The sequence below is a fragment of the Pinus tabuliformis genome, chromosome 3_2 (genome assembly GCF_031772625.1).
Source record: "Pinus tabuliformis cultivar Carrire ecotype Pingquan chromosome 3_2, CPIR1, whole genome shotgun sequence".
Classification (NCBI taxonomy): domain Eukaryota; kingdom Viridiplantae; phylum Streptophyta; class Pinopsida; order Pinales; family Pinaceae; genus Pinus; species Pinus tabuliformis.
This window is the reverse complement of record NC_142302.1, coordinates 208,237,937-208,814,652: the sequence shown is the minus strand read 5'-3', so window position 1 is coordinate 208,814,652 and position 576,716 is coordinate 208,237,937. Positions and strand designations below refer to the sequence as shown.

The 576,716-nt window shown below is 39.6% G+C and overlaps 1 protein-coding gene across 2 annotated transcripts; it reads left to right on the top strand.

Moving 5' to 3' along the window:
- The first annotated feature begins 150,588 nt into the window (after window positions 1–150,588).
- Window positions 150,589–484,953, top strand: PDE318 (P-loop containing nucleoside triphosphate hydrolases superfamily protein). Of its 2 annotated transcripts, XM_089416136.1 has the most exons (14): window positions 150,590–150,901; window positions 215,069–215,220; window positions 268,050–268,170; window positions 268,335–268,399; window positions 268,549–268,662; window positions 288,476–288,550; window positions 459,427–459,465; window positions 459,741–459,812; window positions 463,787–463,900; window positions 464,026–464,097; window positions 464,190–464,226; window positions 483,637–483,749; window positions 483,981–484,160; window positions 484,292–484,953. In XM_089416136.1, the coding sequence occupies exons 1-14, from the start codon at window positions 150,871–150,873 to the stop codon at window positions 484,355–484,357; spliced, it is 1,251 nt and encodes a 416-aa protein (XP_089272262.1). In that variant the 5' UTR covers window positions 150,590–150,870; the 3' UTR covers window positions 484,358–484,953. The 2 variants fall into 2 exon arrangements, with proteins under 2 accessions (XP_089272263.1, XP_089272262.1); XM_089416137.1 differs by lacking the exons at window positions 459,427–459,465; window positions 459,741–459,812 and having other exon boundaries at window positions 150,589–150,901.
- Window positions 484,954–576,716: the final 91,763 nt, after the last annotated feature.

The window sequence follows — 576,716 nt, the reverse complement described above, 5'->3', positions numbered from 1 at the left end:
GTAACTCAACCCAAGTTGTTCCAGGGCTCCAGAGTGTTTGTCCCAACGCACAACCATAGGGAACCCGAGAACCAATCCCCTTCACAACACATACACAATGTGCAACATAGCACATACACCCACACTCGGTGTACAACACAACACATACACCTACATCCAGTGTACAACACATACACCTACACTCAGTGTACAACACCACACATACACCTACACCCACTATACAATCACAACACATATACATACATAGTATAATACAATGAATACACTTGCTACGATACAATAACTACACAATACTCATGACACAGTACCACATGTGCACAACGCAACATGTTTAACATATTCACAATAGTAGTACTGCAAATCTAGAGACCATGTTGTCTCTACTAGACAACCTTTCCTCTAGTGTATTTCCCATGCTTTACTATGTGCATCCACAATCCAAATCCAAGATTTGTGGCTCTTTGCACTACCCATGCTTGTCCCAGCATGCCACAAATCGCACTGCTTTCATTCTGTTGATGTATCCTTCAACATTTATTGTCCATAACATAAACATAGGCATAATTATAAGCACATATTATCAAAATCAAATCCACAGGATACTAACCTCATGGATCTATCAGGGCTACTCGCCCACTTGATTCCTCATAAACCAGGAACCTTTTCATGTCATTCACCTGCATAAACAATCATTCTTCCACAAGAATGATCCCTAATTACCTTGTTAGATAATGGAATTCACACACACACACACACACACACATATATACATAAGCATAATCATGATCACAACAAAATTACTAGATATCATAAGGTTAAGGTTAAGAGAACTTCCTTTATTCATGCACAAAATTGGGAACAATAATTCCCAGGATAGCCAAGGCATATGACACCTCATACACTTGTACTTTACCTTACATGTTACCTTTCTCGTGATTGTCCTACCACTGTCCATTTACCCTAATGGACCTAACCAACCCAACTGGTTGTCATATTCTTGCCTTACGTTGCCCCTTATTCATGCACCGGGCTTCATCTAGGTCTTAAATTACCTATTGGGTTTCATTAAGCTCTTCATAAGCTCCATTAACTTTCATCTCCCCCCAACCAATTCCCAAGGACTTCAAAACATAAAAGGCAAGAACAAGAAGAAAACATAAAAATCCAAGCAACCACAAACAAAGTGACATGGCCATACACCAAACACAATCAAAACCGAAAATCAAGCACAAACAAATCACAAAACTAGCAACATACACCATGACTCAACCCCATGGTTCTTAGTGCTTCCAAAGGAAAGCTCAACTTGAGCCTTCTTCAAGATTTCATGGTAGTCTCTTTTGACATGCAATTCCCTGCATCACACTGTCATAAACACACAAATGTCAGTGCATAAATAAATATATAAATATACAAGTTACCTTACCTTCCTGTATCGAACACATTTTGCTGAAACTGAACACATGCATGTACCATCTCTCAAAGGACTCCAATTCCCTTGACGAATCTAGCCATAACTGAAAACCAACTATCATGTATGCATCTGATCAATCGTTTTACCATGTAGCTTCCTCAGCCCTAAAGTGCTTCCACGCACTTCAACTTGCTCTACTACTCGATTCTAGAGCATGAGATGTTTCCGCTGCAGGATGCATTGAGGCTCTGCCTAAAACACTTGTGATATCCCCTCTACTTAAAATTACCAAGCAGAACGCAAATTTTGCAATTGTTCCTAAGTATGTTAAATTGTGGTTCACAACTTAGGAAAAGTGAGTAAAGCCAAAGAATAATTAAATTTTGGTGAGAAAGGACTCCACTATATAGGAAAAGGGAAAGTCATGGAGCTAATTGAAGGTGGGGACCACTCCATGAGGGAATATGCAACCCTTGGAGAATTCGACTTTGAGAGAGAAGAGGGAAGAAGAAGTCAATGGGGGTGAAGCCCAAAAGGGAAGAAGGGCCAGGAACTACAAATAGGAGGACAATCAGTCATTTTGGTTTGCTCATTTGACATATGAACCATTGTTTACTCAAGCTATTTAGCTGGGTCAACATAGTTTTGCTCAACACACGGTATCTCCAAGTGGAAATGTCACCCTACCTTCGGTGGACTTCGAGTGCCATCCCTAGGAGGATTTTCATTTCACATTGCAGAGTTGTTTTGGTGATTATTCGGGAAAATTTGTGGGCCTTTCTTAGCAAACTGGGCGCAGTTGGGGAATACACGCTTCTTGGGAGAGTCAGTTGTGGAGTAGCATCCTTGTCAAGATTTTAGGGAGAGAATTGGACTACAAATTGCTGAATATTTGGAGGTTGGTTTGGGCACATTTTTGTGGAGTTTTTATTGTGGCCTCATCACCTTTTAAGAGATTGTTGGGGCTTGCACAGAGGCTATTTATGGGCCACATGTGGGAGCTTGTAGAATAGGATTTTGGAGCTTAATTGAGCTTATACCTGTGGAGACACCTAGAGGGGAATTTTTTTATAGCCTTTGCTCACATTTTAGGGAATTCCATCGATGACATTTTCAAGTGGGCCAAATTACCCAACAGTTGGAGGAGCACGTGGAAATTGGGGTTAATTTCGGGGGTCAGAACTAGGCCAAATCCTTTTTGGGTTTTGGTGGGTTATTTGAGGAGAGACCAAGGATAATTTCTCATAATTTTTTTACCACTAGAAGTGGGTCAAATAGCAGACTTTTATTAGCCAACAATGCGATTTTCCAAGGCTAGTGCAGAGCATAGAAGGGGATATCTTTCCAGCATCTCAGACACTTGTTTTCTTCACCTGGGACTTGTTTACCTTGCCTTTGGCAAGCCCGGGTGCATACATTCCATACTATATTGTACCCCAATTATTTACAATGAAAATAGCTCAATTTCACGCAGTTTTTAGAGAATTTCTGGGTGTTTAATGTTATGCGTGAATTTTGTTGTGCATGTATTGTTGATGATTTTTTGATCATTTTTAATTTTCCCTTAGGGATATTACAGTGGTATCATAGCTCTGATATTGGCTCAGTCATGGGATTATTTCTATGAGCTTAGAGGATAAGAAGAACATTACCTAGCAGAGGCAGAGATACCAGAGCAGAGAGAGAGAGTTGGAAATCACACCTGACACTAAGGCCCCAGAGCAGGCAGTGGAGGAGGTAGACATGTGGGAACCAAATATAAAAGGGGAGGGAGTGCTTGATAGCCTCTTGAAAGTCCCAAATGACTTGGCCAGGGGACAGAAGGAGATGTTGGAGGAGATTAAGCAATAGAATCAGGACGTTTGGGGAAACTTCAGGGGCTTACCACTAGTACGACCACCATTCACTGGTGACTCACCCACATGCCTTTAATGGGCCAACCAGAACCACATTTCCCACATTTTTTCCCTTAGGACTAGGGGAGTGGGTTGGGTAAGATGAAATTCCCATGTGAGACTATTTCTGGGAGTGACAGTCTATGGGAGATGATTTCAGAGTTGCACTATCCTTCCAAGACTTCTGCCAACTCAAATAATATGAGAAGGGTAAGGGCATAGAGGTTTTAGGCACACATAACTTAGAGCTACATCGTACCTTAAGGAGGATGTACCTCCCCACATTTGATGGGTCTTCTAAGTGCAAGGTTGGGGCTTGGGTAGAGAAGTTGGACACGTATTTCCAGCTCAGTCAAATGACAGAGGTGGAGACCATCAAGATGGTTATCTTACACTTGGAGGGGGAGGCACACAATTGGTGGTTCCATGGAATGACTACACTAGGGCATACAAACGTGACTTCTTATGAGGGCTTCACACAGAGGTTTGTGGAGCACTTTGATAAGAGGGACCCAGAGGCGCATTTTAGAGATCTAACTCAGCTCAAACAGATCAGTAGCCCTGAGCATTACATATTAGAGTTTGTGAGGGTATATGTGATGGTGTCGAACCTGTATGATGCTATGAGGGTCTACACTTTTGAGCAGGGGTTTCTTGAGCCCTTGTGTGGGATAGTGAGATCTCGCAGAATAACCATGTTGCAAGAGGCAATGACTTGTGCCCGAGATTTGCATGATGCAATTCCCAAGACTAGGGCACCAATTCCACCCCGAGCTCCTTTCCCTCCTAGGGGTCATGACACTAGGGCCCCACTGCAGAGAGCTAACCAAGGTCATAGACAATTGAATGAGGAGACTAGGAGATATCTCCAAAGGAGGAAGTTGTGCTTCTCGTGCTAGGAGATTTTGGCACCAGGACACCGATGCACCATGGGCAAGGCCCATTATATTGAGGTCTTTTTTGATAGTGACCAGAAGGATAACAAAGATCAAGAAGTAGATGAGGTTGACAACGAGCCCGATGCAGCAGGGGGACTACCTCCTCCACCACCACCTAGTGGAGCACCTTTTGCACCGGTTGGGGGAGTGCTTACTTCATTACATGGGGTTCCCAAATATTTGACACTAAGGATCTGAGGCACAGGCTAGGGGCAACATGTTTCAGTTTTCATAGACATTGGGGCCACCTACAACTTCATTGATTCACATATGGTATAAAGGAGGGGCATCACTACAAACGATTTTGAGGGTTTCTCGGTCCTTGTGCCAGGGGAAAGGACCATGCAGTGCACCTTATATGTCCACTCTTTGACTGTGACCATGGGGAATTACTTAGTGACTGACCACTTCTTAATGGTGGACATTTTAGACACTAATTTGGTGATGGGTGTCCAATGGCTCTACTCTCTCGAGAAATTTACCACAGATTGGCGAAAGTTGGAGTTGGAGTTCATGGGGATGGATGGGAAGTTAGTTGTCTTGAGGGGCATGCACTCATATCCACCACAGACAGTCTCAAAACACCAGATGGAGGTCAACCTAAGGCATGGGGACATTGAGTGGGAAATGGAGTTGAGGGTTTTTGAGGTAGGGGACTAGCCCTAACCACCACATCAAGATATTTAGGCCATCCTAGATAGATACCTAGCAGTGTTTGGAGACATCCCACCAAGGAGGCCACCTGACAGAGGGTTTGAGCACACCATTGATCTAGATTCATGGGTACATGTAGTCATCACAACCCCTTATAGACATACCAAGGCCTATCAAGATGAGATTGAGCAGGCTATTCAGGAGTTACTAGCATTGGGGCATATCAAGCCAAGCTCTAGCCCCTTCACTTCATCAATTGTCCTTGTAAAGAAGAAGGATGGTACGTTGTGGATGTGCATTGATTACAGAGCCCTTAAATAGAAGGCTTTGAATAACTGGTACCCCATTCCCCGCATATATGAGTTGGTGAATGAGCTCAGAGGAGATAAGTACTTCTCTAAGATAGATCTACATTCAGGGTACCACCAAATTCAGGTGAGGGATCAGGATATCCCAAGACAACATTCAGGTGTCATTATTGCAATTTCGAGTTCTTGGTTATGCCCTTTGGGCTGACCAATGCTCCTACTACCTTTTAGTCTTGCATGAACCACATGGTCCACAAGAAATTGTGCAGGTTTATGTTGGTGTTCTTTGATGAGATATTTATTTACAACATGACATGGGAGGAGCACATGCAACATCTAGAGGAGGTGCTTCGTATTCTAGAGGGACAACATTTCTATGTGATTTTGTCCAAGTGTGAGTTTGGGCTAACCGAGATGCTCTACTTGGGGCATATTATCAGAGAGGATGGAGTGCGGGTGCATGAGGAAAAGATTAGAGTCATCTAGGAATTTCCAGTTCCCAGAAATATAACCAAGCGAAGGGGATTTGTGGGAATCTACATGTATTATAGGAAATTCATAAAGGGATTCTCATAGCTAGCAGCACCCCTCACAGATCTGACCACGAAAGGGGAATTTGCATGGACGGACAGAGCACAGGTAGCATTTGAGAACCTCAAGGAGGTGATGAGTATTTGTATGGTGTTGGCTCTACTTGATTTTACACAGTTGTTCACCTTGGAGTGTGATGCATTAGGTGAAGGCATTGGCGTTGTATTTTCATAGGGAGGCCACCCGATAGCTAATTTTGAGAGTCGAAAGCTCCTTGGTCATGAAAGATTGTACTCTATCTATGACAAGGAAAAGTTGGCCATCATGCATGCATTGGCCAAATTCCGACAATACTTGGTGGGCAACAGTTTTAGAGTGAAGAGTGATAATAATAGTATTTTCCACTTTCTGGGGCAGAAGGGCCTCAATGATAGACAACAGAAATGGGTCAGTAGGATTTAATCCTATGATATTTACATAGAGTATGTCAAGGGCAAGCATAATGTGGTGGAAGATGCCCTATCCAAGAGGCCTGCAACACTTGCACTCATGAGAATCTACCATGATTGAAAGGCACAGCTCTTGGTGGAGTCCTCCAAGGATCAATGGGTGTGTGAGATCTTGGAGGGTAATCATGGGAACGAGTGCTACCGGGTGATGGAAGATGTCATTTACTATAAGGGGGGGCATATATTTTTTACCGAGTTCACATTTGAGGGAGAGGATTCTCCATGTAGCACATGATTCACCAATGTCATGACACAAGGGGTTCCTGAAGAATTACAGGACGATCAGGGAGTGTTTCACATGGAAGAGCCTCAAGGGGGACGTGTTGAGGCATGTACAAGAGTGTGAGGCCTACTAGAGGAACAAGGGAAAGTTGATCCATCCTGTTTGGTTACTGCAACCACTCCCCATTCTAGAGGGGAATGGGAGAGCAACCTGATGGACTTCATCATAGGACTTCCCATGGTGCAGGGTCATGACTGCATATATGTGGTGGTGAAAAGGTTGAAAAAGTATGCCCATTTCTTTGTTATCCCCATCCGATAATATGCTTTGCAAGTTGCGGAGTTGTTTTTCAAAGAGGTCTTCCATTTGCATGGTCTTCTCAAAACCATAGTCAGTGATAGGGAAAATCGCTTCATGGGGGTGTTTTGGAAGGATATTTTCAGGTTGGTGGGCACTGAGCGCACTTCCAGTACCATCTACCACCCCCAAACAGATGGGCAAACCGAGATTGTTAACAAGTGTTTGGAGGGATACTTACAGAACTACGCGACAGGGAAGTGACGAGTTTGGATGAGGTGGTTTCAGGGGAGTATTGCTACAGTAATACCTACCATATGTCCATCGGTATGTCACCTTTCCATACTTTATATGGGTACGATGTTTTATCTTTTATTGATCCAGGTGGATATTGGTTGCCACCCGCCTATTCTACTTGGACCCCACCATTGTTTCTTTCAGTTTTTCAGTTTCCTGAATTGTAGCACAATTTACTATTTTTGGCAGTTTTTTGGGTCTTGAATGTTCGAAGCCGTTTTGAGGCCCTAAACGACGTTTTTTGGGAAAACCACAAGCATCGAATACGAGTTGTCAACTTGATATTCATTGTCAACAGTTGCAATCCTTGGATAGTTCTTTCTAACGAGGTATCGTGTGCGTCAAACGAAGATCGTATGCCAAAGTTATGACCTGGGGAAGTTGATATGCCAACTTACCCCAGCGGTGCCCATAGTTTGGTGTTTCATGTCTAATGGTTAGGTTTTTGGATGTTTATGGTTTGCCATTGTTTCTCAATAATAAATAGGACTTCAAGCCTCATTGTAACACAGTTCAGAGGCATGTAGCCGCCACATTTCTTCTAAGAGATAAGCTACCATCGCCCAAGCTAGTCTTATTTCCATTCTATTTGTAAGCATATTTCAGTATTTGATATTAATGAAATGAAGTGTTATTTCTGTTGCATCTCGGTATTTGTGGTTATATCTATAATTTGTTGTGTTCCTATTTAAATTTGGATCATTGGTATAAAAGAGGTCTTCTCTTTCTCTATTTTTTCTTTGCATGTCTCCAACGAGGTCGAGGTATAAGGAGTTAGGGCTCGATCTGGTTGAACCTTTGGAAGATCAGCCTCGCAAACCTCAACAAAAGCCCATGGGGGAAGAAAAGAAAGATGAGGGAGCAGGAAATGCTATCAAAATATTGCTCAAGGAGGTCCTCAAGAAACAAAGGAACGCGATGATGGATAACTTTGTCGAGATCCTTCAACGGTTGCCCACTGACGGTGCATCCACATCCAGCAGCCACATTGGAGGTGCCGCTCCTTTTAAGGTACAAATAAACTTTGACATTCCCATATTTGAAGGTCAAATAGATGCAGATATCATAGATAAATGGATAAATCTACTAGAAGGATATGTATTTGTTCATGATTTTTCCAGTCAGGAAAAGATTACTTTTTCTCTTCTCAAAGTCACCCCCCACGTCAAGGACTAGTGGGAAACCTACTGTGAGCAGAATGATGAAAGTGTGCCCTCACAATTTTCAGCCGCACCCACTTGGAATTCATTTCGAGACACCATCAAGGAGAATTACTACCCTGTCAGGAGCTATGAGGATAAATACATAAAGTTTACCACGTTGTGACAGGGAAGGGATCAAGAAGTGTCGGAGTTTACCAATGTTTTTCATACCCTTCGCACAAAATTAGGTATCAAGGATTCTAAGAATCATTTGGTAGTCAAGCACTGCGGCTGCCTACATAGGTACATCCAAGATGAGATGGAGTTCTTGGACATCTCCTCGCATGACATGGTGTACTGATACGCTGTCAAGATATAGCAGAAGCTTAGACAGAAAAAAACGAGACTTTGGATCTGTGAATCTGAAGTAAGGGAAAGGTGCTCCAAACTGCAAAACTAAGGACAAAGGTAAGGCGGGGCGTCCCAGGACAACCCGTCAAAGCCGCAAGCAAAGAAAAACACCATGACACTGAAGAAGGACACGGGAAAGTGGTGTGAGTTCCATAAGAGCTCCACTCACAACACAAGTGAGTGTCAAGTCAAGTAGTCACTGGTGGTCGAGTTGAAGGCTTCTAAATCATATGCATGTTCTGACTCTGAGTCAAAACTCGACAAGGGGAATGATAAAGGGAAGAAGATTATCGATGCGGAGCCCAATGCCACTATTGCCATCACAAAGATACAGAAGGAGGAACTTGAAGATCCAAAGGAGGAGGAGCACCACTTCCACTCCCAGATGTGGGTAAAGGGTTCCTCGCTATATTTCATTGTCAACAGTGGGAGCCAAAAGAACCTCATTTCAGTAGAGGTCGTGAAGTGGCTGGGCTTACCAACCACATCATACCCACAACCATACACCATCGGGTGCCTTCACCAAGGATGGGACTTTCACGTCGGCCAGCAGTGTCACCTTCCATACAACATCAAGCCCTTCACAGATGAGGTATTATGTGTTGAAAAGTGTGCAACAAGAAATGCTTGTTGAGATTGCAACAAGATGATGGAGCTTAGTGGAAAGGAGTCACCTTCACTAAGTGGGCCCACAGGAAAATTATGGCGCAAGTTCTATTTTTGATCCCAGCATGGATGATCACAGTATGGGTGATCACAGTATGGGTGATCACAGTATGGGTGATCACGGTATGAGTGATAACAGTATGGGTGACCACAGTATGGGTGACCACAGTATGAGTGATCACAGTATGAGTAATCAAAGTCTATTTTTAGACTGGCTGTCAAAAATAGAAAAGTCAAATATTATTGTCTCATAATAATATTTGGACTATAAACTTGATCGTATTCTCTTGGAGCACTTCAGGATGAGCTACGGATGTCGTACATGCAGATCCCAGAAGGAAATACGTGGTTACCTATGGGATGACTAATATTTGCATGCAGGACTTCAGTTAGAACTCAAGTGAGTTGAGTTTAGTGTACTGGAGGTGCAGTTGATGGAGTTGTGTTCAGTTTAGCTTTGTTAAACTGGTTGTATTTAGTCTAACTGTTCAATAGACTAGAGATGAGTTGAGTGAATTAGTTATTAATTAATTCACAAGTTATTAACTCATAATGCAACTATATAATACATCAGTTAACTTAGTTGCATGTCAGTGCATGTTCAGTTCAGCAGGGACAGGTGTTAGAGGATCAGATTGCTATTAGTTGTGACTATAGTTGTGCATGATGATTTGCACAATCAGAGGGATTGAGTATGCCAATGAATTGGCCAATACCAAGAATTGTAGCCTGTGCTCACATCCAACACAGTGTGAGTGATTCTTTGCAAGTGAAATACAAGTTTGGTAAACCATTCTCATCAATTCTTGAGCAGGTATTGAGCAGTGGAGGCAGGCAAGCAGTGGCATAGATTTGGAGATCAGATCTTAGCTGTATTGTGTGTAACAGGTGGAGCTGGTACTGGATTTCTTGTGATAAGCATTGTGCTTTGTAATGTTACATGTTCTCAATCATTAATATACAGATAGTGTGGGGTTTTTAGCGAGATGCTTTCCCCGGGTTACATACTGTGTTAATGTGTGAATGCTCTTGATGTTTTATTGTTATAGATGCTGCTATATTGATGAGCAACGTAAAGGAGCTTATGTATTGTGTATGTATTCCGCAATAGTACATGATCAGGATAATCTATGTTGAATATGTGTTAAATTATTCAAAATTTCTACATGGTATCAGAGCTGCTTGATTTGTAGAAGAGATTTTTACATGATATCAAGGGAGGATTGATCATCGGATCTATTATTCAGAAAGTGTTTACATTTTATTTCTTTAGGCAGAGTCTATGATCGGGCCAGGTAGCCTCTGGATTCATCCTTCTTTTGGAAGGTGAGATATTCGGTAAAAGCCCATACAGTCAATCTCTGTACGAGAAATACTTTCTTCTCACGAATTCTAGATCGGAAGTGGTTGAGCTTTCGAGCTGGTGGAATTCAAATTTAATTCCAAAGCAAGAGAAAAACTCAGAAACATTCAGTATGAGAATGGACACAGTATGCCCGAGTATCTCACGAAGTTCACCCAATTCCGGGATGAGCTGGGAAGTGTGGGGGTGACTGTCGGATGAGGATGGTGTGTCTAGCACTCCTTGACCTTCCTAAGAGTTGGCATAGCTACCAGAACTCAGTGAATGGAAGCGAGAAACTGCCAAATTGGGAATGAATATGGTCGGATTTGATGCAGGAGGAGATTAGACGGAGCACCAGAGACGGTTCTTCATCCATGCAGGATGAGGAGAACTGTGCCTTAGCGGTAAGGTGAAGAAGGGGAAGGGGAAGGTTTCTCTTTCCGAATCCAGTTCTTCCAATGATGGGAAGAAGGTTGACAAGGCGAAGGTGAGATGCTTTCGTTGTCATGAGTTGGGTCATTATGCTACTAATTGCCCAAAGAAGAAGTCCAAGAAGGGATCCGGGGACGGATCTGAAGGTGAGGCACTTGCTTCACAGTTTGAGTTGGATTTCACACTCTTCGCATGCATGGTTTCATCTATGATGGGAAGTGGTTGGTTTCTTGACAGTGGAGCTTCTTTCCACATGACCGGTGACAAAAGTTTGTTCAGTACTTTGGAGGAGAAATATCTCCATATACTCATAGGGATGGGTAATGATGAGAAGTATAGTGTCTCAGGTGTAGGCACGGTTATTTTTCAGAGGGAGCATGGAGCTCACCTTACCTTGACCGATGTCAAGTATGTACCAGGACTGAAGAGAAACTTGGTGTCGACGCGATGTTGGAAGACAGAGGCTATGATGTGGTCTTCAGTAAGGGAAAGGTTTTCCTTAGACACATCATCACTAGACAGGTGAAGTAGATTGGTTCACGGGTCAATAACCTGTATGCTCTTGAGGTTCAAGATGCATGCAAAGCCTTGAGCAGCGAGGCAACTGATGGAGACTTGGTGGTTGAGAGGGAGCGTATATTACCTCTCAACATGCAGAGCCAGAAGAAGTCTCAGACGATTGTGGAGGAGCCACGATTGGTGCAGCAGCTTCAGGAGGTTGTGGAGCAGCCACAACAAGGGAAGCTGAGAGGAGATCGAGTAGAGACATCTACTCATGTAGAGACCTCCAATAGGGGGAAACTTCGAGCCAGGTGGGTTGAGGGATCGCATGCAGCCATAACTCCAGGTAGGAGGTGGGGTGATGTGGATTGATTGTCCCAAGGAGGAGGGGCATGATCCTTGAGGTACCCAACCTCTTGGATGAGACCTTGCTATGGGATCCCCAGATGTGTAGTAGCAGGAACTGACTGATTGGGTAGAGACAAATGCGGATGGAGCGGCAGAGAGAGCAACAGTGCAGGGAATCCCAGGACAGCGCGTAGCTAGCAGGCTGCAACAATGCGAGAGGCACAAGTGTTTTGCACAGTGCTAGGTGGCACAGAGACGTGTGCAATGGTGCGAGATGCATGGAGATGTTGCAGTAGCACAGATGTCAGAGAGGGAGCACTTGTCAGCAGCAGGTAGAGCTTTAGCATCAGAGGGTGTTTCTAGCCCAACAGGGAGGTCAGTTGGGAGGTGTAGTGCGGATACAATGCTGGGAGATAGAACCAGCAGCAGCACGGATGCAGTCAGAGATCAAAGTGACAGAGGCTAGAGCAGTCAGATACTGAAGAACACATAGATGCAGAGTCTTCAGTCGACATAGGCAATAGCAGTCAGAGACTTTGATGACAGAGCAAATGGACCAGCCAGATGTGTTGCAAGGAGAACATTCCAGAGTTACAGGATCAGGTTTGAGAGGAAGCCTTTCTTGTTGAGAGGGAGTGTTGAAAAGTGTGCAACAAGAAATGCTTGTTGAGATTGCAACAAGATGATGGAGCTTAGTGGAAAGGAGTCGCCTTCACTAAGTGGGCCCGCAGGCAAATTATGGCGCAAGTTCTATTTTTGATCCCAACAGGGATGATCACAGTATGGGTGATCACAGTATGGGTGATCACAGTATGGGTGATCACAGTATGGGTGACCACAGTATGGGTGACCACAGTATGAGTGATCACAGTCTATTTTTAGACTGGCTGTCAAAAATAGAAAAGTCAAATATTATTGTCTCATAATAATATTTGGACTATAAACTTGATCTTATTCTCTTGGATCACTTCAGGATGAGCTATGAATGTGGTACATGCAGATCCCAGAAGGAAATACGTGGTTACCTATGGGATGACTAATATTTGCATGCAGGACTTCAGTTAGAACTCAAGTGAGTTGAGTTTAGTGGACTGGAGGTGCAGTTGATGGAGTTGTGTTCAATTTAGCTTTGTTAAACTGGTTGTATTTAGTCTAACTGATCAATAGACTAGAGATGAGTTGGGTGAATTAGTTATTAATTAATTCACAAGTTATTAACTCATAATGCAACTATAGAATACATCAGTTAACTTAGTTTCATGTCAGTGCATGTTCAGTTCAGCAGGGACAGGTGTTAGAGGATCAGATTGCTATCAGTTGTGACTATAGCTGTGCATGATGATTTGCAAAATCAGAGGGATTGAGTATGCCAATGAATTGGCCAATACCAAGAATTGTAGCCTGTGCTCACGTCCAACACAGTGTGAGTGATTCTTTGCAGGTGAAATACAAGTTTGGTAAACCATTCTCATCAATTCTTGAGCAGGTATTGAGCAGTGGAGGCAGGCAAGCAGTGCAATAGATTTGGAGATCATATCTTAGCTGTATTGTGTGTAACAGGTGGAGCTGGTACTGGATTTCTTGTGATAAGCATTGTACTTTGTAATGTTACATGTTCTCAATCATTAATATACAGATAGTGTGGGGTTTTTAGCGAGATGCTTTCCCCGGGTTACATACTGTGTTGATGTGTGAATGCTCTTGATGTTTTATTGTTATTGATGCTGCTATATTGATGATCAACGTAGAGGAGCTTATGTATTGTGTATGTATTCCGCAATAGTACATGATCAGGATAATCTCTGTTGAATATGTGTTAAATTATTCAAAATTTCTACATTATGTGACGTTGCTCCTCTTGATGTTTGTGATGTGTTATTAGGAGAACCATACTTGTGGAAGCGACATGGCGTATTTGATTCAAGGCCTCACGCTGTCATTGTTACCTTGGGAAATAAGTTGTATAGGATACCGGAGGTAGCACCACCTATTGCCATCTCTTTGGTTACTACAAAACAATGCAGTAAGCTCATTTCCAAAACCAGGAATTTCTTTTTCATGATGATATGCCCTCAGGGATAGAAGAAGATAGTGGCCACGACCTCTAGACAGGGCCCCTCCATGAAAACAACATATGATCAAGGTCATGGAGGAGTACGAGGACATCTTCACCTCCCCCGCAGGGGTGCCTCAGCACTGTTAGGTCAAGCACTCCATTGATCTGAACCCAACTGAGACATTGCCCATTGGACCCATATATCGTCATTTTGTTCTGGAGAATGACAAAATCAAGAGGCAGATTCAGGAGATATTGTAGAAAGGTCACATTCAGCCGAGTTCGTCGCCCTGTGGGAGCCCAATAGTGTTGGTACAGAAGAAGGATAGGACATGGAGACTATGTATTGACTATCAGGCCTTGAACAAGATCATTTTCTAGAATAGGTACCTGATCCCATGGATTGATGACCTCATGGACCAACTCAAGGGGGAAAAATATTTCGGCAAGATCGACTTGAAGTCTAGATATCACCAAGTACCAATCGAACCCTTCGATGTGTGGAAGACTGCCTTCAAATCCAAGGAGGGCCTTTTCGAGTGGCTGGTTATGCCTTTTGGGTTGACGAATGCTCCTGCAACCTTCATGAGGTTGATGGATGACATCTTGTCGCCATTCACCAACTCATTTGTAGTGGTATACTTGGATGATATCCTAATCTTCAGCCAAAATTGGGAAGAGCACCTCCACCACATCCGACAGGTTCTCCAAACACTGCGACAACACAAGTTGTGTGCCGATTTGGAGAAATTCACTTTTGGTATGACCCAGGTTCAGTATCTGGGATACATTATTGATGAACGGGGGGTGCATGTGGATCCATTCAAGATCCAATTCATTCGGGATTGGCCAGCCCCAACCACTCTAATAGAGCTCCACAGCTTTCTGGGTCTTGCCAACTTTTACCGCAGGTTCATGTTGGGTTATCTCATATCACTTAGCCCTTGAGTCAAGTCACCAAGGGAGGAGCGAAAGAAAAATTATTTTGGTCTAAATCTTAACATAAGTTGTTCGAAGAGTTGAAACATTGCCTCTACTCTGCACCAGTTCTCACATTACCAGACTTGCAACAACCATTTGAAATCAAGATTGATGCCTCTGACTATGCTATTGGGGTAGTCCTTACTCAACAACGCCATCTTGTGGCATATCACAGTGAGACACTTTTAGACACAGTTTGGAAGTATCCCACTTATGGCAAAGAGATGTATTCTATTTTGCAAGCCTGCCGACAATGGAAGCATTACATTTTGGGGAAGGAAACGATCATCCACATAGGACACCGACCCCTGCAGTTCATACAAATACAAGGGAAGTTGCAAAATTATTGCCATCAAAAGTGGTCCACATACTTACAATAGTTCCATTTGAATATCAAGTACAAGAAGGACAGCACCAATAATGTTGCAGAATTCCTTAGCCGACCCCCGATCATGGCATTAACCACCGTGCTCAACTCTTATGGGCATGAGACTTCTGATTGGCCACTTCTCTACAAAAGCGGCCCAGAATTTAGCCACACATACCAAACACTATTCGAGGGTCAGCAAGTGCTAGATTTTCACCTCTAGGATGCATTGTTATTCCACCTGGGACACCTTTTTGTTCCTTCAAGTGAGATTTCCAAGATGATTTGGGAAGTGCACTAAAGTCGGGTTGTTGGACATTTCAGGGTGGAGAAAACAGTGGTAGTACTGCAGAAGTATTTCTACAGGATGAATCTTCGACATGATGTCGAGAAGTACGTCACATCCTGCACTGCCTCTGCCATTTCCAAACCAACCATCAAGAAGCAAGTCCTCTATACTCTGTTTCCTACCCCTAATCTACCTTGGGAAACGATCTTCGTGGATTACATGAAGGGCCTTCCTTCTACTAAGCATGGAAACGACTGTGTTTTTGTGGTCGTCGACAGATTCTCGAAGATGGCCATTATGGCGGCCTGCAAGAAGAATATCACAGCAGAAGCCACTACTAAACTCTTATTTGAAAAAGTGTTGATACACTTTGGGATCCCATAGTTTATCATCTCAGATTGGGATAGCAGGTTCCTTGGTACATTTTGGTCTAGTCTATGGTTGATGTTGGACACCAAACTCACTAATTCCACAGCTTTCCATCCCCAAATTGATGGCCAAACAGAGGTCATCAAAAGGATGATCGTACACATATGTGCATGTACAACTCAAATCATCCACACATATGGGATGAGAGCCTCCCCTATGTCCAGCACAGCTATAACCGGGTTGTCCATAGCTCGACTGGACATAACCCTTTTGAGGTGGGCCTGGGAGTCCAACCACTATGTCCCATTGATGTGGCCATATCATTTGCAGCTACTCAGGCAGATTCGGCTCATGTCGAGTCCGAAGTCGACAAGGCAAACAGCTTCATTCAGCACATTCGCGAACAGTTCCATGACATCTTGGATAGAGCCAATGCTAAGTAGAAGCAACAACATGATCAACATCAAGTGCCACACAAGTTCCAAGTGGGCAACAAAGTTTAGCTACATTTGTAGAAGGAGCACCTCATTGGGCCCCACCGCAAGTTGCACCTACTCTGATATAGGCCATACACCATCACCAAGGTAGTAGGGGACAATTCCTTCGAGCTCAGTATTCCACCATTCCTTGGTCTGCACCCATTGTTCAATTTGGACTGCCTTCGGCCCTACTTTCCACCATTGTTGGACACATCCTATATCACAAAACAACTCACACCAACATAGTTAAACCTAGACTACATGGAACAAGCCACAACTAATAGAATCATGGACACACATATTAAGAACACCCAACATCAAAGGATCCAACAATATCGAGTTATCAAAGCAGGCCAACTCCTTCACCAGGGACCAAGTTTAGCAGAAGTTTCCTCATCTCATGGAGGAACTCAACTAATCCAAAATGGAATTTGGATAGACTTCTAAGTCTAAATGTTCCTCACAGAGGAAAATGAAAGTCCAAGGATGTTCCTGGAAATAGCCCCATTGCAGATATCTTTTCCTTCTGAATCTACTGCAACTTGAATGGGCAAAAATGGACATAGGATGCAGAAGTTATCGCAGAAAAAAGTTGCCCTTTTGTTCTTTGGAAAAAGAGGCAAAATCCCCTTAAAATGGAAAAAACCCTTATAAAGGGAAATCGCATCGGAGAAGGGTCCAAGAGGTGGACTTAAGTGGAAAGGGAAGAGACCCCTGATCTCCGATCTCCGATATATTGGGTCGGAGATAGGCCTGTGTTCGATGGTGGGATCCCAAGCAATGCGATTGCGATCGCTGATATCGATGGATTGGCGTCGACGATGCCACGAGTAAAGGGAAGGACCCTTGGGCCTATGCAACGAGCGATTGCAATACATCGCATCGCAATGTCGCATCACAACGATGTAAAAGGGGCGATATACATGCGACTAGCGATTAGCAAAAGCCGGACCCGATGGGTTTTATAAACCTGGCCTGATAAATTTTAAGTTCCGGTAAAAGGGATTTTCTGTGTATTAACACTTTTCGGTGTAAAACCGAAATACAAAGGAAAGATGCTCGAAGCGATAAAGCCAAACTCGAAGGGGAATTATAGGCGCAATTCATAAAATTTGAGTTATGTAAGTGGGATTTTGGGCGGGACTTAAGCGGTAAATGGTATTGGGTCGTCTCCACCCAATCCCATACAATGAACGATGCATGGCTGGCGGAGGAGAGAGGAAAACTGCCTTTTCGGGTGGATAACCTTCGTACCCTTAAGACACCTGAAATTGCATATTGACCATTGGATTAGAGATCCTGTAGATCGACGGTGGGGCTTGTGAAAGCGACCAAAGGCAGACCCGATATGATTATAGGGTGGATGCGATATATTTTCAAGTCTGATAGAAAGAGTTTTGTCGGGTTTTTCACGTATTTCCTGTGTATTTGGGATTTTACCCAAAATGCTTATGTGATGCGATATGCTGCCTAATGGCGGACCCGATAGGGATTTTAGGGGCGATTGAATGGAATTTCACATCTGGATTTCATGTCCGATAATGTATTTTCCAGAAATCTCTATGTAATGAAATTTTCTCCATTTTCAGGTTTTTGCCTAAGAGAAGACCCCAAAAATTCTGTAATCACTTGAGATCTTCATGTCACGCTAAAAGCAAGCGTTTTTACTGGCAATGATGCATTTTGAAGCCACATATCCACAGAGCGAGATGGCCAGTTGAACTGACAAGGAGCAGGGAAGCTGCAGAGGCTCAAAGAGATGATGATACGCAGAGAAACAACTGGGGTAGCTAAAAAGCCAGAAAAGTACCTCAAAGGAGACAGGGAGCTCAATGGAGAGCAGGCAGAAGCAAGATAGCAAAGAGAGCAAAAATATAATGCACAGAGCAGCTGAGGGAGTCTTTGGAGTCACTTGGGGGTCAAGTGAAAAACCAAAGAGTTGAAAGTTGCAGAAAGCGAAAGCCAAAGCCAAAGAAGCCAGCGCCGAAGAGCCAGAGCCAGAGCCGAGAGCCAGAGCCAGAGTCGAGTGCCAGAGCCAGAGCAGAGTGCCAGAAAGTCGAGAGCTTCAGAGCCAGGGGATAAGATGGTGTTCTGAACCCATTGTGTTCTGTGTAAACCAGTGGAGTTGAGCGTGGAGCTTATAAAAGAACTTATACCATAATCCCAGAGAGCCTAGTTGAGTTGACTAGAGCTCAAGGAGATGTAGCCCAAGAGTTTTGGGTGAACTCCATATTAAACTTGATGTCTTATGTGTGATGCTTATTTGCTGCATTGTTTCACTGTTATATGTTTTATATCAGTTTAAGCAAATCAATTTACAACACATAAACAGTTTAAAACAACCATAAGCATACACCTTATTTTCAAGCACATATTTAATTTCGCATTGGTTAATCATAAAGACTTGGGAATATTTAAGCTTTGGAAGTGGGAGAGGTGCTTGTAAGTTAGACAAGAAGCCTAAGTGCCCCATTTTCAGATTAGGCGGTATCAGAGCATGAGATTGATTAACCACACCTTTAAAGAAGGTGATATCAAGGTTGGTTATACCAGAGCAAGTGGTATCAGCTCAGAATTCTTGATTGACAGAGCAAAGATTGCCTGTTTGAAAGGTGTTTTGGCAGTCAAGGATTGATTGTTTGATTGATTGTATGCTTGTTGCAGACTGACTATTGTTTGAGTTTGCAGAGGTAAAGGGAAATCTATTGATAGCTCAGTCCCAAAGGACCTCAAGGCCATCCTTGAAGCACAAGAGGTTTCTTGCAAAAGGTTGTTGAATAAGCTCTTTATTAATCTTGTCTAAAGTTCTTTTGTTCATTGGAATACTGATAACTTCTACAAGTGAGTCCACAAATTCTTCTTTCTTCACAAAAGTCTTTGATGGAGACATGAAGCAATACCTGGTCACCATGATGGATATGGTGAGGGAAATGTATGAGGATGGAAGGAAGAGCAGCATACTTAGAGAGAAATTGAATTCTGTGGAGGAAGAGAAGTAGTTGCTTTCTGACAAATTGCAAGAAATGGAGAGGTAACTTCTTATTTCAAAAATGAACCTGAAAAGGATGCATGAGTTCGAGTCATAGCTCTTTGTTTCCCAAGAAGCCTTAGTCAAGTATCAACTTGAAGAAGAGGTAAACCATTCTAGTTTGTCTTCAAATTCTTCTAAGAATGCTTATATTGGTTCTTTTGAAAAGCATACCAGAGGCATAGGTTCCAAGCTAATGTCCAAGATGGGCTATGAAGGAAAATGCTTGGGTATACATGCACAAGGTATTGTTGAGCCAATAAGGATTGAGGAAAGGCCTAAGTATTTGGGTCTTGGCTATGGACAAGCTTATGGAGAAAGTTCCAAAGCTGCCATGAAGACCATTGAAACAGCTCCAAGAAGGAGTTGCATTGCAGGTCTTCCACCTCAAGAGTGTGACAATTGTATTCAGGAGGAATGCAATAGCTTGGAACATCATTCGCAAGATGCAGGTGTTCAGAAGCACACACTTGAACCAGAGAGCTGTGGAAATTCTGAAAGCCTTGAAGAGATTGATGGTGTTCCAAAGGGAACCACTTCTTCATTTGATTCACCTCCTCAAGAAGGCAATAAAGGTGAAAGAGAAAGGTATAAATTTGGTTCTAATCATCTTCCTTTTGATTTTGCAAAGCATGATAAATTTCCACATAGATATGGGAAAAGAATTGCTTGTTCCTTTTGTGGTTTGGATAACCATAATGTTTCTAGATGTTGGAAGAGAATGGCCACATACAGGAAACTTTTGAAGGAAAGGAAGCAAGAAGCCAAAGGTCCATTGGACAAGGCAAGTCATGTTGTCAAGAGGATGCACATGCAACGCACTTACTGCCATAAGCAAGGGCATCTTTCTGAAAAGTGTTGGACTCTGAACCCAACAATGCTTCCACCAAAGCTGAAGAAAGTGGAAAGAGAAGATGGAAGAAATGGAAAGGAAGATTCGATGATTGATGCATTTCAGGATGATTCACATGTTGATGCTGATGTGCAAATAAAAGTAGTACCTTTAAAAGGGATTGGTGAGAAATGGTTAGAGTTCTTATCCAATTAAGATTGCATGTCTATTGATGCATCTATTTGCATTTCTTTGTAAATGAGATGCAAGTTGCAGGTTTCTACCAAGAAGGTGAATGGACAAGTTGAGTATGAGACTCACTTTATTGCTGCAACATTATATGTTCATTTCAGCTTCGAAAGTACAGTGTACTTAAGCGAAAGTTGAAGGATGAAATGCATGCATAAGCTTGATATGCATGAACACAGGGATGTTGATGTTTTCCTTGTATTTGAACATGTATGTGTAATTAACTTGAAGAGATGATTGCTTTAAACATGCATGTAATATTGACTTGGTAGAAGTTAACTCGGTCTCCAAGATGGAGATAATGATGAAGTGTTTCGTCTTTGAAAGAGAGTCCTAGAGGTCTTTTTCTACATGCTTGACCTGAAGGGTCATTTGTTTTAAAGGAATGTTTTGTGGACTTGTTATCTAGTCCATCATTTGTATGCAGATGTAAGACATGGGGGTGTTCACAAGATGTGAGATCTGTTTCTTTTGTTGAAGCGGGAGTTTTATGCCATCCAATTGTTGTCTGTATTTATGTTGTTGTTAACAGTTGTTGTTGACAAATTGTCAAACAGGTACAAATGAAAATTTTGTGAAACAGATGTAACTTGACATTTGTTTGAGCCACCTTGGATCAATGATCAAGGCAGAGAAGTTCAAACTACCTTCTGTGACCATCTCAGCAGGAGTTCTGCATGAAGGCAAGGAGGAAAACAGTTCTTCCTAGGAGGACCAACACATCCAGGAAAGAAAGTGGTCAAGGGCTTTGGTTCAGAGGCACTATGCAAGGCAAGTGTGTGGAGGCTGAAGGAAGACGGTGTTGTTACTCTCATTTACTGTTCAGATTAGTATATCAGTCTTTTGGAGACCAAAATTTCTTTTAGTGGGAAGGTGTGATCCAAAACGGATTTTGGATAGAATTCTAAGTCTAAGTGTTCCTCACAAAGGAAAATGAAAGTCCAATGATGTTCTTAGAAATAGCCCCATTGCAAAGATCTTTTCCTTATGAATCTACTGCAACTTGAATGGGAAAAAATGGACTTAGGATGCAAAAGTTATCGCCAAAAGAAGTTACCCTTTTGTTCTTTAATAAAAAGAGGCAAAATCCTCTAAAAATGGAAAGAACCCTTATAAAGGCAAATCACATTGGAGAAGGGTCCAAGAGGTGGACTTAAGTGGAAAGGGAAGAGACCCCCGATCTCCGATCTTCGATATATCGGGTCGGAGATAGGCCTGTGTTCGATGGTGGGACCCCGGGCAATGCAATTGTGATCGTCGATATCGGCGCCTCGGCATCGGCGATGCCACAAGTAAAGGGAAGGACCCCCGGGCCTATGCGACGAGCGATTGTGATACATCGCATCACAGCGATGTAAAAGGGGTGATATACATGCGACTAGCAATTAGCAAAAGCCAGACCTAATGGGTTTTATAAACCCAGCCTGATAAATTTTGAGTTCCGGTAAAAGGGATTTTTTGTGTATTAACGCTTTTCGGTGTAAAAACCGAAATACAAAGGAAAGACACCCGAAGCGATAAAGCCGAACCCAAAGGGGAATTATAGGCGTGATTTGTAAAATTTGATTTCCGTAAGCTAGATTTCGGGTGGGCCTTAGGCGATAAATGGTATTGGGTCGGCTCCGCCTGATCCCATACAATGAACGACGCATGGCTGGCGGAGGAGAGAGGAAAACCGCCTTTTCAGGCGGGTAACCTCCGTACCCTTAAGCCACCCGAAATCACATATTGACCATTGGGTCAGAGATCCCGTAGATCGATGGTGGGGCTTGTGAAAGTGACCCAAGGTGAACCCGATATGATTATAGGGTGGATGCGATAAATTTTCAAGTCTGATAGAAAGAGTTTTGTCGGATTTTTCACGTATTTCCCGTGTATTTGGGATTTTACCCAAAACACTTATGCAATGCGATATGCTGCCTAATGGCAGACCTGATACAGATTTTAGGGGCGATTGAATGGAATTTCATATCTGGATTTCACGTCCGATAGTGTATTTTCCAGAAATCTCTGTGTAATGAAATTTTCTCCGTTTTCGGGTTTTTGCCTAAGAGAAGGCCCCAAAACCTCTGTAACCGCTCCAGATCCTCATGCCGCACTGCAAGCGAGCATTTTTAAGGGCAATGATGCATTTTGAAGCCACATAGGCACAGAGCCAGATGGCCATTCGAACTGATAAGGAGCAGGGAAGCCGCAGAGGTGGAGAGAGATGATGATACGCAGAGAAACAGCTAGGGTAGCCAAAAAGCCGGAAAAGTACCTCAAAGGATATAGAGAGCTCAATGGAGAGCAGGCAGAATCAAGAGAGCAAAGAGAGCGAAAAGCTAATGCGCAAAGTAGCTGAGGGAGTCTTTGGAGTCACTTGGAGGTCAAGTGAAAAGCCAGAGAGATGAAAGTTGCAGAAAGCCAAAGCCAAAGCCAAAGCCAAAGCCAAAGCTGAGAGCCAGAGCTAGAGAGCGAGAGCTAGAGCCAGAGCGAGAGCCTAGAGCCAAAAAGCCGAGAGCTTCAGAGCCAGGGGATAAGATGGTGTTCTGAACCCATTGTGTTCTGTGTAAACCAGTGGAGTTGAGTGTGGAGCTTGTAAAAGAACTTAGACCATAATCCCAAAGAGCCTAGTTGGGTTGACTAGAGCTCAAGGAGATGTAGCCCAAGAGTTTTGGTTGAACTCCATATTAAACTTGTTGTCTTATGTGTAATGCTCATTTGCTACATTGTTTCACTGTTATATCTTTTATATCAGTTTAAGCAAATCAATTTACACCACATAAACAGTTTAAAACAACCATAAGCATACACCTTATTTTCAAGCACATATTTAATTCCGCATTGGTTAATCATAAAGACTTGGGAATATTTAAGCTTTGGAAGTGGGAGAGGTACTTGTAAGTTAGACAATAAGCCTAAGTTCCCCATTTTCATATTAGGTGGTATCAGAGCCTGAGATTGATTAACCACACCTTCAAAGAAGGTGATATCAAGGTTGGTTATACCAAAGCAAGTGGTATCAGCTCAAAATTCTTGATTGACAGAGCAAAGATTGCTTGTCTGAAAGGTGTTTGGGTAGTCAAGGATTGATTGTATGCTTGTTGTAGACTGACTATTGTTTGAGTTTGCAGAGGTAAAGGGAAAGCTATTGAGAGCTCAGTCCAAGAAGGACAAGAAGGAAGAAGGGTTGAAGGCATTGTTCTATCCCAAAGGACCTCAAGGCCATCCTTGAAGCACAAGAGGTTTCTTACAAAAGGTTGTTGAATAAGCTCTTTATTAATCTTGTCTGAAGTTCTTTTGTTCATTGGAATAGTGATAACTTCTACAAGTGAGTCCACAAATTCTTCTTTCTTCACAAAAGTCTTTGATGGAGACATGAAGCAATACCTGGCCACCATGATGGATATGGTGAGGGAAATGTATGAGGATGGAAGGAAGAGCAGCATACTTAGAGAGAAATTGAATTCTGTAGAGGAAGAGAAGTAGTTGCTTTCTGACAAATTGCAAGAAATGGAGAGGTAACTTCTTATTGCAAAAATGAACCTGAAAAGGATGCATGAGTTCGAGTCATAGCTCTTTGTTTCCCAAGAAGCCTTAGTCAAGTATCAGCTTGAAGAAGAGGTAAACCATTCTAGTTTGTCTTCAAATTCTTCTAAGAATGCTTATATTGGTTCTTTTGAAAAGCATACCAGAGGCATAGGTTCCAAGCTAATGTCCAAGATGGTCTATGAAGGAAAATGCTTGGGTAGACATGCACAAGGTATTGTTGAGCCAATAAGGATTGAGGAAAGGCCTAAGTATTTGGGTCTTGGTTATGGACAAGCTTATGGAGAAAGTTCCAAAGCTGCCATGAAGACCATTTAAATATCTCCAAGAAGGAGTTGCATTGCAGGTCTTCCACCTCAAGAGTGTGACAATTGTATTCAGGAGGAATGCAATAGCTTGGAACATCATTCGCAAGATGCAGGTGTTCAGAAGCACACACTTGAACCAGAGAGCTGTGGAAATTCTGAAAGCCTTGAAGAGATTGATGGTGTTCCAAAGGGAGCCACTTCTTCATTTGATTCACCTCCTCAAGAAGGCAATAAAGGTGAAAGAGAAAGGTATAAATTTGGTTCTAATCATCTTCCTTTTGATTTTGCAAAGCATGATAAATTTCCACATAGATATGGGAAAAGAATTGCATGTTCCTTTTGTGGTTTGGATAACCATAATGTTTCTAGATGTTGGAAGAGAATGGCCACATACAGGAAACTTTTGAAGGAAAGGAAGCAAGAAGCCAAAGGTCCATTGGACAAGGCAAGTCATGCTGTCAAGAGGATGCACATGCAGCGCACTTACTGCCATAAGCAAGGGCATCTTTCTGAAAAGTGTTGGACTCTGAACCCAACAATGCTTCCACCAAAGCTGAAGAAAGTGGAAAGAGAAGATGGCAGAAATGGAAAGGAAGATTCCATGATTGATGCATTTTAGGATGATTCACATGTTGATGCTGCTGTGCAAATAAAAGTAGTACCTTTAAAAGGGATTGGTGAGAAATGGTTAGAGTTCTTATCCAATTAAGATTGCATGTCTATTGATGCATGTATTTTCATTTCTTTGTAAATGAGATGCAAGTTGCAGGTTTCTACCAAGAAGGTGAATGGACAAGTTGAGTAGGAGACTCACTTTATTCCTGCAACATTATATGTTCATTTCAGCTTCGAAAGTACAGTGTGCTTAAGCGAAAGTTGAAGGATGAAATGCATGCATAAGCTTGATATGCATGAACACAGGGATGTTGATGTTTTCCTTGTATTTGAACATGTATGTGTAATTAACTTGAAGGGTTGATTGCTTTAAACATGCATGTAATATTGAATTGGGAGAAGTTAACTTGGTCTCCAAGATGCAGATAACGATAAAGTGTTTCATCTTTGAAAGAGAGTCCTACAGGTCTTTTTCTACATGCTTGACTTGAAGGGTCATTTGTCTTAAAGGCATGATTTGTGGACTTGTTATCTAGTCCATCATTTGTATGCAGATGTAAGACATGGGGGTGTTCACAAGATGTGAGATCTGTTTCTTTTTTTGAAGCAGGAGTTTTATGCCATCCAGTGGTTGTCTGTATTTCTGTTGTTGTTAACAGTTGTCATACAGGTACAACTGAAAATTTTGAGAAGCAGATATAACTTCACATTTGTTTGAGCCACCTTGGATTAATGATCAAGGCAGAAAAGTTCAAACTACCTTCTGTGACCATCTTAGCAGGAGTTCTGCATGAAGGCAAGGAGGAAAAGAGTTCTTCCCTGGAGGACCAGCACATCCAGGAAGGAAAGTGGTCAAGGGCTTTGGTTCAGAGGCACTATGCAAGGCAAGTGTGTGGAGGCTGAAGGAAGAGGGTGTTGTTACTCTCATTTATTGTTCAAATCGGTATATCAGTCTTTTGGAGACCAGAAGTTCTTTTAGTGGGAAGGTGTTATCCAAAACGGATTTTGGATAGACTTCTAAGTCTAAGTGTTCCTCACAAAGGAAAATTAAAGTCCAAGGATGTTCATGGAAATAGCCCCATTGCATAGATATTTTCCTTCTGAATCTACTACAACTTGAATGGGCAAAAATGGACTTAGGATGCAGAATTTATCGTAGAAAGAAGTTGCCCTTTTGTTCTTTGGAAAAAGAGGCAAAATCCCCTAAAATGGCAAAAACCCTTATAAAGGGAAATCGCATCAGAGAAGGGTCCAAGAGGCGGACTTAAGCGGAAAGGGAAGAGACCCCCGAACTCCGATCTCCGATATATCGGGTTTGAGATAGCCTTGTGTTCGATAGTGGGAACCCGAGCAATGCGATTGCGATACATCGCATCACAACGTTGCATTGCAACGATGTAAAAGGGGCAATATACATGCGACTAGCAATTAGCAAAAGCCGGACCCGATGGGTTTTATAAACCCGGCCTGATAAATTTTGAGTTCTGGTAAAAGGGGTTTTATGTGTATTAACGCTTTTTGGTGTAAAAACCAAAATACAAAGGAAAGATGCCCGAGGCAATAAAACCAGGCCCGAAGGGGAATTATAGGCGCGATTTATAAAATTTGAGTTTCGTAAGTGGGATTTCGGGCAGGCCTTAAGCGTTAAATGGTATTGGGCCGGCTTTGCCCGATCCCATACAATGAACGACACATGGTTGGCGGAGGACAAAGGAAAATTGCCTTTTCAGGCGGGTAACCTTTGTACCCTTAAGCCACACGAAATTGCATATTGACCGTTGGATCAGAGATCCCGTAGATCGACAGTGGGGCTTGTGAAAGCAACCCAAGGCGAACCCGATATGATTATAGGGTGGATGCGATAAATTTTCAAATCCGATAGAAAGAGTTATGTTGGGTTTTTCACGTATTTCCCATGTATTTGGGATTTTACCCAAAACGCTTATGCGATAGATATGCTAACTAATGGCGGACCTGATAGGGATTTTAGGGGCGATTGAATGGAATTTCACGTCTGGATTTCACGTCCAATAGTTTATTTTCCAAAAATATCTGTGTAATGAAATTTTCTCCATTTACGGGTTTTTGCCTAAGAGAAGGCCCCAAAACCTCTGTAACCACTCCAAATCCTCATGCCACGCTGCAAGCGAGCGTTTTTACGGGAAATGATGCATTTTGAAACCACAAAACCACAAAGCGAGATGGCTTGTCGAACTGACAAGGAGCAGGGAAGCCGCAGAGGCGCAGAGAGATGATGATATGCAGAGAAATGGCTGGGGTAGTTGAAAAGCCGAAAAAGTACCTCAAAGGAGATAGAGAGCTTAATGAAGAGCAGGCAGAAGCAAGAGCGTAGAGAGAGAAAAAGGCTAATGTGCAGAGCAGCTGAGGGAGTCTTTGGAGTCACTTGGAGGTCAAGTGAAAAGCTAGAGAGTTGAAAGTTGCAGAAATCCAAAGCCAGAGCCAAAGAAGCTAGAGTCGAAGAGGCAGAGCCAGAGCCGAGAGGCAGAGCCAGAGCCAAGCGCCAGAGCCAAAGCCAGAGCGAGAGCCTAGAGCCAGAAAGCCGAGAGCTTCAGAGCCAAGGGATAAGATGGTGTTCTGAACCCATTTTGTTCTATGTAAACCATTGGAGTTGAGCATGGAGCTTGTAAAAGAACTTAGACCATAATCCCAGAGAGCCTAATTGAGTTGACTAGAGCTCAAGGAGATGTAGCCCAAGAGTTTTGGGTGAACTCCATATTAAACTTGTTGCCTTATGTGTGATGCTCATTTGCTACATTGTTTCATTGTTATATGTTTTATATCAGTTTAAGCAAATCAATTTACAACACATAGATAGTTTCAAACAACCATAAGCATACACCTTATTTTCAAGCACATATTTAATTCCGCATTGGTTAATCATAAAGACTTGGGAATATTTAAGCTTTGGAAGTGGGATAGGTTCTTGTAAGTTAGACAAGAAGCCTAAGTGCCCCATTTTCAGATCATCAATGCAATGGGTGTTGGGAGCAAGATCCCCCAAGGTAAGTTTTCGGGCTTAAAGCCCAAATTTTGACTAAATCTGATGTAAATACTCCATGTTTTTTGGGCGCGAAGCATGAAGATTTTAAATGAGTCATAGCATTGTCCGCCTTCATTTTTGTAATGTAATGTCGGCTTTAAAGATCTACCCATGGTCCGCAGACCATGGGATTGTATAAATAGAGCGAGGCTCTAAGTTGTAAATGACCAAAGTAAGAAAGTGGAAGTAATAGATGGGGAATTGAGTCTTACCTAAGTGTATAGTCGAGTCTTTGGGTCATAGAGTAGGAAAAGGCTCTGCAGATGAGTGCAAAAAGGCCTAGTAGTCTGCAGCTGAGTGCGCAAACCCCTGCAGCTGAGTGTGTAGGGCGAGTCAAGTCTGTAACCTTTGGAGAAGTAATAAAGATAAATTTTACATCATTTCTGTGTATCTTTTTCCTGTTTTGTGCATTGAATGCATCGTATATAAATTTCATTTCTATTTTTTATATGGTGCGCGAACTTATATGAATGTGTTGATAAAGTGAATATAAGATTAAGTATCTACTTACGGGAAGATAACTAACTGTTATAAGAAGATAAGTAAGATTCATGGTATAACTTGAGGAAGTAGCACAGATCGCTGCTAGGGAAATGCGAAGTCACCTCAACTCCTGGTGAGGGCTGCGCGAAGGTGATTATAACAAATCGCGAAGGCCTCGCAAGTCAGGATAGTGCGCGAAGCGACCTGCACAAAGGCATTCACAATTGGACTAAACCAACCCCTCAGACATCTCAAGGGTGCGGAAACCTGGTTCCAGCATCCCCCATACTGCTTCGGTTGAGACCTCAGTCCACACTCCATGGGTTGTTCCTGAAAGGGCCATTAGTACAGGGATTTGTTTGGCTAATTAACTCCGAACCTGGGTCAGGCCCCCCTCAAGCCAACAAATGGTTCCGTTGTCGGGACTAGAATCTGCATAGAGATGTCCGATGTCGTATCATTGGAATCCAACTAAGAAGGAAATTGAAGGTTGGTTGGACAGAAGAATTCACGAGTTCGTGGCGCAGGAGAGTAAGAATCCACGACTGACAAAAGAAGAGTGGTTAGACTACTACCTAGACACAAAAATCCATGAAATATTTTGCGCATCTTTCCCTACTGAGATGTACGAGTGGATCGCAAAGCTGGCAGATAGCCAAGGAAGGTGGAAACTTAACAATCCTATTGTGTGGACCCCAGAGTTGGTGCGCATATTGGAAGCATCAAAGGATAAGATTGTGCACGTTGTTGATCACTGGCTCGATCGAATTATAGGAGGATTCATTACTGAGTTCGCGGTAGATATTTCAGTCAGCTATAGCAAGGCAGAGCGACACTTTCTCAAAGGACCACAAGGTAAGTACATAAAGTCTCTGAATACTTGGATTAAAATGCTATTGTGTGAAAAGAGGGTTATGCAATTACCTTGATGTTCGGAGCTACGTGAAGTGGAAAAAACTACAGAAACGAAGGAAGTAAGGGACCAGAGAATAGCCCTTTGATTTCACGTCTGTGAGGGGACGAGGAAGCACTCGTGAAGGTATCACCACGAAGTGTGATCCATTTGATAAGGCAAAAGATTCTACACATACCACCCCCACCCACACTACCATACCGCCTTCACCTCCATCTTCTCCCATACCACCTCTGCCACCCTCGCGAGTCAATATGGCAAGCACGATAAAGTTGCCTGTGTTTAAGGGAGTAACAAATGAAAATCTGGACCAGTTTTGGTTCGTGATAAGAGTCATATGGGAAGCACAGGGAGTTACAGATGATAATATAAATAAATCGATGTTGGTCAGCACTCTACACGATCGCGCGCTGACCTGGTATATTAAGCATTCTAGTGACAATCTAAATGCGGGAATCGCGGATATCCAAATTGCGCTAAAGAGGGAATTTAGCAGGGCGAATTCAAAAGCACAGTCGATCATTGGGTTTAAAGAGATCACAATGCTACCAGGCGAGACTCCTTGGGAGCTGGATCAGAGACCGAAGTGTACGATTCGTGAAGCTAATATGACTTTGACGGATGGACAGCACCGCGAATGGTTTGTAGCATCACTAACACCGCCTTTGAGAAATGCATTGTCGTAATAGAGGTTAACGACTCAAGAAGAGGCCTTGGAGATTGCGATGAGGATGCATGAAACCCCGATGCAAGATCCTAACTTGGGAGTTCAACAGATCCACGCGTAGTTGAAAAACTTATGCCTTGAGATCAGAGTCTGAAACAGGACAAGACATCCCAACCAGAAGTGCACAAAGAGGTGTGGTGCGTAAAATGCAAGGGTCAAGGTCATGATAAGGACCACTACGCGGTGTTCACAAATTACCTTGCGGGAGGAGGACCGATGCTGTTAAGACCTAAAGCACAAGAAGGACCTAGCGCGCCACCTACTTTGTGGTGCGTGATTTGTCAAATAGGAGGAAAGCATGCTACGGACAACTGCCATTTGTTACAGAAGTACACGCAGAATTCGCAGCAATTGTTCTGTAACTTTTGTAGGTTAGCAGGACACAATGAGTGCACTTGTAGAAGCTATGAGTTGATGATGGATAAAACTCCCACCTATAGAGTTTAGGTTGAAACGTAGCCACTAGACTAGAATGCAGGAGTGGCGCGAACCGGATTTCAGGGGTGCAGATGAGGTCGAGGTGGAGGACGACCTGGAAGAGGTCGCGGACAGCTAATATGCTACAATTATGGAGGGCCATGAAATTATGCTCACGATTGTACAAATCTATTGCGCCCATCATATTTGTATTATACCTTGTTTGATCATGAGACGGAGGATTGTCCTACGCTGATAGCTAGGATACGCAACAAGGGAGCGCTACCGCCTCCCCTGACTTAGAACCTACAAATGATGAGGTTTGAGTCGCACGAGGAAGATCCAAATGTGAACATTGTGCTCCAAAGTGGAATCACGATGGGAGATGATAAAGGCAAATAGCCCAAAGATAGTACTTGGGTTCCCAAGGCTCCGATGAAAGAAGCAAAGTTTGATTTGGAGGGTGCTAAGGAAACCCTCATGGAAGCTAAGAAGAGCTTCGTTGATGCCTCCACTTCAGAAATCAAAGATAGAACAGAGCCAGAATTGGACCCATATATGCTTACGACATTCCTGGAAACATGCATGAAGCTACTGTGCGACAATAAGGCTGTAAAAGGATTACAGGAACTCATTAACAGATGCGTTGGGACTGCGCCAGGAGAACCGCATGTAGTCCGAAAGATTGGAAAACACAAGACTAGGACAGGGAGAGAAATGAGGCTAACCGCGCAGATTGGAGAATATGAGATGGACCAAGTAATTTTGGATTTAGGATCGAATGCGAATGTTCTGCCAAAGCAGACATGGGAGCGCATGGGGAGGCCTATGCTGCAATGGTCTCCTATTCAGCTACGAATGGCGAACCAACAGAAGATAATACCCATGGGGCGATTGCAGGGAATCACCATGGATATTGAGGGAGTGAGCACGCTAGCAGACTTTGAAGTGATAGAGATTGTTGATGACAACAATCCCTACCCCGCGCTCTTAGGAATTGATTGGGCCACTGACATGAATGGGGTGATTAATCTAAAGAAGGCAAGATGATTTTTGAGAAGAGGTCTTTGCGTGTAGTTATACCCTTATATCCTGCTAAGGGATCGCGCTACACTGAGCCGGTGTGTGACTATGAAAGTGATGACGATTTGGACTACATCTACAAGATAACTGCACGAGAGAAAGACTGGGTAAATCCCACCGTAGACGGACGGATCTCATGGGAGCGCGAAAATTCTTGTACTTCATTTTCGGATGAGGAGATAGAATGATGGCAGAACTGGTTACACGAGGTAACCACGCTTAATTGTAACATGATGACAAGGTCACTACGTTGTGTATCGACAGAAGCGAGAGATCTGCCTACTTATGATAGGTTAAGTGAGGTAGATACTTTCCTAGATAAGCTTGAAAGGGAGGTGCCGGAAAAGCAAAGTTTCCAGGCCTTGAATTGGGTACTGCATGCTACACCCGCAAGATGGTGGGGTTTGCACAGAGGAAGCTTTGAAGACTCGCACGCATGTAGGAAAATGTTGCGCCCACGGTTTGGGTAACCTATAGTGCGATTGGCAGATAAATACAATGGACGGGATGGTCGATGTGCACATCTATCCACATGGGTATAGGCATATGGTAAACAACCTATGCGGATGCACATGAACTTCATGTTGGGAGATACGGTCAATAAGCCTGTGTTGGGGGAGCAAATGCGCGAATGGTTCCTCAAGTTGGAACGAGAGGGTGTGGAGAGAATGAGCGCGCAAAAGGTAATCCACGCGGAAGCATTTAACAAGTTGTGTGGAGCGCTGAACAAGGTATATAATGCGCAGCGAAGTGATTGGGGCATGAACATACCAGCAGTTTTATGGGCTTATAGGGCGATGTGCAAGAAACTGATGGAGCAAACGTCTTCTAGGCTGGCCTATGGAGCGAACGTTGTAATTTCGATGGATTCTATCATGTCTAGTTCACGCATATCAGCTCCCACGAATCGTGGAGCCTTGGAAGAAGGGGTCACGCGACTGGACGAAGAAGAACACTTGGGACCTGATGAAGAGATCCAACAAGGTGATCTTAGGCTCCAAGAACTCGTGAAGGAAAAAGTTTGGTTAAGGGCGAAAACCACCATGAGGAAAGAAGAAGTCAAGAAGCTTGAGGAAGGAATAAAGAAGGACTTTCTTGATAAAAAGGTCATGGTGATAAGACAAGAGGCGCACAGTTCCGTTGACAAATTTAGGAGCTACCGCCAAGAGTTAATCAACCTGATGCCTTGGATCAGGACGTATATTACTAAAGGGATCACCAATGGTGGCACGATGCAGATGGTAAAGTGCGCGACGCAGATAGTAAAGTTAAAAGGCGGATTTTTCCCAAGAAAAGTGATTGATGGTCGGTTGAAGCTATATACAGGTGGCCCAGCCACCTGACTAGCCGTGGGAAGCATAGTCTTAGTGCTCCGAGAAGTTGAAAGGAGGTGCGGGACTATAAACTACTATGCTCGAGATCTGCACGATGACAGGACTTCGCGGAGGAGCGAGGCGTCACAAGGTCCGCGACAATGCAAGGGTAGTGGGTTAGCTAGAAAGTGACCGTTATAGTCACTATTCACGATGTGGTGCTTGGTTTGAGACCAAATAGAGTGGGAGGTAGGCATTTAAGGTAGGCTTTATGGGTTAGATTTGGGAAAATCTACCACCAAGGGAGCATTAATGAACCAGATTTGGGGGGAACGGTCAAATTCGAATTCAAAAGGCGCTATAAATTGCAAAGGGATACCCAGCAAACAACACTTGGCCATTTGAGAATTGAGCTATTGCGCGCCCAAAGATCTATGAACCCAGATTTGTTTGATGTTTTGAAGTCGAAGGCATTGTTTGAGCACTTACCTGAGCTGTTGAGAGATTTGTGGAACAACAGTATGACCACACTAGAGGAAGCCATGGATATCAGCAAAATGACCGTTGAAGAGGCCGCATAGGCCATGACAATAGGAGATGCCCCTGAGAGCTCTGGGATAGTCGCGGAAATCCCTAAATCACCGTTCACGCTGAGACCCAAGAAATATAAACAGGCCATGATTCCAGTGCACGTGTCCCCTCAAAACCCGCTGCGTACTAAACTAACCATGGAAGAAAAGTGGAAAGTGGTTAATCTAGAAAATGATGAAGAGTAGGATGAGGAAATCCTTGTCGAAGAGGAGGAGGACGAAGACATGGAGGTGGAAACTGAGGGTGCGGACCCTCTAACCAAGCTGCCCGCGTATGTTCCTCCGCAAAAGGGAAAGGCAAGGGTGCCCAAGGACCTAGATGAGAGCAAGAGCTCTATGCAGACTCCACTGCTACCTGACGATATCATTTTTGAAGGAGCGCACTTGGGACAGGTGCCAAGTCTAAAGTTTGAAGACTGGAATCTCGAGGACCACGAAAAGTTCCCACACTTGGCAACCGCACAGCTCATGAAGCCGAAGAAAAACAATGTGATAGGAGTCGTAGAGTTGGATCCACACAAGTGGTTGCGTTGGGTAGAGAAAGCAGGGTTGTTGAACCTACTCTAGGTGTCACATTACCATCGTGCCCCAGTAACTATCTTTGTCATCAGGCAGCTACTCTGCCTGGTGCATGATGGGTGTTTGTGGCTGGAGGAGCCCATCCCCATCACAGACCACCTGATTCATAGAATTACCTGACTCCCTTGCAAGGGGGAGGACCCAGTGGATATTTCGGAGGGTAAGAGCATCGACTTGGCCATCGCAGAGGCCATGAAGGCAAAATTCAAGCTGGAGAAGAAGAAGAGAGGGTACACAATCTCCAGTATCAACAATAAGGTAGTCAAAGTTGTGACCCGAATATTGATCGACAAGGTTATGCGGAAGTATCGCGTGGATGAGGTGCCCACACCGGTGGTAGCACTTGCTGCGGAGTGTGCAGAGGGCGTCCAGTTTAACTGGTCGAAGTACCTGTGCAATGACTACACCAAAATGTTGGAAGAGTCGTTCGAGGTCCTCACCACTCTTCAGGAGGACCTGAACATACAGCACTTAGAAACAGAGGTGCTTGAGCTGAAGAAAAGATATGACGATATAAAAGGGACCGCGCAGACAGTGGCCCTTACACAGAGGCTCACATGGATGCAACAGGCCAAAGCGCTTAAGGAGCATGTAGACGCAGCACGACATAAAGAATCGGTTTTGAAGGCACGCGTCCAACCTTGGATCGATGAGGCATTCATCATTACAGCCTCGATCGAAGCCAAGCTTGCGCAGATGCAGGGAACGCAGGAGCACATACAAGGAATCAGTTCAGATACAACAGTCTCTAAACAACGCTTGTAGGAGATACAGCAGGCAGCCGCTCAATGTGTTGCCGACCTTGTAGTGGTTCGGGCAGAGTTGGGAGGTCTCCATGCAAAGATCTCACACCGACAGAGTGACTCGAGGGCGAGTCACGATGTTTGTGTTGGGGGCCTGTTGGGCGCGGGATCCCCCAAGGCAAGTTTGGGGCTTAAAGCCCAGATTTTGGCTAAATCCGATGTAAATACTCCACATTTTGTGGGCGTGGAGTGTGAAGATTGTAAATGAGTCATAGGGTTGTCCTCCCTCATTTTTGTAATGTAATGTCAACTTTAAAGATCTACCCATGGTCCGTGGACCATGGGATTGTATAAATAGAGCGAGGCTCTAAGTTGTAAATGACCGGAGTAAGACAAGTGGAAGTAATAGATGGGGAATTGAGTCTTATCTAAGTGTAGAGTCGAGTCTTTGGGTTGTAGAGTAGGAAAAGGCTCTGCAGCTGAGTGCGCAAAGGCTTAGTAGTCCGCAGCTGAGTGCGCAGCCCCCTACCGCAGAGTGCGCAGGGCAAGTCAAGTCTGTAACCTTTGGAGAAGTAATAAAGATAAGTTTTACATAATTTCTATGTATCTTTTTCATGTTTTTTGCATTGAATGTATAAGATATAAATTGCATTTCTATTGTTTATATGATGTGCAAACTTATATGAATGTGTTGATAAAGTGAATATAAGATTAAGTATTTGTTTACACGAAGATAACTAACTGTTATAAGAAGATAAGTAAGATCCGTGGTATAACTTTGGGAAGTAGCGCAGATCGCTGCTAAGGCAGTCCGAAGTCACCACATCCCCTAGTGAGGGCTGCGCGAAGGTGATTATAATAGATCGTGAAGGCCTCGCAGGTCAGGATAGTGCGCGAAGCGACCTGCAAGGTATTCACAGTTGGACTAAACCAACCCCTCAAACATCTCAAGGGTGCGAAAACCTAGTTCCAGCATCCCCCCATACTGCTTCGGGTGAGACCTCAGTCCGTGCTCCACGAGCTATTGCCGAAAGGGCCATTAGTACAGGGATTTGTTTGGCTAATTAATTTTGAACCTAAGTCAAGCCCCCTCAAGCCAACAATGGGGATCATTGCTTCCTAAGGGGGGAGGAATGGTCTAGGTGTATATCGGTGCCCACCTGCCTATTCCACTTGGACCCCTACCATTGTTTCTTTCATTTTTTTCAGTCTCCTTAATTGTAGCACAATTTACTATTTCTGGCAGGTTTTCGGGTCCTGAACTTCCAAAGCTGTTTTGAGGCCCTAAATGACCTTTTTTTGGAAAACCACAGTTGGTGAATATAAGTATTTAAATTGGTATATGTTTTTAGCAGTTGTAATCCTCATATAGATATTTCTAACGAGGTAACGTGTACGTCAAACGAAGATCGTATGCCAAAGTTACAACCCCAGGAAGTAGATGTAACAAATTACCCCATCAGGGCCCATAGATTGGCATTTCATCTCCTAGGGTTATGTTTTTGGATGTTTATGGTTTTCCATTGTTTTTCAATAATAAATAGGACTTCAAGCCTCATTGTAACATAATTCAAAGGCATGTGGTCGCCACATCTCTTCTCAGAGATAAGCTACCCATTAGGTGACTTTTGAGGTCTAAAATGGGCCTCCTAAGAAAAATGTACAACCAAAATAAACTTTATAAGAACCAATAGGATTCAAGATGATGATGTCAACCATGGGGGATGATTCACCATTTTTGGAGTAAAAAGGTAAAAAGATCAAAAATAATAAAATAATATAACTACTTTTTCAACTTGTATTTTCAACTTATCTCGTTAAGGTTTCACTCAAATTTTGAGTGGGAGTACTCGTTGGATGCAAAATTTAATTCCTCATCTAAAGAGTACCCATGTTGCATACTTTCGATGGACCATACTACATAAAAAATGAGAAATATTTCTCATTTTTCGTGTAGCCTGGTCCATCGAAAGTATGCAACATGGGTACTCCTTGGATGAAGAATAAATTTATGCATCCAATGAATGTTTTCGCTCGAAATTTGAGTAAACCCATAGGGAGATAAGTTGAAAATACGAGTTGAAAAAATAGTTTTTTATTTTTTCGCTCTAAAATTTGATGATGTCATCTAATTTTATATTATTATTTCCACTATTATTGAAGGCCTCGCAGGTCAGGATAGTGTGCAAAGCGACCTCCACGAAGGTATTTATAGTTGGACTAAACCAACCCCTCAAACATCTCAAGGCTGCGAAATCCTGGTTCCAGCATCCCCCCATACTGCTTCGGGTGATACCTCAGTCTGCGCTCTGTGCGCTGTTGCCAAAAGGGCCAGTAGTACAGGGATTTGTTTGGCTAATTAACTCCGAACCTGGGTCAGGCCCCCTCAAGCCAAAAATGGGGTCATTGCTTCCTAAGGGGGGAGGAATGATCTAGGTGGATATCGGTGCCCACCCGCCTATTCCACTTGGACCCCCACATTGTTTCTTTCATTTTTTCAGTTTCCTTTATTGTAGCAAAATTTACTATTTTTGGCATTTTTCGGGTCCTGAACATCTGGAGCCATTTTGAGGCCCTAAATGACGTTTTTTTGGGAAAACCATAGTTGGTGAATACAAGTATTTAACTTGGTATTTGTTGTCAGTAGTTGTAATCCTCAGATAGATATTTCTAACGAGGTAACGTGTACGTCAAACGGAGATCATATGCCAAAGTTACAACCCCAGGAAGTGGATGTAACAAATTACCCCAACAGGGCCCATAGGTTGGCATTTCATCTCCTAGGGTTATGTTTTTCTATGTTTATGGTTTTCCATTGTTTCTCAATAATAAATAGGACTTCAAGCCTCATTGTAACACAATTCAAAGGCATGTGGTCGCCACATCTCTTCTCAAAGATAAGCTACCCATTAGGTGACTTTTGAGGTCTAAATGGGTCTCCTAAGAAAAATGTACAACCAAAATAAACTTTATAAGAACAATTAGGATTCAAGATGATGATGCCAACCATGGGGGATGATTCACCATTTTTGGAGTAAAAAGGTAAAAAGATTAAAAATAATAAAATAGTAAAACTATTTTTTCAACTTGTATTTTCAACTTATCTCCTTAATGTTTTACTCAAATTTTGAGTGGGAGTACTCGTTGGATGCAAAAATTAATTCCTCGTCCAAAGAGTACCCATGTTGCATACTTTCGATGGACCCTGCTACGCGAAAAATGAGAAATACATGAAAAATCATGTTTTTCATGTATTTCTCATTTTTCGTGTAGCAGGGTCCATCGAAAGTATGCAACATGGGTACTCCTTGGATGAAGAATAAAATTATGCATCCAATGATATTTTCGCTCGAAATTTGAGTAAACCCATAGGGAGATAAGTTGAAAATACGAGTTGAAAAAATAGTTTTTTTTTTCTTTTTTCGCTCTAAAATTTGATGATGTCATCTAATCGTATATTATTATTTCCACTCTTATTTTATAAGTTCCTTAGGAGGCCCATTTTAAACCTCAAAAATCCCCTAATGATCGCCCGAGCTAGTCTGTTTGTAAGCATATTTTAGTATTTGATATTAATGAAATGAAGTGTTATTTCTGTTGCATCTCGGTATGTATGGTTATATCTGTAATTTTTTGCATTCCTGTTTAAATCCGAATCATTTGTTGACCTTGTTTTTGGAGACGGTAGGGCCCCAAGTGCCAAGGATTATATTCAGGAGAGTCAAGACATCCTTAAGGCTCTCAAAGAAAACATTCAGACTGCCCAAAATCAACAGAAAATGTATGAAGACAGACACAGGGTCGAGAGGCATTTGAACTGGGAGACTTGGTCTTTTTGTACCTCAAACCATATAGGCAATCCAAGCTGAAGTAGAAGGGGGCCAAGAATCTACAGCCACACGTATATGGACTCTATAGGGTGGCTAGGTGGATTAGAGAGGTAGCATATGAGTTGGAGCTTCCCCTCGAAAGCAAGGTCTATAATGCCTTCCATGTCTCATGCCTCAAGAAGGTATTAGGGAAACATGTGACAGCAACCACTAAACTACCCCTGTTGGATGATTAGGGGAATTTGATACTTGATCCAGAGGCCATTTTGGAGACTAGGGAGAGGAGATTGAGGAACTTGATCATCAAGGAGCATTTGGTGCGATGGAAGAACTTTCCAGATGAGGATGCCACATGGGAGGGTGAGCATATTCTACAGCACCCAGAATTACATTTTTTTGGGGACGAGCAACATTTGGGCAGGGAGGACTGTGATATCCGCTCTACTTAAAATTACCAAACAGTTACACCAATTTTGCAATTTTGCCCAAGTATATTAAATTTTGGTTCACAACTTAGGAATAGTGGGTAAAGCCAAAGACGAATTACTTTTTGGCGAAGAAGGGACCCCACTATAGAGGAAAAAGGAAAATCATGGAGCTAGTGGAAGGTGGGGGGCACTCCATGAGGGAATACACACCCCTTGGATAATTCAAATTGGAGAGAGAAGAGGAAAGAAGAAGTTTGATGGGGGTGGAACCCACAAGGGAAGAAGGGTCAAAAATTACAAATAGGAGGACAAGCACTCATTTTGGGTTTTTGCTCATTTGACATCTAAACCATTGTTTTCTCAAGTTGTTTACCTAGGTCAATAAAGTGTTGTTCAACACACAAGATCTCCAAGCGAAAATCTCACCTTACCTTCGGTGGACTTCAAGTGTCATCCCTAGGAGGAGTTCCATTTCACATTGCAGAGTTGTTTCAGTGATTATTCAAGAAAATTTGTGGGGCTTTCTCAGTAGAATGGGCGTAGTTGGGGAATACACATTTCCTGGGAGAGTCAATTATGGAGCAACATCCTTGTCGGGCTTTTAGAAAGAAAATTGGACTACAAATTGCTAAAGATTTGGAGGTTGGTTTGGGCACATTTCTATGGAGTTTTTGTTGTATCCTCTTCACCTTTTTAGGGACTATGTGGGCCTATGTAGAGGCTATTTCTGGGCCACGTGTGGGAGCTAGTAGAATGGGATTTCTGGATTGAACTAAGCTGAGACTTGTGGAGACACCCGGAGAGAAATTTTTGCTAGCCTTTTCTGACATTTTGGGGAATTCCAACAGTGACATTTTCAAGTGCGCTGAATTACCCAGCAATTGGAGGAGCACGTGGAAATTGGTGGTAATTTAGGGGCCATAACTAGGCCAAACCCATTTTTCATTTTGGTGGGTTATTTGAGGAGGCACCGAGGTTAATTTCTCGGAATTTTCTGAGCATGGAAAGTGGGTCAAACAACATATTTTTATCAACTAGCAATGCAAATTTCCAGGGACAGTGCAAAGCATAAAAGGGAATATCTTTCTAGCATTACATGCACTTGTTTTTTTTCACCTAAGACTTGTTTGACTTGTATGTGGCAATCCCAGGTGCATAAATTCCATACTATATTGTACCCCCATTATTTATAGTGAAAATGGATCAATTTGGCGCAGTTTTTGGAGAATTTCTAGGTGTTTAATGTTATGTGTGAATTTTGCTGTGCATGTATTGTTGATGCTTTATTTATCATTGTTAAATTTCCCTTAGGGATATTACAAATATCCCCCTAGTTCCACTTCAACCTCAATGATGGATGCTTGATTATCTGTCTGCCTGTTATCAATTGTTACATAAATCTGAGGAATACTCTGACCAACTCTCCAAGTGTCTGCACCTTTCGCGCACTGTAAATCTGTGGCCTACCATGCTTCCATTGTGCCACCTTGATACAAAGGACAATATTTCATGTGATGATCTCCATCATAGGTTCAACACGACAATGGTTCTACATCTTTTGACATCAAATTCATCCCAAATCAGCTCCTCATCTTTGATGCCTCAATCAACCTGTCATTTTCTATCTTGTAACTTCTTATATATGCCCTCAAACTCATTCCCTTTGCTACTGAACTGACCTTTTCCATTCAATTGATTTCACGTCAAACCTGTAAGGGGAGTCATGTGAATTGTAGTCTACTACTCTGCTCTTCATCCCTGATCTTCTATTGCCTTGCAACATACCATGTTAGATCAACCAAATAGAAGACGTAATCAAAATCATACCTCAGTGTATCTCAAGGGAGGTTATCACATCTGCACAGTGTATTCCATATTAGTACAACACAATATCACAAGTATATCGATTCATACATGAATATTATAACCATAACCATATGCATATGCCAATCCAAATTAACTTTATACATAATAATGTCAAGATATTAGCTGAATTGACCGTAACCATAATGCATATGACCGCAATGCATATAAAAAAAAGTTACTACCATGCATGACTATCCGATGCATGTGCATATGACCACATTGATCATCTAGCATCTATCATGCATGTCACCACAACAACAATAAAATGGCAGGCATTCATATAATCACAATGCTTATAACAACCATTAACCATCATACATGCATATTAATCATACAAACCTATATGACGATCTACTTTTTACCCTGAGGTTCAATGCAACAACCTTGCTTTGAAACCAATCTATAACCGCCCCTCCCAAATTTACCTGATTTTACAAGCTCCCCAGGGTAAATGTGAGTTGAGTGCTACTATGACATGAATTGACTTCCAAGTTCTAGTTATGGAAGTGGAGTCAACAAATTGACAACTTTACTAACATCCCTCAAAGACCACAGACCACTCAGAAGGCTGCAAACCACCCCAGGTGGTCAATCCCTGAGTTGGAACCCTTTTTCACTAACCTAACACCCCAACCGCACACACATAAAGGCAAGAATTCAATTATAGGCCTCCAATTGCACGCATAGGCTCGCTTCCATGTGGTTATGGCCTAAATTCCCCTATTCTGTGCCAAAGGTCCCGAGATATGAGCTACTTTTCCAGGCTAGCCTCCAAACCATTGCCCAGAATTTCTTGTAACTTTCTAGAATCATATTTAACATGGAGACAATGTTAAGTATTCAAACTTGAAACCAAATCTTGAGCTAGACTACATGGAACACACTAGACATTTTGTCAAACATATGGTAAACTTGTAAGTTATAGGTCATGAATGCATATATGATCATAAACCTTTGAACTTCATTCAAGAATCAAGAAGATGGTCTAATGCCCTCTCAGGTAGTTGCAAAGACACTTGTTAGCCCATGCATTCATCAACCATTCAAATACTTATCAAACCATGGACAAGAGCCATAGCTAGAGAACATCATTGAACCATGCATATAAACAAAATGTTAACCATGAAAAATCGTCCATCAAATCAACATAATAACAAGTACATGTGTTCGTAGATAACAATAGGAAAATAGCTCTTATTAACTTATGCAAAAGCCAATCGAGTCAGGGACTTCCACTTACCACCCAACCATATATTGGGCTTAACCAAATATTTATTTCATCCAATCACCCTTGTGCCATATTCCAAGCATTAATGTGAGATATCGTGGGATAAACCAAGACATAATCAACCAGGGACTCCAGATATTAAACCACCTCTATCCTCAAGCTACCGTGATCTCACCTAAACCGGTCCCGAGATCACAAAACCAAACCAATCTTGGATGCCTTAAAATTCCTTCACCATAACTTGAGGAAATTTCTTGTTCCCACCCACTTGTCAAGGGCTCCCCAAAGAAAACCATCTCCACCCCCAACCCTTGGGATTTTCCTAAGACCACCTCACCTAGTTCCAAAACCTTATGGCAATTTTTTAGCTCAACCGAGAATGAACCCAATCAGACCATGGCTATCTAGGAAATGGAAGGGCAAGGCTGAAACCACTGTCAAACCAGGAAAAACTCATGCCAATGATAGCAAATGAAACAAGTATACAAATTCATGTACCATGCATTTACATCCCAACAAGGAAATCACACATGCAACCAGTTACCTGCAATACTTTCCTACTGAATTTGTTGATCCAACCTTCTCCTTGATTTCCTTTGCCTTCCTTCGTTTGCTTGTCCAAGTGATTGTTTTCTTTCATTTGCTACACCTACTCCAAAAATGGGCAAAAATTGTCAATTGTTTCTCAGGTGCCTTTTTATCATTGATGTCTCTTTTTTTCTTCATTTTCCTCTAATTTCCTTAGCATGCAAATCTGTATCTATTCACCTTCCTTTTTCTCCTATTTCCTTTATTTTCATAATTAAATGCCAATTATTGCCTTTGTCAATTTCCATAGCCATTATTAAACCACAAGTGACTCCCACTAAAGTGCTTGCCCAACATTCAGCTTGGAATACACGTCCTGTGACCTTGGTCTTATTTTACCGTTATTACATGAAACTTTAACCCGTTGCTATTATAAAAACCAACTGATATTATCCCTAAATCACATGATGACAACAAAAACAGCATGCATACGGTCATTTCTAGATAGATCGTTATCTAGATAGGTTGTTATCTAGATTCTTAATCACCCCAATGCCTCGAACGCAATAATGACGACTCACAACAGCTTGCTTCAACTAAAAGCTTATGCAACAGTTAGGGTGACAGTAAGCAATGTAATGGAAACTGTGTTTGAACACGAAGGAATTACCATAATTTCTATAGTAATGACATGAATTGAAAGAAAACAACCAATGTTATCCCCGAATCACATGCTGATAGTTAAAAACATCACGCAGACAACCATTTCGACTGATTGGGTGTTAGGATGACATGATCAAAAAAAATTTATGCTACCAGGAATTGGTATCAATTTCAGAAGTGGCATGTGTATGCCATCCTTATTGAACAAATTGAAAAATATTTCACGCACTTTTCTGGATCTGCAAGTATTAATAATGAAACCAACCGATAAAGAAAATTTCAATCTATGACAATTCAATAGAGTAGAACAATTTTCAATTGCAACAAGAAATTTAGTGCAACAATCACACCAAGAATAGATAAAGCCATTTTATTAATACAAAGGAAAGTTAAAGGAATGACAACAACGAAGAGTGTACAATGAGGAAGAACCTATATTGTTTACTGGCCTAGAATGACCCAATCGCAACAGGTAACATAGAAGAGAAAGGGATCCCTTTCGCTCAGGAGGATGGTTCACACGACAAGTCACAACTACACTAGTTAAGTTAACCTTACATCAGTTATGTGAAAGCCTTGCGATTATGGGAGGGCCATGTTCGATTATAATGTCATGTGTTGAGAATATAGACAAATGATCTGCTACAAATGCATTAAAAATATTGTTGTTAATGATGCTACCATATGCCCATATTCTCGGCACATAACATTATAATCGAGAAAATGAACAATTTGGTTAATGATCCATTGTGTTGATTCAATGAATGTAAGTTTTATGACATTGAAACTTTATTAATGATTAATAGTTTCTAGTAAACTTGTTGTTGTAAATTAATGTTTCTTATTTTAAAGGAAATAATAATGTTTCTTATTTAATGTTTATTAAATTCCTTGTTGCTATAAGTTCATTTTCTTATTTAGAAGGAAATAGTAATGTTTCTTATTTAATATTTATTAGAGTTTATGTTCCTAGTTGAATTAATTTCATGTTTGCAAAATAAATTTTCCTTTGTATCCCCATTCTCACACACATACTCCACCCTTTGCACATTCAAATCTTGTCCCGAACTACTAAATTTGTAAAAGTTTTTAATGGAAAAGAGCCTAAAATGAAACAATACAAGATAATTGCACAAGCAACTTCGATCTTCCTCTCATTGTGAGTACACTAACCAAAGAATCGCCTCGTAAAATTCATACATTTGCTATGTTTCTATCGAATTTTGACAATATCAACACGCTAATGATTACTGTGAAAGAGAAAACTGGTAATACAGGGAAAACATGAGAACAAATCTATCGTCGAGAAATATATTCGAAAAACCACAACATTGTAGATGAAACTTGTATTTACACTCATAAAATTCAGATTCAACACAGTTTGATGCCTAGGTGAATGTTATAGTCACTAGAAAAAATCGCAGTTCTCTCGCATAAACCACGTACTCCGCACATATTTCATTCCACATAGGAAAACATTAACTGAAGAAATCGAAAAAAGACATTACAGACATGTTTAAAATAGTTTAAAATTAATTTCGTCTGTGTGGACTAAAGTTCCATCCACACCCCCATTCTCCCGCACATTCCCCTTTCTATGCATAGTAAAAGCTCCGCACAAGGAAAGTTTCACACAGGAAAGCTCCACACAAGGAAATCTTCGCACAAGAAAGCTCCACACAATGAAACATAATAATAACATATTAACATTATTAGTTTAACATTAATTTTGTCTGTGCCAAATAAAGTTCCCTATGAACCCTCGTTCTCTTGCACATACCTCATCCTCTGCATAATAAAAGCTCCGCACAAGGAAAGCTTCGCAAAAGAAAGCTTCACACAATAAAACATAACCATCCTTCATTTCACACATATTAACATTGAAAATTTAACATCAATTTTGTCCCCATCGAATAAAGTTCCCTATGTACTCCCGTTCTCCCACACATATCCCATCCTCCGCACCGTAAAAGTTCTGCACAATGAATCATAATAATATTAATTTGAAATTTTTTCATGGTTAAATTAATTAAAGTTCCCTCTGCATCCTCTTTATCCCGCACATACCCCGTCCTCTGCACATCCTTCATTCTGTAAAGATTCATAGCTCTATGCAACTACTCTTTGGCAAAGCTAAATTTGTATAAAAGAAATTTGAAATTATTTCATTATTGTGAAATAAAGTTACCTCTGCACCTCATTCTTTTTCATATACTCCGTCCTCTGCACTAAAAAAGCTTTGCAAAAGCAAAAATAATAAAATTAATTGCAAATTTGTTGAGTGTGCTCTGTTGTTGAAAGTTAGTTTTGTTGTGCTAATTTCAACTTCAAATTTATAAACAAATGCTTGTCAATTGCTTCATGTGCATAGGTTCCCTTATGGTATTTGTGAATGGTAACAGTTAAATTTATCAAGTTTTATGTTAAATTCATGAGAAAAATAGCATGAAAAACAACTGTTGAACAACAACAATCAAATGTATAGCAAACCATCAAAATGAACACTTAACACATTGTTTTGATGAACTATTTCACCCCTCATGGGCTACATCTCCTTCATCCATCTTCCATGGCTTGGGCCTCTGTATTAGCTCAATAATGGAAAAGTGTTGTTTACACTTTTCTATTGCTCATGAAACCTACTTCAATTTGCTCAGAACCTCCAAATCAGCTAGGAACACATTTTCCTGATCCCCATTTGGTCGAATTTTGCCCAAGTTATGGTCAAAATAGTTTCTCCTAGTAAAACTCCTATAAAACTGGAGGAACTCCAGCTAAGTCCACTAAAACTCGAGTTACCGCCGAAATAGGAGGGATCGCCAAAAACTCCGCCTAATTTAACTGTAGTTTAATTAATGTTAAGCTTGTTTAATTAGCGGTAAACCTAGATTAACGCAAATACCGCGATTCTACTAACCGTTAACCCTAGCGGTCTTGGTGGAAGAGGTTACATGGGCAGTAAATGTCGTGGTTTACGCTGGCGGTTTCTGTTAACCGTAACCGTAGACGTCAGGTTATTGTTTTTGTTCACATGGGAGGGGGCTGGTCTGCGGCTGGCTCCCTCCTAACCCCCAACTGCAAACAAGTTACATGACAAATATAAACGAAGACCATAGTTGGTTAAGATCCAAAGCGGTGGTGTAACGGTATGGCGTGTGGTTTTCTCAGGTGAGGTCGTGGGTTCGACTTCGCTGACCTGCCCATAAATTTTGGTAAAGCGCCATTGACACCAGTCCTTTGGGGAGGGACGCGTGGCAGCCTCTGGGCTTGCCACTTATCCCCTCCTCATTAGTCCTTCATAAACCAATAAAATCGAGCCACATCACCACGCCTGCAAACTAATAAAAACATGACACTTGGAGAAACACAATTGGATGTTGACCATCTTATTGAACTTCCCAGTCACTTGCCACATGAGCAGTACGGGCTGCTGACTGTGCAATGATTGTAATTTTTTTTGCAAAATTCCATTGTTTGGCAAAGCAGACAAAACGCGATATCTTCCTCATACGAACTTAGTTTTGAGTGAAACAAGTTGCATTGGGATCGTTTCACTAAGACGGACGCGGTCATTCAGGTTTTCAGCAATTTTGAGAACTTTTATTTTTGAGCTAAATATTGAGCACCTGATCATTCCTCCCCACTATAACCCTTTTGGACCCCAAAATATACTATCAATTGTTCAGTAGGTGAGGGTACATCTCCATCACCTTCTCAATATGCAACCATTTGGCCTTAGAAGGCTTTTGTCCCATGAGTCCCACTCTAAGGTATTGGACATTCCCTCTCTTTGAAGTTCTGGTTCTTCTGTCAAGTATGAGATCTTGTTGTAGCTCATCAAGATATTCTGGTGAGAAGTCATCTATTGGTGGAAGTTGAACATGCTCTCCTTAATCATCAATCAAATGAGGCTCAAACAATCTCAAATTATCAACATTAACAATAGAGCATATTTGCGTATAAGGAGGCAAATCTAGCTTAAATGCATCGTTAACAATCTTTTCCAGAATTTTAAAAGGACCATAACGGATTGGATTAAGCTTTTTACCTTCCCCTTGAACTCTCTCTTTGTTAATATATAACCAAACTTCGTCGCCAACTTGAAATTTATGATCGACACGGTGTTTGTCATGCCTTGCCTTGTAGCTACTTTGGCTTCTTTCAAGTTGTTCCTGCACTGTGTGATGTATCAACTGAATTTGCTCAATGAACTTCCTTGCCTTATCGATGTTGCTATGACCATTGATGGCGACATCTTTCTCAAAGATGAATTCCAATGGTGATCTTGGCAAGTACGCAAAACATGCCTCAAATGGAGATGTGTTTGTGGAAGAATGCTTTGCCCTATTGTATGCATGTTGTATGTAATGCAACTGTTCATCCCACAACTTGGGATGTTTGCTGCAATATCCTCTGAGAAGATGAATCACTGTCCTGTTGACCACCTCGATTTTTCCATCCCTTTGTGGATGAAAGGATGTGCTCTTCTTCAACTTAGACTCCATCATGTCCCACAAATTTGACCAAAAAATCCCAACAAATCGAGAATCTCGATCACTTTCAATGGAAGTAGGAAGACCAAAATGAACCCAAATATTTTGAAAGAACATATGAGTTGTTCTTTCAACTGTAATTTTCTTTTTACATGGTGTTAGAATACACATCTTTTGGACCCTATCTACAACTACATACAAGTAATAATGACATTTCCTTGATAATGGAAGACCTCCTACAAAATCCATTGAGATACTCTCCCATGGAGGTGAAGGTACTGGAAGTGCAATGTACAATCCTAGTTTTCTATTGCTAGGCTTACTTGTTGCACACAAAGAACATCCTCTAATGAAATGAGATACATTATCTTCACTATTGTCTTGCCTACACCAAAGTGTCCAACAATCAATGAAGTGTGCACCTCCCTTATGATATTGTTTCTTTCCCCCTATGGAATACATAACTTGCCCATGTGATACACAAACTGTTATGTACATGGTAATATAACTCTTCAATTTTGTTTCCTTGACTCAAGCTTTCATATAAATCTCGAAAGTCATTATCATATGAATATTGCTCAATGTAATTTTCATGCAAAACATAATCATGCTTGAGTATAACAAATGAATTTACAATAGGCCTATAAAGCATATCAGCTACCTTATTTGTAGATTCCCTTTTTGTACCTGATAACCAAATGAAACTATTGTAGAAAACGCATCCATCTGAAGTGTTGTGATTGCTACAACTTTGAATGTGACTGTAATTGTTGTAATGGTTGATGGTTGGTATGGATAATGGTCTCCTTCCCCATCAAGTAGTGTTTCCATTTTTTGACACTTTGTACCAATGTGTAAAGTTCTTTATCATAAGTGGGATAGTTAGTCACAACTCCATTTAAAATTTCATAATGAAATGAAATGGGCTTACCATGTTGCATAAGAATTGCTCCCATGGTGTAATCACTAACATCCGTTTGAATCTCAAATGGTTGTCTAAGATCCGAAAGATCCAACACCGGTGTTGAAATTATCTTTTTTTTTAAAGCATAAAATGTTTTCTGATGTACATCTCCCCATTGGAAGACTTTCTTAACACTAGTCAATGCATGTAGTGGAGTTGCAATGAAAGAAAAAATAGCAATAAATTTCCTCCAATATTGTGTTGCCCCTAGAAAGTTTCTTACCTCTATAACTGTATTGGGCTTGGGCTAATTCATAATGACCTCAACCTTAGAGGGGTCTATCTTCAGCTCACCTCCTCCAACAATGTGTCCCAAATACACTAATGAAGTCTTGCGAAATTCACACTTCGACGTCTTTAAAAACAACTATTCTTTTAAGGAATTTAGACTTATGTGATCCATAACATTGTTTAGATAATCTTCGGCAAAATCACATAACCAATCTTTTGTCGACGCGTTTCGAACCAACCAGTGTGGTTCATCGTCACGACAAGTTGAAGAACCAATCCGGCTTAGCTTGATTAAATAGAGTGTGCAGAGACTCCAACGGCTATATTGCCAACGGCTAATTTTGACCTAATGATCCTAGTCAAACCACTAATATTCTAGATATATTTAATTATTATTATTCTTAGAAAATGGCTAAATCACGTAAATAATATATTAAAAGAATTCATTTGTTAATTTAAATAAATGTATATGTATATCTAAAAACAAATAATAAATAATTCATTATTATTAGAAATTAGTTAAATCAGGTAACTTATATATTAAAAGAATTCATTTGTTAATTTAACTAAATGAATTCGTTTAATAATAAAGGTATATGTATATCTAAAAATGAATAATATATAATATTTATATAATCCATATTTATTATTTAATTAAATTAATAACTTATATCTAATATAATAATTCATATTTATTAAATAATCTATATTTATTATTATTCCAATATTATTTAAATACAAACAAATAGTATTAAATTACTATTATTCTTAGAATTTAGTTACATTAGGTAATTGTATATTTATTTAATAATAATTATTTAAATCTAATGGTCCATTGGTAAACTAGATCTTCTCTATTTGTTTTTAAAATATATCATTTTTATTTATTATTTAAATATAATGGCCCATTCGAAATTAAAACAATAAGTTATATACAATAATTTATGTTTATTAAAAAATCTATATTTACTTAAAATTTTTAATTCCAATATTATTAAAAAACAAACAAATAGTATCAATAATATTCTTAGAAATTAGTTACATTAGGTAAATACCATAATTGAGGATTGTTAAAGTACATGTTTATTAATAATTGTATATCTATAAAAAATGACTAACTCAAACTAACTCAATACCATTGGTATATCATATATTTATTAATAATAGTTTCTTATTTGTCATTAAAACTAATGGTCATTTGGTAAATTAGATCTCCTCTTATAATTAATTTAATAATTTATATTCATTAAATAATCAATATTTATTCAATAATCTGTTATTCCAATAAAATTATTAAAATTAACTATGTCATTAGGTAAATATATTATTACCTATAAGGTTTAAAAAGGGGTTTTTTACTAATTAAATATATGAGAAATTAGTTAAAGGGAATTACAATTCTAAAGGTATAGTAGAATTAAATATAAATGCATAAATAATTGAAATTATGGAAACAAAAATCTAATCTAATTATAATATACCCAATAGTATCATAAACGGGATAAGGTTAATACAATAATTAGCTCGAAATTAATTAATAACCTATTAATCACTCATCCCAGCCTTGTCTTCCTAGCCTCCTCATTCCCCTTTTGTTTGGTCTTAGGGTTTTTACGGAGTGTATGAGTGATTAATAGGTTATTAATTAATTTCGAGCTAATTATTGTATTAACCTTATCCCGTTTATGATACTATTGGGTATATTATAATTAGATTAGATTTTTGTTTCCATAATTTCAATTATTTATGCATTTATATTTAATTCTACTATACCTTTAGAATTGTAATTCCCTTTAACTAATTTCTCATATATTTAATTAGTAAAAAAACCCCTTTTTTAACCTTATAGGTAATAATATATTTACCGGACTGTGCCTGTCGCGGCTGGGCTCTCACTGGTGGGGTTTCCGTGTCCATCCGGCTGCCTTCGACTGGTGCTTCGTGCTGCCTGCCTCTTCCTGCTCCGGAACTTGCTGTCTCTGGTGGTGCTACGACCCTCGCGCAGCGCCCTTTTTCCTTCCTCAGCGAGACTCGTTTCTTTCGGCAACTGGTGTATCCGGGTAAGCGGCCTCCCATCTGGTCGGCCGTGGTCTGGGGGTCTTTCGTGCTTGCGGCGGCGGCGTTCCTCCTCAGCTTCCTCGGCATTTCACTGTTCACCGACCGCCCTTTCGTCTTGGCGGTTTAAGCAAGGGTTTTGGGCCTTTGTTCATAGTGCTGCGCCGCTCGCGGAGTCAAGGGGTTTCGGCTTCCTGACGTTCTTCATGGGGACGAGGTGGCTGCCCTAGCCGCCTCTGCCCCCGAATCCGACCCGCCTCAGCTCTGGTCGGGACCTGTTTGGGCACCCTTGCTGAGGCTGGTTTCTTTTTTTGGTCATTTTGCTTGTAACCTTTGCAGCCATGGACAGTGTTGAGGGATCTGAGGTGCGGAGTCTTTCTCTGCACCGATTCGTGCCACTTTCTATGGCTGTTGCGGGTTATTTCTTTTTCTGGCTTCTCTGGACATAAGGGAGGATTTCTTCCTCTGGTTTCTGAGGTGATTGGGTGGAGAGTTGAGGGGCTGGGGGAGGTATCTACCTCTACCATTTCGTGCCTCTCCCCTCTGTTATTTTGGCAGCCATTTTGTAATTTTTCTGTTCGCCACCGAAGCTATCGTTTATTTACTGTTTTATTTTCTTGTAAAGGGTAGGCGTATACTCCTGTTGGGGTATACATACCCTGTATCTGGCTGCCCTGTCTGTGGGCTTTATTTCTGGAGGCCCTGCTGAGGGCTGTATCTGCATACTTCCCAGAAGTATTTGTAAGTGGTTTACACTACATTACAGCATATGCTTCGGCATCTACAACATGTAATCTCTGTTATCTTCTTAATAGAAATTACGAACTCTATTTCTTCGGAAAAAAAGGTAATAATATATTTACCTAATGACATAGTTAATTTTAATAATTTTATTGGAATAACAGATTATTGAATAAATATTGATTATTTAATGAATATAAATTATTAAATTAATTATAAGAGGAGATCTAATTTACCAAGTGACCATTAGTTTTAATGACAAATAAGAAACTATTATTAATAAATATATGATATACCAATGGTATTGAGTTAGTTTGAGTTAGTCATTTTTTATAGATATACAATTATTAATAAACATGTACTTTAACAATCCTCAATTATGGTATTTACCTAATGTAACTAATTTCTAAGAATATTATTGATACTATTTGTTTGTTTTTTAATAATATTGGAATTAAAAAATTTAAGTAAATATAGATTTTTTAATAAACATAAATTATTGTATATAACTTATTGTTTTAATTTCGAATGGGCCATTATATTTAAATAATAAATAAAAATGATATATTTTAAAAAACAAATAGAGAAGATCTAGTTTACCAATGGACCATTAGATTTAAATAATTATTATTAAATAAATATACAATTACCTAATGTAACTAAAGTCTAAGAATAATAGTAATTTAATACTATTTGTTTGTATTTAAATAATATTGGAATAATAATAAATATAGATTATTTAATAAATATGAATTATTATATTAGATATAAGTTATTAATTTAATTAAATAATAAATATGGATTATATAAATATTATATATTATTCATTTTTAGATATACATATACCTTTATTATTAAACGAATTCATTTAGTTAAATTAACAAATGAATTCTTTTAATATATAAGTTACCTGATTTAACTAATTTCTAATAATAATGAATTATATATTATTTGTTTTTAGATATACATATACATTTATTTAAATTAACAAATGAATTCTTTTAATATATTATTTACCTGATTTAGCTATTTTCTAAGAATAATAATAATTAAATATATCTAGAATATTAGTGGTTTGACTAGGATCATTAGGTCAAAATTAGTCGTTGGCAATATAGCCGTTGGAGTCTCTACACACTCTATTTAATCAAGCTAAGCCGGATTGGTTCTTCAACTTGTCCTGACGATGAACCACAATGGTTGGTTCGAAACGCGTCGACAAAAGATTGGTTATGTGATTTTGCCGAAGATTATCTAAACTATTCTTTTCTTAAGACATCAAGTACATTGTTCATATGCGTGACATGTTCATCTCTGGATTTGTTGAATATGAGAATATCATCTAATTGAACAATGACAAAGTCATCTAGAAATGGTCTCAATACATCATTCATAACTCTCATGAAAGTAGTTGGAGCATTTGTAAGACCGAAACGCATAACAAGCCACTCAAACAATCCTTGTTTAGTTTTAAGTGTGGTTTTCCAAATGTCTTCTTCAGCTATTCTAACTTGATGATAACCACTTGGTAACTCTAACTTAGTGAAATACTTTGCATACCTCAATTGCTCAAGAAAATCATCAATTCTTGGGAGTGGATAATGATTATTTACCGTTATTTTGTTCAGTGCACAGAAATCCACACACATGCGCCAAGTCCCATCATTCTTTGGCACCAAGACAATGGGTGAACCACATGGCAAAGTAGATGGGTGTATGATACCTTTTTCATAAATTATTGAATTTACTTCTTGATTTCCATGCTCTCCATGATCGACATGCGATACATGCCAATGTTGGAAGTGGAACATCCTGCTGCAATTGTATCTCATGTTGAATTCCCCTCTTGGGAGGTAACTCCTTTGGTTCCTGAAACATCTCGCCATGCTTGCTTACCACATAAAACAAATCAGATTTTAATTTGTCATCACAACCTTCAAAAGATTCATAATCAATGTCATTCTTCTTCTTGATCATGAGAAGCACAGAAATTTTACTTGCATTTACTAGTCTCTTTATCTGCCTTGCATTAACCAAAGAAATGTTTAACTTTTTGCGATGGGCTCTCACAATATACTCCACTCCATCCTTGAGCAATAGGTATTTGTTCTCATGGCGATAAAATACTGCTTTCCTATCATACAAATAAGGACTTCCCAAAATGATTCCTGAGATGTCAAGTGGAACTACATCTAACTCAACTTCATCAATGAATTTTTCAGTAATGGCAAACTTGAATAAGCATTTCCTTGTAACTTGTAAATTTGCATTATTGACTATCCAACCCAATGGATATGGCTTATGATGAGGTACAGTTTCAAGGTTAAGCTTTTTGACCAAGTCTTCTGAAATTAAGTTTGATTGTGACCCACTATCAAATAATGCATCAATCTTTGTATGATTTGAAATTACCCTTACATGGAACAACTCTATTCTTGATTCTTCATTTGGAGTGTTGTTATGACTATGTGAGGAACTAGTGCTTGCAACAACTTCTTTTCCTTTTGTAACCATGGCTGAAATCTTGGTCTCATCACCAGAATCTGATCCAAGGTCATGTTGTGTGGTAGCGGTCGTCTTTTGTTTTCCCTTATTGTTTTGTTTCTTAGGCCTTAGTTCGGGATGTAATTTCCAACAATGGGTTCATCATGCCCTGCTTTGGAACAATGTTGGCATATATTTTTATCCCCTTCTTGATTCACACTTGCATTCTTATTTCCCTTCCATTTTCCACCCTTCTCTTTCTCCTTACCCTTGAATGGTTTCTTCTTACTACCCTCTTCCTGAATGTTCTTTCCTCTTGCTTCAAGGTTCGTGGCTTGCACACATACCTCATCCAAATTACTTGGATTGAATATAAGGATAGTATTTTTTAAGTAGGAATGTACAACCCTAATATATTTCAACAATGTATCTTGGGAATTCAAGTTTACTCCTAACAACAAAGCCCTCTTCCTAAACTCCTGAGTATAGTCTTGAATTATTTGGCCCTTGAGTTGCCTAAAATTTTGCCAACTCATAATGGCTTTTTGCATATAGGCTAAAGGATAAAACTGTCTTTTAATTGCAGAAACAAATTCAACCCAAGAAATGGATATCTTACCATGAATTTGCATTTCCTCTTGAGTCTTTGCTTCCCACCAGACTAATGTTGCTCCTTCTAGCCTCAATGAAGCCAACTAGATCTTTATGTCATCTTCTTGAAGGTTTTGAATTCTGCAATAAACCTCCAATTTTCGAATCCAATTGTCTAACCTTTCTGCATTCACCTCACCATTGTACATGGGAAGTTCAAACTTAATGTCCAATTTGAGTAAGGGAGTTTTTTCCTTTTGGGGTTTTTGAATGAGTATGAATAGTTTTTGTGGTGTAAGTGGAAGATGATGTTGTTTGATATGTTGAGGATGATGAAGATGATGAGGAAGATGAAGATGGTGGAGATGGAGCAGGATTTCCTCCATTACCCTTTGAATCCTTCTTTTCATCTTTTTTATATCCTGAGCTTCCCTCTCCATGTGGAGGCTTAGAACTCTCTCCAACCATTCTAACATTTCTCTCTTCATAGAGGACTCTAACCATGTCAGTTAAGTCATACAAAGCTTTCTTGAATGCTTCCTCTTCTGAAAGACCTTCAATCTCTCTTGCTCCAGACATGATGGATTTGGATTCAAGCTCAGCTTCTGGTACTGCTTGTACCTCCTCAATCTCAATTGAAGGTAAAACTTGAGGTGCTTCAAGTGCAGTTGGGATTGGAACTTTGGGTGGAGATTGTGGCCTTGTGGCTCTCCTTCTTCTGGGCATTACCTCAGGAGTTGCAACCAACAATTTCCCTTCTCCTCTCTGCAACTTTAACCTTGTAAGCATCACAAATTTGCAACCATTAAAACCCTACTTGCACAAAACTCAAGCAATCAAGCAAATAACCTTTGCTCTGATACCAACTTGATCTGTTGTTGAATGTTAGTTTTGTTGTGTTAATTTCAACTTCAGATTTATAAACAAATGTTTGTCAATTGCTTCATGTGCATAGGTTCCCTTATGGTATTTGTGAATGATAACAGTTAAATTTATCAAGTTTTATGTTAAATTCATGAGAAAAATAGCATGAAAAAGGAGTGTTGAACAACAACAATCAAATGTACAACAAACCATCAAAATGAACACTTAAAACAGTGTTTTGATGAAGGAGTTCACCCTTCTTGGGCTACATCTCCTTGGTCCAGCTTCCATGGCTTGGGCCTCTGCATTAGCTCAATAATGGAAAAAAAAATTGTTTACAATGCTCTACTGCTCCTGAAACCTGCTTCAATGTGCTCAAAACCTCCAAATCAGCTAGGAACACCTTTTCCTGATCCCAATTTGGTCGAATTTTGCCCAAGTTATGGTCAAAATAGTTTCTCCTAGTAAAATCCTCTAAAACTGGAGGAACTCCAGTTAACTCCACTAAAATTGGAGTTACCTCCAAAATAGGAGGGACCGCCAAAAACTCGGTTGAATTTAACTGTAGTTTAATTTTAATCTTGTTTAATTAGTGATAAACCTAGATTAACGCAAATACCACGGTTCTGTTAACTGTTAACCCTGGCAGTCTTGGTGGAAGGTTACATGGGCGGTAAATGTCACGGTTTACACTGGCGGTTTCTATTAACCATAACTGTAGCCGCCAGGTTATTGTTTGTGTTCACATGGGAGGGGGTCGGTTCCCTCCTAACCCCCAACTGCAAACATGTTACATAACAAATATAAATAGAGACCATAGTTGGTTAAGATCCAAAGTGGTGGTGTAACAATATGGAGTGTGGTTTTCTCGGGCGAGGTCGCGGGTTCGACTCCGCCGGCTTGCCCAAAAATTTTGGTAAAGCGCCATTGACACTGGTCCTTTAGGGAGGGACATGTGGTGGCCTTTGGGCTTCCCACTTGTCCCCTCCTCATTAGTCCTTCATAAACCAATAAAATCGAGCCACGTCACTATACCTGCAGACCAATTAAAACATGACACTTTGCGAAACACAATTGGATGTTGACCTACCCAGTCACCTACCACGTCAGCAGTACGGACTGTTGATTATGTAGTGAGTGTACTTATTTTTTCAAGATTCCACTGTTTGGCAAAGCAGACAGAATGCGATATCTTCCTCATACGAACTCGATTTTGAGTGAAACAAGTTGCATTGGGATCGTTTCGCTGAGACAGACGCGGTCGTTCATGTTTCAAGCGATTATGAGAATTTTTATTTTTGAGCTAAATAATAAACACCTGATCACCAAAGGACCTGCAAACGTGTCAATTATGACATATTGGACGAAGCAATAACACATTGCCAAAACACTCACAAAATCATAGCTCTACGCAAATGCTCTCTGCACCCTCGTTATCCCACACATACTCTGTCCTCTGCACAGTAAAATGTTACGAATATAATTTATATAAAAATAAAATAAATATAAATGAATAAATAATAATCATAATTATAATTAATTAATTATTAGTTAATGAAGAGGCATGTCTCTAAAGGACATGACCATTCATGAAGGGGCACCTACCTAGGTATATTAGGCCGTCATTGTAACATTCATCACTTTTGTACATTCATCTTATTATAAAAATATTATTTACAATATAATTGTGTATTTACAATTTTAAGTATATACAACTACAAAGCTTTGTTGCTACAGTGGTATTAGAGCCATCCACTCCTCTGGACATTAACCGTTGCATAGTCTATCTATTAAGCCGAAGATCCTAAAATCATGGGGAAACATGAACATATGACTACTCAAGAATTATTACTGGAAATGAAAGAAATACTCGAAAAATCAATAAAATGTTTTGAAGCATATTCAACATTTATAACAGAAAGAGGACATTGACATGAAAGAGACTAACAATAAAGAATACCCTAATCAAGAAAATGATTTTGAACATGTTGAATTAGGAGCTTCTCAAGTTGACATAAATGAGGTTGATAATCAAAGTGGATATATGGCAACTGAAGATGTAGAAGCTGTAAACAAGAATGATAATCTAAGTGGATATATGATAGCTGAGGATGAAATCAGGGAGGAAGAAAATGAATCTACAAAAATTAGCAATGAAGAATCACTACATTCTGTAGCAGATCACGAAGAGTTTATATCAAATATAAATTGTGATAATAATGAAAATGATCTTGAATCAATTGGAGTTACGTATAATGTTCCCTTAATTAAATTTAACAAACCTTGGCACAGTGATATTCATCTTAGTAGTTTCCCTTCACCTACACTGGCACAAGTAATGGATAAACATTCTGCATCAATTGGTGGACCAATATTACCAAGAAAAAGGTTGCTTCAGATAGTTTCCCACGTAATGCAGTAGTAGATGTCTATCCATTTTTGTTGCTTTTAGTAGTAGCACCAGAAGATAAATAGTTCACTCTTAGAATGAGGCAAAAATATACTTTTGAGAACAGTATTGTAAACTGGAACCTCCTTCCCCCTATCATTTGCGCGGCATTTGCAGAGATACCAAATGTGATCAATCAGAAACAGCCCAGGAGCATCAGACAAGAGCAAATAAACAGTGAAGTGTCGTGGGCATACTTTGATGGGGCTTCCCATCGGCAAGGATGCGATGGTGGCATCCTCCTACATCTATCCGACACACATTACTTCCAGATATGCTTGGGACTTGGTCCCGGAACTAACAACCATGTAGAACTAATAACACTACGTCATCTTATATATTTTTCCATGACCAAAAACTGCCAACAAATTCAAATTTATGGAGATTCAAAGACTGTGGTTGATTGGTTTAACAACAAGACCATTTGTCATGCATATTCATTGAAACATATCTTGGAAGAAATTGTTTTTATCAAAACTTGTTTTGACTAGATAATTGTTTCTCATATCTAAAGGGAAAGAAATACAATTGTTGACCGGCTCTCGAAAGAAGCAGCGGATCGTCCTCTAGGCGAATGGATGATCGAGGAATTTTCTCCTACAGGGACGTACAGATATTATCACAGGCCATATATAGATGGACCACTTCAGTGAGGCAATGGCCTCAATACCAGCATTTTTTATGAGCATAATATTTTGTTTATATATTTTTGTATATATCTCAGTATGTTACAGTATGAACTCATATGTACAGCAACTACGTACTATTATGATGGACTTTGTACTTATCTCAATATCCCTATGGGAACCTTATTTTTTTTTGCTTTTTGAACTGTGGCGACCTGCCACAATACAGCATATGCCTATGGGCATCAACAGCATGTAATTTCTTATCAATAGAAATTATGAATTTTCTTCTTCGGAAAAAAAGAGGCAAAAATATACTCTAGGTGAAATTTATAGGATGGAATGTGAGCTATTCAAACTCATATTTAACAATTCACATTTGGAATTATAAGGCGAGGACAAGATGCAATCTTTTGGTATATTGCGAATATCAAACTCTTGAGGGAGCTCACATAGAGGGGTCAAGAAATTCTACTAGAAGTTGATGGAATGTCTTCTTATAATAGTCGAAAGACCCTGAACTCGAGTGGAGAAACCATTGTGCAAAAATGTTTGATATCAAATACAGTAATAAAATATCACCATTCACCCCAGTGGCGAAAAATGATATTCTAATTTTGTGGAAAACAAGAAAACGTTGCAAGTCATACGCATTTGTAGTGTGAGAAAATAACACTGCCATATTGCTAGCAACACCTCAAAGGGCACACATATATGCACACAAGGATGCTTCAAGTTTTTTATCAATAACATCTCAAAGGGCACACAAGGATAAATCAAGTTGTTCATCCATGTAATTGGATAATTTTGTGGGATTAAAAAGATTTCAGAACCTTGGTAATACTTGTTATATGAACAATGCTCTTCAATGTGTGATCCACATACTATAGCATTGATCCTCCGCTTGTGATTGTTTCCCGGCCATTAATACTCCACAACTTCATTCTTCCAACTATGTCATTCTCCATCCAACTTTTCTCCCTATCTGCCATCGTTATGTTCACAGTACCCTTCATCACCACCAAACTTCCATTGTTGTATTCCATGTACCCTTCATCACCACCAAATCATTGTGCATGCTCTGGTTCCTTGTGTTATCGTCCCCTCCATTGGTCGTTGTTCATATATCTCCGACATTTTTTGTCACGCCATATTCTACCGTTGTGCCATCAATTACGCCTGTCCCTTGACCATTGCCATCAGCACTACGTAACTCCCATAAAAAAACAACTCATTTCCGACCGGTCGACATCCACTGTCAGCATTGTGGTCAGTAAGCTAGCAACGTGGGTTAGTAAACAGATTTTCAATCACAGCCTTACCTCATAGTTCGTCCGCAAACTTAACTAGAAAATTATTCATTCCAATCGGTGCAAATAATGCAATTTGTAACTATAGGGGGGAATTCATACTGTCGATTCATATTAAATCACTCTAGCATATAATTTATATAGTTATATAATCAAAATTATAGTTATATTATGTAATTAAAATTATATAATAGTTATATAATTTTAATTGAAATAATTATATAATATTAAAAACAAAAACAAACAAACAAAAAAACAAATTAAAAATGGAATTTAAATCACTCTAGAATATAATTTATATAGTTATATAATCAAAATTATAGTTATATTATATAATAGTTATATAATTTTAATTGAAATAATTATATAATATTTAATAAAAAAGAGAGAGAGAAATAAAGAAACTATAGTTCCAAGATAGTATTACTAGTGAATTATACATTTTGAGGTACCAATGATAATTTACACTTACCGAAAATGACGTGAGCAAAGTGAAAAAAAAAATCAGCGATTAAGCTTTGAGGACAAAGCTTTTTGAACAGAGGAGCAATGTTACGAATATAATTTATATAAAAATAAAATAAATATAAATAAATAAATAATAATCATAATTATAATTAGTTAATGAAAAGACATGTCTCTAAAGGACATGGTCATTCATGAAGGGGCATTTGTGTAGGTATATAAGCGGACCCTCATTGTAACATTCATCACCCTCGTACATTCATCTTATTAATACAAATATTATTTACAATACAATTGTGTTTTTAAAATTTTAAGTATATACAACTACAGATTTTTGTTGCTACATAAAATCTCCACATAAGCAAAAACAATAATATTAATTGCAGATTTCTTCAGCGCCCCCCACCCCACACCCCCATGCGCGCGCACGTTAATTCCTGACATCATTAGACAAAGGAATAATACATTGTCAGAGCGCTCACAAAATCACAGCTCTATGCAACTTCTCTCCCGCACAACTAAATATATGAAAGTTTCAACTACAAACAACTTTAAAATTAATTTCATCGATGTGTAAAGCAATTCCATCCGCACCCTCGTTATCCCACACATACTCTGCCTTCCGCACAACAAAATCCTCGCACAAGCAAAAATAATAATATTAATTACTACTTTATTTAGCCCCCACCCCCTCCCCGCCTTTGCAAAGGAACTACAAACGCGCCAAATCTAGTATCATTCAACAAAGCAATAACACATTGTCAAAGCATAAACAAAATCACATCTCTACGCAATTGCTCTCCCGCACAACTAAATCTGTGAAAGTTTCAACTGTAAACCAGTTCCTCACTGCGTAATACAGTTTCGTCTACACCTCTGTTCTCTTGCACATACTCCGTCATCTACACAATAAAAACTCTACAGAATGAAACATAATAATATTAATTGCAATTTGTCCCCCCACCCCCCATTGTCGTCGCTTATGCAAAGGCGTTGCAACTGTGTCAATTATGGCATCATTGCGAGTGTGAGTCTCATAGCACTAACCAGTGGAATGGCCTATCATAATAATTGGAGATTTGTTTAGCCACCCCCCTGCCCCCAAAAAAAAAGGCCTGCAACCGCGTCAATTCTGGCATCATTGGGAAAAGCAATAACAATAGTGCTAGTGTCAAAGCACTAACCAACATAATGGCCACTCACAAAATTAGTCTTTTCTAGTTTTAAAATGAATTGTCGGGCACTTACAAATACCGAAGGGTGGGGCGGAGGTAGGCAACAGAGGCTGAGGCATAGCCAGGTAGAGCTACAGAGCCAGCAGACTCCGCAGCGGATAAAGCAGCTGGAAGTGTGCCTTACCATCTTAAACTAATAAAACACCTTCCACGAGGGGAATTATGTCCCAACAAAGCTCCCTCGGATAATCGAAAATTAGAAATAATATTTGTTGAAAACTAGAAAACTATTTCTGAAAAAAAAAAAAAAAAAAAAAAAAAAAAAAAAAAAAAAAAAAAAAAACAAAAAACAAAAAACAAAAAACAAAAAACAAAAAACAAAAAAAAAAAACAAAACAAAAAACAACTAGAAATATTAAACATTGTCCCGAAACTTTGGTTAAAATTGCAAAAACACAATCACATAATCTAGAATCAATGCACTTGGACCATAAGGAAAATGTTATAATTGTTGGCGAGGAAAAGGCTAATAAACATAAATGTTTAAATCCAAAGTTAATAAACATAAATACCTCAATCCAAGTGTTTATAAGTTAAAATCAAAATCATAATAACAAAAAAATACCTAGCAATATTTCTAGATTAAGTGGGTACGCTACACACCCTCTTGTTATTAAACAAGCTCATTGACAACTTTATTAAAATATATAAATATATATATATATATATATATATATATATAAATTAAATGATGACACTTCCACACAATTGCTTTGTGCCCCTACGGGACACATCCACTTATTATCCAAGTTGATTAACAAATCCCTTATACGAACAACAAAACTACTCTTGTGCTTCACATTCAAACAATTATATAAATGTTTGAAAGATTTTGTCGGAGAGATGTTTGAAGAGTTTTTTTTTTGAGAAATATTTGAAGCATTATATAGATGAATATTCCAACAACACATAGGAGACTTCCTTTTATTCCCAACAAAGCAAGTTAAAAAGGGTAGGGAAATTTCCTAAATGTTTAACGTTTAAGCTTAAGATGTGAATATGGATGTATATGATACATGGTTTATTACATGATGTCGTGTTTTTGGGTTAAGATATAAAAATAGTAAATTGGTTAGTAGATTGTTACAAACAATTTTTTTCAATTGTTGAAATGTTCAAAAAGTTATTTTACGATGATGGCATGCTATAATGTCTAGTAGTAAAAAACTTCAAAAGACATCCAAAAATTTACAAGATTTTGTAAACATATTAACATATAAAAGTATGAGAAGTGGAACTATCTTGAGATTTATCCTTCTCCAAAGCATGGGTTGCAACATTGAGATTAGGAATTCTTGTCATGTAAAGGCTCACCAAATTGTTGGAGGAGGAAGGGCCTTATTGCTTTTGACAAAGGGTTAATTGCATTTCTTTCAGTTGTTGATGCAAGCTTGATAACTTATCCTTAGTCCTACGGATAAGAGTCTTTTGTTCAATGAGTATCTTCATTATAGAAGTTACATTAGAAACCAATTGATTGTTATTTAATTGAAGTTCAGTGATTTATGCCTACAGTTTATGCAATTGCTCCATCATTGGCCTCTAAAATGCCCCAACATTACTTGGTATTTTAAAGGTTGCTCTAAATCCACTCCTTATTGGCTTCTTAAGCATCCAAATCCACTAAGTATGAAAATGAACCTGAATTTCCAAGAATAGACCTCGACCCTTATTGCTCAGTCCCAAATCAAATTAAGAAATGGAGAAAAAAATGGAGGGACTAAATTCACACCTCTCAACCAATCACCCAACATTGGAATAATTACATAAAGAACCAATAACTAATATATAAGGAACCGATCACTTGCATTAAATTTCTTGTGAAATGGAGTCTTTTGCAACTATGGATCCCACATGACATAAGTACGACAACATTGTTCACCAAACCAAAGAATAACAATAGTTGTACTAAGCCCCAACTATCCTTCACTATTTATAGTAAAGACATGTGGTATAGCTACCATTCTTGGACAAACTTTCCAAATATGGCCTAAGTTTCTAGCCACATAACAATTTGATGCCGCAACCATGTTGTGAAACAATCCCCGTCGGCATGTACAACAATGTTCTTTGCATGAGAGAAACTATGACACATAGAGCGTACTTGTTTAAAATACAAATAACTTACACCTTCCCATGGAGTGCATACCTAGTATGACCTTGTGAAATATGCAAATAAGGTGATTACTGACTACAATCCCCTCTTCTTAATGACACATGGACAAAGTGAAAAGGACTTGCCACAACTGATTATTATATCAGAATCGTAGCTAAAACTCCTCCATTCTTCCCAATCTAGAGAGATGATGTAGGATATGGACGTAATTCTAAACCAATTCTTTGAATTCTACCTAGAATCCTAGCTCTTAACACATTGAAACAACAAAGGAGTCCTAGGTTGTACCATGTCCATATTGCCAAAGGACCTCAAAGCATAAGATTTAACATTGATGGATCGAGTTGAATAACAAAGAATGCCTAGGTTTGACATGTTCCCATGGACTATGAGTTGTGTACATTCTAAGCACATACAACATTCCCATGTGAAACATCTCTCGAATGACTAAAGGGGTGCTTCGACCCTCTTGTCCAACAAGCATGTAATTATACTCTTATTAAACATGCTTACTAGCATAGGATAACACCACTTGTATATTACCTTTATGAAGCCTTTTGAAACTAAAGAACCAAATCCCCTCATTATGGTATATCACATATATAATCTTGCCCATTAATCCATAAATTATGAAGGTTAGGTTAGTTCTCTTATTGGGAATTTTTTTTCCTAGCATTTGTTATGATGTAACACATGATACAACTTAGGGGATTGGAATTTAGGTAGGAGGTCTCTAATTCTCCTAACAATATTCTTCAATTTGATTTCTCCTGGGAGAGTTCTTACAAAAAGATGACAAATTATAAATCTGAAGTCTCCAATAATCACTAGATTGGATATATTGCAGGTGAGAATGGGCTATAGATAAGCCTTGTAGAAGAGCATAAGCCCCTACCTAATTATTTGATCTAGACCCCAAACCCCATGCATATAATATTTCTACTTTTCCACTATGGAAAAGAATAACAACCCCCTCCCCCCCTTGCACACCTCGCACCCCCTGGAATAGACGTTACATATTACTATCAAGTTTGGTTTGTAATTCAATTTCAACTCTTTATGATTATTGGGGTTTGAATTCTGATATTTAATGTTTCAACACCTTGTTTGAGCTTTTTTTATTTTCATTTTATCTAGGAGAAATTTATGAGGCACTTCCCCTCATTTTGAACATGGCACCTAAGGTACATTGGATTTTGCAGAAGCTTGAGGCTTTATCAACACATGGCTTAATGTCATTACAAAAATATACTCATTAAAAGCTCAACATGTCACTTGTGGGAATTGAACTTGGGTGGAGAATATAATACTTATTCTTGCAATCTCCCAGGCTAGACCCAATTGATGAAATTGGTCGATTAGGTCTAGATTAAGTGATTGAAACGAAATTTGTTATACTCCTCTACCTAGGTTAAAATACCACTATGTGACATGATTTTCCTCTTTGTGAGCCAATTTTTAACATGTCCTTGAGCCTTGAAGAATTTGGTTTACCCTAGGTATCTTCCTCAAAATGAGGGGAAGTACCTGGTGGGTTTCCTTGGGAAATGCATGTTTCAATACTTGGTTTGAAAATGAGTTAGAAAAATATGAGGAGAGAGTCAAGAAATGCCATTTAAATTAACCATGTTACTAAAAGGAATGATGGGATGAGTGATCCCTCTTGATTTTTAAGATCAAGAAAATTTGCGTAACTTGCGATTTAAATTGAACTTGAGCTCTAATATGTATAAGATATTTTATGTTGGGCATTTGTGAAGTTAACATTATCCATGTATCTCTTCCAATCTAGATAAATAAAGGATTAGTGAGATAAGAGATCCCAAATGCCATTGGGATTAGGGGTACCTAACAACTTGTTTTTAAATCAAGCACTATAATGAAGAGGCAAACACACCTCTCATCTTCATAATAAATATAAGTTCTTTGAATAAGTTATTTTGTTAATAGAAACTATTCTAATTGTAATTAGAAGTTGTTTGAACCACACTAGAAAACAAAGTAATACAATAATAAAAAGTATGCTTAATGCGGAAGTTTCACAAAATGTTCAAATTTCTTAATGATTGTCTAAATATCAAACTACTCTATCTATTTCAAAAGTATAACAAAGAGGCATATAGGTATAGATCCTATAGAAATGGCCTATAATCAAAACATATTTGAAATATGTAATTAATTATTTAGGAATGTTCTCCCCCACTTAAGCAAGGTTTATAGAGCTCACTAATTACCTACAAAAATATTTGAGTTTTCCTCTATTTCTCTTTATTCCTACCTTGATCGTCTTCCCCTTGTGAGAGGCTAAGAGGAATGAGATCCTTTCCTCATGGCATTGATAAAAGATAGTGATTTAGAAGTCATAGATGATTGTGCTTAATGGAGTTAGAGTTTAGCAAGAGGGTATTATTCCCATGCGTCCTCCTCTTCTATCTCCTCTGCTTCCTCTTCTACTTCCTTAATTCCTCTCCTTCTTACTCTTCCTCCCCCAACATATCTAAAGGAGTTGGTTCCATAGGAGCTTCCTTACTTATTTCTATTAGAGTTTTCTTGTGATCTTGAATTATTTCTTGCACTAGATCTACTTTTGTTCCTATTGTTACCATATTTGTTGTTTTTACTAGGACCCTAAATCCCACTGCTCCATCTTTAGGCTTTGATTGGATTAAAGCCAGGATCATGTCTACGGTATCCTTTCCCACTTCTTTGGTATATTTGAGAACCTCATGCCTATTGACGTTTCAAATGAACTTTTTTATTTATCTTTGAATGATGCATTGCCTTGGGATGGTACTTGTTTATCTTGTTTAATACTGGCTTGAAAGGATCATGTTCCCAATTTCATTACTACTAGTAGAATTTCTATTATTCTTTTGGGAATATTTTATTTTTTTTAGTCTTTGGTTAATTATATGGCTTGTAAATGGTTCTAACACCAATACTAATTTGTATTTCATCTGAGAAGCCCTTCTCCAAGTGCACTTCCATTGCCTTTTAGTTACTATTGAACAAGTTGTGGTCATTGATATTAAATGTCTATATATATATATATATATATATATATATATATATATATATATGTATGTATGTATGTATGTATGTATGTATGTATGTATGTATGTATGTATGTATCAAAAGAGGGATGCTCGTGAAAAAGGTGAAGTCAAAATAAAAAAGCAAGTTACACAAAAGAGGTGTAAAGTGAATTTACATAAAGAAGTCAAACAATGAAATGGTGGTTTCAAATACATGGTATTTGGAAAAGTGAAATAAAATGAAAATTAATTATTTAATGAATGAATTATATTTTTGAATTAACATTTCTTTTCATGAAGGTTATGGTAATATACAAAAGGAGAAAGTATTGGAAGGAAATTGTGTGCTCATAAAAATGTAATTTGTGGAGTGAACAAGTCATCTTGGCATTTTCACTGTAATTAATTATTATTATTATTATTATTCTTAGGTTGCTTCACATGGTGAAATTTTGAGCATATTGAGGAGAGATCAATGGAAACATCTTGTTAAAATTTCATATTTTGGTTCATTATACTTTCAGAGCTACACGATATGGAATTTGTTTCAAATGATGAGATTTTCACTATAGTTTATTTGTTGGGACATTTCAGACCATGAAATTTGGAGCAAATCGAGAACATCTCACAAGGTATCCCTGGTAGAAAAATTTGGTTTATGGATTGCTATAATTTCATAGATATATCCTATGGAATTTAGGGTTTGCGAATGGTCTTGAAACCATTTTTTGATAAGTGAACTTAAAACTTTTACTATAAATTGTTTTCTTTGAAGAATCATAGTATGAAATTTTGAGCATATTGAGTTAATAGCTTAAAGTACTTCTGGTAAAAAATCTGTCAGGCCAGGCAGTAACTCTCCAAAGGCAGAAAAAGCTAATTGGTATGTTTATTCCATAGGTATGTTATTGTTTTATACATTAGGAGTGATTGTTCAGTTCATCTTCCAATGACTGTTCTCCTGATTTATTTATTTTACAAATTCCCCAATCATGAAGATTAGGTGTCAACATTCCCCCCCTTAATCTGAAGGGATGTTGGTGAGTCCAAGCATCATTCTGAATCGTTCAAGCTTTTCCTTTCCAAGTGCTTTGGTGAAGATTTCTGCAATTTGCTCATTTGTGGAACAATGACGGAGATGGATTGTTTTGGCCTCAACATGATGTCGAATCAGATGATATTTAGTATTGATATGCTTTGTTCGATCATGGAACTTTGGATTCTTGGCCAACTTTATTGCAGAGGTGTTATCAATCATGAGTGGAGTTGATTGTACTTGTTTTACCTGCAAATCTTCAAGAATTTTCCTGAGCCACCCAATTTCTTTCGTTGCTTCAGCTGCTGCCACGTATTCTGCTTCAGTTGTGGAATCTGCTGGAACTGATTGTTTGTGTGATCTCCAGGAGACAGCTCCTGATCCAAGACTCATAGCATATCCTGAAGTAGATACCCCAGTTTCTTTGTCTCCATCGAAGTCTGAATCAGAGTATCCAATCAAGCTGAAGTCATCCACCTGTGTATACTTGATTCCAAGGTCTTGAGTTCCCTTCAAGTACCTTAGAACTATTTTTGCAGCAGACCAATGTCCCTCACAAGGCTTTTTCATGAAACTGGAGAGGATTCCAACAGTAAATGAAATGTCTGGTCTGGTAGTAGTGAGGTAGATGAGACTTCCTACAAGCTGTCTATACTTTGTTGCATCCTCAAATTCCTTTCCTTCAATAGATGTGAGCTTTAAGTTTTGTTCCATTGGAGTAGAAAGAGGATTGCACTCTGTCATGCCAAATCTGTTTAACAAATCTCCAATGTATTTCTTTTCAGAAAGAAATATGAATTTTGGATGTTGGGTTACTTCAATGCTAAGATAGTAATGAACATAGCCCAAATCAGTCATTTCAAAACTTTTCCCTAATTCCTTCTTTATGGATGCAATGTAGCTTTCATTGTTCCCTGTCATTAAAAGATCATCTACATATACCACAATATACACAACTGTTTTTCCAACTTTCTTGACAAATAAAGTTGCATCATCAAGATCAAAATGATTGAAGTTGAGTTTCAGAAGATGCTCGGTTAGTTTTTCATACCAGGCTCGCGGTGCTTGTTTGAGGCCATACAAGGACTTCACAAGTTTGCATACTTTATGTTCATGTCCTTTCACAGCAAATCCTCCAGGTTGGGACATAAAAACATTCTCTTTTAGATCTCCATTCAAGAATGTAGTTTTTACATCCATTTGCTGGACTTTCCAACCGTTCTGAGCAGCTAGTGCAAAGAGTGTCTGGATGGTGGCCCATTTTGCTGTGGGGGAAAGAGTTTCCTCATAATCGACCCCTTCCTTCTGTGCAAAGCCTTTTGCCACAAGCCTAGCTTTGTGCTTGTCAAGTGAGCCATCAGCTTTGTACTTGTTCTTGTAGACCCACTTGCAGCCAATTGGTTTGGTTCCAAATGGAGGATCAACCAGCTTCCAAGTGCCATTCTTTATGAGAGCATCATACTCCTTTTGCATTGCTTCTTTCCATTCATCATGAGAAGCAGCTTCTTTGAAGGAAGTTGGTTCAAAATCTGTAGAGAATTTCAATTCACAATCATAAGTAACATCCATATCAACAGGTGAATTAGAGTCATCTACATCACCTCCATTTTGTCGGTTTGAATTTCTGGTTCCTGTTTTTCCAATTTCATCAGGATGAACACTTTCAAGTGTCTTTGTCAGCCACTTTGGGGGACCTTTCTGAGATGGTCCAAGCTACTCTATTGATTGAGTTGGGACTGAATCAAGATTGAGTCTCCCAATTCTATCAATTACATCACTTAAAGCATCATCCGTTGTTGGAGTTTCATGCAGGGGAGATTGTTCTTCAGAAGAAGATTCCACATGTTGATCTAGTATAGGAATCCCCCCTTCAAGATGTGGAATCTGATTATCAAATTCTTGAAATGATTTCGTTTTTGCGAATCTATCCAAGCGATCAAGTTGCCGCTCAACAACATTGTCAGATTTGGATGATTCAAGAAAAATGACATCTCTAGATAAAACAAACTTTTTATTTACTTCATCATAGAGGCGGTATGCTTTAGAGGAGTTTGAATACCCCAGGAAGATACACTTACGACTTCTAGCACCAAGTTTGTTTCTATGTACCTTTGGTATCAAAGCATAACAGGTGGAACCAAAGATCTTGAGATGTTTTACCGAAGGAACATGTCCATACCACAATTCATAAGGAGTCTTGTTTCTTATAGCATTAGATGGATATCTATTCTTTATATATGCAGCACATAGAACAGCATCAGCCCAAAACATTATCTTTACATTTTTGAAGAAAAGCATGGATCGTACCATATTCAAAATTGTTTAATTCATTCTTTCTGCTACACCATTCTGTTGGGGATTATAAGGTACAGTTGTTTGATGTTTGATCCCATGTTGGCGAAGATAGTTTTCAAATTCATTTGATGTATATTCTTTTCCATTATCAGTGCGAATAGACCCAATATGAGATTGTGCATCATTTTCAATCCATTTATGAAAATTCTTGAATGTTTGAAAAGCATCAGATTTGTTCTTCAATAAATAAACCCAACACATTCTGGTGTAATCATCAATAAATGTCATGATATATTTATTTCCATTTGCAGAAGGAACAGGCATTTGACCACATAAATCTGAATGAATGAGTTCAAGCTTCCTATGTGCTCTTGAATGTGAATCATGAAAAGACTGTTTGCTATGCTTTCCTAGAATGCAAGCATCACATTGCTTATGTTTCCTAGGAATTGTAGGAAAACCAACAACAGCATTTGTCTTCAATAAGCGGAGATTGTCATAGTTTAAATGTCCAAATCTAGCATGCCATAATAAACTTGATGGAAGTGTACCTTCTTCATGATGAGAAATATATGAGAAATGTTGTGCATGAGCAGAGGTTCCTTGCAGTTTGAGAAGTCTTTCTTCTTCTATTCCCCTCATGACAAGTGAGTGGTCAGATGCTTTTCTTACCTCAAGCTTTCCATCAAACATATGAATGGAGTGACCTTGCTGGCGGATGTGGACCAAGGACAGCAAGTTTCTCTTGAGTTGTGGGAGATATAGAACATGATCCAGAAGAAAGTCTGGAAGACCAGGCAGTTTAAGCCTGATTGTGCCAAGCCCTGATGGCTTGATTTTTGACTGATCTGCAAAGTATACTGCTCCATCAACATTGTCAGTGAAATCTTCAAAAAAATCTTTTCTATGAGTCATGTGACAGGTTGCTCCTGAATCAAGCAACCAATCATTTTTCGAAGAAGCAAGTGAAGCATTAAACAAATCTTCATTTACTCCAATGTTACATTGTGTCTCAATATAGTGAGCGGATTCAGGTGCTTTGCCTTTGTCTGTATCATCAGTTTTACCTTTCTGCTGGTTTCTTTTCTTCTCAATTTTGTCCCATGGTAGCTTGCATGTAGAAGCATCATGTGATCCATTTCATTTGCAGCGAATGCAATGCAGATCTACCTTTTCTGCTTGAGAATGTCTGCCCCCCTGCCTCTGAAGTATCTTCCTCTTCCTCTTTGTCCACCTCTTCCTCTTGTAGAATCTTCAGCAGGATGCTTTTCTTTATGAGCAAGGCACACAGTCTCTTCAGAAGATTCAGGAGCTGTCTTCTTTCCAAAGGCTTTTTCTCTTTCAGCAAACTTTTTCACAAGAGAGTCAAAGTTTATATCTTTAAGATTTCCATTTGCTTGTAAAGACTCAAGATAATTGGAGTAGGTAGGGTAGAGTGCCTTGAGAAAAGCAATAAGAGGGATATCCAGCTCAACCTTAGTGGATTTAATATCATGCATTATAGACTTTACTTCAGATGCAAGAGCAAGAGGATCATTATTTTTCAGTTCAAGAGTGAAGAGTTTAATCATGAGCTGAACAACTTTAAGTGCAGAATGTGAGTCATAGAGTTCTTTCAGCTTTTGTAAAGCTTCAAAGGCAGTTGAATATGATGAAATATGGCGACTTACTTCTTCATTTACAGATGTTGCGATTAATGCATAGGCTTTGTTGTTCTTGTTTTCCCAAATGACGAGCTCTTTGTCTGATGTAGGCTGCACTGGGTCATTGTCTCCTTCTCCGACACACACTCCCTTCCACAACTCATTGAAGATGAGGGTGTGTTTTATCATCCGGGACCATTCAGGGTAGTTCTCCTTGCCAGTGAGAACTATTCCTACCATAGAGATGATTGAATGCATTCTGTAAAAAAAAAACTTCTGCTGATAGAAAAAAAATACTTCTGCTGATATACAGTGAAATTGTACTCAAAAGGGCAAAAAAATTTCAAATACTTTTATGTATTGTTTCTTCAAATCCCTTCAAGGATCCTCATATAATATATCCACCATATTCCATATGTATAGGCTATTTTAATGCAGTCATGATCCATTCATGAGACAACCTCCCTTTATCAAATAAATTCATGATCCACCAAGAAGGTCAATGTTATCAGCTATATTATAAACAGCCAAACGTTTCCAACTAGAACCAAAGAGCTGGGATGCAGAGGTTGATCTACGTCTTTAAATTAAACTAGCCATATTATAAAAGACATATGAAGAAATCAACTTGCTGGTTTTTCTTCTAAGAGTATAGCAGCAGTAGGGGTGCCCTTAAAGACTCCCGTGCTGCCGCGAGCCGCTGCCGAGAACCCTTGCCTGCTTACGCTGCGCGTCTCCGCCCTGCCCCCAGGCCTAGCCTGGCCGGGCTCCCTCGCCCTCGCCTTAGCAGAGTCCTGCTTGGACCCCCTCGGGTCCCTCCGTCGCCGTTGCCCTGAACCTCCGCTCTCCCAGCGGGCCTGCCATGGCAGGATCCGCCTCTCCTTCTCTTGGCCCTGAGACCCACGAAGAAATTTTTGACTCTCTGCTATCTGAATCTTCAGATCCAAGACCAAGGCCTTCTCAAACTAAGTTTATCAAAAAGCTGGATGAGATTCCTGAGGTGGATTTGCCCCCTGCTCTGCCAAGGAAATCAGCAATAGATCTCGCGGAAAGAGGACTGGTTGGCCAGTTTACTGGGCTTTGGCCATCACCAAGAACGGTTCAGAAATGGGTGGAACGCAACTGGAGCCCAATGATACAGGGCAAGATCGCCATAAGATTTTGCGGACGTGGCTTCTTCACTTTCTTGTTCGAATCAAAGGAGGATAAGAACCTCATCTTCCGTAATGGGCCCTATTTCATGGACACAAGAGGCTTATACCTGAACAAATAGACCCCGGAATTTGATCCGGAAATGGATATCCCAAACGCTGTTCCTGTCTGGGTTCGCCTCCCCCATCTCCCACTTCACTGCTGGGGGGATGAATCGGTAAGAGCTATAGGCAATGCACTCGGAAAATACATTGATAGATCGGAACCAAGAGAAAACATGCACGCATGCGCAAGAATCTATGTTGAAGTTGATCTCGGGAAAGGACTACCAGAAGCCATCAAAATCAAGGTGGACAAGTGGATGCACATTCAGCAGCTGGACTACGAACAACTCCCCTTCAAGTGCAAGGTATGTCATGAGTATGGCCATTTTGCAAATAGGTGCAGTAAGTTAAAAGTAAAAGAAATAGATATTAATGAGGAACACACAGAGGGACCATGGGAACAAGTCAAAAGAAAGAAACCCTCCCAAAACCAGGGCCTCAGTACCTCAGTCCCCCCAGCTTCAGGCATTCCCCCCCCGCCTCCTCCCCCTCCCATCTCAACCTTCCCTTCGACCTCAAACCCCTTCGAATCTCTAACTGCTGAAACCCCCTCTTCGCCTCCTCAATCCCCTCGCCCTGCCTCTCCTTGCACAAACCCCCCCCCCTCCCCTCCTCACACAGTTGAAAGAATTCTTACCAGAAACAAAGCAAAAGAAACCAACCAGCAATCAGATCCACCAAGGAAAGTGGGTAGGAAATCGAACAAGGAGCTCAGGGATGAGACGGCAGCAAAAGAAATGGCCACAGGGACACAGCAACCTCTGGATTCGTATTTGGGACGGCCAAAAGGCAGCGGCGAGAAAACAAAGGAGAAAGCAGGATCCCACCCTTCAGCGGGTAAATAATGAATTTGGTCTCCTGGAACTGCAGGGGGATGGGCACCCCTCCAAAACTAAAAGCCATCAAGGACCTTCTTAATCAGGAGCAGCCAGATATCCTTCTTATTCAGGAGACCAAGCTCACTAATCAGGACTTTCTTCAACAAACACAGCGATTCAAAAACTTCTCAGGACTATCCAATGATTCAGATGGAGCATCAGGAGGGATTGGAACACTATGGAATAAAACAAAGTGGGAAATCTACAACTCTCATCAAGGCACATGGTGGATTAGATCGGATCTAAAGAACAAAAGCTCACAGGAAGTCTATCATATCTACAACATCTACGCCCCCAACCACTACAGGGATAAAGCATGTTGCTGGAACACCTTAGAAGAAGACATCTCCTCTATACAAGACAGCAGATTGATTCTTGGAGGAGATCTGAACCTAATAAGGAATGTGCAAGAAAAATACGGAGGGAAGTATCACTCAGACCCCTCAAGAGACAAACTAGAAAATATAATACAGCTCTTCAACCTAATTGACACCCCTCTGTCAAATGGGAAATATACCTGGTCTAACAAAAGGACAGGTGCTCACAACATTAAGGAACGGCTTGACAGGTTTCTAATTCAAGAAAGGGTAACCGAAAGCTACTCAATTAGAAGTAAACTAATCCATGGATCAGCATCGGATCATAAACCGGTGGTTCTCTCTATGGACAAAAGCCCAAACCTCGGCCCTCTTCCCTTTAAGTACAATAAAAATTGGGATCTCAATAAAGATTTCAGTCAACTTATTCAAACTCAATGGGCAAGAGAAGTGATTGGGTCGCCATATTATGTTTGGGAAACAAAGCTGAAGCAGCTTAGGACAACGATAAAACAATGGGCAAGGGACCAAGCAATAATAAATAAGAGGAAAAAAACAGTTCTGCTAAACGAAATGGAGCGTTGGCACATTCAAATGGAACAAATTCAATACAAGGCAGAGGATATTGAAAAAGAAAAGACTCTCTACAAAGAGTTCTACCGGCAAAACCGCGCAGAGGAAGAGGAACTCAGAATAAAATCTCGCTGTCTCTGGCTAAGGGCAGGAGATAAAAATACCTCCTTCTTTCATAATAATATCAAGCTCAGAAGAGCATGCAACCAAATAGATAAAATCGAAGTAGCGGGGGTTGAGCTGAAAGGTCAAGATGAAATAAAAGGGGCAGCATACAATCATTTCAAGGACCTTCTAACATCAGACAATCATCATCATGACAGCGAGACCTTCCTCAACATTCTCAAAGGCAAAATCACAGAGGAGAACAATAAGGAGCTGGAACAAGAACCCTCAGAAGAGGAAATCAGAGAAGTCATCTTCAGCATGCAACAAGACAAAGCCCCGGGGCCGGACGGCTTTACAGTTGCATTCTACAGGCGGCACTGGGAAACTATAAAAAAGGATCTGGTAAGAATGGTAAAGAACGCCTTCAGAAATCAAAAAGTAGGGGAAAACACAAAGTCCACCCATATAGCTTTAATCCCTAAGGAGGCAAACCCCAAAACCTTCGATAGATTTCGTCCCATTTCGCTTTGCAATGTCTCTTACAAGCTCATCACCAAAATCCTTGCCAACAGAATAAAGAAATTCCTTCCTTTATTAGTGTCTGAGAACCAGGGTGGGTTTGTCCCAAACAGACAGATCATTGACAACGTCATCCTAGTCCAGGAAGCCATTCATAGCAGCCTCAATAGAGGAGAAAGGGGAATGATCATTAAATTAGACATGGCTAACGCTTTTGATCGAGTGGACCACTCCTTCCTCACAGCAGTCCTTCTTAAATTTGGCTTCTCCTCCCTTTTTGTAAACATCATTAAAGGATGCATCACCAATCCATGGACCGCGCCTTTGATCAATGGACGGCCAAGTAATTACTTTAGAAGTTCAAGGGGGCTAAGGCAAGGCTGCCCCCTCTCCCCCTTTCTTTACATCCTAATGGCTGAGACACTGAGTGCTCATCTAGAAAATCTCCGAAGCAAAAAAGAAATCACGGGTATCCGCATTGAAAGGGGAACAAAGGAGCTCAATCACTCCCTCTTCGCGGACGACACTCTCTTGATTGGAGGAGCATCCAGCCTGATGGCCAGAAGATTTAAAGGAGTTCTGGATGCCTTCCTTCTAGCCTCGGGAGGAAAGCTAAACAACAGAAAATGCAAAATTTATACATGGAATGTCCCTCTTCAGATTCAACAAAGGATTTCTCAAATCTTAGATATTCCTCTCCAAAGAAGCTGGAGCTCCTTCTCTTATCTGGGCCTCCCTCTGGCCAAGGAGCACATTAAAGCAGAGGTCTGGTCTAAACATATTGAGAAGATGAGAGGCTTATTGCAGAGCTGGGGTGTTTCCTGGTTAAATCTGGCAGGTAGAACTATTCTTATCAAAGCGGTCCTATCCGGCCTTCCTATCTATCAGTACGCAATAATAATGGCCCCTGCAAGTATTCACAAGCATATGGAAATCATCATGAGAAGCTTCCTCTGGCAAGGAGGAAAGCAGGACTCAAAGAAGTTCAGTCTTGTCAATTGGGATCAAGTCACCCTCCCGTATGACAAAGGAGGTTTGTCAGTAAAAATCCCGAGTCTATCCAATCAGGCTATGGGGCTCAAGTTACTTTGGAAGATCATCTCAGGACAAGGATCATGGTGGGTCGAAATAATCAAAAGGAAATACCTTAATGGTCCGAACTCGAACATCCTCCAAGACCCAATCGTGGATAGGCCGTGCACTCCAATGTGGAGATTGGTTAAAAAAGTTCTCCCTCACTTTAAAGAGCATGTCTCTAAGAAACCTGGCAGCGGAAAGAATGTCCAAATATGGCTGGACAGAATCATGGGATCAAGTCCCAGAGAATCTCTTCAAGAATTAAGACCCCTTCAAATTTGGATGCAGACCCACAACATATCCTCCTTATCCGACATTTCCACATGGTCCCAAAATACATGGTCAGATTGGAAGGTCTTAAACCTGCCCCTGGATCTCAGAGATCAATGGCATAAACTAAAAATCTCACTAGCCGGAGCTGCGCCAATGAATAAGGAGACGGAGGACAGTTACATATGGGACACCTGTGGGGGCAGTTTCTCAGTGCGTGAGGGCTACAAATCATTGCAAGATAAGACTCACAGTGCAAGCTGGAACCTTCACAAGGCAGCCTGGAACAATGAGTGCATACCCAAGGTAAAGCATTTTAATTGGGCCCTTCTAAAAGGGAAAATTCTTACTGCAGAAAACCTGAGAAAAAGAGGAATACAAGGTCCCTCAATTTGCTGCTTTTGTCAAGCTGAGGAAGAATCCATTCTTCACACTTTCCTCCAATGCACTTTCGCTCAAAACTGCTGGAACCAGCTCCTTAGCCCTTTAGAAACCAGAAGCAGGAATGACCAGGTAAACAACTTACAGAGAAACTGGAAAAAAGACTACCCTCTGAGCAGGAAAGGGAAAAGAAATCTTCTCCGAATCTGGAATTGTATCCCAGCAACTCTCTGCTGGAATATCTGGCTGGCAAGAAATCACTATATTTTTAACAACGAGCAGATCAAAATTGACAAGATAATTGCAAGGACTATCGCTGGGATCTCTGAGGCAATCAGTGCGAATCACATAACTCTCCCTGATCAGCAGGGATGGACAAAAGAGGAGACGGATTGGTACAAAAGATTCAATCTTAGCCACTCCCAAAATCTTCCTCCTCAGATCAAAATCAGGCAGAAGGGGCAAAACTGGAAACTTAGGGGGGACAAAGAAGAAGTAAATAAATGGATCACAGCCCAGAATCGCCCCATCCTCCTCTTTGATGGAGCATCAAAGAGCAATCCCGGGAAAGCAGGCGCTGGAGGAATAATAAAAGATCAGAAGGGGATCACAGTAAGCTGCTACGAATGGGGTCTCGGGCAAGCAACCAACAATGAAGCGGAAGCCTACAGCTTACTTTTAGGCACATCAATCCTACACAGGCTCGGTCTACAGAATGCCTTAATCCTCGGGGATTCAGCCATAATAATAGCAGCTATGAACACAGGCAAGGATTTTTGCAAAGCCTCTCTCAACCGCATCAAGGCAAGGATAAACGACACCCTCAGCCACTTGGGAAAAACTACTTTAAAGCACGTGCTGAGGGAACATAACGCAGAGGCGGATAAACTCGCAAACAATGCGGTCAATCGCAAGCAGGGACAGGTCAGAGACAACACCAGAACATATGAAAGACCCATCCCATAAGGACGGCAGCTGCCAGTCTGACCACAGGGCAGAGTTCACCAGGAAAAGTCAGAAACATGATCCACACACCCGCGATCATCAAATCCATACCATTATGCCGGCGTTCCCATCCCCTCTCAACCTCAAAACCTCCCCTCATCGTGACAATCTCACGCTTCTTCTGGGCATACAAAATCTGCTACCCGATTTCCCCTCTGCAAAACTTCGGAAATATCCTGAGCATCATCATTATGTTAACCCTCTCCCTCGTCCTTATATCCCACCTCCTAATCCTCCCTTCCACCAGCATTCCGAGAAGCACTTTGGGTGTGAAGTTCTCTCTGAGGCCAATAGACTCCGAGGGAGCAAGAAGTGGATCCCCGCCCCAGCTCACTCAGGAAGCAGTTATCAAGAAAACCAGCAAGACATTACAAGCAACCCGACTCTCCACGAAGATATCAGGTATATCAAAAGTTATTTGCAAGGTTACTCGCTATTAATCTGTTTTGCAGACATGGCAGAGGGACGGCAACCGGAAGCTCAAGGAAGGGCCAGCCCCCGCGAGAACCCCCTCGAAAGAGTCTTGGGTAATGAAGCATGCGCACTGTGCAAAGACCATTGTTATCTGATCTCCCGTTTCATGAAGCACCACAACGACCTGCGTGAAGACTTCATCGCGGATAGCCGGTCCAAACGTAAGAAATTAGAGAAGCGCAAGAAGGAAATAGAGAACCTCCAGGACAGATGTGAGCACCTAGAGGAGGCACTCAAGCACATTCAGTCCATCACAGCGAGTAAGCAGGCTGAAGCCTCCACTAAGGAAAGTCAAAAGGAACAGCAACAAGAGGACCACATGGAGGAAACCGTCAATCAATTTTGGTGTTAATCTCATGACCTGTAAAGTCTGCCTATTAGATGGCATTTTTGTAAGACAGTATAGCAGGCATCTTTTTCAGTCTTTCTTCTTCAAGCTAATCTATAAGGCTTCCAGGGCTGCGTCCCAGTTTAGTTTCCTCTCTTTCACTCTTCTTCCAGCATATATGTATCTTCCTCTGCTCCTAGCAGTTTTTTATAATACATAAGTACTCGATCTTGTTAAAAAAAAAAAAAAAAAAGAGTATAGCAGCAGTAGTTCCATGGCTCTAATGTGAAATGCAGGTAGATATATACGTCAGGAACAATATACAATAACTAACAGACTTATATGAGACACAATACGCAGCTAGTCAAAGCTGTAATGCTTACCAACTGCTTCAGACACCTCCCAGGTACATTTCATTCCCTTAGGGAACACAACCAAATCTGCGGGTCCAATCTCAACATAGTCATTGGAGCAACGAAAACGCACCACTGCCACACGAAACTCCACGCTAAACGCCCATTAAGCCTCCACATACCAGGAAGAATTCGACCCGAATGGCTGGTTCAATTCATAAAAATTATACACAGAAAAACAAATTCTGGAGTTTCGTTCCACTGTCAGCACGAATGAGTTTCTCTTCATGGCTGCTATTCTATTCTATTCTAGACGTTTATGCTGCTACTTACATTTTCTTCAAATTTTTCCATGGCGACGGGTGGCAGACACATAGGAGCTTATACAAACACCGTCCAAGGCAAACAACGTTCAAGGCAAACCGCGTCCAAGGCAAACACAAACAACGTTGTATACATTATAAATCCAATACAAACAGCGTTGTATACATTATAAATCCAATGGCTGAACCGACAGCGTCCAAGGCATATACAAACAACGCGTTCAAAACATAAACAAGGCATATACAAACACTGTTACCAGCTTTAATGCACTGCGCATTCAGAACGATGATACCACACTCTTATCAGGCAGCGTTCAACAGTCCAGCTGCGCCCTCCACGATGGAGATTTGCATCACCGGAATGGCACCAAAATCTGGATTCCACGTCTCAAAAACCTTCCCAACTGGTAAGAGGATGAAAACCCTGGATCAGGCAGCGTTCAACGATGGATGAAAACCCTGGATCAGGCAGCGTTCAACGATCTTGTCGATGGCGTTTTTGTTGCGCATGGAATCCCTCATAACGGTGAGAGCGTTAGGTGAGAGAACGTTAACAACCATGAGCGTTGGGTCCAACGCATCTCTGGGCATGTCAGGCCAGCGACAAAGGCAGAGCAGTTCTCAGTACTGAGGCAGTGGCAGACTATTTCAGGACAGAGGCAGTGGCAGAGATGAAGGGAGTTACGACTATTTTTAGGACTAGCTCTGATACCATGTCAGGCCAGGCAGTAACTCTCCAAAGGTAGAAAAAGATGATTGGTATGTTTATTCCATAGGTATGTTATTGTTTTATACATTAGGAGTGATTGTTCAGTTCATCTTCCGATGACTGTTCACGTTCTTGATTTATTTATTTTACAAATTCCCCAATCATGAGGATTAGGTGTCAACAAAATCCATATTCTAGTTCATTACAATTTGGGAGACATACCTTGTGGAAGTTAAGGTTTGTGTATGGTCATTAAATCAATTTCAAAAGAGTGATCGTGGAATTTTCGGTATAGTTTTTTTTCCAGGAAACTTCAAACTGTGAAATTTTTAGAAACTTGAGGAGACATATTAAAGTGACTCAAGTAAAAAATTTAGAATCAGACACATGGAACACTATACAAGTTTTCTTTTGGAAGTAGGCCAAAAATCATCAAGTTTTGGTAAAGTTAACATAACTTTCACTTGGCACTTCAATGAGTAAATATGAAAAAGCATCAAGTAGATTTGGTGTTCATGTAAGCAAATCACTTTTGAAGAACCTATATGCATGTTGGTGCCACACAAACAAAGAGATTGGTATAACTTGCTAAGTTGGTACTTAGTATTAGGGACTGGTGTTCCCAGTAGGTTGGTGCCTAAAAAAACTTATACAAATTAGAATTGTGGTTTTATCCCAAACAGTGTTTCCACATAAATCTTTCATTCCATGTTTTATACCTGATAGATCTCGTATGTGATTGTTTCTTATGATTCATGAATGCTTAAATAAATAAAAATTGACTTATATTGATTCACTCCCCCTCCAGCCCCTCCCATATAAGTCTCTACTTGACAATTGGTATCAAAGTGTGTTCCTTCATAAACAATCTAACTAATGGAAGGTAGATCACTAAAAAACACGTGGCTAGTCAAGAAGGTTTCTCCACATACAAAGATCCCTTGTTTGACAAGAAAAACTATGATTTCTAGAGTATAAGAATGTTGAATTACCTAATGCCTCTTGGTTTTGACATTTGACAATCTGTTGCGATTGGATAAAAATCTCCAACAACTCCACCAAAGGATCAAGCTAAAAAGAATGCTAGTGAACATAATGCAAAATCCATGAATGTTACCTTGTGTGGACTATCAAAATCAAACTTTTTCAAGGTGATGCATTCTAAATCAACAAAAGAAATTAGGGACAAATTTTAAAATATATATGAAGGCAATGAAAAGGTCAAGAACATAAAGCTCCAAACTCATAGAGGGAAATTTGAGATTTTGAATATGAAAGACAAATAAAATGTTGTAGCCTATCTCCTTTGTGTGGATGCAATTTCCAACACCAACAAAGGACTTGGTGAAAACGTTGAAGAATTGATGATTATACAAAATTTGTCAAGGTCACTCCCCTTAAGATTTCATGACAAGGTTTCTACTATTGAATAAATGAAGGAATTCGATAAATTGGCATTGAATGAATTGCATGGGATTCTGACAACATATAAAATGAGGACCAAGAAATATAAGCCATTGAAGCAAGAAGGAACGTTTCTAAGCTTCAAAGAAGGTGAAGAACAAAGAGCACGAACCAAGCGATAAATCTAACAGTGAATAAGACACAAAGGAAGCACATTTTGTGAGACAAACAGAAAGGAATTTGGAAAATACAAAGGTAAGCTACCCTTTAAATACTCTAACTATGGGAAAGTAGGACATTTTGTAGTTAAGTTTCCATATGCAAATAATGAAAGTAGTGATGATCCCGAAGAAAATAACATAAAGAAAAGAAGAAAACATGATCAACACAAAAATAATCATAAATAGGACAAACATGTAAGACGAACCCTTAAAAAAAGGAAAAATAACTCTTATAAACAAAAGAAGAGTATCTCCTCTAAAGGGATTAGTGAGTTATCTCAAGAGAGATGCAATAGTATTGATAGAGAAGAAACTGTCTTTATGGCAATAGAAACAAAGATTGATGTCTTGGAAAATCAAGACAAAGGGAAAGAAATGATAGATTCAAAAGAAGAAGAAAGTGCCAAAACATATGGGGAGTTGGATCTTGAAGAAGAACTCATTTGGGCATAAAGAGAAATAAAGAAGCTTTAGTAAAATAATTTGAAACAAAAAGAGCAACTATAGAAATACGAAGACAAGTATTGTGATGCAAAAGCAAATATGTTACAAAACCTTGAAGATATAGAGGAGATTATTATGAGCCTAAAGATTCAACTTGAAAAGAAAAAGAGGACGGAAGAAGTGGTGAGAACCCAACTAAAGGAAAAGGAAGAAAATTGTGAGAAGTTGGAAGTTTAAATTGTTTTCTTAAGAAGGGAATTACAAAAAACAACTTCTTAGTTAAACAGAAGCTTGAAGTCTAAAAAAATGTTTAAATTGATGACTTGAAGACCATCATTCACCAGTTGAAAGTGACCAATTCACAATTCAATAATGAGGTTTTCCATTTGTAGGCCACCATTAATGAGCTCCATGAAGAAGATTTTCCACTTAAAGTAGATAACAACCACATGTTTGATGCATATTAGGCTTTGATGGAAGATCATGATGCCTTATTGTTGCATCTCATAGAGAAGGATGACATCATTGATCAACTACTCAATGTCGAGAATGATGAGATTAAAGCTCACATTTTTGTTGTACAATTATTTGTGAGATAGTCTCCCTCCTTTTGATTCATCTCGGGCATTACTAGTCATCAATGGTGTTTCTTCCAATTTTGAAAAACATTCGACAAGTATTGGATGCTAACATGTGAGCGGAATGGGATATATTGGTGGCAAACTGAGAAGGAATGTACATAGCATTACAACCCCTATTGCTCTTAAAATATAGACATCTAGAGCAGGACTTAGATATAATGTGCCATTGCCTCATTCTCTACACCTAGCCTTGTTAAACCTAGGGAGGTGATATTTGTTGTAGTTAAGGTTCAAACTGAAGAGGAACCCCCTATTAATTGTAACGAATAGATTTGGGAGTTGGCCTTTCCAATAGTTAATATTGTTGTTGATGACATTGTCAATATGCTAGGTTGTTCAAATTGTGTTTGTAAATTATACATTTCCATTATTCTGATAGACCAGTGATCTATGTCTTGCAACTCTACTCATCGTAAGAATTGGAGACATTTGACCATGAATCAGATTTCTTAGAATATTAGCGATTGTACTTTCAGTTCTTTGCAAAAGCATTGTGAAAGGATGAATTGTGGACAAATGTTGACTATCTAAATCAACTATCGATGGACTAATCGATGGTCATGGAATGCTTTGAATAGTTGTTTCTACAATCATATAACACTACTTTTCCTTGCAACTAAAGAATTGATAATGGTTTATTGAGGAACGACCAAAGGTACCAGTTTAACAAGTTTCAAATGGGTGCTTCATCAACTCCTTTTATTGTTCACTTAGTTCTTGGGGGAGCTATTGAAATTACTAGAAACCCTATTACTTTCAAAGGATGGAAGTGTTATTGAAATTATTGATTTGATTGATTTATTTACAGATTGGCCAATAGGTTAACTGGGATTGTGCAAATGATTGTCTTATGTTGTTAACATATATGATTGTGTACTATTATGATTGAAAGAGACTATTTTCATAATAGATGTTGTTGGATTGAAAAATATTGAGGTGCCCTTGTCTAGCCAACTAATCGAGTGGACCATGCAATCTTGTTGTCTAGTTGACTAACTGATTAACACTTTTCTTTGGATAGCAATGAAGAGAAGCGCAAATTTGGGGGAGCACGTATTTGTCATTCATATCAAAACGGGAGAGTTGCAGACAAAGAAAGTATTGCATCAAGGGGAAGAGTTATTTCATTGTAGATAATGAGAGTATTGTAGCAAGGAGGAGAATTATTTCTATTCCTAGTGGATTATGTGTTTCATTGCAAGATTGTCATAAATGACAAAGGGGAAGATTATTGAACAAATTGTTGTCATTAATCTCAAAGGGATTATATAATTGATACTACACACAACACACACATCCAAGTATATAAAAGTGGGTTAATTGTGAAAAAGTTGAAATCAACCTAAAATATGAAGTTATGTGAAAAAGTTGTAAAGTGAATTTACATAAAGAAGTCAAAAAGTGAAATGGTGGTTTCAAACCTATGGTATTTTCCCATGGTATTTGGAAAAGTGAAATAAAATGGGAATTAATTATTTAATGAATGATTTGATGTGTCTTTTTGAATTAGCATGTCCTTTCATGAAGGTTTATGATAATGTATAAAAGGAGAAGGTATTGGAAGGATACTATGTGGGTAAAACCGTAATTTATGGAGTGAACATGTCATCTTGGCATTTCGCTACAACTTTTTTTTAATGCTTCAAATGGTAAAATTTTGATCATATTGAGGAGATATTAGGGGGAACATTTGACTTAAAATTTTGAGAGTTTGGTTCACTATACTTTCAAAGATACACACTATGGAACTTAGGGTTTGTGATTGGTCCTGAAATCTGTTTCAAGCGAGTCATCTTAGGATTTTCATTAGAATTTCTTTTATGGAATGTTTCTGACCATGAAATTTGGAGCAGATTAAGAAGACTTTGCAAGCTATGCTTGGTAAAATTATAGATTTTGGTTTGCTATAATTTCATATGTACTATATGGAATTTAGGGTTTGTGAATGGTCCTGAAATCAATTTTAAATGAGTGAACTTGGAAATTTTGCTATAATTAATTTTTTTTATAAAATCAAACTGTGAATTTTTTAGCATATTGAGAAAAAAATTAAGGTACATATAGTAAAAAAAATCATACTCTAGATCATTGTAATTTCATATATATGCCCTGCAGAAATTAGGGTTTATGAATGGTCTTCAAAACAATTTCAAAATTGTGATCATGACATTTTCATTATATATTTTTTTACAAGACACTTTGAACTATGAAACTTTTAAAGATCTATGGAGACATACCAAAGTGAATTACGTAAAAAAAAACAGATCATATGTAAGGAATTGGACATGTTGCACAATATACACATTTTCTCTTAGGAAGAGGACAAAAATCTACAAGTTTTGGGAAAGTTACCATAACTTTCACTTCGTACGTCAATGATTAGATATGAAGAAGGAACAAGTAGATTTGGGTTATAATGAGAAAATCATCTTTGAAGAGGCTAAATTCAAGTTGGTGCTTAGTAGCGAGGGTTGGTGTCTCCAGTAGATTGGTGTCTACAAAGATCTGGAAGACTAGGCTTTTGCCTGCCAATTTGTACCAGTAGGGATTGGTGTCTCCAATAAGTTGGTAGCTAAAAATATTTGTAACAGTATGTTTTTTCCTACAAAGAATTATAAAAATAAGTGTTTTGGTTTTCTCTTAAAAAGGGTTTCCACGTAAATATTATGTTCCATGTTATGCAACTGGTATATTTGATATGTGATTGTTGTCTTGTGGTTCACGAATGTTTAAATAAGTAAAATTTGACTCATATTGGTTCACCCTCCCCATAGCCCCCCTCCTCTTCCACCACCTCCCAAGTATAGGTGTGTGCTCAACAATTATGCTCTTTGAATATAATGGGCTAGTTTGTTCCTTATCTATCTTAGAGTATTAATGTTAGTCCTCATCTTTGTTGTAAAATATCCATCTATATAAATACCATTTCGGCCATACTAACCCATTACCCAATCCATAAACTACCATGGATATTCCATTGGAAAGTTCATCACAACAGGTTTGATAAAATTATACTTTAAATTTGAAATATATATTATGAAGGCTATTTTCCTTTGAATTATGGATTTATTAAGTTATTCTTTTCATGCATGCAATATATAAAATGCGAGAAATAGACAAAAACAAACATACAATCACTAAAAACCATAATAACACAGAGTATTCTATGGGAAACCCTCATGGGGGAAAACCCAACTCGAAGGTGATGTTCCTTTTGGGGGAAAACCCAACTCGAATGTGATGTTCCTTTGCTCTCTCTTTCTTTGAGTATAAATCGATGCAAGTACAAAGGAGTGAGACCTGTGACCCATGGGTTGATATAGTACATAAACCCTATATGTTCTCTCTCTCTCTCTCTCTCTCTCTCTCTCTCTCTCTCTCTCTCTCTCTCTCTCCCCCCACTCTTAGCTTCTATTTTCATTTATGGATAAAAATGCACTCTCATAGAACGAAACCCCTTTTCCTCCTAATGGCCCAAATATAACACAACATGATAACCTACTAGTGGTTATTTTTTACTCCTTCAACTCTTAACTAGAGTTACAATATTAACTTAACACAACATGGTAACCTACTAGTGATTATTTTTTACTCCTTCAACCCTTAACTAGAGTTACAATATTAACTCTTGTAGAGTCTTCTTCATAACGTTCATGTGGCTAGCCCATTTTCCATCAATAATGGGGCTAATGTGGCATCCTCTTGAATCGTAGTGGTTAAAACTAGAAGGACAACTTTTAGATGGCATAACTTTTGCATGCGAACTATGTTTAAGGTCTTTCTTGTGCCATTGGAAAGGTATATGCATGTGGAATAACATTAGGGCGTGCCACATTTAAGAAATAATTTTTTACCCCTAAGAAACACCATTTAATGCTTCAAACCGCTTTTGATAGGTTTCACACCCCAATTCATCAAATTGGGACATGCTCATAAAATGTCCTCTAAGCTAATTCCTCCATTTTTTCCACTCTAAAAGCATCAAGATGGATGAAAAATAATACAATGCTCTGATCCGGATCATTACTCGTCACTTTTGTCAAATTTTGTCTTCATCCTGCCAATAAGATAACTAAAAGGGTATTTTTATCATTTCATTTTAATTTTTTAATTTTAATATTTTTATGCATTAGGAATTTTTTTTTACCAAACTTAACAAAAATAATGCATTATGGTAATTCTTCATTCGTTTAGATACATGTAGAAATTCTGGGTGAAATCAAAGTAATGGGTTTTTCTGTCAGGTTTCCCAAGGTTGACGGTGTCCTCCTAGATTTGTGTAACGCCAACCATAAGGGTTTGGTCATCATGCAGTCAATATTGTGACTCATTAGAGAGAAAATGTAGTTTTAGGAAAGGAATTTGTACAACTGCACATGATTGTGATTTGGCATGATTTTGGGTCACAATCAAAGTCAAATTTTGCTAGAATATTGCTAAATCAAGAGATCAGTTGGTTGGATGAACATTATTAGCAAGTTTTCCTTATTTTGTTTTGTATAAATATCTTTAGATGTGAAGACATGGTGAGATGTGAAATATTTCCATTTAAAATTGAAATTTTCATTAAAATACATTCCACTTGCCTTATTTTAATTAATGTATGCAAAAAAATTGAGTTTTTATAGCAAATAATTTTTTTAGTGTGCAAGTTGAGGCTTGGAGGGCCCCTAATTCCTTCACTTGTGCATCGTAATGGCCCCTCCCACATTACCCACTTTGTCGAGCTCTCAAGGGTAAACATAAGGTGAGTGTCACTATGATATGACTCGGCCTCCAAGTTCCAATTATGGAAATGGGGCCTAAAAACCATAAACAAACTAACATCCCTCAGAGACTACATATCACTCAGGAGCCTACCAACCACCCCAAGTGATCAATCCCTGAGCTGGAACACTTTTTTACTAGGTTTACTCCCCAACTTCACCCTTGTCACATTGTGCATGCGGTTATGAGGCTCCAACCGCACCCATAAGCCTGTTTGCATGCGGTTATGACCCAAATTTCCTTGTTCATTACATGCAGTTGCGAGATCTATGCCACTTTTTCAGGATAACCTTTAGACCACTTCCCAAAACTACCTATAACTTTCCAGAATCATGACAATGATCATAACAATGCTAAACAATCAAAACTTGAGAAATATCTTAACCTAGACATGACTAATGCAAGATAGACATTTTGTCAAACAGATAGTAAACATATAAACTACAAGTCATGAATGCATATCAGATCATAAACTTTTGAACTTCATCTAAGAGTCACTAAGAAGGCTCTATGCCCTCTTTAGCTAGCTACAACAACACTTGTTAGCCCATGCATTCATCAAACATCCAATAACTTATGAAATTATGAACAAGAGCCATAACTTAAGAACATCATAAAACCATTTAAATAACAAGCATATAACCATAACATAATCTATGACAAATCAACCATAAGATTGCCATAATAACCAGTGCAAGTGCTCATAGATCGCAATAGGAAATAACTCATATTGACATATGAAAATGCCAACCAAGTCAGGGACTTTCACGTACCACCTGACCATAAATTGGGCTAAACAAAATCTCTCTTTCAGCCAATCACCCCCATGCCATATTCCAAGAATGAATGTGGGATCATAAGGGTTAAACCAAAATGAAACAATCAAGGCTTCCAAAGTCAAATCCACCTCAACCCTCAAGCATAATGATCTCAACTATATGGTCCAAAATCACTAACATCAGCTAGATTTCTCTCTAACCAAGTGGTCGAAGGCTCTAAGAACTAGTAGCTCAACCCATAGCCTCCAAGGAACCTTAGTTGTTCCAGGGCTCCAAATAATTTGTCCCAACCCACAGACTACTGGGACTAGTAACTCAATCCACAGTCTCCAGGGAACCCAAGTTTTTTCAGGGCTCTAAAGAATTTGTTCCAACCCACAATCAAAGGAAACCTAAGAACCAATGAGAAAACCAAATGGGGAACCCAATACACCATGGTTATCTAGGAAATGGTAAGGCAAGGCAGGAACTGTTGTTAATACAGGCAAATATCCATGCCAATGACAACACATAACCAAGGAACCACATGCATATACCATGAATATAAAAATCTAGCAAGGAGATCACCCCTGCAACCTGTTATCTGCAAAGTAAGCCTATTGTAGTTGTTGATCCAGGCGTCTCCAAGTGCTCCCTTGCTTTCCTTTGCTTGATTTCTCCAAATCCAAGTGAATGCTAGAGTGCTCCAAGAATACTCTAAGTGTGCACGAGTGTATGAGAGAGAGATAATAAGGAGAGAGCCAAAACTGCACTGACAAAAGTTATAATGACCAAAAGCTATGAATTGATTATCTGATTCCTTTTTATTATTAATCTCCCTTTTTTCTTCATTTTCCTTCATTTTTCCTCTAATTTCCCTTTCATGCATATTTGTGTCTCTTCGCCTCTCTTTTTCATATTTTCCTTTATTTTCATAATTAAATGCCAATTATTTCCTCTTTTCCTTTTCCAATGTCCATAGCCATTAATAAACCACAAGTGATGTCCACTATAATGTCTACCCACCATTCAACCCAGAATATGTGTCCCATGACCTTGGTCTTATTCTAATTACATGGAAAATCAATGAGGGGATGTTACAAACCCATTCCCCTTGGAGGAACACCATCCTCAGTGTTCAATGATGCTTATAACCAACACAACATGTTGCCCATGGAGCTTTATTACACAGCTCGATGCAACATTTACATCATACCAAACTATTGAAACTGTGAACACCATACTACTTATTGGAGCTTTATAACACAACTTGATGCAATATTTACAACATAATGCTTATTAGAGCTTTATAATACACATATGCATATATAAATATAAAACAAACACATAAACAAAACACATATGCTCAACCAACAAATAAAGAAGGATACCAAGCCCTCATCTAATCAACCATCTCCCATGTAGCTTCATCGGGCCCAAAGTGCTTCCACTGCACTTTAACTTCCTTTGTTGCTTGGTTCCGGAGCATGAGTTGTTTCCACTGCAAAATGCACTAAGGTTTTGGTTGGAATTCTCCCTTTGGTTCCACCTATATAGACCAATCAATCACATGATCAACATCCTAGACATATATCTAAGCAATGAAACATGGAAAACATCATGGACTTTCACTATTGGTGGCAATGCAAGTCGATAGGCCACTGGTCCAATCTTCTCAAGGATCTCAAAAGTTCCATAATACCTAGGATCCAGCTTGGCATATGATTCAATCCTCAAGGATATCCTCTTGGGCTTGATGCGCAAATACACATGCTCCCCAAGATGAAACTCCTTGAATTGTCTATGTTGATTGGCATAACTCTTTTGCATGTCTTGTACTGCCTTTAAAATCCTCTTAATAACCTGCATCTCTTGCTCCATCTCAGCCAACATATCCGGTCCAATTCATACCTTATTCACTGGATCACTCCAGATGATAGGAGTATTACAACCCCAACCATAAAGAGCCTCAAATGGACTCATATTCAAGGACTCCTAATACCCATTATTATATGCAAACTCTACTAATGGAATATACTCCTCCCACTTCCTTTGTTGATGCATCATGTACATCCTCAACATATAATCAAGAATCTTGTTAACCCTCTTTGTTTTTCCATCTATCTGTAAATGATAAGTTGTGTTGAAAGATAACTTTGTCCCCGAGCCTTCAAACAAATCCATCCAAAACCAAGAAGTGAACTTGGCTTCTTTGTGTGATACAATCTTCTTGGGAACACCATGCAATCCCATTATCTCCCTGATGAAGATCTAAGCTACCTCACTAGTTGAATTTGTATTCTTCGTTGCAATGAAGTGAGTTTCCTTGCTCAACCTGTCAACCAAAACCATGATGGAATCATGTTGTCTCGATGTCCTCAGAAATATTGTAATGAATTCCATGGAAATGACCTCCCATTTCCATTCTGGAATCCGAATAGGATATGACAAACCGGCTGGATGCTTACACTCTGCTTTCACCTGCTGATAGTCTAAGAACTTCGCAAAAAAATCAGCCACCTCTTTCTTCAAGTTTGGCAAATGATAGAACTTCTTAACAACTGTCAAAGTCTTCTGGTATCTCGAGTGACATAAATATGGCTTGACATGAAACTCCATCAAGACAATCTTCTTGAGCTCACTGCTATCTGGTACATAAATCATGTTCCCGAATTTGACCAAGCCATCTATTGTGAGGTGAAACTCCTCATCTCTATCACCTTCACCATGTTGTCGAATCTCTACTTCAATTGTTGGTACCTCTCATCATGCTACCATGCATGCAAGATTTGCTCCTATAAATCTGTCCCATAAGAGCTCATAGCTGAAATGTGATTCACCTACACTCTCCTACTGAGATTATTTGCAACCATGTTCTCCTTGCCCTTGATGTTCCTGATCTCAAAGTAAAACTCATTGAGGGTAACCAACCATCTAGTTTGCCTAACATTCAGATTAGGTTGGTCAAATAAGTACCTCATCCTATTGTGATCACTCATCTAGATGAACCTCCTGCCTAGAAGATAATGTCTCCACATCTTCAATGCATGAATGATAGCATCCAACTCAAGATCATGAGTCACATAGCTCCTCTCATTCTCATTCAGATTCCTTAACTCATAACATACCACCTGTCCTTCCTACAGTGTCAGGACTCCACCAAGTCCTTCTTTGCAAGCATTTGTACAAACCACAAACTTCTTATCAGGATCTGCAATCTTCAAAACCGGAGCATTTGTAAGTAAATGTTTCAACTGCTCAAAACTAGTTGCACACTCCTCAATCAATTTAAATTCCTTCCCTTTCCTCTACAAAGATGTAATATGATAGCCAATATGTGAGAAGTTCCTAATGAACCACCTATAATAACCCGCTAGTCCCATGAATGATCTTACCTCATCCACATTCCTAGGAGTTGGCCACTCCATGATAGCTTTAATCTTTTTTTAGTCCACTTCTATCCACTCCTTCGAAACTACATGTCCCAAGTAATGAATTTGAGACTGAAAGAAACTGCACTTGTTGAGCTTGGAATACAATTGTTGCTCTCTCAACAATCTCAAAACCGTTGCTAGGTGCTATGCATGCTCTCCCTCATTCTTAGAGTATATCAATATATCAGCAATAAACATTATCACAAACTTTTCTAGGTAAGTACACAACACAATGTTCATAAAACACATGAAAGTGGTTGGAGCATTAGTAAGACCAAAAGGAACCACCACAAACTTATAATTCCCATACCTTGTACGAAATGCAGTCTTGTAAATATCCTATTCCTTGATGCGCACCTAATGATATCTTGATCTCAGATCCATCTTTGGAAACACTGCAACTCCCTTCAACTGATCAAACAAATCATCAATTCGCAGCAATGGAATTTTGTTCTTGATAATCACCTTGTTCAATTATAGGTAATTAATGCACAATCTGAGAGTACCATCCTTCTTCTTTACAAACAATATTGGTGCACCCAAGGGCAATACAATTGTCCTTATGTATCCTTTATCAAGCATTTCCTTAAGCTACAACTTCAATTCCACCAACTTTGGAGTGTTCATCTTGTACGGTGGCTTAGATGTTGGTGTTGCTCCTGACATCAACTCAATAGAAAATTCCACCTCTCTATGAGCAGGAAACACTAGAATATCTACAAGAAACACATCCTGAAACTGTTTCAAAATAGGATACTCTTCAAGACTTGATCCTTCCCTTCATCACTAGAACTATGAACTACAAACAATACACACCCCTTCCGGCAACTGCTCTTTGCTTGCATAGTTATAATCATTCTCACTAATGTAGGATTCTTCTTTCTCTGCAAGATTCTCCTTTCCCCATCATCATTCAGACACTCAATAGCCTTTTTGTAGTATTTTACCTTGGTCCTGTGAATGAATAGCCAGTCCATACCCGAAAGCATGTTATACGACCCCAAAGGAAGCACCTTAAGATGTGTTGATGTAGGCATACCATTAAGATCAAATGAAAAAGATCGTACCCAATGGTGAACTCTTCTCTTGGTCCCTATAGCCAACTACACCAACCAAGATTCTGCATGCACTTCTTTATTCAAGCAACACTTATCCACCAGGTGAGGACTGACATAACTATAATTAGATGCACGATCAGTCAAAAGGGAAACAACTTGATCATGAAGCTTACCTTCCATCTTGATAATGGATGCCTAATGATCAGCTTGCCTGTTATCTACTGATGCATAAATCCGAGGAATAATCTAACCAACATCTCCAACTATTTGCGCCTCCTGAACATTTCAGAGCTCAAGCCTGCCACTCTGGTGTGATGGGCACTCACTCTTGCGATGCTCTCCACCAAAAGTCCAACACCTCAAAGGATTTCTGCCATTATGCTTATTCTGCTTCTCAAGATGAAATCCATGTCCTCTATCAACTGCATTGAACTTCTTATAAGGTGCTACATTCTCCTTGTCACATGTATCCTAAGTTATTCTTCACCCACTTTCCTTTAGTCTTCTCATTACCTTTCCAATCCTGCTTAGGCTCAGGGAAATCCACTAATGAACCTTTGGGCCTTTGTCTTCTCATCCTTGAGGTAGGACACATACCTAAACAAATCCAGAAATTTGTTGTGTACCCTTTAATTCTCATGGAATCCATCTTAAGTTCATAGAATTCCTTGGCCTTACCATCATAATATCTCTTAGGCAAATACTTCTTCTTGAAGAGTCTTTTAAACTCAAGCTAACTCAATTCCTCTACCTTGGTGCCTCTGACATGCCTCACATATTCCCACCAGATATCTTCTTTTCCCTTGAACTAAAGATAATTATAATGGCTTTCATATACTCTAAATAATCTTGCAATCCAAAGAGCTTCTTAATCCCAAGTATCCATTCTTCTACATATTCTGATTTTTTCACACCCCTTTCAAAAGTAAGGGGCTTTGCTTTCTTGAACTCCTTTGGAAAATACTACTTCTCACTCCTCCTATAAGGATGCTAGCAATAATGATGATGATATCTCTCAAAACTGGAACTAGAATAAAATCCATGAGTGCTAGCTCACTTGTCAAGTGTATCCAATGATATTCCACCTTTGACTGTGTCACCCTCTCTAAATTGTGTCCTCTATGAGACCTGCTGCCATGTGCCCCATTTATCTTTTCTTCCTGTCCCTAACTGATCCCCAAATGTCCCTGCCTATGCAAATCTGAAAGACTTTGAAGGATGAATGCTTTGACTTCTGTTTGCTTTTCTTGAGCTCTGGAAAGCCTTTCCTGTGCCTCAATTAACCAATTATTATTTGCCTTGCAATTTATGATCCCTGCCTTCAAATTTCTTGGTGTATCCGCTAAATCGAGAGATTACTCTTCTCCTTGTTGCCCAACTGACCTTTCCCATTCCATAGAATTCACATAAGGCCTATAAGGAGAGTCACGTGAACTATAGTCCACCATTCTACTCTTCATCTCTGATCTTCTATCTCCCGCAAACATGTTATGTTAGATAAACCAAATATAGACATAATTAAAATCATATCTTAGTGTGTTTAAGGGGAGGCTATCACATATGCACAAGTTAGTCCAGATTAGCACGATATAGATACATAATGACATCAAATCAACATAATGCATGATAACACAAAACTGTAATAATGACCGCCACCTAACCATATGCATTTATCCCATCTAGACCAAGTGTCTGAACTTGGAAGCTCTAATACTATCATGTGGTATTAGATATTTCCCAAAGAGAATGGACCCTGGCTCAGATAGCATTGTAACGACCCCTCCCACATTTACCCGCTTTGTTGAGCTCTCCAGGGTAAACATGAGTTGAGTGTCACTATGATATGACTTGACCTCCAAGTTCCAGTTATGAAAGTGGGATCTACAAACTGACATCCCTCAAGGACTACAGATCACACAGGATCCTACCAACCACCCTAGGTGATCAATCCCTAATATGGAATTCTTTTTCACTAGCTTTACTCCCCAACCGCACCCTTGGTACAATGTGCATGTGGTTAAGATGCTCCAACTGCACCCATAAGCCTACCTGCATGTAGTTATGACCCAAATTTCCTTGTTCAGTCCATGCAATCACGAGGTCTATGCCACTTTTTCTAGCTAGCCTCCAGACTACTACCCAGAACTGTCTGTAACTTTCCATAATCATGACAATTATGATAACAATGCTAGACAATCAAAACTTTAGCAATATCTTGACCTATACATGCCTAATGCAAGATAGACATTTCGTCAAACAAATAGTAAACATACAAGCTACTAGTCACGAACGCATATATGATCATAAACTTTTGAACTTCATCTAAGAATCACAAAGAAGGCTTTATGTCGTCTCTCGCTAGTTGAAATAACCCTTTTTAACCCATGCATTTTGTTGGTGTTTAGATATGAATCATGCAATTCACCCAATTCCCCATTAATTATCAACGCGGGGCTCGACTGGTTATTTCAAGGCTATCGTACAAGGTATATGCAGGCCACCATTTCCCTACCAACATTGAACATTCAATTATAAACTTAACAATGTGTAACAATAAGCAATAAGAGTAACAACAAGTTAAGACTCACAACAACACACTAATAAATCATTCACAATAATAAATAACTCAACAAAAATAAACCTATGAACACATATAATCTGTTATCACTAGGTTAGAACAGGTTAGGCTGTGTTAACCTAGTGATAACATAATCCAACAACACTTGGTTAGGAGAGTGGGCCCAACTCCCTAATCAGGGTTGTGGCAAGATCAAGAAGTCACAAAATGCTTAGAAGATCAAAATTTCATTAATCAAAAGGACATTACAAAAGGATGTTGTTACAGACTCAGAGTTTGTGTGTTTCTCTTGTGATCTTAACGGCTAGCTTTCACAGCCTCGTAAATCTACTTATACAATTGATCAAACACTAACAAGCCCTAAAATTACAGCATCTGCCTACAATTACATAGCAGTTTCCAAGGTGAAACAGAATATAAAGATAACATTGTGTTGGTTGAGAGATTGATCCACCATTGCAGTTGATGTCCAAGGATAGAGTTGCTAGCTCAATGGTCAAAATTCGTTGAACCACGGTTTTGGTCATCATTCCTCCAAATCTACAAGAATAATCAAGTTAGCAAGTTGATTAGGCAATAATCCCCTACAACTATTGATTAATAATTCACAAAGACATGACAAGAGGCATACCTGTGCTGTTTAGAATATAAATTAACCAACAATGGTATGAAATGGGTATAGGAAAAGGGTAAAAAGGCAGGTAAAAAATATGCAAATTTAGCAACCAACATCTCCCCCGAACTAGCCTTTTTGCATATCCTCATTCAGCTTGTTGCCTGCGCAAATCTGGGTTGGAGTTGCTGTGATCAGCATGAAGTTGTGTGAGATCATACTTTGTGGCCATTTTTGTTCCTGGAAGCTTATATCCATCTGTTATAAGGACTTCCTTCCACCAATCCTCATCTACCACGTAAGTTGGGGTATACTAATCGACTGGTAGCCAAATCATGGGGAACCGGAATCTCAGACCCATCCATCGGGTCCCATGATGTTGTATGCATGAAATATACCGAGGTATTATGTCTAAAGCCCAAGAAAAATTGGGTGCCCCAAAAGGTTCACATGTCTTGATGGATGATGACGATAACATCCAACATTTATGACAGTTGTCCCAGGCCTCCTCCTGACAAATACAAATTTACTTTCTAGGCATGTTAGCACACCACTTTTGGGTTTCCAGCATCTATCCCTTCCGTCCTTCGATTTCCAAGAAGGTATGATGTCCGTTATACATGTTCACAAGCTAACAATGCTACCTCAGAAGGACAAGTGGCTTGTTTGCTTGGTTCTCTTCGAATATGTTGAAGGCTTTCTTCCACTTAACCTGATTAATCGTGTAAGAGGTGAATGATATTAGCTGAATAGCCCCTACGTATGGCACAAGGTTAAATGACTGGTCATCACCCAAACGGTAATCATGCATGTAGAGTTTGAACATCAGGTATTGGTGCAGGGTATTGTGAGCCCTCAGGATACATAAAAACGGTATCAGACCTCTTATCACATGGCTTATTTCCTTATAAATGCTTTCCAAACAAAATAATAAATAATTTTCATGGAGGAACAGAGCATAACTGTGAGCAGGAGGTTGGAAAGCCATTATCTGTTGCGTCAGAGTGAACATTTCATCCTTGTCAGCCTTCAGTAGCTGCACCTTCTCTTCTAGTTCCTCGATCTTCTTCTTTTGCTTCTATTGCTTCCAGTTTTCTTTCTCTATCTGGTCCATGTAATCAGTAACTACTTTCACAACTTTCTCATGAATCCCTCTAACTCCTTCATGGTGGGCTTCCAAATAAATCGACCCTCGTTGAAGGCGAGATGCAGTGGCTTTCCACTTCTGAATCTCTGTAATCAACAAAAATTCTCGTGACTCGAATAAATGCAAAAATGACCTAGTTTGTGCGGTCACTGAAGTTGTGGGTCTATCTTCGATCTGCACTGCTAATGAAATGATTTCGGCCCCAGGTTTCGTGGCATTTTTCTTGTGCTTCCTCACTCACCTCTTCAAGTGCAACACCTACTTTCTTAGCTTAATGATTTCCATTTTTCGCTGCATGTTTTCTCTAAATTGTGACTGGTACCTTTCCTTAAGGGGAGGCCTCCTTTTTGCACATTTCTTAAGAAATTCTTGTTTGACAGCGACCTCCTCCATTGGTCTCGTGGCCATGTGGGGTTCGGCAGATTGTTTTCAATAAATTCATCAACCGACTCCTACTTTACCTTGATCTCCCCTATCTGTTCCTCAGCTCGGGGAACAATCCTAACATCTTCTCCTTCAGGTATCGGGACCTTCATATCTTCCCTCGGTGGCTCTAGAGAAACTACAAGGCCTTATGTGGTAGTGTCTTTGACACCCTTTTCTTATGGTTGCTCTATTTCCCGATCATCCTCTTCCTTGTGCTTGGAAATTGATTCTAGCCCTTGCGGGTTAGTTCCAACAACAAAATTCTTCTCTAACAACCCTGCGGAGACAATATCGGCCACAACTTCTTCAGTTTGTCCTCTGGTCGACACTGATTCTTGTGTGACAGTGTCGATCACCGTTTCTCCAATTTGTCCAATTCCTTCACCAGTCGACGATGGTTCCTGTGTAACAATGTCGACAATGATGCATGTTACACAGTAATTTGTCACCATTGGTCACCGTCCCTGTTACCCCTTTCCCGCACTTTGGAGGACTCATTCCGGGACCTATGAACAGTGACATAACTTGAAAACACTTGCATTATGTTCCCCTAAGTACGGATTTCATATGCCTTGAAGACATCTCCTGCAAAATATCCTTGAAAAGTCCCCTTTTTCCATTAGCGCGGATCCACAGTGTATCACTCGCGCCAATGAAGGAAATTCTCCAAAGAGGATGCTCTCATTGGCGCTCTGTCTCAGAGTCTTACCCGCGCCAACCAAGTTTGGAAAAGTTTGTTAACAAATGCACGCCCGAGAGTTTTTTCCTTTCGACTCATGTGGCTTTTCAGGGATAATGCCAATCTCATGGATGTCGAGAATCATCATCCACAATGGCTTTTCGGGGATAATGCTTATCCCATGAAAGTCTGGATTCATTGTATCTCTTCCTCCTCCTCCATCTATAAAAGCTTGTTCTGGTGCATTTGACAAGCTAGTTTTGAGTATAGGGAGAATGATACTGTCAAAAGACTGAGAGAGTGTTGTTGAATCTTCTTTACATTCATAGTCAAAGAGAGAGAGAGGCTTGTTCCTGATCCCAACAAGCTTTGCAAGACATGTGTAGCTGATCACCCAGCCAAAGGAGGATTTGACGTCAGAACTTTGGTTGTATACTCCTTTGTTGATTATCAATAATAGATTACTATCATTATGGTTCCATTCTTGTTGTTCATTATAATGATGATTGAATTATATCTTTTCCAACCGATATATAATTGCATCTATTGGATTTTATGCTTGTATTTGTATCGTTCTTTGCATGTGCAGGTGTCCATTCATGGAGATCGTGAGGATCGTGACTGGCCGAAGCAAAGGAACGGGAGCGTCAACTCTCGTACAACACTAGCGTTGGAAACCAAGTAGGTTCTCGTAATCCAACTTTAATTTGCAATTAGGAACCTGCATGATAGTATTGTTTGATTGTTGCTAGACCCATTTTGGGCTAGTGGGATCGCCTCTGTCCGCAGAGGGGATTTACCTCTCCAACAATTTGGCGACTACGCTGGGGAAGCTATTTGTTGTTTGATTCGTAAACTTTGGACGAAGCCTGAAGTACGGCCAGGTAGCCTTCGAAACGCTATTGCTCTGCATTAGCGAAGTAGATCAACGCCACTTTAGTCAATCTCCGGTTTGGTTTACGAACCGAACAACTTGGAGTTTGTCTTGCACTTTGGTTTTCTCTTGTTTGCTTGCTTAGATAAGCTTTCTGGGTTGGATCTTTAAGTTGTTTCTTGCTGCTTGGTCTGTCTGGATACTGTCGATCAGACCCTGGACTGCTTGTTTTTTATTTTTAAGCTAGCAAACTTGATTAGCGCGACTTTTTCACTAACAGTCCCGCCAGTGGGCGCATGATGCACAAAAGCAACTCGCGCTAATCCTTTAGTAGCGCGAGTTACAGCCTGACAGTCGCGCCAGGCCTGTGAACTTTGCCAATTTGCTTGTTTGGAAGCCTTCTGAACTCGGATTTCTGTCTTTTCACATCTTTTTCAGCTACTGGAGTGTGTCAGAGCTCTGTTTGACTGGTTTTTGACCTTCATCCTTCGAGTGTTTGCCTCTTTCCATCGATCTCATATCCCAGCCCTAGAGCATCTAGTGGCTTTGTACATCGAGCCTTCCGTGGGAGTTTTTGGTTCTTTGATTGTCCAGTCGACTTCTTGGCTATTTTTTGCACTTGTCTAGTGGTTGTCAAAACTTTTTATTGTGTGCTTCGAGCAATCTACCTCTTGTTCGTTTGGATTTCGCTTGGCTTCGTTTGGGCTTAGATCACATAGCTCATTGAGGTCTTTGTGATTCTTCTTGGCTTGACAGATTGTCTTGGTGTTTCAGACTTGATTCTATTTTCATTGAGTGAAATTTGTTTGTTTACTCTTTGTTATCATCTCTCAAGATTTGTTTAAGTGCATTATGCCATTAAAAAAAAAAAACAAACGATCTTTTTGCATTGTACTAGTTAATGGAAGTTAACATTCTTCATTGTTATTAGCAATTAGTCACTTTTAAAAAAGAAAAGAAAAAGTTTCGTTTATTTCCATTAGCTGCATTAGAGCCTTTGTTGATTGTTTGATGATCATTTTGTTTGTTTGAAAGATCTCAACTCTTCTGTAGTTAGCCTTCATCGAATGGAATGATATATTTTGGCATATAGCTTGCATTTAGGAAATTGTGAGAGATCACATACGGTAGGACCTGAAAACTGAAACCTAATAAAAGATCAACTGTAAAATGAACTGAATGAATCTAAAAACGCATTGGAACTTAACACACACATTCTAGAGGTCTAGGCTAGAGACGTGTTCCTGCGTCGTTAAACCTAGTCACTGTTGTTTCACATTATGGTTGGGTGATTCCTCCTTTTGTGACTCGATAGTGGTCTAGCATGGATTTGTGCTCCCACGTACCGTCGAGTATATGTGGAGACCCCACTAGGTTATCATCCTTTATCCACAGGAAGCCGTGTCTGCCGCCTTACAAGCCGTAATGCACTGAACACAACATTCGGGAAGATTGACTGTCGTACGGGAAGTCCTTGGTTTTCATCTGATTGCCAAGGTGTATAAGCAATTTTACGGATTGTTTGGTAAACCTTTTACCTAGTTCTCCAGAGTAGTCACTTTTGACCCTTTTCGGACTCCCTAAAAGAAAAGGTTCACCTGAGCATTTGTCACTTCGGGCTCACTAAATATTCGAAGGAGACTAGAGTCATCTTTTTGTCCTTTTCTCGACTCTTAAAACATGAAAAGGTCAAGTTCAGTTCCTTTGTCTTAAAATTTATTTGGCCACGATTCACATTTACCCGGTTAGATCTTGCTTGCGTTAGTTTGAGTAGGGTCTTGTCTCGTTAGATTCCCTAGGATTTTGTGAAGTTTTCATCCTGGCGGAATTACCAAATTCGTCTTCATCCTTTGCCAAGATACCGGTTGTGAGTGAAACTCTTCCTGTTATTCCAAGTATACAACCGATTAATTCTCGTGCTCCAGGCGACGAGACTTACGAGTTTTATTGGAACCCCATTTGGGAACCTTCTAAGGACGGTATCCCTTTTTGGGAATACACTTCCCCTCGTGTTTCGGCCCCACTATTTTCTTCTGATATGGAGGAAGTATCCCCTACTTCGACTGAAGAATCTGTTGCGACGAGCGGTGAAATTCCCACCGCAACGTAACCTATACTTGTTAGTAGCACCCCTACTACTGGGAGACTACCTCCAGGCTATAAAGCAATAAAGGATGTTATGTCCTCTGGAACTCCCTTCACGAGTTCTATTTGGTCACAACTCGCTTTTCCCACCACGGAGCCTTTTACTCCACAAAGTCGCAGTACGTCTGTTACCTCAATCCCAACCATTCCAACGGTATGTGTAGCTTCTTCGACTCCTATTTTCAGTCGTCCTTCGGCCTCTATATTCGGAGTCTTTGATCCTACGTCAAACATCCCAGCAGAGGGGCCATATGATCAGTATTTACCACATCTTGGTAGGCCTTTGTCGTCTCAACCGACTGTTGAGATTTCAGTCCCGCTGTTAATTGATTGGGGCCCCACCTCTTATCATGGTGGCCAAGTATCGTCTGCGCAATCCCAAAGATCACCTCATCAAGACCAACAAGGACAACCCTTCCAGGGATAACCTTTCACCTCTGGTGGTCCATCTTTCACCCCTTATGCTCAACCTTCTGGTAACTCAGGTCAATCTTCTGTTCAACAAGGCCAACCTGGTATCCAGCAAGGTTATCCTACTGGACAAATTGGTTAATCGTATGTTCACCCAAACCAACCTAATTTTCAGTATGGTCCAACATCTGGACAAGCTGGTCAACCATATGGTCAGCCCACCATCCAGTATAGTCAACCTTCTGGGCAAGTCGGCCAGCCTCAAATCCAATCAGGCCAACCAACTACCCAGCCCACTCGGCCATCTGGTCCGTTAGGACAACCCTCAGTTGTGCAACAACAACTCCACCCCCAGCAAGTACAACCTTCTGGGTAGGTGGGCCAACCTCAATATCAACTAGGTCATCCTTCCGGCCAGATAGCCCAACCTACAGGACATCCTTCTGGCGCTGCTCAACCCGGTTTTTTTCCCCACGCTGGACCCCAGGCCCCATCCGGTCTTCAAATGCAAGTTGGAATTCAATCCCAACCAGTCTATCAAACTCAACCTGTTTCTCAAACTCAGTTTGGAGTCCAGCCACCTTATGGTTACCAGCAACCTCAAGGGCAACCTTCGTTTGCCCCATATCAAAATTATCAACAACTGCAGGCAAATCCTTATCAGAATTATCCGCAACCGTATGGTGCTCCTGCAGGACAGTTTGGTAATCCATGGAACACTGGGGGGCAGAACCAAAATCCCTACGGACAAAACCCTATGGGGCCAAATCCGTCCGGACCAAGCCCATGGGGGCAACCACCACTGGGTTGGAACCCTGGTGCTCCATCCTACCAGCAGCCCCAAATGTCCTTCAATCCTCAGTTACCTTTCTTAGCGACTTTAGAATTACCGGATGTGTCCAAACTGACCAATGATCCGATTCTCCATAATCCGTATTGGCCTCCGGTTCCGACCAAAATTCTCGGTGATTGTCCCAAATTCGATGGTAAAGCTAATGAAGATCCTCAAGCTCATGTCATGACCTATCACTTGTGGTGTTCATCCAATTCGTGGCTTGATGATTCGATTCGGCTTCGCCTTTTTCAAAGGACTCTCACTGGCTCTGCAGCTAAGTGGTATATTGAGCTCACCCGCGGATCCTTTCAGGATTTCAACTCGTTGGCTATGGCATTCCTCACTCATTTTCAGTTGCCCATTCGATATGAAACGGGTACACACCTCCTGACATCCTTAAGATAGACAACGGCTACGCATATCTCTGATCATATCCATGAATGGAGACGGCGTAGACATATGATCAAATTTTGGATTCCCGACCAACTTCTTACCGATTGGTTTACGACTTCGTTCGTTCCTCCAATAGCTCGGGACATTGCCATGGGGGCGTGTGTCACTGAAGAGCAAGCTATCGCGTGCGCTCAGTACCTTGACTTGGTTTATTCTCAGTCTGGTACATTGTATGATTATTTGCCTGATGCCCCGAGACTAGGAACATCCAAAGCCCCGCCAACACCAACTATTGACGGTATTATTGGTTCTGTTAATTCGTCCTCGAAGAAAAATTCCGCGAACCCTGGGAAGCAAAAATCAAATGCTTCGAATGAACACACTTCTCAGGTTACACCCACTTCGAATATTACTTCCGAGGTCAATGTCGTCCAGTCCACCACGGCAGACAAAGCCTCGAAAGGAAAGAATAAAGGAAAAGGGAAGAATAAGCCAGATCAACCTAAACAGGACTCCCCTAAGCCTCCACCCGAGGAAGGTGCCAAGCGCAAACCCAAGTATCCTTGTCTTATCTGTGATGAAGATCACTATACCAAAGACTGCCCTAGGCGGTCCGAAGTTAGTCGCTTGTTGAAAGGCACCCCTGGGACTCCTGCGGTGCTCAAAGAACCCTTTCCCTCCCAACAAACCTAGATGGTGGCTGACCCCTCTCAACCTCCCTCTTCCTTCGGTTCTCAAGTATTTATGGCTGGAACGATACCTGTCCACATCAGTACTCGAACAAAATATTATCCGTCATCTGCCGGGAAAGAGCCTGAGGTCCCCTCTAGTGCTCCTCCGTTCAGTTCAGGCCCGCTCCACATCGAGAGACCTAGTACTGAGACGCCTATTCGACCCCCTCCAAAAGGAGTACTCCAGAAATCTTCTTACAATCCAAATGCTCGTGCTGCACAGCACTACAATATTGTTGAGGACTTAGCTCAGACTCCGTCGGCTATGTCTGCTTTAGAAGTTCTCCAGAGTTGCCCTGCTCAGAGGAAGTCCTTGCTATCGGCTATCGGTGGCATAGACCCAGCCGACTTGGATTTGATTACTTTTGATTTGGAACACCATACGCAGAGACTGCCTCCCCAAATCGCATTCCTCATACAGGTTATTATTAATTCCAAAACGATTCATCATACAGTCATTGATGAAGGTGCTTCAACTTGCATCATGTTTGTTGCCTGTTGGAAAGCTATTGGATCTCCGACGCTGAGCCAGTCTCCCACAACCTTGGAAGCTTTTGATGGAAGAGCATCTCGTCCTTATGGTATACTCCAACGTTTGCCCATCTCTTTGGAATGGAAGACGGTCGAGATGGAAGTTGAAGTTGTTGATGCTAATCTTACCTACAACCTCCTTCTTGGACATAGCTGGATATACGCAATGCACACTGTAGCTTCATCTTTGTTTCGTATCATTCGTTTCCCTCATCAAGGGAAAATTTTTACCATAGACCAGCTGTCATTCTTCGCTTTCTTTTCTGAAGGCAACATCCCTTTTGTGGAGCATACCTCCAAATCATCTGAGAGTCTGGGAGTCGGGCTTTTCAAAGATCCCGCCCTCATGGGTGTTTTTCCGCTCCCACCTCCTAACTTCGCTTTCGTCAATATGATTACTACTTGTTCTGATCCGTGGATTCTCCCTCCCACTGATCAAGTAGATTCTTGGGGCGATAAGATGTCGTTGAGTCCTGCCAAGCTCAACTACGTCGAAATCATTGCTGCATCGGCTCCCTCTTCTGAACCTGCCCCTTCGAGCAAGGTTCTCGACTCGTTCGCTCCATCCTCATGGCTTGTAGATGAGACTTCTTCGGACCCTTTAAAAGAAACATTCCCTTCCGACGAAGCCATTATTGAGATTATGTCTCCCGAGGAACCTCCTTGGCATGATTCTCACCATCGTTCCTCGTTTCTCCCTGCCCATCAGGATATGCTTATTTGTCTCGAGCGGTTTGCTCCTTGTCTCCCATTTCAAACCCTTCAAACACCTATCCAAGTTTATCAAGTGTCCTCTGAAGGAAATATAGCGAACATCACGCAAACCCAGCCTATCGACATCTCTGTGAAACCAGGGATTGTCGAACATTTTCACATTGGAGTCACTTGTACTCCGGAGGAGATTCGACTCTATACCAATCTTTTTCGTGAATTTCGTGACGTCTTTGCATGGTCCTACGAAGAAATGCCCGGCATTGATCCTAGCATAGTGGTGCATGAGATAATCATGTACTCGGGTGCTAAGCTTGTTCGTCAACGTTTACGCCCTGTACACCCTCGCAAGGCTGCAGCTATTAAGACGGAGGTAGAAAAGCTTCTTAAAGCTGGTTTTATTTACCCTATCCCACTCACAGATTGGGTCTCCAACATCGTGCCTGTGAATAAAAAACAGGGTACCATCTGTGTTTGTGTCGATTATCGTGATATTAATCGGGCCTGTCCTAAAGATAATTTCCCCACACCATTCATTGATCAAATTATTGACGAGTGTGCCGGAAGCGAAATGTACTCTTTTATGGACGATTTTTCAGGATATAACCAGATCAATATTGCTCCCGCTGATCAACACAAGACCTCTTTTATCTGTCCATGGGACACCTTTGCCTATAAGAAGCTCCCTTTCGGTCTCAAAAATGTCGGTGCTACCTTCCAACGTGCAATGTCCTATGCTTTTCATGACATTCGACACATTGTACAACCATACCTGGATGATCTCCCAGCTCATTCAGCCAAATGTCAAGACCACCCTACTCACCTTCGCGATATCTTTCTTCGCTGTCGACACTACCGAATCAGACTCAATCCTCACAAATGTGTCTTCTGCGTTGAATTCGGCCGACTTCTCGGGTTTGTCGTCTCCTGAGAGGGCATCCGTTTGGATCCCCTTAAAGTCGAGGCTATAGTGAATCTTCCTCCCCCTGCTTCTTTACAGCAATTGCAAAGCTTGCAGGGTAAAGCAAATTTTCTAAGACGATTCGTTCCAAACTATGCCGAGGTGGCTAAAGGTTTCACACGGTTGCCAAGGATAATTTTAGGGGCGAATGTTTGCCCTTTGGCGAAATTAAGGGGTTTTAAATTTTTAGTGGGCGAATATTTTGTATCATAGTACATTTTTACAAATCACCTCAAATAGCCCACCTTATTTTAAGGGAGAGGGTAAAAAAGGTAAATTTAGCCCTTGAAATTAGGACTTACAACCTTCCATTCGCCCATTTTCAAGAATAGGTTTTATTTAAGTGAATCCATTCGCCCATTTCAAGAATAGGTTTTATTTAAGTGAATCCTATGGGCCAAATACCATATTTATAAAAGAGGTATGGTAAATTAATAAAAATATAAATAAATGAGAGGTATGGTAAATAAATAAAACATTTTTTATATTTACTCCATAAGTCACCTTATATACATGTAAGGGTAAGGGAAAAAGCCCAAAATCCTCTCTCTGGAAAAAGCCCAAAATCAGATTCTCCTAGCAAAGGAAGAGGAATGGAGACTGAAGAGCAGAGCAATATGGCTAAAATCAGGAGATGAAAATACAAGTTTTTTCCATAACTATGCAAAAGGGAGGAAATCTGCTAATACAATTTGGAGCCTAAAAGATGAGGAAGGTAGGGTGGTAAAAACTTTCTCAGAACTTTCGGGATTGGGTCAGAGGCACTTCCAAAGAATCTTTTCTGATTCAGGAGAGGCTACAATAGCTGAGGTTATGAGGACAGCTCAATGTTTTCCTAGTTTCCTGGAGGAGGATGAAGCAGTTGAGCTATCAAGCCCTGTCACCAAGGAGGAGGTTGAGGCGGCAATGAAAAGCATGGGAAAGGACAAAAGTCCTGGTTCGGATGGTTGGACTATTGAACTTTTCCTTCATTTTTTTGATCAGATAGGGTCTGATATCACTGAAGTAGTGGAGGAATCGAGGTTGAAAGGGGAAATATACAAACCTTTTAATTCAACTTTCATCGCTCTGATTCCTAAAAAAGACGAGCCGGAGACCTTTGAAGACTTTAGACCCATATCTCTTTGTAACTGCATCTACAAAATCATCGCCAAAGTGATAGCAACCAGACTTGTTCCAATTCTGTCCAGGAATATCTCAATGGAACAATTTGGCTTCTTGGACGGCAGGCAAATACATGAGGCGATCGGTGTCGCCCAAGAGGTCCTTCATAGCATCAAACAGAAGAAGAAGAAAGGGGTGGTCCTTAAAATAGACCTTTCAAAGGCATATGACCGTATCAACTGGCTATATATCAGATTGTTGCTCACTCATTTGGGCTTTAACTACTCTTTCATCAGCTGGATCATGGGATGTATTACAAATGTTAGTTTTGCTGTGCTGATCAACGGAGCGGCATCCCCTTTTTTCAAAAGCCAAAGGGGTCTCAGACAAGGTTGCCCCTTATCCCCTCTCCTATTCCTGCTTGTGGCAGAAGGGCTTAGTAGACTGATCCACAAAGTCAGAAGGACAAACAAGATAAAAGGTATTGAGGTGGCTATAAACCTCTATATCACCCACCTGCTCTTTGTTGATGATATTCTGATTTTCTCTAATGGATCTTATGACGAACTTAAGGAATATAAAATTATTATTGATCTATTTATGAAAGCTACAGGAATGCAGATAAACTATGGAAAATCACAAGTGTGTGTTGCAGGATATAACAGGAGAGAATGCAATACAATGTCCAATCTTTTCCCTTTCCATTTACAGCCCTTGGCCTCTCCTTTTAAATACCTGGGCTTCTGGTTAAAACCGGATGCATACAAAAAAGAGGACTGGAATTGGCTCATAGCAAAGATTGAAGCAAGAATATCCCATTGGAGTTTTAGATGGCTATCGAGAGCAGGAAGAACGACCCTTCTAAAATCTGTCTTATTGGCCATTCCTGTTTATTGGGCTGCTCTTACTTGGATCCCCAAGGGCATAATGGAGAAGATCAGAAGGCTCTGTTGCAGACTTTTATGGGCCGGCTCAAATGAAAAATTAGTTCTCCCTTGGGTGGCATGGGACAAGATTGCTAGACCAAAGGAGTGGGGCGGATGGGGTATCAAGAGACTACCAGAATTCAGCCTTTCATTGGCTGCAAAATCCGGATGGAGACTTATCTCAATGGAAAACCTTTGGACCCGGGTGATCAAAAGAAAATACATTGATCCAACCCCCTTGGAAGATTGGATCAGAAGTCAGGAGAAGAAGTCGAAACAGTCCTCAGTCATATGGAAGGCTACAATTGAAGCTTTCTCAGTGATAGAACAGGGTTTGGCTTGGAAAGTGGGCGACGGGAAAAATGTAAAAATTGGTAGGGATCCTTGGGTTGGATGTAACGAATCTTTTGCCCTCTCCCCTGGCCTCTTGAGACATTTGGGTAGTAGAGGTATTTTCACTCTAAATCAAGTGGAGAAAGTGGGTCAGTCAAACATCTGGGGACAGGCATGGAAAAGTGCAGAGGACCTTGGATTAAATATTAGATGGCACCCTGAATGGTCCTCGTATGTCAACGAACTCCATCGCTCCCATGTTAGAATAAATAATGAACATGACAATCTGATGTGGGCACATGGAAAAACAGGAGTTTATTCTCCAAAAGAGGGTTACTCATTCCTGATGGAGAAGAAAGGATGGTCTGCCCCGGAGTGGTGGTCGAAAAATTTATGGAAACTCAAATGTCCTATGAAATCCAGGATCTTTCTATGGTGTATGCTAAAGAGGAAAATCCCAACATGGGACATTCTTCAGTCCAAATTCTTCATAGGGCCTGGGAGATGTCCTCTTTGCAAGGCGAATGAGGAAACTATTAACCATCTTTTCACATCCTGCGCTGTTTCCTTAAAAATCTGGGGAGAGATAACAGATCTGTTAAAATTAAAAGTCCAATGGGGATCCGCTCCATTAGAAGATGCGTGGAAAAATTGGTGGAATAATAACCCTGATGGAAACCTCAGAAACCTTCCCCCAATTTTTTTCTGGGGTTTATGGCTTGCAAGGAATAACAGCATATTTCAAGACCAGGCCATATCCACATCATCAATTGCGTCAAACTGTGTGGCTATATACTCATCTATCCCTCCTCCTGAACCAAAAAGTGCTCAAAACCGAAACAGTCCTCCAGCTATAAAGGAAGGTTTTCCTTGGGCTTTCTTCGACGGGGCATCCCAAGAAAACAGGGCAGGTGCTGGAATATGTATTCATTTAAACCACGATCAGTCTTTTAAAGCTTCTGTGGGTCTGGGTCAAGGATCAAATAACTATGCCGAAATGTCTGCATTACGTCTCCTCATGTGCTGGGCTTTAAAAAAGAATATCTTGTCCATACAAATCTTTGGAGACTCCATGAACGTTGTCAAATGGGTTAATGGCAAATCCATGTGTCAAAACCAGATCTTGAAGACTATCCTAGATGATATAGTTTCTCTAAAATCTCATTTTAACAACTGTTCTATTTGCCATATTTACAGAGAACACAATGCATCAGCAGACCAGCTTTCTAAAAATGGCCTTCAGCAAGCTATGGGGAGTTGGTCTATAGAAGAAACATGTCAGGGGCAGATTTCCACATCACAGCTGCCTCCTTTTGCTCCGCCTCTTTGATGGTTTTTCCAACTACATTTTTCAGCTGCAGCACGTTTTTGTTTTATGGTCATCCTCTCCCATGGGTTCGTTATCAGGAGGGCCGCGTAAAACTAGCTCTCACACAGGATGCTGAAGCTGTCTGTTTTCCTTATTTTCCTGTATCTTTTTCATCCGTAAAATGTTTATATATATTCTTGGCTGTTTTCCTTCCCAGAAGGAGGCCACATAGACTTTTTAAATGGATCATGATGATGTTTTATTGTGGTTCCAGAGAACCAGAACAGATAAATTATGCTTCTAGCGGCAGTTCAGATCCTCTGAATGCGTTTTCTTTTGTGTTTGTTATGTGGAGGTCGACAATGGGTCCCTCTTCTCTCTGCTCCCAGTTCTTGAATTGGGAATAGTCCTATCAGTTTGGATACCGCTTCCTGGTGGTTCGATGATGATTAACTGAAAAATGTAACTTTTTATACTCTTAATAAAAAGTTTTGATTTTTTTCTCCGGAAAAAAAATATACATGTAAGGGTGTAAACAAATAAAAATATAAGTAAAGTGGAGGTATGGTAAATAAATAAAACGTCTTTTTATACTTACTCAAAAGGTATGGTAAATAAATAAAAATATAAATAAACTAGACGTATCGTAAATAAATAAAACCTCTTTTTATATTTAATCCATAACCCTCGTTCTATTTATGAAGGCTCAAGAAAGAGGTTTTATTTAAGTGAATCCTATGGGCCAAATACCATATTTGTAAAAGAGGTATGGTAAATTAATAAAAATATAAATAAACGAGAGGTATGGTAAACAAATAAAACATTTTTTTATATTTACTCCATAAATCACCTTATATTTACGAACACTCAAAAAATGGGTTATATTTAGGTGAAACTTATGGCCAAAATACTATGGGACAAATACCATGGACTAGATTGTTATTAATACCATGCAAAAAACCATTATTAACCCTAATATTAGAATTAATAAAAATAAAAATGGCACATGGTATTGACCCATGGTATTCACCAAAATGGCACATGGTATTGACCCATGGTATTCACCTTGAATGTAGCCTATTTAAATGGGGGAATTAAACCAGCATGTAGCCTATGCTAAGATTCACTAGGACTTTACAAAGTTTTATTATTTAGTGAAACACTCGCCAAGATCTTACAAGACTTTATAATTGAGTAAAATATTCGCCATGCCTGGTGAGAGATTCGCCAAAAAATTATATATACATATTATATTATTGATAAAATCGCCTTCCATTTTTCCTATATACCATGGAGATTCGCCCATTTATTATATTTATAAATTTAGGGGGGGTTCTTAAAATTTTCCCTGACGGTTGCTAAAGCGAGATGTCCCTTTTCATTGGGATACCATCGCTCAGGAATCTTTTGAGCATCTCAAGGGTCTCCTTGTTTCCGCTCCATTGCTCCGTCCTCCGAACTATCATCGCGACTACACTCTGTATTTGGCTGCCGCCGACACCACTATCGGCATGGTTCTCGTTCAAACTGACGATGATGACACTGATCATGTTGTATATTATCTCAGCCGCAACCTTTTAGACACGGAAACTCGATATGCTTATGTCGAGAAGTTGGCTTTGGCCGTCGTTTGTGCTGTCCAACGCTTTCGTCACTATATTCTGCTGCGCACTACCACCGTGGTTTCTGATTGCAACCCCATGACATATATTTTGTCACGCCAGTTGCTGGGGGGCAAGTACTCAAAGTGGATTGTCATCCTCCAAGAGTTCGACTTGGAATTTACCACTGCCAAGTCCAAGAAATCCCTTGTATTCACTGAGTTACTTTTCTCTTTGCCATCTTCTTCCCCGCCCTTTCACTCAGAGGATCATATTCCGGATGAGACTTTATTTCTCATTAGCACCCTCGATCCCTGGTACGGGGATATCATTATATATCTGCAAACTTCCTCCTTTCGCCCGGCGTGTCCAAAGACGCTCGGCGAAGGATTCATCATCAGTCTCAACCATACCGTATCATTGGGGACACACTATATCGCCTCGGCGCCGACTCTGTTCTCCGCTGATGTCTAACTCTCGAGGAAGCTGAGCGTGTCTTGAATGACTGCCACTCTGGCACCTGTGGTGGTCACATGTCCGAATATGCTACTACCCAAAAAATCCTCCGTGCTGGCTACTTTTGGCCCTCTATCTTTAAGGATTGCATTCTTGTCGTCCGCTCTTGTCATGAGTGCCAGATATACCAGCGGAAGATGCGAGCACCTCCCGCTCCATTGCACCCTGTTATCACCGTCGGCCCTTTTGCAAAATGGGGCATTGATTATACGACCTGTAACCCTCGCTCGGTCGAGGGGCATGGGTTTATTATCGTTGTCGTCTACTACTTCACTAAATGGGCCGAGGCGATGCCTACATTAACTGAAGACGGTCACACAGCGGCGCAATTCTTGTTCAACCACGTTATCTCGCGATTCAGCGTCCCTCAAGCCATCGTCACTGATCACGGAAAGCATTTCCGTAATCATATGATGACGGAACTAACAACCCAGCTGGGCTTACAGCACGATAGTTCGACTCCATACTACCCTCAGTCCAATGGCCAAGTTGAAGCTATCAACAAGATTTTGGTTACAATGCTTCAGCGTATCATTGGCATGCATAAGTCTAACTGGCATTTGATGTTGTTCCCTGCCTTGTGGGCCTACCGAACCTCCTTGAAGGATGCCACCGATTTCACTCCATTTCAACTAGTTTATGGACTAGAGGCTACCCTTCCAATCGAGTGTGAAATCCCTTCATTAAAATTGGCTGTCGAGCTACTTCCCAACACTACTCCGTTAGAAGAACGCCTTCTTTACCTGAAATGGCTAGATGAGACCTGTCGCCTAGCCTCTTTGGCCATCGAAACACAAAAGAAGCGAGTCAAGACTCACTTCGATCAGACTGTCCATCCACGTTCTTTTGTTGAGGGAGATTTAGTCCTGCTATACGATCAGGCAAACGATAAGCTGGGAGTAGGAAAACTCGAGCCTATGTGGCTAGGCCCTTACATTGTCAAGAAAGTTTTGCAAAAAGGGGCCTACGAGCTAATTGATTATGAAGGGAACCCTCTCGGGAAGCCCCGAAGCGGGCTGTACTTGAAAAAGTACTATGCATGATGCTTGTACACTTTATTTTGTACATACATGTACTTTAGCAGGTGTGTTGTGTGTGTGTGTGTTAGTTTTAAAGGCGTGACGGCCGCTTATTGTGTCTTTCGCTTCTTGTGCAGATGTCTGATGCACCTTATGTTGGTTTCGCTGATGGTGCTTGCCGCAGTACTCGCAACTTGTCCTCTGCGGTGTGGGTGATCTATGATCCTCATGGCGAGTTGATAGATTTTCAAGGTGTGTGTTTGGGTCGTACCACTAACAATGTCGCCGAATATTGTGCTGTAATTGAGCTACTTGCTGAAGCAATTAATCTCGGCATTCGTGCATTGGTAGTGAACCTAGACTCTCAACTTGTCGTCCACCAGCTCAACGGGCAATATTCTGTCAGAGACCATCACATTCTAAGGTTGTATTTACGTGTGAGATTGTTAGAAAGGAACTTTGATTTTATCACATATCAGCATATTCCACGACGATTAAACACATTTTCTAATGCATTGGCTAATCATGTTAGATAGAAATTTGCGTAATTTATAATCAAAACATTATACAAGCAAGCACATAAAAGCACAATAATAAACCATAGGCATATGTATATATATGTGTGTCATAATGTTTGCACCGCGTGCGTTACATAGTCCAAAAAATAATACATGTTCATCCTGATACATCCTGGGACGACATGTCCCTCAAAAAATATGCATAAAAGAAGCCTAGAAGTCTAGTCGCGGTGGTGCTCATGATAGCACGTCACCGCGCGCACCAATCGTCTCAACAAATGATGAATGCAAGTCGGCACCCCCACTGTGTGCCTTTGGTATGCAAAGGGCACGTTTTCCAGTTTAGTGTAACCCGGAATCCCTCGGGTGAGTCCCTCGAGATTCTGCACCAGCTCTTCCCCCACGGCACCCCTTGCCTGAGGGTCAGCTGCGGGTTGGCCCCTCCGCGCTATAGGAGATAAGCCGACTGGTCGCTCTGGGCCTACATCTGCATATACATACGACTGTTATCAGAACATGCATGTATTAACAAAAAAATGAAAATACATAAAACATAAAAAAATGAAGAAATCATACCCAACTGCTCGTCCCATTCCTCTCCCTCTGGCAGTGGGAGGTCTGGATCTCCCATGAAATTAGTCCCCGCGTATGGCCAATCCTCCACTATGATCAGCTGACGACGGAGCCATATAAAGAACTCGGGCCGCCAAGACATCTGCTGGCCCCCTCCTCCTCTGGGCATCAATGTTGCCTAGCGAGTCATCCTAGGCTCTCGTGGCAATGGATCAGCCACTACAACTCCTTGAATCTAAAAGAGGGGTAATCGTTCCAAGAAGAACGACACCACAATTGAGCCATACCTGAACTGTTTCACTCCTCCGCGCTTACACTTTGTAAGTTGCCTTTTGATATTGGTAGTCACCGCTGTAGCCCAGTCAAAGATGGTGGGGCTGAAGCATTTTGTTGCTAGTAACAAATGATTCTTGCTCGCCTCATGGGGCGCCTGTACCCCAGCTGCACGCGTGATGGTGAACAATATCACCTTAAGAACCAAGTCCTAGATGGTGGCGATATCCACCTTGGCATTGTTTCTCCCAAATTGTGCCTCTGGACACACTCGGGCCTTCACTTCACCTATCTTCTCTCCGGAAGGTCTGCTTCCGATCAAAATAGGGCTCGCCCCTCTCCGTGACAGCCCAGTAATGAAATACACATCAGACACGTCCAGCTCTAAGGTTTGGTCCCGTAAGCGAAATACTTGGTCATCAACATCCCAAGCATCCACTATGAACTGCAATAACTCAGGCTGAGCTCGCAGATAAGATGTGAGGAAGAACTTCTTGAGACCACAGTCCCTCAAAGCATTCATACATCCCTCATCCTCCATGGCCAAGGCGTCCACGGCATCATGTTCTCGTTCTTTCCATTCCACCACCATTTTTGCTTGTTTCTTGCACCCACAAGGATGAATAAATCATTATTAAAACACTGGTAAGCTTACAAACCGGACAAATTTCAAATGCAATGGGAAATTCCATGTAAAAAATTAGGTCGTGCGGTTGGCGCGACTATTTCTAAAACAGTCGCGCCAATGGCGCGGCCCCTTTAGGCAAATCACCCCATTAGCTTGGGTCCGTGCCGGATACCCGCGCCAATGGGGCGCAGACCTAAATTTTAAATTCCTCCTTGCAGAGGCTCAATCAGGGAACAAAACGCGTAAAAAGGGTATGAAAATGAAGCTAAGGGAAGCGCCTCTTACCTGGAACCGACGAAATCTCGAATGGTTGCACGGATTGGCTGTAATCACCGCCTGAAGTTCGCTCCCCAAACATACTACTATTACTATTCAAGAGGTAAAAAGTAAAAAGTAATTCTATTTTTTACATTTTCACCATATTTATAGACTTTTTGACTTATTTTTATGTTTAAAAAGTTACTTTTTCAATATTTTAATATATTTGTGGTCGAAAATGGATTTTACGATTGCTTCTTGTGCAGCGACAGGTCTTTTACGCAACTTCGATGGTGAAACGAGTTGTATTTTATACTTTTTTGGACCCGGTAAATACACGAAAAAGTCACTGTGGAGTCATCTTTCAGCTCTTTTCTGACTCGCTAAACATGAAAAGATCACCGAGTTATCCCTCTTGACTCATTAAACGTAAATAAGAGGCGGTCGTCTTTAAACTCTTTTCCGACTGTGTAAAAACGAAAAGATCGTCGGACCTTTGTCGGTTCAGGTTCGTTAACGGTTTCGAAACGACGTGGTTTCGATCGCTTTTTTACTTTTTCAGGTTGAAATCACTACTTATGAAAAGTACTCCTCGATCGTAATGGTCGGGCGGTTCTTTCGAGCATTGTTTTATACTTTTTCGGGCTCGAGAGACACAACTTTACGAAAAAGGACACCCTTGGAGTTTTCTTTTCTGCAGTCTTTTCAAACTCTCTAAACATGAAAAGACGCCGAGTTCTTCCTTTGTCAGACTCGTTAAAACTTGATGACATTGGAGTCCGTCGAGATGACATTACACGCATATGCTATCCCCGTCAAGCTTGTTAATAAAAAATAACTGGGGTACTCACCGAAAATGGTGGGGGAAAATGGAACCATAATTATTGTCGTGTCGGCAGTATGTCGCTCTTGAACATGGCACTTGTCTGCTTTCGTGTCCGGGTGGGGACATCTCATCTCATTTTTCACTTGCCTCCGTGGATTTGGGCAATCGTGTTTGACCTCTCATCTGCTCATTGCCTCGTCACCATGACCTCTGATCCATTGATGTCAAATACTGCCAATTCCACGGTCGTGCCGCCGATATGTTCAAGAGAAGTTGAACTCTGCAGAATAACAACCTCCTTCTGATAGCTCACATAATTTTGACCCACCACAACATTCTTTCTCTGTCTCGTGTCGATGATGTGGGAAACACTATGGCCCACCTCCGATCAAGGTCACTTCCTGTCGACTTCAGCTCATTATCCAAGAAGCTGATCTAGAGACTCCCTTCCGGTGCCTTAGAGCCTGCATGCCTCAATGGCAGGTTCTTCGTGTTTGACGTGAGGTTTTCATCATTGGCCTCTAATCGAATGATTCTATGGGTGTTCGACGCCAGCTCACTGATTCACACGCCTTAGATTGTACCTATAGTACCTTGAGGGCCACTGTCATTATTGGTGGTACCTCTCGCGTCTGTTAACAGTTTTCATTATTGACTGGTAATCAGACGATGTTCATGCATGTTCGACTTCAGCTCATGTATTCACATGCTTGAACTTGTACTTTTGTTCGGGTCGAGATGGAGCGCAAGACCCTGGATTTTGTCTGTTGGAATCCAGGCTATGATTTTGTGGATTCTTGTTACATGACTCATTCACTGGATGGCTGCGACCATACCTGAGTCTATTCATCGATCCTAACTGGATGGCTGCGCCCATACCATGGATCTAGATTATTATGTACTATGTTATGGATGGCTGCGACCATACCACATATATCATGTACTTGAGCTATCAGTTGTATCTCTTTATGCAGATTCTCCGACGGCAGCTGCATGTGTTCTTGTAAAGCATTTCACCCCTCTCTCTCTCTCGGGCCTCATGCTTTAGGGGGCATCTGTTACACAGTAATTTGTCACCATTGGTCACCATCCCTGTTACCCCTTTCCCGCACTTTGGAGGACTCATTCCGGGACCTATGAACAGTGACATAACTTGAAAACACTTGCATTATGTTCCCCTAAGTATGGATTTCATATGCCTTGAAGACATCTCCTGCAAAATATCCTTGAAAAGTCCCCTTTTTCCACTAGCGCAGATCCACAGTGTATCACCCGTGCCAATGAAGGAAATTCTCCAAAGAGGACGCGCTCATTGGCGCTCTGTCTCAGAGTCTTACCCGCGCAAACCAAGTTTGGAAAAGTTTGTTAACAAACGCATGCCCGAGAGTTTTTTCCTTTCGAATCATGTGGCTTTTCAGGGATAATGCCAATCTCATGGATGTCGAGAATCATCATCCACAATGGTTTTTTGAGGATAATGCTTATCCCATGAATGTATGGATTCATTGTATCTCTTCCTCCTCCTCCATCTATAAAAGCTTGTTCTGGTGCATTTGACAAGCTAGTTTTGAGTATAGGGAGAATGATACTGTCAGAAGTCTGAGAGAGTGTTGTTGAATCTTCTTTACATTCATAGTCAAAGAGAGAGAGAGGCTTGTTCCTGATCCCGACAAGCTTTGCAAGACATGTGTAGCTGATCACCCAGCCAAAGGAGGATTTGACGTCAGAACTTCGGTTGTATACTCCTTTGTTGATTATCAATAATAGATGACTATCATTATGGTTCCATTCTTGCTGTTCATTATAATGATGATTGAATTATATCTTTTCTGACCAATATATAATTGCATCTATTGGATTTTATGCTTGTATTTGTATCGTTCTTTGCATGTGCAGGTGTCCATTCATGGAGATCGTGAGGATTGTGACTGGCCGGAGCAAAGGAACGGGAGCGTCAACTCTCCTACAACACTAGCGTTGGAATCCAAGTAGGTTCTCGTAATCCACCTTTAATTTGCAATTAGGAACCTGCATGATAGTATTGTTTGATTGTTGCTAGACCCATTTCGGGCTAGTGGGATCGCCTCTGTCCGCAGAGGGGATTTACCTCTCCAACAATGCCTAAAGTTGTCCCGACAAATTTGAATATCGAGGGAGAGACTTTTTCTTTCACTAGGAATCTAGGGGAATGAAATTTCCTTGCTCCTCTTGGAAAATAAGCAAAAAGCGGAGAACAAGGAATATTTTCTTCAATTTCCATTCTTCCAGTGCATGCTGCTTCAGGCCCCTCAATTCCTTCTCCTTCCCCTTTTTCCATTGGCTGGTCTATGTTGTCTTTTTATTTTTTTGCCTGTGCTTCTTCCAACTTGTCCTCCTGCTCAACTGTCGACACTGTCTCTTATGGATCCATGTCGACTGTAGCCCCTATTCCTTGCAAGGGTTCCTCATTCGCTTGATCAACTAATCTTGGTTCTTGTGTATCGACACCACCTACAATTTCATCCAAGGGCTCCTCATTTGTTTGGGTAGGTGATGATGGTTCTTGTGTAAAAACACCACCTGCAATTTCATCCAAAGGTGGAAATTCTTACATCAAATTAGCAGTCGACGCTTGTTCTTGTGTAACAACATTGCCTGCATATTCTTCTGTCTCCATTGCTTCCACTTCTAGGTTAGCAGTCGACATCGATTCTTGTGTGACAACATCATCTATTGTCCCTTTCTCTATTGATGACCCTGCATTTTATTTTTCCATTGGGCCAGCAGTCGATGTTGGTTCTTGTGTAGCAACATCATTTGCGGCCCCTTCTTCCGCCACTAATTATTCTTCCTCCTCCCTTGTAGGCATCATAGCCACAAGTTCTTCCTTTGCTAGCTCAATGAATTGTGTCAAAGCCACAAAAGTTTGTGACAGGGTATGCACCAAAAATAGTCTAACAAGCCCATGGTTGGTGAGAACCACCAATTCTTGTCAAGACTGACGAGAAGATTGTGCCATTAACTGAAGATTATTCCATAGAAAATGTGGCATATCCAAAGAATGAACATAATGGAACTGAAGGCATGCAAGAAGCTTGAAATGATATTTAAACAAGGTAGAAAATTGACCTTTGCAAGTAATATACCTCATAACAAAATATGCGACCTCGGCCCATGTATGCGACAAAGATTTTCGATCATACCCCCTACCCTTCTGGACCACTATTTCTCCTACCTGAAAAAATAACTCCGAGAATTCTGGCAAAGGATATTTCCAAGAAAACCATTTCTTCCCTCCCTGCGGCAATCTGCTAACAGTCGAAATAACTTCTTCAGTGACGGAAATATCCAACCCATGAACTCTGGAAGAATTTCCATCCAAATTCAATGCGAATTTGACTGTGATAGCTTTGTCGAATCCCTGCAACCTATCAAAATAAGTATGCCATCCTGCATCTAGAAAAACCTACCATACATCTGGATGGCGTCGAACCTGCACTGTATTTTTCGGTTCGTGCCTAACATCTTGCCCACCCATTATATAGTTTCTCTATAGAAGCACTCAGAGTAAGAGCAAGATCATTGAGGAGAGTGTCGGTTGGTAAGTTTGTGATGACAGGGTTGCAGCGGCAAAGGATGCGGTGATAGCGAAATCCAGGAAGGTGTTATGGGGAAAATCCATAGCGGATTATGGTAATAATAAGTGGTAATTATGGAAATTATTTCGCAATGTTGGAAACGACCATCGATTAATGTGATCGTAATTATTTCAAGTTCCAACGCTTATGGATAACTGTGCAAAGTATGGTGTGGATTGTGGAGTGTACGCGCTGGCACAGGTTTCAATGGTGATAATGAAAAGTCATTATTGCAATTTAATTATGGCATTTTTTCATTTATTATAATACCTCCCCCCAACTAAGTGATGATCATCCCCAGTCATGTCGGGTCATGTCAAATGAATTATCGATCAAGTCCACAAAGTCAATCAGGGACGTACCTAGCGACTTACCTCGCCGTAGTAACAATAGCAGAGGAGTGACGACATCGAGGGGAGTAACAGCGCCCGAGGAGTAACAACATCGGGGGGAGTAACAACACCTGAGGAGTGACAACATTGATTGAATACTTAGCCAGAATTGCCACGGAGTAACATCACCAGAGGAGTAACAACACCAACAGAGTACTTAGACGGAATCGCAACGGAGTAACAACACTGGAGGAGTAACAGCACCAGCGGAGTACTTAGACGGAATCGCCACGGAGTAACAGCACCGGAGGAGTAACATCACCAGTGAAGTACGTAGACAAAATCATCACGAGCAGAGTAACAACACCGGAGGAGTAACAAAACCAGTGAAGTAACAACACTAGTGGAGTACCTGCAAAAAAAATAATGATAGAGTAGCAACAACATTTTATTATATATATATATATATCAGAGGTACAGAGGAAGAGTTATCTTCACTAACAACTTCAAAACCAAAATTATCAAAGAAATGTTTAATAGAGTCTTTAGACGCTGACCGGCGATACAATCCGAGGAGATATCCATTTACAGTCAGGGGAGTATGTGCCTTGTCAATCATTATAAGTCTAACAATCCCGTTATCAAACGTCGTGTCAACTTCATATGGTCCCATCCATCTGGAGCAAAGTTTCCCTTTAAAATCTTTGAACTAGGAACCATAGAGAAATCCCCAATCCCTTCTTTGAAACACCTTTTTGTTAATAAATTTGTCATGCCATCTAGTTCGCTACTGCTGAATTGCAACAGTTTTCTGGACACCTATCAAACGAATTTCATCCAACTCATTTAACTGTTCCAGTCGGTACTTATGGGCTTATGAAAGATCTAAACCTACTTCAAGGGTTGTCCTGAGCATCTTAATTTCAAATTCCACTGGGAACAAAAGGGATTTCCCGTAGACAAACTCGTATGGTGAAAACCTTGTTGTGTTTCGCCATGTTGTTCTTTATGCCCACAGTGCCACATGAAGCTTTTCGGCGCAATTTCGGCGATGGTTTGCTATAGTCTTTGTAAGAATATTCTCCAATACCTTGTTTGTGCTCTCGACTTGGTCATTTGCCTTAGGATGATATGGAGTTGTCACCCTGTGCTTGATTCCATACTTCTTCATAAGACCTGCTATCAGATGTGATGTAAATTGCGCCCCTCCATTTGAAACTATCTCTCCAGGAGCTCCTTACCGAGAAAAAATTTCTTCAAATAAAAAAGTTTGAGACAACCTGTTTTGTTGATTTCACAACAGCCTTGGCCTCTACCCACTTTGTCACATAATCTGTGCAAACCAAAATGTGAACTTTCTGATGTGAAGGCAGATTAAAAGACCCAAAGAAATCGATAGCCCATTTTTCAAAGGGCTCAAGAGCTAGTTGGGGCTGTAACGACATCTCAACTGCCCAACAAGGCTGACCCATCCACTAGCAACTATCGCATCCTCAGACATATTTCCTTGCATCATGAAAAATAGAGGGCCAATAGTACCCCATCTGTAACACCTTTTGACCTGCCCGCTTATCCGCAAAATTTCCCCCACAAGGGCCATCATGAGAAGCTTTCAGGACATCATAGATGTCATCTTCACTTATGCAGCGCCGCGTTTGTTGGTCAGGTCCTGTATAAAAGATATATCCTTCTATCCATTAATAGTGGGCACTATGATGGATAATCCTTCATTGTTCTCTGTATGGTAAGTGTTGAGGCACTTTTCCTGTAGCAAGATAGTTAGCAATATCTGCATACCACAGAGTGTGAGTAGAATTACAAAGAGATGTTCATCTGGAAAACTATCCTCTACAGGTGTACCTTCTTCACTAATATCCATCCTAGACAGGAAATATGCAACTACATTATCTTTCCCTAGCTTATCTACAATGGTAATATCAAATTCTTGAATTAGCAATAACCATCTTGTAATATGACTAGGGGTTATCGGTTTATTCATTAGATACCTGATAGTTGTATTATCAGTGTCCACGAAAGTAGGATACACTGTAGTGTAACGCCAAAACTTATTAATAATGTAAATAAAAACCAAAAACTCTCTTCTTCTTCTTCTTCTTCTTTTTTTTTTTTTTTTTTTTTTTCCAGTTACCATATAGTTTAGTTCAGCAAGAGTCCAGTTCTTGTTGACTTAATAGATCGTGTACAATTTCTTGTCCTCCTGTTGTCCCAAGACTTCCCATATTATTGTTTGAGAAGCATCTGTAGAGATGTGAAACGAGAGCTTCCAATCAAGACCACGTAATATCAAAGCTTTGCAAACTAGTTCTTTGATTTCCACAAAGGCTGCTTCACATTCATCTCTCCATACAAATTCTACATCCTTATGTAACAATTGAAAAAGTGGGAATGCTATCTTAGAAAAAATTTCATTATAACGCCTATAATAGGCAACATACCCAATAAAGCTATGTACCTGTGTCGATGTCTTAGGTGTAGGAAAATTTAATATTACCTCTACCTTAGGAGGATCAACCCGAATTCCTGTAGCTAAAAGCAGGTGTCCTAGCATTATTCCTTATTTCATCATCATATGGAATTTCACTGTACTGAGAGAAACATGTGTTTGCTTACATCTTTTAAGTACTTTCTCTAAGTTTTTCACAGCTTCTGCAAAAGAATCCCCGTATAGGGTGAAGTCGTCCATGTAGATTTCAACACTACCATTGATTAGATCAGAAAAAATTCCTAATATTGCCCATTTGAAGGTAGTGGGTGCGTTACAGAGACAAAATGGGAGGACTTGGTAGGAAAATGTCCCAAGCCCATGTGAATGTAGTTTTATCTTGATCCTCAGGAGCTATTTATATCCATTAAATCCATCCAGAAAGGAGAAAAACTTCTTTTCGGCGTCAATGAAAGGCAAGGGAAAATGATATTTTTGAGTTGCTTTATTTAATTCCCTGTAATCAACACAAATTGGCCACTTTCCATTCTTCTTAGGAACAATGACCAGCGGGGAAACCCATTGACTCTCCGACATCAGATAAATAAAACCCACATCTAATAGTTTATGTAGTTCATATTTGACAATGTTTTTTAAGGCGGGATTCATTCTTCTCTACGGTTGCCTAACAAGTGACATTATTCTTTAATGTATATGTGATGAGTACATAACTCAACAGGAATGCATTTCGTGTCTATATACTCCCAAGAAAAGGCTTCTTTATGTTCCCAAAGGACATTCAGTAACTATTCAGATTAGGAGGGTGAAAGGTCAAGATTAATATTCAACATTTTCCCTAGTTCAATTTCTACAGGAGTACTGTTACGGGGTACAATTACAGGAATGTTCTCGACTTCTATTTCTGGTTCAATATCTTCCTGAATATTGCAACTAATGACAGATTCTAATAGCTGGCGGGTGGAATCAGAAACGGAGTTAGGACTGCTAATAAAAGTGCTAATGGCATCATCCTTTGTTTCATCCTCAAAATAGAGAGCCTTAATGATGGTAAGGATAGGTCTAACTTCTTCATTCTTAGGTTCAAGCTCTTTCATAGGTAGGGGTTTTTGTATTAAGGTAAATCCTAGTTTATCTGACGAACTTGGTTCTGCAGGGGGGTAGAGGATAATATTCTTTGTAATTTCCTCATTGAATATTACCATATTTCCAAACCGACACCCAATGTAAGCATCTGCGGTTGCAAGCCATGGCCTTCCTAAAATCAAAGTGTTGGGTGCAGGAATTGCACTTAAGCAAGCTCCTTCAACACTTAATTGTCAACTCGGGGGTTTCGTAAACTTAGAGACGAAGCACAGGAAATGCCAGAAGTGGTATGAACTTTTCCTATTCCTAATCCTACTTCTTAAATGAAATGTTGTAGAATCAGACAGAAAACAATCTTAAAGGCAATCAACACCAAAGCAATTCTAGTGCTGGAATGTAAAAGAATAATTTGCGAGGAAATCAAGTAAAGGAACTTTCACACAACTGGAAGCAATCTTAAATGATGAAATGAAATACTATGTTTATCTTCAGTATAGATGGCTAACAGCTTAACAAGTGGGCCCTTGCAAAGATCTATTTCCCAATTGATCTTCCTTCTACACCAAGCAACCTGTTCTTGTACTATTGCAATCTGCTTGCACTAGTGTAGGTACAGTACTTATATGAAAAAATATATTTTACCTTCTTTACTGAAGACTTATGTCTTTGTGGGGGTGCTCTAAGCCCCAAGGCCTAGAGCACTCTGTTCCTGTGACAAGAGACCAGCTTTTGCATCGAGACAGAGCTTCCTTAACCAAAGTTTTGAATTTACTTTCGTAATAATTAAAAGACGTGTTGAAAAGAATTGCAATTGCAAGCTAGATTCTGAGATAAATTACACATGAAAAAGAATGTTTTAGTTAACTGAACTTTGCAATGAAAGTAAACTTCATAAAGCAAAAACAATTCAGAATAATCAAAGCAACAGTCAAAGTAATTTGCATGCATCAAACTAACTTTTGGCAATTCACTTATAACGTTTATGTTCCTTTTTCTTAAGTCATAAAATGCAAGTGTAAAGTATGGTGTTTGTAATAACGTCCTTCCTTAATTCATGTAAACATTCTTAGATCCTTCAGAAGTATAACTCTTAACATTAAGAATGATTACTTGAATTAACAATACTTTTGCTTGCAAGAATAAATGAAATTATAAGCAGGAAAAGGAATGTAACACTTGTTGTGAAGTAAATGAATAAACCGGAGTGCAGGAAACTACATGCACTAGTACAGGAAGAATCTTCCTGCACGACCCGAGCAGAAGCAAACTAAGACAAAAATTGCAGGAAGGAAATTGCAAGAAAGTAATTGTAGGAAAGAAATTTCAAGAAAGAAATAAACTTAATTAAACTTCCAAACTACGGATTCGTTCATGCTTGACTATGAAATGAATTTAACTCAGAACTTCTGAAATAAACATAAGAACAATCCAAGCCACACAACTGCAAATGAATAAATGTTCGCACAAACCTTTTAAATGGTGAAAGCACAAGGGTAAATGAGTTGGGTTAGCTGGGCCCTAACCACAGCTCATTTCTCTTTTAGGCAACGAAACGGTTCAGCACTTATTCACGCATGAAATAAAAATTAGACACAGCGTGAAGAAAAAATGGCGCGTTCCTTGTATTAAACTTGATCAGCAAATATACATGATAATGTGAGTCCAGCCCAGAACCGAGGGCGATACAAAATTACAAAGTAAATGAAATTACAAACTCAGAGATCGCTAGCTTGGGTCTACATTATATACAGTCTCTTGGCCTTAGCCATATTATGCTAATTACAGTCATTTCCTATTCAAGCCTTTTGGCCGAACGGAGTAACAAACAATATTGCAAAACCGGCTAATGGTTATAATAAAGCATGAACTTTGTTGTTCGTAGACCATATTATCGACAAGTATCCCTGACTATACACTGTCAATATCCATCTTCAGATAGTTCGTAACCGAACTAGGAGTCATGGATCAAAAATGCTCGTGTGAAAGGATTCGAACTATCACGGAGCAACATCATTGGCGGTCCAGGAATCTTCCTGCATTGATCACGCTAAATAATGATTAACAGTTAGTTCTTCAATTACTTTTAGGAAAGTTAAGCATAAGTTACAAGAGATACTAAAAGGCATGAAATTTATGTAAAGTAATTAATAAAGCACTTAATAAATCTTAATTATGAAATACGAAGTATATGTAGGAATATATGATTATCTTGGACTGGTGTAGGAATGAGAGGGTTAAATAGAGATAAAACAGGCTTATGGGAATAGGGTAAAAATAGAGTAATTTGGGACACCAACATCCTCCCATCCCTAAGTTGTTGTGTGTACTCACACAACATTTTACCTTCTGCAAAAAATCTTCAAAAATGGGTGGCCAGCTCTCAATCATGTACTTTAATACTTATCCCTGCTTTCATTACCTTTGGCTTTTTACCTCGGGCTCTTTTCAGCTGATTAGTCACCTTCTTGAGGCGTTTGTAGCACTTGGAAGCCTGATATTTCCATACTTACACTTGTTGTCTCTGCTTCTTGACCTCTGCGAGCAGCTCTACCTCGCCTTGCTTTTGCCAATTTTGCTCCTTCATGACCTGGTTCAAAGCCTCCAAGTCATGAACTTGCTACTCCAATTCCACTATTCAGTTGTTGAGGTAGAGGGTAGAGGGCTTTGGGCTCAAATCCTCTAGTGTAAATACCTTTTCTGCAACGGACTCAAAGCAAGTCCAGACATTGTCAAGATTAAGGTCGTCCAACATTTCCATTATGACATCGCCAAGAGTTTCTGCGCCTGGGGTTTCCTTATCACCGAGGGTTTTGGTGCCCTCCAGAACCTTCGTGCCAAGGGTTTCAGTACCTTGCACACTTAACTCTACAGGGTTTTTAATGCCCTGTTCTTCCAATTCTTCAGGGGATTCAGTACCCTATTCATTTAAACCAGCAAGGCTTCAATACATTGTTCATAAAAAACATTGAAGGTTTCAATGTCCTGTTCATCAAAATTGTCGAGGGTATCCATGTGTTGTGCCTCATCATCCTCATGACCCTCTGCTTGAACTTCAGTTGCACTCGATGTCATATTCTTCTTTCTTAATCTATGAACAAAGGTAGACAACAATATGTTCTCTTCCTTTTCCATGTTTTCTTTGTTTACCACAGTGTGGGCCGTTGCATCTGCAAGTACTGAAAGGTTATGGTCTTTAGGTGAAACCTGAGGTGATTCATCAATCACAATTGGAGAGCTTGACCGATATTGATCCGTCCTTGAGAGACATTCTTATTCTTTGTCAGGGTTCTGATTTTTCTTTTCTTTATCGAGGGCGGAATGTCTTCGATAGACTTCTTTTATGCTTGCACTGGCGTGCTTTTACCCTTTTTCTTGGCAAGGGACAGTGTCTCTGCCTTCCTTTTCTTGCTTGCACTCATGATAGAAGACTTCCCTGCACTCCTTGCCCAAAACTCCTTCAGGAATGCCTTCCAGGTCACTCCCTTTTCTTCTAGCGCTTTCTTGACGAGGATTGTGATAAGCCCATGATGGCATAACATATATGCGACTTGGCTTGCATCCCCACTCTACACACCTTTCGCCATTTTCTCAAGACTTCGGAGTAGGTAGTAAGGAAAATTAATAATTTTCCTCGACTCAAAGTGCAACAACAACCTGATATGGTACACGAACGCCAATGTGTAACGTCCCTCGCAGGTCAAATTTTTCTGTAGTATGTACAGGAGGTCTTGCCATTTTCCAAGCATGGCGCTCCCCGGAAGCCCTTTCTTCTAGTCAACTTTGAACCTTCTATCAATCACAAACTGATGCCATCATTTTTTTTCAAGCCTCACCTAATTTTTGAACCACTACTCCCATGTAGTTGGAAAGCCTGTAGCTCGCGCAATGGACTCCTCCGTGACTTCGAATTCTAATGAGCTGACCCTAGCTCAACCTCCTTCAAACGTCTTCACAAACTCTAGCACCACGGCCATGTCGAAGCCATCAAATTTCTACAAAAATGGAAGAAATCCAGATTCTTGCAATAGTGAAAAACCGTTCCAGTATTCCACAGTCTGCTCTATCTCCTTCAAGGACGATGGCTCATTCCTTACAAGTGCCATGTTCGAATTTGTCACAATTCCTTGTCACAACCTCAAAAGTATTTCAGTGAGCGATACCAACAGTTGCTAAGAATTTTATACCGGAGGTTCATCCATCCTCTGCCTTTTCAGTCCCATCCAACCAATCATGTTTAATGATAAAAGAATGGCTCCTCGGATCAGATGCATATACGTATCATCCTGCTATGGGTGAGCAATAATGATTGGATGTGGCGGAGGCTTATGCGGCGACAGTAATGGTCATAATGATCGGGTTATGAGGTAAGACAATCATGAACAAATGATGGGAGATTGTTTCAAAGGAGGTGAGTATGAGTTTTCAGACAATCTGTATTATCCCATGGTCTACCTCATAATTCAATTAAGACATATTTCAGTACTCATTAAAAAAATGAGATTTCAAAACCCAATATATGTTGCACTTCAAAAATTTTCCTAACTCAGTAAATGATAAAACAAAGTATTAATTAAAATATATAATGCTATGATCTATCAATGTAGGAATCACTCATGTGCAGAGTAGTAAAATTCCATAAACATTCTTCATAAAACGCTCTTGGATTGTGTGAAATTTGTTTTGCACTTGCTTCCACAGTCGACCATGCTCCTGCACTGATCTTGCTTGCACTACACTGCGCTTGCACTGTGCATCTTGCACCAGGGATTTTACCAAAATAACAATTTGATAGAACATAATTCTATAGTTGGACTTTTAAAAAAATTGCCTCAATATACAAGAAAAGTTTTATTTGCCATCCTTTGGTGTTTCGTGAGCATGCCTTGTGGATTGACTGCATCAAATTCTGCAATCAATTTATGATGGAATAAAGAAGTGGGAAAGGGGTGATTTTCAGAATGGGAAGGAACATTACAGTATGGATTCCAAGAATAATATCACCAAGGGGGATAAACGAGAATGGGATGTGGAAAAAATTCAAGGGAAAAAGAGGGATTTTACGAAATTGGGTAAGGGTAGTTTTCTTAGAAGAAAGAGGAGGGTAATTCATTATGGGATTCAAAAAAGAAAATAGTGGGAATTATGAAACAGAAAAATAGAAGAAAGGCAAAATTTTATCTTCAAGGTTTGCCTGCACTAGTGCTAGAAAAAGTAATTGCAGCAAGAATTAAGCATTTACTTGGATAAAAATTTCCATGCTAGTTACCCCAAACTTGGGTAAGGGTCGGGTTCCTTGAACTTGCTTCTTCTTGGTGGCAGCCAGCATATCTAAAAAATCAAGTAACATTCCCTTTTTATTGAAATTTCGATCTTCCTGCCAGCATGCTGATTTTCAGGTTGATCCTTCTGCAATCATGTTAGTCAACTGATTTTTGAAGAAAAAACAAAAATAATAATAATAATTAATAATATATATATATATATATATGTATATGTATGTATGTATGTATGTATGTATGTATTTTTTTTATTTTTTATTTTGTCATTTTGTCATTTTTATTATTTTTTTCAATGAGGAAAAGAAAGAATCAAATCTTCAATAGGTTGGTGTTACCACCTACCAACTCCTTTTCAAATTGTTGTTGGACTTGCTACATAAAATCTCCTTTAGTAAGGGGCTGAAAATATACCTTCAATCTATGCCCATTTACCAGGAACACAGAATTTCGTCCATCAATAGTTTTAATCTCTACTGCTCCATTTTCAAACACTTTGACCACCTCATAGGGTCCCATCCAACATGTATGGAATTTCCCTTTAAAATATTTGAATCTAGAATCGTAAAGGAGCACCCAATCACTTGGTTGGAATTGCTTCTTCTGAATAGACTTGTCATGCCACTTCTTGCGTTGTTGTTGAACCAAGATGTTCTTCTGAACAACATCCCTTCATAATTCATCTAACTCATTCAACTGCAGAATATGTTGTTGTTGTGCTTCAGAGAGATCTAGCCCCAACTGGACTGCAGTTCCGAAAGTCTTGATCTGGAATTCTATTAGCAAGAGGACTTGTTTCCCGTACACCAGCTCATATGGTGTGTGTCCTGTGTTGCTCCTCCAAGTGGTTCGGTATGCCCACACTGCTTCCGGTAATTTGTCAGACCAATCCTTTCTGTGAATATTTACTATCTTTGTGAGGATGGACTCAATCACCTTGTTTGTGGACTCCACCTGACCATTTGCTTGCGGGTGATACGGTGTATATTTCCTATGTCGTATTTTGTACTGCTCCATCACACCCTATACCAAATTAGAAATAAATTGCGGTCCATTGTCAGAAACAATTTCTCTATGCACACCAAATCTAGTGAAGATTTCAGTAAAAAGAAAATCAACAACAACTCTTTCAGTATCAAAAGAAATAACTTTATCTTCTACCCATTTTGTAACGAAATTTGTAAACCAAAATGTGTTTTTTATTTAATGATGTTGTATTTATTGGTCCTACAAAATCAATGGCCATTTTCAAAAGGCTCAATCATAATCTGAGGACATAAAGGCATTTCATTGTTTTGATTAGGTTGGCCAATTCATTGGCAATTTTCACATAGCTTGACGTATTGTTTGGCATCCTTAAACAAGGAGGGCCAAAAATAGCCAGCTCGTAACACTTTGTATGTAGTCCGCTTATTGATGAAGTGACCCCTGCAAGGTTCATCATGGGCAGATTTTAAAATATCAAACACTTCTTCCTCTTTTACACATCTACGGATAATGAGATCTACTCAGGTGTAAAAGAGGTATCCTTGAATCTAGGAAAATGCAGCGCTTTTCTGTATGATATTCCTCTTTTCACGAGCGGATAAGTGAGGTGGTAATTTTCCATTGACTAAATAATTAGCTTTGTCAACAAACCATGAGGATTTTGTTGACACGGCAAAAATATGTTCGTCAGGAAAATCATCATCAACAGGAATTGCTTCACCAGGATTATTTAATCTTGAAAGATAATCTGCTACTACATTAGATTTTCCCGGTCTATCGATAATGGTAATATTAAATTCCTATAACAATAATAGCCACCTAGTCACTCTACCGCTAGTTAATGGTTTATTCATCAAATATCTTATTTCAGAATGGTCAGTATGCACAAAGACTTCTTATCATTTAATATAATGTCTGAATTTATTAATGGAAAAAATTACAACTAAAAACTCTTTCTCAGTAACCGTATAATTGAGTTCAGCGGTGACAAGTTTTTACTAATGATAAATAGCATAAGATTGTTTGTCTTCTTCTTGGCCTAAAGTTGCGCCAATAGTAGTATCTGAGGCATCAGAGGAAATATGAAATGGCAGGGACCAGTTTGGTCCTCTCAAAATTGGTGCCTGGACTAGTTTTTCCTTCAATGTCTCAAAGGACTGTTGGTGAGCTGTGGGCCAAGAAAACTCATTATCTTTAGCCAAAAGTCAGAAAAGTGGGGTGGCTATCCTGGAGAAATTCTCAATGAATCTCCTACAGTAGCCCGCATGTCTTAGAAAACCTCTCACTTCCCGAGTTTTGGGTATAGGAAGACTCAAAATAATTTCTATTTTTGTAGGGTCAACCTAGATACCTTTGTTAGAAATAAGACGGCTAAGAACCACCCCCGCCTTGCACATTAATCTGCATTTTTTTCACTCAAGGCGAGATAAGCTTCTTGGCAGCGAAGAAGCACTTTTTCTAGATTCTTGAGGGCTTCCTAAAATGAATCACCAAACACAGAAAAGTCATCCATATAGATTTCTACACACTCAAGGTCAGTAAAAATGGCCAAGACCACCCTTTGAAAGGTAGTCGGGGCATTACAAAGCCCAAAGGGAAGCACTCAGTAAGAAAATGTACCCCATGGACATGTAAAAATGGTTTTGTCTTGATCCTTGGGTGTAATCTGTATCTGGTTATACCCGCTAAAGTCATCTAGAAAAGAAAAGCATTTTTTACCAGCGAGGGTATCAAGTACTTGATCGATGAAAGGAAGGGGGAAGTAATATTTAAGAGTGGATTTGTTCAATTCTCTGTAGTCAATACAAATGCACCATATCCCATCTTTTTTCGGGTCTAATACCAATGGAGAGACCCACTAGATGTCAGAAATAAGATAGATAAAATCAACATTTAAGAGATTTTGTAATTCTTCCTTTACAACATCTCTTAGAGATGGGTTCATTCGCCTTTGGGGTTGTCAAACAGGTCGGGCTACATCCTGAATATAGATATGGTGAGTACAAGTTTCAGGAGGGATGCCTTTCATATCTTCATAGCCCCATGCAAAGGCATCAAGATGGTTTCGCAACAAATTCACAAGCTGCTCTTGTTGGGAAGAATCCAAGTCCGAATTGATATGCAAGGATTTACCTAGACTAATCTCAACAAGAGTGGTATTAGGCTCAAGAGTACATATAGGTGTCGCTAGAGATGGTGGTGAGGGAGGTAGAGAGTCATGGCTTTCCTGAAAATCTAGACCAAAAATCTGACTCAATGACTCAAAATTGGGCATGGTGTCTAGATTGTTTAGGAAGTCTTAAATCTCATCCTCCTATGAGAACTCAACATTCTGATGTATCAAGGAAACAGGATGATTCTCCTCATCACTATTGTAGTCTAACCATAAAGTTTCACGGAGCTCCTAAATGAATCTAGTGGGTGGATACAAGGTGACCTTCTTCCTAGAATCTCCATGGGAAATATACATGTCACTAGAACAACATCCGATATAAGCATCAGCCGTAGCAAGCCATGTTCATCCCAAGATCAAGGGATGTCCTCCCACGGGATTCTTTGGTTGAAGCATAATGAATTCTACGGGGTATTCCAAAGAGTCTAGAGAAACAACTACATCATCCAACACCCATTCCGGCTTGATTTTAGATCTGTCTGCTAGTTCAAGCACAGTGGGAGTAGGACAAATATGGACCAATCCAAGTTGATCCATGGTTTTCTTGGTCATAACATTAATGGATGCCCCCAGGTCTATAAGTACATTGGAGACAAGGACATCACCTATCTGAATAGAGATAACAGGGTTTCCGGGGTCGGTATATTTCTCCATGTGCATACACCCCGTCATTAACTTTGCTGCTCTACCAACAAATTGAATAGTTTGAGGTTCTAATATTCTCCTTCCTGGCTTCTTGAGACAGAGTTCCCTAATGATTTTTGTGCAAATGGGGATCTCTTTAATATATTGGAGCAAAGGTACCTTTATGAAAAGTTTCATGAGCTCAGAAGCCAGGCTAGACTCAGGAATGGGGTCTTTCTTCTCCACAACTAACCTCTCTGGATAGGGAGGTCAGTAGAAGATGGAAAAAGGTTCAGAAGGTACGGGGACAGGTCTTTATGAAAAGGTTCATGAGCTCAGAAGCCAGGCTAGACTCAGGAATGGGGTCTTTCTTCTCCACAACTAACCTCTCTGGATAGGGAGGTCAGTAGAAGATGGAAAAGGTTCAGAAGGTACGGGGACAGGCTGGATGGTGCCATCTTTTACAGAATGGTCAGGAGTTTCCTCCTCACCTTTCTCATTGATAATCACCATAGGTTGCTTTTGATTTTCTGAGGTTACTATCTTCCTCGATCTCAATTGGAGGTCATTGACTCCAACTGGCATGGACTGATATCTGGACGAGGAAAACAGGTTCATATAATGGATCATTCGCACCGCTTTGTTATTGGGGTTAGGTAAAGGTTGGGCAGGCAATTGAGAAGGTTGAAATGGTGGAGGTAAAGGCAATGGTGGCATTGGCTAACTTAGCTGAGGTAATCATGGTTGTGTCATTGGGTAAGTTGCATATGTAGGAGGGTATCACTGCATAGGTACAGGATAGGAATGGTGTGGATGATGTGAATGGTTTGGCCCTCTCCATCCTTGTTTCCAATATTGGGAGGGTCGTCCATAATGATATTGGTTCCCATGCTGCCAATGTTAAGAGTGACTAGTGTTAGGATAGGAATATGAATGTGCATTATAACCAAAAAAATGCGGTGGAGGTCCAGGAGCCATACCTGCACTTACCTAAGGCCAGTTTCTTCGTGCTCCCATTGCATACAATGATTCGGCTTCAGGTTGTCCTCCTTCAAGTACAGCTTTTAGCCCAGGTATGGAGGGAAATTTTTCTGTGGCATGGTTATCTATACAAATTGCACATTTATTAGTTTCTTTAATATCGAGAGGACATTCTCTTAAAAGATTCTTTCTTCTACATTTGGGACAAAAAATAGATAATGACTCGTGTTCCTCTACAAGTTTTTGCTGAAACTTCAAAGAGTCTATTTGTTTACTAACAATATTCATTATTAAATTTTGATATTGTCCATTTTGTTTTCTAATCCAATAATCATAGCATCAGTAGATTCGATTTTCTTATTTCTATTATGAATTCTTTTACCGGATCTATATTTGTTCATCGAGAATTTCCTGCACAAGTCACAAATTTTATTAAAAGATGAGAAATATCCCCTTGTCCTAACAGATTTAGATTATTCCTAGCATCATCAATAAGCCCCCGTAAGAACAAGGTTCTAATGGTACTTAGATCAAATTTGTGCTTTGACCTTTCGAGGATGTACAGGAATATCTCCAAGGAGTCCTCTAGAGTCTCATCATCATTTCACACAATAGTAAAGATTTAATCTTGAATATATCTAGTCTTACAATATTCCTAATATTTTGATAAGAACACTCTCTTCATTTGTTCCCAAGAAGATATAGTGTTTCCTCCTAGTCCCATGAACCAGTGGAGTGTTGCGTCCTTGAGAGTTGTAGGGAATAGCTATAACTTCTGGGCATCAGATGAATAATCATAACTTCTACACAAAATATCAAACTCAAATAGAAAGAGCCCGGGTCTTCATGTACCTTACCATAGAAATGAGGAAGAGCTGATGGTGAAATATCTTTCATTTGTACTTGTGTATCAGGTACCACAATTGGGAATCCAAAAGTGGATTGTTCTTCATTTACCTGATTTTCACCAGTTCCTTCTGCATGGTCTTCCTGATCTGCCATTTTTGTTCTTCCACACGAACCACTCTCAATAGGCTAAGAAGGCTGACTATGGATTCTAATAGTCCCCTACTTCCCCTTTGTGGGCTATGTCACACCTGGACCATTGCTACCAGAGCCCAAGTAGATTGTTCCTGCATGATGAGTCTGAGTTTGTTTGGACTTTCTACCCGCAAAAGAAGGCCCAATATCAGATTTGGTTTCAGATTTATCAGTATTTCTTTGGCCCCTAGTGGGATTCAGACCCCTACCTCTTTTAGGCATTCATTTCAAAAAATGACAAAAAAAAATTCCAATAAAAATGTTGCAACTCAAAAATAATTGGACACCTATAAATTCCTTCAAGAAAATAGAAGCACACTGCAGGAAAAAATAATAGCAGACTTACCTCTATTGCAAAAAAACAGAAAATCCTTACCAATTCAAAACGCCTCCCCGGTAATGATGCCAAAATGTTGGGTGTAGGAATTGCACTTAAGCAAACTCCTTCAACACTTAATTGTCAACCCAGGGGTTTCATAAACTTAGATACGAAGCACATGTAATGCTAGAAGTGGTATGAACTTTTCCTATTCCTAATCCTACTTCTTAAATGAAATGTTGCAGAATCAGACAGAAAACAATTTTAAAGGCAATCGACACCAAAGCAATTCTAGTGCTTGAACGTAAAAGAATAATTTGCGAGGAAATCAAGCAAAGGAACATTCACACAGCTGAAAGCAATCCTAAATGCTGAAATGAAATACTATGTTTATCTTCAGTATAGATGGCTAACAACTTAACAAGTGGGCCCTTGCAAAGATCTGTTTCCCAATTGATCTTCTTTCTACACCAAGCAACCTGTTCCTATACTATTGCAATATGCTTGCACTAGTGTAGGTACAATACTTATGTGAAAAAGTATATTTTACCTTCTTTACTGAAGACTTATGTCTTTGTGGAGGTGCTCTAAGTCTCAAGGCTTAGAGCACTCTGAGGCTTAGAGCACTTTGTTCTTGTCACAAGAGACCAGCTCTTGCACCGAGACAGAGCTTCCTTCACCAAAGTTTCCAATTTACTTTCGAAAGAATTAAAAGACGTGTTGAAAAGAATTGCAATTGCAAGCTAGATTCTGAGATAAATTACATGTGAAAAAGAATGCTTTAATTAACTGAACTTTGCAATGAAAGTAAACTTCATAAAGAAAAAACAATTTGGAATAATCAAGCAACAGTCAAAGTAATTTGCATGCATCAAACTAACTTTCGGCAATTCACTTATAACGTTTTTGTTCCTTTTTCTTAAGTCATAAAATGCAAGTGTAAAGTATGGTGTTTGTAATAACATCCTTCCTTAATTCACATAAACATTCTTAGATCCTTCAGAAGTATAACTCGCAACATTAAGAATGATTACTTGACTTAACAATATTTTTGCTTGTAGGAATAAATGAAATTATAAGCAGGATAAGGAACGTAACACTTGTTGTGAAATAAATGAATAAACCGAAGTGTAGGAAACTACATGCACTAGTACAGGAAGAATCTTCCTGCATGACCCAAGCGGAAGAAAACTAAGACAGAAATTGCAAGAAAATAATTGGAGGAAGGAAATTGCAAGAAAGTAATTGCAGGAAAGAAATTGCAAGAAAGAAATAAACTTAATTAAACTTCCAAACTACGGATCCGTTCACGCTTGTATATGAAATGAATTTAACTCAGAACTTTTGAAATAAACATAAGAACAATCCATGCCATGTAATTGCAAATGAATGAATGTTCACACAAACCTTTTAAATGGTGAAAGCACAAGGGTAAACGAGCTGGGTTGGCTGGGCCCTAGCCAACCAACTCGTTTCCCGTTTAGGAAACGAAACGGTTCAACACTTATGCACACATGAAATAAAAATTAGACACAGCGTGAAGAAAACATTGTGTGTTCCTTATATTAAACTTGATCAACAAATATACATGATAATGCGAGTCCAGCCCAGAATCAAGGGCGATACAAAATCACAAAGTAAATGAAATTACAAACTCAGAGTTCGCTAGCTTGGCTCTACCTCCAGTCTACATTATATATAGTCTCTCGGCCTTAGCCATATTATGCTAATTACAATCATTTCCTATTCAAGCCTTTCGGCCGAACAGACTAACAAAAAACATTGCAAAACTAGCTAATGGTTATAATAAAGCACGAGCTTTGCTGGCTATAGACCATATTCTCAGCGAACATCCCTAACTTTACGCCGCCAATATCCATCTTCAGATAGTTCGCAACCGAACTAGGAGTCGTGGATCAAAATCGCCTGTGTGGAAGGATTCGAATTATCATGGAGATCACGAAGCAACATCGTTGGCGGTGCAGGAATCTGCCTGCACTGATCACGCTAAATAATGATTAACACTTAGTTCTTCAATTACTTTTAGGAAAGTTAAACATAAGTTACAAGAGATACTAAAAGGCATGAAATTTATGTAAAGTAATTAATAAAGCACTTAATAGATCTTAATTATGAAATACGAAGTATATGCAGGAATAGATGATTATCTTGGACTGGTGTAGGAATGAGAGGGTTAAATAGAGATAAAACAGAGGTTAAGGTTTAAGGGAATAGGGTTTAAAAATAGAGCAATTTGGGACACAAACACAAAGGATGTCCACCAGCTGGGGATTGGTTGTGTAAGAACAAAAGGTCAACATGGTACTACCATGAGTCTACTAAAATGGTTATGTCTTCCAACTTCCCTACTGGTCTTATAGTAGACCGATTTGCCAATTCTAGGATGATGGGAGTTGGTTTAAGGTTTTGCAAGCCCAAGGTAATCACAGTTGTAGAAGCTATAACATTAATTGTGACCCCCAAGTCTACCAGCACATTTGGGGTATCAATTCCTTAATCTGTACTGTTAGAATTGGGTTCCTTGGATCCCTGTATTTCATAGGTATAGGCTTCCCCAACATTATATCTGTTAGTTTTCCCATAACATGAATAGTGAGTGGATCCTTTGGTTTTCTTCCAGGTTTATTAGAGAAATATTCTTTAATTGTTTTGGCATAAATCAATACGTCCTTCATAGCATGAGGTAACGGGATTTTGACAAATAAATTTTGTAGTTCCCCAAAAAAGTAAAATTTAGGATGAGGACTCTGTTTGCTCAAGGATAATCTCTCGGGATAAGGTGGACCAGTCTGACATCCTCTAGTAACAATTGTTTGCGAAGGGGTTTGTTGTTTTATAGGAATTTTCATTGACTCGTCCTCAGTTGTTCTAGTAGAGTCTCTAGGTTCTAGTTCTGAGACTTCATCATCGGTATGTTCAACAATTATTGGTGAAGTCTGAGTATTTACCACCCAACTGGATCGAAGAATTAATTCATTACATTTTGTGATGGCAATAATAGATGCAGGGAGGTTGAGTGTCTCAACCTACTGAGCCCCTCTATTGTTTGGATTTGGATTGGATTGAACAAGCAATTGTGGATGAAGAGGAGGATTACTAGTGGACGCATTAGAAGGCAGTTGTAGCTGTTGTTGTGGCATAGGTTGGGAGAATTGTCCTTAAGGAGGAGGAGGAGGAGGTCTACGCCAATTTTGGGACCATGAAGGGTTTGAACCTGATTGAGGGAACCATGGTTGCTAGGGCATTGAATATTGATAGGACTGCAACCATGAAGGTGAAAAAGGTACAAACCGAGGCCCAAAATTCAAATTATTGAAATACTGAGAAGGGTCTTGAGGCATACCTTGATTCATGTTTTGTGGTCATGGTTGCCATGGTTTCTTTGATCCCATGAAATACAACTGATTTACTTCTTCATTTGTTCCCTGAAAAACTGTCTTCGGCCCATGAAGAGATGGACATGTGCTAGTAGAATGACTTTGTTCACATATTGCACAAGTCTCGACAGAATTCAATGGACATTCCTTTAATGAGCGCTTCTTCTTGCATTGAGGGAAGACAATAGACATAGCTTTCTTTGCTTCCATCTGCTTCTGTTTCGCCTATAAAACGTCCAACTGCGATGACAGTGTGCTCAGGATATCAGTTCTCAAGTTGTCCAGCAAGCTCCCAATTTCTGCTTTTATAACTCCACCACTGGATGTCTTGAGAGTTCAGATCTCTTGCCCATGCCTCGCAGCTACTCGTGAACACTTAATGCACAATTCACAGATGGTGTCAAATTATTATTTTGATATATCTCCCTTTCCTACTACATTCAACAGTTCTAAAGATTCCTCCCTTAGTGCCTAAAGAAATATTATCTTCAAGATGTTCTTATCCAGATCACCATGGCCTGATCTCTGTAAACTATAGTGAAAATGTTCCACAAAGTCTCATTCTCTTTCTGCATAATCTTAGAGATTTCTTCCTTCACATCCCATGATTTGCAGTAATCTTGATACTTTTCGAGGAAAAACGTCTTCATATCATCCCATGCAGTAATGGATTTTCCCCCTAAACCCATAAACCGTCTCAAAGTTGTTCCCTTCAAAGTAGCGTGGAATATCTTCAATTTATGGGCATTAGAAATATAGTCATACCCCAGATAGACAACGTCGAATTCAAAAAGGAATGTGTCCAGATCTTCAAAAAAAATACCACAAAAATTAGGTAATGTTGTCAAAGGAATTGGCTTCATAGACGCATCACCTGTGATATATCCAATTGGGATTTCGATCGAAGAAGTTGCAAGATCCATGACTATCTTCCAATATTCACTTAGAATCTCAACAGGTTCTGGCTCTGGTTGTTCTATAATAGGAGATTGAGGTTGTTTAGCAGCACTTCCCCGATCAAATGGTGTAGAGAATTCCCTCAAGTCTTCTTCTTCTGAACTTACAATATTCAGTTCCTCAGATCCTCTGCTTGCTACTTCTTCTTCCCCGAATTGCACTTCTGCTATTGGGGGAGGTTCTGGTTGTGAAACTGACTGCCCTCCAGATCTCATATGAGATCTCACTCTAACAGTAGCTCGCGACGATGCTCCTAACTCAACTTTTGAAATGATCTCTTGGATGTAGGTAATCATGCATAGATCTCTCCCTCTTCTTTTTCGAGGTCTTCCTCTACCCCTTTTATTTATGTCTTAGTTCATGCAATCAAGCAATAAAAGGAAAACATTCAAGAAAAACGAAAGCTCATGACTTGGAGTAGGGTAATAACTTCCCTCCCCAGGATGAGAGAGTGGCCCCTAAAAAGAAAGCAAAAGAAAGAAAAACAAACCAATCACAAAATCTAAGCTCAAGACCTAAAACAGGGTGAAATAAAAACTTCCCTTCCCAAGATGAGAGAGTGGTTCCTATGAAAAAGAAAATAGAACAATCTAATGCTCAGGACCTGGAGCAGGGTGAAAACTTCCCTCCCCAAGACGAGAGATCAGTTCTATGGTCAATATTGGTTGTACTTCCGCGCCTTCGATAGCCTTCCCGACAACGACGCCAAAATGTTGGTGTTCGGATATGAATCATGCAATTCACCCAATTCCACATTAATTGTCAACCCGAGGCTCGACTGGTTATTTCAAGGCTATCATGCAAGGTATATGCAAGCCACAGTTTCCCTAACCAACATTGAACATTCAATTATAAACTTAACAATGTGTAACAACAAACACTAACTATAAAAACAATAAGAGTAACAACAAGTTAAGACTCATAGAAACACACTGATAAATCATTCACATCAATAAATAACTCAACATAAATAAACTTATGCACACATCTAATCCAACAACACCTGGCTAGGAGAGTGGGCCCAACTCCCTAATCAGGGCCGTGGCAAGATCAAGAAGTCATGAAATGCTTAGAATATCAGAATTTCATTAATCAAAAGGACATTACAAAATTATGTTGTTACAGACTCAGAGTTAGCATATTTCTCTTGCGATCTTAACGCTAGCTTTCACAACCCCGTAACTCTACTTATACAATTGATCAAACACTAACAACCCCTAGAATTATGATAGTTGTCTGCCTACAATTACATAGCGGTTTCCAAGGTGAAACAAAATATAAAGATAACATTGCGTTGGTTGAGAGATTGATCCACTGTTGCAGCTGATGTCCAAGGATAGAGTTTCCAGCTCGATGGTCACCATTCTTTGAACCATGGTTTTGGTCATCATTCCTCCAAATCTGCACGAATAATCGAGTTAGCAAGTCGCTAAGGCAATATTCCCCTATGTTTCATTGATTAATAGTTCACAAAGACATGACAAGAGGCATACCTGTGTTGTTTAGAATATAAATTGACCAACAATGGTATGAAATGGGTACAGGAAAAGGGTAAAAATGCGGGTAAAAGTATGCAAATTTGGCAACCAACACATTCATTAACCATCTAATAACTTATCAAATCGTGAACAAGAGCCATAGCTAGAGCACATCATAAAACTGGGCATATAACCAACATATAACCAGAATAGAAACTATGACAAATTATCCATAAGATCACCATAATAAATAGTGCAAGTGCTCATATATCACAATAGGAAATAACTCATATTAATATATGAAAATTCTAACCAAGTCAGGGACTTCCACATACCACCCGACCATAGATTGGGTTGAACCAATTCTCTCTTCTAGCCAATCACCCTCACACCCATATTCGAAGCATGAATGTGGGCTCGTAAGGGTTAAACTAAAATGAAACCAATGGGGGCTTCTAGAGGCCAATCCACCTTAACCCTCAAGCATAATGATCTCACCTATACAATCCATAAATCACTAACATCAACTAGATTGGTCTCTACCCAAGTTGTCCAGGGCTTTAGGAACTAGTAACTCAACCCATAACCTAGAGGGCTCCAGGGCTTTAGGGACTAGTAACTCAACCCACAACCTTCAGGTAACCCAAGTTGTTTCAGGTCTCCAGAGAAATTGTTCCAACACACAACCATAGGAAACCTGAGAACCATTTAGAAAACCAAATGGGGAACCCACTACACCATGGCTATCCAGGAAATGGCAAAGCATGGTTGAAAACATTGTCAATCCAGGCAAAACTCCATGTCAATGACAAGACATAACCAAGGAACCACATGCATATACCATGCTTAAAAAAAACCAACAAGTATATCACACCGACAACACGTTACCTGCAAAGTAAGCCTGCTATAACTATTGATCCAACTGTCTCCTTACGCTCCCTTGCTTTCCTTTTCTTTCTTTCTCGAAATCCAGATGAATGCTAGAGTGCTCCAAGAATACTCTAAGTGTGCAAGAGTGTATGAGAGAGAGAATGAAAGGAGAGAGCCAAAAATGTACTGACAAAAGTTGTAATGACCAAAAGTTGTGAACTAATTCTCTGATATCTTTTGATTATTGGTCTCCCTTTTTTCTTCATTTCCTTTATTTTTCCTCTAATTTCCTTTGCATACATATTTGTGTCTCTTCGCCTTCTTTTTCTCCTATTTTCCTTTATTTTCATACTTAAATGTCAATTATTGCCTCTTTGTCTTTGCCAATGCCTTTGCTAATTTCCATAGCCATTAATAAACCACAAGTGATGCCCACTATAATGTCTGCCGACCATTCAACTTGGAATACGTGTCCCATGACCTTGGTCTTATTTTATTTACATGGAAAATCAACAAGGGGCTATTACATACATCATTTCTTTCATGTGCATACTTTCCTTTGTTGTACCTTTTATTTGCTAGTAAATACTTTTTTTTTTTTTTTTTAATTTCTTTTAAAAACTCTTTTATATATGTACAAATTACTCTTCACTCATATGCAACATTAGTTTCCTTTGATTATAAATGTTATTTGCTTTTGAAACCAAGTTTAACTTGCTTGATTGAGTAATTATTGAGAAGTCAACAAAGTACTATTGCAAGTCTTTAATCCATTGAAGGGTGTAGGATAAAGACAATACAACTGATATTTCTACCAATAAATACCCTAATATATGCATAATCAACCAAACATACTTGAGTTAGTTGTGTTCTTCAATATGGTTTAAAATATTTTTCATTCAAGCAATGTGTGGTTAAAATTTCTTCTTCAATGAATAATATACATAAGTGAAAAGAGCATTGTTGTGTGGGCTTTTCTCAAGGCATAAAATCCCACAACCTAATTTTATGTTCGTGTAATTTTTTATAGCCTAGATCAAAGAAGATTAGTTCCTTTTATGTTTAGTCGATAAACTAGGATCTTACTTTACTTTGCAAGTTATAATTTTTTTTTTTCTTTCCACTGTAATGACTTAGTCATCATTACTATTTTCATTTCATATTAGTTTAAATTTCATTTTCAAATTGAATTTTTTCAGTAATGATAGTTACAACTTTGGATTTCATCTAGAATTTATGGCAAAAACAATCATTCTTTAACCTTAAGTGACATAAAAGAATTTCTAAGACTAATTCTTCACATATAGTGTTGTGCTTCTAAGTTTATGGACTCCTGAGTTGATAAGATTATGTCCTAATTTATGCAAATAAACTAAATCAACAATTATCATCCTAGAGCATAAGCAAAAGATGGGGCATTCTAACCCACACAAGGGTTATTATGATTTGTATTTCTAAATTGAAATCAAGAGATTATTGAGTTAAAAGCAAACCCATAGATTCCATGAATTAAGGTCATAGGTGAAAGATTTATTTCCACTTATCGTTTTTTGTGAAATAGAAATATGAAAAACCTCTTCACGAAGCAAATGGAATTACTTGTCCTTTGAGCTTGTTATCCCATTGTTTTGCTAATTGTGATTCTATGGATATTGGATCAAGCCATAAGCCCATTGTGTTATCCTAGGGATTCCTCATGGAGGATAAAGTTTTTTTTTCCTCGGTGTCAAAACCAATAGTTCAAGTGAGGGATGACATCCATCCATTTGAAAAAATTATTTAACACTAGGAAAGCTCTATTTGTTGACTTTAGATTATGAACAAAGGACTTAAAGGCCTTGCTTTCCATAAGAAATTGTCTCAAATTTCCATTCTCTAGATAAGTAATTTAACTACCACAAATCACATAATATGTTGAATAAGAAAAAAAAATGTTCTTGTGATTTAGTACCCTTGTTACATATGTGTACATGCATTCATTAAAATCCATGTGGTGATGATCCTCCATCATAGTTGATAACAAATCTTGAACTACAAAAGATGAACAAGAGAGTTCGACCCTAAGAGAGCTCAAATCAATAACATTATCATCCTCAACCTATAGTTTACTATATGATAATGTGGATGTTTAGGAGAAAGTGGCTCGCGTGGTGAAATATGAGTATAATGGAAATATGATTTATGAGCCTCTTATGTAATTATTCCATGGATACTACTTCTTAAATAATATATAACAAAGAACAAAGACACTGGATAATGTTGAAGTTTGTTAATATCCATGTCAAATTGTAAAAAAGAGCCAAAACCTCTTATCAAGAGTATTAATGACATTACTTGGCTAGGCATGGAAGAATAAAGCATAAAAAATACTTATGTCTACCAAGACTATAATTAGCCAAGTAAAGAAGTAAGTGCAAGCTAGAAATAATAATAAACATTATGATGCTGATAAGAGAATAAATTTTAAACATTATAACTATGATAAGAGAGTAAATTTTAGACTTTGTAAAAATAATAGGATGATGGATTAATCTCTTTAATCTATTGAATTTCAACAACATAATAAGGACTCCATTGATACATTCTTGTTTTGTTTGTATACGCCATATAAACTAAATCTTTCATCTATATAATATGTTTGTGATACAACATTATGGAAGACGTTAATCATATACTGGACATGAAATTGAAGACAAGAGAGTTATCATCCCATATGAACTATTACAAGGAACTAAAATAATGTAATTCTTGTCATGTTTATACTCAATATCACTTTGATAAACAATAATTTTATATGAATATCACAAATGTTCATATCCATTGTATTTACTTTATAATAAATATGAATATGAGAAAATCGTTAAGCCATCACAATAATTTTTTTAAATGATTTTCTAATTTATTAGAAATAATAATAATAATGGTCAAATCCTAATAATATTATTGGACTTTTGTTGGTATAAATGACGTACATACAAGTTTTTTTTTTTTTGAACAAATGAAACAAAATAAAACTCATAAATTAGGGTAAATATATCTAATCATATTCGTCAAGAAATTCATGGTATACCTATAGGGTTTACTACCACATGCATTTATACAATTCTTGGCTTGCATTATCAAATTGTGAAAAGCCAAATATTTTTAAATGCCCCACAATTCAAAAGAGGAACAACCACAACTTTTGAAAAATGTATTATTGTCACAGGCTCAACAATCTCCACCTTGATAACAATTTACTTGATATCCTACCCAAGCCCATTTCATCACCTTTTTGGCAAGCTAAGAGAAGCCAACCTCCACCACGTCTTCTTTGATAATATTGATTTTGTGAACATGCCCACACAATTCTCGAGTATGAACCTTCTTAAGATCTACTCCACCTCCATCAATAACTTGCCTTACAAAATCACATTTAATATCAATTTGCTTAGTCTTACTATGATAAGTTAGATTAATAGCCAAACGTATAACACTTTGACTATCACATAATACATTCTCATTGTCGTGCTTATTTCCGAACTCACCCCAAAGACCCTTTAACCGAATTTCCTCTTTGCATACATGTGAGACAACGATGTATTTTTCCTGAGTAGTGGATAAAACAACTATTTCTTGAAGCTTTTCCATCTACCTAATAGATCTTCTTACAAGAGTAAAAACAGAACCTATAGTAGGTGTCCTATTGTCCAAATTACTAGCAAAATTTGAATCAAAATAACCACATATTGAAATAATACAACCATCAAAGGTGATGCAATAATTACTTTTGCCTTTAAGACTCTAAAGTACCCATTTCATTATTGCCTAATGATCTTTTCTTGGAATTTCCATGTATCCATTTACAACACCAACTGCATGCAAAGTATATGGTTTAGTATATACCATCTTGTAGATTAAACATCCCACTGCATTGGCATATGGTAAGCAAGTGAATATAATAATCCTCTTATTTACTGATATGATATAATCTTGAAGAAAGCTTAAAATGGGAAGCAAAAGTAGTATTTACAGGTTCCACATTATTCATGCCAAACTTGATGAGCATTTTCTCCACATACTTGTGTTGGCATAACCAAAGCTTACCATTTTTCCTATTTCTATGCATTTCCATGCCCAAAATTTGTTTTCTTGCTCCTAGACCCCTCATCTCAAAAGTCCTAGCCCACTAAGCCTTTAACTTCTTGATCTCAACCATATTTTTGCTTGAAACAAGCATATCATCAACATTTAACACCAAGATAATGAATATTCCATTTAAACTTTTTAAGTAAAGAGAATGGTCATACTCACTTCTAGTGAAAGTTTTGGCTCACAATGAAGCAACCAATTTTTTTGTACCATTTCCTGGGAGAATGCCAACACAACACAAATAGAAATGAACTTGGCAATGAGTGAAAATATTTAATGAGAATTAATACCATCTATTTGAGAATATCCTTTTACAACAAGTCTTGCTTTGTATCTCTCTCCATTTTTATCAACACCCTTCTTCAACTTGTAGTCCCACTTGCACCAAAAACCATTATGTCCTTTGGGACTTCTATCGAGTCCCGTGTTTTGTTCTTATCCAAAGCATGCATTTCTTCTTTCATTGCTATTTTCCATTTGGCGCTTTTAGTATCATTCATTGCTTCCTGATAACACAAAGGTTACCCATCATTAGTAATCGAAGCAATAGATGAAACATAATCATCATACATCTTAAGAAGATTGATGTCCTATGTAGATATCCTTCGTATCGATTGTGGTGTTTCCACATTTCCTTGTACATTTTCTACCTCCATATCTCCTTCTTATTTATAAGATTTTTCTTGCTTCCATGTTTTTGTGGATGGATGAGTCTCCAACTGAATTTCTCAATGTTGTGGCACATATTCCTATTTAACTTCAACTTCTACACAATTTGATTTTATGGGAGAGGATTCATAAAATGATACATCTCTACTAATGGTGATTTATGGGCAATAGGATCCCACGATATATGTCCCTTAACTACATAATCATAACCAACAAAAAAATACTCATTTAATCCAGGGTCTAACTTAAAATGATAATTTTTAGGAGCAAGAGCATAAGCTTCACAACCAATTTTTTTAAATTTGAGTAATAACAAGGATGACTTGTCCATGCCTCTTTATAAATTTTACAGTATATTTTAATTAATGGTATCTACTCACCAAATAACAAGCAATGGTGTTTGCTTCTTCCTACAACTCTTACTACAAATTGGCATTATTGAGCATGCTCCTTGCTCTCTCTAAAATAGTCCTGTTCATGCATCCTACCATACCATTTTGCTGGGGAGCATTTCACGGTTTTATGTCTTTTGATCCTCATTCCTTGCAATCGTTTTCAAATTCCAAATATGTGAACTTGTCCCCATTATCTGTTCTCAAGTAACTCATTTCTCAGCCATTTTTTTAAAACCAAAACTCTAAATTGTTTAAATACATCAAACAAATCAACTTACCTTTTTAGAACACATACCCACACCTCTCCTAAAGTAATCATCTATACATGTCACATAATAAGAGTCTCCACCAAAAGAAACTATAGGGGATGGCCTCTACACACGTGAATGGATACAATAAAGAATACCTTTTACTTGTATGACTCCCTATTTTAAATTTTTGCCCACACTACTTCCCAAAGACACAGTGCTTGAAAAAATTCAAATTCAAAGATTTCAAATATGGAAGTAACTTGTAGTTTTCTAGTACCTTTATCCCTTTCTCACTTATATAACCTAGTTGTTGATGACATGAATGAGTAGATTCATTAGCTTCTTTAGATACCACCACTACTTCATTTCTTTGAGTGCTTCCTTCCAACTTGTAAAGGTTCCCAATATTTGTAGCCTTCATAACCATTAGGATGTTGTTGGAAACTTTTCAGTGCTCCACCTTGATATATAAATATGAAACCTACAAAATCCAAAACTCCCAAATAAATTAAATTCTTTTTAAGTTCAAGTACATGTCTTACTTTTGTCAATGCCATTATAATACCATCAAACATTTTAATATTAGTCTTCCCAACGCCAACAATCTTACAAGACACATTGCTCCCCATAAGAAGAGTACCACCATGAATACTTTGATAAGAAGAAAACCGACTCATATGTGGACACACATGATGTGAAGTATCAATACCTAATAACCATTCTTCATGATACTGGGAGACATTACAGATAGATAAAACTCCATCAACCACACTTGAACTTGATTCAATCAGATTTGCTTCCTTTTTGGGGTCTTCCTTTGATTCCTACCACTTCCAATAATCTTTCTTGCGATTCCATGATTTATTACAATACCAACAATTTAGCTTACTCTTCTTTCCTTTTAACTTAGATCTTGATGTATTTCTCAAGTTTTCCCCTCTTTCTTTGGATTGACTTCTAGCCACCATTGCTTTAGGTGTGGAAGTTTTTATACTAGATTTCCTTTTCACCTCCTTTGACAACAACGCTCCCACAACATAATCATAATTAAGAGAATCAATTGTATTAAAACTAATGGAAGTGACTAGATGGTCTTAAGATTGAAGAGCAATGAATACAATAATGTCACTACCTTATCTTCGATATCAATTTTTATATCCATACTAGCTATTTGGCATATAAGAGTATTAAGTACCTTCAAATGATCAATGATATTGGTACCTTCTTTCATCCGTAGATTGTACAATTACTGCTTCAAGTAGATTTAGTTTGTTAGAGATTTCATGACATAGAGGCTCTCCATTCTGCTCTACATGCTTGATGTCGTTTCCTCTCCAATAATATTGAAAAGGAAATTATTTTCCAGACACAGTCAAATGGTGTTGAGAGTTCTCACATCCAAATCTTCCTAGTCTTCATGAGACATACCCACTACTTTCTTTCTATTGCCATCTAGAGCCTTGTGCAATCCTTGTTGCACCAACAAATCTTGCTGCATTTTGAGCTTCCACAATTCGAGGTTATTCTTCCCATTGAACTTCTCTACCTCGAACTCTACACCTGAAATCTTTGCCATTCTCTTCACCACTTTCATGGCCTCTACTAGACTTGACCTTTTACTCAATTAAAAAACAGAAAATACCACATTGCGCCATACAAGCATTTTTTAATAGAGACAATAACCTTTTTACACACACCTTTAGGTCAAGACCATTGTTATCTTTTTATATAACATCATGGATATGAACCTTCATAAATAACACCAACATCTTATAGTTGTGAGTTATATCAAAGTCTCTAACTCTTATCAACTCAAGATAAAAAGTTGATAAAAAAGGTTGTGTGAAGAGAACATTAAACCTCAAGGATTGTCTTGATAATATATCGATTGGTTGTAGCTAAGTGTATGTCACCAGGAAGTCTACAGTTTAGACCCTCGTGCCTTAGCTCTCCATCTTTTGCCGGTTCAACTTTAATGAGAGACGAGAGCAATATTAGTTAGTCCAGAGCTGATACACATTATATAAGTCGGGAAACCATTATTTTCTTCACTCCCATAACTCCAACTTTACACAGATGACCAGGAGAATCTCTTATATTGGTCATAGCCATTGAAGGGAACTTTGCTAGCGCAACACACATACAGGAGTTCAGGCCTCACACAGGATACATACATGAGTTTAGGTTCTAATACCACTTGTTGGTATGCACAACATACACATAGAAAATTAAATAAAATTTGCATAGAACAAATGAAACACAATAACACTCATAAATTAGGGCAAATATATATGAGCTTATTGCTCAACAAATTCCTAGGATACCTACAAGGTTCACCACTACATGCATTTATAATATTCTTGGCTTGCATTATCAGAATATGAAAACACAAATGTTTTGAAATGCCCCATTGTGTATAAGAGGAATAGCCATTCAATTTTGAAAAAAATATTGTTGTCACAAACCCAACAATTTAGAAGGCTTTGTTTCATAAAGCCACTAACATTTGCAACTCATGGTAATAAAAAAACGACACAAAAAACACTCTAATCTTATTAAGAATTGATGTGCTATCCTGATAATTTTGATATCTTAAATACCTTTGGATCATGATTTCATAAACCACATACTAAACTCACAAATCACAAAAAATTTGGATCGTAATTTCTTAAACCTCATACTAAACTCACATGTCACAAATATACCAATAAACATTTTTTTTTTTTCAAATTGATTAAACATGAAATTAAATAATTAGTTGCTTATCTCTACTAACTCAAAAAAGCAAAACAATAAAAACTTTTTAAATTAATTAAAAGTAAAATTAAAAAATTAATTACTATCTCTACCAACCTGAAAAAAATATCAAAACAATAAAACACACCTTTTACGAAAATAAATTATAAATAGATAAAACACAAAAAGTGAAAATAATGAATTTCACGTTATAGCAAAACATCAGAATTTTTTGAAATGGAGGAGGGGAGGATCTGAAGCTGCAAGGGATTCAATTAGATAAGATTAAAAAAATTATAGCAAAAATAACTACTGTTTTACAGTATTTGTAAATATTTTATTTTTTGGGGGGTTATAAGCTCTATGTCACATTAGCACGGTAAATTAAGTTTGTTTAGTTTTATCATCTGATCACCTTTGTACACGAGGGAAAAAAATATACAAATATATATTTTATATAGTTAATTTTTCCAATTTGGGGGATGACATTTTCCTACCCTCCAAAAAACGGTTGATCTTACCCGGGGTTTTCTGTCCGTGTGTAGAATAGTAAATCATGTTTTATCCCAAATAAATTTGAAGGGATATTTCGGCAGCATTATGGTGGAAGGTTTCTAAGGATTCCAGAATCAATAAAATGGTATGGCAGAGCATTTGAAATCAGTGTGATAATAGCACGTCAATCCTCACCTTCATTTCTACTGGGTTAAGTGATAGTTCACAGAAGCGTTGTTCGCCAAAAGGAGAATTTACGTGATTTAAAGATCAACAATGCAGATTCTTCCTGCAGCTGCTCATTCTAGTACACACACTCTCTCTATCCCACGCCTTTTATTGTATTTTCTTTTCTAACAACAATAATAATATATCTGCCGTATTCTCGGAATCAAGTTGCAATGGTTGACGGCAATAGGCGGGCTTAGAATGAAGTAAGTTCGTTGGCGTGTCAAAGCCCTCTGTATATTGAGTGTACTCATTTTTCAATTTTTGCAAGATTACTGGTGTATGGCATTTCGTTTCCCTTTATTTTACAAGTTGTTCCTCTATTGTTTCCCTGTTATTGCTACACATGGTTTTGAACTTCTCCCCGATGCTTTTTTCCCAGCTTTGAGAGCGATATAGACAGTTCTCAGCCTCAGACTGGAGACATCAAATCTGAGGCTGAAACTGTCTCTCCAGTGTGAAGCTGAAAACAGTCTATATTGCTCCCAAAGCTCCCAAAGCTGAGAAACAAACATTTTTAGGCCTCCATACTTATTTCCGAGGGTTCCCTCTAATCACAATCGCTGGGCCTTAAGCATTTGCATGAACATATTGTCCTTGCACAATCTTGGATGCCCTAACATCTTCACTCAGAATAACACCAAAAAAGGGATTTATCACTGTTTTGCACAGTGAATTTAGTGGATCTTGTATTGGAACATCATGAATATTGTTCTTCAAATAGAATCTGTTATTTTACAACGAAAGAGTTGTATCTTTTTCTATCTCAATTAAAGGGACCCATTACGCCGGATAATTTTAAATGTTGCCATAACGATGCTTCTGCCAAACATGCTGTTGAGGGTCACGTTGAATTTATGTAGCAGCTCAGCAAGGATTCCCTACACGATAAAATTGTTTCAGTAAGCATCCACGATCAACACAATAACAAAAAACAAGTCATATTTTTCAAGGCAAGTCACAAAGGCCTGAGGCTGATAGAGATATAGGTTTGTTACTCTATTAGTCTGACCCTTCAAGGGTTTCGTATATGATTGTTGACTGAAATGCTTTAAACCAATCACACACAATTCTTTTTCTTACCAGATTCCCATCTATCTATCTATATTAGGTCTGGATTACATACCCATTGTTTGTGAGATGATCGCTCATTCTGAATCGAGTGGTCATGGACTGTGCAAAGATGCTGTTTGAGAATGTCATAACCATTAGAAGTTTGCGCGATCTCTCCCTCCCTTCCACTCTTTCTCCCCTCCTATCTCTCCAGCCCTCTATTTCAACCCTGTATACACTCTCCCTTCTTGTCTGCATTCTCCTGACCTCTCCCTGTCTTGTTCTAGTGAAATGGATGCCCTGTGGGCCATCTCTTGGCCCCGTTTGCACTTCCCCTCCCTCTCTCCATTTTGTCCTACCTGAATGGCTGCGTTGTGAGCCATCTCTCACTATTGTCTACACACTCTCTCTCCCTCCTCCCTTGTATTGTTCTCATGGAATATTTGCCCTTGCCTCGTGAGCCATTTGTCTAAGCCGGCTGTCCATTGATGGAATGGTGGTTTCAACTTTCAACTTTCCCTCCCTCTTCATTTGCATTATCCACCCCCTCCTTGTATCGCTTTAGCATGCATGTCTACTTGTGAGCCATCTCTTAGCCTTGTTTGCACTTTCCCTCCTTGTCTCCACACTCCCTTCCTCTTCCCATCCTATTCTAGTAGAATGGTTGCCTCGTGACCACATCCTAGCTTGTTTACACTCTTCCTCCCCCCTGTTTTCCCTAAATCTCCCCCTTCCCATATCTCGTTCTATCAGAAGGGGGCCCTTACCCCATGAGCCATCTCTCAATCCCATTCTCTGTTGAATATTGTGTTGTCTTATGTCAAAGATAGGGGAGACCAAGAATGTCAATGTTAGGGGAAGACCAAGATGGATGCCCAACTAAAGGTTAGGGAGTACTACAATATTGTTACAAAATTAACTAAGGATTGCCATCAATGACAGATGGGGCGATTGTTGGAAACATTGTTACCTTTGATGTCAAAGATAGGGGGGACTACAAATGTCCAAGACAGAGATCGCAAGATGAAGATTGTTGGAAATATTGTTTGGATGCCCTTTATTTATATGAGGTTAACCAAGCTTTATTTCATTAATTTTATAAGCAAAACTTGTAAAAAATTTACTTGAGCATTCAACTATGTCAAAGGTCACAAGATGACCTTGAAATTGCTCTAAAACATAACAAAATGCCAAAATTAACCCACACATGTGGGAGAAAAGTAGCCTCCACCATGATGTCATTGTCCAAACAGGCAATGAAGCATCAAATAACTAGGAAAAGTGTCCAAGAGTGCTCCTCACTCTAAGAAATTCCCAAAGTACATCTGTATTTCGCTAAATGGTGCCTCCTCCACCATGACATCATCGAAGAGAGGCCCCACTTCACACTTTTCAAGCATTTGGGAGTATTGTGGCACCTTTAAGGGCAAGCATTGGCATCAAAGAGGGATGCGCTAGCCCTCCCAAGTCATCTCAGTGATAACCATCCCCATTTGTGCTCTTGAACTAGATACTATCCATCAAACAAGGTTAAGGCTAGCCTAGGGATGTCTTGGGTCCATTTGGGCACATCATTAAATAGTTTAATGTCTAAGCTTTTAGGCTCAACGTTTCAACATTTCGAGGCTCATCAAGGGTTGTAGCATCATGTGAAATCAGTTCAAGGCCCAACACATATCTCTAGACCGCCAATACTGGGTCCACAAAGTCATGTTTGCTCTCTAAAAGGGGCAAAGAACCCACTAGAAGGTGCTGAGAAGGAATCAAACAATCCCTAAGGGATCTCTACTGCATATGTGATACCACCTGAAGAAAACCTTTGAAGATCAAGTGAGATCAACTTCTTTAGGGACATAAAACCATTAAAGCATCAATGAACCATATCTAATGTTTAGGGGTACATGAATACCTCACAGTAAACTCATCTTCAAAGGTCTAACTAGATCAAGATCTTTAAACAAGTTACCTTACTTATGCTAGGATTGATTAGCTCAACAACCCTATTAAGTGTTTCTAGCTCCCAAGTGGAGGTACTATGTAAACCCATCAATCCACGAGTGTGTGTGATAAAGTGGTCATGGAATGGAAAAGACTTCGAGGAAGATGCCATAGCCATGAGACCAACTAATGGGGTCCAACATCTTGAGTGTTATGATGTAAGGAGGGAGCAATCATGGTGGCATGAGTTACCCCTATCCTTGACATGCTTTTTCCACCCCTCTAGTGTGCCCTTTATTTTAATGATTTATCTTTCTTTGGTGTTAGAATTTACACAAACCTAGCACCCAATATTTAATTGCAAGCAATTAATTATTGGACAAATATACGGCTAAGTTCCTAACACATAATATTTAGTAGAAGCAAATTGCTATTCGAATCACATAATCATAAACATATTTTCCCCCAACAAAACAAGTCATCATTAATAAAAAATCAGAAATTACTTGGGCTCCCGTCTTGGGATAATGGCCCAACTAAGAAAATACAGATTACAAAATGCCAGATATGATCTGACAGATCTGCTTTCTCTGGTAGATTTGGATCTCTAGCCCCTATGCACTCTCTCAGACCCAACACATGCTCACTGAGATGTCGCTCTGAAACTTGTGCTACTGTTATGTGTCTTCTCCTCACCTTAACCTTGCTTTTATAACTTTACATTGAGCTAAAACCTTAATCCTAACCCTAACCCTAATCTCAAAGTGATTGGCGATCGAGATTAGATCTCGCTTCACTTGAGATCAACAACTAAGATTAAAACTTATTCACTAAAGTAAATAATTTTCTTTTCCTTAGTTTTATTTTAGATCAATAAGCCAACATATTAATATGTGCTTTTCCTCAGTTAAACTTAGGCTAAGTGTTAATTTTAGGTTAACAATGGTATGTTCTATGCTTAGAGCAATTTTACTTCAATTTTCTTGATTAGCCCAATATCATATCCAGAATAGCAATCACATCAACATGATAGTAAAATGCAGATAGAACATAAACAATAACAATAGAAGACAAGCCAACACAAGAGGACACAAGATATGGCACCAGCCAAGGGACAAACTCCAATGTGGGGAAACCCTTGATCAATTCTTCTTATAATTCTTCAAAAGTTCAACACAGAGAGAGAGTACAATTTACAATATTCACTTGCCCAAACTAATCAGTCAAAACAACAGAAACAGAAAGCCCTAACCAGAAAGTCAACGCTGGTCAACATGGCTGAAATTGACCTCCAAAACAGCTCGGTCAACCTTGGTCAACTCGGCCTCCAACAAGATAATGCAGTGCAAAACAGTCCAAAAATAACCAGTCAAATTTGGTCAAAAAAAGTCAATGCAACAACTTGAATTAGGGTAGTCAACACCGGTCAACGCAAGGGTCAAATTGCCTCGATTTTTGTGCCCAGAACAACAACCTGCCCAAACAAAAGTCTCCCTCACAAAATCGAAGTCAAACAGAGTCAACACTGGTCAAAGTCAACCTCCTGAAGTTTCGGCCTCTTGAAATTTTGGTCTCCTAAAATTTCGGTCATATTTGGTCAACGCAACAGCTAGAAAACACAGTATTCCTTTCACATGTGTGGAGAGAGAGAGGACCAGAAATCTGTACCCAATCAAGATGAGAGAGAGAAAGATGAATGAGATGAGATGCCAAAATGAGGAGGAAGCACCTTGTATTTATATACAACGTTGAAGGCTGGAGGAGGCTAATTTGATGGCTGGCCGACCTTGACAATTTGTCCATAATCAAAATAAATTCGTAACTTCATTTGTACATGTCAGAATGGGATGATCTTTAGATCAATCCTACACCTCCCGGAAAGAGGAATCCAAGAAAAATATAAGCTGCCTCATAAGAGTTGTCCAAAGTGATGTTTGGCCCTAGTTGCCAAATTTAACACTCTCTCTCAACTAGGGAGAACATCACTTGCCAAACTGTCTAACAATCTGTACCATCCCTATCATTGCACTGCTATGCTTTGCTGAACCATGAAAAAAGAAGAAATGATCGAGAATGTATCATACCATTCTCCACTGACCCAAAGTCAATCTCCAACAACAGAGAGTGTGTCATACCACTCTTAACTGACCTGTAGTCAGTTTCCATTGATCCCAGATCAATATCGACATCTGAGCATAGGGAGTACAGTAGTACATGATACGTCCATCGGTAGTACTATGGTCCCTATCCTCATTTCCCTACTCATTGGCCAGATGAGAGGTACTTCCCATGAGTCCCAGACTGCATGGGTAGGATGTGCCAACAGGAGAAGGTGAACCATTCATCCTGCTCATATGCCATAGGGGAGGGTGAACCACTCAGCTTATGCATATGCCACCATGGGGTATCACAAGGGAAGGTGAACCATTCACCCTATACATAGCGCACCACTAGGGGAGGGTGAGTCACCCTATGGTCGCTCATTGCTCCAAGAAGTACCCCAAGCCCCCCAGAGCTCCCAGAGCTCACTATCCATCTCATACAGGACCCTCATAAGAGGGTCTCTCCACGACTCCAAGTCGTTCATGGAAGGTTAAGAATTTGACCTTCCTGAGGGGCTTCGTAAGAATATCGGCGACCTGCTCATCAGTCCCAATATGATGGAGCCTTATTGCTCCCTGCTGTACCATATCCCGGATAAAGTGGTACCTGATATCAATATGCTTGGAGCGATCATGAAACACGAGATTCTCAGAAAGACGAATCCCACTCTGGTTGTCACAAAAGATCACGGTGGTATCCAACACATGTCCAAACAGCTCACTAAAGAGCTTCCTCAACCAGACAGCTTCACAGGAGGCCAAACTAGCAATAATGTATTTAGCCTCAGCGATGCTTAAAGCAACCGACTTTTGCTTCCTGCTCATCCACGATATTGAAGCAAAACCTAGAGAGAAGCAACATCCTGATGTGCTTTTGCGATCCACCACACTGCCAGCCCAGTCTGCATCAGAGTAACCATGGAGTCTCACTTTCTCGACAGTGTATCTTAGTCCATAATTGATTGTGCCCTGGAGATATCTCAAGAGATTCTTGGCAGCAATCCAATGTATATGATGAGGCTGGACCATAAACTGACTCAATGTGTTCACTGCAAAACATATTTCTGGATGGGAGTTCACCAAGAACATCAGGGCCCCTATGAGTTGACGACACTCAAAAGGATTTCCCAAATCGGGCCCAGCAACACTTCCATATAACTTCTTGAAGTTAAGTTCCATCGGCGTAGTCACGGACTTGCAGTCCACCATCCAAAATCTTTCAAGTAGCTTCACAACATATTTTCCTTGAGAAAGGAAAATCTCCCCTGGATTTTGCCAAACCTCCAACCCTAGGAAGTAATGCATTAGTCCTAGGTCCTTCATTTCAAATTCGGAAGCCAACTCTCTCTTACATTGATGAATAAGAGGGTCTGCACCTGTTAGAAAGAGATCGTCCACATAGAGTACCAAGATGAGAGGTCTGTCATTCTCAACCTTAAAGTAAAGGTTTGGAGAAGCATCACTTATTGTAAATCCCAACTTCATCAGATAGCTATCAATCCTCTCATACCAAGCCCGGGGTGCTTGCTTCAACCCATAGAGGGCTTTCTTCAACCTGCATACATGTGTCTGACAATCTTGAACTTCAAACCCCTCAGGTTGTTCCACATAGACTTCCTCCTTAAGTGAACCATGCAAGAAGGCAATCTTGACATCCATTTGGTGTAGATTCCATCCTTGCGAGGTAGCAAGGGCTATAATCGAACGGATGGTGGTGTAGCGAGCAACGAGTGCAAATATCTCATCATAATCTACACCTTCCTTTTGAGAGAAGACTTTAGCAAAAAATCTGGCCTTGAACTTCTCAGCACTTCCATTAGCACCATGCTTGATCTTGTAGAGCCATTTAGAGGTGACAACAGATTTGTCCTGGGGTCTAGGGACCACATCCCAGAGATCATTCTTCATAATTGACTATTACTCTTCGTTCATAGCATCCTTCCATACTTGTTGCTTCACAGCTTCTTCAAATGAGCAAGGTTCAAACTGAATAATGGTGCTCATAGCAGTGAAGTACCCTTGGTACCTATTAGGCTTCTTGCTTTCACGAAATGTCCCCCTTGGTGCAACATGTCTCTCGGCATCTTCGAGAGTTTCCCTCAATCATGAGGGTCTCCTTTTGGAGGAGGATCAATGGGATCCATCAATTCTTCAACATCGGGCATCAGACCATCCTGCGAATCTCCCTGATTTCCTGCATCTACTTCTTTGTCCTTCCTTATAAGAAGGTTGCTAATCTTCCTTAGGGCAGCATCGTCATCGAAGGTGACATCATGAGTCAACTCTACTTCTCTTTGACCAGACACATAGATTCTATATGTCTTAGAAGTTTCATTGTAGCCCACAAAAGTTCCTTTCTTCCCAGATGCCTCCAATTTACTTTTCTTTCGGCACATGAAAGTATACGAGACTACCAAAAATTCTAAAATGAGAAACATCAGGTTTCTTACCGGTGAAAACTTCTTCGGGAGTTTTGGAGTCCAATGCTTGATGAGGGCATCGACTTTGAACGTACACAACAGTGTTGTCAGCTTCTCCTCATAGGAACTTTGGAAGTCCTTGATCATGAAGCATGGCATGAGTGGCTTCTATAATGGAACGATTCTTCCTTTCAGCGACACCATTTTGCTCAGGAGTATATGTAGTAGTAGCCTCCCTCTTAATGCCAACTTTCTGGCAATAGTCATTGAATTCATTTGACTCATACTCGGTTCCATTATCGGTCCTCAATATCTTGATCTTCTTCCCTGTTTGATTTTCCACGAAGGCTTTGAAGGCACGGAACCATGAGAATATTTCGTCCTTCTTCTTCAAGAAATATATCCAAGTTTTGCGAGAGAAGTCAACCACAAAGACAACATAATATAAATGTCCTCCTAATGATGTCACAGGCAACATACCATATAGATCATAATGAACCAATTGCAAAATGTCTGTGGTCTTGCTATCACTTGAGGGGTGTTGTCACTCACTGCATTATGGTTTTGCAGTTGTCCCAAGTGCCAAATAGCAGTGAAGTTTGAATCCGTTTTTCAAACCTCAAAAGCTCTCAAAGCTAAATCAGACCCTCTCCATTGCATAGTGCTCAGAACGAGCTTTCCAACGGTATATGGAAGTCTGAAAATGGACTTCTAGATCAGAAGATATGGCCTGTTAACGTTCAGAGGTTCTGTTGCCTTTAAAGTGAAGGAGGAAAGCATATCGGAGGTCCGAGAGCTTATCGCAATCGCAAATTGGTGTTTTCTGAAGTAGCAACTGGGAAGTGCAGCGAGATCAGCGATTGCCGATATCGCAAATCGTAATCGGAGTTCCTGTGATCCAGGCATATCGGCTGTCGACGGGTCCAGGGCATCGCAAATCGGTGATCGACGTGACAGCAAGGTTACAACTCCAAAACACTGCAATATCGCGATGTTGTGATATGATAGTGGAAAGCGCCAGGAGGACTGAAAATATTTAATGAAGGATTGCTGTGAAAAACCAAAGGCAGGCAGGCTCTTTCTCTCTCCTTTAGTAGGGCCATGTGGCAGCACAGGATTGGTCTCGAGAAAGACATGTGGCAGCTGACGTTAGCATGACGTGGCGATACGGAGGACACGTGGCACATAGATTCGACATTTTCAGGGGTCTTATGGGGGTATATCCGGGCGACACATGTCACCACTAAAGAAGCGACACGTGGCATCGATGACGTCATCAATCCTGCAAATCGGCGATCAACGACCTCACAAGTCAAAGTCACAGTCCGGATGCTATATTTTATACAATAGATTTAAAGGGCTGACAGGTCCATCCCTTCTCTGGACGACCCATATTGATTCCGCCCAGATCGACGGCTCTTAGGCCTTTTCGCCCCCCCAGCCATGTTTCCCTTTATCAGGGGGGGGGGGGGGGTCCAAAAAAGCGGTTTCCTTGCCGGGCCCCGCCGCTACGTGTCCCTCTCATATTTTTTCGCACCCCCCCTCACTTACCACTTACTGCTCATGCCTCCCCTACGAAAACCACTCATCATCGCACTCCTCAATTTACACCATAATTGCATCACCAGGCATATCAGGGTGCCGATAGTGTCTTACAGGGATTCTAGGAGGGTGGATGAGTTGGCAGCCGCGTTCAGAGTCTGTTATCGCCATGATGGATAACCGCTCCTGCTTTGTGAAAGAGAAGGAACAAGGCTGTTAAAGGTTGAAAGTGACAAGGAACCAACAAAGAAGAGTGGCGTGGAGATATTTTCAGGACCATCATTTCAGTTTTGCAGGTTAATTCTATTTTTGTTGTTTCCGATTGTTGTTGCTGTTATTTTGTTTTATTTTCAAGAAAGGTATCTTACGGTTGTAATAGTTAGAGGCTTCACGCTGAGACAACTAGTCATATAGACAACTGTAAACTCTAGCCAAAAGATATTTTTTGTAATTGATTTCCTTGCTCCCTCTTTCCTTATAAAAGGGAGGAAGAAACACTTAAAAAAGGTTCTGAATTCTGTGGAAAAACTGATGTAATTTCTGAAGCTGTGTTAATTCCAGATTTGCATCTTTTAGATTATAAATGAAGTAGTGGCAATTCCAACTTTCGAGTATTACAGTATGTTATTTCTTTGTTAAGCTTCCATTATGTTCACATTTCCTCTCTGATTTCATGTAGTTGTGACTGCCAGAAATATCTCATATGTTTTTATGGATTCATCCGTGTTGACCAGTTAATGCACATGCCTATATGTAATTATGAGATTATATATTTAAATTTGCGCTCCATGAATCATGGCATCCGATCCTCTTACATCCGTATGTCTATCTTCAACTCAGATAAGTATAGAACTCTTAAGGTTTCAAGCTCTATGTGATGAGTTAGTCTTCTCCCTCTCTTCTTTCATTACTCTACGAACGCTGGTTAAACTGTAAGTCCTCGAATTACTCGGCCTTCTCTAGTTTTTACCTATATTCTTGTGAGTTGTATATGTGAAAGTATACCAGAAGTACATGGCTTATATTCTTGGATGAAGGAACCAATCCATGCTATTATTTGTATATTATAAGATGTATATGATTTCTCCGATTTCCTGAAGATCATATAAGACACATAAAGATAGATGTTACCAAGCACTGGTCTTGTAAGCAATCCAAGGTTGTCTCTGGAAGCGACAACATCTTTTGGCGTCATTGCTAGGGAACGTATCGAAGGATTTTTCCCCTGAGATATGACAAGTGAAGCACTCTTTGTGTAAGTGAGCAAAGACGTTTTGATTGCATCCTCATCACCTTGGTGACTCCACAAATCTTATTATCATTTGTCATCCTGGCTTTTAGAAAACCTCACACTCGCTCAGATACCTCTTAATAGAAAAACCCTTCTGTATTCGATCCAAAGAAATTAATTTCCAAGAGAGTCTGGAAGGAGAAAACTCCTACTACCTATAATACTGTCTCATCATCCTTTCAGACCTCCTCATCCAGCTCCCAACACATTGTGAGTCATGGCTTAGATTTAACTCCTAAGGTCCTTACATACCCTACAGAAGATAATCTAGAGCATCGTGCCCCCAAAGTAGAGATCAAAGAGGAAGAAATCTTAGTAACGACTCTTGTAGTTTCATTTCGTCCTCCTCCTGAGATTGGAAAATGTAAAGAGATCCTCAATAACAACAATATTCACATTGCTCTCAGTCTAGCTACTCCAACCATTGTAGTTTTGACCGAAGTTCCTCCTGTAAATCTTAATCCTCCTCCATTAATCCAGATGGCTGTTCTGGGTTTCTTACTGAATAAATACGCCCCTCTTGATTCACCTCAAATCCTAAGTGCTATGCCCCAGGATTACTTAAAGCTTTTGCCTAGGTTCAATGGGGGAGACGAAAATACTGCGCAGAGACACATTGAAATCTTCTGTGCCTTTGCTAAAAATCTGAATGTAGAACAACTGGATGTGGTCCTGAGACTCTTTGTGCAATCCCTTGATGGAGAAGCTAGAAAATGGTTCAAAGCCCTACCCAATGCATCTATCACCACCTGGGAAGAACTCGAAAACTCTTTCACAGAGAAGTGGGGTGAACAGAGAGATCATGAATATGTCTTCACCGAGTGTAATGCCATAAGGAAGAAGCCTGAAGAGGATATATCAAAATTCATAAAAATATTCAATAAGCAGTATAATAACTTGCCTATTGAGATAAAGCCTCCTCAAGCTGCTGCTCGTGTAGTATTTGTGGGAGCCCTTGAGTCTGAATTTGGCTTTACCCCGAGGGAGAGGAAGTCTCATAATTTAGATCAACTCCAAGTGGACGCTGTTGAGGTGGAAGCAAATTTCACCTCGGCAGGGAAGTCAAGAGGAAAGCATAATCCTCATGAGAAGAAAAGGGGGAAAGAAGATGTTGGAAATAATACTGAGAGGGGGGGGTGAATCAGTATTATCAGATCAATCAAACTTTTTCAATGCTCAGAAACATATACGCTACTTCAGTTAGGTGAACCAGCGTGTACACGCTACTGTGACTAAATAAAACAGCGTATAAGAAGAAAACTCATAATTTAGTTAGCTTATTCTTCAGTTAAGTTCATCAGGACATTATTCACCACATTAACAGTAAACAGGTGCAGTATAACAGAACAGATCAAAAGCCACACACATGAACACCAAGATATAAGGTGGAAACCCAATGTGGGTGAAAACCACCTGCTGCAAGTTGTCTCTATCTTTCTTTAATATGAAACTTCAGTTTACAATCTTTTGTACTGGTGCAGCCTTATACCAGTACGCAGGCTACAACCTGCAGAAGGCTACAACCTTCTCTCGTTCTCCAAACTTCCTTGGAAGGGAGCTCCAACCCCCTTTGCTCTTGTACTAGCCAAGATACTAGTACGTAGGTGCTGACCTACAATCTTCTTTCCTTCAGGTACCACCTTTCATACATTTTCAGACTGGATATTCCTGAAGCACAACATTACAATCTGTAGACCCCAATTCATTCAACTTTCACAACAGATCATTGAAGCATAAAACAACCAAACTTTGAATCACTGAATCACTGAACCCTGTCAATCACCAGTTACCAGAACACAGAGCAGACTACAGAACTCTGCAATAACAGTCAGACCCCACTGTAAACCCAAAATCAAGCTTCAAAAGATATACGCTACTTTAATGAGCAAAACCCGCGTATACACGCGCTTTTACCGAAGCCAACCTGCGTACAGATCTAAAAATAAACTTTCTCAATTTGCAGCTGTACCAGACATCAGTTAGACCCAGAACATAACATTGCGACAATATGCAGATCTAGAAATACGCATAATCAACCATATCATGATAGTGCATTTCAAACCATTAGATCCCGATCTATCCTTAGATCTAGTCTTCCATCAACCGATGTGATCTCTCCTTGGCTTAGATCAAGCAACCCAGAACCTGCATATCAGATCTCTTTCTCTCTTAGATATTCAAGCCTTGTCAAAAGATGTTTTTGCCTAATGATCTTCTTCTCCTTATATAGCCTTAGGCCTTGCTCAATACCAAGAGCCAAAACCATAGTAACACAATACCATCAACTTCAAAACTAGGAATCGACACGCCCGTCGAGACACAATGGTCCGAAATCATAGGCACAACTTCCAAGGACTAACCACCAAGGACCAAAGGTACTTTTCCACATACACGCGCTTTTTCTGAATCCAACTAGCGTGTACACGCGACTTGGGCTTAACGAACCTGCGTATATGAACTTCCTTGGCATGCTGTACTAAGATCTGTCTTCTGATTAAGTTGCCATCACCTGTACCAACCTCTGAGCACCTGTACCAACCTCTGAGTGAGTTGCCATCAAGGACAACACTTGAATCATAATGCCAACAATCTCCCCCTTTGGACTTGATGGCAACCATCACACCAAGTCACTCTCCCCCTTTGACATCAAGGGCAAAGGGCTGCTGATACCTCTGCTTGGCTGTGCTGACTCATGCTCCCCCTGACAGTAGGCCAGATCTGCAAAAGATGCTCTTCAACAAGAACCAAGACTTATACACCATAAGGGACCTTCCTATCACCAAAAGACTCAATACATACATCCATACTCCCTACCAAGAGGGGACATATCAGAAACAACCAATTATATTACAGCATTCATCCCAGGCATAGTGGGGAAACCAACATAGGCCGTTACATGACCTTGACACCATAGAAGAGATATCACAAGAGAGATACATGACATAGAGACAACAGATCTAGACCAAGACTTATGAAAGTCACCAGCAGCATATGATAAACATCTTTTTAGATCAGCAACCAGGATTTCTTTCTGAGCTCCTTTTCTTGAAATCAACAACCAAAACATCTGAATGCCAACAATGCTTTATGAGACTTTTAAGCTGCTCCCCCTGAACCCGTGCCTGAAGAATTCTGACATACCCATTGCTGTTCAGAACTCCAGAGTGTGCCCTTGCTGTTCAGAACTTCATATACGCGATTTCTCCTGCATGAACCAGCGTATGGACGCGGATATACTCTCTGCAACAAGCGTACACCATACACGCGACTTTCCCAGCATAAATCCGCGTGTATACGCGTATATACCTTTCGTAACTTGCGTATACCAACTTTTCTGTAGAACAGACAAGCTTCAACAGCAGGATGAAGCATCTACTACTCCCAACTTTTGTCTGAGATATTCAAAAGTTTCCCTGGGCAGTGGTTTTGTGAGAATATCAGCAACTTGTTCCTTAGAAGGAACATACTCCAACTTAACCTTCTGCTCAAGCACTTGTTCCCGAAGAAAATGGTACTTGATTGGTATGTGCTTGGTCTTTGAGTGCATGACTGGATTCTTTGAAATGCTGATTGCACTTGTATTATCACATAAGATAGAGACGGGTGGAGTGCAAGTGATTTGAAAGTCCTGCAAGGTCTGCATCATCCAAAGAAGTTGTGTGCAACAAGATGCTGCAGCCACATATTCTGCTTCAGCTGTAGATAAGGCAATCGAACTCTGTTTCTTGCTGAACCAAGATACTAGTCTGGAACCCATGAAGAAAGCACCACCACTTGTGCTTTTCCTATCATCCACACTTCCAGCCCAATCTGCATCTGTGTAAGCATGAAGAGTGAGATCTGTATTTCTAGGATACCATAAGCCATAGTTTTGGGTCCCTTGAAGATATTTGAAGATTCTTTTGACTGCCTGAAGATGAGTTTCCTTTGGGTTGGCTTGAAATCTTCCAACCATTCCTACTGCATGTGTAATATCTGGTCGAGTACCTGTCAAATAAAGCAAACTCCCAATCATGGATCTATAAGTGGGTTGGTGAACTGCTGCTGATTCATCATTTGCACTGAGGCTGCATCCTGTAACCATGGGTGTACATACTGGCTTTGACTCTTCCATGCCATACTTCTTCAAGATCTGTTTGAGGTATTTGGTTTGAGACAAGAAGATACCTCTTTCATTTTGTTGGATTTGCAATCCAAGAAAATATGTCAATTCTCCAAGAAGTGACATTTCGAATTCTTTCTGCATAACCAAGGCAAAGTTTTGACTCATAGTCTCTTCATTGCTGCCAAAAATAATATCATCTACATAAACAACAAGAATTAGCAATTTGTTATTTTCAACTTTTATATAGAGATTGCTATCTGCTGATCCTTTTGAAAAGCCTTGTTGGTGAAGATATTTGTCCAACCGATAGTACCAAGCCCTTGGCGCTTGTTTGAGTCCATAGAGTGCCTTTTTCAATCTGCATACAAGGTTTGGATCATTCCCAAGAATGAAACCATCTGGCTGCTCAATATATACTTCTTCTTCTAAGTCTCCATTCAGGAAGGCTGATTTCACGTCCATTTGAAATACCTTGAAGTTTTGAAAGCTTGAGAGAGCAAGGAACATTCGGATGGCCTCAAGTCTTGCCACAGGAGCAAAGGTCTCTTCAAAATCTATTCCTTCTTGCTGCGCATACCCTTTACAAACAAGTCTGGCCTTGTTTCTAATTACTTCTCCATTTTCATTTAATTTGTTCTTGAAGACCCATTTTGTTCCTATTACATTCTTATCTTTTGGTCTAGGAACTAATTCCCAAGTGTTGTTCTTTTCGATCTGCTCAAGTTCTTCATCCATTGCTTTGACCCAACATTCATCTTTGCAAGCCTCTTTAACATTTTGTGGTTCAGTGGAGGAGAGTAATGCCAAATAGCTTGAAGCTTCTGCAAGTGTCCTTCTTGTTTGTACTCCTGCTTCTTTCTGCCCCACAATCTGAGATTCTGGATGATTCTTTTGAACATATCTGGATGGAGTCTTCTCTTCTATTCTTGTCTGCTCCTCTGGTTCTTCCTGAGGTTCTTCTTCTTCTTGAGGTTCTTCTTCTTCATCATTCCGCCTTTGGGGGTAACCTTCATCTTCTTCAATGTCTTCATGATGAACTTGCCTAGGAATATATCCCTTCTCGTCAATCACTACATCAATGCTGTCAACAATTCTGCCAAGTCTTTTATTGTAGCACTTGTATGCTTTGCTATATGGAGAGTAACCAAGAAGAATGCCCTCATCTGCTCTTGGTTCAAGTTTGCCAAGTTGCTCATCAGTATTTTTAATATAACATTTGCTCCCAAAGATTTTGAAGTGCTTCACCGAAGGAGTCTCACCACTCCAGAGCTCATGAGGTGTTTGAGTGCTGTTTACTCGGACATTTGTTTTGTTAAGAATAATAACCGCAGCATGTGCAGCTTCACCCCAGAAGGTTGCGGGAGTACCTGATTCATCAAGCATTGCACGAGCCATTTGTTGGATTGTTCTGTTCATTCTTTCCGCAACCCCATTTTGCTGAGGAGTTCTAGCTGTAGAGAATTCTCTTCTTATCCCATGTTCTTCACAGAAATCGAAAAATTCGTTTGAGGTAAATTCCCCACCTCTGTCAGATCTGAGGCACTTAATTTTGTGTCCTGATTCATTTTCAACCAAGGCTTTGAAGGATTTGAATTTTTCGAATGCTTCATCTTTGTGCTTCATGAGCCCTAACCAAACAAATCTGGAGAAATCATCAATGAATAATATCAGATATTCTTCTCCTCGAGGTGTCCTCTTCCTAAATGGACCACATACATCTGTATGGACTAGCTCGAGAGGCATGCTAGCTGATCCTTCCTTTTCTGGAAAGTTAGTTCTGGTTTGCTTTCCAAATTGACAAGATTTGCATATGGTATTGTCTGGAATTTTGATATCTGGAAGACCACGAACTGCCTGATATTTGCATGCTTTCCTTATTTGTGAAAAGCTTAGATGTCCCAACCTCCGATGCCATAGCCAATGTTCATCATCCTTGCTTAAATTGCATTGTTGTCTTTCCTCAAAGATATATAGATTATTTGGAGTCCTTCTTCCTTTGATCACTGTTTTACCTGTATCAAGATCGCGAACACAACATCCATTTGATCTAAATATTACCTCAGTTCCTTGATCGCACATCTGACTGACACTGAGAAGATTATGCTTCAATCCATCAACATATAAAACATTTCCTGCTTTGACCTCTTCTTTCAACGGAGCAACACCTTTTCCTTTTATGGCTGCAGAGATATCGTTCCCGAAAGAAACTTTCTTCCCCTTTTCTAATGCGGTATATGACTCAAGCTTTTCTTTGTCCCCTGTCATATGCTTCGAACATCCGCTGTCAATGTACCATAGACTTTCTTGACCTTCTGCATAAAAGGCTATCCCACATCTTTCTGGTTGTGATTCTTTTATTCTCCATGTTCTAACATTTGAGGTTTGTTCCTTCTGAGTTGTCTTCCGGAATCTGCTCCTGCATTCAGAGTCTTCATGACCAAAGTTATTACAAATAGAGCATTCAACTTCATTTTCAAGAACCGAAAAATTGTTATAAGTCCTTTTCATGATTCCAGTCATTCTCCCTTGCTTTTGAGCTTCTCTAGTCATGATTGTTTTGTAGGCAACACATTGAGCTGCTTTGTGACCGAAGTTATGGCAAGAAAAGCATTGGCCATTAAAGAAACTTCTGCGATAATCAGATCTATCATCCAACCGATTATAGCTTCTATTCATTCTTGGAGCAAATTGGGAAGATTTTACCTGTGGCTGATTGTAGCTTCTGTTTGTCCTTAAGGCTGTTTGTCCCTGAATTTCTTGATGGTCTTTATTTGTTCTTGAGATAAACTGTCCCTGATTCACCTGATGACTTTTATTTGGCCTTTGCTCGCTTCTCCTTGCTGCATCAAGATAACTTTTAGAGGTAGAGGCTTGAGATGTTTCTCCATTATATCCAAGACCTGTCTTGATCAGAGGAGATCGCTGCACATTGATAATCTCATCCAAGGTTTCAGATCCTTTGACAAACTTAAGATTAATAGCTTTTGTTTTCTCAATTTCTTTTCTGAGTCCAACAATTTCACCTTCTAGTTTTTCAAGATGTTTTTCTTTTTCATCAATTTGAAATTGTAGAGTATCAATGATCACACTCTTTTCTTCTATACATCTCTTGAGTCTAGTAATTTCATCATAGAGGTTATTCACATCTACAGCATCCTCATAATCATCATCTTCAAATGCCATTAACAACTTATATTTATTACCTTGTTCATCTTCATCACTGTTTGATAAGCCATCACTATCTTCATGGGTGTAGTAGCTTTTCTTATTTGCACTTTGTTTCTTGTTCCATCTAGCAGGTTCTTTTCCTTTATCCTTATAAGGACATTTTGCAGCATAATGACCTACTCTTCCACAAGCAAAGCATTTGAAAGGTAGCTTACCTCTGAACCTTCCAGAACCCCTTTGAAGATTTCTGACAAAATTTGATTCTTCTTCCTCTTCTTCTGGAACATGGCTTGCTTCACAGTAATCTTCTTTTCCTGATGCCTTAAAAGCAGCTTCCCTTCTGTCAGATGGACCTCCCTTTCTCATTTCATAAGCAGTTAGAATTCCATGTAGCTGAGACATAGTGAGAACACGGAGATTTTTTTTTTCTTCTATTGCAGATACTTTAGATTCAAACTTGGGGGATAATGATCTTAGAATCTTTTGAACTACTATAGTCTCTTTTATTTCTTCACCCAAATTTTTCATACAATTAACAATCTCATCTACCCGAAGAAAATAATTAGCCACACTTTCATCATTATACATCTTGAGAGTCTCATATTGAATCCTGAGAGTTTGAAGTTTAGCTTGCTTTACCTGTTCATCTCCTTCATAGCTAGTGATCATTTTGTCCCATATCTCTTTTGCTGATTTGAAGTGCATGACCTTCATGAATTCTGTTTGGGATATACTTCCTAATAGAGTACTGACTGCTTTTGCATTTGTTTCATACTGCTTTTTCTCAGCTGGATCTGTAGGAGTAGCTGAAGGAAAAGCATAGCCTGTTTCTACAATGTTCCAAACTTCTGTACCAAGAGATTGAAGATATGCAGTAACTCTTACCTTCCAATAATTGAAATTTGTCCCATCAAAAATCGGTGGCCTGATTGATGCTTCTTTCTCGTAGTTGCTCATGATGAATGATCTACCTTCAAGCGATCAAGCTTCTCTGAAGGACCTGCTCTGATACCAATTGTTGGAAATAATACTGAGAGGGGGGGGTGAATCAGTATTATCAGATCAATCAAACTTTTTCAATGCTCAGAAACATATACGCTACTTCAGTTAGGTGAACCAGCGTGTACACGCTACTGTGACTAAATAAAACAACGTATAAGAAGAAAACTCATAATTTAGTTAGCTTATTCTTCAGTTAAGTTCATCAGGACATTATTCACCACATTAACAGTAAACAGGTGCAGTATAACAGAACAGATCAAAAGCCACACACATGAACACCAAGATATAAGGTGGAAACCCAATGTGGGTGAAAACCACCTGCTGCAAGTTGTCTCTATCTTTCTTTAATATGAAACTTCAGTTTACAATCTTTTGTACTGGTGCAGCCTTATACCAGTACGCAGGCTACAACCTGCAGAAGGCTACAACCTTCTCTCGTTCTCCAAACTTCCTTGGAAGGGAGCTCCAACCCCCTTTGCTCTTGTACTAGCCAAGATACTAGTACGTAGGTGCTGACCTACAATCTTCTTTCCTTCAGGTACCACCTTTCATACATTTTCAGACTGGATATTCCTGAAGCACAACATTACAATCTGTAGACCCCAATTCATTCAACTTTCACAACAGATCATTGAAGCATAAAACAACCAAACTTTGAATCACTGAATCACTGAACCCTGTCAATCACCAGTTACCAGAACACAGAGCAGACTACAGAACTCTGCAATAACAGTCAGACCCCACTGTAAACCCAAAATCAAGCTTCAAAAGATATACGCTACTTTAATGAGCAAAACCCGCGTATACACGCGCTTTTACCGAAGCCAACCTGCGTACAGATCTAAAAATAAACTTTCTCAATTTGCAGCTGTACCAGACATCAGTTAGACCCAGAACATAACATTGCGACAATATGCAGATCTAGAAATACGCATAATCAACCATATCATGATAGTGCATTTCAAACCATTAGATCCCGATCTATCCTTAGATCTAGTCTTCCATCAACCGATGTGATCTCTCCTTGGCTTAGATCAAGCAACCCAGAACCTGCATATCAGATCTCTTTCTCTCTTAGATATTCAAGCCTTGTCAAAAGATGTTTTTGCCTAATGATCTTCTTCTCCTTATATAGCCTTAGGCCTTGCTCAATACCAAGAGCCAAAACCATAGTAACACAATACCATCAACTTCAAAACTAGGAATCGACACGCCCGTCGAGACACAATGGTCCGAAATCATAGGCACAACTTCCAAGGACTAACCACCAAGGACCAAAGGTACTTTTCCACATACACGCGCTTTTTCTGAATCCAACTAGCGTGTACACGCGACTTGGGCTTAACGAACCTGCGTATATGAACTTCCTTGGCATGCTGTACTAAGATCTGTCTTCTGATTAAGTTGCCATCACCTGTACCAACCTCTGAGCACCTGTACCAACCTCTGAGTGAGTTGCCATCAAGGACAACACTTGAATCATAATGCCAACAGAAGAAGCATCCTCCTCTGGTCAAGGTAAAGAATCACCAGATCTAAAGTGGGAAGAAATGGAGAAGTTCATTAAGAGTTTATCGCACAAAGTGGTGAAGCTTGAGCTCGAGAACAAGAATCTCCCTAAACAGAACGCTCAAGGTAACAATCGAGGGTACAACCCACAATACCGAAGGCCACCATTGCAGATATTGCAAAGGGAAAGAAAAGATCAACTTGATCAGATCCCTCCTCCTCTGTATCTAGAAGATGATCCAGATGAACAAACACCAGATACACATGAGACACAGGGAAGCCTGTATTCCTCCTTCTTTGAAGAGGAACAGGAAAACATGGCTCACCATGAGATGTGTCCTGATAGAGCAGCAACAAATGAGGAGGTCATAGGGGATTATTGTAAACAATTTGCAGATTTTATGCAAGCACAAATACATCAAAAGTATGACCTCAAATCTTCAAAAAAGAGGTCGAGGGAAACTGAACAACAAGAGGGCTCCCCAAAATATTCCCCCAGTGTTAAATAAAGGAAAAGGGAAGCTGAACACTGATCTACCCAAAGTAAAAACATCCTTAAATAAGTAATGCAATAACTTTGAGGAACATACAAAATAGAAGGCACTCGTTATGATAAAAACTACTGGCAATAAAGAAAAAGAAGTAGCGCTGGGAGGCGTAGAAAAGGGCCAATCTGCATTCAATCTCCAAAAGGAACTCGAGAAGGTAAAGATCCTTGTTCCCCTAACTGAACTTCTAAAACAGCCCACGTATAAAGTTCAAGTCTCTCAATTCATGCTTCCATCCACTTCAGTACAGACCCATGACTGTTTAAACCTTCAAGAAGAGAGACCAATGGTTGTTTTTGGGCCTCATGTTGAAGAACTTGACTCTTCCACTGCACCCTTCTATGTGACCCTGGTAATCCATGACCTTTTATTGCATAATTGTATGTTGGACTCTGGAGCCTCCCATAACCTCATGCCCTTGGCTGTGATGGAACAACTCGGCTTGCAGATCACTAGACCCTACAAGGACCTATACTCCTTTGACTCTAAGAGAGTCAAATGCTTGGGAATGATAAAAGATCTGGTGGTAAACCTGGCCCAGATCCCTGTGAAGAGTGTAGTGATGGACATAGTGGTGGAAGATATTCCCCCTAGATTCGGCATGCTCCTATCTAGGTCTTGGGGTTCCAAGGTGGGGGGCTCTATAAAATTAGATCTAACTTATGCCACTATTCCCACTTTTGGAGGCGAAGAAAGGAGGTTGTATAGAGAGTCCAGATTTGTAAAGACTGTGACCCCAGCTGAAGGTTCTAGAAATTCTCCTATATATGGAAAAGAAAGTGACCTCTCCTGCCTGGTCTTAGAAGAAGATGAGACCATCTTAGAAGAAACGTAGGTACATTTAACGATGCAGTTAGACGACCAACACACAGATAAAAACAAAGTATGGAAATTATACTTTGATGGAGCTAATTCAAAAGAAGGAAATGGAGCAGGAGTATTGTTGGTAAGTCCTGAGGGCAGCTTGATACCCCTCTCATTTAAGCTAGAGTTTGAGGCAACCAACAATGTGGTGGAGTATGAAGCATTGCTCCTTGGGCTACAAACAATGAGGAATATGAATATTGAACGCTTAATTGTGCATGGAGATTGAACTAATTGTAAAGCAGATCCGAAATCAGTGCCAGGCCAAACACCCCAGATTGAGGACTTACTGGAATGAAGTATGGGATTTAATTGATAATTTCTTCATGGCCTTAAATATCCAATTTCTGCCCAGAGAAGAAAACAGAATGGCTGATTCCCTTGCCGTAGCAACAAGCAACTTCAAATCTCCTCAAAATCCGTTTCTTAGATACAAGGTGTGTTGGAAATACTGAGAGGGGGGTGAATTAGTATTCCTTAGCAATTAGCACTTTTAAATCTTTTCAGAGCATTAGTTAATCTTCAATTATTATTAATGTTTATGCAGTAATAACAGTAAATAAAAGAACACAGTAGGCACAATAATTTTAGGTGGAAAACCCCCTCCGGGTCAAAAACCACCGAACACTTTTCTAATAAATTATTTAATCTTCAGCCCCAACTGAAATGAAAGCAACAACTTCCTAGAATTCTAGAAAAGCATTCTTCTCCAGCTCCCACTGGAAGGACGCCCCAATGCCCTGGTTTCTTTAGTAATCAACTGAATGGATGCCCCAACACCCTAGTAAGCCACAACTCGCCCTAGCACCACCCTACCACCTTGAAGTGTTCACAGGCCCCAACCTGTAGGCGACTTCATACACCTACCTAGCACCTCCCTGCCACCCTATAATGACTGAAATAAGACAAGACTGTGGATTCCCAAACCAGGGACAACAATCCACGATACAATAAGATGTACAATGATTTTCGTGTACTTGACCAAATACCCAATCACTCTATGACCTGCAACTCAACCATGACATCATCCCAACAGTGACTCCTATACCTCCCAACACTGCCTCTTCGACTCTAGGTAGAATGACTCTTTCACAAATGACTCTTTTACAATCTTTACAATGATGACTCTTTTACAACTTTACAATAATGACTCTTTTACAAATGAATCTTTTACAATTTTACAATAATGATTCTTGGCCTTAACAATACTTCACGATATCTGGATGGCTGCCATGTCTTCAAAGGATGTCCTGCTGCAATGCTTCCTTTGATTTGATACTTCTGCTCTTGAATTCTTGCTTGAAGTTGTACTTGAATCTTCTTCTACCTGCATGCAAAATTTGCCCGACGAAACCAATCCCAAAACAAAACAAAACACCTTTCAACTTACCTCTGCATGCAAAACAAATGTAAGTGCATAATAATGAATAAATACAAATTAAAATTACAATGCGTACCTGAAGTGTGCTTGTCACTTTTGTTGTTGACTTGTTGCAGCAGTAGACAAAGACTCCCACTCTTGATATAGGCCTGGACTCTATGCAAGACTATATCCAAAACTGACCTAAAGATATATACAATAAAAACTGATGACAAACCCTAGACTTGTGATGGACCAAGTTCTAAGTACAACAACATAGACCATTCTATCAACTATGACAAGACAAGTAACATGAACATACAACATCATATAGATTTAGTAGACTTGGTGTAGCATCAAGAATATGTAGCATGAAGTGTGTAGTATCAAGAATAGGACATCTGGAATGTGGTACCAAAACTAACTGTGACATATAGAGACATAGAGATATAACCAAGACCCTGTATATACTTATGTTGTCCTGCAAAAACATATGTCAGAGATGATACTCAAAATTCAAATGTAAACACTAATAATACATACCTTTCTGTAGGAGACTTACCCTTGACTGTTGATGTGTAGTCCTTACTGCAGTGATCCTTGAATGCATGCTTTTCTTGCCTTCTAGGAGCTCGATATTGAATCTGTTGTATCTATGTAATTTCGGATCTCCAGGGTCTGAAATTTCGTCCTATGGTAGTCCTCTGAGTCCTCTTTCCAACCCCACTGGTCTGATCAAGATTGGATTCTTCAAGAAGGAGTTATTCCCAATCTCCCACGATGACCTGATTATAGACTAGTTCAATAGAGCGAACTTGTACGAAGTTCCACGTGTCACAATTGCGACCTTCGGCCCTGAAAACGCTACTCAACAAACTACAGTCTGTCCTCTTTCTGTGACTATTTATGAAATTTGAATCCAATTCTCAGAGAGAAAGTTATGACGATTTTCCCAACGTCACCTGTTTGACATGGAATTCGAGAGCTTGTAAAAACCCTAACTTCCTCAAATCATATCTCTGAAAATATAGCGAACCAAAATCTGAAATTCGGTCACAAGGTTCATCAAGATTTCGGCTCAAATGGGTTTTAATTTCAACTTCTGAAGCTTCGCAGAAAAAAAAAAGTTATAGCGAAAATGCCACGATGACCTGTTTGAAGCCACAAAATCCCTACTAGAGGAGGATATGAGGGTCATTATTTATATGAATGTCTTGAGTTGAGAGGGTCCTCAACAAGTGAACGTTGGAGGGATTTTAGGAGTATTTTATTACTATTATTAATTATTGACTATTCAATGACCACAATGAATTATGAGTGCCGTGCCACAACCCCATAGGGTTTTAATCCACTAACTGGAGTTACTAACTTCAAACATGGATATCTCTCAAATCGTGAAGAATTACATGGCGTGCCATATATCAACGGAAACATCTCGATGAGTAGAATCCATCTAGAAGATCCTTGACTCAGAATAGATTAAGTTGTCAAGTCAAAATGCCCATGCAAGATCGGGGTAGCCCTTGGTGTTGCTTGGGTTGACATCAATGACAACCACTGATCAACAAGGTGGAGGTCAGACACAAACCCTCTATACCGGATAATGTCAAGCACTGACAGGTATTCGAGGACAATGAGCAGGTCAAGCGGTTTATAGAAGTAGTTGGGGATTTCACTAGCTTGACTATTGATCAAGAAGAGGAACAAGAGGCAGATCAAGAACCAACTTTGTGGGAGAACACGGTGGCCGGACAAAAAATTCTATAGTTGGAAGGGAATACTATTCCTCGTGGGCTAGTTCCACTGGAAAAATTATTTAACCAGAATGACGTAGCCTCCAAAACAATGGCTCTGGAGATGGACGAGCAAGTAGAAGATTGCAATATCGGCCTAGAAGATGAACCCTAGATGGTCCGGCTATCAAAGGGAATCCCCTCACGATACAAACAAAGGTATTTAAATCTTTTCAAAATCTATAAGGATGTTTTTGCTTGGTCTTATGAGGATTTAAAAGCATTTGATACTAACATCATACAACATAAGATTCCTTTGAAGAGTGGAATAAAACCATGCAAGCAGAAGCTCAGGCAGATTAATCCACTCTTACTCCCCTCTATTGAAAAAGAAGTGAGGAAACTTCTATAGGCTAAAATCATAGTGCCTTTAAGGTACTCAAAGTGGGTGGCCAATCTAGTCCCAGTCCAAAAAAAGAATGGGGAAATAAGGTTATGCGTAGATTTTTGTAACCTTAATAGGGCATCTTTGAAAGACAATTACCCACTGCCCAAGATGGATTATATATTATAAAAGGTGGTGGGATTAGTTAGAATGTCCATGATGGATGGGTTCTCTGGTTACAACCAAGTGGCAGTCCACCCTGATGATCAGAAGAAGATTGCTTTCACCACCCCTTGGGGAACTTTCATGTATGCTCGCATGCCTTTCGGTCTTGTGAATGCAGGGGCCACTTTTCAGAGAGCTATGGATATAGCTTTTGTAGGGGAGCAAGACAAGTTCGTAGTGGTATATTTGGATAATATCACAGTCTTCTCTAAGATCGATGAAGAACACATCCTCCACCTGAAGCTCACCTTTGAGAAATGCAGGAGGTATGGGTTGTCTTTAAATCCCAAGAAGTCTCAGTTTGCCTTGAGTGAGGGGAAGCTACTAGGACACATAGTAGCACAAGAAGGAGTGAAGATTGACCCTAAGCGAGTCAAAGCTATCAATCAAATTCTGTTGCCCAGAAATAAGAAAGAGGTCCAAGTCTTCTTAGGGAGAATCAATTTCTTGAGAAGGTTCATACCCAACTATGCATAGGTAGTGAAGGGTATCACTGATAGCCAAAAAAGGAGAATGAAGTCAAATGGAGCCCTTACTCTCGAGAGCCTTTTACCAGAATCAAAGAAGCTTTTGTTGGAGCACAGATACTAGTCAACCCTGACTACTCTGTACCTTTTTATATCTTTTCTTTTTCTTCTCCGCATACTATTGCTGCAGTTCTACTACAAAAGAATAAAGATGGTTATGAGCAGCCCATCGCCTTCTTCAGCCAAGTCCTGAGGGATGCTGAGCTGAAATATAACATCTTGGAGAAACAAGCATATGCACTAGTCAAAGCTTTGAAGGAATTTCGAGTGTATGTGCTACAATCAGAAATCACAACATTTGTCCCAACGATAGCAGTCAAGGACATCCTGGTACAGGGAGACAGTGAAGGAAAAAGGGGTAGGTGGATAGCAAAGATACATGAATATGAGTTGGACATAAAGCCTACTAAGCTCATAAAGGATCAAGGGTTGGCCAAGATTTTATCAGAATCTAATTGCCAAGCTTTGGGAATAAACCTGATAACAGAGGAAGGCAAAACAAAAGTTCAGCAAAACGGGGTTAAAACATCAGAGAAAAGATTTGTGCTAAATATGAGGGGTCACCCTGGTATAAGAATATCATCCATTATCTCTTGTCACTGAGGTGCCCACTAGGGGTAGATAAATCTAAGTACAGGATTTTGAGACTGCAAGCTCAAAAGTATATCATATCCAATGGTCAACTCTACTGGAAGGACCCGGCGGGAGTTTTGCTGTTATGCTTAGTGGAGGGCGAAACCCATAAAGTGATTGAAGAATTTCATGGGGGAGTTTGTGGAGGTCACTATAGCTAGAAGACCACAACTCACAAAATCCTCAAGGCAAGATTCTACTGGCCTACACTGTTTGGAAATGTGCATTTACAAGTCAGGTCTTGTCAGAAGTGCCAAGTCTTTGCTGAGAGACAAAAACTCTCTCCTTTTCCCCTGATCCTAGTGCATGTGGACGAACCTTTCAGGCAGTGGGGACTAGACTTCATAGGAGAGATAAACCCACCTTCCAGTGGCCAACATAAGTGGATATTAACGACCACGGATTATTTCACCAAGTGGGTAGAAGTTATCCCAGCTAGAAACGCTACAGACTCGGTCTTAATTAAGTTCATGGAGGAGAACATATTATCGCGTTTTGGTTGCCCCATCAAAATCATCACTGACAATACCCAGGTTTTCAAATCGACAAAATTCAACAACTTTTGTCAGAAATTAAATATCATCATAGGGTACTCCACTACTTACTATCCCTAGGGAAACAATTTAGCTGTGTCCTCAAGTAAAACTGTGGTGAGAGTGCTGAAGAAGACCATCACCGAAAATCAGAGGAATTGGGACACCCAATTGAAGTTTGCACTTTGGGCCAATTGAGTAACTCCTAAACGCTCCACTGGAAAATCGCCTTTCGAGCTTGTGTATGGTAAGGCTGTAGTCTTCCCAATCCAATTAGCAATGCCAGTGGCGAAGTTATTGCAAGAACCTGAGGAGGAGCCAAGTGCTTTGACGCGAAGGATAAACCAACTAGTTGAGCTCCATGAAAACAGGGAACAAGTGGGGACTAAATTGGCAAATTACTAGCAAAAGATGAAATCCCTGTTTGACAAAAAGGCCAAGGATCGACCTCTTCAACCGAGAGATTTAGTTCTCCAATGGGATGTCTGACGGGAAGAAAAGGGTAAGCACGGAAAATTTGATGCATTGTGGTTCGTCCCTTTCAAGATTTCAGAAGAAAAAGGAAATAATACTTACCTACTTGAGAATCTGGAAGGTGAATCGTTGGAGCTACCAGTAAATGGTCAGTTCCTCAAACTTTATTTTCAGAATTAAAAGGTACTGTCTTGCACTCATTGTAAATACCGGTGTGTGTTGTAATTATCATATGAAATTTCCATTTTTCTGTTTAAAAGTTCCACTTTCACAAAATTTTCACTTGTTTAAGAAGACTCCATGCCTAATGGAAAGAAGGCTACTGGTCTGTAGGTTCTTAGCACCTTGCCAGCAAGGCACTGTCCCCAGTTGGAGCCAATGTTGTCACTCACTGCATTATGAGTTTTCAGTTGTCCCAAGTGCCAAATAACAGTGAAGTTTGAAGCCATTTTTCAAACTGCAAAAGCTCTCAAAGCTAAATTGGACCCTCTCCATTGCATAGTGCTCGGAACGCGCTTTCCAACATTATATGGAAGTCCGAAAATGGACTTCTGGATTAGAAGATATGGCTTGTTAACGTTCAGAGGTTCTGTTGCCTTTAAAGTGAAGGAGAAAAGCATATCGGAGGTCTGGGAGCTCATCACAATCGCAAATCGGCATTTTCTGAAGTAGCAATGGGAAAGAGCAGCGAGATCAACGATTGCCGATATCGCAAATCGCAACCGGAGTTCCTGCGATCCAGGCATATTGGCGATCGGTGGGTCCAGGGCATCACAAATCGGTGATTAGCGTGACGGCAGGGTTACAACTCCAAAACACTAAGATATCGCGATGTTGCTATATGATAGTGGGTCCGGGCCGAAAATATTTAACAAAGGATTGGTGTGAAAAAACAAAGGCAGGTGGGTTCTTTCTCTCTCCTCCAGTAGGGCCACGTGGCAGCACATGATTGGTCCAGAGAAAGACACATGGCAGCTGACGTCAGCATGACGTAGTAGTACGGAGGACACGTGGCATCTAGATCCGACATTTTCAGGGGTCCTATGGGCGAACGTGTCACCACTCAGGAAGCGACACGTGGCACTGATGACGTCATCAATCTTGCAAATCAGCGATCAACGATCTCACAAGTCAAAGTCCTAGTCCAGATGCGATATTTTATACAATAGATTTAAAGGGCCGATAGGTTCGTCCCTTTTCAAAGGCCGCATATTGATTAAACACCTCCCATCTTTGGACAACCTAGATTGACTCCGCCCGGATCGACAGCTCCCAGGCCTTTTCGGCCCCCCCGCCATGTTTCCCTTTATTGGCGGGGGGGGGGGGGGGGGGGGCGTCTGAAAAAGTGGTTTCCCCGTTGGGGCCCGCCGCTATGTGTCCCTCTCATATTATTTCGCACCCGCCCTCACTTACCACTTATCGCTCATTCCCCCTCCGAAAACCAGTCATCCTCACACTCCTCCATATTCCACCATAATTGCATCACGAGGCATATCAGGGTGCCGATAGTGTTTTACATGGATTCTGGGAGGGCGGTTGAGTTGGCAGCCGGGTTTAGAGTCTGTTATCGCCATTATGGGTAACCGCCCCCGCTTCGTGAAAGAGAAGGAACAAGGCTGTTAAAGGCTAAAAGTGACAAGGAACCAACAAAGAAGAGTGGCGTGGAGATATTTTCAGGACCATCATTTCAGTTTCTCTAGTTAATTCTGTTTTTGTTGTTTTCGGTTGCTGTTGCTGTTATTCTGTTTTATTATCAAGAAAGGTATCTTATGGTTGTAATAGTTAGAGGCTTCATGTTGAGACAGCTAGTCATACAGACAGCTGTAAACTCTAGCCATAAGATATTTTTGTAACTGATTTCCTTGCTCCCCCTTTCCTTATAAAAGGGAGGAAGAAACACTTAGAAAAGGTTCTGAATTCTGTTGAAAAACTGATATAATTTCTGAAGCTATGTTAATTCCAGATTTGCATCTTTCAGATTATAAATGAAGTAGTGGCGATTCCAACCTTTGAGTATTACAGTATGTTATTTCTTTGTTAAACTTCCATTATGTTCACATTTCCTCTCTAATTTCATGCAATTGTAGCTGCCAGAAATATCTCATATGTTCTTACGGATTCATTTGTGTTGACTAGTTAATGCACATGCCTGTATGTAATTATGGGATTATATCTTTGAATTTGCGCTCCATGAATCATAGCATCCAATCCTCTTACATCGATATGTTTATCTTTAACTCAGATAAGTGTAGAACTGTAAGTCCTCGAATTACTCGGCCTCCACTAGTTTTTACCTATATTCCTGTGAGTTGTATATGTGAAAGGATACCAGAAGTACATGGCTTATATCCTTGGATGAAGGAACCAATCCATGCTGTTATTTGTATATTTGTAATTACTATGTGTATAAGATGTATATGATATCTTCGGTTTCCCGAAGATCAAATAAGACACATAAAGATAGATGTTACCAGGCACTAGTCTTTTAAGCAATCCAAGGCTGTCTCTGGAAGAGACAACGAGGGGAATGGTCCCCTTGTATGTTTTCCCTCGACACATCCTTGACATACACCTTCATGCTCTATTTTGAATTTGGGCATGCCTGCAACCATCTTCCTTGCATCGGGTAGAGCCTTATAGTGAAGATGAGCAAACCTTCGGTGCCATATTTCGGATTGAAGAGATGTGTCGCAAGGCATGGCTCCCATTGGGCTTCCTCCAACTTAATATAAATTGTCAACCCTGAATCAAAGAGTAAATGCTTCTTTGAAATTTATTTTCCACACACGTACCTTTCCATCGATGAATTCCACCTTGAATCCTTTGCCTTCCATCGCCGAGATAGACACTAGATTCTTCTTTAGATTAGGTTCATATAGTACTTCTTGAAGATGAATGCTGTTACCTTGATTCAATTGAAGGATAACATTCCCAACTCCCTTCACGGGATAGGTGGCACTGTCTCCAAGGATAATTTCCAAATTTTATCCTTCTCTATCAGATTTGACAGAGCTTCCTTGTACCCGGTGAAGTGCCTTGAGGCACCACTATCAATCAACCAATCTCCCAAAGTATCTGGAGGAGAGGTAGTAGAGAGGGCAGATATAAGATAAAATTCCTTTTGCTTAGAATTTACAACATTAGATTCATCATACCTGGAGTTTCTTGTTCTTTTACAAGCTCGATCATTTCCAAGTTGAGTAGCGGAAGCATTCCTTTTCCCTTTGTTGTTGAACCTGCCATTCTCTTGATTGTTGTTGTTGCTCCTGGAATGATTGTGATCATCATCATGAGATGTGTCCCGTCTATTTGGACACTCCCTGGCATAGTGACCAAACTTGTTGCAAACGAAGCATCTTCCCTTCCTTCCATTTTTGAATCTTGGTCTTCCTTGACTTTGCTTCTTTGAACCTACATTGTTCTTCCTCTTGGCATGAGCAGAGAATGAAGTAGGATTATTGCTATTCGAAGGCATCTCCAATTCCATCATCCTTGTTTCTTCTTGAGAACATCTAGTCAACAATTCTTCAAAACCTAGAATTCTGTCGTTATTTAGAATAGTAGTGTTGAACACATGCCATTCGGGAGGAAGACCTCCAAGGGCAATGAGAGTGAGCTCCCTATCAACAATAACTTCACCAATCGAAAGAAGATCATTTTTGATCTCGGTAATCCTCATGAAGTAGGATTGAATATCCTCACCTTTTCCTTTCTTTATATCCTTTAGCTTGTTCTTGAGGAAAGGAATTTGATTTGCATTGCTAGATTTGAACATGCCAACCAACCTGTCATATATCTCCTTTGATGTATTCAAATCGGAGATGTAAGCAACTAAGTGCTTATGAATAGAATCCCTGATGATCTTCTTGGCTTTGACTTCACCCTTCTTGTACTTTGTCTTAGCAGCAGCTGGTGCATTTGAAGGAGGTTTCGAAATCTTTCCCTGCACATAATCCATGACATCTTGCTCTTCTTAAGTCAAATCAAGAGACATCTTTCGTGCATGATAATCAGACTTATCATGAAGCTTATCATCAGACTTGAAGTAGGATGTGGAGGCCATTGAGACTTGTTCTTGATTAGTGATTGCTCCTCTTAGTGATTGCTCTTTACTCTTGCTTGGGCTTTGTCTTCACTTCACCTTTGATACCATGTTAATTTTAGGATAACAATGGTATGTTCTATGCTTAGAGCAATTTTACTTCAATTTTCTTTATTAGCCCAATATCATATCCATAATAGCAATCACATCAACATGATAGTAAAATGCAGATAGAACATAAACAATAACAGTAGAAGACAAGCCAACACAAGAGGACACAAGAAATGCACTAGACAGGGACAAACCCCAATGTGGGGAAACCCTTGATCAATTCTTCTTATAATTCTTCAAAATTTTAGCAGAGAGAGAGATTTCAATTTACAATATTCACTTGCCCAAACTGATCAGTCAAAACAACAGAAACAGAAAGCCCTAACCACAAAGTCAACGCTGGTCAACAAGGCTGAAATTGACCTCCAAAACAGCTCGGTCAACATTGGTTAACTCGGCCTCCAACAACAAGATAATGCAGCCCAAAACAGTCCGAAAGTAACCAGTAAAATCTAGTCAACAAAAATCAACGCAACAACTTGAATTAGGGCAGTGAAACCTGGTCAACGCAGGGGTCAAACTGGCTCAGTTTTTGTGCCCAGAACAACAGCCTGCCCAACAGAAGTCTCCCTCACAAAACCGAAGTCAAATAGAGTCAACGCTTGTCAAAGTTAGCCTCCTGAAATTTCGGCCTCCTAGAATTTTGGTCTCCTGAAATTTCGATCAAATCTGGTCAACGCAACAGCTAGAAAAGACAGTCTTCCTTTCGCACGTGTGGAGAGAGAGAGGACTAGAAATCCGTACCCAATCAAGATGAGAGAGAGAAAGATGAATGAGATGAGATGCCAAAATGAGGAGGAGACACCTTGTATTTATATGCAACATTGAAGGCTGGAGGAGGCTAATTTGATGGCTGGCTGACCTTGACAATTTGTCCATAATCAAAATAAATTCATAACTTCATTTGTACATGTCAGAATGGGATGATCTTTAGATCAATCCTACACCTCTCGGAAAGAGGAATCCAAGGAAAATGTCAGTTGCCTCATAAGAGCTGCCCCTAGTGATGTTTGGCCCTAGTTTCCAAATTTAACACTAAGTTACATCAACAACTTGCTCAACCTAGAGCAAGTGTTCTAAGGCGATGTGTGTGACTTCTACACGCTTAGACATAAGGTCTGTGCAGAAGTACTTGCCCAAGCTACAAGCTTCAACACTCCCTCTTAGCGAGGGAGGTACATCTGGAAGAGCCACCTCGACTGGGATTTGTCTCCAAGTCCATCTCTGTATTTGTAGCTGCTCCCTCTGACCCTGAAGCTTGTCTTGCTACCTGACCTGAAACCTGAGCAAAGAACCTGTCACAACCAACCATGCTCGGAGGAGTCCTATCACACTCCTGAGCATCTATCAATGTCATATCATACCAAGTGAGTCTCCTGGCAATACCTGAAGAATCACTCTTCCTAGTCACCTGCCCCGTCTCCGTAACTAACACTGATCATGTATCCGAAATCCCCTTGGATACACTCAAAAGCTGTCCCAACAACCTGTATGACTGCCCTTGTTTGATGCCAAGCACTATTGCTACATCCAAGGTCACTTCCTCTGAATATAGAAGCACCTGTCCATCCCAGAACAAAATGCTATATCCATCATCCTCCAAGGCTAGTATTGAGAGCACATGTACCATCAACCCTGGAACAAATAACATCCCTGTCACCTTTAGAAATCCTCCTGACTCTAGTTGGAATCTAACACATCCAACTCCCTTTATTGCATGCGTGGTTCTAGCTCCACAACTCACATGGTAGTCTGAGCCTGTCTCTAAAATACCGCAGAACACTGACCTCATCCCCATCATGTGATTGGATGCTCTACTATCCACTAGCCATAATCCATTGCCCTCATACTCAGCAGTATGACTACCCGAAATACAGGTCAAAGAGAAAACTCTCTCCGAAATTTCTCTGCAAAGTCATCAATCTTAGTTGATGTTGTTGTAGCCACTTGAGACTCTTTCTTCTTCTTCTTCTTGACACTGGCTCACATAGTGACCAATCTTGTGACATGCAAAGCATTTCATTTTGCTCATGTCCTTCATAGAAGCAGATCCCCCACTTCCCTTTACTTTATCTTTGCCCTTTGCAGTAAGAGCAACATTCTGCTCATCATCCCCACCATCTTGTTGGCTTGCATTTTTGGAATGTCTCCTTGTCTCTTGTTGTAAGAAATCATTCCACAATCTATCCCAACTGGGAAGATTTCCCCGTGCAACAATCCCATCAACAAAGACGTTGTTGAGAAGTGTAGCTTGGGAGGTACTCCCACAACCCCTGGGGTATTGGGTTTGTATGAAATTGACCCTTGAAAAAGTGGTTTTGTGGGCAATGTATCCAAGTGGTGGGCTTTAAACCCAAAGGTGTGGACTAAAGACCCAAAAGAGTGATTTGTTTATTCTTATTATTGTGTGAGCGCATCATTGATGAGCAAATGAGGGCACCTAAGGCAATGATAGGGGAGTATAAATAAGAGAGACCTAGTAGGAGGTCTCACACATTCATTGCAATCCATCTTAAGAAGATCACGAGTTGAGAAGGAGAACTGTAGATCTAAAGTGAACGAGATTTCTGTTATTTGGAAGTGCATCTATCCCTAGGGCAGGAGGTCGAAGTCTTCTATACTAATTTGTTGATTTAAGGTGTTTTGTCCAGGAAAGGAGGCCGTGAGTATCTTTGTTTAAGGGCTGCCATACTTCAGTGCTGTGTGAGAGGGCCAAAGCCCTAATCTTCTACTGCAAGGGGGGTCGAATGGCTTGTATGGCAGCTAGAAGAGGGGCCAAGTATCCTTAAAGTCCAACGAAGGAAGAATAGGGAATGGGAGTTGAGATACAGGGATTTGAGCGGAGGAAAGGGGCTGCAGGAAGACTTGTTTCAGGGCCGAGGGGCCTCCTCAGTTATTGGTGCAGGACCGAGAAACTCTGGCTTTGTCAAGGTTAATTGAGGGTTTGAGAACTTGTGATTTTTGTGTAGATGATTGTAAAGTTTTGTCCATTGAAGTCTGTCCATCCAAGAAGGGTTTGGACAATCACTGTTAGGGCTGTCACACAATGGTTGGAAGAAGCCTACCCATTGTGAGTTGCTAGGTTATTTTAGGGCAATATACAGTCATCCTTGTGGAGTAAAGAACTGTGAGAATTCTTACTGGTTAGGGCTGCGTTGGACAGTGAATTCATGGTGTGAGCAGACCTTGTTGTGAAGCCTAGTGTACAATACATTTGAAGTGGCAAATCATTGTGTGAAGGCAAATATGAGGAGCTGAATTGTGCAAGTAAATTTGGAGCAGTAGAGGACCTTGTGAGCAGCTATGTGCAGAGTTATTGGAGCAATATCTTTGTGAGATAGGTGGCAAAGGACTTGCCAGGTGTTTAGTGACAAAGAGAATTGAAAGGGTTGTTGGATAAGGTGTTTTTTCAACAAGTGGGTGTGTTAATTTTGTCATTGTTCTTGGGCAGATTGATAGTCATCTATTGTTGACTTCAAGCCCTAATTTTCCTTGTATCAGGGCTAATTGTAAGGGCCATGATCCCTAGTACGGGAGCGCTATGTTTGTTGTATTAAAGTTGTAATATAAACAAGTTTTGGGTTTGCAAATCTGTGTACTTTGTTGATTCACTGCTGTTACATTTCTGCTATGCAAAGTGCTTGGAGTTGTGGTATTTCAATGTGTTTGTGATCGTGTTTTAGACATAGACCTGATTTTGAAGTATTAGGGAAAAACCAACAGAGATTCCATTTCGGAGGAAAATCACTCAAGGCTGATCTAACTAATTCTTCACTAGCAATAGTTTCCCCCACAACTGCCAACTTATCTATGACTTGTGTGATCTTGGTAAGGTATGATGGAATCGTGTTAGTTTCAGACATCCTAGCATTTCTCAGTTTCTCCTTCAACACCATCTTTCTGTTTTGGTTTGTACTCTAGTATAACTTGGTTAAGGATGCCCACATTTCAAAGGCATTCTTCTTCCTTATCACATGAGGTATAATATGGTCTTTAGTGGAATCTAGGATTATTCTCTTGACTTTCACATTCCTTTTATTAAATTCAATCAATTAAGTAGGATCTGTAGGAATAGTGACAACCTTCTCTACTATATTCCACAACTCCTGCTCCTTAAACAACAAAACAATCTGCTCCTTCCATGGGATGAAGTTTCCTGCCCCATTTAATTTATCCTCATAATGCAACCCAGTAGCCATCACTAACGTAACTGAACTACAATAATTTTCCCTTCACTTTTTCCTAATACAACCCCTTGCACTCCCTGTAATTTGTTCTTAGTAGGCCTCTTTGTTGAATTTTCAGGTTCTTCTATGCTATATCAATTACTTTAGCCCAATTCAATACTTCAATTAGCAATCTTTCCAATTACAATTAGTCTTTCCATTCATCAACAATAATTGAAGATAGAACAATAAATGCAATGACAAAACACATCAACAAGAGACACTAGGTTTGGTCAAAGACCAGGGAAAAACCCCACTAGGGGGAAAACCATTTGAAATTATTCTTCTAGTAGATTGTCAAAATGTTCATTAGAGAGGACAATGAGCTCAATACAATATCATCAACAAAACAACCCAACAACATTCAGAAATAAGTTTCCAGCATCAAAATATATCAGAGACAACTTTTCCTTTCTGCGCTCAACTTCAGTCTTCGGTCAAATCTGAGTCAAACCTCCCGGTCGCATGGAGGAGGAGTTATGCGAGCGACTTGAGGCTTCCAGTTGCACTCTTGATGCTTGCAAACCAATGATTGTGGCCGAATTTGCCCTGTGATGTGCCTGTGACTGTAACGCAAAAACCCTAAAACAAATGCGAGCCTCAGACCCTATAATTTCGGACCTTTGCGAACTTATGTTGTCATCCCTGCCTCAGACCTGTGCAAGCCAATCAATGAAGAAGAGAAGAAGAAGATGCTTGGTGGTGTCCAAATGAGCTTGAGGTCACTTGTATTTATATGCTTCCATGGGTGACCAATTTTCTTTAGGGCCGACCTTGTCCAAATGTGCATATGTGGGATTTTCTTCATAAGTACACTTTCCCTTGTCCAAATTTGATGATCTTTAGGTCGATTTTGGTCCTCTCGAAAAGAGGAATTCAATGCAATCATCATCTCCATCAAATAAGTTGTCCAAAGTGGAATTTGACCATAGTTGCATAATTTAACACTATCTCCCAACTAGGTAGAATTCAACTTGTCTATATCTGACTATTGATCAATGTGTCATGTATATCCGGTCGTCATATCATGTCCCATCTCTACTCAACTCTATCTGATGAAACTTTCTCGAATCTAAAGAAGAATCATTGGGGAGCTAACATTACCACCCTCTACATCGCCGAAGAGCATATGTCAATCCGAAACCTCATCGGGGAGTACATCTCAACCCGGAATCTCATGGGGGAGCTAAATATCTCCGACGCCATATCGAGCAATAGGTGATTTAGGGGATCACATCTCAACCCATCCTATTGCCTACCAATCTTCCCAACAATGACCCTCAAGAGTCATGTGGTAGAACACCTGCATCATAATCCGAGCTTGGGCGAGATACCCAACTTACCAAAAGGTAAGTATCACACGCTTCCATGCCTCCTCAACCCTTTGGCCAGATAGGGAGGGACAATCCCAACAAGCTCGACTTGTGGGTATGATGCCAACTGGGATATATTTTGCAAAGACCAAGATAGGGGAGCAACATCTCCAACCCTATGGGTAACAGATAGGGGTGATACCCTATTGTCCAAATATCCCTCAACCCCAGGAGCCCTCTATCTCAATTTCACACCTTGGGAGCTCACACAGGGGGGAAGAGCTGGCTCAGTGTCCTCGATTAGCGATGCTCCTTATCAGGAGGGGTCACATCCATTAGTCCAAGCTGCTCTCTGAAGACCAAGAACTTCCCTTTTAGCAAAGCCTTGGTGATAATATTTGTAATCTGCTCATCTGTCGAAATGTGATGGAGTCTAACAGCTCCTCTCTGCACCATGTCTCGAATGAAGTGATATAAGATCTCTATGTGCTTGGACTTGTCATGAAATACGGGATTCTCTTCCAGACAGGTCCTCAAACAAACTGCTTCGTAGCTAGCCATGCTAGCGGCAATATACTTAGCTTCGATGATACACAATGCTACGGATTTCTTCTTTCTGCTCATCTAAGATATCATAGAAGATCTAAGGCTAAAACAACATCCTGATGTACTCTTTCGATCGATAACGTTTCTTGCCGAGTCAACATCGATGTATCCATGAAGTCGAACATCTCCAGTAGAATATCTCAGATCAGGTGTGATCGTCCCATGCAAATATCTCAAAATGTGTTTGGCAGCGATCTAGTGTGCACGGAGAGGCTCAGTCATGAATTGACTCAATGTATTCACTGCATAGCATATGTCCAGACGGGCGTTCACTAAGAACATCAGAGCCCTAATCAACTGTCTACTCGGATGGATTTGCCAAATCGGGTCCTGTAGTTTCTCCACATAATTTCTGGAAGTTCATTTCCATTGGTGTGGGTAGAGACTTGTATTCTGACATTCCAAATATTTCCAACAGCTTCACAACATATTTTCCTCGTGAAAGGAAAATCTCATCCGGCCTTTGCTGTTGATTTGGGGTAGCATCGGATGTGCTTTAGCCACGAAATTTGGTAGAGACGTTGGGGCACATGAGATCTCTAATACCCAGAAAGGGTTTGGGCAAATTCCAAATAGTTTGAGAAATTTAAAAATAATTAATATTTTTAATGGAGTCCCTAAGTCTAAACTTATGGAAATTAAAATATTAATGTGGATTAATATAAAACTGTGTTAGAATGGTCCAAAAGACATGGATCAAGCTAGATCTAATTGTAGCTGTTGATTAGGGACTTAATCTCGGCTGTTGATATGTCAACGAGAAAAGTGTAAGAGGAGGCTTGAGGGTCACTTGGAGAGTACACCAGATGATCAATCATTCTATTCTCTAGAGCGGGGTTTTCTAAGAGAGATAGAATCAGTGATTGAAGTTGCAGCTGAGGGGCAGTGAGTACAGAGAGACAGAGAGGAAGAGATAGTGCCAAGAGATCAGCGCAGGAGCCAGAGAGAGTGATGCAGAACCAGCCAGGTCTCACGCAGGGCCACGTAGAGGCAGCCAGGAGCTGCGCAGTGCTTCAGAGAGGCTAGCATTGCTGACGTAGAGGGCGAGAAGGCTGACGCAGGTCCATTCAGGGTGACGCAGGGCCAACGCTGGGTAGAGAGAGGTTGACGTAGTCCAGAAAGGCAGACGCTGGGGTTTCTGGGGCAGATTAGAGTTGAGGAGCTGCTAGAGGGTTTATCTGGGGTTTCAACCAGGACATTTGTCTGAGACTGAGAGGTACTACTTCCAAGGGCATTCTTTGTTGGGTAAGCCGGATTTGGCACCCAGATTGTACTCTGAAATTGCTTAATAAGAAAATCCTCAGATAGTTGCACCGATTTTCCCGCATTGGTTTTTTCCGGGGACATTGGTCCAAAAATGACGGTGTCATTTTGTGTGGTTGTTTCTGTTTCCTTCAGTTGATGATTTGTAATATGTTGAGCATGCACTAGTGTTTATTTTTAGTATTTTCATTGTAAATAACTTGGTTAAGTAACAAAACAAGTAGGTAGGAATAAATCAATAAAGTGCATGGAGGGTTTCTAACTGGTAGACTTAGAAACTTCAACATGGTATCAGAGCATGGTTGTATATCACAGGAGAACTGAGGACATCAGCCGAGCGGAGCAATAGCAGCAGAAAACAACTGTCCCGAGTGACAGAAGCTATTTCTAGTAGAGCAGCAACAAGGGAAGGGTGACGCAGTGCCTGCGTCATCAAGGGTGAGCCAGGAAGAGGCAGCGCAAAGGCTAAGGGAGGCAAAGGGAGACTCACGCAGAGCCACACAGAAGCTAGGAGGGCTGACGCAATTGGCTGAGGAGGCCGAGTTGCTGGTGTCGGGATTGCGCAGAGCCTAGGAGCTCTCACCTTCAGGTTGTTGGGATTTAGGAGGGATTTAGGGCTGACGCAATTGGATTTAGGAGCTCTAAGTGTTAATTGCTAAACAAAATGTTCAACAAAATTTTATTTAATATGTTGACCCATGAGAAATTTGTTAGATGAATAATAATTATTAGACAAATCTGTCCATTTAATTGGGACAAATTATCAAGTGGCAAATTTGAGGCTTATTAAAACCTACCAAAGTCGAATTATTTTGGGTTGAGGTCGAGCTCATTTGTTCTTATAACTGGAGGTACGAGTACAAGTTTGAAATTCAAACTCTAAATGTCAGTTCCTGTCCGGTGATTGAATTTCTCAAGTAAGGAACCGAGCCTCTTAAAATTTCGAGCTGGGCTGCGAACCACATAAATCCGGTAGGATGACTGAGAAAGTTCTGTCAAAGACCAGTTAGGGCCGTACCATTGACAAAGAAGTCGAATATTATAAACCCAATGGTTGAGAAAGGGCCGACTCATATATTTCGGAAGGTCGTGTTGCACACATTCTCCACCCATTCATCTGACCAGTGAGTGGGAAATAATCCCATGGTTGACGCTGAACAATTGGAGCGATGAACTCACTCAATGCATGCCGCTCACTGAGTCAAATCAGAAGGCCGAATATTTCAAATTAACTTGGCGATGGCAAAGTCGATGGGTTGAGCCAACCGCAAGACTTCCTTCATCGTTTTGAGCAAGAGGGCAAATTATCTGGCTGGCCTCATCGCCTTGAGGCCGAGCGCTTTCATTTTCATTTTCAGTATTATTTTGAGACGGGATCGTCTGCCAGGACAGAGTGTATCTTCAAAGGGCCGAGTACCTATGCAAACAACTGTTGCAAACAAACAAAACGTCAATTTTGTGGTTACACGAGTTCAAGGGCACATTTGTGAGTGGCGTCCATTTATGAAGCAAAGACTTAAAATGAGTTGTCCAAATTTTATTGAAAGGGCCAAGCAAGATCTTCTGGGCATAATTTTTTTCTTTATATACCTGAGCGTGCTATTTTTTTCTCAGCTGGGCAACATATTTTCCTGTCTACAGGTCGTATTCGTAATCAGTGGGAGTCGTGGCCTTAGTTAACTGTTGGTGAAAATTGCTCATGACTCGACGCTGTATACGCGGAGATATTCGGCATGGGTCTCAAACTCGCGTAACTGAAGTAAGTGGAAGCAAATATCTGTTTGGCGTGATCACAGTAAGTGTTCGCTGTCAGAGTTGTCGTTGCTTATTCTTGTGAGATCAGAGACTGTATTTGCAGAGGGTCGAGTGCCATTGTTGCATGTTGTATGGCTATGCGCAGTAGATGGTGGATCAATATGTGCAAACCCGTAGCAGGTCGATATGGAGGACATTGCATGACAAATTGTTTGGTGTAATTCATGTGCCATCACCCACAGGCAGAATCACAATTGTGGGAGTTTGAAGCTGATGGTTCAGATTGCTGGAGAAAGAGCTCAAACATCTTATCTCAGAATTCAGGGACATAAATTGTCTGCAAAACCTACAGGCCAAATTCACTATCAGTGAACAATCTGTTCCATTAGCTTGAGGCTGTTACATGAAATTGGTTCTTATTTCTATTTCCCTTGGGATGTTACTGAAGTATCTTTGTTGTTATTCACTACTGTGCAATCCTATATTCCTTGTTGATCATAAATAGTAGCATACTTTGTTAATAGAAGGCATTTTCCAGGACTGTGAAATTGACAAAAAGCACACCTACAACTACATACCTACTGTTTGCAAAATTCCACAAATAATAGGGTTTATTTCCTTAGTCCCTCAAATGTTTGTTACAACTAGTATATCCTAATATTACAATTGCTATGCCAGAAGCCTTGTAACTTCTCATGCTATGTAAAAGATATGCTGCTAGGGTGTTTGCTTATAGAACCATGTTAGGTGATTGAAGTGTCATGCTGATAGGCTTGAGTAAGTCTCTGTTGTGCCAGTTTGAGTCAGTTGGTCACTATTGTGTTAGTTTTTTTGTAGCATCGATTATGTTCTAGCCACAAAATTTGGTGGAGAGGCTAGAATACAGGTATTCTCGAAAACCTAGAAATCGTTTATGGAAATTCCACATAGACATGACTTAATTAAAATAAATAATCTTTTTTTAATGGTGCCTAAGTCTAAACTTAGGAAAATTGATTAATTAAAGGGTATTAATTAAGTCATGGTGAGAATCTTCTAGAAGAAGACATGGATCAAGTTCTAGTTAATCTTAGCCATCGATTATGTTTTAATCTTGGCCATTGATGTCTCAACGAGAGATTATAAGAATAAATTCGATGGGGGTTGGAGAACACACTTGAGACACCAAGGAATTCGATTTTGCTGGGAAATCGATCTTCAGAGTAGCAGCTGTGTGTTGCCGGAGGTGATTCAGTAAGATCGAAGCAGTGAGAGAGGGGCAAGGATAGTAAGGCCGAAGGGAGATTTTCTAGTCCGGTGAGTGCATAGTAGAGAGACAGTGAGTTCCACAGAGAGGCAGTGCAGTGCTTCAGAGGGGAAGCCGTATTTTGCTGGGGAGAAGCAGTGATTCAGTGCCAGAAGCCGGAGTGGGAGCCCGAAGGCCAAGAGAGTCCATTTCCCAGACAACAACTGATCAGTTAGTGAGAGAGACGCTGGTCCGAGTTGTGTGACGCAAAACTGCGTAGGCCGACGCAGGAATTGCGCAGAAGCATCAGAGAGCAGCTCATCTTGAGCTAAGGTTAGTGTTGGGTCTGATCAGTTAGCAAGAGAGACACTGGTCCGAGTTGTGTGACGCAGGGACTGTGCAGGCTGGCGCAGGGACTGCGCAGAGGCGACAGAGAGCAGCTCATCTTGAGCCAAGTTCAGTGTCGGATCATCGGTGAAAGTGAGATTTTTCTCACTAGATCTTCTGTCAGTCATTTCTCTGTATGGATTGCTAGATTTGAGCATCCATAGTCTTGTACTGAGATTTACTACTGCATAATAATAAAACCCTCAACTGTTGCACCGATTTTCCCAAGTTGGGTTTTTCCGGGGACATTGGTCCAAAAATAATAGTGTTATTTATGTGTGTGTGATTCTATTCTTCCAACATTATTTTTCTTTTGCAGCATTGTATTTGTGAAGGCTGCGGTGTATTAGTTTCTATATTTACCGTAGGATGCAGTAAATAATTTGTTCAAGTTATTTAACAAATAGAAGAAACTTAATCAGTTGCCGCAGTAGAATTCGGGGTTTTTGAATTTTCACATGGTATCGGAGCACAGATCATAAGTCGGAGAGCTCAGTAGCATAAGGAAGGAGGAATTTCGAATCTTTGCAGAAACAACAGTTCAAAACCTTCAAGAGGCAGTGCAGTCCTTGGGCTAGAAGGGTCAGTTTTTGAGGAAAATTTATTCCTCTGAGAGAGTTGACAAAGAAATTAGATTTTCTAGATCAGATCTTACCAGAGGCAGAGGGAGACGTAGTATTTTCCTTGCAGAGCAGATCTTCAGCTAGGACGTAGTTATTTTGCAGTAGTTTGCTAGTGCAAAATAATGTCAGGAGGAAGGAAGAGCACACACTGAGGGAATTCTTTTCTTAGGGGACTTCTAGTTCAGAAGTTCGACTTTTCCTTGCAAAGCGGCAGTAGCTGTGAGCAGATTTTCCCACTCCAGCAGGGAATGCGAAAAGCCATTCAGCAGCTGCGCAGAGGAGAAGAGGAGGAATTCGACATTTTTGCAAAGATGGCATCAGTAGGGTTGAGAGATCAGGATCGATTGGAGGGAGCCTCCAACTATGTGATTTGGAAGGCAAGAATTTCTTGTCTTCTAGATGAGTATGATCTCAAAGCTTACATCGATAGCGTGGTAGCTATACCCGTAGATACAAAACTGCTAAAGGCCTACCAGAAGGAGATGGCGAAAGTGAAGAGGTTGATTCTCGATGGGGTTCGAGATCACGTGGTGTCTCACATAGCTGGCAAAGATACTGTCCGACAGATGTGGGAGGCACTTGCTACGCTATACGAGGGATCTTCCGAGCAACGGAAGATGTATCTTGAGGAGAAGCTGAGATGCATTAGGATGCAAAAATGGGAACACATAGATCCCTACCTCACTAGGCTTCAGGATTATGAGATCAACTGTTTGCAGTAGGGTCAGCGCCTAAGGCTACGGAATTGGTGCAGTTTGCTCTCAATAGCATTTCCGAAGAATGGCAGGTCTTCGTCTAGAGTATTCTGGGTAGAGAAAAGTTGCCAGATTGGGATCGTATGTGGGCTGATCTGCAACAGGAGGAGATGAGGCGAGATTTGGTGAAGACCACCATCACTGGCAGCAGCAACAGCAGTGGGACGAAGCAAGTAAAGGAAGAGGAGAATGTGGCCCTCGCATTAAAGGGGCAACAAGAGTAGCGCAGGAGGAAGAAGGATGTTTCCAATGTCAAGGGCTTCAGATGTGGTGAGCTTGGCCACTACAACACTCAATGTCCTCTCATAAAGAAGGACAAGGAGGAGAAGCAGATCAGTAGGTTGCATTCGCAAAGATCGACAAGTTGTCCTCCAGATTGGAGGAAGAGTTTGTCATGATCACTGATATACCTCCAGGAGTGAGGTGAGGTGATTTGGTTTTGTAGCCCTAGAGAGCTACAAGATGGGCATGATTCTTGAAGAGGTCCACCTCATGAATCAATACCTTACTACGAGAGCCCAAAACATGCAGTAGCAGGATGGATTAGTGGCAGTTGGTGCAGTCATATGCCAGAGTTACAGATGCAATAGCTAGTACCAGTCAGATACTAGGCAGCGCAATGCAGAGTTGGCAGCAGTGCAGTTGGCACAGAGCAAAGTTAGCAGCAGCACAAAGGCTTCAGTGACATCGCAGAGTCTAGCAGCAGTCAGGACTCGGGTGACAGATGCATCATACTGAACATAGTGGTTCAATATTTTGGATGCTTTTCAGTTGCAGTTGTCGCAGTTGCAACAACAAAAGGTGGAGAGGGAGTTGCAGTGCAGATGTAGTGTTGGCAGCAGTTCAACAGGGCCTGCAGTAGCACAGATGCAACGTTTATCAGAGTTGCGCATCAGTTGGTGGGTAGTAGCAGCCAAACATCAGCATCGTGATAGGGGGTGGTGCAGAGACAGGGTGTTGGTTCAGTGGGTTGCAATGCTAGAACGCATGCTTCGCTAAGAGTGAGTGTTAGTTTTTTTGTAGCATTGGTTGTGTTCTAGCCACAAAATTTGGTGGAGAGGCTAGAATACATGTATTCTCCAAAACCCAGAAATCGTTTCTAGAAATTCCACCTAGAGACGACATAATTAAAATATATATATTTTTTAATGTTGCCTAATTCTAAACTTAGGAAAACTGATTAATTAAAGGGTATTAATTAAGTCATGGTGAGAATCTTCTAGAAGAAGACATGGATCAAGTTCTAGTTAATCTTAGCCATCGATTATGTTTTAATCTTGGCTGTTGATGTCTCAACGAGAGATTATAAGAAGAAATTTGATGGAGGTTGGAGAACACACTTGGGACACTAAGGATTTCGATTTTGTTGGGAAGTCGATCTTCAGAGTAGCAACCGTGTGTTGCCAGAGGTGATTCATTAAGATCGAAGCAGTGAGAGAAGGGCAGGGATAGTAAGGCTGGAGGGAGATTTTCTAGTCCGGTGAGTGCATAACAAAGAGACATTGAGTTCCACAGAGAGGCAGCGTAGTGCTTCAGAGGGGAAGCCGTATTTTGCTGGGGAGAAGCAGTGATTCAGTGCCAGAAGCGAGAGTGGGAGCACGGAGGCCAGGAGATTCCATTTCCCTGATAACAGCTGATTAGTTAGCGAGAGAGACGCTGGTTCGAGTTGTGTGATGCAAAACTGCGTAGGCTGACGTAGGTACTGCGTAGAGGCATCAGAGAGCAACTCATCTTGAGCCAAGGTTAGTGTCGGATCACTGGTGGAAGTGAAATTTTTCTCACTAGATCTTCTGTCAGTCATTGCTCTGTATGGATTGCTAGATTTGAGCATCCATAGTCTTGTACCCAGATTTACTATTGCATAATAATAAAACCCTCAGCTGCTGCACCGGTTTTCCAAAGTTGGGTTTTTTTGGGGACATTGGTCCAAAAATAATAGTGTTATTTATGTGTGTGTGATTCTATTCTTCCAACATTATTTTTCTTCCGCAGTATTGTATTTGTGAAGGCTGTAGTGTATTAGTTTCGATATTTACCATAGGATGCAGTAAATAATTTGTTCAAGTTATTTAACAAATAGAAGAAACTTACTTAGTTGCTGCAGTAGGATTCCGAGTTTCCGAATTTGCACATATTGTGAATTTTTGTTGTGCTATCAAAGTTATACATAAAACAACTTGATGTACCTGTCATTATCCAACAAAAACATGGATCAAACCTTTATACATTCAATTAATAAACTAACAGCAAAAGTCATCAGACCCTTCTCAAAGGAGCTCTATGCCATCCTTCACAAAGAACAACCAAGAGATGTGCAGGAGGGGCAGGAAATAGGACACAAGATTTTTGCTCTTGGGACAAATTTAAGCACATGAGGGTCACATGGAAAGTTCTCTTCAAACTTGATGAATTAGATGCCCTCCTTTCCAAAGTGAGCCAGTTAGAAGGGAAAAAATTAATTTGGGCTATAAAACCAACTATGCTTGCTCTCATACAACACAAGTTCTTGGAGGAACCTTGTGAAGGGGTTATACTTCCAGTTCCATCTTGTCTCAGTAACATCATGAGACTAATTTCCCCTATAGCTCCTTACAATGATGATGTTATGAAGAGAGTTTTCAGATTGATAGTAGAGACTTTTCAGAACTTGGACAAGAATGTAGGCTCTACCTTTGGGAAGAAGCTGGAGATTTTAGAAGTCGTGGCCATGGTCAGAACATATGAAGTCATGTTTGATCTTGAGTGTGATGATCTTATCATGTAGATGTTCTGATGCTTCTTCAACATTAGGAAACATCATCCTGACATAGTCATCAGTATCACACACATGCGACTATCTTGTCATCATGTATGAGAGGCCGTGATGCCATTTGCCAGGAGTTGCAGTCTCAATCGCTGTCCATTTGGAGGAGAGAATAGTTGGTCTCACCTACTGCTTATGAACTAGTCGAGAGGTTGGTTGAGCAGAACATTGGGTTGTTCAGGAGACAGTTGACCAGGGAGGAGTTGCTCAGGTTTGGGGGATCATGCAACAGGAATGAGCTGAGGAGGAAGGGACTTTGCTTCATCTGTAGGGGACCTGACCACTCATGCTTGTGTGACACTGAGGAGATGACAGAGGTAGAGCAGGTGGAGATTCCTTCTGACCTTCAGGATGAGGGTTCTTCTTTGGACGAGTCCATGGGTTCATACGAGGATGCCTTCGAGCAGTATGAGTCATGTAGAGTCATTTACAACAAGCCAAATTTATATGATGAGCAGTCAGTGGACCCTATGTGAGACATTCAAGATGATGAGTCACTAGTGGTGATTCAGCATGAGCAGCATATGGTGGAGTATGAGTCAGCTAAGGAGGATGATGTGCATAGTATGCATGATGAGCCTTCTGGGGAGAGCCAATTAGAGGTTCATATTGAGCTCGTGATGGTGGAGGATGAGCAACCACCCTTGGGGTCAACCATTAATGAGGAGCAGATAAATGTACAGACAACTTGCAGGGTGGCAGTGTTTGCAGACATTTTCTTTGCTGTATCCAACTCAACAATATGCAAAACTATATGGTCCTTGCCTCCATCAAGGATTATCCTCCATGTTTTAACATCTTCTTTCTGGTACGTTGAAAGTTGTGATGGATCCGTTGAACGGCTATCACACGGGTTGCATATTCCTTGAGACCATTTTTTCCAACAAGGAGGAAATTATGGCTTTCTAGATGCCAAAGTTTGAGGCTCCATCCAATTTGTCCTGATTCCTCAATCCTGCTGAGGCCATTTCCAAACCTTCGGAAATAAAATGAAACCCAAATAAACTGAAGAACTTGAACTGGGTTTCAAACTCTCGGCTTCTCTCTTTTTGTGTCCGCACAAAGCCTTCTTTAGCCCTCATATTTGCTCTGATACCATGTGAAATTTTAATATTATTGTAGTTATTGGTTATTATTCTCCTATCAAATTTGATTATTTGTCTTTTGCAATTTCTTTGCAGCAAATACTGAATAAAACACTACTGCAATTTCACAAAAAATTAAATAAACCACAAGAACTGAGAAAATATTGCACACACACAGCTAATGATCACCGAATTTTTTGGATAAATGTCCTTGGAAAAACCCAGTGTGGTGTGTTGACCACTACCGGTCAACTACCCATGCAGTATACCCCCTTTTCTTTGAAAAAAGGGGTAGCGCTTGATCGACATGTCCGTGCCATCCTGCAGTCATCAGCAGCTTGATCGATTTATGTTGTAAACCCAGTCTGCATATATGAAATGTAAATAATCTTAGCAGATATGAGTCATGTATGTAAATTGCCTGGGTGGACCTAACTTTCTAATGGTAATTTACGTCCCGGAAGGTTTTTCGTCTCACCGATCCATGATCGGTAGAGTTTTCCTTCAGCTTGACCCCAAAGCCGGGATGGATTTTGTCATTAGAATTTTAGGAGAATCCTACTGCGTTAATCTGCTAGAATATAGTTGTGTCGCAGAACTGGGTGGTTTATGAGGGTCTATGATAAAGGGGTTTTCCCCCTTAAGATGTAAATTGTAAAAGTCATGATGAAAAGTGTCTTGAGGGTTAGAAAATGTTTTAATCCCCTCATAAGTCCTAAGTCCTAGGTCCTAGGTGATTTTTCCAAAGGCTAAGTTCGAGGATCCATTTAAAAATGAATTAAAAAATTAAAAAATTAAAAAAGAAATATAATAATAAAAAAATAAAAAATTATAAAAATAAAAAGAATAAAATAAAAAACAATAAAAAATTATAAAATAAAGCAAAAACCCTAAAATAATAAAATAATAATATTTTGAGTGAATGCATGCAAAATTTCATTTTTTAAATGAATTAACAAATTCAACGGATGAGACTAAGAGATGTCTTGATCCTCATCGACGGTCGAGATCATTTCGACATGGATCACTCGAACTAGCTGTTGGGATCATTTCCTTTAAGTAGGGTGCTAGGGGTCATTTGAGATCATAGGATCTGTGAGTCTTGTACTGAAGAAGCTCTCTTGCAATTTGTTTCTGGTTAATAAAAGAAGACTTTGGGGTCCAAACCTTGCTAGTGTTACTCTCTGGAAGTGCTATGAGCTGTTTTATTTTCTGCATATTTTATTTTTCAACCATTAATAATAGCTTATTGTAGAGTATTGTGAACACAGGTATCTTGTTCACTTGCTAGGGTTTGAATGGTATTAGGGTTTCTGGAGTAATGGCAGGTATCTCCATTGCTCTTTGAGGCCTAGTATTATTTTCTCTCTCTTTACTGATGGTTGAAGTGAGCTGTGCAAGAAACCCTTATTAAAGAAGATTAGCGGGTGTTTGGGGAAGTTCTCGGCTGAACCAGCCAACTCTCGCAAGCAATTTTCTTGCTGAGCCCAGCTGGTTTTGATCCTGGGTCTATCATTCAGTTTATTTTTTCTAATTTGCATGAGATATTTTCTGAAGTTCTTCACAGTAAAATCTGAAAGTTTCGATAATAGTTCTGCTGTTATTGCTAAATCTGGCATTTTAGGGGCCAAAATCTGTAAATTAACCAGCTTTTTGGGGTTTCAAATTTTGTTTTATGCATGTATTATGTTGGGGTTTTTCTTTTCTCTTGCAGATAACAGGTACATGTGATCCAGAAGAATTTCGAGGGTTCATCAAAAACTGTTCATATTAGCGTGGCCCCTGTCTGCTCAAATCTCCATTATTCAGGGGTTAATCAAATTTGGGAACCTGTAAATCGATTTTTCTTTGAAATTTTAAAAGCAGGCTACCAACGAATGACCCATTCTGCATATCTTACGCTTCACGTGATTATGATTTGAAGCCATACGTTGAGAGATCAGCTGTCTGATAACGCAAACCCTTTCAAAGTTCGATCAGCAACTGCATAATCACAACCTGCCGTCCTTGATCCTCGCTGCATCGAGCACTATCAAGTAAAATTCGAATTTGTATGAAAGACGTATTATGCTGTGAGCATCAAGTGGAGAAATCCGATTTGATTCAAATCGTTGCAGTCAGCAATACACCATACGTTCTGCTGCTTCAGTGAAGCCTCTCACGCTGTCACCGCCAGAACAATCCGTGAGCCTACAGAAAACCCTCGCTGCTGCGTCCAGTGTTGGTATACACGGGCCAGAATCATTTACAGGCCAATCAGGAAAGAAAAATACCAACGCGTTTTATAAATCGCCACCATCTGGTCGCTGGAGGATGCACGCTTCAAAACAATGACGTAAGGAAGAATTTGAATATGTACGTAGACATACTATATATCAGGTCCGTCAAGGCATCGGTTGTCAACGTATATATATATATATATATATATCCACGCGCAGAGGGAAGGGCTCTGGAACGAGACAGCGTGGGAAAACACGCATTGAGGGCACGCGACTATTGGGAGCCTCAACCTGCAGTATAATACGGGCCAATCAACGAAAGATTCATTCATTTAGCTGATTTGAGGCTGCAGGACATTGGCTGGGCGAATCGTTTACTCACTGCGTCCAGCGTTCAAGTGAACCAGCGGTGGGTATATCACGCGGAGGCTCCAGTTTCATCAGGTAATCGTAAATCCGTCCGCTGTCTTCAGTCTCGGGCCAGGTACTCTCTTTGAAACCTCTGCGTATCATCTTTTTTTTTCAGCGTGTTCTGTTAGGGTCAGCATTTGATCAGTTCCACTGTCGTTTGCTTTAGCCTCAGCAATATACGTTTGCGCATTTCGATTATTCATTTTTTAATGTTATACGAGTTTCATTATTTAGGTTTTACGTTTTCGATTTTTATTTTTATTTTTAGATTTAATTTTAAATTTTTTACATTGTAACTAAAAATCAAAGAAGGAAAAATTTGATGTTTCGATTTTAATATAGGCTTTAGATATTAGAATAGACCTCTTTTAAATAGTTTTGTTTTAATTTTTAATTTTAATTTTTTTTAGGCTTAGTTAAATAATTCAAAATAAAAAAAAAAGAAGAAAAAAGAGAGTGGAAAAATAAATAATAAAAGTTTTTTTTTGTTTAGGATTAAAATTTTAATTTCTTGATAGTTTAATTCTTTTAATTTTTTTTTCTAAACTTTAGATTTTAATTTAGTTTTGCCTTAGTTTTAAATTTACTTTAAAAAAAAAATCATCTTAAAAATTTCAAAAAAAAAAATAATTTAGATTTTATTTAGTTTTAGCTTTTTGCCGTATTTGAAAAAAGTATACTGTGGAATTTTTTTTTGCCAGATTCAGTCTTGTCTCGGGAACTCATCACGCTTTATTTTTCCTGCTGAGATTCAAATTTATTGATGTGGAATGAATTTTTATCATTTTAGACAAGTCTGTACATGAATGATCATCTTAAAGACTAGCTGCATATGATATCTAGTTAATGATTCATAATTTTGTGGTTGCTTAAAGCATTGATCTTTCTCCAAATTTTTAATTGCTGGATATCGTTATTGAGATTTGGTCATTATAAGAACTTTGTGGGTTTAACTGATATCTTGCACTGTTCTAAATTATTTGATGACAAATGATTGCTGTTCACGGTTTATATTTCTATATCATCTAACAGGTAATCGTTTTAACACCAATCTCATTAAATCCGCGAGGCACTGGTCTATTAGCTTAATAAAATCAATTTAGTGCTTGTTTCTTCGTGTCTCCCAACCCAATTGGTCGACAGTTGGTCTTCATTAGCTCACAGGGTCTACCCCCCTTAGCCGCGGGAGACAGGCTTAAACGGAGAGATCGGGGATCAGAGTGACAGCCCCTGGTCTGAGCGTTGTTGTGACAATCTGTGCGACAACATGGTGAAAACCAGTTCTACAAATGAGTATTTTATTTATTCTTCAACAAATTTGTGATTGAAAAATTACAACTGTTTGTCGTAAATTAGCAAACCTATGAAAAATTGTTTCTTTCACTTTTGCAAGTCGATTTGGCTTCCCTGAAATAACTCGGGCCCTTTGATCCAATTCGGCCCTCCTCTAGAGCCTCGAACTGGTCCATACGTGCGGCCCTCACTGGCAACTTTCACTGGCTGGGGAAATCAACTCGACCTCCTCTAGAATTCGACTTCTACTAACAAACTCGGCTTCTCCTGTGAAAATTGATCTCTCTAGCAAATTTCTTCTTGCTCTAGCGACTCGGCCTCTTTGTCCCAATTCGCACTGTTGGGAAACTTGACCTCTTCTGCAGATAAAATTGACCTCCCTCTATCCTTGAGAATCTGGAAATCACTGTGAAGAATTTTCTTCAGTTACTTTGTCTTCAATCACTGTTGATCTCAATCTGTTGGTGCCCTCACGCTATCATTGCGCCCTTGCTATCACTGCAAATATGTGTCTTTGATGTGTTCTCCAAATGCCCATCGATTTCCTCTTATAATCTCTTGTTGAGCAATCAATGACCATGATCTAATCTCAACCGATGGCTAAGATTATCTTTGACCCCATCAAATGACTTTTCTACAAGTCACTAGAGTAAAATCGATTTATCTCAGTTAATCCCGATTATTTAAGCCATTTCCCTAAGTTTGACTTAGGAAAACTAATAAACTGGCTAATTAATTCTAATTAAGGTAATTTTCCTTAATATTTTTTTTTTGGGTATTGCAGAAAATCAATCCACTATGTTCCTTAGCCTCATAGACACCATCTAAGACTAGAACACCTGTCCGAGCTACGTAAATAAACACTCGCTACTGTCTAAAGGGTCTTATGAAAGAGTACTTGAACTTTGGTAAATCATATCTTAGTGTTTCTAGGTTCCGCCAATACCTTTCCCCCCAATTATTAGGCCTTGCTTCACCTTAAATACTTCTTTATTGAATATCCTGAGGTGGTCTTTATAGGGAAGCCTCCCTTGTGGGATTTAATTCACCACTAAAGAGTTGGAGAAAGGCCGCTGAGGTGATAATGATGGCCGATCTCTTGTTGTCATAAGGTCTAGATTTGCCTAGTGGGGCTTTGCACCGAGCTTGCTAACTTTTGTGGTAACAGGAACCAAGTGAATGTGAGTCATTAGAATACCACAATCCTAGATTGCAAAAACCTAGGAAACCTACGATATCTAAGTAGAAAAAGCAAGAGGAATAATGATTGTTATATATGTGCATAAGAAGATAAAGAAACATAAGATTGTTATATTAGTCTGAGATTCTAACTCTAATAATTTTTGAAAATTTTACAACCAAGTCTCCTCATATTTGTATAAATATATAAATATTTATTCAAGAAGGGTACATTGCTCACTCTCTCATTCTTATGTCTTAGAGCCTTTTTGATAGCTATTAAGCTAATGGGTAAGTTGTCTAGATTCTAGAGTTAGCATGTTAGCATGTCAAAATCAAAATAACAAAAGGTCTTTTAGTCCAAGGGGAAAGTGTAAATGCTAGGATTGGTGTAATTTCTCCCCTTAAAGACATGATTGATTATGGTTTTGCATATCTCTTAAATACTGTGATGCAACACTGCATATCATTCTAGTGATATGAATGCATCGGTTGAAATCACATGAAGCCATTAGTTACTCACTTGTAATTAAGAAGCCAAATAGCTTATAGACTGAGACACACCATTGTGCAACATTAATATAGTTGGCCCCAATAGAAACTCCACATGATTCTTGTGATATTGAAGTCCTAGATACGATTAGACTTTTGAGTTGAAGTTTGGAGGCTTTGACGATCATGGCTTGCATGTGTCACAATAAATATTGATCCGTGTGAATTTAATCCTAGATCATTTATGATCATAGAGCCACAGTTTAGATGTCGTTGGATATCAAATCATAGATTGTTGACCTTAGATAATGTCTAGTGTCAATAGGATACAAATGACTTGGAAACTTGAAGAAGCTTCCTTATTACATTGAAGAGTGGAATATCCACCACCTATCAAGATGCGAGACACCTTTTACACTTACGAGGCATGTGACTACTTGACTTAACAACCGTGACGACTTAAATTCTAATCATTGATCCCTTTATGAGAGCATGTTTGAGGAATTGAACCTTTGTGGGGGCAATAACATTGCTTTTGCTAATTTGGTTGACCACTCATTGTTGAATACAAATCACTTGAGGGGCATTAGCATAGTATCTAGTGTTGGGTACGTGTTATATTCTTTGCATGATTAGCTGTGTATGGACCCTAATTCCTAATGAGGGAGCTTGCCCCCCTTGTATAACTGTTGCCATGAGGGGTCTATTGCGGGGGGGGGGTTGGCGACACTTTTACAGAACCCCCCCTAGCTAGTAGCGGGGGATTTAGGGGGCAACATTCTCAAAGCAATTTTTTTGGACGATTTGGCTTGTAAAATAATGTAATTTCATAGTCAATCTGGACCGTTCATCATTAGGTCATAGATTTGACGGTAGAAGTTATGTTAGGGTTTTTTGCCCTAGAAGGTGACCCTATTTTAAGAGGGAATCATATAACAACTATGTAATCATTGAAAGATATAGAAAATCAATTTGGTTTTCTCGGTTTTGGGTTTCCAAGGTAAAATCTCTATGCAAATTGTGTGCATGTGCTATTGAATCTTTTTTGTTTTATATTGAGAATCTGTTTTGTAGGAATTATTTGTGTTGGGTTAAAACTTACATTTGGTATTGGAGCAGTTTTGTCTTCAAGGGAATGTCTTTGTGGTTAAGGGGTTTTGCTCAGGCCCGTGTTAGACCCTGTTATAGTGGAAGATATGTAGAATCAATTCTTCTAGTGAAAGGAAATGGCAAGCAATGCAGAGATAGAGATTGAGAAATACAATGGGCAAAGTTTTGAGCTGTGGAACCTTAAGATGGAAGATCTATTGTGTAATGTCCCTTTCGAAGTTAAATTGTTAAAGGTTTATTTATTCTACAATTTTGACAATTTTGGAGGCCATGGGGCCCATGTGATTTTTGGAAAAGACTTAGGAAGGAAAAATAGGATGAAATGTTTTGTTGGCATAGTGTGGGGGCCACCCACATGAGGAAATACACACCACCTTAGATGGAAGTTCGAATGGCTAAGGAGGGAAAGTCATGGAAGTTTGAATGACCAAGGAGGGAAAGTCGAATTGCTAGTTGGGGGGGGCCCACATGGGAAAAGAGGCCCATGAATTATAAACAGAGGAGGCTCAGCCTCATTTGGTATCTTTTGACATATTGAACTCAATCTTAGTTGCTTGAGCCACTTAGCCGGGTTATTGTGTTGTTTAGCACACGAGTGTCTTCGAATGGAGATCTCAACCCTTGCCTCGGTGGACTTCGAGTGCCAGTCCTAGGAGGAAGTTCTTCTTCATCTCAGCTCATAGCGGCAACAGGGAGACGAGTTACAACAAGCTATAGTCGAGTTCCAACAATAGGGAGACAAGTTCAATAGCTGTAGTCGAGTTCCAGCAGCAAGGGAAGTAACAACAAGGAGGCCGAGTTACAGCCGCAGGGAAAGGAGCAGTAGGAGGGCCGAGTTACAACAGCAGGAAAATAGCAGCAAGGAGGCTGAGTTCCAACAACAGGGAGAGTAGCAGCAGCGCAGAGCAGGGAGAGTAACAACAACGCATAACAGGGAGAGTAACAACAGCGCAGGGACTGCGCAACCATTGGAGTGAGATTTGTTGGGGCAACATTATCCCAGGGATTTGGAGCTGGGGAGTTGGGAGATCATTTGGAGGGCCATTTGAGGAGGATTGCTGGAGTCGGGAGTGCATAGATTGACAAGACCAGTCATAGCAACAAAATTCATATTTGGAGGAGGGCCAAGATGTGAAGGGTTAATTTTTGAAGGTTGGAACCAAGGGAACCCTTTCTAGGTTTTTCTGGGGTTTTGGCAAGGAGTACGCTCCTAATTTTATAGAATTTTCTGGGCAGATCGAAGGGGTCAAACATGGGTCCCAACTTAGCCAGCAGCAAGAGGAGCTAGGGGGAATTTGGGCCAAAATTCCAGGGTCAACATTTGGCCAATTCCTTCGTGGGGTATTCTGGGTTTCTTGCGTAGAGGCGGAGATTAATTTCCCAGAATTTTCTAAGCAACAGGGAAGGCTCTAACATTAGATCATTTTAGGCAGCGACACCTTTCTAGGCAGTAACAACGCAACTCTTGGGCTGGATTACCAACAAATTTGAGGAGGGTGTTCAGTTGTTCATTTTGGGCTTTTGCTAGCTTGCCTAGAGCAAGCCTAGGTGCACACATTCGAACACCTTGTTGTACACCTCTTCCCATTTAATGAAATGAGTAGAGAATGCAGTTTGGTTGCCAATTTTGTGGCCTGATGGTCTGATTTAATTTCATGGTGTTGTTTTTATTGTTCGTTTTGTATAGCATTATTTTTCTTACCATGGAACATTACAGTGGTATCAGAGCATGATCTTGGCCCAGCTGTGGAAAATTATCTAGAAGATCATGGAAGCTTTGGGTATGAGTACACAGTGACGGGCGAAACTAGAGACAAAATCGTGGCTCAAGGGAAATCCAGTATGCAGAAATTTTCGGGTAGAATTCATTGGGATGATGAGAGGTTAGCCCAGTTGAGGAGGGTGACAGACCAAACCCATCCTCACCCTTACAACAGAGACATTAGAGGTGAGCAGGCTGTGGGGTTGCAACCATCTACATCATATGGGGAAAACCGATTAGATCAGGGTACTAGATCTTTTGAAAAGGAGCAGGTAGAACATAGACGGTTAGAGGGTGAGACCAGGGGGTGCTTTTGCTGGTGACCTGGCTTTAAATATCAGGAGCTTGAGGAGGAGGTTGAGGATGATGCTGAGAGCCCATAGGATGGTGAGGAGCACATTGATATACCCGGTGTGGCGCAGGAGTCACCTTTATTAGAGACCTCTTTGATAGCCCCAATTGACACCTTGGTGGAGAGGATAGAGCCTTCACACATAGAGCCATTTGTTGAGGCGGTGCCACCCATGGAGGAGATGCCAATAGTTGTTGAGGTATTTGGAGCTGTGACCAAGTTTACAGGTGATAGATGCCCACGGTAGTTCCACCAGTTTCAAGCCGACTTTCTAGCATTACAAAGGAAGGTCACGTTAGTGCGTGAGGCTATTTTGCAGCAGAACGAGGCGCTGGAGGGCATGAGAGTAGTTTGTGCCAAGTCTATTGCCAAATTGACTCACGTTGGGGAGTGGTTGGATTCCCTACTGGTGCAACTAGAGTGCATGTTGGGGCGTGAGAGCATCCCTCTTCGGGTATACATAGATGGGATTCGCAGCATTGTTAGGTTATCTTGGCCCATTGGATAGAGAGAGAAGGAGCTACCTAGTAAGATTTCATGTATTGACCAGGATAGAGAGATGAGACGACCTGAGTTGCATAGGGTGCAGCACCCGCATGCTGGGGTTGTTTTATGTGCAGGAGAGCGTGCATTCGATCCCTCCCTTGAGGTTGGATGGCGAGAGATTATGAGTTGGTACCCTGTGGAGTGGGCTATGGAGATGGTGGTGGACTCGGGTGTAGCTTAGCAGGAGCTTCCAGGCACTGGGGATACCGACAACCAATGTGGAAAAAGTCGAAGTCGGGATTAATTTGGCAAGGGTCCAAAAGTTGAAAAACTCGTCAAAGTCGGGAGTTTTTTGAAAAAGTCGGCAAAAAGAAAAAAAACACAAAATTATTCATTTTATTTCTTATTTTTTTAACATCTAGAGTATCCACAACATCAAATAAATGCATTTCCACATAAACATGTAAAGTAAGCTAATATATAATATGTATATGAAGTCTAGTGCTACATCACATATCAAAATAGTGAATCAACTCCTGAATTTTGAGTCCTGTCTAATGAGTCTCAACTCTCAAGAGTCAAACTATCAACAAAAAATATAATAAATGTATATCATGAGTCATCTAAAAGTCATCAAGTAATCAGCTACTGAGATCCTCTTACCCTTTTAATTTTTGTTTCCGCTAATTGTATTAAGAAATAAGTCATGCATTTATTCAGTAGATTGTAATCTCCTTGGGTAATAAGGTGTCAGGTGGTAGGTCCAATGAAAATAAATAGTGAGTATCATAGTAGATGTGAAAATTAACGCTTGGTGACTCCAAGCTGCTTATTTTCTGAGAAAACAGTATATGTCAGATTACTAACCTAGTCTTGGCATCTATTATTCAAAAACTCTTGGAGGTAAAATCCACTTATGATACATAACCTTTCCCCACATTTACAAGGAGTTCACCACTGAAGAAGATTCTCTTTCAAAACGTGCTCTCATTGCACGAAGGATCTTTTCTGTCATAAGATTTCACAAGTACTTTGTTCCTGTCTGAAAATGGGTTCTTTTTTGAGGCACTGGTTTTGTTTTTTTGGACAGGTTGTCGTTATTTGATCTTCATGACCTCCTCTTTGTTGTTTCTTCTGGAAGCATTCAACAACTATAACAATGTTTTTGATGGTGTGGGGTTCTTTCTATGGAAGACTGTTGTATGCCTATCCTTTTGGTACTTTTGTAATCTTTTGAAGGGGCAGTGGTTGTTAGAGTCTGGATCACTGAAAGCCTGGAGGCTTAGCCAATGTATACTTTGCTTTCTAACTAGAAATATGAAGTATAAAGATTTGTTTTTCCTTGGAAAACAAAAACATATCTTAACCTCAAAACTAACAGATTACAAATGAGACTACTATGCTCGCAAGAAGACAATACAATGCAATAACTTGAAAATGCATGGATGGAAGCTTCAATTTACAGTTTTTTCACCTTTGCGGCCTCTTTATCCGCGAACTGCGAAGGGAGGTAGACTTTTTGGGTCGAAAGGAAAAAATCGCAATTTTTTCCTTTGTGAAAAAGTCGCCAAAAAGTCGGGGGATTAAATCATTTAGTTCAAAAAATCGTGTTTTTAGGATTAAATCGGGATTTTTTGCAGACTTTTTCCACACTGTTGACAACACAGAGTGGTATTGGGTTCCCAGTGGGACTACCTATCATTTCTCAACTATGCCGGTTGACTACAACCTGGATGGTACAATTGACCTAACAGTTGAGCATGCACATTCGCTAGGGGAGTCTTGGTCAGCACTAGTGGGCAACCAGTTTATGGACAAACTCTTTGGTTGTCTTGGTATGGCATTTGTACACGGGATCACTGGGTGATCAATGTACTCTGGCAGGAGTTTGTTGGAGGAGGTGGCATGGGCACGCCATTAGACGGTGCCTTGTATGGCGCTGGGGATTCTTCAAATTTGTGTGGGACATAGAGGAACAGAGCAGTGGTGGCATCGCTACTGACACCTGGGGAGATTCACTTCTTGGGTTCCTTAGGGAGGACTTGGAGGGGAGGTCCCCTCTTTGGAGAGCATGGTGATGCGACAGTGGAGGTGATGATACGGGTTGGATGTGGGCCAACGCATATGGACACAACTTTAGGCCATCTCATTTAGGGATGGTTAGGAGCATCTAGTGTGGAGCATTGGTTTGCAGATGGGTGTGGAGATGCATGGGGGTGTGCCGTAGTATGTTGGACTGCGCTGTGGAGTGGGAGTGCCTCACATTGCATTGAGTACATGCGGGGAGTGAAAGGTATAGTGACACAGGCGGGACACAGGGCGACACAGGATGGCATAACCGTAGCCGAGGGTATCCAGCGGTGTACAAGAGTATGTCGTGGTTTATAGTAGCATGTCCAAGGGTACTGGGATGATTGGTGGTATGCAACGACGTATAGTGCTGCACAACGAGGTCTTGGAGTGTTGCCTCCAGGGAGACCCATGGACGGAGACATCGGGCATACCTTTGGGTGTAGTTCACCTAGGATCGGTGGGGACAGAGATGAGCGATACTTGAGGTTATCCACGGTGACTCATACGCCTGACCCTCTTCTACATCCCTCACAGGCGCAGTCGATTTTGCTATTGACTTTTTGCACTCTGGGCATGAGCAGTGGGGGACAAGGAGCTCACTCGAGATATTTGGGCGACACTCAGCGCACTAGGGGAGAGACTCTCAACAATGGCATTGGGTTGGTGTGTCAGTTGACAGCCACAGGTTGGGGGATGAGGTGATCATATGCAAGGGTGGCATATTGTTCATCATCGAGCCAATGTTTGGGGAGCTAGTCATGAGGGAGACATGTGTCACTCTTTATCCAGGGCATGTCAAGATCATACATGAGCCGAGGATACCGAGTACGGCTGAGGGAGTTTCCCAGTATGTGTCGGGGCTCCAGACATTATATTGGCACATTATCAAGAGGGCGGATGGTAGACCAAGGGAGATGGTTGGCAGGGACAAGAGGGATCCACATACCCTGAGTCGATTACGAGTATCAGATACCCATCTTTTGGTTGCATTTAGGGGGTAGCTATTTGGCACACGTGGCTTCCAACGATCATCGATACTACACAGTGGTAGGTACAGGGCAGATTAGCATGCATCAAATTAGCCCACGATATATGGAGCCTATATATTGATCACATGCAGGGACTAGAGATGAGGCATGGATGGATTCATGTAGTCGTCAGAGCTATGTTGCAGTAGGTCCAACTAGGGGATGCAGGGATTCAGTTGATTGATAGATCACTCTACCTCGTGATGGTTGGAGTCATGGCAAAGAGTGGTCTAGTTCACTCTGGGGTTGGCACATGGGGGTACACAGTGGCCTTCATTGGATGGCGAGGCGAGCTTTCTTTGTGGCTGATCCATTTCGGAGTTAGATTTAGATGGGTAGACTTTGGCGTCATGGAGATGTCGGGGTAGGATGTGTCTTGCCTATATCAATGTTCCATCATCAAGTTTTAGGAGAGGAGGATACAATGTACGCACGATGGGTAGTCAGCTAGAGCCAAAGTGGTGCAACGACAACATGGTGGCACCCTTCTATGGCTAGCATGGGACCCAGACATCATAGTACTAGGCAACTCAGCGACCATTAGGGGTTAGTCGACTGCAATAGGAGGAGGTCACTCAGGTCTTCCTGTGGGCTTTAGCGAGTCATCGATGGCATGGGGGACTTTTGGTATTTATATCGGACAAGATAGTGAGTGGAGCGAGGGGAGCTTCAGGTGGGACAGGATGGATTGGGATCCTGGTATTGAGGGATTCTTTCATGTCAGGACAGTGCAGGGACCTTGGATGACTTAGCGGCATGTTTGGGACCCCGATTTTACTGATGGTGATAGGGGTGATCAGCAGACAAAGGAGGCGCTTGTTTAGGTATTATTGGAGGACAAGCGATTTTTGGTGCATTAGAAGAACTTTTCGGATGAGGATGCCACATGGGAGAGTGAAGTGAACACATACGTGAGCATCTGGTGCTGAAGTTGCTTGGGGACAAGCAACATTTGGGAGGGGAGGATTGTAATGTCCCTTCCGAAAGTAAATTGTTACAGGTTTATTTATTCTACAATTTTGGAGGCCATGGGGCCCATATGATTTTTGGAAAAGACTTAGGAAGGAAAAAGGGGCTGAAATGTTTTGTTGGCATAGCATTGGGGCCACCCACATGAGGAAATACGCACACCTTAGATGGAAGTTGGAATGACTAATAAGGGAAAGTCGAATTGCTAGTTGGAGGGGGCCCACATGGGAAAAGAGGCCCACGAATTATAAATAGAGGAGGCTCAGCCTCATTTGGTATCTTTTGACATATTGAACTCAATCTTAGTTGCTCGAGCTGCTTAGCCGGGTTACTGTGTTGTTTAGCACACGAGTGTCTCCGAGTGGAGATCTCAACCCTTGCTTCGGTGGACTTCGAGTGCCAGCCCTAGGAGGGAGTTCTTCTTCATCTTAGTTCGTAGCAGTAGTAGGGAGACGAGTTACAACAAGCTATAGTCGAGTTCCAATAGTAGGGAGACGAGTTCAATAGCTGTAGTTGAGTTCCAGCAGCAGGAGAAGTAACAACAAAGAGGCCGAGTTACAGCCGCAAGGAAAGGAGCAGCAAGAGGGCCGAGTTACAGCAACAGGAAAATAACAGCAAGGAGGCTGAGTTCCAGCAGCAGGGAGAGTAGCAGCAACGCAGAGCAGGGAGAGTAATAGCAACGTAGAACAGGGAGAGTAATAACAATGCAGGGGGAGTGAGATTTGTTGGGGCAACATTAACCCGGGGATTTGGAGTTGGGGAGCTGGGAGATCATTTGGAGGGCCATTTGAGGAGGATTGCTGGAGCTGGGAGTGCATAGATTGACAGGACCAGTCACAGCAACAAAATTCATATTTGGAGGAGGGCCAAGCTGTGAAGGGTCAATTTTTGAAGGTTGGAACCAAGGGAAACCCTTTTTGGGTTTTGTGGGTTTTTGGCAAGGAGTACACTCCTAATTTTATAGAATTTTCTGGGCAGATCTGAGGGGTCAAACATGGGTCCCAACTTAGCCAGCAACAAGAGGAGCTAGGGGGAATTTGGGCTAAAATTCCAGGGTCAACATTTGGCCAATTCCTTCGTGGGTTATTCTGGGTTTCTTTCGTAGAGGCAGAGTTTAATTTCCCAATTTTTTTTGAGCAACAGGGAAGGTTCTAACATCAGATCATTTCAGGCAACAACACCTTTCTAGGCAGTAACAACGCAGCTCTTGGGCCGGATTACCAACAGATTTGAGGAGGGTGTTCCATTGTTCATTAGCTTTTGCTAACTTGCCTAGAGCAAGCCCAGGTGCACACATTCCAACACCTTGTTGTACACCTCTTCCCATTTAATAAAATGAGTAGAGAATGCAGTTTGGTTGCCAATTTTGTGGTTTGACGGTTTGATTTAATTTCATGGTGTTGGTTTTATTGTTCGCTTTGCATAGCACTATTTTTCCTACCATGGAACATTACATATTGGTAGACAAAGATTGGTGAATCATAGTGGATCCAGGTACTAAACCGTCAACAATGTCGACAAAAGAGTGGAGCAAGCTAATTAGAAGGCAAAGAGCACAATACGATTGTGTCTCTTAGATTCAGTGTTGCAGAAAGTTTTATGAGAAGCTACAACAAAGACATTGTGGGACAAATTAGGGACTTTGTATCCATCTAAGTCCCTGGTGAACAAATTATTCCTGCATAAGAAGTTGTATAACTTGAAAATGAAGGATGTAGACTTAGTGACAGAGCAAATGAATGCATTTAATATTATGGTAAGTCAATTATTATCTATTGATATTAAGTTTTCATATGAAGATAAGTGCATCAATTATGGTGTTTTCTACCAGATTCGTGTGATAGTTTTGTTGTTGCCATAGGTAGTAATGAAACTACCTTAAGTTTTGATGATATAGTCTCATCCTTGTTGTTGGGGGAGATGAGACATAAAAACATGGAAAGTCAAAATGGAGATGTCTCGTCTGTAAGGGGATGCTCTTAGAATAGAAATAAAATAATTCCTTAAGTGGGAGATCTAAATCTAGAGGGAGATCTAAATCTCCATGAAAATTTGTAAAGGTATGTTGGAAATGTGGAAAAGAAGGGCATTACAAGAAATATTGTAGATCCAAAACTACTAAGAAAAGGAAGGGATTTGATGATCTCCTTTTGCGGAAGCAAAAACCTCCTCAGATGGAGGGGATGTGTACTTGCCTTCTTCCTGTACACATGTTGACCATGAGGCATGGTTGGTCAACTCAAGTTCATCCTTTCATATGACTCCCCATAGGGAGTGGTTTTGTGAGTATGAAAGATATAATGGTGGTGATGTTTTCTTATGAGATGACTAAACAACTAATCATAGGACGAGGAAAAGTCAAGTTCAGAGGTCCCAGATTTGATGGTAGAAGTTATGTTAGGTTTTTTTCCCTAGATGGCAACCCTCTCTTAAGAGGGAATTGTATAGAAGCTATGTAATCATTGAGAGATATAGATAAATCAGTCTGGTTTTCCCGGTTTTGGGTTTCTAGGGTAAATTCTCTGTGCAAATTTTCTGCGTGTGCTGTTGAATCTTTTTTGTTTTATATTGAGAATCTGTTTGCAGGAATTCTCTTTACAAGGCTAAAACCTACATCTTGATCATTGGGTATTTTAATTTGAGCATTGGTAAAGGGCTTGCTAGATACTGATTTATCTAGTTTAAATCTTAACATGCTAAATAGACTTTTCTTGATTAACTTAAGTAATATACATCGAGGTAACATATATAGATTGAGAACATATCATTTGCTTTCAATTATCATTAATGATTCAATTTTTGATTCGTATATTAGCATATGATGAACAATTAACCACTTACTCTTGGGACATACGTTGGCCATTTAGACCATTGTGCTGATGTCAGGATTTACATTTATGGAGTATATGAGTCCAAGGTTATGGTGATTTGTATCACAACATGAATCATATTCTAAAGCATACATTATTTCTATGCTTCAACGGTCAACCTACTCAAACTTTCTGAAACCTGGAATATGTTTTGGGTGTTGAGCAATTCATATAATGGAGATTTGTTTACATTACTCCCCTATATTACTTTATGTACTTCACATGCAGATGTTATGATATATGCTCATTTCAGTGTATAAAAGGAATGTGTGACATTGCTATTTTTGTTCATTTTCAAGGACAATATATCTAAGCTTTTGATCTCAAGTTTCTTGATTTTAATAAACTAGTTGATATCTCAAAACACATATAAGAGCAACTGTGATTCCTCTCCAGGTTCAATTTTTTTTATGAATATGGCAAATACTATAAGATCAACCTTATGTGGAAACACATGCAAGAGAATCTCTATCGCTGGGGCTGATTCAAGCAGGAACTGTTTTTCCATATCCACCATGGAGGAAGGTCATCACAAGATATGCCAAAAGGTAATAATGATGAGCTGTAGAATATGTATCGGTGACTCATTGCTTTGTAATGGCAGTTTTTGCAATTATTTATGCATTTGTCACTATATTTCTTTTCCTATCTTCAATGCTATATTGAGCCCGTTAATTAGGACCATAAGAACAATTTTTATTTGCAGTCATATTTGCTTTTGGAGGTTGATTCTGTAGCTGGAAGCTTAGCCCATTTTTTCCTTGTAGTATTGGATTAACAAAGTTTGTTCTAAGATAATCTGAGAGTATGTACCTCAAACCATCACTATCATTTGAAAATTGCATGATTGGAGCTTCACTATAAGATTACTTTGGCCTTTATGATTCATTCTATACCAGTGCCTATGAAAGGTGACAGAACTGAAGCAAGAAACATGAGCATATCAATGTCAAATGACAATTGTCACTTGAAAGTTTTGTGGCTGTTGTCACCATTGGTAAAAATATCATTAAAAGAAGAAAAGAGATTGTATAGGTGCTCACGTATAATGTTCAACATGATTATCGTTATTGATTTAAATCAGAAGTTTTAGAGTAAGGACATCGTAGAATAAGGACATCGTGCTTTGTGCTTTTCAGGAAATTGACTGTTGTGGGAAGGATTCTTTAGGTTTCTTGCATCTATTATTGTCATGCTGGTTGCCTAGTAGAGTGCAGTTTTGGCTGTTGGAGCAGAGATGCTAAGGTTTTTTTTGTTGTCCAAGTAAGGTGGGGAGCAGGGCCTTTTGATGGTTCCTTGGGATATTTGTGTGATGCCCAAGGATGAAGGAGGACTTAATTTGATTGGTGTGGCTACTTAGGGGTGCATTCTTGTAGCCAAGTGGTTGGTTCATTGTCTGAAGGGGTATTTTTTGTTGCAGGTTCTATTGAGCAATAGATTGCTTGCAGCGCAACATATTGGCAAGATATGGTGGTCCTTTGGTTTGTATGATATCATTTTAGCACCACAGTAGTTTCATATATTAGGCATATTTATTTTTAGGAGTATTTGGTCTACCTAGAGGAAGGTGGCGTGGTCAGTTAGGTGGTGGATGGCTGGCAGTTGTGTAAGGCGGGATTTAGCTAGACATCCAATTTAGAGCTGGGGGATTCATGACATCTGCATCAGCGCAACATTGCACTTTCAGGTTTGGTGATTGAGCAAGAAGGGTACCTTTGTTTGGCATGATTTGTGGAATTTAGATGCATGTTCCTGGGAGGGCTGGCGAACCTTAGCACATGAGTATGCCCCATTCCTTGCAGATTTACCCACCATCATGGAGATTGTTAGACTCATTCCATGGGTGGATGTGTTCAATATGCACATTGATATATCATGTCCTATATGGTGTGATTGGGACTGGAGTTTTGGGTGTCCTCTTGTTCAGTATGATTAGCGCAAGTTGTACCTTGCATTCACCATGAGTGATGCAGAAAAATTGCAACAATTACACAGATCCGGAATTTAAACAATTAAAACCCCTGTTTACCAAACTATTTGACCTCGATCTCTTGCGTGGAACCCAAACAAATTAAAATCCAGTTCAAACCTTATCGCGTCTGAAATTTATGCTAACCAGCACGCATCTTCCGGAGCGATATCCGTCGGATCTCGTCCCTTCATAATGAATGGCTATGATCGATCCAGAATTCAACTGGATTAAATCACAGTCCATAAAATATCGCGTCCGAAAGCTGGATTAAACTGTGTGCATCTTCCGACGTGATGACCGTCGGATCACTTCAATGGTCACGATTGATTTATCAATTAACTTGATTTTATAATGTTATCGGGTCTGTTTCTTGTGTTAAAGTGCGTGCACATTCACCAACGAACACCGTCGATCTTCTCCCAAATAGATCATCATTGATCCACCCTGTGATCAATGATGATTTGTCAATTCATTCAATCTCTGTCCGCTTTCAATCGGCGATCAACAAATTAAAGCCTTTGTCCAGGCGATCCTCAAACGCCAGACTCCACTAAAGGTTTTAATTTCACACACAATTTCCTATATTTAATAGAGGATTCAACCTACGATTTAAAGAATCAACGAAACCAAATCACATAATAAAAGATCACGTAGAAACAAGTTTTGAACACAAAACTCCTTTCATTCATAATAATATTTACATATATATATATTCAGAACATCTCGTGCTCTGATCTATTCTCCCCACTACTTAGCTCTCTCTAACACTTGTTTCTCACTCTCCTTGTCGGCTTACATTTATAGATTAATTCATAATTATGGATTATACTAAATCCATGATTTTCCCATAATTTACTCAACTAATTCCTATCCTAAGATCTCGTAATCCTTAAGATCTCTACGAGATCTACACATATCAATTATCCCTGATATTCTCACATAGTTGAGAATATTTCAGAACTGAAAACCTCACACTTAGATTTCTCACTCAATCTATACAAGATTCATAAAAATAATTAAAAACATCACCCCTTAAATCAACCAAATGAACAATAATATTCTGAGCAGGATGCTCCTGCATCAATGAGCTTGGCCCTATACAGGCATAGTAGGTGTCATTTGATGCTGAGGGTTGGTGGATTTAAAGGTTGCATAATTTCTGGTTGGTGTGGGTGTCATATAACCTACATGTGTTTGCTTGGTTGGTTATCTAGTAGGGCCTTCCTTCCAAGGCCTAGTCAGTGAAAAGTAGTCTCTCTCATGGTCTTTGTGTTATTTGCAATTGTTCCAAGGACCAAAACAATGAAGCATATGTTGTGGGATTGCCAATTTGCTAGGAGCTATTGTGATAATGTGCAGATACAACTCTTGACTTTTCTTGAAGGGAGAGTGCATTGGCAAGTAAATTTTTTTGGTGTCTCTGGGTATTTTTCAGTGGAATTTGTTACTGTATAATGATCTCTGCTTTCTTTGTCCTTTGGAAAAGTTGTTGTGCGCTTTTGAGAATGAGGTCAGCTTGTTTTTAGCTTTTTGACATATGTGGAAGGATAAAGTACACATCCAACTATTGGCTAAGTATTTTTTCTTATCAAAGACGCTAAGTTGTTAGAGCCTGATGCATATTTGTACTTTATTATGCTTTGGTAGTGTTATCACGAAATCTAGCAACTTAGTGCAAAGCTTTCACAAGATGCTTAAACTGGTAAAACATTAATCTTAAAGGTAAGCAACACAAAAGGTTGATAAGAGGGAGGGGACCAATTACCCTAGCCCTTTCCAATGAAGTAGTTGTGCTCAACTATAATATTCCTAATGAAAATATACAATGTTAAACAAAGCAAACATAGCAGAAACACATACAAAAATTTGCAACACGTTTAACAGTAAAAAATCTCCATGAATTGCGTTGATCTGAGCCATTTTATTAATAAATAAGAGGGTACAATGTGGTGCTGGAAAGAGTGCACCTGAGCTTGCTCAAGGCAAGCTAGCTAAGCCTAAATGAACAATAATAAATCCCTCTCAAATCTGATGCTGTTCTCTCCTGGCTCTGCGCTGAAACTACCCAGGAAATATGCTGCTGGCTGCAAAGAATTGCTGCTAGGGCCTCCTTAGATGCTCAGAAAATTCCGGGAAATCAACCCCGGGCTCTCCACCAATAATCCACAAAATCCCATGAAGGAATTGGCCAAATGTTGACCTTGGAATTTTGGCCCAATTTTCCCCTAGTTCCTCTAGTTGCTGGCTGAGTTGGGGCACCTGCTTGAGCCCTCAAATTTGCCCAAAAAATTCTGCCAAATTAATCTTGGCCTCTCCTCAATAAACCCAGAAAGGGTTTGTCCTAGTTTTGACGCTCTAAAATTGACCCCCAAATGCTGGGCCCTCCTCGAGAAGCAAAAGATGTAACCTATAGCAAATCTTGCGTTTGCTACTCCACCAAAATGCTGGAAAATCCCCCACAACACTTCCTCGGACTCCACCTCAAGTTTCAGCCTCTAACTCCCTTCACTCCACAACCTCCAAGCGTGCCTCCTCCAAGAGATGTGCAGTCCCTGTACTGTCGCTGCCAATCCTCTCCACAAACTTGCACTCCTTGCCGCTTGTACGAACTGGTATAGGTAGGACTCCCTCCTTGGGTTGGCACTCGAAGTCCACCGAAGCAAGGGTTGATATCTCCGCTCAAAGACACTCATGTGCTAAACATCATTGCAGACTTGGCTTCTGCTCAAGCGTGCTATGTCAAAGACACAACTTTTGAATAGATGAATGAATGACCAAAATGAGTGCCTCTTGCTCTATCTATCAAAGAGCCTCCAAGATGCCCATGTGGGCCCAACTCAACTTTCCCCACCAACTTCGCTCCAATGAGTGTCTTCCACATGTGGGTCGCAATTCTCCATTGGGTGGCCCCCACGCTCCACTAGAGCCGCAATATTCCCCTTCCTTCCTAATGTTTGGGTCCCCACTTAATCGCAAAATTCATTTGGGACCTTTGAACCCACATCTCCTAAGTGCAAACATGAAATAAGACAAAATTGGGCAAGATTGATATTTCCCTTAGCAATATTGCTAAGTGGGAATATCACATCAACTATGGCCCTTGATTGATTTTGTCTTCCATAACCTACAATAATAACTTTCACTATAATGCCTAGAACATATAGCCACATATATTGAAATTATACAAACATGACTCCAAAATTTAAACAAATAAAAGGAAACTTAATCTCTAAAGCTTGGAGCTTGCAAACAAGTTCTTCCTTTCATTCAATCCTCCCTTACAAATGGAGGGAGCAAACTCAATACCCTTGCTAGAGTTCCTGAAATGGATAGACAAAGCAAAGCGTCAAATAATTATCCAACTAACAAAGGAAGAAGGAGAGGAGTTACCCCAAAATGTCTTCCCTCCATTGGTATAATTTCTCATTGATGGATTGATCTATTTAGCTTGTAGAAGACTTGAGCATTCACAATCAATATTTATGCACCAAATAGAAACCAAGATAGAAAAACTTAATTAATGATGCCGACATCCACAAAGAAAGAAACCCTAAACCGAGATAGAGAAGCTTCAAGAATTGACACTTGTAACCCACCAAAAGTGGGGTACCCCTAGGAGAATTTTTCTCCTAATCATCTTCTTCTAGCCGACAACCAATAGTCACTGGTAGCCGCTTTGTAGCCGATTTGATGTGCCATTTTATCTCTGCCACCTGCATCAATTGTATGTTTCCTCACCCATTTATTAAGAGCATATGTTAAAAGGTGGGCAATTTGATCCAAAAGGTATGTTATTCATTATGCAGTCGGTTGCTTATGCTTGTTTTTCATTTGGATATTTGGCATGTATTATTGGATGACTTGGAAGAAAGAAGGGTTTTGACCTTGGTTTTGTTCGCTCACCTTAAATGGGGGGTTAAATGTCAGTCGACTCAGTCCTAGTCCAGTGGGACTTACCCTAATGACCCATGGATTTTCGAAGGGAACTACTTGGAAACCCTGATTGAGATAGCATGGTCCTATTTTCCCTATTTCATATTTATCACTTCCGTTTGTACATTACGAGCCCTATAGTCCACCTTCCCTCTCTGGGTCCACATGACCATGGGCCCACTAGGTTCTAGCGCACCGCCTCCCCTTGTCCACATATGGGTCAGTCCTGGAAATGCTGCCCCAGGAGGTTGATGCAGCTAAAAGAAAAGTAAAAAGCATATCATGATCACAAGCAAGAAGCAAAAGAAAAAGAAAACTATAAAATGTAAAAGATGGCCGAGACATTAATATTAGCACATGGGCAACAGTCACGTATGAGCTTTACCCCTTATCATTATGGCCATCACACGGTTCCTAGGGACATTGATTGCCCCATCACATCATATAAGGAGCCCTTGCATGTCCCAATCCCTGGTGGGTGATGAACTACCCCACCACTAAGGGGGTAATCACTGCTACACATCATTCACAACATGCTCTCATTTCCTAGAGCTTCAAGCAATAATACAAAAAAAAAGAAAAAAAAGAAGGCAAAAGGCAATAAGAGGGGTGGAAAAACGAAGGCTAGGGTAACTCATGCATCCACGATTGCTCCCTCCTCACATCTGTATTCCCAGAATGCGGATTTCCTCATTATTGCTACCCCTTTGACCATGGCATATGGCCCTGAGACCCCTTGTTCCCCCTTCGTTCCATCATTATTCACATGACACCTATTGACGGAGGGATGTACTAGGGAATTGTCTTGCCCTTTAGGGGTTGGGAACACCTAATAGGATGGTCTATTAGCCACTCCTACCTAGGGAGGTAGCACTATTATGAGATCAAAGCCCCAAATTTGGAAGGGAAACCTAGTATGAGGTGTCAATTTGCCCTTGAATAACAAGCTTGGTCCGCTTCGATGCATTAATGATTATTGTACCTAATGGTGAAGATGTAGCACTAGACATTGTGTGATTTGTAGGTGGTTTTCATCATGGGATGGGCAACTTAAATGGGGCCTAAGTCCACTAGAGGAGCATTATGACACACCACAGATGAGGCGTGGAGAGCCATTGAACCCCTAGCAATTGCAAAGCATCATTCCATTCCATGGGCACCTACAACACCCCTAGCAGTTTGCACTTTGACCCGCATTATTCATGAGATGATGCACTTGACCAGTATGCCCCAACCGGCTTAGCAGTGTTCACGTGGTTTGGCAGTTGATTCGAGGCCCAGATGAGGTTTGTCTTGTTAATTTTCCAGTGTTCTATGCTTAGCATAATCACTTATTCCAATTCTTCTTCAATTAGCAATCAATTTATCCAATAAATTCAATCTTCCAGTAACAATAAGCAATTGTAGATAGAACAGTAAATCCAATGCACAATAGAAGACAACCAAGAGCAATAACAAGGGACACAAGATTTGGTCAAAGACTAGGGACAACCCCCCACAGGGGGGAAAACCTTTCAAAATTCTTCTTCTATTAGATTGTCAACAAATGTTCAACAGAGAGATACAATGATCCAATTCATCCATAGAGTCAATGTCAAATCTTTGACTAATCCAACAATCAACTAACCAATATCCAAAAGATGAGCCTAGAAGTCAAATTTGGTCAACAAGTCAAATTTGCAACACTAGTCAAAGTCAATAGCAACAACAACAACCCTGATTAGTCAACGGTCCAAGTGCCTCCAAAATATTCGGTCAAAGCAACATCAAATTCGACCTTCAAAAATTAGTCAACCCAAGTCAAAACAGTAAAAAATTTGCCCTCACAAGTTAGGGCTAAGTCAACCTTTGACCTACAAATCCCCAGTTGCAGGTCTATGCTCAACGCTGGTCAAACAACCCAAAAAGGTCCGGTCAAACTGCCTTTGACTTTGGCCTTCGAAAACAGCTTCAAATCCAGTCAAACCAAGTCAAAATGAGCCAAGTCAACGTTGGTCAAAGAATGGTGAAAGTCGCAAAATAGAAGATGAATTCAACCAATTAGAATATACTCTCTCTCCTTCGTACGTGTGAAAAGAACATACAATTTCTGAGCTATACGAACCATAGAAGAGAAGAAATGAATGTGATGATGATGTTCCAAAGTGATGTGACATGTGCTCTATTTATATGTGTCTCGGGGGGTTCGATTTAGCTTGCCCATGCCAACTTCTACTTTTGTGTACATGTGGGTTTCATCTTAAAAATTAAATTTTTCCTTGACAAAATTAAATTCTTCCAAGGGCTAGGAGGGGTCTCTCTTGATGAGGAACACTGTCCAATGGAGGGAGTTTATCCCTGAGCTGCCAAATTAACATGTCTCACTCCTTGAGACATGGGAGGGCTAGCACAATCCTCTGAACCCTCAACTTTGGAACAAAATCAGGCTATTCTATCACTAGGAGACCCATTAAACCCATTTTATGCCCCAAACACAAAACTGGGGTCCACACAATTGTTTGCATGGAGATCTAGGGGCCAACCCCTAGAACATGATTTTTGGAGTTCTCTTCACTCAGTTTGGCACTGGAGGAGCCCAACACATGCCTCCAAAATGCCTACACATGCATGATGTTAACATTTCAACTTTCTTGTGGGTGATTTATTAAGATTTCACGTTGGCTATAAGGTCAGCTTGTGACCTTACTTAGTTTTTGTCCATTATTTTATTGTTTGAGGGGCTATTAGGCTAAAATTAGAGATTATTGGACATGTATATATTGGAGAGAGATCATTTCATCTTTCATCATCATCACACTTGAGAATTCAAACCACTTGAAGGAACTCACACTTGCTTTTTTTTGGCTATTGGAGTATCTTGGGTGCATTTTGATGTTTCAAAGCTATTTTGGATTATCTTTGGAGCTATTTCTTTGGTGAATGGATGGATATATTACATGTTTATCTTGAAAGTGCCTATTGTTGAAGATTATCGTTTTGAATTTGTCTATGTATAGAATCGCTGCTTCTAGATTATGCTTGTTTATGCCCTAATCTGTTGAAAATTTATTTTGAAAGCTATCTAGTTGAGAATTGCATATGTTACTCATTGTGTAACATGTAATGATTGTTCTTGTTGTAACATATTCTTGTCCTTCTAATCCATTTTCTACATTAAGTCTCAATCCACATTTCAAATAAAATTTAAAAGAAAAAATAAAAATAAAAATAAATCAATGAATATATGTATATGATGATAATGTTAATTTTTGTTTGTTTGTTTGTCAAGTTGTCTGTGACCCTTCAGACTTGATCTGTGGCTTGAGAAATTGCGACCCAGGGGCATCTAATTCGTCAAAGTCACCCAGGGATTGCATACAGCTTGGGCCATACCAGCGCAAAGCTGACCAGATTTTATAGCATGTCTCCTCCCCCTAGCACAGGCACAACCAACCCCGCGAGGTTTGTTCTTGGGCCCCGCCTTGTTAACAAGGCCCATCCTCGACTGGTTGTGCTAGTGGGACTTGACAATGATATGTTAATTATTAATTAAATAACAAAACATAATTATTAAGGTAGGTTAATTAAGTTAACAAATATAAGTAAAGTTTATATATATGTATATAAATTAGAGTCATTAATATTAATTAAAAGTTAAGAAATTAATTAGGCTTCAAAATGATTAAAAGTCAATTAATAAAAGTCAAAGTTAAAAAAAACCCTTGCTCACTAATTTTTGTATAGCACACCCAAATTTAAGGGGGGGGATAAAATATTATTTTTTATCAAACCATCTGCAACAAAGAAAGTGGATTGCCAACCCCACCTAGTTGTTTTGAAAACCATGGAGGGGGGGCTCCGCAATTCATGAGAGGACGCCACATAATAATCAATAAAACTGGGTGGTAAAAATTGAGGACCCCCCCCTTCCTTAAATGTCGGTAGGTAGATCCCGCCTTGCAAATTTTTTTTAACCGTTGATTATTTTAAACTTGTGGGTGGATTTTTTTTCCCTGAAGGAGAAATCGTAAATTTATTAATAATAACAAAATTACATTTTGTAGATGTTGAGGCGCATATGCATAAAGCAGATCAAAAGACTGCTGTCAAAAGAAAAACCAAAAAGAAATAACCGGAAGAAATTTAATGTACATATGGGGAGGAAATTATGCTTTTCTCCCTTTTTTCTTCTCAACCTTTCGCCACTCCCCTTGAGTCGGTGAGGACGAAAAAAGTACGAGAGAAGTGTCCTCCACAGGGCGAGGATTGTCCTTGTCTGAATCGGAGTGATCTGGAGAATGATGTCTTTTGGCTCCACTGGTGTCCGTTGTATCTAGTATCTTCTCCGGCAAAGAGTCCATCAGTTCCTGTGCTACAAATTCCTCAGTTTCTGGCACCTTGTGTGTCTGATTGTTCACTTTGGGGATGGTTTTCGTAGCTTCCTCCTCAATAGGAACATCATCAGGATCTGGTGGAGGGATAGTTGCCTCCTCATCCTCTGCTACTTCATATGGGTTCACTGTGCATTGCCAGCCTCTTGGTTTTTGTGATTGTTTCTTGTTTCTTCTAGTTTCTTTTTTGGCTTGTGGGCAGTTACTAAGAAGGTGACCTGTTTGTTGACAGCCACGACACCTGAAGGCTGTGTTCTCATAATCTAGTGGTTGTTTCCACTGTGTGTTGTTATGGATCAGAATTATGCTGTCAGGTAAGCCTTGACTAAGATCTACCTCTACACAAATTCTGGCAAAAGTATGTATGCCTCTTGTAATTCTTTCCACGTCTTGCTTGAGGTATTTTCCTATCGCATTCCCCATTGCTTCAAAGACTTTGGGTAGCCAGAAATGTAGCGGGAGGTTGTGTAACCTGACCCATACCGGCATTTTGGAAACCACCATAGTAGTGGCATCAAAACCTGGGAACCAGGGAGTCATGAAGAGTCCTGCATTGCCCCAGAACCATGGACCCTCATGGAGGACATATTCCCTTTCCTTGACCGTGTCGAATCTGACAATAAAAAAACCTTTGGAGCATAAATGGATATCACAATTTGTTGTCCATGTGGAGTAGATCCATTGTTGTAATGCATCTGATTTGGGCCAAAAGCCATTGAATCTGCATATGACAGCCTTTGTAGAAAAATCAGTATAAAATTTGTTTACCTCAGGCAGAGCGATTGTCAGTACTGGAGTCTGCGTTTTTTGCTCCACAATATAGGGTCCAGGTAGATCTTGTGGTGGTGCTGGCTTGTTGATGGCTTCCCCCTTCCCTTTGACGACATCCTTGAAAGAACCTGTACCCTTTGAGCTAGATCCAAAGCTTCCACCTCTCAGCCTCGTGTTTAGGATGATGGTTGAGTCTGGCACAATTCCATAGTCCTGCACTGTATATTGGTCCTGTAAGATTTGTCCTGCATATATCAAGCTTTGCATGTTTGCTGATATGCCTGTATGTGCTTGTATTTCATACTTTATATCTTCTATCAGCCTCCCCTTCCAGGTTCGCTTGCATATCGTTCTTCCTGACAGGGTTCTGATAAAGATTTGTATCAATTCCTGACCGGAGTCCTTGGTGGATAGTGTTGTTCTTGGCCAGGATCCATCTACTATTTGGGCCGCTGAAGCTGTGGGATCTGTGCGCTCCGGTTCATGATATTCTTCTTGTAGCTGCAGTGGTGAAACCACATTGTGTGTGTTCCTTATCCCCTTCTTGTCTACAGCTGCATAGATAATGCCTTGCATAGGTCCAGATTCAGCATTCAGGTTTCCCTCGGGTCATACGGCTCCCTCAGAGATCTGAGGACTCGGGTCGAAGTTGTATGTCTGGGTGTGCTCCTTTACGGCTGCCGTCCGATGCTTGATGATGCATACGCGGTAGGCCGAGATGTTCTGTCGGACAAACCCTAACTCATCCTTGTTTCAACATCGTTTCTCAGTCCAAGGTTTTGGATCTGTTGAATCTTGTCATATCTGTCTATTGTGTGCCGGATCGATTAGATCAATGGCAGATCTGGGGTATTTGTGCCCTTCCGCAGTGAGAGTGAACAACCCGGCTCCTTGCAACAGCCTTCTAGGGGCTGCAGTAGCAGATCCAGTAAACTGACCTGCAGATCCAACACTGTCAGCGTCGAAAACCCCATTCCTTTTCTCCCATCTTTTATTGCTCAGAGAATCCGACTTTGCTGCGCGTCGCTGGAGGTGACTTGCCCTGGCCCCTTCTGCGATGGGCATGGACGCTGTGGCACCTTTGGGTATTCTACGTTTCAAACCCTCCCATCCTCCATAGCCGAGATTCTTTTCAGATGTGGGCATATAAGGGTTCATGGCGCAGACCTGATCACCGTGCGCTGTTTCCTCCCGGCTTGGGTTGCCATTCCCTGCCTCTTTCGAGTTGAGGCCGGTACGTTGAGTTGCAGACGCAGCCATGGGTTCATTCGTCACGTATTGATCAACATGTGGGTGGATTATTAGATTGGGACTGAGAATAATCTTAGGTTTAATTTTATTAATCTAAAATTAATTATCAATTAGTAATTAATAGTACAATTGTAAATAACATATAGAATCATAATAAATTAATTGATTAAAATAAAAATAATTTTAATTATTTTCCAAACTTTGGGATTTCAAGACCGTGGGGAATAAATCAGTGGATGGTTTTATGGATTATATTTATGAATTTTATTTATTCATAAGTGTATAAAATCAGGGCAAAACAAGACATGGTTTCTACGGGAGACATATTTTTTCAAAAAACCACAGGCAAGAATTATTTTCTATGGAAGAATAGAAATATGAATTTACAGGTTAAAAAATATTTGGGAAATATTTTTATCAAAATATTTTATTCCCAAATATTTAAAATTGATATTTTTGAAAATTGAAGAGTGGTAGAAAATCAATGATTTCCAAATCATTTTCAAATTTTACGACAATGGTTAAGCACCTGAAGGATAATTAAGGCAAATTGAATCATCAAATGATTTTATCAAAAGACAAAGGATTAATCAATTCTATAAAAATGATCAGTCAACCAGATTATTGCAGATTGCAACCAAATTTATGGGCAGTTAACAGATTCTTAAGGAACAACTTCAACCAGATTAAGGTTTTAAGGAGGAAGATCAACAGTCAAAGGATCAACTACAAATTTCAGGTAGGAAAATCAGCATCAATAAACCAATTCCCAGAATTGAAGGCAAAGGATTTTCCAGTAGTTCCAAGTTTCCTACAACAAATTAGAAATATTATTTATTTTTAGTTTCTTGTTTAGGATTTTATTCCAGGAAAATTGTAACAATTCAGGATTATGTTTTCCTATATATTGTTTGATTTGTAATGTAAAAGGGTTGGCTTTTCATGCCAAAAACCTGAGATTTTTGTGAAGGCTACTGTTACAAATCTTTAAACAAACGCTTTTGGCTCTAGTAAATGACAAAATTTGTTTCTTATGTATGTTTTTCCTGTAATTTCACAATCTGTTTTTGCATATATTTGAGGTAGTATAGGACATTGGGAAGGACTAGGCTGAGTATCAACCTCTTTGACATCCCTTCGCAGAGTTATGTTCTTTACTGAGTAGATCAAGGTGACAGTGTGTCACTGTTGATCCCTCTGAATCAATAGTTGCTGCTCTTATGCTATACTTAAATGTATTGATGTTTTGCTGTAGAGATCCTTCTACATGCTTCAGTTATTGATTAGATAATTAGATATTCATTGAGGATATTTAATTATTTAGTTTCTCCTCCATTCCTCCATCAAAATCTTTCAAGCTATGTTATTATGTCATAGCTGAACGTTGGCACTTTGATCAGGCCTCTGCTAGAGAAGGCCTTATTTATTGAGCAGGGATTGGAAACTTGAAGCAACTACCCTATTAAACAACCCCTAGATCTGGCCATTGTGCTTCATAGGTTGCTGTCTAGTGACAATGAACAACAAAAGGCCTCGTAACACTTGAGGGAGCCCCCTCTGGTTCGAGGGCCAGCTTGAACCTAAAGTTGGTTGAATTGGTTTCTCGGCGCAATTTTGTAGCCAAGAACTGCCTTTGAGAAATGCTACAACAGTTCCTAGTGGAGGAATTCTTATAACTCTTTATCAAATTCCATTTTCCTTAGATGTGGGTAATTGTTGGAAATTGATACATAGGGCACCAATTTTCAGCCTCCTTAGAAACAAATTTAGCTTATCTAGCACATCCTTAACCCCATATGCCCAAAGAACAAGGCACTTGTCCAAGTCCTTGGCAATCATTCTCATTTTTCATACACAAATTCTTCTCTTGAAATTTCAGCCCTTTTAAGGCTAGGACAACAAACTAGGGCTTAGAGCAAAATTTTAGGGGAGATGTTTTGTGGAAACTTGAGGGCATAAACATCAAGTAGAGGGTCTTGGCTACTTGACCTACAAATTTGATGGGCATCCACTTAATTTTTCCTCCATTAAATATCTTGACCTAGGTGTTGCCCCAAGAGGGAAATGATAGCTTTTCCTTCCTCAACTTGAGGGCTTCCTTGAAGGTTGTATGAGCTTAGTAGTTGTTGGAGTCTATCTTTAGAAGCCTTTTCTCTCCATTGCCTTGGCCTTGGAAACTCTTATACTCAAGCAAAACCAACAAAGCTTATGTCTTGTGCACTTCTTTTGTAATGACCCATCTACCATTACAAATGAAATGTGAATTATTAGCATACATAATGCATATGATAGCTACATATGCATGCATCGCCTGAACTACACTAATATTCATATTAAATTATGAAGAATTTCCAAGCATAGGATAAAATATGTAATTGTTGAAAATACTAAATAATTACCTAACTCGCAAAAGTATATTGAAATATGTATTTTAGTGTGTGTCGTCATGATAATAGGTAACCATAGAATATTATTCAAAATAAAAGGTTAATGCTCTATACTATACAAATTAAAATGGAATATAATTTATACAAATAAAATGAAAGGGACAATTATAAATAAATAAATGAACATTTAATAAAGATATTATGCATGTTATACAAAATTAAATAAAAGAATATTAGGTAAAGCAAACAAAAAGGGGAATATAATATGTTATATTTTACCTAACCCAACCAAATCATAAAGGCACATTACAACATTAATATTACGGAGGGTGGCTGATATTATACGCTCAGGTTCCAAAAGTTATGGTAAACCTGTCATCTTAAGAGAGACCACTGTCTTTAATTATAAATGCTTTACCCTCTTGATGAGGCCAGTCAAAAGAGAAGCAGACATGCAACCGAATGGAAGTTCAAGAAGAGCCCTCAAGGAGAAATATAAGGGGAACAAAGACAAAGTAATCGGGGGAGAAAACTTTCAGGAGAAGGAGAGATTTTTTAACAAAAAGTTACAAACAGTGAGGATTGAGCCTTGGTTGTTCTTGAAGCTTTTGGGCACGAGGGCCAGAGTGCATCAATTGTGAAGTATTCTGGAGCTGAGTACCTAGGTTGTACCCAGTTTGGCAGGGAGGTTTTGGTCTTTTAGTAACGGGAGCGAATTTGGAGCGACAACAACGTGGGATCGACTTCAAAAGCAAAATTCAGGTATGTATCTGTGAATTAAATCGATATATTCTTGTTAAAATTGCCGCTGTGAAAATTTCGGTTGTTAAATTTTAATTCTGGTTAAAAATTAATTTTGGTTAAATATTTCCAAGGTCTCTTACAGAAAGCATATTGCTTCTTAGTGAAGCCTTATACCTAAAATTTGAGCTTTTCTTGAGAGATTCTAGCTTATCACCTTGTACCTTAACCTTATAATACTCTTCATAGTTGATCCTATACTACTGGGACTTCTCCCATCAATGAAAATCCATAAAGAGTAGGGGGCCTTGGCTGTGGTGACAGTGGGCCATTGCCCCATTGTTAGCACTTAGTCTAGCTTTTTGTCTTGTAGGATTTCCCTCTCCAATGTTTGCTAGATTTTGTGGTAACAACACCAACGTCCACAAAGAAAGAAACCTTAAACTAGGATAGAAAAAATCAAGAATTGACACCAACGTCCACAAAGAAAGAAAACTTATACATCCATATAGCTCCAAGAAAGATATGTCAATTAAGCTCTCCAAAAATCCAACCATGAGTACAAATGAGGAATGTCTGCTCTTTATACAGAGTCTAGCTCAACTTCCTTTACAATAGAGTAATAGTATCTCACGTGAGATCCTTAGATCTAGCCTAGGGAGTTGTAAAGAATTATTTCCTCTAACTAACTAATCAAAATGTTGAACACCTAATCTGATGTTGGTTATGGTGTGGAATATTAATAGTCATTGGAGTTCAAGAGACCACTTGGATATGGAAACCAAGGGTCATAAGAACATGTATTTTATATGTTCATCTTTGTGAATAATATGGATATCACGAGTTATCTAAATCTTGTCTATTATTTTCAAAGTGTTTAACATGGTATCAGAGCACACGTACTCCTGGCTTGTGCAAGTTTGAGCCACTAGTTTTTTATGGCCTTTCTGTGCATGTCAGTCTTGCACCTTTGCCCATAGTCCTAAAATAACAAAATTGATGTTCTCCTGCATACCTAGGTCTGCAAATCCTCAGTTTAAGCTGCTCCTTGAATAGCGCTGGTCTGAGCTGTGTATGCTCCGGCTTTATCAGAGTAGGCATTTCTTTGCGCTGTCATTGGCTCGAGTGTCTCTCACTGTTGTAACTGTCGTAACCTATCTGCACGTTCAAACATTTGGTGACGTTGAAATGTTACCTTCTCGCTTCTAAACGTTACCTCAGTGTGAGTTGGTTTGCATTGTGCGATCCCTAGGTTCCATTGATATCAATGACAATGCCACCAACATGAGGACGTTGAGGTGTTGTATACCCAACATTTGCAGATTCAAGGTGGAACCAATTTTCAAACTGTCATGACCACGACCATTCACGCTTGCATTTTCCTCATTTGAAACTAGATTGTTTTCAACCTCAAATGCTTCAACTTCACCAGGAATCTGCTAATCTCATACACCATGTTGCCAGCCACCCAACAACTTCTGTGAATCCCTTAAAAAAATCGCAAGGGTGCTTGAGACCACACGTTTTATAGTGAGATGTTCTTAAAAACGACAACACAGTTTGTGCTGTGTGCTTGAGCGAATTTGTGTTGGATGACTAGTAATAAGGAAGGGAGAGCATTATAGTATGCCACAAAAAAATTGAGGATTTGAAGAATAGATTGGAACAAAAGGAGGGCACTAAGGTTTTCTCTTTAATAATTTCGAAAGCAATCTTCTACATCACAACTGGGAGCAACAATTATTTCCTCACCTACTATTCGACACTGTCGAATCTTGAAATTAGATCTCAAAGCGTTGATGTAAGAGTGAATCGAAGCATTAAGGAGTTTCTATAGACCTTACAACATGCATACTAGCACGAAGCTCAACAAAGAATATATTTCTATTCAGAACATAAGGCTTGACTTTGCTCGATTTTGACTTTCAATCATATGATATATCAATCTTTCGGAATATCGATTGATTTAGATGGATTCTGCTATGTTCGGTGAACTGATATATAGCTATATGTGACAAATTTTAAGTGTTGTTTGGGCTAAGTTCCCCTTTGTAGCATAATGCCCATTTGGATAATCGCTTGTTGCTGTGGAACTCTTAGGCATCAACGATTTAATTGAAGTTTCAGTAGCAATGTGGGAAAAGATAGCAACAATCTCTTTCTTTTGTATGAGGTCTCCCCTAGTGGTACCAAATCCTTTGGGTTCATAATGGGTGACCCTAGTGATGAAGGATTGGTGGTCCTAGAATACTAACCAAACAAGTATTACATTCACCAACCCTATATGTTGGTTCAGGTGCAACATTCTGCCAAAAATGATTTAGTTGTATCAATTGTGCTGTCTGGCAACATAAATTTTCAAGGTTGTGTTCATCCTTTGACTCGGGCAAACTACCTTGCTTTTCCTCTGCGTGTAGTTGAATATGCTTTTACTTCCTAGATATTGTGAAAAGACATAGGTTCTCTTGCTCTAAGAATCACATTTTTATTAGCTGCTTGCTTGGACACATGCATCTTAGATTTTCCTGCTTTGATTCTGCATTAACCCTTCATTTACTTGAACTGGAGAAAATGGCCAAAGTTGATGAAGTATTAGAGTTACTAAATACTCTGATACTCTCCACTATTGATGGGATAGTAAAAATCAACAAGTACACTCCCTTTGATATTAGAACTTGTTTGGAAAATGCACAAGACAAAATTGATTTTTTGCAGCTCGAATCACAAATACAACAGGACGAGCTACAACAACATAGACATCATTTTGAACTGTTCTTTGTTTAGAACAACCCTCTGTTTGAGTTTGAGATAGAATCCCATCAGCTGCTAGAAACTAATCATATCATTGAGGTTGAGGTTGAATCAGTGCCCAATGCAAGAGTAGATTTGCACGCAGATGCATAAATTTAGCCTACACTTCCCAAGCCCATCATCAGACCTTGGGAAGAGCTTGTTAGCAACAAGTAAAAAACTGATCTTGGATATGACAAGGATGTGTCCTTTCATATTCTGGACTACTCCAAGCCCATTCAATTTCATAGTGCTGGATTTATTCAAAACAACTCATTTTCATCTGTTCCAAATCCCGCTCCTCTTCCAAAACCACATATTGTCAAATGCCAACACCGTAATCGATTTGGCCATGTGAAAGATTACGTTTTGATATTCACCCATGTGAGCACTACCATAAAAATACTCATCTTTCAAACAAATGCTTTAGAAACAAGCTTCCTGCAAGGATGAAGATTCACCTTGGATGAAATTAATTAGGCTTAAAAATTATTAAAAGTCAAAGTTAAAAAAAACCCCACTCACTAATTTTTGTATAGCCTACCAAAATTTAAGGGGGGGGGAATAAAATATTATTCTTTATTAAACCATGTGCAACAAAGAAAGTGGATTGTGGATTCGCCCTAGTTGATTTGAAAACCATGGAGGGGGGGCTCCGCAATTCATGAGAGGATGCCACATAATAACCAGTAAAATTGGGTGGTAAGAATTGAGGACCCGTCCCTTCCTTAAATGTAAGTAGGTAGACCCCCCCTACCCCTGCAAATTTTTTAACCGTTGATTATTTTAAACATGTGAGTGGATTATTACATTGGGATTGGGAATAATCTTAGGTTTAATTTTATTAATATAAAATTGATTTTTAATTAGTAATTAATGGTAAAATTGTAATTAACATATAGAATCGTAATAAATTAATTGATTAAAATATAAATAACCCATCATAGAAGCTGAAAATGAGAATGATGATATCAAGGCTAAAGAATATCTAGAAGATGAAGAGAATGAAAAAGCTTTTGTAAAAGATCTCCTCTCTCAACTTATGGCTGCCATGGAAGAGATTATCAATTTGAAAAAGGAAAACGAGGAACTTAAGAAGAAAGCACTAGCTGGTGACCAAGACCAAACAAGGAAGAAAGTTGACCTTGTCAAGCTTCAAGTACAAGAAAGGGATGAAGAGCTTGCCAAGCTTAAGAAGGAATTTCATCAAAGCAAAAGAAAGCAGCATGAAGAAGTCATATCCATGACAAATCAATTGGATAAAGCAAAGAAACGGGAAGATACCTTGTCAAGTCAACTTGAACAAAGGCACAAGAGCTTGAACAAACTTGAAGAAGAGATTGGTCAGTACAAGGTAGAGGTCTCCTCTCTCAAATCTCAACTACAAGAAGCAAGAAAGTTAGCACAAGGAGCTGAGAAGACAATGGAAGCATTGGCAATCATAGAAGAATAGGTTGATGAAGCAGAAAAGGAGAGAAACACCATGATATGTCAACTAAAAGCAAAGGATGAAGAAATTTTCAAATTAAAATCTAACATCAAACTTCTCAAGGCCGAAACATGTAAAGCTACAAGGATCAAGGAAGAAATGGAGAGCAGTCTAGCAAAGGAAAATGAAGAAATCTTCAAAATGAAGTCAGATATCATCTCCCTTAAAATAGAAGCAAATGAAGCTACTCATATCAAGGAAGAAACTGAGAAACAACTTGCTAAGAAAAATAGTGATTGCGAAAGATTGGAAGATGAGATGTCTCCCTTAGGGAAAAGGTTGAAGGGATGGACAAAACCTGGAAGAGATCTCAAGCCTTGGATGACATGCTCAGCCATCAAAGATGTCCATTTGATAAATTAGGTCTCAGGTATGCAGGTGAATTCTCAAACAAGAATGGTAATGTTTCAAGCAAAATGGATGTGAGGAAGCTAGAAAGAAATGTTGACGCTCCCAGTTCCAGCAAAGGCAAGGAGAAGAGTCAAGACAACAATGGAAGAAATCCCGCTCCAAGAAGAAATGTAGATGATGTCAAAGATGTGAGAAGCAATGGTTATCATCAAAGGATCTCAAGACAAAAATACTTCAGAAGTACATCAAGGAAATCTCCATCTCCCAGGTACCAAAGTTTATTTCTTGGCTATTGTTATTCTTGTACAAACTTTGGACACATGGTAAAAGATTGTAGGGCATATCATAAAGATAGATATTATGGTCCCCAACTATCTCCGAGGAAGAACTTTTCTAGAAGAAATCATGAATTCTTATTCATGAACGATATAGAATGCTTCAAGTGTCATAACATTGGTCATATGGCACGTGATTGTAACTTAACTTGGGCTCTTACACAAGCTAGAACCATGCAAAAGAAGAAAGTTACACAAGTATGGAGAAGGAACCAAATACAATCCGAAAGTCCCTTGAACTCTCCAGCCAACAACACATGTTGTTGACCTGATCTTCGACAATTTGAGCATTTGATAGGAAGATTCTGCCAGAAGAGATGATGCATACAGTTAGGGGAGCCTGTGATTCTTGATCATTATTGCAGAAGCTATTAGTGAAAGGGTCCTTATGAAATCCTTGTTGAGCTATATTAATAATCATTCATTGATAAAGATCATTTCTCAGTAGCACTCCATTGAAGAACTTGATCTCTTAACTATTCTTTGGACTGGTGTTGAAGATGTTTTCCACTTGATCACTAAGTAGAAATTGGAACAACAGAGAATGTCATCTAATACTAGAGAAATAGGGCAAACAACCATGTTACTGTTGTTACAGAAGTTTATGTCTTGACTCAGGGATTGAATGTGAGAACAGGTAAATTATGGACACAAATAAAGGCAACCTTCAAACAAATAGATACATTTGGGAATGAAGTATGAAGCAAGAGCAGTTGGTAGCATCTAACAAAACTGAAGCATTGCAAAAAGATGCCAATCAGCGAAAAGAATTTAAAAGACAGTCACAGATTGGATATACAAATCAACTAGTGGAGATAACTTGTAGAAACTTTTACAAGAACACAAGGAAAAGATGGCTCATCAAAAAGACTATAGAAAGGAGAATGTTGTGCAGTGGAATATAGCTCAGTAACTTAAGAAGAAGCATAGAGATACAAAGGAACTTGGATTTGAAGAAAGATAGCAATTTCAGTGGCAATTTTTTTCTTGATCGGATTATGAAGGCCCCTTAATTCTGAGTGTGGAGACAACAAAATATGGATTGAAGCATAAAAACTTGGACTTGAACATTTGGTGTGTGGCTATTTGCACTCTGTTTAGAACCATTGAAGTGAAGAATCTCTAAGCATTGTTGAAGCCATGATAAAGTAGTTCTGAAACATGAAGAGGGGATAATGTGCTAGTTGCAGCAATCCTTCTATCTTGAGTAAAAAGAAGAGCACTATGACAGGGGGAGTAATAGACCCATGAAGATCTACTATTCATGAAGAAGAGTAGCAGTTCGACAAGGGGAGTCCTTGTGCACTCCTTTGCCATTGATGTCAAAGGGGGAGAGAAGAAGAATATTGCCATCAATAACAAAGGGGGAGATTGTTAATTTAGGTTGTCATTGATGTCAATATGGCAATATTCTGGACAGTAAACAATGTTGTGAAGCGAAGTAGAGAAGATCCATGAAGCAACAGGAGTATGTCAATATGGCAATATTCTAGGATACTAAATGATGATATGAAGCCAAGGAGAAGCAGAGTAGATCCGTGAAGAAACAGGAGCAAGAAGCCAAGGAGCAAAGCCATGAGGAGAAGCCAGAGGAAAGCCAAGCCAGCCAAGCCATGAGTATTGCAGAGTATCAGAGGAGTTAATAGAGGAGCCATATTAGACTAGAGAAGAGCAGAAAGTCAAGGGAGCTGAGATGATTAAGTTTTGAGTGAGAAGCGAGAGGTTGAGTGTTAGAGGGGGTTTGAGACAGAGGTCAATTTATTGCTGTAATTAAGCCAAGAGGGCAAGACTCTGTGACAGATGTTAAATTAATGAATTTGATTCAAGTGTGTATCATTATCGTGCCTAGTGTGGATTCTCGTTACTCTGTGTATCTGCATTCAACAGTTAACCAGGTATTTCTTTGTATTCCCACTGAAAAACATAAATCTCGGTGCTTAACACTTTTATTCACAAATCATGATTATCTTGTGTTAAGTGTTTATCTTGTGGTTAAACGATTAAGCGCTTTATTTAAGTGATTGATTAATGCACGTGGTTATATTCCAAAAAGCGGGTTTGTAATAGTGGCAATGGTTATCGGGTGGACGCTAGGCAGTAAGTGGTATTTAGAGGAGCTCCCCCGATTCCATTAACCGAGTGACATGTAGCACTCGGGTGGAGAGAGAAAACCACCTTTTTCGGGTGGTTATTTCTCTTGCAAGTGGCTCACCCGAAATGCATGTAGGCCGTTGGATCTAGCGTGGGTTGATCGACGGCGAAGGATCAACGGACGTTTTTTGGGTTGATTAGGTTAAGTCGAGACTGTTAGATCTGGAGAGAAGAGATCTATGACATAGCAAGCTTTCGATGGATAGTGTTGATCGGACCAAGTGTTGATCGTCAGATCTAATATACAAGAAATCGATGGTGCGGAACGAGGCGCTGATTAAAAAGCGAAAAGTCAATGTGGGACCGAAGATTGGAGTTGAGAAGTGGGATCCTCCGTGCAAAGTAAGCCACAAATAGAGTGTGGCTGAAGACTTCCGATTGGTTAGAAATTAACCAATATCTTGTTGTATATATAACACCAACCTCCTGCGATAATAACACGGACTCGACTGCACCACTATTATAACACGCCCTAATGTTATATCACGTCCGCTGTGTCAAAAGCTATGTATCGCAAGTTATAAAGGGATGGCACACTATAAACTACGATTGTGATATATACATACGGACCCGACGGGTATATTAACTACTGCTTAATATCATATCGCATCCGCTCCGTCGGAAGAAGGGAAATCGGTTATGTTATGTGCAAATCTGCCGATTGTGATAGAGTTGTGGAGTTAATATAATATTGCAATCCAGTAGGGGCAATCGGCCATCGGCTACGTTTTGGGCACGACTTGTAAAGAACCTCCAGAACTTGCGATTACGATTGAGATAGTGACGTGGCATGTGGGACCTCCCTGTTGGTACAGCCTCTCCTATGAAATCCTCCGTAAATAATGAAGTCTATTGTATGAATATTATTAAAGAAAAAAAAGAGCCTCTAATATTTTTTAATATGCAACACTATTGTAATTCGGCTTCTCTTCCGAATTAACGTGTCCTGTGAGTATTGGAACACTCAAATAGACAGAGGAAGCCATGGATCGGGAAGCTGAAGTATCAAGCGAGCGTAGATGGTCAAATGAGCGCAGAGGAAGCTAAAGTGACTGGAGGAGGGAAGCCAGAAGGTCGAGCGAGCATTGAGGAAGCCGAAGCTCAAGCGAGCAAGGAGGAAGCCAAAGGTCAGGTGTATCAGGCTTCTATAACAGAGAACAAGGAAGGTTAAAAAAAATAAGTTGGCGAACTGGAAGAAAGGAAGAAGCGGTAGGTCCAGCAGGACAGGAGGAAGCCGAAGGTCCAACAGGACAGGAGGAAGCCGAAGGTCCAGCAGGATAGGAGGAAGCCGAAGGACGAGCAACTCTGTTGATTGGATTCACCTTTGAAAAGCTCAGACCAGTGCTGGGTTAATCAGGTACATAACGCAACCTGAAGAACAATTCTGTGAAGGGATAAATAAAGTTTCATCTAACATAGCTTGAAGGGAACAGTAACCAGCACCAACATTGAAGCGTATGTGAATTTGTTTTCTGGGAAGTAAGAGATAGCTAGAACAGTGAGAAGCAGTCATGCCTGAAGCATTTACAGTGACAGTGAGAACAGAGGCCTGAAACTGAGAGTTGATTCTTGTGCAGAGCTTAGTGCAGTTAATTGTAGACACACTGAAGTTGTGTGGAGACATTATTGGAGATCATGATGGCTATTTGATATCATCATGAGATAACTTTTTGCAGACTTTGTGTGGACAATATGAAGAGTTGTAAAGACTCCTTCATATGAAGACTGGTTGTCATTGATGCTGTAGCATGGAGACTACAGTGAAGCTGTAAACTGACAGAATTGGGTTGGAGCCCTTGGGGTTGGTGCCTCAGAAGTAGAAGGATTGGAGTCCTTGGAGTTGGTGCTCCTAAATCCAAGGTTGGTGCCTCAGAATTGGAAGGATTGGTGTCCTTGGAGTTGGTGCTCCTAAATCCAAGGTTGGTGCCTTGACAAAACAGGGTTGGTGCCCTGAAGGTTGGAGCCTCACAAAAAGTCCAAGTTGGTGCTTGGCAACAGATTGGAACCTTATATATATTGTATCTATTTTATTGTAAAGATTATATTAATAAGAGCATTTATTCTTGTTGTTCATTTTGTGTTCTAAATATAAATGTTTTGACTGGAAAAAATAACAATTGAAAAGAAATATTGATTCACCCCCCCTCCCCCCTCTCAGTATTTCCAACAGAGAGATATTAAAATAATTAATATTTTTAATGGGTTTCCTAAGTCTTAACTTAGGAAAATTAAAATATTAATGGGTATTAATATAAAACTGGGTGAGAATGTTCTAAATGACATGGATTAAGCCAAATCTAATCTTAGCAATTGATTAGAGACTTAATCTCGGCTGTTGAAGACTCAACAGGAAAAGTATAAGAGGAGGCTTGAGGGTCAGTTGGAGATACAACAAGATTGATTAGTCAGTTCGATTTTCTGGAGCGGGGCTTACTGAGAAAATTCGAACAAGTGATCTGTTGTAGCGAGGGGTAGTGAGTACATAGCAGAGAGGCAGGCATAGTGCCAGAGGGTCAACGCAGAGACCGAAGAGGCCGACGTAGAGGCAGCTAGAGCTACGCAGATGCAGCAGAAGCTAAGGACTGCGCAGAGGCAGAGGGGCCTACGTGGGTGATGCAAAAGGCCAGAGAGCTGACGCAGAGAGCTAGGAGGTTGATGCGAAGGCTTCAGGAGCTACGCTGAAGCTAGTAGGGCTGACGCAGGGCCAAGAGGAAGCGCTGGAAGGATTTTCATGGGGAAGACTAGTGTTGAGAGGCTAAATATCTGTCTCAGAGAAGAGGTATTACTGCCGTGTAACAATCTTTGTTGGGTGAGCCATTTTTGGCACCCTAGTTGTACTCAAGAATTTGCATAATAATAAAATTGTCGGAACGGCTGCACCGGTTTTCCCGCATTGAATTTTTCCGGGGATGATTGTCCAAAAATGATGGTGTCCCTTGTGTAGTTGTCTCAGTTTTTTTCAGTTGCTGATCTATATATGAGTTAAGGCTACATTTGTGTTTATTTCAATATTTATATTTATAGATAACTTGTTAATGGAATAAACAAGTAGGAGAAATAAAACTAGATAATGCAGTAGGGATTTCTAACGCGTCAGACTTAGAAATTTCAACCCGACCTCCATCTCTGTGTTAATAGGCCATGAATTGAGGTTAGCTTTCCATTCAAGATCAGGCCTATATTCATGCTCATAAGTTGAAGCTTTTATGCATTCTCTTTTCTTTGCAATGACCCCATGAAGATCATAATGGCAAACATATCCGAAATCAGAATTCATTTGCTTTAGTAATTCCTCAGCTGTCAAGAAGGCCTATCTGGAGTTAACAATAAAAGGCCCTATAGGTTTTCCCAACTTGAACATATATCCCTTCTTGCCATGGACAAAGTGGACCTGGTCCACATTAAGGCTCTGTCTAATAAACTCAAGGGAAAATATCCTCATAGGTATGAATACAGGCTAGCGTTATGGAGGAAGCTCACACCCATAGACCCGAAGTTATGTGTAATCATCAAACAGGTACCAGTCTCCCACCCTGGTGTCCTTGCTCAGTTAAAGGAGTGATTTCTGCTGAGGGAGAATTCTTGGAGGGGACACATTATGAATAATTTTATAGGCAATGGGCATGTAGGAGGAAATGAACTGTGAATAATCATCGTTCTCTAGTTTCCTCCTAACAATAGCGTCCCAATGAAAAACAAACTTCCTCTGTTTGTTTGGGGTTACCAGAGTCCAGACTGAGGCCCAGGCGTTCAAACTCGTCCACATGGGTGTACGCAAACAGATAGAACAACAAAGAATAATACCTGAAGTATGAAGTGGTGGAAAAATGGCATAATTGGAATTTTATTGACTCGACCAAGTAAGCAGGTATGTCAAATAGCTAAGATACCGGAAACGGCTCCCTGGCAGGCCAAAACGCCGTTTTACGTATCAGATACGTATTCACCCCAGAAACGGCAAAAAAACGGCTAAAAAACGTTTTTGGTGATTTGGATACGTATCGAATTTTTTTTTGCCGTTTTTCAGGCGTTTTCAAGGAAAAAACCTCCCGTTTAAAAAAAATTGATACGTTTCAGAAAAACTTAAAACGTATTTCGAAATTTTCAAAACGTATCTGCAAAATCGTGATTCGTATTTAAAAAATTTCAATACGTTTCCTGACTTTGTCGCTATCACTTGCCGCCGGGAACAGATCTTCAAAATCTGGCATTTTAGGTTTTGAAGTTTGAACTTCACTTTACAAATTACGGCACGGTTTTATTATTCAATGTTCATTCTAGTTACTAGTATCACTATCTACCCTAACCTAATCCCTAAACGACAAGTCTGAACTCTGAAGAGCGCTGACTGCCGCCGTTGAGTTCACTGCCCAGTGCCGCCGCTGAGAGTTTCACTCCGTCACTGAACTTTGGAAGTTTGGATTCTGGAACTGCTCATTGGAGTGACTGAAGTTTGAACCTGCCGGCATCGTTGGACAACTACAAGCCTACAAGGTACACAACTTATCAGTTATCACTGATCAGCGTCTATTTTTATGATTTTATCGTTCGATTCATCTACAGTTGTGCATGCCATACTGCAGTTTTGCATCTTATTTAGCATGATTTTCAAAGCTGTATTAATAGCATTAACATATAAGAGCTGTACCAAAAATATCGACTGCAGTCCCTGACATATATAATAGCTGTATGATGGTCCTGGTTATGCTTGTTTGCCACAATTGTTTTTCATTTTGATACGAACAGAATCAACAGATGCTCATGCTCATTGCTGAGACAGTGAGAATTCACCCTTTTTTGTTTATTGTATTCTAGCAAAAGTTCTTTAAAAAATTGGAGTTTTTAACCTGTGTACTTGTCTGCCCTTCTAATATCAAACATGGCATTGTCTTTAAACTTTAAACTTCCCAGATTACTGTATCCTGCATTTCAAGCTTATGGTGTCAGTCTTTTTAAGTTTTTATCTGATGATTGAGCTTGTACTATGGACTTGGTCAACACTAACAGCCATGAGGTTCAATGAGGTTTGTCAATCCTCAAAAATTATTTTAGGTTCGTTAAATCTGAACATCATGATTGAATTTCGTCAAAGTTGATCAAAGTCAAACCTTGTGACATGGGGTTATGGTTTACTTTATGGTTATTTGTAGAGTGTAGAATCTGTAGATATCCCTGAAAAGGAGTAACAGCCACAGGTGTGTCACTGTGTTGTTCTTTTAAATGCAGTCGTATACAACTTCAAATAGTTATCTGATATTTAATTTGTTTTAGAATATTTCATTGGTCAGGGATGGGACCTATGGTGTTCATGGTCACCTACTATGTCACTAGATAGTAGAAACAAGAAACAGGAAATGAGGACAAAACCATAAACGGGGTCAGACGATTTTGGGGAATAAGAAATGTGCACATCCCCAGGCATGTGCAAGTCTGTCATGCATATAAAATTGATTACTAATGTAGTGTTAACTGTCAAGACGGGAATGAGAATGAGAACAGGAACGGAAATTGGAATGAGAAACAGGTTTCCAACTTGAATGTTTATGCCATATGGCATATGTGAAAGTTGAAACTTGAATTGATGATGATGAATCATGAATCATGATAGATCATAGATGATAATTTAGATTCTGAAATATGAATGGTAATATGAATTTTTAAATTTTTATATATATATATATATATATATATATATATTTTAATATATTTATTATGTGCCGTTTCCTGCCGTATCGTATCCAGATTTTTTGAAAATTTGCCGTATCCGTTTCAAACCCCGTACCCGTATCCGTTTTCTGGTAACTTAGTCAAATAGATGACCTAGTTGCATCATCTCCCTGAGAAACCCTAAGTATGCTTTGTTGGCCATATTGCATTGTCATCTCCAAACAGGCAAGCAATCACAGACAAGATAGGCTGTACAGACTCAAAAAAGATAGTTATTGGGAAACTATCAACAATGGGGAAGGACTGTAAGCCAGCTATTGTTCAGCTACTGGAAGGGTAGTGTAGTTATAAATCAGGGTGGTTTCTCTGAACTGCTGGGGTTCAAGGGAGTTTGGGTAAGCTAGAGCCTTTTAGATTAGCTTTGGGTCATGTCTAGGATTTTGGCTCCAATGGGGGAAACAAAACAATTCTTCTCCTCTATATAAGCTGCAGTTAACCAAGACATGAACTTGGGGAAGTGATGTACAAAAAGGGCGATTTGATAATACAATCCTTAGTCAACTACACGGAATGGGTCCTCTCCTTGGACATGGTGGCGATATAAGTTGAACCGGAGGTCCGACAAGTGGAGAGACCAAAGGGGGTCTGAAATTTGAGCCTCAGTGTCCATGAAAGGTTCAACATTAGATGAGGGTTTGGCTTCCTCGGCTTTGGGGGTCTTGGGGGCCGCTTTCTTCATGTTTTTAACGAGTATTCAAATAATTTTCAGGTGGAGGTGACCGACCAGTTACCTAGTTTTTCTGGCGACAGTTGAAAACGACGTTGGAGGGGAGTTCTGGATCGGTTGAGTACTCGAATGATGTTATAGAGCAGATGAATGGCAGGAGGAGACTATACCGGGAAAACGAAACAAATTTGGAAGTTTGGAGAGGGAAGGGTTTTTTATAGGCAGAGAGGGGACAACAGTGGTTTGACGTGGGATCACATCACCGGGGGGGGGGGGGGGACACGTGGCAGAAGGGGATTCAGCGGTGACATATGACAAGTGGACGGGAGCAGGGGAGGAGAAGTTACCATTTACATTTAAACTTCATCGCTCACTTGAAAATGGCGCTGGCGGACTTATAACGTGGTGAGTGGTCCCCACCGTTCTTTGACGGGTAAAAGAACAGAAGGCCAGATCTAGCAGTTACCCTCGGAATCAATTTGGGTCGTTGGATCGGCAGGCCCGCCCCTTTGACTTTTCAACTTCGAGGGGTAGCGCTTGTCTATCGCTTGCACAATTAACCCCCTCGAAATGCTTCCAGGGGTTGGTTAGGCGGGGATGGACAACGATATGCCCCTAAACCTGCTCGATCCTTAAATGAAGAGGTGGCCCATGATAATTTCCTCTTTTAGCCCTCTTATCTCAATTCCCCCATAGGACCGGGTGTCGTGACCAGTGGTTTGGGTGCTTGGGTGCTTAAGCCTTCGGCTCTTGTTGGGGGCCTAACTCCCTTTATATTTGTTCTTCCACCCTTGGTTCTTTGAATGCTCATGACCCAGTGCCACATAACATCGGAGTCCCTTCATCAAAGTCTTTTCAAAAACACAATTACAACAGGGGTTCGAAATTTCAGACCTCCAATATTCAACATAGCACCTGGGTGCTCCGCCTTTTCTATGCCCCTGGTCCCTTGAGTCCTCATGACCAAGTGCTAACAACATCGGAGCCCCTCCAATGGATCAAAACTTTTTATAAAACATTTTAAACAGGGGGTTATGAAATCTCTTTCCTCCGAAAAGCTGAACTGCGAAATGATGTCACATTGATGTCATTATCTCCACGTGGAGCCTCCTTGGTGGTGACATGTGTCTTCCAGTTTTGCCCCATTGGGCCTTCACAAATGCCAAAATCAACTGGCACGTGTCCTGTCTTGAGGAGAGAGAGAGGGCCTTTGGGGTCCTCAGATTTTCAACAATTCCTTTGCTTTTTTGCTTTCTCAGTGATATCGAGACTTATAAAGAATTATATATTTTTAAAGGTTACAAGGTCCCAATCTCTAACGCTCCGAAATGAGCGACCCTCCGAGATTTGGGTTCCGATGTTGCCCTCTGCTCCGATGTCCATCCTTCCGATATCGGGCCCCGATATACCTTCCTTACATTCTTTTGATATCAGGTTCCGATGTGATCGCTTCCCGAATTTCGACACTTTCCTTTTCATTTCGGCCCTCCTCTGAATTTCAGCTCCCAAAATTTTGGGTATCCCATCTGATACCAGCCCCTGATATGCTGAGCCTTCTCTGAAATGGTCATTCGATGTGCTACCTCTTCCTTTTGATTTCCCTTTAAACGACCTAGATTGCACCTCTTCATTGCTGTACCATGGATGGAAATCAGGACCATATGACAGAAATGTAAGAAAGTATTACAGATACAACAGAGAGCATGATGCATATCATAAAGCAGTGAATACCCCCTTTAAGGTTTTGTAGTTCATCGTCCACGAGGGGTTGGGTCAATCATGGGTTCCTTCATGATGCAGTGGGCAAACATAGGGGCCCTAGGAACCAGGGTGATGGCCATGATGATAAAGGGTAGAGCTCATGTTTGGCTTTTCCCATGCGCTAAATTTTTATATCCCGACTATTTTTTGTACTTTATGGTACATTTCCTGTTGTAAGTGACCAACTTATGCTTTTGACTTTCTTTTTAGTTGCATCAACCTCGGGGCATCGTTCCGGGCCCAACCCAAAGTGTGGACATGGGGAGGGGGAGGCTAACTCCATGTGGACCCAATGGACAAATGTGGACATAGATGAGAAATATGTGAAAATGGGCTATAATGAGCGGAGGGGAGTGATATATATGGTGATCTGAAAATCACTCGTAGGTGACCTCAGTTAAATAATTATTATATGAGGGTATTACAGACTCATGTGCTAGTGTGTGTCTATGTTATTTTAGTCAACGGATCGATCAGATTGCAAAATACACAGACATTGGAAAACAAAAAACAGTAAGGAAAACACAGTAAGCAAATGCAAGAACACAACAATTAATAAGGAGTTAACCCTATTCTCCAGGGCTACATCTCCGGTCCAACTTTCAGTGGTGGCCTTATTTTATTGTGTCTTTAAAGTAGAGAATTACAATGAGGAACTCAATTTGAGTCTCCTGAAATAGAGAATGTTTGGTAGGGTGGTTCTTGGATTCCCCAAGCCACTAGAGTGCACAAACTCTTCTCCTTACCAGATCTTGACCTCTCTGGTCTTTAATGGGAGGAGCCCAATGTGGTGCTCAATTCCCGACAGATCCTCTCCGAGAGTGCTTGAACCTTTCAAGCTTTCTGTCTGCTTGATGCTGCATATGGTTAGCTGGGCTCTCTATTTTCCACTTCTTGCTTTACTGTCTTTTCTTTTTCCTTCTGTTGTCTCTCTCTCTGTCCTCCTGCGCTGTGTTTGTTCATGGCTAAAAGCCAATCTGTCTCATGACTGCTCGCTTCCTCTTCCGCCCCTTTGGTTTGCCTGCTGCTGTTCGCTTGGAGTTCCCTGTCTTTGCGTCATCATCAACGGCTCACAGGGAGTGGCCACTTGTCTTCTCACAAACTATGCCAGCTTGTCCTCAACGGTTCGGTAGTTTTGGTTACACTGTGGAATGAGTCACCTGCTATCTCAGCGGTCAAATTGGACTTCAAATTCTTTATGTGTCGCGGCTTAATCCCCTGTCAAATCCGGTTCCTCCACCGGGCGCGATCTCCACCGTCAGATCTGGAGCCCCCAGATCCTACGACATTCGCTCATTTCGCGCGGTTGATTTGCTCGATTGTTAGCGCGTGATGAGCAACGATTTTCTCTCTCCTCTGTCAGACACGCGTCGGGCGCTGAATGTCCAAATCTGCTTACCGCCCAAGGATGCCTTCGATATATACCGCCGGTTTTCGGAGCGCGGGTCCCGCTTTTCGCCTTAGCGCTTTCCCCACGGTTTCTCGGCTTCCCATGCGATCGAGCGCTCGGGGCCTTTCCTTCTCGAGGGGTTTTGCGCATCAGAAATGCCCTCTGTTTCCCGATCCGAGCTTCCCAAGTGCCAGTTTTGCCTCCTGCGCGGTCTCCATGGGCCTCGGTCAACGCGCTTTGACCGAGGTCCTCGTCATTCCTTGTTGGCTGCAAACTGCCACCGTCCAGAGGTTTTCTTGATCGCTCTTTATCCATAATTTCGAAGTCTGTCCTGATTTGATATAGTCATGGAACTTTGATAATTCTTCATGGATCCAATTCGGATCACGGCCTTCCCACTGAAAAAGCTTTTGGACCACCAAAAGTTGGTTTTCAAGCATCGACTAAGTGAGGGTACGATTGTCTCACTTGTCCAATCTCTATCCACTTTGCACTGCTCGGCTTTGAACCCTTGAGCCCAATTCTGAGGTACTCAACATCTCCCCTGCGCGTCGTCCTCACCTTCCTGTCCAGCACTGTGTCTTCCTGCAATTCATTAAGATATTCAGGTAACAGGTCATCAATAGAAGGCAATTGACTCTGCTCTTCGGGATCCTCAATTAGTGAAGGTTCAAACAATCTCAAGCAATCTGCATTTACCACTGAGTAGATGTGCATGTAAGTTGGTAGATCAAAGCGAAAAACATTCTCGCCAATCTTCTCAAGTATCCTGAAAGGTCCATACCTGATAGGCTTTAGCTTTTTACCTTCACCTTGCATCCTGTCTTTGCTGATATACAGTCAGACTTGGTCACCAACTTGGAAACTATGCTCCATTCGATACTTGTCATGCCTTGCCTTGTATTTGGCTTGGCTCTTTTCCAGCTGTTCCTGTACTGCTTGGTGGATTTCTTGGATCTGTTCAATGAACCTAGTTGCCCTGTCCACATCACTGTGTCCCTCAACTGTGGTGTCTTTACCAAAGACAAAATCCAATGGAGAGCTTGGTGTGAAACCAAAACAGGTCTCAAAAGGATATCTTTGTGTAGAAGAATGTTTTGCTCTGTTGTAAGCATGCTGCACATAACACAAATGTTCATCCCAAAGCTTAGGATGCTTGCTGCAATATCCTCTGAGTAATTGGATCATTGTCCTATTGACGACTTCGGTTTGGCCATCAGTTTGTGGATGAAAAGCTGTGCTTTTCTTCAATTCGGTGTCCATCAGTTCCAACAGATTTGACCAAATCTTCCCCACAAATCGTGTGTCTCGATCAGATATAGCGGAAGTTGGTAATCCAAAATGAACCCATACATATTCAAAAAATAGTTTTGCAGTTTGTTCAGCTGTAATCTGTTTACTAGAGGGTATCAAAATACACATTTCTCTGAACCTATCCACAACAACATATAGATAATCATGACCTTTCCTAGATTTAAGCAGTCCTCCAACAAAATCCATGGAAACACTTTCCCAAGGGTGAGAAGGAACTAGTAGTGGAGTGTACAAGCCTAATTTTCTGTTGCTGGGCTTGCTTTTAGCACAGATAGTACACCCTCTTACATATCTAGAAACTGTCTCGTTCATTTTTGGCCAATAACAAAATCTTTGCAGCTATGCAACTGTTTTACTTACCCCAAAGTGACCTGATATTAGAGAAGTGTGTGCTTCTCGAATTATCTTTACTCTTTCAGTTTGTGGAATGCATAACTTCTCACAATGGTATAAGAGTTGGTCCTTTACATGATAATCCATTTCTTTTACTCGTTTGCCTTGACTTAAAGTTGCATATACATCCTTAAAGTCTATATCTTGAGCATATTGTTCAATGTAGCTTTCATGTAGCACAAAATTATGCTTAAGTATAGTAGATGCATTTATAATGGGTCTAGATAACATGTCTGCAACTTTATTATGTATGCCCTTTTTATATCTGATGAGTAAATGAAACTGTTGTAGAAAACCCATCCATCTATAGTGTCTTGATTGTTGCAACTTAGTCTGGGAATGTAGATATTGAAGTGGTTGATGATCAATATGTATTACTATTTCTTTGCCCATTAAGTAATGTTTCCACTTTTTCACACTCTGTACTAATGCATAAAATTCTTTATCATATGTAGAATAGTTAACTACTGCAGAATTAAATGTCTCCAAATGATAACATATGGGTTTACCGTGCTGTGTCAACATTGCTCCCATGGCATAGTCACTAGCATCTGTTTGGATCTCAAATGGTCTTTGAAGATCAGGCAGTGCTAGTACAGGTGCTGTACTAATCTTTTCTTTCAAGGTGTCGAAGGCTTTGTGATGTTTCCCTCCCCACTGAAACACCTTGTTCAATCCTGTTAAAGCATGTAAGGGAGTTGCAATTGAGGAAAAGTTAGAAATGAACTTCCTCCAATATTGTGCTGCTTCTAAGAAGCTTCTAACTTTTGTAGTAGATTTGGGTTTTGGTCAGTTTACAATGACTGCCACATTAGAGGGATCTATCTTCAATTCACCACCCCCTACTATATGACCCAAATAATTTAGAGATGTTTTGCCAAATTCACATTTTGAAAGTTTAACATGAAGTTTTTCTCTTTTCAAAACATCTAGTGTCTGCTTATCATGCTTTAAGTGTTCTTCCCATGTTTTGCTAAAAATCAGAGTGTCATCCAAATACACAATAACAAAATCATCAAGAAAATGTCTAAGTACATCATTCATTAATCTCATGAAAGTAGCAGGAGCATTAGTTAAGCCAAAAGGCATAACCAACCATTCATACAATCCCTGCTTTGTTTTGAAAGTAGTCTTCCATGCATCTTGCTTTGCAACTTTGACCTGATGGTATCCACTGTGCAAGTCTAGCTTGGAAAAATAAATAGCTTCCTTCAATTGATCTAAAAGATCATCTATGCGAGGAAGGGGATCACAATTTTTGATTGTTATCTTATTCAGTGCTTGGTAATCGATGCACATTCTCCATGAGCCATCTTTCTTTCTCACCAAAACGATTGGTGACCCACAAGGTGATGTGCTAGGTAAGATGAACCCTTTCTCGAGCAACTCCTGCACCTGCTTCTTGATTTCAGCATTTTCTAAAGCAGACAACCTTTTATACTTGTCGCTGCAATAGTTGTTTCATCTCCTGAGTCTGACCCCAAATCCTTTTGAATAGCTGCAACAGTCTTCTTCTTCTTGCCCTGGAACTTCTTAGGTCTCAGCTCTAGATGCAGAATCCAACAGTGCTCATCATCATGCCCATCCTTTTTACAGTGAGTGCATGAAGCCTTGCTCTTTTGTGCAGTATTAGCCTTCCTTGCTTTCCATTTCTACTTTCTTTTCTCCTTATTTTTGCTTGCAGTGGGTTGGGATGCTCCCCCAACTTCTGGACTTCCATTCTTTCCTCTAGCTTCTAGATGAGTAGCTTGTACAGATACTTCATCTATACTAGTGGGATTAAGATAGTGTGCCTCATGTAGTTGTGTAGACCACCAATGTACTTCAACAGAGTCTCAGGTGAGTCTAATGAGATTCCTAGAATCAATGCTCTCTTTCTAAATTCTTGAGTATACCCTTACACACTTTGCCCTTTCAACTGTCGAAGAGTTTGCCAACTCATCTTGGCTTGCTGCATGTAGGCCAATGGATAGAACTGTTTTTTGATTGCAGAAACAAATTCACTCCAGACAGAGATAGTCTTACTATGTCTTTTCATGTCAGTTTGGGTCCTACCTTCCCACCAAACCAAGGCAGTGCCTCCGAGGCGTAGGCTTGCTAGCTGAATCTTGCTCTTGTCTGAATCAATACTCTGCACTCTGCAATAAACATCAATTTGTCTAATCCAATTGTCCAACTTTTCTGCATTCAATTCTCCATCATATATAGGCAAATTAAATTTAACATCTAGTTTGATCAAGGATGCTTTCTTTTTGTGTTTAGGGAAATTAGGAGGTGTGAGAAAGCTTTCCTCTTTCCCTTTTCCTTTTGAGTGGTCATGGAAGTGAGACTCATCTTCTCCTTTGTCTTACTTGAAGCCTGATGAATCTTCCTCATGTTTTCTAAAGTCCCTATACATTTCCTCAACCATGGACTTTATGGCTAGGAAACTATCTATGAATTGAGGGTCTGGTCCTACAGAACCTTCTTCTGACATTGTCTTCTGAGGATAGACTTTCCCAATTTTAGGATTAGTTTCAACCAACTCTCCTTCTCCTAACTTGAGCTTTGATCTAGTTAGCATTCAACAGCTAAACCAACATAAGCTTGTCTAACCTTACAACCTAGAGCTCTGATACCACTTGATTTGAAAATCACTCGTAGTTGACCTCAGTTAAATAATTATTATATGAAGGTATTACAAACTCGTGCTGGTGTGTGTCTATGTTATTTTAGGAAACGGATCGATCAGATTGCAAAATACACAGACACTGGAAAATGGAAAACAGTAAGGAAAACATAGTAAGCAAATGCAAGAACACAACAATTAATAAGGAGTTCACCCTATTCTCCAGGGCTACATCTCCGGTTTAGCTTTCAGTGGTGGCCTTATTTTATTGTGTCTTTAAAACAAAGAATTACAATGAGGAGCTCAATTTGAGTCTCCTGAAACAGAGAATGTTTGGTAGGGTGGTGCTTGGATTCCCCAAACCACTAGAGTGCACAGACTCTTCTCCTTACCAGATCTTGACCTCTGTGGTCTTTAATGGGAGGAGCCCAATGGGGTGCTCGACAGATCCTCTTCGGGAGTGCTTGAACCTCTCAAGCTTTCTGTCTGCTCGACGCTGCCTATGGTCAACTCGACTCTCTGTTTTCCACTTCTTGCTTTACTGTCTTTTCTTTTTTCCTTCTGTTGTCTCTCTCTCTGTCCTCCCGCGCTGTGTCTGTTCATGGCTAAAATCCAATCCGTCTCATGACTGCTCGCTTCCTCTTTCGCCCCTTCGGTTTTCCTGCTGCTGTTTGCTTGGAGTTCCCTATCTTTGCGTCATCATCAACAGCTCACAGGGAGTGGCCACTTGTCTTCTCACGAACTGCGCCAGCTCCTCCTTAACGGTTCGGTAGCTTCGGTTACACTGTGGAATGAGTCATCCGCCATCTCAGCGGTCAAATCGGACTTCAAATTCTTTGTGTCGCGGCTTAATCCCCTGACACATCCGGTTCCTCCATCGGGCACGATCTCCATCGTCAGATCTGGAGCCCCCAGATCCTATGACATTCACTTATTTCACGCGGTTGACTTGCTTGACTCTTAGTGCGCGATGAGCGGCGATTTTCTCTCTCCTCCGCGGACACGTGTCGGGCGCTGAATGGAATCGCTCGTTTTTCTCCAAATTCGCTTACCGCCCAAGGATGCTGTTGAGCCCTGAATTTGTATCTTTCCTATACACTTTCCTGGACTCTTTCCATTCACCTGGATCTCCTAACCTATCAACATCATTGCATATTAATCATAAAAGAGCATTTAAAGTGGTTTTTAACTATGTTTTGTGTCTGCTGTTTGAACTAGATTTTTGCTCATTGAGCTGCGGAATCCTGTCACTTTCCGCAGTTGCTTCAACTTTTCGCAACTGTTTTTGTTAAAGTCTACATTGCAGGTGTCATCAGGCAAAGCGAGCCACATGGGCAAGTTGGAAATGACTTGGACATGGACCGAGTCCTATTGGCTCAGTCGGATTCATCAGGGGAAGCCGTGGTCAACGGTGGTCAAGCGGTGGTCAAATAGAAGAGTCCTACGACAACAGGACTCTGTTTCCAAGCATGTGAAAGATTTTTGTGGCCGTTTCTAGATCTCTGGAGGCACGCTGACACCTGTAGGCTGCCCACAATGTGAATCCAACAAGCCGTTTTCAATAGATTGCATAATCTCGGCAGCATGATGCTAAATCCATGGACGCTGTCGTTTACGTGTCCTCTATCAGCGTAGTTTATAGGAAAACAGTTATGTAACCTTTTGTTATAAATAATGCGTTTCTATACGCATAGGAGTTAGTCTTTTGAATATAATTTTGCTGTTAAAAAAAGCCCACTGTGCCGTGACACTAGTTTCATTGTTGTGACTGCGTTCTGAAATATATGAGAAGACTCTGTTTCTACATGGTTGCGTGAGCGTAATTCTTGATTGATAGCTGTTGCCCGAGGTTGTGTAGAGGGCCCCTGCACACGCCGAGGTTTTGTTCTTTTATTGCTGTACAGATTTATGTAGTGTTTCTTTAATTCCGTTACATATATTCCACAGTTATTCACTTATGTATATTTCATTTACTATGGTACTAACGGTTCATTCTTGTTCATAATTGTACATGCTTTGTACATTGCTGTTAATGCTGATCAGTGTGTATGTTTCAGGATAGAATAGAAAGCCCAGACATCTGCATATAATTTTCACAATGACTAATGACATGGGATTAATTCTCTGTTGATTTTGCGTTTCCTAGTTTTTAATTCCAGTTCTGCTTTGTTGATTTCAGTTTTGTTTCCTTGCTTTATTAGTTAGCTTAGATATTAAATTGCTCATATCATTGTCAGTTACCTGCGAAAGCCATAGCTGGACTTCTGGCGAGGGATTGAAGTATGAGTGTGTAATTTGATTTTAGTTTTATTTTTCTGTAATTAGATATCAGATTGCTCAAGTTGTTGATGATTACCTCCGAAAGCCATAGCTGGACTAACTGGCGAGGGGCCAGACTATGAATTGATGTGATTTGATTTTAGTTTTACTTTTTTGCAATTAGATATCAGATTGTTCAAGTTGTTGATGATTACCTCCGAAAGCCATAGCTGGAATAACTGGCGAGGGGTCAGACTATGAATTGATGTAATTTGATTTTAGTTTTACTTTACTTGCAATTTTTGGATTTCTTTGAGTGCAACAACTTAATTCATTTCTTTTGTATTTAAACAGCAGCAGGGATAATGGTTTCATGATCAATAGTTCACTGTTTGTTTGATTAGAATAGTGGCACATTTTCATTTTCTTTTAAGAATTAATTTCATCATTAGTATGTTCTAAGACCCTCTGAAGTTTGAAGTTTTGGAAATCATTATAAAGGACATAATTGCCTTGAACATTTATATCCATACTTGTCTTTTAGAATTTCCATTTCACATTAGGGGATCAACAAAGATAAAAACCCCCAAAACAAAATAAAAAATAAAAAACGACAAAAAGTAAGAAATAGATTATCTTGCACATATAGTGCGCCACACTTCAATAGTTTACGACTCCCGGATTGACAATTAATATAGCAATTTAGGACACTCTAAATTGACCAAACATTTTGGCGCTGTTGCCCGGGAAGTGTAACTAGGTAGCCAATTTCTTAAAAAAAAAAATCGAAGAAAGGAAAAATTGATAACTTCTCAAAGTATGCTCTCCTCTTGCGCCTAGTGTGATCTGGAGGATCAGAAAAGAGAGTTATTGGTTCAATAATTTCTTGAGTATGCTCTCTTCTTGCACCTAGTGTGATCTGGAAGATCAGAAAGAGAATTAATAGCCCGACCTGAAGATAAAATTAAAAAAAAATGACATGCATAGAGCAAGAGATTCTAGGGGAAGGTTTATAGCTAGGGCCAAGAGTTCGATTTTTACAACTCCAGCTACTTCAAGGCATAGACAAGATACACCTCCATCATCTCCAACTCACACTCCCAGCCTTTGGATTCCTGGAATTCAAGGGGCAATAGCTGAATTAAGAGACTCTCCCACACTATCCATCAAATCTAACCTAGGGAAAGAACCTTTCTTCACTTCTACAGGGGAATATATTGTAATCAAAGAAGTAGAATCACCTGAAGAAGAAGAGGAAGAAATTCCTCCTCATTCGCCATTAATAGAAGAGCCAGAGGACTCTGAAAACTCTGAGGAAACTATCATGACAGAGGAAGTAGTAAACAGATTTGGAGGAGGAGGTAGAGGTAGAGGTAGACGAGGAGGAAACAATGGAGGAGGTAGAGGTAACAATGGGGAAAATAAGGATGGAGATAACTCATTTGGATTTCCTATAGTTGATGAGGAAACTCATACAACAATGAAAAACATCTCACCATCTGTCCTCCCAAACTTTTATGGGTTGCGAAGTGAGGATCCTGAAACATTTCTATTTGAGTTTGAAGTCATGTGCCGAACTTATGACTATATGGAAGATTCTCAAAAACTCAAATTGTTTCCTTCAACATTGAAGGGAGCTGCTTTGAAATGGTTCATGGGATTAGTCACTCAATCTATTAGGACTTGGAATGATATGAAACAAACATTTCTGGATAGATACTTGGACTATTGCATGCCCACCAACCATAAGGATGAGGTATTCAAAATGGTGCAAAAAGAAGATGAAAACTTGGAGGATTTACTTGAAAGATTTCAATACAACTTAAAAAGAGAAAAAATGAGTAACTTAGATGAGGAGACCTTGAAAGCCCTTCTATTAAAAGCCATTAGAGATGAATGGATAGATATTTTAAACATGATGAGGAAGGGAGATATTTCTCAACTTCCACTTCGTGACATAGCAAAACTATGTATCCATCTCTCGAGAGGAAAATCTAAAATGGGAAAAGGGCCTAGAGATCCTTCTCTTATTAGAGCAAACAAATCTGCAATTGGATTAGTAAGTAGGGCAGAGATTGGCAATATGCTTGATGAGTTCAAAACTGATATTCTAGGGAGCCTTAGTGAACAACTAGACACCCTTAAAATACAAAACAAGCAGAAGGCAGAAGCTGAAGCCTTGGCCATCTTTTGTCCAAAATGTAGGAAGAAACATGCTCAAGGGAATGCCCTTTGGATGCAAAAGTTGTAGAAACATGTATGATTTGCTCGGGAAGCCATGAGACCAAGGATTGTCCTTCAATTCCTGGGCTCAAAGCTATCTTTCAAGAAGATCCAAATTCAGTAGAGTCTCTCTGTTTTGTTTCAAGGAGACCTTGGCAGGGGCAACAAAATCTAGGGTTTAACAACCCTATGAACTTTCAACCCCCGTTAAATTGGAATTCTTGGCAACAACCTTGGTCCCAACCTCAAAATCCATATCAATCATGGGTACAATGGATGCAAAATCCTTATGGGAGATTTGCTCAATTTTATCAATATCCTCCATCTTTTCAAAATCAACAAGCTCCACAACTTCCAAATCAAAACCCACAACTTTCATTGCCATTTCCACAACAACAACTTCCTCAACAAAATTCCCAACTCTTGCTTCCATTCCAACAAAAGACAAATCAACTACCAGCCCAGCCATTGCCAAATCCTAATAACAAAAATCCTCAGAATGCTTACATGGTAGAAGGACAACAATTTCCTATCTATATGATTGTTCCTCTTAATGATGTACAACTCAGGTCTGGTAGAGTTTTAGAAAAACCTTCTATAGATGCTCAGAAGCAAAGTACTTCTGAGGAAGATTCTCTTAAAGTCAATAAAGATTCTGAAGCATCTCTTCAAAATCCAAACACTCAAAAAGAAAAAGAAAAATAGTCAACCCCCACAACTCCTATAGTTGAGCAACCTGCATCTTCATCCACACCTCCTTTCCTTGAAAGATTACAAATTGACAAAGGGGTGGAAAAACAAATCTTGTTGCCTAACTATGATTTTATATATGAATTAAAGAATGTTTGTATCAAGATTCCCTTGCTACAAGCCATTAGAGAGATTCCTATTCTAGTAAAAACAATAAAGGAGTTGAGTCTCAAAAGACCAGGAAGGAAACCAAAAGACACAAGAAGAATCCACCTGGTAGGAAAATTGTAGATATCATGATGGGAAAAATTACCATTTAGAAGTATGTAGATCCGGTAGTCCAATTGTCAAGACACATATAAATGGGATAGAAATTCCAAACACTTTGATTGACTTAGGGGCTGCTATCAACATTATGAGTAGACAGACTATGGAACAGCTTAAACTTCCTAATCTTCTTTTTACACCTACTTTACTGCAGCTTGCAGATAGATCAATAATCAAACCAGATGGTATATTAGAAGATATTTCAGTCTCCTTAGATTCTTGGGAGTATCCAGTAGATTTCATGATTTTGACTCCCAAGAGTAATTTAGGAGGGCACCCACTCATTTTAGGAAGACCTTGGCTAGCCACAACTGATGCTTTCATTAGTTGTAGATCTGGAGATATGTACATTTCTGATGGTAATTCGACAAAGAAGTTCAAATTGTATCCTCCAGCAAAAGCAATTACAGAAGTAGGAGATAATGAATGGGTCGATGATGAGGACACTATACAACCTGTCTTTTACCATTTCTGAAATCAGTGAAGATAGTCAAATTCTGAACACATTAGAAAACTTTGAAACATCTTCAGAATATGACCACACACAATTTCAGTTAGATTCTAACATTGAGTATTTATCATCAAGACAAATGTCTCTTTACTCTATGGAAGAGTTCGGTAGTTCCACCATTGAGATTTTTCCAGGTAAAACATTGAATATCAATAAAAATTTGGAAAAGTCACAACAGGAAGAGCTAACCAAAATCTTGAAAAACATTCTACTGCATTTGCATGGCGGTATACTGATATGAAGGGTATTGACCCTAAGACTTGCATTCATCACATCTACATCGAGGAAAACAGTAGACCAATCAGACAACCTCAGAGAAGGATGAATCCAAACCTTAGGGAGATAGTGAAAGAAGAGCTCCAAAAACTACTCAATGTAAACTTCATTTATCCAATTTCAGATAGCTGATGGGTTTCTCCTTTGGTTTAGTACCTAAAAAGAATGGTAAATAGAAGGTATGCATTGATTACAGAGAATTGAATAAAACAACTTTGAAGGATCACTTTCCTTTGCCCTTTATCGATCAAGTATTAGATACATTAGCATGCAAAAAGTACTTTTCATTTTTGGATGGTTTTAGTGGCTATAATCAAATTCAGGTAGCACCTGAAGATCAAGATAAGACCACATTTACCTGTCCATGGGGAACTTTTGCTTATCGAGTGCTTCCTTTTGGAATAGGTAATGCACTCGCAACATTCCAAAGAGCAGTACTAGGAATCTTTTTTGAGCTAATCCATGATTGTGTAGAGGTTTATATGGATGATTTTACAGTTTATGGTAATTCGTTTGAAGAGGCATTAGAGAATTTGGAAAAAGTCCTTATAAGATGTAAAGAAACAAACCTTTCATTAAGTCATGAAAAATGCTTTATGATGTTTACTGAAGGTATTGTTTTGGGACATCACATTTCAGGGGATGGGATTAAAGTTGATAGTTCAAAAGTTGAAGTCATCTCCAAGTTGCCTATTCCAAATTGTCAAAAAGATGTTAGAAGTTTTCTAGGATTTACTAGGTACTATAGAAGATTTATAGAGAACTTCACTAAAATAACATCTCAACTCTTCAAATTGCTTACAAAAGACTGTGAATTCAAATGGGATCTTGATTGCCAATCAGCGTTTGAAACTTTGAAAACAAGAATATCTGAAGCACCTATCTTGAGAGGACCAAATTGGAAACTTCCTTTCCATATTTCTACAGATGCTTCAGATACAGCTTTAAGGGTTGTGTTGGGTCAAAATGATTTAGTTCCTTATGCCATTTACTATACTAGTAAAAATTTAACTCCCACTGAGTTGAACTATACTGTGACTGAAAAGGAGTTCTTAGCTATTGTTCATGCAATCAATAAGTTTAGACATTATATAACAGGCTATGAAACTTTTATTCATACTGATCATTCTGCAATTAGATATCTAATGAAAAAACCTGTTACTAATGACAGAGTTACAAGGTAGCTCTTACTTTTACAAGAATTCAATATTACTGTGTTGGATAGACCAGGGAAACAAAATACAGTAGCTGATTTCTTGTCTAGGATTCAAAATACTAAGAAGATTCTCCTGTAGAGGATAATTTTCCTGATGAATATTTATTTGCAGTAACTACTGAGACTGCTTGGTATGCAGATATAGCTAACTATTTGGTTACATGGAAACTGCCTCCACATTTATTTCCTGGTGAAAGAAGAAAGATTATTCAGGAGAGTTCAAAATATTCATGGATTTCTAACGAATTGTTTAAAACAGGGCCAAATCTTGTGATCAGAAGATATGTTAGGGAAGATGAAATGCCTGATATCCTCAAAGCATGTCACGATGAACCATGTGGCGGACACTTTGCTGACAAAAGGACAGCCTATGAAATCCTCTCTTTGGGATATTATTGGCCATTCATTTTCAAAGATGCAAAACAATATGTTAAAAGGTGTGACAATTGCCAAAGAGTAGGGAAACCTACCATTTCAAATGAAATGCCATTGCAACCACAGGTACTCATCGAACCTTATGAAAAATGGGCTTTAGATTTCATTAGACCTATTAACCCACCATCTAAACAAAAAAAGTATATATTGGTATGTACCGATTATGTCACTAAATGGGTAGAAGCCAAAACATTATTTTTTGCTATTGAAAATTCAGTTGTTAGTTTTCTTTAGGAGGATATTTTTACTCACTTTGGTGTTCCAAAAGAAATTGTGACAGATCAGGGAAGTCGATTCACATCCAACCTGGTGGAGAAGCTGATGGAAGAATACAAGATCAAGCATAGAAAATCTACTCCTTACCATCCGCAAGCAAATGGTCAAGTGGAGTCTACAAACAAAGTTATTGAAGGCATCATCACCAAAACTGTTCATTTACACAGAAGAGATTGGGCAGAAAGGCTTCCTGAAGCCTTGTGGGCCTACAAAACTACATGGAGAAATACAACAGGACATTCTCCCTATGAACTTGTTTATGGGAAAGAAGTCCTGCTCCCCATTGAGTTCCAAGTCAAAACTTTCAAGATGGCAGTTCAGTTGGGGATGGATCTATCAGAAGCCCAAAAGCACAGAATGGAGCAGTTGAATGAGCTAGATGAGATCAGACAAGAGGCAATTCTAAGAACTGATCTAGTTCAATATCAAAGAGCTAAGTGGCATGACAAATACATCAAAGAGAAAAAGTTTCAAGAAGGAGATTGGGCATTGCTATTTGATTCCAAGTTTAAAGATTTTAAAGGAAAATTTTAGACTCATTGGCTTGGGCCATATGAGATTGACAAAATCTTTAGCAATGGAGCGGTAAGAATCAAAACCATTGATGAACATCAAACTCCTCTTATTGTGAATGGCCACAGATTAAAGATCTATCATAAGCCACTCTCAAAAGAGGAATTTGTCAAAATATTTCAAGATAGTTCTGCAATAAGGCTGGTGAAGAAGAATCCTTCTTCTCCACCAGCCTAGCCTTTGTTCCTTTCTGTTTCTAAAAAAATAAAAATAAAATGTATAAGCCTGAAAACCAATCACTGATTGGCAGTCTTATACAGAAAATACAGGGCGAAAATCAGGAACTCCTGACGCCCTATATTTTTCAAAAAAAAAATTCTCTCTCATTTCACACTTTTGTGACACTCCACTTCATTTCATTCCACTTCATTCCACTCCAATTTATTTCATTCCACTCCATTTCATCCATTTCATTTCATTCCGCCAATAAAAGTTTTTTTCATGACCATTTTCATTCAGTCAGTTATCATCTATCCATCTCCATTCAGTCATATGATTGCTGTGCCAGTTTCCGCAGCTGAACCCAGTTTCCGCAGCCAGAAGCAGTTTCCGCAGCCATCACTCTGTTTTTCAAAACTGACAGTCAGATGTTAGTTACATAATCATGAAATCAAATGCAGGTATGACCAAGAACCTATTATGAAGACATGAGGCACTTAAAAGCATCAACAAGGAGCAGCTGATCAAAGATTAATGGACAAAAAAATGGCAAGAATTCCAAGGTATGAGTAGAAATTTATTTCAAATAGCATTCAAAGCACATTTTTACATAGTTATAAAACCATAGCTCCATTATATGCAATGATTGGCGTTGATAGCTCCATAACCGTTCCACGATCTCTATATGATTCCCCCACAAGTCTTGCATTTATTTCCAAATGGCCTCATGATCAAGCCTCTGGTTTTAACTCGTGTTCGGCTGTACTTTGATACTCCACCTGTAATTATGGGAGGTGGTTGATTTGATCATGGCTTCTCTCCGCCGCACAAATTCCGCAGCCATTTCTTAAACGTGTTTACATCTACTTCGCAGCCATTCAGTTTAAAATTCTGCCGGGTTCACTTTACTCCCCTACTATTTTATTGAAGCCACGGTTGCATTTCCACCTTGTTCATATAAGTCTCCGCTCCATTCCGTGAATTCACTCCCACTACCTGTTCTCTGTTTTCCATTTACAGTCACTGTTTTCTTCTCCATAAACCCTGTTCACCACCGTTAACCCAGCCGTCTCACCTCCGCTAAAACCCTTACTCACGCAGACGAATTTTAAGACAGAAGGAAGGATGGGTCTGTTGTTGAGGGCAGAACCGGAAGGGCCCAAGTTTATGGAAGGATACCCGCAAGTGAAAAACATATTGAAGAAGGCAAGGTGGCTACGGTTTATTAAAAAATTCAAGGGCTACAACAAGGAGATTACAAAGACTTTTGGGAGGTTTTTTAATGGCCTGGAAGTGGAAGTTGGAGACCTCAAGTTTACAGTCATCGAGGCATCTATAGAAGCCGCTACAGAATTTTCGCAGGAGGGTGAACGCTGGTTCAAGAACAAGAGCTTTGACGAGAAGGCTTGGAGGGTTATCCTACGAAATCCAGGTATGGATGTAACTATTTTTAAACGAGGAATCCCTGTCCATGCTTTAGAAGAGAAGTGGGCCAGTCTATTGTTGATTATTCAAAAGTTCATTACCTGTGAAGGACGTTTTGGATCAATGTATATGTATCACACCCGGTTGTTGATGAATTTCTTAGAAAACCAAACCCTCAATCTGCCTTACTTTTTACTGAACAGTTTGAAAAAGATGTCTGTAACCGTCCAAAAGAATCTGGGGGACATAGAACCACACTTGTATCACCATGGCCTTGTGAAAATCTTGATAGAAAAACAATTGAAAGAAAAGAAGGACACATGGGAGCAGTTTCTGATCAGAAATTTCTTTAAAGATCCACAAGAAACCCCTGAAAGCAGCACATCAAGGAGAAGCAGAAGAAAGAGAACAAGTGATAAAATTCAAAGTACTCCTACTAACATAGTTGAAGAAACTAGTAGAGAAGAAAGACTATCTAAAAGAAGGAAGGAAAAGACTGAGGGTAAGAAGCCAACAAAATCAAAAGGGAAAAGAAGCATTGAGGCTGTGCATCAAACCCCAGAACCTTCCTCAGAAGAAGACCATCAAGTATTGTCTGAAAGACTAGTTCACCTTCAGGAACAGTCAGCTGCAGCCAAGAAGAAAGGAAAAGAAAAACAGAGTAGGGAGGAAAAAGACACTAGTCCACAGCATGTAAGGAGAAGCTCCAGGCTTAAAGGGAAATTAAGGACAATGCAAACCAAAGGACCCCACTTTATTGACTTGGGAGGGGAAACACCGGAGCAGCCTCCAACAACCTCTCCTGATCGTAGCCCACACCATACTTCCATTTCACAGTCAGATTTTGACATAAGCCCTTCTCGGCCAGATTTGGAAATCAGTGATTCTCAACAGGATTTTGGGGTCAACCCAAGGAAAACTACACTCGAAATAGACCCGAATCAGCAAGAGATGTATGATTATATAGAATCCTTGGAAAAGATAGCCACAGGTCCAAGCAATTCATCCACTTAGCCTCACACAACACAAGAAGCTCTAGTCCAATCGTTGAAACAAGAAGTTTTTGAATTGGAGGTCTTAAATAGACACATTAAAAATGAAAATGAAACATTAAGGGAACAAAGCAGATTGGACAAGATCATTCATGACAACACTATGTTACATCTTGGGCTGTGGCAGAAAAAGAACATGAAATTGAAGAAGAAGTGCAGGAGGTTGAGTAAAGCACTTATCAACCTCAAATTCAGATGCTTGATGAGGAAGCCTAGGATGTTAGCAGTACCAAGGAAGAGGAGAAGAGGGTTGGATGTGCTGGCGGAGGTCTCAGAGCATATCGATTGAAGAGAGGATGATCAAAATTTTGGTTGCATGGGGACATGCAACACCTTCACAGTGGGGTATGTTGAGCCCTAAATTTGCATCTTTCCTATACACTTTCCAGACTCTTTCCATTCACCTGGATCTCCTAAGCTATCAACATCATTGCATATTAATCATAAAAGAGCATTTAAAGTGGTTTTTAACTATGTTTTGTGTCTGCTGTTTGAACTAGATTTTTGCTCATTGAGCTGCGGAATCCTGTCACTTTCCGCAACTGCTTCAACTTTCCGCAACTGTTTTTGTTAAAGTCTACATTGCAGGTGTCATCAGGCAAAGCGAGCCACATGGACAAGTTGGAAATGACTTGGACATGGACCGAGTCCTATTGGCTCAGTCAGATTCATCAGGGGAAGCCGTGGTCAAATAGAAGAGTCCTACGACAACAGGACTCCGTTTCCAAGCACGTGAAATATTTTCGTGGCCGTTTTTAGATCTCTGGAGGCACGATGACACCTGTAGGCTGCCCACGATGTGAATCCAACAAGCCGTTTTCAATAGATTGCATAATCTCGGCAGCATGATGCTAAATCCATGGACGCTGTCGTTTACGTGTCCTCTGTCAGCGTAGTTTATAGGAAAACAGTTATGTAACCTTTTGTTATAAATAATGCGTTTCTATATGCATAGGAGTTAGTCTTTTGAATATAATTTTGCTGTTAAAAAAGCCCATTGTGCCGTGACATTAGTTTCATTGTTGTGACTGCGTTCTGAAATATATGAGAAGACTTTGTTTCTACATGGTTGTGTGAGCGTAATTCTTGATTGATAGCTGTTGCCCGAGGTTGTGTAGAGGACCCCTGCACACGCCGAGGTTTTGTTCTTTTATTGCTGTACAGATTTATGTAGTGTTTCTTTAATTCCGTTACATATATTCCACAGTTTTTCACTTATGTATATTTCATTTACTATGGTACTAACGCTTCATTCTTGTTCATAATTTTACATGCTTTGTACATTGTTGTTAACGCTGATCAGTGTGTATGTTTCAGGATAGAATAGACAGCGCGGGCATTTGCATATAATTTTCACAATGACTAATGACATGGGATTAATTCTCTGCTGACTTTGCTTTTCCTAGTTTTTAATTCCAATTCTGCTTTGTTGATTTCAGTTTTGTTTCCTTGCTTTATTAGTTAGCTTAGATATTAAATTGCTCATATCATTGTCAGTTACCTCTGAAAGCCATAGCTGGACTACTGGCGAGGGATTGAAGTATGAGTGTGTAATTTGATTTTAGTTTTATTTTTCTGCAATTAGATATCAGATTGCTCAAGTTGTTGATGATTACCTCCGAAAGCCATAGCTGGACTAACTGGCGAGGGGTTAGACTATGAATTGATGTGATTTGATTTTAGTTTTACTTTTCTGCAATTAGATATCAGATTGCTCAAGTTGTTGATGATTACCTCTGAAAGCCATAGCTGGACTAACTGGCGAGGGGTCAGACTATGAATTGATGTAATTTGATTTTAGTTTTACTTTACTTGCAATTTTTGGATTTCTTTGAGTGCAGCAGCTTAATTCATTTCTTTTGTATTTAGACAGCAGCAAGGATAATGGTTTCATGATCAATAGTTCACTGTTTGTTTGATTAGAATAGTGGCACATTTTCATTTTCTTTTAAGAATTAATTTCATCATTAGTATGTTCTAAGACCCTCTGAAGTTTGAAGTTTTGGAAATCATTATAAAGAACATAATTGCCTTGAACATTTATATCCATACTTGTCTTTTAGAATTTCCATTTCACATTAGGAGATAAATAAAGATAAATACCCCCAAAACAAAATAAAAAATAAAAAACGACAAAAAGTAAGAAATAGGTTATCTTGCACATATAGTGCGCCACACTTCAATAGTTTACGACTCCCGGATTGAAAATTAATATAGTAATTTAGGACACTCTAAGTTGACCAAACAGATGCCTCCGATATATACTGCCGGTTTTTGGAGCACAGGTCCCGCCTTTCACCTTAGCGCTTTCCCCACGGTTTCCCGGCTTCCCATGTGACCGAGCGCTCGAGGCCTTTCCTTCTCGAGGGGTTTTGCCCAGCTAAGCGCTAATCGTGCATCAGAAATGCCCTCTGTTTCCTGCGCGGTCTCCATGGGCCTCGGTTAGTGCACTTTGATCGAGGTCTTCGTCGTTTCTCGCTGGCTGCAAACTGCCATCGTCCAAAGGTTTTCCTGATCGCTCTTTATCCATAATTTCGAAGTTTGTCCTGATTTGATACAGTCATGGCACTTTGATAATTCTTCATGGATCCAATTCGGATCATATGGCGTCAGGAAATGGGACGACGCAACTAAAATCGGGTTTTCCCATGTTGTGCCACTCCTAAAGCTAGTAGCCAATAAAGGAGATCCCATGGGACTAGGATTCATGACTAACTACCAAGCTGGGACAAGAGAACAAGAGTACAAACCTAGCCCATTTTTTTCACCGAATCCCCCCACTAATCCATGTCCTAATGTGTCCAAGAAAGCAAGCAGAAACAACCAACTGCATAATGAAAATCCATACCTTCGGGGTTAGAAGGCCCACCTTCATACGTATGATCATAACAGATGGGCGAGGTGATAGAATGGCTGGCTTAGGTGGCACATCGAGCTATCTGGTCGCTGCAAGGGGTTGCTTGTTGTTGGTTGGAGACATATCTAGGAGAAATTTTTTCCTATGGGTGTCACCCACTGGTGGTAGGTAACAAACCCTAGGTTTAGAGTTTGGATTCTTCTATATCTTTTGTAATGTGGTATTTCATCCTCAAGTCAAGAAAGTGGATCCATGGTGTGGGGCCTCAACATGTGGAATGTCAATAATTCTCAATCATCTCCACATAAAAGAAGGGATGACCCCCTTCTAATCTAATAATATGCCTCAACATGTATGCAAAATAGTCTCTAAGATGGCACGTGTTGACCAATGTAGTAAGTCAAATGTGATATGAACCATGTGCCAAGTCATCAAGAAACCAACCAACTCATCATGGAGAAGAATGACCCCATCAAAATATGCATGAAGTGATGATGAATGTGTAAATGCCTCCAAGTGTGGGCCTAAGAAGGGGAGTGCTCAAGGTAATACGATGCTCTATGCTACAAGTAATCCCTCCACGTGTGAATATCATCCATAAGAGCTTGGGTGCTAGCGAAAAGGAGCCCTAACCATGGCCAGGTTCATCCATTCGAGCAACAAACCATGTGTAAGTGAGTGTATTCCCAACACTCTATGCCATTATGAAGCCAACACAATGTCCACTCAACCCAAACTGCTAGGGCATTCCAACAAGGGAGCCATGCATCCTCATATCTAGTCAACATCAACCTCAACATGTTTGCACAATGGTTAATGCTGAAATAAATCATAGTTCAACCTCCCAATAGTCACTAGTTGATTAAATCAACATGGACATGTGTGCCAATGGTTGGGGGGTGTGTGTGTACTCCAACAAGTGTTGTACATGGAAATTAGATGTATCCCCCAGCAAAGTCCACCATGATAACAACACAATGATAATGTAGAAGCTCCACCTAGGTTTGAGCCTACATCACCAAAGGCTGTGAGATGATTAATACCTCATGAAACTTAGGAGAAGGCTTGATTACCAAAGATGCATGTATTACCCCCCCATCTAACTCAAACTTAGGAAGAAGAACATCAATGAGGGTACTAACATCATCAAGCACATTCCACTTAGGTGATGTCTAACAAATGTTACAATGTCTAGTCATGTCACTTAGGGACATGCCACCGAGGCAAAGTGCACAACCACAACACATCAATCATCTAACCACATCAGCATCATAAGATAAGGGGACAATAGAGATGCTAACCATCCAATCCTCAAGTATGCCCCCACCACACATCAAGCGTAAGAACAACCCCTTCGTAGTGACACCAATAATACAACATCACCATGCAAAAATCACTAGGCAACACTAACAATATAATGAAACATCTACCTCCTAACACCATCCTCTAACCGCTTAGGAGGCTAGAACCATTATCCAAGAACAAGATGTAGCTCATCCAAGATAAACAAGTAGACCACAGTCACACCATAATGAGATAACATGCTCCATAACCATTAATATGCAACCAAGGCATGATCAACAAGGCAAGCACATGTGAGAAGACCACCAAATCAGCAAGCATAATCATCCAACCAAGGAGAAGTGAGACACCCCAACCAAAGACTTCCAACAAATGATCCAATGCAATGAAGAGAAGGGCTCCATGAAGATGAATCCCCTCAAGTAGGTCCCAAAACTCCAAGATACCAGCTGCAAATCTCCACAAATGTGATGAAAATCACAAAGTGGAACCTCTTACAATATGAGCTGTAACATATATTATTGGGGTTCTTTTTGATTTCAAGGGCTTTGCTGATCAAGTGGGTGGAACAATGCTGGATTTTGGCAAGGACCTTGGATTGTCGAAGAAGATGTGTTGTTTGTATGAGAGGAATGTTCGCTGATTTGGTTACAGTGTACACAAGTGTCACTGATACCAACAATATATTCTTTAAGCTCAGTTTGGATGGGTCAACTAGTTTGTCTGATATAGGAGATGCGGATTGAATAGGGTATCTCATAAATTCCTTGTTGGAAAGGATCAGTTATGTCTTTCATGGAACTAAAAGTGTTCTTAAAGGTTTTAAGGGGTTTGAAAACAATGTGGTTGTTTGTCTTCTTAAGAACTCTAGATAGATTGTCAATGGTCCCATGGATAAGGGGAAGATAAGCTTGGGGAAATGGTGGTTTGAGAGTTTTGATATTGTCTTTTCTGGGGATTTTTTCTTTTGTGTCCTTTGTTGTGGAGCAATGAATAGTAGTAAGAAATCAAAGAAGAGTTTGACTCTGTGAATGACTAACAAAAATAATCTTCAATTCATTTCTTTAAATGTCATTTGATAACTATTGGCTGGTCAGAAACTTTAACATGCTCTTCGAAAAATAAATTTGAAAGAAAGATGAAATGAAAGTCTTATATGTTTCTTGGCAATCAATAGAATCTACAGGACCTAGAATAATTGACACAGATCCAATGTTTTCGGTCCTTAATTTTATTGCAGCTGCATTCTAAGTAATTTTTATGGAATAGGTTATCGAGAATAGATATATTGTTGTTTGTGGCTTGCCTGCGTTGATATTGTGATGAAATGAAAATCGGCAGGAAACTGAAATGCATTCCTTTGCCGGGCTAATGTTGGCATTTATTTGTTTCTAGAGCCAAAAGTTGGAAAAACATCAAGAAGTTGGTGCATTTCAAAATCTTCCCATGGTGATCCCCTCGAAGGATATTCTTTTTTCCGCAATGAGGAAGACAAAGATGGTTGGTCCAACAAAAGGTATTCAAACATGCCAAAAACACAAGAAATCGATTACTTTGTCTTATGAAAGATAAGAATAGGAGCTTGCTAGCACCATTAGTTGTTGTGTCTTTTATTTCATATTCATATTTAGGTGGTTGATGATACCTTTCTAAGTGTGCATTTATTTAAATGAATTCTAGGTATTGCAAATATAGCAAAGAGAGAACGGAATCGAGGTGCAAAGCAGCTAGATGCATTGATGAAAGTTAATAATCTGATTTTATTTCTTTGAAAGTTTTAGTTTCTGATTTTACATTATTGAAACTGTTAGTAACTTTGTTTTAGATAGTAAATTAATGTGCTTCAACATCAAGGTGTTCAACTGCACATAAAGATTTGTTGTCTTCATGTCAGGAGCTAGCTAATCCCTTGAAAAATTATGTGGAGAAATTTCCTCGCAGCCAGAACTTACATCCTTATGAGCAGTCTTTGATTGAGTTCACACTCGGAAAAGGCAAGTATGAAGAGGTATATATATTAGTCTTCTCATCTCTAGTATTTGTCCGTGTATTGATCATTCCTTTCAGAAGCAAAAAGGGAATAAAATAATGCACCACAAATATTTCCTTTTTTAACGAGTAAAGAATCAAGTGTAGTCATGTTATTGTATAGAAGAGTTTACTTTTTGATTCAAAATGAGTTGATTAAGTGACCTCAATATCTGATAATGATCAATAAATAGAGAGACAGCTCACTTTTAGTTCTGTGAATTTAGTTCTATCCAAGGCCTGTTACCCCTCATATTTGTATGAATAGTAAATGTGTGATTTTCATCGCGTGACAGATTTTCGGGGGTAACTTATGGGGATGCTGATGGCCTAGAGATACTAACCTTCTATTTTTTCTTGTAAAAGCCCTCATTTTACAATTAACAAAATTTAATTTAAGACTTATACCAAGTTCAACCAGACAGTGAATTTTAGCTGGAATTTAACAATACAATTGCAGGTATCTCTCTGGAAGTTTCGTTTGAAGGTGTTTCTGCCTATTGTTGCTCCTGCTCCCGTTACCAAACTGACCCTTTTGTCCTCCCAGGTGTTGAAGTTTCTAAGGCTAACAATTAGAAATCCTCCATGTACTTTCTGATTTATTCCTTCCTACTTGTTCTGATTAATTAACAAGTTATTTACCATGTAAATACTGAAAATAAACACAAGTATATGCTCAAAACATTACAGATCATCAACTGAAGGAAACAAAAACAAGCACACAAATGACACTGTTATTTTTGGACTATTGTCCCTGGAAAAACCCAACGCGGAAAAACTGGTGCAACGATCTAAGGGTTTGATTTATTAAGCAGTTTCAGAATACAATCTGGGTGCCAAATCCGGCTCACCCAACAGAGAAAAAATGTCGGCAGTGGTACCTCTCCTTCGAAGATAGATGCTTCGGCCGAAAACCCCGGATAAACACTCCTGCAGCTCCTCAACTCCAATCTGCCCCACGAAAAACCCCAACGTTAGCCTCTAGGGACTGCGTCAGCCTCTTCTGCCCTCTGCGTCAGCTTTCCCAGTAGTTCCGGTAGTTCCTTGCAGTTCCGACTTCTGCCCTCTACGTCAGCTTTCCCGACAGTTTCGACAGTTCTGGCGATTCTCGGCAGTTCCTGCTTCTGCCCTCTGTGTCAGCTTTCCCGACAGTTCCCACAGTTCCCGACAGTTCCCACAGTTCCCGACAGTTCCGGCTGTTCCCGACAGTTCCAGCTTCTGCCTGTCAGCTTTCTCGGTTGTTCTGGCAGTTCCCGACAGTTCCGGCTGTTCCCGGAAGTTCCAACTTCTGCCCTCTGTGTCAGCTTTCCCGGCTGTTCCGGCAGTTCGACTGTTCCCAGCCGTTTCGGCTTCTACCCTCTGCTTCAGCATTCCCGGCTGTTGCACTGATTCTCCCGACACTATCTCTGCCTCTTTGCTTCTGTATTCACTTCCCCTCAACTGCAACTCCACATCACTCTCTCAACTTTCTCAGCAAACCCAACCCTAGAAAGTCGAAATCTTGATGTCTTGGTGTGTTCTCCAAGTGACCCTCAAGCCTTCTCTTATACTTTTCTTGTTGACAAATGAACGGCCGATATTAAGTCTCTAATCAACAACTAAGATTAGATCTAGCTTGATCCATGACTTTTGGACCATTCTAACATAGTTTTATATTAATTCACATTAATATTTTATTTTCCCTAAGTTTAGACTTAGGGACTCCATTAAAAATATTAATTATTTTAATATCTCCCAAACTGTTTAGAATCTGCCTAAACCCTTTCTGGGTATTGGAGATCTCATGTGCCTTAGCCTCTCTACCAATTTTCATGGCTAGAGCACATCCAATGCTACCCCAAATCAACACTCTCTCTTAGTGAGGATTGTGCTCTAGTAATACTCCTCATTGAGCATCACTCTGATCATCCGGCATCGGTCCCTGTGCTGATGCTAGGCTTGCTGGCCAACAACCTCTGCACTGCTGCATCCTGTATTACTACCCATGGCCTTGCCACTGCCATTGCTGCATCCGTATTGCAACTCCCTCTGCATCCGTGCTGCTACCCATGGCCCTGCCACTGCCACTGCTGCGTCTGCACTGCAACCCCTTTCATCATGCTACATCGTGCTATTCATAGCACTACCACTGCTAACTGCTACACTACAACTCAGTTACTGAGAAGTAAGTAACTGTAGTGTACCTAGGGGGATAGTATGGGGTACAGAGGGAGGTACCCAAGGGAATAATGTAATAATGGGATGGGCCATAGTTAATTGGTAAGCCCATGGTATTAGATATATGGTATTGAGAGAACCATAGTAATGACCCATGGTATTATATGTATGAGGCCTATATAGAGGTTAGAGACTCCCTATTGGGATATGTCAAGGATTATTGTATGGACAAGCATATGGCTTGTGGAGTGTTCTCCTTCCTTAAGGAGTGATTGTATGGTGTTGCCCTATATTGGATCTGACCTACAAATATATGATAAAGCAAATATACCCAGAAATAACAAGATAGAAATAGATAAACTTCAGATTTTTATTAATGTCAAAACCCTTGAGGTAGGGAACACCATACAATCACTCCTGAAGGAAAGAGAACACTCCACAAGCCATATGCTTGTCCATACTATAATCCTTGACATATCTCAATTGAGAGTCTCTAGCCTTTATATAGGCCTCATACATACAATACCATGGGTCATTACCATGGTTCTTACCAATTAACTATGGCCCATTCCATTATTACATTATTCCCTTGGGTACCTCCCTCTGTACCCTATACTATCCCCCCTCAATATACTATAGTAACTGATCTCCCAACTCTGACATCTCCGTCAGGCTAGAAACACTCCTGATGCTAAAGCTCCCTCTGTCATTGAGAAGTGCTCTCTCTCTGACCTTTGCGCTATTGCAACAAATCCATGCATCTCACACTGTTGCACACCTCTCTATGCCATTCTGCATTGGTGCAACACTCCCGTACCTCTCGCACTGTTGCAGCCTGCTAGCCTCGTGCTGTCTTGGGAATTCTGCACTGTAACCCCCTCTGTCACTCCATCCGCATCCATCTCTACTGACATTGCTAATACTGCTACTCCTCTTCGGGGCTCTCGTAGAAAAGTATAATCCAAGAGGCTGGGTACCTCAAGGATCCTGCCCCTTATCGCCTGTATTCCGTTTGACTACAAGTCGATGTCTCCCCACTTCTTCTGAAGTGGCATGTGAGCACTCATGGCACGATCATCATCTGTCTCCACTTCCTTCTCTGCCCTTGTTGGCGCTGCCTTGGTCTCGGAGGCCTCTCCCTTACTCTTCTTCCTTGGACACTGGGTCGCATAATGACCCAGCTCCCCATAGTGGAAGCATTTGACCTTGGAGAGGTCCTTCTTCTTTTGTTTCTCTTGCTTTCCCTCAGATGCTAGGGCAACATCTTCCTCCTCCTCCTTGATTCTGATCCCCTTGCCACTGCTTCCCGCCTTGCTTAGCCTTTTGATCTCTTCTTGGCGAAGAGCAACCCACATTTCCTCCCAATCTGGAAGGGTCGCCCTGCCCAGTATGCTCTGGACAAACACCTCCCAGTCTTCTGAGACTGCGTTTAGGGCTGTTCTCACCATCAATTCTAGATCCGGCGTTGCCCCTATGGAAGTTAGTTGATCCCGGATCTCCTTCAATCGACCAAGGAATGGGTCGATCTGTTCTCCCTTTTGCATCTGGTATGATCACAGTTGATTTTCTAGTAGGATCTTCCTCTGCACGGAAGTATGTTGATACAACTTGGTTAGGGCCTCCCACATCTCCTGTGCTGTGTTCTTCTTGGCAATATGTGGTACTATGTGATCCTTGACCTGGTCAAGGATGATACTCTTAGCCCTTGCCATTGCATCCTCGTACCTGTCGTTATCAGCCGGGTCAACTCATACCTGTCGTTATCAGCCGGGTCAACTCATACTTGTCATTATCAGCCGGGTCAACTGGGATAACTATTGTCCTCTAGGCGAAGTGTTTGACACGATTCCTGTGTAGCACGGATAAGATTCTGGCCTTCCAGACTACGAATTTTGAGGCTTCATCTAGTCTGTCCTGGTCTCTTACTCCGTGTAGTGCCATTTCGCTGCTCCTCTACTCCCCTCCTGGAAGTTCTTGGTATGACTCCTTTGAGCCTCGATTTCTCTTCTGGAAACCCTTCTGCCAATGTTGAGATGCCTCTTCCCAATCGTCTGTGCAACTGCAACACTGATCTGGATTCTTTGGCTAGAAATCCACCTCAGCAGCGACTCCCTCTACCTTGGCCTTGCCCTATTAGGTACTGCCCTGACTACAGTACCCCACCAGCTCCACTCTGCAACTTACCCATAGCCTCCTAAACCCCAGCAAACTGAAGGTTAGATCTCTTAGGCTCTGCGCAATCCCGGAACCAACAAATCAACTTCCTCAGCCAACTGCATCATCCCCCCTGGCCTTTGCGTGGCTCTGCGTGAGCCTGCCTTTGCCTCTCTCAGCCTTTGCGCCGCCTCTTCCTGGCTCAATCTTGATGACGCAGGCACTGCGTCACCCCTTCCTTGCTGCTACTCGGCTAGGAACAACTTTTGTCACTCGGGACAACTGTTTTTCTGCTGTTGCTGCTTTGTTTGGCCGATGTCCTCAGTTCTCCTGTGATTTGCAACCACACTTTGATATCATGTTGAAGTTTCTAAGTCTAACAGTTAGAAACCCTCCATGTACTTTCTGATTTATTCCTTCCTACTTGTTCTGATTAATTAACAAGTTATTTACCATGTAAATACTGAAAATAAACACAAGTACATGCTCAACACATTATAGATCATCAACTGAAGGAAACAGAAACAAACACACAAATGACACTGTTACTTTTGGACTAATGTCCCCAGAAAAACCCAATGCGAGAAAACCGGTGCAACTATCTGAGGGTTTGATTTATTAAGCAGTTTCAGAATACAATCTGGGTGCCAAATCCGGCTCACCCAACAGAGAAAAAATTTCGGCATTAGTACCTCTCCTTCGGAGATAGATGCTTCGGCTGAAACCCCAAATAAACGCTCCGGCAGCTCCTCAGCTCCAATCTGCCCCACAAAAAACCCCAGCATCAACCTCTAGGGACTGCGTCAGCCTCTTCTGCCCTCTGTGTCATCTTTCTTGGCAGTTCCGGCTTCTGCCCTCTACGTCAGCTTTCCCGGCAGTTTCGACAATTCCGGTTGTTCTCGACAGTTGCGACTTCTGCCCTCTACGTCAACTTTCCCAACAGTTTCGGCAGTTTCGATTGTTCTCGACAGTTTCGGCTTCTGCCCTCTATGTCAGTTTTCCCGGCAGTTTCGGCCGTTCCAGTTGTTCTCGGCAGTTCCAGCTTCTACTCTCTGCGTCAGCTTTCCCAATAGTTCCGGCTTCTGCCCTCTGCGTCAATAGTTCCTGGCAGTTCCAGCAGTTCCCAACAGTTCCGGCTGTTCTCGGTAGTTCCGGCTTTTGCCCTCTGCGTCAGCTTTCTTGACAGTTTCGGCTGTTCCTGGCAGTTCCAGCTTCTACGCTTTGCGTCATCTTTCCCGGCAGTTTCGGCTGTTGCTGACAGTTCCGAGTTCTGCCCTCTGTGTCAGCTTCCCTGGCTGTTCTAGCAGTTCCCGGCAGTTCCGGCTTCTGCCCTCTACATCAGCTTTCCCGACTACTGCATTGAGCCTCCCGGCACTATCTCTGCCTCTCTAATTCTGTATTCACTGCCCCTCAGCTGCAACTCCAGATCACTCTCTCAACTTTCTTAGCAAACCCAGCCCCAGAAAGTCGAAATCTTGATTTTTTGGTGTGTTCTCCAAGTGACCCTCAAGCCTCCTCTTATACTTTTTTGGTTGACAAATCAACGGTCGAGATTAAGTCCCTAATCAATGCCTAAGATTAGATTTGGCTTGATCCATGACTTTTGGACCATTCTAACACAATTTTATATTAATTTAAGTTAATGTTTTATCTTCCCTAAGTTTAGACTTAAGGACTCCATTAAAAATATTAATTATTTAAATATTTCCCAAACTTTTTAGAATCTGCCTAAACCCTTTCTGGGTATTGGAGATCTCATGTGCCTTAGTCTCTCTACCAATTTTCGTGGCTAGAGCACATCCGATGCTACCTCAAATCAACACCAGCCTATCTAGGATCAATCTATACAGTTCCTAGATCTAGAAGCCTTCAAAATGGAGGTCTTTTAGCTCCCGTGCCCAAAATTCCAAGAACAATAACTCAAATCTCCCAATTGTGGTTCTCCCAGAATTCCTTCCTTCGTCTTCTTCATCTTCGATTCCCTCTGGAATCATTCCCCTGTCCGGACCTCCTTCCCCTTCTTATAACCCCAAAATTTCACCGTCCTTCAATTATAATAAGGTTTCCTTCCTTTAGTTAGTGATCTGACATATCAAAAAGATTTCAAGAGGCGGTTACCCTTAAATAATGTCATATGGAAAAATAATGAGTTTATGAGGCAATGAAGTCTTAAGAGTTTCATACACACACACACACATATATATATTCTAATTTAACAATTCTACTTCAATTCCCTTTATTGACTTATATTCTAATTAAAGTTTGTTACTTTATCTATATTTTCTAAAACAAAACAATTAATAATTAATTAATAAATATTCTTCTTTTTAGTTAATATTTCTTTTAGCTAATATATATAATTTCTCCCTGTTAATATAATAAATAATATATATAATACAATTTTCTTTTATTTGCATAAGCCAATGCATTTACTTTCCTTTGAACAATATACTAGTTATATTATAATGGTGGTATATATAACTTTTACCTCACAATACATTCATTATATTCTGGTGAGTTAGGTATTTACTCAGTACTTCAATAATTAACTTATGACCATATACTTGGACTTTTTATAATTGATTAGTGCATATACTAGTGCAGTATATGTGATGCATGCATATGTAGCTATCGAATGCATGTCTTGTATGCATGCTAATATTTCTATGTTCCCTATAACTCGAGGTGGGTCATTACATTGCTTGAAGATAGCACATCTTGGTTGGAGATAATTGGTGGTTGTGGATCTTCTTACTTCATCATGGTGATACATAGGATGCTAAATGTTGATGTAGTAGTTGGTATGGTGGTTCATCTCTATGCATGGTTTTATCTTCATGGTCATACTTGATGCTTAGATTGTAATTGTGTTATACTCCTTGGCACTATATCTTGATATTGCATACTTTATTTGGATGGATCAGCTCACTTGATGATGGTGCTAGTTGCTTGCTTCATGGTTCATTGCATACTTGCATGAAGGCTTGGTCATGGCGTTGTTGATATGGTCTTGTGGAGGAGCTAACACTTGAGATGTTTACCACGTTTTGATGATGATGTGTGATGAGATAGACATTCACCTTCATCGAGTGCCCATCTTCTTGCCACATAGATTTGCATGCCATGCTACTTGAATGTTGTAGAGGAGCACCCTAACTCTTGGAGTGTCTTATGTTTCTATAGTGATATTTTATGCAATAGACAATCAATCTCTTAGAGTGCTCATCTTCTTGTACATTTGGACTTCATAATGGAGCAACCTAGGATTTTAGAATGACATTAGCCTGGCTGATGGCATCACACTCCTAGGTGATGGTGCCTTAGTGTTTTATGTGTCTATCATGACCCTACGATTATGATCAAATAGACACTCATTCTTGGGGTGAGCTCCACTTTCTTATGGATATCAACACTTGGCACAACATTCAGATGGTTTTTATCCTTTGGATGTTGATGGCACTTAGAGTGAGGGCACCTTGGGGTTTGAGGTGTCTATTGTGGTGTTATGGTGATGAATGATGTGATAGATACTAGTTTTCATAGAGCTTTCCACTCTTTCATGATTTTTTAGGCTTGCATAGTTGGAGTGGCCAACCCAGTCATTGTTGCACAGGTGGACTTCATTACTAGAGCACTTGACTTTATTGTTCTATTTTGGTATTGAGATTGCAATTTATGATGAATGCTCTCTTCAGTCTCATGGATCACTACCTTGCCTGCACACATGTGAAGGCATCTCTTGTTAATGTTTGTAGCTCGGGCAAGTTCTTTTGTAGAAGCCTAAGTGTCTAGGCATGCAAAAGTTGCCTAAGTGTCTAGGCATGTGAAAGTTGCTTAATATACCCTTAACTTTAACAATTATTTAGTGATTAAAGTAATTGACTTTTATAAGATAAAATGAGTTAATTTAATGAAATGCAAAAGTTTTTGCATTAGTGAACTAGATGAATCTCAACTGTTGATCTCAAGTGATGTTGAGATTTAATCTCAACCATCAATCACTGTGGACACTAGAGATTAGGGTTGTGGATTTAATTAATGACTCAAACTTATAAAAGGAAGGCTAGTTTAAGGGAGAAGACATCAACACATCTAGTGAGCACAACACATTAAGAGAAAGACATCTCAATGATTGGGTGGAGAAGGATTTCCATTCAAGTGTGCTTGGTTCGAGGAAGGTGCAAGGAGCAACAAGGAAGATCTAGATCAGCGAAGCAGATCAAATGACAGATCTAGGGCTTGATCAGTGGGATCAATTTGAGGTTCTTATTGTATGCATTTTCCTAAGTGAGCCATTATCCCAGGAATGGAGCCCTTGTTAGTTTTGAGTTATTTAAATGAAGAACCAATTTTGAAGGGTAGAAATTTGTGTGCATGTGATCATGAAATTTTGATTTAATTTGCTTCTACTAATTATTTTGTTTATGTTAAAATCCTAGCCGTGTTTTGTTATTTAATAGATATGCGTGATCTGCTAGGTTAATAAATTTCCAGGTTGCTAGGGTCAAAGAAAATTAACATTTCTCATGGATCGAGGCTATTTACCATTCGATAATGGTTGTAACTTGTTGCACATGTGTGGAGGTTGTTGGGGTCTTTGATGACTTGGCTTCTAGTTTGTGATGTTTATTCTATGCTTGTCAGCCTCTTATCTTGAGATCCACTTCATCTACCTTGATTGATGGATGGTTGTTACACTTTGTAGCCATACATGCCACTTTGAGGGTTTTATTGGCTATCTTTTTGCGATTGGTTGTATATTGGTGTTTGAGCATTTATGAGACACTCCTCTTGAGTACTTCATCTATTGATGCATATATTACACTTCATTCATGATCATGATGAGGACATCCACTTGAGCACTCCACCTATTAATGCATCTATTACATTTTTCCATGCTAATTGTTGTGGGCGTCCACACTTATGGGGCATCTATTTGATTGATATTCTACCATTACTTCCACCTTGGGATTATCACCCACCAAAAAAGGGTAACCCTATAGGAGAAAACTTTTCTCCTATCTTGGATAGCCAATTTGCCACCAACCCATAGTTTTAAAAACCCGAACCGATGACCAGACCGGTCCACTTAATAAACCGGGTTTCAAACCGGAACCGGTCAAACTAGGATTGGTCAGATTTCAATGAACTGGTCTTTAGCAAAATACATGAAATAATTAGTTTTTAATAAAAAAACTATTTTTAAGATTTAAAACCATGATTCCAAACCAATAGAGACAAAATATGCAAGGTTTGCTCATCTATATATCATGTAAAGGTGAATATATCAAAATGGCACCGAGTGCAATACATATCAACAACAAAATACATAATCAATGAGGCTCTAAATGGTCTCTAGAGTCCGAAAACAATGCTCTAAGCTATGGGGCCACTGACCTACTACAAGTCTACATATTAGTGATCAACAACATGATCACTCCTCATCATGATCAAAGTCATCACCACTACTAGACAAGGGATCATCAACATGAGCTACATAAATAATATGGCTCAGAGTTTGAGGACTCCTAAAACTCTTCTACAACTTTAGTAGTAGTAGTAGTAGTAGTAGCAAAAATAGACATCAAAACTAGAAATCACTAATCAACATGGTCACTCATGAAACTCATCATTGATTCAACGCTACTAGAAATGGGATCATCAACAAGAGATACATGAACATCATCTAGCTCAAGGTCTTTAGACTTGGATTGCTCAACCTTATAACATGATAGAAATTGAAAAAGTTTAACATGCCTAACCAATGATTTTGGTTTGACTGAAGGGTTCATCTCTTCGACCTTGTAATGTGGTAGAAAAATATTAGCATGCCTAATCAATTGTTTTCCTTTGAGTGAAGGGCACATTCTTGTTAAGGCCATGGTAGAGGAGTTCAACAATCAATACCACCAACATCGACAAAGTTCAACAATCAATGCCACCGACATCTAGGTTCTTAAAGGGCTTCATGCTCTTGATCAAATACCAATCTCATACCCTCACGCATGATAGAATCAAATGGAAACATTGCAAAGCCCCAAACCATGAAATCCTGAAAACGATTAAGTCTGTTGAATTTTGAGTGAAATCTAAATTTCTAGTTTCTCCATATGAATTCCAATGAGGTCGAAACCACTCTCAAACATCTTGAGTCATTTAAAAATTTAAGAATTTAACATTACCATTAATTGCCAACATTGCTAGGGTTGAGATGTGTTAGGCAAATGAGAGGGTAGGCATGCTTTTCTTGGAGGGGTTATTTTTGGAGGAAAACAACCCGAAATTTCCCTCAAAACAACTTCAAAACTCACAAAATTGCATTATGTGGGGTTCGTAGCTGGCCTCGCAATAAACTGCCCAGTTTATGATGGAACTGGTTGGTTTGACAATAAACCGACCGATAACGTCATAAACTGGCTGATTTGGTTCCGTTTTTGTGATTTTTTGGCGAAGTCAGCCATTAAACCGACTTTTTCCCCCGGTTCGACCCAATTGCCTAATGATTCAGCCGGTTTGACCAGTTTCTGGTTCATTCCGGCCAGTTTTTAAAACTAAGGTGTGTCCAAATAAGGTTGTACTGATTCCTTTTATAGCCTTCTCAAGGGGTCGAATTCCCTCCTTTAGGCCGACTTGAGGATCCCAAGGCCTACCTGTACTCTTGGAGATTCCAAGGCTTTCTAGACACAAAAAGAATTTTGTTTACAATTACAAATTGCTCGGAAGGGTTTTATAAACATGATGTTGACTTCTTTGACTCATGACAATAAATCCCAAGACTTAACAAACCCTGTTAAATTTTCAGATTGTTCTGTGTTGTATCAATTACTTTAGCCCAATTCAATACTTCAATTAGCAGTGTTTCCAATAACAATTAGTCTTTCCAATCATCAACAGTAATTGAAGATAGAACAATAAATGCATTGACAAAGGAGACAATCAACACATCAACAAAAGACACCAGGTTTGGTCAAAGACTAGGGAAAAACCCACTATGGGAAAAACCCTTTGAAATTGTTTTTCTATTAGATTGTCACAAAATGTTCAGCAGAGAGTACAATGAGCCCAATACAATATCATCCAACAAAACAACCCAATAACATTAAGAAATATGTTTCCAGCATTAGAATATATCAGAAACAACTTTTCTTGTCTGTGGTCAATTGCGGTCAACTTTGGTCAACGGTCAAATCTTAGTCAAACTTCCCGGTCGCATGGAGGAGGAGCTATGTGAGTGATTGAAGGCTTCCAGTCACTCCCTTGAGCCTGCAAGCTAGCGTCTATGGTCGAATTTTCCCTGTGACGAGCCTGCGATTGTAACCCAGAAACCCTAAAACATATGCGAGCCTTGGACCTTGTAATTTCAGACCTTTGCGAACTTCTTTTGTTGTCCCAACCTCAAACCTGTGCGAACCAATCAATGAAGAAGAGAAGAAGAAGATGCTTGGTGATGTCCAAATGAGCTTGAGGTCACTTGTATTTATAGGGTTCCAAGGGTGACCAATTTACCATTAGGGCCGACCTGTCCAAATGTGCATATGTGGGATTTTCTTCATAAGTACACTTTCCCTTGTCCAAATTTGATGATCTTTAGGTCGATTTTGGTCCTCTCGAAAAGAAGAATTCAATGCAATCATCATCTCTATCAAATGAGATGTCTAAAGTGTAATTTGACCCTAGTTGCATAATTTAACACTCCTCAACTGGGAAGAATTCCACTTGTCAATATTTGACCATTGATCAACATGTTTATCTTGTCATCCTATCATGTCCCATCTCTGCTCAACTCTATTTGCGGAAACATTCTCGAATCTAAAGAAGAAGAATCATCAGGGAGCTAAAGTTACCGCCCTCTACATCGTCATAGAGCATATCCCAATTCGAAACCACATCCGAGAGTACATCTCAACCCAGAATCTCATGGGGGAGCTAAATATATCTGACCCCATATCGAGCAATAGGTGATATAGGGGAGCACATCTCAACCCACCATATTGCATATTGATCTTCCCAACAATGACTCTCAAGAGTCATATGGTAGAACACCTGCATCATAATCCGAGGTTGGGCTAGATACCCGACTTACCAAAAGGTGAGGATCACATGCTCCAAGCCTCCTCAAACTGTTGGCCAAACAAGGAGGGACAATCCCAACAAGCCCAACTTGTGGGTATGATGCCAACTGGGGTATACTTTGCAAAGACCAAGATTGGGGAGCAACATCTCCAATCCTATGGGTAACAGATAGGGGTGATACCCTATTGTCCAGAGGTCCCTCTATCTCAATTCCTCACCCTGGGAGCTCAAACAGGGGGGGAGAGCTGGCTCAGTGTCTTCAATCATCGATGCCCCTTATCAGGAGGGGTCACATCCATCAATCCAAGCTGCTCTTTGAGGACTAAGAGCTTCCCTTTTGGCAAAGCCTTGGTGAGAATATCTGCAATCTGATCATCTATTGATATGTGATGGAGTCTAACGACTCCTCTTTGCACCATGTCTCGAATGAAGTGATATCAGATCTCTATGTGCTTGGACTTGTCATGAAATATAGGATTCTCTACTTGATGGATCCCACTCTTGTTGTCGCAATATATCACTGTAGTGTAGAGGACCTGCTCAAATAGCTCTCCAAAGAGCTTCCTCAACCAAACTGCTTCACAACTAGCCATGCTAGTGACAATATATTCTGCCTTGACGTTTCTTAATGATATAGATTTCTGCTTCTTGCTCATCCAAGATATCATGGTAGATCCAAGGCTAAAACAACATCCAGACGTACTCTTCCTGTTGACAACGTTTCCTACCCATTCAACATCGGTGTATCCATGAAGTCGAACATCTTCGACATAATATCTCAGACCAAGTGTGATCGTCCCATGCAAATATCTCAAAATGTGTTTGGCAGCGATCCAATGTGCATGGAGAGGCTCGATCATGAATTGACTCAACGTATTCACTGCGTAGCATATGTCTGGACAGGTGTTCACTAGGAACATCAGAGCCCCAATCAACTGTCTATACTTGGATGGATTCGCCAAATCGGGTCCTACAACCTCTCCACATAACTTCTTGAAGTTCATTTCCATCGGTGTGGGTTGGGACTTGCATTCTGCCATTCCAAATCTTTCCAATAGTTTGACAACATATTTTCCTTGTGAAAGGAAAATCTCACCAGGCCTAGAAAGTAGTGCATGAGTCCAAGGTCCTTCATCTCGAATCCAGAGGCTATCTCCCTCTTACACTCGATCATCAGGGACTCACTACTTGTCAAGGAAAGATCGTCAACATATAAAACCAAATTCAACGACATATCTTGGACTACCTTAAAGTAGAGGTTAGGATCGAAATTGCTTCTTGTGAATCCCAACTTCACCAAATAACTATCTATGCAGGCGTACCATACTTTGGGGGCTTGCTTCAAACCAACAGTGCCTTCTTCAACCTACAAACATGTGTCTTTCGATCCTCTACTTTAAATCCTTGTGGCTGCTCAATGTACACCTCTTCTTGTAACATGTCATGGAGGAATGCAATCTTCATGTCCATCTGATGAAGTGTCCATCCTTGACTTGCGACAAGGGAAACTATCGAATGAATGGTTGTATATCGAGCCACAGGTGCAAATATATCATCATAATCTTCTCCCTCTTTTTGGGAGAAACCTCGGGCCACGAACCTTGCTTTATATTTCTCAATGCTACCATCAACTCCATGCTTGATCTTGAATAACCACTTTGAAGTCACCACAGATTTCCCCTTTGGTCTCAGCACAACATCCCATACGTCATTCTTCATGATCGATTCATATTCTTCGACCATAGCATCTTTCAAAACTTGTTCTTTTACGACTTCTTCAAAGGAGGGAGGTTCGACTTGAATCATAGTGCTCATGTCTGCAACATATCCCTGGTACCTACATGACTCTTCCTTTCTCTAAATGATCTTCGAACGGGAGCTCATCTCTCATCATCCTGTAATGTGTCTCGAAGCCAAAGTGGCCTTTTCTTGGCGGGAGCATCACATGGAGGAGGATCTAAGGGATCCACGGGCTCCATGGGATCATCAACAATATCTGTCTAAGATTCAGGAACGGAAGGACCATCTAAAATATCCATATCATCATTCTTCTTAGGAGGAGGAGGCAGAGGAAGGTCCCTTGCTTTTCCAAGGGCAACATGTTCATCGAATGTAACATCCCTACTAATTTCTGTTGAAGAATGTAACTAGTGGTGGTCTTCATAATTGTACTTGAGTCATAATGCAATGTATATATCAAAAGAAAGAAAAATAAATTTTATTTTTAAAGAAATTGACTTATTAAAGCATGGGTTTCATGCTTGGGTCAATTGTTTTTAGGTCAAAGTCTCCATTGAAGACTTCTAGGGTTTATGTCAAGTGTCCTTGTCCATGTCATATTGTAAAGAACCCTTCTTGGGATTTATTTGTCAAAGAAGAAATTTATTTTATTGTAAAATAGGTCAATTAGGCCTCCTCCACCAAGTCGGCCTCAAACTGGACAAGTCGGCCTAAATTGGGCAACAAAATCACTATATAAAGGTAGCAACTCGACCTCATTTGTCACTCACACACAACAAGTTCGATCTACAACTTCTGGGGCCAGAAAAAATGTGAATTTCAAGGAAGAAGAAGAAGAAGGATAGCGAAGGAGAAGGAGGTCTCTCACAAGCATAAGAAGTCGAAATTCTCTCTCTTTTTCCCACACATGTGAAGCTGTTGGAAGGGCCAAAATTTTGTAGTTGCTGGGGAGGTCGAAATTTTGAAGCTGCAAGTGAAGCTGGGGCAAAATTTCTGGGATGATGCTAGGTTGAAGCTGTTGGACAGGAAGAGACTATTGAAGGTTGTTGTATCTCATTGAAAGGTTGACTTGGTGTAGGAGGAAGTTTTATTGGTTAAGGTCTTGGTTGTCTCATTGTCATATAAATCTATTGAAGGAAGAGTTCTTGAATGGGTTTTCGCCTATATAGGGGTTTTGCCCTGCTTGTGCGCCTACATCTGGTGTCCTTGATCTTTGTGTTTTGATTTTGGTAATTGCTTGCTGAACTAAGATAAAAGGAGAACATAATAAAGATAATAATAACTCAGAGAAATCACAAGTAATTATCAACAAGAGAAAATCTTTCTGCCTTTCTGATTTTCCAATAATTTCAACCTTCCTTTGACCAGGAATATATATTCTGAATGCTTTAGAATTTTCACAATATCCAACAAACGTACCTTTTCTTCCCGTGGTCTCCAACTTGTTTCTTTTGTCCTTCGACACATGAAAGTATACGGGGCAGCCAAAGATACAAAGATGACCAACATCGGGCTTGACACTTGTGAATACTTCTTCGGGGGTCTTGTTGTCTAATGCTTGATGAGGCACCTTGTTTTGAACATATACGACAACATTCGTTGCTTCTCCCCAAAGGAACTTTGGCAACTTTTGATCATGGAGGATGGCATGGGAAGCTTGTATAATGGACTTGTTCTTTCTTTCAACTTCATTTTGTTCAGGAGTGTAGGATACACTTGTCTCTTTCTTGATTCCTTCCTTCTTGCAACAATCAATGAACTCCTTTGATATGTACTCTCCACCATTGTTAGACCTGAATACTTCAATTTTCTTCTCTGTTTGATTTTCGATCAAAGCTTTGAACTCCTTGAACATTTTGAAGGCTTCATCCTTGTGCTTCAAATAATATATCCATGTCTTTCTTGAGAAGTCATTAATGAAAGTGATGTAGTAGAGATGACCATCAATAGAATGCACGGGCATCAGACCACATATGTTAGAATGAATGAGATGGAGGATGTCATTTGTCTTGTTCTCACTAGAGGGAAATGGTCCCCTTGTCTTCTCTCCATTGGCACAACCTGAACATACTCCATCATGATGGGCTTGAACCTTGGGAATCCCCGAGACCAATTTCTCCAATTTCGGAAGAGCATCATAATGTAGATGGGCCAATCTTCAGTGCCATAACTCGCTTAGATGATTAATTTCATGGACCAATGCTAGAAGTGGTCTTCCAGTGACTATAGAGTCTTTCATATCTTGATCCCAATGTGAATGCATCTCTCATAGGTGATCCAATAGGCCAAGTAAGAACCTTTCCCTTGATGAAGGAAACCCTCATCCCATTTTATTCCAAAGCGGATATTGATAACAAATTCTTCTTCAATCCCGATATCATCACATCATGGAGCAAAATAGATTCCCCAGAATTCAAATGAAATTTGATGGACCCAAAACCTTTAACGAGATGAGTGGAGTTGTCTCCAAGAATGATTTTCAAATTTGACTACCTCTCTACCAAATTAGAGAGAACTTCCTTATAACTAGAGAAGTGATGAGTGGCCCCACTATCAACCAACCAACTATCCACGAATCCAGAGGAGATGAACTAGTAAGGGCAGAAATAAGAATATATCTAAATTGATTTGCAACATTACTTTCATATCTGAAGAATCTTGACTTCTTTTGACGATCTTCTTCATGATCACTTGTAGCATCTCTTCTTCTTCTTTCATCTCTTCCATTGCGATCATTCCTTCGGTCATCTCTTCTTCTTTGATCATTAAACCTGTTGTTGTTGCTTCTAGTATTGTAGCGTGGTCCATTGTTCTTCTTGGGGCAATCTTGAGCATAGTGGCCTTTCTTATGACAATTGTAGCATTCAATGTGCAATAATTCCTTCCTTCTATTTGGATTTCGAGGAGGAGGCTTTCTTGAATTTGATGGACCTCTGTTTCCTTTATTCTTCTTCTTGTCATGAGTGATGAATGCAGTAGGCTCTCCTTCTTCATGCTTTTGAATCCTTCCTCTTGATATCATCCTTGATTCTTCTTGAGTGAGATTTCCAACAATTTCATCAAATGATGGGAGGACATTGTTGTTGCTTATAGTAGCAATAAAAGGTTTCCCAAATAGGAGGGAGACCTCTAAGAGTCACAATCACCAATTCCCTGTCAGACACATATTCCCCAACTCTTTGCAATTGATCTCTAAGACGATATATTCTCATTATGTAGGATTGCACAGATTCTCCTTTGTTCATTTTTGTGTCTTTGAGTTGATCTTTCAAGGAGATGATTTCATTCAAACTGTTGACTTCATACATGCCAACTATCTTATCATACATGTCCTTATACTTTGTCAAATTTCCAACATATGCAAGTAAATTATTTTCTAAACCATCAACTATAATTTTCTTTACTTTCACCTCACCTTTCTTGTACTTGTTCTTGGCAACAGTGGAAGCATTCTCTGGAGGCTCAGGTACTTTTCCTTGAATGTATTCAAAAACATCATTGTTGTCAGCTATGATCTCCAACTTGACTTTCCATGTAGCAAAATTGGATGAGTCACCCAACTTCTCATTTTCCTTAAAGAAGGAAGACATCTTGACTTGACTAGATTGGCTCCTTCAACTTTCCCAAAGATGATTGCTTCAATGCTTGTCTCCTTTTGGGCTTTTCCTTCACCTTAGCTCTGATACCATGTTAATTTTTTAGATTGTTCTATGCTGTATCAATTACTTTAGCCCAATTCAATACTTCAATTAACAATCTTTCCAATAACAATTAGTCTTTCCAATCATCAACAATAATTGAAGATAGAACAATAAATGCAATGACAAAGGAGACAATCAACACATCAACAAGAGACACCAGGTTTGGTCAAAGACTAGGGAAAAACCCACTATGGGGAAAACCCTTTGAAATTATTCTTCTATTAGATTGTCATAAAATGTTCAGCAGAGAGTACAATGAGCCCAATACAATATCATCCAACAAAACAACCCAATAACATTTAGAAATATGTTTCCAGTATCATAATATATCAAAGACAACTTTTCTTGTCTGTGGTCAACTTAGGTCAACAGTCAAATCTTAGTCAAACTTCTCGGTTGCATGTAGGAGCTGTGCGAGCGACTGAAGGCTTCTAGTCGCTACTTTGAGCCTACAAGGCAACGATTGTGGTCGAATTTGCCCTGTGACAAGCCAATGACTATAACCCAGAAACCCTAAAACAGATGTGAGCCTCAGACCCTATAATTTTGGACCTTTGCAAATTCTTTTTGTCGTCCCAGCCTCAGACTTGTGCGAACCAATCAATGAAGAAGAGAAGAAGAAGATGCTTGGTGATGTTGAAATGAGCTTGAAGTCACTTGTATTTATTCCAAAGGTGACCAATTTACCATGAGGGCCGACCTATACAAATGTGCATATGTGGGCTTTTCTTCATAAGTACACTTTCCCTTGTCCAAGTTTGATAATCTTTAGGTCGATTTTGGTCCCCTCGAAAAGACGAATTCAATGCAATCACCATCTCTATTAAATGAGCTGTCCAAAGTGGAATTGGACCCTAGTTGCATAATTTAACAAGAAGCACGAAGAACAAGCTTTTTTACCTAAGAGACCATCAATAATGAGCACGGAATCCATGCTTTGATAATAATAATTTTTTCTTTTCTTTTTCTTGTTTGTTACGTAGGATACATATTGAAATGAATACAACAATTATGAAGACCGAAACTAGTTACAATTATCAACAAAGAGAGCTCAGATAAGAATCATTGTTATCAGTTGCAGTCCATAGTTGTTAGGAACTTTACATGTTATCTGGGGGCATAGCGTTAGTGCCCCTAACCTTTTGGGAATCGAACTAGGGACCTACGTAGTTGGATTACTAGCAACATCCTTACAACAGTGGCACCAACTGATTAAGGTAACCATGGGGATTAATATCTATCTATCTATCTATATGCTCTCTTTACTTCTAATGTAGAAGAAATAGAATGGGGACCCATACACTTACAATTGGTTTTATTGTCGTACGAGCCTCCTTGAAATTGCAATTGAGATTTAAATGATATTAATTTGATTTCTTACAAGCAAATGCAGACAACTGAGTTGAAATAGTGGCAACTCATTTTTATGTTTAATGGTTGTCAGTTTGTGGAAGGTACAATGCTAAAGTTCTGGGCACTCCACCCCCATTCTGAGGATTATGCCTAGTGTTATTGGATGGCATACATTTAGTGCCCCTAACCTTTTGGGAATCGATCTAGGGACATGCACAACATTCTGGGTTACTAGCAGCATCCTCACAACAGTGGAATCAACTGCTTAAGCTAACCCTTAGGGATTAATATCTATCTATCTATTTATTTATCTGAATGCTTTCCCTTTACATCTGATGTGGAAGAAATAGCAAAGGGACCCATACACTTACAATTGGTTTTATTTTTGTAATTCTCATCTTAAATGATTAGTTTCAATAGATAGACATTTTCAAGACAAAGACATATTTGAAAGAAACGGCAATTACTGAATTTATTACATGCACTACCTTTTATAGGAATTAGATTTGAACAAACATTATGTGAGTTGGAGGCTGTATTTTTTTTTTTCGATAACTTTCCTTTTGTAAAGAAACGTTCATTTTTAATGTTTTCACACATGTTGGCTTGAAGCAGGTTCTAAAAACAGTGGATTTGTTGAGAAAGAGGATTGTATCTAAAGGGAAAGAGCATGCTTCTCTTTGTGCGAAGGTTTGTTGGATATAACTTCTTCCTTGTTTTCCTGAAAATATTAATGGTATTATTTTGGGCATGAACATTATTATTGTATGTTGTAAATGTTATTTGCAAAGTTGTAAATTCATTTTATTCAAACGTGAGGAACAGTAAGCAAATGATGGAAGAGATTGTTGTTGATAATACTGAGAGGAGGGGTGAATCAGTATTTTGTTTAACAAATTTTTACCTTTAACAGTAATTACATCACATGATTAACTATTTCAATCAGATATAATACATGAACACAGAGCTTTGAAGTGAAAACCCAAATTGGGAGAAAATCACTTGTGAAAGCTTCACTATCAAACCTCAATTTACAATTATACAGGCATCCAGCTGTGAGGACATCAATTCTCTGTAAACACCAACTTACAACTTTTGTAGGCACCAACCTACAGGAGACTCCAATCCCCCAGCTGAGCACCAACTCAGCAAGTTTGTAGGCACCAACCTATAGGAGACTCCAATTCCCTAGCTGAGTACCAACTTAACAACTCCGAACCTACTTCTTCAATTTGTTCCTTGGACCTGTCAACATCAACTCCTGGTTTACATCAAATTTACTTTCTTTTGTGGGGTTGTAACTTGTCACCCTACCATGCCACCTTGCTCCTTCAAACCTGATCACATCCACCTGTCCTTCCTATACTTTTGAACCTTCTGCTCTTGAATTTGGCTTGACTCTCCAACTTGGCTTGTCTCTTCAACTTGGTTTGGCCCTTCAACTTTTGCTTGGCTCTTCAACTGGTCTTAACTTGGCTAAACAAAGTTCCAGATTTCTCATGATGTAACCTCTGAAGATCCTTCAAACCAAGAAGAACAGTCTCTAAACCCACAGTAGATAGCAGGGAGCAACCCTCCAAAGACAGATGCCTAACCCTCCAGAACTAAGGCAGAAAAACCCTATCTCGTAAGTTGCAGTGAACAAGGTGAAGTCATTCAAGTGCAGGACAGAAACCTAAATGCTCAATTGGACCAGGATTAGAGTCTATTCTCTGGCAATTTTCCAGACTACAGGTCTTCAAATTGCTGCAATATGACAGAGCTGCGATCCACTCCTCAAAATCTGATTCACTAGTGTCAGTTCTTCAAGCATAAAACAGCACTGCCCGATTGCAGAAAGTCCATCATAGCCACCAGAGGGCTATTGTCCAGAACCACAGATCTCTATCTCTCTTAACCGCAACACTGTTTCACCTCAGACCACAGACCACATTTGTCTATATTGCAGGACTTATCCTCTCTAATCTGCAGGGTCTCTCTCTCCTACCAACCGTAGAGCTTCGTTGCCCAAAATCACTGAGTTAATTACACTCCAAATTATCTCACACGTCAGAAATCTATAGTAGATTTGACTTGACTTTATTGGGAGATCAACTTGTCTGTTAGGCTGGGCCGACTTTTCAAGGTAAGATCACAATGTTTCAAGTGTTTATCTCATGTGGGAGGCTGACCTGTCATCTTTTTGCTGAGCAAATTTGGTATATATTAAAGGCTTTGGACATAGGAGTTTCTGCAGTTCCTTCGCTCTGCACAGAAGGGCCTTCCCTGATATCTCTAACATTATCATCGTCATGCTGATCCATGCCTAAGGAGGGTTCTTGAGACAAGATCAGTAGTGACTCTTTCAAATCCTTTCCTCCAATGATTCTCACATTGGAAATCCCTGAAAGGGCTTCACTGTGTGGAGGGATATTGTTACTAGAATCATTGTCAAGAGAAAATGTATCATTGCAAAAGGCTCGTTTAATGGAGAACTGCCCTCCTCATTCCTTACACACCGCTGGGCATGCTGCTAAGGTGACTATCATTATGCGCTGCTTCAGGGTTACACTTTGTCACTGTGGTCACAAATACATCGTCAAAGGTTTTTCATATAATTTTCCAATATACCTCTGTAATTCCTCTGGCTTTGACATGAATGACAACTCTATCCAACAATTGTCTTCATTTGTTTCCTTACATTCATAAATGTAATTTTTTTGGGATTTCGAGAAGTAATTTTATATGATATGACTGAACCATAGCAGGGCTTTATTTCTATCTTTTTAACTGAAAAAATTTGTTGTTCGTTTCATTAGGTCATATATCTATAATTCACCATTGGAGTGCATATATTTGATCCATCATGGTTTAAAATTAGATCACACATAGGCTATGAATCATTAAATGGGAGGAGGATGCAATGACATAAATAAAACTATTATTTGAGCTACAGATCTTGTAGAAGGTTACATTTGTTCTCTGAAGTAGTAGCAAGCTTCTTTGATTCCACTATTCCTGTGAAAGATAAAGAAGGATCTAGAGAAGCTGATAGGTAAGGTCAAGTTGGGTATTTAAGATCATGCTATATCTTACCTTAAAGTCTGGCACTTTGAATCAGAAAAAAACGAATCTTGCGCAGGTGCATGTACGGTATTTTTAGGGAAGATTAAATGTGGACTTCCTCTTGTTTGTATTGGCCAAAATGGGTACATTCAATATGATGGGTTTTCTTGTTGTGCATTGGTTGTATTCAAAATAAGATCACATGTCCATGGGCTGTGTTGACAATTTTCAACATAATTTACTAAATAACAAGACAATAAAAGAATGATTTAGCCTAAAAATTCATTTATCATAAATTGAAAGAACCTCTAGTATTCCATAACTCAAGGGGTATTGTTTTTGAATGAAGAGCAGAGTTGACAAGTGAAGTATCTCTAGTAATTGGATACAATGCTAATCTGAAATGTTTTCTATGCTTTCAATCAAACTGAGAATATTTTCTTCTTTAGTGGTGATGCTGGGAAGTCTGAAGATGTCAAACTCGGATAGTTTTATTGAACAAGTAAATGTTCAATTAGAATGATCTATGTCTCTAATATAATATGTTACTTCCTAGTGTTATATGGTTTAGGTTATGGATAATGCTCGTCTTTGAACATTTGATGTCCTTCGCTGTTACTGTTAAATATTTTTCAATAAAGGGGTGCATACACACAGCATATATTCAAGATTATCTACCCAGTATAGCCAACTATGTCACATGCTTGCAACTTCAAGGACCATATCAAACATTGTGCACTTATTTCTTGCAAACCTTGCAAAAACAGAGTCACAAATTTTCTAATATAAGGTTTGAAAAGATTATTCATTAATCTCACTTACTTTTTTTTTTTACTAAGTAACATACCTTGGGGAAAAACCTTGAGCACTTCCCCTCATTTTGAAGATGGTGCCTGTTTGTTAATTTTTAGTTAACATGTTCTTTGCTTAGGACAGTTGCTTCATTAGCCCATAATTAACTCCATTAATCCATTAACAATCACATTAATCATTAACCTATGATAGTAACTGATGAAAGAACATTCAACATAAATACAGAAGACAAGCCATGACAGGAGAACACAAAGATATGGCTCAAGCCACGAAAAAACCCCAAAACGGGTAAAACCCTTGAACAATTCTTCTTATTATCAATATCAAATGTTCAGCAGAGAGAGAGTACAATAATTTAAAGTCAGAATGACTTGCCAATTACAACCCTTAGACAAAAGAAGGGCTTGATCAAAACCAATGTTGCAGTAATCGTTATTGGGATATTATCGGCGAGGGGAAAAAATCGTAAAAATCGGGAAAAAATTGGTAAAAATCGGGAAAAAATCATAACATACAAAAATATTCATTTTTTTTCAATTTTTTTAATATCTAAAGCATCTACAACATAAAATAAATACATTGACACATAAATATGATAAAAGAACTAATATATAAGATGTGTAATATCATTTCTAGTGCTACATCACACATAACAGTGAATCATGTCTTGAATAGTAAGTCCTAACTCCTGAGTCCCAACTCAGCCTCAAAATATCAACAAAAAATATAATAATGTATCTCATATCATGAGTCAAAATGTCATATACAATGAAATGAACCAAATAACTAAAGTCTAGTACTACTGATTTCCTCTGCCCCTCTAGATGTAGATGCCAGTGGAGTTGGCAGTGGACTCTGCTGTGCTCTAGAAGCTGAAGAACTAGGAGCTACAGGAGGTAGACCATGTCCTCTATTGGTGACAGGAGTAGCCTGGGTAGGTTGTGTCACCTCCTCCTCCTGTTGCTCCTCCTCCTCATTAAAAAATCAGAGAAATTTGTTTTTTTGTTTTGTTTTTGTCCCAAAGATTTTTTCCCAAAAATCGCGATTTTTTCAAGTTATCGCAATTTTTTGTGAAAATAAAATAGTGTAAAAATTGGGCGATAATATCGCCAAACTCAAAAAATCGCGATTTTCCGATTTTATCGCGATTTTCGCAACACTGATCAAAACTGTAATTTTGGCACCCTTTGCATGCTTCATCACTGTAATTCGGATCATAGGTTAGGGCACAAGTGTGGTCTGCTACAACATCCTTCCATTGTCTGCGACTTCCATCAACCAGACCTTCCAACTATACACTACCCATTAACCTTCATCTAGGCTGCAAATACAAACCACACAGCCTTCAGATCATGCATTCTAGACTGCGGCATCCTAGCTGTAGCTTCTGGGTCTTCAGAATAGGGTGTTCAAGGCCAGCGACCTGACTGAAGGTGACTCAAGCTATTGCGGCCAGCTTCTAAGAGAGATTCACCATGGGGATCATGCCCAAACTATAATTAGATCAACCCTTATGCAAGGTGGCAGCCTCAGCTCCAAACTCGGACCTATAAGAAGCAAGAAAACACTCCAAAATCCAGAAATTGCCCACACCTTATCTTCCCTTCTCTTGTAGCTGCCCTAAGTGAAGCATCTCGGCCTAGCTACAGAAGATGAACCCAAAACAGAACTAACCTTCGTCCTCCTTGAGCACGACTGCCTCAGATATACATTGGAGATCTTTTTGGATATGTGAAATGAGGATGGAGGATGCCTTTATATATAATTTGACATGATGATTTGTCCTTATGAAGGTGAAGCCGACCTTGACACTTGGAGGCAAATTCAAAATTTCAAATTTTCAATTTTTCCCGCCTTGATAAGGTTATGACTTATAGAATTTCTTTTGAATAAATAAATATTTTTTCTTATCCAAATTTGGTGATCTTTAGGTCGATTTTCATCCTCTCGAGAAGAGGAATTTAATGCAATAATTATCTTCTTCAAAGAAGCTGCCCAAAGTGGAATTTGACCCTATTTGCCAAATTTTAACACTCGCTCTCAACTAGGGAGAATTCCACCTGCCAATCCATCCATCATCATTGATCAACCTACCATCCTGATGCCATGAATCATCTCTGAGTCTCATCTCATCTCTACTCTGCTCTGCTAAGCACTGATATGAATAATAAAGAAGAATTGATCGAGAGTGAGTCGCAAGACCTTGCCACTCTCCACTGACAAAAGTCAGTCCACATAGTCAAAGGGTGAAATTCAATCAGACTTGATCCCAAGTGATCAAGTTGAAGAAACAACATGCATCCTAGTCATAGGGAGTACGACAGTACACGATGCGTCCATCGGTAGTGCTATGGTGTAGGAATTTACAGGGTAATTTCCTTAGATAGAACACCAAAGGACACCGCTCACAAACAGATCACAAATCAGTACACCAGTATTCTTGATGTGGTTAAAACCCTCAAAGTGAGAAACAGTCCATGACTTGAGCCAACGCGGTAACTTCACGCAATTTATTAATGTAAAAGAAATAAAATTTACATAAGCTTCTCTCATGAATGGTCACCTAACAAATGACCCTCCATGCTCTTTAAATAAAGATCAAGGACCAATCAGGTGTTAAGCCACGAATCAAGTGTCGGTAATACCGAGGAGAGAATGAACAGTCAGATCACTTCATGTCTAGAACATATCGTGACCGTTGGATTGTAAGTTACAAAAAGTAACATACTACAAAAACACACTTTAACTAACTATACACTAGACCAAGTTATACTTAATTATTACCTATGTGTCAGGTTATTCTAACATCCCCCCTTAAGAACAACTTGGGATAGGATAGAAGGATGTACAAAGATGACACAATAGGAGAAGGAAGGAGGCATTAGGGCCTATCCCTCCTTAGTGACAACTTCCTGAACTCCAACCATAAATCGAAGTTTAGTAAACTTCGCCTTTGTGAGAGCCTTTGTAAAGATGTTTGCAACTTGATCATTGGTTGAACAATAGTGCACTTCAAGAACATGGTCATGAATGAGCTTTCTGATGAAGTGCATGTGTAGTTCAATGTGTTTGCTGCGCTGATGTTGCGCTGGATCTTTGCATAGTTGAATGACACTTTGATTATCACACCAAAGTGTAGTCGAATGCTGCTGCTGAAAACCAAACTTTGCTAGGATCTGACGAAGCCACAGTGCTTCCTTACTAGCTTCAACGGCGCCACAATACTCTGCTTTTGCTGAAGAAAGAGAAATGGCACTTTGTTTCTTGCAAGCTCATGTAATAGGTCTAGAACCAAGAGTGAAGACACAACCTGCAGTAGACTTCCGATCATCAGGGTCACCAACCTAATTAGAATCAGTGAAACCAACCAATAGAGGAGATGCTTCTGCACTATAATGAATCCCAAACTGAACTGTACCTCAAACATAACGAAGTATTCTTTTTGCTGCTTTCCAATGACTTTCATGTGGGTTTTGTATAAACCGAGCAACAAGGCCAACAACAAAGGAAAGGTCAGGGCTGGTATGGGTTAGATACACAAGTTTTCCAACAAGTTGACGGTATAAGGTAGCATCAACTTCAGGGGAAGTACAAGTGACTGAAAGTTTGGCTCTAGACTGAAAGGGAGAAGGGGCTGGCTTACAATCTTCCATGTGAAAGTTGCATAGAAGATCACATGCATACTTGGATTGGGAAAGGGAAATACCTTCTTTATATTGCAAGACTTGAAGACTAAGAAAATAATGCAAGTGTCCTAAGTCTGTCATTTCAAACTGCTTTTTAAGGTTGGACTTCACATGGTTTATAAGGCTGGGATCACTACCAGTATGGATAAGATCATCAACATAAAGAACAAGAATGATGAGAGACTTACCCACTTTCTTGGTGTAGACAGTATTGTGAGAATGACACCTAGAAAAGCCAATATCTAAAAGAAAGCTATCCATTTTGGCATACCAAGCCCAAGGGGCTTGCTTGAGACCATAAAGGGATTTCTTAAGCCGACATATAAGACTGAAGTCTGTTTGTATAAAGCCAAGAGGTTGTTCCATATAGATTTCTTCATGCAAGTCCCCATGCAAGAAGGCGGATTTAACATCCATCTGATGGACTTCCCATTTGAAAGAGGTAGCAAGGGAAAGAACAATGTGGATATAGTTCATTTTGGCAACAGGGGAAAAGGTTTCAGTATAGTCAATGCCTTCAACTTGTGAAAAATCCTTAGCAACAAGACGAGCTTTATGTTTGTGAGAGATTTTTCGGCGAACATCACATTGGATACCATTTGTTTGTGAGAGATTTTTCGGCGAACATCACATGGGATACCATTTGTCAAATGGTATCCAATGTGATGTTCGCCGAAAAATCTTTCACAAACTTGATATGGATCACAGAAGCCTGAACTCTATAATTGAATCCCTGCACGGAAGAGCTTTATGTTTATCAAATTTTCCATCTGGTCCAAACTTGGTTCTGTAAACCCATTTGCATCTAACAAGTTTTTGTACCTTTGGAAGAGGAACAATGTCCCATGTATCATTTGCCAATAGTGAACAATATTCTTCATTTATAGCTGCGTCCCAATCTGGATGGCCTGAAGCTTTTGCAAAGGTGTTAGGATCATAATTCGCTGAAGCTTGAGCTAGTGAAGAAGAGGCTCTACCGAACTGAGAAAGTGTATGATGCTGATCTATAGGATCACCTGCAAGAGCACCTATTGCATCCCGAGTAGCGCGGATCCATTTTGGAAGTTGAGGAGTTGAAGGAGAATCCTGAGAAGGTGGGGGAGGATTGTCATCCTCGCTGTCATCATCTGAAGAAGGAACATTTTTAGAAGTAAAAGGGATAGAGAGAGGTGGCACATATGGCGAACTAGGCTCGTAGGCCGATATATTTTCAGCAAACTTTACAGCTCTTCTAATGATAACATTTTTTGATTTAGGTTGAAGAAGTCTATATTCTTTGACATTTTCAAAATATCCAACAAAAATACATTTTTCACTATTAGGTTCTAAGGCTTTATGTTTCTCATCTGGAATATGGGCCCATGCTTCACTTCCAAAAGCACGAAAGTGACTTACGTTTGGTTTAATTGAGCTCCATGCTTCTTCTGGAGTGATATTCTTTAAAACCTAAGTAGGAGTGCAATTTACTATGTAATTTGCATAGTTAATTGCTTCTGCCCAAAAATTAAGACTAAGTCCTTTAGATTGAAGCATACAATTAGCCATTTACTTTAAGATGTGATTCTTTCTTTCAGCTACACCATTTTTCTATGGAGTATATGGAACAGTACGTTGTAATTGAATTCCATGCTTAGTGCAAAAGTTGATGAATTTGTTGTTAACATATTCTCTGCCATTATCAGATTTTAGCTTAAGAATTTGATGTGCAGATTGTTTCTCAACAAAGGCCTTAAAGGCCAAGAACATGTTAAAGACTTCACTCTTGAGTTTTAAGAAGCATACCCAAGTGTGTCTGGAGAAATCATCAATGAAAGTTAAGAAATACTTGTAGCTAGAGAATGAAACAACTGGAAGTGGAGCACATAAATCACTATGCACAAGATGTAAAGGCGTTGAAGCTTGCCAACCAAATTTTATTTACATAGATTTTGAAGGAAGTTATAGTTTAAGTGACCAAATCGCTCATGCCAAAGTTTGTTCACTTCATCATTATGAGCAACAAATACTGAGGGAAGAGTTGATGACCCAAAGTTGCTAAACTTATACAACCTTGTAGAATCATCAGCAATGCCAGTAGCTAAAATCTGTCTAGGATCTCTTAGGTCCTTAATTACAACATCATGAGGTGAAAATTCAACGGTTTTACTTTCACCTGAATGAGTTATCTTATATACAGATAGAAGGTTGCATGATAAGGTAGGAACACATAATACATCATTAAATTGACCATTGTCTAGATGAATAGTTCCAGTCCCTACAACACTAAGAGATCTGTCATTACCGACATATATATTTTTGGTGTTATAATCATTTAAAGAAGAAAACATGGCTTTGTTTTTGGCCATGTGATAAGAAGCTCCAGAAACAATGAGCCACTCACGAGAATGAGAAGAAGAAGATACATTTAGTGCATAACCAGACCGAGATGTTTGACAATCACATGCAGAAAGTGCTATTCCTGAAGATGAAGTTGAAGTTGAAGAGTGCTCCAAATGAATGTTATGCTTCTTCATTGTTGCTTCCAAGGCTTCCATCTTCTTAAAGCATTTGGATTCTAAGTGGCCATCATGATTACAAAAGTTGCAATGTTTATCAGTCTTCTTCTCTTTGTTTTTAGTTGCCTTATCATTTTGTTGAGTTGATTTTTCATTCTGAGACTGAAATTGCTTAGGACCATTCTTTTTAGGATGCTGCTTCTTAGGATTCTTTGAAGTTGGTTGCTGTTGGGCTGCTAAGGCTTTCTTAGAAGAGTTTCCAGTATTAAGAAGACCAAGATGTAAGAGTTTTTCTTGCTCTCTTATTAAAGAACCACAAAAGGCATTAAAAGAGGGGGACTTGTAGTCTTGTCCTTGAGAAATAAAGGTTTATCGAGTAGAATGGAAGGTGGAAACAAACACAGAGTAGGCTGGTCCTAACTTAGTAAGAATAGAATAGATAAGGCTACTATCCTCTTTCTTAACCTTAACACCTTCCAAGAGAAGTCTAAGGGTCTTGAACTTGGACAAAAAATCTTCAATGGAAAAAAATTTATTGGGGTCCAACTTACGCAATTCATTTTCGAGTTGATGGGCTCTAATTTTATTTTTAATTCCAAAAACTTTATTGAGCTGTTTCATTGCTTCATCAGGGGTATTAGTTGCTGCGATATGGAATCTAAGGTCTGGAGAAATAGACATCTCTATCCACCCACGTGCCTGATTTTGTTTATTTTCCCATTTGGCTTGCTTATCTTCATCTTTAGGTTTAGACTCTTGGTCTGGGGCTATTCTATAAAGACTTTTACTTCTAAGTAAATCCACAATGTAGGATAACCACTGGAAGTAGTTGGTTTTGTCAAGAATAACTAGACATGGACTTTCCATTTTAAAAGAAAGTGAAGCTTTAGATGCTAAAACTAAGTGTTCCAATTGCAAGATCTCGAAAAATTAGGCCGATTAAAAAAAACGGCTCTCAAAACGGCTTCTGGACGAAGAAGTTATGGCTTTTTGAAGAAAAGTTGTTGAAGATGCCGACAAACCACGTGAATGTTGGGAAGTGAATGATAATGTTATATTAAAAAAAAATTCCCCCCCCCCCCCTTCCCAAACTTAATCTAATTAGCTCACTTTTAAAAAAGACTTTGTGTGACCCACTTTTATAAATAAGTGAAAGTCTCTTTTACGATGGTACTTTATGAACTATCCACTAAATTGTAACTTAAATAAAAGATAAAGTGACTTAGAGTTATAAGTGACTCACTTTTTATAATAGGTGAGAACACTTTTACATAAAGTAACTTTAAAACATAAGTTACATGTGCTTTTTGAAAAAGTAACTCAACAAAAAGAAAGACTTGAACCCAAGATATCTATTCATATATATTAACTTTGGACCAAGTGAGCTCGCTTAAAAGGTTAGTAATTTTTGGAAAAGAGGAAGGGTTTTTTTTTTTTTGGCTCACTGAAGCTTTGGAGTGTGTGCTTACTTGAAAAACCCCTTTTTGCCTACAAAACAAAAAAAAAACCACACAACCAAAACGAACATGCAAAAGTAAACCAAGTCTTACAGCTTAAAGTTAGATTTGGCCGAAAACTATATATTTTCCTCAATGTTACTGGTTTTCCGAGATCGCACGAAGGCGTAAAGGAAAAGAACATACGCATGAGAAAAATCCTTTCTTTTTGTTTCTGGTTTGCCCAGATCGCACAGAGTCGCGGGACAAAGATCATATGCAAAAATGAAAGGTATAGATCCGGTAATAAAAAAAATTATAGGACTATAAACCGACATAAACAGAGAGATAAATAACTATAACGGCAAATAAAGACTATATACATCCAGATCTTAAAAATGGCGTAGCTAGGGCTACCAGAAACCTTTTCGTGTAAAACGAAAGGGGTTCCTCACTGGAATAGATGCTCCTAACACAATAGAGTAGTCCTCTCGGCCCGAAAGCGGTCATAAACAGTAGATCTACGAAACGACAGTTGAATGCAGGTGTACTGGCTTCGGATTTGGATCACCAATGGATGCGGCCCTCGAATAGCTCTGATACCATGTAGGAATTTACAGGGTAAGTTCCTTAGATAGAACACCAAAGGACACTGCTCACAAACAGATCACAGATCAGTACACCAATATTTTTGACGTGGTTAAAACCCTCAAAGAGGGAAACAGTCCACAACCTGAGCCAACACGACCACTTCAGGCAATTTATTAATGTAAAAGAAAGAAAATTTACATAAGCTTCTCTCATGAATGGTGACCTAACAAATGACCCTTCATGCTCTTTAAATAGAGATCATGGACCAATCGGGTGTTAAGCCACGGATCAAGTGTCGGTAATACCGAGGAGAGAATGAACAGTGGAATCACTTCATGTCTAAAACAGATCGTGACTGTCGGATTGTAAGTTACAAAAGTTATATACAAAAGAAACACACTTTACCTAACTATACACTAGACCAAGTTATACTTAATTATTTCCTATGTGTCGGAATATCTTAACATATGGTCCTTAACCATGTTTCCCAACTCTTTGGCTAGATGAGAGGTACTTCCCATGTGTCCCGTACTACATGGGTAGGATGATGCAGAAACATCAACAGGGAAAGAATATATCACATCCTGCTCACAACCACAACTAGAGAAAGGAGAAACCACATCCTACAAACACATGTCACAACCACACGTAGGGAAATGATGAACCACATCCTAAAACACATGTCACAATCACATGTAGGGAAATAATGAACCACGTCCTAAATGCATGCCAATCATCAATGGTAGGAAGGATCCTACATGTGGGGAAAGGATGAGCCACGTCCCATTGACATGTCAACCATCGATCATAGGGAATGAGCATCCTACATGTGGGGAAAGGATGAACCACGTCCCACCGACATGTCCATATGTGACAACCAACATATGTATATTAGCATCTCTGACTGGGGTGTCCACAGGAGAAGGCGAACCACTCATCCTGCTCACATGCCATAGGAGAAGGTGAACCACTCATCCTATGCATATATCATCAGCTATAGGGGAAGGTGAACCACTCACCCTATGCTCTCATATATCATCATGGAGTATCACAGGGGAAGGTGAACCACTCACCCTGTATACAACGCACCTATAGGGGAAGGTGAACCACTCACCCTATGGTCGCTCATAGCTCAAGAAGTACCCCAAGCTCCCAGGAGCTCCCAAAGCTCAATGATCAACATAGACCCTCATAGTAGGGTCTATCCACGACTCCCAGTCTCTCCTTGAAGAATTCACCAAGAGGCTCTATATGGATGACAGTAACATGCTCATCCAACCACTAATGATGGAGCTTGGTAGCTCTCCAATGTATCATATCAAAATAAAGCGGTACCCAATACTTAGAGCTGTCGTGGAACATGGATTCTCTGAAAAAAATGAATCCCTCTCAAAAATATCGGAATATACAATGATGGTTACCAGTGGGTGCTCAAATGGCTCATTGACGAGCTTCAACAACCAACTGGCTTCATAATAAGTCACGCATTCAACGTCAATAGTGCTCCCAGAGCAAAAAAATCAAGAAATATGGCACTAGATGTACTCCTTTTACTCATCAAACTGCGAACCGAGCCACTATCAAAATATCTATGAAATATTGTATTCTAGTAGTAAAATTTTGACCATAAATAGTAGCATCATGTTAACCTCACTCTCTTAAAAATCAATAATAAATCCAATTATTAAATTAAATAAATAAAATCATGAGAATTTCTCAAACTAAGGAGTCTAGTTTGGATGAGAGATTCTCTCCAACTAGCTCTCCTAAATTAGTTTGTAAGTTGAGAAATTGACTCAACCAAGTGAGTCTAAGATAGACGCACTATCTTAAGACCACTTACTCATGTATTTAAATGTATTATTAAATTTTTTGAATATTGTGAAATACATGAGCATGAGAGATCACATGATGGCTCTCTTCCTTTTCTGTCAGTTTAATTTTTGTGTGTTAATTTGCTGTGCATATGGTTATATGGCTTTGTGATTCTTCTTCGTGTGGTATCGGAGCTAACAATATAGATGATATGAAGAAAGAGTTTTCAGCTCTGCCGGCTTTTGGAAAACTCTCTACCAAATGGTTAATTGATTTAGTACGTTTAAGATCGTTGCAACTGTAAAAGCCAACGAGTGTGAAGACTGTATGTTAATGGCAAGGAACTGTACGTATTGGAGCTAGAATACGTTGTGCGGTGTGTTTTCCTATTTCCATATTGCCATGGACTCGGCAAGCACCAAGTAATTAAAGTTTCGCACATGGAATTAAAGTATCGGCGGCCTTCATCTACTAGGCCTGCGTGTCTGCACCTCCATTTGCATCTTCAATGCATCTGTGATCTGTAAGCCCGATTTGGCATCTAGGTTTGAGAGGATGCTCGGAGCGTCTTTCCTTCCCGTAATTTGACCATCATCCATGGAACTGGGAATATATCGAGCCAAGCGAAATTTCTGTAAATGGCTCTTAACCTGATAGATAGTGAGCCATTGTATGCCCATCATTCTCAAAACACCCTTGGGTGTTGCTCTATCTGCTCCACCAAGTTGGGTGACAGCATTCATGAAGCGCTCATGGAGATCAGGAGTCCATCGCAACCTTTGTTTTGAAGCCATCGCCGAAGTAGACAAACTATTTAAAGCATCATTTGCTCCCACAGAAGCACCACTACTGATGTCTTGGTCATGACTATGAGACGTGGAAATGCTTTTTGAATGATACATCTTGAAGAGACTACAAGTTGAAAGCAGGTCATACTCTGATAGAAGGTAAGCAGGGGTCCCTTATTATGGCGAAGCCGAGCATTTTGTAATTGAATATTCCTTTCTTCCCTGATTAAGAGAAGCAAAAGCAGTGACTCGTGACCTTTTAAGCAATGTGATAGGAGGAGCATCTTGACAGAAGAGGATCTCCTTCCAAACTTCCCAGTGCCTAGAATACTCAGCGTTGTTCAAGCCATTTGATAGCAAGTATCTTAAAAATAGGATTCTCTCCCGGTATAAATTCAAAATCTGTCATTTTCTGAGATGGTATTAAAACCTCAGCCATTGATCCATTGAGAAGACTTATTTGACTGTAAAAAGCCCTCATATACATTGAGATGCATTATATGGTCTCCCTCTGCAGCAACAAAGTGATCCTTTACTTTATTCTTCTGCGACTTTCCCTTTCTGTCCGCGTGCAGGAGGACTCGCACAACATTTCTCCACGACAGTCTCTTCATGGCAACAACATCATTCTCTGCGTTAATTTCCTTCATGCAGAGATTCCTCTTTCCATTGACCCATACTTGTAAAGCAGACCTGGAATGACCTGTCTCGGGTTCAAGAATAACTTTTCAGCTGTCTCCAGAGGTAAGCTTAATAGTCCTCGGAAAATACCATCTATTGATGGCTGGCAGACCTCGAGAAGCTTTCAACCGCTCCGCTCCACGATTTTCACGGAATCAAGATCAATTCCATCATCTGCCACGAATATTAGCACCACGGAATCCCAACCAGAGCATCAAATCCCACCATTTTCAGCGGAAAACAGAAACAAAGAGAAACCGCTTGTCCTTTGTTCTCACGACAGAGAGAGAATATTCATTGATGTACTCCAAAATAATCTTTTACTTTGAGAGCGATTGGGCTAGTGCAGGCAGTTTTTTGAAGACAAAAGTTTGCAAGTGTGACATTCTCATTGCTTGAGCAGGTGAAGGTTGATGTACTCCCATATTTAAATAAATAAAAAAAAACATATCTTTTTGGTGGTGATTGTGTCCTAGATTCGCCCAAAATTGAATAAGGGGATCTTAGGTACACCATGTGTATCTTTGTGATGGCGCATGATTCTTGATATTGTTTTTGTTTGTGTCTAGTTTTGGCACTAACCTTCATGTGGTATCTTTCTAATATGGTACACATGTAGCACACAACACATTAGCAAATTGCATGCACATAATCAATTCCATTTAAGCTCCTGTAATCAAGCTTAAGTACACAAGCACAAAGCGTCACATCATGAACTTGATAAGATGATCTTCCAAGCAATCACATTTCACGTCATGTAATCAAAGCAATCAAGTTAAGGATGCTACAAAATCAAGCATTTCAAGTCAAGACATTTCTGCATCAACATCCAATCGAGCTGTCATCTACATCAACAATTTTTTTGCAGCAATTCAACAACAATTTTTTGGCAATTGCACTTGCATCTTTTTTTAATAAGCTCAATACAAAACTGTAACTTGCAAATCCTAATTTGATTTGTTACAGTGCATACATTAAGTCAAGTCAGTGGTCACTTGAACATTTATCATTTGGGTGCATTTTCGACAGTTTTCGACACCCATCATTTTTTTAGCACATTCAGTGCATCACCAAGTGCAGTAATGACACAAGAGTTCAAGACAACAAGTATTTCAAGCAAGTACAATCAAGCAAGCGAGCGTGTTCATAACAACAATCAAGAAAGCGAATGTGTTCATAAATCAATCAAGCAAGGAAGCGTGAGTATTTCATTCAAGTACGCATAAAACAATCAAGCAAGTTCAAGCCCATAATCAAGCAAGCAATCATCTTCAAACGAGCATGGACTCTAATCTTCAAGTAAGCATCAAAACAAGCATGTGTCTACAACAAGCGCCCTAAGATCAAGTGAGCATGTCAAGTAACCAAATCAAGTACAACAGTTCAATGCACAACAAGCGAGTTTGTGTAAAGTTCATTAAAGCATTCATAACGTTTCATTCAAGCAAAGCGATTGTCATCAAGCGAGCGTACAATCAACAGTTCAAGCAAGTGTTTAAAAGCATCAACAATCAACAACCAGTACAAGCGAGCGTGTCATTTCAGTGATCGACTCAAGTGAGCAATTTTTTCAAGCATGACTTCTACGACAAGCGAGCCTGACTTCAAAGTAAGCAAGGCAACATGGCGACACACATTCAGTTGTCCCAAATTATTAACAATTTAATGTTATCATCAACCGGTGACATGGTGCACATCAACAAAAACACTCTTGCTGACATTCAAGTGCATATTCAACATGCACATGAAACGATTGAGTTCCTTCAATTGGAGTTGCAACTGCAGAGAAATGAGTTGCAAGAGAAGCGTGTTGCTTCCAAGTCTTTGACCAATCCAGAGACAACTGATCATTCGACTTCATTCATCCAACCAGCTTCAAGTGTTGAAGTTGTTCCAATTCAACTTTCTTCCAAACCCATCATCAAGCCATGGGAAGAAATTCAAAGTAATCGAAATCGACGCGACTTAGGATATGTCAAAGATAACGACAACTTACATATCCCTGATTATTCAAAGCCCATTCAGTTCGTCAGTGCCAGATTACTTGAACAAATCACCTCAGCAAGTTCTTAGCAACTTGCAGACCGACGTCAATGCACACAAACTGAAGTTGCAGACAAACAGAAATGCACATAAACTCAAGTTGCAGACAAACCGAAATGTTCTCATTGTCAAAGAACCAGTCATTTGGAAAATCAATGTTTTGATCTCCATCCTTGTAGCCATTGCGGCAAGTCAAATCATACATCAGAGAAATGCTGCAACCAATGACAGTCAGCCAGATTGAAGATAAATTATTCATGGATTGATCCCTGGGAATGGTCATCCACAGCCAGAAGATTGTCCAAGTTTTACAATCAGATCTAGTCACACATATTGCAGCCAACAGTCAAATGAAGATGGTACTCTCATGCAGTTGAATGGGGGAGTACACCAGTGAAATACTCCTCCACCTATAGGGGGGAGTTCATATATATTTTGGAGAAGATTGCCTCTCCTTTCAGCTGACAAAGGGGGGAAAATGTCAATGAAATTGACAGTGGTTGTCAGACTGAAAGTCTCGACAACATCAACAAAGTAGCCAGTGGGCATTTTCATCAGTGAGTGAGCATCAACAAAATTCGCTAGTGGGCGATCGACAGCAAAGTCAACTATGCGCAGTATTCAAACACAACAAAAGCAACAGTGAGTTGTTTTTCAAAGTCATCAACCAGTGGGCAATCATCATCAGCAAATACGCCAGTGTGTGTTCATCAAATTTTGTTAGTGGACACCGAATGTTGTTTTCAAGCAAAGGACAGTTGGATCCTTTTGTGGCTTGGCACATGATGGAGTTGTCAAGCGACATTCAGAGATGAATCAGTCATGCAGTGGACTCATGGTCTCTTCATATTGTAGTTTCTTCATCATCCAACTTTGGCGGTTTTTCAGGGAAATGTTTTTTGAGGATCAACTTGAGAACTTGGAAGATGGTTCCTTGTTCGTTTTAGATTTATCATTCGGGGGGGGGGGGGGGGGAATGTTAACCTCACTCTCTTAAAAATCAATAATAAATCCAATTATTAATTTAAATAAATAAAATCATGAGAATTCCTCAAACTAAGGAGTCTAGTTTGGATGAGAGATTCTCTCCAACTAGCTTTCCTAAATTAGTGTGTAAGTTGAGAAATTGTCTCAACCAAGTGAGTCTAAGATAGACGCACTATCTTAAGACCACTTACTCATGTATTTAAATGTATTATTAAATTTTTTGAATAATGTGAATTACATGAGCATGAGAGACCACATGATGGCTCTCTTTCTTTTCCGCCAGTTTAATTTTTGTGTGTTAATTTGCTGTGCATATGGTTATATGGCTTTGTGATTCTTCTTCACATCACATTGATATCTCAACGAGCATCACATCCACATCCATAACTTGACTTAGAGGCATGTGATAGGTGTTTATCTAGAAAACCAGGGATCAACAACTTCTCTTTTTCATCAGACTTTCAAGGATTTCCATCTTGGCTTTGAAAATCTTATATTGATATCAACAGGCATAATTTTCAATCATTACTCCCTCTAAACATTGGGAAAGTGACCTTACCCAAATCATTAAGGAGTTAACTTCGTTCATATCATCATCAAGAAACTTACATCAAGAAGTCCTTAACATCAAAGAGTTCATCATCAATGAATCCACAACATCATCATCCACGAGTTAATATCAACATTAAGAGATTATGTTATCATCAGGAGATCCACATCATTTATATAATCAAGAAATCCAAGGAATAGAGTCTATAGATCAACTATATCATCTACTTCATCATTGTCTAGATTATCATCATCAAAGAGTAAGTATCAAGTACCATCAAAGAGTCCAATCACATTATTCATGACATCAAAAGAGTACTTATCAACAAGGAGTACGTATCATTTATCATTCTATGGGTTCATATCATCACCATCATCATTAAGGACTTCACATCATCATCAAGAAACATTAGTGATGATAAAAGACAATAAAAGAGATGTATAATACTTATCTTTTGAAATCTGGACAACTTCCTCTTAGTCCTAGCCCTTCTATGACTAGCCTATTCTTTTAACACAGGAGTATCATGTCTGCCATGCCAAGCGAATAGTAAGTCTGCCATTATGAAATATGAGATCATATGAACATTCTGTCTGCCATACGATTAATATAATATGAGGATTCTGTCTGCCGTTAATATAATGTGCCATATTCATATGAGAATCCTGTCTGCCACATAATATGTCATATCCATACGAGGATCCTGTCTGCCATATAATATAATGTGCCATATCCATGTAAGGATCCTGTCAGCCATGTAACATAATGTGCCATATCCATATAACAATCCTGTCGGCCATGTAATGGTCATATCCATATGAGGATGAGGATCTGTCTGCCATGTAATATGTCATTGTTAATGGCATACATACTATAAGGGTGTACACAAATTCTCATCAATAGTTATATAAATCAACCATACAATAGCAACTTTGGATAATGCTACAACATACTCACATACATACTCCAGCATACTTCACATCATATACTGTCGTACCTTAGGAGATGGCTTGGATTAAATGCATACCACTTGCATCACATACATATTATGTTGTACATGCTATATACTCTATGCAATTTGAGCACTTCATATAACAAAACTTTGACACTGGATCATATAAACTGTGTAACGCGTGGATCAAGCAATTGTAGCATTTGTCACCTTAGAACAACTTGGATCTCACAGCAACATACTCACTGTAACATCTGGCAACATGAAGTATACCTTTTAATAGTATCTTAGAACCTATGAACTTTGTTCTTCGGATAAAGATAGGAGACTTGAGTCATTACAGAGCGGTCCCTTGCCTTGGACACATCAGAAACTCGTATTACTATCACGTCAATCCAAGGCATTGAAAGTTCTGTTTAAAGAAGGCATCCAAGTTATGTTATAAAGAAGGATCGTAGTTCTGTTCTAAGGACAGTCAACCAAGTTTCTGTGAATATCATTCTACAAGAGATCTGAAATTCTGATGTAAGGCATCCAACGGTTTGACACTTAAAGCTCTGTCTTGAGAAAGTCATCCAAAGATTTGTTGACCAGTTGAAGTTCCCCTGCAAAGGTCTGTTATAGAGTTTAGTGTCAAGAATTTTTAATGTCAAATTGCTTTGCAAGGAGATACATTTTGTGAGCATTACACAATGAAGTTATTAAAGATGGGGTTGAATCATGATAGAACAATATCCTTTCACACAGCCTCAGATGATCAAGAATTCTAATGCGCTTTGGAAGGAGTAAAACAACTTCAATCATCAAAAGTACTTCAGACCTGTAACAAGAAAATTTTCGAACTGTCCAATGGAGTCTTGGATGTGTACGGAATGCTCAGAATCCCAAGCTGCAGGTATTGAAGAAATCATAAGAAGGTCTGAACCTTAGGTAGAAGGGAGTTCGATCCTTTAATCACCATAGAGCTACATGGTTTCATCCACAAATGGAGTCATGTTGCCTGTAACTTAAAACATGCCTTAGATAAGGTCAAACTTGCTCAATTTATGCACAAAAATGTGCCCTAACAAAAGGGCCGAGCCATAGCACAGAAAACAATAACTCTAGACATGTGTGAGTGCCCAGTAATGCTAACCGTAACCCAGAAATACTCCTTCCTGCTCAGAATTTTAGCTTCTGATAAAGAATTGTTAAAGATCATGACCAGCCAGATATAACTTGGAGTATTCACAAAAAAATAAAAATTTCTGTCACCTGCAAAGGGCAATAAATGCCCAACGAGAACCCATAAGGAAATAAATTAAAAAAAAACTTGTTCCCAAATCTTCAACTTCAGTCTCCTTGCCTAGAAACATGAGACTTCAAAAATTTCCCATATGCCATTGCAGAAATCATGAGAACTTGTCAATGAACTTCCCTTGGTGATTTCTTTCTCTTTTACTCCAGCTTGGGCTTGTCCTCACCTGAGCTTTGATACCATGTTAATTTTTAGTTAACATGTTCTTTGCTTAGGACAGTTGCTTCATTAGCCCATAATTAACTCCATTAATCCATTAACAATCACATTAATCATTAAATTAACTCCATTAATCCATTAACAATCACATTAATCATTAACTTATGACAGTAACTGATGAAAGAACATTCAACATAAATACAAAAGACAAGCCAAGACAGGAGAACACAAGGATATGGCTCAAGCCAAGGAAATTCACCAAGATGGGGAAAATCCTTGAACAATTCTTCTTATTATCAATATCAAATGTTCGCTAGAGAGAGAGTACAATAATTTAAAGTCAGAATGACTTGCCAATTACAACCCTTAGACAAAAGAAGGGCTTGATCAAAACTATAATTCTAGCACCCTTTGCATGCTTCATCACTATAATTCAGATCTACAACACCCTTCTATTCACTGCGGCTTCCATCAACCAGACCTTCCAACTATACGCTACTCATTAACCTTCATCTAGGCTGCAAATATGAACCACGCAACCTTCAGATCATTCATTCCAGACTGCGACATCCTAGCTGTAGCTTCTGGGTCTTCAGAATAGGGTGTTCAAGGCCAGCGACCTGACTGAAGGAGACTCAAGCTATTGCGGCTAGCTTCTAAGAGAGATTCACCAATTAGATCAACCCTTATGTAAGGTGGCAGCCCCAGCTCCAAACTCGGACCTATAAGAAGCAAGAAAACACTCCAAAATATAGAAATTGCCCACACCTTATCTTCCATTCTCTTGCGGCTGCTCTAAGTGAAGCATCTCAGTCTAGCTGCAGAAGATGAACCCAAAACATAACTAACCTTCGTCCTCCTTGAGCATGGCTGCCTCAGATATACATTGGAGATCTTTTTGGATATGTGAAATGAGGATGGAGGATGCCTTTACATATAATTTGACATGATGATTTGTCCTTATGAAGGTGAAGCCAACCTTGATACTTGGAGGCAAATTCAAAATTTCAAATTTTTAATTTTTCCCGCCTTGATAAGGTTATGACTTACAGAATTTCTTTTGAACAAATAAATATTTTTGCTTATCCAAATTTGGTGATATTTAGGTCGATTTTCATCTTATCGAGGAGAGGAATTTAATGCAATAATTATCTTCTTCAAAGAAGCTGCCCAAACTGGAATTTGGCCCTAATTGCCAAATTTGAAAACTGTTACCCCTCCTCCAATAGGGTAACTCCAAAACTTTTGACCATGCCATTTGTAAGCCCAAATGTGTGCAATTAATATCCATGTAAGGCCATGTAGGTGTGTTTTTTGAAAGTGACTCCTAGATCCCCGATGGTGGACGGTTAGGGCCGCTCTTTAGCTTCATTTTCATGGTGCTTACTTTATGGCACTGTTGACATCATCCTGGTGGGCAGTAACTCCCTAGTGATTATGTCATAAGCACAAGGATTCTCTCCTTTGAACTTTATGTTCATAAGTCCTAAGCAAAAGTTTCGTTCGGACCAATAGGAAAAGGAGCTATGATTAATTCACATTTTTTTCGTCTTATCAAACTTGTTGCTCTATGAATTAGAAATGGGTTAACCCCACAAACATAAACTCCATCACCTAGTGATGGAAGATCGACATATCTCTGAGTGTGTAACCAACCTAATACCTCGATGAATTGGCATCTTAATGCTGTACCAAGTTGAGAAACCAAATTCGAGGGTAAAGCCCCAAAAATAACTGAGGGTAGATGATTTACATGTTCCACCAATTTCTTTTCCTTCAAAAGAGGAAAAGGGAATTGTTGTTGCCTAAGATGTACACCTAGATGTGGGAAAAGTTTCCAACGCCACAAGGTATAATCTTTATGGCACAACACTCAAAGTAGGGGCTGTCCCCTATTCCCTGCTCACTTCGTTTAAGCTGTCCCCTAGGCAAGCTAAGGGGGTTAGTCCGTAAAGGATGGAAAACTAAAGGAAAACTTGTTGAAGCAATAAGTCTAGGAGATCTAAGGCAAGGCAATTACTTCTCTTGATAACTTGAATTAAGATTAATTGGCAAGTGTAATTATTAGTGTGCTATGTGAATGTTAAAGATAGATTCAATTAGATCAATATGACACTTAGTGAGATAAAAATGAAAGACCAGTTCCTTAATAACAATGCTCAAATATAGATATAACACTTACACAATAAGGAAATGAATCCTCGAGTCACAAGATAAGCAATGACACATGACAAGGTTTGTAATATCCCTAAGGGAAAAATAACAATAAATATGCAAAGCAAAATAGACGAAAACACGATGAAACAAAAGCAAGAAATCAGACCACAAATTTGCATCCAAAACTGCGTTGTGTACTCATTTTATTAATGGAAAGAGGTGTTGAAAAATCTAGGGCAATGAGGTATAGTAGGATTTTTCTAGACTTGATAACAATTTGTGAAGCTCTTTTACAATTTTTCTTGTTAGCTTAATCTTCTTCTCTTCTTATTAATGCATGTGTGTTTACTTCATCAAACTGCTGCCAAAAACATAAGAACAAGAACACAAGATGTTGGCTCTCTGTCAGGGCAAAACCTCTCTCTCTCAGAGAGGAAAACCCTTTTGTATATTTCTCTTATTGAAACTTCTTATTGATCAATGCCAAACCCTAGACCCTTGACAAGAATATTCTCCAAGCACAAGTCAAGTCCTTCCTTCTTCTGACACTTTGTTTCCCGACACTTCCTCCTTCTTCTGGCACTTCGTTTCCCGACACTTCGTCCTCCTTCCTTTGACAAATGGTGATAGACCTTGTTTATGCTAGCTCTAGAAGAGACATTTCTCCTTGATCCTTAGTGGATTCTTTCACATATGAGGAGACCTTTCTCTCTTGCCCAACCGAGCTCTTTCTTGAGATATAGTTGTAGACTTGTTGTGACAGTAGTGCAACCTTATTTCTTCGCACATGTGAGGGGATTCTTTGTGAGATTGACCTCTTCCTCCTTCGATTGAGAGAGCTCCTTCTTCGCTTGAGTGAGAGACCTTATAGGCCTAATTATCTATCCCAACCAACAAGATTATATGATTGTGATAGTAGTGCTGTAATGACCACAGGAAGAGGCTCCTTTATTCGCACATGTGATTGTAATAGGCTTTAAGACAACCCTATTACACTTCAGTCTTCTTCCTCCTTTCTTCGTTGCCCTTGGAGACTCTTCTCTCGTCCTTCAATTACCTTTGCTTCCCTTTATCTTGCCTTCTACCTTCGCTGATTTCAGAGGTGAGGAATGCTTGTCACTGGAGGAGTGGACAACCTCTATATATAGAGGACTATCCCTCCTTTAGGTCGACTTGAGGCCGACTAGAGGACAGTAGGTCGACTTGACTTCCTTTGCATCGTTTTTGCTCCTTTAATAATGTCGTTGCATGGAGAGGACTTTGACTTTGCTTGGAGGATTATTCTTTGACCCTTATACAAACATTTACATGGTGTAACATGCCCTTAAGGTCTTCAACATTTTCTTTTGACTCTTTGACTCACCTATAGCACTTTAATATGTGTTAGACCTATTTCAATGAGCAAGAAACTCATTGATAAATATAACAAAAGTAATATTTCTTTTCTTCAATAAATACAAATATCAAAAGTACATTTATGAAGACCGAACCTAGTTACACTTTCTTCAACACTCCCTCTTAAGTAGGGAGGTATTCATAAATCATTACAAGGTATTTGGCTATTTTTCAATCTTGAAGAATTCACATAAGAGAAACCAGATTGGCAATCCGTTTGTTGTAGCATCATATTAACCAACATTGTTCATAGAAAGGCCTTGACTAACAACTCTATTTCTCATAAGATTAGAGCACAATGTTGGCAAGACCAATGACTTATAGACACCTTAGTCATTGTCTCTCAAGGTACATACCCACCTGAGTGTTCACTGAGTATGACCTTCTAGGACTATTCTTGTCTTGGGTTCCCAACCCTCAAAGAATATCGATCCTCTTGCCTACTCTTGTCTTGGATGCCCTACATATCCTCAAAGAGTAGCAGATGCCAGATGATTACCCAATCCTCCCATTCTTTCTTCCCAAGTGAAGATAAGAATGTTGCGTCTACCTCTTCCTCTTAATTGAGGAAGATATGCCCAAGTATCCTCTAACAAGGTACCTGTCCAAGTTCCTTTGTTATTGGGAACTTGTTATAACTCCCTCTTAGCCAGGGACTTGTCCATTCATCAATAACTTCTTCTTCGTGGGTCCTTCAGCTGCTTGATCTTCTTCTTTGATGTCATGAATTCTTTGTTCTAACTTCTTGGTAGGGCATTGACCATCGATCAATTTCCTTCTTGGCTTGTCATGTCATTGCTTCTTTGTGGAAAGTGTCCTTCTAGAAGTGTGTCAGGTTCTTTCATCATCTGGCTACTCCTTTGTCATCTGTCTATGCTTTTAGAATACTTATCACATAGATGCTTAGTTGTACTTGCTTGTTTCCATGCTTTGATTTGGTAGCCCTTCATGATTTCATCCTGACTTGCTTCAACATTAGATAGTTCTTTTGTTGGATGGCCTCTTCATCATGATATCTTCGTAGAGTTGAATCGACTATCTGCACCCTAATATCTCCAAGGCCTTCATAGGTGTCAAGGGTCCTTTGATCTTTTTCTTCCTTTGTTAGAGTTGTCATGCCTTCTTCCGGGAGATGTTTTTAATGGATCTTGTCGGATAGTGATTCCTTATGACCATGGTGTTCTTTACATGCTTGATCTCTTTCTTCATTTGATGGTTCTTCTTGATTGATGTAGCCCTTCTTTGCTTCATCCATTCTTGCCTACACATCATTCTTCCTTGTATTCCATGAATGGAATTCTTGTTGACACATATGCTCTTATTTATGAACCTTCTTTTGAAGATTCTTGTCATAGGATTTATAGATCCTCATCTAGGAAATGTCTCTTTCTTTTGATGATGGTGGCCTTCTAGGATTTACAATCATGATCACATATTCTTTTATCATTGACGAGGTCTTATAATAGGTATGCTCCTTCTATATGAATATCTTGAGCTATATGTACACTATGCTCCTATATTCTAGAAGATATTTCTAGCCATGCATTTTGTTCTATTTCTAAATGCTCCTTCTACATGAGTATTTTGAACTCTATGTATATCATGCTTCTAGATTCTAAAAGATGTTTCTAACCATGCATTTTTATTCTATTCCTACATGCTCCTATACTACTCAAAACTTTGAAAGAAGAGTTTAAGTAAAGAAGTAGACTTAGTCATAGTAGAGATCCAGAGGATATTCCTTCTTTTGCTTCTCGTTTTCTTCTTTCACTTCTTGAGTCATGTGAGCTTCTTCCCTTTTTCTTTTGTTGTTGTTGTCCTTCTTAAGTTTTGGACAATTCCTTTTGTAGTGTCCATATTCTTGGCATCCAAAGCATTGGATTTTGGACATATCTCTATTGTTTGTTCTTCGTGGACCAAATTTGCCAATTTTTCCCTTTTTCTTGGCCATGGTTGCAAATGCTTGCTCCTTTGATCCCACATCCTCTTTTGCTTTGAGTCTAGTTTCCTCTATCTTGCATAGAGACCATAATTCACTTATTGGGGTAGCTTCCTTCTTGGCATATATGCTTGATGTGAAGTTGCCCCAATCCTTAGGTAGAGCATTGAGTACTACGATTGTCATTTCTCTGTCAGACATGACTTCTTCTAACTCTTGAAGTTGATCCCTCATCTCAAAGATCTTCATGAAATATGGAGCTATTCCTTCCTTTGATATCTTCATCTTATACAAATAATTTCGAAGAGATATCACTTCTCCAACTGTGCTTACCGAGAATAGCTCTATTAGTTTGTCATAGATTTCTTTTGATGTTTCAACTTTCAAGTTTAGAGACATAAGGAATGAGAGAGTCTTTGATGGATTCTATTAGAATCCTTTGAGCTCTTGTCTCATCCTTATTGTACTTGGCTAAGGCTTGAGTTTGTTCTAGAAGTTCATTCTCCTTGAGAAATGAATCAGTCCTCTTCTTCCATGCAAGGAAGTTAGTGGTCCCAACCAATTTATTGCTTTCCTTGAAAAAAGACATTGATGTATAATCAGAATGGGACATATACTTACTTGTTAGAGTTTGAAATGTAGTGGACTTGCTTTCTTCTTGAAGACTTGATGGCTTGCCTTCCTTGAATCTTGATGTTCTTCAAGTTGCTTTCTTCCAATGGACTTGATTGATTGCTTGATGACTTGTGCTTGTAGAGCTTTTCCTTTTGAAGATGGTATGGCTTGATGTAGGTCCCTCCTTGATTTGCTCTTCTTGTAGGTTCCTTTATACAAAAGGCTTCTCCTTTTGCTTTGTAGTCTTCTTGTAGTCCTTTTTTGTCCTTGATGAGATTGAGACTTCTTAGCTTGATGCTTCAACTTTTTGTAGATGTCCTTTCTTGATGAGTGTTCTTGAGATGCCCTTTCTTTGATGTGTCACCTTAGCTCTGATACCATGTTGAAGAATATAGGGCAATGAGGTATAGTAGGATTCTTCTAGATTTGATAACAATTTGTGAAGCTCTTTTACAATTTATCTTGTTAGCTTAATCTTCTTCTCTTCTTATTAATGCATGTGTGTTTACTTCATCAAACTGCTACCAAAAACATAAGAACAAGAACACAAGATGTTGTCTCTTTGCCAAGGCAAAACCTCTCTCTCTTAGAGAGGAAAACCCTTACCTAAATTTCTCTTATCGAAGCTTCTTATTGATTAATGCCAAACCCTAGACCCTTGACAAGAATATTCTCCAAGAACAAGTCAAGTCCTTCCTTCTTCCGACACTTTGTTTCCCGACACTTCCTCCTTCCGACACTTTGTTTCCCGACACCTCCTCCTCCTTTCGACATTTCATTTCCCGACACTTCGTCCTCCTTTGACAAATGGTGATAGACCTTGTTTATGCTAGCTCTAGAAGAGATATTTCTCCTTGATCCTTAGTGGATTCTTTCACATATGAGGAGACCTTTCTCTCTTGGCCAACCGAGCTCTTTCTTGAGATATAGTTGCAGACTTGTTGTGACAACAGTGCAACTGTTAATTTTAGGTATGTTCTATGCTTAGAGCAATTTATTTCAATGTTCATAGTTAGCTCAATATCTTTTCCAGATTAGCAATCACATCAACATTAAAGTAAATTGCAGATAGAACATAAACATAAATCACAGAAGACAAGCCAAGACGAGGACACAAGATGTGGCGCTAGCCAGGGACAAACCCCAATGTGGGGAAACCCTTGATCAATTCTTCTTATATGTTTTTCAATAGTTCAACAGTGAGAGAGAGAGAGAGAGAGATAGTATGTTTACAACAGAAGTCAACACTTTGAGTTATCTAGATAAGAGCATAGATCATCTCTAAGAAGATGATACATGAGATCAGTTGAAGACATGCGGCTTCAACTGATTCTCCAAGGTGACTCCTTCACCTATCGTTGTGCTGCATTTCGTCATCATGTTACACCTCACCGCGCTGCACCATGCTGCACCTATCATCACTATGCTGCATCTCATCACGCTTCATTAATCATGATTGTACCCATCACTGTACTGCATTATGTGCCATTGCTGCACCATGTTGCCATACTGACTCATGTGTAGGCTGCACCTTGCTTGCTTGTTGACCTTAGCATGCTTGTTGTTGCATGCTAGCTATCCCTTGCATGCTAGTAGTAACATTGCATGCTTGGTGTATTTGCTGCTAAGTACCATAAAACTGTCCCAATGTTAGTTAGTTGTCCCTTGCATGCTACTCTCCTTTGGAGACAGATGCTCTGGCTGTTCGGCAGTTCCCGACAGTTCTGACAGTTCCAGCTGTTCCCCCCTGTTCCGACAGTTCCCGGTAGTTCCGGATTCTGCCTTCTGCGTTAGCTTTCCCGATTGTTTCGGCAGTTCCGGCTATTCCCGACAGTTACGGCTTCTGCCCTCTGCGTCAACTTTCTCGGTTGTTCCGGTAGTTCCGGGTTCTGCCCTCTGCGTCAGTTTTCCCGGTTGTTCGGGCAGTTCCTGGCAGTTCTGGCTATTCCTGGCAGTTCTGGTTTCTGCCCTCTGGATTAGGGCAACGTTATCCCTTAGGATCTCTCCTCCTACTAAAACCCAAAGACAAGTAGAGAGGAAGAGATCCCAAGTGTGTTGAAATGACTTGAAGGCCACCTCTATTTATACTAAAACGTTGAGCACAAGTGGGGTTTATTTGGTTGCTGGCCGACTTTGACAAATTGTCCCATAACACAAATAAATTCATATCTCCATGAATACTTATCGAAATCGGATGATCTTTAGATCAACCCTACATCTCTCGATGAGAGGGATCCAAGAAAAATATCAGTTTCCATTAATAAGATGACCCACATGGAGTTTGGCCCTAGTTGCCAATTTTAACATTCCCTCTCAACTAGGGAGAACTCCATCCGTTGATCCATATGTCTGACTGTACTATCTCTGCCATCAGTTCCCTACACTGCTCTGCTCTGCTTTACTCTGCTCTTGTTAAAATTGGCAACTAGGGTCAAACTCCATGTGGATCACCTTATTTGTAACTACTAATATTTTTCCTAGATTCCTCTCATCAAGAGGTGTAGGATTGATCTAGAGATCATCCGATTCCGATAAGTATTTTATGGAGATATGAATTTATTTTGATTATGGAAAAATTGTCAAAGTCGCCAGCAACTTATGTAGGCTCAGAAGCCCAATGGTGATGTCTATTCAACCTCAACGTTTTGCATATAAATACAAGGAGCATTCTCCTCATTTGGACGCTTCATCATCACACACATCTCTCTCTCTCTCCTGCGCAGAAAGAGTCTCTCTCTCTTTCTGACACATGTGGCTGAAAGGAAGACGTCCTAGGGCAAAGAGGATGCAGAAATAGGACAGCAAGTCATCTTTGACCAACATTGACCTTTCAAGAAGTGTGGATTGGGTGTGGTTGCCTTTCCTAGGCAGGCCGCAATTTTTGGCACAAAAATTGAGGTGATTTGACCTCAGGTTTGACCAGTATTGACTGCCTTAGTTTAGGGATGCAGTCAACTTCAGAAATATGCACTTTGACTGAATTTTTAGGGCTGTTCTAGGGCTGATTCTTCAGGTTGTTCAAGGGCAAGTTGACTGGAAATTGACCAAGCATATTGGAGGTCAATCTCCTCTCATTTGACTAAGTTTGACTTTGCTGATCTAGGGTTTGCTGTTGTTGATATAAAATTTCAAAAATCAAATTTTGTACTATTTCTCTCTGCTGAACTATTGAAGATAAAAGAAGATTTGATCAAAGGGTTTCCCCATATTGGGGTTTGTCCCTGGCTAGCCACCACATCTTGTGTCTCTTGTCTTGGCTTGTTTTCTGTTGATCGTTTAATGTTCTATCTGCACTTTACTTTATGCACATGTGATTGCTAATCTGTGGATAATATTAAAGAAAATAAGTAAATTGCTTTAAGCATAGAACATACCATAATTTAACATGGTATCAGAGCTGAGGTGAAGACAAAGCCCAAGCAAGAGCAAGAGCAATCATCGAAGAGAAGGTTGGCAAGGCTATCTAAAACAAACCATGGGGTCCTCAACACACTTCCCTGCTGAAGACAAACTCCGTGAGAAGTCTGACTACCACGGATGGAAGATGTCTCTCGATCTAACATTAGAAGAACAGGAAGTGTTGGACCATGTGAGAGGCAGAATTGTTGAGCCTCCATCAAATGCATCCGCTGCTGCTAGGAGCAAATGGACCAAGGGAGAAGTCAAAGTAGGGAAGATCATCCGGGACTCTATCGACAAGCGCTTGGTGGCCTACGTTTTCGACTTGAACACCTCCAAGGAAATCTACGATAGATTGGTGAGTTTATTTAAAGTTAATCATGCAAATCAAGTCTTGTTTCTTAGAAATAAGTTGAAGGAAATTAAGAAGGGAAAAGATGAGAGTATGCAAGCATACTTCTTAAGGATCACTGAGATCAAGAACGATCTCCTATCTATTGGGGAAGTAATTCCTGACAGGGAAATGACAGTCACAACTCTTGGCGGACTACCATCCGAATGGTATGTATTCAGGACTACTCTTCTCAACAATAACGTAATTCCTGGATTCGAGGAATTAATGGCCAGATGCATTCAAGAAGAAACAAGGATGGAAGAACAAGAAACGCCCATACTTAAGGGTGATCCCTCTACCTTTTCTTCTCATACTAAAAGAAGAAATAATTTCGGGGCTATATCCAAAGGAAAGGTTGGACCAAAGGGTGGAAGAAAAGGACGATGTTATAATTGCAATAAAATAGGTCACTATTCAAGGGAGTGCCCTGATAAAAGGGACTCTCACCGGGACGATGATCAAAATCCCTCTCAAGGCAATCAAAGGAATGACAGGACAAAAGGAAGAGGTAAAAGAAGTGCCAGAAATCAAGGAAGAGGACAACCATTCAAGAAGGCAAGAAATTCCAGGTATGAATCTAACACTGTTAACAATAAGCAAGATGAATATTATCTACCAGCTGCTCTATCTACTACTGCTCCCCCGGACTCGCTGGGAAATTGGCTTATTGATAGTGGTGCCTCAAGGCACTTCACTAGTTACAAAGAAGCTCTCTATGATCTGATAGAGAAGGAAACCAACCTGGAAATTGTTCTTGGAGATAATACAAAATATCCCGTAAAAGGCGTTGGAAATGTCACTCTTCAATTGAATCAGGGAAATACAATTCATCTACAAGATGTGTTATATGTACCTGATCTCAGAAAGAACCTGGTGTCCATTTCAGCAATGGAAGACAAAGGCTACAAGGTGACCTTCAACAATGGTAAGGTACGTGTATGGAAAAAGAATATTAAAGATGCATTCACTCTTGGGTTTCAAGTTGATTCATTATATCAGGTCGGAGGAAGTCCGCTTGGTGTCATGTCTTGTGACACAACTCTTCAGTCCGAACTATGGCATCAGAGGTTTGCTCACTTTCATTATAAAGCTCTACTCGATGTAAGAAAGATGGTGACAGGGATGTCCGAATTTCGAGTAGAGCAAGAAGGTGTATGTTCGGGATGTGCTGAAGGAAAGCTCAAAAGGGGACCATTCCCCTCAAGCCAAAGCAAGACCTCCGATATATTGTAGTTGGTTCACTCAGACATATCAGGTATGATGCCTGTGAACTCCTTGGGAGGATATTCATATTATCTCACTTTTACAGATGATTATTCTCGCAAGTCTTGGATATACTTCTTGAAAAAGAAGGATGAAGTGTTCTCCTGGTTTCGACACTTCAAAGCCTTGATCGAAAATCAAACCGAGAAGAAGATCAAGATCTTAAGAACTGATAATGGGACTGAATATGAATCCAATGAGTTTCATGACTTTTGTAAAGAGGCTGGCATTAAGAGGGAGACTACTACACCATATACTCCTGAGCAAAATGGTGTGGCAGAAAGGAAGAATCGCACAATTGTGGACGCTGTTTGTGCTATGCTCCATGATCAAAGACTTCCGAAGTTTCTATGGGCCGAAGCTGCAAACACTGCCTTATATGTACAAAAAAAATGCCCTCATCAAGCATTGGGTTCCAAGGCTCCCAAAGAAATGTTCACTAGTAAGAAACCTGATGTATCTCATTTTAGAATTTTGGAAGCCTTGTATATTTTCATGTATCGAAGGAGAAAAGAAATAAATTGGGTGCATCTGGAAAGAAAGGAATCTTCGTGGGCTATAGCGAAAATACTAAGGGCTACAAAATCTATGTGGCTAGTCAAAGGGAAGTCGAAATTAGCCATGACATCACCTTTGATGAAGATATGGCTCTTAGCAAAGTAGACAATCTTCCTACTCAAAGAGGATCTAAAGAAGTTGACACTAGGGAACCAAACGAAAAGGAAAAAGAGACGATGCCTGATGTGGAAGAACCTATGGATCCTATTGATCCCCCTCCTCCTGAGCCTTCTTGTTCTAGGAAGAGGCCTTCATGGCTTAGGGGGACACTTGATGATGCTGAAGGACACATTGCACCTCGAGGAACCTTCCGTGAAAGTAAGAAGTCGAACAAGTATCAGGGACACCTGACCATCATGAGCACGATCATCCAAAATGAGCCTTCATCATTCACAAATGCCGTCAAGCATCAAGTATGGAAGGATGCTATGATTGAGGAATATGAGTCCATCATGAAAAGCGATGTTTGGGATGTGGTCCCCCAGCCTCTGGACAAAGTTGTTGTCACCTCAAAATGGCTTTACAAGATAAAGCATGCAGTGGATGGAAGTGCAGAAAAATATAAGGCTCGTTTTGTCGCTTGTGGCTTCTCTCAGAAGGAAGGTATAGACTATGACTAGATATTTGCACCTGTTGCTCGATACACCACCATCCGCTCGATCATAGCCCTTGCTACTTCGCAAGGATGGAACCTACATCAGATGGATGTCAAGACTGCATTCTTACATGTTTCGATCAAAGAGGAGGTCTATGTGGAACAACTCGAAGGATTTGAGATTTATGATCGAAAATCTCATGTGTGCAGGTTGAAGAAGGCCCTCTATGGGCTGAAGCAAGCACCCCGAGCATGGTATGAAAGGATCGATAGCTACTTGATAAAGCTGGGATTCACTAGGAGTGAAGCCGACCCTAACCTTTACTTTAAGGTTGAAGACGACAAACCTCTCATACTAGTGCTGTACGTTGATGACCTCTTTCTAACAGGTGCAGACCCTCTCATTCACAAATGTAAGAGGGAGCTGGCTTCTGAGTTTGAGATGAAAGACCTAGGACTTATGCACTACTTCCTAGGACTGGAAGTCTGGCAGAAGCCAGGGGAGATTTTCCTATCTCAAGGAAAATATGTGGTGAAGATATTGGAAAGATTTGGTATGGTGGACTGCAAGCCCGTAACTACCCCGATGGAACTTGACTTCAAGAAGTTAAGCGGTAGTGCTGCTGGACCTGTGTTACGAAATGCTACCGAGTATCGTCAACTCGTCGGAGCATTGATGTTCTTGGTGAACTCTCGTCCGGATATATGCTTTGCAGTCAACACATTGAGTCAACATATGGTTGAACCTCACCACACACATTGGATTGGTGCCAAGAATCTGTTGAGATATCTTCATGGCACAATTACTCATGGGTTAAGATACACTGCTAGAGATGTGAGACTATTTGGATATACTGATGTTGATTGGGCTGGCAGTGTGGTGGACCGTAAGAGCACCTCCGAGTGCTGTTTCTCTTTGGGATCTGCCTCGATATCCTGGATGAGCAAGAAGCAGAAGTCGGTAGCTTTGAGCACCGCCGAGGCAGAGTACATTGCTGCCAGTATGGCCTCCTGCGAGGCAGTCTGGTTGCAAAAGCTCTTCAGTGAGCTGTTTGGATTTACATTGGATACCACCGTGATCCTGTGTGACAACCAGAGCAGGATTCGTTTATCAGAGAATCCCGTATTCCATGATCGTTCCAAGCATATCAATATCAGGTACCACTATATTCGAGATATGGTGTAGCGGGGAGCTATAAGGCTCCAACATATCGATATAGATAAACAGATCGCTGACATTTTGACAAAGCCCCTGGGAAAGGTCAAATTCTTGACTTTTCGAGAATGACTTGGTGTCGTTCAGAGACCCTCTTATGAGGGTCAAGTATGATGTATTGAGCTATGGGAGCTCCAGGGGGGCACAGGGTACTTCTTGGAGCAACATGTGACCACACTGCGACTCACCATCCCCTGGTGGTACACTATGTACAGGGTAAAGAGGTTCAACCTTTTCCTTGCGATACCCCATGGCGACTGTGGACAGGATGATTCGTTCTCCTGTGGGCCAGGATGATTCGTTCTCCGTGGCGACTGTGGATAGGATGATTCATTCTCCTGTGGGCTAGGATGATTCGTTCTCCGTTGCGATTGTGGAACATGATGATTCGTTCTCCTGTGGGCCAAGATGATTCGTTCTCCGTGGCATCCACTGACAGGATGATTCGTTCTCCTGTCGAGGCATCCTACCCATGCAGTCTGGGACTCATGGGAAGTACCTCTCATTTGATCAATGAGCAGGGAAATGAGGATAGGGACCATAGTAGTACTATTGATGGATGCATCGCTGTATCTACCGTACTCCCTATGCTAGGATGACCTCCATTAATTTGGGATCAATGATACTGATCTGGGATCAGTGAGAGTGGTACACACTCTGAGACTGACTTTGGGTCAGTGGAGGATGGTATGATACATCCTCGGTCATTTCTTCTTCTTCATAGTTCGAGCAAGAGCCGAGCAGAGCAAAGCAGAGCAGAGCAAAGCAGGGGACAAGCTGTATAGGGCAGTGCATTTGATGGATGAATAGTAGCGACAATCAGATGGATTGCTGATGGAGTTCTCCCTAGTTGAGAGGGAGTGTTAAAATTGGCAACTAGGGCCAATCTCCATGTGGATCACCTTATTTGTGACTACCGATATTTTTCCTAAATTCCTCTCATCGAGAGGTGTAGGATTGATCTAAAGATCATCCGATTTCGATAAGTATTTATGGAGATATGAATTTATTTTGATTATGGAAAAATTGTCAAAGTCGGCCAGCAACTTATGTAGGCTCAGAAGCTCAACAGTGATGTCTATTCAAATTTCAACCTCAATGTTTTTGCGTATAAATACAAGGAGCATTCTTCCCATTTGGACACTTCATTATCACACACATCTCTCTCTCTCTCATGCGCAAAAAGAGTCTTTCTCTCTCTTTCTCACACGTGTGGCTGAAAGGAAGACGTCCTAGGGAAAAGAGGACGCAAAACAGGACAACAAGTCATCTTTGACCAACGTTGACCTTTCAAGAAGTGCAGATTGGATGTGGTTGCCTTTCCTTGGCAAGCCGCAATTTTTGGCACAAAAATCGAGGTGATCTGACCTCAGGTTTGGCCGGTATTGACTGCCCTAGTTTAGGGCTGCAGTCAACTTCAGAAATTTGCACTTTGACTGAATTTTTGGGGCTGTTCTAGGGCTGATTCTTCAGGCTATTCAAGGGAAAATTGGTTGGAAATTGACCAAGCATATTGGAGGTCAATTTCCACTCATTTGACTAAGTTTGACTTTGCTGATCTAGGGTTTGCTGCTGCTGATATAAAATTTCAGAAATCAGATTTTGTACTATTTCTCTCTGCTGAACTATTGAAGATAAAAGAAGATTTGATCAAAGGATTTCCCCATATTGGGGTTTGTCCCTAGCTAGCCGCCACATCTTGTGTCTCTTGTCTTGGCTTATTTTCTTTTGATCGTTTAATGTTCTATCTGCACTTTACTTTATGCACATGTGATTGCTAATCTATGGATAATATTAAAGAAAACAAGTAAACTACTCTAAGCATAGAACATACCATAATTTAACAGCTTTGCTGAACCATGAAGAGGAAGAATTGATCGAGAATGTCTCATACCATCTCTACTGATCCGAAGTGAGTTTCATTTGATGGGAGCATGTCACATCATTCTTACTGGCCCGAAGTCAGTTTTATTGATCCCAGATCAATATCACAAGAGAGTGTCTCAAACCACTCATACTGATCCTAGATCAGTTTCATTGATCCCATATCAATGGAGGTCATCCTAGCATAGGGAGTACGGTAGATACATCGATGCGTCCATCGATAGTACTACTATGGTCCCTAACCCCATTTCCCTGCTCATTGATCAGATGAGAGGTACTTCCGATGAGTCCCATATTGCATGGGTAGGATGCCTCGACAAGAGAAATAATCATCCTATCCACGGGAGAACAAATCATCCTGCCCCATAGTTTCCACGGGAGAACTAATCATCCTGGACCACAGGAGAACTAATCATCCTGTTCCACAGTCGCCACGGGTTATCACAGGGGAAGGTTGAACCTGTCACCCTGTACATAGCGCACCACCAGGGGAGGGTGAGTTGCCCTGTGGTCGTATGTTGCTCCAGTAAGTACCCCAAACCATCCAGAGCTCCCAGAGCTCAATGCATGCAACATGCAGGACCCTTATAAGAAGGTCTCTCAATGACTCCAAGTTGTTCAGGAAAGTCACAGATTTGACCTTTCCCTGGGGCTTTGACAAAATGTCTGCGACTTGTACATCAATTTCAATGCGATGGAGCCTCCTCACTCATCAACTTACCATATCCCAGATAAGGCAGTATCTGATGTCTATTTGTTGGAGCAATCATCGAATACGAGATTCCTCAATAATCGAATCCCCCCTTTGGTTGTCACAGAGAATCACAGTGGTATTCATCATGTGTACAAACAGTTCACTTAAGATCTTCTGCAACCATGCAACTTCACACGAGATCATACACGTAGCTATGTATTCGGTCTCGACGATGCTTATAGCAACCGACTTCTGCTTCCTGTTATCCATGATATCGAAGCAGAATCCAAAGAGAACCAGCACTGAGAAGTGCTCTAGTGATCCTCCACACTGCCTGCCTAGTCAGCATTCGAATAATTATGCAGTTTCATATTTGCGGCAGTGTATCTCAATCCATGAGAGATTGTGCCTCGAAGATATCTCAGAAGATTCTTGGCACCAATCCAATGAGGCTCAACCAAATATGAGCTCACCATGCTAATTGCAAAACATATGTCCGGACGAAAGTTCACCAAGAACATCAATGCGAATGAGTTTATGAAACTCAGAGGCATTTCCCAAATCTGGTTCGACATCACTACTATATAACTTCTAAAATTTAAGATCCTCGAGGTAGTCACAGGCTTGCAGTTTATCATTCCACATCCGGAATCCAACTCCCTCTTACTTCTGCAAATGAGAGGGTCTGCACCTGTTAAAAATAGGTCATCCTCATAAGGTGCCGGTATGAGAGGTCTATCATCCATAACCTTTGGGTAATGGTTTGGATCGGTTTCACTCCTAGTGAATCTCAGCTTCATCAGACAGCTATCAATCCTCTCATACGACACCCAGGGTGTTTTGCTTCAAACCATAGAGGGCTTTCTTCCACCTGTATACTTGAGATTCCCAATCATGAATCTCAAACTCCTTAGGTTGTTCCAAACCTGTGGACCTGCTGCATGAGGGGAATGGTCCCCTTATAAGATTTTCCTTCGGTACATCTCAGACATGTACCTTCATGCTCTTCTTGAATTCAGGCATCCCTATCACCATCTGACTCACATCGGGTAGGGCCCCATAGGTAGACCTCCGGTGTTATAGATGCAATATGTCAATTGACATGATCCCCAATGGACCATCCTGCAACTTGATACAAATTGCCAACCCTGAACCCATGAGAAAAAGCATCTTTGAAAATTCTATTTTTTAACATGTACCTTTCCATCGATGAATGCCACCCTGAAACCTTTGACTTCCATTTCCGAGATGGACACCAAGTTCTTCTTGCGATTAGGTACATAAAACAGATTCTTGTAAATGAATAGAGTTACCCTCATTCAATTGAGGGGTAACATTCCCTACACCCTTTTCGGGATAGGTGGCATCGACTCCAAGTATAATCCCACGATTGTTGCCGTCTCTACCAAATTCGAGAGAGCACCCTTCTATTCGATGAGGTGCCTTGAAGCACTACGATCAATAAGCCAAATTCCCAAAGAATCTTAAGGAGAGGGCCAATACAAGATAACACTTATTTATCTTATCAGAAACAACATTTGATTCTTCATACCTGGGGTTACTTGCTTTCTCTGAAGAGTCGGTCGTTTCCTTGATGACCTGCATTACCTCTCATTCGTCTGATCATTGAAGATGTCCCTGGAATGATTGTAATCATTATCAAGTGATGTGTCCCTACTTCAGACACTCCTTAGCATAATGGCCGAACTTATTACAACCAAGGCATCTGCCTTTCCTTCCACCCTTAGATCTGGACTTCCCATTGAAGTGATCTTTAGGTAAGCTATTAGAAACTTCTGCTGCGCCATTCTGATAATATTCTCTGCTTCGACTTCACCCTTGGTGAATTTGAAGAGAGATGAGGAATCCATTGATTCTTTTTTCCTTTCCCAACTGTCTTTGGTGGTTGCTCTTTCACTCTTGCTTGGGCATTGCCTTCACCTTAACTCTGATACCATGTTAATTTTAGATATGTTCTATGCTTTGAGCAATTTATTTCAATCTTCACAGTTAGCTCAATATCTTTTCCAGGCTAGCAATCACATCAGCACTAAAGTAAACTGTAGATAGAGCATAAACATAAATTGCAGAAGACAAGCCAAGACAAGAGGACACAAGATGTGGCGCTAGCTAGGGACAAACCCCAATGTGGGGAAACCCTTTATCAATTCTTCTTATCTGTTCTTCAATAGTTTAGCAGAGAGAGAGAGAGATAGTACGTTTACAACAAAAGTCAACACTTTGACTTATCTAGATAAGAGCATAGAGCCTCTCTAAGAAGATGATACATGAGATCAGTTGAAGACATGCGGCTTCAACTGATTCTCCAAGGTGACTCCTTCACCTATTGTTGTGCTGCATTTCATCATGTTGCACCTCACTGCGCTGCACCATGTTGCACCCATCATCACTATGCTGCATCTCATCACGCTTCATTAATCATGACTGTACCCATCACTGTACTTCATTATGTGCCATCGCTGCACCATGTTGCCATACTGACCTATGTGTAGGCTGCACCTTGCTTGCTTGTTGTCCCTAGCATGTTTGTTGTCCTTAGCATGCTTGCTGTTGCATGCTAGCTGTCCCTTGCATGTTAGCAGTAACATTGCATGCTTGGTGTATTTGCTACTAAGTACCATACAACTGTCCCAATGTTAGTTAGCTGTCCTTTGCATGTTGCTCTCCTTTGGAGACAGATGCTCCGGCTGTTCTGGCAGTTCCCGACAGTTCCGACAGTTCTGACAGTTCTGACTGTTTCCAACAGTTCCGGTAGTTCCTGGCAGTTCCGACAGTTCTGGCAGTTCTGACTGTTTCGGCTTCTTCCCTCTGCGTCAGCTTTCCCGGCAATTCTGGCTTCTGCCCTGGCGTCAGCTTTCCCGGCTGTTCCGGCTTTTGCCCTTTGCGTCAACTTTCCCAACTATTTCGGTAGTTCCAGCTATTCCTAACAGTTCTGGCTTCTCCCCTCTGCGTTAGCTTTCCCGACAGTTCCGACATTTCCTGGCAGTTTCGGCTATTCTCGACAGTTCCGGCAGTTCTGGCTTCTTCCCTCTAGATTAGGGCAGCGTTATCCTTTAGGATTTCTCCTCCTACTAAAACCCAAAGATAAGTAGAGAGGAAGAGATCCCAAGTGTGTTGAAATGAATTGAAGGCCACCTCTATTTATACTAAAACGTTGAGCACAAGTGGGCTTTATTTGGTTGTGTTAGGATATTCCGACACATAGGAAATAGTTAAGTATAACTTGGTCTAGTGTAGAGTTAGGTAAAGTGTATTTGTTTACTATGTACTTTTGTAACTTACAAACTGACGGTTCATTCTCTCCTTTGTATTACCGACACTTGATTTGTGGCTTAACATCCGATTGGTCCATGATCTCTATTTAAAGAGCATGGAGGGTCATTTGTAGTGTAACCGTTCATGAGAGAAGCTTATGTAAATTTTCATTATTTTATTAATAATTGCCTGAAGTGGCCGCATTGGCTCAGGCCGTGGACTGTTTCCCTCTTTGAGGGTTTTAACCATGTCAACAATATTGGTGTATTGATCTGTGATCTGTTTGTGAGGGGTATACTTTGGTGTTCTGTCCGAGGAACTTACCCTGTAAATTCCTACATGGTATCAGAGCTATTTGAGGGTCGCATTCATTGGTGATCCAAATCTGAAGCCGGTACAACTGCATCTGACTGTCGTTTCCTAGATTTGCTGTTACTGACTGCTTTCGGGCCGAGAGGACTGCTCTATTGTGTTAGGAGCATTTGTTCCAGTGAGGGACCCCTTTTGTTTCATGCAAAAAGGTTTCCAGTAGCCCTAGCTACGTCATTTTTAAGATTTGGAGGTATACAATGTTTATTTGCAATTTTTAGTTAGCTTCTCTCTGTTTATTTCGATTTATTTAGCTCTTTGTTTTTTTTATTACTGGATCTATACCTTTCATTTCTGCGTATGCTCTTTGCCCTGTGACTCTGTGTGATTTGGGCAAATCAGAAACAGAAAGGAAGGATTTTTCTCATGCGTATGCTTTTTTCCGCTGCGCCTTAGTGTGATCTCGGAAAATCAGAAACATTGATGAAAATATTTAGTTTCTGGCTAAAGCTAACTTCAAGCCATAAGGTTTGTTATTTTTTTGTATGTCCGTGTTGGGTTTTGTGTTTTTTGTTTTGTAGGAAAAAAAGAGCTTTCTCAAGTAAGCACGCACCCCAAAGCTTCAGTGACTAAACCCCCCCCCGCCCCCTTCCTCTTTTCCAAAAATTGCTAACCTTTTAATCTAGCTCACTTGGTCCAAAGCTACTTTATGAGAATAGAGGTCTTGAGTTCAAGTCTTTCTTTTTGTTGAGTTAATTAGATTAAGTTTGGAAAGGGGGCAGATTTTTTTTAAATATAACATTATCATTAATTTCCGCACATTCTCGCACTTTGTTGGCATCTTCAACAACTTTTCTTCGAAAAGCCACAACTTCTTCATTCGGAAACCATTTTCAGAGCCGTTTTTTTTGAATCAGCCTAATTTTTTGAGATCTTTCCATTGGAACACTTAGTTTCAGCATCTATAGCTTCAGTTTTTTTTAAAATGGAAAGTCCATGCCAAGTTATTCTTGACAGCACCAACTACTTCCAATGGTGGTCCTACATTGTGGATTTACTTAGAAGTAAACCAAACCGAAAGATGAAGATAAGGCAGCGAAATGGGAAAATAGGCAAGATCAAGCACGTGGGTTGATAGGGATGTCTATTTCTCCAGACCTTAGATTCCATATCGCAGAACTTGATACTCCTAATGAAGCAATGAAACAAATCACTAAAGTTTTTGGAATTAAAAATGAACTTAGAGCCCATCAACTCGAAAATGAGTTGCTTACATTGGACCCCAATAATTTTTCTTCCATTGAAGATTTTTTGTCCAAGTTCAAGACCCTTAGACTTCTCTTGGAAGGTGTTAAGGTTAAGAAAGAAGATGGTAACCTTAATATATTCCATTCTTACTAAGTTTGGACCAGCCTACTCTGTGTTTGTTTACACCTTCCATTCTACAAGAGAAGCCTTCATTTCTCAAGGACAAGACTACAAGTCCCCTTCCTTTGATGCCTTTTGTGATTCTTTAATAAGAGAACAAGAAAAACTCTTACATCTTGGTCTTCTTAATCTTGGAAACTCTTCTAAAAAAGCCTTAGCCGCTCAGCAACAACCAAATTCAAAGAATCCTAAGAAGCCGTACCCTAAAAAGAATGGTCCTAAACCAAACAAGGGTCCTAAGCCATTTTAGTCTCAAAACGAAAAATAATTTCAACAAAATGTTAAGGCAAATAAAAACAAAGGGAAGAAGACTGATAGACATTGCCACTTTTGTAATCGAGATGGCCACTTAGAATCCAAATGCTTTAAGAAGATGGAAGCTTTGGAAGCAGCAATGAAGAAGCATAACATCTATTTGGAGCACTCAACAACTTCAACTTCATCTTCAGGAATAACACTTTCTGCATGTGGTTGTCAAGCATCTCGGTCTGGATATGCACTAAATGTATCTTCTTCTTCTCATTCTCATGAGTGGCTCATTGATCTTGGAGCTTCTTATCACATGGCCAAAAACAAAGCCATGTTTTCTTCTTTAAATGATTGTAACACCAAAAATATATATGTTGGTGATGATAGATCTCTTAGTGTTGTAGGGACTGGAACTGTTCATATAGACAATGGTCAATTCATCGATGTATTATGTGTTCCAAACTTATCCTGCAACCTTCTATCTGTATATCAGATAACTCATTCAGGTGAAGGTAAAATCGTTTAATTTTCACCTCACGATGTTGTAATTAAGGACCTAAGAGATCCTAGATAGATTTTAGCTACTGGCATTGCTGATGATTCTACAAGTTTGTATAAGTTTAACAACTTTGGGTCATCAAATCTTCCTTCGGTATTTGTTGCTCATAATGATGAAGTGAGCAAACTTTGGCATGAGTAATTTGATCATTTAAACTATTGCTCCCTTCAGAATCTATGTAAAGAAAATATGGTGACAGGTCTTCCAATGGTATCTTGCAGAGATGGTGTTTGTTCTGGATGCTTACTCGGAAAACATCACCGGGATAGTTTTGAAAAACGTGCCTCTTGGCACGCCTCAGCTTCTTTACAACTTGTGCATAGTGATTTATGTGGTCCACTTCCAGTGGTTTCATTCTCTGGCTACAAGTATTTCTTAACTTTCATTGATGATTTCTCCAGACGCACTTGGGTATACTTCTTAAAACTCAAGAGTGAAGTCTTTAACATGTTCTTGGCCTTTAAGGCCTTTGTTGAGAAACAATCTGCACATCAAATTCTTAAGCTAAGATCTGATAATGGTGGAGAATATGTTAACAACAAATTCATCAACTTTTACACTGAGAATGGAATTCAAATGCAACATACTGTTCCATATACTCCACAACAAAATGGTGTAGCTGAAAGGAAGAATCACACCTTAAAGGAAATGACTAATTGTATGCTTCAATCTATAGGACTTAGTCTTAATTTTTGGGCAGAAGCAATTAAATATGCAAATTACATAATAAATCGCACTCCTACTAAGGTTTTAAAAAATATCACTCCACAAGAAGCATGGAACTCAATTAAACTAGATGTAAGTCACTTTCGTGTTTTTGGAAGTGAAGCATGGGCCCATATTCCAGATGAGAAACATAAAGCTTTAGAACCTAAGAGTGAAAAATGTATTTTTGTTGGATATTCTGAAGATGTCAAAGGATATAGACTTATTCCACTTAAGTCCAAAAATGTTATCATTAGAAGAGATGTAAAGTTTGCTGAAAATATATCGGCCTACGAGCCTAGTTTGGCGGATGTGCCACCTCTCTCTATCCCTTCTACATTTGAAAATATTTCTTCTTAAATGATGATGGCGAGGATGACAATCCTCCCCCACCTTCTCAAGATCCTCCTTCAGCGCCTCAGCTTCCAAAATGGGTCCGTGCTACTCGGGATGCAGCAGGTGCTCTTGCCGGTGATCCTATAAATCAGCAACATACATGTTCTTAGTTCGATAGAGCCTCTTATTTACTAGCTCAAGCTTCAGCTAATTATGATCCTGACACCTTTGTAGAAGCTTCAGGCCATCCAGATTGGGATGCAGCTATGAATGAAGAATGTCATTCATTATTGGAAAATGATACATGGGATCTTGTTCCCCTTCCAAAGGGACGAAAACTTGTTAGATGCAAATGGGTTTACAGAACCAACTATGGACCAGATGGAAAAGTTGATAAACATAAAGCTCGTCTTGTTGCTAAGGGTTTTTCACAAGTTGAAGGCATTGACTATACTGAAACCTTCTCCCTTGTTGCCAAAATGAACTCTATCCGCCTTGTTCTTTCCCTTGCTGCCTCTTTCAAATGGGAAATCCATCAGATGGATGTTAAATCTGCCTTCTTACATGGGGACTTGCATGAAGAAATCTATATGGAACAACCTACTAGCTTTATACAAACAGACTCCAGCCTTCTATGTCGTTTTAAGAAATCCCTTTATGGTATCAAGCAAGTCCCTCGAGCTTGGTATGCCAAAATGGATAGATTTCTTTTAGAAACTGGATTTTCTAGGTGTCATTCTGACAATATTGTCTACACCAAGAAAGTGGGCAAGTCTCTTATCATTCTTGTTTTTTATGTTGATGATCTTATCCTTACTGGTAGTGATCCCAACCTTATAAACCATGTGAAGTCCAACCTTAAAATGAAGTTTGAAATGACAGACTTAGGACACTTGCATTATTTTCTTGGTCTTCAAGTCTTGCAATCCAAGGAAGGTATTTCCCTTTCCTAGTCCAAGTATGCATGTGATTTTATATGCCATTTTCATATGGAAGACTGTAAGCCAACCCCTTCTCCCTTTCAGTCTAGAGCTAAACTTTCAGTCACTTGTACTTCCCCTGAAGTTGATGCTACCTTATACCGTCAACTTGTAGGAAAACTTTTGTATCTAACGCATACTCATCCTGACCTTTCCTTTGTTGTTGGCCTTATTGCTCGGTTTATCCAAAACCCACATGAAAGTCATTGGAAAGCAACTAAAAGAATACTTCGTTATGTTCGAGGTACAGTGCAGTTTGGGATTCATTAAAGTGCAAAAGCATCTCCTCTATTGGTTGGTTTCACTGATTTTGATTGGGCTAGTGACCTTGATGATCGAAAGTCTACTGCTGGTTATGTGTTCACTCTTGGTTCAGGACCTATTACATGGGCTTGCAAGAAACAAAGTGCCATTTCTCTTTCTTTAGCAGAAGCAGACTATCGTGGTGCTGTAAAAGCTAGTAAGGAAGCCCTGTGGCTTCGTCAGATCTTGTCAGAGTTTGGCTTTCAGTAGCAGCATCCGACTACACTTTGGTGTGATAATCAAAGTGCCAGTCAACTATGCAAAGATCCAGTCCAACATCAGCGCAACAAACACATTGAACTGCACATGCACTTCATCAAAAAGCTCATTCACGACCATGTTCTTGAAATGCAATATTGTTCGACAGATGATCAAGTTGCAGACATCTTTACAAAGGCTCTCACAGAGGCGAAGTTTACTAAACTTCGATTTATGGTTGGAGTTCAGGAAGTTGTCACTAAAGGGGGATAGGCTCTAATGCCTCCTTCGTTCTCCTATTGTGTTATATTTGTACATCCTTCAATCCTATCCCAAGTTGTTCTTAAGGGGGGATGTTAGGATATTCCGACACATAGGAAATAGTTAAGTATAACTTGGTCTAGTCTAGAGTTAGGTAAAGTGTGTTTCTTTACTATGTACTTTTGTAACTTACAATCCGACGGTCATGATATGTAGTGATCTGACGGTTCATTCTCTATTCGATCTTACCGACACTTGATCCGTGGCTTAACACCCAATTGGTCCATGATCTCTATTTAAAGAGCATGGAGGGTCATTTGTAGTGTAACCGTTCATGAGAGAAGCTTATGTAAATTTTCATTATTTTATTAATAAATTGCCTGAAGTAGCCGCGTTGGCTCAGGCCGTGGACTTTTTCCCTCTTTGAGGGTTTTAATCACGTCAACAATACTGGTGTATTGATCTGTGATCTGTTTGTGAACAGTGTCCTTTGGTGTTCTGTCTAAGGAACTTACCTTGTAAATTCCTACAGGTTGCTGGCCGACCTTGACGAATTGTCCCATAACACAAATAAATTCATATCTCCATGAATACTTATCGGAATCAGATGATCTTTAGATCAATCCTACACCTCTCGATGAGAAGGATCCAAGAAAAATATCGGCTTCCATTAATAAGATGGCCCACATGGAATTTGGCCCTAGTTGCCAATTTTAACAACCTTATTTCTTTGCACGTGTGAGGGGATTCTTTGTGCGATTGACCTCTTCCTCCTTTGCTTGAGAGAGCTCCTTCTTCGCTTGAGTGCGAGGCCTTATAGGCCTAATTATCTAGCCCAACCAACGAGATTATATGACTGTGATAGTAGTGTTGTAATGACCACAAGAAGAGGCTCCTTTCTTCGCATGTGTGACTGTAATAGGCTTTTAGGACAACCCTATTACACTTCAGCCTTCTTCCTCCTTTCTTCGCTTCCCTTGGAGACTCTTCTTTTGTCCTTCAATTACCTTTGCTGCCCTTTATCTTGCCTTCTACCTTTGCTGATTTTGGAGGTGAGGAATGCTTGTCATTGGAGGAGCGGACAACCTTTATATATAGAGGACTATCCCTCCTTTAGGCTGACTTGAGGCCGACTAGAGGACAGTAGGCTGACTTGACTTCCTTTGCATCATTTTTGCTCCTTTAATAATGTCGTTGCGTGGAGAGGACTTTGACTTTGCTTGGAGGGATATTCTTTGACTCTTATACAAACATATACATGGTGTAACATGCCCTTAAGGTCTTCAACATTTTCTTTTGACTCTTTGACTCACCTATAGCACTTTAACATGTGCTAGACCTATTTCAATGAGCAAGAAACTCATTGATAAATATAACAAAAATAATATTTCTTTTCTTCAATAATACAAATATCAAAGGTACATTTGTAAAGACCGAACCTAGTTATACTTTCTTCAACAAGAGGTGTACAACAAGGTGCTAGAATGAGTGCACCTAGGCTTTCTCTAGGAATGCTAGCAAAGCCCCAAAATGATAAGTGAATCACCCTCCTCCAATCTGTTGCAAATATGCCCAAGTGCTATGCTGTAGATACCTAGAAATGTGCTGCTGTCTGAAAGGATTTGCTGCTAGGGCCCTCTCCATTGCTTAGAAAATTTTGGAAAATTAATCCCAGTCTCTACTCAAGAAATCTAAAATAACCCACGAAGGGTTTGGCCAAAGCTTGACCCTAGAAATTCGACCCTCTTTGGCTTGAGTGGCTCTGCTGCTGGGAAAAATGACCCACTTGAAGATTCTGTTGCTGAATGCTCCAAACATGCTTGCAATCCCTGTTAGAAGGCTTCCCAGGCCTTCCCTCCAAGTTTCCTCCACAAACTCCACTCACTCCTCAACATCTCGGAGTGTCTCTACCCAAGACTGCGCAGTCCCTGCACTTTTACAGCTTTCCCTATTGCTGTAACTCGACGTCCCTGCTGCTGGTACGATTTGGGACTAAGTAGAACTCCCTCCTTGGGCTGGCACTCGAAGTCCACCGAAGCAAGGGCTGGGATTTCCGCTTGGAAACACCCGGTGTGCTGAACAACACATGCAAACTTGGCTCACTACTCAAGCATGCTATGTCAAAAGAAAAATTCTGGAAATGATAGATGATGAGCAAAATGAGAGCCCCTCCTTCCTTTTGTCGATTTGCCTCCATGATTGCCCATGTGGGCCCACGTCGAATTCCTCTCAGCAATTTCGCTCCAATGAGAGCGTACTTTCCATGTGGGCCGATATTCCCTTGTGGTGGCCTCTATGCTCCACCAAAGCTGCAATCTTTCCATTGAACTCTAATGTTGGGGTGCCTCTCATGCCAAAAATCGAATGTGGGTCCCCTAGGCCCACTTCTCCTAAGTGTAACCATGTAATATGCCAAAATTGAGCAAAAAATGATATTGACTTAGTGAAACACTAAGTAGGAATATCACAGTCGTCCCCGCTAAAACGTTGCTTGTCCTCAAGCAACTGCAATGAAGGATGTTGTAGTATTGTTCCCCCTCCCAGGTGGCATCCTCCTCCGGTAGATTCCTCCATTGAATAAAAAACTCCTTGATGACCCTCTTACGCAGATGTCTCTCCGTAGTTATCCAAAATGGCCTCTGGTTCTAGCACCAAATGCCCCTCATTGTCCATAGGGGGTAGCTCTGTAGTGGTTGTAACCTGTTGTCCCAGTGCCTTTTTCAGGCAAGACACATGAAAAATGTTGTGCACCCGGCTCCTTGGGGGTAGCTCCAACTCATATGCTACCTCCCCCACCCTCCGAGTGACACGATAAGGCCCATAGAAGCGGGGTTTGAGCTTCTCGGCCCCCTTCTGCTTGAGTGTAGACTACTGGTACGACTGGAGCCTCAAAAATACCAAGTCCCCTACTTCGAACTGCCTCTCAACTTTGCCCCTGTCTGCATAAAGCTTCTACTGATTTTGGGCCATTTGCATGTTGTCTTTTAGAGCCCTCAAGGTATCTTGGCTCTCCTGTATCTAGTCCTTGGCCCTTGGGGCCCTACTGTCTCCAAACATAATGTCAGCGAAAGATAACGCATCATAACCATATAGAGCTTGGAATGGATACATACCTATAGACATGTGGTGTGTAGTGTTGTTGTAGTATTCACCCAAGTGTAACCACCATATCCACGCTCTCTGCTACCCTGTCACATAGTTACGCAAGTAGCCCTCCAGCCACTTGTTAACTATTTCTGTCTGCCCATTTGTCTGAGGGTGGAAACTGGTACTTGGGGTGAGCTCAATACCCACCAATCAGAATAGCTCCTGCCAAAATCCACCCATGAACCGGTTGTCCCGGTCACTGATAATGGTCTTTGGGAGACCATGTAGCCAAAACACCTCCTTGCAAAACAATTCGGCCACCTATGAGGCCGAGTACCGAGCTAGAATGGCAAAGAAGTGAGTGTACTTCGTCAAGCGGTCCACCACCAAGTAGATGCAGTGTTGCCCTGTACTATGGGCAGCCCGGTAATGAAATCCATCGATATGCTCTCTCATTTCCCCTCCGGAATGGGAAGCAGCTGCAATAGGCCCGTGGGGTGTGTCTGCTCTCCCTTGTTCTGCTAGCATGTCTCACACTCCCGGATATGCTTCAAAACATCATCCTTGAGGCCCTTCCACGCAAAGCGCTCCCTGATGGCCTGAGATGTCTTTGTGAACCCTTGGTGCCCTTCAAATGGTGAATCGTGAGTAGCTTGTAGAATCTTCTCCCTCAATGGGGAAATGGGTACCAAGTAGATCCGGTCTCGATAGTAGATCACCTCGTTCATCACTCGATATCGGTCATTTGTCACCAACCCATTAAGGACCTCACACGCGAAGTTGACCTTGGAGTACTCTACTAATCACTGCGCCCTCCAATTCGGGGCGATGCTCATCAAGGAAAGAGTGGCTGGCCTCCTGGACAACGCATCAGCCACTATGTTGTGCTTCCCTTTGACATACTCAATGTCAAAGTTATATGCTTGGAGCTTGCTCACCCACTTCTGCTGCCTCTCCCGCAATTATTTCTTCTCCAAAAAGAACCTGAGGCTGTTGTGATCGGTCTTGACTTTAAGCCTATTCCCCACCAAATATTGCCTGAATTGGGCCAACACATGCATAATGGACAACATCTCCTTATCATAGATGGAGTATAGTAGCTCATGGGGTAGTAACTTCCGACTCTCAAAAGCTATGGGGTGCCCCCCTGCATCAACACGACACCCACACCCACTCCTGATGCATCACACTCTAACACGACAGGCTGAGTGAAGTCAGGAAATGCCAACACCGCACTATTGGGAAAAGTAACTATGTTCGGTCTTCAATAATGTACTTGAGTCATTATGTAATGTACTTGTCAAAAGGATAAAGAAAAGAATTTTTGTTATTATTATTGTGACTTTTTAAAGCATGGGTTTCATGCTTAGGTCACCATGTTTTAAGTCAAAGTTCCCATTGAGGACTTTTAGGATTTATTCCGAGTCTATAGAATTATTGTACATTTAAAGAGACCCTTCTTGGGCTTTTGAATCATGTAAAAAGGTTTAGTATTGAGTCAAATATGAATTATGGAACCTCCACACCATGTTGGCCTAAGGGAAGATCAAGTCGGCCTAAGACCCTATTTGACCCCACAAGAAGCCTATAAAAGGAAGGACATCGAATTCATTTGGAGCATCACTTCTCATCAAGTTCGAATTCTCTCTACTGGGCAAAAGTGTGAAAATCTGTTTGCTGGGCAGAAGTGCGAAGTGGGTAGCTGGGAAAGTCTGTCACTGGGAAGCCAAAGTGAATGTGAGTTTGGGTGAGTCTAAGGAGTCAAGGAAAATCGAAATTTTGGTGGTGGTCTCTCTCTGTTTTGTGCTCTGGATTGGGAGATCGAAGTCTTCCAAGTTGGACTGCTGTCGGAAGCTGTTAGCTGTTGCAAGTTGCTGCATAGTCGAAGTTGCTGGGAAGAGGTCAATCTTCTAGAGGCTAACTTGGTGTGGAGGGAAGGTCTGGTCAAGGTCTAGGGTGAAGAGTCTCAAAGAATACTATTGAAAGGAAGAATTACTTTGATTGGGTTTTCCCCTCGAGGGGGGTTTTGCCCTGGCATGTGCCTACATCTTGTGTTCATTGTTTTATGTGGTGCGGTTTTTGGTAATTGCTTGATGAACTAAAGAAAGAAGATATAAATAATCACAATAATATGAAACATCACTAGTAATTATCAAGATCGAGAAAATATTTACTGTCTTTCTCATTTTCCAACATGGTATCAGAGCTTTGGTGAAGAAAGAAGAAAAAGGCAGATCCATTCATAGGCACTGTCTCAGGGGAGGAGTCTATCATATTCGAGGAAGATGTCTAACTCTATCAAGGGTGAGAACAAGCTTGAAGGAGCATCTAACTTCAGATCTTTGAAGAAGAGGATTGGCCTAATCCTCGAGAAGAACAAGGTGCTAAATTTGGTAAAAGGAAATGTAAAGAAGCCTACAGAAGAACCAGTGATGCCAACAAAGCAAAACTCAGGGATGATCTTTTGGCCATCGATGAGATTGTTCCGGACAAAGAAATTGTGATCACTGCTATATTAGGATTGCCACCCTTATGGGGTGCATTTGCTTCAGGTCTCAACAGTTGGAAGGTAGCTCCTACCTTTGAAGAATTATGGACTTCATGTAGTCAAGAAGAATTAAGGATCTCAATGGTTGTCAATCTTGAAGGAGTATCAAATGCTTATGCTTCTCATCATAAAGGGAAGAGATCGAGGGGATCGAGGAAGAAAGTTGACATGTCTAAGATAGAGTGTTATCAATGGTCATTACAAAAGTGACTATCCCGAGAATCCAAAGAATAATAAGAGAGGAAGAGATCAAGCCAACTTTGCTGAAGAAGGAGACTCAAAGAAAATCAAGCTTGAAGAATCTGAAATCAGGGACTTACTCTATTAAGTCATTTGCTTTACATAACTTGTTTTATATGTTTTAGAATTTATATGTTTTTAACATATCTTTGGAAAAGACATTTTTGTATTGTTTTAAGTTTGTAGGTTTCCCTCAAGCTTTGGAGGGAGCTCCCAACAACTCTCAAAGATAAGTATCTCATGTATTTTCAGTTTTGGATTCATGTACTCATTTAGTTTTGATTATATTAAATACTAATCACCTTTCTCCCTCTATTGTCTTGGTTAGGGAAAACATCTGAAAGAAGGAGGATTTCTCAAGACAAGGTTGGTCAAGAAACAAAGGTATGCTTTGAATACATTGATTGAAAAGGATTATTTGTTTGATGATCTATTACTAACTCTGCTATGACTAGCTGTATTGAATCTTAGTGATTCTTGTTTGGGTGATTCATCTCTTGATAAATCTACCCACCTGATTCATACTCTTGATTGACTATGTAGAACCCTAGACAAGTTCTGGAAAACCCTAAGCGAAGGGTATGCTAATGTGAATGTCTGAAATCCTAAGTTGCTTAGGGATACTATGAAATGCTAGTTGAACTTTTATTGATGATGTCATGTTTGGGATTTTGGTATGATCGGGAAATCCTAGCTTGTTAGGATTGAATGATAAGGTCTAAAATCTCATAACCTTTGAAGTTTTGGTAATATAAGATTTGCTATGTTTCTACATTAGAACCCTAGCTCATTAGGGTTTGGTGGAATGCATGTTCTACATTGGAACCCTAGCTCATTGGGGTTTGGTGGAATGTGTGAGCAAAACCCTTACGTTGTCTTAAAAATGTCTCTTTGGTATGAGTGTGTTTGTTTGATCAAACCCTAGTGTAATCAAAATAATTGTGTCTAACTCTTATTTGTTTTTGTTATGAGGTTGGGTTTGACTAACACATGATATGAAATGTAGTTTTCATGTTGATAAAATCTAGGCCTATATATAGATATGTCCTTTTGGTTGAAGTCCTCGGTTGGTCTAGGTCAAATGTATTTATGTTATTGGACATATGATATGCTTATGTATGGTTATGAATTCCTAGATATGTGTGCTTACCTAGTCATTGATGGTCATGAGTCTTAGGATTTAATGAAAGTCCTTGCCTGAGATTCTAGGATGATGATATATGAAAATCTAGGGTGTTATAGCTAAACCCTAGTGAAGTTAAAATTGTCTAGTATGTGTGATATAAATCCGAAATCTATTAGATAATTGTTGAAATTGAAAAATATAGGGTTTAGCAGTTAAATCCTAGTAGTGACATTGTCTAGTGTGAAATGTAACAATCTAAGATCTATGTATGTAATGATTGTTGAGATTGTGAAAATGGAATTAAACCTTAGTCAAAATAAAATATCTGGAATATGATGATTTGAGATTTGTATAAAGTTTGGTGAATTTGTGAATTCTAGGGTTTTGGAGTTAAACCTTAGTCAAAATTGAAATCTCTGATATATGATGACTATATGATAATTTGAGATTTGTGAAGAGATTGTTGAAATTGGAATTTTTGGTTGAGTTTGATGATTGCTCGGAAATCTAGGGTCTGCAAACTAACCCTAGTGGTAATTGTTCTTGATAGTGATTGTTTGATGGTTGATTGAAAATCTAGCGGTTTGGAACTAACCCTAGTGGAAGCTAATCAGGTTAATGACAAAGCTATGAGTGACTTTGATTGATTCTTTTGTATGAAATCCAGGATTTGTATGAATCCCTAGTGAGAAGTTTAACATGTGTATTTTGAAATGTTGTTAGATACTTTATTTGTCTGAATTGTTTCTAGGGTTTTCTATATGTTGTAGTAAGGTATGTCAATACCTTTGGAAGACACATTGGAACCCTAGATGGAATGAATGTTGTTATGAAGTAGTCTAGGGTATATGAAAAGTCCCTAGCAAGATGTTGAAGAGTATATGTCTCTTGTTTGTAATTGAGTTTGGGTATCTGATATGTATAAATATGAATTGTTTCCATGATTTTGATATGGCTAACATCATGCTTCTATAGATTCGGTTGTACTTGTTATTTAAGTTGCGCAGGTACACAATCTCCAACTTGGTGGAGATGCTCGATGAAGTGATAAGCATGATAAGGATGATGATAACTCTAATGAAATGGTTGGAAGCCACAAAAGATTCTCCCATGTCGAAAAGAAGAAGCTGATCTCCCAGAGGAAGCATGAATAGAAGAGATCTCCCTAAGATTAAGAGGGAGTCCAGATAAAGAGGTGCTTCTTGGTTGAGAGGGAGTGACAGATATGGTTCTCTGCTTCATGTGTCATGCACTAGACCAGGACTAACAACCGTAAGTCTGAGTGAAGGCCATGAATAGGAAAAGGAAATTGGAGAATGCATTTTGAAGTGCTGCTGAAAGAAGGAAAGCAGGATTCGATTAAAGAATATGTTGCTGCATGAAAAGTAGGAAGGAAAACATATGATTGAGGAATCTTCTGTCAAAGATTCAGTTGATAGTCCTACTATGAAAAGTTGAGAAGCAACATCTGTTGTCTGAAAGACCCCTGAGGTTTGTATTTGGTTATGTACATGCGAAAGTATATTATTGATTGGGGTTGTGTTTGTATAGGTGAATCTCTCGAAGGATTTGATGGCATGCTCGTTACCAATCAATTTGATTGTGAGAGATTCGTTATTCTTGATCTGTTGGATCAAGGGGTGTTGAGGCTTTGTGAGTGAAGCATTGCCTTGGAGGACATCTAGCTGGCACATTGTGTTGATGTCTAGAAGTTGGAAAGGTGGTGTTGATCATTGAGCTCTGTTTTGGATACACACTTGGATTTTTGGGTTGATGGTTAGCAAGTACCTAGAGGGGTTGAAAGATTGAGTCCATCTTAGTCCCACCTGGATGGATTGCCCTAGTTAGGAATCTAGTCCATGGCATTGCGGTTCCTAAAGTTCTTCATGGTTCATATTGTTTGAGATCTTCCATTATATATGTACATTATGAATACCTCCCTAGTTAAGAGGGAGTGTTGGAAAAAGTAACTATGTTCAGTCTTCAATAATGTACTTGAGTCATTATGTAATGTACTTGTCCAAAGAATAAAGAAAAGAATTTTTGTTATTATTATTGTGACTTATTAAAGCATGCTCATGCTTGGGTCACCTATTTTAGGTCAAAGTTCCCATTGAGGACTTCTAGGATTTATTCTGAGTCTGTAGAATTATTGTACATTTAAAGAGACCCTTCTTGGGCTTTTAGATCATGTAAAAAGATTTAGTATTGAGTCAAATATAAATTATGGAACCTCCACACCATGTCGGCCTAAGGGAAGATCAAGTTGGCCTAAGACCCTATTCGACCCCACAAGAAGCCTATAAAAGGAAGGACATCAAATTCATTTGGAGCATCACTTCTCATCAAGTTCGAATTCTCTCTACTGGGCAGAAGTGCGAAAATCTATTTGTTGGGCAGAAGTGCGAAGTGGGTAGCTGGGATGTCTATTTCCAAGAAGCCGAAGTGAATGCAAGTTTGGATGAGTCTAAGGAGTCAAGGAAAATCAAAATTTTGGTGGTGGTCTCTCTCTGTTTCATGCTGTCGATTGGGAGATCGAAATCATCCAAGTTGGACTGCTGTCAGAAGTTGTTAGCTGCTGCATGTTGCTACATAGTTGAAGTTGCTGAGAAGAGGTCAATCTTCTGGAGGTTGACTTGGTGTGGATGGAAGGTCTGGTCAAGGTCTAGGGTGAAGAATCTCAAAGAATAGTATTGAAAGGAAGAATTACTTTGACTGGGTTTTACCCTCAAGGCGGGTTTTTCCCTGGCATGTGCCTACATCTTGTGTTCATTGTTTTATGTGTTGCTACTTTTGGTAATTGCTTGATGAACTAAAGAAAGAAGATATAAAGAATCATAATAATAAGAAACATCACAATGAATTATCAAGACCGAGAAAATCTTTACTACCCTTCTGATTTTCCAACATGGACAGCTACTCATGACATCCTTGAGGCGATCAAATGCCTCCTGCGCTGTAGTGGTCCACTTGAAGGTCCCTTTCTTCGTTAAGTCTATGAGGGGTGCGACTAACTAGGAAAAGCCCTTCACGAACTTCCTGTAATAAGTGCAAATGGCCACGAAACCCCTCAGCTTGGTCACATTCCAAGGCTCTAGCTAATCCTGGATAGTCCTGATCTTCTCCTCATGTACTCTGACATCATCTCCCCAATGATGTGCCCTAGGTAGAGCATCTCGGTCAGCGCAAACTTGCACTTGGACAGTTTGGCATAGAACTGTTGCTCCTCCAGAATGTGCAGTACTGTCTCAAGGTGTTGCAAATGCTCTTCCTAAGTCTGACTGTAAATCAATATGTCATCAAAGAACACTAGTACGAACTTCCTCAGTTGCCCACGAAACAAGTGGTTCATGCATGATTGGAATGTAGCTGGTGCGCTGGTTAGCCTGAAGGGCATAACTAGGAACTCGAAGTGCGCATAATGGCACCAAAATGCTGTCTTCGGGACATCTTGGTCCCTCACTCGGATCTGGTGGTACCTCGACCATAGATTAATCTTCAAGGAGAACTTAACTCCCCTCAACTCATCCATCAACTCATCTATACCGGAAATGGGGTAGAGATTCTTCAGTGTCTTCATGTTGAGGGCCCGGTAATCAATGCACATTCGTAAGGACCCACCCTTCTTCTTCACCAGCACAACTGTCGAGGCAAAAGGGCTAGAGTTGGGCTTGATATGCCCAAGTGCCAATAACTCATGGATGGCCCTCTCGATCTCATCCCGATACGCCTTGGGATGTTGATAAGGAGTGGTGATGATGGCCTGCACTCCCAGCTCCAACTCGATAGTGTGCTCAAACCCTCGGTCAGGTGGTTGACCCAGTGGTATGTCCCCAAATACAACTGGATACCTGTCAAGAATAGCCTGTATCTTCGGATGTGGTGGCTTGGGCTTTCCCCTAGCCTCTGAGATCCTCAACTCCACAACCCACTCAATGTCTCCATGTCTCAAGTAACCTCCATCTTGTGGGCCGAAACAGTCTGTGGTGGGTATGAGTGCATCCCTCGAAGCAACACGGTCTTGCCATCTAGCCCTACAAACTCCATCTCCAACTTCCTCCAGTCTGTTGTGACTCTGCCAAGCGTATAGAGCCACTGGACTCCCAACACCACGTTGGTGTCTAGTACATCTACCACAAAGAAATGGTCTGTCATGGAGTAGTTCCCCATGGTCACTATCAAGGCTGGCACATAGCGAGTGCACTGCATGGTTTTGTCCCCAAGCACAAGAACTGAGAATCCCTCAAACTCCTCAGTTGTGATGCCCCTCCTCTGAACCAACTGAGCATCAATGAAATTGTGGGTAGCCCCACTGTCCACCAGAACTAATACATGTTGCCCCTGAATAGTGCCTCTAATCCTCATAGTCAAGAATTTGGGTACCCCATGCAGTGATGCAAGGACCCCTCCAGTAGGTGCAAAGGAAACTCCCCCTGGTGGTGGTGGTCCCCTCCCCCCTAAGGTGCTGCGCGGTCCTCTACATCCATATCAAAATAGGTCTCATCCTCTGCATCGCTATCAGGGAAAACCTCGATGTAGTGGGCCTTGCCCGCTGCACACCTGTGGCCTGGTGCCCACGAATCCTGACAAGTGAAGCACAGTTTCCTCCTCTTGAGGTCTCTCCGGGTCTCCTCATTCCACTGCCTATGCCCTTGATTAGCCCTCAGTGGTGGAGGACTGGTGTCCTTCCCCCTCTGTTGGAAACCCTGTCTAAGGGTAATGGTGCCCGAGCCCTAGGTAGGGCATCCTGTAAATCTCGGGCTCTCCCTACCACATCCTGTAATGTAGTGGGCTTGTTGGACCTCAGTAACCCGCGCAATGGCTTTGGTAGCCCATCGACAAACATGAAGATCCTCCTAGACTCTGACAAATCAGTCACCATAAAAAAAATCACAGAAACTCTGAAATGTAGGCTTCTGCACTCCCGGTCTACTTCAACCTTGTTAGCTCCCCAAAATACTCCTTCGGATCCTTCCTCTCAAACCGCTCCAACACCCTTTTAGTGAAATCATCATAGACAGTTACTCCTGAATGTCCTAACGTGGTCAATCCATGGAACCAACAGTCGTGGGTTTCTCCTTCCAGATGCAACGTGGCAACCTTGATTGCCTTTCCTTCTGTCATTTGGTTCAACTGGAAATAAACATCCAGCTTTTCGACCCATGCCTTGGCCGAGCTCTTGGAGGACCCATCGAAGGTTGGGAGAAATAGCCTCCCCACAGTGCGTTGCAAGTCTGTCCCTTGCATGTAACCTCCTCCACTTTGTCCCTTGCACTTATTGTTGCCCTCCAACTGACATAAATCCTTGAAAGTAATGGCCCTCCCAAAATTAGGCCCATAGGACTGATACTCCAAGAAATAATCTCTGTAAGGTGCTTCCTCCTGCTCTGACTGGCCACCAGCTCCAGATTGTAGGAATGTAGGAATGTGGATCTAGGGGGTGTGTTTTGAATCAATGGCATGTTGGCATGGAGAGATGCATGGTGCTGTGGGTTGCCAGATCCTTCTCCATAGTGGAAATCCCTTTGGACTCCCTTGCCCTTGTTGCCATTGCCATTTTGTTGGCCCATTCCTTCAATGTTCAGAGATAAATCTTGCACTGCCTTTAGTAGGAGTCGGGCAAATTCCTTTTCCTCATCCCTTTTGTCTCTTTCATTGCCCCCCATGTTGGTTTCTTCTACCTCCGGTTCTGTAGTCATAGAATTAGGGGTGATCTCTAACTATCGTTCTTTGGTTCTATACCCCCGCCTTCGGTATGTTCTGCTTTACTTATCCTCTAGTGTCATAGACTGCGCTGCTCCCACAGGTTGTGCCAAGTCTATGAGTTCTAATACCACTGTAACATCCCTAAGGGAAAATTAACAGTAAATATGCAAAGCAAAATAGACAAAAACACTATGAAACAAAAGCAAGCAATCAAACCACAAATTTGCATCCAAAATTGCGCTATGTACTCACTTTATTAATGGAAAGAGGTTTACAACAAGGTGTTGGAATGAGTGCACCTTCGCTTGCTCTAAGCAAGCTAGCAAAGCCCCAAAATGATAAATGAATCACCCTCCTCCAGTCTGCTGCTAATTTGCCTAAGTGTTGCACTGCAGATGCCTAGAAAAATGCTACTTCCTGAAAGGATCTACTGTTAGGGTCCTCTCCACTACTCAGAAAATTTTGGGAAATTAATCCCGACCTCCACTCAAGTAACCCAAAAAAACCCACAAAGGGTTTGGCCAAAGCTTGACCCCAGAAATTCGACCCTCTTTGGCTTGAGTGGCTCTGCTGCTGGGCAAATTCACCCACCTAAAGATTCTGTTGCTAAATGCTTAAAAAATGTCTGCAATCCCTGTTAGAAGGCTTCCCAGGCCTTCCCTCCAAGTTTCCTCCACAAACTCCACTCACTCCTCAACCTCCCGGAGTGTCTCTATCCAAGACTACACAATCCCTACGCTGCTACAACTTTCCTTGTTGCTGTAACTCGGCCTCCCTGTTGCTGGTACGACTTGGGACTAAGTAGAACTCCCTCCTTGGGCTGGCACTCGAAGTCCACCGAAGCAAGGGCTATGATTTCCACTCAGAAACACTTCGTGTGTTGAACAACACATGTAGACTTGGCTCACTACTCAAGCGTGCTATGTCAAAAGACAAATTTTGAAAATGATAGATGATGAGAAAAATGAGAGCCCCTCCTTCCTTTTGTCGATTTGCCTCCAAGATTGCCCATGTGGGCCCACATCGAATTCCTCTCACCAATTTTGCTCCAATGAGAGCGTACTCTCCATGTGGGCCGAGATTCCCTTGTGGTGGCCCCCACGCTCCACCAAAGCCACAATCTTTCCATCAAACTCTAATGTTGGGGTGCCTCTCATGCCAAAAATCAAATGTGGGTCCCCTAAGCCCACTTCTCCTAAGTGTAACCATGTAATACGCCAAAATTGAGCAAAATTGATATTGACTTGGTGAAACACTAAGTGGGAATATCACAAGGTTAGTCTAAGGGATCAAGAGATAAAGGCAATTAGATATATGAGCAATAATAGATAATCTTGCAAGAGAAATAAAACTTGTACTTCGATTAAGGATGATATTCGAGAGACAATAAATTTGAAATAAAAAAGCATAATAATGTAAAACTTGCAAGTATAGAGTGAGCTCACAATTCCAATTACAATGATCAATTGAAATGCAAAATGATGATGTTAGATGAGTGAAATGCAAGATCTATCTATGTGAGATGCAAGATTTTAGTTAATGTTAATTGTATGCCTAAACTAAGGTGAAGCCTTCTCAATTATCAAGGCTTGTCTTAGAACAAGGTTGTTAGGAGAAGTGCTGGGGAAGTGTTGACAATTGTAACTGGTTTCGGTCTTCATAATTGTATTTGGACCATGAATTGATGTAATTATTATGGTGCCTGTCAAAAGAAAGAAAAAGAAAAATATATTTGTAAAAGAAAATTATTTATTTTGAGAATGGGTTTTTTGCCCATGGTCATTGTTCCTAGGTCCAACACCCATTGTGTGCTCCAGGGGTTTATTCTTGAGCCAAACTCAACATAATGATGTAAAAGACCCAATGGGCATTTGTATCAAGAAAAAGATATATTATTTTTGTTGTATAGAAAGGTCTAGAAAGACCCCAAGATCAAGTCGGCCACCCTCCTTCAAGTCAGCCTAGAGAGGCCCTTCTAGCTCATGCGAAGGCTATAAATAGAAGGGGATTTCGACCTCTTAAAATACATCACGCGCACATCAACATAATTCTATTCTGCGGTTGGAAAGGAAGTGCGAGGGTGCTAGAAGAGAAGGAAAAGGCCAACAAAGATGAAAGGAGATTTTCCTGAGCTATACGAAGTTTGTTTTTTGCTTTTGAAAAGCAAAATTTTATGTGGATGGCTTGATTTGGGTTTCCATATGTTGGAGATGTTACAACATTAGTGGCATATATTCTTTGTGGCTGGCTTGATCTTGGTGAGTCTGGTTTGTATCTCGGTCTTGGATGTCTTCCTTGAAATTCTACAAAAATAGAGGTTTTTCTGGGTTTTCCCTTGTTGAGGGGTTTTGCCCTGGCTTGGAGCCTATCTTTGGTTTATTTTATTAGCACTTGTGATCTTCTTGTTTGACATTTTTCTTGATGATAAACAAAACTTAATAATGATTAAGGACTAATGTAATAAACATCATAAGAACTTGTCAAGTTAAAAGAGAATTCTATTAATAAACCCTAACAACTTGATGCCTTAGAATTCTCAATAGGAGTGGGCTAAGGTCTCATTAACGATACCTACCCAGGGCTTCTAGCAACCCAAGTGCCTTCGTTCTTACAAGGGACTTGGCCACAAGAGAATTGCAAGGTCACTTGTTTTGACCGTTGTTTAAGGGTCAAGCTTCTCAAATTGAATAATGAAGAAGGTGATCCTAACTTTCTATCGACCAAGCTTATGCTTGGAGGTAAATTTTAAGGATGCAAGTCTAAATCTAGGATGCAACTGCTTCAATGAGATTCACTTATGATAAGATGCTTCAAGAAAGAAAATGGTAAATCACTTGTAATCAACGCTTATGATAGTCACTTAGAACACAAGATTACTAACTTAAAACAATGATTCAATTGAAGTAAACTTTTAAGATTTACTCAATGAAACAATAGGAATGCAAGAGATGACAATTAGATGAAACAATAACTGAAATCCCTTAATTAATAATACTTATTAAGATGTTCTTCACTTCTATTATTATGATAGTTTGAAACAAGTGAGAATTATGTGATAAAAGCACTAGTAAGTGATGGAAAATGAGATTGCTAATAAGAAGATATTAGAAAGACTATTTCAAATTTAGAATGCAAAAGATCAAATAGCCAATAAGAGATGACAACGAAAATATGCAACTCAAAAGATTAGACCTAACTATGATAACAATGAGACTTCAACTAATCAAATGGGAGCAAAAAGGGGTTAGTAAAACAAATGCAAAGAAGAAGCTAAGCTAAGAAGATGAGGGTGATACCAATGGATTGAATCCCAAGCTCCCTTCAAGAGCAATATCACTTTTATTATTATTACAATGAAGAAAAACCCTTTTGACAGTGAGAAGGGCACTTCCAATCTTGAGGAGATTACAAAGATGATTAGAACCTTATAGTAACCAATTCCTCCTCAAGCTTCAATATATCAAAGAAGAGGCTACAAGTCAACAAATGATGAAACTTTAATTGCAAACGACTTGCTCCAAGCCTCCAAAAACCCATGGCCTTGATTAATATAATCCTCAAAAGCTCACGACCTTGCAAGTAGAAAGACTAGATTTTTTTTTAATAAAATTAGTATAATAAATTTGCAAAGTTTTTAAGCCTTTAAATTCTTAAAAATATTTTGATAACGCTTCAAGTGAATGCGCTTCAGATCAGAGAGTGTTTGTAGGCCTTCTTCAAGCCCATGACTAGGAGAAAGGAGCCTCCAAAACCTTGCAACTGCCTCAAAAAATTGGAGAAGTCATTCCTGACAGGGAACTTACTCTCACCACCCTTGGAAGACTCCCACTTGAGTGGTATGTATTTAGAACCACCGTCCTCAACAATGATTGAATTCCAGGGTTTGAAGAATTGACGTCGAGATGCATTCAAGAAGAAACAAGAATGTTGGAGCAAGAAATGCCTTCTAATAGAAGTAACCCCACTGCATTCTCCGCTCATGCCAAAAGGAGAAATAATGCAGGGTCTAAAAGTCATTTCCATAGAAAGCCTGGATCTAAGGGAGAAAAGAAGGGAAAGTGCTTTTTTTGAAATATGTTTGGCCACTATGCAAGGGAGTGTCCAAATAGAAGGGACACATCGCATGATGATGATCACAATCATTCCAGGGGCAACTTCAACAACAACGATCAAAGGAATGGCAGGTCCAATGGCAAAGGAAAAAGGAATGTGGGACATCAAGGAAGTGGTTGACCCTCTAAGAAATCAAGGAACTCCAGGTATGAAGAATCAAATGTTGTTAACAATAAGCAAAAAGAGTACTATCTTATATTAGCCCTCTCCACTGCCTCTCCTCGAGACACTTTGGGAAATTCGCTGATCGATAGTGGTGCCTCAAAGAACTTCACCGAATGCAAGGAAGCCCTCTCTAATTTGATAAAAAAGGAGACAAACTTGGAGATCATCCTTGGAGACGATGCCACCTATCCCATGAAGGGAGTAGGGAATGTTACCCTTCAATTGAATTAAGGTAACACTATTCATTTGCAAGAAGTACTATATGTACCTGATCTCAAGAAGAACCTAGTGTCTATTTCAGCCATGGAGGACAAAGGATTCAAAGAGGCATTCGTTGATGGAAAGGTACGTGTTTGGAAAAGAAATTTTAAAGATGCTTTTACTCTTGGGTTCAAGGTTGACACTTTTTATCAAGTTGGAGGAAGTCCACTGGGAGCCATGTCTTGCGACACATCTCTACAATCTGAACTATGGCACCGGAGGTTTTCCTATCTTCATTATAAGGCCCTACTCGATGTGAGACAATTGGTGACAGGTATGCCTGAGTTCAAAGTAGAGCATGAAGGTGTATGTTTGGGATGTGCCGAAGGAAAACTTACAAGGGACCATTCCCCTCAAGTAATAGCAAGACCAAAAATATATTGCAGTTGATCCACTCCGACATATCTGGTATGATGCCCGTAAACTCTTTGGGGAGGATACTTATATTATCTCACCTTTACAGATGCTTATTCTTGCAAGACCTAGATCTACTTCTTGAAGAAGAAGGATGAAGTGTTCACCTGGTTCTGACACTTCAAAGCCTTGATCGAAAACCAATTTGAGAAGAAAATCAAGATATTGAGGACTAATAATGGGACTGAGTACGAATCCAATGAATTCCAAGATTATTGCAGAGAAGCTGGCATTAAGAGGGAGACTACAATGCCATACACTCCTGAACAAAATGGTGTGGATGAAAGGAAGAATCGCTCTATTGTAGAAGCAGTTCGTGCCATGCTTCATGATCAAGGCCTTCCGAAGTTCCTATGGGTTGAAGTTGCAAATACTGTCGTGTATGTTCAAAACCGATGCCCTCATCAAGCATTGCACTCCAAGACTCCCGAAGAAATGTTCACTGGTAAGAAACCCAAAGTCTCTCATTTTAGAATTTTTGGAAATCCCTTATATTTTCATGTGCTGAAAGAGAAAATAAGCAAATGGGTGCATCTGAGAAGAAATGAATCTTTGTGGGCTATAGTGAAAATTCTAAGGGATATAGAATTTATGTGGCTAGTCAAAAGGAAGTTGAGATAAGTCATGATGTCACCTTCGATGAAGATATGGCCCTCAAGAAGATCAACAACCTTCCTATCCTAAGGAAGGACAAAGACGCTGACACCGGAAATCAGAGTGCAAAAGAAGATGAAAATATGCTTGATGTTGATGAACCTATGGATCCTATTGATCCTCCTCCTCATGAGCCCTCCTCTTCCGAAAGGAGACCCTCATGGCTTAGGGAGACTCTCGAAGATGCTGAGAGACACATTACACCAAGGGGGACTTTTCGTGAAAGCAAGAAGCCGAATAGGTATCAAGGATATTTGATCGCCATGAGCACTATCATTCAAAATGAGCATTCATCATTCGAAGAAGCCATGATGTATCAAGTATCGAAGGATGTAATGAATGAAGAATACAAGTCAATTATGAAGAATGATGTCTGGGATGTGGTCCCTAGACCCCAGGACAAATTAGTTGTCACCTCTAAGTGGCAATACAAAATCAAGCATGGAGTTGATGGAAGTGCAGACCCTCTCATTCACAAATGTAAGAGGGAGTTGGCTTATGAATTTGAGATGAAGGACGTAGGACCGATGCACTATTTCCTTGGGTTGGAGGTCTGGCAAAAGCCAGGTGAAATTTTCCTCTCTCAAGGAAAATATGTTGTGAAGATCAGAGTTGCAGGAAGCGCCCCCCCCCGGATCCTAGGCCGGAATCGCGCCCCGTACGGAAGCGTTCCGGAAGCGCCCCAGGAAGCGCGATTCTGTTTTGTCCGAAGCGCGATTCCGTTTTTTTAATGCGCTTCCTGGTTTTTAGGAAGCGAAACCAGGAAGCGTGGGCCCCGAAAAATTAATTTGAACCCCGAAAAATTAAGAGGCCCCGAAATTTGACTTCGAACGGTTTCCTCTCTCGCTATGTGTAAAAGTAAACAGCTTTGAAAATGTGGGATATACATCGTCGCATGTGACCGCCGGCTGAGAAGCTTCTCTTTTAAACTTTTCTGCCTGCCTGGTCTTCCTCCTTCCAGCTAATCGACTTCGTATTTCAGTTGTGGTTACCGTATTTTAGACTCTCTTCGTATATACGTGTATGCATGGGTATATATGTATACACTGGGAGCAATATTCGACGTATTTAGGTAACAGAGAGAATACAGGAAAAATATATAATATTAAAAAGTGTATCTCGGTTTTTTTCTCCCCTGAAAAATATATTGAAAAAGTGTATCTCGTTTTTCTCTCCCCTGAAAAATATATTAAAATATGTATCCTTTAAAGTCAATCAAAAAATTAAAGTAGGAAAATAAGGTTCCGTGCCTTCAAGTTCAAGGCATGGGAGATGGCTAAAGTATTTTTATATAAATAATCAGTGTGTAAATAGCCTTCGGTTGACAGAGTTACAATACTCCGGACATTTCTCTACCAAAAGTCTTCCTTGAACATCGTACCTTTATATTTTTTTATAATTTCTTTGAGTTTCATTTCATTATTTATTGGATTGTTTATTATTAAAATATTTATTAATATTAAAAATATATTATTTTTAAATAGTTTCCAAAATTTTAATTTAAATATTAATTATTATTAGTTAGATGGTAAAAATTTCAGTTTCACTGGATATTTATAGAATATTTTTAGTGATAATCATGAAAGAGGTTCTAATTAATTTGGTATTTGGGATGTTTGTTTTGAGTATAAATGCAAAAAAATATAAATAAATATATATATATAGCAGACGCTTCCGCGGACGCTTCGCTTCCTAGATTTTTGGAAAATGACGCTTCCGCGCTCCCGCTTCCGCTTCCGCGCTTCCGCTTCGCTCCCGCTTCGTGCAACATTGGTGAAGATATTGGAAAGATTTGGGATGGTGGACTGCAAGCCTGTGACTACTCCGATGTAACTTAACTTTAAGAAGTTTTGAGGTACTGTTGCTGGACCTAAATGGGGAAATGATTTTGAGTATTGTCAACTCATAGGAGCACTGATGTTCTTGGTGAACTCCCGTCAGGACATATGTTTTCCAGTTAACACATTGAGCCAATGTATGGTTGAGCCTCATCATATACATTGGATTGTTGCCAAGAATATTTTGAGATATCTTCGGGGCACAATCACTCATGGACTGAGATACACTGCCGGAAATGTGAGGCTGCATGGTTATTCTTATGCTGATTGGGGTGGATTGCAAGAGCACTTCTAGATTTTGTTTTTCTTTGGGTTCTACTTCGATATCCTGAATAAGCAGGAAGCAGAAATTGGTTGCCTTAAGCACCACCGACACTGAATACATAGCTGCTAGTATGGCCTCCTGTGAAGCTGTCTGGTTGAGGAAGATCTTTAGTGGGCTATTTGGACATGTGTTGGATACCACCGTGATCCTCCGCGACAACCAGAGTGGGATCCTATTATTAGAGAATACTGTGTTTCATGATCGCTCCAAACATATAGATATCAGGTACCACTTTATCGGGGATATGGTACAATGAGGAGCAATAAGGCTCCATCATATTGGGACTGATGAGCAGGTCGCCGATATTCTGACAAAGCCCCTAGGGAAGGTCAAATTGTTGGCCTTCTGAGAATGACTTGGAGTCGTGGAGAGACCCTCTTATGGGGGTCCTGTATGAGATGGACATTGAGCTTTGGGAGCATCGGGGGGCTTGGGGTACTTCTTGGAGCGATGAGCAATCATAGGGTGAGTGGTTCAACCTTCCCCTAGTGGTTTGCTATGTATAGGGTGAGTGGTTCAACCTTCCCCTGTGATACCCCTTGGCTACATGTAGGCAAGATGAGTCGTTCACCCTTCTCCTGCTGAGATATCCTACCCATGCAGTCTGGGACTCATGGGAAGTACCTTTCATCTGGCTAATGAGTAGGGAAATGAGGATAGGGACCATAGTACTACCGATGGACGCATCGTGTACTACCATACTCCCTATGCTAGGATGACCGATATTGATCTGGGATCAATGGGAACTGACTTCGGGTCAGTAAGAGTGGTATGAGACACTCTTTTGATTGGAACTGACTTCGGGTCATTAAGAGTGGTATGAGACACTCTCTTTTATTTGGGACTGACTTCGGGTCAGTAGAGAATGGTATGATACATTCTCGATCACTTCTTCTTCTTCATAGTTCAATAGAGCAGAGCAATGCATTGATGGCAAAGATAGTATAGATTGGCAAATGGATTTGCAGATGGAGTTCTCCCTAGTTGAGAGGGAGTGTTAAAATTGACAACTAGGGCCAAACTCTACATGGGTCATCTTATTTATTACAACTGATTTTTTTCTTGGATTCCTCTCTTCGAGAGATGTAGGATTGATTTAAATATCATCTGATTCCGACATGTACAAATGAAGCTATGCATTTATTTTGATTAGGGACAAATTGTCAAGGTCGGCCAACCAACTTATGTAGGCTCAGAAGCCCAACAATCATGTTTATTTATCCTCAATGTTTGTTATAAATACATGATGCCTTAGCCTCATTTGGACACACTCATTTTCACACTTCTCTCTCTCTCTCTCCTCATTGATTGGGTACGAATTTATGGGCCTCTCTCTCTCCACACGTCTGAAATTTCAGGAGGCCAAAATTTCAGGAGAGCGAAATTTCAAGAGGCCAGGAGGCTGAAATTTTAGGAGACTGAATTTCTGGACAGTTTGACCAAGCATTGACTGTGTTGACTGAATTTTGGGATAGTTTGACCATGCGTTGACCAACAACGTTGACCTGTTTGACTACGTTTTTGGGTGAGGTATTTCTGTTTGGGCAGGCTGCATTTCTCGGCACAGAAATCGAGGCCAAACGTTGACATTGACTAGTGTTGACTGTAGCTAGGGCTGACCGCAAGTTGGGTGTTTGATCAGATTTCACTGGGTTGTTTTTGGGCTGTTTGAGGGCAGATTCATCTTGTTGTTTGGAGGCCGAAATTGACTGAAATTGACCAAATTGTTGAGGGTCAATTCTGCCCTGTTGACCAACGTTGACTTTTCTAGTTAGGGCTCTTTTGCTGCTATTATAAATTATTAGATTTGTAAATTGTACTATCTCTCTCTTTGTTGAACTATTGAGGACTATAAGAAGAATTGATCAAGGGTTTCCCCACATTGGGGTTTGTCCTTGGCTGGTGCCCCATCTTGTGTCCTCTTGTCTTGACTTGTCTTCCACTGTTTATGTTTATGTTTTATTTGCATTTTACTATCATGTTGATGTGATTGCTAATCTGAATTGATATTGGGCTAATAAAGAAATTGAAGTAAAATTGCTCTAAAACATAGAACATACCATTGTTGCCTAAAATTAACACAAAATCAAAGAAAAACCCTTGTCCTCTCTTTAGACCTGCAAGGAAATAAAGAAAAGAAAAACCCCAAATAGATATATACAAGATGAATAAAATATATACAAGGGTTAGGAAAAATATATACAAGAATCTATTTACAAATTTACAAGGGCTAGTTCAAGGAATAGATTTCCTTGATTAGCAAATAATGGCTTTCGATAGCAGTGGCGCTGTTCAGTTAAAGCACAAATAGATAAAGAGATATAGATTTTAGATGAGGAACAACAAAGACGCTGTGCAAAATAAATTGTTAGATAAGTCTTTGAACCCAAACAAAGCATACTCTTCAATCTCTATGTCTTGGAAGTTCGTTGGCCCAACCAAAGACATCCCCTAACACCCAAGGTCTGAATCACCGATGATCTGTACACACTAAAAATTAAATTGTTAGATCACAAGGGGTTAAATAACACAATAAACCAATGATGTAGAGATACCTGCTACATCAATTAAATTTAAAAGGTTTCTTTAACCCAACAAGTAATGCAAGATATTTGTGCAAATAGTTAATCCACATTTGGCTAGTGAAATAACAATTATTGAATTCAAACCCAATAGAGCATTAAGCACAATATTGAGGAAGAATTTACCATAGGGAATAGAAGAGGAACATCACCATGAATTGACTCGAAATACTATTTTATTATTCCGCAAAAAATATTAGAAACTAGTAGAGCTTGACTTAGAGCTCGATTATAGATTTCATGAACTTAGTTACCAATCAAATGAGAACTATTACCTCAAAACGGGTATTCTATCCCAAAAAAAAAAAAAACATGAAAACAGTACGCTGAAGCCAAAAAGTGTTGATGCTGGGATAACATTTTTTTTTTTCGGCGTACGTTTTCAACATTTTTTAAAAATGACAATAAAAACCAAATATTTTTGTGCAAAAAACACCCTGAAAACGATTTTTTTTATTTTATGAGGGTACATTTTCAACATTTTTTAATAATGACGTTAAAAAATAAAATATGATGACTTTGAAAAACTTTAAATTTCCAACGATTTTCAAGTATAACATTAAAGATAAAATATCACGTCTTTGAAAAACTTTAAAATTCCAACGATTGTTAGGCATGACATTAAATATAAAATATCATGTATTTAAAAAACTTTAAAATTTCAACAGTTTTCAAGCATGGTGTTAAGAAAAAATACTTATATAACTTCAAACTTTAAAATTCCATCAATTTTTAGGCATGACATTAAATTCAAAATATCACGTATTTAAAAAACCTTAAAATTCCAACAATCTTCAAGCATGTTGTTAAGAAAAAAAACTTATAACTGTTTTCAACAATATCATTAAAGATAAAATATCACGGATTTAGAAAAACATTAAAAGCTTGAGAATTTTTCAACTTTGGAATTAAAACCAAAGATTATGACTACAAAACAATCTTAAGTTTTCAAAATATTTCAAACATGAAATTATGGAAAATTTTTATGACTAAAAAAACTTTAAAATTGAACACGTGAATGAAAGAGTTATTATACCAAGAGTATTTTTTTAAAATGCTAGATATACAACGATTTTAAAATCTTAGTTTAAGACAACTTGATACATTGTAAAAACAATTTAAAAATCAACTATCAAATAGGGGAATTCGACCCATTGTAATGAAAACTTAAAGACCAACCATGAAATTGACACATTGTGGGGGCAGACTCGATTCATTATAACGAAAAATGTAAAATCAATTATGAAATTGCACATAATGGGATCGGGTTTTTAGATGAGCATAAAAAATAATAATAAATAAATAAAAATGAAAAGTACAAAAGAAAACAAAAATTCAAATATTGAAAAGAAATAAAGACAGTGAAAAAAACACAAAAATAATACAAAAAAGAACAAAAATTAAAATATTGAAAAAAAAACAAAAAAAAGCTAGAACATAAAAAACATGACAAACAAAAAAGTTAAGTATAAAAATATATATAGAAAGGACAAAAACAATATAAAATATAAAAAAAATCAAAATCAACTAGTAAAAGAATTCAAGAAAAACAAACAAAAATAAGATAAAATAAAATAAATAAAAATGGAGAAAATGTTTCAAAAATAGACATAATTTAAGGAAAAAAAGTTAAAGATTAATGAAAAAATAAAAAACATTTTTTTTTGTTAAGTTAAAATAAAAATAAAAATAAAAACCAAATAAAAAATAAAAGAAAATTAAAAAATAGGAAAAATAAAAAAAGTTACAAACATAAAATAAAACATTAAATTAAAAAAAAATTTCCCCAAGGCAATTATGGCAAAAAATAAATCAAATATAAAAATTATATAAAAAAAAGAAAAGAAAATCATAAAAATGTAAAAATAAAAACGACAATTAACTTGTAAAAATAAAAAATTTAAATAAAAAATATCAAAAAATAAATAAAACAAAGAAAATATTAAAAAAACATCTAATTTAAGGGAAAAAATTAATTAAAAAAAATCAAAAACAATTTTTATTAAGTTAAAAAAAACTTCCTAATAAAAAAATATAAAATAATTAGCAGAAAAATTAAAATTAAAAAAAAAGAAAAAGAAAAGAAAAATAAAACGAAAAAACAAGTAATTTAAAAATCAAAATTAAAAATTAAAAAATAAATAAATAAAAATTAAAAAAATTAAAAATAAATATAAAAATAAAAATTAAAAAATAAAAAAAAATTCCTTGCCCACCCTACCTGGCTTACCCCACGCTCATCCCCACTCACCCCATGCCTACCTCCCGCCACCCCAGCGTGCCCTCCCTCCTTGCCCACTCTGTGGCCCAACTGGGGTGGGTGGGCAGGGAGCGCATTGAGTGGTGGTGAGGTGAGCGGTGAGGGAAGGAAGGGCAGAGTGGGGTGGCCCTGGTTGGGGAATTTTTTTTAATGCTATTATTATTTTTTTAGTTTTTTGAGCTATATATATATATATATATAATTTAAATTTATTTATTGATTTAAATTTTCTAATTTTAATGGTTTTGAATTGTTTATTTTTTTTGTAAATCTAAATTTTTTATTTATTTATTTTTTAAAACTTTTTATTTATTTATTTTAATCTATGTTGCACGGGTTCCCGAACCCAGGGGTGGGGTTCTTGAACCCATCTTGGGTTCCTGTCTTTAAGTACCGGATTCAAGTACGGGTTCTTCTCAGAAGAACCCATAAGAACCAGGTTCTCAAAAAAAAAAATTGGGTTCTTTGGGGTCTTCAGAAAAAAATTATATTAAAAATTTAATTTTCAAGTAAAATTTTTTATTGAAATTAAAAAAATAATAAATAAAAATTAATAATATGATATTTATTATTAACAAATGTCAAAAACTTAAAAGTTAAAACATAAACTTTTTACTAACCCACACCCATCGAATTTCATTTTTGTTTTTGGTTGAGCTGTTCCAATTTACCCATTTCACGTGGCCGAGGTGTCTTTGGTTTACATGCATCTTTGGCAGATACACGCAAGAAGAAGGATCCAATTGATTGGTGGTGGCTTCATGGTGTTGATGCTCCTGAGTTGCAGCAATTTGCCATACGATTACTTGGATAGGTAGCTTGTTTGGAGTTCCTCATCTTATTCAAAATTTGAAAATTTCTCAATTAAATATAGGAAATTAATTTTAATTTTTAAATTTTAAATTTTCATTTTAGTTTTAGTTTCTATTTTTAAAATTTTAATTAATTTAAGGGGCTTCCCCTAATATTTCAGGTATTTAGTTCTTCATCTTGTGAGAGGAATTGGAGTACTTATGCCTTTATTCATTTAGTAAAGAGAAATAGGTTGGGCTCAAAGAAGGCAGAGAACTTAGTGTACATTCATAGCACACTTCGTCTCATATCTCGAAAGACCCGGGGTACAAGGAGGGTCCTTTCAAGAGATGAGACCAACACATAGATGATGCTATGTGTGTGGAAGAGGAGATACAACCATATGGCCTTATTGAGCTACCTCCAATTGCTATGGATGAGCAAAAGCCTCAAGATGAGAGTGATTCCTACCTGGAGAGCATGCTAGCTGAAGATCTAAGTGATGTTGGTGACATGGGTGTTGAAGACATGGCTTGAGGAAGCCATTGTTCATTAGGCTTTAGCTATTTTTATTTTAGTATTTTAAAATTTCCTAGTTCATGTTTGGAGATGTCTCAAGGCAAATTTTGAATGTAGTATGACAATGGACATATATCATGATTCATGATTCTTATTAATATGTAAACATTGAACAATTTTTTGGTGATAAATTTTGAAATCTCAATGTGAATGTTGAATGTTCAATGAAGTGCATGTTTAAATGATTAAAGTTTTGTTGTTTAAAGTTGAGAAATACAAAAATTCGAATTTCATATATATTATTAATTATAATTTATAAATTTATAAAATATAATTATTAAAATTTAATATTATTATATTACCTGACGACCCCACGTACCCTGTTTCAAAAAATGTCGTCCCCATCCCCGTCCCCTTGTCCGCGTCCCCGAACCCACGTTTCCTGGCAACATAGATTTTATTTTTTTTATAATTATTATTATTATTTTTTTAACTTGAAAAAATGGTTTTAGATTTTGTTTTTGGTTTAATTTTGTTTCCCTTAAATTAATTTTTTTGGAAAAAAGTTCATTTATTTATTTATTTTTTGTTAATTTATTTATTAATTAATTTATTTAAATATTTATTTTTACAAGTTAATTTTGTTTTTTCTTTACATTTGTATGGTTTTTTTTGTTCTTTTTCTTTTCTATATATTTTTTTATATTTGTTTTTTTTGTCATGTTTTCTTATTTTATGTTTTATTACCAACATGAAAATCACCAACATTTAGAAAAAATTATCCACACTTAATAAATTAGAAAATTTAAGTGTAAAAAATAAACCCTCTAAACAAAAAGGGTTTATGCTGCCTCAACACTTGTAAAAATCAAGATGAAAATTACTAACAAAAAAAATGTTCATACTTGATACATAAAAGGGTTTAAAGTGTCAAAAATAAGTCCTCTAAAAAAATGTGTTGATGTTGCGTCAACACTTTTCAAAATCAGCATGAAAATCACTAACATTTAAAAAAAATGTTCATACTTGATACATAAAAAAATTTAAAGTGCCAAAAATATGCTCCAAAAAAGAAAGGTGTATTCTGAATCACTATTTTTCAAATCGAGTGATTTTTTGCTACCTCAAAAAAATAGGTACTAGGTAATTTTCTCGTTTGATCGGTAACTATGTTCATGATAATTACAATGAGAAACAAGAGCTTCCTTACAGAGAAAATGAGAGAGCTAGAACCCTCCAAGTGGAAAAAATGGCTAGTTGAGTTGATCTGTGGCTTGATACCTCAAAAAAATTTGATCCCTTGATTTTGTTGCAGAGATCCAGAGGAAAAATTCGATTTCCTTGATTGATGAGCTGGATGGACCAATATTTGACTCTAGAGTAGTTTTGGACTAATGGAGTGTCTTCAAAAATATTTTCCTTGAAATTTCCGCATTCAAAATAACCTCCTGGACCAGAAAATTCGATTTTTCTTGAAAATAATTCCTTCTTTGAGCCCAACTAATTAATTGTGGGACATTTTTGCCTTGGAAATAGGACTTGTCTTATTTTTTGGTTTGATTCCTTTTTTGGAAAAGTTCTCATTAATTTTTAATCATTTTTGCACTTGGAGAGAATTTTATTTTATTTCATTTTAATTTTTTGAGCAATTTTTGGCTAATTATTTTGCCAGAAAATGAAAATAATGACTCTAGAGGGGTTTTGAACATATTTTCCGCTCTCAAAGTTTGTCTAATTAGAAATTTTAGGAGTTTGAGGTGTAATTTTAAATACTCATACCCCTTATAACTTCTATAGACAACACTTTTTACATCAAATATTGCATAGACATCTCATTTAGAAGGGAAATTTTGACAATTAAAAAAAATGACCTCTAGACACAACCGAATTCCGCGACACTTTACAGATGATCTAGTATGATAATTTACATTGAATCTATACATTAGGACTCACCTAAGACATCACCATCAAGCCCCACTCTAGCTTTGGGGCATGCTTAAGAGAAAAACTCTACCAATTATAAGTGGTGAAAAACACAAATAATTGGCGGAGGAAAATCAACTCCCTAGAATGAAACTCTCTAGCAAACGTCTTAGGCTACCTAGATGTTTTACATGGATTCATAAACATATTACAATCATTTTTACATAATTGCCCGTAGGGATGCAAAATTTGGGTTACAATACAATGCCTAGAAGCTACATGATGATGATAAATTTTGAAAAATTTCTGACTGCTCTGAAAGGGATTTCTGCTCATGGGCAATTGACACTTGAGTGGTCAACATCTGGCTCTACATGGGGACACGTTGTTTCGTGAAGGAATGTGAGAATCCTGAATTTGTGTGCAAACCACACAAAGTAAATTAGAGAGTTATCCATTCAAATATAAACCAAAATCATCATATAATATCAAGTGTTGGAATAGAAATTCTACTCTAACAGTATTGAAATAAAACTAATCTAAAGAGATGAAATAAAAATGCTGAAATGAAACCTATTCTAATAACTATAATAACAAAGAATAGGGTTAGAGATACAATACAGAGGATGCCCTATGGCATCATATGTCATATTTGTAGAACAACTTGAGCATTTAGCCATTTGCAAGTATGTCAAGTGGTTCACTGTCCAATTTGCTGAAGTGAAATGGATTCGGTCCAGTGAGTCCTTTGATGATGTAAGGTCCAAGCCACAAGCTGTTGAACTTTCCGTGATTGCCCGACTTTTCGTTCTTGCAATCCCATAATAGTACCATGTCTCCAACCTCAAAAGGCCTAACTCTAGAATATTTATCAAAATTCCTTTTAATTTTAGATTGAATTTTACAAATATGATCAAAAGGGTTTCTATGAGTATCATCCAACTCCACCATCTGATCAATTCGATGCCTGACAACATCTTTCTCGTTGGCAAAATGTTGGAGGAGTTGATAAGCTAGAAGCCTAAGGTGCACAGGTAAAGTTACATCCAAGTCATAAACTAGTTCAAAGGGACTTTTTCCAGTTGATTTCTTCCTTGTAATCCTGTTTTCCCATAGTGCATAATTGATTTTGCTATCCTAGGACCACTTATTGTCTCATACTATCTTTTTAATAATGGTTATAAGCTTCTTATTACTTGATTCCGCAAGAATATTACCTTGAGGATAATAGTTTGATGCATGAGACAAAATAATGCCATACTTGAAATAGAAAGATGAAAACTTCGAAGAACTAAAATCCTTAGCATTATTGGTAGTAATCTTAGATGGGACGCCAAAACGAGTAATAATTTGATTTTGAATAATTTCCATGACAACTTTTTTAGTGGCATTCCTCGTAGGAATGGCATCAACCCATTTAGCTAAATAATCAGTAGCTGTGAAAATCCATGAGTAGCTATTACTAGAATTTTTGCTGAATTTTCCAATGAAATCCAAACCTCAATGCTGAAAAGGAGCCTCAACAACGACGAGTTGTAAGGGCAGGGAAACTAACTTTTGCTTCCCAGTGAATAGTTGACAAGCTTGGCAACTTCTAACATATCTGAAAAGATCGAAGGCCAATAATAACCAACTCGCAAGATTTTGTGGGCGGTAGTCTTTGCAGTGACATGACCACCACAAAATCCTACATGAAACTTTGAAATAAGCTTTTCTGCTTCAACTTCATCAACACATCTAAGTATTATCCTTTCATGATTTCTCCATCCAAGACCATCTTTCATGATACGATGCTTAGTTTCCTTTAACTTTGGAGCTCTCCTCTCATGAGCAACTAAATGGTTAGGACATGTAAGATTTGACAAATAATAAATGATGTCCTTATCGCATTCAGGTTCTCCTAATCTTTAAAGGTTAGGTGAAGTTGAAACTTTCAACAAAGTACTGTGACAAACAAGACCCAAATCCTTCTCATTACCTTCATCCAAAATCTGGGCAATCTCTGGCCCTTAACGAGCTTAGTGGGTCTAATCTCCAAATCATACTCTTGAATCTTTGTAATCCATCTAGCTTGAGTACCTAAGCAATCAATCTGAGTTAATATCTTTAATCGCAGAATGTGGGAGAAAGGAAATAACTTTAGAATATCCCACATATGTCCTGAAATGCTTAAGAGAATTGACTAAGGCATAAGCTTGCTTTTCCGTAGTACTATATTTCAACTTGGAATTATAAATTGACCTACCCATAAAAGCAATTGGCTCATGACCTTATTCTTTTGAAGCAAAACACCCACTATAATATCCATTGAAGAGAAAGAAAAAATCATAAACTTCTTTGAATAATCTGGGCTAACTAAGACAGGAACCTTTGCGATAGCACCCTTAATATCTGTCAGGCCAGGGTAACTCCACATTGAACAAGAGAGAAAACTGATTGATGTTATTCATTAGCTAACTCATGTTTATATACAAAAATAAAACGGATCAGTTCATCTTCTAGATGACTGTCCAGTTCACCCATCCGTTTCGGATTAGGTGTCAACATTCCCCCCCTTAATCTGAAGGGATGTTGGTGAGTCCAAGCATCGTTTTGAATCTTTCAAGCTTTTCTCTTCCAAGCGCTTTGGTGAAGATGTCTGCAATTTGCTCGTTTGTGGAACAATGACGGAGATGGATTGTTTTGGCCTCAACATGATGTCGGATCAGATGATATTTAGTATTGATGTGCTTAGTATGATCATGGAACTTTGGGTTCTTGGCCAACTTTATTGCAGATGTGTTATCAATCATGAGTGGAGTTGATTGTATTTGTTTTACCTGCAAATCTTCAAGAATTTTCTTGAGCCACACAATTTCTTTCGTTGCTTCAGCTGCTGCCACATATTCTGCTTCTGTTGTGGAATCTGCTGGTACTGATTGTTTGCGTGATCTCCAGGAGACAGCTCCCGATCCAAGACTCATAGCATATCCTGAAGTAGATACCCCAATTTCTTTGTCTCCATCGAAGTCTGAATCAGAGTATCCAATCAAGTTGAAGTCGTCCACCTGTGTATACTTGATTCCAAGGTCTTGAGTTCCCTTCAAGTACCTTAGAACTCTTTTTGCAGCAGACCAATGTCCCTCACAAGGCTTTTGCATAAACCTGGAGAGGATTCCAACAGCAAATGAAATGTCTGGTCTGGTAGTAGTGAGGTAGATGAGACTTCCTACAAGCTGTCTATACTTTGTTGCATCCTCAAATTCCTTTCCTTCAATAGATGTGAGCTTCAAGTTTTGTTCCATTGGAGTAGAAAGGGGATTGCACTCTGTCATGCCAAATCTGTTTAACAAATCTCCAATGTATTTCTTTTGAGAAAGAAATATGGACTTTGGATGTTGGGTTACTTCAATGCCAAGATAGTAATGAACATAGCCCAAATCAGTCATTTCAAAATTTTTTCCTAATTCTTTCTTTATGGATGCAATATAGCTTTCATTGTTCCCTGTCATTAAAAGATCATCTACATATACCACAAGATATACAACTGTTTTGCCAACTTTCTTGACAAATAAAGTTGCATCATCAAGATCAAAATGATTGAAGTTGAGTTTCAGAAGATGCTCAGTTAGTTTTTCATACCAGGCTCGTGGTGCTTGCTTGAGGCCATACAAGGACTTCACAAGTTTGCATACTTTGTGTTCATGTCCTTTCACAGCAAATCCTTCAGGCTGGGACATAAAAACATTCTCTTTTAGATCTCCATTCAAGAATGCAGTTTTTACATCCATTTGATGGACTTTCCAACTGTTCTGAGCAGCTAGTGCAAAGAGTGTCCGAATGGTGGCCCATTTTGCTGTGGGAGCAAAAGTTTCCTCATAATCGACCCCTTCCTTTTGTGCAAAACCTTTTGCCACAAGCCTAGCTTTGTGCTTGTCAAGTGAGCCATCAGCTTTGTACTTGTTCTTGTAGACCCACTTGCAGCCAATTGGTTTTGTTCCAAATGGAGGATCAACCAGCTTCCAAGTGCCATTCTTTATGAGGGCATCATACTCCTTCTGCATGGCTTCTTTCCATTCATCATGAGAAGCAGCTTCTTTGAAGGAAGTTGGTTCAAAATCTGTAGACAAGTTCAATTCACAATCATAAGTAACATCCATATCAACAGGTGAATTAGAGTTATCTACATCACCTCCATTTTGTCGGTTTGTATTTCTGGTTCCTGTTTTTCCAATTTCATCAGGATGAACACTTTCAAGTGTCTTTGTCAGCCATTTTGGAGGACCTTTCTGAGATGGTCCAGGCTGCTCTGTTGATTGAGTTGGGTCTGAATCAAGATTGAGTCTCCCAATTCTATCAATTACATCACTTAAAGCATCATCCGTTGTTGGAGTGTCATGCAGGGGAGATTGTTCTTCAGAAGAAGATTCCACATGTTGATCTAGTATAGGAATCCCCCTTCAAGATGTGGAATCTGATTATCAAACTCTTGAAATGATTTCGGTTTTGTATATTTATCCAAGCGATCAAGTTGCCGCTCAACAACACTGTCAGATTTGGATGATTCAAGAAAAATGACATCTCTAGATAAAACAAACTTTTTATTTACTTCATCATAGAGGCGGTATGCTTTAGATGTGTTTGAATACCCCAGGAAGATACACTTACGACTTCTAGCACCAAGTTTGTTTCTATGTACCTTTGGTATTAAAGCATAACAGGTGGAACCAAAAATCCTGAGATGTTTTACCGAAGGAACATGTCCATACCATAATTCATAAGGAGTCTTGTTTCTTATAGCACTAGATGGACATCTATTCTTTATATATGCAGCACATAGAACAGCATCAACCCAAAACATTGTCTTTACATTTTTGAAGAAAAGCATGGATCGTACCATATTCAAAATTGTTCTGTTCATTCTTTCAGCTACACCATTCTGTTGAGGATTATAAGGCACAGTTGTTTGATGTTTAATCCCATGTTGGCGAAGATAGTGTTCAAATTCATTTGATGTATATTCTTTTCCATTATCAGTGCGAATAGACCCAATATGAGATTGTGCATCATTTTCAATCCACTTATGAAAATTCTTGAATGTTTGAAAAGCATCAGATTTGTTCTTCAATAAGTAAACCCAACACATTCTGGTGTAATCATCAACAAATGTCATGATATATTTATTTCCATTTGCAGAAGGAACAGGCATTGGACCACATAAATCTGAATGAATAAGTTCAAGCTTCCTATGTGCTCTTGAATGTGAATCATGAAAAGACTGTTTGCTATGCTTTCCTAGAATGCAAGCATCACATTGTTTATGTTTTCTAGGAATTGTAGGCAAACCAACAACACCATTTTTCTTCAACAAGCGGAGACTATCATAGTTTAAATGTCCAAATCTAGCATGCCATAATAAACTTGATGGAAGTGTACCTTCTTCATGATGAGAAATATATGAAAAATGTTGTGCATGAGCAGAGGTTCCTTGCAGTTTAAGAAGTCTTTCTTCTTCTATACCCCTCATGACAAGTGAATGGTCAGATGCCTTTCTTACCTCAAGCTTTCCATCAAACATATGAATGGAGTGACCTTGCTGGCGGATGTGGACCAGGGACAGCAAGTTTCTCTTGAGCTGTGGGAGATATAGAACATGATCCAGAAGAAAATCTGGAAGACCAGGCAGTTTAAGCCTGATTGTGCCAAGCCCTGATGGCTTGATTTTTGACTGATCTGCAAAGTATACTGCTCCATCAACATTGTCAGTGAAATCTTCAAAAATTCTTTCCTATGAGTCATATGACAGGTTGCTCCTGAATCAAGCAACCAGTCATTTTTCGAAGAAGCAAGTGAAGCATTAAACAAATCTTCATTTACTCCAATGTTACATTGTGCCTCAATATAGTGAGCGGATTCAGGTGCTTTACCTTTGTCTGTGTCATCAGTTTTACCTTTCTGCTGGTTTCTTCTTTGCTCAACCTTGTCCCATGGTAGTTTGCATGTAGAAGCATCATGTGATCCATTTCGTTTGCAGCGAATGCAATGCAGATCTGCCTTTTCTGCTTGAGAATGTCTGCCCCCCCTGCCTCTGAAGTATCTTCCTCTTCCTCTTTGTCCACCTCTTCCTCTTGTAGAATCTTGAGTAGGATGCTTTTCTTTCTGAGCAAGGCAAACAGTCTCTTCAGAAGATTCAGGGACTGTTTTCTTTCCAAAGGCTTTCTCTCTTTCAGCAAACTTTTTCACAAGAGACTCAAAGGTTATGTCTTTAAGATTTCCATTTGCTTGTAAAGACTCAAGATAATTAGAGTAGGTAGGATAGAGTGCTTTGAGAAAGGCAATAAGAGAGATATCCAGCTCAACCTTAGTGGATTTAATATCATGCATTATAGACTTTATTTCAGATGCAAGAGCAAGGGGGTCATTATTTTTCAGTTCAAGAGTGAAGAGTTTAATCATGAGCTGAACAACTTCAAGTGCAGAATGTGAATCATAGAGTTCTTTCAGCTTTTGTAAAGCTTCAAAGGTTGTGGAATAGGATGAAATATGACGACTTACTTCTTCATTTACAGATGCTGCGATCAATGCATAGGCTTTGCTGTTCTTGTTTTCCCAAATGACAAGTTCTTTATCTGATGTAGGCTGCACAGGGTCTTTGTCTTCTTCTCCGACACACACTCCTTTCCACAGCTCATTGTAGATGAGGGTGTGTTTTACCATCCGAGACCATTCAGAATAGTTCTCCTTGCCAGTGAGAACTATTCCGACCATAGAGATGATTGAATGCATTCTGTAAAAAAAATATCTCTGCTGAAAAAAAACTTTCCTCACTTCAATATCACTTTAATGCTTTAACTTTTCAAAGCAGCATTATCATTCAAATGATAAAAAAACTGTGCAATATTACAACTACTTTGAATGAACAAGACTGTGCATAGGCATTCAAATCAAAAGGCTGATGATTTTAAATCCTTTCATCAGCATCTCCAAGTCTTTAAAAACTATAATCCTGTGAAACAAATGATTTGTAGACAGGCTCAACCCCCTTAAACAACGTACATATATAAATGCTGCAACATTACATGAGTTTTCAATGTACATATATAAATGTCAGTCGCTGCCCATTACAATAATGTATGCACACATGTGCACATACTGTCCAGCACCACATTCACAAAAAAATCACAATCAGAACAAGAAGAAGGCCAGAAAGCTTTAAAAAGCTAAGCCTACAAAACTCACGAACTCGGCCCTTATAAATCCACAAACTCGGCCCTTATAAATCCACAAATACAGCGGCGGCAATTGAACGTGCGAACTATTCGTATGCAGGAGACTGCTGACCCTTCACCTTGAGTGTACAAGGAGTTTGGTGCGGTAATGGTGTTTTAACTTTGAAGGGGGGAGCTTATGGTATTTGTACCAAACATGAACGACGGATGGTGTTTTGAGAGACCTCCACCTCAATTAACTTCCGCTATTTTTTTATCACGGAAATCTTCGCTTCAGCTTCCTTTTTAAGTACTACTGCAGATCAAGGGTTTCTCAGCGAAAAGGTAAAACTAGGAAATGGCAGCTGCGGATCCGGCCGGAAACAACTTCGACGCCAAGAGCTATGACAAAAACATGCAGAGCGTCTTTGGAGGAGAAGAACTTTACTCTACCTGGGAGGAGGTTCATGAAACATTTGACTTCATGGGGCAGAACGCGAGAAAGAGAAGCTTTCTCAGGTTTGAAGGTATTTCAAGCGGCTAGGAGGTTTAGAAGAAATCGTAAAGATTTCGGTCACCTCTGAGAGCGCCTTCTCTAAAAGATATTTGAAGTACTTGACAAAGAAATATTTGAAGAAGCATAATGTGAGAGATTGGATGCGAGTGATAGCTTCAAATCGTAAAGATTTCGGTCACCTCCCGGCAGACGCACCATTTAGAAGAAATCGTAAAGATTTCGGTCACCTCTGAGAGATTGGAGTGCGAGGGTTCGAAACGGCGTTACAAGCTGGACAAGCGACGGGCAGAGGTATTAGACGACATTATGAGGAACTTGAGGCGCAGAGAATGTCAGACAGAGCAGTGCAGGACCAACGTTTAATTATGGAATATGGACAGACGCGTTGGCAGTGCTCAGGGCAGAGGAGCGCAGTCTCATGACAGTGCGCAGTCTAAGGACAGAGGCAGAAACGCTCAGGTATGAGCAGCTGTCAGGACAGCAGGAGTTACAACTATTTCTGGAACCTGGCTCTGATACCATGTCAGGCCAGGGTAACTCCACATTGAACAAGAGAGAAAACTGATTGATGTTATTCATTAGCTAACTCATGTTTATATACAAAAATAAAACGGATCAGTTCATCTTCTAGATGACTGTCCAGTTCACCCATCCGTTTCGGATTAGGTGTCAACAATATCCTGAAAAGCCTTCTTTCCATATAAATTTCACGTCTTTCTTTAATAGACTTCAATAGGCCTAACAATCGTCGCATGGTTTGGAATAAACCTCCTAGGAAAGTTGATCTTTCCAAGGAAGGAATGAAGGATCTTAACATTATGGGGCAAGGGAATCTTCTGAATGGCCTCAACTCTTTCAAGATCTATCTTGATCCTATCCTTGGAAATGATGTGACCACACAACTTCCCTTTAGTTACTCTAAACACAGACTTAACAGGATTCAAGGATATTCCATGTTCTCGACACTTGTTAAATATCTGCTTGAGATAATCTATATGACTGATACCATCTTTTGAAAAAACCGTAAGATCATCTTGATAAATCTCAATAATTTTGCAAATTAAACCCTTGAAGGCATAATCCATAGCCCTTTAAAAGGTGGCTCCAACATTGGTCAACCCAAAAGGCATCCCGATATACTCAAACATTCCCCATGGTGTGGTGTAAGTAGTCTTATATCGATCTTCTTTCTTCATCCAAACTTGGTTATAACCAGAGAAACATTCTAGCAATGACATCATACCTGAACCTGTTACTCTTTGCAACATAGTCTCCATGTTAGGGAAAGGGTAATTATCCTTCTTACAAGATAAATTAAGGTTTCTAAAATCAACACAAAGTTTGATTGTTCCATTTTTCCTCCTAACAATCACCAAGTTAGAACACCATGACGAATGACGAGTCTGCGCAATAATCCCAACTGTGAGCATCTTCTGAAGTGTTGGAAAATACAATGTGGCAACTATCAATTCATATTTTCCTTATTCCTTAATACTTGCTTGTGAACTTTAATTATCTTCTTATGTTTCTTTATTAGATCTTTTCATCAAACAAATATCAAGATCAAAATAGAAAGAACAATGGACACAAATATTAGGCTCCAAGCCAGGGCAAAACCCCTCCAAGGGGAAAACCCAGAAAATCTCTTCTCTTCTTATAGAATCTGCTTCAAATGAGACAACAAAGACCCAACCCTAGACCAAGTCCTCCTCCCAACACCAAGTCAGCCCTCCAAATAGACCTTCCAGCTAGGTCAAAGTCAAACCAAGTTAACCAAAGACAAAAGCTTCTAGAATTGTAGCAATCTCAAAATTTTGGCCTCCCTGCAACAAAATTTCGGACATGCAGCTTCACAACTTCAAACATTTCGGCTCTTGCAACTTCTCCCTTGCAGCAATACAACAACTTTGCATGTGTGAGAGAAAATGCCCAAAAACTCGTCCTCTTTCCTTTGCTAAGGTTTTCTCCGTTATTCTTTGTGCTTCGCTTTTCTTTATTCTTTTTTCTATTGCAGATTGAACTTGTTGATATGTGTCTCGAATGAGATCGAAGATGTCTCTATATATAGAATTTCCAAGAGGTCGAATAGCCTCTCTATAGGCCGACCTGTCTCTGCCAGGGCCAACTTGTGCTAGGAGGCTTTCAGGACTTGCTAGACTCAAAAATAAATTCTTTTACAAGGTACATCTTGCCCAAAAGGGTCTTATAAACATGATGTTGATTCTTTTGACTCATGACAATAAATCCTATGACCTAACAAATCCTAAGAGCACGAAGAACATGCTTTTACCTAGAAGATCATCAATAAAGATCATGAAACCCATGCTTTAAAATAATAACTTTTTCTTCTCTTCTTTTGTTTGTTACATAAGATACACATTGAAATGAGTACAACAATAATTATGAAGACCGAAACTAGTTACATTTCCAACACTCCCTCTTAACTAGGGAGGTATCCATAATTGTACAACCAGTACAACACCATTCGAAACTAAAGAGTTCTCATAAGAGACTCGGATTGATAAGCCAACTGTAAGCATCAAACATTGTAACCAACACTGTCTTTCAAGGCCTAACTAGACAAGCTCAACTTCATTCAAGAGCATTATATTGGGAGGCTTTACGTGTGATACCGCACTATCTCTACAAGGCACATACCCCATCCGGATGCTCACAAGGTGTACCCTTTTAGGACTATTCTTATCTTGGATTTTCAATCCTCAAAGAATATTTGTCCTCTTTGACCACTCTTATCTTGGATACTTGTTCCATCCTCAAAGAGTGTCGGTACCTTTCCTTTCGTGGATCTTTATCCTCAAGGAAACCACAAGATGCTTATCCAATCCTCCACCATTCTCTCTGTAGGGCCTTCACTTAGACTCACGATTGTTAGTTTTGGTCATGTAATTGATACATGAAGGAGAGAATGCATATGTGATGTCCAACATCACTCCCTCTTACCTAGAGAGGATATCCCTATTCCCTCTTGGCCAGCGAATATATCCTTGCTACTATTCAAGGAGACTCCTTTACTCCCTCTCAAATCTAGAGGAGATTTCAAACTTCCTTTCTATTTGGGAAGTCAACACCACAAGCCTTATAGCTTGTTTCCATAAGAGAATCAACTACCTGTTCTCAATAGTTGCATGGCTCCCTCTTTGCTTCACATCTCATTACATCAAGCTTGCTTCCTTTCGAGGTATGATGGAGCCATCTTCTTTCTTCAAACTTGTGACAGGATCTAGGTGTTCAATCTTGCACATCACTTTCATCTTGTCATCATCAATGAACTCATTGTTTTGAGCCTTTCCAAACATCAAGTTGATCATAACTTCCTCATGAAAGTTATCTTCTAGTTGTTGTATGAAGTTGACCTTCATGTTATCTTCTTGCATTGCTACCTTTTAATCCCAAGATGAACTCATCTTGACTTCATAATTGCCAAAATCACATATTCAATCCATACAGTTGAACTTGCCTCAACTGTGTTGGAAAATTTAAAGTGGCAGCTATTAATTCCAATTTTCCTTAACCTTGATATTTGCTTGTGAACTTTGTTAATCTTCTTATGTTCTTTAGTTAGATCTTTTCATCAACCAAATATTAAGAACAAAACAACAACAATAGAGGACACATAAATTAGGCTTTCAGGCAGGGCAAAACCCCTCCAAGGGGAAAATCCAAAAAACTCTTCTCTTTTTATAGAATCTGCTTCAAATGAGACACAAAGACCCAAGTCCTAGGCCAAGTCCTCCTCCAAGTACCAAGTCGGCCCTTCTAGCATGTCCTTCCTTGATCTTGCTCCAACCAGCTTCAAAACTGCAACTTCAACTTGCCAGCTTCAATACTGCAACTCTTCTGCAACTTCGATCTTGCAACAACGGCACAAAAACTCTAAGACAACTCTTCTTGCAATCCTCCTTTGAGCAAATCAAGTCTTCCCAAGGTCAACGGAACGAGGTCTAAATAGAATACTCACTCTTGTTGCAACCTGATGCTGCACCTGCAACTCGGATCTGCAATTTCAACTTCCTTGTAGCTGCAGAAATCCTAGACTTTCTCACGTGTGAGAGAGAGATAGCCCAAAAAACAAGTCTTCCTCTTCTTCTAGACGTTCGCTCTTCTTGTCTTCTTGCTTCCTAGCTATATATCGAACTTTTTCCTTGAGATCGAACTTCTCGATGAGTGAGTGGCAAATGAGGTCAAACTGCTCCTTTATATAACCTTTGCAAGGGGTCGAATTCCATTCTTTAGGCTGACTTGAAGCTGCTAGGGCCGACTTGTGCTTTTGGAGTTTCCAAGACATTCTAGACTCAAAAATAATTCTTTTTCTAATTACATTTTGCTCGGAAAGGTCTTATAAACATGATGTTGACTTCTTTGACTCATGACAATAAGTCCTGTTGTCGCCCAAAGTGTACACCAAAGGCAAAACACTTAGAGTAAGGGTTGTCACTCTGATCCCTACTCACTCCGTTTAAGCTATCTCCTAAGGCAGGCTAAGCGGGGTAGTCCTTGAAGGTACAATGATGAAGAACTTGTTGAAAAAATCAACAAGTTTAGGAGATACAAATGAATATTCTAGCAACTTGATTTTAGGTTATATGGGAAGGGAGATTAATGAACACAAACAATTAGATTATTGAGATATATCAATGATAGACCAGTCCTTAGAATTTAGGAATACATGCACAACAATGATTAATATGTCAAGTTACCGGATAAACAAATGCTACAAGGATGATATGTAAAAGCTATCCTAGATGAGATGCAAGATCTAATCTAAATGTGAAATGCAAGATCTTGGTTATTTTTAAGTTAAATACTTACTCTAGGTGAAACCTTCTCCTTAATTGTTTTGAAGCTATCCACAAACAAGGTTGTAGAGAGAAGTGTTGGGGAAGGAGCCTATGATCTCATTAATGATACCTCCCTAGGACCTCAAACCACCCAAGTGCCTCCATTCCTACAAGGGACTGTCCACAAGAGAACTGTAAGGTCACCTGTGTTAACCTTGAGCATAGTATTAAAAATAGGTCGGTTCATTGGCTAAACCCACTGGACCGCTCAAAAAATCAATTAGACCCCTCATTTACCTATTTTTTAGACAAATCGGGCATAAATCGGTCAGTTTATGACAAAACCAACTAGTTTTCCCATAAACTGGCCACTTCCATCATAAACTGGCTGGTTCATTGCCACGCTGGTTGCGGACCCACTGAACGCATTCTTGGAGGCTTGTGAGGTGGTTTGGAGGGAAACTAAGGGTTGTTTCCATCCAAAAACAACCCCTCCAAGCCAATAAAGGGAGGTCTCCCCTCTCATTTTCCTCACACATCTCATTTGGAGTTTTTGTGAGTTTCATTGGGAGCTTGGAGAGTGTTGAGTTTTTGTTGGAATAGTCATCTTGGAGGCTTATAGTTGGACTTGGAGCTATTTTGGAGATAGTTTGAAGCTGTTAGTGGAGTTGGCATCTTCAAGAGGAGGCTAAGGAAGTGTTTGCATTTCCAGGTAAGGATTTTCAGTTGAAAAAATACATATTTCACTGTTGTCCATGTATTTAATTTTTTAATGTGTTCTATGCTACATTGCTATCAAATTTCTAGTCCTTAGCTCTCAAATTTTGTAGGCTAAATATGTCCCATTTTTTCCCCCAAATTTATCTTAGGGTTTCCATTTTTCCTAGCTTCAAATATTTTTAATTAGCATATTTCTTTATAAATTTCAAATATTTCTAGCCACCATGCCTCCAAAAGCCAAGGACACATCATGGGTTCGTTGTGATGTGATTGATGGAAAAATGATATGCACATTTTGCAATAAATCTATTGGAAGTGGGGGCATTCTCAGGTTGAAACAACACTTGGCTGGGTATTCTCAATTCATCACTCCTCCCACTTGGGTCCACATTCCTCCACTGGGTTCGCAAAGGGTCAACCAACCCCTCCCCTTTGCCCACACCTTGGGTCGGGCGGAACAATGCTCGGAGGTTGATGCAAAAGAAAAGAAAAAAAGCATAATTGGCCACATTCAACCACAAAATTCAAACGATGGCAGGGGCAAACACATTCAGCACGTGGGCAAAAGCCAATGCATGAGCTCTACCCCGTTCCATGGCCATCACCCTGGTTCCTACAGGCCCTAGATGACTCTCTTTTATCATTTAGGAACCCGTGATTGTGCCAACCCCTGGTGGGCAATGAACTGCCTTACCTTAAAGGGGTATCCACTACTATATCTCACACAGCATGCTCTTAACCCTTGAGCCCCGAGCAGTTAATTAAAGAAAAATCATAAAATGAAAAAGGCACATAAAGAAGGGTGAAAAAAATCAAGGCCGAGGCACCTCATGTACCATGATTGCTCTCTCCAATACATTATATACCCAATTATGAGATTCCCTTTTACTAGCTATCCTTGTACCCCAACATGTGGTCGAGGGCTGCCCCTTTTCCTTCCCTACTCCATTCGTCTCTTTATTTCATGCCACCACCTTTTGAAGGATGTATCTTGGACATACTATCCCCTTTAGAAGTAGAAACCACCTAATACGATACTTGGTTAAACCTATTTGGAGCTTGGAGACATTAGAACATGCCAAAGCCCATTATGGAAGGGCATGCCACTATGAAGTCTCCACTTGTTGTTGATGGTTCGAAATCTCTTTTACTCGCTTTCCTTGATGACTTGTTGTACTGGAAGGCTAGGCGACGCATTGGATCTTATGCAGGATTGCAGGTTGTCTCCATGTTGGGTTTGGTTTCCCTATACAGGGTCCAGACCGTTGAGAGGGCTATATTGGTACATGTAGGGTGTGTGTCAAGAGCCATGGGCCTCCACAACAGTAAACAACACTCCATGGATCCCCAGAGATGTTCAAAGATTGCTCGAGATTCACCTATTGGATGAGGAAGATGCACTTGGTTCACCTTTGCCCAACCAACCCCACAGTTGTACCATGCACTTGGCAGATGACCCAAGACTTGTATGCTGATGTGGCATCACTTACACCATCATATGATCCCTTACAGATGGCCTACAAACATTTTCGACTTACTTGGAGACCTGTGAGGCCACTTGTGTGCCCTCACACCCATTGGGAGCACCACAGGTTTATTATGTGGGGAACAAGGGGCAAACCACTTGCCCATTACTTTTGGAAGTCCTATTCATCATTATGGCACTTACGGACTTCATTAGGCTTCTTAGAGAGCCCAACGATATGTATTATTGATCATTCGACCTCTTGAGAGGCTTGTTATTTTGTTTATGAGCTAGTTTGGTGGGTTTCTCACCAAAAGTTAGTTATTTGCACATTACTTTTATTTTAGGGGCTAATGTAGACTCAAATAGCTAAATTGAACTCACTAGGAGTGTATAAATACAAATGATGAGAGTTCATTTCTCATCATGACTTGGTTTGAACTTGTATCTCTCTTGAGATTTTCGCTACTCCTTGGTGGACAAATTTTGGAGCATGGATGAATTTTGATGTATGGATCGTCTTTTCTTATCTTGGAGCTTCTTGATTGGCAAGTTTATTGGTGGTTGGATATATTCCCTTACATGTGAGTACAAATTTATTGCTATTTATTCTTTTATTCTGTCACATACATTGATAATGAGATTTTCGCTATACTAGGGCTAGTTGCTGCATGCATTTACTGCGCAATTGTTGAATTATGTTTCTATATAGCATATCTCTATGTATGGGCCCATGCATGTTGAATGAATTCTCCTAGGGATAATTCTATGGTTGAACTTATCTTGATAAGCCACTTCACCTTGCAAAACGAAGTATAAAAGCTTGTAAGGTCACTCTCTTTTGTCCTAGTGACAAGTGAAGTTGATCTTAAGACCTGCTTGGCCCAAAAGTGAAGTCTATCTTCATATTCTTCTTGACTCCAATCTCCCCAAAGGATTAGGCACTGGTCAACCATAAGGTGATCACTTAAAGAAACATTTTTTTTTCACCTCTCCTTCTCTATTCTAGGTCTAGCCACATTAGGGCTTCTAGGGCATCATTTTCCTGACAAACCACCTATAAGAAAAATTCGATCTCTTGTCCTCTATTGAGCTAGTGTATATCCTAGTCCTCCTCCATATTTGAGTAAATGCCGACAGTGGGGTTGTGAGATATCCCAAGCCCTAGCCTTGAGATTGGTTTTTGCCCTAAGCTTCCCTAGGCTAGTTCCTCATAGGGATCATTTTGCACCTTCAACTGAAAATCAATTCTTTGGTCCCCTTCTCCTCCTTGTTTAGGTCAAGTCTAACATTGGTTGCTAAACTCCTCCATCTTGACCTAACCTGGGTCCACTTGGTCCCATGTGGTCCCATACCTTTGAAAAGTCAACTCTTCAAAAACCACTTGGGAGACCAAGTTCAACAAGGATTTTAGGGCTTTGGAAGCTCCTTTACAATTCACACTTCTTAAATCTAGCCCTTAAATCCTCATCCCCTTCTCCTAGAAAGCTTTGTACCTTGCTTAAAAAGCAAGCAAGTCCCATTCTTGAGCCTCCCCTAGGAAAGGGTCCCCGAGGTCATTTCACACTCATCTTGGTTAACCTATCCTTTATAAGTGAATCTCTATATTGGGTCTCCTAACATCGGTGAAAGTCCGTAAAGAGTAGGAAGCTTTAGCTATGGTGACAGTGGGCTATAACTTCATTGTTGCTCTTGACCTAGCAAGTGCCCCTCTAGGACCCTCCTGCTAGTTTGAGTGGTAACATTTTGGCACCATTGCCGGGGACACGAGACGTGTGTTTTCTTCCCCATACAACATATTGACGTATCATTATTTGCGACTCCATTGGGAACGAAGCCCTAGTTTTTCGTTGAACTTTAGGTTGATGCTTGTAGGGTGAAGCAAGAATCTTTTTAGGCATCTTTAAATTCACCCTGGTGACTCCTACATAATTTACATGTTTATCTCAAATAAGTTGTATTTCTTTGATGATTATCCCTCTTTGGACATCGCTAGCGTCCCTGGCCACCCGAATCATGTCATAGGAAGGATGGTACGTGGGGTGCCCATGTTTGATGGTGATCCATTCTCTGCAATTGACCATGTAGAAAGATTTAATGCACATACATCAAAAGAGAAAGTGGTTCACTAGGATGTCCTTATGTTGTTGTTCTTGGGATCTGTCTATTGTCATAAGTTCATAACTCATGGTTGCACGATCGTGAACCTAAGAGCATCTCATCCATTGAGGAGTTCGTTGATGGCTTTGTTGGACATTTTCAAGTATACCCTGCATTAAGCATCCAAGAGGAAGCCTTCATCGAGCATCATCAAGACATTGAGAATCTAAGTAACGAGCAGGAAGACGAGTCATCGTTGGGTCCACAAAATGACAAAGATGATTCTAACGTGTGTAGGAAAGAATGAGTCTATGGAAATTGAAGTTGAGACTAACCTTACCTTTCTCAAGGATAGTACTCCTGATGATTCTCCTTTTGAGAACCTTGAGGAAGGTGATCCCATTAGCCCCTTGGAAAATGACATTGGAAATTATTTCCATATTGAAAAGGAGAAATGGGAAATTGTTGGTCCTCAATTTGATTGTGCTCCCATTTATGACACCGACAAGGAGGATGAGGTTGAGAGTGGTCCTCCCTTTCTCTCGAGCATTGTTTATGATGACATATCCATCGATACCCTTGGGAAGGAGAATTATCATTTTCCTGTGCATGAAAGGGAGCAATTGGAGATGATTGATTCTCCTTTTTGGGAAGACCCTGTCTTTGATACTAACAATGATAGGATTGATAAGGCCCTTGCTCATACTTACCTTCCTTATGATTCTAGGAGTATATTCAAATCACTTGAGCCTCTAAGTTGGATTTTCAGGAAAAGTATCCCGTTGAGACTTCACCTCCCCCTTTGCCCTTTTCTATTGTTCATCATCTTGAGTCTTCATCAAGTGATTTCCTCACCTCTTGTCATATGATCTCAAGTGACTGAGAGCCCTTTTCCCCTTGCAAGTATAATGATTACACTTTACCTCCTTGGACACACCCTTAGGGTTTTGATTACCCTTGGACCTCCCTTCTCCAATGTGACCATCACCTTGAGCAACCTATTTGTTGCACTCCTTTTTTCCCTCACCCTTCGTTCCTTTCTCATCACAACTTTGGGGCAACTACAAAGCACAATATTATGAGTAATGATTGTGATAAGAAGTTCTCAAGGATAATCATTCATTCCACCATTGTGTACTTAGAGGGAACTTCTACATTGACTCGTGTTCCTTCTGTTAGGGATTCCTCTTACCTGACATGGAAACCATATTTTCCCACTTCCCGCATGCAACATCCTCCATATGTTTGGACTTGCATTCGCTTTAGGATTTGTTGCATGAGTAATCATATAGGCAGGCATATTTATATTGAGTTGATGATATGTTGGTTGCATTGTTTTATGATTACACTTAATATTAGCTTCATCATATGCATGTTAGGGTAGGATCCATTGCATGCTCATTTTCTCCTTAGAACTAACATCATATGATATTTCTCATGGTATATTAGATGCATTTAGATTAAGTTTGCATTATATTTACTTTCTTGTTGATTTTATGGCCTAACGCTAAACATGGGTGATCATAAGACACCATAGAAACATGCTGCCCCATGCATTTAGTCTTTGATATGTTCAGATAATAGGTCTACGGTAACCAAGAGATTACTCGTGTTCTCATGACCTCCTGTTCGAGTAGCTTCGCCCAGTAGTCCGAGAGCTCATGTCCCAGTTGGAGTCAGATGTTACCCACCATTTTGTGGGTGATATCCATGGGAGAAATTTTTTCTCCATGATGGTCCTCAATCGACAACCAACAACCCCTTGCAGCCACCAACTAGCTCGTTGTGCCATTTCTCCGCCCCCTGAGCCAACCATGTGGTCCCTCATCCATTTGTCATGATCGTATGTTTGAAGGTGGACCTCCCAAACCTAAAGGTATGCCTTGTCATTTGGTGATTGAGTATTTTAGTTTACTTATCATGGAAACTCTTGGGCATGGATTAATGGGGGGATTTGGCAGAAAGAGTGGACTAGGTTTGTGCTCTTGTCCCCTAGGTCTCTTTTGGATGTTAACCTTGGACCCTAGTCCTGTGGGATCTCTTTTACTGACCTTTGGGCTTTAGGGATGGTACTACATGGGAAACCCCGATTTTGGTTGCGTGGTCCCGCTCCCCGATCCACATATATCACCCCCCTTCCGCTCATTATAATCCCATTCATCACTCCTCCCACTTGGGTCCACAAATGGTCAACCAACCCATCCCCTTTGCCCACACCTTGGGCCAAGCCTGGAACGATGCTCGAAGGTTGATACAAAAGAAAAGAAAAAACTTAATTGGCTGGGACAAACACATTTAGCACGCGGGCAAAAGCCAATACATGAGCTCTGTCCCCTTCCATGGCCATCACCCTAGCTCCTACAGGCCCTAGATTAGTCTCCTTTCTCATTTAGGAACCCATTATTGTCCCAACCTCTGGTGGGCAATGAACCGCCATACCTTAAAGGGGGTATCAACTGCTATATCTCACACATCATGCTCTTACTCCTTGAGCCCCAAGTAGTTAATTAAAGAAAAATCATAAAAGGCAAAAGGCACATAAAGAAGGGTAAAAAAAAACAAGGCCAGAGCACCTCATGAGCCACAATTGCTCCCTCCTATACATTATATACCCATGTGCGGGCTTCCCTTTTACTAGCTATGCTTGTACCCCAGCATGTGGCCCAGGGCTGCCCCTTTTCATTCCCTACTCCATTCGTCTCTTTATCACTTGCCACCACCTTTTAAAGGATGTACCTTAGACATACTATCCCCTTTAGAAGTAGAAACCACCTAACATGATACTTGGTTAACCCCATTTGGAGCTTGGAGACATTAGCACATGCCAAAGCTCATTATGGAAGGGCATGCCATTATGAAGTCACCACCTGTTGTCCATGGATTGTAATCCTTTTTACTCGATTTCCTTGATGACTTGTATTGGAAGGCTAAAGGACACATTGGATCTTATGCAGGATTGTAGATGGTCTCCATCTTGGGTTTGGTTTCCCTATACGGGGTCCTGACCCTCCAGAGGGCTACATTGGCACATGTAGGGTGTGTGTTGAGGGCCATGGGCCTCCACAGCAGTAGACAACACTCCATGGATCCCCAGAGATGTTTAGAGATTGCTCGAGATTCACCTATTGGACGAGGAAGATGCACCTGGTTCACCTTTGCCCAGCCAACCCCATAGTTGTACAATGCACTTGGCAGATGGCTCATGACTTGGATGTTGATGTGGCATCACTTACAACATCATCTGAGCCTTACAGATGGTCCACAGGCATCTTCGACTTACTTGGAGATCCGTGAGGCCACTTGTGTGCCCTCACACCCATTGGGAGTACCATGGGTTTATTATGTGGAGAACAAGGGGCCAACCCCTTCCCCATCACTTTTGGAAGTCTTATTCATCATTATGGCACTTATGGACTTCATCATGCTTCTTAGAGAGCCCAACGATATGTATTATTGATCATTTGTCCTCTTGAGAGGCTTGCTATTTTGTTTATGAGCTACTTTGGTGGGCTTGTCACCTAAAGTTAGTTATTTGCACATTATTTTTATTTTAGTGGTTAATGTAGGCTTAAATAGTTAAATCGAACTCACTAGGAGTGTATATACTATAAATACAAATGATGAGAGTTCATTTCACATTATGACTTGGTTTGGACTTGTATCTCTCTTGAGATTTTTGCTACTCCTTGGTGGATAAATTTTGGAGCATGGATGAATTTTGATGTATGGATTGTCTTTTCTTATCTTGGAGTTTCTTGATTGGCAAGTTTATTGGTGGTTGGATATATTCTCTTACATGTGAGTACAAATTTAATGCTATTTATTCTTTTATTTTTTCACATACATTGATAATGAGATTTTCGCTATACTAGGGCTAGTTGCTTCATAAATTTACTGTGAAATTGTGGAATTATGTTTCTATATAGCATATCTCTATGTATGGGCCATGTATGTTGGATGAATTCTCCTAGGGATAATTCTATGGTTGAATTTATCTTGAATAAGCCGCTTCACCTTGCAAAACGAAGTATAAAAGCTTGTAAGGTCACTCTCTTTTGTCCTAGCGACAAGCGAAGTTGATCTTAAGGTCTCCTTGACCTAGAAATGAAGTCTATGTTCATATTCTTCTTGACTCCAATCTCCCCAAAGGATTAGGAACTGGTCTAAGGTGATCACTTAAAGAAACATATTTCTTCACCTCTCCTTCTTTATTCTAGGTCTAGCCACATTAGGGCTTCTAGGGCATCATTTTCTCGACAAACACACATAAGAAAACTTCGATCTCTTGCCCTCTACTGTGCTCGTGTATCTCCTAGTCCTCCAAATTTGAGGAAATTTCGATGGTGGGGTTGTGAGATATCTGAAGCCCTAGCGTCGAGATTGGTTTTTTCCCTAAGCTAGGTCCTCATAGGTATCATTTTGCACCTTCAATTGAAGATCAATTCTTTGGTCCCCTTCTCCTCCTTGTTTAGGTCAAGTCTATCATTGGTTGCTAAACTCCCCCTTCTTGACCTCACCTGGGTCCACTTGGTCCCATACCTTTGAAAAGTCAACTCTTCAAAAACCACTCGGGAGACCAAGTTCAACAAGGATTTTAGGGCCTTGGAAGCTTTTTTACAATTCACACTTCTTAAACATAGCCCTTAAATCCTCATCCCCTTCTCCTAGAAAGCTTTGTACCTTGCTTAAAAAGCAAGCAGGTCCCATTCTTGAGCCTCCCCTAGGAAAAGGTCCTCGAGGTCACTTCACACCCATCTTGGTTGATCTATCCTTTATAAGTGATTCTCTATATATCGGGTCTCCTCCCATTGGTGAAAGTTCGTAAAGAGTAGGAAGCTTTAGCTGTGGTGACAGTGGGCTATAGCTTCATTGTTGCTCTTGACATAGCAAGTGCCCCTCTAGGACCCCCCTGCTAGTTTGAGCGGTAACAAGACCAGTGCCTTATGGAGTCAACCACTTGCTTTATATCAATTGAAGACCAAATGACTGGATGAACAACCGTTGCTTAATGGATGCTTGACTATCCTAGATGAAATGCAAATCCTACAAACTAGGTGAAATGCAAGAATCTTGGTTTATTTTAATTAGATGCCTAACTAAGTGTATCCCTTGATCTTTATCTATATTGAGCCTAGTCTCTAAAGTAAGTGGCAGAGAGAAGTCAAGGTGAAGCAAGCAAGGGCTTGGTTAACGATCCCTCTCCTTGAAATCTAACGTACCTGATGCCTCCGACGTTGTTGAGACTGTGGCTCTGATGACTGCAAAGTCACTGTTTTAAATACTAAAGGGACTAGACTTCTCAAGCAAAGATGAGAAGGGTGTTCCTATATTTCTATCAACCAAGCTTATGCTTGGAGGTAAATTATTAATGCAAGACTAATTCTAGGATGAGATGCAAGATTATTGAGTGTCTTCTTAAGGTGAGATTGTTTAATGTTCCTTTAAGTACTTAGTTATGATTGATCTTAAGTTATGCCAATAAGTGTCTTCTTAAGGTGAGATTGTTTAATGTTCCTTTAAGTACTTAGTTATGATTGATCTTAAGTTATGACAATAAGTACTTAACAATGGTAAATAAGAGAAGAATTACCTATATGCCAAAGATCCACAATATATATTAACCATGAAACAATAATGGCAAGAAAAGCACTTAAAATATGTTACTCAATTGCTCAAGATGATTAACAAGATAATGCCAATATTGTGATTAGATTCTTCAATGTTAACAAGAGATGCTAATGACAATTATTCAAGGGACACACAATTAGATTCACAAGGCCTCAAGTTAAGAACACTTAGTATATCCAATAAATTCTTAGATTTATCCACTTTTTTCCGAAGAAAGCGAGCGCGTAATTTTCATTAATTTAGAATTGCAGAAAATTACATGTTGTAGATGCTGTAGCATATGCTGTAGTGTGGGTATAACACTTACAATAACCAATACTTCAGAGAAGTATGCAGATAGGCCCTGAGACAGGGCAACCAGAAAGAGGGTATGTAAACCCCAACAGGAGTGAAACCCTACCCAAACATGCTAATAAACAGAAAATAAAAACAGTAAATATCGATAGCTCCTTCGAAAGGCAATACCTGCCTAACGAAGCTAAAATAAACAGCTAAATACAATGGCTCCAGTGGAGAGCGCAGTAGATCGAAAAGCCACCAAGAAGAGGCACGAAATAGAAAGGAGCAGCCAAGGAAGCCACACCCCCCATCCCCTCAACTCTCCAGCTGTGACTGAGGAAGATACCGCCCAAAAATCCAAAGAAACCATAATAAAAAACCACCAGAAACAGCCATTGAAGATCCGGCACGAATCGGTGCAGAGATAGACTCCACACCACAGATCCCTCAACGCACCCGATGACTGCCAAGGTAGCCAGCAAAGAAACCAAAAAATGAAAACCACACCTCAGCAAGGGAACCCATCAGGGCTCAACCAGAGCAGGGGCGTTTCGGGTCTGGGGGCAGAGGCGGCTAGAGCAGCCACCTCGCCCCCGCGAGGCCAAAAGAAGCCCCCGCCTCCTCACCACGGCTCAGAAAAAACCGGGACGGATCACCAAAACAGAGCCGGAGTAGAGCCGATAACCGCCGGAAAACCAGAAGAGGTCGGATGCACTCCGCAGCCTCTCCAAGCACACGGCGGCGGAGCACAGTCTGTGAAGTAGCTGAGCAGGCACTCCAAATCTGGGACGGCAAACGAAGTTGTTGTATCAAATCCTCGCAGAGGAAAGCACGCCGCAAGGGAAGAGGGCCGCCGGTTGAAAGGCAGAGGCCGGCAACCGCACCCCCGGCAACCGGATTCAATGAGCAGCAGACCCCAGCCGACGAGGCAACCTTACCGCACGACGGGATGGAGGACCAAGGTAGGTGGTGGGCGGTCTGAAAGCCCCACCCGAGGGAGGCCCTGCCGCCGCAGGCGCGAACAGCAGCACAGAGCCGAGTAACCCTAGCAGCGACCGCGCGAGCTCCAGTCCAAACCACTATAATCTTAGATTTATCCACTTAAGCAACCATTCAACAAGATTATTGGATTATGAACTTATATGATTGAGGTTATTATGTGCACAATTAAAACTTTGAAGCTTATGCAACTCACAAGAGACAACAATGTGTTAGTGCTCCTTCTAGCAATGAAATATTTCGCAAATTTGTCAAATTATTTAATGTAAACAAAACAATTCCTTCCACAATGAGCAATTCTTTTAGGACAACAGTGAATCAATCAATGATAAATATGCCAAAAACAATGTTAAATTTGCTACTTCCTCTTGAGTTAGATTTAGAGCACTTGAGATAGAAAGCAAATAGTGAAAAGATGCTTATGTCACTGTATATATCAGTCTTTGTGAAGCTTATAACAGTCAACAATAAACCATGAAATGAGCCAAACAATGAATGCCCTCTATATGCAATTAATTCCTTAGTGTGTTAAACAACTCATCAATGATTTTCAGGGTATTTAAATAAATTTTTTAGCACTGTTAGGAAAAGATCAGAGGGTTGTAGCAAAACAGTGAGGAGATCAAAGGTTTTGAGCAATGTTGCATGACTTGTACTCGTATAAGACTCGTCACGGCATTGACTTGTTGACTCGTATAAGACTCGGGAACGGTCCTTATAAGACTCCTCAAAATTCAAAAAAAGCTTAAAATATGGTAAATTTTAAATAGAAAAAAGAAACTAATGACAATTCCAATCCTTGTAAGTTATAAAAACCACAATATATGCAATAATTCATAACATCATCTCATATCTATAAAAGTACAATATAACATATTCGATTTTTGTAAGAAAAACATTTAGATACTAAATAAGAAAAAGACTCATGATTCCATAATTAAAATAAAAAATGTCAACAAGTTCAAAATTCAAATACATATGTCAGAAATTATAAATGATTGTCTCATATCAAACTTGAGTCTCATCACTCATGGATGACCACGCCTAAAATAAGCTCTCGTGGAGCTAGTGGTAACATCGGAAGGCTGAAGCAACTGTGAGGCAGGTGTATTTGGAGTTTCCATTTGAGATGGAAAGCTAGAGAGATCTTCAGTCTCTTCATCAAGCCAACTCAAATCAGGGGCCTCCTCCTCTACAACCCAATTAGACTCTAAATCAATGGTATCCAATAAAATTGGATATGTATCTTTTGGTTGCACTTGTTTTGTGAGCATTCAAAGGTTGTAGTAGATGAAAACCAACTTCTCCAACCTCTCATGCTCCAACATGTTTATCTTTTGCCGTGGATCTGCTCAAACACTGACCAATTGCGCTCACAAGAAGAACCATTGCAGGGCTGACTCAGAACTCTGATGGCGAATTCTTGTAATTGTGGTGCCTCAGTGCCACAATCTCTCCACCAATGAGATGTAAAAAAATAACAACAAAGATTATCAGTTTGCAATGCCAAACATATAAAAGAGAATTAGCAAAATTACAAGCTAAGTTCTAACAATTTGCACTTACAAGGCATTTTCTTGTCCTTGAGACGTTGGCTTGAGCTGAATCGAAACATGCCAGATGCTTCCTTGTACATATTTCGTTGTATGTTGATTTTTTCCTGAATATCTTGATCTGGGAACATCTTCTCAATGCATATCATGACACCTCTCATCACCTCGGGATCTCTTTGAATGCTAGACCCCTCATTATAGAATAAGCTCGGATTGAGATATGCTCCTGCTGCATGCAATGGTGAATGTAGTTGTCTATCCCACTTGGAATCAATAATTTGCCATATAGGGATATATTTAGATTCATTTCCCTTATAGAAAGTCTTGATGGCCTCTTTGGCCCCGTCCATGCCCTCATAAATATATCCCATTGCAGGTTTCTCTCCATCCATCAATCTCAAGACTTTCACAAGGGGCTCAGTGAAGTTGACAATCTCAGTCACCTTGTCCCACAAACTATCAACAAAGAGAGATGTTCTCACATACATTGCTTTTGGTTTTGTGCTATCTTTCCAGAATACCCATTGTTGGCTACAAAACATTCTTTTCAAAGCTTGGTAGTCATACAAAAGGCTTTGGAGGGAAAGAAAATTTGTAGCAAACCATGTGACAGCTGGGCGACTAAGCTCACCCTGTGTGAATTCCCTCATAAGGTTCAACACCCAAGCATGATTATAAATATACTTGGTAATATGCTTGCATTCTTGCACAACATCTTGCACCCACTCCAACTTCCCAATGTCCTCTAGCATCAAATCTATGCAATGGGTAGCCCATGGTCCAAAAAATGGTGGGATATTTGGCACAAAGCAACCTTCCAACTGCCGCATAATTTGCTGCATTGTTTGTGATTACTTGGACAACAATTGCAACCCCAACTTCCTCCACCACATCAGCCAACAATGAAAAAATAAAATGTGCATCTTTTACATTTGTAGATGCATCAATGGATTTTAGGAACATGGTTCTTTTAGGGCAAGCTACAACAAAATTTATTATTGTTTTACCCCTTTGATTTGTCCACTCATCAGACATAAGTGTACAACCTGTAAATTTCCATGAGCTTTTAATGCTCTCCAATTGTTCCTTGACACACTCAAGCTCCTCATCTAGCTCTTTCCCCCTAATTGCGTTATAAGATGGGGCTTTGTATCCAGGGCCAGCACATGCAATGTCATCCAACATGGGCTGATAAAAATAAGACTTTGATAGTTGAATGAAAGACTGTTATGGTACCAAAACTTCCTCACTGCCATATCTGCCTCCTTCCTCTTCTTTTCATTGGAACTGTCCAAGGTTGGTTGAGATCTTGGAGTTGTACGAGGACTGAAGCAAGAAGAAATTATACTCCTGTTTGCCACAACACTTGAAGAGGAGTTACCAATACCTGGACTTTGAAACTGTGTTTCACTCTGAGATGAAGATTTACCTATCCCAACAATCTCATCCTTCCTTCTTGCCCTCTTAGAACTTGCTTCTTTAATGGATTCCAAAGCAGCGACCATTTCAGTAGTGACTTCATTAGGGAAACTTTGACAACATCCCACACCATTCCCAGAACTCTGGCTAGGTGGTATTTCAGTCTGCTTATGCCTGCATGCATTGTGGCATTGCAATAATTGCACTTGATATTGTGGTCATTACTGACAATGATTCGTTGACCATGTACCAATGCGGATCACGAGACTGTCTGAAACTCAGCCACAGGCAGCCCCAAACATAAAAAAAATTTGCAAACATAAAAAATGTAAAAATAAAAAATAAAAAATAAAAAATAAAAAATTGAATACATGGAAAACATTCTAACTAGGTTCATGAAGCCTACTTGAAGCTTAGTCTGATCCGATGAAGCCTCCTTTAGCCTCCTCTAACAACTCCTTCACGCTCCTTTAGCTTCACTCTCAACACTCACACAAATTAGCCAAACACTCAAATGACAAGTGAATGAGAAATGGAAGGGAGAGAGGTGCTTATAAAACATTTTTTCCCTCTAATTTCCCTTTTCCTCCACCTCATTTCCAAAAAAGAAAAAAGAAAAAATCGAAATTTTGGACAGTTTGTGGGTTTTCATGCTCGATAGGTCCCCTATACAGCTCTGATAAGGGTCTCATGGGCTACCTGCAGGTTTGATGCGGGTAGCCGTGTCTTATAGAAAACCTGCCGGGTCCGGGTCTAGGCCGCGGGTTCTATGCGGGTGACCCGGCCCAGGCATAGACCTACCCTTACTCGCGGGTTTCAAACGAGTGGTGCTTCACTGTTTCGAGCCACTTAGGCTCTAGGCCTAGAAGGAGGCTAGTCCACTTGCCCTAAACTTCTCCAATGGAAGAGCTACCCGCAATCACCAAAATCAATCCAAAAATTTCTGCAAACAACCAATATTAGAAGCAAAAATCAGAGACAACCCAAACAGAGGTTAAAAATGACATAAGGATGGACGAGGAAGGATAGAGGTGTTGAAAAGTGTAAGTAGGTTCAGTCTTCATAATGATGTGTAATTGTAATTTTATGTATTTGATGAAAAGAAGAAAAATAAAATTATTGTAATGCTTTTCTCATGGGTTTCATGAGCAGGGAATTTTATTTTAGTGATGGCTCCTATTGTGAGCCTTTAGGATTTGTCATCTAGTCATCAAAGTCAATTTGAGTCTATGTCATGTATGAATGACCCTTCTTGGGCATGTTACATTTTGTATGAGTCATTAGATAAGTATGAAAGCCCTCCAAGACAAGCACAAGGCATCTCCCTTCAATTTGACTCCAAGAAAGATAATAATACCTCTCCAAATGACACTTTGGCCCAACTTTCAGTCATGTCAGCTTATTATGATGGCAAACAACTATAAATAGGGTAGTTCAGATTCCACTTCAGAGCAGAATTTCAGAGAAGGTTTTTCGGTCAAGTCTGCAACAAGAAGGTTGAAGCTTGCTAAAGGAAGTCTGTTATCAAGCGTAGGAAGGAAGGAATAAACCGAGCTCATTTCAGGTCTGTTTTTGGGATAATTTCCTCTACACGTGTGGAGTAGCAAAAGATCAGTTGCAGCAAAAGGAACCGAGAAGAACAAAAGTCCTTTTGGGTAGCCGAATTGAAAGAAGTTCAAGTCACAAGGGAGGCCGAATCAAGCTAACATGAGACTCCATCCCAAGCAAGGGAAAGGCATAAGAAAAGGTCTTATGTACAAGTTAGAATTAGAATTGTAGACCTAATTCAAGGAGGCTGAAGGTTTGAAGTAGAAAGTCGAAGTGGAAGAGGAGCTGAGACAAAGGAAGAAGCAGAAGGTTGACTATCATCAAGGGAACTTGTGTCTTGGTCCTGGAGTGGAAAATAGGTCAAGGGTCTAGGTCTTGTTATTCGTCAATTGGAATCTCTATAAGAAGAAGAATCTGTTCAGGTTTTCCTCTCAAGAGTGAGAGGTTTTGGCCCTGGCTGATAGCCTATATTCTGTGTCTCTTGTCTCTTTATGGTTTATGCTTAGAAGCTGTTTGATGAGGAATAACATTATAATAACATAAGAAAAAGAACATCCTAATCAAGAAGTAAAAAACATTCACAAGCAGTTATCTGATTAAGAAAAATCACCTAATCTCGATGCCCTAGATTTCTCAACATGGTATCAGAGCTGAGGTGACAAAGTCAAGGAAGGGCATCTTATCAAGGGACACTCAAATATCAAATCTCGAGTAAGGCATCAAAGCAAAGATCATCTTTAAGATAAGATCTATAAAGGAAGCATTATAACCCTAGATCAAAGGAGTCTACAAAGAAGTCTTGGGATCATCATCAAGAAAAGAAGGCCAAGTTGAAGAGATCTATGAATCAAGGTCTTTACCATTGAACATCACAAAGAAGTCATCATTGATCTTCAAAGGATCCAAAGAGATCTCACTCTCTGTGGGATCAAGGATCACTCTTGAAGAAAACTACCTTCATCAAGGAGAAGTTTTCTACTCTCTATATCATCATCAACATCAAGGAAGCAAGCAAGGAGAAGGAGCATCCTATCAAGTAAGTATCTGAATCTGTCAAAATGTCTTTTTGCAAGGAAAGCAACAAATTGGTTGGGGCTTCAAACTATCTTGCATGGAATAAAAGGATAGATCTGAATCTCATTGAAAATGAGGTTATGGAACATGTCAAAGGATCTATCACTAAACCAAGAAAGGAATATGCTCAAGCTCTTGCAAAGTATATGAAAGGGGAAGTTAGGGCTCAAAGGATTCTCATAGAATCCATCAAGGATCCCTCATCCCATATATATCTAAACTCGAAACTTCGAAAGAAATCTATGACAAAATGGTAGAGTTGTATTCCGTAAGCATTGTTGGAGCAGTCATCTCATTAAGGCAAGAACTCTACAAGTTGAAGATGTCAAGGAAAGATGGAATAGGCTCATACTTCATGAGGATCTCTAAAATTCGGGATCAACTACAAGATCTTGGAGAAGTCATGTCTGATAGAGAAATGACTACAACTGTACTAAATGCACTATCGGAGGAGTGGGGTAACATTTCTTCAAGTATTTATGGGAAGAAAGAAGCTACTCCATTCCAGGATATATGGTCACTGTGCAAGATTGAAGAATCTAGACTAAAGGCAAATTTGATGTGGGATCAGGTGAGAAGAATCAGGTAAATGCTGCAATGACAAAAAGAAAGGGAAAATTTGGTCCTCAAAAAAAGAAGAAGAACATGGCTAAAATACAATGCTATGGGTGTCAAGAATATGGGCACTATAGGAAAGATTGTCCTAAACTCAAGAAGGACAATAACAAAAGAGGAAGAGAAGAAGCCCACATCATCGAGGAAGTAGAGGAAGCTGAAAAGAATAAAGCGAAGAAGGAGGAAGTAATAGATCTCTACTATTGAGATAAGTCTTCCTCACCTAAGTTCTTTTCAAGTTTGTAAGTATTCAATTGTAAGATACGGCTATCATGATTCACTAAATTGGATGCATCATGGCATCATAGAAGTATTGAAAGCAAGAACTTAGACATCATCATAGAGAAGCATGAAAGATGAAGTCAAGGATATAGCTCTTGGAAATCTCATTGGAAACATAAGTGGTAAGGTGATCTAGTTCAAGGTTCATCATACATCTGTCAAAAGGAAACATATGTTGATGGGGATACTTTAGATCCTCAAGATTCTCTGATGGAATTCATTGAAAGGTTCACCGATCATTTGGGGAAGCAAGTGTTTCATCAAGAATTCCAAACCTGTGGAATTCGTGGGATGATGGTATGACAACATAAAAGGAGAAGCAAATCAAGGGATTGAAGCTCTTTCAATCAAAGACGCTATTGCAGGAAGTTTGGATGACCCAAAGGAAAAATGATGTATGTATGCTTACAGTTTATATTGAAAAGTCATGTCATATGGTTGCAGGTAACATGGATCAATGTTGTATCTTGAGAGCATGATTAAAAGAAAGGATCTCCTCCCTCAAAGAGATGCAAGAATGCATGGGTCACACATTCACTAGACGAAATCAACATAATATGTCCTCATATGAACTATGAGGTGGTTGACTACAATTGAGGAAATCTGATTGGAAGCTCTTGGGAATGAAATGTGTGAAGAAAGGAAGGAAGAGATTGTGGAATATGCAATTATGGTAAAGGTAGTCAACATCCGAAAGACCAAGAAGATTTGACTAGGACACCTCCATGGAAGATATGAAGACTCTGATGGAGTCTTAAAAAGAAAGAGACCCTTGACAATATATATCTTTGGGAGATGTGTTGATATGTATGCAAGATGCTGATGCAAACTAGAAGATGTCATGATGAAAGACGACCACGAAGGTAATGTTGATTTTAATGTTCATTCCTTTATTTTTGAACAAATATCTGGATGGGTTTATGCAGGGCTGCCGAGGGAAGATCTATGGATGTCTTCCACCACTAATGCACATGTAGTAGGATGAAAGATCCTTAAGTAAACATGGCATGAAGAAAGCAACATGGCATGAAGGAAGGCCAGATATGGACTGATGGATCACTTTCCGATGATGACATGGCTGACTCATGGATGAAAGTGATGGATGGTCGGTAACCTATGTAGAAGTCCCAAACATGAAAACTCCTAAATAACCAAAAGAAGTTCATGACATTGTGAGGAGGAGTTTTTCAAGCAGTTGGTTGTCCCATCATCTCCACCCAAGGAGCTGCTATAGGTCCCTCATTAAGAGGGAGCCTGGAAACAAGTTTATTACTTGGAATAAACATAGAAATTCTGAAGCCAAGAGGGAGCTTAGGTACATTCCTTCCATAGGAATGAGTACATTCCTTTATTGGAATAGATATGTCCTCCCTAATTAAGAGGGAGAGATATACACATCATTCTTGTTTTCACTTGGGAAGACATAATGGGGGATTGGGTAAACATCTGGCATTCGATACTCTTTGAGGATGAGTTAGGGCGTCCATGATAAGAGTAGTCGTAGAGGACTGATATTCTTTGAAGACTGGGAATCCAAGATAAGAATAGTCCTGGTGGAACACACCTTGAGAACCCTAGTGTGGCATGTTTCGAGAGAGACAATGATGAGGGTGTCTATACATCATTGGTCTCGCCAACATTGTGCTCAAATATCATGGAGAGATAGAGCTATTAGTCAAGGCCTTGCTATGTGACAATGCTGGTTGATATGATGCTAAACAGATGGGTTACTTATTCGACTCTTCTTATGAAAAATTCTTCAGATTAAGAATGATCGAGTACCATTATGAATACCTCCCTAGTTAAGAGGGAGTGTTGAAATGTACAACTAGGTTCGGTCTTCATAATGATGTGTGTAATTGTAATTTTATGTATTTGATGAAAAGAAGAAAAATAAAATTATTGTATTGCTTGTTTCATGGGTTTAATGAGCATGGAATTTTATTTTAGTGATAACTCCCATTGTGAGCCTTTAGGATTTGTCATCTAGTCGTTAAAGTCAATTTGAGTCTATGTCATGTATGAAGGACCCTTCTTGGGCATGTTACATTTTGTATGAGTCATTAGATAAGTATGAAAGCCCTCCAAGACAAGCACAAGGCATCTCCCTTCAAGTCGGCTCCAAGAAAGATAATAATACCTCTCCAAATGACATGTCAGCCCAGCTTGTAGTCGATCGGCTTATTATGATGGCAAACAACTATAAATAGGGTAGTTCCGATTCCATTTCAGAGCATAATTTTAGAGAAGGTTTTGCGGTCAAGTTTGCAGCAAGAAGTGCGAAGCTTACTGAAGGAAGTCTGTGTGATATTCCTAATTAGCCGTGGCTAATTGGAATATTCGATTTTGCTCAATTTTGCCTTCTATAGTTATTTATAAATAAAAAGGTGAGGAATGGGGGACACAATTCACTTTTTGAATAAAGTCACTCCCTAGTAGCACAACATTGTAAGTTAAAAGGGGAGCCAAGGGGGCCAACGGACCACGTAGAGAAGGGGGTCCACGTAGACACTTGGAGGGACTGCGTAGATGGAGAAGGAGCACATGGCAAGAGAGAGGCTACATTGGAGGAGGTGGGTCTTAAGGTTTTGATAGAGGCCAATGCTATAAAGGAGAGAGGAGCTTCCTCATTTGGGCATTGGATTATGTTGCATTTGAGCTAGTCATTTTGACTTAGAGCATGTTGGCTGTTTAGCCTGTCTGCAGCACTGTTTAGTGCATTGAGTGCCTCCGTTCGGAGATCTCATCCTTAGCCCCGGGGGACTTCGAGTGCCTGCTCGGGCAAGGTAGTTTCATCAGTGTTTTGCAGGAGGAATGATCTCTGGAGTTGAGGAGGAACTGAGCATTTTGATGACTGTGCAGTTTTGAGAGGGGAGGACGCAATCTCTTTTGGTAGGAGCTCCGGATTGGGTTTATGTGGAGGAATTGAGCAAGGGATCAGCCCTTGCATATTGGAGGATTTTGGCAGAGTCTCGGGTAAAGTTTTAGAGGATTTTCTTCAGGGGCAGTGCAGAGCCTTGAGGGATAGCGTAGATCTTCAAGGGGGTGATTTTCGGGGATCATCTATTTTAGAAAATCTTTCTGGGCTTTTCTGGGTTTATTGAGCAGAGGTTTATTCCAGAGTTTCAGCATTTTCTGAGGAGGGGAACAACCCCAAACCCTCACTTGATTCCAACAGTAGCAGCAGCACAGCAGCTCTCCGGCAGCTTGGATGCAGTTCAGAGAGAGGCCATTTCCTTACCATTCTGAGTGTATTTCTTCACTTGCCTTGTACAAGCCGAGGTGCTATCTTTCTGATCACCTCTTGTACTCTTTCCATTACTCAGTATAATAAAATGGCTTAGCATTTCTCTCTGCATTTCTCGAGTATCTGCTTATATTCCATACCGTATGTTGCACTACTGTTATTTGTTTCTCTTTGAGCTTCCCGGCTACTATACCACTTGTGTGTTTTTCTCCTATACTCTTAGACAGAGTCTGGAAAGAGCCAAGTAGCCTCCAGATCTCGTCCTCTTTTTAGAGGCGACATATCTGGTAAACACCCTCCTAGTCCATATCTGGTTGGAGTTTGCTTGTGTTTGAGGGATACCCCTGATAAGGGATATTACAGTGGTATCAGAGCATAGATCTGGCTCAACATGTGGAGCTAGCAATCTATGACACCGAGGGAGAAGCCCTACATCTGTTACAGAGGTAGGAAATACAGAGATATTGATTGTAGGTTGGAGAACACCTACGGAGAGGGAGACTGTGTTCGGGTGGTGGACACAGAATAGGAGGAGCCTGTGGGGAACACAGAACAGGAGGAGCATGTGGAGGACGCAGAGCAGGGGGATCCGATGGCAGATGAGGACGGGAAGAGATTTGCGGACATGCTCCTCAAATCAGTGCAAGATTTGTCGAGGCAGATCGAGGTGATGAGGCAGAGATTCACGGTGGTGGAGGCTAGACAGCGTGAGAACCCATGGGTTTTTTAGGTTGGTGAGGGATCGGGTACATCCCACCATTTTCCAGAGCAGGGTGCCACTCAACGTGATACTACTCAGCAGATGGCCTCACATGCCCCTACACGCTCTACCATGCCCAGGCCAGAGCCCAGCAGGAGGCAGAGCCCGGTCATATGGGCGATTATTTTGCAGAGTACTAGGCCTATGGGCAAGAGTTCAAGGATGCTCTCTCATTCAGAGACTTTGTTCAGCTCCAACGGGATAGTAGACCCCGCGACCATCACAGAGGATACTAGCATTATCATGATGGAGACACCTACCGCATAGCTAGTAGATTCCACTTGCCTATGTTTGATGGCTCATCAAACAGTTCGACAAAATCTTGGGTGGAGAAGCTGAACATCTATTTCCAGCTTAACCAGATGTCGGAGACAGAGGCCATCAAGGTGGCGACATTACATTTGGATGGTGAGGCCCAGGACTGGTGGTTCCATGGGATGGTTACACTCGGACACTCCACATTGATGACATATGTCGAGTTCAGTAGGAGATTGATAGAGAGGTTTGATCGGGGGGATCTGGAACAACACTTTGTTGAGCTGACAAGGCTCAAACAGACCGGGAACCCAGAGACCTACATTGCAGACTTCTTGAGGGTTTCAGTGATGGTGCCAGATCTATTCGCGACATGGAGGATCTACATGTTTGTTGAGGGGTTAGCGGAGCCACTTTGGGGTCTAGTCAGATCCACTAGACCAGCCACACTCCAAGATGCTATTAGCAGGACTCAGGACTTATAGGATGCCTTACCGAGGACCCGGACATCTTACCGCCAGAGACAGACTTTCCAGCCTAAGGGGAATGATGTGAGGATTCCACCTCCAAAGGGGAATCCAGGAGGAGCACAGATTGATGATGATGCCAGGAGGGAGCTAAAGAAGAAGCGGTTGTGTTTTACCTGTCAGGCGCCGTGGGCACCGGGACATAGATGTGTTGCCAGCAAAGCACATTTTATTGAGGTCTTCTCCGAGAGCAGCGGGGAAGAGGATGAGGAGGATGATGTGTAGGTAGGAGGTAGGCATGCCGCGCAGGATCCTTTGCCACCTCCACCAGCAGCAACAGGTGGTGCAGCTTTTGCACCTATCGGAGGGGCCCTTGCAGCATTGCGACGAGTTCCCAAGTATTTGACGTTGTGTGTATGGGGGACAGTACATGGCCAGCGAGTACCAGTTTTGGTTGACAGTGGGGCAACCCACAACTTCATCGATGCAGAGATGGTTGAGCGGAGAGGTATACAAACAGAGAGCTTCGATGGCTTTTCAGTTTTGGTCCCGGGAGATCAGACCATGGTGTGTGCTCGCTATGCCCCAGAGTTATCAGTGACGATGGGCACCTACACACTGACTGGCCACTTTTTCGTGGTCAATATTGCGGACACCAACATGATACTGGGTGTTCAGTGGCTTATCACTCTAGGGAAGGTCACGACAGATTGGAAGGCCCTAGAGATGGAGTGGGATGATGAGAAGACAGGGAGGCACGAGAAGATACGGGGACAACACACATATCCGTCTCAGACTGTTTCGGCTCATCGGATGGAGGCAGTCTTACAGAACGGAGATGTAGAGTGGGCAGTGGAGTTGCGTGCATCAGAGGCAGGGACTATAGGGCAGACGGTGCACCCAGAGATACAGTCCATCGCTGACCAATATGCCACAGTGTTTGGGGAGATTCCGCTGGGACAACCACCGTACCGGGGGTTTCAGCACACCATTGAGCTCGAGCAAGGCATACAGGCAGTGATTACTACCCACTATAGGCATCCTAAGGCCTATCGGGATGAGATTGAGCAGGCCATTCAGGAGTTGCTGGCTCTTGGGCACGGCTGAGCACAAGTCCTTTTGCTTCTTCCGTGGTGTTGGTGAAGAAGAAGGACGACGCATTGAGGATGTGCATTGACTACAGGGCCCTGCACAAGAAGACCCTGAAGAACAGGTACCCCATACCCAGGATCGATGAGCTAATGGATGAGTTGAGAGGAGCACGATTCTTCTCAAAGATTGGTTTGAGATCTGGGTACCATCAGATACGCATGAGGGAGCAGGACATTCCCAAGACCGCCTTTAGGTGTCACTATGGGCACTTTGAGTTTTTGGTGATGCCCTTCGGGCTAACCAACGCCCCAGCTACATTCTAGTCCTGCATGAATGACATCTTCCGTAGTCACTTAAGGAAGCTCGTGTTGGTGTTCTTTGATGATATTCTCATTTACAGCAGGACTTGGGAGGAGCATCTGCAGCACATTGAGATTGTTGCGCATCTTGGAGGAGCAACAATTTTATGCCAAGCTCTCCAAATGTGAGTTTGGGTTGACGGAGATGTTGTACTTGGGACACATCATAGGGGTGGACGGAGTTACAATCCACGAGGAGAAGATCAGGGCCATCAGAGATTGGCCAGAGCCGAGGAACATGACAGAACTTCGAGGATTCATTGGCATTTGTACTTACTACCGGAATTTCGTCAAGGGTTTCTCGCAGCTTGCTGCACCCCTGACAAATCTGACGAGGAAGGGGGCATTCAGTTCGTCGGATACAGTGCAGCGAGCCTTTGACAGGCTCAAGGAGGTTATGAGGAGCTGCCCAGTGCTTGCATTGCTGGATTTTTCGCAGCCATTTGTTTTGGAGTGTGATGTGTCGGGAGAGGGGATCGACGCAGTGTTGATCTAGGGAGGTCACCCTATAGCCTTTGAGAGCCGGAAGGTCCTTCTGCACGAGAGGTTGTATCCTATATACGACAAGGAGATGTTGGCCATTATGCATGCATTGGCCAAATTCCGACAGTATTTAGTGGGTAACAGGTTCAGGGTGAGGACTGATCACAACAGCTTCAGCTTCCTTTTGGAGCAAAAACAACTACAGGAGAGGCAGCAGAAGTGGATCAGTAAGATCCAAGCGTATGACTTTGACATTGAGTATGTCAAGGGTAAGAACAACGTGGTAGCAAATGCCCTTTCACGTAGACCAGCCATGTCTCTTATGAGCTTGGACACAGATTGGAGGGCTCGACTCTTAGTAGAGTACTCCAGGGACAGATTTGCATGTGAGGTTCTGGATGGGCAGGTGGCGGATGACAGGTACAGGGTAGTTGATGAGATCATCTACTATAGGGACCAGATCTTCTTGACTAAGGGATCTCAGCTCAAGAAGAAGATACTTCACGCATCACATGATTCACCATTGGCCGGCCATCAGGGGTTTACCAAAACCTACAGGGCCATTAGAGAGAGGTTCTCATGGAAGGGCCTCAAGAAGGATGTACTCCAGCATATCTGGGAGTGTGATATTTGCCAGAGGAACAAGGGGGAGATGAGTCATCCCGCAGGATCATTGCAGCCTCTGTAATATCCCTTACTAGGAATATTCCTCAAACACAAGCAAACTCCAACTAGAGATGGACTGGGAGGGCATTTACTAGATATGTCGCCTCTGAAAAGAGGATGAGATCCAGAGGCTACCTGGCCCTTCCCAGACTTTGTCTAAGAGTATAGGAGAAAACACACAAGTGGTATAATAGTCGAGAATGCTCAAAGGGATACAAATAACAATGGTGCAACATATAACAATATAACCATACGCAGATACTCAAGAAATGCAGAGAGAAATGCTAAGCCATTTTATTATACTGAGTAATAGAATGAGTACAGGAGGTGATCAGAAAGATGGCACCTCGACTTGCGCAAGGCAAGTGAAGAAATACACTCAAAATAGCAAAGGAATGGCCCCTCTCTGAACTACTGGAGAACTGCCGTGCTGCTACTGCTGCTAGAAATCAAACAAAGATTTGGGGCTGCTCCCCTCCTCAGAAAATGCTGAAAATTTGGAATCAGACTCTACTCAAGAAACCCACAAAAACCCAGAAAGCTTTTCTGGAATGGCCGACCCTCGAAAATCACCCCCTTGGGGTTCTGTGCAATCCCTCAATGCTCTGCGCTGCCACTGAATGAAACCCTCCAGAAATCTGCTTGAAACCTCTGCCAAAACTCTCCAATATGCAAGGGTTGATCCCCTGCTCTATCTCTCAGCACAAATTCTACTACAAACCCACAACCCATAGCTCCTGCCAGAAAGAACTGCGTCACCCCTCTCAGTGCTGTGCAGTACTCCAAAGCACTGATGAAACTGATGCTGAAATGCTGATGAAACTACTGCTGAAATGCCAATGGAAATACCTTGCTCGAGGAGGAACTTGAAGTCCCCCGGGGCTAAGGGTGAGATCTCCGAATGGAGACATTGAATGCACTAAACAATGCTGCAGACTAGCTAAACATCCAGCGTGCTCTAAGTCGAAATGACTATCACAAATGCTCATAACAGAATGATCAAAATGAGGGGGCTTCTCTCTCTTTTATAGGCTTTGCCTCTCTCAATCCCAAGGCTCACCTCCTCCAACGTAATTCCCTCTTGCCACGTGTTTCTTCCCTTCTGCGTAGTCCCTCCAAGTGTCTGCGTGGGCTCCATCTCTGCGTCCCCCTTTTGCCCCATTGGCTCCCCTTTAAGTCACAATGTTGTGCTACTAGGAAGTAACTTTTATCCTAAAAGTGAGTTATGTCCTCATTCCTCACCTTTTTATTTATAAATAACTATAGAAGGAAAAAATTGAGCAAAATCGAATATTCCAATTAGCCATGGGTAATTAGGAATATTACAGTCTCCCTCAGCAAAATGTTGCTTGTCCTCAAGCAACTGAAGTGATGGATGCTGCAAGGTTTTCTCACTCTCCCAAGTGGCATCCTCATCCAGCAAATTCTTCCACCTCACCAAGAATTCCCGGACCGTCCTGCTTCGTAGCTGCCTCTCCTTGGTATCAATGATAGCTTCCCGCTGCAACACCAAATGCCCCTCATCATCCATGGGTGGTAGCTCATCTGTCACTGTCACCTGTTGCCCTAATGCCTTCTTCATGAATCTTGCTGCCTTTGGGCAGCTCCAACTCATATGCAACCTGTTCAATCATGCGTATCACCCTGTATGGCCCATAAAAGCGGGGCTTGAGCTTCTCAGCCCCCTTTAGCTTCAGTGATGACTGTCGGTATGGTTGTAATTGTAGGTAGACCATGTCCCCTACCTCAAACTGTCTCTCCACCCGACCTCTGTCGGCATACAGCTTCTGCTAGTTCTGTGCTGTAACCATGTTATCCTTGAGAGCTCGGAGGATATCCCGACTCTCTTGGATCCAAATCTTGGCTCTAGGAGCCTTGCTGTCACCAAACATCACATCAGCAAAAGATGAAGGATGATACCCATATAAGGCATAGAATGGCGACATACTAATGGACATGTGATGTGAATTATTGTAGCAGTACTCCCCCAGATGCAACCACTTCAGCCACGCTCGCTGCTGCCCACTGACATAGTTACGCAAGTAGCCCTCCAGCCACTTGTTAACTATCTCTGTCTGTTCGTCCGTCTGTGGGTGATAACTGGTACTCGATGTCAACTTCGTCCCCACCAACAGGAAAAGCTCCTGCCAAAACCCGCCCATGAAACGACTTTCCCTATCACTGACGATGGTCTTAGGAAGACCATGTAGCCTGACGATCTCTCTGAAGAACAACTCGGCTACCTGTGCTGGTGTATAGTGTGCGGATATGGCAAAAAAATGTGCGTACTTCGTCTGTACATCAACGACGACAAAGATACAGTCCTTGCCCTGTACCATGGGCAACCCTGTGATGAAGTCCATCGAAATACTCTCCCACTTCCCCTTCGGAATGGGAAGAGGTTGCAATAATCCCATGGGATGGCTCATCTCTCCCTTGTTCCTCTGGCAAACATCGCGCTCCCGGATATGCTGGAGTATGTCCTCCTTGAGGCCCTTCCATGAGAACCTCTCTCTGATGGCCCTGTAGGTTTTTGTAAACCCCTGATGGCCTGCCAATGGTGAATCATGTGATGCCTGTAGTGTCTTCTTCTTGAGCTGAGACCCCTCAATCAAGAAGATTCGGTCCCTGTAATAGATGATCCCATCGACCACCCTATACCTATCATTTGCCACCTGCCCATCTAGAACCTCACATGCAAACCTGTCCATGGAGTACTCCACTAAGAGTCGAGCCCTCCAGTCTGTATCCTAGCTTATAAGAGACAACGTGGCTGGTCTATGTGACAGGGCATCTACTACCATGTTGTTCTTACCCTTGACATACTCAATGTCAAAGTCATATGCTTGGATCTTGCTGATCCACTTTTGTTGCCTTTCCTGTAGCTACTTCTGCTCCAAAAAGAATCCGAGGCTGTTGTGATCAATCCTCACCCTGAACCTGTTACCTACCAAATACTGCCGGAACTTGGCCAATGCATGCATGATGGCCATCATCACCTTGTCGTATATGGGATACAACCTCTCGTGCAGAAGGAGTTTCCGGCTCTCATAGGCTATATATATGGTGACCTCCTTGCATCAATACTGCGCCGATCCCCTCTCCCGACGCGTCACACTCCAAAACGAATGGCTGTGTGAAATCTGGCAATGCAAGCACTGGGCAACTGCCCATAACCTCCTTGAGCCTGTCAAAGGCTCGCTGCGTTGTATCCGACCAACTGAAAGCCCCCTTCCTCGTCAAATCTGTCAGGGGTGCAGCAAGCTGGGAGAAGCTCTTGACGAACTTCCGGTAGTAAGTACAAATGCCAATGAATCCCCGGAGTTCTGTCACGTTTCTCGGATCTAGCCATTCTCTGATGGCCCTGATCTTCTCCTTGTGGAATCTCACTCTGTCCACCCCTATGATGTGCCCCAGATACAACATCTCTGTCAACCCAAACTCACACTTGGAGAGTTTGGCATAGAACTGTTGCTCCTTTAAGATACGTAATACTGTCTCCATGTGCTGGAGATGCTCCTCCCAAGTCCTGCTGTAAATGAGAATATCATCAAAGAATACCAACACAAACTTCCTCAAGTGACTATGGAAGATGTGATTCATGCAGGACTGAAATGTGGCAGGGGCGTTGGTTAGCCCAACGGGCATCACTAAGAACTCAAAGTGCCCATAGTGACACCTGAAGGTAGTCTTGGGAATGTCTTTCTCCCTCACGCGAATCTGATGGTACCCAGATCTCAAATCAATCTTTGAGAAGAACCGTGCTCCTCTCAACTCGTCCATCAACTCATCAATCCTGGGCATGGGGTACCTGTTCTTCAGGGTCTTCTTGTTCAGGGCCCTGTAGTCAATGCACATCCTCAATGTACCGTCCTTCTTCACCAACACCACGAAAGAAGCAAAAGGACTCGTGCTCGGTCGAATGTGCCCAAGAGCCAGCAACTCACGGATAGCTTGCTCAATCTCATCCCGTAGGCCTTGGGGTGCCTATAGGGGGTGGTAATCACTACCTGTATGCCGTGCTCAAGCTCGATGGTGTGCTCGAACCCCTGATCCGGTGGCTGTCCTGGTGGAATCTCCCCAAACACTATGGCATACCGGTCAAGGATGGACTGTGTCTCTGGATGTACCGTCTGCCCTGTAATCCCTGCCTCTGATGCATGCAGTTCCACTGCCCACTCTATGTCTCCCTTCTGGAAGACTGTCTCCATCCGATGAGCCGAAATAGTTTGAGGCGGATATGTGTGCTGTCCCCGTATCTTCTCATGCCTCCCTGTCTTCTCATCATCCCACTCCATCTCTAGGGTCTTCCAATCCGTCGTGACTCGTGACCTTCCCTAGAGTGATAAGCCACTGAACACCCAGTATCATGTTGGTGTCCGGAATATCGACCACGAAAAAGTGGTCAGTCAGTGTGTAGGTGCCCATCGTCACTGAAAGCTCAGGAACATAACACACATCATGGTCTGATCTCTTGGGACCAAGACTGAAAACCCATCAAGCTCTCTGTCTGTATACCTCTCCGCTCAACCATCTGTGCATCGATGAAGTTGTGGGTTGCCCCACTGTCAACCAAAACTGATACTCGCTGGCCACGTACTGTCCCCCGTACGCGTAGCCTCAGATACTTGGGAACTCCTTGCAATGCTGCAAGGGCCCCTTCGGTGGGTGCAAAAGATGCACCACCTGTTGCTGGCGGTGGAGGTGGCAAAGGTCCCTGTACGACATGACTATCTCCTGCCTCCACATCATCCTCATCATCCTCTTCTCCACTGCTCTCGGAGAAGACCTCAATAAAGTGTGCTTTGCCAGCAGCACATCTATGCCCTGGTGCCCACGGCTCTTGATAGGTGAAGCACAACCACTTCTTTTTTAGCTCCCTCCTAGCATTGTCGTCAATCTATACTCGTCCTGGATTCCGCTTTGGAGGTGGAATCCTCACATCCTTCCCCTTAGACTGAAAAGTCTGTCTCTGGGGGTAAGGTGTCTGGGTCCTGGGCAAGACATCCTGTAAGTCCTGGGTCCTGCTGATAGCGGCTTGGAGTGTGGTTGGTCTAGTGGATCAGACTAAACCCTGAAGTGGCTCTGCTAACCCCTCAACATACATATAGACCCTCCGTGTCGTGGATAGGTCTGGCACCATCACAGAGACCCTTAAGAAATTTGCAATGTAGGTCTCTCGGCTCCCTGTCTGTTTGAGCTTTGTCAGCTCAACAAAATGTTGCTCTAGATCCCTCCAATCAAATCGCTCCATCAATCTCCTGGTAAACTCGGCATGAGTGCTCTAGTGTAACCATCCCATGAAACCACCAATCTTGGGCCTCACCATCCAAATGCAATGTTGCTACCTTGATGGCCTCTGTGTCCGACATCTGGTTAAGCTAGAAATAAATGTCCAGCTTCTCCACCCAAGACTTTGCCGAACTGTTTGATGAACCATCAAACGTAGGCAAGTGGAATTTACTCGCTACACGGTGGGTGTCACCATCATGGTAATGCCGGTACCCTCTGTGATGGTCGCGGGGTCTACTATCCTGCTGGAGCTGAACAAAATCTCTGAATGAGAGGGCTTCCCTGAACTCCTGCCCATAGGCCTGGTACTTTGCAAAATAATTGCCCATATGTCCGGGCTCTGCCTCCTGCTGGGCTACGGCCCCCGTGTCTACTCCTAAGAAAGTGGGCATGGTAGAGCGTGTAGGGGTATGTGAGGCCACTTGCTGCGCAGTATCACGCTGCTCTGGCAAATGGTGGGATGCGCCCGATCCCTCACCAACCTGGAAAACCCGTGGGCTCTCACGTTGTCTGGTCTCTACTACCGTGAATCTCTGCCCCATCACCTCAATCTGCCTCGATAGATCCTACATTGATTTGAGGAGCATATTTGCAAATCTCTTCCTGTCATCATCTGCCATCGGATCCTCCTACTCTGCGTCCACCACAGGCTCCCTCTGTTCTGCGTCCACCACCGGCTCCTATTCTGCATCCACCACCGGAATACAGTCTCCCTCTCCATAAGTGTTTTCCAACCTACGTCCAGTGTCTCTGTATCTCTGACCTCTGTAACAGATGTAGGGTTTTTCCCCTAGTGTTATAGATTGCTAGTTCCATAGGCTGAGCCAGATCTATGCTCCGATACCACTGTAATATCCCTTATCAGGAATATTCCTCAAACACAAGCAAACTCCAACCAAAGATGGACTGAAAGGGCATTTACCAGATATGTCGCCTCTGAAAAGAGGACGAGATCTGGAGGCTACTTGGCCCTTTCTAGACTCTGTCTAAGAGTATAGGAGAAAACACACAAGTGGTATAATAGCCGAGAATGCTCAAATAGGTACAAATAACAATGGTGCAACATATAACAATATAACCATAAACAGATACTCAAGAAATGCAGAGAGAAATGCTAAGCCATTTTATTATATTGAGTAATAGAATGAGTACAGGAGGTGATCAGAAAGATGGCACCTTGACTTGCGCAAGGCAAGTGAAGAAATACACTCAGAATAGCAAAGGAATGGCCCCTCTCTGATTTGCATCCAAGCTGCTGGAGAACTGTGCTACTGCTGCTGCTAGAAATCAAACGAGGATTTGGGCTGCTCCCCTCCTCAGAGAATGCTGAAATTCTGGAATCAGACTCTACTCAAGAAACCCAGAAAAACCCAGAAAGATTTTCTGGAATGGATGACCCCCGAAAATCACCCCCTTGTGGTTCTAAGCAGTCCCTCAATGCTCTGCGCTGCCACTAAATGAAACCCTCCAGAAATATGCCTGAAACCTCTGCCAAAACTCTCCAATATGCAAGGGCTGATCCCCTACTCTATCTCTCAGCACAAATCCTACTGCAAACCCACAACCCAGAGCTCCTGCCAGAAAGAACTGCGTCACCCCTCTTAGTGCTGCGCAGTCCTCCAAAACCTGTTGAAACTGATTCTGAAATGTTGATGAAACTACTGTTGAAATGCTAATGGAAATACCTTGCCCAAGTAGGCACTCGAAGTCCTCCAGGGCTAAGGGTGAGATCTCCGAACTGAGACACTCAATGCACTAAACAGTGCTGCAGACTAGCTAAACAGCCAGCGTGCTCTAAGTCGAAATGACTATCACAAATGCTCATAACAGAATGATCAAAATGAGGGGGCTTCTCTCTTTTTTATAACCTTTGCGTCTCTCAATCCCAAGGCTCACTTCCTCCAATGTAATTCCCCTCTTGCCACGTGTTTCTTCCCTTCTGCGCAGTCCCTCCAAGTGTCTGCGTGGGCTCCATATCTGCGTCCCCCTTTGGCCCCCTTGGCTCCCCTTTAAGTCAGAACGTTGTGCTACTAGGAAGTGAATTTTATCCTAAAAGTGAGTTATTTTCTCCTTCCTCACCTTTTTATTTATAAATAACTATAGAAGGCAAAAATTGAGCAAAATCGAATATTCCAATTAGACATGGATAATTTGGAATATTACAGGCTCTTCCCATTCCGGAGGGGAAATGGGAGTGTATTTAGATGTACTTCATCACAAGGTTGCCCATGGTGCAGGGCAAGGATTGTATCTTTGTTGTCGTTGATCGGCTGATAAAATGCGCACACTTTTTTGCCATAACCGCGCACTACACAACAGCGCAGGTGGCCGAGCTGTTCTTCAGAGAGGTCTTCAAGCTACATGGTCTTCCTAAGACCATCATCAGTGATAGGGACAACCGTTTCATGGGCGGGTTTTGGCAGGAGCTTTTCCGATTGGTGGGGACGAAGTTGACACTGAGTACCAGTTATCACCCACAGAGGATGGACAGACAAAGATAGTTAACAAGTGGCTGGAGGGCTACTTGTGTAACTATGTCAGTGGGTAGCAGCGAGCATGGCTGAAGTGGCTACATCTGGGGGAGTACTGATACAACACTACACATCACATGTCCATTGGTATGTCACCATTCTATGCTTTGTATGGATATCATCCTTTATCTTTTGCTGACGTGATGTTTGGTGCTAGCAAGGCTTCGAGAGCCAAGATTTGGATCCAAAAGAGTCAGGATATCCTTCGAGCTCTCAAGGATAATATGGCTACAGCGCAGAACCAGCAGAAGCTGTATGCTGACAGGGGTTAGGTGGAGAGGCAGTTTGAGGTAGGGGACTTGGTCTACCTACGATTACAGCCATACTGACAGTCGTCCTTGAAATAGAAGGGAGCTGAGAAGCTCAAGCCCCGCTTTTATGGGCCATACAGGGTGATACACAAGATTGGATAGGTTGCGTATGAATTGGAGTTGCCCCAAGGCAACAATATTTATAACGTTTTTCACGTATCATGCCTAAAGAAGGCATTGGGGCAGCAGGTGATAGTGACAGATGAGCTACCACCCACGGATGATGAGGGGCATTTGGTGTTGCAGCCAGAGGCTATTATTGATATCAGGGAGAGGCAGCTGTGGAGCAGGACAGTTCGGGAATTCTTGGTGAGGTGGAAGAATTTACCGGATGAGGATGCCACTTGGGAGAGTGAGAAAATTTTGCAGCATCCATCACTTCAGTTGCTTGAGGACAAGCAACATTTTTGCTGGGGGAGACTGTAATATTCCTAATTAGCCATGGCTAATTGGAATATTCAATTTTGCTCAATTTTGCCTTCTATAGTTATTTATAAATAAAAAGGTGAGGAAAGGGGGACACAACTCACTTTTTGAATAAAGTCACTCCCTAGTAGCACAACGTTGTAACTTAAAAGGGGAGCTAAGGGGGCCAAAGGACCACGTAGAGAAGGGGGCCCATGTAGACACTTGGAGGGACTGCGCAGATGGAGAAGGAGCACGTGGCAAGAGAGAGGCTACGTTGGAGGAGGTGGGCCTTAGGGTTTTGAGAGAGGCGAACGCTATAATGGAGAGAGGAACTTCCTCATTTGGGCATTGGATTATGTTGCATTTGAGCTAGTCATTTTGACTTAGAGCACGCTGGCTGTTTACCCTGTCTGTAGCACTGTTTAGTGCATCGAGTGTCTCCGTTCGGAGATCTCACCCTTAGCCCCGGGGGACTTTGAGTGCCTGCTTGGGCAAGGTAGTTTCATCAGTATTTTGCAGGAGGATCGATCTCTGGAGTTGAGGAGGAACTGAGCATTTTGATGACTGCGCAATCTTGTGAGGGGAGGATGCAGTCTCTTTTGGTAGGAGCTCCGGATCAGTGTTGCACGAAGCGCCCCCCCCCGGTTCGAAGCCTCGAAGCACGTCCCGTACGGAAGCGCCTAGGAAGCTTCATCGGAAGCGGCGCTTCGGCTTTTTTAGCCGTATCCTGGAATTTCCGAAGCGCCTGACGGAAGCGCCGCTTCCATGCCTCCGAAGCGCGCTTCGTATGGCGCTTCGGAGGAGGAAGCACACGCTTCCGTATGCTTCGGGCAAACAGGGCGCGCGCAAGGGAAAAAGACACTCTTTTTTTAATTTTTTTTAAAGTTATGTTTACTTAGCATTAAGGGGGTGGGTTAGGGTGAAGTTAGAGTGAGGTTAAGGTGAGGAATGAAAAGAATAAAGCCCCCATTCATTCCTCATTTTCTCATTTTGAGTTTATGAGAGTTGGAGAAGAGAAGAGAGAAGAGGAGAAGAGAAGAGAGGAAAGGAGAGGAGAAGAGAGGAGAGCTTGGAGGAGTGAAGAAGGAAGAGCTAGGAGAAGGAGGAGGAGCTTGGAGCAAGAGCTTGGAGGACCTCATCTACAAGAGCTAAAGAGGTAAGTTCAAACCCCAAACTCCCTTATTTTTTTGACAATTTTTTTGTATTTTTCTCCTCCCTCTCCTACTCTTTCCCATTGTTTCTACTTGCTCCTTTATTTACAGGTTGTCCACCACCTATATCCATATTCCAAGATGGTGTTCTTTTGGCTTCTATGTATCATTCCACTCTTGGTTTTAATGATGGCAAAGGTGAATAGGAATAGAAGGGAAGAAACAGAAGAGGACAGTGGTGATGGTCCCAATATGAGTGACCCAATGTATGATGAGGAGGAAGGGTTTGAAGAGGAAGGGGACACTGAAACACAAGATGGGAAAGCTACATCAACACCCTTGTGGAACTATGTGACCAAACTTGATGGGGGAAAGGGTGGTGGATCTTACAAATTTGTGTGCCCTCATGGTTGTCATGTAGGAAAACCATATTGTGGTTCATATACCCGTCTGAGGAGGCATCTTTGTGGGGTGCTGGACAGTGATGAAAAAAAGGGTCCTGTGGGGGTACAAATTTGCCCAAACATTTCAACTGAAGAAAGAAGAAAATACATCCAAATAGAGATGGCTGCACAACAAAAAAACAAGAAACAAGAAACTCATTCTGAATCAAGTGCAACCTCTAAATTTGGTAGTTTCTCATCTCCTCATGGTACTTCTGCAAGCTCTGGAGGTAGAAGAACAATAGGGGATTTCCTTAATGTTGCTGGGAGGGATGATGTGGATGGAAAGATAGTCTGTTTTCTTTGTGCTTGCGGTGTACCATTCAATGTGCTTCGCTCTCCCTATTGGCATGAAATGGTAAAGGCCATCAATGAAGCCCCAAAAGGATACAAGGCCCCCAACTATGAGAAAGCTAGAACAGTGTTATTAGAAAGAGAAAAAGCTAAGGTTCAAAGAGCTTTGACACGTTTTACAAATGAGTGGGTAGATTCTGGGGTATCCATTGTATCAGATGGGTGGACAATTATTAGAAACCAACATTTGATAAATGTTCTTGGTGTTTCTTCTAGTGGTGCAGTATTTATTGCATGTCATGACTCCTCCTCCATCACTGCATCTGCACAAAGCATTGCAGATATCCTATTGAAATCAATCAAAGATGTTGGTCCGAATAATGTGGTTCAAGTGATCACAGATAATGCAGCAAATTGTAAGGCAGCAGGAAAAATTATTGAGCATACTCATCCACACATCTTTTGGTCTGGGTGCCTGGTTCACACATTGAACCTTTTGATGCATGATATTGTGAAACACAAAGAATGTGGGTGGATTTCTGAGGTTTACAGGAGAGGGAAGCAGCGCACTAAATTCATCACAGGGCATACACGGGTAAACTACTTCTATGGCACTTACTCCAAGTTGCAATTGCTTAAAATTGCAAAGACAGATTTGCTAGTTATTACCTCACCTTTAGGCGGCTAGTGAAGGTGAGACAAGCTTTAACTAATCTGGTGTGTGCTGAAACATGGGATGAAATTAACACTGACATAGATGGTGCTAATGCAGTCAAGGACACTGTTCTTGACAGTTACTTTTGGGGACAGGTTAAATATGTTTTGCAATTCACCAAACCAATTTATTACATGATCAAGTTTGCAGATTTAGATCGACCAGTAATTGGGGAGGTGTATGAGCAAATGGATAGCATGTTGGGGCAGATTAAAGACATTGTTGAGGCTAGAGATACCACCTTGTACAATTATATTCGTGTAGAGGTGGAAAACCGATGGGAAATGCTAAATGTTCCATTGCATGCATTAGGATATGTTTTGACACCTAAATACTATCATCCATCATGGCTTTCAACACCAGCACTTGGAGGGGGAAGCAGGAGAAAACCACACCAAGATCAAGAGGTTCACAAAAAATATGTGGCTGCATTGAGTAAATTTATCCCTGATGAGGAGGAGGCTGCATTGGTACGGAGACAGGTGAGCAACTATACGCTCAACACTAGTCCATTTGGGAGCATGCATGCAATTAAAGATCGAGAAACTTTTTCTGCTCTTGAGTGGTGGAACATGCATGGAGGGGGTACTCCACTTCTACAGAGTTTGGCATTGCGGGTGCTATCACAGGTGGTAAACACTTCTTCTGCAGAGAGGTGTTGGAGCTCTTATTCTTTCATCCACAGTGTTAAAAGGAACAGGTTGAATTTAGACCGGGCAGAGAGCTTGGTTTATGTTCATTACAACTTGCGATTGTTATCCCATTACTGTGAAGATGCAAAGTCTAATAAAGACTTGTTGATTTGGGACAAGAATCCAGAGGAGCCCAATTTGGAGGATGGAGTGTTGCGATTAGAGCAATTAGAAGATGCTCTATCCAGGTATGTCCATTGTGGTATGAATTTTCCAATTTTCCCTTATAAAGCATTTCTAATTCATGTTTTTAATTTTTTTGTTAACTAGTGTTTTTTTTTTGCATGAATTTTTTGAGCAATTCTAGGATGATGATGACCGTGTTGATATGCCACCCCCACCCCCATCTGGTCCCTTGGTTCCTAGGTTCCATGGTTCAACACCAACAACAGGGGGTTCTTCTTCATCAGTTTCAGTGCCACGACTTCCACAGGCACCATCTTCTTCATTCCCACCACGTGGAGGCCCACCACCACGTTCTATTCGTGGTGGAAGGGGGAGAGATTAGTAGATATATTCACAATCTACTACTTTTTGTCATAGATTACTCATTAGATTTGTAGACTTGTGAATTTGAATTTTGAACCTTTTTGGCTTGGCGGTGACCAAGTGACATATTTTGTAAACATTATTATTTGAATTTTGGACATGACAAATGTTGACAGTTGCTCACTTGCTAGATAAATCATAATCTGCTCTATGTTTTATGTTTTATAATATGCTTAAATGTTTTATGTTTTATAATATGCTTAAAAATTTGATGTATGTTTGTAATAGCTAGAATATAGATGATTGTTGTACATACTAGTAACTACAATGGAATCATGGATGCCATATCTATCTTGATTTATGCAAAAATATGCATGTTTTCATGTCTTCTACAATTAATTTGGTATTTGGGATGTTTGTTTTGAGTATAAATGCAAAAAAATATAAATATAAATATATATATATATATATATATATATATATATATATATATATATATATATATATCAGACGCTTCCGCGGACGCTTTGCTTCCTAGATTTTTGGAAAATGACGCTTCGGCGTCCCCGCTTCCAAAAAACGCTTCCGCTCCGTTCCCGCTTCGTGCAACATTGCTCCGGATTGGGTTTATGTGGAGGAATTGAGCTTGGAGATTGAGCAAGGGATCAGCCCTTGCATATTGGAGGCTTTTGGCGGAGTCCTGGGTAGAATTTTGGAGGATTCTCTTCAGGGGCAGTGCAGAGCCTTGAGGGATAGCGTAGATCTTCAAGGGGGTGATTTTCGGGGGTCAGCTATTTTAGAAAAGCTTTCTGGGCTTTTCTGGGTTTATTGAGCAGAGTCTGATTCCAGAGTTTCATCATTTTCTGAGGAGAGGAACAACCCCAAATCCTCACTTGATTCCAGCAGTAGCAACAGCACAACAACGCTCCGGCAGCTTGGACGTAGTTCAGAGAGAGGTCATTTCCTTACCATTCTGAGTGTATTTCTTCACTTGCCTTATGCAAGCCGAGGTGCTATCTTTCTGATCACCTCTTGTACTCTTTCCATTACTCAGTATAATAAAATGGCTTAGCGTTTCTCTCTGCATTTCTCGAGTATCTGCTTATATTCCATATTATATGTTGCACTATTGTTATTTTTATCTCTTTGAGCTTTCTGACTACTATACCACTTGTGTGTTTTTCTCCTATACTCTTAGACAGAGTCTGGAAAGGGCCAAGTAGCCTCCAGATCTTGTCCTCTTTTCAGAGGCGACATATTTGGTAAACACCCTCCCAATCCATCTCTGGTTGGAGTTTGCTTGTGTTTGAGGGATACCCTTGATAAGGGATATTACAGTCTGTTATCAAGCAAAGGAAGGAAGGAATAAATCGAGCTCATTTCAGGTCTTTTTCTGGGATAATTTCCTCTACACGTGTGGAGTATCAAAAGATTAGTTGTAATAGAAGGAACCGAGAAGAACAACAATCCTTTTGGGCAGCGGAGTTGAAAGAAGTTCAAGTTATAATGGGAGACTCCATCCCAAGTGAAGAAAAGGCATAAGAAAAGGTCTTATGTACAACTTAGAATTAGGATTGCAGACCTAATTCAAGGAGGCTGAAGGTTTGAAGCAGAAAGTCGAAGTGGAGGAGGAGTCGAGACAAAGGAAGGAGTAGAAGGTTGATTATCATCAAGGGAACTTGTGTCTTGGTCTTGGAGTGGAAAGTAGGTCAAGGGTCTAGGTCTTGTTATTCATCAATTGGAATCTCTATAAGAAGAAGAATCTGTTTGGGTTTTCCTCTCAAGAGTGAGAGGTTTTGGCCTTGGCTGACAGCCTATATTCTGTGTCTCTTGTCTCTTTATAGTTTATGCTTGGTAGCTATTTGATAAAGAATAACATTATAATAACATAAGAAAAAGAAGATTCTAATCAAGAAGTAAAAAACATTCACAAGTAGTTATCTGATTAAAAGAAATCACCTAATCTTGATGCCCTAGATTTCTCAACAAAAGGCTAGGATGAGGTAGCAACTAGCCTAATGAGGCTAGTGAATAGTGGAAGGAGGCTGCCAAGGGCTGGAGAGAGGCTAAGGAAGCCCACGACATAGGGAGAAAAGGTTTTGTAAGCCTGCGACTTGAGGGAAGGAGCCAATATGGCTCATGACAGGCCCTAGAAGGGCTATCGTTTGGCTAAAGGGAGGACCGAGAGGCCTGTTTTGGCTCATGATAGGGGGAGAAGGTGGGGGTCGAGAGCAAAAGGATGAGCTAGGAGGTTAGCGGAGAAGAGCAAATGGGTGACATGGGGATGGAAGAAGGTGGCTGAGGGTTGGAGGAAGGCCCTAAGGCCTGCGACCACGGCTAATGAGGCGACTAAGGCCTGCGGCCATGCCTAAAAGGCGTAAAATGGGCGACGACAGGGTAGAGGAGGGCCACGATAAGGCCTAGCAACCCAATCAGGTCTACAATTAAGGCTTGGAGGCCAAAAATGGCAAGTGGCTAGGCTTGAATGTCAATGCTGGGTGTCGAGGCGCCAAAAAAAATTTCAAACCCTTGCCAAAATTTTTATTTGCTTCAAATCTTCAAATTTTCCCAATTTCTCTGCAAAATTTTTTAATGCTGGCCCTGCAAATTTTTTGGAGGCTAGATCTTACCCTCAAGGACCTAGATCTAGCTCCAAACCCCAACAAATCTTTTTGAATAGCTTGAATCTCACCTGCACAAATGAAAATAAAAATACCCAAAAGCTCAATATATACAAAATTTATATAGAAAACCCCAAACCCTAATTGCCGCAAAACAAGGGTTAGAAAATTTATTTACAAAAAAATATTTTACAAAATATACTTACAAATATACAATGCTTGGAAATAAAGTATTTTTTGAGAAATAAAGTTTTTAGATGAGTAACGACAATGGATCATATGTGTTTCGAAAGTTATGGTATTGCCCATAGCCTTAGCGAACTAAGAAAATCAATAAAAAATTCCTAAAGCCCAAACAAGGTAAGATCTTCTCTAAAGTTTGTGAACTTGGAGCCCAAGGGCCAGTGTGCTTGCAAATTATATTTCTTCAAGTAAACTTGTTAAACATATGATGAATCAGATCACGTAATATAGACCCAAATCTACCAATAGAATGTTCTTCTCTCCAACAAATGAATAAACAAATTTATACAAAATTTATGCACAATATAAGAAAGCACATAACCAACACATACCACAGATCATTGGACAAAGAACACCATGAACTGATCACCAAAGTCTTTTTATTATGAAATTCAAACGATCCCAGCGGATCAATGGATCAATACTAGTGTTACAAAATTACATAGACCAAAGTCAGGAATTTCATCATGACTTGAGAAGCAAATGGCTTCTAATTTATAGATAAATCCTCCAAGTTCTAATTTATAGATAAATCCTCCAAGTGGAAAATAATCGCTAATTGGTTTGATCCTCGTCAAAATAATCTCGACCATTGATAAATATTTGATCATCTTTTAATTGCTATCGTCGAAAATATTTATTTTTGCAGAATTTTCGAATTTCTCATAAAACTCTTTTTTTATTAATCCAAAAATTGATTTTTTGGATTAATTTTCTAAAAAATTTGACTTTGACTTAATCACCAAGGTACAAGGGCTTAATATCTCTTAAAAAATCCTTTTTTGCCTTAGTGGGGGACCTCCAAAAATTAACTTCTTTTTGACCCATGAATTTTTTTGGTCATTTTCCACTTGGAGAAATTAATTTCTATATAATTATTATTATTTTTTTGATTCTAAATTAATTAATTTTCTGGCTTCGGATTTAATTTTATTTTTGCCAAAAAAATGAATTAATTGACACTAGAGGGGATTAATTATTTTTTCCACTCTCAAATACTTTAGCCATGGTCTTTGATTGCGAGGGACCATGCTCTAAAATATTTTTTACATAAGATATTACAAATTCAACCCTCAAAGGGGGAATACCCATTCGTTATAGACCCTCAAAATAATTACCTAATTCCATGACACAATATGATCTAATAGACCAAGTGATTTGTAATAAAATAATTTATCTAAATAACGTAAATTATATGACACAATATGATCTAATAGACCAAGTGATTTGTAATAAAATAATTTATCTAAATAGCGTAAATTATTCTCAAACCACTTTTACAAAGACTCGATATAACACTAGGGAATCACCTAGGACTTTGTTAATAAATTCCATCCTAGCTTTGGGGTTTAAAGCTAGAAGGAAAAACTCTGCCAATTATCGATGTTTAGAAACACACATAATGGGGTGAGATGAAAAACCTCCTAGGATGAAATTTGTCGACAAAATCATAGGCTAACCTAGGTTGTTACATAATTAAATAGTCGTACTAGCATCATTTACATTACAATTTGCAGAAATTGAGTTTACAATGACATAAGAGCTGGCTGACTGATGATTTTGACTTTGAAAATTCTTGTACAACTGCTTCCTTGTACTTGTGACAAAATAGGTGTGAAAATCCCAATGCAGATTTCGTAGTGCCATCGAAACTAGAATTAGTAGCCGCATCAAGCAAAGACAAACAACCAAAGGAAGGCGCTAGTTGTGCAGCTCGACCAACTCATGCTTCCATTAGGTCCACTTCTATTGTTATTGGTGCTTCTACTGAGGTTGCAGATGAGGCCGAGGCATCCTCAGACTCTGATCCAGATGATGTTTATGTAGCTCCTATTGATGATCCTGTGTATAGTAGTGGTGATGAGGAATGATCATTTTGATCACATATATATACCTGTAGAGTCTAGACTTGTAGTCTTGTAGTAAGCCAATGGCCCCATAGCTTTTAGCGTTGTTTTTGGACTTTATAGGCCATTTAGAGCCTCATTGCTTGTGTATTTTGTCGATGATATGCATTGCACTTGGTGCCATTTTGATATTTTCATTTTGATATTTTCACCTTTACATGGTATATAGAATCTAGATGAGCAAAACTTGCATATTTTGTTTCTATTGGTTTGGAATCATGGTTTTAAATCTTATTTTTTAAAATTTTTTTTTTTCCATTAAAAATTAATTATTTCATGTACTTTTTTAAAACCGGTTCATTGAGATCTGACCGGTCCCGGTTTCACTGATTCCGGTTTGAAACCCAGTTTATTAGGTGGACAAGTCCGGTCACTGGTTCCGGTTTTTTGAATATTATGACTATGAATGGGGGTCTAACTTCTCAAATAGGATGAAGAAGGTGTCCCTAAATCTCTAGCAACAGAGCTTATGCTTGGAGGTAAATTTTAATTATGTAATTCTATTCTAAGATGAGAATGCAAGAGATGAGCCGATTAGAAATGCTTCAATGAGATAATCATGAGAGAAATGCTTTGAGGACAACAAGATAAGCTCAGTTACAACCAATGTCAAATATCACTTATCAAATACTAACTAGAGAAACACTTTAAAATTGTTGCTCAATGAAACAATTATTAGAATTTTTCTTTCACTTATTAGATTTGCAAGTTAGAGTGAGAGAAACTTACAAGATTTGCAAGAGCACGACTACAAGCAATTTAGATGAGATTGCTATCAGTGAGATTAGTTAATGAAATGCAACAAAAGAGATTCAACCATGCAATGCAATTTGCAAAAGAGAAATACTGTTAATTTTAGGTATGTTCTATGCTAGAGCAATTTATTTAAATTTTCACAGTTAGCAATCACATCAGTATTAAGATAAACTGCAGATAGAACATAAATATAAATCACAGAAGACATGCCAAGACAAGAGGACACAAGATGTGGCGCTAGCCAGGGACAAACCCCACAATGTGGGGAAACCCTTGATCAATTCTTCTTTTATGTTCTTCAAAGTTCAGTAGAGAGAGAGAGAGAGAGATAGTACATTTACAACAAAAGTCAACACTATGACTTATCTAGATCTAGCATAGATCATTTCGTATAACGCTGAGATCAGTTGAAGACATTCTGCGTCAACTGATTCTCCAAGTTGACTCCACCTATCATCGTGCTGCATCTGGTTCTCTTGCTGTACCACTGCATACTGCACCACGCTGCACTAATGATTATCATCATGCTGCCCATGTCCATGATCTTATCCATCATCATGCTGCTGTTCTAACAGATGGCATTCTATCACTGCTGTTCATTGTGATAGGGCTGCTACAGGTATGCCATTCTATCACTATTGTTTATCATGCTGCCCATTATCATGCTGCCCATTATCATGCTGCCCTTTGACGTTGGTGTGGTAGCAAGATAGGCTTACGGTCTTCCACCAAACAACTTCCAATAACCATCAACGCAGCAGTGTAATATGCTGCAGCTCCTTTCCCTTGCAAACAGTTCTTGACCCAAGCCTAGGAACAACCTCTATCTTTGTGCTGTTACCTTCAGCAATTCATGCTTGTTTCAGGCTTCTTCTTGCTGCGTTATGACTCATTTTGCTGCGGCTGAAGGTCTCTCCTTAGCTGTGAATTTGGGCTTGTTATATCTGCGGCCAGGTCTTCTTTAGCTGCGGCTAAGGGTCACTTCTAGACTGCGGTTTATGATAACGGATTAGGGCTTTGGTGATGTGGATATAAGAGCCTCCTCTACTGCGTATCAGTCCTCCATTTACTGTGGGTTAGGCCTCTCCTTAACCACGAATTAAAGTCTCCTTTTGCTGCATCTAAGAGTCTCCTTGTACAGCGGATTAGGGCAATACTTGTCAGCAGATTAGGGCATCATGTTGACTGTTTATTGGAACTCCTTTGGGCAGAGGATAGGAGCCTTCCCTTGACTTGCGGCTAGGGCACATCTGACGTGCGGTTAGGGCACATCTGACGTGCGGTTAGGGCACATCTGACCTGCAGCTAGGGTAATGTACAGCAGCTAGGGAAACGTACAGCAGCTAGGGCATAAGGCCAGCGTATTCTTCTTAGTGTCCTTCCTTCACCAAAAACCCAAGACGTGGAGAGGAGGAGATCACATGAAGAATGTGTCTTATAAATGACATCAAATCCTCTTCTATTTATACCAAAAACATATAGGTTGAATAGACATGACGTTTGGGCTTCTTGAGCCTACATAAGTTGCTGGTCGGTTTGATAATAATTCCATAATCAAAATAAATTCATATCTCCATAAGTACTTATCTGAATCAGATGATCTTTAGATCAATCCTACACCTCTTGACGAGAGGGATCCAATAAAAATATCAGCGGCCATAAATAAGCTGACCCACATGGAGTTTGGCTCTAGTTGCCAATTTTAACAAATACTTATGCAGATGAGATGCAACTAGAGTCTAACCATGCACAATGAGAGAGACGAAACGTTAATAACCAAACAAGACTATCCTTGACAAGACAAGAGAAACCAATGCCAATATTCAATGATTGCCAAATACCTCAAATATGCCGCTGTCCACAAGAGATTAGACTGTTGTAGCTTATTTACCAATATATGACAGTCCACTTAGATATCAATGCAAATGTAGAAGAGCCAATACACAATAGCAATCTAGATGTTAAGAACACTTGTGCTAGATTATGAAAGTGTTACTGCAACCTCAAATCAGACCTCTGAAATGATGCAATCAGCCAACTGTAGTAATGAGATCAGTCCTCAATAAGCCAGAACTTAGAATAGTCACCAAGAATGCAATGAAACAAAATGAAAAACACTTCAGATGATTCTTATGATTAGTATGTGTTTTTCTTAGGTGTTTTTAGGCTTATTGTTGTTAGATTTTAGAGGGATTAGGTCACTCTATATTTTACTTCAGATCTGATTATTCTGACAGTCAACAAATATGCTATGGTGGGAAAAGGGACAAGGCCTCAGAGCCTTGTAAACTTCCTCCAATGAATGATATACCAAGTAAAGAACCCAAGACCAGTTAGAGTATGCAATGAAACTCCTCCAAACTCAAGTGTAGAGCCTGCAACCATAAGTGTTAGCTTCAGAAATGACAAGATCAGACCTTCAAACCCTCACAACTAGGGCTAGTGAGGCCTTCTAGGCCTGCGAATAAGCCAAGATGACTGATTTGAGCCCTCAAAAAATTGTTTTGGCCCCCAAACAAGTGTTGAAACACTTTCAAGGCACTTGCAGCCACAAAAAATGTTAGTCCTAGACTATGAATTAGGCCTCCAAATGCTTGCGGCTAAGGTAAAAAGGGGCTTTAGGCCTTGCAGCCAAGGCTAGAAGGCTAGTACAGTGGATACAATGAATGCCAAGCCAACAAAACCTTCTGCAAATGGATCTCAATCTTGAAAAACAAATGATTAGCCCACAAAACAAGATATTCAAGGCTCCTATGCAAATCTCTCAATGAGATACAACACCAAACCTTGACTAAATCTTTGATTAGGCTTGCAAACACAAGGAGTTAGTGGCAAAATCAATTGTGATGAAATTATCAAGTCTCCAAGACTTGCGTGAGGGTTTCAAAGAGCCAACAAGGGCTGCAGCTAGGTCTCTATGGCCTATTTGGGCCTGCAGCTAGGGCTACAAGCCCTCAAAACCATGTGGCTAGGCTTAATGTTGATTTCTGGTAGCATCAGATGTGCTCTAAGTCTCAAAATTTGTAGGGAGGCTTAGACACATGCATTCTCCAATACCCATAAATCGTTTTGAGAAATTCCGCTTGTAGACAGTTTTATTAAAATAATTAATTATTTTTAATAGGACCCTAAGTTTAAAATAGGAAATTAAAATAATTAATGGGTATTAATCTAAATTGTGGGTGAAACTTCTAGAAGAAGGAGGAGATCAAGTCAATGTGATCCTAGCCATTTATTAGAATCTAATTTGGGCCGTTGATTGATCAACTGGAGGATTATAAGAGAATGCATGATGGGCACTGGGAGAACACATTGATTGAAGATCAGAAGATCGATTTTCTGAAGCATAGCACCTGCTGGAAATAATTTCGAAGTGATCTTTGGCAGTGAGGGGCAGAGATAGTATCCGAAAGAGGGAAGTTTTCCTGGGCTGGAGAGTACAAGATAGAGAGGGCAGAACGACGTCTAAAGAGAGGTTGATGCTGGCCCACGCAAAGCTGACACAGTGGCAGCGTAGAGCCTAGAGGGAGATCGAATTCCTGCTGAAGAAATTGACTTTCAGAAGCCAGGAGCCGGGGTGTGAGATTGGGAGGCAGAAAATCGAAGTTTCTAGGCAACAAGGATCCAGAAGAGGAGCAACGTAGTCCCCAACAGAGGTGACGCAGAAACTGCGTAGGGTTGATGCAGATTTGCGCAGAGGCTAACGCAGAAGGGACATAGAGCTTCCTTCCAGCGAGATTAGGGTCAGATTCTTCTAGTGACAGGGTGAGATCATCTCACTATTTGTTTTGTCGAGTTTCTCTCTGTATCAGATAGCCAGTCGGGATTCCAACGAATTGTACTCAAATTTACTACTGCATAATAATAAAGCCCTCAGAGTTGTTGCATCGGTTTTCCCACATTGGGTTTTTCAGGGAACTTTTGTCCAAAAATAACGGTGTCATTGTGTTGTATCTATTCCCTGTTCAGTTTCTTGTTTCGGCATATTATTTTTAAAACAGTGAATGCTGCAGTTGTATTTACTTCGATATTTACCATAGAACATAGTAAATAACTTGTATGGATTAACAAGTAGGAGAAGTAACATCAGTTTGCTACAGTAGGGATTCCGGGTTTAGGAATTTTCACATGGTATCAGAGCTGCAGGTGAAGCAAGAAGAACAAAGCCGGAAGACCCAACGCTGAAGGAAGAAGGGAATTCAAAATTCCTGCAGAGGCAATAATTCGAATCCCTAGAGGGTTTGTGCAGTTCAAGCCAGGAGGGCTAGATTTTCGTGGTAAATCTCTCTTTGAGTGAGTCGACAGAGAGGTAAGATTTCCAAATCGAAATCTATCAGCGACAAAGGGAGTAGTGCAACAGAGGATTCAACGAAGAGGGGTTTTTCTGGTGGGACGCAGTTTTCTGCAAGCAGTTGTTGGGTAGAAAGACGTCAGAGGGAAGAGAGAGACATGGTTGAGGGAATTCTTCCTCAGAGGACTTCCAGCCAAGAAGTCTGAATTCTCATCAGCTGAGCAGCAGCAAGGGGCAGCAGCTCTACTAACTCCAACAGGGAGTGTGTAGGCTAACCCAGCAACAGTGCAGAGGAGAGAGGAGGTCATTCAACTTTCTATTTGTTAGAGATGGCAACCAATGGACTAAGAGATCGGGACAGGTTGGATGGGGCATCCAACTATATGTAATCTGGAAGGCAAGGATGCCGTGCCTTCTGGATGAGCATTTTCTCAAAGCCTACGTTGATAGCATGGTGGCTGTCCACGTGTATCCAGATCCACTCAAGAAGTACAGAGGAGAAATGGCGAAGACAAAAAGAATGATCCTCGACGGAGTGAAGGATCATGTAGTCTGTCACATCGCTAGCAGAGGGATTGCTAAGGAGATGTGGGATGCGTTGTCTATGTAGTATCAAGGATCTTTCAAGCAACGGAAGATGTACCTAGAGTAGAAGATGAGATCCATACAGATGCAGAAGGGGGAACGCATTAATCCATTCCTCACGAAGCTTTAAGAGACACAAGATGAGTTAACAGCTATGGGGTCTACACCTCAAGGGTCTGAGATGGTAAGACTGGCCCTAAATTCTATTTCTGAAGATTGGCAAGTCTTTGTCCAGAGTATCCTGGGCAGGGCGACTTTGCCAAATTGGGATGAGATGTGGGTGGCTCTTAAGTAAGAGGAGCTGAGGAGAGACTTGTTCAAGTGTAAACTTGATGGAAGCAACAACAATGTGTCGAAGCCCGAGGAGGAGGATGGGAATACAACCCTTGTATCCAAGGGGTAGTAGGAGCAGTGAAAGCGGAAGAAGGATGTTTTGAAGATTAAATGCTTCAGGTATGGTGAAATGGGTCACTACACAGCACAGTGTCCTCTCAGGAAGAAGGACAAAGATGAGAAGCATGATCCGAAGGTTGCAGTCATGAAGATTGAAGAGGATGAGTTTGCTATGACAGTTGAGATACCTCCAGGAGGGAGGTGGGCTGATTTAGAGCTATAGTTTGGAAGAGTTACAGATGGGCATTATCCTTGAGGAGCCCACCTCTCGGATCAATTCCTTGCTAAGGGAGCCCAAATTAGATGTAGCAAGATGGACCAGTGTCAGTTGGTGCAAAGGAGTGCAAAAGTGACAGTTGCAGTGGTTAGGAGCGCTAGAGATTGAGCAGCGCAGAGTAGAGTTGGCAGCAGTGCAGATGGCACAGAGCAGAGGTCAGCAGTAACGCAGACGATTCAGAGGGTCAGCGTAGAGACTAGCAGCAATCAGACTCCAGCAGCGAGATGCATCATACTGAACACTAGTTCAGTAATTTGGGATGCTTTTCCGTTGCTGATGCAGTAGTAGCAATAGTTGGAGAAGGTTGCAGTGCAGATGCAGTTGGCAATGGCAGTGCCAACAACAATATGGATGCAGAATTGAGAGGGAGTTGCAGTGTTGACAGTGGCAGGGTCAACATTAGTACAGATGCAGCCTTTGCGCAGTAGTTGGTGGACAAGATGTTAGACATCAACAACATAGAAGGAGATGTTACAAAATAGAGTGATGCTTCAGCAGGTTGCATTGCTAGAGCACATTCCTTGCTAAGAGGGAGTGTTGATTTCTGGTAGCATTGGATGTGCTCTAAGTCTCAAAATTTGCAGGGAGGCTTAGACACATGCATTTTCCAATACCTATAAATCGTTTTGGGAAATTCTGTCTGGAGACAATTTTATTAAAATAATTAATGGGTATTAATCTAAATTGTGGGTGAAACTTCTAGAAGAAGGCAAAGATCAAGTCAATATGATCCTAGCCATTGATTAGAATCTAATCTGGGTCGTTGATTGATCAACGAGAGGATTATAAGAGAGGTGTTGGGTAATTTAATTGACTGTTAAATTACTTGCATTTATATGTCAATCCGGGTACGTGAGCTTGCGAAGTACACTACACCGTATGTGCTAGGATATTAGCTTTCAATATTTATGAAAAATTGAAATGAATTGGAAACTTCAAAAGGAAATTAGATTCATTAGATTCTTTAATATAAACTATGAAAGTACTAAGTTTTTGGAAAGGAAATTAATGTTAAACTAGAAAAAAAACATAAAGATTATTGATCTAAGAAAACATGAGATTTTATCCTATGAAAGCATGGAGATTTTGTTCTAAAACTTACAAACTTTAATCTATGGAATCATGAACATTTTTAATCTAAGAAAGCATAAACATTTAATCTATGGAAAGCATGAGTTTTTAATCTATGATAAGCATAAACAATTAATCTATGTAAAACAAACCATTCATGAGAATATGAAAGAAATGGAAAGCATCTATACTATTCTCATTGATCTCTGGGGGGCCCTCCTAAGGACTGCACGGTGTTGAAAACTCAAATCAAGAGAAGGGATTTAAATAACCAATTTCATTGAGAGCTGCACCATATTAAAAAAATTACATTCAATGGAAAAAATAGAGTTTTTCTCCTTCAATTAGTTGTAACTATTATAAATTATGATCATCCTTGACATCTTTGATCATCCATCTCATCAAAGAGACTGCTATTTATAGAATTTTGAGACAATTAACAAACTCATAATTTTCTTGCTTGAGTTTTGGTCTTCAGATCGAATCAAATAAAATTTCATGGATTTTTGGATCAAAGATCAGCGCAGATCTGATCAAACTTATCTCTATGCCACAAATTTGCTAAAGAACAAGTTGTTCAGGGCTTTTTATTGACTATGCATTAAATGAAAAATTGAAAAACTGTATATCCACGTAATCTGCAAAATAAGGCTCCAAAGAACTTCGAAAATATCTCAAATAGTAACGAATTTGAGAAAACTGCTCATAGTGAACTTAACTGGGCCCATTCTAAACAAAACCCATGTTTTTGTTTTCCGAAATTCGCTTGCATTTTCTCAAAAAACGCGTTTGAAGTTGATTGGTCAAAATTGCTACATTTTCTCTTGATCTTTTGCTGGAGGTCCACATGTGCGAATTGGGTGGAATTTGACCAATACAAATCCATATTGGAGCTTCTAGAAACAATGTCCATGTGTCGAATTTCCTTCTAGAGTGGTGCTACTACCTCAACCATGGAGATAGCTACAAAAACTTGACAAAACTGGAACAATTTGAACTTGCTAAATTGTCATTAGTAAAATCATGCAAAATTCTTCATAATCTACTAAAAATAATGGAAATAATAATAATAAACCATTTAAACATGTATTCGGGAATTTGATGCCTTTATGAAGAAATATGGTTAAAAAAGATGATAATAGGTGAATGGAATGATGCGAAAATGGATGGTTTCATCAATAAAATTATGACAAAATGGAAGCCCAATAAGAAGGCTTGATGGACACTTGGAGAACACATCAAGTGAAGATCAGAAGATCGATTTTTTGAAGCAGAGCAGTTGCCGGAAATAATTTTGAAGGGATATTTTGCAGTGAGGGGCAAAGATAGTATCCGGAAGAGGGGCGTTTTCTTGGTCTAGAGAGTACAAGACAGAGAGGGCAGAACGACGTCCAAAGAGAGGCTGACCATGGCCCAACAAAGCTGACGTAGTGGTAGCGTAGAGCCTAAAGGGAGATCAAATTCCTGTTGAAGAAATCGAGTTTTAGAGGCCGGGCGTCGGGGTGTGAGATTGGGAGGCAAAAAATCGAAGTTTCTGGGTAGTAGAGGATCCAGAAGAGGAGCTACGTAGTCCCCAATAGAGGTGACGCAGAAACTTTGTAGGGTTGACGCAGATCTGTGCAGACGCTAACGCAGAAGGGACGCAGAGTCTCCTTCCAGCGAGATCAAGGTCAGATTCTTCAAGTGAGAGGGTGAGATCATCTCACTATTTGTTTTGTCCCGTCTCTCTCTGTATCGGATAGCCAGTCGGGCTTCCAACAAATTGTAAAAAGAGTTATTACTACATAATAATAAAATCCTCAGAGCTGTTGCACTGGTTTTCTCGCATTGGGTTTTTTTCGGGGACTTATGTCCAAAAATAACAGTGTCATTGTGTTGTATCTATTTTCTGTTCAATTTCTTGTTTCGACATATTATTTTTAAAATAGTGAATGCTGAAGTTGTATTTAATTAGATATTTACCGTAGAACACAATAAATAACTTGTATGGATTAACAAGTAGGAGAAGTAACATCAGTTTGTTGCAGTGGTGATTTTGGCCAAGCCTAGAAGGCTTCCGAACGTTTGCAACTACCTTCAACAAGAATTCAAGTTAGCTTTAAGCCACAAATTATGATTATACTTGACTGCAAAACCTTCAAGTGATAAACCCTTGCAAAAAATATGATTTTGCAGTGAAATTAGTGCTTTTAGGGCTTGCGACCTCCGCAAAATTGTTGAGAGTTGAGAAATGGAGACGGTTTATGATAGATCTAGGCCTCTAGAGGCTAGATCCATCCCTAAAATTTGAACGACCTCTTTCAATCTACTGGAAAACTTATTTGAAGATGAATAGGTTGTTGATTTGTGTAGCTTGGAAGGTACTCCAAGCCTTAGGATTCAGGGTTTGAAGGGCGAAGCACAACAAGGGCAGCTTGTGGGCTTGAAACCCAAGTGTGGGGTTTTGCACCCATCATGATTTGGGCCAAAACCATGATGGAGGTACGACATGTTATGGATGAGGATGACAATGCTCGGCGATACAATTTCAATGCGTCGAGAATTGTCTGAATCCGACTTGTCGTTAGAGAGATGAATTTTTGAAGTTGACAAGGTAATTATTGGTCTTTAAGTCATGTAGGCTTGATGTAAAAATCGCCCAATAGATGGGTCTCTTCATCAATTCGTGGAACCCTCATGTGTGTATAAATATGAGGTGAAGTGGTGTGTTTTATAGCATCCAAGTGTGACAATACAGCATAAAGAGGAGCTTTGAAATCTCAAGGAAGCTGTAACCAGCTAGAGAGGCCAAAGAGACAACGTGGAGGAACATAAGGGACAGCGTGGGCATTTCTGAGTGGAGGCCAAGTTGCTAAGGTTACAACTGGTTGTTTAAGGGCATGTTTTAGGGCTGTTTCATGTGCGTTTAAGGGTTGGTTGTTGGGCCTAAGAGGCCGCAGGGCTAGAGGACAAAGCAGAGTTGTTTGGAGGTTGTTTGGAGGAGTTTTGGAGGGGGATGAAGGCTACAACAACTATTGTGCTAGACCACAGACCATAGTTAGCAGCAAGGCCATCCTTTTGTGCTGCGTTTTGGTAATAAAAAGCACAAAGAGGCAGCGTAGGTGTGGAGGGCCTCTCCCTTGGTGAATCGCAACCTTAGAAGGCTTGTTTTGTTGACTACATGGAGGAGAAGGGCTGAAGGTTGATGCCCTAACCAGAATTGCAGAGTGTAGCAAACAAGTGTGGTGAACAACAATATATGTGGGGAGGTGTATTGGGTCAAGTTGATGACCATATGGATCAGTTTGTTGAGCAACTTGTTGATGCCATGTATATGACATTCCGAGGTGGTGAAGTGTCATATTAGGAGCAGATTCATCAGTGATTGATTGGGTGCCTTGGAGCTGTTGGAGGGCAGGGTGTTGGCTACCCAAAGTAGCTCTAGAGCAGCAGACAAGAAGGACGTTGTTGATGCGTGATTGGGTGAAGTATTGCAGCCTTATGTGTAGCTCTTTGATGGACGAAAGAGGCTACTAGAAGGTAGATTGGAGCTCGGGAATTAGGCCTACTCAGGGAGTAGTTTGATGAGCCCATGTTCATTTTAGTAGATGTGACTTGCAACAATGATTGGAGGCTGCCCTCCCGGAGTCTCGATGTTGAGATGCCTTGATGGAATAAGGCACTACTAGTGAGCTGTACGGGTGCGAAGGAATGACAGGACAAGATACGATAGAGAAGAGCTATAGCTAAGATTGTCATTGTATCTGGTATACAATATGCTATTGTATTATTCAGATTTGGTTTAATATAACGAAGATTGGTTATTGTACATTATTGTACAATTTTGTTTAAAACTTTATATATTGTGCATATGTGATTTACTGCTTTATATTTCCACTGTGCAAAGTAGTTTATGGTTGAGATTCCTGGTTTGGTAGCATTAGTGATTTTAAGACTATAACCTAAACCAAAGGTCATGGAAACTCAACATGGTATCAAAGCTTGTCTGAGCTACTTTGGAAGTAAGTAAATCAGAGTTGTGCACAACGAAGTATAACGCGAGAGGGAGTTGGTTACATTGTGAGTGAAGGGCTCACTACAATGTCGAAGTTGCAGGCAGGTCTCTGGTATGAGGATAGGTTGGAAGGATTTGTCCAACTATGGTCCTTGGAAGGAAAGGATCAAGTTGGTCTTACAGGTCAACAGGGTTTGGGAGTTTGCTAAGAAAGAGATCAAGAAGTCAACCGAACCTAAGGAGCTAGAAATATATGAAGATTTGGATGCGAGGATGAGATTGATCATCCTAGATGGTGTGAGGGATGCCCTAATACCTCGTTTGTCTAGGAAGAACAATGCACATGAGATGTGGATGGCTCTTCAGAATTTGTTCCAAAATAAGAACAAGAACCAGGTACTGGTATTGGAGGATAAGTTGAAGTCCACCAAGATGATAAAGGGTGAAAGCGTGACCTCGTATCTAACGAGATTGTCTTCGGTCAAAGACTAGCTTGCTGGCATTAGTGTATCTATCTCAGATGGAGATATGGTAAGGATTGCCTTGAAAGGGTTCACCGAGGATTGGAAGCCCTTCATCAAAGGGATCGTTGCCAGGGAGAAGCTGCCAGACTGGGATAGGTTGTGGGATGACTTCATTCAGGAAGAGTTGCGAGACGAGGATCTTCATTTGAAGCAGAAGGCTTCAGATGATGACATGGCACTTGCATCACGAATGAAGGGTAAGCAAAAGAAGGACTTGAGTAAAGTCAAGTGTTTCAATTGTGGTGAGATGGGTCATTTTTCGTCGAGATGTCCGATGAAGAAGAAGGGAAATGATGAGAAGAAGAAAGGAAAGCAAGCTGTTGGTGTTGCCACTTCAGCAAAGATAGATGATCTGCCTAGGATATTGGAAGAGGGGACTTTGCTATGATTTCTCATTTCTTGCAGAGTGTTATCATTGAGGATGGATGGTACATGGACAATGGTGCGACGAAGCATATGACATGGTCACAAGAGGTTTTTGAGACTCTAACTGAATGGGACTTGAAGTTGCACATGGTGTTGGGCGACAAGAATCAGCTAGCGATCCGAGGATCGGGCGTTGTGCCATTCAGGATGGCGACATGATGTATGATGCGGGTCCAGGATGTACTGTTTGTACTAGGACTCAAATATAGCGTGATTTCCATCTCGATGATCGAGAGGAAAGGGTTTGAAGTCTTGTTCCAGGATTGGAAGGAAAGACTCAAGCTCAGAGGCTTTAAGTCCGATGGGATAGTACTCGGAGTTAGAGAGCATAGTCTCTACAGGTTGACGACCAAGCCTGTGGATCATGGAAAGAAGCAGGTGGAGCAGGTGCAGGTTCTAGAGAAGCAGGAGCAGGTGCAGTTGCAGGCTTCAGAGGAACAGGTACATGTTCCCGAGAAGAAGATACACCTTCCAAAGAAGAAGGTCCAGGTTCCAGAGACTCAGAAGGAGTCAAGTTCGAGAGGGAGCTTGCAGATTCAGAGGGGGACTCTGTAGCCCAATAAGAGCGCATAGTTGGTAGGGAGCAAGGGTGCTTCTACAACTGGCAAGAAGGAATCATGGAGAGAGGGGAAGACGTTACAGGAAAAGAAGAAGAAGCAGGGTGCTTCCAACAGTGATAATGACACTTCCGAGAAGGGCATAGTTCACTGTATAGGGATTGCTGCAGTTGTGAGCGCTAGGAGTTGGGCAAGTGTTGCGAGCAATGAAGATGATGAAGAAGTACTTCCTAGTCTTTGAAGTACCTCCCTCGCTAAGAGGGAGTGTTGATTTGTGTAGCTTGGGAGGTACTCCAAGCCCTAGGGTTTAGTGTTTGGAGGGCAAAGCACCACAAGGGCAACTTGTGGGCTTGGAACCCAAGTGTGCGGTTTTGTACCCATCATGATTTGTGCCAAAACCATGATGGAGGTACGACATGTGATGGATGAGGATGATAGTGCTTGGCGATACGATTCTAACACATCGAGAATCATTCGAATTCGAGTTGTCGTTAGAGAGAAATGAATTTTTGAAGTTGAAAGGGTAATTATTGGTCTTCAAGTCATGTAGGCTTGATGTAAAAATCATCCAATAGATGGGTCTCTTCATCAATTCATGGAGTCCTCATGTCTGTATAAATATGAGGTGATGTGACATGTTTTAGAGCATCTAAGTGTGACAATACATCACAAAGAGGAGCTCTGAAATCTCAAGGAAGTCGCAGCCAACTAGAGAGGGCCAAAGAGACAGCGTGGAGGAGCTTAAGGGATAGCATGGGCATTTCTAAGTGGAGGCTGAGTTTTTGAGGTTACAACGGGCTGTTTAAGGGCATGTTTTAGGGTTATTTCATGTGCGTTTAAGGGTTGGTTGCTGGGCAGAAGAAGCCACAGGGCTAGAAGACAAAGTGGCGCTGTTTGGAGGTTGTTTGAAGGATTTTTGGAGGGGGCCGAAGCCTACGACAACTGCTGTGCTAGGTCGCAGGCCATAGCCAGCAGCAAGGCCATCCTTTGGTGCAGTGTTTAGGTAATACAAAGCACAAAGAGGCAACGTAGGTGTGGAGGGCCTCTCCCTTGGTGAACCGCAACCTTAGAAGGCTTGTTTTGTTGACTACGTGGAGGAGAAGGGATGAAGGTTGATGCCCTAACAAGAATTGCAGAGTGCAACAAACAAGCGTGGCGAATAACCATATTTGTGGAGGTGTATTGGATCAAGTTGATGACCAGATTGGATCAGTTTGTTGAGCAGCTAGTTGATGCCATGTATATGACATTCCGAGGTGGTGAAGTGTCATATTAGGAGTAGATTCATCAATGATTAATTGGGTGCCTTAGATTTGTTGGAGGGTAGCGTGTTAGCTACCCAAAGTAGCCCTAGAGCAGCAGACAAGAAGGACGTTGTTGGTGTGTGGTTGGGTGAAGTATTGCAGCCTTATGTGTAGCTCTTTGATGGACGAAAGAGGCTACTAGAAGGCAGATTGGAGCTCGGGAATTAGGCCTACCCAGAGAGTAATTTGATGAGCCCGTGTTCATTGTAGCATACGTGACTTGCAACAGTGATAGGAGGCAACCCTCTTGGAGTCTCGACGTTGAGATGCCTTGATGGACTAAGGCACTATTAGTGAGTAGTACTAGTGCGAAGGACCAACAGGACAAGATACGACAGAGAAGAGCTGCAACCAAGATTGTCATTGTATCTTGTATACCATAGACTATTGTATTATTCAGATTTGGTTTAATATAACGAAGATTGGTGATTGTACATTATTGTACAATTTTGTTTAAAACTGTGTATATTGTGCATATGTGATTTACTGCTTTATATTTCCGTTGTGCAAAGTAGTTTATGGTTGAGATTCTTGATTTGGTAGCGTCAGTGATTTTAAGACTCTAACCTAGACCCAAGGTCATGGAAATTCAACATAGGTGGCAAAACCATAACCGCTAGGCTAGATGAGGGTTTGCTACCTTCCACAAATTCAAACTAGCCTTTGACCTTATGATGAAATACCTGCAAAGTCATAAAAGGCTAGCCTTCCTCAACTATTTATAGATAGGATTCAAATTAAAACCCCTCCAACTATTTACACTATTAAAATAAAATACAAGGGTTAGTGAAATAATTTACAAAATTATTCACAAATATTCAAAAGTAGAAATTACAAGATCTAGATAAGTATATGTAACTTTATTGCTTAATTTAATTTTGAAAATAACATGAGGAAGATAAATTTTTAATATAATGCCATGGCCAAGTTGCTGCACAAAAATCGTTAGATAAGCCTTTGGAAAATTTAACATGATGGGCTTTTAAACCTCTTGCTTAAGGAGTTTGCTGGTCCAACTGAAGACTTCCCCTCACGACCAAGATTTGAATATCAAATTATATCTACACACTTGAAATAACATTATTAGATCATAAGGGGCTAGATACACATTAGAACCCTCAAGATCTAGAGATACTTGTTAGATTGAGTGAGCTAACACTTTTCTAAACTCAGTACCTAATGCAATATACCTGTGCAAATAGATAATCCAACTCTTGGAAAATGAAATAATTGCTCAGAAATTATATTCCATAGAGCATTAAAGCACAATTCAGAATAACCAGAAGAAGCAGAAAAGGAATACCATCACAAGATAAACCCCCAAAGACTTTGATTTTATTAGTGCAAAATAAAATTACATCCAACAGCTTGACTCACAACTTGCTTCAGATTTTTCGTTACAAGACCCAAACATTTCATCATGCTTCAAATGAGGAGCCTTAGGCTTCCTTATATAGAAAAATGAGAGGCCTAGATCTTCTCCAAGTGGAAAAATGACTAGTTTGACTTGATCCAAGGCTTGATCCTTGCCAAATTAATTTTATCCCTTGATAATTGTTGTACAAATCTCCAAAAAATTCGATCCCCTTCAGAAATGAGCTAGATGAGCCAAAATCAAATGTCTAGGTGCATCTTGTCCCTTGGAGAATCTTCAAAATAGACCTTTCATAACTTGCGCAAAATAATTAACCACCTAGTCCAAGAAATTCGATTTGCTGGAAAAAAGGTTTTCTGGTCCAACAAATTTCTAAATTAGGATATTCTGCCTTGGAAATGAGGCCTTCTAACTTTGACTTGAGTTTTTCCTTTTTGAAGGACCTCAATAATTTTGATGATTTTTTCCACCTGGAGAGATTATTTTTCCTCTCATTTTATTTTTTTTGACAATTTCTGGCTTTTTGTTTGATAGAAAATTAAATAAAAGACTTGAGAGGGGATTACACATATTTTTCCACCCTCTAAATGGGTCTAAACAATGTTTTGGCAAAGGGTATCTAACTATGAGTAACCATTCACCAAAAATATTCATAGACAACACCTTTTACATCAAAATATTGCAATAATCATCCCTAGAAGGGTAAATTTACAATAGACATGACCTCTTTAGACTCAACCAAGTTCTGAGACACAAGACACATGATTCGATATGATAAAAATACATAGACTCAATAACACTAGGACTCACGTAAGACCTTATCAGAGAATTCCACTCTAGCTTTGGGGGATGCTTGGGAGAAAAACTCTACTAATTATACGTGTTTAGAAACACAAAATAATTTAGGGAGGTTAAAAGGCTCCCTAGAGTGAAATTCCTTTGTTAAGAATCAAAAGCTTATCTAGGTATTGTTACATGGTTTCATAGTCATACTAGAACCATTTTTACAATAAAATTGCAGAATTTGGGATTACAATGATGACAATGACTTAAAAAATATTTTCCACTACTGTGTACTATGCTGCTTGGAATTGTTGACATGTACATGGTCAACAAATCCGAAGACCTAACAAACCCTAGAAGCATGAAGAACATGCTTTTACCTAGAAGACCATCAATAAGAAGCATGAAACCCATGCTTTAATAATAATAACTTTTTTTTTCTTTTGTTTGCTATATAGGATACATATTGAAATGAGTACAACAATTATGAAGACCTAAACTAGTTACATTTTTCAACACTCCCTCTTGACTAGGGAGGTATTCATAATTGTACAACCAATACATCATTCACAAACTAAAGTGTTCTTATAATAAGAGTTATATTGATAAGCCAACTGTAAGCATCATCATTATGATCAATGCAGTCTTTGAGGCCTAACTAGACAAGCTGCACTTCATTCAAGAGCATTATGCTGGGAGGCTTTGTTGAAAAATGTGTAACTAGGTTTGATCTTCATAAGTATGAAATGTATTCTTGTAAATTATAAAATGAAAAAAAAAATATTATTATTGGACCATGGGTTTTATGCTCAAGTTCTTTTATTTTATAGGTCAAACACCCATTGAGTGCTTCTAGGGTTTGTCCTAGGTCTAAGAGTCATTGTCATATATTGAAGACCCCAATGGGCACATTGTATCTTGTAAAGAAACAATTTTTTTGTCTTTAAAGTGTCGAAATGCCCTCCAAGATCAAGTCGGCCTAGAAGCTGTCAAGTCGATGTAATTGAAGAGCCACATCTACTCCTTGAAGAGGCCTATATAAAGAAAGGAACTGGGCATTTCAGTTTCCAAAGTGGTTTCCACCACCAATCCTGCCTCCCCTGAAGTCACCGATCCATCTGGTATTTGTAACCATGTTTTGGAGCATATTGGCCAGAGGATGCATGAACCCATTGGAGGGCATCAGGTTGATCCCTTAATCTGACATTTAATCTTTGCAAGTCTTTGATATAGTTTTGCCAAATTCCTTCCCATTGAGGCCGAATATGGAGATCTTCAACCGATTTCCAGTCCCGGTGCCATAGAGATGAAGATTCCTCATCCACAATCTGATTGAGATATATGATACCTTAGTTGTTGAGGTATTCAGTGATCTCTCATGGCATAGCAAAACCTTCACTGCATCCCACCCACGGGTCAATGCTAACCCCGATATTTCCACCATTCCCTATGTGCCATGCTAGTCCAGCTTCAATAATTCAAAAAGAGTCCACAGTAGCTTTCCATATTGTTGATGCAAATAAAAGGCTTCTTGTTAATCTTGCGCATCCATTCATCTATGGGTTCAGGGTCTATGTATTTCCCAATGTTGCACGAAGCGGAAGCGAAGCGGAAGCGTTTTTTGGAAGTGGGGACGCCGAAGCATCATTTTCCAAAAATCTAGGAAGCGAAGCGTCCGCGGAAGCGTCTGCTATATATATATTTATATTTTTTTGCATTTATACTCAAAACAAACATCCCAAATACCAAATTAATTGTAGAAGACATGAAAACATGCATATTTTTGCATAAATCAAGATAGATATAACATCCATTGTACATTAATGATCTAGAATCTAGATTCTTCTCCTCTTGTCTAGCCTTTGCCTCTACCTCGATTGTCTAGGGATATTAGTCAACATTGCCCAACTTTGATCAAACTACCTAATTCAAGACTTAAAATATGGTAGAAAAAGCTTAACATGTTTGATCGATGATTTTGACTTGATTGAAAGGTAATTTTTTGCTAAGGGCGTGCCGCGTGACAAAGGAGTTCAACAATTAACACCATCAACACTAGGGTACATATAGGGCTTGTTGCTCTTGATTAAATGCTAATCGCATACCTTCATACTTGATATAATCTAATGAAATGCCACAATCCCATTGATCCTGAATTCCTGAAAACTGTTAAGTCTGCTGAATTTTGAATAGGACATGAAATTCTATTTTCTCCATATGAAGTCCAATGAGGCTGGAACCACTCTCAAACATCCTGAGTCATTTCATGGTAATGTTAAAAATTTAAGTAAAAGGATGAAAATGAAAATGAGGGAGCATCTGCTATATTTATATTTTTTTTGCCTTCATTCGTCACCCTAACCCAAGGTGGACCCACCCCAACAAGCAAACTCACCTAAAATTAAAAAAAAAATTGAAAAAAAATGATTTTTCTAAACGCTTTTCTGGAAGCGTACGGGAAGCGTATGCTTCCTCCTCCGAAGCACCACGCTTCCGACGCCCGAAGCGCCGTACGAAGCGCGCTTCGGCGCTTCCAAATTTCCAGGAACCGGCTAAAAAAGCCGAAGCGGTGCTTCCGAATTCGGAAGCGCCGCTTCCGACCAAGCTTCCTAGGCGCTTCCGTACGGGACGCGCTTCGGGGCTTGGAACCGTGGGGGGGGGGGCGCTTCATGCAACACTGGTATTTCCTTTTTACCACAGTTGTCCAAGATTTTACATTCTTAACATGCACCAACCTGATTTTGTTGCCAGAGAATGTGCAAAAGTAGGGAGGTCCTTGATACCCCAGCCCCTCCAAGCTTTTGGGAGAGCTATTTTGTCCCATGCTACTCGTGGAAGGACAATTTCCTCCTTTGATCCAGCCCATAGAAAGTGGCCACACAACTTCCTGATTTGAGAGAGTATTCTTTTAGGGACCCAAGTGAGCGCAATCCAATAGATAGGTATGGCAATTAAAACTGATTTGATTAGCACTAGTTTTCCAGCCCTCGAGAGCCACTTGAAACTCCAATGTTTAATACGCTTTTCGATTTTGGTCAACAACCGATTCCAATCATGTTTCCTATAGTTGTCAGGTTTAGTATGGAATCCAAAATACTTGAAGCTGTCCATCATCGGCTTTCCTTCAAAAGGGAGAGCTGTCAAAACTCTATTGATTTCAGCCACCGAGAACCCTGCATGAACAATTGAGGATTTCTGCTCATTGATACACATCCCTGTTGCTTTAAGGAAGAGATCAAGGGAAAGTTTTAGCCTCTGAATGTCATCTCTAGAACCATCACTGAAAAGAAGGATGTCATCAACGAACATAAGATGGGTAATGAACAGATTGGTAGCCACTTCGATTCCTTTAAGCTCTCCACGACGCTTGGCCACTAAAATCAACTGACTAAGCCCTTCAGCAGCAAGTAAAAACAAAAGCGGGGAGAGAGGGCAGCCCTGTCTGAGCCCCTCTTTAGCTGTCAAAAAAGGGGGAGGCTGCTTCATTGATAAGGACAACAAAAATGACATTACTTATACATCCCATGACCCATCTGATGAAGTATATTTTGAAGCCTAGATGAGTTAACAGAAGAGGAAGGTATAACCAACTTATTTTGTCAAAGGCCTTCGAGAGATCAATTTTAACAATAAGCCCCTTTTTTGGCTCCTTTTGATGTTATGCATGGCCTCCTGAGAAACCCCAATGGCCTCGTGAATCTGTTTGCCATCCAGAAACCAAAATTGTTCTCTTGAAATATTCTTGAGAGAATTGGTTTCAGACTATGTTGCAGGAAACGTGGAATAGAGGTCCGTTTCCGTACGGAAACGGGTACGAAACGCGGAAACGCGTTTGGTACGGCCGTGAAACGCGTTTCCGACCGTACTGCCACGTTTCCCGAAACGGAAACATGGCCAGTACGGCCGGAAACACGTTTCAGGGCCGTACGACCCACGTTTCCTCATTAACTTGTGTTTTTTTAATTTTTTTTTTTTTAATTTGTTTTTTAATTTACTTTTAGGGTATGTTAGTGACTTCTAGATGTGTGTCTAAAGTTATAAAAGTGAATTTTTTCCCTAGTGTTGATATGCAGTTCATGGTAATGTTAAATTCTTAAAGTAAAAGTGATATTCTCCTTTATTTTTCATTTTCATCCTTTTACTTAAATTTTTAACATTACCATGAAATTACTCAGGATGTTTGAGAGTGGTTTCGCCCTCATTGGATTTCATATGGAGAAAGTAGAATTTTAGATCTCACTCAAAATCCAGCAGACTTATTTGTTTTTCAGGATTTCGGGATTGGGGGGATTGCAATGTTTCCATTGGATTTTATCATGTAGTAAGGTATGGAACTTGTATTTAATCAAGAGAATCAAGCCCTCTATGCAGGGGAGACTCCCAATAATCAAGATCATGTAGGGTACTAGGGTATGAAACATGTATTTAGTCAAGAGCACTAAGGTCGTTCGACTATGTAGGAGGAGACTCCCAATACAACAGTGGTCCTTCTAAAAAATGGGATGTGGATGCAGAAAATCCTGATTTGGATCTCTCTCTTGTAGCCTTATAGTCTTTATTGTACTTGCAGCCTCATATATTAATATAAATAAAGGCTGATTTGAGATTTGGATATATAATAAACGTTGCTTTTGCATATTCCGATATTTTTATTATCATTATGTGATCATTCATGAGTAAATGTGATGTAAATTAAATCTTAATGTTTAAGTGTAATAAATTATGTGATCATTTATGCTTTATGATTGCACACACATATATATATATATATATATTTATATTTAAATATTTTCAATATATATATATATATATATATATATATATATATATATTCGCGTTTCCCCGTTTCCAAAATTTGGGGAGGTCGCGTTTCGTATCGCTTCCCGTTTCAGAAACTCGTACTCGTTTCCCCGTTTCGTGCAACTTAGGTTTCAGACGAATAACAATGATCTTTGCTATGATTTTATAGAGACAATTGCAGAGAGATTGGTCTGAAATCCTTGAAGTTTTTTGGGTCATCAATTTTAGGGATAAGAGCTAAGAAGGTTGAATTGAAAGGCTCGAAAACATATCCTCTGATTCTGGATTCCTCCACCACCCTAGTAAGCTTGTCCCCTACAAGCTCAAAGAAATGTTGAAAGAATTTCACCGTCCACCCATCTGGACCTGGACTCTTATCCTTCTGCATTTTTTTTAGAACTCCCTCAACTTCTCCTTTTGTGACAGGACTCATGAGCATTTCATTTTCCTCCTCTTCTGCATATCTAGGGAACAACTGGGCCACCTGGATAACTTCAGCAATTGTTGCTTCCTTTGGGGCTTTGAATAGCCCTTTAAAGTGATCTCTCCCCAAGGATGCAATCTCGTCAAACAATTTAGTTGTTCCCCCATCTGCCTGATGCATTTCCCAAATGGTGTTAATGTTCTTCCTTCCTTTTGCATAATTTTGAAAAAATTTCGAATTTTCGTCCCCAACTACTAGACAAAGAGCTCTACTTTTAAGCCTCCACTGCTCTTCTATGTTGTTCAAGATATTTCTTTTTGATAGTTCCAGTTGTTTTATTCTTTCATTTTTCTCAACAGTCTCATAACCATCCCTCTCTGGACTCTCCAAGAAAACCAGGGACTCCTCTATTTGTTTTAGCTCAACTTCCTCCCTATCTCTTTTTTCCTTTGCCCAGGAGATTGTTGTCTGCTTCATTCTTTTGAGATTTTCCATAAAGGGCTAAGCTAAAGACTGACCTTGATTAGAGCTCATGGGTCTCCAGGTGGCTTTAACCCATTCATTATAACTTTGATCTTTGAGCCACACTAGGTTAAATTTAAAAGGGGATCCAAGCTTCCTGTTATTCCCTTTCAATTCAAGAAGTATAGGAAAATGATCAGAATCCCCTCCTGTTCCAACCCATTGTCTGAAGGAGGAAATTTGGTTTACAAGGTCTTCCATCATCAAGAACCGGTCCAATCTCTTGGCCACCCTAGCTTCACCTGATCGCCTATTCCTCCATGTTGGACATGATTTTATCAAATTTACATCATTACATTTTCCCAGCATCAATTTGTTCAAGAAGTAATTTGCTAGGGGATCGACTTGGGATAACACCCCCAGGTCTTTGTCATGCCCAAAGAAAAATTGAAGTCCCCTCCCACCACCAGATTGGGAACCCTCATAATTGATTTTGAGAACAAAGAGTTCCAAAAAGAAACCCTGTCATGGCACAATCCATGGATGTTGAGGAAGGACAGGTTCATGCATAGTTCAGAAGAGTAAATCTCTGCCCCCAACAGTAGCTCTGAGCCCTAGGAGTTAAGGATCTTTATGTTACAATCTTTGAACCCTAGAGCAAGGCCTGCAGATCTACCCTTTGCATTTGAGGACACAAAAGACCATCCCGACAACAATTTACACAGAGAGGCCATCACAACTTCTCCATTTCCGAGGGTTTCTTGTAACATAATAACATCAAGACAATAATTTTTGAATAAATCTTTAAGAGCTAGCTTCTTGCGGGTGCTAGCGAACCCTTTGCAATTGAAGGAAAGGACTAAAATTTGGAAACCACCTCAGGGGATTGCGCTGCTCTACGCGCCCCTTTCGGAGAGAGTTTCCACCCATTAGTTATGTCTAGCGTAGCTTTCAGCTGGGCTTTTGAAAGATTATACTTCCTTCCTCTAGATTTATGGGGCTGAGGGGGTTCCCATGAGCACCCCAAACCACCAAAAGGCGTTAAAGAAAGGGCTTGTTTATCCCTAGGTCACAGATTGTAATGGAGGTTTAGAGAGGAAGGGGGAGGTACAAAAGAACAATGAGGCCCCAGTGAGAATGTCATTGACAGATTGAGAATCGGGATAGAGGTAATGATGCTGTCTAATAGTACAAAAAGATTGCAACTAGGAGAAACAATAGACAACTGAGGCCTGGAGGGATCAGGCCTCGGGCTAGCATCTAAACATGAGAGGGGAGAAGCAGATAAAGAGGATAGGGGATGAAAAAAAGTACCCACAGACCGGGGAGCAGGGCCGACGACTTCCACTTCATCCTGAGCCTCCAGAAGTTGACTGTGTTTAAGATTTTCTTGTACTCCTTGAAGCAAAGGCTGATCTGCTTCAACCTTCATCGGTTTCGGCATTTCTTTCCTTTGTTCCCCATTATCCATTGCCTGTGCATGGACTGGCTCTTCTACAACCCCCCGATCTTCATTTCTGGGCTCTCCCCTCTGTCTCCTTCGCCTACGAAAACCGAGAGGACAGTCACGCGCCAAATGCCCGTGCTTGTGTCATCGGTGGAAATGGAAGGGCAACTCCTCATAATCAATTATATGCGAATGCGAATACACTTGAGGTTGAAGATTTATTTTTTCTGCCAAGCCCTCCCTTAGGTCTAGCTTGATCAGAATTCGGGCCACAATTCTGCTCTTTGTTTCCGGAAAAGACATGTCGGCCTCAAGAAAAGTTCCCAGCTCGTTACCAATTGCCCAAAAGACATCCTCTGTCTGAAGCTGCGGAGGAAGGGCCAGTAGCCGAACCCAACCCGAAATCTCCTCCAATTTCTCTGTTTGCACATCAAAGAGGGGAGTCCATTTCTCGAAGAAAATAGGAGATATCCCGAAAGACCAGTTCCTCTCGAGAACCCACTCTAGGGTCTCCCCGTTGTTGAATCTTATCATGAACCGCTGCCTTGCCAGAGTGGTTACCTCAACCTGAATTTCCGGAGCCCCTTTCCAAGCTTTATTAATCCATTCTAGAATGTATTTTGTCAGATACTGCCTTCCTTTGGCTCTCCCAACCAATATTAACTCCGATGCTTCCATAGCTTTATCAAGCTAAACATCGACCCCCAAGATTAGATTTGGGCATTTTGCCTTCTTCTTGATGACTTTTCCCTTTTTTTCGCTTGAACCAGTAGATTGGTCGTTCCTTTCCTAAACGGGACCTGAAGTTTCTTGCCCTTCCAAAACTTGGTCTAGGTCCTCAAAAATCCTCCCTAACCACTCCTCCGCCAGCACAATCTGAACGAAAACCTCCCCGAATTCTACTGACTGCCCCTCCGCTTCTGCCCTAAAAATCCCTTCCATCGCCTCCAACGCATCGACACCCGGAACACCCCCATGCTCACTACTCTGAAGCTCTTGAATCACAACTTGACTGCTATCCTTCACAAGGCTCCCAGGTAGAGTCTATGTTTCTCCTGTCCCCCACACCTGATTTTCTGGATCTATGCCCTCCCTTGGCTAGGCTGATAGAGTTTTTAGGGGTTCTAGGGATGCAACATCCCTCTGCCTTGGCGGAGATTTGCAAGAAAGGGTTTTGTTATTCCTTTGGGTTGCTCCCATTTCAGGAGAAAAGGATTCCGAAACCAAACAAGACTTTAGGCCTTCGTTCCCCTAGAGGCCACTACTTCTAACAATGCCTTCAAGTCCTCCCATGAAAATAACAGGCTCAGGGAGGGAAAGAGGTTTTTGACTTATCACTTTTTCCGTCGACACCCCAACCACCTGATCCATTAGATCTGCAACATTCCTCTGACTGTCCTGCACACTGCTAACCGGAGCCCAACTTCCCTCAGATACAATGTTAGCTTTCCTAGCTCCAGGAACTCTAACCCAACTCCAAACTTCCATTCAAAACCCGATACGACTAATATACCACCTGGAGATCTAGCTAGACGTTTTACCTTGTCCAGGTTTTGCTGAGTAGGCTCTAAACCCCACACTGATAGAATATCCTTTGGCTCGGGTTCCAGATCTACACAATCCCTCAGACTGACCATGTCTACTGCCTAGAGGTGAAAGTAAACAGGTAACCATTTCTTCAGTTGTTATCCCCTGGTGAAGGCGCGTGCAACTGGCAAAGAACTAAATGGAAATGAAACCACCACAATTTTCTTCCCCTGCTGCTCCACGTGAATGCTAACTCCGTTTCCCTGCTTTCACTTTCTCCCACACACCTCACCCTATTGCCATGTGCGGCCCAATTGTTATCCAAGGCTTGCCATTGGGTGCCATCCGTGCGCCTAGGGGCTACCATCACTGACGAATTGGTACACCTTCTTAGAAACCCTAATCACCATGACTCGGATCCCAACTTCCGTCTATCAAAGGAATTATATATATTATATATAAAAAAATATGTAAACACTAAAGGTCCTAAATTAAATTATTAAAGTTAGAAGTTAAAAGAGAGTTATTAATTTTAAAATTAAAGATCAAACATAAAAGAAAAATAAAATAATATTAAATAAACCCTAATGAAAAGGGACTACGTAAATTAATAAAATGGTGAGTGTCAATATAACGTGACTACCTCCTTAAATCACTATGAGGAGCCACGCAAAGGGACAAGGGGCAAGAATCCTCGCCTCACAGCCACGACAGTGGAGGATGAATGAACGATGGCTCTAAGCAATAAAAGAGAAGGGAGTGTGATGGAGAAGGGATCCTTTTTTTTCCTTGAGAGCGTAGTGCAGGAAGGAAGAACTTACAGTAAAGAACTACAGTGAGAGTAACCTTAACTGTGTTTGAAGCTTTTGGGTAGGGGGGTGAAATTACTTCAAATTTGAAGTATTTTGGAGCTGGGTACCGAGATTTTGCCCAGTTTGGCAGGGAGGTGTTGGTCTTTTGGTAACAAGAGCGAATTTGGAGCGTCAACAACTCGGGATTGACCTCAACAACAAAAACAATTTCCAGGTATTCTTCTGCAAATTTAAATTTTTAAACCCCAATTACTGTTTGGTTAAAAATTCCACAGTTAGGGTATTATAAAAAGTATTTGCCCTTGGTTGAATTTTCATACAATAACAATCACCATAGTTCAATCCGAATGCCTCCATTTTAAGCATTATTTGAATACAATTTTCTTTGAATATATTGACGCATATGTTATAAATGTGTGGGTAAGTGTTTACATTGCAGATAGTATCATCACCAAACTGACCACGTGATGATAAAACCTCAAGAACAATTGAGGCTCAATGAGGTTCTATGATAGGGTGTTGACCATGGTCCTACTAGGAGGGGTGGAGGTGTTACGTACCGTTTATCCTCCAAAACTTGGAGTCATGGGAGAACTGTGTGAATCATGCCCCCCTAGACGTGTGATGATCACTGTCGGATGCCTTTTGGGAAATTAGGTCGATATAGTTGACTTTGTCACCCTTGGGGTTTGTGAATGGCTAGATCAGTATAATTGATGCCATGGCATTTTCCAGTTGGGGATGGATAGGATAGGAGCGGAAGCGATTAGGAATGATATGTTGAAAAGAGCAACAAGAAATGCTAAAAATAGAAATGCTATAAATAGCATTGCTATAAATAGAATTTCGGGATAGATTCCAATTTTAATTCGCCTCTGAATTAAAATTGTGAATTAAAAATTCGAATTTGAGCTCAACAGCTGTTTGTAAAATAATTAATTAATTCATCTTGAGTTAATTAGTTAGAGAAAATCAAACATGAAGTCTATGTGAAGACATGCAACAATTATCCCTTTGATTGAGGAAGTTATCCCTTAATTAAGGAGATCAGGATGAGTCGTACTTTGAGTTGTAATTAGTTAGCTCAGTTAACTGAGTTAAGTTCAATTAGATTAGTTCCAACAGTTTGTGGAACTGATTGTGAGTTCAGTTAGTCAATGCATGCATGCATGCAACTAGTGTACTTTAGATAACTGAATATTCTCTGATAAATAACTCATGCATGTCAGTTCAGACAGAGACCGTGTTGAGATCAAAGGAAGGGACAGTGTATTATCAGTTGGAGAAATTTTCCTATATAGGAAACTCATCCATGCAGAAGGAATTATCTCCTTCAGGATTTGCGTAGTTATTTCAGAGTTTGGTGAGCAGTGTGTGAGGCAATTACACACAGGTAGTAGCTTGAGGAACTAGGAGAAATTGCGCAAGGAAATAGGAGGCTTGGAGGACTGAATGATGGCATATGTGTTGTCTATTCTGTCTATGAGCAGTAGTAAGGGATTGCACTGAGAGCTGGATAGCTTGTGAGCTAAAGCTTTGTGTAATCCTGAGATATTTCCACTTGTATGATAATACAGATAGCAGAGTTTTTCGCTGAGGCTTTCCCCAGAGTATTCTTCTATGTTTCATGTGTATGATTTCTTCTTCTCTGTTATATGTGTTCTATTTGATCTTGCTCAAAATCGATTAAGCTTTCGCAAGTTTGTTTGTAGAAGTAGATCAAGTATTTTGCTTTAGTATATTGCATTATCAGGTGATCTACAGTGAGAATTTCTACATGATAGAATGATTCTAGAATAGCTTGGTAGCCCAGCTGGAGTAGGGCTTGATTATTACAAATTGCAAACCTATAAATGTTCAAAACACAAATTTAAAAAAAATGCACTCACATTAAATAAGTATTCAATCACAGGACATAATCCTTATATGATTACACTAATTGCTAAAATAGTTACTGATATACTATATAAATTTTAACTTTGGGACAGAGTTTTCTAAAGGAGGGGTGTATGTAATAACCCACCTCGAGTTATCGGGAACATATAAATATTAGTATGCATACGAAAGATACATATGATAGCTACATATGCATGTATCACATGTACTGCACTAGTATGCGTACTAACTAATTATGGAAAATGTCAAAGTATAAGGTAATGAATTAATTATCAAAGTGCTAAGTAAATGCAAACATACCAGAATCTAATGAATATATGTTGTGGAGTACTTATTATATCGCCATCATAATATAACTAGGACATTATTTAAAAGTATATAAATACAAGGGATTTTGATTAACTAAAAGAAATTAGTATTATATATTAATATATCAAATGAAAGGAACATACTATATAAATCTATAAGTTCTAAATTAAATTATTAACTTTTAAAAGGGGGAAGGAACTAACCATAAAAAAAAAGAGAAACTATATTATTATAAAAGAACTAACCATATAAGTCTTAACTAAATATTGAACTTTAAAAGGGTATAATTTAATAAAATATTAAATATTTCTTTAATAAAAGAAAGGTATTACTTAACTCAGTTAAATATCACTTGAACGAGATATTAAGTGATGAATGTCAATGCATAAAATATGACCACCTCTTTAAGACACTGTGAGGAGCCACGTAACTGATAGAAGGTAAGAAAGAATGTCTCATTGTCGAAGCAGTGGAGGGTTGAAAAATGGTGATGTTTGGAATATAAGGGGACGCAAGACGCATACAAGGGGTAGTTTTTTTTTTTGTATCTCACAGCCAGAGAAGAAAATTTGGGAGCAACCACAAACAAAGAGCAACATTGAGTCTTAATTGTTCTTGGAGCTTTGGGCGGGGAGCCAAGAAGACCTTCATTTTTGAAGTCTTTTGGATCTGGGAACCGGATATGTTGATCCCGGGTAGGCCAGGAAGAAAAGGACAATGTGGTAACAAGATCAGGAGCAACAACAATTCAAAAACACTTTCACTTGCAAATGAATGGTTGAATTTCATTTTCTCTGGTCATTCTGAGCATAAATTTCGTTAAAACTCTGTTAATTTTCCAACTTAGGGCTTCTGTGAATTGTTAAATTCTGGTTATGAATTCACTGCTAAGTTAAATTTCATCATTTTCTACTATTATCTGACTTAGGGCGTTAGAGGCCTAGAGACCAAAGACCATAGGAAACACTTCTTGGTACCCTCATTTTTTCAACAAGGGGAGACCAACACGTTGTGGACCCAATGGACAAATGTGGATCCAAATTTGGAAAAGTGTGAAATGGGGTTATTATGAGCGGAGAGGAGTGAAATATATGGTGTCAGTAAGCGAGACCACACAACCAAAATTAGGGTTTCCCATGTAGTGCCATTACTAAAGCTAGTAGCCAATAGAGGAGATCCCACGGGACTAGGATACAATATTAACCACCAAGTTGAGACAATGGAACAAGAGTACAATCCAAGCCCATTCTTTTCACTAAATCCCCCCACTATTCCATGTCAAGATGTGTCCAAGAAAAGCAAGTAGAAACACCCAATTGCATAATGAAAAACCATAGAGAAATCGATGACATTCAAAGTTAACAATTTCCCTACTTGATAATTGCTTGTGATATGCTTTTACTTCTTAGCTTATGATCTTTTCTTTGTTAGCTTATTAATATGTTCTTTTCATCAAGGCAATTACCAAAATAAATAAAGACAAGTGACACAATATGTAGCTTCTCCAACCAGGGCCAAAACCTCTCACCTTTTGAGAGGAAAAACCGATCGAAATTCTGGTTCTAGATCTTTAATTGATAAGTACCAAGACCTTTACAAAGACCCTTGACTCTAGTATCCTCTCAAGAACCTTGTCACCAAACTTGATGCTTTGCCTCTTCTTTCCTTCACCTGTCTTCTTGATCTAGTGCTGCTCCTTTTCGACTCTTTAAGAGAAACTCAGTCTCTATCCTTTTCCACTGCACCTTCACAACTTGCCTAGAGAATCTTAGTCTCTAGGTCTTCTCTAGAGAAGCTCGGTCTCTACTTCGATTACCCAGAAGAGTCTTTCCTTCGCTGCCCTAGAAGATTTCTTCCTTCGCTATCCTAGAAGAAACCCTACTTTGCAAGTCCTGGAAGAATCCTTCTTTGTGTGCCCAGAAGAATCCTATCTACTGCCTTCTTCGCTGATCCAAAAGATCACTTCTTCACTACCCCAGAAGGACCTTCTTCACTACCTTAGAAGAGTAACTTTTGTAACCCTAGAGAAAACCCTTTTCATTGCTTTTTCTTCGTACTTCCTTCTGCACTTGTCTTTGTTGAAATTAGATCGAATTGCTTGTCCGAATTATCTGTCTCCAAATGAGGTTGAGTTCCTCTATATATACACCTTTTCACTATCTTTACGCCGACTTGACAACTGGAGTTAGGTCGACTTGATGTAGCAGCTTCTTCATCGTTTGTAGGCCGACTTGAAGAGGTTTGGTGACAAGTTCTTGGAGTAGCCAATATTGACCTTTTACAAAGTGTAACGTGACTTTAATCTTGACTCAAAAGCAAAATCCCTTGCTCATGAAACCCATGAAGCAAGTCAATGTAATAATTTCATTTTTCTTATTTACATCTCATTACACAAAATCATAATTACATGTCATTATGAAGACCAAACCTAGTTACACTTTTCAACACTCCCTCTTAACTAGGGAGGTATTCATAATGGTACTTGGAATTTCTCAATCTGAAGAATCTCTCATAAGAAGAATTCGGATTTGTAACTCATTTGTATAGCATCATACCAACCAACATTGTTATATAGCAAGGCCTTGACTAACAACTCTATCTCTCCACAAGATCAGAGCACAATGCTGGCAAGACCAATGATTTATAGACAAACTCATCATTGTCTCTCTAGGAACATACCCCACCCGGGTTCACTCAGGATATGCTCCATAAGGACTATTCTTTTCTTGGACTCCCCAGTCCCACAAAGAATATCAGTCCTCCATGACTACTCTTTCATGGGATGCCCTATCTCATCCCCTAAGAGCATCAGATGCCAAATGATTACACAATCATCCATTATGTCTTCCTAGATGAAGAACAAAACAACGTGTTTATCTCTCCTTTTCAAACGAGGAGGTTTTATTCCATTAAAGGAATGTACACATTCCTATTACAGAGGAATGTACTAAGCTCCCTGTGAAAATTTATGAATCTAACAAATTAGAAATCCTACTGCGGTAAACTGATTTGCATTACCTACTTGTGTTCTTCATTTTAACAAGTTATTTTCAGAATTATTCAGAAAATATTAATGCAAATACACTGCAGCGCACACCAATATATAGATCAAGTACTGAAAAAATAAATGAGACAACCACACAAAGGACAAACTTATTTTTGGACTAAACATCCTTGGAAAAACCCAGCGTGGGAAAACCGGTGCAACAGATATGAGGGTTTTATTGTTATGCAGATTTCTGAATACAACTAGGGTGCCAAATTTGGCTCACCCAACAGAGAATAAACCCGACATAAGTACCTCTATCATGGGATGCCCTATCTCATCCCCTAAGAGCATCAGATGCCAAATGATTACACAATCATCCATTATGTCTTCCCAGATGAAGAACAAAACAACGTGTTTATCTCTCCTTTTCAAACGAGGAGGTTTTATTCCATTAAAGGAATGTACACATTCCTATTACAGAGGAATGTACTAAGCTCCCTGTGAAAATTTATGAATCTAACAAATTAGAAATCCTACTGCAGTAAACTGATTTGCATTACCTACTTGTGTTCTTCATTTTAACAAGTTATTTTCAGAATTATTCAGAAAATATTAATGCAGATACACTGCAGCCCACACCAATATACAGATCAAGTACTGAAAAAATGAATGAGACGACCACACAAAGGACACACTTATTTTTGGACTAAACATCCCTGGAAAAACCTAGTGTGGGAAAACCGGTGCAACAAATATGAGGGTTTTATTATTATGCAGATTTCTGAATACAACTAGGGTGCCAAATTTGGCTCACCCAACAGAGAATAAACCCGACATAAGTACCTCTATCTGGAGACAGATATTTTGGCGAATCTAGCAACTGGATGAACAAACCCCACAGGTGATTGCATTGTCCCCAGTGCTGTGCAGCAATGGTTGGTCCTAGCTCTGCGCTGGGACTACATCACCTCCTCTAGGAGTTGCGTCACCCTCCCGGTGAGCCTTCCCGACTCAGAAATCTATCTACTGAATTGATGCCCAATCTGCCTCACAAAAACCCTAGCGCTACCTCTGCGTGACTGTGTCAGCCCTCCAGCTTTTGCGTCACCCTGCTGGAGCTACATTGTCTCTCCCTGGTGCTGCACTACCTCTCTGTTATGTATTCTTGGCCTTGGACGAAAGTCCCGCTGCCGAACTGCCCCTCTCTACACTAGAAGCTTACTCTGAAATTCTCAGCAAACCATGCCCCATAATTTCAATCTAGCACAAGTGCTGCTCTCCTTGTGTGTGTTCTCCAACTAACCCTAAGCCTTCCTTCATACTTTTCCTGTTGAGAAATCAATGACCGCGATCTAATCTCTAATCCATGGCTAAGATTAATTAGACTTGATCCTCGTCACTTAGAAGCTTCTCACCCATATTTACATTAATTCACTTTATTTATTTTAATTTCCTAAGTTTTAACTTAGGCACCATTAAAAATAATTAATTATTTGAATAACATGCACTCGAGGTGGAATTTCTCCAAATGATTTCTGGGTCTTGGAGATCTCATGTGTTCTATCCCCTCCACAAAAATTCGGAGCTAGAGCACATCCGATGCTACCCAAAAAATCAACACTCCCTCTTAGCGAGGAATGTGCTCTAGCAATACTTCCCAACAAAAGTATCACATTGATCCACGACATCGGTCCTCTGCGCCGCTGATGCTTGGCCCGCTGCCCCTCATCTACTGCGCTGCCACAATCTATATTTCTGCCCATGACATTGCCACTGTCACTGTTGCATCTATACTGCAGCTTCCTCTCAATATGTTGCATCATGCTGCCCATAGCACTGCCACTACTAACCGCTGCACATCAACTCAATTGCTGAGAAGTAAGCAACTGAAAATCCATCCAAAAGCTGACATGCTGGTCAGTCTGGATGCCCCTTTATGTTGAAGCTACCTCTACTGCTAATCTGTGTTGACCCTCTGATGCTACTGTGCTATTGTTGTATCTGCTCTGTGCCTTCCGCACTGCTGCAACACTCCACTATGTTTCTTTAGACTTTGGCACTCTAGCTCTGTCACTATTGCTCCATCATCCCTCACACCAACTAGATCCCGTCATTCTGCTACTGTCATTAAGGGCTCTCGTAGCCATATGTGATCCAAGAGTTTAGGCACCTCAAGGATCTTGCCCTTTCTCTTCATTGTAGCTCCAACTACAGTTCTATATCGCCCCACTTCTTTTCTAGAGGTGCATGATCACTCATGGCGCAATCATCATCGTCCTCTTCATCAGTTTGCGCTGGAGCAGCCTTTGAGTCAGGCTTCTCTTCTTTGACCTTCTTCTTTTGAGGGCATTGCGTGGTGAAATGACCCATTTCTCCACATTTGAGGCATTTGACTTTGGATATGTCCTTTCATTTTTGCTGCCCTTGCTGTATCGTTGATGCGAGAGCCGCATCCTCCTCTTCCTTCTTGATTCTGATACCTTTGCTGCTGCTTCCTACCTTGGTCCATTGTTTGATCTCTTCCTGTTGAAGAGCTGCCCACATCTCCTCCCAACAAGGAAGAGAAGCCTTGCCCAAGATGCTTTGGACAAAGATTTCTCAGTCTTCAGTGACTGTATTCTGTGCAGTCCTAACCATAAATTCAACATCTAGCGTAGCCCCTATGGAAGCTAGATGGTCACGGATCCTTTGCAATCTGAGAAGGAAGGGATCGATTTCTTCTCCCTTCTGCATTTGAAACTGTCTCAGCTGACTCTCAAGCAACATCTTCTACTGAACGGAAGTTCCCTCATACAATTTGGTCAAGGCCTCCCACATTTTCCTTGCTGTGCCCTTCTCAGCAATGTGTGGGATCACATGATCCTTGACCCCGTCCATGATCATGCACTTTGCTTTTGCCTGAGCCTCCTCGTACTTTTTAGAGGAACAACATCAACCAGAACAACAACCGTCTTGATGCGATGTTTATCCATAACTGCTAGGATCTTGGCCTTGTAGATGATGAAGTTGGATGCTCCACCCAACCTGTCCTGATCCCTCAGTTCGTTAACAACCATCTTTGCTCAAGCGAATGTCAAACTGGTTCTCTTCTCCCTCTTTCGCTGCTGCCCCATCAAAACTCGGATCTGGATTTCTTTGGTGCTAGAAATCCTCTAAGGAACAAGCTCCCTCTGAATTTCGATTTCCTTCACGGAAATCCTTCTACCAACCACTATCGAACCGACCCTCTTTGATCTCTCTTTTGCTGTTGCTCAGCACTGGATCTAGATTTCTTGGCAAGAAATCTTCTGAGGAACTGATTCCCTCTACTTTTCTTCTGCCCCACTAGGTACTGTTCTGCACCAACAAAATCAACGCTCCACCAACAACTCTAGATAAAATCTTTGCCGCACCCCCAGCAACTGGAAAACTAAGACTCAACAGTCTCTGCGCTAGCCCAGTAACCACTGCGCTGCTCTCTGTAGTAACAACGTCACCCAATCAGGCTGACACAGGCTCTGCGTGAGCCTCCCTTGGTGACTGTGTCACCCCTCCTCTGCTCTCTTGGCCTGAAACTGCGTTGTCTCCCGGGACAGCTGTCTTCATGCACAAATTTTTCCTTTGTCCTTTTGCTGATGGCTGCAGTCCTTCTTGATCTGCAATCCCTCTGATACCATGTGAAAATTCTGAATCTAATAAATCAGAAATCCTACTGCAGTGAACTGATTTGCATTACCTACTTGTATTCTTCATTTTAACAAGTTATTTTCAAAATTATTCAGAAAATATTAATGCAAATACACTGCAACCTACACCAATATACAGATCAAGTACTAAAAAAATAAATGAGACAACCACACAAAGGACACTTATTTTTGGACTAAATGTCCCCGGAAAAACCCAGTGTGGGAAAATTGGTGTAGCAAATATGAGGGTTTTATTATTATGAAGATTTCTGAATACAACTAGGGTGCCAAATCCAGCTCACCCAACAGAGAATAAACCCGACAGAAGTACCTCTATCCGGAGACAGATATTTTGGTGGATCCAGCAACTAGATGAACAAACCCCACAGGGGACTGCGTTGTCCCTAGTGCTGTGCAGCAATGGCTGCTCCCAACTCTGAGCTAGGATTGCGTCACCTCCTCTAGGAGCTGCGTCACCCTACCGGTGAGCCTTCTCGGCTCAGAAATCGATCTACTGAATTGATGCCCAATCTGCCTCACAGAAACCCCAGCGCTGCCTTTGCGTGACTGTGTCAGCTCTCCAGCTTCTGCGTCACCCTCCTGGAGCTGTGCTGTCTCTCCTTGGGGTTGCGCTGCCTCTCTATTATGCATTCTCGGCCTTGGACGAAAGTCCCGCTCCTGAACTGCCCCACTCTGCACTAGAAACTTACTCTAAAGTTCTCAACAAACCACGCCCCATAATTTCGATCTAGCTCAAGTGCTGCTCTCCCTGTGTGCGTTCTCGAACTGACCCCAAGCCTTCCTTTATACTTTTCCTGTTGAGAAACCAACGACCGTGATCTAATCTCTAATCAACGTCTAAGATTAAATTAGACTTGATCCTCGTCACTTAGAAGCTTCTCACCCATATTTACATTAATTCACTTTAATTATTTTAATTTCCTAAGTTTTAACTTAGGCACCATTAATAATAATTTATTATTTGAATAACATGCACTCTGGGTGGAATTTCTCCAAACGATTTTTGGGTCTTGGAGATCTCATGTGCTCTAGCCCCTCCACAAAAATTCAGAGCTAGAGCACATCCGATGCTACCCAAAAATCAACACTCCCTGCTTAGGAATTTCCATGTTCCTTCCAAGTAAGAAACTTCTTCTTAGACACCCTCTTAACTAGGGACCTATCACAACTATTCATGTGGAGATCCTAAAACAACTAGCTGCATGAAGAGCTCCTTCTTTTGATGTCATAAATTTCTTCTTCGCTAAGGAGTCTTCATCCTTTGGGAACTTCTATATATAGGTCACAGATCATTCATCACTTTTGTTCCTGAGTCAGTGATGTCTCAACTCATCAAAAAGTGATCCATTAGATTCTCCATTGGATTTGCTTCATGTCATTCTGTTTTCATGCCATATTTTCAGAAGAACTTTGCATCCCTTTGCAAGTCATTCACAGATCTTCCCTTCGACAATTCTACATAAGCCCAACCAGATGTTAGTTCAAACATAATCAATCATTTCAAATTAGAATTACCTTCATGATGATCTTTCACCATGACATCTTCCTGTAAGTATCAACATCCTGCATGCAGATTGACACATCTCCCACTGATATCTATTGTCAAGGGTTTCTATCTTTTGCTTCCATCAGAGTCTCCATATCTTTTCGAGAGATATTCCTGTCAGATCTTCTTGGACTTCAGATGCTTTGTTTCTTTGTTGCATATTATCCCGATCTCTTCCTTTCTTTTCATACACACTCCATTCCCAGGAGCTTCCAATCATAATTCCTTGATTGTAGTCAACTTCTTCATGATTCATGTGAGAACACATACTGTTGATTTCATCTAGTGTGGCTTATGCTTTGCTGCAATTCTTTGGAGGAGGAGATCCTTTCTTCTCTTGATCATATATTCTAGGATGGAAATAATGCTCCATAATATTTGTAACCATATGACACGACTTTCATAATTGTCTATGTGAGCATACATATCTCATCTTACTTTTTGGACATCTAGACTTCCTGTAGTAGCTTCATTCGAGAGGATTTTATCCTTCAGACCTGCTTTCCTGTTAAGTCCTCATACCATCATTCCTTGAATCCCATGAGTTGGAATTCCTGATGAAAACCTTTGCTTCCTTTCTAGATTGGTGATTAGAGAAACTCGAGGATGTTTCATATCCTTAATTGGCAGATGTTTTCTTCTATGATGATCCCAGTCAATGATGACCGCTGCTTCTATAAGTATTAAAGAGGTTTCCTAAGAGATTCCTATCCTTTGTAATCAGTAGGATCTGTACTAGACATGCTTTTTGCTTCCCATGTCATGAGCTCTTACTTCTAACGCTTCTATACTATTTTCTAATCTGATGCATCCTATCTTAATTAAACTGCACCCTATCCTTAATTTACAAGTGGAAAGTACCTTCTCGAGAAGAAGATTATCTCAGTCATAGTAGAGATCTTTTACTTTTTCATTCTTAAGCTTCTTTGACTCAGGTTCTTTCACTTCCTCGGCAATGTGTGCTTCTTCTCTATTCCTCTTGTCCTTGCCACGGTTAGGACAATCTCTTCTATAGTGCCCAAGTTCATGACATCCATAGCATCTTATCTTATCCATGTTCTTCTTCTTCTTTGGATGACCAAACTTTCCAAATTTTCCCTTTCTTCTTGTCATTGTAGCATATGCTTAATTCTATTCACTTGGTCCGACATCAATCTTTTCCTTTGGTATGGTTTCTTCGATCTCACAGAGTGACCATAGATCTTGAAATGGAGTAGTCTCTTTCTTCCCTTATAAACTTGAAGTGAAGTTAGCCCATTCTTCTGGTAGTGCATTTAGTACCACTGTGGTCATCTCTCTATCAGACATAACTTCTCCTAGTTCTTGTAGTTGATCTCGAATTTATGATATCCTCATGAAGTATGAGGCTATTCTATCTTCCTTGGATATCTTTAGTTTGTAGAGTTCTTGCCTTAAGGAGATTACTTCTCCTGCGATACTTATAGAAAACAACTCTACCAGTTTGTCATATATAGCTTTTGCAGTTTCCAATTTTTATACATATGGGATTAGAGAGTCTTTTATAGATTCTATAAGAATCCTTTGGGCTCTCACTTCTCCCTTCATGTATCTAGCATGAGCTTGAGTATCTTCTTTTGGAGGCTGGGTTATTGATCCCTTAATGTGATCCATGACCTCATTCTCAATAAGATTTAGGTCAGTTCTTTTCTTCCATGCAAGGAAATTTACATAATACAACCCCAACCAATTTATTGCTTCCTTGCAAAAAGACATTTTGATATTATCAGATATAGTCATAGACTTGTCAGATTGCTGCTTGCTTCCTCCTTTATCTCAATGTTGATAGAGGACTTTCTTCTTGAGTAATTGATGAGAGAGAGCTTGATTCACAATCCTTTGATGATATGATGCTATCTGAAATGCTTCTAGGGTTTCTACAAGGTAGATCTTGATCTTGTTGATGACCTTTGACTTGCTTTGATGTCCACTTTGAAGATCGATTCTTGTGTGTCAGCTTGCTTTGATTGCCCCTTCTTGTCTTTAGCATGTAAGCTCTGATACCATGTTGAGAAATCTAGGGCATTCAAATTTAACAATTTATGTGCTTGATAATTGCTTGTGACATGCTTTTACTTCTTAGCTTATGATCTTTTCTTTATTAGCTTATTAGCATGTTCTTTTCATCAAGACCAATGTGGAAAAAGTCGAAGTCGAGATTAATTTGGCAAGGGTACAAAAGTTGAAAAACTCGTCAAAGTCGGGAGTTTTTTGAAAAAGTCGGCAAAAAGTCGGAAAAATTAAAAAAAAAACAAAATTATTCATTTTTTTTATATTTTTTTTAACATCTAGAGTATCCATAACATCAAATAAATGCATCTCCACATAAACATGTAAAGAAAGCTAATATATAATATGCATATGAAGTCTAGTGCTACATCACATATCAAAATAGTGAATCAACTCCTGAATTTTGAGTCCTGTCTGAGTCTCAACTCTCAAGCGTCAAAATATCAACAGAAAATATAATAAATGTATATCATGAGTCATCTAAAACTCATCAAGTAATCAGTCACTGAGATCCTCTTCCCCTTTTAATTTTTGTTTCCTCTAATTGTATTAAGAAATAAGTCATGCATTTATTCAGTAGATTGTAATCTGCTTGGGTAATAAAGTGTCAGGTGGTAGGTCCAATGAAAATTAACAGCGAGTATCACAGTAGATGTGAAAATTAATGTTTGGTGACTCCAAGCTGCTTATTTTCTGAGAAAACAGTAGATGTCAGATTACTAACCTAGCCTTGGCATCTATTATTCAAAAACTCTTGGAGGTAGAATCCACTTCTGATACATAACCTTTCCCCACATTTACAGGGAGTTCACCACTAAAGAAGATTCCCTTTCAAAACGTGCTCTCATTGCAGGAAGGATCTTTGCTGTCACAAGATTTCACAGGTACTTTGTTCTTGTCTGAAAATGGGTTCTTTTTTGAGGCACTGGTTTTGTTTTTTTGGACAGGCTGTTGCTGTTTGATCTTCATGACCTCCTCTTTGTTGTTTCTTCTAGAAGCATTCAACAACTGTAACAATGTTTTTGATGGTGTGGGGTTCTTTCTATGGAAGACTGTTGTATGCCTATCCTTTTGGTACTTTTGTAACCTTTTGAAGGGGCAGTGGCTGTTAGAGTCTGGATCATTGAAAGCCTGGAGGCTTAGCCAATGTATACTTTGCTTTCTAACTAGAAATATGAAGTATAAAGATTTGTTTTTCCTTGGAAAACAAGAACATATCTTAACCTCAAAACCAATAGATTACAAATGAGACTGCTATGCTTGCAAGAAGTATGACAAACAATACAATGCAATAACTTGAAAAAGCATGGATGGAAGCTTCAATTTACAGTTTTTTCACCTTTGTGGCCTCTTTATCCGCGGCCTGGGAAGGGAGGCCGACTTTTTGGGTCGACTCCCAATTAAATCGGGAGTATAACGAAAAAATCACGATTTTTTTCCTTTGTGAAAAAGTCACCAAAAAGTCGGGGGATTAAATCGTTTAGTTCAAAAAATCGCGTTTTTAGGATTAAATCGCGATTTTTTGGAGACTTTTTCCACACTAATCAAGACAATTACCAAAATAAATAAAGACAAGTGACACAATATGTAGGCTTCTCCAGCGAGGGCCAAAACCTCTCACCTTTTGAGAGGAAAACCCGATCAAAATTCTTCTTCTAGATCTTCAATTGATAAGTACCAAGACCTTGACAAAGACCCTTGACTCTAGTCACCAAACTTGATGCTTTGCCTCTTCATTACTTCACCTTTCTTATTGATCTAGTACTGCTCCTTTTCGGCTCTTTTAGAGAAACTCTGTCTCTATCCCTTTCCACTGCACCTTCACAACTTCCCTAGAGAATCTTGGTCTCTAGGTCTTCTATAGAGAAGCTCGGTCTCTACTTCGATGACCCAGAAGAGTCTTTCCTTTGCTGCCCCAGAAGATTTCTTCCTTCGCTACCCCAGAAGAAACTACTTCACAAGTCCCAAAAGAATCCTATCTACTGCCTTCTTTGCTGATCCAAAAGATCCCTTCTTCGCTGCTCCAGAAGAACTTTCTTCGCTGCCCTAGAAGAGTGACTTTTGTAACCCTAGAGAAAACCCTTTTCACTGCTTTTTCTTCGCATTTGTCTTTGCTGAAATCAGATCAAATTGCTTATCCGAATTATGTGTCTCCAAATGAGGCTGAGTTCCTCTATATATACACCTCTTCACTAGATCTTTAGGCCAACTTGACAGTTGGAGTTAGGCCAACTTGATCTAGCAGCTTCTTCATCGTTTGTAGGCCAACTTGAAGAGGTTTGGTGACAAGTTCTTGGAGGATACTTTACATAGGCAATATTGACCTTTTACAAAGTGTAACATGACTTCATTTACATGACAATGACTCTTACATTTTATGACTAGATGACAAATAAATCCTAAAGACTCTCAATGGGAGTCTTGACTCAAAAACAAAATCCCTTGCTCATGAAACCCATGAAGCAAGTCAATATAATAATTTCATTTTTCTTATTTACATCTCATTACATAAAATCATAATTACATGTCATTATGAAGACTGAACCTAGTTACACTTTTCAACAGGAAAGCCCATCTTCAAACATACGATCATAACAGATTCGCGAGGACACAATGGTTGGCCCAAGTGGTGGAGAATGGTGGCAAATCGAGCTATCTGGTGGCTGTAAGGGGTTGTTGGCTGCCAACTGAAGACAAATCAAGGAGAAAAATTCTCCTATAGGGGTCACCCTCTAGTGGTGGGTAATAGGCTTTAGGGTTGCTATTCCATCATTGAAATCCCTTTAGAAAGCATCATTAAATAGTAAATACAAGTGCCATAACCTTTAATGCCCTTGACATTTTTTCTATATTTTGTTTGTTCACACTGCTAATGCAAACATTCCTTTTAGATCCATCTTTTGGGCACAAATGAACTGCAAAGGGACAAATTATTGCAGACTAGGTGATGGCAGAGTAAGGAGACTCCTCCTTTTTGTCCTTGACCATTATGCCCAAGGAATCAGTTTAAACTTTATATAGGGTGTAGAAAATGAGTGATCCAATACCTATACATGTTAAGTCTGTGCCTGCTTGTTTCAATACCTTAGAAGCAAACACTTCCACATGCATTCATGTGCTTCTAGATGTAAGGATGCGGCAAGTAATGGAAATTTTGGACTATTATAGGTGCCATGTTCCATTTAGTTTCAAAGATATAAACTTTTGATTTCATTAATGTATTTAACATTGAAAAGGGAATCAAAGCATTTTGTTCCAAGATGGTTCCTTTAATGCATTTCCATGCCTTTATGGTGAAACAAAATTAAACATCTACTATTCCTCTTGTTGGTTGGCCCTATAAATTATGGTGCATCCACTAGGATATTTTAGGCTTCCCAAATAGATTATTTGAAACATGTTGGCTGGTTCGGTGCCAACCTTTTTTCCATTGCTCATTTCAATGATGCAACGACAACAACTTTTAACCTCATTTGTTTATTATCTCATGGAAACAAAGTTCATTTTTTTAATGATGAGTAGGGCCTGGCACTTTTCTCTTGGTTATAGGTTTACTGACAAGGTTACAAGTGTTATTTCGTTACTTCATTGGCTATGTCCTCATTTTCTAGTGTTTCCCCCCTTCATGGAAGAACCTTAGTATAATCCCAAGTTTTCATATGTTGTTTCATTTATGGCTATTGGTTTATTATTTTTTGAGTTTGCTTTTGCTATTTTTATTTCTCATCTCAGAGGGGGCATCTTGGACTCCCATCCTTTTTCTGTATTGGTTTCTCATGACTGGTGTAATCTCTAGTCCCATTGACCTATTTCCTCCTTAATGGACATTAATATAGATTTCATTCCTATTGAACGCTTTATTTTTCAGTTCTTTTTTATCAGGTAATACATCTTCATTATAAATCCTGATTCATCTTGTTTTAACATTTATTGTTTGTTCCTGTCACATTTCTTACAAATTCCCTCCCCCCTCCCCTTACACTCTTTAATGTGGCCTAATCAATGCCTTCAATAATTGTAATGCCTAGTTTTCATATTTTCGTTAACCTGATTTAGTCATATCTGATATACTTTTTTCAATCTTGACAGTCTATTTCAAAGAAAGAAGCAGAGCAACGACTAATTGAGGTAAGTTGTTGGTTTGCTTGAAAAGAGTTGCAGTTTCTTTTTTCAGAATCCATTCATTGAATTTCTTGTTGCTACTAGCTTATCACCTTGATTTCTTAATATGTCGAAATATTAAATTCTCTCACAATTCCACAATTATTTAGTTTAGACTACCATATCATAGGAGATGTTTAATTTTTCATGCCTTATAAAATAATTTATGTTTTCATTATTGGCAAGAATATTTGTTATGACGTGTGATGAGTTATGTAATCCTATGACAATGTGTTGTTTAGGGGCGGAAAAGTTTGGAAGATCTTGTTCAACAAGATGGAAGTGCAATAGATAATCTCTTGAATATTGCTAAGGTGAGCACTAATCTTTAAGCTTTGTATGGTTTCATAGTTGTCATTGCCCAAAAGTTGGTCAAACCCATTTCATCCAAAGTTGGCGACAACGACAAAGTTAATTTACATTGCAAGCTTAGTGGGATATGGAGGGAGAGGCCATGTGTTTGTGATTAAAAGTCCATGTTGATGAAGTATTGCATCATACAGGGCCTGATACGAGTTAGATAACACAACAAAATGGAATTCTAGAAGTAGAACATATACATGGAAAGAAATAGTATGGGATATGTAATGCACAACATTGTGTTGTTAAACGGGGATGCTTCATTGCTTTCATTCATAATGTGTTCCTAATAGTTGTAAATTTCCAACCAACCTTATAATCTCCTCCTAACAAGGCTTAGGAGATCAACTGATGACATATGATTAGTCAAATTACAATGCCAAAAGCATATCATGATGCAAAGAAAAATATATTGAATGACAAGGTTGAGTAAGACAAGATAAAACATCACGATGAGACATGATTTAATCCAGGGCCATTGACAAATGTTGGACTAATACCAACTTAAGCAAAAATGAGGACTAGGCCTTACCGAAAAAGTTTTCAAATTTGCTTAAGAATTTATTTTATATGGATATTTGATTTATATTTAAAATAATAGTTGTTAGCGTTTGGGGTTGCTTTGAAATTTTTTCACAATGTTTGGGGGTGCTTCACAAGAGTTGGGGTACATGTGTAAAGTTATCCCCAAGATGGTTTGTGATGGATTTGCACATTGAAGATAGCTTACTTAGTGATTGCTTGGCCTCAGTTGGGTGCTTGCATGACATTATTCCTTAGAGAGTTGAAGATCTTACAACAACTTGATGACATTTGACATGTTGGCTATATGGTGGAGGTTGTTTGCTAAGAGAATGCTCTGCATTGGAGTAGGAGTGCTTGGCATTTTGAGGGAGGGTGTTGAGCCAGAGACAACACGAGGTAGCTTGGATGCTTGCATGGAGGCATGGACTTTTACTTGGGGACGATTGACTTGTAACAATGTACATGGGGGCAGTGTGGAACTAGTGGAACACAAGGCTTGAGAGGATGCCACATATGGGAACACGTTGTGAAATTGATTCCAGAACTTATCATTCTAGTACAATTGGTTGTTCGTTTGAGAAGGGATCCAAGTCTAAGTGAATCATTCTTTATTCTATGAAGGATCATTTTATCTCTTACATTGCAAAGAAGAAGCTAGGTAAGGACATGTTTGGAGCTTTGGTTGAGTTGTTTCAAAATTCTTGTGTTTCTCAACAGATGCTTCCACGAAACAACCTTTTAGCTGTTTGCATGAACATGATAGATACTATGGTCAGCTACTTGACTAGAATCACTAAGTTGAGAAATCAGTGGCCTACCGTTGGTCTCCATTGGTTTGGAAGGACATATTCCTTCTTGGATGCCTTTTGTTTAGTGTATTTGTAATTGTGAGACCTTGCCAAAGTTTGCAAAGATTTCTATTAATCTTGTGCATGAAGAAGTCAGATTATTGTATTGTTTAGGGCAAGAGGATGTATTAGATGGGATTTGTCTCCTTGGAAACTTTTTCTATTTGAGAAACATTGAGTTTTGAATTTCTTAGACCATGTTGTGGTTTTCATGGAAATTCTTTTGTTGTTGATTGCCTTCATTAATTGATGTGATTCAAACTTGAGATTACTATTTGGCAGGATTCTCTCATTATTAACCTTGTTAAATTTCTTTTAGATTTATTATTAGGTGGAAGCAGACTCGACTCCCCATTCAACAAGTGTTTCTCTGGCTTTTTTCTATGATATCTCGTGTTTATCAATATTCCAATTTTATTTCCAATTTGATATAGGGCTCAACAAAAATATAATAAAAATCATTGAAATTCCTTCTAGAAATCTTTCACTGTTATTGTTTTTCGAAGAACTTAGGTGTAAAATATCTAGTCAAAGAGAACTTAACTTGAAGATTCGAAGACATTATAGGGGCAACCCCCTTTAATTAGAGAAGCTTGATTTTATAGTGAGAGAGATGTTGATGGTATAGAGGCATTGTGTCTAGACTACCCTTTGAGGATTCCTGAAAAATTGTGCTCCTTGGCAATTTTTCATGGGTAGATTGAGAGATAATACCCCATGCAGTAGCATTTTAGAACTAAAAGTTTTTGGTAATTTTGCAATCCAACATGACATTCTCAATTGTTTCAAGTTCATGTTATAGCACACAACATCGATTTATTGCTAACTTTTTATGAAGGACTAATCACCGAAGCACTGATGTCTTAAGAAGACTTTCAGATGCCTTGATGCCTCTTGATCTACCTTGTTTCATGATCTTGAACATTCCACTTCTTATTAAGATGATGTACCATTGAGCAAGTTGGTTGAATTTTATCACAGAGATCCTTGATTGAATAATGCTTAACTGTCCTCTTAAGTGTTAGCTTTTGGGGTTACTTTGAGAGTGTTTACAACATTATGCCATCCTTGGGGGTGCTTCATGTTATGTGTAGTGCCTGATGTATGGATGACCCCCTAGTTGTTTCGTGGTGGACATTGCACATGTGGAGGTAGTGTGCTCATGGATTGCTTAACCTTGTATGTATGCTTATGTAGCTTTCTTCCATGGAGTGCTGGCATTTTGAAGGAGGGCTTTGAGTCCTAAATGGCATGGGCACAATTGGATTGCTTGCATGGATATTTTTACTTAATTTATTTTAGCTTGGGTTGAGGGAGTGATCTTGTAGGTGGATTTGACTTAGAGGATGGACACAACTTATAAGATTTGTTGGATCCTTGGTGCCCTTCGAGGAGTGTTGGAACTTGCTTGTGGAGTGTTGATGCCTTGGAGCCTTGCTTGCTGGTCACATCACCTTGGACCCTAGTGTTTTCTCAACCTTAATATCATACTCCTAGGGTTTCCTCACGAACCCTAGCATCTTGCTCCATAGAAGACTTCTCCAAGGCAATACAAAGATTAGAGTACAATGATACTAATGAATCCAAGAGCTTTGCCCTTCCTTTTGTATATAGTGTAGGTTAAGGAGGTTTAGATGAAATAAGGACATAAGTCCATACAAGTAACCAACAAGGCAACTCCATCCACATTGATTGCTTTATAATACAAGGCTGGATAGTCGAACTAGGGTTTATCCAACCCCCAAAGTAAAATGCCTTCTAGGTATGATCCTCCTTCGGATCAATGCTTCTTCTTCAAGATGGTGCACTTTGCAAGAAGTTGTTAGTTCAACGTCCCTTTTCCATAGTGGTGTTAGTCCAACACTCCCTCTTCCACAGTGGTCCTCTATCTAAGGGAACTCATTCAAGGTGCTCCTCCTGTAACTATGTGCTGCATGTCCTCTCATGTCCCAATGCTACTCTCATGTGTGGTATGTGAACACTAAACTCCAATGCTCCTCCTCAACATATGTGTTTGCATCCATCACAGCACTTATTGAACTTAACAATGATGCTCAAGATCATAGGTCTGAAAATAAAGCAAAAAATGCCATCTATTACTCTATGTAGATCATTTGACATTTAAAGAATAATAACAAGGAAACAGAGCCTAGTTTGCCCATGCTTCATGGGTAAGATACTTTAGGCCATTTCTTGGTTGTAGCAGTCTCTCTCTAATCCAATTCTCCTCTGCTCCATATGAGCTCTTCACTTTTTATTTTATTCCTTTCCAATATTCCCTTGATCTCTGAGGTTGGAAGTAATACCATTTCTTGCATTCTCACATATTTCACCTTTCCAATCTAGGTGCAGCCTTTCCCTCAGGCCTTTAATGGGAGCCCCTTAATTTGGAAATTTAACAGCGAGCAAATTTAATATGATTGCGAAAATCTTTTCTATCCCATGGATATTCATTTTTAAATTGTCCTTGAGCAGCATTCACATCCAATGGTATGAATTATATTTGCAAGCTTTTATATATTCCCTGACAAGGATTTTACTGTTCTATCTTGCAGACATTGCGAGCAATGCCTGTTGTGCACCTTGAAACACCTACTCTCTGCCTTATTGGAGCTCCAAATGTGGGAAAGTCGTCTTTAGTTAGGATTCTTTCAACAGGGAAGCCTGAGGTGTTTATCCTCGAAACCAACAACATAATACTGATAATGTGATGCTATTTTTTAAAACTGCTATACCTTTGGCATTTTATTACGTTATGATGATATGATTACTTACTTTGCACTGTATTTTTCAGGTTTGCAATTATCCGTTCACAACTAGAGGGATTCTAATGGGCCACATTACTATAAGCCATGAACGTTTCCAGGTACACAGATAATGGTTTGTGGTCTTAATTGATTTGCATTTTCCCGATGTATAGTCTATATTTCTGAAGAAATATCTTTCAATCTATAACAGGTGACTGATACACCAGGCCTGCTTAGGAGACTTGATGGTATGCTGAAAAATCATTTTAATTTTTTATATTTTTTCAGTTGCATAATTTGAACTGCTGCATGCCTCGTTATTGGTTTCTTCTGTAACTCCTTTTTGTCTCATCCTCCTGTTATCAGATACTTTTTATGTCATCTTCTTGTTAACAATCCAGGAGTTTGCTGCATATTTACTTCTATTGGCGCTATTGAAATATGCATTGGATCAATAGTATGTTGTTAAATATTAATTGCATGTGAAGACAGGTTAAGGAGTTTGATCAAATCCATTAAAACAAAACTCATTTTGTCATGTTTAACAGATCCAATACCCGGATATGCGGTTAGCATTGTTTAAGCAGCATAAACCTTTGCAAATGAATAATGGTGATATTGACTAATGAGAACTTTGAAATGTTGTCCAACCAATCGGTGCAACTAGTCTGTGGTATATGCAGAGCTCCCCAAAGACATAGAGACATAAATAATTTTGAAAATGTTAGGTTTATATAGAGAAAATGAAAGGAGTTTATGTTGCTGTTTTGCTTCACAATTATGTATCCTCAATTTTGATAAGTAACTTATTGTAGCCTTTATGTAGCATATTTTTGGTCTCATTTCATTCACACAAAATTACCCTTGGTACCCTGCCATCTTGAAGTTGAAATATTGTTTAACAGTGGTAAAATAATCTTCAAATATAAGTATCTGTATATGTTGTATGTATTAGTAAGTAAATTCATTAATGTCCAACTGATTACCACAAAAGTAGGTCAATGGGACTGAGGAGGAAGAGTACAGTCAGTATGACTACAATGTGAGAGTGCAAGCTCATCTCCTAAAAAAAATACTAAAAATAGCATATAGAGAGAAAGAAAACAGTGATAGTGCTGCTGCGACACATATATAAGATCCTGTTGTATAATCCAAAATACTCAATAGTCTACGACATGATACAAAATAACTATGTTGCTAGGAAACGTGTGTTCGGGGACGGGACGGGGACAGGGACAGGTAAGGGTACATCATTTTTTGAAACAGGTGCGTGGGTTCGTAGGGGGTATATTATAATTTATATATCTAATATATAGTATTATAATTTATAAATTATAATATATATGAATTTGTATATTTTTCAATTTTAAACAAGAAAACTAAAATATTTATGATTTAAACTTTAAAGATTTAAACATGTACATCATTGAACATTCAACATTCACGATGAAATTTCATAATTTCTAGTTTGATATCAAGTGTAAATTGGAGTTTACATATTAACAAAGAATCATGATATATGTTCATTATCATACTACATTCAAAATTTTCCTTAATGCTTCTCCAAACAAGAACTAGGAAATTTTAAAATACTAAAATAAAAATAGCTAATAGTGAACAATGACTTCCTCAAGCCATGTCATTAGCATCACTCAAATCTTCAGTTAGCATGCTCTCCAGGTAGGAATCACTCTCATCTTGAGGTTCTTGCTCATCCATAGCAACTGGAGGTAGCTCAATAAGGCCATCTGGTTGTATCTCCTCGTCCACACACATAGCATCCTCTGTGTATTGGTCCCATCTCTTGAAAGGACCCTCCTTGTACCCAGGGTCTTTTCGAGATATGAGACGAAGTGTGCTATGAATGTACACTAAGTTCTCTGCCTTTTTTGAGCCCAACCTATTTCTCTTTACTGAATGGATAAAGGCATAAGTACTCCAATTCCTCTCGCAAGATGAAGAACTAGCTACCTGGAATATTAGGGGAAGCCCATTAAATTAATTAAAAATTTAAAAATAAAAACTAAAATGAACCCCAAAGAACCCGATTTTGGGGTTCCAGGTACCCATCATTAGGGTTCTCCATACCCGTCAAGACAAAAGAACCCAAATTTGTTTAATGGAGAACCCGGTTCTTCATGGAAGAACCCGGTTCTTATGGGTTCTTCTCAGAAGCACCCATACCCGAATCTAGTACTTGGGGACGAGAACCCAGGATGGGTTCAAGAACCCCACTCCCGGGTTTGCGAATCCGTGCTACATATCAAAATAATAATGGCTTGCTAAAAGAATGAGTGAGTGAGATGGGAAGGTTTGACGATGTCGAATTTTGTAACTATGATTGGTTTTCATAATATTGATTATTGTAAAGCAAAGAGTCAAAAGAAAATTGTTTTTGAGTCATGTCAATTTGGATTTTAAAAGGAAAAAAAAATGAATTTTTAAAAAGGCAAGATTTTTATCTCCAAAATATGTCATATCCACCTCCTAGTCAAGTCGGTCCTTCAAAATGTTCAGTTCGGCTCTAGTATAGTCGCACCCTTTCGGCCTCCAAGAAAAGCTATATAAAGACACCAATTCATTCCTCCTCCAAGCCAAGAGAAGGCTCGCATCATCTAAGGCACTCACATCTCTCTGTTCAAGGATGATTCATATGGTCTGAGGAAAGAGAAGAATTCGTATGGTCTGAAGCATATCTGGGTCAAGCATGCGAGGTCTGAGGCTAGTAAGAAAACTATGTTTGAGGTGAACGAAGGACGAGAAGCATTCTGTGAATAAGGTTGAAGTTCTGATGAAGAGATCTATGTGAGAGCATCAAGTTGAAGGACGAATCTCTTCATTAAAGACACTGAAGTCATTGGGCCAACTGATTGACTTGACTAGGAGGGTGGACCATGGACTAGGTGTGACCTAGTTGTTGACTAAGATGTATCTTTGTTGAATTGAAGAATTTCTCTATTGAAAAGGTTGATGGGTTTTTCTCCATGTCGGTTTTCCCAAGGTAAAATATTGTGTCCTTGTGTCGTTATCTTTTTATGATCTTATGGTTATATTGTTTCATTGTTGAAGTTCTATGTGTAATTATTTTATGATGTACAATAAATGTAAGAAAAGGATCAATCTATGAAGAATCATAAGAAACAATTATCAGTATGGAGAACTCCTTAAAAATCATCAGACGATGGAGCTAGAGATGTAAGGGGCTCTTGAGTCTAATGATTGATGGTGAGGGAGGTGAATTGGGTACAGGTTCACTGTCAAAATCCCTTGGGGCTAGTAGCGGATTTGATTGTATGATCTCGGGTGGGATGTATGAGCAAGGGATACTTTTAACATCTGAGTTCGAAAAGAAGACACTCTGAATAGGTCTCTAGGTGCTTATGTGACTAGGAAGTAGTTAGACGTGCCAGGGGTGCCCTACTTTCGCGCTCTCTGGAGCTAGTCCCTCTGGTGCCCTGAGAACCAGTGAAATGATGTATGGTTCGATATCGTCGAACCGGTCTCAGTGATATCTGTTGATCCCCTTGAGGGGAAGCTAAGAAGAGACCCAAAATCTCACCCTTCTATTGTCTGGAACATTCTGATCCTTTGCCTATTGCTTGTGGCCTTGGTTCAATGAATCCACATGAAAGTATGAGGTGATTGTCCTGGTCATCCTAGGATGGGCCATGGTGTGTAGGTGTTGAGATTTGTTGCTAGAAATGTCTCTGGTGAAGAGTGCTAAGCATCGTTGGTCTTGGTACCTGAAGAAGGTAGAGAGGGAGGCTTTTGAATCTTGATATACATAGTGATAGCGTCCTCTAATCTCATAGTATGGGGGGCACCTAAAAATGAGGCGTGTCTTTGTCTCTAGCTCTTGCAGGTGACACAATTGGCAAATCCTATCCTGTTGTGGTATATGGTAGTTCGTCTATCTGGAGTTTATGAGAACCAACACAAAATTTTCCAAGGGAGATCCTAAGTGAATACATCCAATGTTGGCGTGTGTAAGGGGGGTGAACTATGATGCCATCCTGTGGCTCCAAAAAGTGCTCTAGGTAGGACATCTTCGAGCCTAAGCTTGTTGGAGGTGAGGTCCAAGCGACTTGAATGTAAAATATATAGATATCTTCTCTAATGGCCTGGTTCAATACATGTCGAGTTGGCAAGAGATGGCTCGGTCATCAAGGGAGACACTGAATGGGGGAAGGAATTCTGGGGAGATAGTTAGTGACGGGAGAAGTTGAGAAGACTTTGAGAACCAACCTCGAGCTTGTCTTGATGAGGGAGGATTTGAGCAAGAGCGTTTGATGAGCAAAGAGCAAGACAGGGACACTTCTCTCTCCTAGTGTTTGAGTCTTTGAAAGACTGAACTTTATGAAGGAAAGAAACCAAACGAAAAATGATCTTGAGGCGAAATGGGTGGACACTAAACTCTGCTTGAATAATGGGTTGTGGAATTGTTTTCTTACAACGGATGATGCATCTGAGAAGCAGGCTTTGGACTCTCTCCAGGCTAGCTCAATTTGTTTGCAACAAGCTTGGTCCCCATATTTCAGAGCCATAAAGAACTGTGCGTTTAATAAGTGCCTCCTTGAGGTGAAGTTTGGATGAAATGTCCTGAAACTGACTCTGAAATCATTGTCTCTCAATGAAGTCTAGGGAACCATATCCTTTACTAAGCGGATGCTAGAGTGCTCGCCACATACCAACACGAGGCCCTGTGAATTGTACCCCTAAGCTTAGTCACCAGGTTCGAGTTCGAGTTCGAGTTCGAGGACCATGAAATTCGAATAAAGTTCGGCAACTCAAATTTTGTCGATAAAATTCGACATATAGAAATTCGAAAAAAAAAATGTATATTAAAGATAGATATATCATATGCATATGAGAAATGGTATGGAGTGAATTTTATCATGATTATCCTTATAATCAGACTATTAAATGCTTAATATCAAATTTTATATCAGAATAGATCAATTTTTCAATAGCTGCACTCACCAATTGTTAGCTCAAAACCAAATATCAGACCTTTATGACTGCTGCAACCACAGTTTGTTAGCCCACATACACATGCCAATAACAGATCAGCCTTATAGAGAAATAACTAGCAGAGCTAGGGAATGAAAATTTGGAGATTTGACCACAAAAAAGTGATGTTTAATGCTTGATACTTGGTGACCAACCCTTGCAAGGTCTGAAAAACGCCGAATTTCCCTTGAAAAACGCCGAATATGTTCGTTTTCCCTTGAAAAACGCCGAATTTCGAATTTAATGCTTCAAATTCGGCGTATCTGGTGACTATGCCCCTAAGTAGATGTGAGTGGTGGTGATCTCAATCTCAATGCCTTGATAATAGAAATGTAAGTCTGTAAGAAATTTCTTTGATGCGTTAAACACTAGAACCTTGGTTTTACCTAGGTTGACTGTCAACTGTTGAAGGTCACAAAAGTTGGACACTGCACAAATTTGTCTTTCTAATCCCTCAGAAGAAGAAGCCAACAAGACCAAGTCATTGGCGAAAAGGAGCGAATCAACATTTGGTGTAGAAGACAACCATATTCCTCGTGGGTATGCTCATGTAGGAAAGATTCCAACTCATCAATATAAATCCTGAAAATGGTTAGTGAGAGGGGGCAACCTTGTTTGACTCTGATGGTATATGTGTGTGTTTAATGGTTTTCAATTATTTTCTTTTACTTTAGTTTCATCCCTTTTTTATGTTTTTATTTTTAATTATTTAATTAAAATCTATTTTTTTTTTTTTGTTTTTTTGTTTTTTTTGTTTTGTTTTGTTTTTTTTTGTTTTTATGTTTCTTAATTTTTCTAATTAAATTTAAATTTGATTTATTTATTTTATATTTAAAAAAATATTATTATTTTTTATTATTTTAAAATTTAAAATTTTGTTTTGTTTTAGAATAGTTAAAAATATATTAAAAGTTTTTTAAAATTATTTTGATTTAATTTTAATTTTATTTTTGGCTTTTAATTTATTTTAAAATTATTAATTTTATTTTTACTTTCAAATAGTTTTGAATTTTTTAAACAGATTCTATAAAGTTTATTAAAGTTTTGAAAAAAATAAATATTAAATTGAATATTTTGTAAAATGTATATATTTTTTTTAAATTGGTTGATGGTTATTTTTATGTGTTTTTAAATTGAATTATGAGATATAAAAATTATATTAAAAAATAAAAAATCTATAAAAAGTTTTTATTGGCCAAGTGTCATAATTTTGCACAACAGAGTGCCATGTGGATAGCTCCCCACCATTTTTTATGCAAAAAATATTCACAAGATTAGAAATTTCAACTAGAAAAAACAATATATGTTTTTTTGACTTTTTTATTAGTCATAAGTCATTTTGCTTGCTTTTTCTATTTCAGTCTATTGCCTTCTCATTTTAAATTTTCTAATTTTAAAGGAATTCCTAATTACATTTATTTTCACCATATGTTTACTAGTTGCAAAAGAATTTCAAAATATGTTAAAACTCTCACATAGTAAAATGTTAATAACTATAACTTTTTATATTTCTATAATTTTAATAAAATCTATTCATTGCTCTATTGATTTGGAGTTAATAAAATTTTAAAAAGTGTTTTAAATACTAATTTCATATATATATATATATATATATATATATAAAATGAACTATGCAGATATTTAGATAGACAGATTACTGTTGTTTCATGCCTGAACAATAGAGCAACTAATATGGATAACATTTGCTGTCAGACCAGGAGTAACTCCAGTTTGGCAGAAAACTGATACGATTTATTTCATTAGGTAGCTATTGTTATATACAAAGAATGTGACTGCTCAGTTCATCTTCTGATGACTGTTCACATTCCAAATTCATCCAATCGCAGAGGTTTAGGTGTCAACATTCCCCCCTTAATCTGAAGGGATGTTGGTGAGTCCAAGCATCGTTCTGAATCTTTCAAGCTTTCCTCTTCCAAGCGCTTTGGTGAAGATGTCTGCAATTTTCTCAGTGGAACAATGACGGAGATGGATTGTTTTGGCCTCAACATGATGTCGGATCAGATGATATTTAGTATTGATGTGCTTTGTACGATCATGGAACTTTGGGTTCTTAGCCAACTTTATTGCAAAGGTGTTGTCAATCATGTGTGGAGTTGATTGTACTTGTTTTACCTGCAAATCTTCAAGAATTTTTCTGAGCCACACAATTTCTTTCGTTGCTTCAGCTGCTGCCATGTATTCTTCTTCTGTTGTGGAATCTGCTGGAACTGATTGTTTGCGTGATCTCCAAGAGACAGCTCCTGATCCAAGACTCATAGCATATCCTGAAGTAGATACCCCAGTTTCTTTGTCTCCATCGAAGTCTGAATCAGAGTATCCAATCAAGCTGAAGTCGTCCACCTGTGTATACTTGATTCCAAGGTCTTGAGTTCCCTTCAAGTACCTTAGAACTCTTTTTGCAGCAGACCAATGTCCCTCACAAGGCTTTTGCATAAACCTGGAGAGGATTCCAACAACAAATGAAATGTCTGGTCTGGTAGTAGTGAGGTAGATGAGACTTCCTACAAGCTGTCTATACTTTGTTGCATCCTCAAATTCCTTTCCTTTAATAGATGTGAGCTTTAAGTTTTGTTCCATTGGAGTAGAAAGAGGATTGCACTCTGTCATGCCAAATCTGTTTAACAAATCTCCAATGTATTTCTTTTGAGAAAGAAATATGGATTTTGGATGTTGGGTTACTTCAATGCCAAGATAGTAATGAACATAGCCCAAATCAGTCATTTCAAAACTTTTCCCCAATTCCTTCTTTATGGATGCAATGTAGCTTTCATTGTTCCCTGTCATTAAAAGATCATCTACATATACCACAAGATATACAACTGTTTTGCCAACTTTCTTGACAAATAAAGTTGCATCATCAAGATCAAAATGATTGAAGTTGAGTTTCAGAAGATGCTCAGTTAGTTTTTCATACCAGGCTCGCGGTGCTTGTTTGAGGCCATACAAGGACTTCACAAGTTTGCATACTTTTTGTTCATGTCCTTTCACAACAAATCCTTCAGGCTGGGACATAAAAACATTCTCTTTTAGATCTCCATTCAAGAAGGCAGTTTTTACATCCATTTGATGGACTTTCCAACCGTTCTGAGCTGCTAGTGCAAAGAGTGTCCGGATGGTGGCTCATTTTGCTGTGGGGGCAAAAGTTTCCTCATAATCGACCCCTTCTTTCTGTGCAAAACCTTTTGCCACAAGCCTAGCTTTGTGCTTGTCAAGTGAGCCATCAACTTTGTACTTGTTCTTGTAGACCCACTTGCAGCCAATTGGTTTGGTTCCAAATGGAGGATCAACCAGCTTCCAAGTGCCATTCTTTATGAGGGCATCATACTCCTTTTGCATCGCTTCTTTCCATTCATCATGAGAAGCAACTTCTTTGAAGGAAGTTGGTTCAAAATCTGTAGACAAGTTCAATTCACAATCATAAGTAACATCCATATCAATAGGTGAATTAGAGTCATCTACATCACCTCCATTTTTTTGGTTTGAGTTTCTGGTTCTTGTTTTTCCAATTTCATCAGGATGAACACTTTCAAGTGTCTTTGTCAGCCACTTCGGGGGACCTTTCTGAGATGGTCCAGGCTGCTCTGTTGATTGAGTTGGGACTGAATTAAGATTGAGTCTCCAAATTCTATCAATTACATCACTTAAAGCATCATCCGTTGTTGGAGTTTCATGCAGGGGAGATTGTTCTTCAGAAGAAGATTCCACATGTTGATCTAGTATATGAATCCCCCCTTCAAGATGTGGAATTTGATTATCAAATTCTTGAAATGATTTCGTTTTTGCGAATCTATCCAAGCGATCAAGTTGCCGCTCAACAACATTGTCAAATTTGGATGATTCAAGAAAAATTACATCTCTAGATACAACAAACTTTTTATTTTCTTCATCATAGAGGCGGTATGCTTTGGAGGTGTTTGAATACCCCAGGAAGATACACTTACGACTTCTAGGACCAAGTTTGTTTCTATGTACCTTTGGCATCAAAGCATAACAGGTGGAACCAAAGATCCTGAGATGTTTTACCGAAGGAACATGTCCATACCACAATTCATAAGGAGTCTTGTTTCTTATAGCATTAGATGGACATCTATTCTTTATATATGCAGCACATAGAACAACATCAGCCCAAAACATTATCTTTACATTTTTGAAGAAAAGCATGGATCGTACCATATTCAAGATTGTTCTATTCATTCTTTCAGCTACACCATTCTGTTGGGGATTATAAGGCACAGTTGTTTGATGTTTGATCCCATGTTGGCGAAGATAGTTTTCAAATTCATTTGATGTATATTCTTTTCCATTATCAGTGCGAGTAGACCCAATATGAGATTGTGCATCATTTTTAATCCATTTATGAAAATTCTTGAATGTTTGAAAAGCATCAGATTTGTTCTTCAATAAATAAGCCCAACACATTCTGGTGTAATCATCAATAAATGTCATGATATATTTATTTCCATTTGCAGAAGGAACAGGCATTGGACCACATAAATCTGAATGAATGAGTTCAAACTTCCTATGTGCTCTTGAATGTGAATCATGAAAAGACTGTTTGCTATGCTTTCCTAGAATGCAAGCATCACATTGCTTATGTTTCCTAGGAATTGTAGGCAAACTAGCAACACCATTTTTCTTCAATAAGTGGAGACTGTCATAGTATAAATGTCCAAATCTAGCATGCCAATAAACTTGATGGAAGTGTACCTTCTTCATGATGAGAAATATATGAGAAATGTTGTGCATGAGCAGAGGTTCCTTACAGTTTGAGAAGTCTTTCTTCTTCTATTCCCCTCATGACAAGTGAGTGGTCAGAAGCTTTTCTTACCTCAAGCTTGCCATCAAACATATGAATGGAGTGACCTTGCTGGCGGATGTGGACCAAGGACAACAAGTTTCTCTTGAGCTGTGGGAGATATAGAACATGATCCAGAAGAAAGTCTGGAAGACCAGGCAGTGTAAGCCTGATTGTGCCAAGCCCTGATGGCTTGATTTTTGACTGATCTGCAAAGTATACTGCTCCATCAACATTGTCAGTGAAATCTTCAAAAAAATCTTTTCTATGAGTCATATGACAGGTTGCTCCTGAATCAAGCAACCAATCATTTTTTGAAGAAGCAAGTGAAGCATTAAACAAATCTTCATTTACTCCAATGTTACATTGTGCCTCAATATAGTGAGCAGATTCAGGTGCTTTACCTTTGTCTGTATCATCAGTTTTATCTTTCTGTTGGTTTCTTTTCTGCTCAATTCTGTCCCATGGTAGCTTGCATGTAGAAGCATCATGTGATCCATTTCTTTTGCAGTGAATGCAATGTAAGTCTGCCTTTTCTCCTTGAGAATGTCTGCCCCCCTGCCTCTGAAGTATCTTCCTCTTCCTCTTGTAGAATCTTGAGCAGGATGCTTTTCTTTATGAGCAAAGCACACAGTCTCTTCAGAAGATTCAGGGGTTGTCTTCTTTCCAAAGGCTTTCTCTCTTTCAGCAAACTTTTTCACAAGAGAGTCAAAGGTTATATCTTTAAGATTTCCATTTGCTTGTAAAGATTCAAGATAATTGGAGTAAGTAGGATAGAGTGCCTTGAGAAAAGCAATAAGAGGGATATCCAGCTCAACCTTAGTGGATTTGATATCATGCATTATAGACTTTACTTCAAATGCAAGAGCAAGAGGATCATTATTTTTCAGTTCAAGAGTGAAGAGTTTAATCATGAGCTGAACAACTTCAAGTGCAGAATGTGAGTCATAGAGTTCTTTCAACTTTTGTAAAGCTTCAAAGGCAGTTGAATATGATGAAATATGGCGACTTACTTCTTCATTTACAGATGTTTCGATTAATGCATAGGCTTTGCTGTTCTTGTTTTCCCAAATGACGAGCACTTTGTCTGATGTAGGCTGCACTGGGTCATTGTCTCCTTCTCCGACACACACTCCTTTCCACAACTCATTGAAGATGAGGGTGTGTTTTATCATCCGGGACCATTCAGGATAGTTCTCCTTGCCAGTGAGAACTATTCCTACCATAGAGATGATTGAATGCATTCTGTAAAAAAAATACTTCTGCTGATAAAAAAAAATTTCTGTTGATATATAATGAAATTGTACTCAAAAGGGCAAAAAGATTTCAAATACCTTATGCACTATGTTTCTTCAAATCCCTCCAATGTTTATAAAAGCATCCTCATATAATATATCCAACATATTCCCTGCGCCAACATTATACTCGTTCAATCAAGGGGAGGTCTTTTTCGAATGAAACCATAGGTGGCGCATATCATGAATATGCACCCACTAACAAAACTTTAATACAGAGATATATTTATAAACATAATAGCAATATACGGTGACATACCTTGGCACATGAAATATCTAGGAAGGATATTGCGTTTGCTGCTATATAAAGCTCCACAACACATATAGGAAACTCCAAAAATAAACCACGTCACACTCAAACCCAAAATCACAAAGTTTGTCCTCTTGAAAAACTAAGATGATAACCCAACTAGATTACGACGACTCGACACAACAATAATAAAATTGCACCACTCTTTTTGCGCTAATGATAAAAATAAAGGAGTTTGGTCCCAGTAATGCTGTACGCAAATGAATTCATTTAGCACCACTATCACATTCCAGACACCACTGCGTTTATTGAATTTGAATTGGGACGGATGACCACGGTAAGGTTATCAACCAATATACGGCGCCATACCACGCTTCCGCTGCGCTACCATTCAACACAACATACTATTCAACACTGCATACTATTCCAGAAAAAAATTCTAACTCCGCACTGCAAATATTTATGAATCACATGGACAAGTACGAGGGAACTTTCCGTGACCGATTCGGAAATTCAACCCGCCAGCAGTAACGCCCTCGATGGTAAGGCCTATTCCAAGGACGCCGGCTTCAAGGTACACAGGGAAACGTATTTGTTTGAAATAGCATTCAAAACAGCGGCAACAGTAGCAAACGTATTTAGAAATGCAATAAAAACGCAATACCAATTCACCTTTGTCAGCCTTCCGCTCTGGACCAAGTAATCATTCACCAAAGTAATCCTTCAGAGGACAGAGGCGTGAGGCAATGAATTACAACGCAGAGTACAGAGGCGTTGAGGACAGTGCTCAGGTCAGAACGTCAGAGGACAGCGTTCAGTGGGCAGTGCTCAGACCAGCGTACAGCCCACAGTAGCAAAAAATTAAGGGAGTTACAACTATTTTGAGAACCTGGCTCTGATACCATGTCAGACCAGGAGTAACTCCAGTTTGGCAGAAAACTGATACGATTTATTTCATTAGGTAGCTATTGTTATATACAAAGAATGTGACTGCTCAGTTCATCTTCTGATGACTGTTCACATTCCAAAATCATCCAATCACAGAGGATTAGGTGTCAACATTTGCTATCAATAACTTCGGTTGTCAATTACTTTTTACTTTTTATCTATCTATCTATCTATCTATATATATATATAATGAAAATATTTAGATAGACAGACCATTGTCTATCTAATAAAGCAACTAATATGGACAACATCTGCTATCAATAACTTCAGTTGTCAATTACCTTTTACTTTTTGCATAAGAGGCAGGTACTAAGCAGCAACACTGCACATTAGACTTGTTTTTACATGTTCTATTAGTTTTTAGTTTTTTAATTTTATTTTTTTAAATTGTTATTATTTTTAATACGAAAGTTTTTTTTTTTTTTTGTTGGTATTTAATGAATTTTTAAAGGTTTTGTTTTTTTTAATGAGACATAGTTTTTTCCTTTTTTAATTTTTAAATCAACATTTTGGTATGTCTTAAAATAAATGATCATTTATTTATTTTAATTGATTTTTCTTCCTTGTATCTATATATATATATATATATATATATATATATATATCTATATCTATATATATATATATAGTTGGAAAACCTATCATAACTCAGTTGTCAAACCAATAGTGGGGATAGCCATCACTGGCTACTATTCGCTAATGCAGGTTGACTTATCATTGTTATTCAAAGAAAACCACGTCACCTGTAATTACCCGTTGGTGGTCCGTAAGGGGGTAGGCTTTCACTCCTTCTAGATGTCTTTGGGGTTTGGGTCTTTAACCCGTTTCTTTACATCTGAGGAAGATGAGCTCTTAGCCAAGCAAAAGGAGTTTTAGGGCATACTCCAGGCCCTATGCACACAATTTTTTTAATGCAAATTATTAAAAAGATAAATAATTAATAATAATAATTAAACAAAATTTATCATTTTTGTCATCACACTTTTAGATTTATAGTCAACTTTATGGTTTTTATTTTTGATGGTATCAATGGTCAAGGCCGTAAGGTCAATTAAATGGTAATTTTAACCAAAAAATAAAATAAAATTTGGGCAAATTTGAATAACACTTTAAAATAAGCATTTAAAAAAATCACAGGAAGGTAGACAAACTTTAAGAGCTAATTTTTTTAAGGTTTTTCGTAATCATGATATTTGTTCTTTAATGCGATGGTTGAAAAATGTTTGAATTTTAACCATAAAAAAATGGTGATGCTGTATATGTTTGCATTTGAACAGGTTTTTTCATGTCTTTCATAATCATGATATTTGGTCTTTAATACCATGATTGAAAACTGTTTGAATTTCGATCCTAAGAAGAAAAAAAGGTAATGTTGCATCACCACTTTTCCAAATCAACATGAAAATCATGAATTGATGCAACCTCTGAAAAAACAAGAACTTAGTAAAGTTCTTGTTACGGTGGTAACATTGTTTTTGAAGGCTTATGTAGATTAAACTACAATTTAGAGCTACTTTCAAGCAATAAAACAACACTTTACATACAAATATGCACGTAAAACCCTAGTGGCTGCCCTAACTGGCTAAGAGAAAATTTAAGGAAATTTTGTTTATATTAGAGGTGACCAACACACTTCTAGACGAGTGCCTTAACCTAGAAGGGTTCATGGAGTCTTAATGGAGCAAAAGGACGAAGTATGATGGGGTAAGGGGGGATGCTCTAGGACATTCACTTCTAAAACTCGATTTATTATCCTTGTGGGGAAAGGAATTAATTATAAGGTTTGCACACAAGGAGTGTCATTATAGGCTATGAAGAGTACAATTTTACATGCAATTATGAAGCAAAGTTTCACCAACGATAAGCATTTAGACATAGAACAATATAAACCCTACTTTAAACATTTAAAGCCTGCAAAATATCAATAATCAACCATAAACTTACAAAATCTTCCACAATATAACTTCTTTCAATCCCAAAATAATGTCTCCAAGCAAATGCCACATTCAATAGCAAGTCGCACTTGTAGAAGATCACATTATGCCCAAGTAGCGAAAAAGGGAGCTAGTTCACACTCTTTTTAGAGAGGTCAAATTACATGTGTGTGATGATGAAATGAGAAGTTGGAGGGGGAGGGTTGGGTGAGGTTCTATTTATATGAGCCTTCTCCCACTCACTTTACAAATAAAATGACAAAGAAGCTCTAAAGGCAAGTTCACTGAGTGCTCCACAAGAAAGAGGTTACAAGCCAACCTCATAGCTCAAAAACAAGACAAATATGCCATAAAATCCCACATGTGTGGGAATAAATGCTCCAAAAGTATGACATCACCCTCCAAGTGAGCTCAATAAGCCCTCAAAATGTGAGATAAGGGCTAATGAGTGCTCCATACTCTAAGAAGTGCCTCAAGGATCATGTGCAAGCCATCAAAAGTCTGTCCATAACAAAACATCATGCCCAAGGTACCCTATGTCACCCTCAAAAGAGGAAAAGGAGTGACATGGCACCAAATATCTCAAGCATTGGGGCTCCAAGGTGATGTACAAGCCCTCCCTTGTCATCTCAATGATGATCATCATCATCTAGGCTCTGGATCAAGTGATGCCCATCAAACAATATCAAGGTTAGCCTTGGGGCACCTTGGTTCCATCGGGCACATCATCAATATCTCCAACATTAAGCATCATGGGTTCAACATTTCAACATCTAGGGGTCCCTTGGGGTGTTAAGCATCAAGTGAAGTCATCAATTATTCTAATGCTCTTCTCTGGGTAGGCAATGTTGCACCATCAAAGTCACTATCTCTATCCCTCTCTATCTCTCTATTTGCACTAGATAGTATGGCCTCTATTGCTTTGCTGAGAGGGTTGGGCAATCACCTCAAGAAGCCTCTGCTACTATGATATGAACCACCTAACAAAACCTCCTCAAAATGAAGTGTAAACCAACAATCATTTGGTAACTAAAATCATAGATGCATCATAGGTGTTAGTTTTTGTAGCATCGGATGTGTTCTAGCCACGAAATTTGGTGGAGAGGTGTAATATTCCAAATAGAAATTTTACAAAGATAATCCAAGACATGCACAGAAATAACAACACAATAAATTTCAGCAAACACCCATGAACAGAAAAATGCTCTGGAACACCAAAATGACCAATTTTATTATAAGTAAATTGCTGAAGTATAATAAATTGGAAGGAGTGCACCTGGGCTTGCTCAAGGCAAGCTACAAGCCCCGGGTGATCAATCTCTCAAAGCTCAACTGCTACAATAGTTTGTCCCTCCAGAAATCTGTGCTGGCCCAGTTTTTCTACACTGCTGGCTGACTTGGCCCCTCAAAACTACCCAGAAAATTTTGTAAATTTAGGGTTGTGATCCTTGTCAAAAACCTAGAAAGGGTTTGCTCTGGTTTTGACCCTCCAAATTCGACCCCAAATAGCTTGGCCCTCCTCAAATACCAAAACGCTCCACCTGTAGCAGAAAATGATGAATTGCTGCTCCAAAATGCTAGCAATCTCCCCATAATCTCCCTCCAAATGAAATCCTAGCAGCTCAGCCCCCAAATCCTCCAACCGACACCTGAAACAACAATCACCCAAGAAGAACTGCGGAGGCTTGTGAGGGATGACACAATAGCAAGCTTCAACAGTTCGTATAGTAGTGAGGGACTCCCTTTTGCCTCCCAAAATCTCTCTCCTTTGGCTGTAATCTGACTAAGAACACCCTTGCAGCAATAGAGACTCTAATTTCCGGCACCAATTCTTCCAATGCACTGTGTGGCCTCTCCCTCTACCTCTGAGCTGAACTAGAATAGCGTGTCCTTGTGTGATGTCCCTCTCCCAACCTCCAAAGAAAGATAAAATCCTTCCTAGGGTGGCACTCGAAGTCCCCCGAAGAAAGGTTGAGCTTCACTCCTTGGGAAGCTCTTGTGCTAGCAGCACTTGTAACTCAACTAAACAACTAGAGTGGCAATTAGTTATCAAAATGTCAAAACGCCTCAAATGATGCTTCTCTCCACCTATTTTATGCTTGCTGGCCCTTGGTCTCATGTGGATCCCTCCTTTGATTTTCGACCTCCTTTGGCAATTTGAACTACTTACTAAGTAGTGCGTATTATTTTTGTGGGTGGGTGGCCCCCACATTCCACTAAAATCTCTTCTACCCACTTTTACTAAGTTTTGCCTCTAGACCAAAATTAACAAAATTTACAAAATTGGTTCTTTGCCTTAAGAAAATATTTAGGAAGGGACATTACAGTCAATTGACACTAGAGGCGATTAATAATTTTTCCACCCTCAAATATTTTAGTCATGGTGTTTAAGTATAAGGGACCATGCACTAAAATATTTTTTGCATTAGATATTACAATTAATTCAATCCTCAAAGGGGGAATACACCTTTACATATAGACCCTCATGAAATTACCCAATTCTGTGACATAATATGATCTAGTATAGACCAAGTGGTTTGTAATAAAATAATTTAGCCAAATGTGCTTAAATTATTCCCAAACCACTTTTACAAAGACTCGATATAACACTAGGACTCACCTAAGACCTTGTCAATGAATTCCACTCTAGCTTTGGGGTTTAAGCTAGAAGAAAAACTCTGTCGATTATCTATGTTTAGAAATACACATAATTTGGTGAGGTTAAAAAACTTCGTAGGATGAAATCCTTTGCCAAAATCATAGGCTTACCTAGGTGTTGTTACATAATTAAATGGTCACACTAGCATCCGTTACAATACAACTTGCATAAATTGGGTTTACAATGATAAAACTGTGTTCACTGATGACTTTGAACTTTGAAAAAATTTCTTCGCATCTTTTCATTTTGCTTCCTTGGACTTGTTGACAAAGTGTGTTCAACAGGATGCAAGGGGTGTGTGCACCCGACCCTGGGGGACACGTCCCGTGGAACACTGGTAAATTGTGGAGCCTTTGTAAACTACAATTATAATTTTCCTCCTTTAAATGCCATCTGAAATATGGCTTACAAAATTTATTTTGACCATGAAGAACATGCTAGAAGGCAATAATAATTTATTTTTCAAGTTACAATGAAAATAAATATTTCATGAAGACCGACCATAGCTACATTTTCAACATGGATGACATGATTCATCAACACAAATCTTCATTTTTAAATTTAATTAATTTACTCCCTTATATATCCTATGTTATTGTGTATTATTGTGTTGTACATCTCGTTACAAATTACTCAATGCAAAAAGGTATTAACACATATGAAAATGCAAATATAGAGATTTACCTTAGAGAACACAATGTAGGGAAAACTCAAAAAATCAACAACAATTTCTATTCTGTACTCTCATTGGAGATACCTTTATGGCTACACTCTTGAACCAAGATTTCATGTGTTTTGGCTCACACATTGCCATGATTTCATTGAGTGCCATGGTGCACATTCTCCTTTGAGACTTTGTGTGCCTCTTTCATCAAGGTTGTCTTGTTCCATTGCAGGCGATGCTCTTCTTCGTTATCCCCTTTGTCCTTTTAGACTGGAAATGTCTTCTCTGCTACTGCATTCCTATAATCTCCCTTATCTAAAACATAATCCGATTTCTTGTTCTGCTTCAACCCTTTCAAGACATTGGCCTTGTGCCAGAAAACACTATAGCGACTATGAAATCATTACCTTGTTTCCATGCAAGCCTTCAACAGTTACCACGAATCCGTTTTCCAAATTCCGATTTCCTGTTTGTTGGCAACTTGCTTGTCAATGACTCCACTTGTTGATGACAACACTATCAATACCTTGGATATTGTTAACTTTGGTGTTGGTCACCCTCCTTGTCGGTACACCACATTGTTGGCATGCTGCCTTGTTGTCTAATGGTTTGTGTGTTGACTTCCCTATTGGTGAAATGCTTGTCTACAAATGATTTGTTGTTTTGTTGCCTTGGTGGTAAACCTTTTGTTGCTCAACAGGCTATTTGTCACCTCCTTATCAACATCATCCCTTGTAAGTGATCATCTTGTCGATGAAGTCTTGTTCATAACTTACCTTTTCAATGAAGATCTTGGTGGTAACTTGTGTTGTCAGAGACCCTTCTGTTGGCCAGCCGCTTTTCTACCTGCAAATGAATTGTGTCCCCCTTCTGGAACACTTGGCCAATTCTTTGACACTTTGGCATAGTTATCCAAGTCTGGGTTTCTATACCAACCTTCTTACTAACCATCTTCAGATCACATAGAAGAATGTTTACACAATACATAACTGCCTAATCTACAAAATATATACTAAACTCTAAAACACTAAACTAAGCTGTAGTCTATGACATGTAAACGAAGAAGGAGAATCAATTCTTCTATCTGTTGCTGTTTCCTCTTGACATGAATAATTCTCAAAATCCTAACTAGTGATGAGTGAAATGAGATAATGACAAATGGAATAAGGAAAGACAGAGAATAGGTTATGCAATGCAAAAACTCGCAAATTTTTGCATCACACTAATAATTGACTTCACATTAATTTAAATTCCCATGTTGTGGGAGATTAGGTTATGCAATGCAAAATTTAACTTTGCATCCTTCCTAGATCTGTCTAGATTAAGAGTGTTAATGGAAATTGTGATCATGGGAGAGCTTTCTCGTTTCTTCCAATTAAATGGCCGACACATGGAAGGCTTGAAAGAGAACTTTTCAATGTTAATCAGAGATCTTTGTGAGAGTTCTCAGTCCTTTATCCTTCTCATTGGGTCTCTCTCCTTTGACAGCCTAAAGGTCAGCAAATACTGTTCCGTTTGGGAGTGGGCTAAAAATGATTTTAAATGCATTGGTATCCAGCAATTGGTTGTACGAGAAATTGTAATTCCCCTCATGGTTCTACCACTCCCCAAGGGTTCTGGTCATCTTCAAAACAACCTAGAGCCTCAGAAAACCTGAACGCACTGGATTGATTGGAAGAAGGAATTTTCTTTTTTGGTAGATTCTGGCAAGGGCGGTGAGAAAAGGTGTGTTTTGCATAAACTTTAGACAATGGTCACCTTTTGTAGTACTGGCATCTCTTTTCCTTTATTACTTGCATGTGACGGTTTTTGACAAGACTGGTGAGTTCCTCTAATAAACGAGAGGGATCAATTAATCTTGGCACCCTTGACCCTTTTTTATTCCCTTTTTCAAAAGTCTTAAGAAACTATCCACGTAAGTTCCACCTCATTTAAAGAAATTTGGCTTGTATAGTGCTTAAGCCATTTTCCTGAAAGTCATCTCATATGTAAACCTCCTGAGAGTAGTTTTGTGTTTGAAATTTTATCAAATAAAAAAATATATTAATCACATAATACTTAATCGATCTTCTTGAAATGCAGAGGACAGAAACAATATGGAGAAGTTAACAATTGCTGCTCTATCCCACTTACCATCAGCAATAATGTTTGTTCATGACCTTTCTGGTGATTGTGGGACATCTGTTTCAGATCAGGTACATGTGTTTTCTTAGTGTATTTTCTGTAATTTGATACAGATGACGAGTAGAAGCAATGCTTTTCTTCTGTTTAAATTTTATTTGCATGCCATATTTGGAAATTGACACCCTAGTTATATACTGTACATGCTTACTCATCAATTTAGTAGCCAGATTCCATGTCTTATTAGCTATTACATATATTTTATTTCATTTTTTTTCACTCCGTGTCTTGTGAATGGAATGCAGTTTTTTATTTACAATGAAATAAGGGAAAGATTTGGGGATCGACTATGGATAGATGTTGTTTCCAAAGCTGATTTGTTATCGCAGTCCAGTGGTGCTTATACTGAAGAAGAACATTACAAAGCAACTGGACCAGAGGGTGCCCTTCATGTCTCTATCAAGACCAACCAAGGAGTAGATGAGGTGCTTTAATTTTGTACATCCTCCCTCTCCCTCTTGCCTGCCTGTTTGAAACAAACTCACTATGATGTAAGTTGTAACACAACTGCTTTTTTGATTAAGACTGCTTGTTTGTTTGTTCCGGACGTGTACAGCTTAAACAGCGAGTCCACAACATTCTTGTTCGTCAGTTACCAGAAAATGAAACTTCCGTTCCCTAATATACTCATGTGAAATGAGAGGAAAGGTGGGGAGGAGTTGAAGAACAAACAAAAAACGGCATTGGCACAGCCCAATTATCACAACTGTCTAGTTTATCACATCAAATCATGCAGTCTATCAATTTGTAAATTCTTTGTGCATTTCCAGTGCTTGAAATGTCTTGCAATCTTCAAGAAATCAAGACATGAATGTGATATTTCTCCATCTTCGTGAGCACGGTAAGTCATTGCTTTAAATGTGGCATGCCCATAGTGATGTCTGCGGATATGCAAACATCTCACCACCAGCTGCTGATAACTGAATTCTGGCTCATGGTTTTGTGTTGTCATTGGGAATTTAAGACACAAATTCCACATCATATTAAGGATTGTATTCTATACACATTCATCCTTCTCACAATATTATTAGAACTGGCAATTACCCCCGAAGGTGCAAAGGTGTGCCGATAAAAGGGAGTTAGTGTAAGAAGATCATATTGAAAAGAAGAGCTAATTGTTGGAACGTAGTGTTCTAAAAAAACAAGGAGACTCATATTGTATTGCCACCATATAGAAAATGCTGTAGCTAAAAGGCATACTTTAATGTTGTATTTTAATTTTGCATCTCCAATTCAATCTCCAATGCATTTAATAACAACACGGAGTAGGAGTCGAATAAAAAGAATGAAATCATTCAAAAATCAACACAGGAAAAAACCATTGGATGATTGGGTCTGAAACTATGAATTCATGCAATCTAAGGAGGAAACAAAATCTCAAACCCTGGATTCACTGTATCTAGAGAAGACTCTGATTTATTGTATCTACAGAAGACCCAAATTATGAAACCATGAGTTCATTCAAAACTATTGAAAATATGAAACGATGTATTCATTTAATCTAGAGAAGGCCCAGAATAGATAAATTAATCCCCTAAAGAGGTTAACACTTTAACTATTAGAGTAAATTTGAACACATTCATACCACTATGCATTGCTCTGGCAGTGGATGGAGGCCAACGTAAGAGCTATTCATCCAGTCTCTGTGACAATCAAACATTAATAACAGCAACAATTCTTAAACATTCTATTTCAATCAAACTATTTGAGATAATATTTCAGAAATATATGGTTTTTGTTCAGATTCGAATGGACTTTCAAGATCTCCAGGTGTGAGAACCCACTACAGTTAACCGTAAAAATACAATCATGAAGGCTAAACGTGTATTTCTTTACAATTCACTTAAATTAACCTGGAATAAATACTGCAGTTTTCCCAAATCTGAAGGAATAGATCCGTTGAGCCTGTTGTTATCCAGTGCTAAAGTGCTCAAATGAGATTGAGTGCAGAAGGATTTCGGTATGGAACTCTGAATCTTGCAGAAGAAAGGCTTAACTCAGGTAATCTATGAAGAGATCCTAAAAAATATGGTAAAGACTCTTGCACCAAAGGGTGTTTATTAGAAGTTAATATTCATTAAATGTAAACTCCATTTGTGTATTGTCAAAAATATTAGACTTCGTTTTACACGGATGTTTAAAGTCTTGAACCTTCCATACTGCCTTTTTGGGGACATTTTTTATTAAAATTATTAGAGACTGGTTAGTGTGATGTGATCTGGAAACGGGTAAGCTGCAGTATAAATCAAGTATTGATTGTTGTCTCATCTTTCTTTTTGTGTATGTGATGATATAAGCAATTGGGCAAGTTCTGTATGTCCGAATCCTATATAACAATTTATTTATTTTGTAAAATGTGAGTCTACTTTTTCGATTTTTATTTTATTTCAAGGCAAATGACAGGTAGTAATTATAGAATCTTCCGTTAGTACGAGTCTATATAGTCAGTTAGTCTTTTATTTTTAATTTTATTTTAAGGCAAATAATACGTAATAATTACAGAATCTTCAGTTAATACGAGTCTATTTAGTCAATTAGCATGTACGACAGCATCATGTGTTAATAATTTTGAATAGAAATAAAATCCTAACAAATGTCTGTTAATCATTTTAAATAGAAGTAAATCCTGCGCTAACTGAATAATAAGAACTTGAAATGATGATTTCAGTCTTAAAAAGGACGGCATGTGGTAAATAGATAGAAGAAAATGTGGTGATTGAGTTACACACTGACTTATTCACAGAGGGCTGAAAATAACCAGCTTGTCAATGGGCCATAAATGCACGGGCTGTATATGCTTATAGTTGGTTTTTGGCAGGTCAGTGATCCAACAGCGGGCACAAACAGCCCCGTGCATATAAGACCCATGGGCAGACGGGTTATTTGTTGCCCTTTAAGGCCATGGGTGTGCTGTTATTTATTGCCATTCCCGGAGTAATTCTGAAAAAGCCGAATATTATTGGCAAAGCGATCACTAGTTTGTTTCATTCCACATCCATTTCTAATGGCGATAGTCATCTGAAAAGCTCATAATGGATTACTAGTTTGTTTCATTCCACATCCATTTCTAATGGCGATAATCATCTATTTTCAGAATAAGTTCTATAAATAGGTTGCTAAATAATAAGTTTTCAGCTAGGCTTCCATGAAAAAGCATAGCTTCTAATCCAAACATCATGTTTCATCACTCCATGATTTTTCTTTGATCTCTCTGCATATCTCTTCACTTTCTCATTTTTTCTTTGTATATTTTGGAGGATTTCTTCTCCAAGAATTTCAAAATCAATCATTGTCGGCTATGGCAAATTAGCACTCAGGTCGTAAAAGATTTGTCCAAAATACCACTTAGCAGAGACTGATTTTGTTCAGGTTATCTAGAATAAAGGAGCATCTAGAAATGCTGCATGCAATGTGTACAAGTTTGCATTCAATGCCTGAGTGTCTGTAGATTTCACAGAAGCCACAAATGTAACATTATTTGGGAACCGTCATCCACATAATGTTCCATACCCTGTCTTTCCACCAAGCTGTATAGCATTAGGTCTCCTTCAACATCCAAAGTTAAAGTACTCATGGGGGCTTCTCCAAAATCAGGCACCTCAAATTTAAACCCTTTGCTTGACTAGAAACAACTGAAACCATCCAACAACGCTTTGCGGTTGCTAATTATATGTGCTTGTGTCGCTGACAAAGTTAGCCAGGTAAGTAGTGGACCAGTTGCTCATTATGTCTGATGACACATAAATTGCTAGACCACAGCTAATCTCAGGCAAAACATGGGGATGATTATACTGAGTCGCTGCCTGTACGATTGCTCGAGCCTGACGAGCCGGCTTGCTTCTCTTGAACACACGAACCTACAAAATCTTCATCACAAGTATAGCAATAGTTTCACTGTGAAACTCAGCACACTAAACTTTCCTAGCTGTTTCGTTTGTCTCATTAGCTTGCAGGGAGCAAGAATATGCTTGGAAAAGGTTAAGCCTCGTCATCATCCAAGTTCGGAAGCTTACCTATATCACCCAAAACAAACCCCATATGTCAGATAGCCTCAAAAAACGTACCAGTGCAGTGCTGCTTCTCCTTTAGTCCTGATCACAAAAGGGCCTTAAGTAATCCTTCTTAGTGCTTTAAGGTTTCGACCACCAGATAACGTATAAATCGGAATAACGCCCTTTAATATAACAAGCCTTTTTGTGCTGAAGATCTATTTTCACTTATTTTCAAAGGAAAATGAAATATATACTCTAATCTGAAATGATTTGTTTTTGTGGACAATGTATAGCTGAGAAGCCACAGAGAATATTTGGTAGATGTCTGAATAAATGATGAGGATAATCAAGGACAATAAGGCGCTGATGAATGGATACACGAAGACATATGCGGTAAAACATATTTAATCAACATGGTTGAATCAATCATGACAAGAATCTTGGTATTATTATATAATTAAATTAAAAATGGTTTTTAAAAATTTTAAATTAATTTTATTTTAAATTATATATATATATATATATTAATTGATAAGATAAGATAATTATATTTATGTCTAACTAATCACCATAAAGTAGGTCAAAGACACTATTGAGTACAATGATATATATACAAAGTGGGAGAACCAAATGGTTTCCCATAAAATATACAATGCATACAATAAATCAAAGATACAATGCATGAAGTAAATCAACATCTGGCCCTAGCAGAGAAGATCTTGGAGCTAATAGGTCTGAGGATCAGACCCATCTCTCCTAACATATGAGGCTAAATGAATAACATTGAAGAAACTCAACAAAGTCTGTTGGCCTGATGAAGAGCCGATGGCAAGTGCAGATTGTCCACTAAATCATATCCCAGGGGGGTTCACACGCTGCTGAATGTTGGAGGACCTAGTCTGTCTCCCATGAATGGATCTGAGATGAAACTGCTGCTAAGATCTCGTGTGGTGAGGTGAGGTCCCACGGATCCTCACTGATCTGGAGTCTGGATACGTACTGGTATCAGTCAATCTCTTAGTGCCCCTGTTTGAAGGTAGTACCCCGAAAAATGTCGTGACCCTCTGTGTGGGGTCTGCTCCGATGGGAGGCTGCAAAATATGTGCTCAAAACCTAAGAGCCTCCTGCATATATAGGGCCAAACATCTCTGATCAAGATACCTGAAAAAGTCGGCGAGGGTTTGAGAATCTTTGAACAAGAAATGAAACCTTCCTCTGATCTCGTAGTAGACAAGGCATCCAAGGATGAAGTGCACCTCGGTCCCCACTTCCTGTAAATGACATACCTGGCAGAGTCTGTCTGGTCTATCCATTTGGTGGTCTGTCTCTACCCGAAGTCTATGAAAACCTACTATGAACTGGCCTAGAGGAATGCGAAGAGCATGCATCCAGTGGTGAATCGTATACTGGGGTCGAACAATGAGCCTGTCTCTCAACTCTAAGAAGTGCTCAACGTAGAAGGCTATCTTTGGGCCCAACCCTCCTGGAGGATTGACCCAGGTGACCTGGACAAACTGCCTATAGATGTCCTCCCTGATGATCTTGTTTAGCTCCTGTCTAGTAGGTAAAAGGTGACTAGGAGCATCTAAGGAATATCGGAAAGGAGGGAGACGATCCAACTAAATTCCCACTGACTCTAAGAGGTTTGAAACTCCTGTAAACCAACATCTGGCTCGGCCCGAGGGAGTAGAACAGGCAATAGTCTCAGAAGAGCAATATGCCAAGTAAGGATAACGGTCCCTACTCTTTATCGAGTTTGCCAAGTCTTGGACACGATGCAAGAATGAAACCAATCTGAAGACTGTCTCAAGCCGAAAGGGCTGAGCTCCAAACTCTGCAAGGATGATGTGCTGTGGCACTGTCAATTTGCACCTAATAATGCAGCGGAGAAGAAGAATCTGGACTCTCTCAGCTGAAGCCTAGTCTGACTCAAGTAAAGATGGTCTCCAAATCTCTGAGCCATATTGGACAGTGGGACGAATCCAAGTGTCCATGAGGCTCATCTTGGACGAGATGTCCTGGAAGTGATGTCGAAAGCATTGTCTCTCGAGAAGGGCTAAGAATCCATATCCTATTCGAGGCTGAAGCGTTGGTCGCAAACTGAAGTGAAGACCTGAGAATTGCACCCCCAAGTATACGTGTTGGTGATCTCAATCTCCTCCCCTCTGAATAGAAAGTGAAGGTCTGAGGTTTTCTTCACCCCATTGAAGATCATAACCTTGGTTTTACCCAGGGTGACCGTCAACTGTTGATGGTCACAAAACAGAGCTAAGGCATCCAGCTGTCTCTGTAATCCTTCTGGGGATGAGGAGAGGAGGACCACGTCGTCAACAAAGAGTAGAATAGATATTAGAACCTAGTGAAGGAGGCAGTCATCAGTGTCCTGGATATGCTAGTGTAGAAATGATTCCAACTCATTAATATAGATCCCAAACAGGGTAAGGGATAATGGAAAACCCTGTTTAACCCCAATAGTGCTTCGAATGAAATCAGACATCCCATGGGCTGCATGAAGACGACCAAGAACAAACTCATATAGGTGCATAATAGCAGTCAATAGGGTTGTAGAGATGCCAATATCTCTGAGTCTCTGGAGCAAGGCCTCCCTCGGAACAGAGTCAAAAGCTTTCCAAAAATCTACGAGACAACAATAGACTTTTGAAGAGTGTTGTCCTGCCTCCTCAATCATGACGCGAAGGGTGAAGATGTGGTCAATGGTCTGATGATCTGGTCGAAAACTTGCCTGTCCCCTAGCTCTGAGTTGTCTCTGCTCAAGGTCACTGGAGAGCTTCCTATGTAGAACAATAGCATACAACTTCGAGAATGTGTGACCCACCATGATCGTTCTGTAGTTATTGGGATTTGAGCTGGAACTTGATTTGTGGATCATATGGATGATGTGGTGTACCATGTCAGTGGAAAACCTTCACGGACTACATGGTTGAAGAGATCAACCAAGTAGCAAACTAAAGCACAGAAAACATGCTTAAAGAACTTTGCCTGGTAGCCTTCCTCATCGACTGCTTTGCTGCTGTTCATCACCCAAATGGACTCTCTAATGTCTCTGTCTGAGAATAGATAACAGGAAGAGGGTGGGGAGGTAACATGAATTTGGGCTTGCTCGGGAATATCATAAAGGTTGGAAGTGTGAGAGAACATGGATGTAGGGTCGAGGTCAGGTGGAAGAGGGGAGTGTCGGGGAAGGATGGTATGCCAGAATTGTTTAGGGGAGTGGGCAAGGAGAGCAGAAAGTTCTTGTCTTCTATGGGAGACAAAGAGTCGTTTCTTGTGACGAAGGAGACGACGATAAGAAGCTTTGAGGTTGGAGTAGAAGGGTTGAGAGTGGGTGAAAGCATATCGAAGTTCTCGATGTAGAGTCTTGCATTCATCATCGTACCATTTGTTCATGGGGCAAGATCCAACTTTAGGGGAGATGGAAGTGGAACGAGTGGAGTGGGGGAAGGATTTGAGTGTTGCTTCCCAAATGGTAGCTGAAAGACAAGTGTATTTAGTGGAAGCAGAATCAAGCAAGGAGAATTGGGTTTTCGATGGGAGCATCTTGCATAGGGTAGAGGAGAAAATGTCAGGGTCTCCTTCGTCAAATCAGAAGGTAGTTCGAGGTGGGCCCCGAGGGGAGGGATGGGGTGGAAGGGAAGGGTCAAACCGGAGAGAGAAGGAAATAAGTGCATGATCAGCAAGGGCGATGGGGAAGACTGAGAAATGGTGAATAAAAGGGAGCAAGTTATGGCTAGCGAGTACATAATCAACTACACTCGCACCCCCGCCATATGCTCGGCAAGTGAAAAAGTGAGAGTTTGGGAAACAGGGGAGACCATTTAGAATGAACAACTCTTGAGATTGTCCCAACTGCAATAGATGTTTACCATAAAGTGTAATGGGCCCTAAGGCATCATCTGACATAAGGTGAAGCCCTACTAAATCTGGAACTATCCCCTAGGTACAAAATACATCCTCTGATCGGCTGTGGAGAGGGATCTATAGATCTCTAGTGCGAGCATTGAAGTCACCTAGGAGGATGACTTCCCCAACAACACATTACTGGGTGATGTCAGTGTACAAGTCTATAAAGGGATCCCCATTTGAGCCATTATGGATAGCAAATGGTGAAGAGGTTGGCGGGAAGTAACTAACTGCAATGTAGATGTCCCTCGGAGGAGAGACTTCGACACTAATCCGAATCCATATAAACCTGGCAAACTCATCTTCGGCTACCAAAGATACCCTGTTCCGGAGTGAGTCACTAGCCAAACAAGCAACTCCACTTGATCCTTTAACCCCTCCTGAGCTCCTCATCTCCTGCCTGCAAATTGAGATCCAATGGTAACCTGCAATATCTGGGAGGGGTCGAATAGGGCTTGCATGAGTCTCGGTCACGAAGAGGATGTCCGTTGATTCGAGAGCATCATACAAGAGTCTCGGTGATGACCAGAAAGATCCATTTCCATTCCAACAACGGATAGAAATGTATATACCCTGTCGCCTCCCCAAGTGGGCCCATCATTTGGAACCTTTAGTTTGGGGTTTCCACCCAAGTGGGAAGGAGTCCCGAATGACTACCCGGAGATTCCTGATAACCACCCATTTGCCTTCCTGTCGTGCTACCATAACCTGTTCTCTAGATTGTTTAAGTTCCACAACCTATGCTCGAGTGAGGTCCTTGTCCAAGAAAATCTTGTTGGGAAGAGAAAACAACTTCCGCTTAGCCCTGAGGGCGTAGAGTTGATCTAATGTAGTCCGAAACCTGAGGAAGAGAGTGGAGTCGTAGCCCAACCAGGCTTTGTCCAAAGCTATATGACTTGTTACATTATTGGTATAGATTGTTACAATACTGGTATGGATCTATCTTTAGCATGGATCTAGCATGTGGAGAGGGATCAAATTTGTTTAGGTGCAAGCCTCTTTTAGAGTGCAAAATTTGAAAAGAAATTGCATCCCTCTCATTCCTTCATAGATTAGATTGTTACAATATTGGTATAGATCTATCTTTAGCATGGATCTAGCATGTGGAAGGATCAAATTTGTTTAGGTGCAAGCCTCTTTTAGAGTGCAAAATTTGAAAAAAAATTGCATCCCTTTCATTCCTTCATAGATTCCAATAATGAATCTGGAGTGGTTCTCTCTCTATTAATATACAAACAATGTATTTTTTTCATTGTTTAAATATATCACTATATTAGAGTACATGATTTAAACTTGCAAGTCCAAAAAAAAATCTTTGTTGAATTTTTGGGGAAATTGACAAAAACAAATATACCTAAAAAATGACCAAAATGTAAAATAGTGAAACTATTTAAAACCTTTTAACTATAAAAACTTATTTTGTTCAATTACTTTATCTTATATATATATAATTTTTTTTAGACAATATATAATATGCACATAGTGCGCATCAAAATATTTTACATAACATATGCATTGAGACATTTTATCTATAGATTACATTTCTCACATTATAGTAGTTTTTTTTGCTATTAATATATTTGTAAGTATAAGTTAATATTGCTTAATCCAACATATTAAAATATCTTTTAATAATCTACATTTAATTTTTTTATTATTATGAATATTTATAAATATCGCATTAATTTAATATTAGAATTAAATGAATTACACATTTCTTATTATTTTTGTTAAGAAGTAATATATATATATATATATATATATATATATATATATATATATATATATATTAAGCTTTCAGTTGCTTTGACATTGAATATTTTATTATATACAATATTAAGCTAGTTTGTTTTAACATTTTCTTTCTATATATAGATATATATGAAGTTCATATCATTAATAGCAACCTTCAAATAGTTTATTTCTTGTGTTGAAATATTGTTGAAAAGTATAAGGTTTGAAAATCTTACTCTTTCTATTGCTTTGACTATTTTTAAAGTTGATATAAATTATGTTATGTGGACATTGTAATATTTTATCTATGATTGAGAGTGAGTGAAATAATTTTACCACATTGAGTTGTAATATCAACAACAAATAGAGTGAACCATAGTAAGATTAAGATTATTGATGTTTGATAATACTTATAATTAAACTAACTAAACATGCATATTAATTTTTGTTTTTATTTATAATTGACATTCTTTTCTATTTATGGAATATTTTATTTTTATTTTAAGAGGACTCCTGGTCAACTCCACGTTGAGCATAAAATCACTCATTGACCTCATACCTCGATGCAACCATGGGCTAATACCATGACTTATTAATACCACAAGTCCAAAAAGCCATAATCCACGTGAGACATGTTCATATGGCATTTTTTTAAAATAACCAATTTGATTAAAAGATGTCAAAATGACATAACCACTTTTGAGATAATCTCAACCTTTGATACATGACTATTACTAAGAATATGTGATATTCCTTTTTTTTTTTTTCAATATGGTCAAAATGGACGGAATCTTCCCATGGTATTCACCGTGGTATTTTCCCATGGCATTGTCCTTCATTTTTCAAGGGAAAACAATAAAATAAGGTTTCTAGAGAGTCCATTTAAAGGGGATAGGAGCTAAGCATTGGGAGCATCTTGAGTTGTCTATCTATTTTGTCTTTGTTGAGAACTTGGCAAGGTTAGTTCTAGTTTGATCCCAGGGACGAAAACCTCGTGGGTGTAATTTGTCTTGTGGATCCATCCAGGGTCCATGATTGTGCTTCAATGTCTTGATTTCTCATTTAATTGGTAGCCTTGCATGCCATTGGCAAAGGATTTCTATGTTAATCAATCTAGCATGTATTATTTGCAGTAATTAATTAAATAAGTGGCTGCATTGTTCTTTTCTAGATCCCTTCTATGTTCAGTGTTTTGCTGAAAGTATTTTATTAGAACACTTAAATGTGTCAAATCTGTTGATTAATTCATTGGCAGGGATCTTACAGTGGTATCAGAGTTATGAATCTTGCCAGCCTGAGGGTTTTATTGGCAAATTCCAAATTATCTACAGTGTTATTTGGAGGTTTCATGCAGGGAACTTTGGTGGAATTTATTCTCACCCTAGCCAACATTTCCATCTTCGATGGTATTTCGTATCATCCTAGTTGGTTCTATTTTTCGGTTGATTGGAAGGAGAATTTTCTGCATTATTTTGAGAGTTATTATTTTATTGCAAACAAAAGAGAAAACATTACTTTGCCAAATTATTTATTGATTTTTTTTCTTCATATTGGATCCACGTTTGTTGTACCAAATTTGTCCATTCGAGTTTACGGGGCCAAAATGGAACCCTTATCAGATTTAGGCAAGGCCTGAGTGACCATTTTGTTATTTTTGCCATTGTCAAGACCAATGTCTTCTACTTATTGCAATAAATAAAATGAAGGGCATTCATTCAGTAGATCTATCGCATCACTAACCAAGGTCGATCCATTGTTTGGTGTGAAAAAAATAAATTTGAAAGCTTTGCACAAAACACACAGCCAATGGTTTTCCAAGAAATAATACTACCATGAATTCTTCAGGTTAGAGGTTGAGATTACCTCACTGTTGCCTCCATTAGATTGTCTGTCTGAACATTGGGCCAAATTCATGACTAACTAGAGGGTTGCCATTTTAACAAGTCATTATGTTCAAATCATTATTATTATTATTGTTGGAGAATATTGATATTGCAAGGGTTTATCAGGGGGACTATTCAAATATTTATTATTTGCTGAAGGAAATCTCTACCAAATATTATTTATTACCAACCTTTGTTGCAGGAGATCAATTTTGAGGCTTTAATTATTTGCGGGAATTTTTTTTTACACCATTTATTGTTGCATTGGGTCACTATTTTCTCTGCTATTATTTGTAGGGGTTCAATGTCCTTATGAAGGCTGAATATTTATCATTTATTTTCTCAGATGCTTATCTAATCCTACATTCTCTTTCCTAGTGCCTTCACTAGACTTATGATTATTAGTCTTGGTCTAGTGCATGACACATGGAGAATATGATGTCTTAACATCACTCCCTCAACCAAAGAAGAGATCCTCATTCCCTCTTGATCAGGGAATAGATCTTTGCTCCTTCTCAAGCATTGTAAGGAGAATTCTTACTCCCTTTCAAACATAGAGGAGATTCCTTACTTCCTTTCAATCAGGAAGTTGTAACCACGTGTCTTTATCAATACATCAACTACTAGTTCTTTATGGAGATCAAGTAGTAGTTGCATGGGTCCTCCTTCCCTTGGCATCTCATCGTTTTGAGCTTTTGTAATGCAGCCAAAATTCCTTTAGTATGTGACAGGGTTCAAGCCATCAACGTTTCCTATCACTTTCCTCTAGTCATCATCAACAAAGGCACTTCATTGAGCCAATCAAAGTAGAGATAGACATAGCTCTTTCTATTCATGAAACTAATCTTCATCATCATTGAAACATAAAAATCAAGTTATCCTTTTGTACTGCTACCTTTCAATCCCAAGGTCATGTAGACATCTTGACCACATAATCCTCCCAAGATTAGCAAAATAATCTACTCAATCCATGTATTCATTGAATTGATTTAAAAAATAAATAGTTGTAGATACACTTGCCTCAATTGACGTTATGCATTTCTGCAACATTCTTCTAGGTAGCAAAAACATATACCAACTAGATAACCAATACCAAAACATTAATGCCATAATTACCTCAACATGATGTATTTTTGTCAAATTCTAATTGTTCTTTTTGAGATTATCATTTTGCATGGTCTATCTCCATGTGTTGAGAAGTGCATCAAGAAAGTTTCAATTTGACTTTTCCTTGGTCAAATTGAAAAAAATTGAATTTCTACATCAACAAATAACTTGGATGCAGTTAACTTGTGTGACATGGATTTTGTCACTCAGTTAGCTTAGTAAATTTAAGTTAAAGGGTTTGAAGTTTAGTTAAGCATGTGTGTTTGCTAATTTGTAGCAATCAAGGTCAATTATTTCAAGTTGTTTTCAATTAAACTAGTTCTATCCATTGATAGAACTAGTGGAAGGTTAATTGTGCAGTGAGACAACAGTTTAACTCAGTGATTATCCAACGAACTGATCAATCAACCAAAAATAGCTAGTGCATGTAGATAATTTGAGTTCCCTAGCTGTGGTGGATATTCCAAGGAAGTGTAACATCAGTTGTAGACTATTCTGGAGTGTATAGGTGTTACATGTAGTCAGATGATCAACCTTGGGAATTGTGAAATCAATTGGAAGAAAATTCCTAAATAGGAGGGCCATAACTCCTTAGGAATTCCACAAGGAAATAGGGACTCAAGCTAAGACAAAATTGACTAAGTTTGACTTAGAACTTCTCATTGAGCAAAGAGTTAGCTTATTCACTTACAGGTTGTGCTCAAAGCGAGAAAGAAATTGTAATACATCTCTATTCATCCGAATTAATGCAAGTAACACATATTTCATTAAATTTGGAAATTTTTTATTACAAGGACATCATTATAATTGAGTTTTTTTGTTATTTTGAAATTTTAGATCCATTATTTAATTCCAAATTTAATGAAATATGTGTTAAGTAGGCTTAAGGGATTTTTAGCAGTTTCTTTCCCCTAGAAAAATACTATTGATGTGTGTCATTTTTTATTTCATATCTGGTATTGTTGTTCTAAATTGTGAAATAATGTCTACATAATAATAGAGTAGAATTATGTCTCTTTATTTAGATTAAAATTTCTTGAGCAATTGCAATTCTATCATCATATTTTCTACATGTTGTCAGAGCTAGATTCACATTAGAATAGGAATTTTGAAGTTGTTTCTTAGGATATTCTAATTTTCAGCTTCAGTGTAAGAGGATTTCTTTAGAGTTGGGAAGATGACCTTCAACGGGCTATGATTGAAGTGTGCCTTGGAAGGCAACTTGAATTTAATTGCATGGAAGGATCACATGGAGGTGGTGCTTAATGACAACGGATTACTAGAATATGTCAAGGCAGACATTGCAAAACCCGAATCAACTGATGCACAAAGCCTAGCCCAATGGAAGAAACATGTAGCTAAGGCGAGGAAAATAATATTGGAGAGAGTGCAAGACCACATTTTCTCAAATCTCCATGGAAAAGAAACTTTTTTCGCAATGTGGAAGGCACTAACAGAGTTGTTCAAGAATAATCGTGATCATAGAAAACGGGCCCTCAAAGGCAAACTTCGAAAAATTAAAATGGAGAAAAATAATACTATTTTGCAATATCTTACTAAATTTACACAAGTTTGGGATGAGCTTGGAGGGGCTGGTGTGACTGTTGTAGAAGAGGACCTGGTGAGCCTAGCTCTTCTAGGCATTCCAAAATCATAGCACAGTTAGCAAGACTCTATAAATGGAAGGTAAAATTTACCGAAGTGGGAAAGATTGTGGTCCGACTTGGCACAAGAAGAGTTCAGGAGAAATAACTAAGATGGAACTTCATCTAAAGTAGAGGATGAAGAAAATTTTGCATTGGATGGAAAGGGCAAGAAGGAAAAAGGGAAAAAGTCCTAAACCAAATCATAATCTAGCCAAGGGGGAAGAAGAAAGACTTGCCTGAAATAAAATGCTTTAATTGTCATGAATTCGAGCACTATGCTGCAAATTGTCCACACAAAAAGTCTAGCAAGAAGAACTCAAGAGGAGTAGCAGGTGAGGAATTGGCATAACAATTCAAGTTAGACTTCACCCTGATCACATGCATGGCCAACGCTATGATGGGGAGCGTGTGGTAATTGGATTTTGGTGTCTCGTTCCACATGATAGGGTGTACAAAATTTTTCAGTGACTGCATGGACGAGAACAATGTAATAACCTTGGTAAAAACTCCATGTAAATATAAAAATATAAGACCACAATCATGGGACATGTATTCCAAGCTAAATGGTGGGAAAAACATCATAGTGTGTGTGTTCATTTGGTTTATTATGGCTAAGGAAATTGGAAAAGGCATTTGGAAAGGCAAAATGACATTTTTGGCCCATTTATTTATGAAAATAAAGGAAATTAGGAGAAAAGGAAGGTGAAAAGTTGCAGGTTGCATGTGAGGAGGAAAATGAAGAAAATGGAGGCCTCATTAATAAAAAGGCTTATGATGATAAGTTGGCAAGATTTTCCTCAAGGCTTGGTCAGTGTAACCTTTTGTCAGTTTAGTTTTGGAGCTTTCTCATTATTCTATCTCTCTCTCACTCTTGGACACTTAAAGTTTTCCTGGAGCACTTTGGCATTGGATCAAGAAAGGAAAAGAAGGAAAGAGGAAGGACAGAGAAAGGAAGAGCAAGATCAAGCAACTACATCAGGATTCTTTGCAGGTATTGATTTGCATGTGCGATTTCCTTGCTAGATTTGGCATGCATGGTATTGCATGTGGTTCCTTGTTGTCATGGCATGGGTTTTGCCAAGTGTGACAGTGTTTTTCAGCCTACCCTTTCCATTTCCAAATAGCCATGGTGTGATGGTGTTCTCATGTTTTAGTTGAGTTGGATTTCCGAATGGATTCAAAGTTGAGTGTGGTGGATCTCTGAACAAAAGAACACATGACCTAGTAACCCTTGAACTAGACTGTGGGTTGCGATAAAGTCAGATTTTGTGTTGCCTTGGTGGGTCTAGGAATCCTCGATCAGTGAATGGCGGGATGTATGGTAAATCCTAGAGTTGGGTGCTCTCCACGAGGCCTAATAAACTCTGGATGGGATATGCGGTAAAGCCCGGAGAGTGGAGTCTCGGTTAGGGCCTAGTGATCTAGTGTGGATTGCAGTAAACCTTAGAGGCTAGGAGATAGGTGAATTCCTCATGGTGTAGGTGGATAAATCTGGTGGCATCCATGCTTCCTTTGGCCTAGTTATCTATTGGAGATCATGGTAAAGCCTGTTATTACATGTTTATTGTTTTGGCCTATTGATCCGGTGTGGATTGCGGTAAAGCCTAGTTTCTATTGATGAGGGTGAGTTGGTTTAACTTCGGGATGCCCTGGTTGGTTCTTTTGGTTTGAGTCCTATATTCATGCTTGGAATATGGAACGTGGGTGATTCGCTGAAGAGAGATTTGGCTCAACTAATATTTGGTCAGGTGGCACATGGTAGTTCCATACCAGGTTAGCTTTTGCATCCATTAATAATAGGTTATTTCCTTGGTATCTTATGTGCAATGTACTGGTTTATATGTGGATTCTATGGCTGATGTATCCTTGATATTTCTATTGTTATTATGCTGGTTATAAACAAGTATTATGACAGTGATGGTGTTTGGCTCTCCTCATGTTTTCATTTATAAATGAATGAACAATGTATCTATGACCTAATAGATGATAATGTAACTAATGATATAAAGGAACAATGCTTCTTAGTGATCTAAGATAAGTATGAGACCCCTATGCTCAGATCTATTGTTTAAACCTGTAGATTATTTGTGACGTGTTTGACGAAATGATTTTCATAGCTAGTAAGGGTCCAATCAAGCCCTTGTTCAATTAATTTCATTTGTATCATTATTATGTTGTTAGCTTTCAATCCTGAAAGTGTCGTGGAGTTTTGGGCAGTGACTGGGCTCTAGGCCTAAAAAAATGGCAAAAATCTTGGAGTCACAGGTATAGCACTGAGGAGAAAAGTCCGCAGATGCACCCATCCCTTGCTTTGTGAGGAACTGGAGCCTCCCAGATGCACCCTTGTCCATATCAAGGGAGCGTCCAGGGGTTTGATGCACTAAAACTTTAGTTGGTATCAAGGGTTGGTTACCTGAGTGGTTAGGTTGGTGAATGGGAGTTCTGTTGCTGATGTGGAAGGTCTGTGTGGTGTGTTTCATTGATTCCACTTCCTTAAGGTGACTTAGGAGGTTGAATCATATCATAATAACTTCTCGTCCCATATTTACCCTGGTTGGCCGTTTACTTGGGTAGATGTGGGATGAGGGTGTTACAAGGTGGTATCAGAGAGGGTTGCACTCTTTTTGGGTGATATATGATACCACAGGGTGGTATCATAGAGGGTTGCACTATTTTTGGGTGATATATGATACCCCAGGGTGGTATCAGAGCGTGGTTTTGTTCTCTTTGGGTGGTATCTAGTTTTTGGTTTCTTTCTGTGATATCTAATACCAAAGAGTGGTATTAGAGCATGGTTCAACACTTGGACTAGATGGGCATAATGTGTTTGTCATGCATGCATGTAGGTTGTATTTGCGTTGGTTATGTATGCATAGTAGTGGTCATTGTTACAATTGTGTTTCCATGTAGGAGTTGATGATGTTTTTGTTGGGATGCATTTGTCATGAATGCATGTCGGTTGTATATGCATTTGTTATGCATGTCAATGTTTATATGTTGTTATGCATGCATTGTCATGGTTATGGTTATGCATGTATGGTAGGTAAGACATGCATTGTGAGGTCATTGTATGCAATTAGGTCATCATGATGTTATTACTATGTTATGATGCTAATGAGTTGGTTGAGATAAAGCCAGAGAAGTAGACCATCAAAGTGAAGTTGCAGCATTGGACCTCGAGGTAAGAGCATGTCGTCATACATGTTTGTATGTTGGGCATGCAACTATGTAGATTAAGGGTTGTTATGTGCATTATGGTTATTTGTATGCCTTTCATTCTATTGATGTTATGGTTACGTACATGATAAATACTAGTTGATTAGTGTATTCATATGCACATGTGTCGAATAGTCATGAATGATAGTAACATGTGGTTATATGCATCACTATTGTTGCTTTATGTTAGATAACTTGATGATTATGTTATATGTTATTGATGAATATCTTATAAGTTAACTTATTGTTGTTATATGACAATTAGCTTGATGATTACGTTATATGTTGTTGATAAGCATGATATATAACTTGTTGTTGTTATATGCTAGTAACTTGATGTTATGGTTATTAAATTAGGATCTTGATGTTATATGTATCATATTAAGTTGCATTTACTTATGCAAATGGTTATAGTTATGACATTCAGGTATGAGTTAATATGTTGTGATATTATGTCATACTAATCTAGACCGATTGTGCATATGTGATTATTATGTATGAATGATAATTGTTTATGAGTTTATGATGTGAACATGTTAGCTAGTGACTATTATGGATATCATGACCTTATTTATGTTTGAGTTGATATGTTATGAATTTATGTCATGCTAATCTAGCTTGATTGTGTAGGCAAGATAGCCTCCCCTGAGATACATTAAGGTATGAGCTTGCTTATGTCGTCTACTTTGTCCTTGAATGTTTGATTATGCCATTTTTTGTTGTTGTTTGATTGTTGGTGTCTATTATGTCTTCTATTTTTTGTTTAATGTTTGATTCATCGCATGATATGAGTATGTGTGTATAATATTACATTGAGAAATGATCTTGTTTTAAGATGGTTTTACTGACACATATGTGCTGAGATAGTTGACATGTACTTGAGTGTAATAGGTGACCGTTGTAGCATTATGTCTCATGACTATGAGTTGACTATGGATTATGACATGATTGTTTGTCTTGGTAAATATTGATTTAAAATTAATAGATATGATTGTCTTGATATTTGGAACATGTGGTTGACATGTGTGAGCAATTGCATGGTAACATGCTTTTCATTAGTATGACAAAGTAAGGTAACTAGTATGTTGTTATGTTTACTTATGCACGGACAATTATGTATTTATGGTAATATGATGCACGAGATTGTATGGCAAAAGAGATTGCCATGAAACCTTAAAGAAGGCTCAGGTTGAGCTTTCACTTGGGGGCACTGGGAAACATCGGCACAAAGGCATGGTGTTTGTTGCTAGTTTTGTGTTTTCGATATTTATGATTTGGTTGCGCTTGATTGCATCTTTGTTATGTATTGTGAAAGGCCTTGCCATTCTGTTTGTGGTGTCATATTGTTATTGGTTTTCATGGTTTACTTTTTTTTTTTTTTCTTTTTCTTGCCTTTTATGTTTGAGAGCCTTAGGAATTGGTTGGGAAGAGAGGAAAGTTAGTGGAGCCCAGGCAGAGTTGAATGAAACCCATCAGGTGATGTATGACTCAGCTGAAGCTCGATGCATGAGTAAAGCAAAGTTGAAGGTAAGAATATGGCAGTTGGTTAGACTGGTTGGGCCCATTGTGGTAAATGGACGGTGATAGGACAATCATGAGAAATGTAACAAAAGGGGTAAAGTAAATGGATTTGAGGTTTTAGATGCCTTGGATACCTTGGGAACTATTGTTTTCAATGTTGTGAATGTTGTGCATGAATAAAGGAATTTCTCTTAACCTTGACCCTATGTTATCTAGTAATTATGTTGTGATCATGATTATGCTGATGTTTATATGTGTATACATGTATGTATGTCGTGTCTGATAGGGTCATTATGGATCATGGTTGTTTAATAGGATCATTATTGTTTTATGCTAATGTTTATGCATATGCATGTATGTGTGTATCTATGTCACTACTTGACATGGTTTTCAGGGATCATTCTTATGGAGGAATGATTGCTTATGCAATTGAATGGCATGAAGAAGTTCCTGGGTTATGAGGAATCAAGTGGGAAGAGTAGCCATGACAAATATATGAGGTCAGTATAACGTGGATATGAATTGATATTGTATGATTGTATTATTCCTATGTTTATGTTATGGACAAGCTATACCGAGGAATACATCAACGGAATGAAATCAATACGATTTGTGGCATGCTAAGATAAGCATGGATGGAGAAGAGACATTAGAAGCAAAGTTGCTTGGTAGAGATAGTGTGGATTTGGATGTGTGGTACTACTATTGTGCATATGTTGTATATGTTGTACATATTACATCTGTGATGTTGTGTGTATGTTGTGTTGCATATATATAATGTGTGTACACGTTGTTTATGCAAAGTTATGTACAAAGTAGTATATATTGTGTTGTGTGAATATTGCATATGCAATGTTGGGTATAGATGGTGTTATGTACATGTTGGATTTGTGGTCTTGTGTACATATTGTACTATGCACATGATGGATATGTGGTGTTGTGTGCATATGGTGTTGTACGCATGTTGGATATGTGGTATTGTGTACATATGGTGTTATGTAAATGTTGTATATGTAGTGCTATTTACATATGGTGTGGTGTGCATGTTGTACATGTGGTGCTACGTACATATGGTATTGTGTGCATGATTGTACATATGGTACTGTGTGCATGTAGTGTTGTGTGGATGAATGTACATATGGTGTTGTATGCATGTGGTGTTGTTTACATGTTGTACATGTGGTGTTGTGTGCATGTGGTGTTGTGTACATGTCATGTATGTGACGTTGTGTACATCTGATGTCTTGTACATGTCGTGCATGTGGTGTTATTTACATATCGTATTGTATACACGTTGTACATGTGGTGTGATGTACATGTGGCGCTGTGTGCACGTTGTGCAGGTGGCGTCATGTACATGTGATGTTGTGCACACGTTGTGTAGGTGGTCCTACGTACATATGGTACTATGTACATGTTGTATATATGGTACTGGTATAAATGTGGTATTGTGTACATGTCATACATGCTGTGTTGTGGGCATGCGGTACTATGTATGTGCATTGTGTAGTCGTGGTATTGTGACATGTGTATTGTATTGTGTTGTACATCAAGTGTAGGTGTATGTATTGTGTTGTGGCGTACACCGGATGTAGGAGTATATATTGTGTTGTGTTGTACATTGGGTATAGGTGTATGTGTTGTATGTCAGGTGTAGGTGCATGCATTGCATGATATTGTATGTCGTGTGTGGTTATATGTGTGTGATTTACACTATGTGTATGTGCACATGGTTGAGGACAAGGCACTGGGTGTTTTTTCAGGTGTGGTTACTGATCTAGAGTGTGTAGGAAATAAAGACATAGGTAGAAGCTAAGGATTGATTAAAGGATAAGTATCATTATTTTATTTCAGTTTTATTATGCATGTTATTTATGATTTTGGTCTATGATGATTAGATGTGATCTATGATTCTAGTTTAAGATGGGTACATGTGATTTATGATTTTGATCTATGATGGTTGTGTTTTGAGCTAACCTGATGTGATATGTTTATACATGATGATTTGGTCAAAGATGCTAGTTTGACTTATGACAAAAAAGGAAACAAAATTGCAAGTATACCTTATTGACAAGCCACCAATGAGGTATGATTTGAAGTTATCTCAATTTATTTTGAATCTAATGGAAATTATGTGCTGGTTATAAGAAAGCATGAAATGCCCAGTTGGGTGGTTGAAATTAACAGAAAGCATTATCAACAATAGCAAAAAGAATTGGAACAAGAAGCAATATGCTAGTGAAGCATTCAGGAGCAGGGCCATTATAGGACACTGGTACCCAATAGTGCTCATTAATTGCCATGGGCATGGTATGACTGGTAGGATGGTTTTGAGGCAGGTATATTCCTTGGTTGTTTGATCTTCCGATGCGATGAAGCCTTGCCAAGGGATGGATCACCCGAGATAGGGGATGCTGGGGAACTTGGAAGGTGAGTGACTGCATGGAAGGCGTGACCGGATTTCTAAGGGAATATGTAGCGGAGAAGGGAAGGCCAGGGATATATTTGTTTTGGTAATTAAAATTTCCAGAAGGAATCAAATGCACATTGGGAGTGTGCCTAGAATGATGAGCCAATAAATGTTATCTGTGAGGAAAAGTGGTGCAGGATTATAGCGCTGGACATTTGATGTAGATTTGACCTTACAGTGGATTCTGGGCTTCCTGGGAAGGAGGTGAATCCTGGTATTACTTTGAGGGTGGAGGTGTGAGCCTATGTATTCCCTTGTTGCGGATCCAGGCATCGTATCCTTTTATTTGTTGGTTGAGAAAATGGGCATATGTGTATATTTGTGTATTATTGTAAATATTGTATCGAGCTGGATTTATAAAGCTCCATAGACAGTATGGGTATTTTCTGGTTGAAGCAAATGTGTATGTGTATATGTGGCTATTGTAAATGCCATAATGAGCTATGTTATAAAGCTTCAGTAAATGGTATGTTTTCCATGTTTCAGTGGTGGTCATTGTAAATACTGCAACGAGCTAAGTTATAAAGCTCCATGGGTAGTATGTTCGGTTGCAACAGTCTTGCTGGTTATAGGTTTCATTGAACACCGAGGATGGTGTTTCCCCAAGGGGGAGGGTTCTGTAACAACCCTGGACAAAATTCCATGTTATATAAAAATATAAGACCACAGTCATGGGACACATATTCCAAGTTGAATGGTGGAAAAAACATACTAGTGTGGGTGTTCATTTGGTTTATTATGGCTAAGGAAATTGGTAAAGGCAATGGAAAAGACATTTGAAAAAGAAAAATGATATTTTTAGCACATTTATTTATGAAAATAAAGAAAATTAGGAGAAAAGCAAGGTGAAAGATCACAAGTTGCATGTGAAGAGGAAAATGAAGGGAAAATGAAGAAAATAGAGGCCTCATTAATAAATGGGCTTATGAGGATTAGTTGGCAAGATTTTGCTCAAGGCTTCGTCAGTGTAACCTTTTGTCAGTTCAATTTTGGAGCTCTTTCATTATTTTCTCTCTCTCACTCTTGAACACTTAAAGTTTTCTTAGAGCACTTTGGCATTTGATCAAGAAAGGAAAATAAGGAAAGAGGAAGGAAGGAGAAAGAAAATAAAAGTGAGATCAAACAACTACATCAGGATTCTTTGCAGTTATCGATTTGCATGTGTGATTCCTTACTAGATTTGGCATGCACGGTATTGCATATGGTTCCTTGTTGTCATAGCGTGGGTTTTGCCAAGTGTGACAATGTTTTTCAACCTAGCCTTTCCATTTCCAGATAGCCATGGTGTGATGGTGTTCTAATGTTTTGGTTGAGCTGGATTGTTGGATGGATTCGAAGTTGAGTGAGCTGGATCTCTGAATAAAAGAACACATGGCCTAGTAACCCTTGAAGCAGACTGTGGGTTACGGTAAAGCCGGATTTTGTGTTGTCTTGGTGGGTTTAGGAATCCTCGATCAGTGAATGGCGAAATGTACGGTAAAGCTTAGAGGTGGGTGCTCTCCACCAGGCCTAATAATCAATGTATGGGGAATACGGTAAAGCCTCGAGAGTGGAGTCTCGGTTAGGGCCTAGTGATCCATTGTGGTTTGAATTAAATCTTAGAAGCTAAGAGATAGGAAAATTCCTCGCAGTGTAGGTGGATAAATCCGGTGGCATCCATGCTTGCTTTGGCCTAGTGATCTATTGGAGATCATGGTAAAGCCCGTTATTACATGTTTATTTTTTTGGCCTAGTGATCCGGTGTGGATTGTGTTAAAGCCTAGTTTCTATTGGTGAGGGTGAGGTGGTTTGACTTCGAGATTCCCTGGTTGGTTCTTTTGGTTTGAGTCCTAGATTCATGCTTGGAATATGGCACGAGGGTGATTGGCTGAAGAGAGATTTGGCTTAGCCAATCTATGGTTAGGTGGAACATGGTAGTCCCATACTGATTTGGCTTTTGTATTATTTAATAATAGGTTATTTCCTTGGTATCTTATGTGTAATGTACTGGTTTATATGTGGATTCTATGGCTGATGTATCCTTGATATTTATGTTGTTATTATGCTGGTTATAATCATGTATTATGACAGTGATGATGTTTGGCTCCTCATGTTTTCATTTGTAAATGAATAAACAATGTATCTATGACCTAATAGATGATAATGCAACTAATAATATAAGGGAAAAATGCTTCTTAGTGATTCTTAGATAAGTATAAGACCCCTATGCTCAGATCTGTTGTTTAAACTTGTAGATTATATATTCGTGACATGCTTGACGAAATGCTTTTCATGGCTAGTAAGGGTCCAAGCAAGCTCTTGTTCAATTAATTTCATTTGTATCATTATCTGTTGTTATCTTTCAATTCTGAAAGTGTCATGGAGTTCTGGGCAATGACTTGGGCTCTAGGCCTAAAAAAATGGCAAAAATCTTGGAGTCATAGGCATAGGATTGAGAAGAAAAGTACGCAGATGCACCCATGCCTTGCTTTGGGAGTGACTGGAGCCTCCTAGATGCACCCTTGTCTATATCAAGGGAGCGTCCAAGGGTTTGATGCACTAAAACTTTAGTTGGTATTAGGGGCTGATTACTTGAGTAGTTGGGTTGGCTCATGGGAGTTTTGTGGCCGATATGGAAGGTCTGTATGGTGTGTTTCCGTTGATTCCACTTCCTTTAGGTGACTTAGGAGGTTGAATCCTATCATAGTAACTTCTCGTCTCATATTTACTCTGGTTGGCTGGCTAATTGGCTAGATATGGGATGAGGGTATTATAGGGTGGCATCAGAGCAGGTTGCACTCTTTCTGGGTGATATCTGATACCACATGGTGGTATCAAAGCGTGGTTTCGTTCTCTTTGGGTGGTATTTCGTTTTCGGTCTATTTGTGTAATATCTAATACCACAGAGTGGTATGAGAGAATGGTTCAACAATCTAACAAGATATGCATAATGTTTTTTTCATGCATGCATGTAATTTGTATATGTGTTTGTTATGTATGCATGGTAGAGGTTATTGTTACAATTGTGTTTCCATGTAGGAGTTGATGATGTTGTTGTTGGGATGTATTTGTCATGAATGCAAATCGGTTGTATATGCATTTCTTATGCATGCCAATGTCTATATGTTGTTATGAATACATTTTCATGGTTATGGTTATGCATGTATGGTAGGTCAGACATGCATTGTGAGGTCATTGTATGCAATTAGGTCATCATGATGTTATTGGTATGTTATGATGCTAATTGTTACACAGTATTTTGTCACACCTCCTGCATGTCCCTTGACATACCCCAACGTGCCTAAATATGACCATTATGCAGTGTACTCATTCATATATGCAGCTCAGATCCTCGCTAAGACATTGATTGGAAAATGCCTTGAGCTTCCCTTGAAGGAAATAGCTCTTAAAGCCTAATTTGAGAATCATCGCTCTTATGAGACTAAAAACCGCGATGGTCGCCTGTTGTATTATACTCGACCCGCGATGGAATCAATTTGATTACTTGTATACTCGTGATGATCCCAAAAAGAAAAATTTCCCAAAGAGGATGAGAAGCTTTATGATATAGAAGCTTCCAAGGCAGTGAACTGGAGGTTATTCGGCGTAGATGAGGTCGAGTTCTTCCAACTTGGCCTCTTGGCCTTATCCCTATGAGCTACCTCCTTGAGATGAGGGCCTACTCCTCTCTTTGGAGAGTTCCTAACTCTCTTTCCTAGTCTATATATTCATCCTCTCCCATTCGGTCTATGTCTATTTGCACCCTTATGCTAAGATTGTGCCTATATGCTACTCATTTGGCTTGGAGAAGGAGTGCTTAGAGAGCTTAGCTTGGACTTGGATATTCATTCAAGGATAGCCTATCAAAATCAAGGCTTAGTTGTATGCTTCCCCTTCTTTTCTATTAATATACACCTGTCGGTTCATTTTCCATTGATGTGTATGCTCATGTATCGTATATCTTAACATTCGTTGATCAATTAAGTAGGTTGCTTTTGAATATGCTATTTGTATTTGCATGCCTTGTTGTGTCTTGATCCTTGTGCAGGTATATAAACATTGTGAGAAGTAGGAACGAGCCCGTGATGCAAGTTGATTCAAGATCTTGAACAAAGAACAACGCGATAGCATTAAAACGAGGTAGGCCATCTTCTTCGTCTCTCATTTCAATTGTAATTTAGGAAAGTGTTCAGTAGATTGTCACGTAGGTTGCTAGTCCCACTCATTGGGCTAGAGGGATTGTCTCTGTTCGTAGAGAGTATTGCCTAGACAAAAAAATGGGACTCTGCTGGGGAAGCTATAACCATTTCCATCCATCCCTTCAATTAGATCCTTTGACTAATTATACCAACTGTCGATTTCTCGACTTGTCTGCATCAGTCTGGGTTTATACCATGACTGATTACTACCTTAGAGTGCTAAGTATGGATTGTTTCTTGGAATCCTTTTTGTTTTTTCCCATATTCCTCGCCCATCGCAGGTTTAGCTCTAATAATCGTGATGGCATCGCGAGTTTTTACTTGTACAATTGCGATGGAAAATTTTTTCTTCACTGTCTGGTCACGCTGAAATCATCGCTAGTTTTTATATACAAAGTAGTTTCGATGACCCCGACCATCATGGGTTTGGCGATGAAAAGTAGCGATGATAACCCAATCATCATGGGTTTGGGTATATAAAGTAGCGATGATCCTTGAATGTGATAATTTTTAAGGTTTCTTCCTTAGAATCCAGTGTGTCTTGGCCCCTAAGGTCTTTTCCTATCCTGTATGCTTGGATTTGTCAGTTTTTGAAAGATTGTCTTGATTAATTTGCAAAATTTGTCTCATTGGCTTTGAAGTGAAATTTGATTGAGTTCTAGGGTTTCTAGTCAATTGGTCATCACTTGCTGCTTGTTGGTTTCATTGAGATGTTTGTTTTTATGATTGATTAAGTGTTGTTTTATGTGGAAATCATTGAAAGCATCGTTTTGCATTTGTTTTAGCTTGTATTTTGAAATTTACTTTTCGTGAACATGCATTAGATTAGTTGCATTGAATTTTTTTTTTGAGATTCATCATTGAAAATAGATCACATTTTTCGATGATTGAAAGCTAAAAACTATATTAGGTGCATCAAATCATTCAAAATGAAAAGAAAAGCATAATTCATATAAATGCATCTTAGTAAAGTCAAAATCGTTTTGCTTTCGAAAAAGTTTCATTTAGGATAGTGAAAAGTCAGAATCATTTTTACTTTTGGCATTGCATTTGGAAGACGAAAATGAAAGTTAGTGGAAGGCACTTTGCATGATGCATTTTGTTTGATGCATTATTGATTGAAATTTCTTCCCTTGGTTAGTCTAGCTTTCACTGAAGTGGAAAATTTCATTTTCTCATATAGCTGCATGTTAGGGATTCGGGTGACATCGTTTTGAGCCCAAAATTGAAACATAATTGAAGATAAACATTAAAATTTACCTCAATTAACCTAAGGAGAATTTGGAACTTAATGCAAATATCTAGAGGTTTAGGCTAGAGACGTGTTCCAACGTCTTTAAACATAGCAACTGTCATTAACTGCCTGCAGTGTATCCCGGGGGTGAAATCTCGTCCCAATATGGAAGTATATAGAAGGTTCTCCAGTACTTTCGAGTATATCAAAGGCACTTAAGTATAATAAGTATATAGGGATGCTCTCATCGAACGGTTCTGCATTAAACATCACTAACACAGACTTGTGCTCCCCGTATTGTCGAGTATATATTGGGAGACCCCACTAAGTTGTTATATTTTAGCCACAGATAACTGAGTCAACTGCCTTGTAAACATGATACACCGAAAACAACATTCGGGGAGATTGGCCACCGTACGTTAAGTCCTTGGTTTTGGCTGAGGTGTATATAGCGATCCACGTATACTTGGTAAACCCTTTTGCTTATATTACCCCTTTTTGATATATTTTTGTTAAAGTTCTAAAATCAATTAATTGAGTGCGGAAAAACATCATTCCTGTGGAAATACTCCTTATTAGATCTTAAGTTGATACCAATGGCAACATTTCCTGAGTCTACCAATCAAGGAAACCCCTCTGACGGGAATCCTAGTCATTTTCCTTCTTTCGGAAATACTGGTGCTCCCTATATAGCAAAGTTGTCCCTTCCTAGATTGACCATTGGTCTGCTAGTTTGGTTATTTTCAACCTTGGTGGTTCCGAGTGTCAAACTATTTTTCAGCCGAGTTCTTCTCCAATTGAACAACATCAACTCCAAGTTGATCCTAAAGTTGACCCCTCACCTTCTTTTCCTGTTTCTTCACCTCGTTCTTACTCTTTGCCTGGCGAAAGTCTAGATTCTAGTAATCAAGAAGCTAAGAAGAAGAAGAAGAAGAAGAAGAAGAAGCAAAATAAGAAAGGGGGAAACTAAGTAGTCATTGCTACAGATGCAACTAATGAAGAAAAATATTCCAACCAACCTCGAAAAGTGAAATTTCCTTGCATGTTATGTAGGGGCGACCGCCTTCTTCGAAATTGTCCTGGTATTCCCAAGGTCTTAGAAGTGTGGTCTACAGGTTCACATTGACCTTTGTCATCAACCTCTGGCAATCGTGAAAAACCCTCAACTAGTAACAGTGAATCCCATGGGAAAAAGGGAAAAGTGAAATTTCCCTATAAGTTGTGTGAAGGTAATCATCCCATTCACCTTTGTCCTCTTATGGATGAAGATTCCAACGAGTTGGAAAACCTTACAACTTCTCAACCTCGTCTTCTGACTGGGTATCGAAAGTTTTCCCCTGATCCTTCACTAGTTGATCTAGTGATTGATCAAAAGTCATCTTTGGTCAACCCAAATCTCTCTAAAAATGAGTCCATGAGTCCATTCTCGACCAACCATTGGTTGAGAAAATGGTAGACTTGGCTCAACCTTTAGTTAATCGGACCTTTCCAGTAGAGAGTGAATCTCATACCGCTCAAGTTCTTTTGGTTTCCTCAGTTTCCAATGAACTGGAGGTAAATCCTCCCGTTCCCGAGGTGCATGAGAGCTGTTCTCTTGTTCCCATAGAGAAAGAGAGACGCTATCACGTTCCTACGATACCCCCTCAGAGTAGCTTAGTCGTTTCTTTTTATTGGAGTCGACTGGCAGGATATCGTCTTCCGTCTTATATGCCTTTCCATATTACAGTGCAGGCTTACCATATGGTCGTACCTAGCATAGTCATAGATGAGGGCACATATGTTAGCATCCTGTCCCCAACTTCTTGGAAAGCTTTAGGTTCTACTCAGCTTGTCCCCGTCACCTAGAATATGTTAGCTTTTAACAGAGGAACCAATCAACCATTAGGGATCCTTCCTAAGTTACCTATTACTTTCGAAGGGAAGACTGTCTATATAGACGTGATGGTTGTCCAAGGCTTGTTGGATTTTAATCTACTCCTTGGTTATGACTATGTTTATGCCATGGGAGCTCTTGTCTCTTCCCTCTTTCAAGTGATATGTTTCCCCCATGAAGGAAGCATTGTGATCATTGATCAATTTACATTCATTGGTCTTAAGTCAACTCCCCATCAACCATCATCCCTAAATGGTTCTTATGTGCAAGTGGTATCAACCCTGCCACAGGTTAATTATGTGGCCACCTATTCCATGCCCACGTCTACTGATGATCTAGTAGGTGATGCAATACGCCATGTACTGGGGGCATTGGAGCCTGTTTTTTCATTTGGATCCTTGGACATGTATCCCTTCCAGAGTGTTGTTCTCCCATTAGATGAGAACCTCTTGGAAGCCATGGCCTCTTTTGGTCTGTGATCAAGGGATGGAGCAGAGTTCCCTGTCTTGTGTCAAGCTTCTTAAAAAATGAAACAAGGGCTATGGAGCAAATTTCTTTGTCTTGTGTCAAGCTCATTAAAAAATGAAACAAGGGCCATGGAGCAAATTTCCCTTTCTTGTGTCAAGTCCCTTAAAAAATGAAACAAGGGATATGAGGATAGTTCTTTTACTATGTCAACCTCGTTAAAAAAATGAAATAGGGTCATGAGGATAGTTATTTTACTATGTCAACCTGGTTAAAAAATGAAATAGGTCTCCATGAGCAGAGTTCTTTTACTTGTGTCAAGCTCGTTAAAAAATGAAACATGGTGTCATGAGCATGGTTCTTTTCCTGTTTCAAGCTCGTTCAAAAATGAAACGAATCCCCTTCCAATTCGAGTCTTTGATTAAATGTCATAAAATCTCAGTCGAGTCTTTCACTTGATCTCGTAAGTGAACCTTCATTCCATCTACTTAAGTGAATGCAATGAAGGTTGGGGGGCATGTACCTTGAATTGAGTCATTATGCTTGGGGCATGCTAACTCATCTTAAGCATAGTTTATCTTTGTTTCAAGCTTGTGTAAAAATGAAACCATTCCCACTTTGTTGAAAATAGCAACAAGAAATGATAAAAATAGAATCCAGAAATTCTAATTTTAATTTGTCCTTGAATTAAGATTGTGAATTAAAATTTGAATTTAGTCTCACCAGCTGCTTGGAAACAATTAATTAATTCATTATGGATTAATTAGTTGGAGAAATTCAAGTTAGAAGTCTTTCTGAATTCATGCAATAATTATCCCTTAAAAGGAGACTATCCCTTAATTAAGGAGATAAGATTGAGTTATATTTGAGTTGTAATTAGTTAGCTCAGTTTACTGAGTTAATTCCAGTTAAATTAGTTCCAAACTGTTTGAGGAACTAATTGTGAGTTATCAGTTAGTTGATGCATGCATGCACTCAACAAGTGTACTCCAGATAACTGAAGATTCTCTCATCAGAAACTCATGCATGTCTATTCTGAGAAAGACCTAGTTGAGCTAAATGTCAAGGAAAAGTTACTATTAGTTGCATGTGTTCATCCCAAAGGAACAACACAAGGAAATAGGAGCTTGGAAGGCAGAGGAGAAGGCTTGTGAGAAGCTTTGTTTTCCTGTGAGAATCCAGGAGGATTGTACTAAGAGTTAGTTAGCTGTGAGAGATAAGACTTTGTATAATTCTGATGTATTTCCACCTTGTGTGATAATACAGATAGCGGGGTTTTTAGCTGAGGCTTTCCCCTGAGTATTTTCTATGTTTCATGTGCATTGATTCTTCTTCTTATGGTTATATGTGTTCAGCTCTGATTCAACTCGATCTTTAAGCTTCCGCAAGTTGTAGTAGTAGATTATAGTATTTTTCTTTGGTATATTGCATTATCGGGTTAATTTACAGTCAGATTTTCTACATAGATCTCAGAGGTAGATTTGTAGAGAATTTGCAGGAAATTCTACATGGTATTGGAGCCTAGTTTATCAGAGCTATGAACAGTATACGGAGAAGAAAATTCAAAGTTTGAAGTTTGGGGTTGCAGGTGCAAATCGAATTCTTCTCATAATTCAAGTTTGGCCAATGGCATCCTATGGATTGAGACTCGAGTATGCCTTGGAAGGTAGCTCAAATTACATAACATGGAAAGATCACGTGGAGGCTATATTAGAAGACAATGGCTTGAAGGATTTCATTGATCAAGAAATCCCAAATCCAGGTTCAACTAATGTACAAGAGTTGGCTGAGTGGAAGAAGTGTGTGGCGAGGGCGAGACAAATCATCCTTAAGGGAATTCAAGACCATATTTTGTTGAGTTTCCATGGGAAGGATACTCCATATTCAATGTGGAAGACATTGAAGGACCTCTACCAGAACAGTAGCGGCCAGAGGAAATTGGAGCTCAAGGATAAGCTTCAAAGAATCAAGATGGAGAACAATGATACTATTTCCACATATCTGAACAAGCTCACCACGTGGAAAGATGAGCTTGGAAGTGTGGGAATAACTATTGCCGATGATGATATGGTGAGTCTCGCTCTCCTTGGCCTTCCAAAGAGCTAGAAAAGCTACTAGGACTCTATGAATGGAAGGGAGAAACTACTGGATTGGGAACGACTGTGGTCGGATCTAATGCAGGAGGAGATTAGGAGGAGCACTCAAGATGGTTCTTCATCCAAGGATGATGATGAAGAAAATATGGCCTTAGAAAGTAAGGCAAGGAAATGGAACAGGAAGGTATACCATCTGAATCGAATTCTTCTCATGGAGCGAAGAAGGTTGACAAGTCTAAAGTGAGATGCTTCAATTGTCATGAGATGGGTCATTATGCGACTAATTGCCCATTGAAGAAGTCCAAGAAGGGATCCTCGGAAGGATCATAAGGTGAGGCATTAGCCTCTCAGTTCAAAAAGGACTTTACCCTCATTGCATGCATGGTGTCACCGTTGATGGGTTGTGGTTGGTATCTTGACAGTGGAGCCTCATTCCACATGACCGGCGATAAAAGTTTATTCAGTACCTTGGAGGAGAAAGACCTCAAGATGCGCATAGAGATGGGTGACGATGAAAGGTTTAGTGTTTCAGGAGTGGGCACGATTGCTTTTCAGAGGGAGCATGGAGCTCATATCACCTTGACAGATGTGAAGTATGTGCCTAGACTAAAGAAGAACTTGGTATTGGTCGCGATGTTGGAGGACGAAGGATATGATGCTGTCTTCAGTAAGGGAAAGGTTTTCCTTCGACACATCAACACGACATAGGTGAAACATATCAGTTCATGAGTCAAGAACCTATATGCTTTTGAGGTTCAAGATGCATGCAAAGCCTTGAGGAGCAAGGCAAATGTTATAGACTTAGTGGTTGAGAGGGAGAGTAAATTACCTCCAACATGCAGTCCTAGAAGAAGTCTCAGACAATTGTGGAGGAGCCACAATTAGAGTCAGTAGAGGGATCACATGCAACCATACCTCCAGGTGTGAGGTGGTGCGATGTGAAGTGATAGTCTCAAGAAGGATGAAATTGGGCAAGGTCCATTGAGAGGTTTTATCTCATGGATCGTACCTTGCTACGGGATCCCAAAGTACATAGTAGTAGGAGGAATCAATGGGATTGATGCAGTCAGAGATAAAAGTGACAGAGGCTAGAGCAGTCAGATACTGAAGAGCACAGAGAAGGATTGACAACAGTGGAGAAAGGCTGAGTCAGCAGAAGCACAGAGTTTTTCAGTCGACAAAGGCAATAATAGTGAGAGACTTTGATGACAAATGCATCATACTGATTTAGGTTAGATGTTTTTTGTTTCTAGAGTTGCTGGAGCTACAACACTTGAGAGAAGTGTTGAATGCAGAACATTCCAAAGGTTCAGGATCGGGATTGAGTTGAATTCCTTTCTTGTTGAGGGGGAGTGTTGAAAATAGCAACAAGAAATGATAAAAATAGAATCCATAAATTCCAATTTTAGTTTGTCCTTGAATTAAAATTGTGAATTAAAATTTGAATTTAGTCTCATCAGCTATTTGGAAATAATTAATTAATTCATTATGGATTAATTAGTTGGAGAAATTCAAGTTAGAAGACTTTCTGAAGTCATGCAAAAATTATCCCTTAAATTAAGGAGATTATCCCTTAATTAAGGAGATAAGATTGAGTTATATTTGAGTTGTAATTAGTTAGCTCAGTTTACTAAGTTAAGTCCAATTAAATTGGTTCCAAACTGATTGAGGAACTAATTGTGAGTTATCATTAAGTTGATGCATGCATGCACCCAACAAGTGTACTCCAGATAACTGAAGATTCTCTCATCAGAAACTCATGCATGTCTATTTTGAGAAAGACCAAGTTGAGCTAATTGTCAATGACTGGTTACTGTCAGTTGCATGTGTTTTCCTATAAAGGAAACTCATGCATGCAGAAGGAACAAGGTTCCTTGAGGATTGTGTAGTTTTACAGTGTGTAAGAGCAGTGTTCCACTTGGTTGAAGGAGATCATCCCAGAGGAACAACGCAAGGAAATAGGAGCTTGGAGGGCAGAGGAGAAGGCTTGTGAGAAGCTTTGTTTGCCTGTGAGAATCCAGGAGGATTGTACTCAGAGCTGGGTAGCTGTGAGAGCTAAGGCTTTGTATAATTCTGATGTATTTCCACCTTGTATGATAATAGAGATAGTGGGGCTTTTAGTTGAGGCTTTCCCCTGAGTATTTTCTGTGTTTCATGTGCATTGATTCTTCTTCTTATGGTTATATGTGTTCAACTCTAATTTAGCTTGATCTTTAAGCTTCCGCAAGTTTGAGAGTAGAAGTAGATTATAGTATTTTGCATTATCGAGTTAATCTACAATCAGATTTTCTACATAAATCTCAAAGGTATATTTGTAGAGAATTTGCAGGAAATTCTACACACTTTAAATCTCGTGATTTCCATTTTTATCCGCCAATTTTGCCAGATGAGCCTTGGATTTTTCATTCCATCATCACCATCTCTTTGGCCGATCATTCGCTTTCACTTGGTTGTTTTACCCTTTCCTGAGGAACATTTGCAATGAGTGGTCTTATTAGCCAGCCTCTTGACCATTACATGTTTTGAGTAGTTCCATCATGACTGGAACCAATTGATATCCTTTTATACCACTTGTTATTCCAGGAAGAATCATCTTTCAGCTCTTTTCTGACTCTCGAAACATGAAAAGATCACCAGGTAATTGTCTTTTCAAACTCGTTATATTAAATGAATTGACATCATCTCAGTATACATTTATCCCTTTTCGCACTGAGATTGACTATTTACGAAAAAGGAACCCCTTGGTCGACATGGTCAAGAGATTATCTCGAATATTATTTTCTACCTTTTTGGGTTCAAGAGACAAATTACGAAAAGAGACCTTTGGAGTTTTCTTTTTCATCTCTTTTTCGAACTCTCTAAATATGAAAAAGACACTGAGTTACTCTTCAGTCATACTTGTAAAAAGTAAACGACAAAAGACTTGTCACCATGACGAGCCCGAGTTTCTCCTTCCTAGGACTCGTAAAACTTACTAGGATGGATTCATCCGAAGGTTGAATTTATACGACAAGCATATGGTATCCTCTTTAAAATTGTATAAAAATAAAGAGGTGCTCACTAGAAATAGTGGGGAAAAGGTGAAAGTGAAACATCTCTTGTATAGGCAGCTTGTCGCTCTTGAACATGACAACCTTCTGCTTTCGTGTCAGGTTTGGGATATCCTCACTCAGTGTCCTCCTGGGTTTGGGTGATCCGTTTTTGCCTCTCATCTAACTACTCCAATTGTCATCGTGACCTTTAGTCCTATGTTGAGTCAAATGCTACCACACTCCATAGTCGTGTCGCTAGTGTTCAAGAGAAGTCTTATCTGCAGCTATTTACCTATACATTGTCTGACCCATTGTTACAGTCTTAGATCTTATTCATTTAATTCCACTTTATTCCTTGTTTCGTGTCAATGATGGGGGATTCATTATTTCCCTCCTTCGAATGGTCACTTTCTATCGACTTCAGCTCATTATTCGGGAAGATGATTTAGAAACTCCCTTTCAATACCTTAGAGATTGCATGCCTTAATGACAAGTTATTCACATCCGACGACATGTTTTCATCATTGGCCTTCAATCGGATGATTCAACGATTGTTCGACTTCAACTTCATTATCACATTCACAGATTGTACTGTTGTACCTTGAGAGACATTGTCATCATTGGTGGTTTCTCTTATGCCTATTAATGACCCATATCATTGGTCGGTAATCAGGCGGTTTCCTAGCATGTTCAATTTCGACACATTCATTAACATGTTAGAATTTGTACTTTGATTGGGTTGGGATGGAGCACAAGACCCTGAGTTTTGTCTGATATGACTCAGGCTGCATGGAGTTATGTGGTATTCATGATTGTACACATGTTTCTGTTATACAGATGGCTGTGACCATCCCTCAGATCTTAGATTTACAGATGATCCTTCTCATTTGGATGGCTGCACCCATACCATGGATCCTTTCATATAGTCCTTATCATCTGGATGGTTGTGTCCATACCATGCATTCATGTTTTGATATCTGATATGTATATGTATATGCATCCTTGATTTGCAGGTTTCTTGATAGTGTTTGTCCCCGTCCTTACAAAATCTCGTAAAGCATTTCAGCCATCACTCCCCATTCTGCCTTCATGCTTCAGGGGGCATCTGTTACACAGTATTTTATCACACATCCTACACTTCCCCGTGACATACCCTGAAGTTCCTGAAACATGACCATTATGCAATTTACTCATTCATATATGCAGCTCAGATCCTCCCCAAGACATTGATTGGAAAATTCCTTGAGCTTCCCCTGAACGAAATAGATCTTAAACCCTAATTTGAGAATTATCACTCTTATGAGACTAAAAACTACGATGGTCGTCTGTTGTATTATAGTCGACCCATGATGGCATCACTTTGTTTAATTGTATACTCGCGATGATCCCAAAAAGGAAATTTTCCCAAAGAGGACGAGAAGCTTCATGATCTAGAAGCTTCCAGAGCAGCGAGATAGAGGTTGTTCGGCGTAGATGAGGTCAAGTTTTCCCAACTTGGCGTCTTGGACTTATCCCTATGAGCTACCTCCTTGAGAAGAGGGCCTACTCCTATCTTTGGAGAGATCCTAACTACCTTTCCCACCCTATATATTCATCCTCTCCCATTCCCAAATGGTTGGTTTATGTCTATTTGCACCCTTATGCTAAGATTGTGCCTATATGCTACTTATATGGCTTGGAGAAGGAGTGCTTTGAGAGCTTAACTTGGACTTGGACATTCATTCAAGGAGAGCCTATCAACATCAAGGCTTGGTTGTATGCTTCCCCTTCTTTTCTATTAATATACAATTGCTGGTTCATTTTCCATTGATGTGTATGCTCATGTATCGTCTATCTTAACATTCCTTGATCAGTTAAGTAGGTTGCTTTTGAATATGCTATTTGTATTTGCATGACTTGTTGTGTCTTGATCTCTCGTGCAAGTGCATAAACGCCGTGAGAAATAGGAACGAGCCCGTGATGCAAGTTGATTCAAGAACTTCAACAAAGGACAACGTGATAGCATCATAACGAGGTAGGCCATCTTCTTCATCTATCATTTCAATTGTAACTTAGGAAAGTGTTCTAGATTGTCACGTAGGTTTCTAGTCCCACTCATTGAGATAGTGGGATCGTCTCTGTCCGTAGAGAGGATTTCCTAGACAACACTAATGAGTTGGGTTAGATAAAGCAGGGGATGAAAACCATCAAAGTGAAGTTGTAGCATTGGACCTCGAGGTAAGAGAATGTCGTCATACATATTTGTATGTTGGGCACATAGGTATGTAGGTTAAGGGTTGTTATATGCATTATGGTTATGTGTATGCCTTTCATTCTATTGATGTTATGGTTACATATATGATAGATGCTAGTTGATTAGTGTAGTCATATGCACGTGTCAGATAGTCATGAATGATAGTAACATGTGGTTATATGCATCACTATTGTTGCTTTATGTTAGATAACTTGATGATTATGTTGTATGTTGTTGATGAATATGTTCTAAGTTAACTTATTTTTGTTATATGATAGCTTGATGATTACGTTATATGTTGTCGATGAGCATGATATATAACTTGTTGTTGTTATATGCTAGTAGCTTGATGATTATGGTTATTACGTTAAGATATTGACGTTATATGTATCATACTAAGTTAGATTGGCCTATGCAAAATGGTTAGGGTTATGACATTCAAGTATGAGTTAATATGTTGTGATATTATGTCATGCTAATCTAGACCGACTGTGCATATGTGATTATTATGTATGAACGATAATTGTTTATGAGTTTATGATGTGAACATGTTAGTTAGTGACTATTATGGATATCATGACCTTATTTATGTTTGAGTTGATATGTTGTGAAGTTATATCGTGCTAATCTAGTTTGATTTTGCAGACAAGATAGCCTCCTCTGAGATACATTAAGGTATGAGCTTGCTTATGTCATCTACTTTATCCTTGAATGTTTGATTATGTCGTTTTTTGTTGTTGTTTGATTCTTGGTGTCTATTATGTCTTCAATTTGTTGTTTAATGTTTGATTCATTGCGTGATATGAGTATGTGTCTATAAGATTGCATCAAGAAATGTTCTTGTTTTAAGATGGTTTTACTGACACATATGCGCTGAGATAGTTGACATGTACTTGAGTGTAATAAGTGACCGTTGTAGAATTATGTCTCATGGCTATGAGTTGACTATGGGTTATGACATGATTGTTTGTCTTGATAAATGTTGATTTCAAATTAATAGATATGATTGTCTTAATATTTGGAACATGTGGTTGACATGTGTGAGCAGTGGCATGGTAACATTATTTTCATTAGTATGAAAAGGTAAGGTAACTGGTATGTTGTTATGTTTACTTATGCATTGACAATTATGTATTTATGGTAGTATGATGCATGAGATTGCATGACAAAATAGATTGCCTTGAAACCTTAAAGAAGGCTCAGGTTGAGCTTTCATTTGGAGGCACTAGGAACCATCGACACAAAGGCATGGTGTTAGTTTCTAGTTTTGTGCTTTCGGTATTTATGATTTGGTTGTGCTTGATTGCATCTTTGTTATGTTTTGTGCAAGGCCTTGCCACTGTTTGTGGTGTCATATTGATATTGGTTTTCATGATGTGCTTCTTTTTTTCTTGTTCTTGCCTTTTATGTTTGAGAGTCTTGGGAATTGTTTGTGAAAAGAGGAAAGTTGGTGGACCTTAAGAACAACTGAATGAAACCCATAAGGTAATGTAAGACTCGGATGAAGCTTGGTGCATGAGCAAAGGGAAATTGAAGGTAAGAATATGACAGTCAGTTAGACTGGTTGGGTCCATTATGGTAAATGGAAGGTGATAGGACAATCATGAGAAAGGTAACAGAAAGGGTAAAGTAAATGGATTTGAGGTTTTAGATGCCTTAGATATCTTGGGAAATGTTGTTCTCAATTTTGTGAATGTTATGAATGAATAAAGGAAATTCTCTTAACCTTGACCTTATGCTATCTAGTAATTATGTTGTGATCATGATTATGCTGATGTTTATATGTATATAGACATATGCATGTATGTATGTCATGTCTGATAGGGTCGTTATGGATCATGGTTGTTTAATAAGATCATGATTGTTTTATGCTAATGCTTATGCATATGTATGTATGTGTGTATCTATGTCATTGTCCGATAGGGTTTTCAGGGATCATTCTTATGGAGGAATGATTGCTTATGCAAGTGAATGGCATGAAGAGGTTCCTAGCTTATGAAGAATCAAGTGGGAAGAGTAGTCATGAAAAATACACGAGGTCAATATAATGTGGATATGAATTGATATTGTATGATTGCATTATTCCTATGTTTATGATATGGAAAGGCTATACCAAGGGATATATCAACGAAATGAAATCAGTACGATCTGTGGCATGCTAGGATAAGCATGGATGGACAAAAGAAACTGGAAGCAAGGTTGCTTGGTAGAGACAGTGTGGTTTTGGATGTGTGGTACTACTGTTGTGCATATGTTGCATATGTTGTACATGTTGCATCTGTGATGTTGTGTGCATGCGGTGTTGTGTATATATAGTGTGTACATATTGTTTATGCAATGTTATGTACAAGGAGGTATAGATAGTGTTGTGTGAATATTTCATATGCAATGCTAGGTATAAATGGCGCTATGTACATGTTGAATTTGCGGTGTTGTGTACATATTATAATTTGTGCATGATGGATATGCGATGTTGTGTGCATATGGTGTTGTGCACATGTTAGATATGTGGTGTTGTGTACATATGGTGCTATGTAAATATTGTATATGTAGTGATATGTACATATGGTGTTGTTTGCATGTTGTACATGTGGTTCTCTGTACATATGGTGTTGTGCACATGATTGTACATATGGTTTTGTGTGCATGTGGTGTTGTGTACATGTGGTGCTGTGTGCAAGTGGTGTTGTGTACATGTCGTGCATGTGGCGTTGTGTACATGTGGTGTCGTGCATGTGGTGTTGTGTATATATCATATTGTGTAAACGTTGTACATGTGGTGCATGTGGCATTGTGTACACATTGTGTAGGTGGTGTCGTGTACATGTGATGTTGTGCACACATTGTGTAGATAGTGCTATGTACATATGGTACTATGTACATGTTGTACATATGGTAATGGTATATATGTGGTATTGTGTGCATGTCATACATGTTGTGTTACGGGCATGCAGTACTATGTATGTGCATTATGTAGTGGTGGTCTCGTGACATGTGTATTGTATTGTGTTGTACATTGGATGTAGGTGTATGTATTGTGTTGTGGCATACACCAGATGTAGGAGTATATATTGTGTTGTGTTGTACACTGGGTATAGGTGTATGTGTTGTATGTGAGGTTTAGGTGCATGTATTGCATGGCATTGTATGCCGTGTGTAGTTATATGTGTGTGATTTACATTATGTGTATGTGCACATGGTTGAGGAGAAGGCACTGGGTGTTTGTCGGGTGCGACAAATGATCCAGAGTGCATATAGAATAAAGACAAAGGTAGAAGCTAAGGATTTATTAAAGGATAAGTATCAATATTTTATTTCAGTTTTATTATGCATGTGATTTATGATTCTGATATGTGATGATTACATGTGATCTATGATTTTGGTTTATGATGGTTACATATGATTTATGATGGTTGTGTTTTGAGCTAACCTGATGTGATATGTTTATACATGATGATTTAGTCAAAGATGCTAGTTTGACTTGTTGTGACAGAAAGCGAACAAAATTGCAAGTATCCCTTATTGACAAGCCACCAATGAGGTATGATTTGAATTTATTTCAATTTATTTTGAATCTAATAGAAATTATGGCTTGGTACATGAAAGCATGAAATCCCTGGTTGGGTGGTCGAAACTGATGACAAACATTAGCAACAATAGCTAAAGGAATTGGAACAAGAAGCAATATGCTGGTGAAGCATTTAGGAGCAGGGCCATTGTGGGACATTGGTACCCAATAGTGCTCATTGATTTCAATTAGCATGTTATGACCGATATGATGGTTTTGAGGCAGGTATATGCCTTGGTTGTTTGATCTTCCGATGCGAGGAAACCTTGCCAATGGATGGATTGCCCAAGATAGGGGATGTTGGGGAACTTGGAAGGTGAGTGACTGCATGGAAGGGGTGACCAGATTTCTCGAGGGGATATGTAGCAGAGAAGGGAAGGCCGAGGATATATTTGTTTTGGTAATTAACATTTCCATAAGGAATCAAATGCACATTGGGAGTGTGTTCTGGAAAAATGAGTCAGTAAATGTTCACTGAGAGGAAAAGTGGCATAGGATTATAGCGTTGGACATTGGATGCAAAGTTTACCTTATAGTGGATTCTGGACTTCCTAGGAAGGAGTTGAATCCTGATATTAATTTGAGGGTGGAGGTGTGAGCTTATGGATTCCCTTGTTGCAGATCCAGGAATCGTATCATTTTATTTGTTGGTTGAACAAATGCGCATATGTGTATATTTGTGTATTATTGTAAATATTGTATCAAGCTGGATTTATAAAGTTCCATAGACAGTATGGGTATTTTCCGGTTGAAGAAAATGTGTATTTGTATATGTGGTTATTGTAAATACCGTAATGAGCTATGTTATAAAGCTCCAGTAAATGGTATGTTTTCCATGTTTCAGCAGTGGTCATTGTAAATACTGCAATGAGCTAAGTTATAAAGCTCTATGGGCAATATGTTCGGTTACAACGGTCTTGCTGGTTATAGGTGTCATTGAACACCGAGGATGGTATTTCCCCAAGGGCGAGGGTTTTGTAACAACCCTGGTAAAAAATCCATGTAACTATAAAAATATAAGACCATGGTCATGGGACATGTATTCCAAGATGAATGGTGAGGAAAACATCCTAGTGTGGGTGTTCATTTAGTTTATTATGGCTAAGGAAATTGAAAAAGGCATTTGGAAAGGAAAAATGACATTTTTAGCACATTTATTTATGAAAATAAAGGAAATTGGGAGAAAAGAAAGATGAAAGGTCACAGATTGCATGTGAGGAGGAAAATGAAGGAAACTAATGGAAAATGAAGAAAATAGAGGCGTCATTAATAAAAAGGATTATGAGGATCAGTTGGAAAGCTTTTGCTCAAGGCTTGGTCAGTGTGACCTTTTGTCAGTTCAGTTTTGGAGCTCTCTCATTATTCTCTCTCTCTCTCTCACTCTTAGACACTTAAAGTTTTCCTGGAGCACTTTGGCATTGGATCAAGAAAGGCAAAGAAGGAAAGAGGAAGGAAGGAGAAAAAAAGGAAGAGCAGGATTAAGCAGCTACATCGGGATTCTTTGCAGGTATCAATTTGCATGTGTGATTTGCTTGCTATATTTGGCATGCATGGTATTGCATGTGGTTCCTTGTTGTCATGACATGGGTTTTTCCAAGTGTGATAGTGTTTTTCGGCCTAGCCATTCCATTTCCGAATAACCATGGTGTGATGGTGTTCTCATGTTTTGATTGAAATGGATTTCTGGGTGGATTCAAAGTTGAGTGACATGGATATCTAAATAAAAGAACACATGGAATAGTAACCCTTGAACTAGAATGTGGGTTGCGATAAAGCCAAATTTTTTGTTTCTTCGGTGGGTCTAGGAATCCTCAATCGGTGAATGGCGGGATGTACGATCAAGCCTAGAGGTGGGTGCTCTCCACCAGGCCTAGTAATCTGTGGATGGGATATACGATAAAGCTTGGAGAGTGGAGCCTCAATTAGGGCCTAGTGATCTGGTGTGGATTGCAGTAAATCCTAGAGGCTAGGAGATAGGCAAATTCCTCACGATGTAGGTGGACAAATCTGGTGGCATCCGTGCTTGCTTTGACCTAGTGATTTGTTGGAGATCATCGTAAAGCCTGTTATTACATGTTTATTGTTATGGCCTAGTGATTCAGTCTGGATTGTGGTAAAGCCTGGTTTCTTTTGATGAGGGTGAGGTGGTTTAGCCTCGGGATGCCTTGGTTGGTTCTTTTGGTTTGAGTCCCACATTCATGCTTTGAATATGGAATGAGGATGATTGGCTGAAGAGAGATTTGGATCAGCCAATCTATGGTTAGGCAGAACGTGGTAGTCCCATATCAAGTTGGCTTTTGCATTCATTAATAAGAGGTTCTTTCCTTAATATCTTAAATGTAATGTACTGGTTTATATGTGGATTCTATGGCTGATGTAGCCCTGATATTTCTGTTGTTATTATGTTAGTTATAAGCATGTATTATGACAATGATGATGTCTAGTTGTCCTCATGTTTTGATTTATAAATGAATGAATAATATATCTATGACATAATAGATGATAATGCAACTAATGATATAAAGGAACAATGATTCTTTTCGATTCTCAGATAAGTATGAGACCCCTATGCTTAAATATGTTTTTTAAACTTGTAGATTACATATTTGTGACATGTTTGACGAAATGTCTGCCATGGATAGTAGGGGTCTAGTTAAGCCCTTATTCAAATAATTGCGCTTTTCTGATATTCTATTGTTATCTTTTAGTTCTAAAAGTATCATGGAGTTCTGGGTAGTGACCTGGGCTCTGGGCCTAAAAAAGGGTCACAAATCTCAGAGTCGTGGGCATAGAACTAAGGAGAAAAGTCCCGAGACACACCCATGCCTTGTTGTCAGAGTGACTAGAGCCTCCCACACGCACCATTTTCCATATAAAGGGAGCATCCATGGGTTTGATGCACTAAAAATTCAATTTGTCTCAAGTGTTGGTTACCTGAGTGGTTTGGATGGCTCCTAGGAGTTATGTTGCTGATGTTGAAGGTCTGTATGGTGTGCTTTTGTCAATTCCACTTTCTTAAGGTGACTTAGGTGGTTAAATCCTATCATAGTAACTTCTCATTGCATATTTACCCTGGTTGGCCAGTTACTTGGGTAGATTTGGGATGAGGGTGTTACAAGAAATCTATAGATGCATATTGAGCTTATGGATGACGAAAGTTACCATTCTACTGAGATTTTTACAATAACATTTAAGAGGGTGTCAGGATCTCCTCTTCACCTCAAAGATGTCAGTTTGTTCTAGGTCTAAAGAAGAATCTTGTCTTTGTAGCAGTTTTGGAATAATGTGGTTATGATGCGATCTTCAGCAAAGGGAAAGAATTACTAAGACACATAGCTATTGGACAGGTGAAGCAGATTGAGGTTCAGGTGAAGAACCTATACAAGTTGGATGTGGAATATTGTGATGCATTTAGCCATAAGGTAGAGAACATGCAGAGTCATGACGTCGGTGAGTTCTGGCATAGGAGATTGGGAATTTGCATCATGACGCCCTAAAAATTATGCAACAAATAACCACTGGCCTCCCTGAATGAGAAATTAGCAACATAATGTATGTTAGGGTTGTACCTTTGGGAAGTATGTGAAATCCAAATTCCATGATCAAGACAACATAACTCATGTTGTCTTGGAAAGAGTCCACTTTGATGTTTGCAGACCCTTCTCGACAAACTCCATTGCCAGACATAAGTACTACGTTATTTTTATTGATGATTTCTCAAGGAAGTATTGGATCTTGTTCATGTGGAATAAGAATGATACATTATTAAAGCTTATGGAGTTCAAGGCACTAGTTGAGAAAGAGACCGGGAATAAGTTGAAGGCTCTTAGGAGCGACAGTGGAGGTGAGTATGTTTCAAATGAATCCCAATATTTCTATGAGAAATAACATATGTGAAGAGAGTTGACAACACCCCACAACCTACGGTAAAATGGTGTAGCTGAGAGGAAGAATTGTGGCATTGTGGGAGATGTGAGAGCTATGCTACATGACCAAGGCCTATCACTACATTTGTGGGCAGAGGCAAGTAACACAACAGTCTACTTGCAGAACCAAATTCCTCATCGGATTCTTGGTATGATTACAATGGAGGATGTTTTCTCAGTGAGAAATCCAGATGTTTCTCACTTTAGAATTTTTGGAGCCTCTTCTTACTGCCATGTCTCCAAAGATTTGAGGAAGAAGATTAAGCCGAAAACAGAGTTGGGAGTTTTTGTGGGTTACACTAAAACTCCACACAATTACCATGTGTATTACCTTCCCTCAGAATGGAAATTATGTGAAGGGATGAAAGTTTGATGAGGATAAACCGATGCAATGCTCTCTTCAGAGGGAGCTTGAGATCCCTAAGGAAGAGGATATTTTATGTCCAAAGGAGGAACCTCAGAGGGGTCTCAGGAAGTTGTGGAGAAGCCAAAAATGGAGGATTAGAGAAGAGGAAAAATGGAGACTTCCACTTAAACAGAACCATCTAGAGAAAGTAGGAAAAGAACCAAGGAAGCTGATACATTGGTGCAGGATGCGAGGGAGAATCTGGGAGCTCCTTCAAAATTTCATAAGAAAACGAGGTCACCTGAGAGGTACATTGGCTACATGGATCTAATGACTAAGCTAGTAGAGATTGAGCCATCCTCTTTTGAGGAAGCAATGGAGAAACTAGTTTAGGTTGATGCAATGGTGGAAGAATATGAATCCATCATGAAGAAAAGTGTTTGGGAAGTAGTCCCAAGACCAGTAGATAAATCAATTGTGTGTTCAAGATGGATCTTCAAAGTTAAGCATGCAATAGAAAAAATCATAATGAAGTATAAGGCCATATTTGTGGCCAAATGATTCTCTCAAGTTGAGGGAATTGACTATGAGGAAACCTTTTCTCTTGTGGCAAGGCATTCATACATTAGATCAATTATTGCACTGGTTGTGCAGATGGGGTGGAAGATACACTAGATGGATGTAAAAACAACATTCCTCAATGGAGTTATTGAGAAGGAGGTGTACATTGAGCAACTAGAAGGTTTTGAGATATTTGATCAAGAGTCTCATGTGTGTAGACTCAAGCGAGCGTTGTACGATCTTAAACAGGCACCCTGTGCTTGGTACACTACGATCAACCATTATCTCACAGGTTTGGGCTTCACCAAAATTGAAGTGGATGCAAACCTCTATCATATTTTGGTAGAAGGTAAATTACTTATCATTGTTTTATATGTTAATGATAAAAGGTGATGAGCAGTTGATCAGTTCTTGCAAGGAGGACCTTGCAAGGGAATTTGAGATGAAAGACATGGGTCTCATGCACTACTTCCTCGAGCTAGAAGTCTACAAATATTCTGCATGGAGAGTTGTAAGCCCATGGAGATAGCTCTAGCGACCAACTAGAGGAAGTAGATGACCAATTCAGGTGAAGAGGTGGATGCTACCATATACTGGTAGTTAGTGGGTTCACTGATGTATATTTTAAACACATGACTAGATATGTGCTATGCAGTCAACGAGTTGATACAAGCTATGGTTAGGTAGACCAAATTGTTTTGGAAGGAAACAAATCATGTTTTACGATACCTCAAAGGCACTACCCAGTATGGATTATGGTACAGAAGGATGGAGGGAGTGAAGTTGTGTTGCATCACAAATGTAGATTGGGTAGGGAGTCCATCCAACTGAAAGAGTACATCATGTGGAATTTTCGGTGTTGGGTCCACAGCAGTTTCCTGGTACATCAAGAAGCAAAGGTTTGTGGAATTTAGCTCAGCAGAAGATGAATACATGGCTACAAGTCAAGCAACATATGAGGTGATCTGGATGAGAAAGATACATGTGGGATTGTTTGGTCAGATGATGGATCCAACAATGATCTATTTTGATAATCATATTTGCATTAAGCTCTTCGAGAATCTAGTATTTCATGATCGATCCAAGCATATAGATATATGGTATCATCATTTACGAGACTGTGCAGAAGCGAATAATATTGCTACAATACATTCTAATAGAGGAACAAGATGCTAATGTCTTGATGAAATCCTCGTCAAGAGGGAAGTTTGAGTTCCAGAAGTGTAGAATAGGGGTGGTTGATGATCCCTTTCTTGCTAAGAGGGAGTATTGAGAAGTGCAACAAGAAAGTCTCAATTTGACTTTGCCTTGATCAAATTTACAAAATTTGAATTTCCACATCAACATACAATTTGGATGGAGTTAACTTATGTGACATGGCTTGTGTCACCCAGTTAGCTCAATAAGATCAAGTTAGAGGGCTTGGATTATAGTTAAGCATCTGTGATTTCTAATTTGTAGAAACCAAGGTTAGTTATTTCAAGTTGTTTTCAATTAAACTAGTTCTGACTGTTGATATAGCTAGTGGAAGGTTAATTGTGCAATGGGACAACCGTATAAATTAGTGATCATCCACTTAACTGATTAATCAACCAAAAATAACTAGTGCATGTAGATAATTCAAGTTCCCCAGTTGTGGTGGAGATACCAAGGCAGTGTAACATGAGTTATAAACTATTATGGAGTGTACAAGTGTTGCATGCAATTAGATGATTAACCTTGGGAATTGCAAAACCAATTAGAGGAAAATTCCTAAATAATAGGGGCCTAATTCGTTAGGAATTGCGCAAGGAAATATGGGCTCAAGATGAGGCATAATTGACTAAGTCTAGGTCAAAGCTTCTCATTAAGTAGAGCGATAGGTTATTCACTTGTAGGTTGTGCTCAGAGCAAGCAAGCAATTGTAATACATCTATATTCATTTGAATCAATGCAAGAAGGATTAAGGGGTTTTTAGCGATTGATTTCCCCTAGAAAAATATTATGCATGTGTGTTATTTCTCATTGCATTTATGAGATTATTATTCTAAATTGTGAATTAATGTCTGCAGAACAGTAGAGTAGAATTGTGTCTCTTGATTTAGATTAAAATTTCTTGAGAAGTTGCAATTCTATCACCACATTTTCTACACCATATTGTACAAGAATCCTTCTGCATGATTTTTAATCAAATTTCCCATGGAACGAACTAATCAGAAAGCCACAATATCTTCTCTCTTGGAGTTGTCATGTCAAATTTTGATACTTTCTCCCTTTGAAGCCAACATTATTTTGCAAGTTCTATATTGCAATAAGGTTTTGTCACAAATTTTAATGTGTTCCTAGAATGAACTCATCAATTGGAAGCTTCAATATCATCTGGCTCCTCACAACTCCCTCTTTCCATTATGCTCATCATTATCAATGAGTCATCATTAGGCACAAGTCTTGCCTTTTCCATCCTTCTCATCTTTCTTTCATAAATTTGACTTCCTTCATTAAGTTCCTTGAATTTTCACCAGTTATTACAACCAAGAAAGATATACACATACAAGAGCATAATGTCAATTTGGTTAATTTAGGGTTTCTATGATTTCTCAAAACTGTATTTCTAGGGTTTTAGGTGTAGACCCTAGAAACTTCTTGACCTAACCCTTATTAGGGTTTTTACTTTTAACGTAAAAACCCATTCCTAGGGTTTTTTCTTCAAGCCCTAGGATTTATCTTAATCCACTTTTGCTAGGGTTTAATAAATAGCCTATATCATTTAGCCTTGTAAACCCTAGATACCATTTCCTAAGAGTTAGGGATTCCTAAGGAGGGAATAATTAGGGTTTCCTTTACTAGAGTTTTCCAATTCAAGTGTCATCTAGGATGTACAAACCCTAGATACCAAAAGCTATGAAAGCTTACAGACCATATATTCTTATCAAATTCTGCCATGCAAAACTTCTAGAAGAATGTTGCAAAACCTCAATGCATTTCATTTCTAGATCTTAGGATTTAATATTCACATTCATCTAAATACTTGTACCATTTTTTTTATCATACCTAGTCTTCTCATTAGCATAATGTAGCACCTTCCATGCTTAAGAACTAGTTCCTTTTTCCTTTCACAGTGGAAACAATTAGTTAGAGTTTTGACCTATACGAGTTTTCCTTTTATTCTAACTTTTCTAGGGTTTGCAAATCCTAGATGCTGAGACCTGTCACTTACAAATTATAAAGTTCTACAACCATACAAAAGAGTTAGTTGCAAAACCCTATATTTCAAGGTATTAAATTCTATGCATACCCTAGGTCCTTTATATCTTCATGATATACAAACCCTAGAAACTTTATCATCATTAGGACTTGTCATCAAAGTAATGAAAACTAGCATACTGCAGAACCCTAATTCCTTTTATCCAAGACATAATATTTACATTTTACTATTTCTAATATCGTGAAATACATACAAAAATTGTACATACCTCTTTGATCTTCCATACCTTTTTCTTTGCAAGGATCCAATCCTTCCTCACGTGTCAACACTTCTTCAACAAGTGTTTGTATTTAGCATGGACACCTCAACTTTTCCTACGATGAGATCATTTTCTTTCAAAGCTCCAGGTCAACTTCATGGTGTCACTCTTTCGTCTTATTATACAAGGAGTGTGATCAGGGTAATGTGGTTGGTTGGAAAGAAAACTTCAAGTCAAATTTTTTAACCATTGGACTTCTAAAGTCATTATATTCAAACTAGTTCCTCAGGTATGGTGCTATGCACATACACAATTATGGTATTTCATATGATACAATCCATATCAATATGATACTTCTATCCATTGATCATTGTTGTCAATGGTCGTCAAGACATCCATTATTGTTGCAAAATAAGTCACTAATATGTCAAAATTAACTGCCATATCAACATCATCTCTCTTGATCACTGTTATTAGATCACCATTTCATAGAACACTGTCATATTTTATCACTAGTAAATCAATGTTATGTAGTCAACATATACGAGCCACAAAATAAAAAATGTACATCACAATGATATAATAAGATGTTATTATTTTGATGCCATATAAGCATGAAACACAATACAATACAACTCTCTATGTATTAATGTGAGCCATAAGAATAATAATGCACTGTTGATCCTTTGAGGAGCGAGCGCCACAAAAAAAACATGTCATAAGATCTGATCAAGTGACCAAAGGTACGTGCCAATGTTAAATGATCCATTTTAAAGTCATCTAATGCTCATAATATAGTAATAACACCATAGGGATATAATGAAGCTACTGTAGATACATCAATGCACAATGATATATTAATGCTACTAAGGGATTTGACCATTAGATAGATGTTAGCCCATGAATGTGATATTTGAAATATTCCAAATGATTTGATCAATTTAAGCATAGAACGAGCCACCATGCCATAGAGTGAGCCCATACAATGAACCATTATGTTTAATGTGAGCTATAGGAGCAAGACGGGTAAAATAAGCCATAGATGTGAATCTCAGACTTTTAGGTGAGCTATAAGACACAGTGATATGTGTCATTGACCATTGTACTTTGAACCCAGGAATAAAAAAGAACCACAACAATATAATAAATTATTTTCCAAATCTTAGATCTTCCAAAGAGGGTCTACCTTCACTATTACCAAATCTATCCAAGCCTTTCAATTTTAAACTAGAAAATGATACCAATTCATGATGTCACTATAATGTCATTTGTAAAATCAATTATAGTGAATGCGAGCCTGAGATCATTTTTTTTCAAAATGTTGTTCAATCAAAATGATCTATTAATAAAAAAATTCTTCCATGGAGAGAGATGTCCTTCAAGGATGTATCAAATTCTGATCCAAAAGCCAACAAAATGAGATCTTCAAACCTTTTCTATAATACCATGTTGGATAAATAGAGAGGCTACAAGATTAATGTGAATTCCCCTTTCATTGATAACTACTTGTGAAATTTGTTGGATTCTTATTAATTTATTTATGTTCTTCTTCATCAAACTATTATCAAATGTAAAACATGAAGATCACAATACAAAAGAAATACAAGATATAGGATCCAAGCTAGGGAAAAACCCCTTTAAGGGGAAACCCAAAAAAATTCTTCTCTTCTTATAGAATCAGATCAAATGAGAAATCCAAGACCCAAGACCAAAAATAAATGTCCCACAAGCACCAAGTCAACCCTCCATTTTATCCATCAGATGCCATGATTCTGTTTGCAAGAGAAACTTTAAAAAACAGTTTCATCATTCCTTCATCAGTCCTTGGGACACTTACATTATATCGCAGGAGGATCTTGCTTCCCTTCAAAAAAAATTCACATCTATAGTTGTTCATGTGTTCTGAATAATCACATCCTTTTAGCGGGTTGGCTTGGTCATATGAAGGGCCAACTGGTCTTGGGGACAATTTGACTCATTTTTAGCATAAATAAATTCTTTTCCTTTTTTCTTTTAGGAAGTCCAAATGGGACTTTAACTCATGAAAATATTTTGATTGACTTGACAAACCTAGAAGCATGAAGAACACGCTTGACTTAGTGACAAATCAACTTTGAGCATGAAACCCATGCTTAAAATAATAATGATTTTTCTTGTTTTTACAAATATGTACAGTGTCATAAGTACAAAGGTAATTATGAAGGTCGAATCTAGTTACATTCTCCAAGAGAAAACAAGAGGGACAAGAACATAGATAAAAAATTAAGTATGCTCAGTGAAAAATATATAAATTATAATTTAAATGTGTATTGTATTGAAGTATTGGATAAAATTTTAAATGCATTAACCATAACTGTTGGAGGAATAAGGAGTTGCATTGTGAAAGAACTTGCTTTTGGGCCACCTGACTCTGCCAAGAAGTTGCTTCAACAAACCATTTCAAAGGATACTCCTAATAATAGTGGAATTCTTCCCATGAAGGTAAAAAAAATCATTTAGCTACAACCAATGTAATTTTGGTATAATATAATATAAATTTAAGAATTTAATATTTGTAGAAGAAGAGTTAAGGAAAAAGAATGACACATGGACACTATTTTTAGATCAAAACAAGTTCTCAAAGGCTCTAGAAAGTCGTGAATTTCATAATGATAACCATATCTCTTCCTAAGTCGAAGGTTCAAAAGGAAACAATTTCAATGTGTCACAGAGCTAAAGGTTTCAGGGTTGAACCTAGAACACATGTTCAAGAAGAAGTCCTAGATCCAAAAACTCAGTTTGTCATGCCAAGAATAAAAACACCAAGATTCAAGAAAAGAAGAACTTCTCTCAATGTGAGTTTGTCTCCTAAATGCAAGTTTACAAGGAGCATGACTAGAAATATCAATGTAGAAAAATGTATTATCTATATCAAGCAAGAGAAGGTAATCAAGGTAGATTACCTATAACATCCTTGAAATGCAAACAATGTAAACTTTGAAATGAGAACTGATACAATTATCTGTTCCATTGAGGTAGAAAAAAAGTGACCCGATTTTGAAAAGTGATGTTGCAGAATACACATTTTTTTTTAGCATAGTTTTTGACACTTCAATTTTGTTTTTTATGTAGATTAGTTTTTAAAATGTTGGTGATTTTCATGTTGATTTTAAAAAGTGTTGATTCTGCATTAGACTCTTTTTTTAAAAGACCTATTTTTTGACTTTAAATTTTCTAATGTATTAAATGTGAATAATTATTTTCTAAATTTAACAATTTTTGAAGTGGTCTTCTTCTTCATATTTTCTTGTTTTTTTTTTTTTTTGGTAGTGAGGTTTTTATTTTTTTCATAGTTAAAGAATAAGGTCAATATTTTAAAGTTTCGATATTCTACATATTTATATATTGTTAATTAATTTTTCAATGCACATCAAATAATTGTCTCTAAAAAACAATAATTTTTAACAATTGACATAAAAATAATAATTTTGAACATAAATATAACTAAAAAATTACACATTTTGATAATTTTTTTTGCTAGAAATAATGACATGTCAAAATCACAGTTTTTATAGGAAAAAATTAACAAAAAATGGTTAAATAATAGTTTTTTTTAATGAATTTCATGTCAAAAATAATAATAATCACAATTTTTTTCAAAAAATAATGATTCACGTAAAAATTAAAGAGAAAATCACATAATACAAATATTGAACACATAATGATGCAGGAGCATCTAGGCCTAGCCAGCAATGTGATGGAAGTGGTCACATGTTGTGGCTAATGCAAGTTTGGGGGAAGAATTGGTTGTTTAATTTGTATTAATTTCAAAATAAATGTAAGTAATTAATTATTGCCTAATTCTGAACTGAATTGGGAATAAATGGCAAAGTGATCCTCCTTGCGTGGAGATCAAGCCAAGTAGTTTAGTTTGTTCATATTAGGATAGGATTTGACTTCTAAATGTATAGTCTATTCCTTCATTTGTGGAAGGAAACTGTTAGGTATGACATATATGTAATTTCCTTTGTTTTTTGAGAGGGGATTCGAGAGAGAGATAGAGAGGGAGGATTAGAGAGGATTCGAGAGTAATGTAAGCCTATGGGTATCATAGGAGAAAAAGGGCCACTAATTTGTAGAATCAGGCCAGAGAGGATTGAGGAGTGGAGTTAGTAGAGTGAGAGTAAGATAGTGTGGACTGCATTTCTTTTGAGACAGAGGTCCTTAATGTTGTAATCAGGCCCAAGGTCGAGACTCTGTAATGGATTCATTGTGAATAAATTAGTGTTGCGTGCATTATTATATAAATGGCCCATGGAGGCCTCGATTGCTTTCTTTTACTTTGTATTCAGATGATTTTGGCACTGGCTCTATGTTTTCATACTTTCTCGTAGAAATCCCCGTGGTTAAGGCAAATTTGGTGTAGTTTGGGTCCGCAAGCGGAAATCCCATTTACACAGAGAAATCACGCAAAACACTCAGCGGATTCAACAAAACGGATTTGAAATAATATAAACGTGGCTTTTGGGACTTATTGGGTCTCGGTAATATTATATATATCACATCGCTCAATCAGATCGACATAGGTCATAGGCCTGTCCCCAAACCTTAGCGATATGCGATTGCCGACATATCGCATCGACACTTCGGAGCGGAAGTAGTAAAGTGTTAAGTGGCATATTGCGATTATCGATATCGCATCGGACCTCTGCCAAAGGGATAGCGTGATAGTGCAGACCATTGAGACTATCAATTGCCTATAAGGCGATTTGATCTGGACTGTCAGATCTCATAGCTCCAAATCAATGGTCACCAAAGCTTGGTGCGTTGACTTTCGCATACGATAAGCGCGCCAATGTAGAAGTGGTAAATATCAATGCTTTTGTGTGGTTTTCAATGTATCTCCGTGTATTCATATATTCCGATGTATATGAGCTTGCGATGGTTCGCGATAGCGTTATTATGATAAATCAATGGTAAAGGGGTGATGTGTGGACCCGATAGGGTTATGAACGCAGGTATAATGTTTATTGAAGTCTGGTTAAGCATAGTGGGGTAGAATTTCCCGTGTATTCCCTGTGGTTCTTTGTATTTTCGATAAAACGCATGATTCCAGATTTTAAAAGGAAAAAGCGCTAAAGAATGCTTCTGATATATATATGAGTGCGTATAAAGCTCAGGAAGGGGCCATTATTGGGAGTCAACTGGAAGAGTTGATGATGAAATTATTTGAGGAGACCTTGGTGTCTCATAGTTTTGAAACTAATATTTTGTGTGTAAATGCAGGATACACTAAAGTAAGGTAATTGTTTAATGTTTTCATAAGGGAAAGGAAAAGCAAAGATATGGTGTTTCAGAAGTTAGAGGAAGTAAATTCAAATAATCTTGTGATGCAGAGGAAAGAGCAGCTGTTGAACATAGCTGTAGTGAATTATGCAGATATTAGACAACTACTGAAGACATAAGCCAGAGGAGAACAACTATTGAAAGTTGATATAGAAGAATTTGGAGATGATAAGCAATTATTGAAGATCATTGACCTTGAAGAAAGCCAAAGAATAAGTGATCAAATTGTACAACCAACACTGAATGAGAACAAAGTTGTCATGAATGACAAATATGGAGAAGAAGTTGTCAGAAATGTTGGCATAATGAGCAAACAGGGTAAAGCATTTGTGTTTATTGAATTGATTAATTCTGATGAAGATTTATATGCAGGAACAAGGCAATGTGAAGTCAATCTGAACCAAGGAGTTAATTCTGAAGATCAGATCGAATTAATGAAGGGTGAGATCAGAATGTCTTAGAAAGATGGAATGATGCTGAATCTACAGTATGCGAGTGTTGAACTAGAAATGAATTCAAGAGATGATAGTAACAGAATTACTATTGTACTACAGGGATTTATGATGGAGAAAAGGCTGAAGATGACATTTCAGATGCAGACGAATATAATTCCATAATCCTTAAGAGTGCATAAATGAAGTTACTGGAAGAAGAAATATTCCATGTATCTAATCAAGTAGGAAAAATTTTGAATTTTCAAGAAATTTGTAGAATTGCAGGTATACTGGAATTTGAAGTAAGAAGTAGTGAAGTCATGAATGAGAAAACAGAAGAAGGAACTGGAATTGTTGTAGGAGATCAACGGAGAAGGTATTGGCATAGAGATTATGATGTTCTTATTCAAGAACACAATCATTTTCAGGAGAATAGTATTCAACATATGAGAAGTGAAGTGGACAAAGAATTGAATGAGTTATGGAGACTCATACATCAGCATTTCGATAAAAAAAATAAAGGACAAAAGAAGAAAGGAAGATTGGCTGGAAAGAATGGTACAGGTGAAGGAAATGGAAAACTGCAAATTAAGATGTGGGAGCCTGTCATAAACTATAATGATGAGCAAACAATAGTAAGATATATGAAAAGGACAGCAGTAGACAGTGAGAGCATAGCTAATGGGGCAATGCAACATAAAGTATGGAGACCGGGAGAACAACAAACAACAACAGTAACCAAGGACAGACTACCAAACAAAGTATGGGATCCAGGAGGACACAGATCAGAAGCGCATGATCAGGAGATCATGATTAATTTAAACTTTGGGAGTCTGATGCAGGAGCATCTAGGCCTAGCCAGCAATGTGATGGAAGTGGTCACATGTTGTGGCTAATGCAAGTTTGGAGGAAGACTTGGTTGTTTAATTTGTATTAATTTCAAAATAAATGTAAGTAATTAATTATTGCCTAATTCTGAACTGAATTGGGAATAAATGGCTAAGTGATCCTCCCTACATGGAGATAAAGCCAAGTAGTTTAGTTTGTTCATACTAGGATAGGATTTGATTTCTAAATGTATAGCCTATTCCTTCATTTGTGGAAGGAAACGGTTAGGTATGACATATATGTAATTTACTTTGTTTTTTGAGAGGGGATTTGAGAGAGAGATAGAGAGGAAGGATTAGAGAGGATTCGAGAGTAATGTAAGCCTACGAGTATCATAGGAGAAAAAGGGCCACTAATTTGTAGAATCAGGCCAGAGAGGATTGAGGAGTGGAGTTAGTAGAGTGAGAGTAAGACAGTGTGGACTGCATTTCTTTTGAGACAGAGGTCCTTAATGTTGTAATCTGGCCCAAGGCCGAGACTCGGTAATGGATTCATTGTGAATAAATCAGTGTTGCATGCATTATTATATAAATGACCCGTGGAGGCCTCGATTGCTTACTTTTTCTCTATATTAGGATGATTTTGGTACTAGCTCTATGCTTTCATACTTCTTTATAGAAATTCTTGTGGTTAACGAAATTTGGTGTAGTTTGGGTCCACAAGCGGAAATCCCATTTACATAGAGAAATCGAGCAAAACACTCAGTGAATTTGGCAAAACGGATTTGAAATAATATAAATTCTGCTTTTGGGACTTATCAGGTCCGGGTAATATTATATATATTGCATCGCTCAATCAGATCGGCGCAGGTCACAGGTTTGTCCCCAAACTCCAGCGATATGCGATTATTGACATATCGCATTAGCACTTCAAAGTGAGAGCAGTAAAGTGTTAAGTGGCATATTGCGATCGTCGATAGCGATTAGCGATATCGCATCGGACCTCTGCCAAACAGATAATGCGATAGTGCAGATCATTGGGACTACCAATTGCCGATAAGGCGATTTGATCTGGACCGTCAGATCTCATATCTCCAGACCAACGGTCACCAAAGCTCGATGTGTTGACTTTCGCATATGATAAGCGTGCCAATGTAGAAGTGGTAAATATCAATGCTTTTGTGTGGTTTTCAATGTATCTCCATGTATTCATATATTTCGATGTATATGAGCCTGCGATGGTTCGCAATAGAGATATTATGATAAATCAATGGTAAAGGGGTGATGTGTGGACCCGATAGGGTTATGAATGCAGGTATAATGTTTATTGAAGTCTGGTTAAGCATAGTGGGGCAGAATTTCCCGTGCTTTCCCTGTGGTTTTTGTATTTTCGATAAAAGGCATGATTCCAGATTTAAAAAGGAAAAAGCGCCAAAGAACGCTTCCGGTATATATATGAATGCGTAAAAAGCTCAGGAAGGGGCCATTATGGGGAAAATGAGTCCTAATAAGGTATATTGGTTGTGGCAACCTTAGGGTTGCATCACATAACAACATTAATTGAATTCTTATTCTTCTCATAAAATGTCAAAGTCAAAACTTTACAAGTATAACTAATTAATAGTTACAAAAATGAGCTTGATTTCCAAGCATAACTTAAATTTAATCAACAATATCACGTAATTCAAACTCTTCATCCTCTAGAGTTTCATCATTGTCTTCTTACACAATATTTTCTGCTTCATTTTTCTCATTTTCCTCTTCTAATGGATCTTTGATGTCTACGAATCTCCCAATGTATGCCTTTCCAATCTTTCCATGTAATGGTGGTTAAGATTCCTTTGTTTTTTTGCCACATGTGATTCACTAAAATCTCCTTTCTTCAATCCAATTTCTTGCATTGCATCATGGAGAAATTGAAGAGAATTAATTCTTTGTTGAATAAATTTGCATTGTATTGGATATTTTTCAATGGCCATGCAAGTTCTTCCTTTTTGTATGATACATGCTAGTGCTGTACCCAAGCACAAAAGAAATAATGAAGTAAATTAGTATAATGACATATAAATTAAGAAACAAGATATTGAAATTCAATTCTATATAATAAAACTTACCTGAGCCATAAAATAAATCCAGAACTCAATCTCCTTCATTTGAACATATGTCTATAAGATAGTTAATCAATGATTGTGCTTTTTTATAATGTTAACTATCTCTCATTTTGCTTCTTTGTCTTCAAATGTTAATTTTTTCACAACAACATCATAAACCAGTACTTGGCTATGACTCTTTCCATCTACCCGATTAAAAAGCATAAACATATAGCTATCATCTTTTGCCCAACTATCAATATGGATGAACTCACAATCATTTATAAATGGTTGGTCTTCATAGTGAAGAAGATTTGACTTTTGCCTCTAACATGAAACAGTAAAAGTTCAATTAACTTGTACATAAATGAATTTTTTAACATTAATCAAACATACATTGTCAATGTCTTACCATGTAAGCTACATCCTTGAGTTTGTTTTCCCCTTGAAACTTAACAATAACATTGTCAATTGTGTGTCTAAATGAAATGTCACAAATCTCCATAATGGTGATGATGTGACTGCTACAAATCCCGCAACCACTTTACTAAGAGCTTGATAAGTATAAGGGTCACTATCATACTCAATGTTTGGGATATTGAAACCATGGGGAATATCTGCAATAACTGGGGAATAATCCCTTTTAGGTATGAGTTTAGCAATGTCTTCCTAGTCGCCTTGTATTACTTGATATTGAATAGTTTCAAGCCCATTCCAAATGAAACGAGTAAGCGTTGGATCAAGTTCAACATTCGTAAGACGTTTCCTCTTCAGTTTTTCAATCTTAATTTTTTCAATAAAGGTTCTGAAACTATTTAGTGCTCCATTTTCATCCTTCCTCATCTTTAATAAAATAAACAAATATATGTATAAGTTATAAAGTAAAAATAGTATACATATGAATACAAATGAATGTATAAATCAACATACCTTTTTAAATGCAAGATAAAAATCTTTTAGTGTTGATGTAGAACTTGAATCTGGATAGTTGGGTACACCATCATCCCAACTATATTCATTCAACAATTTAACATTTGTTCTTGTATTTTCATGTAAACTTTGTGACTGAATAGATAACGTAAAAAAAGTTAATATAACGATATGTATAACAAATACTACCAAGAACAATATGTTATATGTAAAAGAAAACTATAATCTAGAAATAAGTAAAAATAATTCAACAAACTTACTTTTGAAATTCCTCGGACATTTCCTCCAATGATAATTCCCCTGACCTCAAACTAGATAATATTTCTTTGAGAAGTTTTTCATCCTTCACTCCTTGCAATGCTCTCCAAGGTGTGATAGTCATATCTTCTGGAAGCTGCTTCATTTCAGGACCTGATTTACTGTTGCTAAATATCAATGGTTTAGAACTTTTGACCTTCTGGTTTTTAATGCCAGTGTTCTCCTGCATGCTAAAAATCTCATTAATTAATTCCAACATCTCTCCACTTCTAAATTCCAACTGAAAAATGTTATCAATACTTTTGAATATATCAATATTTACTCGGTCGCCTTTTGAAGTGATTTTCTCCTCAATTTGATAGTCTATTTCCATACAACATTCCTTTCGAAATTTTATAGTCACATTTATCTTATCTCCAACACATTTTTCTTCAAATTCACTATGAATAAATCTAACCCTTTGTATGAAAGTCATAAACATCCTATATTCATTATCTGAATTATGATCCCATGCCAATAACTTTTTTTCTATATCTAATAAACCAACATAAGTGATACATTTCATTGTTCCAAAATGTGGGTTATTGGGATATTTCTCCATAAATTTCCTTCGATCTTCTACAGAATGGTTCTCCCCAAGCACATAATAATTTTATTCAAAACATTTTGACTTATCAAATTCTTCTTTGTTGGGAACTTGAACTGGATCAACAAGAAGCAATAATTAACAACATGAGAATATCGATTTTACCTCATCAATGTCTTCAAGTTGTGAACATGTAGGTGATATGGCTTTCTGATTTGATATTTACATTGTCCTTCACTTGTCTCTTGTCTTATAGATTAGTCTCACATTAAGCTGAAATGTACGACCACCCCCAATTAAGTTTCTCTTTGTTAAGTGCTGTCGAATGCCAATTTTTTTTTTTTAATAATGCCATCCTCTAAATTAGCTGATGGTGTAATGATTTCCCTGCTTTATTTTGAATTTTCACTAGGATCTTCATTGTTGGCAATGACTACTTGAGAATGTTCAACTTTAATTTCTTCCTCCTAACATTCTCATCATTAACTAGGACAGAGACATTCCTGGGCATTGCTACTTTTGGTCTTTTATGGCTCTTCTCCTTTATAACATTAGTTCTAATGTCATCCTCAATAATGGAAACATATTCTTCAACATCAGTTTCAACTTCCTCATATTCAAAAGTAACTTGTCTAACTTTGCTAGATTTATCCACTAGAAGCATTTTTTTCTGATCCCTTGGATGTAGTTTTGTAGCATCATGAATTACTACTTTTTTCTTATTTGCCATATCTTCTTCTGACCCTAACTAGAAACTGCTGACAACATTCATAATATCTTGCTCTATGAAATGAATGCCTCCCAACATAATTGAAAGATTTTCAATAAAATTTTGTCAAACAAAATATCATATGTCAATAAAAACTAAATTATAACAATATAATGAGACAATTACAATAACATAAAACACAAATATAAATAGCAATACTTACGATATCTTGTGCAATCTCATTTATGATTTGTTTACACAACTTTGTAGATTCCTCTGTCGTGTCATACAATGACAATGATAACTGATATTTAATCTTGTCATGTGACTTGGGAGGTTTTGTAAGTATATAAACAACTTCAGTGTTCAGTATCGAACACATGTCTATAACCTTTCCCAGCACCTCATAAATTCCACTATCGTTAAGAATATCAATATATAGATATATCTGCACATCTTCGCCTTCTCTATCTTTCACATACCATACATTTTCTGTAAGCTTCACTTCTTTTGATTTCTTCCAGTATGAAATCGTCTTCTTATTGTTTGAGGCACTTGATAGATTTGTAGTTATTAGCTCAGGTTTGGTTTGTTCAACAATGCTTTTTGAGGATCCACCTTTAATTTTAGCATTCTTTGGTCCAGAAAGATTCACATAAATCTTCTTTGATGCCATTTTCCTACAAAAAAATACACATATATATAAATCAGTAAATTACAAAAAAATAATAGCTTAAATTAAAAAACAAAATGATAAATAATTTTGTAAAACATAATCTTTAAAAAAAAAAAATTAAAAAATAAGAAATTAAAAAAATGTAGCCCAGTCTCGTCTCACCCCTACAGCCCAACGGGTCACCGGGGGTGGAGGCCCGATTTTGAGCATCCCCTTGGAGGGGGATGCACGGAGCTCCTCCCATCCCACCTCGACGGCCTATGAGAATCGACCCATAGGAATTTCATAATGATGGGCCGCGGGGGTGGCAGGCCGATTTTGACCATTGGGCTACGGGGGTGGGCAGAGGGGCTGGGTGCCCAACCCCTTCGCCCCATCCCCACGACCCAACGATGGTCGAACGATCTTGTTGGGCTGCCGGGGTGCCCCTCTCGCCCCACCTCGACGACTGAACAAGCTCATTGGGCCACCAAGGTGGGGCGGGAAAGAGCTGCACGCAACCCTTCCCACCCCACCTCGACGACCCAATGGGCCCGTTCGGCTGCCGGGGTGGGGCGGGAGGCACTGTGTCCAACTCCTTGCCGCCCCTTCCCCACGGGCTTGTTGGGCCACAAGGTTGGGTGCTGCTAGCAAGCACGATCGGGCCCACCACGCCCACTACAGACATAGTGGCCTTCTGCCTTCCATGACCTTGTCGGGTAAATCTAGCTCATCTAAGTTTTTAATTTAAAAAAATAAATTCATTAAACGTATTGAAATTTTAAAACTTGCATACAGAAAAAGGGAAACTAACTTTTCAAATGCGATAATCTTTTGTTGAATATGTTGTTGATATCAATGTATTTGCTTCACAAATTCGCTCCAAGTCTTTTAACAAACCTAAAAAAACTTTGATGTGATGTGAGGAATAGTGATAATGAAATTTATGATATAGTGGAAATTACAGAATTTTTTTACCGCACGGTTAATGTGGGATTGATTTGTTTTTATAAAAACTTTAATATGTAAATTTTGTTATGGTGATATAGGGAACTTTGATAAAATGAACATTACGGAATTGTTTTACCGCATGGTGAATATGGGATTAATTTGTTTTTATAAAGACTTTAACATATAAATCTTGTTATGACGATATAGTAAATTATGATAAAACGAACATTACCAAATTGTTTTACCACATGGTGAATGTGGTATTAATTTTTTTTTAATAAAAACTTAACATATAAATCGTGTTATGGCGATATACCAATTTATTTTAAATGTTTTATAGAATATATAATACAAATTTAAAAAAGCATTCAATTGTCTAGTAAATGTTCTATAGTTTAAGTAAAAAATTACTTTAAGTAAAAGATTTAGTTTACAATTTCAATTTAAAGATTTAGTTTAAAAGATTAATTTCATAAGAAAATTTTAGTCAAAATTTTTCAGTAAATTGTAGAAGAAAATTATGGAGGAAATACATGAAACAAAGTTTTTGGAGGGAAAATTTGGAGGGAAATTTTCATTATTTAAGTTATATATTATCATTAGGAGAGAGAGTTTTTGTATCATTCAACCTATTGTGTTTGAAAGACATTGATTCTTCTTATAGTGAAGTTTCGCTTTGTGAAGCATCAAAATTTTTGTCGCATAACAACTCTATTCATATTGATGAATATAATGAAAATTCTTCCACTATGAATAGAGAGTCAAATATTCCACTTAGTCCTAATCCTAAGGGCTATGAGAGCAACAATGATGAAAGACATGATGAATAATTTCAAATAAATAAAGAGTCATGGTTTCGACTTAGTCCTAATCCTATGGACTATGACAACAACAATAATGAAGAGCATGATGAAGATTTTCAAATAAATAAATAGTCAATTCCACTTAGTCCTAATCCTATGGACTATGAGAGCAACAATGATGAAGAGCATGATGAAGAATTTCAAATGAATACAGTGTCATGTTTCCACTTAGTCATAATCCTATGGACTATGAGAGAAATAATGATGAAGAATTTCAAATGAATAGAGTGTCACAGTGTCCACTTAGTCCTAATCCTATGGACTATGAGAGCAGTAGTGATGAAGAATTTCAAATGAATATAGTGCCATGGTGTCCACTTAGTCCTAACTCTATGGACTATGAGAGCAGCAGTGATGAAAAGTATGACGAAGATTTTCAAATAAATAAAGGGTCACAGTTTCCACTTAGTCCTAATCGCATGGACTATGAGAGTAGCAGTGATGAAGGCTAGGATGAAGAATTTTCAATAAATCGAGAGTCACATTTTCCACCTAGTCCTAATCCTAAGGACTATGAGAGCAGTAGTGACGAAGGACAACATGAAGCACTTAGTCCTAATCCTAAGGACTATGAGAGAAGTAGTGACAAAGGGCATGATGAAGAATTTTCAGCAAGTAAAGAGTCACATTTTCAACGTAGTCCTAATACTATGGACTATGAGAACAGCACTGACAATGCACATCATGAATAATATCCAATAAACATCGAGCCAAATTTTCCATTTAGTCATAATTCTAAGGACTATGAGGGTAACACTGAAGAAGGGCAAGATGAAGAATATCCTCTAAGTCAGTATTTCAAAAGCACAGATGATCATAGTGAGGATAACATTCTTCATAATGATGATTAAAATGCTTATACAAATGATGATCCAATGATGGAGATGTTTCCAAGAAATATTGTATCGAGGAGTAAGAGCAGACCTTTTCATATCAATCCAAGATGTTCTAGTTATACAAGGGGTAGAGTAGAATATCTAACTAGAAGAAATTCTATCAGTTCTCTCATTTCAAGTGAATGTTGTCAAAAATATTACTTGAAACATATGGATTTCAAGTTTGCATTAGAGAAAAGGAAGAGATATTTGTCAATGAATAAAAGCATGAAAAATTCATATTTAATGGGGTGCATGCAATATACATTGTCAGGGTATGATTATCATATTGGGTCTTTATTTATCTGTAGAAAGGCTTTCAAAATGTTTCATTCAATGGGTAATTTTTGTCTGTCAAGAATCCAAAAAAAAATTGCAAAATGATCCCACATTTTATTTAGAAGTACGTCATAAATGACAATTTGGGCCATTATCAAATATTGCAATGTCATGGGTGAAAGATTTCTTTTCAAAGCATTGAGAGTGTATGCCAAATAGAGAGATAATACATATTCCAGATAATTTCTCAAGACGAGAAATATACAACTTATACAAAGAATATGCAGAAGGTGCTGAGGGACATGGTCGATTTATTACATATCAATATTTTGTGAAGATATGGAAGAAAGAATTCAACAATGTTTGTATTCCTAAGAAGACAAGGATTGGTATTTACAGTACATGTGCTTCTCTTAAATAAAAAGGGATAAATGTGAAGGGTGAGAAATAGGTAAGCATTCATAACTTTAACTTTTAAAATTGTATAATCATTAACTATGAAAACATATTTTTTAATGACTTTGTTTTATGTTGTGTACATTCCATTGTCAAATCACTTCAAGAGCATTGTGAACAACAAACAAGTGAAAGGAAAATGCTGTACAAGCATCGAAAGAAGTGTTATGATAATCCAAATAAATATTTTGGTTTGATAATTGATGGTATGGACCAGAAGAAAACACTTCTATAATATTTTGTTCGCACACCCAAAAATTTACAAGAGGAAAATTTTATTCAGTATCACTTGGTCGGTTGTATGGTATTCAATGGGAAAATGTTGCATCATGAATTATGCAAATCTGACAATAACCATAATTCATGATGTGCTTTCTCATTGGTCTGGCAATCTTCCTAGAGTTTTGTATCTATAATTGGACAACACTTGTCGTGAAAACAAAAATCAGATTGTTTTTGGATATCTAAACATGCTTGTTGAAATGAGAAATTTTCAAAAGGTAAAGGTTGGTTTCCTTATTGTTGGGCACACTCATGACCATATTGATCATATGCTCAGTAAATTTTCAGTCACATTGAGGAGGAAGGAAGTTGGGAACTTGTCATCATTAATTGAATGTATTAAGAAATCATACATGCCAGAGCCTACTTTTGATGTGTTGGAAGAAACTGTTGACATGCAAAGGTTTATTTTAGGATCGCATGGTGAGGAGAAATGCATTGAACAACTTAATGACATTAGCTGCCAACATCAATTTCATATAAAAAAAATTGATGGGAAAACACTAATATGGGGCAAGAAGTATTCAATTACTGCAAAATGGGCACCGTCATCAGGTTTGGCATTTTTGAAGTTCATTCCAGATCATCCAATATTTGCATCAAATATATTGTTATTACAATCAATTGCTAAAGTTCATAATGCACACAGGAAAAATAGAGATATAAACTATTCTGATTTCCTAGAAGAAATTAAAAAATGTAATAGATATACATATGAGTAGTTTGATATTGCCGATTCAGTTTTGTGGGAGTCTTTTTTAAATAATCAAAGTGATACCATTTTAAGAACAACAAATGAAGATATACCTTTGAAAGATCCATTTATTTGGCCACAAAATGTTTCAAATGAACATGAGGAAAGAAACATTGTTGAACAACAACAATCTCAAGGTATTACTAATTCTTCACAGGCAGAGGAAAGAGAAATGTATATTGGTTCTAGGAGATCTTGTGCACTACGTAAATCCATGGAAGACCTTTACAGGGGTTCATTACACGATATTAAGGAGGGTTGCATGATCGCAGTGCTAGCAGATGGAGATCCCAATGGCTATCCATTCTAGGTTGCTAAGGTTATAAAGGTCATTAAAAAAATGAAGATGTTGTGGGTGTTGAAGTACATTGGTATGCCACAAATACACACCCATTCAATGGTGTGTATAAGCCAGAGATGGTAGTTGATAAAAAAATTGGTGGACAGAGAAAAAGAAAGGATACAAATATAAATCGTCGCTGCACAGACTTCTTAAAATTGGAGGATGTTGACATACTTGTTTATGAATTTAATTTAACAAAGAGAGGAACTCTTCGCTTTAAGACGATAGATATTCTGAAGAGCTTGTTACCAGAAGGAATATTGTTGAGATGGGAGTCTGCTGAAACTAGTCGTAGATCCAGGAGAATTTGGAAACCTGGAATGGTGGGCATGCATGTGGACTTATATGAGAAACTAGTTGATGAAATAGAAGAATATGGAACATCTTCATCTGCATCCAGTCATTCATCTGAAGATATGAATTCTGATGATGTGCAAGAAAATATGAATGATTTTGAATAATTGTATAAGATAGTTTATATAACTGATGTTTGCATCATATCTTGAAATAAAACTTTTGATTTCCATATGGTGTTAAATGAAGTTATGAGTCATTTTTATGTTTGTTGGATTATATGTTTTAATTATCATATTTTTTTATTGTTTAGAATATCTACAATGCAACAATAACTTAGAGATATAATGTATGTTTCATTCAATCTACAAGTAATGACATTTTGATTAATTTAGTCATGTAATTTGTTCACAATGTCATGGCTTTTTAATTTTATGGTTGAAAATTTTCCAATTTTTTTTGTATCTTTAATGTTATGGTTGAAAACAATTATAATTTTAGCGATATTTAGCGTCATGTTATTATATGTTTAACAACATGGATGAAAACTAATAGAATTTTAATGTGTTTCAAATCCCATTATTTTATCTTTATCGTCATTACTAAAAAATGTTGAAATTATACCTAGGAAAGACAAATTTTATTCTACCAAAAACATTAGTGTGTTTTTTCCTAAAAAATAATTGTTTTTGGCACAAAAAAAATTGATTTTACTGCCATTTTTTTAAAATGTTGAAAATTGACCCTTAAAAAAAAACCATTGTTCCAGTGTACACACTTTTCATTTTTAGCACTGTTTTTCATGTTTTTTAGGGTTTTTTTTGCTAGAGTTCCCGTTTTGAGTTTATAGTTCCCGTTTCAAAGTTTACATTATTTACACCAATAAAACTCCATCTCAACTAATTTTATGTCAAAATTGGGATGATAACAAATAAATTGAAAATAAAAATACTTGAAATTCACATAAATGGAGTTAATGGTAGATAAAGAATCATCAAAGTAATAAAATAAATTAAAAAACATTTTTCTGACTAAATATTAATTAAAAAGACTCGAGTGCATGAATACCTAATTGAACTCCTCTTAGTTTCAGGAATAATTTAATAGAGTAGTATAATCTTGGAGAAAACGTCCCTCAATTTAATGGATCAACAATGAATTCAACATTGACTTTGTTGTAGCTTTGTTGGATCGAGGAAGATTTTCTCCAAGATTATTCAAATCCTACTTTATTCTCTGCTGAATAGGTTTGTTGTAGTGGCTACAACCACCCTCCAAAATTTTGGCTTGCACCTAGTTTCAGAGCCTCCCTTGTGAGTTTCACTTGATGAATGCACACACTCGGGTTCACTTTGTGAGCTCGTGTGAGTCCTTGCATCTGCCTTGCTTGTTCATTTCATTCAAGTTTTTGCATGGTGGTGTTTAAGTCATGCTTGCGACCATGTTCTAGTTATGCTCAAAGTCTTTGCTTCATATGTGCTTGTTGTGTTCGCTATGAAAGCATCTATCACACCCACACACAAAGTCACATTCACTATCACGCAAGCGACGTCTCGATCAATGAACGATTAATTGCAAGTGTCGCAGTTGTCACTTGTACCATCGACCAATCATGTTGAACATGTGTGTTTGGATGGTTTGAGTCATTTCGTCGTCGAGTCATGAGAGTGTGTGTTTGCATGATCACCTATGCATCTTTAGATCATTCACACACTTAGTCATTTTTTCCAAAGTTTTGATGACCAGACTCCCCTCTGACAGCTAGACCATCACCCCACCATCAACTTGATCGATTGTCAACTAGAGAAACATAGAAGCATCAAGCAAGTATTTTCAAGCTGCGCTGCCCGCAAGCAATTCAATCCACTTTCATACTGACCACCAGACAGTCGGACCCAATAGTCACTCCAGGACTAACTCCCCTCAAAATTTGCACAGAGGCCACTGACCTTACTCACTCAGTTGACTGAGGAAATTGCGCAGATAGGCTGGATAGACACAAAGTTCCCGTCCCTGTCTCCCTTAGAAAATTGCATAGTTTTCCTAGCCAGTCATCCCAGTAGTCGATCGGCTGCTCATCCAAGAAATTTCGTAGTTTTCATGAGCAGGCCTTCTGCTACCCAACAGTCTGCTCAGCTCAAAAATTGTGTAGAGATGATTAGCAGGCTAACCTCCCATCCTCAGTGAAGTTTCTTCTGCCAACATCTCCTAGTAGCAGACTGCCAGTTCCCTCCAGGAATTGTGCAGTTTTTGCTGCCAGTGACCTAGCAACCAATTGCGAGTTCCCTATGGGAATTGCACATTTTTGGCTGTCAGTAACCCAAGCAGCCAACTACCAATTTCCTCTGGGAATTGCGCAGTTTTGGCTGCTAGTGACCCCAACATCCAACTGCCAGTTCCCTCTGGGAATTGTGCAGTTTTGGCTGCCAGGCTCCTGGGAAGTTCCTCCCAAAATTTGCGCAATATCTGCATGTTGATCCTCCTTGGAACCCGACCTGTTCCTCCAGAAATTGTGCAATTTTGGCCTTCCAGCCCCTGCTGCCCGCTCGTTCCGGAAACTGCGCAGATCCTGCCTACCTTGCCTTCTTGTAGCTAGGATTGTCCCTCCCAAAATTTGTGCAATTTTGCCTTCCAGATGAGCCAGACCTCACAGACAGTCACTGTCGAATTGGATTGCCCATATTCATCCCTCAGTGAGTCTTGCGCAGTTTTCATCAGAAGTGCCCGAAGCCATCATCTTTCTTCACAACCTTACTGCCTCTCCAATCACTTGCATCTGAAAGGATCATGTGTCATGGTAGATTAGGAGGTTTTGGATTTGATGTTGTCTCATCATGAGTGACTTTAGGTATAGGTACACCAACAAACATGGCAAGACGAAGAATGGGATGAACGACAGGAGCACATGCAGAAGGACAGGTTCAACAACAGATGGACGAATGATGCATGCGAAGAGATGTGCTCATGAATGGATGATCATGCAAATATATTTTCACGGATAGACAGATGAGAAAACATGCAAGATGTGCTCATGAATGGACGAATGGATGAACATGCACCTTTCGTGAATAGATGAGCCTGTCAAACCTTCCAACATGCAAGCAAGGAGCAACATGCTTAAGTGTCATCAAGTGAACCAAATACCATTGAAGACTCCTCACACTTTGCCATGCGGAGGTGAAGCTATGATACACCATGAAGACATCCATCACCCAACAACACTATAGCTCGACATGCACTCCAAGAGCAAAACAAATGTACCAGCACTGTCATGTCAAATCATGTCACCCACATCTCCACTATGGGCTATGTTTTCAATCAATGTAATGTAACATGGAATTCCAAGAGACCCACTTGTTGTACAAAGAGTCATGTAAAGTCGAAAAGTCATGGAAGTCAAACAGCCATGAGGGTAGTCGAACAACCAAAAGGGTTAGTTTTCACCCTTGGCTATAAATACCCCCTCATTTGTACATGCAAAGGACTTTTCACCTCAGCTCCTCCCACATAGCCAAGAGAGTCTATTATCTTTTCTTTTATGAGTAAGCAATGGCTCCAATGCCCCTCACATGGGGTTAGTGATGTAAGGTGTAACGATGTGTCTTGGAATTTTCGCTTAATTCAGAATCCTGCTAACAGGCCAACACATTTCCACACATGTATTGTATCTATTGTAAGACTAATCTTTAACACTTGTAATGCATGTTGCTTGAACCTGTGTTTAACACTTGAACTAATTCACTTTTTGTAATACACATATGTTAATGAAAATGTGTTGTACATGTTGTTAACACTATCTCGTCCATGTAGACTACTCTCCCGGACATCAGACAGACCTTTCACAAGGAACTTGCTATAACAACTGTTGTACTCGTGCGGACTAATCGCTAAGTGTTATACATGTTATTTTCCCTTGTGTGTTGTGACTTCCATATCCATGTGGACTGTTCCATCGGAAGCTGCGCATGTCCTATTGTGTTGTGTGTTCCTAACAGAGTTGGGACTTCTCCCAACTGACTTGGGACTCACTCCCACCCTCTCCCTCTGCGGTGAAAGAACCATTGACACAAGTGACACTTACACTCACCATGAATGCAAACCTCACTTCTTAGAAGATAAAGCAGACCACTCTCTTGTGATGACAAGTAAGAGTTGAGGAAAATCTTTAAGATAATGGTAACCGGGCCATTGTATCGGATGGGACTCCTACTCGAAACGGTGTGAGGTCTAGTTGGGACTTCATACCGGGGAGATCCCCTGATGTTGGCGGGTCCAGCACCGTCAAAAATGTCTAATCAAATGAAGTTGTGAGCTCTTATGGCACCTCCTCTCCTACGCCCCCGCCCCCCCCAAAACATCACTTTCAATTCTCCGGTACCCAATCTATCTACTAGAAATAGTTGAAATCAATAGATTATGATTCATGCATAGACACTATCAAAACAAAAAATTCATAAAGAAACAAATGTGGTTTTATACATTAAAAAACATATAGAAATCAATTCATTAACCTATAATATTCATTCATTCATTATAGACACAAAACACTTATCTCAATAAATTTTATCATAAAAAATATGTTTTCATAATATGGTACGTGATGTTTATAATGATATAACTATTACAATCATTTATTTTTATTTTTCTTCATTTTTGAAAATAATTCATAAACGACTTCATCAATTTCTTCTTCCCATTTGGTTCTTATGGCCTCTATAACTCATTCACAACCTGGTCATGTACTCATGACGTTGTCGAGGTTGTTGCAAGAGGGGAAAATCATCAACTAGAACAAGAAAGATATGCTAAATTTATATTTTTTTGTTTATTATTATTACAAATCTTCCATTAATAAAAAGAGAAATAGAGTGTTCTTTACTTTCTTCAGTAGTGGGGGCAAGTGGAGTAGTTTCGGATGCAACCATATGTTCCTCTTCTTGTGCAGCGTCATCCTATACATGCTCTGGAGTTGAAACAAGAAAGGTTATAATTAATACACCATTTTCAATTAAATATTTTTAATTATAATACATACTACATTTTTAATAGCACATGAAATACGTCCATTACCAAGTTGCACACCACCTTCATTGGGTGCAACTCCATTGCCACTAGATTGTGTCTCTTCATTGCTTGCCTACTTAAAATGAGAAAAAACATTACTTTATGCCCAAAAATAATAATCAATAGATTATCTGTTGATTTTATTTACCTACGCGTCGATTAGAGTGTTGGAAGATTGTGTTGTCCCCAAGCTTCTTCTATGTTCAACCACGAATTGAAAGTTTTTCTTGTAAGAAAGCTCACGGTCTTCCTTGGTTGGAGATTTATTGAACTCCAACCCCTGCAATTTTGCATTAAAAATTTAAATTTGGTTCCTTTGTGCAATTTAATTAAAAATATTAACAATTTATTATTTGGATGCAATTGACTTTTTTATACTTACAATTCATGTGGATAACTTGGAGTAGCCACCTGGGCTAAGTTTGTGTTGCCCATGTTTTTCGATTTTGGATTTTGTGGCTTTGGATGTATTTGGGAGCCTATATTGAAAAGTTTCAAGTATGTAATTAGATGTTGCAATGATGATAAAGCATCATAATTCCATTATTATAAGTGTCACATACCTTCCTATGTCGGTGGTGTCTTTCCTTGTTTTCAGTCCTGCTTCTCCTTAGCATCATCTAGGAGGGCCTTCCACTCCCTCTCAGAAATCATTAGAGGATGCTCATACTTAAGTTTCTTTCCAATATGAACCCTATATTTGTTCCACATATATTTTAAATATTTTCCTACTTTTGAGGTAACTCTAGAATTGTTGAAGGAGATGTCACCGAACAAGCCAACCAATTTGCTAATGAGCTCATCTTTTAACTTGGAACTTTGTGAATTATGTTGGTGTCCGAGTGTGAATATACTATTCAACCCTTTTCTACATTAATTCATCAATCCAGGTGCATACAATTTTCAAGGTAATGCATAAGGTATATGCAGGGGCAAGGTTAAAATATTACATCAACCAAGGATTCACAACTAAGAAATAAAAACATCGGTGTAACAATAATTAAAAATAAATTGCAGAACTTAAAAGGAATTCACAGCAATCCATAAAGATTTGTAACAACAATAAAGAATGAACACATAATAAATGAAACAACACACATAAAAGAAATACGCAGCTAAGAAGAGAACAACAAAACTGCTTGTATTCGATTAATATGTGAAAGAGCTGTTACAATCTATGTCTCTGCACGACTAACCCTTCGCACAACAATAAAACCACTTTTATACAAATACATGGGAATGACATATTCCTCCAAAACTTGGCAACTAATGCCCAAAATATACAACAGTTCAGAACAACAACTAATTTCCAAGAGAGCGAGAACATAAAAGATCCAAAATAGGCTTGAAAGCAGCTGCGAGTTGGTTATGGTGTTACAACGTTGCTGAACAACTGTTGTGAACATGGGGCTGCTGCTACAACTTGTGAAGGCGATGCCTGTTCACCGGAAACTGCAAAAATAACAAGTTTAATAGTTCGCATAGGAAAAACCCACGTGACTTTACTTCATCAATTAAATATTCCAAGAGACATTAGAAAGAACGGTTACCTCATAGTTTTATCACAATAAATGCATATCAATGGGTGCAAAAAGATGAAAGGATGGGTGAAAATGTAAGGAAAAGATAAGCATATTTGGTGCCCAACATCTCCCCCCAACTAGCCTTCTACATGCCCTCATGCAGCTCGCCACTCCACAGGTTTGGGTTAGAACAGTTGTGGTCCTCATGGAGATGGGCGAGATCATACTCATCTGCCATGTTAATTCCTGGGGCCTTGTATCCTTCTGAGAGAAGAACATCCTTCCACAAATCATTTGGTACATTATATACTGGGGTATAATGCTCTGCTGGCAACCAAATTTCGGGGAACCTGAACCGAAGTCCCATCCACCGAACCCCGCATGTTTGGACACATGCAACATATCTTAGCACCTGACTTAGTGCTCATGAAAAATTTGGTGCTCCAAAAGGTTCCCTATTCCGAACAGATGTAGGTGACATCATCCACCTTTTCTGACAACTATCAAGGGCCTCATATTGAAACGTGACTATTTGTTTGACACAAAGATCAATACACCACTTCTGTGTCCTCAGCATCTGTTCTTTATTTCCCTCTATCTCTAAAAAGGTGGTGTGGTTATTGTACATAGTTACGGACCGTTTGTGCTCTCCTCTCATTATAAGAGGCTTCGTGTTTTGATTTGACTCAAACATATTAGAAGCCTTCTTCCAGTTTATTTGGTTAATAGTATAGGAGGTGAGAGCCCTTAAATGAATGTCCCCCACATATGGGATTGGGTTAAACTCTTTGTCATTACTCAGGAAGTATCCATGCAGATAGAGGTCACACATCAAATGTTGGGTTACTGAGTCATGGATTCTCAAAATACGGAGGAACTATACAGAGTCCTCCATCTCATGACTGAAATGCTTCTTAATGCTTTCCAAATAGAAGAAAAGAAATTGCTCATGCAAGAACAAGGCATAACTAGAAGCATGAGGGCGACATGCCATTACCTGTTGTCCCAGGCTCAGCATATGTTCTTTGTCAACCTTCAATTCCAGCACTTTCCCTTCCAACCGTTCTACTTTGAGCTACTGCTTCGCATACCTCAACTGTAATATGTCCACTCGCTCCATATACTTGAAGATAGCCTTGGACGACTACTCTTGGACTCTTTTCACCACATTCTGATAGCGGGTCGCGGTGGATTTCCAAGAATGAATCTCGGCTGTTAAAGAGAATTCACAGCCATCGAACAAGTGCTTGATAGGATCCATTTGAGTAGTAGCAGAGGTTGTCGACACATCATATACCTGTGTTTCTGCCTCGACCACCGTAGCCTTAGGATTCTTAGCCTGACATTTATACTTCCTTACCTGCTTCTTAAGTTGATGCACTTGTCTTCTAAGCCTTCGAACCTCTGTTTTCAACCGCATTGTGTCCTTGAATTGTAGTTAATATTTCTTTTTAAGAGGCGGCCTCCTTTTCTCACACAGTTCTACCCACTCTTACTTAACAATCACTTCGTCTAGCCTTGCAGTAAATTCAACAATTGGTGGATTACTTGGAGGAGTATCTACTGGTCCATCTGTCGGGTTCTCCTCCCTTGGTTCCTCTCTCTTGGGAGCAATCACTTCTTGTTTAACAACCAACCCAACCAGCCCTGTAGCTGGTTCAGCAGGTGGTGGATTACTCGAAAGAGTATCCACTAGTTCATTTGTTGGGCCCTCCTTACTTGGTCCCCCTTCTTCGGGAGAAATTGCTTCATTTTTGACAATTAACTCAATTGGCTCTGAAGCTGGTTCATCAGGTGGTGGATCAATCAGAGGAGTATCCACCGACACTTCGACCAAGATTCCCTTGCTTGGTTCCCTTGTTTTAGAAGCATTCGCCTCTTCCTCCCTTTTAGGCTCCAGGGCATCTGTTTCCTGAATAACACCTTCTTATCCACTTGTTGTTCTTGTTATTTTGTGGGGTGTTCTTCCTCCCTTTGTTCTTCAGAATGGCCTTGCTAAGAATCAACAGTCAACTGACTAACAACGATCGAACGTTTAATCGACCCATTAAACTTTAAAATGGAAGGGACAACAACCTTCTTTTCTGAGCGTCAGGGAGAATGAGACACTCTCACTCCTCTTAGAATGAAGGCACAAAAAGGAGACTAAAATATGTTTTCTCCCTCGTCTATACCGGTTCTTTCTGTGACCTCAAGTTCCTCTGCAACAATTCTGCTTTGGCCCAAGGCTCCCTCCTGTGTTAACTCATGTCCCGCAGTTGACACTGGTTCTTGTGGGGCAGTGTCAACCTCAGGACTCATTCTTTCCACATTTTCTGGGACCGGATGGGTTGGTGGTGGTTCTTGTGTGGCACCACCACCCATATCCAACACTTTCCGAGTAGATGGTGCTAGCATTGCTTCCTCTGGCACGTCATTAATAAAATTGGATTATTGTATCACCGTGTCAATCCCATTCATCGTATCCATAATTCCTTCCTCCATCAACTCCACATTTGAGGCTGGTTCTTGTGTAATAGCCTTGGCTGTGGCACTGAAAAACTCTTCTATTTCGAGCCTTTCTTGCTCTGGTCTTTCCTCTTCCATCGGCTCCACAGTCGAGGCTGGTTTATGTGTAATAGCCTTGGCTGTGGCGCTAACAGTTTCTTATGTTTCGAGCCTTTCTTGTTCTGGTCTTTCCTCTTCCATTGGCTCCACAATCGAGGTTGGTTCTTGTGTAACAGCCTCGGCTGTGGCACTAATAGTTTCTTCTGTTTCGAATCTTTTCTGCTCTAGTCTGTCCTCTTCCATTGGCTCCATAGTCTCTTCCACTTCAGGCCTTCCCTGCTCCAGTTCCTCTTCTTCCATCAGCTCCACAGTCGAGGTTGGTTCTTGTGTAACAACCTTGACTGTTTCTTCCACTTCAAGCTCCCTTTCTTGCTTTGGTTCCTCTTCTCCCATTTCCATCTCTTCAGGCTCTTCTTGGTCTACGTATTCATCCTCTGCTGGTTCCCCCTCCATTCTCTCTGGTTCCTCCTCTCTAGCAGCTATAGCAGCTGCTATCTCTTCTTCTGTCGATTCCTGGAATGTCGCCCACGAAATTTGAAATCGGGCCAATGCATGCATAACCAGTAATCGAACCAACCCATGGTTGGTAATGATTGATGCAACCTGTCGCAAACGCCGAGCAAACTGCGCCATCAATTGGAGGCTCTTCAGCAAAAAGAAAGGCATGTTCAGCGAAAAGACGTCTAACTATGGAAATTGAAGGTGAGCTAACACCCTGAAATGATACTTGAATATAGTGGTGTACCATCCTTTGCAAGTTATGTATTTCATTACAAAACCTGCTACATCGCCCCTTGGATGCGGTAATGAGTTCTGGTCATACCCCCGACCTTTTTTGACGACGCTCTCGCCGACCTACAAAAATGCTTCACGGAACTCTTAGAGGGAAGTCCTTCATGAAAACCAGCTTTCTCACTGCTGAGGGAATCCACTGACTTCTACAATAACTTTTTATGTGATAGGGATTTCTATCCCTCGAACTCGAGAGCTATCTACACTCAAATTGAGTGTGAATTCCACTGCAATCCCTTCATTGAATCCCTCCAACCTATTAAAATAAATGTCCCAACCTGCATTGACGAAAATCTGCCACACTTCTCTATTATTACGGACCAAGGTGGTATCCTGCGGCTTGTGACACATAGCCAACCCACCCATTGTTGTGGAAACAGTGACAACACTTGGACGCAGTTGGCTGTCGGGGAGAGATTAGCAGCAACCACATTAACAACAATGGTAATAACATGGTGGAGTGGGGGGTAAAAAGCGATGAAAGCGACCGGTAATTTTTTTGAAAAACGCAAAGAATAATGGAAAATCATGGTAGTACGATGAAATAATTACAGTGATTAATTCGAATGTATTGGAAAGGACCGATTGGTTATTCGACGTATGTAATTCAAATTCCAATGCATCGAAGTAATTATTACAAAATCACAGAATTTTTGGGTTACCGTTCATACCAGCTTTAATAATGATATGTCATTATTATGGTTTTAAATACGCCATCATTTATTTATGACGAGACCCCCCAACTTAAATGTGGTCATCGACAACACATATGTGTCTCATCAATGGAATATTTTAATTGAATCTGTAAGATTCAATAGAGACGTACCTGTGATGGAGTAAAGATAGAGTAGCCGGCAGAGTAACAGCAACGGAGTATCAACACCGGTGGAATAACAACATCAGTGGAGTAACAACACTGGCAGAGTAACAACACCGACAAAGTAACAGCAGTGACGGAGTAACAACATCCAACACTTAGAAACATTTTCAGGAGTAATAGCAGTGGTAGAGTAACATCACTGATGGAGTAACAACAATGGTGGAGTAACAACATCTGGCACTTAGAAATTTTTTCAGTAGTAACAACAGTGGTCGAGTAACAACACCATCAAAGTAACAACAATGGTGGAGTAACAACATCCGACACTTAGAAAATTTTTCAAGAGTAATAGTAGTGGCAGAGTAACAACACCGTCGGAGTAACAACAACAGTGGAGTAACAACATCAACTATTACTTGGAAAAATTTTGTTAGTTCCTCCTCGTCAGATTTTGATCGTTATTCCTGTAAAAGGCAAACAAGTAAGTAGTAACATCAATTTTTTTTTTTTTTTAAGAAGAAAATGCAGAGGAAGCATTTTCTACACCAACAACCATCAAACCAGATTTATCAGAGAGATGTTTGATGAAGGCATCCTTAGAAGTTGGACGGTGGTATAATTTCATAAGATGTCCATTCACTAAGAAAGAAGTACAACTATCATCTATTGTAACCAATCTGACTGTCCATTGTCAAACACAACATCCACTTCATAGGTTCCCATCCAGCAAGTGCAGAGCTTTCCTTTAAAATCTTTAAAATAGGAGTCATATAGGAGTACCCAATCTCCTGTATGAAACACCTTATTCTTGATAAATTTATCGTTCCACTTTATTCTTTGTCGTTGAATAGAAATAGTTTTCTAGACAGCCACTGAACGGATTTCATCTAACTCATTGAGCTGTTCCAGCTGGTGTTTCTGGTCCTCAGGTAAGTCTAATCCTACTTCCAAAGCTGTTCTGAGTGTGCTGATCTCAAATTCTATCAGAAACAAGGGGGATTTCCCATATACTAACTCAAATGGTGAAAACCTAGTTGTGTTCCGCCATGTTGTTCTATATGCCCAGAGAGCTTCGAGAAATTTCTGCACCAATCCCGACGATGGCTTGCTACAGTTTTTGTCAAGATATTTTCCAATACCTTGTTTGTACTTTCTACCTGTCCATTCGCCTAGGGGTGGTAAGGGGTTTCACCCTGTGTTTGACCCCATATTTCAGCATAAGCCTTGCTATCATGTGGAATGTGAACTGTGCCCCTCCATCTAAAACAATCTCCCTTGGAGTACCATATCAAGAAAAAATATCCTCAAAAAGAAAATATGCAACCACCTGTTCCGTTTCTTTCTCAACAGATTTGGCTTCCACCCACTTGGTCACATAATCAGTGCAGACCAGAATGTGAACCTTTTGATGAGAAGGTGGGTTAAAAGGTCAAACGAAATCAATTTCCCACTTCTCAAAAGGTTCGAGGACTACCTAGGGCTACAATGGCATTTCATCCACTTTTCTAGGTTGCCCCATGCGTTGACAATTGTCACATCTTCAGACATAATCTCGAGCATCCTGAAAGATAGAAGGCCAATAATATCCCATTTGCAACACCTTGTGGCCTATTCTTTTATCTGCAAAATGTCCTCCACAAGGGCCATCATGGGCAACCTTCAATATCTCATAAATGTCATCCTCAGATAGACAGCACCGAATCTGTTAATCAACCCCTATGTGAAAAAGGTATCTTGCCATCCATGGATATTGGATACTATGATTAATAATTTTCTGATGTTCCCTATGACAAGTGACGAGGTACTTTCCCTGTAGCAAGATAGTTATAAATATCTACATACCACAGAGTGTTAGCAGAAATTGTAAAAAGATGTTCATCTGGAAAGTTATCTTCTATAGGTGTACCATCAACATTATTATCTAGTCTAGACAGAAAATCAACAACCCATTGTCCTTTCCTAGTTTATCTACTATGATGATGTCAAATTCTTGAAGTAATAGAAGCCATTTTGTAATACGACTAGGAGTGATGGGTTTATTCATCATATACCTAATTGTTGCGTGATTAGTGTGTACAAAGGTGCGATTCCTGGTAATATAATGTCAGAACTTGTTGATGGCAACAAGGAATTCTTTTTCAGTCACTATGTAGTTTAACTCAACAGGAGCCAAGTTCTTACTAACATAGTAAACTGCATATAGCACTTTGTCCACTTGTTGTCCCAAAACTTCCCCAACTGCTGTCTAAGAGGCATTAGCATGGATATGAAATGGTAATGTCCAGTCTAGCCCTCGAAGGACCAGAGCTCTACAGGCAAGTTCCTTGATCTTCACAAAGGCTGCATCACAGTCATCTATCCACACAAAATCTGTATCTTTTGTTAGCAATTAAAAAAGTGGATGTGCTATCTTAGCAAAATTTTCTATAAAGCGCATGTAATAACTAGCACAACCGATAAAGCTACATACCTGTGTGGGTGTTTTGGGTATTAGGAAGTGCAATATTACCTTTATCTTAGCTGGATCCATTCGAATCCCAATAGTTGAAAGTAAATGTCCCAAGACTATTCCTTCCTCCATCATCATGTGGAATTTTACAGTACTCAATGAGACATGCACCTGTTTACATCTTTCAAGAACTTTTTCCAGATTTGCTAGCCCTTCTTCGAATGAGTCCCTGTATGGAGTAAAATCGTCCATATAAATCTCAACACTGTCATCTACCAGATTAGAGAAAATCCCTAAAATTTCCCTTTGGAATGTTGCAGGCGCATTACAGAGACCAAATGGAAGGACTCGGTATGTGAAAGTTCCCCAAGGGCACGTGAAAGTGGTTTTATCTTGATCCTTGGGAGCTATCTGGATCTGGTTGTACCCACTAAATCCGTCCAGGAAGGAGAAGAACTTCTTCCCAGCCAAAGTATCCAAGACTTGATCAATGAACGGTAAAGGGAAATGGTATTTTTGTGTTTCCTTATTTAATTCTTTGTAATCTACACATATCTGCCATTTACTATTTTTCTTGAGAACAATTACCAATGGGGAAACCCATTGGCTGTCTGAAATGGGGTAAATAAATCCTACATCCAACATCTTTTGAAGTTCTTCCTTGATAATGTTTTTCAGAGCGGGGTTCATTCTCCTCTGAGGCTGTCTCACAGGATGACAATCCTCTTTGATGTATATATGATGGGTACATAGGTTGGCAAGAATCCCCTTCATCTCGGTATAGTCCTAGGAGAAGGCTTCTTTGTGTTTGCAAAAAACATCTAGAAGATGTTTTGTCTGGGATTTTGACAGATTTGGATTAATATTTAGGGTCTTCCCTGGCTCTATCTCTACAGAAATGTTGTCATGGGACACAGTTGTAGGCATTTCTTCAAATCCATTTGATGTTTCAATATTTTCCTGCATTCCACAGCTCAAGACAGATTCTATAATTCACTGATTCGACTCTAAAACATAACAGGGGTCACTAATGAAAGTGGTAATTGTGTCATCTTCTTTTTCTGTTTTCAGCTGAAGGGCCTGTGCCTGTCCAATAGTAAGAATTGGTCTTAATTCCTCATCCTCAGATTCAGACTCTTCCTTTGGTAAAGGTTTCTTGCGACCAGATGGCTTTACTGATGGGCTAGGTTCTACAGGAGGGTATAACACAAGGTTTTTAGTAACCTACCCATTTGAGATAACCACATTCCCAGAACAACACCCAATGTAAGCGTCTACAGTTGCCAACGACGGTCTTCCCAGAATCAGGGGATGGTCACCAGTTGGGGATTGCGTTTGCAACACTAGGAAATCCATAGGGTAATGCCATGAATCAACTGAGATTGTAATGTCTTCCAACTTCTCCACCGGTTTGACTCTAGATCGATCTGCCAGCTCTAACACAGTAGGTGTATGTTTAAGATTTCGAAGACCCAGTGTATGCATAGCTTCAGCAGTAATGACATTTATAACACCCAAATCTACCAACACATTTGGAATTTCCACTCCATTAATTTGCACAGTTAGAAATGGGTTCTCGAGATCCCCATATTTTATAAGCATAGCCTTTCCCATCATAAAATATGATAGCTTTCCCATCACATGAATAGTGAGTGGGTCCCTTGATTTCTTTCTAGGCTTTTTAACACAATATTCCTTGAGAGTTTTTACATATATAGGTAGGTCCCTCATAGCTTGTAATAGGGGGATGTTAACAAACAGATTTTGTAACTCCCCTAACAAGTCAAACTTAGCTTGAGGGATCTATTTACTCAAGGTCAATCTTTCAGGATAAGGTGGGTCAACTCGGTGTTCTTGAGTAATTAGCAGCTGAGGAGATGTCTGATTTTTAATAGCCTGGTTCGATTTCTCTTCATCTGTTTCTAGTTTTTTAACCTCACTGCCAACTTGTTCGATAATAACATGCGAGAGTTGAGCATCTACTACCCGCCCAGATCTCAAATTCATCTCATAAAGTTCTACAGTAGAGATGTTGTATGAAGGCAGGTTGAGGGTGTCAGTTTGCTGAGCCCCTTTATTATTAGGATTCAGATTGGGTTGGATAGGAAGTTGAGGGCGAATGAGCAGATTACGAGGGGGTGTATTAGAGGGAAAATGAAGTTGATGTTGTGGCATTGACTGGGGAAACTGTCCAGGAGGAGAGGGTCCATGCTAGTTCAGAGCCCATGAAGAATTCGAACTAGTTTGAGGAGCCCACAGTTGCCAGGGTGGAAGTTGATATTGGGGCCACATAGGTGGATAAGGCATGGACTGAGGACCCATATTAAAATTATTGAAATATTGAGATGGATCTGGAAACATACCTAGATTAATAGTTGGTGGCCAAGGTTGCATGGCTTTTTGGATCCCATAAAATACAGCTGGTCCACTTCTTCGCCTGTCCCTTGAAAAACCGCTTTCAATCCTAGCAAGGAGGGGCATGAACTTGTTGCATGACTCAGCTCATAGATTGCACATTCTTCTACGGATTTCAATGGACATTCTCTCTGTGGATGCTTCTTTCTACACTTTGGGAAAAATATAGCCATAGTCCTTTCCAATTCCATCTATTTCTGTTTACTTGCAATTTGTCCATATGTGCAGATAAGGTACTCAATATATCAGTCCTTAAGTTATCTAGCAGGTTTCTAATTTCTGCTTTCCTGACACCTCCACTAGATAATTTTGTTGACCAAATTCCTTGTTTATTCCTTGAAACTCCCCTCGAGCACTGAATGCACAACTCACACATGGTATCGAAGTCCCCTTTTGATATATCTCCCTTTCCTACTATGTTTAACAGCTCCAGAGAGTCTTCTCGAAAGGCCCGTAGAAGGATAATTTTCAAAATTTCCTTATCTAGGTTAGAATGACCTGATTTCTGTAACGTGTACTTAAAATGTTCGACACAATCCTCCATGTTCTTGTCTTCTTTTTGCATGAACTTAAAAAGTTCTTCCTTAATATCCTGAGATTTGTAGTAATCCTAATACTTCTCTAGGAAAGAGGTTTTCATCTCATCCCATGTGGAGATAGTCTTCCCTCCTAAACCCATAAACCACCACAGGGATGTCCCTTTTAGTGTAGCAGGGAATATTTTCAGTTTCTAAGCATCAGTTATATAGTCATATCCCCTACATACAATATCAAATTCAAATAGGAACGTGTCGGGATCTTCAGAATGCAGCCCATGAAAGCTAGGTAAAGTTGTTAAGGGAATGGGCTTCATTGGTGCACTAGTCCCAAGATTTCCAATTGGGAAGTCAATAGTAGAGGTTGTGGGTGCCATGAATATCCTCCAATAATCACTCGATATTTCTGCAGGTTCTATAGGGAATGGTGGACGGGGTCTTATCACAAAAGTTTGAGTTGCTTTAACAACACTCCCTTTATCCCATGGTGATATGAATACATCTACAACTCCTTCCTCCCTATCACAATGGCTTGATTTTTCAGACCCCTTCACTGCAAATTTTTCTTCCCTACAAGAATGGGTTGGTCCCTCAGATCTTCTACTTGCAACTTCTTCTTCCTCTGTTACCAACAACAGTACTCCTTCATCAGGTATACTGCTACATACTTCTTCTGCTGCTGGAAGGGTTTGTTGTGTTGAATCAACATGAGAAACTGTGGATAGCACTGGCTATTCAACAGATTGTCCCTTTGATTTTCTTTGAGCCCTGCCCTCACAACAGCATCAGAAGATGCCTCTAATTCAGCTTTTGTGATGATTTGCTGGATATAAGTGTTCCTTCCCAAATCATGTCCTCCTTTCTTCGGGGCTTTTCCTCTGCCCCTTTTATTCAAATCTCTTTTCATGCAAGTTGGTGAGAGGGAAATATCTAAATTAAATCACTATGCTCAGGACCTGGAGTAGGGTGTCAAAAGACCATTCCCTCCCCAGGATGAGAGATCGGTTTTTAGCAAACAAGAAAAGAAAACGGAAAAAATAAATCTAGGGTTTAGGACTTGGAGTAGGGTGTCAAAAGACCATTCCCTTCCCAGGATGAGAAACTAGACAAGAAAAGAACACACATAAAAGGAAATCTAAAGCTCAAGACTTGGACCAGGGTGTCAAAGGACCATTCCCTCCCAGGATGAGAGATTGGGTTTAACAACTCAGAAAAATTCAGAATGGTTAACCAAAGCAAGCAACTTGGCCTAAAAACAATGAAAAGCAACAAAAATCAAAATACTAAGCCTGGGACTTAGAGCAGGGTAGCACTTCCCTCCCTAAGACAAGAGATTGATCCTCAGGTCAATATAGATCGTTTCCCACACCTTGTTAGCCTTCCTTGACAACGACGCCAAAATGTTGCTGTCTGAGTGTGAATAAACTATTCAACCTTTTTCCACATTAATTCATCAATTTGGGTGTGTACAATTTTCAAGGTAATGTGCAAGGCATATGCAGGGGCAAGGTTACAATCTTACATCCCCAAGGATTTTCAATGAATAAATCAAAACATAGTTATAACAGTCATTAAAAATAAATTGCAGAAATTTAAAGGCATTCACATCAATCCATAAAGATCTATAGTAGCAATAAAGAATGAACACACAATACATGAAACAATACACATAAAAGAAATACGCAACTAAGAAGAAGAAATATGCAACTAAGAAGAGAACAACAAAACTGCTTGTATTCGAATAATATGTGAAAGAGATGTTATAGTATATGTCTTTGCATGGCTAACCCTTCACATAGGAATAAAACCCCTTTTATAAAAATATATGGGAATGACATATTCCCCCAAAACTTGGCAACTAATGCCCAAAATATACAACAGTTTAGAACAACAACTAATTTTCGAGAGAGCAAGAACAGAAAAGATCCAAAATAGGCATGAAAGCAGCTACGAGTTGGTTATGATGTTACAACATTTCCGAACAACTGATGTGAACACAGGACTGCTGCTACAAGCTATGAAGGCGATGCTTGTTCACCGGAATATGCGGAACTAACAAGTTTAGTAGTTCGCATAGGCAAAACCCCCATGACTTTACTTCATCAATTAAATATTCCAAGAGAAATTAGAAAGAAGGGTTACCTCATAGGTTTATCACAATAAATGCATATCAATGGGTGGAAAAGGATGAAAGGATGGGTTAAAATGTAAGGAAAAGATAAGTAGATTTGGTGCCCAAAAAATTCCACCTTAAGGGTATGGTGGGCCCAAAGATATTCAGATTTAGGTAATTCAAGTGTAACATTTATAAAATGTATCATTTCTTACAAAACGATATTATCATTAGTTTAAAATAATCACACATTATACGTAATTTTCTATTAGATTGTACACAATAACTAAAACACGTTAAATACTTGGAACCTTTTATTTTCACATTGATTTGTTCATCATCTACCAAAAACGTCACTAGTAGTGATCCTGTGCTAGTGACATGTGTAGATCAAGGAAAACATGCTTCAAAATGTGTAATGTCATTGTTAGCATCCCATGCACATTTTGGCTTACATTTCTCAGGGGATGTATTACTCACATTGACCCTAGTGGGTGTACCAATTTGAGTGACTCACATGATGCTCATAGGCTGTGATTAAAAATGGGTACTAGTATGATGTTGTGCTGGTGTAGGAATTTCGTTGGTACCAACATTGACCTCCATAGGCCTACATTGAGGATCAAACTCATCCAAAAACTCTTGTAAAAAATAAAGAGTTTTTTATAAAATATTTCTAAGAGTATAAAAATTGAAATCGTAAATAAATAAATTGGATAATTAAATATCTTCATGCTTATGCCATAATGATGAATCTTCTGCATCAAGGTTTTAATTATTTCCTTTGTTGGCTATGTCTTCAGCTAATGTCAACCAAAGAAGTGAGCTCATTGTTTAATCTTCTCAAAAGATTCTTTATTGTTTGCACTGGTATGTGGAGGAATATATTTCTTCATCCATAATATCTTCCTCAGGGTGATCTGTGGACTACTCTAATGCTAGCTCCTTCCCCTTATCACCCTGGGGAAATGGTGTTGGTAACAATGCAATGCCATATTATTATTCATGAGCATTTACATGAATACATTATAACAAGTTCAAAAACATATTTTTTAGAATTCATTATAACAAGTTACAAATACAACTAGGGAAAATAATGAGGATATGTTGGACCACCTATAAACATAAAATAGAAGAATCATTAGTGAGAGCTTACATAACAACCCCATAATAGCAATGTCTATATCTATTTGATTCAATTTGTAATTGATCAACAACTCTTATCCTACAACTATTGATTTTATTATGCATAACAATACATGGTTTCCTTCACGTCAATCAAATATACAATTGGGTCGCTTATTTTTTGTCCCAAGTTGTGTACTATTTATAAAACCTGCAATATTCCCTAATGCTTCTATATATATATATATATATATATATATATATATATATATATATATATATATATATATATATATATATATATATATATATATATATATATATATATGCTCCTTGATTTTTATCATTGTCTCTTAGATTTATATAAGTTGTAGCCAATCTGTATCTCTGCATACCTCGTGTATATTGAATGAGCTGCATCCAATCTCTGTAATTGGAATATGGTTTGACATACTACATCGATTCAATTAATCCGTCATAAACAACATTTATGTTGGCCATGGAAAATAACCCCAAACCATATATCTATGATGAATAAAAGCGATATATCCTCTCGCTGAGACAAAATTAGTGTTTACTTGAGGAAGGTCCTTAGGTACCCAATGTTTCACTATATGTTTGTATCCCAAAAACCTTGATGTCATCTATGCTCTCATCATCATATGAACATGAACCCCCTTCAACAAGAAAAAATTCCATGTGTCTACATAATTTTCTTCTGATCTTCTCACCTATAGTTGGTGATCTCTAAATTTCCTCCACTCTGCCTAAAATTCCCTCGCTTGATGAAGACATATATGATAGGTACTTGTTTGGTTGTACCTATAATCCATCAAATGAGAGAAGCAGCTAGCAGATTGATGGCTTGTAACAATCGATTAAGAATATTTGAATATTTGACTAAAAATCAAGTAATCCTTAAATATAATAAATGGTTGTGGAAATGGGAATTTTTTTTTCAAAGATTTAGGCATAGTTAAGCCTATGGTTAGGTGGAAAAGAAATCATCCTTCTTGAATTGCGGGCAGATGATTTCTATAGAAGCATCTCCATCTATTTTAAACAATGCTAGCAAAATCAATATTTTGAGATTTGTATATTATTATATGGGAGGATAAATAACTCTCCCTTGATGCCTTGTTAGGATAGAAAGACTTCCTATGATTCTATAGGATTTTTAGCTGACTTATTAATGGAGTTGTTTTCTCAATAAATGTTCTTGAAAGTGGATTTGGAGAAGGATGCCTTGGGATATGATACTTCATGGATAGGATGATTCCTAAGAATAAAATATGGTTTCTAAAGCCCTCATTAATACACTTGAACATAACCATTACAAAAGTCCTGAGGTTGGTTCCCTATTCCTCACCTTGGTGGTTATCCCTTGATTCTAGCAAGTGTGACCTGTGTCAAGGTTATCTTTCTCTTAGGATGATCTTGAGTGGGAATACTTGGAGTGATGAAAGTGCACCCATATATGGACCATACTTACCACTTTATTCTCATTACAAAGCTCCTCACATCGCAATATTTGAGACTAGTGTCACCCTGGATTGGTTATCCTTTGAAGTTTTCATTAACCCTTGAGCCATTTAGGCAAGGATCGCCTGAAGAGGTTGATGCAAGAAAGAAAGAAATTTCAAAAGCCATTATTCCCCAAAAGAAAAAATAAAAATTTCAAAAGGAAAAAGAGGGTTGGGACAAAATGTATATGAAGCCTCATTCCTTAGCATAAAGTTCTCATTTTTCCCAAGAAATTTACCCTTCCCTAACCAATAATTTCCCTTTAAAAGGGTTCAGATTTATTGGCTAGTTTGAGAGATTTGGCTAGACCTTGGTATTTTAGCAAGTCTGTTTCCATTTAGGGTTTTAAGAGAGTGATTTGAGTAGAGTAATTTTTGAGTTCATCCAAGAATCATTATTCATCACTTCCTTCGTCATCTTTAACTTAGTGATCCCCCTTGCATTTGGATTGGTTTGACTCAATTTCCATAGTCTCCTTGCTTAGGGATCATTAGGTCTTTATCAAGCATCCTTAATTTTCTTGACCTTGAGGACTTGTTTCTCAAAATCAAGCTTCCATTAGTCTTATCTAACTACTTGTAGGACTACTCAAAGCTTGTATAAATGCATCAGACCTAGGAGATGATATAGTAAAGAATAAACAAGTAGTGACTGTATGTGAATATGCGAGTAGTGAGAATAGTTAAGAGGGATGAACACTATTATAGTTAGAGACATTGTCTTTTTGCAAGGGTGTCTCTGCTAGAGTTCTTTAGCTCCTAAACATTCAACAAAATTCTCATTCCAGCTCAGAACCTTTCTTTGACCAAACTCACTATGAATTTGTTGACACTAGTTAGGTGTTGCTATATCATGATTTATTGGTTCCTCTGAGAAGAAATGGCTATTTAGCAATGTAAACAAAACCATTCTCAAACTATCCCTATGCACACAAACTTGTTCAAATAGAAATGCAATCAAATCATAATCTTGTTTTTTCAGAAAGTAAGAAAAACTAGAGTGTACTATGGGTTCCACTAGTGGAAGGTACAATAACCTAACTATGGAGGAAAAACTACAACAAGAAAGCCAAATACTAACAATCACTCATATGCATTCAAAGTGTTCTTACACTATACATGTCAACATAGATCACTATGGACTGATATAATTCACTGTGCACTCCATATGTAACTTAATGTCCATTCAACAAACCACTATGCAATGTACTATGTATGCAACAAATTACTAAGAATTAATGTGTTTCACCATGTGTGCAACAATTTACTATGCACTGATGTGTTTATGAAAACAGTTTTCATGTATCATTGTGATTTGGTTGTTCATTCAAGAAACCCCTGTATAAATATTATTGTGTTTGCAAGAAGATATTGTAATGGAATGGTGTTTCAAACATTCAAGTCCTTGACACTTCAACAACTTATAAAAGAATTCCAATTCACCCTTAAACCCTATATCATATACAGCGATTTAGTGTTCCATGCAACAATCAAATCTATTGGTAAATAAAAGTTAAATAATAAAAGTTAAGGTTGAAGCACGCTATAAGGATAAGAATAATAAACATGTATGTGCTTATGGAGTAATGTGTGCTAATAGCTAATGCAAAAACTAGATTAATTCGCGACCTCCAATATGTCTCCAATCAATTATACAAGATATTGAACCACAAGATATGTATGCTAATACCACAAAATTACTAGCATTCAAACTGATTACTCAAGCAAAATCTAACAAATATTAACATTGTACAAATATATTTTGTTACAAATAAATAACTAAGCTGAACAAAACCGATGAGATCTCGTCAAAAACCACAAATATGCAAGCTGGAATGAAGAACACTAGTAATCAAAATGAAGTATACCAAAAATCAAAATGAAGTTTCCATTAACCAATAGGAGAGATTACAACAACTACACACTTATGCCTAGGCCATAACAAAGTTTTATTGATACATGGATAGATAAGAAGATACATGGAGAGATGGGATTCAAAGAAGGATGTGGCTTTCACTCTCTAATACCTTTTAATACTATTTAATAAAGATGGCCCCAATACATTAAGTAACAATATATTATACTAACTAGGAGAATTAAGATGAAACCATAACAAACATATCACTAAAAAAATGTATTCATTCTCTTATCACATTTATTAAACTTAACAATATAATGGTATAAATAATTAAAAATTTGAACGTTCAAAATTAATAAACAACATAAACTGTCAATTTCCCTTAAAGATGCAAAGATACACCAAAGGAATAGAAAATTTGGTAATCTCGTAGACATCCTTGAAATTATTGAAATCAAAATTCTACAAAATAGCCTTCAAGACCTTAACATCAAGGACACCTACCTCTTATTGTTTATTACTCATTTAAATGGATTACAAAATACTACAATGTAAAGATATATAAAATTAACACAATGTTATTCTTAATCTTAAGAAAAAAAGTTTCTTAACACGTCACAGATAATCATAATAATCGTTATGGGAAAGATATCATTAAAAATGAAAAATTAAATATTTTCTAGTATTTTAAATTTGTAATATTATATTGAGTTTTTCTTTGGCTCCCATCTAATCAGCTCAGTGCAAGTAAAAGGGAAGATATTTGTTATGTTGACATTTATGTATTCCAAGCCAGCATTATTTTAGCCACATTGAATCGCAAAACTTGATCGTAAAATTAATGACAACAATTAAAGCATTTAATTAACATGATAGATAATAAAAATATTTGGATATTTTTTATTAAAAAAAAATAAAAGTTATCCTTGCAGCTTGACTTTGTTATTTATAATTAATTAATCTTACTTGCCATTAATTGATATTAAAAAATGTTAGGTGAATGATGAAGTGTATGCAAGACAACGACTTGGTAAAAAAGGAATAATTGATATTTCATAAACTCAATGTATGTTTGCCCATCCATAAACAGAGAGCCCAGTTGTCACATATCCTCTGGTTAAACATCACTTTCTTTATTTGGTTTTGATACCAATTTCATGTTAAGATAATTAGTTGTATGTTTTTGTTATGTTTTGACGTCAATTCCATGTTTAGACAATTAGTTGTGCATTTTTGTTGTTATCAACAATGGCTCTTAAGATAGCAGAAAAGAAGAAATCCACAGTGATGAAGCCCATTACAGAGAAAACTAATGTAGAGAAGAACCCCACTCCCCAAGGAAGCAGGAAATAAGAAGGTAAGAAGAGGCATACGAGGAATGATGATGCATAACAGGAATGTTGAGACTAACCATATTTACATCTTCAAGGTTTTGAAGTAGGTTGACCTTGATATTGGTATATCTAGAAAAGGCCATGGGAAGCTGATCTAATATTCACCCTATGAGTGCCATCAGTTAAAGATTTATTAAACTAAAGGTATTACAGACTCATGTGCTGGTGTGTTTATTCTATGTTATTGAAACAACAGATCGATCAAATTGCCAATACACAGAAAATGAAATGGAAAGACATCAGAGAAATATAGTAAGCAACACCAAGACACAAACAATTGTAATAAGGAGTTCACCCTATTCTCTAGGGCTACGTCTTTGGTCCAGCTTCAGTGGTGGCCTTGCTTTATTGTGTCTTTAAGCAGAGAAATTACAATACAGGGACTCAATATGAGTTCTCCTACAGCAGATTTTGCTTGGCAAGGTGGTTCTTGGATTCCCCAAGCCACTCGGAGTACACAAACTCTTTTTCTTCCTACTAGCTCTGTGACCCTTGGTCTACAGTGGAAAGAGCTAAATGTGATGCTCAGCTAGACAGATTCCTCTATGGGAAGGCTTGAATCTTCAAGATCTCTGGTGCTCGACGCTGCCTGTGGTCAGCTCGACCCTCTGTCTCTTCTGCTTGACTTTACTGTTCTCTGTGTCCAGTCCTCCTCTCAAGGTTCACTGTTCACTGTCTCTCTTGGTCGCTTGGACTCTCCTCGATTCAGATTCCCAATCAACTCTCATTGGTTCGACTGTCTCTATTCATGGCTTTAGCCATTCAATCCTTATGCCTGTTCGGTTCCTCTTCCGCCTGCGTCGATTCACCTTTTGCAGCTATGCTTGGAGTTCCCTACGTTCGGCATCATCATGAACACTCAGGGAGTGGCCACTTTTCCTCCTCTAAATTGTGCCAGCATGCTTCGTCGGTTCGTTTCTTCAATTACACCATGGATGCGTTCTTCCTCCACCGTGGTAGTCAAACGGATTCCAAATCCCTTTAGAATGCAACTTATTTCCCTGTTGATTCTGTTTCTTTCCATCGGGCACAATCTCAGCCGTCCGATCTAGGCCCTCCAGATTCGACGCCATATGCATGTTTCGTGCAGTTGACTTGCTCTACTGATAGCGCACGATCAACAGCGTTTTTCTCTCACCTCCGTCTGCCATGCGTCGATCGGTGTATGGAGTCACTCCACTCCTGTCCAAAACCTCTTATCGTTTAATGGTGCCCCGATCAAAACCGCCAGTTTCTAGAGCGTGAGTCCCGCCTTTGTACTTTAGCGCCTTTACCTTTTCTCGCCTATGGTCCTTCGGTTCCGCCACGTGATCGAGTGCTCGGGCTTTCCCATTTTGGCCCTGTTCACTTAGCCCTTTTTCCATTCTAGGGCTCCCAGGGGCTACTGTGGCCTCCTGCGCGGCCTCCATGGGCCTCGGTCAGCGCGCTTTGACTGAGGTCCTCGTCGTTCCAAGTCGGCTACCATGGCCACTGGTTCAGGGTGTTTTTGATACTGTTTTGGATTTCATTATAGATTTGTTCGACTTGATTCAGTCATGGTTCTTGACAGTATTTCTATGGATCCAATTCGGATCACGGCCTCCCTATTGAAAAAGATTTTGGACCACCAAAAGTTTGTTTTCAAGCATCGATTAAGTGAGGATACTGTTTCTTCACTTGTCCAATCTCAATCCACTTTGTGCTGCTCAGCTTTGAACCTTTGCGCCCAATCCTGAGGTACTCGACTTCTCCCCTACGCATTGTCCTCACCTTCCTGTCCAACACTGTGTCTTCCTGCAACTCATTGAGGTATTCAGGTAACAAGTCATCAATATAAGGCAATTGACTTTTCTCTTCAGGGTCCTCAATCATTGAACGTTCAAACAATCTCAAACAATTTGCATTTACAACTGAGTAGATGTGCATGTAAGCTGGTAGATCAAGGCGAAATGCATTTTCACCAATCTTCTCAAGTATCCTGAAAGGTCCATACCTGATAGGCTTTAGCTTTTTACCTTCACCTTGCATCCTGTCCTTGCTAATATACAGCCAGACTTGGTCTCCAACTTGAAAAATATGCTCCATCTGATGCTTATCATGCCTAGCCTTATACTTGGCCTGGCTCTTTTCTAGTTGTTCCTGTACTGCCTGATGGATCTCCTGGATCTGTTCAATGAACCTGGTTGCCTTATCCACATCACTGTGCCCATCAACCATGGTATCTTTACCAAAGACAAAATCCAAAGGAGACCTTGGTGTGAAACCAAAGCAGGTATCAAAAGGAGATCTTTGTGTAGAAGAGTGTTTGGCTCTATTGTAAGCATGTTGCACATAACACAAGTGTTCATCTCAGAGCTTAGGATGTTTACTGCAATATCCTCTCAGTAACTGGATCATAGTCTTGTTTACTACTTCTGTCTGGCCATCTGTTTGTGGATGAAAAGCTATGGTTTTCTTTAACTTGGTGTCCATCAGTTCCCATAGACTAGACCAAAACTTCCCCACAAATCGGGTGTCTCAATCAGATACAATGGAAGTGGGTAATCCGAAATGAACCCATACATGTTCAAAGAACAATTTTGCAGTCTGTTCAGCTGTGACTTGTTTACTACAACGTATCAAAATGAACATTTTGCTGAACCTATCCACAACAATGTATAGGTAATCATGACCTTTCCTAGATTTAGGCAGTCCTCCTACAAAATCCATGGAAATGCTTTCCCAAGGGTGAGAAGGAACTGGAAATGGAGTGTACAAGCCTAGTTTTCTATTGCTAGGCTTGCTTTTAGCACACATGGCGCACCCTCTTACATATCTAGAAACTGTCTCATTCATTTTCGGCCAATAGCAGAATCTTTGCAGCTGTGCAATTGTTTTGCTTACCCCAAAGTGACCTGATATCAGAGAGGTGTGTGCTTCCCTAATTATCTTTATCCTCTCAGTTTGTGGAATGCAGAGTTTCCCACAATGGTATAAGAGTCGGTCCTTTATATGATAGTCCAATTCTTCTACTCTTTTGCCTTGACTCAAAGTTGCATATACATCTTTAAAGTCCATATCTTGAGCATATTGTTCTATGTAGCTTTCATGTAGCACAAAATTATGCTTGAGTATGGTGGATGCATTTATAATGGGTCTAGATAACATGTCTGCAACCTTGTTATGTATGCCATTTTTATATCTAATGACTAAGTGAAACTGTTGTAGAAAACCCATCCACCTATAATGTCTTGATTGTTGCAACTTAGTTTGGGAGTGTAGATATTGAAGTGGCTGGTGATCAGTATGTATTACTGTCTCTTTGCCCATTAAGTAATGTTTCCACTTTTTCACACTCTGAACTAATGCATACAATTTTTTATCATATGTAGGATAGTTAACTACTACAGGATTAAAAGTCTCAGATTGATAGCATATGGGTTTGTCGTGCTATGTCAACACTGCTCCCATGGCATAGTCACTGGCATCAATTTGGATCTCAAATGGT

Excerpts from the sequence above, each read along its gene's own strand:
- PDE318 (XM_089416136.1), top strand. The coding sequence starts at position 150,871 with ATGCAGATTCTTCCTGCAGCTGCTCATTCTA. Across the intron at positions 268,400-268,548 it reads AGCTAGATGCATTGATGAAA|GAGCTAGCTAATCCCTTGAA; the intron begins GTTAATAATCTG and ends TCTTCATGTCAG. Across the intron at positions 463,901-464,025 it reads TTTCAACAGGGAAGCCTGAG|GTTTGCAATTATCCGTTCAC; the intron begins GTGTTTATCCTC and ends TGTATTTTTCAG.